The 576,716-nt window shown below is 40.0% G+C and overlaps 5 protein-coding genes and 1 pseudogene across 25 annotated transcripts in view; 2 read left to right on the forward strand and 4 right to left on the reverse strand.

The window, feature by feature from the left end:
* Positions 4,001 to 66,277, reverse strand: ATF1 (activating transcription factor 1). Of its 10 annotated transcripts, none has more exons than XM_018047788.1 (8): positions 65,858 to 66,277; positions 57,423 to 57,521; positions 24,801 to 24,920; positions 22,196 to 22,296; positions 14,098 to 14,228; positions 10,811 to 10,993; positions 10,564 to 10,723; positions 4,001 to 5,720 (listed from the first exon to the last, which is right to left on the reverse strand). In XM_018047788.1, the coding sequence occupies exons 2-8, from the start codon at positions 57,513 to 57,515 to the stop codon at positions 5,576 to 5,578; spliced, it is 933 nt and encodes a 310-aa protein (XP_017903277.1). In that variant the 5' UTR covers positions 57,516 to 57,521; positions 65,858 to 66,277; the 3' UTR covers positions 4,001 to 5,575. The 10 variants fall into 10 exon arrangements, with proteins under 10 accessions (XP_017903277.1, XP_017903276.1, XP_017903273.1 ...); XM_018047787.1 differs by lacking the exon at positions 65,858 to 66,277 and adding an exon at positions 65,429 to 65,704; XM_018047784.1 differs by lacking the exon at positions 65,858 to 66,277 and adding an exon at positions 65,053 to 65,221.
* On the reverse strand, positions 75,788 to 306,884 carry DIP2B (disco interacting protein 2 homolog B). 3 transcript variants are annotated; one of them, XM_018047792.1, is made up of 38 exons: positions 306,631 to 306,884; positions 193,403 to 193,474; positions 170,968 to 171,096; positions 156,426 to 156,551; positions 146,533 to 146,745; positions 143,757 to 143,909; positions 143,219 to 143,341; positions 137,457 to 137,654; positions 135,955 to 136,046; positions 133,966 to 134,076; positions 132,292 to 132,415; positions 131,573 to 131,682; positions 127,976 to 128,078; positions 126,739 to 126,803; positions 124,363 to 124,456; positions 123,767 to 123,886; positions 122,210 to 122,324; positions 121,364 to 121,503; positions 120,624 to 120,760; positions 115,712 to 115,792; positions 113,521 to 113,648; positions 111,687 to 111,801; positions 108,312 to 108,513; positions 102,901 to 103,010; positions 102,682 to 102,762; positions 98,940 to 99,063; positions 97,417 to 97,538; positions 95,959 to 96,070; positions 93,489 to 93,598; positions 92,874 to 93,004; positions 90,834 to 91,002; positions 89,837 to 90,007; positions 88,811 to 88,872; positions 87,895 to 87,952; positions 86,246 to 86,320; positions 84,159 to 84,336; positions 81,327 to 81,450; positions 75,788 to 79,807 (listed from the first exon to the last, which is right to left on the reverse strand). In XM_018047792.1, the coding sequence occupies exons 1-38, from the start codon at positions 306,728 to 306,730 to the stop codon at positions 79,555 to 79,557; spliced, it is 4,731 nt and encodes a 1,576-aa protein (XP_017903281.1). In that variant the 5' UTR covers positions 306,731 to 306,884; the 3' UTR covers positions 75,788 to 79,554. The 3 variants fall into 3 exon arrangements, with proteins under 3 accessions (XP_017903281.1, XP_017903283.1, XP_017903282.1); XM_018047793.1 differs by having other exon boundaries at positions 75,805 to 79,807; positions 143,222 to 143,341; positions 306,631 to 306,878; XM_018047794.1 differs by lacking the exon at positions 146,533 to 146,745.
* Positions 233,440 to 233,917, reverse strand: LOC102188743 (annotated as a pseudogene).
* On the reverse strand, positions 328,482 to 396,060 carry LARP4 (La ribonucleoprotein domain family member 4). 6 transcript variants are annotated; one of them, XM_018047799.1, is made up of 17 exons: positions 395,909 to 396,060; positions 384,866 to 384,914; positions 374,486 to 374,633; positions 373,335 to 373,487; positions 369,222 to 369,297; positions 363,592 to 363,728; positions 362,016 to 362,119; positions 355,575 to 355,685; positions 354,794 to 354,847; positions 343,968 to 344,180; positions 343,656 to 343,789; positions 339,288 to 339,497; positions 338,619 to 338,667; positions 335,499 to 335,660; positions 332,510 to 332,634; positions 332,224 to 332,392; positions 328,482 to 331,178 (listed from the first exon to the last, which is right to left on the reverse strand). In XM_018047799.1, exons 4-17 carry the CDS (start codon positions 373,462 to 373,464, stop codon positions 330,840 to 330,842), a joined length of 2,013 nt encoding a protein of 670 aa, XP_017903288.1. In that variant the 5' UTR covers positions 373,465 to 373,487; positions 374,486 to 374,633; positions 384,866 to 384,914; positions 395,909 to 396,060; the 3' UTR covers positions 328,482 to 330,839. The 6 variants fall into 6 exon arrangements, with proteins under 6 accessions (XP_017903288.1, XP_017903285.1, XP_017903287.1 ...); XM_018047796.1 differs by lacking the exon at positions 384,866 to 384,914 and having other exon boundaries at positions 374,486 to 374,630; XM_018047798.1 differs by lacking the exon at positions 384,866 to 384,914 and having other exon boundaries at positions 339,288 to 339,479.
* FAM186A (family with sequence similarity 186 member A) lies at positions 400,143 to 535,908 on the forward strand. Its single transcript, XM_018049024.1, has 12 exons — positions 400,143 to 400,313; positions 436,550 to 436,766; positions 438,007 to 438,177; positions 457,405 to 459,842; positions 460,023 to 461,684; positions 461,721 to 462,757; positions 462,866 to 463,882; positions 481,483 to 481,675; positions 484,055 to 484,206; positions 484,882 to 485,064; positions 535,405 to 535,432; positions 535,576 to 535,908. The coding sequence occupies exons 1-12, from the start codon at positions 400,143 to 400,145 to the stop codon at positions 535,906 to 535,908; spliced, it is 7,602 nt and encodes a 2,533-aa protein (XP_017904513.1).
* Positions 535,789 to 576,716, forward strand: part of LIMA1 (LIM domain and actin binding 1) — a 90,445-nt gene continuing 49,517 nt past the window's right edge. For 2 of the 5 annotated variants that reach the window (XM_018047801.1, XM_018047804.1), the window contains exons 1-2: positions 562,208 to 562,315; positions 568,291 to 568,432. In XM_018047801.1, the coding sequence (XP_017903290.1) occupies positions 568,314 to 568,432 (119 nt within the window). In that variant the 5' untranslated portion in view covers positions 562,208 to 562,315; positions 568,291 to 568,313. Of the gene's footprint in view, positions 535,905 to 562,207; positions 562,316 to 564,073; positions 564,226 to 568,290; positions 568,433 to 576,716 lie in introns of those variants that run through there. The other 3 variants (XM_018047803.1, XM_005679971.3, XM_005679972.3) reach the window with 3 other exon arrangements.

A 576,716-nucleotide genomic window follows, 5' to 3' on the forward strand; every position in this document is an offset into this window, starting at 1 on the left:
TCCAGTAGTCATGTATGGATGTGAGAGTTGGACTGTGAAGAAGGCTGAGCGCCGAAGAATTGATGCTTTTGAACTGTGGTGTTGAAGACTCTTTAGAGTCCCTTGGACTGCAAGGAGATCCAACCAGTCCATTCTCAAGGAGATCGGCCCTGGGTGTTCTTTGGAAGGAATGATGCTGAAGCTGAAACTCCAGTACTTTGGCCACCTCATGCGAAGAGTTGACTCACTGGAAAAGACTGATGCTGGGAGGGATTGGGGGCAGGAGGAGAAGGGGACAGAGGATGAGATGGCTGGATGGCATCACTGATTCGATGGACGTGAGTCTGAGTGAACTCTGGAAGTTGGTGATGGACAGGGAGGCCTAGCGTGCTGCGGCTCATGGGGTCACAGTCAGACACGACCGAGCGACTGAACTGATGACAGGTATATTAAATTCTACTAAGATTATGAAATTTTTTTCTCTTATTTCTGCATTTTGCTTAACATCTTGACCCTAAGTTTAGATGTATTTTTATCTTGCAAGTGACTTAAAATCTTTTTATAGTGACATTTTGTCCCAAGCCATAATTTTTTATGTTCAACATAAATATAGCTGTACTATATTTATGCTTTGTGCTTTCTTTTGGCTAATAATTGGCTGATATAACCTTTTCCGTGCTTTTACTTTCAACCTTGCTGTATCCTTATATTTTAGGGCCATAAACAACATATAGTGAATTTTATTTTCTAATCCAACATGGCAATCTTTAAAATGCTCAGTACATTTACATTTATTATTACTAATATACATAGATTTGTAGAGGGGTCTTCCGATGTCCTCTGTCATTTCTCCAAGTAGTTCAGCTTGTGAAACACCATGTTTCATGTTTAATTAGTATCCTTCAGTGAGCAGTTAATTCCTCAAAATTTTGATTGCTTATTTATGATGGCAGTGGGTAGTAGGGAAAGAAATTGTGACTTTTTTCTTTTTAAAATTCATTGTAGGTGTTTTTGTTTACTGTTTTATCAACTAAGTCTAAGCTTTCTTGCACATCTCATGATTTAAAAAATTTTTTTTTGTTGGCAAGTATTTTTTCAGAGTTGATGGTAAATTCTAAGAATTGTCATCTGATTAAAAAAAAAATTGCTCTCATATTCAGGTTTTTTCCAAAATAAAGTATTACTTTATCATAGCTAAAATCCTAAATTTTCTTTGGTCTGCTTGATCTTTCATTTGGGGAGTTAAAGTACCATTTATAAACTTCTAAAAGAGATACTACAGTCTGATATGTTATTTATGGCTTCATGTAGTAAACATAAAAACACGGACTGGTTCCAGACTGAATTCATGATAGTGGTTTCCTTCAGGGAGGAAAATTGGACTAGGGAAAGATGAGTTTTATCTGTGCATTTTTTCCTCTTCAGAAAATGAGCTGAAGGCAACAAAATGTTAACATTTATTAATTCTGAATGGTGCATGTACAAGGATTTGATATGGTAACGTGTAGTTTTCTGTGTAATTTTTAGTTTGTAAAACTTCTGTGATTTTTTAGAACGGAGGTTGCCATCTAGTGGACACATTTAAATAGATCTTTAAGAATCTGTGCTATTTGAGTGCAGATCCAGTGAAGCTTTTCAGACTTTCCAGCACACGTTAAGAAGGTACGCTCTAGGTTAAGACCACAGCCTGGAGTTGATCAAGCTTAGGTCCAAACCCTGGTTTTGCTATTTACCATGTAACCCTGGGTAAAGTAACATTAGGTATAGAATCTGCCTGCAGTGCAGGAGACCTGGGTTTGATCCCTGGGTCGGGAAGATCCCCTGGTGAAGGAAATGGCAACCCACTCTTCTTCTTGCCTGGAAAATCCCATGGACAGAGGAACCTTGTGGCTTAGCTGGTAAAGAATCCATGGGTAGACCTCGCTTCGATCCCTGGGTTGGAGGGGGTAAAGGCTGGAGAAGGGAAAGGCTACCCACTCCAGGATTCTGGCCTGGAGAATTCCATGGACTGTACAGTCGGTTGCAGTCAGACACAACTGAGTGAGCTTCACAGTCCGTGGGGGTCGCAGAGTCGGACACGACTTAGTGACTAACACAACAGGGCACTCCTTTAAACCAGGTAAGGACTGCCCTAGACTGGGGGTACAGAGAAGCATAAGATGCAGTCTCCCCTTCAAGTTTTAAAATAAAGGTGTGTGTTGTTGGGGGTAAGGGTATATGTGCTGTTTTATATTGGTTAGGGGGTAGGTTTAAATCCCAGATCCCTGGTTATTAATACTCATATAACCTTAGTTGGGTATTAATGTCACCCTGTGAGACTGTTACTTACCTGAGTTCCGTAAGAGATGCAACTCTGTCTGGTCTGTCACTCTTCCTGTAATGCTTGGCATGTAAAAGGCCTTCAGTAGGTTTCTTCTGAATGAATGTCTACTTTAATAGTTTCTTATGCATAGTAATTACTCAATAAATAGTAGCTGTTAAGGAAATGGTAAAACTGTACATGTTATTATATAGGTAACTCAATTTTGTAATAAGTGTATGTTAAAACTTACTTATCGAAGGCAGCAAATTATCATATATCCATCAGTTTTGAGGAAAAGGATCTCAACCATGAAATGGCAAAGACTTGGTCTCTAATCCCTGTCTGTGTTTGCTGTAAAGAAAGGTACATGAATAAAGGGACTGAGTTACTAAAATCTCTTAAAAAAAAAAAAAAAGTTAAATGGCCTACACCGTCAACCGACTCTCCTTCCCTGGTGGTCCAGCGGTTAGGACTCCACAGGGGGCATGGCTTCGGTCCCTAGTCAGGGAACTAACATTCCGCACGCCACTTTGCATGCTGCAGGGCATGGCCAAAAAAATATACTTCTGCAAAACACTGCCTACAGTGAGCTTCTGAATTCTACAACCTTGATTTAAGTGTTCCTTTCCTAAGTTTTTGGGGAAAAAAGGCAATATTTGTTAAAAAATAAAAACCAAATTTGAGTAACAGTAAATAATATGATTACTGCAATTAGACTGTGATATACTTTGACATTTTCTTTCACTATAACCTATGACTTTTCCTTTAACTTAGTCAAATTCATTCAGATTTTATCATTTCAGCATCTGGGAATCTGAATTGCAATTATAACTGTATGGTTCCAAGGCATAATTAATATATGTTTTAACTAGAGAAAAACATAGTCAGTCATTTAAAAAGAGTAACTGCTGAATGAAAAAACAAATATGGTAAGATTTCTGAAGCTTTAACACATGTCCATTCTTCATAGAATAATAAAGGGATAGTCAATAAAATTAAAGGGATTAAAAAAAATCTTACATGCTCAAGGATGCATTTGTGGGCAGTAATGTTATTTCCATCAATGTAACAAACAGTAAGTGATAATTTATTTTTAAATTCAATAGTAAATTGAACTAAGGAAATAATTTCATTGGTCTCTCAAACTTCTGAAATCTTAATTTCAGGCTTGTAGTATAATCACCTTTTAAGTGTTATAAGCCTCATAAATTGGTATGCATTTATGGACTCCTCAGTGGCTTGTCCATGCCTGTTACATAGAGCTTAACTACATAATGTGAACTAGTGAGCAAGACCCTACACCACAAATGTGTAGGTTGTGGAGAGTTTACAATATTTGTGTATGTCCAGTTGCTAAGGCACTAAGAGCTAGGCTGCTGGAGCCAAATGTAACATCCACCCAATAAACTAACTTTTAAAACACTCTTGATATAACCCACTGACCCCATACCCCTAATATTCTTTAGCCTGATGGGCCACTATTTTGAGACTCAGGCTTTAGGACAGTGATAGACAGAAGTAATTCCACTGGTGTTCAGACTTTTCTTTCTTTTCATAAACTGCTGACAAATCAACAAAAAAAGTCCCATTTTAAAAGATCAACAAAAAGTCCCATTCTAAAAGACCCTGACCCTGTTAATGAAAAATTTTATTAAAATTAACAGATTTACCAATTAAAATTTCTACATGACAGGCCCCTAACCATGTCCTAAACACTTGTAGAACAAAATATTTAGCTATCTTTGTTATAATTGGTTCTGACTGAAGCAAAACATATAAACATATCCCCTTAAAATAGGTTGTGCAGCCCAGATTTGTAAATTTATCCTCATTTCAAAACTAGGAATGCACTATAGTTAGATACTAATTAACAAAATGGTTATCAGGAAACTTGTCATTCATATATCAAGCAATATATTCTATATTCAGCAAACTTAATTTTATCAAATGTCCTTTAATTTCATACACAACAATATGATACATATTGTACTAAGAAGCGCACAATAGTTTTGCAGTACAATTTCAAAGTGTATACAAATTGGAATACAGAGGTTGAACACTGGTGTGCTGACAGCATTTTTGAACTCTGGATAAACTGCATACAAAACTTACAATTCAAATATTAGCCAATCTGGAAACTTTACTTCCCATAATATAAAAATGATACTTTGAGATGCAAAATATTTTTTACTAACAAACTATATAAACATTTAAAATAATCATTAAAAACTTAACTTTAGAATTTATAAAGATTAGCTATAAAAATATATTGGCAGTCACTTTTCTTATAAATGTACCATTCACTACAATACAAAATAGTCTCTAACATAAAATTGCCTTAGTAACTGTATTTAGAATCCGATAAACCTTACATTAAACTGATTATAAAATCCTCTTGGAAAACTTTGGTATGCATCTTCAGAAGGTTTTTAAAATACTCTTAATTATCTTAAGGGCCTGTAAACATTCCGTTCTATTAAAGCACAACAGAATAAGTAATGTATATTCAACTGCATACAGAATATAGAATCAAAAAACAATTTATTAAATATTTGTAGAAAATCACCATTCCCAGAGTAACCAAAAAACTATTTAAAAGTATCAAACTTCTAAACAATTCTTTTCCATTCTGATAAAAAATGTTACAAAATCACCATACTCCATTCATGTACCTTAGATGTCTTTTAGGACAAGGCCTCAAAAATTGTTAACCTAGTCTCAAAACCCCTCCTGAGTCCAATGAACAGACTTTTAAAAACCTATTTGAGACCTGACAACAGAACAAGTATATATAATCAAGATACATAATTTATATGTTTAGTTATGTATTAGCTTTTCTTTTCTATTTGCAATGTAGAATTTATTGGCAGAAACAGAACACACGCACACAATTGAAGAAAGGTAAATTTTAGGAAACAGAAATGCAAACCTGTAAGGGTAAACTGATTTATTGTTAAAGGTCTGATTTACCAAATTTCATCTTATCTACCATTTTTGGAATATTGACAACTATTGTTATTTAGAAAATTCGAATTGGTGAAAGTTCATTTCCAATGTTTCTTGAGTATGTTTAATTTTTACAGAGCTTCCAGTTGTGCCAGTAACTTCCTTGAGGTCTTTTTCCACTTTATCCTCTGTCACCAGATCTCTCGTGTAAGGTATTTCTCTTTGAGTTGTAAAAACCTAAATAAAAAGCTTCATTTTTGACCTTTCAATTCATAAAACTCCACTAAAAAGAAAAGAAATCCATCTAATTTTTAGACAAGTCCACAAAAATATTTTCTTTCTTAAGAATCAAACACTTTTATTAGAATAAAGATCCTTCAAAGTTTTTAACTCTTCTATTAGAGTTTTGTTTTGATTTTCCAGAACTGCGACTCGATTTTCCAGGCATTTCACATATTCTTTCTTCTTTCTGCGACATTCTCGAGCAGCTTCTCTAAATATAAGCATTAAAAACCAATGTTAGAAAAAAGTTCAAATTCTTTAAGTGGTAAATGTGTGCTGTGTGTGCGCCAAGTTGCTTCAGTAGTGTCTGACTCTGCGACTCTCTGAACTGTAGCCCGCCAGGCTCCTCTGTCCATGAATTCTCCAGGCAAGAGTATGGGAGTGGATTGCCATTCCCTTCTCCATGGGATCTTCCTGACCCAGGGATCGAACCGGCATGTATCATGTCTATTATGTCTAACCTACGTTGGTAGGCAGCTTCTTTACCACTTGCACCACCTGGGAAGCCCAGGTGAAAAAAGTTAGAAAAAAGTTCACATTTTTTAAATGGTAAATGCACTTAAGTAATTTTCCCTGGTCATCCTTTTTTTCTCTTCATTAAAACAAAATCAGGGTATCATCTATATACAGTGAAACACAATGATCTTAAGTGCAGAATTCAATTTGCTATGGCAAATACATTCATATACCTATATAACCCAAACATCATCCATCAAGTCAGACATTTTTATTGCCCCAGAAGTCCCCTCATGCCCATTCTCCCTAAGCAACTACTGTTTCGATTTTTTTTTTATCACCAGAGATGAAGTTTTTCCTATTCTGTAACAGAACTTCCTTCAGACAACAGTCATACAGAATGTACTCTTGTGTCTGGTCTCCATACTCCACTGTATGGATATAATTACAATCTATTGATCCATTATGTTGAGCCATTTGCTAGTTTTAGCTGCTACGCATGTCCTTCCTTGTGCCAGTCTCTGAGAACTTATGTCCCGTTTCTCTTGGATAAACACCAAGAAGTGAAATGTATGGGTCCTCTGGTTAACTTTGGACATAAAATCCTCTAAACTTCAATTTTAAATTATAAACAATGCTTTGATACTCAGTTTTGTACATGTCCTGTTAGAATATTTCTATGGATTTTCATTGAAGTTTTATATACATATACAATAAGTAAAAAAGTATTCTGAAATTTTTTTTTGAACTAAAAATGAAGATATTCTCTGCAACTTGCTTTTTTTGACACATACTATTTTAATGATGTATCTATATTGGTACACAGTTCTTTGTCATGCAGACATTTCATTGTTAATTTTCACTTCCCTAACTACTAGTGAAACGGAACATCTTCAAAAGTTTAAGTCTCCTCTGGATCTGCTCTTATTTATTTGCCTGTTCATTCATACTTTTTGCCTATTTTACATTTAGAAATTACTAGAAAGACACACAACCTAAGAATTCTCAATGAATTATACATACTAACCCGTTATATGTTTCTATATTATTTTCTAATCTACTTGATTTCTGATATTTTTATTTCTTATATGATAAATTCTCTTTTTTACGTCTTTTTCTTGGCTTAGATTAAAACTGCCATGCACTATATATTCCTAAATTTTATAAATTTTATTGCTTAATTTTCAGAGTTTTCTTTAATCTATCTGTAATTACTTCTGTATGTGGTATAAAATAGGAGTCCAATTTAATTTTCTTCTGGATGTGGAGTTGTGTATCATTTCAAAAACATATTCAACTTTTTTTCAGTTGGGTTGTATTATTAATTCAGATGATCTTTATATTTTTTCAAAGAAATCTTTTTTGGGGGGGGCAGATATGTTGCAAATATCTTCTGTAGATTTGAAGCTTATATTTTCAGTCACTTTCTTTTAATGAAAAGTTATTGATTTTAATGAAGATTCATCCATCTTTCATGTTAAATTTTTTATGTCTGTATTATTTTAAGGAATCTTGCCTATACTTGAAACTGTGAGATTATGTATTTTCAACCTAAAAGTTTTTAAAATTTCACCTTTCACATACTCTTTAATTCATCTGGTATGGTGTGAGGAAGAAATTTGAAATTTTCTCACATAAAATAACTATCCTAGCATCATTTATTGGAGTCCCTCCTTCCCCCAATAATCTGCCCTACCAAGGTTTCATGTATTCACAGATGTGTTTCTGAGCTCTCTACTCTGTTTCACTAGTGATTTTGTTTACCTCAATGGCAGTATTACATTATTTTAATTACCACGGTTTAAACAAGATTTGATTATCTCCTCACCTTATTCTTGTCTGGAATATTTTGGCTGCTCTTGACCCTTTTTACTCTTCTATAATTTTAGTATCAACTTGTCAAGTTCTTCAAACAACCTGTTTGGGTTTTGATTGGAACTGCATTGAATCTATGGATCAATTGGGGGGAAAAAATAGTCATCTTTATAATACTGAGTTTCCATATCTGTGGACATAGTATATTTCTCCATTTATTTATTAGATCTTCTTTAATGTCTCTAAAAAACAATATTTTCCATAAATGTCCTGGACATCTTTTGTTAGATTTATTCTTATATATTTCATTTATTGATAATATAAGTATCTTTAAAGTAACTATTTACCAAACTCTTTATTGCTGATGTGAAGAAAACAGCTGATCTTTGAAACTGATCTTATATCTAGTAACCTTATGAATTCATTATTTACAGTAATCTTTCTCTAAATCCATTTTGGTTTTTTTTTAATCAGGCAATCATACAAAAAATAGTAACAGCTTTTATTTTCTTCATTTAAATCCTTATAATATCCCCTCTTTTTTCCTGATTTACTAAACTGGCAAGGATTTCTAGTACAGTGTTGAAGAGACCTGGTTCTTTTTCATTTCTAAAGAGTTTGCAGATTATTCTCCTGGATATTCTCAGCAAATGAATATATCTTTGTTAAAATTAAAATAGCAGTTTTACTTTTCTTCTCCAATTTTTATCGTTTTTATAGTCTCTTGATCTTCGATGATTTTCAATAACATCCTTTTCTACATATGAAAAACATGCTTCTTTCTGTCTCTCTTATTAGATAACTGAAGACTTCACAACACTCATTCTGCTGTCTGCTCGTTCTGCTGACTCTTGCTTCTAAAAGGCTGTGTGGTATTCCTCAAGACTCTGGACCCTAAAACCTGGACCCATGAATTTAAATCCTACGTCTTATCACTTACTGGGCAGTGTAACCTTGGTCAAGTAACTAGACTTCTCTAGGCCTCAGTTTCCTCAAGAAAATGGAAATAATTTTTTTGTGAAAATGGTCTAAGGGCTTGGCATATATAATGGAGGCCTAATTCTTTGGGTATTCTGATTTTTCAGCTTATATTTGTTAGAACTCAATGTGTAGGAATTCTTTAGAGCCTGTGTTGAGGTTGCTTTCTCCAAGCAACTGGGGACCCTATGAGCCCTCACCCAGTATTTACCTATTTTTTGGACTGCACTGGATCTTTGCTGCCGTGCCAGGGGGTACTCTCTAGTTGTGGTGTGTGGGCTTCTCATTTGGCGGTTTCTCTTGTTGCGGAAGACAGCTGTAGGGCGCACAGGCGCAGTAGTTGTAGCGCACAGGCTTAGTTGCCCTGTGGCATATGGATCTTAGTTCCTGGACCAGGGACTGAATCAATGTCTCCTGCAGTGGCAGGCAGATTCTTAGCCACCAGACTATCAGGGAACTCTTTGATACCCATTTTTTAAGTTACAATTCTCAGCTTATTGGTGTAGATCTTCTTGGGTCTTGACCTCAAGGAAGAAAATCTTTGATCCAGTTCTCCAAGCTGGAGTCCCTACGCTCTGTCCCTGGTCCCCTCTGCATACAAAAGCTATGCCAATTAATTACAAAGATCTGAACTTATCCCCAGGAATATACAGCAGCTGCTTCAGTGCTTATTAACATCATGGTCCTATGCTTCTGGTTCATTTCTAACCTCAATAAGATCTCTTTCTGCATGCTCATCCAATCATGTAAAGAAATGGTTTTTATATTTCATCAAGCTTTTAAAAATATTATGCAGCTGAAGTTACACTGTCAGAGAAGTCTCACTCTAGTAATTTTTAACAAGTCTTCTGGGTTTCCTAGGTACACAATCATATCATCAGCAAAGAAATAGGATTATTTTCTAATATTTACATGACTTATTTCATTTACTTGTTTTACTGTATTTGTTGGAACCTCTAAAACAACAGATGGTCTCTGCCTTGTTTCCAAGTTTATTTACAGTGATAATTGCTCCCTTTTATTTTTAGTAAAACATTTTATCTTGAAGTAACTAAGTGTATCCATCTGGCCCTTTATGGTAATTTTTATTCCTCTGGAAAATGATCCTTTTACTCTGATTTTCTAACTTACTCGAGAGGACCTGAAAATAGAACTTTATTTATAATTTTAAAAATTTGTTGTAATCTGCAGCTATTTACCCTCTTTTGTTTCTAATATAGTTTATTGGTATCTTTTTTCTTCTCCCTTGAACACACTTCAAAAAGCTATCCATTAGATTCTTTTTCTCAAAGAATTAGTTTTAATACCAGATGTACATGAGATGCAAACAGCATTGTTTAAAATACATATTAAATGAAAGGTAATGTTTCTAGAGGTTAAATGACTACTACATTTTCATGATCAAAATTCATTTTTAAGAACAATTCTGTATCCATATGTATACTGGTATTATGCCAGAAACCTAGTAATTCTTCCCTATTCTTACTCTAGTCAACAAACAGCAAGCAGAAAATTATTATTTTCACTTAACTTTGTCAACCCAACAAGAACAATACTATTTTAAAAGTTTTGCTTAAGAGTGCTATTTGAAGAACACAACAGAAATGGAAGAACTCTAGGTCATATATTAATAAGAGACTGTGCAAAGGGACTCACTGATCTGCTAGAAACATATAAGACAGATTAACAATTAAAATAAAACTGATATAAACTCTTCTCATTTCTAACATATAATCTCAGTTAAAATCTTTCTGAGATTTATAAAAACGTATCACCCATTCTGATAGTGTAATTTTACTACTTACCTGTTTTTCATCAACCTTATTTCTCTTTTCAGTTGGGGGTCATCTGTCTTAGATGTCTGAGATGTAAGGGTCACGGGAGATGTCATCACCACGGTCTGTGGTAGTGAAGTAGCTGAAGGTGCGGTACGGATCTGATATGTCTGCATATCTCCTGACGCAGCTGTGTGGTCCAAAGAATAAGTTAAAATTCATAAGTGTCTTTGAAAGTACTCTGGAATGCTTTCCATAGATACTTAAGCATACTTACTTTGTACAACAACCTGGTTGCTGGGCACAAGTATTTGTTGTCCATCAGAAGTCTGTGCATACTGGAGAATTGTTGTACCTTGTTGAGTACTGCCTGAATTTGTCATGGTTAATGTCTGAAGGCCCTGTACTCCATCTGTGCCTGGACTGGCCAGCTGTAAGGCTCCATTTGGGGCAATGGCAACTTTAACCAAAGAGAAAATATAGCTAATGTAAGGCTATACAACACACTTATTACAAAGGATTGGCGAACAAAACAATCGCTTTTTATTAAAACAGGTTTAAATGCAATTTCACTTGATGACTGTTGGTTACTTTAGGTGAGCTACATGTAAAAGAAGTAAAATTTGGCATTTCTTGATAAAATTTTGTATTTCAAATAAAAGTTTGCACTAATCTTAAATTTAGTCTTAAATTATACAATAACTGATCGGTCATTTGGGGCTCTATGGAGCACTACATGCTAATTGTTAATGTTGTCACAGCAGTTCTGGGGCATGAGAAAGGGATACCACTGACAAATAACCTTTAAAGCAAAAATAAGTAGAAGGAAAGAGTAACATAGTCTGTAATTTTTATTTAAAAGCATTAGAAAGATTTTATCTTAAAATTTTTTGAATAGGTAAGTGTGCCTAAGGAAAAAAATTCAGAAAGGATAAAAAAGGTTACATAATGAAAAAAAAAATCTTAACAGGCTTTCTCAGCTCCACTCTCCAGTGGTGACACTGTTTCTAGTTATCCTTAGACTTTCCCTATTGCCACACCACAAATATTCCCATATAATTTATAAAATGACTTCAGAAGAAAAGACATTAAAGTTTTTTAGATGTAGAGATTTGCTTTAAATTTACAGTAGCAATTGCTTTCAATCTCTTTCCCTGTAACAGACACAACATACATATAAATATATATAAAAAGGAAAAGTCCGGCCTTCCCTGGTGGTCCAGTGGTTAAGAATCTGCCTTGCAAGGCAGGGGACACTGGTTCGATCCCTGGTCTGGGAAGATCCCACAAGCCCAGGGCAACTGTGCCAGCCTGCGCCAGAGCCCATGCTCCACAGTAAGAGAAGCTGCCACAAATGAGAAGACTCTGCACTACAGCCAGAGGGTAGCCCCTGCTTTCCACACTAGAGAAAGACTGCACGCAGCAGTGAGTGCGGCCAATAAATAAAAAATTAAATATTTCAAGTAAAAGGCCCATTATCCCTATTATTCCACTTGCCATTTCCCACCACCCTCTTGAGATAACCATTATTTCTGGTGCACATCCTTCCTGGTATCTCCCTATGCTCATATAGACTGATATACAATATCAAAATACAGGGGCTTCCCTGATGGTCCAGCGGTTAAAAATTGCCTTGCAATGCAGGGGACAGAGGTACCCTGTATTCGTTCATCCCTTGTCAGGGACCTAGGATCCTACATGTTGCAGAACAACCAGGCCTGTGTGCTGCAACTACTGAGCCCATGGGCCACAACTAGGGAGTCCGTGTACCACAACTAAGACCCAATGCATTTATCTATTCACACACATTATAGATAGATACACATCTTCTGATGTATATGCAAATGTATACATTAATACAGAATTGTTTTCATTTTTGCAACATATCTTCCTATACTTGATTGACATGTGTATTTACCTGGTTGAATTTACTCTCAATCTGTACTATTCAGTATAGTGGCCATGGGCCACATATGGCTATTTAAATTAATTAAAATAAAAAATTCAGTTCCTCAATCTCACCAGGTACTCAGTAGTCACACACAGCTTAGGAGCTACTGTACTGAACAATGCAGACAGAGAACATCTGCATCAGCAAGGAAGTTCTGCTGCATCGAACTGCCCTTAACAACATGTACTGTCCTGTACTTCGATTGTAACATGCGAAATACTGGCCTAAGTTTCTATATAGTTTTCATAATAATAAACCATGTATCATAACTTTTAACTTGCTAATATGCTGTCTTAAATATTTTTGGAAATAACAATACATGTGATTAAAAAAAATTCAGTTTTGTTTAAAATGAAAAGTGAACCTCCCAACTGCTTCTGAGCTCTGCTCCTGTTTCCTTCCTTGCAACCACTTTGCCCAGTTTGTGTTCTCAAAAATACTCTATATATATTCTTAAAATTATATGTTCATAACACATTTTACTGAAAGCCTACTATGTGCCAGGCCCAATATCCCAAGGTTATAGTGGTGAACAAGACAAAGTTCTCCCCCTCAAGGAGATCATAAATCATAAATCAAATAAGCTAATCTACATATATTCTATAATTAAACAAATATACTTTAAAGCATTTATATGTAATTATATTGGAAAAGTACCTAAGAAAATAAACTAAAGGGTGGAGCAATATATTTTAGCCACAGTGGTCTCTCTGAGGAGGTGACACTTAAGCAGAGCAAGAGTGAGGATGTAAGCCATATGAGGATCTGGGTCAAGAACGTGCAGGTGGTAGGGATGACACGTCCAAAGATCCTGAGGCAGAAATGAGCTTCATGTGTTTAATAAACGGCAAGAAAGTTTGTGTGGCCAAATGGCATCAAGTGACAGGAGATGAGATCAGAGTAGGCAAAGCCAGATCCTGATGTAATGCCTTGTAGGACTTATTCTAAATGTGTCAGAAAGCCACTGGAAGATTTTGAGCTAAAGCAGTGTAATCTAATAGACATTTTAAATAAACTGCTTTGGTTGCAATATCGAAAACTATCAGATCAAGGATGGGAAGCAAGATAACTAATCGGATACTGCAGTAGTTCGGATGACAGTATAAACCCAGGTGGTGGAGATGGTGAGAGGTGGTCAGATAGGACAGCTGTTTTGTGGCAAGAGCCAATTAGACTTAAAGAACAGGGCTTATGAGAGAAGGGAGAAGTTATTTACAAATGGGACAGCACAAATGAATTTCTTGGGGGTGATGGAGTATCTTGACTGTGGTGGTGCTTAGGCAACTCCAAGCATCTGTCAAAACTCACAGACTTACCCCCAAAATAAGTATGCAAGCTATGTATCACTAGCAAGCTGTGTGACTTCAGGGATATTAATTGTCTAACTCTCTAACTTCAGTTCCCTCATGAATTGTTAACTGCCCACCTTACAAAACTGTTATAGGGAATAAATGAGATAATGCTAAAAAAGAACTCTGCATTATTTCTGGCTCAAAATGCTACTTATTATCCTTTAATACTCATCACTATCAAAGTATGACAGTCTATGCCAGCTTCTTCACAGGAAGGTTCTGTTCTGTGTCTGCCAGGTGGGAAGTTACTCCTGTACGTACTGTACTGGCCGGTGCTAGTCTGATAGATGGGAGTTGGAACAGACATAGAAGTGACAGCAGAAACTCCAGGGTTTTCTCCGTCTCCTTTTCTGCCCCGTGTATCTTCGGAAGATAGGTCTTTCAAAATCTTTCTGTGGAAAACAGAACTCTATTATTAATGTTGGTAATGAGGACAACTTTACAAAAAGAAATTACTAAACCTCTTTCAATTTCAGGTTAAAAATACAGTGATCTAGTAGACACCTAGAGTCGGACACAACTGAAGCGACTTAGCAGCAGCAGCAGCAGTAGACACCTAAACTGTGGCGTCGAAGAATCATTTGTTTAGCACATACTATTTTTTTACCTCAAGCTAGAGATAGTGAAAGACAAGGAAGCCTGGTGTGCTGCAGTTCATGGGGCTGCAAAGAATCAGACATGACTTAGTGACTAAGCAACAAGACTCTGTTTAGCAGGCTGGTTACATTTTAGTTTATGATGACCTGAAAAGAAACAATGAGCAAATACCCATACAGAGTGCCTTTTCAACAACAAGGCCCTTGTAGAGGTAGAAAAGGTCTCTTTATAGGAGAGGTGGCTCCATTGTGAGTACAAGGTGCTATTCATTTTCTAAACAGTGTCAGTTATCTTTATTTAAAAAGATCAAATTGGGGACTTTCCTGGCAGTCCAATGGTCAAGAATCCACACTTCCACTGCAGAGGGCACGGGTTTGATTCCTGGTCTGGGAACTAAGATCCTACCCTACATGCTGCATGGTGCAGCAATCAATCAATAGATTAAATTTATTTTTTCAACCTTCAACTCTATAATGGAAGAGAAACCCATAGTTCTCAGAAAGAAACAAGAAGATTAAAAATACTACTCTAAGACTGGTGGTTGCCAAGGTGGAAGGGGATGAACTGGGAGTCTGGGGTTAGTGAATGCAAACTGGTAACATTTAGAATGGATAAACAATATCCTACTGCATAACATAGGGCACTATAGTCAATATCTGGTGATAAACCATATGTAAAAGAATGTGTGCATAAATTAGGGGGATGGAGCCCATTTTCCTAACTTTGATGGAAAGTATAAAAAAACTACTATAAAAACACAGAGTATCTGTGATAAACAAAATTCATTATTTTAACAAGAAGTACACTTGACTCCACAAAAATAAGGCAAAAATAAGGGGATGGAAAAAGATGCCTTGCTGAAAAGAAAGGTCTTCCAAAACACAGCTGGGGATGGAAGGAGCATTGAAAGAAAAAAGAAATTTTTACTCAAGAATTCCACGTTTGTCGGAGAAAAATTAGAAAATCTTAACTACTTGTGCAAAAACAATAATAAAGAAGAATCACAAAGAAAAAAAAAAAAACCCTTAGCATTAAATGAGATCTTTCATGTTACCTATGCTAAACTTCCAGCCCATTCAGGAATTCTCTAACATTACTAACAGCTTCTATTTATAGGAATAAGGCATCCACAATTTCAAAAAGCAAACTATTCAATTATTGGATGGTTAGAGCTCATCCTTGTTTAGTTTCAAAGCTAATTCCACCCAGTGAAACTAGAGAAAGTTAAACTGTATACCCTAATCCTATATCCATGCCCTAGCTTTGCAATATCTGACAACTGCTTCAGGTTTTCTTCATCAGTGGCCAGATAATTTCAGATCCTTCAGATGTTCTTTTATCACATGTTGAAGATCCTTTCCCAGCTTGGTCCCCTGAACCTGGACAGTCTTCCCACCAAGAACCAGAGTGGAGAACAGAGGACGTGGCGGTCCTACGAACTCTGTGTTAGCCATCTGTAGAACCGCCACTGTGCTTCCCAAACCTGCTATGTACCAGAATCATCTGGAGAGGCTTATTGAATCCAGACTCCCAAATGGCACCTTTAATGATTTGAGTGAGCTGGTCAGGACAGAGCTCGAGAATACATTTAACAAACTGCCTGCAAGGTCCTAAGCAGCCAGCCTTGCATGAAATGGTGGAATGCTGTGCCCATTTCTTTTTCAATTTTAAGTTACAAAATATTTTGAGCACAGAAAGTATAGGAGGGCTTCCCTGGTGGCTCAGTGGTAAAGAATCTGCCGGCCAATGCAGGAGCCACTGGTTCAATCCCTGGTTCCTTGAAGATCCCACACGCTGTGCAGCCATGAAGTCTGTGTGCCACAACTACTAAGCCTGTGCTCTAGAGCCAGAGAACTACAACTCTGGAGCGCATGCGCCCTAGAGCCCGTGCTCAGCAACGAGAGAAGCCACCACAACGAGAAGCCTCCACACCACAACTAGAGAGTAGCTCAAGGGCAGCTCACCTCAATGCGAGAGAAGCTGTGCAAGACCCAGCTCAGCAAAAAAGAGGACAGAAAGTAAAACACCTATGCACCATATACCAGGAATCAACTCATCGCCACTGTGCCATGTTTGCTTCAGATATCTCATTTTAACAGGAATTAAGTTACATATACACCAAAATGTCACCACCAATTCCTTTCCCTTTTTCCCTCTCAATGAGTGCCATTATCTAAATTATTATTTATCATTCCCGCATATATTACTTTATTTTACTATATTTTGAGATACCATTTGCCATTGTTTTACATTCTTCCTCATCCTCCTTATTCAACCCTGGAGAATCTTAAAGAGCCATCTTTCGGACTTCTCCATCTACATTCTTTCCAGTGAGCTCATCTGTCCCAAAGGCCTGAATACCTTGTGTACACTGATGACCCCTCAAAATGGTATTTTCTCAACTTCTCTCCTGAACTCGAAACTCACATATCCAATTGTGTATTGAATGCTTCCATTCAACAGGCACCTCAAACTTAATACCTCCAAATCTAGTATCAGATATCCTTCTACCCCTGGCAGTCTTACTAATGTCAGTAAATATCAACTCTACTTTTCAAAAATTTTGGAGCTGTCCTCTTTCTCACAACCTTTATCCAATTCATAAACAAATCTCATTGTTTCTATCTTGAAAATATATTCAGAATCTTACCCATCCTCTTCACCTCCACTGTGGTTCCCCAAGTCCATACCACCAGCTCCTCCTGACCAAACAACAGCCTCTAGCAGGTCCTCCTTGCTACAGTCTGCTCTCCACACAACAACCAGTCATCTTTTTAAAATGTCAGTTAGATCAAATCACTCGTGTGCAACGGTTCCCTATCAGAATAAATGACATGGTTGACAAGGTTTGTCCCTGTGACTTCTCCAACCACACCATCCAGCCATCTTGCTACAAGATTATCAGTTTTACTGATTCCACACCCTCCTACCCCGCAAAGAACCACCTTTCAGTTATCTCTGTTCGTTTTCTCTTTAAGTTCACAGATTTCTGCTCTCCGGCACTCCCACTTGCGCCACTTGTCTTGCAGGATGTTAGTTCCCCAACCAGGAATTGAACCCTCCAGCAGTGGAAGCATGGAGCCCTAAGCAACAGACTGCCAGCGAATTCCCTGATTTCTGCTCTTAATCTCTATTATTTTTTTTCTCCTGCTTGTTTTAAGCTTATTTTATTTCTCCCCTAGTTTCTTAAAGTGGAAGCTGAGACTGTTGATTTGAGACCTTCCTTCCTATATAGTGTTTAATATGGTAAATTTCTATTTCCTACTGATTTGTTATTTCCTACAGAGTTTGATATTTTATATTTTTAATCTTTCATTAAGTTCAATGTTTTCTAATTTCCCTTAAGATTTTCTGTTTGGTTATTTCTAAGTGTGTTAATTTCTGTATGGAGATTTCCTGTTATCTTTCCTTTATTGGCTTCTAGTCTAATTCAAGTATGAGTAAAGAACTTTGTGTAATTTCAGTTTTTCTAAATTTGTTAAGGTTTGTTATGATCCAGGACGTGGTCTTTCTTGGTGGATATTCTTTGTGCACGTAGGTGAAGTGTTCTAACAATGCCAATTAGATCCAACTGGTTGATGGTATTGTTCAGTTCTATGATCTTGCTTATTTTCTGCTGTAACTTCTGTTGGATACTAAGATAGATGTACACAAATTTTCAACTGTAACTGTGGATTTATTTTGCTTTTCAGTTTTGTAAGTTTTTGATACATGTATTCTGAAGCTCTGTTGTTAAGTGCATACATATTTAGGGTTGTTATATCTTCTTGGTGAACTGATTTTCTCTTTATCTCTGATAATTTTTTTTGCTCTGAAGTCCATTTTGTATGATACTAATATACCCACTTTACTTTCATTTTCATTATGTTATTTCTCTTGGTTATATGTATAGCAATATTAGTACTGGTTTATAACATAAATATGTTCAGTATTTTGAAGAACTGCCAGATTGTTTCCATAGCCACTGTCCCCCTTACCAACATTTGTTATGTTTTGTTTGGGATTTTTTTAAGCATCCTACTAGGTTTGAAGTGGTATCTCATTATTTTGACTTGCATTTACCTAATGAAAAATCATGCTGAACAATTTTTTACATGCTTATTGGCCATCTGTGTTTCTTCTTTGGATAAATATTCTAGTCTTTTCCTCATTTTTTAACTGGGTTATTTGTCTTAACAATATTCAGTCTTCCAGTTGATGAACATGTAATGTCTTTTCAGCTAAGATTTTTAAAAATTCCTCTCAATGAAGTTTTGTAGTTTTCAATATGCAAGTATTAATATTATATATATCTGTTAAATTTACTTGACTGGTCAAAAAGTTCATTTAGGCCTTTCCATATGGAAAAAACCCAAACAAACTTTTTGGGTGACCTGATACATAACTTGGATTTATAAATTTAATTTCAAGTACTTTATATAGTTTATGTTGTTATGAGTAGGACTGTTTTCTTAATTTCATTTCTGGATTGTTTATTGCTAGTGTAGATAAATACAGTTCATTTTGTATCCTGAAACCCTGCTGAACCTGTTTATTATTTCTACTTTAGTGGATCCTTTGGGATTTTCTATATATGAAATCACTGTCATCTGCAAACTTTTATTTCTTCCTTTCCAGTAAGCTTTTTAATTTTCTTAACTGCCTGAGAGTAGAAGTAGTGAGACATTCACAGCCTTGTCTTGTGCCTGCTCTTAGGAGAAGAAAATATTCAATCTTTCTCCATTAACTATGTCAGCTACGGGCTTTTGTAGATACTCATCATCAAGTTGAGGGAAGCTCCCATCTATTTGTCTGATGAGAATTTTTATCATTAAAGGGCACTGTGTGTGTGCTTGGTCGTTCAGTTGTGTGTGACTCTTTGGACTGCAGCCTGCCAGGTTCTTCTCTCCCTGGGATTCTCCAGGCAAGAACACTAGAGTGGGTTGTCATTCCCTCCTCCAGGAAATCTTCCTGACCTGAGGATCGAACCTGTGTCTCTTGCATCTCCTGAATTGGCAGGCAGATTCCTTAGTGCCAAGTCATTGGGGAAGCCCTTTAACCCTGATTTCATCAAATGCTTTTTGTGTCTGCTGAGATGACTATAAGTTTTCCGGTTTTATCCTACAAATATGATTTATTACATTAATTGACTTTCAGATGTTAAACCAATTTTCCAGTCCTGGGATAAATCCTACTCAATTATGGTGTATAATACCTTCCATCTGTTAACCTATTTGACTTACTAATATTTTGTTGAGGATTTTTGTGTTTGTATTCACAGGAACACTGGTATGTAGTTTTATCATCTCTTTTAACTAGTGAGTTTCAGTCATGTGCTCTTTTTTTTGGCCACACCTCAGGGCGCGTGGAACTTCCTTGCTCAGGGATGGGACCCATGCCTCCCGCAGTGGAAGTGCAGTCTTTTTAACATTGATTTTTATTATAGAGTGCAGTTGCTTTACAGTGTTGTATTAATTTCCACTGTACAGCAAAGTGAATCAGTTATACATACACATATATCCCCTCTTTTTACATGTCCTTCCCATTTAGGTCACCACAGAGCATTAAGCTGAGTCCCCTGTGCTATACAGCAGGTTCTCATTAGTTTATCTATTTTATACATAATAGTGTATATATGTCAATCCCAGTCTCCCAATTCATCCCACCCACCCACCTTGGTATCTGTTAATTTTTTCTCTACATCTGTGTCACTATTTCTGCTTTGCAAGTAAGTTCACCTGTACCATCTTCCTAGATTCCAAATATAAACAATATTATACAGTATCTATTTTTCTCCTTCTGACTTACCTCACTCTGTATGACAGTCTCTAGGTCTATCTATGTCTCTGCAAATGGCACTACTTTGTTCCTTTTATGGCTGAGTAATATTCCATTGTGTATGTGGACCACATCTTCTTTTATCCATTCCTCTGCTGATGGACATTTAGGTTGGAAAGTGCAGAGTCTTAACCACTGGCCCACCAGCGAAGTCCCATGCTCTCTTAATAGAATTATTGATACTGGTGGAACTAACATTTTATTATTTGCTTTTTAAAAAAATTCTTCTGCATTCTTTTAAGATTTTTTAAAACTCCATTTTAATTTACCTATTGTGTATCTGACTAAATCTCTTTGTATAGTTTCTTTAGTAGTTGCTCTGGTGTTACAATACAGATGACAAGTCTACTTAGTCAATGTTTTACCACTTGAAGTGAATCTTAGAAACCTTACTACCACATTAAATCCCTACCTGATCCCATTTATTTTGTAAGTTGTCTTATATTTTACCTCTGCATACACTGAAAGCCCCATCAGAGTCATTTTTTTCAACTGTCAAATATATTTCAACTATCAAACTATTCACAGAAGAACAGTCTATTATATTTGCCCAGATCTTGCTATTCCAAGTTTCTTTTGGTCTTAATAACTTAGTAGGTATTTTAGAGAAACTCTGCTGTTGATGATTTCTCTTAGTTTTCTTTTATCTGAGAATACTTAGTTCAACTCCATTTCCCAGGGTTATTTTTACAAGACACAGAATTCTGGATTAACAGTTCTTTTCTTTCAGTACTTTAAAAATGTTATTCATTTCTTCTAGCCTGCAGTTTTGGTGAGAAATCTAGAGTCTTTCACAGCATTCCCTTATAAGTGGTGTGTCATATAAGTGGTTGCTCACAATATGTGTTTATTTCATAGCTATTTAATTATGGCATGTCTGGGCAGGGGTTTCTTTTGTGTTTTATCCTGTTTAAGATTTGCCAAGTTTTTTGAATCTGTAGGTTTCACTGAACTTGGGAACATTTCAGTCATTATTTCCAAAAGTATTTTTTCTGCAACATACTTTTTTTCTGTTCTATGACTCACATGACACAATGTTAAATCTTTGGGAACTGTCTCTCTAGTCCCTGGGAATTAATTTTTCTGATCTCTATTCTTCAGACTGGATACTCTCCACTGAACTATCTTTAAGTTGAGTAACTTATCTCTGTTCTCCTATTGAATCCATCCAGTGAGGTTTTTTTTTCAGTTAACTGTATTTCTCAGCTATAGAATTTCTGTTTTGTTCTTTTCATATCTATTTTTTGCTGAGAGTTTCTATCTTTCCATTCATTTCAAGAGAATCTAACCTTACTTGTTAGTCAGAACACTGCAGTAATAGCTCCTTTGAAGTCCTTATCATTTAATTCCAGTATCTTGTTCATCTAGGAGATGATGGCATTTGCTGATAGTCTTTCCTTACAAGTTAAGATTCTTCCAGGTTCTTTGTATGCCAAGTAATGGACATTTTCAATATTATGATACCTGACTCTTTAAAATCCTGCAGAGAATTTTTGATATTCTTCTTTTAGCAGGCTATCAACCTGGTTGTGTCTAAACCACAAGTTCTGATTGGCCTTCTGTGTGTTGTAGTTCCAACATCAGTTTCAGTTTTCAAAGACTCTGCAGTGCTATTCAGATTTGACCCCGTGTGCACCATGCAGTGGCCAGTTTGGAACTTGAGCTGCAAAGTAGTTCAATTCTTAAAATCTACAGTCCTTTCAAATTACTATTAAAGTTAACTAAAAGTAAACACAGACATCTAATACTTTGCCAGAAGGTAAGTCTAAATTCCTCCTCAGCACAGCAACAGGGGCCCTTCATAACCTGGCTCAAGCCTATCTCTCTTAACACGTGCCTTCTGATATAAACACATGTTCCTTCTGGATGTAATCTGCTTTGCATTACACCATTCAAACTCATGTGGTAATATAACACACACAGGATTTGATACATGAGCACTAACCTGTAAGATGGGCGCCGTGCTAGGATCCCGTGGGTTTTCTGTGAGGAGCCTATGCTGTCGGATGAGTCCTGAGACTCCTCACTCTCTGATAAAGATGATACCTGAAAGAGAGAACTGGTTTTACTAAGATGAACAAACCAAGTGGGAAAAGAATTAAATTTAATTTTTACTTAAAAAAAAAAGAAATCTGTCTTCTACCACCCAAATTCATTTGTCATTAAATCTAAGGTCTAAAAGAAAGAAAGAAAAGGAAAAAGGAGAAAGTTTATTTCAGGAGTCTAAACTAAAGGAACATACAACACAGCAGGCTCAGAACTAAGAAGTCTATCCCCCAAGTAAAGCAATACTACTGCACTCGAGTTGTAAATACCAGTCTTGAGACTGTTGCACACTACTCAGATTTTTTATCATTAATGCTATCTGATTTGGATTCTGGATATGCTTTGAAATGCTACTAGATATCCAACTAATATCTAGTTAATAGATAATGACATTGAGGAGTCTGCTGAATATACAAACCTGTGTGTCAGGGAAGAGCTCTGGGCTAGACATACATATTGGAAGTCAGCTCTCCAGGACAGTCCTTAAAGCCACAAGACCAAGTGAGCTCAGGAAGGAGAGATAGGACAAAACCCAGGGACATTCTTAGCAGTAAGAGGTTGGAAAGAAGGGGAGGAACCAGCAAATGAGGCCAAGAATAAGCCACCAGTGAGGCAGGAGGAATACCAAATGAACGCAGTGTCCTTGAAAAACTAGCAAAGACAGAGTATTAAGGAGAAAAGAATGATCAACCATGTCAAATTCTGCTAGCAGGTAAAGTAATATAAGGACCCAGGACAACCATTAGATCTGGCAAAGTGGAGGTCACTGGGAAGGGCAGGTACAAACATAAGTAAACTTAAAAATCTGTAATAATTAGCTTTATCTCATCTCATAATTGAATTAGTTAATACATGTAAAGCATTCAGTGCATGGCACAGCACAAGTACACATTAAATTTTAACTACTATTAATAATAAACCTATTGATTGTCTGTGAAAGCCTCCTTGATGAGATATTCAACTTGAGATCTGAAAGGCAAGAGAAGCCAATGCTGGAAATGTTGAGGAGAAAACTTTCAAGTAGAAAAAAAAGTAAAACCTATTAAAACTAGTCAGCACAATAACCATATGCAAGTTTTAAGTTACATCTTACAACTGAGGAAATAAGATTTTTTTAAATGTATTAAATTTCTCAATATTTTTCTGAAGTTACATTGTGATACCTGACTTCTTTTAAAAAAATAAAACAGGCTTCTAAAAAGGACATAATAAATAAATTCTCTACATTACCTACTGTATACAGAAAGCCTTCCCCTAAACTATTTAGGCTCAGATCTTAAATTTCCAAAGAAGCTTGTTTTACACTGTATAATCACCTTCAAAAATGAGTTCAAGTATACTTATACTTTTTTATATCTTAAATCTTTATCTTTTGATAGAAAAGAAAGAACGGGTCATAATCAGTAATAGTTAATAAATAATCACAGTAACAAACAACACAGTAATAATTAAAGAAGATCAGTCGCTTCTGTTTCCTCAAGCATCACAGATATACCATTTCTAATCTAAATCTTAGCTGTTTTACCTTTTGTCCGCAGATTTACTCCAAAGCCTCCCAGTGAACTCAAGAAAATAATTCCTAGAACTAAGACATTACTTATAACTAAGAGGAAGAACCTCTAATGACAGCACTAGCAAGTAAGAGTAAAATCTTCACATTAAAAACTCAGAAAAACCATGCAGCAATCACCTTTTACAAAGGAAAAAACACATAAAGACGCAGCCCCAGAGCTGACAGCCCTGGCAGATGCTGTATATACTCAAGAGGGAAAAAGAGCTACACAGACACTGTATATAGTCAAGGAAAAATGAGTTATACAGACACCGTATATGCTCAAGAGGAAAATGAGCTACACAGACACTGTATATACTCAAGAGGAAAGATGAGTTATACAGCCACTGTATATACTGAAGAGGGAAAATGGGTTACAGATTTTCTTCCAAGATAGCTGCTTCTAAAAATGAGAGATGACCAAAGGCATTCTGAGACTCACAGGAGCCAGAAGATAAAATGGGGAGAAAGAGTAAAAAGCAAAGAACCCAGAATGGCTCTTTCCTTCCTATTGTTGCCAGGTGTAAATAGACAGGCATAAGTAAGAATTTTACAATGAGGGAACTCTCTTTTATATGATCACCATAAAGCATAAAGTAGGTACTTTCTTACTTTGCTAACACACTCACATCATCACCCTTTCTTCAGAATTCTCTTTTTCGTGAAGGATACCACTAGGATAAAAAGGTGCTTTCCCTTCAGAAAATCTTTCATTTCCTTAAATTCTGAACAATAACTTCTCCCCAAAATTGCCTTCTGTTTTCACTGGGTAGTATATACATGAAACTAGAAGTTCTAAAACTTTTCCATTCACTTCATTTGTTCTATAGTCCAATCTCTAAGACATCGTTATCTTGGTCTGTAATATTGAAACTACAGCAACTTCAGTTGTCCAAAGACTCCAGGTTCACAAGTCCCCTCTCTCAGCCACTAAGTCTTTTAATTTCTGTACCGTTTGCACGTGTGGTGGGTGAATTACAGAAGACTGAGCTGTCTGGATGACCCCCTGAACCTGTACTTGCTCTCCAGGAAGAGGTACAATTGTCACTGGCGCAGATCCTCTTAATGACATCTAAGAACAAATAAAAATTCAATTAACATAATATAATACCTGTGCATGTAAGATAGCTGAGTTCTTTATACTAGAAAACACATTTTAGAGCTTATTATATATAACCACATCTATTAATCACACATTAGCTATTTTCTGTGTGCAGGAGATTGCACTAGGAGTATAAAATGAACAGAGTAAGAGTTATAATACAAGCAAAAATAGAGAAACCAAACTATTGTGGGAGCAAAGACAGAGTGCTATTTCAGCTGGGTCTTGAAAGATATATAATTTCCTGATGGTATATATGGGGAACAGGGCTGGAAGATATTTTGGGTGGTGGAACTGATTGTATAAAAACATCACTGTTCTTTAGGACATGTCATTCTGAAGAGAGCTGGTTAAAAACAATTAAGAAATCAAGGGTCAAAAAGTGAGAGAGGGGCTCCTGGTAGTCCAGCGGTTAAGACTCTGCGCTTCCACTACAGAGGACACAGGTTCGATCCCTGGTTGGGTAACTAATATCCCACATGATGTGTGGTGTGGCCAAGAAAAAATTCAAAATTTTTTAAAAAGTGAGAAATACCAACTTTGGGCAGCATCTTTAAAAAATTTTTTTTCATGATTAAATTTTTTACTTAAAATATTTTATTTCTGTGGAAAGCAGATGGGGAGTCATGGAAATACCACAATAAAATACTAAACCAAGAAAAGTCCACCCATCATCTTTTAAGACTCAGCTCAGGTTCTACCTCTTCCAAGAAGCTTTCCCAGAAATTTTCAGATCTCTCACCTTCCCCTAGACTATGCTGGTTCTAAGCATTCATCCTGGGCTTAAACACAAAATAAAATACAAGGCTGCTCCTCAAGTCCTGAAAATCACCTTCGTGACTCTTTTCTGTGTATGCAACAGGTCCTCAATAACAATGCCTTATTCACTTTCATTTAAGGTTCTTTATCCTTTCCCAAAGTTGGATTAAATTCATCTCACTATCCCCTGAATGCCTAGGTCATAAAATATTGTATATAAAAATTTATCCAAATTATCAGAAAGGGAGTAAAAAAACACCTTTTAAAACTGCATTCTCCCAAAATAAAATACTTAGGAATAAACCTGACCAAGGAGATGAAAGACTTATAGGCTGAAACTATAAAACATTAAGAAAGGAAACATTAGATAATTGAAAGAAATGGAAAGATAGGCCATGCTCTTGGATTGGGAGAGTTAATATTGTTAAAACACAATAATACCCAAAAACAGATTTAATGCAATCCCTCTCAAATTACCACTGATATTTTTCACCAAACTAGAACAAATAATCCTAAAATTCCTATGGAACCATAAAAGGCCCAGAACTGCCAAAGCAATTCTGAAGAAAAAGAACAAAACATGAGGTATAATCCTCCCAGACTTCAACAATACTACAAAGCTACAGTAATCAAAACAGCCTGGTACTGGCATAAAAACAGACATATAGATCAATGGCTCAGAAAAGAGAGCCCCAAATTAAACTCACACACCTACAGTCAGTCTTCAACACAGGAAACAATATTGTATGAATATTGTGGGAGAAGACAGTCTCTTCAGCAAGCAGTGCTGGGAAAGCTGGACAGCTACAACACACCCTCTCACTATACACAAAAATAACACGACATCGTAAAACTCCTAGAAGAGAACATAGACAAAACATTCTCTGACATAAATCGTACTTATGTTTTTTCAGGTCAGTCTCCCAAGGCAACAGAAATAATAACAAAAACAAAGAAAAGGGACCTAATCAAACTTACAAACTTTTACACAGTAAGGAAACCATAAATAAAACAAAAAGACAACCTACAGAATGGGAGGAAATATTAACAAATGATGTGACCAACAAGGGCTGAATTTTCAAAATTTACAAACAGAGCATACAACTCAATAAATGGCCCAATCCCACAATGGGCAGAAGACCCAAACACACCTTTCTCCAAAGAATCATACAGATGGCCAACAGGCACATGAAAAGATGCTCAACACTGCTAATTTATTAGAAAAATGCAAATCAAAACTATAGGGAGGGGGAATTCCTTGGTGGTCCAGTGGTTAGGACTCCAAGTTTCCACTGCAGTGGGCACAAATTTGATCCCTGATAGCGAACTAAGATCCTGTAAAAAAAACAAAAACCAATGAGGTACCACCTCACACCAGTCAGAACGGCGTATTTAAAAGTCTACAAATAACAAATGCTGGAGAGGGTGTAGAGAAAAAAAAAAGAACCCTCCTACACTGTTGGTGAGACTGTAAGCTGGTGAAGTAGTGCAGACACTATAGAAAACAGTGCGGAAATTCCTTGGAAAACTAAAAACAGATTTACCATATGATCCAGCAATCCTACTTCCTGGGCATACATTGGACAAAACCACAATTCAAAAGATAAACGCATCCCTGTGTTCCAAGCAGCACTATACACAATAGGCAAGACATGGAAACAACCTAAACATCCATCAACAGATGAATGGATAAAGAAGATGCAGTATATATAAACAGTGGACTACTACACAGCCATTAAAAAGAATGAAATAACGCCACCTGCAGCATCAGGAACACAACTAGAGACGATCATACCAAGTGAAGTCAGAAAGAAGGATGACAAATACCATATGATACCCACTTACACATGGAATGTAAAAGACAATACAGAGGAGCCTGTCTATGGGACAAACAGAATCAGGGGCAGAGAGAGGAGGCTGGTGGTTACCGAGGGGGAAGGGTTGAGGGACGGAGTGGAGTGAGAGGCTGGAGTTAGATGCAAGCTTTTATACATAGAATGGGTGAACAAGGTCCTACTCAGGTACAGCACAGAGAACTGTATTCAATATCCTATGCTAAACCATAAGGGAAAAGAATATTTTAAAAAACCATACACACATACATTATTCTCGTCAATGTTATTTTCCCTTACGGTTTAGCACAGGATATTGTGTGTGCTCAGTCACTCAGTCGTGTCCAACTCTTTGCTGTCCAAGGGACTGTAGCCCACCAGGCTCCCCTGCCCATGGAACTTCCCAGGCAAGAGTACGGGTTGCCACTTCCTACTCCAGGGGATCCCGTGACCCAGCAATTAAACCCATATATCTTGCATCTCCTGCATTGGGAGGTGGATTCTTTACCACTAGTGCCATCTGGAAAGCCCTGGCATAGGATATTGAATATATACTCTGGAGAAGGGAATGGCAATCCACTCCAGTATTCTTGCCTGGAGAATTCCATGGACAGAGAAGCCTGGTGGGCTATAGTCCACGGGGTTGCAAAGAGTCGGACATGACTGAGCGACTAACATACACATACACATATATATGGAGAGAGAGAAAAGAGAGATGATTATTATTATTAGTTTTAACTGAATCACTTTGCTGAACAGCATTAAGTAACACAAATATTCCAAATCAACTATACTTCGATTAAAAACAAACAGAAACCCCTTTATCCAGGCACTGAAAACTGTAGATTCTTAGCACAAGCAACTCCATTCAACCTCCCTCACACACTGTAAGAGACAAGACCAAACTCTAGCACACCTTCTGTCAGCTTAAGGCTGTGTCCCTAGGATGACCCAGTATCTTCAAAAGGTCTCCCTGAGAAAGCTTAATGCTGCCAAATAATTAACTGCTTGTTCTAGCCAACACCTTTGACCTCACTTTTCTTGGAGTACTTAACCTTAGAAAAATCGCAGCTGTCAATCCTTTCTCTGACCCTTGAAACACAAATCTTTTACAACCCAGAAATGTCTCTCTCAAGGGCCTGAAAGTCATCCTTTGAAATGTAATCACCAAGAAGGACAGGGCCCTTGCCTACCAGTCTCTGTGGAAGGATGGGAACCTCAATTTGAGAAGCACCAATTAGCAAGCGGACACAGACGGCTTGATCACACTGACCAACCCCTCCACCTAACATCTTCAATACTTTTCCTTTAGTACACCCCAGCATTTTAAAAGGGACCCAAATTTTCTTTCGGCAGAGCTGAGCTTAATTTATGCTGGAGTTTCTCTTCCCTACTGTATGAATGAACTGTGAAATCTCGCTGCCTTTAACAGGTGTCTAACTGTGTTTTTGTTGACAGTATCCCTCTATGGAGATACAGAAATTAATGAGTAAAAATAAACAGAACTCATGAATCTTCAGAGTCTAGCTCTAGAGGTACCATTACCCTCAGAGGTTCCCTTACTTTTCAGATCCTAACTAAAGCCAGTTCAGTTCAGTCACTTAGTCGTGTCCGACTCTCAATGACCCCACGGACTGCAGGATGCCAGGCTTCCCTGTCCATCACCAACTCCCAGAGTTTACTCAAACTCATGTCCATCGATTCGGGTGATGCCATCCAACTATCTTACCCTCTGTCAACCCCTTCTCCTCCTAGCTTCATCTTTCCCAGCATCAGAGTCTTTTCCAATGAGTCGGTTCTTCGCATCAGGTGGCCAAAGTAATGGAGTTTCAGCTTCAGCATCAGTCCTTCCAATGAATATTCAGACCTGATTTCCTTTAGGATGGACTGGTTGAATCTCCTTGCCGTCCAAGAGCCTTCTCCAACAGCACAGTTCAAAAGCATCAATTCTTCGGCGCTCAGCTTTCTTTATTTGACTACTGGAAAAACCATAGCTTAGATGGACCTTTGTTGGTAGAGTAATGCCTCTGCTTTTTATATATGCTGTCTAGGTTGGTCATAGCTTTCCTTCCAAGGAGTAAGCGTCTTTTAATTTCATGTCTGTAGTCAACATCTGCAGTGATTTTGGAGCCCAAGAAAATAGTCTCTCACTGTTTCTGTTGTTTCCCCATCTATTTGCCATGAAGTGATGGGACCAGATGCCATGATCTTCGTTTTCTGAATGTTGAGCTTTAAGCCAACTTTTTCACTCTCCACTTTCACTTTCATCAAGAGGCTCTTTAGTTCTTCTTCGCTTTCTGCCATAAGGGTGGTGTCATCGGTCTATCTGACGTTACTGATATTTCTCCCAGCGATCCTGATTCCAGCTTGTGCTTCATCCAGCCCAGCATTTCGCATCATGTACTCTGCATATAAACTAAATACACAGAGTGACAATATATAGCCTTGACATACTCCTTTTCTTATTTGGAACCAGTCTGTTGTTCCATGTCTGGTTCTAACTGCTGTTTCCTAACCTGCATATAGGTTTCTCAAGATGCAGGTCAGGTGGCCTGGTATTCCCATCTCTTTCAGGATTTTCCACAGTCTATTGTGATCCACACAGTCAAAGGCTTTGGCATAGTCAATAAAGCAGAAATAGATGTTTTTCTGGAATTCTCTTGCTTTTTCGATGACCCAGCGGATGTTGGCAATTTGATCTCTGGTACCCCTGCCTTTTCTAAATCTAGCTTGAACATCTGGAAGTTCACGGTTCACATACTGTTGAAGCCTGGCTTGGAGAATTTGGAGCATTACTTTGGTAGCATGTGAGATGAGTGCAGTTGTGCAGTAGTTTGAATGTTCTTTAACACTGCCTTTCTTTGGGATCTTGAAAACTGACCTTTTCCAGTCCTGTGGCCACTGCTGAGATTTCCAGATTTGCTGGCATACTGAGTGCAGCACTTTCACAGCATCATCTTTTCGGATTTGAAACAGTTCATCTGGAATTCAATCACCTCCACTAGCTTTGTTCACAGTGATACTGCCTAAGGCCCACTTGACTTCGCATTCCAGGATGTCTGCCTCTAGGTGAGTGATCACACCATCGTGATTACCTGGGTAGTGAAGATCTTTTTTGTGTAGTTCTTCTGTGTATTCTTGAACCTCTTCTTAATATCTTCTCTTCTGTCAGGTCCATACCATTTCTGTCCTTTATTGAGCCCATCTTTGCATGAAATGTTCCCTTGGTATCTCTAATTTTCTTGAAGAGATCTCTAGTCTTTCCCATTCTATTGTTTTCCTCTATTTCTTTGCACTGATCACTGAGGAAGGCTCTCTCATCTCTCCCTACTATTCTTTGGAACTCTGCATTCAAATGGGTATATCTTTCCTTTTTTCCTTTGCCTTTGGCTTTCCTTCTTTTCGCAGCTATTTGTAAGGCCTCCTCAGAAACCATTTTGCCTTCTTGCATTTCTTTTTCTTGGGGATGGTCTTGATCATTGCCTCTTGTACAATGTCACGAACCTCCGTCCATAGTTCAGGCACTCTATCAGATCTAATCCCTTGAATCTGTTTGTCACTTCCACTGTATAATCGTAAAGTGTTTGATTTAGGTCATACCTGAATGGTTTAGTGGTTTTCCCTACTTTCTTCAATTTCAGTCTGAATTTGGCAATAAGGAGTTCATGATCTGGGCCACAGTCAGCTCCTAGTTTTGTTTTTGCTGACTGTACAAAGCTTCTCCATCTTCAGCTGCAAAGAATATAGTCAATTTAATTTCAGTACTGACCATCTGGTGTTGTCCACGTGTAGAGTCTTCTGTTGTTGAATGAGAGTGTCTGCTATAATCAGTACATTCTCTTGGCAAAACTGTTAGCCTGCTTTGTTTTGTACTCCAAGGCCAAATTTACCTGTTACTCCAGGTACCTCTAGACTTCCTACTTTTGCATTCTTTTTTGGGTGTTACTTAGGACATCTTTTTGGGGTGTTAGTTCCAGAAGGTCTTGTAGGTCTTCATAGAACCATTCAACTTCAGCTTCTTCAGTGTTACTGGTTGGGGCATAGGCTTGGATTACTGTGATATTGAATGATTTGCCTTGGAAGCAAACGGAGATCATTCTGTTGTTTTTGAGACTGTATCCAAGTACACATTTCAGACTCTTGTTGACTATGATGGCTACTCCATTTCTTCGAAGGGATTCTTGCTCACAGTAGTAGATGTAACTAACAGCCATCTGAGTTAAATTCACCCATTCCAGTCCATTTTAGTTCGCTGATTCCTAAAATGTCCATGTTCACTCTTGCCATCTCTTGTTTGTCCACTTCCAATTTGCCTTGATTCATGGACCTAACATTCCAGGTTCCTATGCAATACTGCTCTTTATAGCATCAGACTTTACTTCCATCACCAGTTACAATCACAAGTGGGTGTTGTTTTTGCTTTGGCTCTGTCTCTTCATTCTGTCTGGAGTTATTTCTCCACTGATTTCCCACAGCATATTGAGCACCTACCGACCTGGGGAGTTCATCTTTCAGTGTCCTATCTTTTTGCCTTTTCATGCTGGTCATGGGGTTCCCAAGGCAAGAATACTGAAGTGCTTTGTCATTCCCTTCTCCAGTGGATGACATTTTGTCAGAATTCTCCATCATGACCCATCCACCTTGGGTGGGTGGCCCTATAGGGCATGCATGGCTAATAGTTTCATTGGGTTAGACAAGGTTGTGGTTCATGTGATCAGTTAGATTAGTTTTCCGTTATTTTCATTCTGTCTGCCCTCTGATGGATAAGGACAAGAGGCTTATGGAAACTTCCGGATGGGAGAGATTGCCTGAGGGGGAAACTGGGTCTTGTTCTGATGGACAGGCCATGCTCAGTAAATTTAATTCAATTTTCTATTGATGGGCAGGACTTCGTTCCCTCCCTGTTGTTAGACCTGAGGTGGAGGTGATGAAGATAATGGCGACCTCCTTCAAAAGGTCCCATGCAGCACTGTGGCACTCAGTGCCCCCAACCCCGCAGCAGGCCACCGTCAACCCACACCTCCACCAGAGACTCCTGGACACTCACGTGCAAGTCTGGATCAGACTCTTGTGGGGTCACTGCTCCTTTCTCCTGGGTCCTGGTGCTCCCAAGGTTCTGTCTGTGCCCTCCAAGAGTCCGTTTCCCTAGTCCTGTGTAAGTTCTGGCGGCTCTATGGTGGGGATGATGGTGACCTTCTCCAAGAGGGCTTATGTCATACCTAGGTCTGCTGCCCTTGTGGCAGGCCACTGCTGACCCGTACCTTCCCAGGAGACACTCAGTCACAGTTCTGGCTCAGTCTCTGTGGGGTCTGTGGGTCCTGGTACACACAAGGTTTGTTTGAGCCCTCTGAGACTCTCTGGTGGCTAAGGGTTTTGATTCTAAACGCTATTTCGCCCCTCCTACCATCTTGCTGGGGCTTCCACTTTGTCCTTGGATGTGGGGTATCTTTTTCTGGTGTGATCCAACATTCTCCAGCGATGGTTGTTCAGCAACTCGCTGCTGAACAAATAAAGCCAGTCACTCAAATAATGAGGCAAGCTTGTGAGGGGAATAATTTACATGTCTAAAAGGATAAAAGTAAATCATTCCTCCAGAGTTTCTGGTAACCCTTGTGTTTTGTACAGGCTATGGATCTGGCACATTTTAAGGAAAAAAGCTACCAGATTTTGTTTCAGCTAGTAGTCATTGCTATGCCTTACTAATCGTCGTTTTAACCTCACAAAATGCCTACTACTCAGAGTGCTAAAGCCTTGCGTCTTCCCACTGCCACTCTCAAACGTGATCATCTAAATCCTGAGGTCTTTCTTAAAGAAAGAAAAGGAGAGAGAGCTGCTGTTCCCTGCTCCCCCCAATTTTAATCTGTGGTTGAAACACAGATGATTGCCTCCACCTGTTATTTTTCAGCACTAACAGAGCCTTCTGCAATGATAGAAATGTTCTAAATCTGCACTATGCAATATGGTAGTTACTATCAAGCATTTCAAATGTGGCTAGTGTGACTGAGGGACTTTTAATTTTATTTAACTGTAATTTAAATTAAAAATGAAATACCCACTGTGGTTACCACACTGAACAGTTATAGACCTTAGAGCTGTAGAACCTACTAGTACACCATGGCACTAACCTCAGAATCTCTTGTGGGAGATGTTAGAAGAAGTAGAAAATGATTTTTTGGAGCTGCTCTGGTTAAACTGGGAACTGCATAACTGATTGTCTGTCACACTACTGTAGCTGGGCTGATTCTTATACAAATAGCTGGGCAAAAAATTAGCATACTGCTTTTCAGCTCCATAACTGAAATTCCCTGGTAGCTCAGAAGGTTAAAAGTCTGCCTGCAGTGCAGGAGACCTGGGTTTGATTCCTGGGTTGGGAAGATCACCTGGAGAAGGGAATGACTACCCAGTCCAGTATTCTTACCTAGACAATTCCATAGGTAAAGGAGACTGTAAAGAGTTGGACATGACTGAGCAACTTTCACCTCGCTGACTGGGGGGTCCTTGGACCATAAAAACTTGGGTGAGGGAGGCTGGAGAGTCAGTAGAGTGGCATGGTCAAGAAACCTCTATTTATTAGAGAATGACTCCAAAGTCTTCTAACTCCAGAAAGGCACACCAATTTCTGGAGTCAGACAGACATGGGCTGATTTTCAGCTAAAGGCTGTCATTTTCAGCTCTGTGATGCTGAACAAATTTGTAACCCTCCAAGGGCCTCAGTTCTCCTTTGTAAATAGAATATTACTTTTTCAGAGTTAAAGTGAAGATTAAATAAGTAATAAGTAAAAAACAAATGGAATGGGGAAGGTAAAGACAAGGAGCCTGCATATATATCTCTTACTTGGATCCTGTTTCAACAAACTGTTACCAAAAAAAAAAAAGATTTGTGTGTGTACACACACATAATAAATAACAAGAAAATTTAAACACTGGTTATTTTATGACAATAAGAATAATATTTTGGTATGATAATAGTAATGTGGTTATGTTTTTTAAAGGAGTTCTTCTGTTTGAGATACACACTAAAATATTGAAGGGTGAAATGATAACTAGAATTTGCTTCAATATAATCCAGTTGTCAGCAGACCAGAGGGGACAAGGAGCCATGAGTTTAATAATTGCTGAAAAAGGGTGATGGGAACCATAATGGCTCAAACATCTCATCTTCGGAATATGTTTGAAATTTTCCATATTAAGTTTTTTGAAAAATACTCAGTACAACAGTGAACACAATAGTGGCTGATCCTGTGTGGCTCCAGAGCCCATTCCTCTTTGCAAGATATCTTATTCCTCCTTACCATTGAGTTTTAAAACCTCTCACACTGCATGTTCTCAATTTGCTTCCCACACAATAAGTTTATTTGTTTTGCTTTTTCATTTCAAGGAAAAAGAAAGAACAGACTGTTTTGACATTTGCAATGATGATTTTTTACTTACTTCAGTATCAGCTACGGCACACCCATAAGCCCAGGGTATCTGCTCAGTCATTAACAATTGGATTAATTCAAAATACAAATGAAAACTAAAATCAGTCAAAATTTTACATCTTTTGGTTTATTATTTAAAGATAATGTAACTGCAGTTCTGTGGTTTAAAAAAAATTTTCCCCACAGTTAAGCCTATGCTGTACTTGCCCCAAAGTGTTTCTCTTTCTAGGTCTGAAAAGATTCAAAATGATCTGAGGCTTCCCTGGTGGCTCAGTGGTTAAGAATCCACCTGCCAACACAGGAGCCAAGGGTTTGATCCCTGGTCCAGGGACATCCCACACTGCGGAGCAACTAAGTCCGTGCACCACAAGTATTAAGCCTGCAGTCCAGAGCCTGGAACTGTAACTACTGAATACTGAAGCCTTTGCACCCTACAGCCCGTGCTCCACAAGTGAAGCCACTGCAAAGAGAAGCCTGTACACTGCAACTAGAGAGTAGCTCCCCTAGTCGCAACTAGGGAAACACACGTGCAGCAACGAAGACCTCGCACGGCCAAAAGTAAATACACGTTAAAACAAGATGGGACAGCAAGGATTCATACGTGGTCAGCTGACCAAAGTAAAGAATTCATACTCAAATTACAAACAAAATAAATTCATACTCAGAAGTATGCTTTCAGGAAAATGCCAAATCCAAGTATCTCCTATACAATTACTTCTTATTTTTCTTTAAGTACATATCCTTTTGTACATTCAAGTGTACTTAAAAAGAAAACCTTATTTCACTACAATAAACAGAAACTAGTATCATTTGCTATAACTATATGGTAACTATAAAAATAAATATAATGACAACAGTGCTATTAAATATATTTTGAACTTAAAAACAGCGTACAATCTTAGATGTTTCATATTTCTTAATGCTTCTCTGTCCTCTGCTTCTTATAAAGACTCAAGATTCTAAATCACCAATCCAAAACCTGAAATACAGTAAGAACAAATAAAAGAGTAAATAAAATCACCTATCAAGGCGGACTTGAACTGCTCTCAAAGGAGAGGGGAACATTAAGAAGCCAGGATTTTCTCTAGGTAAAGATAAAAAGGACCACATCATCAGGTTAAGGTAATAAAAGGAACATTCCATAGGTGTGGAGGAGGGAAGGGGTGAACAAAATGTTACTAGTTCTCCAGTAAAACCCAAATTAACATGACCTAGATGGTACAAAAAAGGAAAAGAAGAGCCTGAAACTCTAGAGGTGATTCCCAGGCACCTGGGCAATAGTAAATTCTTTTTGGAGAAAAACTCTCATCCTTGGCCACAAAAAACGTCCCCAGTTTCTCAAGATTAATGGACAGTAAAGAAAAAATAACCACAAGGCAGGAGAAACAAGATGCAAAAACTACAGTAGACAGTACAATCAGACCCAAATGATTTTAGATAATGACATTATCAAAGATTATAAAACAGTTATGCTATGTTTAAATAAATGGTAGACTATTTCAAGAAAAGCTTGAAAATATCTTCAGTAAACACAAAACTACAGTAGATTTGAAAAAGAACCAAACATTTTCTAAAAACGAAGATATAATACTTGAAATTTTAAAAATCACTGTTCAGACACACCAAATAAAGCTGAAGTGAACCTTAGTGAGTGGGATTATAGGTATGAAGAAATTATCTGAACTGCAGTATGGACAGACAAACAGATGGAAAATGAGAGGCTGAGTGAGAAGGACAAAGAAGAGGACAGACAGAAAATGTGAAGAGATAATGGCTAAAAGCATTCTTCGAACAGACCCCAATCCATAGACTCAAAAACCGTAGTAACTCCCATGGGGAAGAAATAAGAATTCTACACCTAAACACAATATAAGGGAACCTGCAAAACAACTAAAGGTAAAGAAAAGACTATAAAAGTACCTGGAAAAAAAAGTTTATATTTAAAACAGCAATAGTCATGTCTTAATCTGACTTCTCAAAAGCAACAATGGAAGACAGAAGCCAACAGATTGTATTTTAAGCGTGCTAAAAAATAACCTAGAATTCTACGCTCAGGGAAAATACCTTTTAAAAATGAAAATGAAATAGGTATTTTCAAGAAACAAAAACAGAGCAGCAGACTTACGTCAAAGTAAATTCTAAAGCAGTGGTTCTCAACCAGGAATGATTTTGCCCCTCAATGACATCTGACAACGTCTGAGGACATTTGGGATATCAGAATTGGGTAGAGGGGTTGGTACTGACATCCACTGGGCAGAGACCACGGGTGCTGCTAAATATCCCACAGTGCACAATTCCCCACAGCAAAGAACTGGCCAGCCCAAAATGCCCATAGTCCTGAGGCTTTTCTAAAGCAAATACTTAAAAGTAATCTCAAGTGGAAGCTGTGACATGTAAGAAGGAATGAGGAGCAAAGAAAGTGATAAATATGTGGGGAAAATATGATGAATACATAAAATAATTATGTTTTATGTGACTAAAAGAAGAGAATAAATGGGAAATAAATATTCTAAAGTTACTGGACTATCTGAGAGGAAAAGTATTAATTAACTTTGGGCTTTACTAAGTAGGCACGCTGTAATTAAGAAAAATCACTAAAACGCTAATAGTGAGTTTATGTATAGTTCAAATTAATACAAGTGATGACAGGATGGAATGAGAAATAACTCAAAAGAAGACAAGAAAGGAGAGAAAAAGAAACATGGAACCCATGGGTCAAAAAGTACGAAATAAGATAGTAGATCTAAATACGTATCAGTAACGATGTCAACTGTACATGGATCAAAGCTCCGTTAAAGGTCTAGGAGGGACTTCGCTGGTGGTCCAGTGGTAAAGCATCTGCCTGCTAATGCAGGAGATACAGCTTCAATCCCGGTCTGGGAAGATTCCACGTGCCCATGTGCCACAACTTCTGAGCCTGCCAGCTGCAACTACTGAGCCCACAAGCCCTAGAGCCCGTGATGCACAAAAAGAGAAGCCACTGCAATGAGAAGCCCATGCACCACAATGAAGACCCAGTGCAACCAAAAGTAAATAAATAAAAAAATTTAAGTCTAAGACTCTACAATGGAATACTCTTCAGTCATAAAAAAAAAGAACGGACTCTTGTCAGCTGGGACAACATGAACAGATCTTGAGGGCATTATGTTAAGTGAAATAAGTCAGACACGGAGAGAGAAAAACCACATGACCTCACTTACATGACCTCACCACATGACCTCAAGCTCACAGAGAAAGACTGGTGTCTGCCAGAGGCAGGAGATGAGCAAAATGGGTATGGGGGTCAAAAGATACAAACTTCCAGTTAAAAAACAGCTTGGTCACAGGAAGGCAATTTACAGCACGGTGACTATAGTTAATAATACTGTATCACCTATTTTAAAATTGCTGAGAGAATAAAATTTAAAACTCCTCATCACAAGGAAAAGAATTTTTGAAACTGTACAGTAAGGGATGGTAATTGGACATACTGTAGTGATCATTTCCCCATGCACACAGATATTAAATCCTTATACTGTACACATGAAATTAATACAGTGTTGCATGTCAATTATACCTGAAACAACAAAAACCACCATGAGATACTGCAACATACTCACCAGAATGGTTACAACTTAAGGAAATAAAACCAATTTGGGGCACTTAAGCGTATCAACAGGGTTCTCATAAACTTCAGATGGTGTTGTCAATTGGTATAAGAAGTTTATAAAACCGTTGGCAGTATCTAATATAACTAAGTCAGGGGCAGCCAAGAGGAGCTACCCCATGCCCGAGTCACAGGCGGTGGCCGAGAGGAGCTACCCCATGCCCGAGGTCAGGGGCTGCGGCTGAGAGGAGCTACCCCACCTCCAAGGAGCTGCCGCTGCGCAGGCGCAGGAGGGCCAAGAGGAGCTACTCCACGTTCAAGGTCAGGAGGGGCGGCGGTGAGGAGATAACCCTCATCCAGGGTAAGGAGCAGCAGCTGCGCTTTGATGGAGCAGCCGTGAAGAGATACCCCACGTCCAAGGTAGGAGAAACCCAAGAAAGACGGTAGGTGTTGCAAGAGGGCATCAGAGGGCAGACACACTGAAACCATACTCACAGAAAACTAGTCAATCTGATCACACGGACCACAGCCTTGTCTAACTCAATGAAACTAAGCCATGCCCTGTGGGGCCACCAAGACGGGCGGGTCATGGTGGAGAGGTCTGACAGAATATGGTCCACTGGAGAAGGGAACCACTTCAGTATTCTTGCCTTGAGAACCCCATGAACAGTAGGAAAAGGCAAAATGATAGGATATTGAAAGAGGAACTCCCCGGGTCAGTAGGTGCCCAATATGCTACTGGAGATCAGTGGAGAAATAACTCCAGAAAGAATGAAGGGATGGAGCCAAAGCAAAAACAATACCCAGGTGTGGATGTGACTGGTGATAGAAGCAAGGTCCGATGCTGTGAAGAGCAATATTGCCTAGGAACCTGGAATGTTAGGTCCATGAATCAAGGCAAATTGGAAGTGGTCAAACAGGAGATGGCAAGAGTGAACGTCGACAATCTAGGAATCAGCGAACTAAAATGGACTGGAATGGGTGAATTTAACTCAGATGATCATTGTATCTACTACTGTGGGCAGGAATCCCTTAGAAGAAATGGAGTAGCCATCATGGTCAACAAGAGTCTGAAATACAGTATTTGGATGCCATCTCAAAAACAACAGAATGATCTCTGTTTGTTTCCAAGGCAAACCATTCAATATCACAGTAATCCAAGTCTATGCCCCGACCAGTAACACTGAAGAAGCTGAATGGTTCTATGAAGACCTATGAGACCTTTTAAAAGAACTAACACCCAAAAAAGATGTCCTTTTCCTTTTTTTTTAAATTTTTACTTTATTTTGCTTTACAATACTGTACTGGTTTTACCATACATTGACATGAATCCGCCACGGGTATACATGAGTTCCTGATCCTAACTTCCCTCCCACCTCCCACCCCATATCATCTCTCTGGATCATCCCCGTGCACCAGCCCCAAGCCTTCCGTATCCTGCATCGAACACAGACTGGTGATTCGTTTCTTAGTAGTAGTAGTAGTCTGTCGCTCAGTCGAGTCTGACTCTTTGAGACCCCATGGACTATAGCCTACCAGGCTCCTCCCTCTATGGGATTCTCCAGGCAAGAGTACTGGAGTGGCTTGCCATTTCCTTCTCCAGGGGATCTTCCCGACCCAGGGATCAAATCCAAGTCTCCCACATTCCAGGCAGACACTTTAACCTCTGAGCCACCAGGGTTTCTTACGTGATAGTATACATGTTACAATGCCATTCTCCCAAATCATCCCACCCTCTCCCTCTCCCACAGAGTCCAAAAGACTGTTCTATACATCTGTGTCTCTTCTGCTGTCTCACATACAGGGTCATCATTGCCATCTTTCTAAATTCCATATATATGTGTTAGTATACTGTATTGGTGTTTTTCTTTCTGGCTTACTTCACTCTGTATAGTGGGCTCCAGTTTCATCCACCTCATTAGAACTGATTCAAATGTATTCTTTTTAATGGCTGAGTAATACTCCATTGTGTATATGTACCACAGCTTTCTTATCCATTCATCTGCTGATGGACATCTAGGTTGCTTCCATGTCCTGGCTATTATAAACAGTGCTGCGATGAACATTGGGGTACATGTGTCTCTTTCAATTCTGGTTTCCTCGGTGTGTATGCCCAGCAGTGGGATTGCTGGGTCATAACGCAGTTCTATTTCCAGTTTTTTAAGGAATCGCCACACTGTTCTCCATAGTGGCTGTACTAGTTTGCATTCCCACCAACAGTATAAGAGGGTTCCCTTTTCTCCACACCCTCTCCAGCATTTATTGCTTGTAGACTTTTGGATCGCAGCCATTCTGACTGGTATGGTGGTACCTCACTGTGGTTTTGATTTGCATTTCTCTGATAACAAGTGATGTTGAGCATCTTTTCATGTGTTTGTTAGCCATCCGTATGTCTTCTTTGGAGAAATGTCTATTTAGTTCTTTGGCCCATTTTTTGATTGGGTCATTTATTTTTCTGGAATTGAGCTGCAGGAGTTGCTTGCATATTTTTGAGATTAGTTGTTTGTCAGTTACTTCATTTGCTATTATTTTCTCCCATTCAGAAGGCTGTCTTTTCACCTTGCTTATAGTTTCTTTTGTTGTGCAGAAGCTTTTAATTTTAATTAGATCCCATTTGTTTATTTTTGCTTTTATTTCCAGTATTCTGGGAGGTAGATCATAGAGGATCCTGCTGTGATTTATGTTGGAGAGTGTTTTGCCTATGTTCTCCTCTAGGAGTTTTATAGTTTCTGGTCTTATGTTTAGATCTTTAATTCATTTTGAGTTTATTTTTGTGTATGGTGTTAGAAAGTGATCTAGTTTCATTCTTTTACAAGTGGTTGACCAGTTTTCCCAGCACCACTTGTTAAAGAGATTGTCTTTAATCCATTTATATTCTTACCTCCTTTGTTGAAGATAAGGTGTCCATAGGTGTGTGGATTTATCTCTGGGCTTTCTATTTTGTTCCATTGATCTATATTTCTGTCTTTGTGCCAGTACCATACTGTCTTGATGACTGTGGCTTTGTAGTAGAGCCTGAAGTCAGCAGGTTGATTCCTCCAGTTCCATTCTTTCTCAAGATTGCTTTGGCTATTCGAGGTTTTTTGTATTTCCATACAAATTGTGAAATTATTTGTTCTAGCTCTGTGAAAATTACCACTGGTAGCGGTCCTTTATAATGTCCTTTTCATTATAAGAGACTGGAATGCAAAGGTAGGAAGTCAAGAAACACCTGGGATAACAGGCAAATCTGGCCTTGGAATATGGAATGAAGCAGGGCAAAGGCTAATAGAGTTTTGCCAAGAGAACACACCGGTCATAGCAAACACCCTCTTCCAACAACACAAGAGAAGAATCTACACAGGGACATCACCAGATGGTCAACACCAAATTCAGATTGATTATATTCTTTGAAGCCAAAGATGGAGAAGCTCTATACAGTCAGCAAAACCGAGACCGGGAGCTGACTGTGGCTCAGATCATGAACTCCTAAACTGAAGAAAGTAAGGAAAACCACTAGACCATTCAGGTATGACCTAAATCAAATCCCTTATGACTATAGAGTGGAAGTGAGAAATAGATTTAAGGGACCAGACCTGATTGACAGAATGCCTGATGAACTATGGACGGAGATTTGTGACACTGTACAGGAGACAGGGATCAAGACCATCCCCCCATGGTAAAGAAATGCAAAAAAGCAAAATGGCTGTCTGGGGAGGCCTTACAAATAGCTGTGAAAAGAAGAGAAGCCAAAAGCAAAGGAGAAAAGGAAAGATATAAGCATCTGAATGCAGAGTTCCAAAGAATAGCAAGGAGAGGTAAGAAAGCCTTCCTCAGCGATCAATGCAAAGAGATAGATGAAAACAACAGAATGGGAAAGACTAGAGATCTCTTCAAGAAAATCAGAGATACCAAGGGAACATTTCATGCAAAGATGGGCTCAATAAAGGACAGAAATGGTGTGGACCTAACAGAAGCAGAAGATATTAAGAAGAGGTGGCAAGAATACACAGAAGAACTGTACAAAAAACATCTTCATGACCCAGGTAATCACGATGGTGGATCACTCATCTAGAGCCAGACATCCTGGAATGTGAAATCAAGTGGGCCTTAGAAAGAAAGCATCACTACGAACAAAGCTAGTGGAGGTGATGGAATTCCAGTTGAGCTATTTCAAATCCTGAAAGATGATGCTGTGAAAGTGCTGCACTCAATATGCCAGCAAATCTGGAAAACTCAGCAGTGGCCACAGGATTGGAAAAGGTCAGTTTTCATTCCAATCCCAAAGCAAGGCAATGTCAAAGAATGTTCAAACTATCGCACAATTGTACTCATCTCACACACTAGCAACATAATGCTCAAAATTCTCCAAGCCAGGCTTCAACAATGCATGAACCATTAACTTCCTGATGTTCAAGCTGGTTTCAGAAAAGGCAGAGGAACCAGAGATCAAATTGCCAACATCTGCTGGATCATCGGAAGAGCAAGAGAGTTCTGGAAAAACATCTATTTCTGCTTTATTGACTATGCCAAAGCCTCTGACTGTGTGGATCACAATAAACTGTGGAAAATTCTGAAAGAGATGGGCATACCAGGCCACCTGTCCTGCCTCTTGAGAAACCTGTATGCAGGTCAGGAAGCAACAGTTAAACCTGGACATAGAACAATAGACTGGTTCCAAATAGGAAAAGGAGTACGTCAAGGCTGTATACTGTCACCCTGCTTATTTAACTTATATGCAGAGTACATCATGAGAAATGCTGGGCTGGAAAAAGCACAAGCTGGAATCAAGACTGCTGGGAGAAATATCAATAACTTCAAATATGCAGATGACACCACCCTTATGGCAGAAAATGAAGAGGAACTAAAAAGCCTCTTGATGAAAGTGAAAGAGGAGAGTGAAAAAGTTGGCTTAAAGCTCAACATTCAGAAAACGATGGCATCTGGTCCCATCACTTCATGGGAAATAGATGGGGAAACAGCAAAGCCCAAATATTTTGGGGCTCCAAAAATCACTGCAGATAGTGATTTCAGCCATGAAATTAAAAGACGCTTACTCCTTGGAAGGAAAGTTATGATCAACCTAGATAGCATATTCAAAAGCAGGGACATTACTTTGCCAACTAAGGTCCATCTAGTCAAGGCTATGGTTTTTCCAGCGGTCATGTATGGATGTGAGAGCTGGACTGTGAAGAAGGCTGAGTGCTGAAGAATTGATGCTTTTGAACTGTGGTGTTGGAGAAGACTCTTGAGAGTCCCTTGGACTGCAGGGAGATCCAACCAGTCCATCCTAAAGGAGATCAGTCCTGGGTGTTCACTGGAAGGACTGATGCTAAGCTGAAACTCCAATACTTTGGCCACCTCATGCGAAGAGTTGACTCATTGGTAAAGACTCTGATGCTGGGAGGGATTGGTGGCAGTAGGAGAAGGGGACGACAGAGGATGAGATGGCCGGATGGCATCACTGACTCGATGGACATGAGTCTGCGTGAACTCCAGGAGTTGGTGATGGACAGGGAGGCCTGGCATCCTGCGATTCATGGGGTCGCAAAGAGTCGGACACGACTGAGCGATTGAACAGAACTGAACTGAGTATAACTAAATATCTGCATAGCAACTCATGTGTAGCACAGACATGTACAAGTGTGTTCATTAAGCATAATTTACAATACCTAAAAACTGAGGGGGAAAAAGTCTAGTAGAATAGATCTTTTTTTAAAAATTCAGTTATATAGCATTAACAAGAGATATACCTAAAACCTAACTTAAAGACACAGAAAGACTGAAAATAGAGATGCAGGAAAAAAGACTGCCATTAAGATACTAAACTTAAATTTATATCAAACTAGACTTTAAGGTAAAAGGTAGTTTTAGAAATAAAGACACAAAAGGGATAATTCTCCAGGAATATACAGTTTTAAAATCTATATTCATTTATTAACAGCCTTACAACATACTTGCAATCACAGGACACAACTACAATGGAAGATTAAATGCAATGCTCTCAAATCAAAGAACAGACAAAAACTGATAAAGCTATACAAGGTTTAACAACACAACCTAAGCTGACCTAATAAATATAGAACTCTGCATACAAATGCAGAATATATTTTCTTTTCAAAAGCATACTAAACATTTTTAAAAGCTTACCATGGATTATGTGATAGCAAAGTTTACTGCAAATTAGTTTCTGAATTATTAATTTTGTGACCGAAATCACATTCTATTACTTCATTAGAAGATATATCAAGAAACCACAGAATTGCTTCTCAAGAGAAAAACAGGTAATTCCTTGGTGGTCTAATGATTAGGATTCAACACTTTCACTGCCAAGGCCTGGGTTCAATCCCTGATTGGGGAACTAAGATCTCACAAGCCAAAACACATAGCTACCAAAAAAAAAAAAAAGGGTACTCCAAATTATATAATTACTTAGCAAAATACACTCAACATGAAAGTTTTGAAATACAAACTTGGTTTTGTTTTGGTTTTTTTGTCTGTACTACACAGGCAAAAATGCTGTACCTTAGTTTCCTGACCAGGGACTGAACCTGTGCCCCTGACAGTGGAAGCAAGGCGTCCTAACCACTGAGTCACCAGGGAATTCTCTGAAGCTCAGTATTTTTTTTTTTTTTAAGGAATTCAACAAAGTTGGAGTCTTAATAACCCCAAGGACAGAAACTTGCTGGTCATGGTTCTTCTGAATAGTTGTGTATGATACAATGTACTGAGTTTTCTTCTAAGGTGTAACTGTTGCTCTTAGTCCTCTTACTACAAAAACCTCTTTTCATCAACAGGAAATGCTACTGTGTGTACTCATTATTTCCTTTGAAAAAGCTCACATCTACTCAAGACCTCTTGGGTTTCCAACATTTGGACACGTTACAGTAACTCTTTTGCTACTGCTATACTTCATTTTGTTCTGATAGAATGTTCTATTCTGGGGAACACTAATTTCTTACCATAGACTGTTAAGTGAGACTTCTCATGTTAAAGCCCCTCCATATATACTGATTAACTTAAATTATGAACCTTTGGTCTATTAGTTCAGTCATATTACTTTATATAATTTTGGACTGTAATCCAACAGTTCTATAGGCCAAGTCCAGAGTATTAACACTGTAGACAGTTGTTATGATAAAATGATGTATCTAAATTATCCTAACACGTCTACTATAGGTAAAATTTTACTTTAGCATATTTGTAACTTATATCTACTCTCACATCCCACTGAAGAAATTAGCTACTCTTTATACATTTTCTAATACTTTCTGAAGCTAAGAGTCATCCCCTTAGAACAAAATCTTATTTTACACTGTGCAAAATGAATGGGTAGATGATGAGAAAATCTGAGCTGTTCATAACTCATAATCTGCTTTCAAAATTAAAGAATACAAGTGAACCAGTTTCTTATACACATATAAAATTAAAAAAAAAAGATTAGACTTAAGTGCAAGATCTAAAACCATAAAACTTCTACAGGGAAAGAGACAGTAGAAGTTGGACACTGGTCTTACTAACATTTTTCTGGATTTGTTTCCTCAGACAAGGGCAACAAAAGCAAAAATAAACAAATGGTACTACATCAAGCTTAAATACTTTTAGCACAGTGAAGGATAATCTCAACAACAAAAAAAGGCAACCTACTAAATGGGAAGAAATATTTGCAAATGATATATCCAATAATAGGTTAATATCCAAAATACAAAAAGAACTCAAACAACATAAAACCACAACACCCCAAACAATCCAAATGTTAAAATAGGCATAAGACCAGAATAGACATTTTTCTAAAAAAGACATACACATGGCCAACAGACACATGAAAAGATGCTCAATGTCACTTATCTCTAGAGAAATGCAAACCAAAACCACGATGACATATCACCTCACATCTGTCAGAATGGCTATCATCAAAAAGACAAATAACAATAAATGAATGTTGGCAAGGATGTGAGGAAAAGGGAAATCTTCATGCACTCTTGAGAATGTAAATTGGTCCAAACACAATGGAAAGCAGGACAGTGATTCCTCAAAAAATTAAAACTAGAACTACCATAGGACCCAGCAATTCCACTTCTGGGTATTTACCAAACAAACCAAAACACTAGTTCAAAAAGATATATTTGTACCTCCCTGGTGGCCCTGTGGTTAAGAATCCACCTGCCACTGCAGGGGACACAGCTTCGATCATTGGTGGGGGAGATTCCGCAAGGCAACTAAGCCCATGGGCCACAACCACCAAAGCCTAAGCGCTCTAGAGCCCATGCTCCACAACAAAAGCCACTGCAATGAGAAGCTCATGTACCGCAATGAAGAGTAGCCCCCACTCACCACCGCTAGAGAAAACCAGAGCACAGCAACAAAGACCCAGCACAGTCCAAAAGGAAATTAAAAGATATGCACCTCTATGTTGATGGCAGCATTATTTACAATAGCCAAGATATGGAAGCAACCTAAGTGTCCTTCAATAAATGAATGGATAAAGATGATGAACAGTGGAATATTACTCAGCCATAAAAAGAAGGAAATCTTGTGATTTGCAACAACATGGAAAAGACCCTGATGCTGGGAAAGATTGAAGGCAGGAAAAGGGGATGACAGAGGATGAGATGGTTGCACAGTATCACTGACTCGATGGACATGAGTTTGAGTAAGCTCCGGGAGATGGTGATGGACAGAGAAGCCTGACATGCTACAGTCCATGGGGTCAGCAAGAGTCAGACACGACTGAGCAACTGAACTGAACCGGATGTATCTAGAGAGTATTATGCTATGTAAAATAAGTGGGACAGAGAAAAACAAACCCTATATAGTTTTACTTATATATGGAATCTACTTTTTTTAAATGAACAAACAAAAGATACACATATACAGAGAACAGATTTTCCAGAAAGAAAGGGAATGAAGGTTGGGGGAAATAAGTGAAGGAGATAAAGAGGTACGAACTTCCAGTTGTAAAATCATCTGATCACACTACCTGATAGAGAAAAAGCATCTGAAGCATCTGACAGATTTAATATCATTTCATGGGGAAAAAAATAATCTCAGAAAACTTAGAAGGGAACCTCCTCAAACTCACAAACAAGATCTATAAAAACTTACACAGCTAATGTCAGAGTTAATGATAAAAAATGAATGTTTTCCCTTCGAAACTGGGAAAAGAAAGGATGTCCATTTCATCACTCTATTCAAGAAAATTCTGGAAGCTCTAGCCATTACAATAACACAAGAAAAAGAAATAAAATGCATACAGATTGGAAAACAAATAAAACCAACTCTATTTGCAGCTGACACTACTAAACATACAAAATCCTAAGGAATATTAAAAACAAATGAAAACACCAAAATCATCCCTCCTAGAATAATAAGTGTGTTCAGCAATGTTGCAAGACTCAAGATCAATAACCAAAATCAACTGTACTTCTATGTCCTTACAATAACTGAAATCTAAAATAATACAATATCACCTACAATAGCTCTAAAGAAAATATGCAATATTATTTACAACTGCCCCAAGGAAAATAAAATACTTAGCTATAAGACTAACAAAACAGATGTGGGAATAGGATGTCAGTTCTCCCTAACTGATCTACATGTTCATAGATACCGACAAGCTTCTTCTAAAATTTGTAAGGAAAAGGACCTAAAATAGCCAAAACAATTTGAAAAAGAACAAAATGGGAGGAATCACCTTCCCAGTGTTAAGGCTTCCTACACATGGTACATAAGACAGTGAGGCACTAACAGACAGACAGCCATATAGATCAATGGAATGCAACAGCGAACTCAGAAGCAGACAAATATCCCGAAATGATTTTGGATAAAAGGGCAAAAGCAATTCAATGGAGGAGGGTACTCTTTTCAACAAACAGTGCTATAGCAACTGTACATACACAGGCAAGCAGAAAACAAAAACCCTCAAATCTATACAAAAATTATCTTAAAATCAATCATGGACTTAAATGTGAAATATAATACTATAAAACTTTAGGAGAAAATGGGGGAAAAGTCTTTGAAATTTAGGACTAAGCAAAGAGTTCTTAGATAAAGTCAGCACAGTCCATAAAAGGAAAAATTTATAAACTGGACCTAATCAAAGTTTAAAACTTTCAGCTCTGTGAATGACCCAATTATACAAATGAAAAAGGGAAGTTATCCTTCTAGTCCCCATACCATCCATACTGGAAACACGTAAATAAACTTAGATTTTTAACTCTCTATAGAAGAATCTTTCTTTCCTGAAAAGTAAAATCCAGATGACCGAGAACATCCAAGACATTAAACAGAGAACCTCCAGGTAAGAAAGGATTACCAAAAACACTGATGTGCACGTGTAAACACACACTCTTAGCTTATCCCCCCTTGGGTCAAGTTCTCATGTCAAAAATATGAATGGAATGAAAATCAATCAGTTTTAAAAGTGTTCTGGAGTCAAGCTTATTTGGAATTTCTTAAATTAGCCTCATTTATCCTCGCCCATTGCCTGGAGCCAACAAACAACTGTGGTGATTATAAAGTCTGCAGTTGTAACAGACACCATGATACAACAGCCAGATCCCCTTTCTCTGCTAAGAGACTTCCTCCCCAGCTACTGGAGGACAGCTGCTAACAGTGGTCAGCCCTCTTTGGAAATACCCTGGCTGATTAGTCACCTTGCTTGAGGTCACACATACCCCTTCCCAGATCAGTCAAGACAGAATACCTGGTGCATGCATGAATAAAAAGCCTGGCTGGTTCCTTACCCCAATTCTGAAGAGCAATCTGAGCTTCAAAGATCCCCACTGAGGTCCTCAGTGAGACTGAATCAAAGTCCAACTTTTCCCTCTGCCCAATCCTGCTTCCTTCTACTTCTTTCTTTCCCTTCCACAGGTGGTAATCCCAAAAGTCTTCCTAATAAACTTTCCTGCCTGCTAATGTCCATTGCACTGTCTGCTACCCAGGAAACCCAAGCTGTGTGGGAAGTCAAACTGCTGGAATTCAAATTATATCCCTAACCTTAGTAGTTGTAAGAACCTCTAAAATGGGGATTAAAAAACCACAATAGGTTGCTAAGAGGTTTGAAGGTGTTAAAACATGTTTAGAATACACGAGGCACACAGTGGATACTCAATACACGTTAGCTGTTGCTACTGTCATTGTTTCCCCATGCACACATGGTTAAAGGACACAAGCTTCTCTACAGTGTGAGAATTCTCTACAGCATGAGAATTACTGAAATCTATGAGCTGAAAAAGACCTTAGAAATCACCACATATGATGCCTTAATTTCCAGGGGCTGAATATCACGTCTAAATAAGCTGGCTCAAGCTAATATTCCAGTCACTAAATGATAAAACCAGGATTCAAACCAGGTCTTAAACAAGGCTGCATCTCAACCTATGTATATTTTGTAATTAAATGAAATGCATCAAGTACTGAGCCCTTCCCCTTCACCTTTTTGCCATAAATGAACCTCTGCTCTCCTCTGGAGAACACCACCTCTCTCCTCATCAGTTCAGTTCAGTCGCTGAGTCGTATCCGACTCTTTGCGACTCCATGGACTCCAGGACACAGGCCTCCCTGTCCATCACCAACTCCCAGAGCTTACTCAAACTCATGTCCACTGAGGCAATGATGCCACCCAGCCATCTCATCCTCTGTCGGCCCCTTATCCTCCTGCCTTCAATCGTTCCCAGCATCAGGGTCTTTTCCAATGAATCAGTTCTTCGCATCAGGTGGCCAAAGTATTGGAGTTTTAGTTTCAGCATCAGTCCTTCCAATGAATATTCACAGCTGATCTCCTTTAGTAAGGACTGGTTGGACCTCCTTGCTGTCCAAGGGACTCTCAAGCGACTTTTCCAACACCACAATTCAAAAGCATTAATTCTTCGACACTCAAATTTCTTTATAGTCCAACTCTTAAATCCATACACAACTACTGGAAAAACCATAGCTTTGACTAGACAGTCCTTTGTTGGTAATGTCTCTGCTTTTTAATATGCTGTTTAGGTTGCTCATAACTTTTCTTTGAAGGAGCAAGTGTCTTTTAATTTCATGGCTGCAGTCACCATCTGCAGTGATTTTGGAGTCCCCCAAAATAAAGTTTCTCACTGTTTCCATCGTTTCCCCACCTATTTGCCATGAAGTGATGGGACCAGATGCCATGATCTTCGTTTTCTGAATGTTGAGCTTTAAGCCAACTTTTTCACTCTCCTCTTCCACTTTCATCAAGAGGCTCTTTAATTCTTCTTCGCTTTCTGCCTTCATTAACTCTACTATCTGGAATCTCAGCAATCCTTGGACTCCACAGAAACCTATAATCCATTGCACCTACTATCTTTTCCCTGCTTTCAACCCCATCAAGTCCGCACTTCTTCCTTACACAGCTTAAATTTCAAGGTCCAGCATAACTATCACCGTGTCACATACACCTATGTCCTTGTCTTTTCTTGCATTGCTGTAGTCTCTGCACTAAACAGCAACCTGCGAACTCACATACTCTACGCCTGTAGCTGGTATACAAGTATCTGAATCCAACTGGAGAAAAAAACAAGCTGAACTTAATTGTCTCACTTTAAGTTCATGATCACTAACCTCAAGTGGACTGTTAATGCTTTCCAACAATTCTATTGCATATCCCTAGTCTACCTATGTTCTCAAAATGTTTTATTTGACTGAAAAACAAAGTATCAAAAGAAAACTTTCAGAATAGCTCATCCTCAATCTACCTACTTAACATTCCCAATCTAGCTACCTAAAAGCACTGGATCACCAAGGAATTCCCACAGTGAAGTATTTTTAATTATGTTCACTATTTAAGTATGTTCACTATTTAAACAGAATGCTAAGGCACATTTTAACAGACTACAATACACTATAAACATAACTTTTAAATGTACTGGGACACCAAAAACTTTGTGTGACTTGGGCTTTATTGCAATATCAGCTTTACTGTAGCAGTCTGGAACACAGTATTCATTAACACCAAACTTACAGTCAACAGCACTACAAATCATACCTGAATGACACTTATTATAACACATTTATTTTCTATACAAGGTACATCATAACTTTCTTGCACTTAACACTTAAGGTCTAGGCTTAGAACCCATTTTAAACAGCAAAATCACCAACAAAAAGCACAGTAATGTGAAAAATACGGCAATAACTAGACCACAAAGAGAATAGTTTATAGTATGAGAGCTAACAAAAGACAAAACACTGCCATTATTCAGCCTCAACTGAGAAAGTGACTCATTTTTCACCACAATACACATGTCTACTAATGACCATAAAAGTACATACTGATTTGGGGGTTACAAACAAATTTTACTAAGTAGGTAAATCTGCAAATACAGAATCCTTGAAAAGTGAAAATCAACTACATTAATAGTTATTGTTACTCCTCATCTGACCTACCAGCAGCAATTTACATAGCTGACCATCACCTCATTCTTAATTTCCAAAATCCTAATCTCTCTCTTGTTTTTTTTTACCACTTCAGCCATCCCTTTTCAATCTCCCCAAACCCCAAATGTTGGGAGTCCCAGAATCAAACCCATTGACTTCATCTCTGACTACACTCAACCCCAGTAATCTCGAGATATTGTGGCACAAATCTCAGGTGCTCTGTTTTCCTTTCCCCTTTTTCTCTTTGGATAATTTCTGTTGGTCTATCTTCAAGTTCATGGATTCTTTCCTCAGTTGTGTCAGGTGTATGAATAAACCCTAAAACATACTTCATCTATGTCACAATTTTTATTTCTAGCATTTCCACTTGACTCTTGCATAGTTTCTGTTCCTCTGCTGAAATTTACCTCTTGTTCATACATGTTCTCCACCTTTTCTACTAGAACCTCGAATATATTATTGTTATTTTAAATGCACTATCTGATATTTCTAACAACTGAGTTACCCTGAGTCTACTTCTGACAGTGGGTGTTTGGGGTTTTTTTTGCTTTTTTGTATGTGCTTCATGTGTAAGGACATCATGTGCAAGGAGAGTAGAGGCTGAGGAAACAGTATTTATGCCTAAAAATAGGCACACTACTTCTTTTTACTAGGCTTTTAGTGGAGGCGATGGGGGCGGGGATGAGTCAGTCCATTCAGGAGTTGAAACCCCCATTCAGGAGCTTGGGTTCTGTTATGATTACCTCAAGTACACTTCCTGTGTTTAGTCGCTCAGTCCTGTCCGACTCTTTGAGACCCTCTGGACTGTAGCCCACCAGGCTCCTCTGTCCACAGGATTCTCCACACAAGAATACTGGAGTGGGTTGCCATTTCCTTCTCCAAATAATCTTCCAGACCCAGGGATCAAACCGGTATCTCTTGTGGCTCCTGCACCGCAGGCGGATTCTTTACCTCTGAGACACTGGCTTCCCTTAAGTGCCCTACCAGCTCCAAATTCCTCTGCTGTGACCTTCTGCTTAGGGTGGGGTCTGGTTTGCCAGAGGGTTTTTCTTAACGTTCTTGCTCCACCCTCAGCCTTAGGCTTTCTCTGTATACCTGACCCAGTGTCTCTCTAAACTCTTAGCACTCCCCAAGGGCAGGGGATAGACTGCTATTGCTTTACATGCTTGGAGGAATGGGGGCAGATGGGGAAGTTCTGTTATCCTGGCCTAGTCTCAACTGACCTGTTCAAAATTGGAAAAGGAGTACGTGAAGGTTGTATACTTGTCACCCTGCTTATTTAACTTATATGCAGAATACATCATTCGAAATGCCAGGCTGGATACAGCACAAGCTGGAATCAAGATTGCCAGGGGAAATATCAAAACCTCAGATATGCAGATGATACCACTCTAATGGCAGAAAGCGAAGAGGAACTAAAGAGCTTCTTGATGAAAGTGAGAGAGTGAAAAAGCTGGCTTAAAACTCAACATTCAAAAAACTAAGATCATGCCATCCAGTCCCATCACTGCATAGCAAATAGATGCTGGGGAAAGTGGAAACAGTGACAAATTTTATTTTCTTGGGCTCCAAAACCTACTGTGGACGGTGACTGCAGCCATGAAATTAAGACACCTGCTCCTTGGAAGAAAAGCTATGACAAACCTAGACAGCGTATTAAAAACCAGACATCACACTGCAGACAAAGGTCCATATAGTCAAAGCTGTGGTTTCTCCAGTAGTCTCGTACAGATATGAAAGCTGGACTATAAAGAAGGCTGAGCATCAAAGAATTGATGCTTTTGAATTGTGATTCTGGAGAAGATCTTGAGAGTCCCCTGAACAGCAATGAGATCAAACTAAAGGAGTCAATCCTAAAGGAAATTCTGAATATTCACTGGAAGGACTGATGCTGAAACTCCAATCCTTTGGCCACCTGATGCCAAGAGCCAACTTATTGGAAAAGACCCTGATGCTGGGAAGGATTGAGGGCAGGAGGAGAAGGGGACGACAGAGAATGAGATGGTTGGATGGCATCACCGATGTGATGGACATGAATTTGAGTAAGCTCTGGGAGATACTGAAGGACAGTGATGTCTGGTTCTGGTGTGCTGCAGTCCATGGGGTTGCAGAGTCAGACATAACCTAGTGACTGAACAAGTCTTAGTCTCAGGAAGTGAGGCTTTCTCCCAGTAGTAGGCAAACTAATGATCTGAACCTGGGAAAGTTTTCTGCCCTTCCCTCAGGGTTTATGGATTTTCTTTTTCTTTTTCTTTTCACTTCTCCCACCCATAATGGAAAATTTGGGTTTATTCCCTTGCCCAAGTTGCTTAAAGCTTTTTTCCACAAAGATGAAGGGTCTAGGCAGGCCTGTACCACCTAGAGAGGCATTCTCTATATCCCTTGCTTCCTAATCTTTCTCATAAGCAACTCTTGGAGGTCCTTGGAGAAAAGCAGGACTTTGGCAATTCATTAGAAATTTAGCTAAATTCTATTCCCCCCCCGTAGGAAAGTCCTACTTCCTTCCTGTGCTCTGCTACAGGTGAGCCATGCCCACATCCCACTTCTAATGCATTGAGAGAAGTTATGATTTTTTATACACAATAGCTTATTCTTGTTTCACAGTGGGAGCAATATGCTTTCCAGCTTTCTACATCCTAAAAGGAAGCCAGAAATCACTCCATGAGTTCAAATATTACCTATACATCTAGAACTTCTAAATTTATATTTCTAGTCTGGACCTCTCTTCTGGACTCCAGACCATATATATCCAACTACCTGCTGGACAAGTCTACTTGTATGATTTGAAAGAGAGATTTGAAGGTGGCCCCCATGGTCTCCACATTCTGGTGTATATGCCTTTGTGTGAGTGTTAGAGGGATCTGTAGCTTGCTTCAAGCCAACAGAATAAGGCAAAGATGGTGGAATGCCATTCCTGTGATTATGTCACGTTTTATGGGAAAGGAATAGGGTATCATCCCTCATTATGTTATATAAGGCCCTGTCTTGTCAGCTGACTCATTCTAATTCTCTTGCTGAACTTAAAGTAGCAAGCTGCCATGCTGTGAGTTGCAAACTGTAGGTGACCTCTAAGAGCTGAAGGTGGACTCCAGTCAAAAAAGTTCTCAGTCCTACAGCTGCAACAAAATGAATCCTGCCAACAAACTGAGTGAGCTTGGAAGTGAATTCTTCTCGGTCCTAGTCTCCAGATAAAAAGGCAGCCCTAGCCAACATCTTGATGCAGCTTGTGAAACTGTGAAGCAGAGAACCCAACTAAGAAGTGCCTGACCCTACAGAAATTATGAGATAACCAATACGTGTTGTTTTAAGCCACTATATTTGTAGTGATTTGTTTTGCAACACAGAAAACTAATACAGATAGTACCATAAACTTAACATGCCCAAAAGCCAAATTCCTGCAACATCTCCCCAAAAAGAAAGAAAAAAGTTCCAGTGTTGTCCATCTCAATCAATGGCAACTCCATTATAACAGTTATTCAAGTCAAAAACTGGAGAGTCAATCTTAACTCCTTTTTCCTCTAAACCCACATCCAATCCCAAAGCAAACACTGTTGGCTTCACAATCAAATTGCACCCACAGTCTACCTTTATCTCACCACCACCACTGCTTCCACCTTAGTCTGAGCCACAGCTGTCTTTCATGCACGTTTAGTGTCTTTAACAGCCTCCTAACTGGTTTTCCTACTTCCACTCCACAAAGCAGACAGAATGATCCTATTAAAATATCAGTCAGATTACTTTACTCACCCCACTCCAAAGGTTCCTCATCTTACCGAGATTAAAAGGCAGAACTCTTACAGTAGTACATTATCGGCAGCTCCCCTCCCAGCCCAGCCTCCCCGCCTCCCCCTGTGTCACCCGCCTCTCCCACCACAGTGGCTGCCCCGCTATCCTGTAACCATGCCCCATGCAGTTCAGTCTTCGAGTTTACAGTTGTTGGTCCATATAAGTAAAGAGACATGTCCACAGACAGGACTTCTCTGACCAGCTTATATCAGACGGCAAGTCCCCATCCCCATGAACAATCCCCTATCCCTCCTATCCTGCTCTATCAGCCTCACAGCACATATTACCAACTAATATGTTTTATTCTCTCCAATACTAGAATATATGTTCCATGAGAACTGAAACTTTTGTTCACTGCTATATCCCCACCTTATAGTGAATTACTGAATAATTACTGTATTAGATACTTTTTCCCTACAGAATTTAGAGTCTAATAAAGCAATCAAACAACAAGGATCTGGATACAAAGTCAGTGACATTATTTTTATATCCACTACATATTAACATAATATTTTAATTAATAAAACTAAATATCTCCCCCCAAGGTGAGAGAAATGACATTGTTTTACATTTCTGCATATCTCCTTAATGTTTGAGTTAATAGAAAATAGCTGAATTCTCTTTATCTGCTGCTACATTAAATATATGCCACATGTTGTTTTGGTGGAGGCATATGAAGGAAGATGCATGGATCAGACAATTCGAAATTTTAAAAACAGTGGATAAGAATCTGCGTGCCAGTGCAGAGGACACAGGTTCAATTCCTGGTCTGGGAAGATCCCATATACCATGGGGCAACTAAGCCTGTGCACCACAATTACTAAAGCCAGAGCTCTAGAGCCCACCAGCTGCAACTACGGAGCCCATGAGCTTTAACAACTGAAGCCTGCACGCCCTAGAGCCTGTGCTCTGCAACAAGAGAAACCGCTGCAATGAGAAGCTCATGCACCACAACCTAAGTGGTCCCTGAATCTCCACAACTAGAGAAAAGCCCAGGCAGCAGCGAAGACCCAACACAATCAAAAACGAATAAACTAATTTTAAAACTATCATTAATTCTTGGGACTTCTCTGGCGGATCAGTGGTTAAAACTCTGTGCTCCCACTGCACGGGGCACTGGTTCAACCTGTGATCAAGGAACTAAGGATCCTGCCTACCATGTAGCCAAAAAAAATGTGTTTTTTTTTAACTTAAAAATTAAAACAAAAAAACATCAGTTCTGCAACGTACATGTCTGTCAATTAAATTATCAAATGAATATACCTGTTTTCCAGTTAAGCAAAAATATTTTCTATATATCCATAATACATATACTGAACTGAAGATGGTTTGAGTCCTGAAACTATTATTCTCTATTTCAAGTTAGCCTAAAGAACCAAATAATTTTTCATTTGTCTTAAGTAGCAACAAAATTAGTCTGAAAAAAAAAAAACTAATCATGTACCACATAAAATGAAATCTTTCAATATCTCCTCAAGTTCTGAGAAGTATATACATATTAAAACAACACTAAGTATATTTTGTAGAAAAGATAATAAAACTGAATCATCTTGACAACATACGTAAACTTTTCTCCCTTCCATACATTTCAACATTTTAGTTTTCCTCTATTGCTTATTTTTTTGAATGTTAGTAATTATTGACTTCAAACAACAGATTCATCTGCAATAACAAACACTGCTAACTGGCTCAATATTTTGGCTGGTTCCTGCCTTACCTGTTGAGCAATATGAGAAATATGAGCTGCCTGAACTGTTGAACCAGACTGAGGTGCTGTCTCTGAAGTGTTACTCTTGTGAGAATCTTCCATAATCAACTGTGAGGAAAAAAAAAAAATCAGTTAAAAGATGCTTTCTAACTTCATTTTCAAAAAATCTTATGACATTTCTCTTCTTAACATGCATACTTTTTCAGAAGAACGAAACAGAGCTTTTCCATACTAAAGGCTTAGTTCAGTTTATCCAGACTCATGTTCCTATACCTCTGCTCTTGGGTGTATAGTGACCTAATGATAAAATCTTAAAATGGCAAATAAAAAGTGCTATAGAGTATAACTTGGTTGCCTCCATGGAAGAGAATTGGTAGCTATGGTATAGAAAGACAACAGAGATTTTCCTTGCATATTCTTTTAATTTTTTTTTTGAGTTTTGATTCATACGATCACGTTTAAATTTAATAAATGGTATACAAACATAAATTATTATGACTACATTTTCAAATGCTACCCCACTCAAGAAGTATGACAGGACTTCCCTGGAGGTCCCGTGATTAAGAATCCACCTGCCAATGCAGAGGACACGGTCTAGGAAGATTCCACGTGCCATGGAGCAACTAAGCCTGTGTGCCACAACCACTGAGCCCAGGCTCCGCTCTGCAACAAGAAGCCACTGCAAGAAGCCTGCGCACCACAACGAAGAGCAGCACCGCTCCCACCCCCCCCACACACCTGTCAGCAACAGAGAAAGCCTACATGCAGTAACAAGACACAGTACAGCCAAAAATAAATATTAGATAAAATTTTTTTTAAAAAGTATGATATGCAGGGACACAAGCATTCTTTTCTGCAGTCTAGGGAACAGTTTCTAATTGGATACCTAGTTTAATATAGAGAATTTATTGAGCAAAGGTTGAACAGAATAAATGAATGAAGTCATACCTAAAGACTTTCTAAAGATCTAGATGATCTAATCAACTGCAGGGCATATAGGCTGGATAAGAATGAGAATAAGTGGGTTATGAGAGATGGAATATATCAAGTAGAACTACTTAGAAACTGATAGAAGTTTTAGGCAGAATTTAAGGTTTTTATAATTATGTGGAAAGGCATAAAAAGAGAAAAGGCTGGCCAGCAAAAAATGAAAAAATACTCAATTTCATTAAGTATCAGAGAAATACAAATCAAAACTACAATAAGATACCACCTCACATCCATTATGATGGCTAATATTTATTAAAAACCAGAAAATAAGGGTTAGCAAGGATGTGGGGAAACTGAACATTTGTGCACTATAGTTGGGAGTGTAGACTGGTGCAATCACTAGGAAGAACAACATGGTAGTAACTAAAAAAATTAAAGACAGAATTACTATATGATCCAGCAATCCCGTATTTGTGCCTCTATCCAAATAATTGAAAGCAGGGTCTTACAGAGATATTTGTACAGCCCTGTACATGGCAGAATACAGCCCTGCATACAATAGCCAAAAGGCAGAAGCAACTAAAATGTTCATTAATGGATGAGTGAATAAACAAAATGTGATATACGAATATAATGGTATACTACTCAGCTTTAAAAAGGAAGGAAATTGTGATACATGCTACAATATAAATGAACTTTGGGGACATAATGCTAAGTGAAATAAACCAGTTCCCAAAAGACAAATATTGAATGCTTTCACATATTTAAGTTACTTAGGAATAATCAAACCCATAGAAACAAAGAATGATGGTTATCAGGGACAGGAGGGAGAGATGGAGAGTTGTTGTTTAATGGTATGAAAAAGCTCTGTAGATTGGCTGCACAACAATGTAATGTATTTAACACTACTGAACTGTATACTTGAAAATGCTTGTGATGATAAATCTTATTTTATGTGTATTTTCCCATAATTCAAAGAATTTTTAAAGAGAGAATTCTCTAACGGTCCAGTGTTTAGGATTTGGCACTTTCAATGCTGGCGGCCAGGTTCAATCCCTGGTCAGGGAACTAAGATCCCACAAGTCATGCACTAATTAATTGATTAAAAAATTAAAATAAACATAAAAAATCATTTCCATTGTATACATTCTAAAAAGGAGAATTACTTGGTTAAGAAGTACGAATATTTAAAGCTTTCTGAAAGAACTGTAGTCCACCAGAAAGTGAAAGTGAAGTCGCTCAGTCGTATCTGACTCTTTGTGACCCCGTGGACTGCAGCCCACCAGGCTCCTCCGTCCATAGGATTCTCCAGGCAAGAATACTGGAATGGGTTGCCTTTTCCTTCTCCGGAGGATCTTCCCGACCCAGGGATCGAACCCAGGTCTCCCACAGGCAGACACTTTAACCTCTGAGCCACCAGGGAAGCCAGTCCACCAGAAGCACATGAGAAAGCAACAGGAATTTTTTAAAGCCATTACTAACGCAATAGATGGAAAATGGTACGCTGTCACACATTTAAAAAAAATTCTACATTAATTGCGTGAGCTCTGTTTATATTATTTGTCCATTCATCAGATCTTAGTGTTGTCCCTATGACCTTATATTTCTTCATATAAATTTTATTTCTATCATGTTAATACAAATACTCTTCCAATATGACTTAATTATGATTATTTTAAAATTTTGACAAGTTCATCTGGTGCTTCTCTGTTGTTTCTTGAACTGCTTTTGAAGCTACATATGGACTCTATTTTAGGAAGAGTGCAGTGATTTTTAATCTACACTAAGAGAAGTGGTAATCCCACAGATTAAACATACAGATAGCATCAAAGATGCAATTTTATACTTTCTACATATTATTGCTACTGAAAATGCCTTTTTATACACTCCATTTCAGAAGACAAAAGAATACAGAGCAGAAAACAAAAAGAATAAAATACCTAAGAATAAACTTACCTAAGAAGACAAAAGAGCTGTATACAGAAAACTATAAGACACTGATGAAAGGAACCAAAGCTGACATAAACATATGGAGAGATATACCTTGTTCCTGGGGAGGAGGAATCAACATTGTGACAATGACTACTCCCAAAAGAAATCAACAGATTCAATGCAGTCTCTATCAAATCACCAATGGCATTTTTCACACAGCTACAACAAAAAATTTCACAATTTGTAGGGAAACACAAAAGATCCCGAATGGCCAAAGCAATCTTGAGAAAGAAGAATGGAGCTGGAGGAATCAACCTTCCTGACTTCAGAATATACAACAAAGCTACCATCATCAACAAAGTATGGGACTGGCACAAAAACAGAAATACAGACCAACGGAACATAGAAAGCCCAAAGATAAACCCATGCACCTATGGGCACCTCAGCTTTGGCAAGGAGGCAAGAATATACAATGGAGAAAAGACAGTCTCTTCAATAAGTGGTGCTAGGAAAACTGGACAGTTACATGTAAAAGAATGGAATTAGTACACTTCCTAACACCAACACAAAGATAAACTCAAAATGGATTAAATAGCTAAATGTAAGACCAGAAACTATAAAATTTTGAAGGAAAACACAGGCAGACCACCCTCTGACATAAATCATAGCAAGATTCTCTATGACCCACCTCCCAGAGTAACGTAAATAAAAACAAAAATAAACAAATGGGACTTATAAGCCTTTGCTGTGCAAAGGAAACCATAAACAAGATTAAAAGACAACCCTCAGAATGGGTGAGTGAAGTGAAGTGAAGTCGATGAGTCGTGTCTGACTCTTTACAACCCCGTGGACTGTACCCTACCAAACTTCTCTGTCCACAGGATTCTCCAGGCCAGAATACTGGAGTGGGTTACCATTTCCTTCTCCAGGGGATCTTCCCGACCCAGGGACTGAACCTGGGTCTCCCACATTGGAAGCAGATGCTTTAACCTCTGAGCCACCAAATGAAGCAACTGACAAGAGATTAAACTCCAAAATATACAAGCAGCTCAACATCAGAAAAGCAAACAACCCAATTAAAAAATGGTCAGAAGACCTAAACAGACATTTCTCCAAAAAGGGCATACAAATGGCTAATAAGCACATGAAAAATGCTCAACATCTCTGATTATTAGAGAAATGCAAGTCAAAACTACAATGAGTTATCACCTCATACCAGTCAGAATGGCCATCATCAAAAAATCTACAAACAATAAATGGTGGAGACAGTACACTGCTGGAATGTGAATTAATACAGCCACTAAGGAGAACGGAATGGCAATTTCTTGAAAAACTAGGAATAAAACTATCATATGACCCAGATAATCACGACGGTGTGATCACTCACCCAGAGCCAGACATCCTGGAATGTGAAGTCAAGTGGGCCTTAGGAAGCATCACTACAAGCAAAGCTAGTGGAGTTGATGGAATTCCACCTGAGCTATTTCAAATCCTGAAAGACGATGCTGTGAAAGTGCTGCACTCAATATGCCAGCAAATTTGGAAAACTCACCAGTGGCCACAGGACTGGAAAAAGTCAGTTTTCATTCCAATCCCAAAGAAACGCAATGCTAAAGAATGTTCAAACTATTGCACAACTGTACTCAACTCACACACTAATAAAGTAATACTTAAAATTCTCCAAGCCAGGCTTCAGCAGTACATGAACCATGAACTACCAGATGTTCAAGCTGGATTTAGAAAAGGCAGAGGAACCAGAGATCAAATTGCCAACATCCTCTGGATCATCTAAAAAGAAAGAGTTCCAGAAAAACATCTATTTCTGCTTCATTGACTATGCCAAAGCCTTTGACTGTGTGGATCACAATAAACTGTGGAAAATTCTGAAAGAGTTGGGAATACCAGACTACCTGACCTACCTCGAGAAACCTGTATGCAGGTCAGGAAGCAACAGTTAGAACTGGACATGGAACAACAGACTGGTTCCAAATAGGAAAAGGAGTACATCAAGGCTGTATATTGTCACCCTGCTTATCTAACTTATATGCAGAGTACATCATGAGAAACGCTGGGCTGGAGGAAGCACAAGCTGGAATCAAGGTTGCTGGGAGAAATATCAATAACCTCAGATATACAGATGACACCATCCTTATGGCAGAAAGCGAAGAAGAACTAAAGAGCCTCTTGATGAAAATCAAAGAGGAGACTGAAAAAGTTGGCTTAAAGCTCAACATTCAGAAAACAAAGATCATGGCATCCGGTCCCATCACTTCATGGGAAATAGTTGGGGAAACAGTGGCTGACTTTATTTTGGGGGGCTCCAAAATCACTGCAGATGGTGACTGCAGCCATGAAATTAAAAGACGCTTACTCCTTGAAGGAAAGTTATGATCAACCTAGATAGCATATTGAAAAGCAGAGACATTACTTTGTCAACAAAGGTCCATCTAGTCAAGGCTATGGTTTTTCCAGTGGTCATGTATGGATGTGAGAGTTGGACTATAAAGAAAGCTGAGTGCCAAAGAATTGATGCTTTTCAACTGTGGTGTTGGAGAAGACTCTTGAGAGTCCCTTGGACTGCAAGGAGATCCAACCAGTCCATCCTAAAGGAGATCAGTCCTGGATGTTCATTGGAAGGACTGATGTTGAAGCTGAAACTCCAATACTTTGGCCACCTGATGCGAAGAGCTGACTCATTGGAAAAGATCCTGATGCTGGGAAAGATTGAGGGCAGGAGGAGAAGGAGACGACAGAGGATGGGACGGTTGGACGGCATCAACTCCATGGACATGGGTTTGGGTGGACTCCGGGAGTTGGTGATGGACAGGGAGGCCTGGTGTGCTGCAATTCATGGGGTCGCAAAGAGTCGGACACGACTGTGCTACTGAACTGAACTGGACTAAAACAGAGGTTCAAAGAAGTTGCCATTTCTATGGATCTCATTTAAGATGTGAATTTAAGATCTGAAGCCAGAACTATTTTAACCCCAAATCCATGTTCTTTCATTCTACACTGCCCTCTTCCAGGAATACCTTCACCTCTCCAACTTATCCACCTGGCCAACTCATTTTTAAGTTTCATTCCAAACCCAACTGCTCTGGATCCTTCCTTCCTTGTTCCACTGTACCTTGTTATTTATAATGAGGTTACTTAACTTTCTAAACTGTTTTTATTGACATGTCTGTTTCCCTCAGTCTCAAGGTGCCTAAGAACAGGGCCTTGTGAACGTATGCTCTGTGTCCAGCAGAGATCATCAGGTATGCGGTAAAACAGTAAACATCAACAAACAGAGTATTATGAAGCGGGTCTTAAGTTTCTCTACCTGTAGATGATGGACAAGTCTGAGGACAAGAAGTCTACTGCTCAACATTTCCACAACTCAACTCATGATATCCCCTCAAAACTGCTGTCAGTCATACTTAATTTGTTTCAGCTCTTTAAATGTGCCTGCAATGCTTCCTCTCACCTTCCAGCTTTTACGTATGCTGCTTCCTCTGCCAGAAACACTGTCCCTCCTCATGTGACCTATTCCTATGAGTTATTCTTACAGGCAAACCTTCCTGCCTCCCTTAGACTGGTCTAGATGAAGTCTAGAAGCTTAGCTATATCCCCATGGCACAAGTTTCCTCTACCTTTCATGGCACTCATCACAGAATTGAAATGACCTGTTTTGTCTCGCCACCAGAAGGCAAGCTCTAGGGAGTCAAAGACCACATCCTACTCCCAAAATAATACCTTGCACTTACTACTACTCAATAAAATGTGTTTAGTTGGGTTTACCTACCTAAAACTGATAGAAACAATGATATCTTCAAATACCTTATCAAACAAGGTATCTTCAGAAAATTACTTCAAGCCAGCTTTAGAAACAGGAAAATTCAGGTGCAAGAGAACACCCTATTTTAGAGTTGAAAATTCAGTAGTATCAATATAAATAAATGGGATGACATGTGAAGGGGAAAAAAACATGTTGAAGGTACTACCACCTACTGGTGATATAGCAGCACTGCACAAATGTATCAGACAAACCGTCAAAGTTAATAGCAAATTCAATAGAACATATTCGTCTTTAAGAACACCGTACTGATTCTAATTGAGACAGAAGAAAACTGCATATTATAGTCTATAGGAAAAACAGCATTTAAATAAAACTGCATACATCTGTTCATAATGAAATTTTCGGGATAAAATTATTTTTGCAAACATAAGCAAACATACTTCGCTATGATAAAACAAATACATCACAAAAGAGGCCAGTTTGGCGAAGATGCTTGCCAAATTTATGCTGAATTAAGCCTCAGAAACGGAAAGGATCCGGATGACTATTAGCCCATTACGCCTCAAAAGTTGACAGAACAACTAGTCATTGACATCTACAATAATAGTAGAGATCAAGCGGGATGCTCCACGGCGAAGTGGATGCTCTGAAATACCATGCTTAGTTTTGTGATACAGGAGGAAATAGAAGAGAACGTATTCTCGGTTTGAACGTCTGCCGTTGGTAAACAGACGAGTTCTGTCACTCCACACTACCTTCCCATGACTGCTTCGTGTATGATTATTCTACCGTATGTCTCCCCACTCGACTGGAAGCTCCCGGATGATAAGGGTTGGCTCTGGCCCAACAGCGAGCGGTCCGGGCCCCGCACCCCGAGGGCGCCGGGCACGCTCTACGGTCTTCGGCGAAGATAACCGGTCTCTGGCGGCGCTCGGCGGACGACGCGCGGAGGCCAAGGCCATGCTGCCCTCCCCACGGCTCCCGTCCCAACCCCGAGACCTTCGACAGAGGGCTCTCGCCTTGGGCCGCAGAGGCGGCTTCAGAGGCGAAAACCGCCCCGCGGCGGGAGGTCTTCGTTTTAATTTTCATTGGGGGACAGCAGGCGGGAGGGAGGGAGGAAGACACCGCCGACTGAAGCGGCGCAGCAGGCCAGGCAACGAGAACCGGAAGCGCGCCCCGCCGGGGGAGAGCGAGCAGCCCCTCCCCCTTCCGCCAAGCGCCCTCCGCACCCCTCCCCCACCGCAGCCGCCCCGCGCGACCCCCACCGGACGCGCGACCCGCCTCGGCGTCCCCGCGGGGGCCGCGTCCCCGCGCCCTCCTCTTGCCCGGGGACACGGGAGCACGTCCCCACCCGCCTCCCCCGCCCCCTGCTTACCTGTGGCTGCTGCCTTGCCGCTGTCCGGGGCGGGGAACTTCCACTCCCCCCTCCCAGGTGGATCCGAATTCACTACCCACTTCCCCACCCCCTCACGCGGCGGGGGACGTGCCTCTTTCTTAGGGGTCAGGCGGGGCGGGGAGAATCAGTGTCACTTAACAGCCAACTGTCCTAAGCTACCGTTTCCTCGGCAGTCAGGGCCGCCACTGGCGGCATGATCTACACCAGGCCGGGGGCGGGGGAGTGAAGGGGGGCAAAACTGAGTAACAGAGCGTGGGGGGTGAGGTTAGGGCGGTCCTTCCGTGAGGGCGCCGTCCTACGTCACCGCGTTGCGCACGTGACGCGCCGCCATCTTGTGCCGGGGTATCCAGGGATGGCGAGTTCGTGTCGCAAAGGTGTTATTCTGGCGAGAGTTGGGCGTGGCGTTACCTGCAGTTCCTTTTAGCTTCAGTAGCTGTCTTCACTGCTCCCAGACGTCTGTTTTCAGAGGCCAGCACCCGCTCGGGGGTTCAAGAGGCCGCTCGGCCTGAGGTAGTTTTCTTCGGTTCGTGGCGTCAGTCTCAGCTCGGCTCCTACTTGGTGCGGCCCAGAGCTGTCGTCCTGGCTTTGACCCACGCCTGACCTGCCGCCTGTTGTAGACAGAGTGACTTGAAGCCTGAAGGCTTGTCCTCAGTTTTTGTTACCACTCAGACTAATGTTAATCCCATAAAACGGCGTTAAGAGTTGTATCTTTTATCACACATGAAAGGATTAAAAGCCACACCCACAAGGTGTCGGCAGGGTGTGTTAGTGTGTCACGCTGAAGCACAGATTTAGCCCAACTTAAACTAGAGAAAAGTTATAGTACAATCGAGTGTTGTAAAATAAAATCACACCGGGAATTAACTGGCGGTGCAATGGTTAGGATTACGCGCTTCCACTGCAGGGGAAGCAGGGCTCCATCTCTGGTCTGGGATCTAAGATCGCGCAAGCCGCACAACCCGACCAAAGCAATAATAATACAATGACACCGTCGTTCTGATACATTACAAAAAGCTTTTTAAACCTTTTTTTAATGAGTGTCTACTTTTCTGGAGAAGGGATGGTGTATTATTCTGATACATCTGAATTTTTTTGTTTATCCATTTCCTTGCAAATGTTCTTTGCTGACTTTCTGGAGATAATAAATGATAAACATTTTAATTTGCTCTTGACAAAAAGTTCCATAATTTTTCTAAAATTTTCCTAGCTTGAGATCTCCACGTAGGCAACTTGAGTCGATAGGGCCCTTCCCTTTTGACCTTTAAGGATAATGTGATTTAATTATCACATTAAATTAGGGCCGGATAATGTGCTTTAAAGCTCAAGTTACTCTGTGCCAAACTGTGCCAGACTCTCCTAAAAACTCACTAATGTTTATCCATTGTCATTCATTCAGGAAAACACTGACTACTACAGTTAACTGCCCGAGGTTTATTTGTTTTTGGCAGAGCCCTGTGGCTTGTGGGATCTTAGTTCTCCCAACCAGGGAACCCAAATCTGCATTGGAAACACAAGGTCTTAACCACTGAACCACCAGGGAAGTCCCCAATTGCCCTTACTTTAGCTTTTCAATTAAGTAAATTATCCAGCCTAAATGTGTCTTATCAAAATTGGGGAAAGTGTAATACTCATCTTATGTCCCAACGTTACTTAAAGAATCAAAATGTCATTTATCATAGGAAAGCATAGTCCTATAAAAGTAAAGAGTGGAGAAGAGGTTCTCGGACATCAACCTTTCATGATTAACAAAGCCTAGCAACAGTCATTCTAGAATCCAGAATATTAATGACCAAAAGGCTGGTTCTACATTTATTATTCCTTTCTTGCTGGGTTATTTCCTCCTTGGAAGACAGGATGCTTAACAAATATTGATCTGGGCAAGAGGGATTGCCTGCGGGGGGCGGGGGAGGGGGGAACGGGGGGGGGCGGGGAAGGGGACTGGAAAATGTCAACCATTGAAAGACCTGAGGGCTCAGCAGGTAAAGAATCCACCTGTAATTCGGGAGACACAGGAGATGTGGGTTCAATCCCTGGGTCAGGGAGTTCCCCTGGAGGAGGAAATGGTAACCCGCTCTAGTATCCTTATCTAAAAAATCCCATGGACAGAGGAGTCAAAGAGTAAGACATGACTAAGCACATGAAACTAAATTTTACTGAAACCTTCAAAATGTGCACAGACTCCTTCTTTAGTCCCCTTTCCACCTATAAAGCATTTAAGTCTAAATCAGATTTTATGCTGTGCAACACTGCCACTCACAAGTATTTAATATTTCTACCAGCCTGTTTCTTTCTCATGGAAGTTTCCCAAGCTGTACCAGCTGCTTTTCTGCAATTCAAGGAATAACTGAAGATGAAGGGGGGAAAAAAGGCTTGTTTATGATGCACATAGTTCTATCCCAATAGTAAGAATTTTATAAACCAGAAGGACAGGTCTTTGACTTCAGAAGTGAGGAAGTAGAGTAAAACAAAGAAATTTAACTTTCAAAGGTAACTTTTAAAGCAAACTGGTCAAACCAGTGGTGGCACCTCACAGGCTCTCCTGGACCACTGTTTTCTAGCTAGGAGAGAGGGGACATTATAATGAAATAGGTTAAACAACACTACCTATGTCATGGGGCTCTGTAGATTGAATGCGTTTAACACAATAAAGATAGACCCAGTGCCTGAGATAGACTTAAGAACTCAATAAATGTTGGATATTAGTATGAAAGATACTGCAACATAACTACCAGAAACTTAGCTGCTAAAAACATTAATTGGTTGGACATTCCGAGAAGCCTCATGGGTTAACGAAAGGATGGAGCTGACGAAGAGGACTTGAGAGCTGTGAAACAGTATCTGGAAAAGTCACCTCTCAAAAAGAAGAAATTATTTAAAACTAGTAAATGTAGGCTTTGTGGTCTAATAATAGGCTTGTTTCTCTTATTTGTTTTGTCCTTTTTCAATACTCAAGTCTAAACTCACGGGAAAACCTAACCAAGTATAGGTTCTAAATGCCTGCAGTAATTATACAAACTACAGCTGTACTTGTTTCAACTAACACTCTTAAAACAGGGTTGTCACAGATAACTTAGCTCTGAAACTTTCCTACTTCATGTTAATATGCTTGAACTTGCAGAACTGTGATGCCCTTGGAGTAGTGGTGTCCATCCATTCCTCCTCCTTTTTACCGGAACTTGTCAGTCATCCATATCTTACCAACAGTGGGCACCTGATCCAAGCTGGGCCATCAGTCTCCCCTATGGAAATTTATCTTTGCACAAAAGTCTCTCTCTAGGTAAATGAACCTAAAGCTTAGGAGCTTTGTAATGAGTCCCTTCCATCTGCAAACAGCCAATAAGCCAAGAGAGCTACCCAGTGGCTTTCTAGGTCCCAGTTCTAGAACCTGCTGCTTGCCTCAGCCCTTAGGTACCACGAGCCTCTCCTTTGTTCTTGTAATGAACACAACTTTTCTATTTAAAGTAGCTTACTTCGGTTGCTATTATTTCTAGACTAACTACATGTAACAAATACACCTAGACATAGGAGAAACTATTTCCTGTGACCTCCCTTTCTCTGTACCTCACCACTAGTGCGGTATCATTATCTCTTGCACTGTCAACTGCAGTAGCCTCCCAGCTTGTTCCAAGTAAAATCCTCCAATGAACAAATACTGGTTACTATTAGAGTTTATAAGTAATCAAATTATTTACCTTCAAGATTATGATTACAGGGTGGCAGCAAGACAACTTACAACAGCTTCCTGAAGGAACCTTCTTTATGTTGGTCAGAGAAGCCTGCAAGTATCATTCACCTTTGTAAGCCACAGGTAGTGATGCTGACTGAGGCTAGGAGAGTCAATCCTTTTTTTTAAAATTTGGGTTAATTTTGGCTGTACCGGGTCTTTGTTGTGGCATGCGGGCTTTCTCTAGATGTGGCATGGGTGGGTTTCTCGTGGCAGTGCACAGGCTTAGTTGCCCTGTGGCATGTGGGATCTTAGATCATAGTGGGATCTTAGACCAGGGATTGAACCCATGTCCCCTGCACTGGGAGGCAGATTCTTAATCACTGGACCACCAGGCAAGTCCCAGAAGTAGCCAGAAAAATTAAGTTTATTAACATAAGATCAAGTCACTAGCTCTTGTAGGCTGGAAGAAGCCCAGTGTGGTTGACTTACAGCAGCCAATTAGTATCCTAGATAAACAGTGCTACCTTGGAAGCTTTGTGTTGGTTTCTGTCAGTATTTACTTGAAGATTCAGAGACAGCAGTAGCTAAATCAGCCTTGATTAAGTGGGAGTCCATGATACTGGGCCTTTTCATACCCTACATCTTTGCCAATGTACCGATTCAATTCACATGCTTATTGTGCTAACGCTGAGATGGTCAGTATGTGGCTAACGTCAACCAGCCACGTCATTCTGTCTATTTGGATGTTAACTGTCTCTGCCAAAGTGAATTCTTTTTCATGGGCATTGACATATAAAGCAAAGATCATACTCTGTCTTCCCTCCTCTATATCCATCTATATACTTCTGTCCCAGATCTTGCTGCAGCCAATCAGCTAGTCTTTTTCTTTTTAACACACTGACCAACTGGCCAGGCCGTTTGCCACTGCCCATGAATTCATATATATTCTCATTTTGAACCACTTCTCTTTCCACACAAGATGGATGAATGATCACGTTAATATCTGCCCATTAAGATTTCCCTTGCAACTGCCTTTCAAAGTTACCCCTCAGAATGGCCGTAACTGACTCATAAGCCAAATGGGCTTTTTCCACTTGCTTCAGCAGGAGCCACCCGTGCTCCACTATGGCCATAGATACGGGCTGAGTGAAGAACGCTGGTGTAACTGCAGTAGGTAACAGGAGCTTCTGGGTTACCTCTGCACTCATTTCGCTTGTGTCCTCTGATTCTGCTTAAGCTTGATCCCGGGTGTAATCTTTGTCTTATGATGTCTTGGTGTTAGGCTCATCTGACTTTATGACTTGGTACACTTGACAGAATCCAGTCAGTGGTGGACAGTTCCAGATGCATAGTCATTTAGTGTCTCCTGGTCATGTCTTCCATGTCCATCATGGCCCAGCAGCATACCAGAAGCTGTTTTCAAAAGGCTTAAAATTCTCTGCTACCGCTGGTATATCCTTGCTCAAGATATTCAATAGCTTGCATTTGATTCTCCCACTGGGTCTTGCCATAAACATCCCACTGCTTCTTTTCCCACAACTGTCACCTCCACCGCCAAGGGATCTGCAAGATCATATGAGTTCAGACCTTAAAGTTGTCACCTGGTTATTGTCCAGAGCATTACTAGGCATGAAATGTGCTGTCTGCAGAACCCAAAGAGGCTTACCAAGGATTGTCTTCCTTTGAGAAAGGGGATGCAAGATGCAGTGATTTGTTTTTTCCATCTTGGGGGATTATGTCAGCATGCCCCTGACCACTAGAACTCTGAATCTTCAGAGAGTTTATTTCTCATCTTCTGGATTGCATACAGCTTACCAAGACCTTCAGGGATAACCACTTCTTGTTCTGTCTGATCAGAGTGATGTCACATAATATAATTCTGGGGCAAAACTATAAATGTATGTTCCTGTCCTTTCTATGTGAACTACTTCTGATTCTTTAACAATTGAGATATAATTAACATATTAGTTTTTAGATGTACAATGTAATGATTCAATTTATGTATATATTGCAAAATGATCACCACAGTAAGTCTAGTTAATATCCATCACATTTAGTTACAAAATATTTTCCTTGAGAACTAATTGATTCTCTTTCTTGACTGGAATACAAAAAGACACACTTGTCAAATCAATGACTACATACTATGTACTGAGACCATATTAATCTGATCTAACAAAGATATAACAGCTATAATTGGGTCTACTATTCAGTTGAGCTTGCAGTAATGTACCACCATCCTCCAGGATCCATAAATTTCTGCAGGGAGCAAACTGGTGAATTAAAAAGAGGTTAAACAAGGACCACTAACTCTGGTGACATCTCCACCATTTCCTCATAAGATGCAATGTTAATAGTGTTACTAACTTATTAACTTGGCCAAATTGGAAGCCATTTCACTTTCCCGTTTCTGGGCTTTCAGTTCTATTCCACTGACTTGTATCACACTCTTTATTATAGCTTTGTAGTAGGTTTTGAAATATGGGCATGTAAGTACTCCAACTTTATTATTCTTTTTCAAGACTGTTTTGACTACTGAGCCTTCACATTTCTAGATGAATTTTAGGATTAGTCTATTCATTTTTGCAGAAATAGTGAGCTAGGATTTTGATACTATGTTGAATCTGTAGATCAATTTGGAGGATATTACTATCCTGCCAATATTAAATCTTCCAATCCATGAACATGGGACCACTTTCCATGTGTGTAGGTCTTCTTTAGTTTCTATCAACGATTTTGTAGTTTTTACTATACAACTCTACACTTTGATTAGAATTATTTATTCTTTTTCATGCTATTTTAAATAGAACTGATTTTTAAATTTCATTTTTGGGAATGTTCATGGCTAATTAATTAAAAAAATAGATTTTTTTGTTGATTTTGCATTCTGCAACCGTGTTGAACTTGTTTAGTAGTTTGCATGTATATACTCTTCAGAACTGCACATATATAAGTCATTTCATCTGAGACTAGAGATAGCCTTAATTTTTCCCGCTCAATCTGGATAACTTACATTTTTCTTGCCTAATTGCCTTTTATTCAATGTTGAATTGAAGTGGTAAGAACAGACTTTCTTATCTAGTTCCCAACCTCAGGGAGAAATCATCCAGTTTTTCACTATTAAGTGTGATTTAGCAGTCAATTTTTTTCATAGATGGTCTTTATCAGATTGAGCTTTCACTGTCATGTTTGAAAGATCTGACAAGGCACAGAACTGACACCTTTTTTCTCTATCATTCTGTGTTCTCCTTGTTTCCATTAAATGAGAAGTTGGCTGTTACCATTGTTCTGTATGTAATGTGTCACTTTCCCTTGGCTACTTTAGGACTTTTGCTTTATTGAAGTTTAACAGTTTTCCCTTGATCATGCCTAAGGGTGGTTTTCTATATGTCACCCTTGGTTCCTGGTATTTCCTCAGTCTGTAAATTTATGTCTCTCCAAATTTAGTGAGCTTCTGTCTCTATGTCTGCACGTATTTTTTGTGCGTCCCATTCTCTTTCCTGCCTGGAACGCCAAAGGACTCTGAAGCTTTCTCTCTTACTTTTTTCTTCCATCTTTTTTTCTCTTTGTTCTTCAGATTGATAATCTATTAATCAGTCTTCAAGGTCACTTTTGTTTATTATACCAGCTTCAATATGTTGTTAAGGTCATTAAGTTCCCAAATTTTTTAATACTGTACTTTTCAGTTCTGGAATTTCCATTTTTTAATATAGTTTCTATTTCTCTGCTAGAGTCCCTGTTTATTCATTGTGCGTATATAAACATATAATGTTTGTATATATATTATTTATATATATATATGAACAATGGCTGATTTAATGCTATTGATTACTAATTGCAACATCTCAGTAGAGTGAACTTGCAGTCGCTATCTATTGACTGATTTTCTTTTTCCTTAAGTATGAGTCATATTTTTGTTTCTTCAGATTTCTAGTAGTTTTATCATTGGGCTGGATTATATTCATTTACAGAGTGATTTTTATTCCAGAAGGCAGCTGATTTGAGAGGGCTTAATTTCTAGTCTCTTTCTTCTTCAGTCATAGACAGTGGCTATAATTTCTGCTCAGCTCTTTCAGCTTTTAGCTGATGCTTTGTTTCACCAGGAACTCTGGATTCGTCTCCACATAATTTTGTTTACCATTAATCAAAGACTCTGACAGACTCTATATGCGGGTTTGGAGACAGATCTTCTGGGGCTCTCGTGCTTCACAGATTTTTCACCTACCTTCTCCCTGGCTGCTCTGCCAACCGGGAACTGTCCTTTTACACCTTAAGCCAAGAGACTGTGGCTCTTTACTACTTAAGCTGTTTGGAGTTGTGGGGATGTCCTGAAACAAAAAGTCACAAACACACAAACATCACCTACTGCACTTCATTTTTCTTTTTTCCTTTTTCAAAAGTAGTTATTTCTATCTTTGGGAGGGTTAATCTAACCATGGTAATTCCACCATTATCAGACTCATAATACTGATTTTTATGTTCATCTTGTATTCAGCAATCTTGCTAAATTCCTATTTGTTTAAATTTGTATTAGTACATTTTTGGGACTTCTCTGGTGTTTCAGTGGCTAAGACTCTGTGCTCCCAATGCAGGAGGCCTGAATTCGATCCCTGATAGGAGAACTAGATCCCACATGCTGTATTTAAGACCCGTTACAGCCAAATAAATATTTTTTAAAATTTGTACATTCTCTTGTATTTTCTACATAGACTATTATATTGTCTACAAATATTTATGTTTTTCTTCCTTTGTATCCAGTTAGCATAGCTCATTTCGTTTCCCCTAATTATGCTAGCTATAAACTCAATGCTGAATAAAAACAATTGATAATAAGTATCCTCATCATAGTCTTGACTTTCATGGTAGTGCTTCTGAAGCATCACCATTAAATATATTTTACCGTAGGTTTGTAATAGATGATCTGTTAAAGAAATCTCTAATTTCTCTTTCTGCTATTTCATTGCTGGTGTATAGAAAGGCAACAGATTTCTGTGCATTCATTTTGTATCTTGCAGCGTTACCAAATTCACTGATGAGGTCCAGTAGTATTCTGGTAGCATCTTTAGGATTTTCTATGTATAATATCATGTCATCTGCAAACAGGAAACAATCCCATTTACCACAGCATCAAAAACAATAAAATACCTAAGAATAAATCTATCTAAGGCGGCAAAGGGCTTCCCTGGCAACTCGGTGGTAAAGAATCCGCCTGCAATGCAGGAGACGCAGGTTCGAACCCTGGATTGGGAAGATCCCCTGGAGAAGGAAATGGTAATCCACTCCAGTATTCTTGCCTGGGAAATCCCATGGACAGATGAGCCTGACAGGCTCCCAGAAGGATCCCAAAGAGTCATACACGACTTAGTGACTAAGCAACAACAAGTGAAGCCAAAGTCCAACACTCTGAAAACGGTAAGACACTGTAGAAAGAAGCTGAAGCTGACACAGATGGAAACACAGACCATATTCTTGGATTGGAGGAGTTAATACTGGTAAAATGATCATATTACCCAAGGCAATCTACAGATTCAATGCAGCACCCATCCAATTCCAACGGCATTTTCCACAGAACTTTGGCACTGTTGAGCACTCCCTCCCCTTTGAAACTCTTCCTTCAATTTCCATTCCTAATCTCCTTCCTAGTTTTGACCCCATCTCTCCAGCAATTCCTTCTCCCTTTTGTAGATTCTTCCTCCTTCAGCCTTTAACGGCTCATGCTCTCTGTGGCTCCGTTATTAAGTCTTGTCACACTCTACATAATCTTTCTTGGCACCATCATCCACGTCCACGACTTTAATTACCACTTTTAAAAGAACGTCTCCCAGTACATAGTTCTGGGCCAGAGCTGTCCTGCTGTTTCTCTCCCTCTCGCATCAGATGTGATCACAGTGACTTCTGTCTAGTGAGTTAGGCACTCAATAAATGTGTGTTAAATTTAAAAAGTTCTCAGCTGCCTGAATAACTTGAACTATAATTCAAAGACCAGTTTCAGTGTTGGAGAATATGCACAATTTGATAAAAACTCCTATCAAGTTTCTTGAAACCAGGAAATGGTAGCACAAATGAAGTATCACCTTGGAAAAGCTGTAACCCAAGACTTCCCTGGTGGTTCAGTGGTTAAGAATCTGCATGCCAACGCAGGGGGCATGGGTTCGATCCCTGGTCTGGGAAGATTCCACATGCCACAGGGCAACTAAGCCCGTGCGCCACAAGTACGGAGCCCATGTGCCTACAGCCCGTGTTCTGCAGCAAGAGAAGCCCACACTCCACACTGAAGAAGCCCCCACTTGCCACAGCTAGAGCAAGAATGCTCACAGCAACGAAGACCCAGCACAGCCAAAAATAAATAAAATCTTTTTAAAAAATGAAAAGCCAAAACCCACATCAATTACAGATTTTAAAAAAATTAACATGTATGCTCAAAAGCTTAAAACTACCAAATACCACATGGGTAGGAGGAAAACTAAGCTATAATTGTTCCAGACAAAAGGCTTATTCATTTTCAAAATGACTCTCTACTGCTCCTCAATCTGGCCTTTTATAGAACTGATTTGCTATAACTCTGGATCTCTGTGTTCATTTTCCTAAGACCGCTCCAGCCATCTTTGGGTCTTACTATCCAAGTTAAAATAAAATTTTATTAATTCCAATTTATCAGCTCTCCCAACATGTGAAGCATTAAACACAATCAGGCATCAATATTTATTAACACAAGACAAAGGAAACACGTTCAATGAGTTAATAGAACACTGTCCAGCCAGATGTTAAATTTAAAAATGTATATCTAGTCTAATTTCAAATAAATAAAAAAAAACTTTATACATAATTACACAGTACTATAATTTGAATCTGACACTGGTAAATATCTTGACAAAAAATAAACAGAACAGCATTTAGGACTAAAAAATTATTCTTATATCTTTACACTCTCTTCCTCTGGACAAGTAACATGGCCCATCTACATATACCTAAACCAGAAATGTGTGAATGATAAAGAAAAGGCCTATTGTGTATCTGGAGTGCTGCAGCTTGCTCCAAATACTCTCACATGAAAGCAGACAACAAAAAACAGCTCTAAGGCATAGACCATGTTGGAGTTGGAGGGTGAGGTGATAACTCCTCATTGCTTTAGTCCTGGATATTCAAGGAAAGTAATTTATTTGGCCAAGATATTGAGCACCATGCCTGGGGCAGAGACCTTAACAACAACAACAACAACAACAAAAAACCTAAGGCCTCTGTTGTTTCAACAAAAGCATTAAGCAAGCATTGCCCAGGGACTAACATTAAGGAGACGCTCAAATGACCAATAGACAGGTGGTCCCTCCACAGCCTGAGGCAGCACAACTGTATCAGGAGGACGTGATACAGGGGAGACAGGGGCAGGAAGGAAATGAGTGGCTTCACTGATGCCCGTGAGCATGCTGGTCATCCCCAGGGTCTCATGCAGGAGATGGTATTTGTCCTGAGGCAGCCCCTCCCTGATCTTCTCTCCTTACTTTGGCTGAGAGGCAGAGAGGTTCAAAAACTTTCAGATGAATAGGTTCTCTCTTATTTGAAATGAGGGTCTGCTATTCATTTAGGTCCTCCCTCCCCCCGACCCAGGCATGAAAAGCTAGACAGAATGTGCCCCCAAGTTCTGGCAGGGCTGTTTCTATCAATAATGGCCTTTTGGGATCTGTCTTAATTGCCAGTTCTACCATAAAGGTTCTGCTTTAACATGGAAAGACTAAGAGCATTGTGTCATCAAGAGAGTCTTCTTACCAAGTCTGCAACAGACCAGGCACTGGATCTGCAGACGATCCCACAAACACATCTAAATTAAGACTAAACTCTCTTCCCCTTCCAGAGGAAACTTTTCCCCAGAGACACATCTTAGCATCTTAGCTTTCTTTCCTCCACCAGCTTATTCTGGCTTTGGGGGATAGGCAAAAGATAAAGCAGCCACAGGGCAGAAAGCAAAAAGATAACAATAAATCAGAGGCCTGAGGAACTACCAAACTAGATAATCAGCGCCTAAATAACCAGGAATTGGGCATGAGATTAACGGAATATTTCATTTGAAGGAATGAGTATAGATCCGCACTGTCCAGTATGGTAGCCAATACCCACTCGTGGCTACTGAGGACTTAAAATACGGCTAGTCTCAAATTGAGATGTGTTTTAATACACACTAGATTTCAAAGATATAATATGAAAAAAAGTAAAATCTCTCATTAATAAAGTTTTATATTGATCCCACATTGAAATGATAGTACTTTTGATATATTGTGCTAATAATATATTAAAATCAATTTCACCTGTTTTTTACTTTTTAAAATGCAGTTACTAGAAATTTTTAAATGACAGACATGGCTCACATTTCATTTCTAGCAGACACTCTACCTTGTGCAGTAAGAATTCTGAAAGCAGCCTATAGGACAGACTCTGTCTTTCATATCTTTTTCTTAGAACTTGTGGATCACGGAGATAGGAGATCCTCAGGATCCCTTGCTTTGATTAGTGACTCATTAAAAATTCTTTTTAAGAAAGTTACTTTCCAAATAAGCAGGCTGTTTTCTCTGCAGACCAAACCACTGCTAGTCACTGGGACATCTAACCCCAATACAAGTGCTTTTTTCCTGTACATCCTAGAACCTTTCCCATCGTGTAGAATGGAACATCATCCAAAATGCTGAAAAGAGATGTGGAACTGGAAAATGTCAAGGTCTTGCCTCTGTGGAGAGTGAGTTTGGAGGAAAAGAGGATTATGTAAAAGGAAGTCAATAAAGTGGCTCTGAGTCATGAGCCTGTGTAAGGGCAGCCCCCAGGAGTGCTGCCCTGGCAAAGGGTCTGGTCTTTCCATTATAAACCTTATCTTCAGGGTAATTACAAGTCTTAAAAATTGTTTAAAAACATATTTAGTTTACATGATGTTACAGTGGGGTAAATAATATGTATTATTAAAATAGTCTAAATAAATATTTACACAATAGATCAGAGTGGGTCAAAGAGAACCATTCTGATTTAACAAGTTAACTCTGTTCACTTTGAGTTTTTTTTTAATTTTTAAAAATATTTCTGTAAGAAAAAAAATAATAAAATTCAACTATATTCAAATACATGAAGTATCAGACCAAAGAAAGGAAACCGAGCCAGAGGCCACACTCAGTCCCAGGCTCTATCTGCTCGGCCTGGGCTCCACAGTTATTTCAAAAGGGTTTCTTGCATACATTAGACTTCCCCTATTTCAGCATAAGCCTGGCTGTTTTGGCAACCCACACTGGTCAGTTCTGAGACGTGGAGTTATGAGGCCTTAACGCCTTCGCGTGACTGTAGATCCCACTGCCTTCCCAGCCTATCGCTCTTGTTCTTAAATCCCTGCCCTCGTGAACTGGAAGCACAGAGGATGCTCTTCAGCTCTCAGAAAAGAGAAGCGATATGTGTAACTGCAGACACAGTATACAATGGGCCAGGAAAAGAGGAAACTCTAAATTCTTGTGTAGTCACTCTACATGTGAAAGACTGTTTCAACACTGGGGGCAAGAGTGAGTTATTGTGGTTCCTTAGAACTGGGTGGGATCTAATGAATCTTAGCTTCTCCTAACATTTTGATTTTTCAACTGAGATTTTTCAGTTTGTAGAAACAGGCTGAATTCTTAAAAGCTTAAGCTGATTCTGGGAATGCAAGCCTAAAAAACAAACATAGGCAGCTTCAGTTTATAAAATATACCAGCCAACAGAGACATAGTACAATGTGCAGCAAAACCTGCAAACAATTTGCACTTTTTAGTCATCTATTCAATTACACTGCACCCAGAGAATACCGAGATTCTCTCTCAGAGCAGCAATGTTTCTACTTTAGTTGTTATAACTATACAAGCCAATTCTTACGTTTTTTAGCTGAATTATGTGTATTCCTATTTACATGTTTAAAACACTGGTCAAAATGTTTTACAGTCAAGAATTATATATATAAAGTAATTCTCATATTCAGTGGGTTATCTGATTTGCTTATGGGTCAACTGAAAGCCGAGTAGTTCCATGTTAAAACCCGCAGTGTCTAACTATGGCAAAATGGCAAAATACAGTACAGAGCGGGGGACTGCGTAACTCAAACTACCCCCTTCATGTGAATTAATCGAACTCCCTTACAAAATTCTAAAACAGCATTAGATAAAAATACAAGTATATACAACAGATGAAAAAAATGCAACATGCATGTAATTGCTTTAGTAACGTGCTGCTCACGCTATGTCAAAGCTCATGACTAATAGATTGTTAACATTTTTTTCATTTGCCACCACAGAATTCCCCTCTCCTGCGTGTCCTGTGATGGCAGGATCCCACAGGATGAGATGAAGGATATCATGTAGCCATCTCAGCTTATTTCACATCAGTCGGGGGTCTCTGGCTCCCTTGGTTTTGCAGGATGGTCCCTGCAATCCCAGGAGGCTGGTTACATGTTGTAGGCCACATAGATGGGGTCCAGCTGGTCGGCGAGGAAGCTGTCCCGGAGGTGCATCCTCTGCTTCTCTCCTCTGGAGTTGATGGGGATGACGCCTGGGTCCACCACGACCACCACGCCCACGATGAGGTAATGCTCCTCCAGGACCACGTTTGTCACTAAAGGAACCAGATCCAGCGCCTCCTGTTCGGAGCCACACAGTTCCACGACCACCACGAGCAAGTTGGTCCACGTGAACACGGCACTGCAATTTCAGTGGCGCTCAGTTAATGTGGCATCTTTTACAGTGTTTGCCCAAGACTTACCCTCACTGCCCCGAGAACTGCCTTCTCACTTGGACCCAACCAGAAGGCTCTGAGCCACATGTGCAATGAATGGCCTTGCCCCTATGATAACAACTGATTGGTTAAACCATTTAAAATCTCTTGGCCGTTTGGAAGTGGGACTGAAAAGTTGTTAGCTGGTCGCCTGAGCTGAGGATGTATGGACTGGAAAGTGCTGGTGTAGTAGGTGTGCAGAGACATACAGGGAACAGCTTTTCAGGGAGGAGAGAAAGAACGGAGGGGATGCCAACATGGCCCTAGAATGTGAGGAGATGGTGGTCCCTGATGGCCTTTCTACCCGTTTCTACCTTTCTTGAGATTTCAGAGCTGTTGAGAGACTTCTAGGAGCCTCTGAGATAACCAACGAGGTGTTCTTTCTGTGACCTCTCTTTTGCTTAGAAGTTGTTTTGAAGAGAATTCTTGATATTTGAAACAACACCTCTTTGACTAAGATTGCTATCTATAATCTAACACCAAACAGGAAGGGAGTCGGCTGGCCTCTGAGCTCAGCGCCCCACTCAAGTGTCTCTCCCGTCCTGCCACAAGGCACAAAGCCACCTTTCGTTCAGTGGGACTGCTGGGTTGGAAGGTATGAACTGACTTGTGTTGTGCAGTGTTGAGCTGCTTTAAAAATAGATTCCAATCATTAAGAAAAATGTACACGATATTTGGTTGTCTCAAAAGTCAAATGCTTAAAATTAGGGGGTAACCATGGCACCCCAATTTTCTGCACTATTCTTATACTTCCTTGTTCAGGTCTGAGGTGAGACTGACAAAAGCAAGACAAAGAAGCATTTGGAAAGCACGAACAAACCACTAAAAAAGCCGTGGCTACTTTGCATGAATTAAAAAAAAAAAAAAAACCTGAGGAAGGACGCACCAACTAAAATATGAATAAAAAGAAACTGGGTGGATTCTTTATTGTCAAGAATCCAGGATGAAAGCCAACAGTTAAAAATTACAGAATTTCAATTGTAAGAAATTTTTAGTCAGCATGAGGTTGGATGGTTCTTTGTCAGGGATAATGAAGGGGGAATTCCTGCCCAGACAGGGAACCTGGACCAGACACTGATGATAATCCTCGTCATCTTCTGACCAGTTGACAGAGCACGAAGCACACTCTCACTTGATCCTCCTAAGGAGGAAAGCAGCCACCGTGGCAGCACGGGGCCTTCCAGGTGGGTCTTTTGACCCAAAAGTCACGGTTCTTCCCGTTAGCCCCACCAACTTTCTAGAGGTGGATGATCAGTTAGGTCGCTTCCAGTGGTAAGATCTGTCATTAGAAGGACTCGGCCCCAGGGTGGGTGCACAGAGCCCGTCTCCACAGCTCGTTCCCCTGGAGTCCCACATCTGTAGGTGTCTCTGGTACAGCTAGATGACTAAAGATCAACTTTAACTTACTACAGCTGAGGAGAGACCTACTGTGTGCAGAGGACTTACCATTCGGCAATGCTCCTGTGGATCCGAGACACTGAGGTCTCAATGTCGATGGGGTGGTACCGCAGGCCTCGCAGCTCCAGGGTCTCATCCAGAGCACCCACCACGTATAAGGCATCATGACGCTCTGATGGGGCGAGAAAGACAAACTTAGTGTATCAGATGTATGGGTGCGACACATCCCTGGAGTTACACGCCCAGTGTTCAGACTGCCGCCATCACCTGGTGCCACTGCCCACCAGCTGTGTAACCTGGAGTGATTAACTTCAGTCTCTGATCCAGCTTCCCCTCCGTGAAACAGGGGTAATAATAAATGGCTGCTATGAGAATTAAACTCATGAAAGCGAGTTAGTATGATGCTTGGCTCATTGTAAGTGCTGAAGAGTACTTGCTGTTGTTCAGTTGCTAAGTCATGTCTGACTCTTTGCAATCCCATAAACTGTAGCACGCCAGGCTTCCCTGTCCTTCACTATCTCCAGGAGTTAGCTCAAACTCCTGTCCATTAAATCAGTGATACCATCCAACCATCTCATCATTTGTCACCCGCTTCTCCTGCCTTCAATCTTTCCCAGCACCAGGGTCTTTTCCAGTGAGTCAGCTCTTCCCATCAGATAGCCCAGGTACTGTAGCTTCAGCATCAGTCTTTCCAATAAATATTCAGGGTTGATTTCCTTTAGGACTGACTGGGTTGATCTCCTTGCTGTCCAAGGGACTCTCAAGAGCCTTGTCCAGCACCACGATTCAAAAGCATCAGTTCTTCAGTGCTCCGTCTTCTCTATGGTCCAACTCTCACATCTGCATGACTACTGGAAAAATCATAGCATTGACCAGGCAGACCTTTGTCAGCGAAGTGTTATTTCTCCTTTTAAATACATTGTCTACGTTTGTCATAGCTTTTCTTCCAAGGAGCAAGAATCTTTTAATTTCTTGGCCACAGTCACTGTCCATAGTGATTTTGGAGAATATTAGCTCTTGTTATTCTCATTACTACCATGTGCCAGGAACTGTGCCCAGTGTGGGGAGTAAAGATGACAAAATATAACACCTGCTCTAGAGATACCTGCCATCTAGTGGGGGGAACACACACAACGGGTGTCCCATGGGGGGACAGCAGATGGGACATGGCAAACCCAGTAACTTGAGTGTGGATGAGGGGCAAGGGGAACAGAGGACATCCCCCTCCCCTCCCCCGACTGCCCCTGAGCTCAGCTCAAGGGTTCAGAGAAGGAAAAGCTAAAGCCACCTGAGCTTTTAAGGATAAACAGGAATTAGCCAGATGATGGGCGGGGAAAGAAGGAGAGGGGAGGATCTGAGATGGAAAAGAAATGAACATATGGTCATTGTTTCTAGATGTCTTTAAGGAATCTATGGCAAGACTAGTCCTGGTTATTAACAGGCTTCTTACCCAGCAGGACATGGCAGAAATTTCACTCCTTTTTTTTTTTTAAGGTTTTATGCACACACTGTACACACGAGGCTACCTGGTTTACGACTACATGAAAAGAGAATGATTTAGCTAGGTCTACAGAATGTTTTGGGCTTTCCAGGTGGCTCAGCAGTAAAGAATTCGGCTGCCAAAAAGCAGGTTCGATCCCTGGGTCGGGAAGATCCCCTGGAGAAGGCAATGGCAACTCACTCCAGTATTCTTGCCCGGGAAATCTCATGGACAGAGGAGCCTGGAAGGCTACAGACCATGGGGCTGGAGAAGCAAAAAGTCGGACACGACTGAGCAATTAAACAGCAGTAACAACAGAATGATGTATTTTCAGGAATAGGAATAGTTCTGAAACATTTAGCAAAACAAAGTGCTAGAAGCTGTTGGAAAGAGGAGGGTAAGAAGGCCGGTCACATAAGATGATAATGATTATAGTAATAAAAACAACAGAAACACAGTAGCTAATGACTAGGGAGTGCTTTCCATGTGCCAAGTAGCGTTCCAGACACCTGAAGGCGTCATGTAATTTAATCTCACATCATGTCCACAAGACAGGAAATGTCATCACTCCCACTTCCCAGGTAGGAAACTGAGAGACTGAGTGAGCTCAAGGCCACACAGCAAATGTAAGACAGGCTTCAAAACCAGGACACTCAGCGAGGTGTGCTCCCCTGCCTCCAGGATGCCCGAGTCTGCCTCCCCATGAAATACGGAATGACTGCAGAGCTGGCCAGCAGGGAGCAGATGTAAGGGGCGAAGAAGTGACCTGGCTCCGTTCCAGCTGTTTAGTCCAGTGAGTGATGCGTCAGTTCTTGAGGTGTATGATGCACGCAGTGTAGAGAGTTTTTAAATGGCCATTAATGGTGGCAGGAAGGTTGAAGCCAGGCCTCTTTACCAGGTAGACAGGCCTGGGGGCTGCTTGCCCCAGAGCCCTGCCAAGCAGTCTCGTGAGCCGCCAAGGGCCGGGGCGCTTAGCAGGTCAGCTCCTCTGCACTCACTCCTGCTCGCAGGGCTTAGGAACAGAGGAACCAAAGACGGAACACCTGTCTCAGGAGCCTGCTGAGGGATGCAGGCAGCCCTACAAGGCTGCTAGAGGCTGTATCTGCCAGGGGCATTCACCCATCACCGGGCATGTCTCTACGACTGCCCGGCCGAACTATCCTGAGGTTCAGCTATTCTGATGCTGACACAAGGCCCTGGCGTTTACTTCCTGGGTCCTCTTCACAGGACAAAGTCTTACTGCAAAGGAATATAAAGTCACGGGTGGGTTCTAGAGTTGCAGAGGGGGAATAATTCGACACACATACGCCACAATGCAAAGGCAGGTTGCAGCAGGCCAGCCTGTACTAGGGGCATTTGAAAGGCACAGCAGGACAAGGGGGAGGAGCCGGTGAAGGTACCTCCAGTGGCTGCTGTGAGCTCCGTCCGGCGGACAAAACCCAGGTATCCTGTCCGAGCCCAGAGGGTCTGGGCAGCATCCCCAAAGCTGAGGCGGGTGTTGAAGTGGTCAGCTTGCAGAGTCTCACTGTCGTAGATGGTATAATAGCCGCTGGCTGTATGGGGACTGTTCACCCAAATCTACAAGAAAAGGGTCACATTTCGCCAGAATCAGTTTGGTTCACTTAGCACAGATTATGTTGATTTTCTTAACCTCATTTTTATAATAACCAAAAAGGTACCACAATGAGAGCAGCTGCCAGTTACTGAATTTACCATGTGCTGAACAGTACTGTACACACATTGCCCTCATCAATCGTGACATAGGCGGCATGACAATGCCGTCTGTACTACTGTCACTCCCATTTTACAAAGGGATACTAGAGTGTGTAGCCACTCCCTTCTCCAGGGGATCTTCCCGACCCAGGGATCGAACCTGGGTCTCCTGCATTGCGGGCAGACTCTTTACCATCTGAGCCACCAGGGAAGCCCTTAAATAATTCACCTAAGATACGGAAACTAAGAGATCCAACCCGGAGGCTACGCTGCCTCCTTGGCTCATTTCTCAGCCTCTTTTCAGAGTCTCACCAGCGCACTGAGGGATCATTTCTGTGCTTTGAAACTAAGTGAAAAAGCCCACAGGAAAACACTACGGGGTATTTGGATTTACAATGTAAACACAGCAATAGCCAACAACAGTAATGACACGAGTGTTCACTGTGTGACAGGCACTGTTCCATGTGTATACAGATACAGATATTAATGCATCTAATTGTCACACAATTAGACTAGGTAGGTGGCATTATTATTTACAGTTGAGGAAACTAGGCCCAGAGAGCTTGAGTAACTCGTGCATTAACAAGAAGCTGGTAACTGGCAGAGCCTGGTCATCTGGCTCAGTCACCTGGAGCCCTGCTCCCGGTTAGCTGTGAGACAAGACAGCAGTTTTTTCTCAGAGATTCGGAAGGAAGAAAAGTTTAGTCTTTCCAGGGTTTTTATAAGGGCTTTCCAGGCGGCACTAGCAGTAAAGAACCTGCCTGCCAAAGCAGAAGACATATGAGATGCAGATTCCATCCCTGGGTTGTGTAGCTTCCCTAGTGGAGGAAATGGCAACCCATTCCAATATTCCTGCCTGGAGAATCCCATGGAGACAGAGCCTGGCAGGCTATAGTCCATGGGTTGCAAAGAGTCCGACACGACTAAAGCGACTTAGCATGCACAATATTTTTATATTAATACAAAAATGAATATATTTTGGAATAAAATTTGTATGCTGCTGCTAAGTCACTTCAGTCGTGTCCGACTCTGTGCGATCCCATCCCTGGGATTCTCCAGGCAAGAACACTGGAGTGGGTTGCCATTTCCTTCTCCAATACATGACAGTGAAAAGTGAAAGTGAAGTCGCTCAGTCGTGCCCGACTCTTAGTGACCCCATGGACTGCAGCCCACCAGGCTCCCCCATCCATGGGATTTTCCAGGCAAGAGTACTGGAGTGGGGTGCCATTGCCTTCTCCGAAAATTTGTATAAATGTTATTTTTTAAAATATTTATTTTATTTGGCTGAGCCCAGTCTTAGCTGAGGCAAGTGGGATCTTTAGCTGTGGCATTCTTAGTTGCAGCATGCGGGATCTAGTTCCCTGACCAGGGATCCAACCCGTACCCCCTGCGCTGGGAGCAAGGAGTCTTAGCCACTGGACCACCAGGGAAGTTTCCGTATAAATTTAAAAAATTCAGTATTTGTGGCTCCTTTTAGTTCCATTCCTTAATAGATGGGAGCAGATGAGTTCATCCATTTTCCTCTTCAGCTAATGGAATGTCAGTGGACAAATCTGGGACTAACTCTAGCTTGCATGCCTCAATCTTCTTTCCATCCTGGTCTCCATCTCCCCTTCTGCCTCATTTCAGTTTTGAGCCTTACAGAGAAAGTTGAAAATTCTCAAACATTCACCATGTGGGAAAAGCTAAACCCACAGCTTTCTGACTTCTAGAATGTGAGCCCTGGGATCTTTCACTGCTGGCTTTTCCGAGTCAAGCAGAGAGTTACACATACCTCTCCCAGGTGAGAGTCTCCAACAGGCCCTTTGGTCTCTGGATTAACAATAACTACTTTCACTCCAGGTAAGATCTAAGAATCAAAGAGAAAACACAAAAATTGAGTTCCATCAGATCTCATGACCTCTACTAAATGCAGTTTCCGCTTCCTCCCTCCAGTGAGGTGAGGGAGTGCACGCAGGCCAGAGCTGAGCCGGTGCTCATAGGATCGTCCTCAGGGGACAGAAGTATGTATACAAGATTCTGCCTCAAAACTAAACTAGGGAACCAACCTGTCTGCCATCCCCTCAAAAGTGAGAATCCGCAGACCAGTGGCGGCTGGGCAGGCAAGGGGAGAGACGTCACGTGCCCGCATGTCCCTTGGAGGGAGAAGGAAGCAGCAGGTGCTGGCAGGGGCCTCTTCAGACACCCGTCCTCTATCCTAAACCTCTTTTCCCTAGGTTTCTAGCATCAAGAAACTCACACATGTAAGACCTCAAGGAAGGAAGAGGAAGGCCATTCCTGCTCGTGTGGGCCAGGCACTGCTCTAAAGTCCCTGAAGTGCTCGCTGCCAGTGGAGGCAGAGGAAAAGCTGGCAAGACAGTAAGGAGGTCAACCCAAATCCACTTGGAAGAGTTAAACAGAGGAGTGAAACAGGGATTTCCCCAAGGGGCTGAGCCACGACTGCACAGGTGAGCCTGGGGTCACTGTTTTCTTCCCTACATTCTCCTTGGCCTTTCAGAATTAGAAGGGATGCTGAGGCATCATTACTCTCTCTTCAAAAGGATGAGAAACTTGATAGTTTATATATGGATTTGATCTGCTTGACGTGAGTAAACTGCTCAAAACTGCTATAGACTGAAATCTGTATGTTGAAATATGACCCCTAAAGTGATGGCATTAGGAGGCGGGCCTTTGGGAGGAGGCCAGGGGTCTGCTCTCATGAATGTGATCCATACCCTTATATACAAGACTTAGAGATTTCCCTGCCCCTTCCACCACGTGAGGACACAGCAACAGGACAGCCATGTGAGAACCAGAAATCCCTCATCAGAATCCGTGGGCACCTGGGTCTTGGACTTGCCAGCCTCCAGAAATGTGAGAGAGAAGGTTCTGCTGTTCATTAGCTGCCTGGTCTATGGTATTCTGTTAGAGAAGCCTGAATGGACTAAGACAATAACAAAATGTCTCCCTGAACAATTTAAAGCCTTATTCTCATCTAAGATATCACTCTCAAATATCTTTAATCTCGTCCCCATCTTGATTTCTCTTTCAGCTTTAAGTATGTGTGTGTCTTCCCTGGATCTTAAACCACACCCCCATCTGTCACCCTGTCTTTCCACGTGTAATGCTGATAATGGTGGAACTGGCTCTTAGTGCTGCTCATCTCTTCACCTTGAGTATAACCAACGTTGAATTTAGTTGGTTTGTCAAATAATATGTCGGTAGGATTTAAAAATAAAAATCTATGAAGCTTAAGAAAGTTCAAATCCAGTATTCTTCTTATTTATGTACCCATATGAATTTGAAAGTATTGGCTAAGTGAAAATTGTTGAATTATCTCCAGATGTCAATTCAGTCTTGCCCTGGGTACTAACAAGTATATTATAAAACTACTTCTCCACACAGGTGACACACAACTTCCCAATGGTTAACGCAACAAATTACCTTTCCGGACTCTGAGAGGAGCAAACTCTGGGGGGCACCCCGTTCCACAAGACGAACCCTGTAAAAGAACAATATTTACTACATATGAGCCTTAAAAAAAAAGCCACCACAGCTGTACACTGTCCTCCCAAACCTCTACTCTATTAATAGCTCCCTCACATTACTGCAGTTTCTCAAACTCAGCATTACTGACATTTTGGGTCAGATATTTTACTGACATTTTTCGTGATGCGCTATCCTGTACGCTGTAGGATGTTTAGCAATATCCCCGGCCTCTGCCCACTAGGTGTCAGTAGCATCCCCTTGTCGGGACAATCCACGTTTTCAGACATTGTCCTTTGGAGGGCAAACTCTGTCCAGGCTGAGAACCACAGCACTAGAGATGTTCTGCCCGTGCAGGCTGGGTCAGCGCCATGGGCCTCACCATGAACACAGCCTAAGTCAGCGGGACCCAGAGACAGGTCCCAGAGCCCGCAACCAGGAGCTCCCCTGGGACGCAGCTCCAATTCACCTGTGGGCTGGTGAGGAGGAAGACATTTATTCCTGTGGTTCAGATACAGTGCTGTTTCAAAAAACCTACACTATCTCATTTATCTTATCTCAGTTATTTTTAGACTCCCAGAGGATAAGAGTCTATCCATTTCAGTGTAATTTACGTCATATGTCACAAAATACTAGTATTACATTTTAATATTAAGGAACAGTGCAGCCACTATGAGAATTAAAGGTTTCCTCTTACAAATGTAAATCTTATTAGGTATTAATAATGAAAATGAGTTCCTTCCCTCTTCTTACCCTCCTCCCCACAAAGACAAACAAAATGAATGAGGTGAGGGGGACAGCTGGCTTTCTTGAGGCTCAGAAATTTATATGCTTAGGAATGCTAACAGGAAACAAGCTTAACAATTCTACTTACCTGTCATGTCTTAATGATTTCAGATCTACGTATACAGTAGTTGGATCAGGCCCCGAGGTTCCCTGAAGAAAAATAAATCAGTGGGTTGTTTACTTAAAATTAGCTGAATGGCATTTCCATATGTTACACTTTCAAGTCAAGATATAGATAATTTAGTCACATACAGGAAAAATCCAAATTCTGTTCGGAACGCTCACCCTGTCTTCAACCAGGTGGGCCAGGGCTGTAGTCAACACCTGAGAGAAGACGCCTGGCCAGCTTTCTCCTCATCTTTCTTTCCTTTCCTCCCCCAGGAGAGGAGGCTGGGGGCCAGAGCAGCACCGAATGGTTACCAGGGTGAGGAGGGTCCTCATCCCTGGACTCAAGGCAGGGATCCACGGGACTTCCAACACCGACACTGGCCCAAGCTGGCGGCAGGGCGCCCACAAGGGGGCTCCGAGGTGAAAGCCTTGTGATGCTGCTCCAAAGTCACCCGGCCCAGACACAGAGGGCCTGAGCCTGTCCACCCTGTTATGCCACCTTCTTTGACTCTCACTCTTGTCCATGCCTGTATTTGCCTTATGAATTTTCCAAGCTATAGAAAATTATATTCCACTCTTGTTATTTTAGCCTCCTTTCTATTATTTACCCACCAAGATAACACGGCAAAATCGCCATCTGGCTAAAGAAGAGTACACAAACTTATTTGCGCTTCCTTTGCCAAAGAAAAAAACCCACAAAGGGTAATCTACAAATGAAATTCAAGTAGGATTCATAAATCTTGACTCATGTTGAGAACCATAAAACCACTGAGAGTAAACATTCACATTAGCGCTCAACTGCCGGGCATGGCTCCAAGAGATGGGCACCTAGAAACGCGGTGGTTCTACAGGACAACCTTGGGAAGGACAATACTATCATCTTCATTTTACCAATGGGCAAAATCAGGCATGGTGCAGTCCGAACAAACAGCCCAGAGGCCCTCGGCGGGTAAGCAGCAGCCTGTGCTCTGAGTTCCCCACACAAACAAGATATCATGACAGTCACCTGCAAACATATTGCTACGTTGACTCTGGATCCAAAAGTGGTGCTGACGGCCCGCGGGGACAGGCCGATGTCCTTGAAGAGCTTGGAGAAGGACTGCTGGAGGGCAACGCGGGGCCGCTCCTCAGCCACCACCACACACGTTCGGATGCAGGAGAGGTTGATTCCCCGGGTCTGTAAGACACCGCGTCGGGGGGTGGGGGGCGGAGGCGGAGATCAGCAGGGCCACTGAACCACTGGATAAGCAATTTCATTGCCCTACCTCTTTGGTCAGGAAAAGCCAAGGAACTGTGTGCTCTCATCTCACATACCCAAAGAAAAGATATACCTTTTTGGAAAACACCCAGAATTCCTCTAAAGTCATTACCCACGGGTTGATTTGCTCATTCTCTATTTCTTTCCTCTTTCGCCTACAACTCTTAGGTTTCTCAGCAATACATTTTTAATTCCTCTTCATTTCTGTACCTTAGATTTCTATTTCAAAATGGAGAGATGGGACAAACAGAAAAATAAATTTAGCAACACTGAGATCTAATCTCGTCTCTTTTTTTCATTCTTAAGGTCATACTTCTCTATTAAAGAAAATTAGGTGTTTTCTGACCCTCTCATATGCCACTTACACATATGATCACTGGATACACTCATGAATGAGTGAACCTTATCTATGGAGGAGGACCCAATCCCTAACATCCTCAGGTTGCAAATTCTATTAGGAAAAATCCTCTTTCAGTTCACAGTTTCTGTTCGTCTTCACATAAAAGTCATTTCTATTCAGCCTCCTAACCAGCTTTACCTTCTTTTCCACAATGTGTGAATCAGATCAAACTCTAAAAGAGTGCATTAAATTAGATAGTGAAAGAGATACACCTCCTGAGGTTTACAAATACCTGTTTGGACAGAAAAAAGCAGGCAGGTGTGTCTGGCCAGCCCTATAAGGTGGGGCATTGCCACGCCTGGCGTGTTTCTTCGGGACTGGCTCCTTGTTACAGCTGCTTCTTACCTTCAGCGCCTCCACCTGGTTTCCAAGCCCTTTGGTGCAAAGCTCCATCACTGAATAGGAGCAGAAGGTGTCTCTTATTTTGTACTGGTTGACCGTGGAGAGCCAGAGGAAAAGGTTGTTTTCCAACTCCATAGGAGGAATTAAGATGGACTGGTGACCTGAATAGACACTGCAATTGAAAAAACGCAAGCGCTAACACGATCAGTTCATCCTAGAATACCATCGATTCAACAAATATTTACTGAGCACGAAGGACAGGGGAGGGTCATATTAGGTATAAAGGCCTGAGAATCAGCCTGGTTCCTATTCAACTCACACGGCACAATAAGTACAGAATGAAGCAGACTATGGGAGGTGGCCACTGAGATGTGAAGAAACGCTATCTCGACCACAGAATGAAGAGCAAGTCCTTCAAAGCGGGCGGGTATTTCATGGAGTAGGTGACAGCTGGGCCAGGCTTGAAGAATGAGCAGAAATCAGTGGCTGGAGGAAATGAGGAAGCTGGTGAGAGCTCTCCAGGCAGAACAGTATATGCAAAGGCACGGAGATATAAAACTACATGGTGTGTTTAAGGTCATCAGAAACGGTATTCCAGCGTTTGCCTGGGCAAGTGGTGAGAAGTGAAGGCAGAAGGGCCAGGGTAGTGAACACGAAAGAGTTTAGAATTTACCCAGTAGACAGTCACTACAGCTTGAAGTTGGGGTAAAGCTAGCTACATGAAGGGGGCGATTAGAGACATGAGTCGCTGAAGGCTAACAGGAGAGGCTGCAATAGTCTAGATGAGAGAGGATAAAGGCTTGAACCCCACCAGCACATCAGGATACAAAGGAAGGAATGGCAGGGTCTCACGTCATATGTACAACCTCCAGCCATGAAACCTCAACTTCCTAAACCTTCAGTATACATTAGAGCCACTAGGAGTCCACGAATCGTCTATTAAAAACCATACTGGACAGGGGCTTCCCTGGTGGCCCACTGATTAAGACTCTGTGCTTCCACTGCAGGGGGAATGGGTTTGAGCCCTGGTCGGGCACCTAAAATTTCACAAGGGAGTGACTTTATCTATGGAGGAGCCCCCAGTCTCTACTACCCCCAAGTTGCAAATTTCCATTAGGAAAAACCCTCTTTCAGGTCAAAGTTTCTGTTCCTCTTCATATAAAGGGCATTTCTATTCAGCCTCCTAACCAGCTTTACCTTCTTCTCCACACTGTATAACTCAGATTAAATTCTAAAAGAGGTTGGTTTTTTCCCCTGGCAAGGCCAAAAAAAAAACCAAACCTGGAATTGTGGTCTTCACCTCTGGAAAACTCGTTAGTACATGTAGGGAAGCCTCATTGATTTTTTTTTTTTTAAATAGACCCCTAGGTGATTCTTATGTATAGGTAAGAATAATGGAGACAAAGGATATGACATTTAATTGGATGTGTGACATAAAGATGCAGAGTTGAAGACAAAGTCCAAGTTCCTAGCATGGTTCCCCAACTGGATGACTCCATCCTAAGAAGGAAGGGAACACAGAAGGAAGATGCTGAGTCACAGGTGTCTATGAAGCATTCCTGGAGATGCTCACCAAGGAGGCGGAAATGCAGGCTGAGATGAGGTCCTTGGGGGGAGACTGGAGAAAGCTGGGATCTGCTCTTCCACAAGAAACAATCTGGCCAGTACGCTACCCTCCAGCCACATGCTGTCACCCGTCTCATTACAGCCCTTCCTGCCAAGCCTAGGGGGTGCGTTCTGGCTGACACAGCGTGCCATTCACCCACGTGTCATCCTTCTACTTGGCTCTAATTCTAAAATGAGGACGGATGACAGGATGGAGCACAGGAGAGGTAGAAAGATCACAGCCCTTTTGTCTGAGGCATAAAAAGAAAGGAGGGAATGCAAACAAAACCAGACAAACGTCAAGGATGCCCAAATTCCAGGAAACATCAGCATTTTACTGAAACATTACCAAATTAAGGGAGCACATGGAAAGATGGGATGGTCACAGCCTCAAAGATATTCCCATGCATTCTGATTCTTTGCTTTTTCCATGCCTACCTGCAGAGACACCAGAGTGCAAAGCCAAGTCCACAGTAAGGGTCAAGGCAGATGGCAATCTGCCGAGAGGAGTACAACTCACACTGGAGCTTGATGGCTCTACAGAGAGCATTGACCGCAGAGTGGGACATCTGGAAGGTAAGGAACACGGAACAGGATGGAACTGGCATCCCACAGGCAAGAGGAGCAGCTCTAACGACAGATTCGAGAAGCGTCCATTCCCTCCAGCTCCTCAAAATGACATGTATCTTTTGTTGCTTCAAAATGCCTAATCTAACTCAAGTTAAATCTATCTGTTCATTTGTCAATACTGAGTTTTATGAAATATGTATTTATGACTTCATACTGGCTTTAAATGCAACTTGCATTATCTATTAGTGTCTATGCTAGGTTCAGAACACTTCGTAACACAAATTCCTTGGGATAACTTATTCCGGAAGAGCCAATGCTTTTATTTAAATATAGCAGAGGCCCTTGATCCTCCACCTACTGGTCTCTGGTACGACCAACTGGCCTCTCCATCTGAAGTCCCTGGGGCAGTGGTCATCTCTATTTTTTGCAGACCGGGCATTTCACCAGCCTCCAGTGAAAGTAAATATATCCCGACTACTCTACCTTCACTCCTGTGAGCATGCCGGTTGTGGAGACACTAAAATCAAGATATGCCAGCATCTCAGGAGTGGGTGGTTTATAGAGCTGAGGTAACCGTTTCCTGGGTAAATCATCTGCAAAGAAGAAAGAAAACCCAATGTCAATCACACACGTTGACAACAAGGTCCTACTGTGAACAGGGACTATATTCAATATCCTGTGATAAACCATAATGGTAAAGAATACACATACACACACACACACACACACACACACACACACACATACATATACACTGAGTCACTCTGCTGTAACAGCAGAAACTAAACACAACATTGTAAATCAACTACACTTCAAAAAAACCTGACACGCTGGAACTCAAAAATCATTGCTATTCAGTTGGTCTTCTGTGGCTTTGCTAGAACCACATTTAGCTTCTGAGATTTGCTAAGGCTTAGGGCTTCTAGCATTTAACCAACCAGCTCACATACATCACTCCTGGAGTGATGGGCTGGGGTTGAGGGCACCACTAGACAATATAAACAAGGAAACGACATCAGGCAGATGTATTTAGCAGAAGACTAGTGAGCGGTACTATAACACAGTAGCCGAAAACTGGCTAAAGAAGCAGGCAGCCAGTGTTCAAATTCCAGCTGTGCCACTCATCAACGATGTCGTCACCGTGGTGTTATTTAACCTCTGTTTCTGTTTACTTGTCTCTAAAGTGGTAATAAAACCTGCCCTCACTGAACTGTTAGGAAGTTAATTCACATAAAGCACTTTAAAACAACTCACGAAGCTTTACTTGTTGCTATGCTGGTTTCAAGTTCAAGTTTGTTATTTAGTTTAGTACAGAGTATAGTAATCACAGTCTGCTTTAAAAGCTGGATGGTTTTTCTCCAAGTTAACGTGACAAATTTTAAGAATGACAATTCAGAACTGGGAATTATTTCCCTTTGCTCTTTTATGACACCTCTCCTTTCTGTCCAAATCTGTATGTGGAATCCAAGGATGTCAAGGATGTCTCTGGCCCTAGCCATGCCTCCTTAATGGCTCCTTTGGCCTCCAATCAAGAAACGATTCTGACGCCTACTTTTCAATCTCTGTGCCACTAGGCACTCATCTCTGGCCAAACCAAGATTGTCTCTACCACCTTCCACCCAGCTCCATGCAGGGAAGAGCTGCTCCAGCACTGAAAGAAACCCTTCTGTTGTTTGTATCACAGCACACATTTCAGGTCTTCCTGAAACGTGATTGAGTCCAATAACCACAGCAGATCATCTGCTTCGTTCACACCAGTGCAATCCACTTGTGCTGCGTACTATATAAATGACTGCTTACAGTTCAGCATCTGGACAATAGCCACAAATAGATGTCATCCCTGGGTTTACATCCATACTAATTGTTCTTGAGGTGGATACTATGTAATACTTCCCTGAGAACTGGTAGGGAGGAAATTAACAGTTAAGCGACTGGGAAAGGAGCCAAACTGACCGGGTTTGAATTTCAGCCTATTGGTTCGCCAGAAAGTTCTTTCGGGTTTTTCTGTAACATCTTATGCAAAAATCCAAACGAACATTTTGGCCAACTCACTACCTATTTAGCTTCCCCGTGCCTCAGCCTTCTGATCTGTAAAATGAGGACACAACTGGCATCTATCTGATAGGGTTGGTATAGGAGGAAATGACACTCTACATGTTAGATGACGGCCACACCGTAAGGGCTAAATGAAGTTAGATGTTGTTATTATGATGATTGTGTGCTGGTGCTTCACATGGTGTCATTTAATCTCTACAACAACATGAAGCAGCTACGAGTAACAAGAGGATGAGGATTTATACATGTCTGCTCGGCTCCAAAACCCGCACTCCCCTCTCCACTACCATCTCCAGCCACCCTAGAGTCCCACCGCCTTCTTTAGTATGAACACCATTTAAATTCACACACCTTATGGTTTTCAAAGTATTTTCATATTATGTTGCATTCGATATTCCCAATAAATACGTGAGTTATGCAAGGGTAGGTAGTACTTTAAGACAGGCTAATCTCAGCCAAAGTTATACAAAAAATGAGGACTGAAGCTTGAACCAGAACGAGGCCTGCCGACTCCTAGCCCAGTGCTGTTCCAACTCTATCACATCTGGAAGTCAAAGGTCAGATCTTCTCAACGCTTTATGCAGCCCTGTATGTCTATGGTCACCTCTGGCATAAACACCTAACCACACTGTTGGATGATGCCAAGAGTATGGCAGAAGACACGTTTTGTTTCCAGAGTTCGAGCACACTGTGATCTGCTTCTTTGGATCTGGCTGTTGCAGCATCCAGTGCTTTGGTAACTCAAGCTGAGTGCATATTAAGGTTTGCATCTGTCTTAGCAGGTGGAATGGGCTGCAGCGGAAGAACTATGTCAACATCTTTGGCATGAGAATCTAGGAAACCTCGGGGAGTGAACATTCTTGCTCTCGTAACGACCCTGGAGAAATCTCCCTTTCACCTGTGTCAATGATAGTTGGCCAGGTTTTCACGTCCACGGCTGCTGCTGCCTCTCGGGACCTCAGTAACCTCATTAGGGTCTGCGTGGTGAGAATGCAGGCTGCTTTGCTGACCTAGAAGACAAATGGACAGAAATAAGCACCAGGAAGCTTAGCCCTGTGTAGCACTATAGGCACTGGTTGCAGATAAAAGCAACTCGCACATCCAACTGGGACAGGGCAGTACCAGCCTTTCAAAGAACGCACACAGGACAATGGAAGTCAGTATTCCCCTTATGTTTGTTCTGAAAATACACTGAATTAGAATGATGGACTTGTTCACAACACAATTTACTATTTACAACAGTGATTCTCAAATATTCCATGGTCATAATCTCAGTATGGACCCCAGATCTATTGATTTCATGAGACCATAATAAAATAGAAACATGGATTTCTGTGGTCCTCAGGGAATGAGAGGTGTCAGAGGATCATCTCTGAAGCAGGTAGTGTTTGCAGCAGTCCAGGGAGCGGTGAACTTCCCTGGACCTAGAAAACATATCCTGAACTTGGTGGACTCTGCGCGCTCACAGGAACCAAGCTCTCCCACACATCTGCACGTGGAAATGCAAAGTCACCGACTTCTCTTACTACTCAAGCCATGTCGGAAGGAAACTCCCCTTCCTGCTGCCCCGGCCTACTTTGCACACTGTAATCAGAGCGTTCTGCTGAACTGAACTCTGTAGAAAAATCATCTGTGGTGAATGTGGCTTCTATACTGCAGGTTCCAGCTGCTGACAGAGCAGCAGTTCTTCGAGAAACAAATGTTACATCAATTGGAATTTTGCAATTTGTTTTAAAGTACATTAGGATAAGAGGCAATACAGATTTCTTTCACTGTCTTCAAGTCTCACTTCCTACAGAAATACCTATCACTTCCAGAGCAAGATCTGGACACCTTTTTAATAATATACCAAATGATTTTGTAAGACTAAACCCCTAAGAAGTGACCTTACATCAGGAGAATTCAGTTTGGCATCTAAAATTATCTTGGTTAGTATGTAGAAAAAATATTAGAATTTTTGTAAGAAGAAAGAAAAAAAAACAAGTTTTATGGAGAATTACTAAATGGCCACGGCTGAGTTTTCCAAATCTGCTGGCATATTGAGTGCAGCACTTTCACAGCCTCATCTTTCAGGATTTGAAACAGCTCAACTGGAATTCCATCATGAAATGGCACCTTCACTTACTTCCTTAATGTTTATGATGAAAACATGATCCTGCATCTCATCAAAAACAGCTTTTCCCTATTTCTTCACTAAAAATGCTGGTCACTGTGATCAGATAAGGAAAAGGAAGTACTTTTCAGGAGTTAGATCTGACTTCCTGACTAAACTAAACTGGCAAAGAGTAAGGCTCCTTAGCTGTCTGACTTGGGGCTTTATGAGATGCGGACAAGCAAAGTTATACCAGGTACTTACGTCAACAATCATGCGGACAGTGGGCAACGTGGCTGTGAGGTTCTGAGCATGAGGGGGTCTGACAGTCACAGGTACGCAGCCCGCGTACAGACAGCCGTAGAATGCAGCGATTAACTCTACGCCTGCAAGACGCAGCCAATTAGCGGCCCGGTTTGTCACTGAGAGAGCAAAAGGCGGAGTTTCCAAACCTAGCTTATTAAATCGTGTGCCAGACACGTTAACTAGACCAAAATTTAATGGAGACATTATCAGAATATTTATTTATTTATTTATTTTTTAATAAAAAAAGAAGTTTTTTTTGGCTGTGTGGCATATGGGATCTTAGTTCCCTGATCAGGGATCAAACCCATGCCCCTTACCTTGGAACTGTGGCATCTTAACCACTGGACCACCAGGGAAATTCCTAGAAATTTTTTAACTTAAGAAGAAACTGAAGGTAAAAGAAGGAAGCATATAAAACAACTTTTTAAAAAATATAGAGAAGCCAAGAATAAACAAATGAGAAAGGAAGTCAGAAGCAAAGAAAACACTCGAAAGATACCTGAAGAAGGTATTTTGACATCATTACTTGATATTATTTAGGAAAAAAATAAGTGCAGAGATTAGGGCTGTTTCACTTGGGAAATAAAACAATGGGAAAGGAGAGATGAGGAGCAGCTGAGCTTTCTCTCAACCTTAAGAAGGCCAATATGTTTTAAGAACAATCAGACCCCTGAGATGTCACTTCCCTGGTGGGTGCAGGTTTTAGAGAGGCAAAGCGTCATTTGATACAAAGCCTCTGCAATATAAGGACACGGAGGGCAGCCCCCTCGGGCAGTGCTCACGTCCATCACCGTGATTAACTGGTGGACAGAAAATAACTTCCCAGAACAAAGCTGTTCTTAACAGCTTCTAAGAAATCTTAGTATCAATATAAATAGAAGAGCAAGTAAGAATCACTGAGTACAATGAAGTAAATGGGATAAAAGGCACAGAAGCCTGGATGCACGAGAAGCTTAGGTGACAGCAGACCAAAGAAAGGGACAACTGAAACAGTCTGCCGAAAATCCGAACACACCAGACTGTCATCAAGTAATTGAGTCCCTCTTGCTGTGAAGACGTTGCTGAACTAGATTACAGAGTGTGCAAGATGAAAGCAGTAATAATCGAGGGACAGTAAGCACCAATTATAATGTGGAGAATGCTAAGTCAGAGTTCATGCACAGCATACTTTTGGAAACTGGGTGAACAGTTCCTGAGCACTCCTAGAAACAGTCTCTTCCGAGTGTTTCCAAAAGTCAAGAAATCACCATTCACTCAATCAGTATTTACCATACTGAGCTAGACAGTGGAAATACAAGAGTAAATACAACAGGCTCGGTCCCAGCTGGAACCCCCACACCACACAAGTCTGGAGGGAGGGGTTGTCTGCACGGCAGCAGCCTCCGTGCATAGCCCGTGTGGTCACGTATGGTGGCCCTGAGCTCCTGTCCTCTTAGGGTCAAAAATCTAGTAACACAGCTTGTCCAGTCTACTGAGCTCACCAGGTGGATAGAGCAGCACCACATTGTCTCCTGCGTTTAGATGCCCCTTGTCACCAAGAACGGCCGCAATCCTCTCTGCTCGCTTATGAAGCTGAAGGCAGCTGGCTGTGCACACTGTAGTCCCCTGGAACAGAAGACAGTATATGCAGGGTTGACACTCAGTAATGAAATACCACGGTAACAAATATGGCCAATTTGACATTACATGAAAAGGCATGTGCCTTGCTAGATTATCTTCAGCAAGCCATCAAATTCAGTGAAGCTTTCCCAAGCACCGAAAGCCGTGTGTGGTCTTACTTTTTCTTTCTCAGTGTTTGAAAGTACTGAGGGACTAACAACATTAACTCAAACCAGACATATGCAAGTTACAGTCTTTCTTATGTAAGGCAGCTTTAAAACTATATAGCAATTTTTTTTTTTTTAAGTGAAGAAATAAAAGTAGAAGGAAAATAAAGAAAAGTAGGATGAAGGCAGGAATGAGGTCAGGACACTGGCTATGTGGTCAAATACATTTGCTAGGAGAAAAACACAAGTCTGGCTCCATGTATTCTAACAGCAGACGGAAACGAAAACGGTAACAGTGAATCTGAGTCTGCTAGCTAACAATAAAGATCTTGAGAATACTTTCTCCTGTGGGTCTTCATAAATAATGCTTATTGTCAATTCAAGTTTTACTTAGCTGGGCTTCTGAACCCCTGTTCCTTCGTAAATGTAACACCCAAGTGGGAATGCGCAGAAGATCTGAATGTGCAGGTTAAGAACCAGCCTGACGTGAAAAAGACCACTGCCGGCAGCTCAAATGCACCCCATGGACGCCCTCGCCAGCCCGCTCCCTCCCTCCACGTGCTGGGGCTCAGTCGCATGGTCGTGTCTGACTCTTTGCGACCCCATGGACTGTAGCCCGCCAGGCTCCTCTATCCATGGGATTTTCCAGGCAAGAGTACTGCAGTGGGTGGTCCTTTTCTTCTCCAAGGGGTCTACCTGACCCAGGATCGAACCTGGGGCTCTTGCGTCACTTGCACTGGCAGGCAGACTCTTTACCTCTGCGCCACCTGGGAGCCCCCTTCCCTCCGTCAGTTCAGTCGTGTCCAGCTCTTTGCGACCCCATGGACGGCAGCACGCCAGGCGTCCCTGCCCACTGCCACCTCCCAGAGCCTACTCAACCTCATGTCCATCGAGTCAGTGATGCCATTCCTAGGGGACCACTATCGTGACGTTTTAATGTTAGCGGCTTTCTCTTTATATTTTTACCACCTATGAAGTATTTGATTTTCACAGAATCGTGCTGTACATATTTTGTGCTTTACTTCTTTCAACATTCTATGAAGTGTCATCTAGGCTGTGGGCCCTAGGTGTAGCTCATCCGTTTTTGTTACTGCACAGCATTTAATTGTCAGAACATACCACAGTTTACTCACCCATTCTACTTCTGATGGACTATTCATTCTAATATACACTGGTGCACAAATACATGAGTTTTGGTCAGGTATTGGGTATGCCTACCTTACAATTCACCAGATAAAATCAAACTATTATTTATCTATACAGTGCCAATAGCACACCGTCTTAATTATTTAAAAACTTAATTTAAAAAAACTCATGATGAAAACAAGTTTACTGAGCTCGTTTTTTGAAAAATAACTTTTAAGTTTCATGAATATAAAACAGTAGGTGTTCAATATAGAAAATTTGGAAGATACAGATTAGTAAGTATAAGCTGGAACCACTATTAACATTCTGGTGTGTATTTTCCTGGTTTTTAAAAACTAAGTATATATTGTATATAAAATCACATGAAACATCAAAAAATATATATCATACTATATTATGCCAGAGGCTATACAGTGCTCTGGCTAAGAATGAGGGCCCTAAAGCCAGTCTGGGTTCAAATGAAGGAGCTAAATTCCTAGACCGAGCCCTGGGCCCTGCAAACTCTGTGCCTTTGTTTCCTTAATCTTAAAATGAACTATGAAATGGCAAGCATCTAGGACAGGGTCTTCAGTAAGTACTCCAGTATTCAAGTTTTACATTCTACTTTTCCTCCTTCCACATTATGAATACTTGCTGGGTCATCAACTATTCTTCTACAACATTGTTTTTAATGACTGCATAGTATTTCATCATGTTTATATGCCATAATTTATTTAGTCAATTGTCTACTGTTGGACATTAAGAATATTCCTTTGGCTAAAATCAGGGTTAGATTCACAAGGCCATTTCTTACAATAGCCTTTTTTTTTTTTTTTTTGGCATGGCTTGTGGGATCTCAGTTCCCCAATGAGGGACTGAACTCAGGTGCCCTGCAGTGAAAGCGCAGAGTTCTAACCACTGGACCACCAGAGAATAATCACAATAGCCTGCTTTTTGGTCCATGGCACAGCACCAAACTAAACTTCTTTAAGAAGCATTTTCCTGGCATAAGGGAACATTGTTGTATGGTTCCTACGCTTCCTGGTGGCTTGGGCTAATCCAAGGTAAAATGTTAAAATACACAGAAGAATAAATGGACTTCATGTCCTTTAGTTATCCATAGATATTATTTCTCTAAGCAAAAAGCAAATTTAAACTTAAGTTCATCAACAAATATATCTGGAGTATGATTTTTACCGGGCTGTAACTTTAACTGTAGCCAAGCCTGGGAGTGGCCTGGGCAACAAGCTAGACTGACATCATCTTAGTGAAACGGAAGCACTCTAACCAATCCATGGGCTTAAAGAGGAGCCCACTTTATGCAGAGATGGAACAAGGAAGTCCCAGAGTTTCTACCACAGAGCAATGGTTCTTACGATTTTAACTGACTCTACATTAAGATGCACAACATATTCCTCTCAAGTTCTACCACTATGTAAACTCTTAATGGTGTGGGTGTGTGTGTGTGTGTGTGTGTGGGTGTGTGTGCGCACGCGCATGCGCGCGTGCACGCGTATGTATCAGAATCCAAGGGGCTGGGGCAGAAGGGGGCAATCTGGGTAAGTCCCCTAAGAGATGCCAATAGATCCTCCAGTCTTCTGCCTGTTGGTGAGAAATAGTGTTCTATGCAAAGGTCACAGTACTTTTAGCTCCTGACTCAGCCACTAAAGAGGCTTCCCTGTGGCTCAAACGGTAAAGAATGTGCCTGCAATGCAGGAGACCTAGATTTGATCCCTGGAGCAGGAAGGTCCCAAGGAGAAGGGAATGGTTCAGCCATTAAAACCCACAAATCTCAACAGACTCCCATAAGATGTATAACGTAAAAAATATAATATTCTGGTGATCCATCCATTAGAAAGCAGTAGTTAAATATATTCTTGAATAATTTTCAATTGGCTTTTTAGGTTAGAAAAAAATCAATTAAGTATGTGCTAAAAATTACTCTGGTTTTTAAAATGCTGACCTAAGGTCATTTTATTTCTGGTGGAAATCAAAGAACGAAAAGTCGAACTGAGTAAAAATTACAGTGACACAATGCATTCTGCATGTGTGTACACCTTGCAATTACATGGTTGTCCCCACTGTTCCTATCTAAATAAAGATGATTTGATTGTGATAAAAAAGAGACAGTACTGAATGACACTTCAGGAGATCTCACTTCAGCCTTGAAATAACTGCACGATTTATCCTCATGTATCAAAACAAGGAGAAAGCAATAACCCTCCCCTCAGAGTTGGCAACTGAAATTTTCTGATGAAAGAAAGAGATCAAGAGTGCCTAAGATACTCTCACAATAGCCAGCTGATTAGATATGCAACTGAATGTTTAATACCTTGGCATTTAACAACATGAAGAGGACATGGTCAGGAGTTGTCTGGGCTCGCCACTGTAAAATCTCCGCCAGAAACTGGTGCTGAAATCATAAGGCAGAAAAAAAGAATCAGGGTCAGCAACTTTTAAAAAGCTGGACAATGCATCTCCCAACTGTTATCTGAAGCCTAGGTTCTGTCCTTGACTTGTCTATAAAAGTCAACATTTTTGGAACACTTACCTTCCTCACTAAATCATTCTCTTCAATTTGCCCAAGATCCCTTCCTGCAGCTTGTGCTATGCGTTTTCCTGCAACCAGATTCCCAACCATCACAGAAGCAGGGCCTACACCTGCAAGTTAAGAGCAAAAATCAAATCTCAGATGAGAATTCAAGCAATGTGGCACCTTCCCCCAACAAGCATTTCCAGACTGACCAAAGCTGATTCAAATGTTCATTCAACCACACTGACTGAGCACCCTTCTAGGCACTGGGATACAGGAGGAAACAAGACCGCTTGTATTCTAGTGGGAAAGGCAACCAATACATGCATACACAAATAAATAACGTCAGGTGGCAGAAGTGCCAGAAAACAGGACTACGGGAGAGACAGACGGGGTTAGCGGGGGCGGAGGGAGGGATTGAGTACAGAGCAGAGTTTTCACTCTCAGGAGGTGATGGTTGGTTGCATTGGTTCCTATTGATGAATAATTTTTATCTGCTCCAATCACAGATAAAACCCTAACAAGCATGCTTAACAGTAATGAGTATCTATTCTGAAAAGAAGTCTGCCATCTGTGAGGACTGACAGTAAGTTCATCAGGAATATCGGAAGGGCTTTAAGTGAGTAAACAAATCCACATTGTGGGACACTGCACAGGACAATTGGTCTGGATTCTTCAAAAATATTTGTGTCTTGAAGACAAAAGAGGTTTGGGAGCTTTTAAGTTAAAGGACATGAAAGCCTGTGACCCTGACTGGATACTGAGTTAAAAAAAAAAAATCAGCTATATAAACAAGGGGAGATAAATGAATATTGGCTGTATATTATTAAATGATAGCATTAAATTAATGCTAAGTTTCTTAACAGGATAATGGCATTGTGGCTGATTAGGAAAATTCTAGAAGAATGTTTCTGTTCTCTAGAGTAGAGGTCCCCAACCTCCGGAATCTAATGCCTGATAATCTGAGGTGCAGCTGATGAAAATAATAATAGAAATAAAGTGCACAATAAACGTAATGCACTTGAATCATCCTGAAACCATCCCCTCGCCACCCCAGTCTGTGGATAAATCGTCTTCCATGAAACACTGTCTTCCCTGGTGCCAAAAAGGTTGGGGACTGCTGCTCTAGAGATAACACAGTTGAAATATGTGGGGGTGAAGTATCATGATGTCAGAAATTTACTTTCAAAGAGTTCAGTCTAAGAAAAATAACAATTACTGAATTCAGGGGAATGTATACGGGTGTTCATTACAGTATTCTTTTAACTTTTCCATAGGCTTGACACTTGGGAGAAAAAAGTAAAAACTCCCTTTCTCAAGAGGAAAAAGAGAAAATTCACCCTTTCTCAATAACGCTAAGGCACTGTATGCCTTTCTTGATGGTCACTTAAGGACTAAGATTCTAATGTGTCAAACTAAGAAGATGGCTAAAACTTAACAAAACTTATTGCCAGCTGAGTTTTGAATAATGCTGATTGTATGCTTGGATTCATATTAAATAATGTTTACTGCCGAAATATGTTGATTATGAATGCACTGAAACAGCTGGGACAAAAACTACTTAAATCATAGAAACTTTAAATCATAAAAACCTTAAAATATTTGGGGAAGTTGGGTAGAGAGAATAAGGGAATTATTTCACTGTTTGGCAACTTTAAGTGAAATTATTCCAAAATGAAAAGGTAAAGAAAATGTTTAAACTTGAAGAAAAAAAGAAGAAAACCATTACAGCTTAAAGGTTAAAGTACTCTCAATACTCTGCTGAACAGTTTTCATCTAGAAAGCATCTGTCCACTGAAATTTTAAGTACAATATGCAAAACTCTTTCCCAAGAGACTGCTTAATAAGTTACAGATATATCCTGCTTAAGATAGCCTTTCTATATAGGTAGGACTCAGAATGTATATGACTGTGTCAGCTGTCCAATCCTGGACTCACACTGTAAAGTTAATAAAGGCGTGACATTTTTTAAAAGTGAACTTTTCAGAGTAATTTAAAATGACAAAAATAATTCAGCAGTAAATTCTTGAGGTCCTTCTGTGAACATTTCTTGAGTCCATGTACTCATAACATGCCTTCTTATTCTCCCTGCAAAATTCTGTAAATTTTCAGTGGCAAAGACTGCTGGTCATCAACGCCAATTCTATTCTCCTCTCTGCCTTAAAAACAGAACACCCAGGGACTTCCCTGGTGGTCCAGTGGCTAAGACTCTGGCTCCCAATGCAGGGGGCCCATGTTCAATCCCTGGTCAGGGAACTAGACGCCACATACCACAGCTAAGAGTTTTCATGCTGCAACTAAAAAAAGATCCTGCATACTGCAATCAAGGTCCAAGATCCTGTGTGCCACAACTAAGACCCAGTACAACTAAATAAAGAAAAACAAACAAAAAACACAACCCCTGTTTTTTGTTTTGGGGCTTTCTGGCCACACTGTGCAGCTTGCAGGATCTTAGCTTTTTGCTCAGGGACTGAACCCAGGTCTCAGCAGTGAAAGCAAGGAGTCTTAACCGCTGGACCACCGGGAACTCCCCCCATAACCCCTAGTTTTTGGTTGGGCAAACGCCTGAAATAAAGACTACATTCTTTTTCTGGCTGCGCCATGCAGCATGCAGGATCTTAGTTTTCTAACCAGAGATCGCACCTGTGCCCCCTGCAAAGGAAACATGGAAGGACTATGTTCTTTAGTGTGGGGGGATAATATGTAAGGGTAAGCAATAAGTGCAATTTCTGGAAGATGTGTTTAAAGGGGAAGGGTATTCCCTTCTTTGTCTTTTCCTCCCACCTGCTAGCTGGGACGCAGAACTGATGGCTGGAGGTCAGGAGCTTAAATGAACCCTGAGGCAGTAATGCTAAGGCTGGCTGGAGAAGATTGTTTTGTTTTCTGGTAAGTCTTCCTTGCCATGATTAGATGAGCAGAGTATACACCCCTCTGTTCCACCGACTTTGGGCATGGTCTGACTTGTTTTGGACAATAAAATGTTAGGAAACAAGAAGCAAACAGAAGCTCTAAGTATGCTTGCATGGTCTGGCTTGGCTCCTCGCTTCTGCCATCTGCCTTGAGGAAAATACGGCCCAGCTAGCTGCTGGTTGCCTGATGAGGAGACACATGGAACGGTTCTGAACCCAACTTACAGTCTGGAGCCAAGCCAAGGCCAGCTGAGCCCAGTCAGGGTCAGCAGATCCACATTCCTTGAGTGAAAACTAAATGGTTCCTACTTTAAACCACTGCGTTTTAGGGTTACTGGACTTCCCTGGTGGCTCAGATGGTAAAGCGTCTGTCTACGATGTGGGAGACCCAGGTTCGATCCCTGGGTTGGGAAGATCCCTTGGAGAAGGAAGTGACAATCCACTCCAGTGCTACTGCCTGGGAAATCCCATGGACAGAGAAGCCTGGTAGGCTACAGTCCATGGGGTCGCAAAGAGTTGGACACAACTGAGCGACTGCACGTTCACGTCATGCAGCGTATCTATGACTGCAGTTAACTGAGACCACCGCCAGCACAGCAAGACGGGAAGCTGGATCCACAGTGACTGGGGACCTCCCATCCTAGCCCTGGACTGCCTAACTCTGGGTTTCTTTCACCTGAGAAAGACATAAACGTTTCTCTTGTTTAAGCAGCTGTTATGCTCTTCTGAAACCTGCAGCCAAAACCAGTCCTAACACTCCTTGTTCTTTATACAATAGCTTAACAGAAATTTCAATGAAATTTCTGTCACTGGGCCGCCTTAACACCATTTCGATCTTCTTCGTCCCCTCCTTTCCTTTCTTACTTCACCCCCATCCATCTCCACACTCCTGTATTCTTCTTAAAACTCCAACCTCTCACGCCATCCCCACATGATGTCTGCTCCATGTATGTCTCAATTTTCAGGCCACTTTGGTCTGACACATACGTGTTCCATTAAGATCTTAGCAGACCGTCATGACAGCAAAAACACAGAATCCAAACATAACGCCTTCATCAGGCAGGTGGATGCTATGCCGATGAGGGCTTATGAATAAACCTTTTATTTAGGTCTCATCATTTAGTAAAATTAGATGAAATCTGGCTAGCAAAAGCAATGTTTTAAACATCTATTAATATTATATCTCTGAGTTGCATCTTTTAAGCATCTACTGACATAAAAACTTTGTTAAAGGAATTCTAGATTAAATGCTATTTAAAATGGGATTTCACTCAAACGACACACGAATGTAGGACTTCAGGATAACAGAATGTATGATGGAGAAGGACTTCTGTCTTCCCTATCTATCAGATACTTAGGCAGGAAATATGAAAATACATCGTTTTATGTATTTCTTGATTAGTAACGTGCAGGTCTCTTGATTCTAACTGCTCCTTTAGAATATTAATTTCCATAAACTCTTATTTCCACTAGCAGAAACTAATAAATACTATATATACTTTAGCTCTATGCACACTTTTACTAAGGTAAGGTTACTTGGTGAGCCGACAATAACTTCTAGATAACCAACTGTGATAGGATCTTCAACGGCCAGACCACTGAAGTAATAACTACTAATATCCTAATAAAAATATTCTAGAGAGTCAGAAACTCACCTTATACTTTAGTATTGTACATCATATTTACTTTTCAGCAAAAGTAGTCTTAATGGAAATATAATTAAATTTCATACTTCCCTTTGTCTTCCTAATTCTCCACTTTTACGTCCTCTTCTCAACACATCTGTACACATGCTGATGTACACAGTGTGTTTCTATATGTGTGTGTAAGTGTGTATACAAGTGTGTGTGGTAGCAGTGGGAACTGTCAAGACCAGATTTTGGCTCTCATGTGTTTCCAGGCATACAAGAAACTAGAAGCTCTTGTTAACTTCTCATTTAAAATGAAAAAGCATCAATAAAACTTTCTGGCTTCATGGTGGATTAGATATTTTAACATGACTGACCATCCATCAATTACTCCTGCTTTAGTCTCCTTCTCAGTTAGCCCCATAACCTAGGTCTAACCTGCTAAATGACTTTTGGCATAATTCACAACTTCTCTGAACTTTACTTTCCATAGCTGAGGACAAAGCTTTAGAATCACATTATAACATGTAAAAGTTAGCTAGTATTTAGCTTTTAGTAAGCACTCAATAAATACAAGCTGTCTTATTATCAGAAGCTTGCTTTACAGGACTTGCTTTGTTCTGCCTCCACTGGTGGGAGTCTGATCACCTCGATCCCATGCCTTACATCATGGAAAATGGCGGCACTCTAGTGAGAATTACTCAGAAGGCTGAGCCAACAGTAAACCTGGACAAGCCAGTTTACAAAAATCTCAATCCTCCATGCTGGTACTATTCTCATGTTACTTACTGATCTTTTTAAAGTTTAACTCTAGAGAAAAAAATCACAGCGAAAGAATTCAGCTTCTTGAAGTTACAATTTTCATGTCATGTCTTCAAAGTCAGCATATTACCTGGTTGCCTTTGCCGGGGTTTTGGCAAATTGGTCACGCACGTATGTGGGCACATGAGGATATTGCAAGGATGTAGCGATCCCTCCAGAAAGAGCTGTTTCGTCTGAGATATGTGGATCCCTCCCAGCGGAGTTTTGGGCAGTGTATTGGCAGGCACCAGAGCAAGACAATAAACCCCCACTTGATGAATGCTATCGATTGCCTAGAAAAATACGAAGAAAAATATTCAGTTAGGTTAATTTTATAACATTTGGCATCCTCCTAACATAATCCATTATTCTTCTCAAGGGTTTTTCTTTTTCTCTTGATTCTAGGTCTAGAATCTGATAGATTATTAGGATCCCATACATCTAAAGGTACCTGATCCTTCCAGTGATGGCAGTGGAGTGAAATACAATCTAAATGGACAGAGGTGGTTACTGATTTCCAAGCCTCAGTGTGTTCTCTCTTGAGTGATAATGTCTAAAACCTACAAATTTGTTTTGGTTCTTTTAATATTTTAGATGTCCAACATAGCTCATTAAATAGAGGTGAAGTATTTCTAGTATGATCACAATAGAACCTCTGTAAGTAAGCCCTTGCTTAAATGGTTCACCAGGTTAGTAGGCATCCCATTTGCAAAACGTCTAGGGGAGGCCACTGCACGCTGAGTCCTGGAGGCCACCTGCTCCCGGGGTGCGGGGCGCACCCCTGCTCCAACCACCCAGCTGTGCACTCACTGAGCATCAGCTGTGCCTGCTTCTATACCTTCCACACCTGCTGTTCCTGGTACTGTTGTTTATACAATTTAATTAACTACCATATCAAATGATAAAACATGAATGCAAAACAATACGAAGGGCTATGCTTTTAAAGACTTATTAGAGGTGAGCTCCTAACAAACTACTGTTGATATTCATAGGAATGGGCAAGTTCATTCTAAAAGGCAAGTATTATGTATTCTAGTTTCTTTTCAAATACTCATGTTCTAGTCTAACTTGAAATGAAACCAGAAACTAAAGACAATGCATTTGGATGTAGTTTATGGAAGCAAGCTGACCTGGAACTCAAACTGGTGTACTCAGAGGCACAGGCCTCTGCACTGAATGAAAGCACACTTGTATATTTTGTGTTCAAATTTAACAGTTGAAGAATTTCTCATTGTTACAGTTTTCTGCTTCAATCGCCTTTGAAAGCTAACTGCTCAACTATCAATACCAGTTCCAAACATACCAGGTGAGAGGGTTCTTTTTTTACTATTTCTTTTTCTAGCATCACCATGCAGCATGTAGGATATTAATCCCCAGAACAGGGACTGAACCTGCCCCCACCCCCGAACCCCACCCCTCACAGTGGAAGCATAGTGTCTTAACCACTGAAGCACCAGGGAAGTCCTGAGAGGATTCTTTTGTATTACCCACAAGTCTTAATGAAGAGGAGACCCAGCCTGAGAAGAAGAATGGACCAAGAGCCATAAAAGATGGATTAAGCCCTTTTATTAAAAAGGCTTAAGATGGCAAAGGAATAAACTTGAATTGCATATTCCTTAGACTATCCCACTAACCAACAGCAATAACTAGGAAATGGGAAGTCTGCAAGAGTTCCCAGGTCTCTGGTATCTTAGAATACGAAAATGTATCATGTGTGGCCTGGATTTTCCACTAAAAATGTACCACCTGGGGACTTCCCTGGTGGTCCAGTGGTTGGGACTCAGGTTTCATGGCAGGGAGTATGAGATCAATCCCTGGTTGGGGAACTAAGATCCCATAAGCTGCATGGCCAAGAAAACAAAAACAAAAAAAATACACCACCTGGTAAGTCATTTACTGACCACCGTCCTTAGAAGGGGCTGAGTTAATTTATATCATACACAGACCTGGAATTTAAACAACCTCTGGGCTCTAACCTACAGAACATATGGTATTCCAACTATTCTTCTATGGATCCAAGAGCCCCAAGCTGAGAAGTTACAAATAAGATAATGACCTCTTATTTCACACCCTAATCAAACCCAAAATGACTTTAACAAAAACTTGGATTAGTGAGATAGCACTGCATCTAATTCTTACAGTTGCTTTCCAGGGGAAAATAACAACCTGGGGAATTTGCTTCCTATCACAGGAAAAATGCATAATTCACCACAAGAGTCTACCACTATTCCCCAAAATTCTTTCTGAATGAAACAAGCAGTGTGTTTGAAAATACGAACAGTATGAAAAAAATTCTCTTAGCAAGTCTGATTTTTAATCATCTTTCAGAGACCACCCAGTCCTTCTTTCTTCCCCGCTTTTTTCCATCTAGTCTATCTTCAGTAGATTCTCTTTCCTTTCTCTGATTTTCCACTACAAACAGCCTATGCTCTGCCAGCTGACAATTCAGAATCACAGATCCTGCAGACAGATGAATCTTACAAGGTATCTAGTGCTATCACTCATCTCATGCTCACCTCATTTCCACAGCTTTACTACTAGGTGGCAGTAAATAAATCCAAATGACCCGAGCAGACAAGTTATAGACACTGGGGACAACCCCAACACATATAAATTGCATGAGAAGGACAGTCCATGCTTCCTCCGGACCATCCATTCATCCAACAAATATTCTCTAAATTCTCTATTACAGATTTTGCTTATGATGATTCTTTTTATGTTAACGATAATCACCATCATCTTTTACTGAATGCAGGCACTAAATATTTCATTATCTAATTACCATATCCATTAACCTTCCAATAGCTCTGAAATACAGATAAGTTTGTCCCCACTTTACAGATTTAGGAAAGACACTCAAGTGAGGTGAAGCATATGGTCTAAAGGCATTTATATGGTAGGGAGTAAAGCTGGGATTCAAAGTATGATTCTAAATGAACACCAGGCTCTCTGCATCATTCTAGCCTGATCCCCTAGAAACACATCTTTCCTACTGAGCCCAAATCTTCCTCCTTCCCTAGTGGTTTATTTCACCTAGATCTCTAACTCCACAGTAAAGCTCCTTCAAAGTCAGAACAACAGCTCATATCAGGCACCACTTGAAGCAAGTAGGAAGACTGTGGCTGCTGGCATGGGAACTAATTATGTCAAGCATGTGTTCCACATTTGGACAGTTAAAATGTTTGTGGGTAGAAAACACTCAGGCACAAAAGAGCAAAAGAACTTGCTGAGGCAAGTCAAATTCAATTGTTTTTGGCAACCTGAGCAGAAAAATATTTTGTGGTCCATAAGGAGGCATGCTATTAATGATCTGATTTTGCTAACATTACCCAGAATATCTGAGTAGTTACTGGCAGGAAAAGAAGGCAGCAGCGTAACTGGTCCACTGAAGAAAATGCTTCAGCAGTGGCTGCTGTCGCCTTTGACAGCAAAGCCAACCATCCCGACAGAGACCCTGCGTGCTTACCTGTAGCACACGGCTCATCCACTGGAAACTATCTTCCTCGGAAGCGTCGGGTCTTTGTTCTGCAACCACCACGATGCGCTCATCATAAAATACAGACACAGAAAACACAGCAATTCTAAGAGAGACAGATCAAACACATCAGGACTCCCTTCACAATCAGTCCTATTTGCTTTGCTCAATTGGAAATACAGAGAGGACACATGCCCATTGCACTGCCCAGGAACGAGTAGTTTCGAAAAGAAAACGTCACAATCATTACCATTGAAACGAGGACGCAAAAAACATGTACTAAGCACCACTGTCGTGAATGTTGGGACGGAGCAATAAAAAAGACAAAGTCCCTGTCTTCGTGGAGCTTGCGTGTTGGAGACAGAACAAACAAATAAATATGAAATAATGTCATGTCGTGCTATACACTGGGGGACCGAGGCAGGGCGGGGGTGGAGCAGTGTGTGGAGGTGGGCAGCGCCTCCCTGAGGGGCGGACATTGGAGCAGAGACCTGAATGAGGTGAGGACGCGAGCCACGCCGAGATCTGGAGGAAGAGGTTTCCGGGCAGAAGGAACGGAAAGCGAAAAGGTTCTGAGGTAGGAACGAGCTTGGCAGGTTTGAGGAACAGCAAGAAGGCCAGTGTGCCTGGAGCAGGGTGGTGAAGCAGAGAGTGGTGGGGAGAGGTCAGACCTGCCCGGACGGCCACAGGGGGCCTGGCGGGCCAGGGGAGGGGTGCTCTGAGTGAGGTCTCCGCTCAAACGTCCCCCTGCTAGTGAAGCATCCCGGGCCACCACCTTCCCCCCATATAACCAGCAGGAACCCCCACCCCATGTGTCATTTTTGTCCCCATCACCAGCTCACGTGGTCGTGATATCTGTTTCCCTATGTGGTTACCTTAACCTGCTCTTCCCCCAATGAGAACGTGAGCTTCCCGAGGGCAGACACGGTCTGTGTTGTTCACGCCACACCCCGAGCACCTAAGCGGCACGCAGCTGGCAGCCAACACACGCTTGTTGAATGAATGTGTGAAATAACGGGAAGGCAGAGGGCTGAGGACGCTGGCGTGCCTGACCACCTCCCTTCCTTCCTTCCTTTCACCCACACGTATTTAATGAACACTGACTGCGTGCGCTGAGTGCTGAGTGCTGGTGTTGTGACCGTGACCAAAGACAGAATCTCACAGGAAGCTACTCCGTTACAAAAAACTACACCTTTCAGGAACTGGTTCTCTACTCATTTGGTCAGTTTTTCTTACTCCTTCAAAACCTAAGGGACATCAAGACTGCTTTAGACATATATCCATGACTGAAAACTACTGCATAGGATGTCAATTACTCAAATATCTTTTCTTACGTTATTATTTAATCAAAGAAAAAAGGCTATCTAATTGACCTCATCCATGGAATTTGAAACTAGCACTTATGTACCATGTAAATCTCTGCATTAAAATGGTGTAAGAATTTGGAGTCAAGTAAGAGAATAAACACTTAGATTAAAACTCCTACAGTATAGCACCTATCTCAGTTAGACTGGATGGGGTGACTTCTGTATTGAAGGAATGTAGGAAGTTCAATGTTTCAGAATTCTCCTCTGTCCTCATGACTCAACAAACAGTAATAATCAAATACTGAAATCAAAATAAAAAACTAGAATATGGTTGGTTATCTCATTCCTCTCAATTACAGCCAAAGAACCAGACATTCTAAGATAAATAATGAAAGCCTGGTTTCTATTACACTTAATAAAAAACAATCTAATCTAGAGGATTTACAGAACATAACTCACACTAGAGAGATTTTTAGATTTCACCGGCAGTGCTAACATCTGAACCTTGTACTACTCACCTTCCTCTATAAACAGTCTTTATTGACTCAACAGCCAGTCCAGTAGCAACAATATCATCAGCATTGTGTCTTCGACCACTAACCATGAGTAACCCGTCCATTTTCCCAACCACGAACACCAAGCTGCCCTGAAACGTAACAGCGATTTATAAAATTTAAATAGTGAACAGACATTTTACTCCCTGCCTTGAAATAAATCTTGAAATAAAATACCACATTTTATAGAATCTAAGAAAGTGTTTGACATCTCAGAATCAGTGGCATCTTTTAATTAATGGGGTCTTCACAGTACATAAGATAACAATCCATTCATATTCTTTCTTAGGGAGGAATTTTACTTTACTTTTGGCCACACAGAGCGGCATGTGGAATCTTAGTTCCTTGACCAAGGATCAAACCCATGCCCCTTGCAGAGGAAGTGCAGAGCCTTAACCACTAGACCACTAGGAATTCTTAAAGATAGAAACCAGGGTGCCAAATGAGCACAGTTCACTTCTCCAGTCAGGGATTATGTTATTAGTTCATCGTCTTGTACTTATTTGTGGAATCGATGCAGAGGAGAAAACTGTTAAGCCACTTAACACTGGAATTAGGAAGAGAGTAAAAGAGTTTTAATGGGAGAATGAATGTCTCGATTTATAAGGGTAATGTTTCCATCTGGTAAGATTAGAAATAAGTTAATAAAGAAAGGTCTAAGGAATTGTAAGAGCCTCTCCTTTCCAATAAAATAACTGAGCTGCAGGAAGACTGCTGTCAGTGTCCTAAAAGCGTCATTTGTATAAATAATTATATTATTTATTATTTCATATAATTTTTATCAATAATTTTCCCAGACACGTTTGCAATAAACTAACTTTTCTCATTCGTTACAGAATTCCTAAATTTTTGGACCGTTTACATATACTGAATTATCTAATAATCATCTCCACTTGAATGTCACTCATTGATTCACTAAGTACAATGTAGTGCTACACACTGATGAGGCTCTGTAAGACATAATCTCTAGTCTCAAGAAGCTACTGGTCCATCCTTCGGTCATCCCAGAAGACAAAAGAGAATCAGCCATTGCCAGCACAAGCTGAAAGTGGACGTAAATAAAGAGAGTAAGACAGCCACCGCCAGTCTCCCAACATCTGTTTCTCCATTTCTTTCATAGCAACAGGATTTCTAGCTGGGCATGGCTGACCTAAATAAAGACTGCATTTCAGCCTCCTCTGCAGCTAGGTTTGGCCAGGTGACTAGTTCAGAACAATGAGATATAAGAAGTGTTGCTCAGCAGCTTCAGGGAATCTGTCTTAAGAGACAGTAGGACCGTCCTGTTTTATGGAATGCAGATGTGATGGCTGGAGCTCCATCTTAGACCTCAGTAGTGGAACAGAAGCTAAAAGGAGCTCGGTTTTTGAGAATTTCTTGGGGCTAAGTGAATAAGTCAAGAGAGTAGGTGTAGATGTCTCTTTCTGGAAGTGATTCTCTTAGAGATATGCTCTCACCCCCACCATCCACCTATTAATGATGGGGAGGAAATAAAATGAAATTAGATCTTTTCTCATACAACTTGAACTGTTACAATGAGAAAAAGAGCGTATGAAGGTAATTAAGAGATGGGGGAAATATGTTGGCTCAAAATAAAATCCAAACTTTCCATTATTTTATATAGTGCCCTCCATGCTCTGGCTTCTGCCTTTCTCACCAGCTCATGAAGCTAACAGTGAGCTCTTTGAGAATAGGTTTTGTATCCTAATTGTCTCTGTAAACCTAGGACCTGTAAATTCTATCTGCTGAAAAACAAATTATTTTCTTTCAAAGAATTTTCTGTTACATCTGAGGCAGTACTGATAATCTATATGAAAATGATTTGTACAATATTATGGTTTCCATTTGCTGTTGAAGGGAACTTTTTCAGCACTCTTCTAACTTACTTAAATATATTAATCAAATCAAAGCAATGTAGCAAGAATAAGTGAAAAGAGTTTTGAAAGTAAAAAATAATGTCTTGGTTTGAAGGAATAAAATGAATTTGGGTAATGGAAGCAATAAACATTACTCATTTTATGACACTTTTTCAGAAACTGCTCTAAATATAAGTTAAGCGGCCCTGGAATACTCTTGGACTAATCAGAATTTGTTCTGTGAACTAAAGTACAAATATTTGGATCAGGTGCACCAAAACAAACATGAAAGCATCACTTACTGGCCCCACAAACCCCAACAATCCCGACCGGATGAACGGCACATCTCCAACAGGAGAGCCAGCAGAATTCACTGGAATCACCTAAAAGGCAGAAGTGAAAATGTTAGCTTAAAAAAAAAAAAAGCATTTAATTTTTTAAATGTTTTTTAAAAAACTTTTAAACAGTGATACATGCTTGTTGAAAACTAAAATTATATACATAGTGAACCCAAGAATCGCACCCCCTTAAGAGATAACATTTATAATTTGTTGTTTATCTCTCTAGATGACTTTTTAAGATTCATAGATCACTAAACTGAGATTTTTTTAAAGGGATCATAATACACACTGTTTTGTAACTTGCTTTTTTCATGTATTATGTGTGTTTCACATACTGTATATATTCTGGATCCCTTTTCAAGTTGGTAACAGTCAATCTATCTCCCTTTGTACAAGAATTCTATAATATACCATCACCATGGTGATGACATAACGTAGCGTGTGGAGTCAGATAAAAATTCAATGTCTGGCTTTGCCGTTTACTAGTAATGTGGGTCTTGAGGAGGTTCCTACATTTCTCTAAACCGCAGTTTCTTTGTCTATAAAATGGAACTCCCAATGCCTCTCACAGCCTCAGGGTGAAGATCAAGGGAAAGTAAACAGATTTGCAGACATAAGCACAGCACCTGGCCCAGAGTCTGTACCCAAGAAACCATCAGAATTAGGACTATTAGAATGTAACCAGTCTTTCTGGCTAGGTAGGTCACTCTAACTTTTCACTATTGCTAATAGTGCTTTATTGAATACTGCTGTACATATTTCTGTGCATCAGTCTCTTCAATTTTAACAGGCTGTCCTACAAAACTATTATAGCAGTTTACACTCTACCAATATCATATTAGAATGCTTTCCCTATACTTTGGCTAATATATGTTAACAATTTTTCCAAACTTTGCCAATCTGGTAGGCAAAAAAAAAAAAAAACATCCCACTGTCACTTTAACTGCATTTCTTTATTACTGACACAGATGAATTTCCTTTCCTTTGCTTATCAGGCATCTGTACTTCCTTAGTGAATAGCCTAGTCAAGTCTCCTGTCTACTTTTTCTATTTGACTGGATTTTTCCCTTTAATTTTTAAGATTTCTTTCTTTTATATAGGGAATAACTATAACAAGACCTAACATTTATTAAATGCTTATCGTGTGCCAGGCACAAGTGTAAATACTTTAGAAATAATCAAGAAAACTCTGTGAGACAGAATATTTTCATTTTGCAGATGAGAAAGTGAGGCACGGAGAGTTTCAATTGCCTCATATCAATTAGTAAGTGATGACAATGGAAAATTCTTTGTATTCATATGTGTTACAAAGTTTTTCTCACCAAAGCTTTTTTCCCTTGGACACACCACGTAGCTTGTGAGATCTTAGTTCCCTGACTAGGAGTTGAAGCCGGCTCTCCACAGTGAACGGGAGGTGTCCTAACCACTGGACCAGCAGGGAATTCCCTACCAGTAGTTTATTTTTAAAACTCACTTTTATCTTCCAACCAGCCATTTTTAGATCTTTTTCTAGTGAAGTATTAACCACACTGGAAAATTCTCATAGGGTTTAATTGTAAAAATCCAGTAAGAAAAATATTAGAAAAATTTTAATCTGCAAAATCAATGCAATAGTTTTCTTCTTTTTTGGTTCAGATTTTTATTCCACTTCATTGTCATTAAATTCCTACTGCAGATTTCAAAATTTCTTCATCACATGATTGTGTGGATCACAATAAATTGTGGAAAATTCTGAAAGAGATGGGAATACCAGACCACCTAACCTGCCTCTTGAGAAACCTATATGCAGGTCAGCAATCAACAATTAAAACTGGACATGGAACAACAGACTGGTTCCAAATAGGAAAAGGAGTACATCAAGGCTGTATATTGCACCCTGCTTATTTAACTTATATGCAGAGTACATCATGAGAAATGCTGGACTGGAAGAAGCACAAGCTGGAATCAAGCTTGCTGGGAGAAATATCAGTAATCTCAGATATGCAGATGACACCACCCTTATGGCAGAAAGTGAAGAGGAACTAAAACGCCTCTTGATGAAAGTGAAAGAGGAGAGTGAAAAGGTTGGCTTAAAGCTCAACATTCAGAAAACGAAGATCGTGGCATCTGGTCCCACCACTTCATGGCAAATAGATGGGGAAACAGTGTCAGACTTTATATTTTTGGGCTCCAAAATCACTGCAGATGGTGACTGCAGCCATGAAATTAAAAGGCGCTTACTCCTTGGAAGAAAAGTTATGACCAACCTAGACAGCATATTCAAAAGCAGAGACATTACTTTGCCAGCAAAGGTCCATCTAGTCAAGGCTATGGTTTTTCCAGTGGTCATGTATGGATGTGAGAGTTAGACTGTGAAGAAAGCTGAGTGCCGAAGAACTGATGCTTTTGAACTGTGGTGTTGGAGAAGACTCTTGGGAGTCCCTTGGACTGCAAGGAGATCCAACCAGTCCATTCTAAAGGAGATCAGCCCTGGGATTTCTTTGGAGGGAATGATGCTGAAGCTGAAACTCCAGTACTTTGGCCACCTCATGCGAAGAGTTGACTCATTGGAAAAAATTTTGACACTGGGAGGGATTGGGGGCAGGAGGAGAAGGGGACGACCCAGGATGAGATGGCTGGATGGCATCACTGACTCAATGGACGTGAGTCTGAGTGAACTCCGGGAGTTGGTGATGGACAGGGAGGCCTGGCGTGCTGCGATTCTTGGGGTCGCAAAGAGTCGGACACGACTGAGGGACTGAACTGAACTGATCTGATCTGATGGACCTAGAAGCTTAGTATTAAATCTGAGAAGTTTGGCTAGGCACTTGCCCTCATAGGGGAATGTATTAAAACATTATTAGTAACTTCAAACACTGCTTGAGAATCTTATTTACATTAGGAAAGTGCAATGAAGAAAAACTCAGATGCAAACATGTAGTCCAAGCACTTAAGAGAGAAATAAGGTGAGATTGGAATTAGTAAAATGTATATACCCTTAGCAAAGATAGTCGCCTGTGAAAATAAGCCAAGAGAATGGCAGTGAACATGTGCTTTAAGAGTTTATGAATTGGTCACAACTTGTTTTTTGCTTTGTTTTCTTTTTTTATTGTTGTTGTGGTCATAACTTTTGAAGGTAGGCCAAGAATGTAGTAGTGATGATGATGATGATGGTAATAAAAGATGGTATTAAATTTAATTTAGCAATAAATTACTTAAAATAATTTTTAAACATTTAATACTTTCTATCATATCATTTTAGACTGTGTAAACATAGATGATGGAACCTTTTTCAGCCACCACACCACACATAAAGATAACATTCTCCTGCCATTTACACCTATTATTACATAATTACATGTGCTGATTTTTATATGGGATGGCAGACAGATGTGCCATAACCATACTGAGACTAAGAACCACTTGTCTGGATTAACAGAAAAGTGAAAGTTTTAGTCACTCACCCATGTCTGACTCTTTGCAACCCCATGGACAGTACCCTGCAAGGCTCCTGTCTATGGAATTCTCCAGGCAAGAATACTGGAGTGGGTTGCCACTCCCTTTTCCAGAGGATCTTCCTGACCCAGGGATCGAACCTGAGTCTCCTGCATTGCAGGTGGATTCTTTACCATCTGAGCCATCAAGGAAGCCCACAAGGGAAGCTAAAAGAACTGAGAACTGGCAGTGGTCATGTAAGCCCTGTTTAATGTGAAGGGAACATGGCCCACAAACTGGAGTTCTCTGCTCCCTAAAAGGGAGCCTGAGGCAGGTTAATCCCAGTTAGGAAATACAGACAATTAATCATGCCTGTTCTGATTTCCAGGCTCACCAGGCAGACTTTCATTACAATTTGGCTTCACATGCAGAACTGCCTGCAGGAAAATGATGCGCTAGTTTCACTGAAAAATGAGCTATTTGAGGAGTTTTGGGTTTTTCCTGACGTATCACAAGGATGGAAAATAGTGCCAGACACACAGAAGGCACTCAATAAATATTTCTCTCACTGAAAGCCTGAATAACCAGAGCAATCTGCCCCTGTGACAGACCAGGTTTTCATTTTTCATTAGGAAGCTGGCATTCCAATTTACATCCATCTATTTTTTTGTAATTAATTTTTATTGGAGCATATTTGCTTTAATACATCAGTCTTAATAAGCTTGGCTAACCAGAGCCTACTCTTGAAAGATGAATCCATTCTCACTGCACTCTCAGAATTAAACCTTGGGGCTTACAGGACTTTTCTGGTAGTCCAGTGGTTAAGAATCCGCCTGCCAATGACGAGGACGTGAGTTTGATCCCTGGTTCGAGAAGATTCTACACGTTATTCTAAGCCTGTGACGTGCAACTACTGAGCCCCTGCACCCTAGAGCCCATGCTCTGCAGCAAGAGAAGCCACGACTATGGAAAGCCCGAGCACCACAGCTAGAGAAAGCCCGTGTGCTGCGATCAAGGCCCAGAGCAGCCAGAATTAGGTAACTAGTTAATTTGGGGGACTGTGAAGCTCAAACCATGGGGCACTGACCAGAGTGAGTTTCCCTGAGGACTCTTTTTTTTTTTTTTCATTTTACTTTACAATACTGTATTGGTTTTGCCATACACTGACATGAATCCACCACCTTAGGACTCTTTTAAGAGATAAGCACAAACATTTTGTGTGTGCCAGGTGCTGGTCTAAGCACTCTATAAACATTCATTCATTAGAGAAGGAAAGTGGGCACAGAGAGGTTAAGCAGTTCACCCAGGGCCGGATAGGCTGTGGCTCTCAGGGCTGGACCCCGAGCACCCCGACTCCAGAGCACACACTCCCAACTGCTGCAAGGTATATTTCCCATCAGCCAGCTCAGCCGCCATAGCTGACCCAACATTCTCCCCATGCAACTCAAATATCAAATACCTCAAATGTGTTTTTGGTCACCCCAGCAAGCCCAAAGTACATCATGCCTCCTGTCCTGGAGCTGACACAGATTTCTCCAATTTCATCTGTTTTGCAGAGTTGAGGAGGTCCATCGGGTTTCACAATGCACATCATCCCTAGGGTACAGAAAACACAGTCAAGGGACAGTCTGGAAAACCTTCGCAGAAACAGCCTCATCCTAATGAACCCAGGAAAGTTTCCCATTTATTGAGAGGCATTAAGTTAGAATACTAAACAGGAATGTTAAAAAGAGACCTGACACTGTATAGGTATACCTGAAATTTCCATCTTTTGGTCCTGAAGGTAACTTTTTAAATTCAGCACACAGAACATACAGTAGATGCAGACTGAAGCTTTTAAAGACTGACATTAAAAATGACTGCAAAGTCTGAAGAAATGGGTTCAGTTAATTTACCCTCACACAGATCAATCTCAAACACACAGGAAGCAGAGTACTCTAACTTTCTGTCAGCCCAACATCTTGGTAACTATAGTGAAAACCAGACTACTTTAGTATCACTCAAGTGTTTAGCTATCCATGTGAACAACTGTACCTGAAACATTCACAATTAAATCACCCAATTCTGCTGGAAGGTAAGACTCTTACAAAGGGTCTAAATACTAATTTTGGATTCCTGGTTTTGGATCACATTTCATCAGCTTCCACTATCTCTAAAGACATATCTTATGAAAAGCAAATGGCGCTCCTGAGAACTCACCCCCAGGCATCACATGGCCCACATCCTGAACAGTCAGTGCTGAATTTTTATCTTCAGTGTTGACCCGTATTACCCCATAGCTCAATCCATTCATGGAGAGAATGGCTCTTCCTGGCAAAGGGGCCCCTGGAACTCCAGGTCTGAAGACAAAATAAACTTATCAAATTTGTCAAATTATAAGCTATTAAGAGAAAAGTATGAATATGGAGGAAAGAGAAATTTTCTCTGGGTACCACACAAACAAAAATCCTCATTTTTTCTACTAAAAATCTGCCAAATTAATCAAATTCACACTTGCAAAGCATGGTGGAAAAAGTAAAATTTAATTGGTTGTTAAGAATATATTGGCTTGAGGACTTCCTTAGTGGTCCAGTGGTTAAGACCTCATGCTCCCAATGCAGGGGGCATAGGTTCAACCCCTGGTCAGGAAACTAGATTCCACTTGCCACAACTGAGACTTTCTGCCGCCAAATAATTAATAAATAAATTGTTTAATAAAATAATATATTGGCCTGAGTGTACTACATGTACAGGTAGTACCCTCACATAAGCTACGATCGAGTACATTTCTTGTCTAAGATACTAAGGATTCTGAAGAGAGAAAAAGAACTAATTCACAAATACAAGATGAGAACAGCTGAAATAAAATTTCAGTTTCCTAGGTACACTTAGGGCAATAGTAGGAATAATAAATGAGATGCTTCAAATTGCTCTACAAAGTCATCTTCATTTTCAGGCTTATGAAGCAGAACATTAGACCTCACCCCTCTGTCAGCACCCGGTCAGTTCTGCACATTGGATCAGAGCTGTAACAGCCATCAAGAGCACCAGCGTTCTGAACGATACCTGCGGATCGCGACAGTCATGGCTTCGGCAGAAGTAGCACATGGACAGATGGCCTCGGGTTTCAGACCATGGCTTTGGAACAGACTCAGGAAGGCATCACAGGATGACACAGACCCTGAGGAGTTGAAACAGATCAACCTGAAAGCTTGAAAGTGTGATCTTCATTACTGTAGGAAACTGGTAAAGAACAGAAAGCTGACACATTTGTACATCGTTTGTGTGAGTGTATGCTCAGTCGTGCCCAACTCTTTGTGACCACATGGACCCTGTCCATGAGATTTTTTCCAGGCAAGAATCCTGGAGTGGGTTGCCATTCATTTCTCCAGGGGATCTTCCTGACCCCGGGATCGAAACTGCATTTCCTGCGTCTTCTGCATTGGCAGGCGGATTCTTTACCACTGAGCCACCTGGCAAGCCATTAATTCTGTGCAAGTATTTTACCGTGACTCTGAGGTGGCTGACAGGTTTCAAGGACAAACAAATGCTTGTCGAGCCCATGAAAGGTCACTGACACTATGTAAAGTTACAGCGAGGAATATGGCTGCTCCTACTGAACTGCCCAATCAATAGCAGAGGTGTATTGCAGGCAACAGGCAGCTGGTTTGGAAGCAAGCAACTCTTCCTGAAGCCACTACTGCATTGTAGCCAGGGCATTACTAATATTCTGGCTTAGTGCCATCCTTTTCATGTACTCGCTGACTTGTTCCTTATTAAGGTCAGCCCCAGGTTTGTGTTTTATACCAGGATGATCACTGTGACTGCTGACAAAAGTTCACTGATGACAAAGAACACAGTAGTGTCTAATGCTCTACCTGATTCTACCCTATGGAGGCTCAGGATGTTTGTGCTTGTTGGGAAAAGGTGGCAACACAGTAAGGTCTCTAAAAGCTTTTGTGAACTTTTCTGATTTGCTGACAGGGAATTTACATAAAGTCCAGACACTTGGTTATAGTAAGTTATCCCCTCATTGCTCTTTTTAGTTACATGACAGAGAAAGGATCTAAGTGAGTGAGAACAGAGTGCTTTTAAAAGCTTATAGACCCATCAAACGATGAATGACTACATGAAATGTAATATATCTATACAAAGGAATATTATATGGCAGTATAAAGGAATAAAGTCCAGACATAGGAGACAACATGGAGGGACCTTGAAAATATGCTAAGTGCAAGGAGTTGGTCAGAAAAAACCACATATAGCATGACTACATTTATGTGAAATGTCCAGAATAGGTAAATATATAGAGACAAGGAGTAGATTAGCAGTTGCCTGGGGCCAAGGGACAGAGGATGGGAAATGGGAAAGGATGACTAATGGGTGTGGGGTTTCTTTTGGGGATGGTGATGTTCTAAATTCAGGTCAATGGTGATAGTGTTATAACTCTATGAACATGCTAAAACCACTGAACTGTACTTTAAATGGGTGAGTTTCATGATATGTGAACTCTCTCTCAATACAGATGTTTAAAAACAAAAAAACTGCTTATGGAAAGGGGACGAAAACCTCAACCTACCAAAGGAAAGGCTACTCCCAGACAGACACTCCAGAAATACTCACAGGGATTAGCTCCATCCGTCACAATCAGCATCCGGAGGGAACTCAAGCTCACATCTCTTTGGTCCCGATGAGCCATCATAGCCCAGTGCAGGTCTCGGCATTTCACTAAAGCCACCTTGGCTATAAACGCAAAAGGGGTAAAGTTAACACACATGTGCTAACTTTGGTAGATATTAATATGCTACAGTAAAAACATTTTCATTTATTTTAGGAATCATGAATTTCACTTAAGAGAAAATAAGAAAGGTCTCAAAGAAATGGTGCCAGGTGCTCTGAGGCAGCAGTGACTGACGGACACGTGACTACCTTGCTCACAGAGACCTACGGATAGGCCTCGTATCCAAGCTGAGGAAGGATCGAGCACCAGAGCATCCAGTAACTCTAACTCAGGCCCAGACTCACACACAGTCATCTCAGTTCTTCAGAAAGGACACCAACCGAGATGAACTAGACAACATATCTAATCTTATAGTAACCAAATTCTAAAATCTGTTAAGGTACCAAAGCAGAGAAGTATGTCTCTAGAAGACCAACTTGAAAAGCCCTGAAATCTCAAACAGTTACATAATTAAAGCTTAGATGCTATGTGTAACTACCTTTGTGAGCATGTACTCTTTGGACCCAAGAGAGAGGGCAAGTCTTCATAACAGAGTAGGGTACACTAATTGTATGCATCTTATTCATTACATTCTGAAAAGCAAAGAAAGATAAAAGTAATCAATATCTAATAAACACTTAGCATTTTAAAACTGAATTGATACTCTGTTAACAATTTTAACCATATAATACTCAAACACTAATGCTCTTTGAAAAAAATCTAAAATATTAACTTTAAGGTTGAAGCCTCCTTTGCTACCTATTCTCAAACCTGATTCCCTCCTCTCCTCCTCAGAGATAATCACTGTTAAGAATCTGCCATGGATCCTTCCATTCCTTTTTATAGGCATCTATATGTATATTCTTTCCCATAGAAATATAAAAGTATTTTTAACATGAAAGGCATCATACTATACATGTATCTGCCACTTGCCTTTTTTTCACTTAAACTGTGTTAGAGCTAAATCTACGCCTATTTGTGTAAGTGTTAGTCGCTCAGTCGTCTCTGACTCTGTGACCCCATGGACTGTAGCCTGCCGGGCTCCTCCGTTCATGGGATTCTCTAGGCAAGAATACTGGAGTGGGTTCTCATTTCCTTCTCCAGGGGGTCTTCCCAACCCAGCGATCAAATCTGGGTCTCTTACATTGCAAGCAGATTCTTTACCATCTGAGCCATGAGGGAAGCCCGAAACATAATGAAATCAATCTATATCAGTGTAAGAGATCTATATATTTTTTTAACCCACTGCATAATATTTTATAGTATGACTATACCAAGTTTACTTAGGTATTTCCTTGTTGTTGACAAACTTTTTGCAATCACAAACAACGTTTCAAGGAACATATTTATACTCATTTCCTAGCACGTGGGCAAGTATTTCTCCAGGGTAGGTTCAGAAAAGTTGTACCACTGAGTCACAGGATGCATGCTTTTAAACTGAACAGACAACTGCCAAACTGCCCTCCAACCCTCTAAGTGCCTTCCTTCAACATGCTTATGCAAGCATAAGCACATATTACATACCACAAAGGGCTGGGTCTTCCAAAGCAAGAAATCAAAGTTTACCTGTCACTTACAGGAGATCCTGCCTAGACCTGTTAGGTGTTTGGGTAGATAAAACTGAACAATCTGAGAGGGTCATGCAATTTGGTGTCTCTCCTGCCGAACACACCCAGGACTCCCGTCCCCAAAGAGATCCAGCCTGACAGAGTAACTAAATCTTGGTACTTAGACTGGCCATTCTGTGCACCACCTAAGTGGTCCAAAGATACCAAAATACCACTGCAAACTTCTTTTTCCTCCCTTCCCCAAGTTTCCAGCTATGGTGACAAACCTGGATTTCAGGGGAAGAATGGTGTTTATAACTAATTCTTCACACATGTCCCTATCTTGCTCTGTGTATCACAGAGAGAAGATTCTCTCTAACTCCTCACAAGGGTTTCTTAAGTTTTGATTGAAAAAAAAAAAAAAAAAAGGGAATGGGAAGGACTTCAGAGAAGAGCTAGAAAGCATGTATGGCTCAAGGAATTAGGCTTTTACTAATCTGAGGGATCCTGGGAGAAAAGGGAAACACTCTTCTTCCCTGGGCTTCATCTCCCACTCTTTCTTAATCTGCAATGTGTGAGGAAGTTGGACAAGATACTCTTAAAGGTTCTGAGGGTCCTGTATCTCTCCTCTCTTCCTTCCTAATCAAAATGCTCCATAAGAAACTTTTCCCACTTGGAATGCCTCCCCCCTCCCAAAAATCTCCATATGACTCTATCTTACTCATTTCTCAGTCCAATTCAACTGCTACCTCTTGCATAAAAATTGAGGCCAGAGCTGGGAGGAAGTCACCTTTTTCTAACTCCCTTAGCACGGTACCTGTTCCTCTGCTGTGGAAAGGAGCCTGATCTACCTTGTTTACAATATTCTTTCATTGCAACACGGACTCATTCAAGCATTCTGTCCAATAGAAAGTTAGATATTAGTAACCACAGCTTCAAAGGTCTAGATATATTTAGGTAATTTGTTCTTCAGAAAAGAGAGGAGGTGACTCAGAGTTCTTTGAAAAACATATAGTCACGGATAGAATATTTCAAGCTTTGAGCTATCATAGTAGATATTTTAAAAAATTTTGGATCCTAAGTTCCACTATATACTATTACGTGAAGGGTATGACCAACCACACCAAGGAGAAAAAACAGAATCACATTCTCCTTTAAAAAAAAAAAAAATTACCATTCATAACACAAAATTAAATTCTCCTGGAAAATACTACTGATCTTTTGGAAGCTTAAACTTCATACAGACACCACGAGATGCTGTGGTTACACAGTACACACAGTGATCTGAGTCATAAGTACAACGAAGCTCTTGACTCTGTGTAGCTTACCGCAAACATGCCATGCCACAGCCCAGCATCCTTCTTAAAGTCTAGAACATTCACTACTGTTTCTCCTGCAACAGACAAAAAAAAAAAAAAAAAAAAAAACCAGGAAAAAAACATAAGGAAATTATCTTTAGCTTAAGTAGCAAAATTCTGTCACTTGCCTCTATTAAACAACCGACTTGGTACTTTTAAAAAAACACTAAAAACTCTCAGGATCTTCTGATCACATGAGGGTCCCCTCAAACTGGCTGGGGAAGTGATCACAGGGTGACGTGGTCACAGATGACACAATGAATTTGGAATTCCTTGACTTAGGCACTGTCTTTGAGATAATAATTTTTCCCTAATTATATAAGGATCACATGTTTGTTTCACAAGCATATGTAGAAAATTATACTTCCTAGAGAAAATAAAAAATGGTGGTATATGTATAAATCTATATCTCATATCTACATACATGCACATATGCTTCTAAGCTTATATACTTGTATAGAGATAGATATCTGACAACAAAATTGGCATATACTGCTCTGTATCTGATTTGTTTCCACTTAATAATATACTGAAACAATCTTTAAGAACCTGAGTTTTGAAACCTCAGATTATAACCCAGCATATGAATATATGATAAGTCAATCAACTCCTTTTGATATTTTGATTGATTTTATTACATATATATACTTTTTAACCAAACAAGAATGTGGCTGTATAATGCTGCCATAAGGAGCACATATTAACTTGTTTCATTCTATGAAAAAATAAAAAAACACTAAAAGAATTAATATTGTGAAGAACCTTCTAAGGGAAATCGTCCTTATGCAATATCTAACAACACATCTAAAGTCCAACAATCCAGAATACATTTTGTGTTTTAATCTGTGCTTTTTGGTAGCAGAATTTCTTTGATTCTAACTCCAAACTTACAGCTGGTGACAGCTCTATATGCATGGGGAGATGAAGGTACCTGACATTCCACAGCTAATAAGCACATGGACTTAATTAGCTCTCTATTTCTGCACTCTAGAAATCATTCTTTACATATTTGGGTTGCCCAGAATTTTCGTTCCTTTAAATTACAGCATATTTGTGAAAAAGAAGAAAGCAAAAGCGAGCCAAGAATGTGTCTTAGAACATTTCCCTCTGAATGCGGTCATTAACTGGAGTCCAGTCACCGGGCAGAGGGCTCGCAGTCACAGAGGTCTGAGCTCACAGTGCAGCCAGTCACGGGGTGAAGTCTGACCTTCAGAATAATTGCAGGCCTGGGACAGAGCTTGGCAGTGAGACAGCATTGCAAGGCGGGACACTGTAACTCCCATTACACTCCCTTCTTTGCTTGTTTTATACTAGGAGAAAAAAACCACAGAAAACAAAAACACAAGAAACAATAAAACGGGTTATTTCAAATGACAAAACTAGAATGAAACCCAGAAAAACCATGACAATGGGCTGAATTTAACACTTCATATAAATATCTAAGGCTAGGCAACTGGACCCCAAACTTCAATCATGCAAAGATAGGACTAGGGAATGACAAAGCTCAACAAAAGTGAAAAATTCTTCAAAATTTAATTAGTTAATCAGTTAATCCGTGTGAAGTGGCTGCTAACGAAGCTGAAACAAACAAGTGACTCAGGCTGCATTAACAGAGCACAGCATCAAATACACGGCAAGCACAGCAAGCAGAGCCAAAGGTGCGTTAGTCTATCAGCAGCTCCTGGAAGGGAGGGGAGACTGGGAGACGGCCCATTCATGCCTCCAGACCAATCAGCTGTAATTTCACTTTTACTTCGAAGCTGCTCAATACCTCCTCAAGTTGCTTTTTACCAGGATCAGTCACTTTTCATTTTATTGTTAAATCAAAAGCACATATTGCACACTTCACTGTATCTGACCTTTCTGTAATTTCTGACACCTTTCTTGACACTTTCTCCTTTCTCGGTTTTTGTGATACTCCTCTTTCCTGTTCAGCATTCTCTCTCTCCCATCCCTTCACTCTCTCTGCTCATCCTTTGAATGCTGGCATTCCCTGAAAGTCCTGTTCTTCCTCCTCTTTTTTCACTTTAAAAAATTTTTATTTATTTATTTTCAGCTGCACTGGGTCTTTGTTGCTGTGCACCAGCTTTCTCTAGTTGCAGAGAGTGCGAGTTACTCTCCTGTTGCAGAGCGCAGGCTCTAGGCGCACAGGCTTCAGCGGTGGCAGCACACAGGCTCAGCAGTTGCGGCATGCGGGCTCAGCAGTTGCAGCTTTGGGCTTTAAAGCACAGGCTCAGTAGTTGTGGCATATGGGTTTAGATCTTCAACAGCCTGTGGAATCTTCCCAGACCAGGGACTGAACCCAAGGTCCCTGCATTGGCAAGCAGACGCTCATCCACTGTATCACCAGGGAAGTCCTCTTTTCACTTCTGTCCATCAGGGTACCACACTCCTGATGACTCTCAATTCTCCATCTCCAGCTCAGACCTCTTTCCAGAGATTCAGACTTGGAGGGTCAACTCTTTACCGTGACTGACCCATAGTCCCTTGAAACCCAATGTAACCAACACCACCTCTCCACCCATGAAAACTTTTCTTGTCATCACTTTTTTTAAAAAATTATTTTAATTTATTTATTAGGCTATACCAGTATAAGCTGCAGGACACGGGCCCTTCAATCTTTGCTGTGACACATGGAATCTCTAGTTGTGGCATGAGAACTCTTAGCTGCGGCACGCACTGGGAGAGTGGAATCTTAGCCACCAGACCAGCAAGGAAGTCCCTCTTGCTGTACTTTCTATCTTAGTGAAGGATGCCATCATCTCTCCAGTTGCCCAAGTCAGAAACCTGCGTGTCTTTCTTGCCTCCTCCCTCTCCGGAGTCAGTCACTAAGTCCTGCCTCTGCTATTTCCTTACTGCATCTCATCTCCATCCATCTGCTTTTCTCCATCCCCATCTCCACGAACTTGGGTTCACCTGGATAACTGTCAAAGCTCCTCATTTCCTATCTTAACCCCACCAAACAGATACATCCTTTAACCACATATTTATTCTTACCACTCTTGTGCTGACAATACTTTGATAGCTTCCTATTACCCACAGGACACTTGAAACTCACTAGCAATGTCCTGTCCTATGGATAATAAGAGGATTCCAGTGAAAACTGCAAGTTCATGCAGAACAGCAGAAGCCTGGAAATGTACAGGACAGTAGTTCTACATGTTCAGAGAGCTAAGCAGCAGCCACATAACAGAGGGCTCTTCACCTTTTACAAAGAACCAATAAAGAAGCCTGAAAAGGAGTGGTCAGTGAGTAGTCAGGGAAGCCACTGAACAGTTTTAAGGAGGATGACGGGATGAACCATGTCATCACTGAGAGATAATCTGGATTGAGAGCTGACTGCTAGATTTAGCATTTTAATTGCCTGTTTACTTGTCTGCCATTTAAATATACTCATATCCCTTTCATCTCTAAAAGCAATCCTTCTTCCATCCAACATCAGCACGTTACCTCTTAAAGTTACCGCCCACTCTCTTCCCTTTTCTTTTTTTAAATTTTCTTGGCTACACTGCATGACATGGGATCTTGGTGCCTTGACCAGGGATCAAACCTGCCCTTGCATTGGAAACATAGAATCTTAACCACTGGACTGTCAGGGAAGTCCCTCTCTTCCCTTTTATGCAAAAGTTGTTTAATCATGTCTGACTCTTTGTGACCCCATAGACTATAGAGTCCATGGAATTCTCCAGGCCAGAATACTGGAGTAGGTAGCCTTTCCCTTCTCCAGGGGATCTTTCCAACCCAGGGATCGAACCCAGGTCTGCCACATTGTGGGTGGATTCTTTAACAGCTGAGCTTACAAGGGAAGCCCAAGAATACTGGAGTGGGTAGCCTATCCCTTCTCCAGCGGATCTTCCCAACCCAGAAATCAAACCGGGGTCTCCTACATTGCAGGTGGATTCTTTACCAACTGAGCTATCAAGGAAGCCAGGGCTCAAGGTTGGGGGGATTTTTCCCCAAAATCTTTTTTTTTTAAATAATTTATGGATGTTTATTCATTAATTTAGCAAACAGTTGTTGAACATTTACTAACATTGTCTCAAGCAAGATTCAGAGTACTTGAGGGCACAGCTTTTAGAGTGCAACAGATGGGAATTTGAGTTTCAGCTCTGTCGTTCGAGTCAAAGTTTTTAGACAACCGTTTGGTTGGTGACTGAAGTTAGTTTAAGTCTTAGTCTTCTTAGCTACTAAGCAGGTTTACTAACAGCACCCCACCCCCCGCCCCAACCTCACAGGGTACTTGGGAGGATTGACTGAGATACTGCATTTAAAGCACTTGGCCTGGTGCCTGGTATGCAGTAGGACTTAATCCCTCAACTGGATTATGTCATCAATCAATCACGCAGCCACAATAACCTTCAGTACCAAACGCTCCAGCCATCTGTTTCTTCTTGCTCTTCATCTGTTAAATTTGTTCTTTTCAAGCACAGCTATTTTTCCTCCTCATTTCTTCAGTCTCTCACTGCCCCCCTCACCCCTACCACTCCCATCCCCAAAGCAGCAGAGAAATACCTCTGCCAGTAAATCATTTCTTAAACCTCTGAACTTCTCAAAGTCTTCTGTGACTTTCTTACATGACAAGGGACAATTTCTTTGTTGTCCTTCTCATGAATAGGTAGTTATGCTCAAAATAATTGGGACAGAAGGGCCATTGGAAAGCATCTCATGGGGCAAAAGATGGCAATCTAACAAACCAAGGGGACCTACTAACATTAAAACTGCAAAAAGTTAGTTTTAAATTTTATGGGACCTCAACCAAAGCCAAAGGAAAAGCCAAAATGTACGTCCCAGAATTGGGACTTACCTCAATGTATGCTGGCTCTGTGCCAGCAGGTGAGATGAGGGGCTGCCAGTCCTTAGGTGGCTTTGAAAGGTACTTGGAATCTGTTACAACCCATTTGAGCCGGGGCCAACCTAAACCAAACCCAAAATAAAAATTGAATTGCCTAAGCCATCAGAAAAGGAATTCACAATGAATTGGTCATTTTAAATATCAAGAGATCAAATCAAGATCATTTATAACCAAGAAAATACCTCATTTCGTGTTTAGTGATAAACCATCAGACATTTATACCTTCTTTCAAAAGCACAATCGTTCCACACGCTAACACGAGGCCTTGACGTTACCTCAGCAACTGGGAGGTCCATTTGGCAGTGGAAGGCCACTGAGGTTAGTGGTCTATCCTCTGTCTCTACATGTAGCATTTAGTTTTAGTGAACAGAGTGGTAGCTTTTCCAACCATCAGCAGAAAGGTTAAGAGTGTGGGCTATGGATTCAGACAGATTTGGGTTCAAATCGCTGCTCTGCCATATACTAGCTGTGACTTTGGGCAAGTTACTTAACCTCTCTGTGTCTCAGTTTCCTCACCTGTAAAATGGGGATAATAATCGTACCTACTTCATAAGACTGTGAGAATTAAATAAGAAAATATGCTAAATACTTAGCTACTAGTAAATTAAAACAGTAATTAAAGCACTCAGCATTAGTTTTTAACTGATAATTCAGGTGCAAATATCACCAACCTTTAAATTGTACGATTTCTCCATTCTGAGTTTTTGGCAGTCCCTTTAGACAGACCTCACTGGTAAGAGCTAAGGCAACACCACAGCTTCCCAGCAAGAAGCCAATCTGCTGCCCCCCAGCATCCTGTGGAGAGAAGATAATGAACATGGTAGGCAGGGGAGTGAGCGTGAGCACACCCAAGCCCAAATCTGACACTCAGTGACGCTCTGGCACTTGTGCAATACATTCATGAAATCCCCCTGCTATCTGGCAACTGTCAAAATCCAGTGACAATATGTTCCTCCAAATAACTGCTACAGCACAATGATTTCCTGAGTGCAAACCATGTTTTATTAATCTGACACTGCTAACGATGAATTCCACCAGCCAAATGTGGCCGTTTTACTCAAAGGTCAGCAATGCTCCTCTTCTAAATTAATCTCAGGAAATGAAATAAAAGTGAACACGGTTAAGTTGTCCTGACCTAGCCATAACCCCAAATCCAAAAGGAAAGCAATTCAGGTCAGAACAGAATAAATAATGTAAATGGACACCAAATGTCCAAATTTACAATGGAAGTAAATGGACAATTATACCCAAGTTCATATACTTCTATTCTATTTTAAATGAGGTAGATTTAAGCCTTATAACAGCAGCAGAGAAACAAAACCAAAAGACACAGCCTAAAGCATTTCCATTAAAATGTCATCTTAAAAGTATCATTATGAAACCACATAAACACTGCCAACTTAATAATTTAAGAACAACCCTATGATCTCCTGACCAATCTAAAGATACTTCCTTCTACCAACCAGAGTTTCAGGGATGCTACTCATTTTGTTTTTTATTCCTTTCAGAAAAAAAATTTTTTTCTTGTAAATCTACAGTTTCCACCATATTTGTCTTCACCAGCAACTCTCAATAATAAACTGCATGAGAAAATTAGAGTCAAACAGCTCATGGAGAAATCACTTGGTTAAACTTTGACATTTGCTACATATGCTTCATTTTAGTAGGGCTAATGTGTTGCCCAAGTAAATTCTATATCCCAGAGTAGTAACGCAACATCACTGTATCACACTTGGACTTAATAGAAATCTTAGATGTTAAGGAAAATGCTCTTATGGAAAGATTCCACCTACTATAAATGTGGATTACTTATAGTCTCTGAAGCAAGAGTGGGACTTTCTATAAAAGCTAATTATTGAAAAGTCAAGTATGTCCCCATAATTTTTAAGTGGTATATATATATGATATATAGAAACTCTATCTTAGTTGAAAATAGGTTATTTTCATGAAACTTGAAAATATTCATAAATAAATTTTCCACAACTTCCCTGTCTTTAGAAAGTGAAGTGAAGTACTTAGGAAAATGGTCAAACTGTTTGAAGTGTTCTGTGGTGTGTGCTTAGACGCTCAGTCATGTCTGACTCTTTGGGACCCCATGGACTGTGGCCCGCCAGGCCATGGGACTCTCCAGGCAAGAATACTGGGGTAGGTTGCCATGCCCTCCTCCACGGAATCTTCCCAACCCAGAGGCTGAACCCAGGTCTCCTGCATTGCAGGCAGATTCTTGACTGTTTGAGCAACCAGGGAAGCCCCTTTAAGTGTTGTAACTGAGTCAACTGATCCAAGAGCCTAGATGCCAGCCATGTTACATCAGGCTACATTCCTCTTAAATTAAGCAGCGTTACCTTTCGGGTAAGAGGTACCTCTATCGGCACTGGAATCACTTCTGCCAGGAGACACCCGTAAAAAGCCACCATGAACATGACTGGATCATTGTTGGGGTAAACCAGGGCTACCTAAAAGGCATAATGACATTCAATAACCGAGGAATAAAAGCAGACTAATGTTTTCAATGTCTCTAAGTAGTACACTTATATATGACATTTATCATGAAGACAATAAGCCAAACTATTTAATAGCCTAAAGAAAATTAAGTTATTGAGAAGGATGCACAAACCTAAAAGGATCTCTGTCATTCCCACGATTATACATGGCACAATTTAGAGACTATAATGTAATTTATCATCACCACCATAAGAAATTTTTCACTTAATCCTATTGGTGATTTAGCAATAAACAACACACCTTAAGCAGTAAGTTAATTACTTACAAAACCTAAGGTAATTTACTTTAGTGCAGGGCTAAAGCAATAAAATAAATGTGATGAATCTCTCTAGAGAGATGAGCATATTAAAGAATGTCTTATTTCTCTCAGAGATGAACCTACAAGAATGAAACCTTAAGGCAAACCTAAGGTTTCTTTTTTTTTTTGGCCACTCGGTTGTGTCTGACCCTTGGAGACCATATGGACTGCAGCCTGCCAGGCTCCTCTGTCCATGGAATTCTCCAGGCAATGATACTGGAGTGGGTAGCCATTCCTTTCTCTATGAAATCTTCCCGACCCAGGAATCAAACCTGGGTCTCTCGTATTGCAGGCAGATTCTTTACCATCTGAGCCACCAGGGAATTCCCAAATACTTTTTAACAAATTCACTGCATTAAATCCTTACTAATTAAGCCAACAATGCACATGTTCTACCAAGAAGGCATTTGGGAATTTAAGCATCACTGGTAGAAACCTTTATGAATATAAAGTTAATTCACTTAAAAAAGGTAAACAGTGAAACCTCCATAATATGTTCAGACCTGTGATCTCACCTGTAATGCATCACAGGGACAAATGACTCTCCCTAATTTCCCCAAGAGATGCAAAAAGACAGAAGTCATGATCATTGCAGAGCTTGTTACTTGGTTTGGATACTCAAAGATTAACATCTGAAACTTAATTATAACACTGGACCCCTGTCTTCCCTTCTCTCACTTTCAAATTCTCTTAACTTACTCCCAAGGTAAGTTTAATTGGGAACCTTCCAGAATTCTAAAAAAAAATACTAACTCCAAAAGACATTTTAACAACCCATTTCCTTTCTGCACACAAGCATCCATGTCGTTAGGAAGACACGAAACTACCTTCTTAGGGTTCAGTGAAGATTATGAAATGCTCCCATGTCACACTTATAGGTGAAAGGACGCAGAATTTTTAAAAGGCTAGTTTAGAAGATTCTGTAATCATGAGTCTACTAAGAAGAACTCTGTTGTGTATGCGTTGGGTGTTTTATTCTACAACTCCCAGTGAAAAGTAATGCTTGATGATTGGAAATACTTTTATTTAGAAAGTGCAAAAAACCTCTAATTATTAAATAAAACTTAATGTCACCTTCATTAAAGAAAAAATGATGTAAATTTGCTCCTCCTTAGAAGTAACATAACTCTCATTCCCTGTCTACATAAAACTCTGGAAAACTTGTTTTTAAAGTTTTATGGGGCATTTTTCAAAGAAAAATATCAAAGAGTAACCTTGATTGCTACTGCTGTTGTCCAAATATTGAAATATTTATTTACAGAAAGATTTAGGTTTCTCTTTCTTTTCACTAGTACCTTAAAACAGTATACTGATTAGGAGCTACACAGAAAGAGACATGTGACTATTTTTCAAAATATATAAATGCAAGAATTATAACCAGGGATGGAACCAAATGATTTTCAATTTCTAAGAATAACAGTTACATAAATTGTGCTGTTGTACATTTTAAAAAGTCCAGAATGTGCATGCTAGAAAACAATAAAACATCACCCCCACCCCCGCAACACACACACACAAAAACACACATTACCCTATCTCCAGGTTTTAATACAGGCTCATTTTTGGTCCCCAGTTTATTAAGGAGTGTATAGGCCAACTTTAAACTTCTGCTCCACAACTTTCCTGGAAAAAGAAAAGAAAATAATCATGTAGAAAAACACAGGCCTACTTTAATAAGAAGGCACTCAGTTCACTAGCACAATGAATAAGATACCCGTCACCGGCAAATGATACATTAGACAAGCATCACCCTCTACACACAGAGAGGCCTTCCCCACAAAACTGCTTTACATTCACTCTAATTTAGGAAAGCCAGTCTTATCTGCAAGCAAGAAGGAAACCACCAAAAGCTCACTCTAGAAAATACTTCATATTCTTCTCTGATGTAATCTATCTGTAGAATAATTTGATGCAAGCTGATCACACTTAAAAGGAAGGAAACAATTTTTTATCACAAGACTGAAAATCAGAAGACCACTTCTTTCTGAGCCTTTTCTAAAGAACCACTTACATATATGGAATTGAATACTTGAAGTAACTGCAAAGCAGAAGTATGACTCAAATGACTGAGTATTCCATACCACTATATTTCAGTGAAAACAGACAAAATGGAAATTATGTGAAACATGCGGATATAGTCACAGATGTTAAATAAACATGTAAAAATCCCACTGCTTTCTTGAAGGGTATATGGATGAGATTAATGTACAGCTCGCTAAAAATGTTAGGGAGGAAAGTCTATTCTTCCCCTTTTCTTGCTCCTTTTCCCAACCACCTTAGAAATTCTTACTTTAGATTATAAAGAAATTGAAAGAGAAATCATTTTACTTTGCACAGGTATGTTGGTTTTATACACAACTCATTCAGAGGGGCATCAAAGGTGAAAACTCATGTCAATCTGTACAATTCTTTAAATAAAACCATTTTTCTTCTCTAAAATAGTCTATATGGAGGTCTGTGGACAATGTACACCACTTTAGAAGGGAAAAAGGAGTCTGTCTGAAGAAACTAGAACAAAATTGCACAACTCAGGTTGAATCCATTCTTGTTAATTAAGAGAAAATGTAATAAAAATATTTTCAAAATGTATAGAACAAAACGAAATGGAAAAGTAGATACTTTGATCATTATAGAAGCTTGTGCCTATTATGTGCAAGTGGCAGGATGAAGTAAATGACAAAGATGTGAAAAGTAATCAACTTCAATTTTTAGATAAAACTGATTTTTACCATACACCATTAATCCTGCCCAAATGTCTTCCTAAAATCCTCTCCTGGTATTTAAACATCAGTGGATCTACAAAGTCTCTTTCTTCTTTTAAGTAATAGCTGCTTACAACAGTCACTTTAGCAAAAGACAATATTTGGCAATAACCATACTTAGGAGCTTAGGATCCCACTGAAATAGTTCAAAAGATCTACTGAAATACCACAGTGACCAGTAACTGCTAGATAGCAAGATAAAAAAATACATTACCCATGATAATCTGAAGAGCTATTAGGAGAAAAGGAAGCTGGACTCATGTAAACTCACCATAAGTAAGAGTGTAAACTGGCTTCCCCGTTACATCCAGTGCGGTCAGACAGGGGCATTTTGCCTGAGTAGTGCCCCAGCGCTGCAGGGCAGACTCCAGAGCAGGGGGCCAGTTACAGATGACTCCTAGTGGTTCTCCCTTCACTGGGGTCATCTGCCGTCCCTCAGGCTTGGGTTGGTTAGGGTCTGGCTGAGGTACTGTACCAAAAAAACACCCCAACAGGTTATATGAACATCAGATCTGAAGTACAAATACCAGCTAGCATAAGTGAGGTCTCTAATCTTAAAATATTTCCCTTTCCCTTTTTCTGGCTTAAACTCACTCTGAGAAAAGAAAGGACTTGTTAGAAATAGTAATCCACAAACTGGACCTTAATTCATTTTCCCACATAACCGTAAAACCGTATTTAATATATTTTATGCAACAAATTCTGACCCTGACAAAGCAAATCCCCGAACATACAAAAAAGCACAAATCATAAATTTGCATTTAGTACTTTTACAATTCTTGGTAAATTTATTTTTTTTTGGTTGTTGTTTTATTTTTAGTAAACTTGTTTTAAAATCTTTAGTTTGTGTCTAATGTTAGAAAGCCAGGTTCTCCCTCACCAGGTTATGTTTAATGAAAAATGACGGAACTGTGAGTCAGGAAACCCAAGCTTACATTCACTTTTTACTACTGTGACCTTGGGCAAAAGGAGTTACCTCAGCCTCCTTTTTTGTCATCGGTAAAACGCAAAGATAGTAACAGGTATACAATAGGGACCTACTGGAATCAGGAAGACAAGGGGCATGAATGACAATGTTCCTTCCATGTCTCTAGACCTCTGCGCACATCTCCTATGGCCAACCCTTTGCCTCTTGGTGAATGTGCACACATCCTTCTTAGGATACACCTTCCCTGGGAAGCCGCCCGGCTTAGTTCTTCCACACTTCACGTGAGTGCACTCTTATTAAAGCACTGAGGATACTGAAGGGCTTCTATTACTCTAGAGGGTTTTCTCCCTCTAAGACTGAGAGTTCCTGGGAGAAGACATGGTTCTCATTCTTCTTATTGCCTTTAGTGCCTAATATATAATGGTTGCTTAATCGCTGTTAACTAAATTGAATGGAACTTGGGGGAGAAAAAAGAAAAGCACTAGGCAATTCCCTGGTGGTCCAGTGGTTAGGACTCAGTGCTTGCACCCCAGATTCTATCCCTGGTGGGAGAAATAAGAGCTCATGTAGTGGGGCCAAAAAAAATATATATTTAAAGCAGTAGATTTATAATAGGGTAAATTCCAGAAACTAGAGGTGAATAATACTTCATACTTTTTCACAGAGACAAAACTAAAGTCCTCTTAATCTTTTACAATAAACAAGTATTGCTTGAACTCAAAAAAAAAAAAAATCCTGTATTCTCATAGCAGGAAGGATAATTTACATATGGAACAAAAAGTTAAGTGTTCACTGAATGTCAACTCTGTACGTAAGATGCGATAAACATTGAGAAGATAAATGCTGCACGTATCATTCTTTGAACAAACATTTATTGCTTCTAATAATGTCAAGTACAAGCAGTACAGAGCCACGCCCTCTAGGAGCATCCAGCGGGCAGTGGGGAAGCACACTCGCGCACAGAGCAAAGCACACACGGGCAGTGCGTGACAGAAACGAAGAGAAAGCGCAGAAGAGGACCACGCCTCCTAGCTTAGAGGAAGAGGGCGCCCACCTGCAGGAGGTAACACCTGGGCTGAGTCTTAGAGGAAGAGTAGGGATTGGCCAGGTGAACAGGGGATGAGAGAAGGAGCACAGAAAAGAGAATGGATGGAATGAGCAGCAAGTATTAGAAGGGCAAACAAAATATGAAATGAGATGCATGTTAAAGCTCAATTGAATGACAGATTTGGGAAAACTTAACACGTCTTCACTCATTTTTCCACTGATACAAAATTAACAGTTTCACTTTCCAACTCACCACCCTAGGTAAATAACATTTGCATAGTCCCAGACCCTAAACCACCTAACTATAAAAATAAACACGGGTGATTCTAAATAAATAGTTTTGTTTTTACAGACAACCTGTATATATGGTAACCATAGTTCTGCTCATAAAAGTCTATACATTATTGCCATCCATTAGGCCTCACTACAGACCCTGGGGCATACTCTTCCAGACTTCCAAAGACATACAGGTATTGTTCTCTTCCAAAGATAATTGTCATTCAAATGAAAAATCATTGCCTATTTAACACTAGTGGGAAGCTGTTAGCTCTATTTGGCCAATGAATGTTGCTCAAGTATGATTCCTGTTAGACTTTGACTTTCATTTGCCTTTGAAAACACAGTACTAAAAAGACTGAGAGGGTGATTACTGGCATAGACACTTGAAAATTCAGTTCATCAAGAAAGATGGCCATAATTCAGTGAGTTCAGTGACTCCAAAAGAAAGAGAAATTCACCTTAAGCTCATACATCACGTTGCTTGGTGCTTCCTGCTGCACCAAAAGGGCTAAGACTGGGTTGTCTACTAACATGCTTCAGTTCAGTTCAGTCGCTCAGTTGTGTCCAACTCTTTGCGACCCCATGAATCGCAGCACACCAGGCCTCCCTGTCCATCACCAACTCCCGGAGTTCACTCAGACTCGCGTCCACCGAGTCAGTGATGCCATCCAGCCATCTCATCCTCTGTCGTCCCCTTCTCCTCCTGCCCCCAATCCCTCCCAGCATCAAAGTCTTTTCCAATGAGTCAACTCTTCACATGAGGTGGCCAAAGTACTGGAGTTTCAGCTTGAGCATCATTCCTTCCAAAGAAATCCCAGGGCTGATCTCCTTCAGAATGGACTGGCTGGATCTCTTTGCAGTCCAAGGGACCCTCAAGAGTCTTCTCCAACACTACAGTTCAAAAGCATCAATTCTTTGTCGCTCAGCTTTCTTCACAGTCCAACTCTCACATCCATACATGACCACTGGAAAACTATAGCTTTGACTAGACGGACCTTTGTTGGCAAAGTCATGTCTCTGCTTTTCAATATGCTATCTAGGTTGGTCATAACTTTCCTTCCAAGGAATAAGCGTCTTTTAATTTCATGGCTGCAATCACCATCTGCAGTGATTTTGGAGCCCCCCAAAATAAAGTCTGACACTGTTTCCACTGTTTCCCCATCTATTTCCCATGAAATGATGGGACCAGATGCCATGATCTTTGTTTTCTGAATACTGAGCTTTAAGCCAACTTTTTTACTCTCCCCTTTCACTTTCATCAAGAGGCTCTTTAGTTCTTCTTCGCTTTCTGCCATAAGGGTGGTGTCATCTGCCTATCTGAGGTTATTGATATTTCTCCTGGCAATCTTGATTCCAGCTTGTGCTTCTCCCAGCCCAGCGTTTCTCATGATGCACTCTGCATAGAAGTTAAATAAGCAGGATGACAGTATACAGCCTTGACGTACTCCTTTTCCTATATGGAACCAGTCTGTTGTTCCATGCCCAGTTCTAACTGCTGCTTCCTGACAGGCATTAGGTTTCTCAAGAGGCAGGTCAGGTGGTCTGGTATTCCCATCTCTTTCAGAATTGTCCACAGTTTATCGTGATCTACACAGTCAAAGGCTTTGACATAGTCAATAAAGCAGAAATAGATGTTTTTCTGGAACTATCTTGCTTTTTCCATGATCCAGCAGATGTTGGCAATTTGATCTCTGGTTCCTCTGCCTTTTCTAAAACTAGCTGGAACATCTGGAAGTTCACATACTGCTGAAGCCTGGCTTGGAGAATTTTGAGCATTACTTTACTAGCGTGTGAGATGAGTGCAATTGTGTGGTAGTTTGAGCATTCTTTGGCATTGCCTTTCTTTGGGATTGGAATGAAAACTGACCTTTCCCAGTCCTATGGCCACCACTGAGTTTTCCAGATTTGCTGGTATATTGACTGTAGCACTTTCATCTTTCAAGATTTGAAATAGCTCAACTGGAATTCCATCACCTCCACTAGCTTTGTTTATAGTGATGCTTTCTAAGGCCCACTTGACTTTACATTCCAGGATGTCTGGCTCTAGGTGAGTGATCATACCATCATGATTATCTTGGTCATGAAGATCTTTTTTGTACAGTTTTCTGTGTATTCTTGCCACCTCTTCTTAATATCTTCTGCTTCTGTTAGGTCCATACCATTTCTGTCCTTTATCAAGCCCATTTTTGCATGAAATGTTCCCTTGGTATCTCTAATTTTCTTGAAGAGATCTCTAGTCTTTCCCATGCTATTGTTTTCCTCTATTTCTTTGCATTGATCGCTGAGGAAGGCTTTCTTATCTCTCCTTGCTAGTCTTTGGAACTCTGCATTCAGGTGCTTATATCTTTTCTTTTCTCCTTTGCTTTTGGCTTCTCTTCTTTTCACAGCTATTTGTAAGGCCTCCTCAGACAGCCATTTTGCTTTTTTGCATTTCTTTTCCATGAGGACGGTCTTGATCCCTCTCTCCTGTACAATGTCACGAACCTCCGTCCATAGTTCATCAGGCACTCTATCTATCACATCTGGTCCTTTAAATCTATTTCTCAATTCCACTGTATAATCATAAGGGATTTGATTTAGGTCATACCTGAATGGTCTAGCGGTTTTCCCTACTTTCTTCAATTTCAGTCTGAATTTGGCAATAAGGAGTTCATGATCTGAGCCACAGTCAGCTCCTGGTCTTGTTTTTGCTGACTGTATAGAGCTTCTCCATCTTTGGTTGTAAAGAATATAATCAATCTGATTTCAGTACTGACCATCTGGTGATGTCCACGTGTAGGGTCTTCTCTTGTGTTGTTGGAAGAGGGTGTTTGCTATGACCAGTGTGTTTTTTTGGCAAAACTCTATTAGTCTTTGCCCTGCTTCATTCCATATTCCAAGGCCAAATTTGCCCATTACTTCAGGTGTTTCTCTAACATGCTTAGTTTCATTAAAGTCTGATGCGATCAAAGTCTGTTCTTCATCTCAGGACATAAAAATGGACTGCAAAGCTACCAAGGCTCAGTTCTTCAGACAAAGGCTTTTTTTTTGATAGATCTATCCATCACCCACCTTTAATAACTATTAATATCAAATGGCCACCTTCTATGCCCCCAGATAGTCCTTTCCCAATCCTTTTATTAAATTCTAGATTCATTTTATCCCTAAATATTTTTTAAATTGTTGGGTGAATAAATCACTCTTACCACTTTGCTTTCCCCAATCATACAGATGAGACCGATTTCTTCCTTTCTCCAAGTTGCCAGTACCAGTTGATACATACTTATTGACTAAACTCAATTTTCGACTGTAGTGTCTGTTTTGTCTAAACTGGAAACAACATGAAGGAAGTACCTATATTTTCAAGAAGCTTTTCAACCATCCACCATGTTAAAACAGATCTATATATGTGCTGACTGACTGACTTAACAAAAATGGTTGAGTTATATATATATATATTTTTTAAAAAGGGCAAACTTTTGAGGATGAAGGTGACACTATTCTAAGATAATGACAAATATAAGTAATTTTTTAAATTATGTGCTTGTTCCTAATTTTAAAAAACTTATTTCTAAGGATAATTCTGTGTTCCATAGTTATCTCCTTGTCCTTCCCTTCTCTCCCTCTATTTTTCATCTGAGATTTAAAATATAAATGATCATAAGGAAAAAAAGATCAGAAAACTATGAACTCTTCAACCAAAAATGACGCCTTATCCATCCATAAATCCTATAATATCTACATGCAGTGACTGTTTACAAAATTTCTAAGGAATATATGTGGTTTGGTATTATTACCACTACCTTCCACAATTTCTTCAGAATCATCCACAAAAAATTCTTTTAAGGGAGGCCTTTTGGGTCGTTTCAGAGTGTTGAGAAGCTGCTGGATTTTTGTGGATACTCTGCTATTGACAGGAACACCTACAGGGAAAAAAACGGTAAGTTACAATTAACTGATTTTAGGAATATTTCACTTCCTCAATTCTCTTAGGAGCTTTCATTTTTAATGACGTTTGGCCTTTGTTCACAGTCTCATTCTATTTCAGCTGGGCTAAATAGGTACAAATACATACAGAATAATTTTTATGACAAGAGTAAAAATATGGTGCTATTATTAATACTGTTTAAAGATTCCATCTAACCTCCCTTTTCTCTCCTAGCATTCTTTTCTTGTTCCATACTTTTTGTTGACTATCTTTGAAAAGAGAGAGCTGAAATGACTTATGTGAGTAGGTCACAAGTACTGCCACTGCTGGACATTAGACACTGCTGTTTATAATTTGAATTTTTTCGGTTTAACTAATATGCCGTATTTAACTACCAAACAGCTGCCTACCATCAGCTGTATCCATAAGGCTGGACCTGTTGGATCCTTTGTGCATGCCTTTAACTATCCCCGAGGGGGGTAGATCAATATTTGCTGGGCGTATTGAGGAAGATGATGACGAAGAGGTAGTTGTAGTGACGTCAGGGGGAGCAGAGAAATTCTCTAAGAGGGGAGAAAACAAAATTTAAAAGTTATATTATGTTAGCAGTAAGAATAAGAATCTTTAAGTCTTTTTTGTTGCTGCTGTTTGTTTTTTAACAAGACAGAAAACCACTCAAAGGGGCACTAGTTCTAATTTTACTAGCAAGATATAATGAGACGAACAGGGTAAGTCAGGGCATATCAGCTTTCTAAAATTACTACTTTTGAGAACCTGAGCAGGCTTAGTAAGATCAAATCACATATCAAATATTTCTCAAACTCACTCTTTTCTACACAGAAAGTCTGGTAGAAATCTAATGTTATAAAAATAACCACAATAAAATAAAAATTGTTGGTGACTTCAAAATGAAACCAAAGTCAATATGATTATTACAGCTACTAATATTTTAGACTCTGAGCATTTCTTCATGTTTATGGTAGTTTATCTGTGTCTCTTCACTCACTGAGGACAGAAACTGTGTCTTGGAAGTGGGTCAGATTGCTCAAGTCTCAGATGAAGAAAACCAGATAAAATCCATATTTAATTTCTGCAAAACAACCCATATGTAACTTGAATCTACTTGGAAGATAAGGTGCTTCCCTATTCTAAGCATGATTAAACACTGCTGCTTTATTCTGCTTCATGTAGGGATTCTTACTATAAAGAAATAATGATATAGTTGGAAGAGAGCCATTGAACAGGGAAGTGTTACCAAAAAATTAGAAGAAGAAAAAGACAATTAGAGGAAGCAAAATGTAGAGTTCACAAGAATAATGAAAAGCCACTCAAAACTATGAACAAGGAAAAAAGCGTAATATAAACAATTTCTAAAATTATTTTGGGATTTAGGTTTCCAGGCTCCAAAAGTCTGTGCTTACTAGCTTAATACTTTTTAAAGTTTTAAATACTTTGCACAAGTATACTGCAGTGTAGCCTTCTGTAGGATGATGCAGTAACAAAGCACTAAAAATAGACATTTTTACCTGACCCAGCAATTCCACTTACAGGAATACATCCTAAGAGGAAATAATCAAACGAATGCACAAAGCTGTGTGTGTGTGAGGATATTCATTTCAGTTTTCATACAGCAAAAAACTGGATACTACTTAAATGTCCAAAATAGGGAAATGGCTAAAATAAACCATGGCAGAGCCATACAGTGGCATATTTTGAAACCATGAAGACAAAAGTGTGATTCTATATTAACGATATAAAAGATTTCTGCTTTAAAAGCAGACATGTCTGCTAATAAAAGCAGGTTCTATTTAGTACCATTTCATTTCTGTAAAAACAAAACCAGAGCCTTACCTTATGCAAATAGAGTCTAGGATCTACATGAAAGTGATAATATTGAAGTGTTCTACATAAGTGGGGCTGTAGCTTATTTTTCCTTTTATCTTTATTTTCAAATTTTTCCTTTGGAAACATGAAGTACTTATTAACTTCTGTTAGAGCAAACATCCAAAAGGCAATAATGTTGGATAAAATGGTTCCTGTGAGTTCCTGAACTTTTCACAGAGTAGAAGCAATATGAGATATGGTCAGGTAAAATCATCTTATTAACAAAAATTGAGATAAAAGTTAACTGAGTACCAGGAAACTATTTTTCACAAGTGAAACTACTCTTTTAGACAATGTGGATATAAAACCTGACCCTGCTATGGCTCTGTTGCCGACCCTCCCAATAGGAGAACAGTTGAGTCTGCTTATCTGTAGCTGCTTTGCGGGGAGGGGGTGTCAGTCAATTAAGAGCACAGGCCAAGCCATCGGCTGCTGATCCTGACCTTTTAATGTGGGCAAGCATGACCTTAAGGTAGCTATTTTCTTTAAAAATTACAGGCTTCAATCAAAACATTTCCAAGTTTTTCCTTTTCAGAAATCACTTAATAAACATAAAGTGGTACAGGAAGGTCACTGACAAAAAATTAAGACATCAAAATGCAAATGGATTGTCAACAAAAAAGGAATAGTATCACAGGCACATGATGTTTATATATATTGCTTCATGCTGTGTGTACCAACTAATTAAGCAAAGGCAGAGACCTGAGCTTTATCTGCAGATGTCACAGACGCTTAGAACACACAAACACACACAAACATAAAGCTAAGTCAAGCAAAAGCGCTGACCGACATTCTCAGCCCGCACACTTCTGTTGTTGCAATAGTACAGCAGCAAGGACCATAAATCCAGTCTTTATGCTACAGACAAAAGAGTCTCACGGGTACTGTCTTAATTCCAAATTTTCTCAGGTTTAGTTTTTTTTTTTTTTTTGAGAGAGAGAATGTAGGCAACAATCCTGGGAAAAATCTAAGATGTTGTATCTTTGGACACTTTTTCCTTGATGGAATATTCTCCAGTAGGGATAAAGCACAGTAAGACTGGTGTTACATCTTGCAGCTTGAGTATTGCTTATGGAAATATCTATGGCTTCAGGTGGGCAATACCATCGCCAATAAAGCAGACATCCTCTATCGTTCCAAATGTGCTGCTTGTGTTTCCTTCTCTGCCTCATTGTTTGTCATGTTCATTTTGATACTATTTTTTTTAGGCCACCCTGAAAAAACCTAACGCAAATCATGAACTATTTCCTGGCTACTGGGAGCCAAATGGAACATAATTTCTTGGGGAGATTCAGCTCCTACCTATTCGAGTATTGGCAAATACATCAGCTAGAGACCCACTGGTTCCTTTGACCTCTCCATGGGACAGCGTGGAAGATGCAGATGAAGAAGTGGACGATCCCTGAATTGACCGGTTGATCCAGGACTCAGCATTCTGTAAGCTCTGTTGCAAGGCAGCAGAGAGCGCAGCTTGGCGTCTCAGAGAGCCCTCATCCTCAGAGGCCGAAGACGTGTCTGTGTGGAATTAGAAAAACAGAAGTTCTCGATCCTGCCTAGAACACAGACCTTCCAGATCTTTCCCAATGAGCACACATTCAACTTTCACAGCAGCAAAACATTTTATGTAAAGTTTCTTGAGAATCTCAAGGAAAGGCTTATGAACCAAAGTTTGCAAAAATAAAACAGCTAAAATCTAGAGGTTATTTTCAGCTCTTTTGAAAAACCCATTTTTGAACAGTTAAATTTCATTCACTGTTTTTGTTGTGGTTGTTGCAGTTGCTTTGTGTTTTTGGTTCTGGGCTTAATCAGTATCTAAATATTCTGGCTTATCTCCTTATATTCAAATAATGCTGACGTGCTTCTATTATCTTCTTCAGTGCCTTTGTTAGAGAACATTGTGATGGGCTGCTACCCTGATTTTCACAAGTACTTATTAATTAGTGTCTACTTAAAAGGAAATGATCTTGATGGCAAATATAAAAATCTTATTTCTGGTAACAACTAAAGTGCCAAACAGTAAACTAGATTTTGGGGAACTGACTACTGTGGAATAAGAAACTGCTCCGCCCAGCAGCAGTCATGGTTTTGGTGGGAAAGCTAGCTGGTCACAGGGCACCGGGGAGCTCTCCAAACAAGACTGGAGAGGCCACAGAGCTACTTCTCTCCTTGGTCCCAGAGAACTGTGAGGAATGCACTGGTGCCTACATTTAGACTGGCTCTGACTTTCTGAATTAGAAAAGTATGCAGAAAAAATAAAGAGAGAGAAGTTCAACCAAATATAGGACAGCTAAGGGAAGCAGAAGTCAGGAATTTATTCCAGCGCTCTAAGCATATGTCGGCATACATGTTACAGCGGCATTTGGTCTGATGTCAGATAAACCCTCCTAAATGATTTTGAGGGTTACAATTTATGGCTCATGCATTGAATTTCATTCAATTAAAAAAAATTTAATATTCTATGGTTAGTCCTGCTGAACTCTTTCCTCTAACTCAAGTGAAATTGCAGGTCCGTGTTCTACTTCAGTTTAGAGAGCCAGAGAGATAAGTAACAGAGCTAGAACACGGCTAGCTCCTGACAACAGAAATTTGAAGAACAAAAGACTGATTTAATCTAGAAGTCAAATTGTGAGGATCTGAAGTAAGAAAGTTAAAATAATGACTATATCCTTTCTTCCTGCTCTCAAACTACCCCTAGTTTATTATTTCACATTGAAGGAGATCTGAGGCCCAAGACTTATTATTATTTTACAGTGTACTACTTAACTACGTAATATGTGCTGGGAACTATCAGTTCTGGCAGTTTTGAGATGTATGAATTCTTATGAGACAGTAAATGCCTTAAGAAAGCTTACCACCTAGTACAGAAGACACACAACTCCTCAGATTATTTCATATGGATGTAACAGATGCCAAGAAATGGGGTGAGCAAAGGGTTTCACAGGAGGAACCCCAATTTCAGCCAGGGATTGGAATACTTCTATGCAAATCATGTGGACTTCGAGGAGACAAGAGCAAAAAAGAGGCTGGAGAGGTAAACTGTGACCAGACTCCAAAGGGCTAAAGTGATGAGGTTCTTTAGAAAACATTTTTTGCATAATCTTAAAGAAAAATGTTCAACTGTACCTTGGGAGGCAGAGATTTCTGTCTTTGCAAACATGCCTTAAAAACAGCATCTATGGGAGGGATGGGGCAGGTGAATCTGACCCTTAGAATAAAGTAGTTTTGGGTGATACATCACAGGGTCCCACAACCTCCACTGTATTCACGGAGTGTCTTTACTGCACCATTTATTTTAATCTGTGTAAGTCTAAAATCAGAATAACTCAATTTTTAAAAGATATTAAAAAACAGTATTTTCATGATTAGGTTTGTGGAAAATCGGCTTCATTATGTTTCTATATTGGATCAATTATGTAATTAGGTATATTGTTTCAATTCAATTACCTCATTTGCCTGCTAGTCCTCCTTAGAGTGTTTAGTGACTGTAACTGTGGGGAGGCTTGCTGCTGCTGCTGCTAAGTTGCTTCAGCCGTGTCCGCCTCTGTGCGACCCCAGAGACGGCAGCCCACCAGGCTCCCCTGTCCCTGGGATTCACCAGGCAAGAATACTGGAGTGGGTTGCCATTTCCTTCTCCAATGCGTGAAAGTGAAAAGTGAAAGTGAAGTCGCTCAGTCGTGTCCGACTCTTAGCGACTTCATGGACTGCAGCCCACCAGGCTCCTCCATCCATGGGATTTTCCAGGCAAGAGTACTGGAGTGGGGTGCCATTGCCTTCTCTGTGGGGAGGCTTAGTGCAGTGGAAAAAACATGGCTTTGGTGTCCTTGCATTTGAACTCTGAGGCCACCGTTTATAAGCTATGTAGGGGACAAAGTTGCCCATCTGAGAAGGCTGTTTGCTTATTTATCTATTTAATAAATACTCTAAGGATTACACTAGTTGGCAGGAATAGAATGGTAAGCAAGAAGACACAGTCCCCACTCTAACAGGACTTAGAGTCTTAAAGAAGTTCAGGGTTGGTGCTCAAGGAAGTGAGAGCTCAACCAAGGTGAGAAGGGTTAAGCAGGAATTATTTATGAGAGGCACAGAGGTGGGGACAGAGGGGAGTCAGGTGAGCAACCTGGGAGGCAACAGGGAACAAAGCACACCTGAAGATCTGGAAGAAATCAGACTAGCGGAAGCACAGGATGCAAAACTGGTCGTGACCAAAGATGAGGCTGGACAAGCAGACAGCACTGGGCTGCTAAGGGCCACCTAAGTCAGCTAAGGAAACTCACCTCTGCTAACTGCTGCGGGAGGGCCCAAAACAAGACAAATTACAGAAAGCACCAGAGCGCCAGCATATAACAGGTGGCCAATAACATCAAGTCCCCCTTTCCCCTGAAAATCCCACCCTATGTTACCTCACAGGTACAGAACTTCAGCTCTGAAAAGTTTTACAGTTTACATGTTAAGGTTATACAAAATGTAAGCACCTATCTAGGACTATATCTTAAAAAAAAAAGAAAAGAAAAAAGCTCCTTTACATAGTCATACAGTTATTTTGTACCTTTTTTAAAAAAGTAACTGTCACCCACAAAACTGTTAGGGATTAGTAGAAAATTGGGCAAGATTAAATTAACAAAGTTATTCTTTTCCCACTGATTCTGCTCCAGTTGAATAAGAACTCACAACTCTTATCCATCATAACTAAAGTCCTTGCCAAACCGCTTGTATATGATGAATTTAATAGGTTTGCACAACAGGAAAATATTCTGGAAATATAGCTTGTCCTTCAGGTTGTAACTGGTGTGACTTTAACACTGTATCATTTAATACCGATTACTGGAAGTCTAAAATCCATTTATAGGAATTGGAATGGAGAACATATAATGAGGAAACATATAATGAGGGGTATGGTGCAAGCTACACAAGTTCCTGGAAAGACAATGCCTGACACTGGGTTCTGACAGCCAATATCCAAATTAGGTCCAGATACCAGCTTAAAACAGTAGGTAAGTCAAGATTCGCTGAAAGGAAGACCTCACCCTAACAACTGCTACAAAATATGGCACATAAACTCGGCCAGGAAATGAGAGCTTCAAAGAACAAGTAAGGGAAACAACCATTAAGACAGGTAGTATACAGCAGTCTGGAGTCCATGAAAAGAAATGTCCGTGTGTGTTTGGGATGGGCAGGGTGGGAAGGGGTGGTATCAGGCAGGAGAATGTCATGTTCTCTTGCACTGGTGGGTCAGGGGAATGAAGGACTTCCAGAACCTTTAAGAGAGGCAAAGTAAGGTTCCACGTAGGCAAAGAAAGAGTTGGAAGTTTAGGAAGGAAAAGCTTTAGAGACCCAAGTAGGTGCAGTCTAGGAATAAAAACTTATATGGAAGAGAAGATTAAAAGGTTAGTTCGAAAGCAGTCCATTCTGGACTTACCTTGGGCTACAAATTCTGAAGTGCTTAATCTAGCACTAAACTCAATCAGGGTCGATACTGATTGACCAGACATGGATCAGGAAGATGTTCAGAACCATCTGAGAGATTTTCCAGCATCCCACAGTGACCTGGGTGCACAGAGAGCTGGCTGGGACAGGAAATTACTACGTAATCACTAATCAGCAGAGGCCCATGTGTTGTCTATTAACATCCATATGGGGATACTTATGAGAGAGGGGCGCCGACTAGTAATAATTACTCCAGGATCACTCTACCCATAAGGGATTTCTGAACACTGTTTTTCAAGGTATTGTCCCATGCCTATGAAAAAACATTTCACAAAATGAACTAATATTACAATTAATCTTGCAGTGAGGAGACAGGTACTTTTTTTTTTAACTTACTGCCTAACTTGAAAAGTTAGACCAAATATGCAGCAATTGCTAGAGCTCCAGAATAAAACCAGAAAACATTTACTTGACATGGTAGCTCAGTTGGTAAAGAACCTGCCTGCAATGCAGGAGACCAGGGGTTCAATCCCTGGGTTGGAAAGATCCCCTAGAGAAGGAAATGGCAACCCACTTCAGTCTTCTTGCCTGGAGAATCCCATGGACAGTGGAACCTACAGTCTATGGGGTCACAAGAGTTGAACACGACTTAGTGACTAAACCATCCCCATGGTAGGATGAGAGGCCATACACCAAGTGGTTTAGAGAACAGGCTTTTAAGGCCAGACTGCTTTGGGTTCCAGTCTTAGCTCTGCCGTTGATAGGAGTTGGGCAAATCAGTTCTTACGGGTCTTACTTCTACTGTTTTGCTATTGTTCTTTCCTCTCTGTTCTGGGGTTGTTTGCTCACAAAATCCAGTGGATCTTTATCTGTGGGGATTTTAAATCCCTGGACTGATGTATCCTGCCAGAAACCACTTGTGCCCCAGGTTATCATCAGCCTGGGACCACTTTCTAACATTAGATTTAACAAACAGGACACCAGAATTCAATTCTTGTACCTTCTGACCACAAATTATCAGAGAAGGTCCCTGCCCTCATTATTCTGAGGCAAAGCAGGCAAGCTTTCTTGAGAAGGTTTTCTTTTGCTGGGAGGTTAATTTTTTCATTTAATTTTTTCTAACTGTCCCTTCTGCTAAAGATGTGAACCCTTCTGGGGATCTCAATCCCAACTTTCAACCTTATATATGTCTGAGGTTTTATCTTTCCTACTCTTACGGTAATTAAAATTTAGGTCCTTTGTTGATGGTCTCTTCTCCTCCCTAGGACAGCCAAAGTCAGCCCCATCTAACCACACTGATTTTCAGTGATCATTCTCTACATCTCTCACTTCTGCATGTATTTAAAAGGAAGCTGATTATATTCTACCTAGGACTAAAGAGAAATTTTCTTTTCCCTCTTTCTAAGAGAGAGTTTTCAGATTGTCTAACTGACCACACAGCTAGAACTAGATGTCTGAGCAAATTATTGAGCCTCTTTAAATCTGTTGTCTCATCTGTAAAATCAAACAGAAAATCGTCAAGAAAACAAATGATGAAAAAATGTTAAGCACTTAGCCTTTTGACTAGTACACAGAGGTACTCAAGAAATGGTAGCTATGAAATTACGTTTATTGGAAAACTTGAAATTTTATAATCACTTAGTGAAATAAACTAATTCAATCTGATAGACTGGGTTTTTATTGCGCTCTGGCTTAAAGAATATTGAATACTAAACTTCTAAGTACTTGTGGAGCTCTGCTCATAACTCATATCAGTACTAACAAAAGCATTTTATTAAAAGATCCAAAATTTATTAATTATAGCACATTTATAGAGGTCTGATTTGCCATCTCTGTTTACTTTGTGATTTTGAATAAAATTAGAATATCTCCACGTTAGTAACTGACTAATAATGTGTTTTAGCCTATAAGCTCTCAGAAGGCAACAGCTGTTCAATTTGTTTGGAATAATACCCATTCCAGGACTGTGCATACAGCAGTATCTATTAAGCAAAAAAGAACTTTCCAAGAGTAAAAAACAAAATCAAGCAATGAGTCTGATACATAATTGCTAAATCCTAGGATAAATCACTTAGTGACTGTAAGCTTGTCTGTTTCCTCATCTCTAAAGAAATCTGGACTTCCCACTTCACAGAGTAGTTGCTTAAACAGAACAACTGAGGCAGGGCAGCCACTGGTATATGAAAGTCCTCTGCATCCTGTAATTCCATATAGCATCATTAAAGTTTGCTAAAACTGTAACAATATTACAGCCTGTTCGTGGACATTGTTTTCATATATAGAAATACAGAGAGGTAAATGTCTCGGTGACTGGCCCTGTGAATTACTACTACAGTCACTTTCAAGCAGAGCCCCGTGTAAGAGAAACTCAGAGAGACCTCTAAGTTTTAAGCTTCATTCTATGTAAGCCAGTCAAAACAGCTTCCTGTGCTTTGGGGTCATTATGTGGTCTATTTGTTCATCTGAGCACCCTCAAAATGCAGTGCAGGGTAAGCCCACATGGGTGCAGAAAAAGCTTAGAGAAAAAAAATATATGCTGTAGCTTTTGCACTCTGTTTATCTGTATGAATGAGTAATAGCATTACACAAAGAAGCCCTACAGAGAAAGTGCTGAGGTAACTGCCTCATGACATTAGTAAATGACTTCAGCACATAAAGGGAACTGGATGGCAGTAATTCAAACAGTCTAAAAGACTATGAAAAAGGCCACAGGCACGGGAAGAACCACAGGCTGCTACCAGCTTAGGGAATTTAGATTTTCCAATCCACAAGATAGAAATCAGTGCAGGTATCAATAAGCGGGTTTCAGGGTGACTGACATTTTATTATTTGAGAAGGCTTTATGAACAAAAGACAAATCAGCTCTCATGCCAAGTGTTTACCATATTTTCCAGATTATATGATTACGAACAAAACCAGGATTTATGACATGGTTCACTTCCAGACTCTTCTTATTAAATCCCTCCAAAAGCAGCTCTAGATTTTCATCACTTCAGTGACTCCCACAGTTATGTGCTGGTTGCGTCTCTAAGAAGCCGACTGGCCAGTGTGCTTTAGCAGGTATCCCTGAAACTAGGTTCACCTGGCACACCATGGGCAGAGGAAGGGCCCTGAGCAGAAACACGTTTTGTGACGTTTTGCGGTGTGGCCTCTCAGTGCACAAAGGACAATGTAACTATAATACCGTGAAATCTGAGGTTAGTCTTGCCCTGCAAGAGTGGCACAATTTTTCTATAAAGAAAATAGTAGCATGTCACTTTCATAGCTGCCTAGAACCTGTTTTTGTTTTTTTAAATCAGCCCATAACCATCAATAATTAACATCAATTCTCCTCTTCCTCTTGACCCCTTGAGCACAGCTTCAGCATTTCCTCTAACTTTAGTGTTTTGGGGGCTAGTAAAAAGGCAAGATAAACCCTACCTGCCTTCCCTGGGTTAGCCTGTAAGAGGTTCTGGGAGACAGTGATAAAAGGGTTAAGGTTCAATGGCCAAGTCTCTAACTGGTGGCTCTCAGATGCTTGGAGAGAATGGAATCCATATCCAGGCAAGAATACCGGAGTGGGTAGCAATTCCCTTTTCCAGGGGATCTTCCAGACCCAGGGATAGAACCCAGGTCTCCTGCATTTCAGGCAGACTCTTTACCACCTGAGCCACCAGGGAAGCCCTTATCCTAACTTGGGAAGGACAAATTCCATCCCCCCAGTGGAAAGGTCCTGAGAGAAGCCTTATGACACCGTCCCTCCACAGCCCCTCACCCTGGAACGCAGGATGGTTCCAGGCATGTGTGCTGTTGCTGGACAAGCGCATCACGTGCAGCGAGGCTCAGCTCTCTGTGGGGGCCAGGTGAGAACCTGCTACGTGGGGTGCTCTCGGTGCTCGAGCTGGGAGAGAATCCCTCTTCTATTTGACAACACTGATGTCTCTAAAAGCGGATCAACATCTCTCACATACCATTCAGAGTTCCCGGAACAGGACATAAATAGGAAACCTTCTTATTACTCTGCTCTGCTGAATAAAGGTCTTAAGAGAGAGGACTGAATCTTTACAATCATGAAATTATTAAGACTACCAGGTAATCAAGAAAACGATGCCACATCTTTAAGGCTGCAGACAGAGTCGAACATTCATGTTTAGAGATATAGAAGCCTGTACTGAATTCCACAGGACTATGGTCTTGTTCAGCAATGAACAGCCTTGATTTAGAGTTGGTGAATTCCCCTCAGGCAGTGACTTTCAGAAAAGGTTTCCATTCCGTCTGCGTGTTCTCATAATCCTTTGCTGCACTCTCCCATTTCACCCACGGCCATGGGAGCAGACTACTTCATAGCTGCATTTCTTTAGCACAGTTCTGGGGAGGACTGGGTCTAAGGACTTGGGAGTCTGCGCTGCTCCCTACCCTTTGCCATTTACTACAATGGCAAACCTTCAGCCATGCTGCACCAGAATCTGCCAGCAAGGAATAGCTGTGAGACTGAGAGCCCCCTTTGTCCATGAGGACCCGGCTGGTGCTGTACTAATGCGACAGGGAAGCCATCCAAGATTCTGAACGAGTGGGCTGGAAGTATGCACCACTACAGCACAAAACGTCTCATTGTGACGGTCTGCTAGAGGTATCCTGCATTACATTTTGAGGATCACTTGAAGCCACAGAGCTATTTCTCTTTGGAACATGTTGACACCACAGATGTAAAGAAAAAAAGCACACACAGTTAAGGAGCCCATAGCACGCCCAGATGCTCTGAGAAGTTAGTCAGAACCTAGGAGAAGACTATTAATATAAACCTAGGCCAGGGGCTAGGATCAGTGTGAACAGCTCAACTTGACAGCTGTGAATCAGAGTCAACCACGACCAATGTAACCTTCCTGGGAATCTCCCCCAAAAGACAGGGTAAGTCGCTGAGACCAAAACAGTTCAGGAAACGTTTTTCCCCAAAGATTTTATTACCAGGAACATGACGGTGGAGAAACAGACACAAGACTGAGGCTCTGAAACAGACGGACTGTTAAGTCTCAGAGGCTACACATCGAGATTCTGAGACTTCATCTGAATTTTTTAAAACTTTGGGGAAGATTCCAAATGGAAAAGACAACTTAAAGGTGTTCCAGTTACTCTTCAAATATGAATTTGTAGTGAGGGTGGGGGTGGTAAGTCCTCCAAGTCTGGAGGGTGGCGATGGGCCTCTTAGTTCTTGGCTTATCTCCTGACTCAATTATAGAAAGTGGATTCTTAAAGAAATATAAACATATACAAAATATATTAACACACACATAAACACTTATGTATGTTTTCTAGATTTATTATAACTTTGCATGACTGCTCTCTTTCATGACACAAAAACATTTTGTCCCGAGATCACAGACTTCTGTGACTGTTGCAAAGATAAAGGATTTGATTAGGAGTATAAATTTGTTAAAGACATACATATATGACTCTAGGTCATATTCTGGATGTCAATAAAGAATAGCTATTTAGTCACAGAAGGGTATTTTTTAGACCCTAAGCTTTGGCTTTATGACTACATGAGTTTGGAGGTTAGAGCAAGGAAATTCTGGAATTTCAGAATTTAAAAAAAAAAAAAAAAAAACAGCTTTACTCTTAAGGCCTTTTTTGTGTGCTGTTTACAATGCAATAATCAAAACCTGTCACCTTCAGTGTGTACTCATTTCTGATGACGAGGACAGAGTTCTAGCTCCTACCTCAGAAAAGAAAAAGCAGAACTTAAGAAACATCAAAGTAGTAACTGTCAGAGAGAAAGCTTCTGATAAACCTACCAGGCGGTGTGCAGGCATCCGCAGGAGACTGGACAAACGTGGACCGCCTTTTGGTTGGCATGGGCAAAGCCATTTTCTGTTCTTTATGCTTTGCCAGTGCAGCTTGAACTGCTTCTGTGTGGATATCTGAAAGATTAAAAATTTGCATTTATTAGCTCCTGGCTCTCAAAGTGTTTACTTCTTTGAGTTGAACTATCACTGCCTCAGCTGTTAAAAGGCGATATTTAGGTGACTTTTATTTATCATTTCTGTTACAGCAAATAAGAAATACAGACCAAAGAAGTAGTCAAGGATAATTTACGTGAGAGGAAAATGAAGCCCAGAACGATGAGAAGGCCCTTTAACACAGCAGAGAAGCTGATGGAGAGGGGGCTGGGTGTGTAGTCAGAGGAAGAATCTAACATGCATCAGGGCCAGCTGGGAACCCCACCTCTGAATGGAATGCATGTGATGCAGGTACCCAAAGGACACTCTCTGTTCAAGCCCAGAATCTGCTTAACTGTCTGAAAGGAGCCGACACTCTTTAGTTCTATACCACAGAAGAGAAGGGCTGATTCTGATGTAGAAAATACAAGCGCCAGGGGTACTTGTTTGCCACTCTGCCCACAAAAGAACACAGCTCTTCACTTGAATGTCTAACAACGATCGCAAAATTAACATATCCAGAGAAAACTCTTGATTCTCCACTCCCACGCCAAAACTCAATCTATACTGCTACAAAATAGGATAATATAATACACAGTATTTTGGACTGTGCTTTGATTTTTTTTTTAATATATTTTTATTTATTTGGCTGCATCAGGTCTCAGCTGAGGCATGTGGGATCTTGTGGCATGTGAACTCTTAGTTGTGGCATGTGGAATCTAGTTCCCTGACCAGGGATCGAGCCCCACCCCCTGCACAGGGAGTTCGAAGTCTTAGCCACTGGACCACCACGGAAGTCCCTGTGCTTTGATTAAAACAACAACAACAACAACAACAAACTCTTAGCAAATCCTTCTGAGGCAGATCCTTCTGAGGTGGCTTCCAGGTTCAGAGAAATTCCCTCTTTTCAAGGAACTGGCCCAAACTACATATGCAAATAATCCTTGAAAGCCTGTCCCTTGTAAGAGCTGAGCTAATCAGGTCATTTGTGGGGGTGGGGAGGGGGCTGTAAGTTTAAACTGAATCAAGAAACTGCAGCTCCTAAAGTGGAGTCACATGAACAGCAGTACCCTAGAACAGACTAAGTCATGATTAGAGGCTTAGAACTTACAGCCCTACCCTCCATCCTCTAGAGAGAGGAAAGGGACTGGGGACTGAGCTAATCACCAATGACCAATTATTTAATCAAGCATGCCTAGGTAATGGAGTCTCCATTAAAAAAAAAAAAAAAAAAAACAAAAAAAAAACCTTCTAAAGTAAGGGATCTGCAGAGCTTCCTGAGTTGGTGAACACATCTTTGTACCAGCAGGGTAATGTACCTTAAGCTTCACAGGGACAGGAGCTCTTGTTTTTGGGACTCTTCTGCACCTTGCCCTATAAGCCTCTTCATCTGGTTGATCATTTCTATCCTTTATAGTAAACTGGTAACATTAAGTATTTTCCTGAGTTTAATGAGCCATTATAGCAAATAATGAAACTTGAGGAGGGGGTGGTGGGAATTCTGATTTAGAGCCAAGTTGAACAGAGACTTCCCTGGTGGTCCACTGGTTTAGACTCTGCACTCCCAATGCAGGAGGCATGAGTTCGATCCCTAGTCCAGGAACTAAGATCCCACCTGCTGAATTAAACAACCCCGTATAGCCAAGCTGGCCAGAGGGAAGCAATGTGGAAACACTATAGATGGTCTCCAACTTGTGATCAATTCAATTAGTGATTTCTTTTTTTTTTTTTAACTTTACAATGGTATAAAAGCAATACACATTTAATAGAAACTGTACTTTGAATTTTCAATTATTTTTTCCTGGATATGATTCTCTCTTATGATGCTAGGCAGTAGCAGCAAGCTATGGCTCCCAGTCAGCCACACAATCACAGATGGCTGATACACTTAAAACCATTCTGTAAACATACAGCCATTCCATTTGCCCAACTGTAGGCTAATGTAAGTGTCCTGAGCACATTTAAGGCAGACAAGGCTAAGCTATGATATTCAGTAGATTGTTGTTGTATGTTGAGTCAATGAGCTGTGTCCAACTCTCTGCAACCTCAAGAACTGCATGCCAGGCTTCCCTGTCCTTCACCATCTCAGATTTTGCTCAAACTCATATCCATTGGGTCAGTGATACCATCCGACCATCTCATCTTCTATCACCACCTTCTGCTCCTGCCCTCAATCTTTCCCAGGATCAGGGTCTTTTCCATTGAGTCAGCTCTGTGCATCAGGTGTCCAATTAAATACATTTCAACTTAGAATATTTTCAGCTTATGATAGGTTTATCGGCATGTAACCCCACTGTATGTCAAGGAAGGTCTGTACTTGTGATTGGCCACTTCCTTTTCCAGGGGATCTTCCCAACCCAGGTATCAAACTCACGTCTTCTGCATTGCAGGCAGACACTTAACCATCTGAGCCACCGAGGGAGCCCAAAGGTAGGGGCAGTCTTGTGGAAATGAGTCTGTGGGGTCTCCACTAACTGCAGGTAGTTAATATTAGAAATGAATTAAATTGCAGGACAGTGAGTTGCTACCTGCAGAGAACTGGAGAACTGATGGGTGTGAAAAACCCACACACTAGGTAGGTACCTACCACACAACAGCCACTTTTACCTCAAATCCACTCACTCACTATAGGTAACCAAACTCCTTGTTGATTTATCCTGCCTGTATTTCTTTGCGCAAAAAATAACCATATTTTTTCCATATCCCTGCCTTTCATACACACAAGGTAGCATACAATATGTACTTTTTTGCACTATGCTTTTTTCACTTAACAATATATCCTGGAATTCATTTTGTATCAGCTACTAGAGATCTTCATTCTTTTTTTAAAGTAGCATATATAGCACTTCATTGTATACTACAGTTTATTCAATTGTTGTCCTATGTGTGGGAATATTTTACAATTACAAATAACGATACAACAAACAGCTTTGTGCAAATACACTTCTATGCTGATGAGACTATATCTTCAGGATAAATTCCTACAAATGAGACTCCTAAGTCAAAAGTCAAATACAGTTTAAATTTTGTTACATCTTTCCAAATTCCCCTCTGAAAGAGCTTTATCATACTGTAGTACTATCAGCAATGTATAAGAGAGCCTGCTTCCCCACTGACTTGCCTTCAAAGTATATTATCTATCTTTTCACTGTTGCCACTTCAGTGGCTGAGAAATGGCACCTCGGTATACTTTAAATCTGCACTTTAAAAAAAAATCATTACTGATATTAAACATCTTTACAGAGGATTTTAAGAGCCATTTAATATTTGTTTGAAAGTGAAGTAAATGTTCACAGCACTTCATTTTTCCATTGGGGGTCTTAGTCTTTTCCCTTGATTTTTAAAAATTCTTCATATATAAAAGATATTGGCCCTTTATCTCTGAGAAATGTTAGAAATATTTTCTTTCAGTTTGTTGTTTATCTTTTGCTATTGTTTGCAGTGGTTTGCTGCCATGCAAAAGTTTGTGGGTTTTTTTAAATATTTTATGGAAAATCTCGAGTCAGTAACCTAAACGCACAACTGAACGAACTCAAAAAAAGAACAAAATAAAACCTAAGTTAGCAAAAGAAGGAAATAACAAGGATTAGAGGAAAAATCACTGCAGATGGTGACTGGAGCCATGAAATTAAAAGACGCTTGCTCCTTGGAAGAAAAGCTATGACAAACCGAGACAGTATATTCAAAAGCAGAAACATCGCTTTGCTGACAAAGGTTCATATATATATATATATATATACAGTCAAACCTATGGTTTTTCCAGTAGTCATGTATGGATGTGAGAGCTGGACCATAAAGAAGGCTGAGTGCCGAAGAATTGATGCTTTCAAACTGTGGTGCTGGGGAAGACTTTTGAAAGTTCCTTGAACAACAAGGAGATCAAACCAGTCCATCTTAAAGGAAATCAGTTCTGAATATTCATTGGAAGGACTGATGCTGAAGCTGAAGCTCCAATACTTTGGCCACCTGATGCGAAGAGCTGACTCATTGGAAAAGACCCTGATGCTGGGAAAGATTGAGGGCAGGAGGAGAAGGGGACGACAGAGGATGAGATGGTTGGATGGCATCACTGACTCGATGGACATGGGTTTGGATGAACTCCGGGAGTTGGTGACAGACAGGGAGGCCTGGTGTGCTGCGGTTCATGGTGTCACAAAGAGTCAGACACGACTGAGCGACTGAACTAAACTGAACTGAAGTTGAAAAAGAAGTAGTAAAATTGTTTCTGTTTACAGATGACATGATGTTATATGTAGGAAACCCTAAAGATCTCACACACAAAGACTGTCAGAACTCACAAACAAATTCAGCAATTGCAAGATAGAAAAATCAACATACAAAAATCAGTTGTGTTTCTGAACAATAACAATGAATCATCTGAAAAGAAAAGTAAAAATTTACAATAGCATCAAAAAGAACAAAACACTTAGGAATAAATACAACCAAGGAGGTGAAAGATTTGTACAATATGAGACACTGATGAAAGAAAGAAGACAAATCAGTGGAAAGACACTTCATGATTGACATTAAGTCCATTAAGGACTGCAAGACTTAATATTGTTAAAACATCCATATTACCCAAAGCGATCTAGAGATTTAATGCAATTTCTGTCAAAATCTTAATGACATTTTTTTAAGAAATAGAAAATAAAATTCCTAAATGCATGTGGAATCTCAAAGGACCCCAAAGAGCCAAAACAATCATGAGAAAGAACAACAAAGCTAAAGGCTTCCCTCTACCTTATTTCAAAACATATTACAAAGTTATAGTAACTAAGACTGACACTGGCATCCAGACATACATATAGAGCAATGAAACAGAACAAAGAGCCCAGAAATTATTCTGGCGTACACAGCTGAACAGTCTTCAACAAGGGGGTCAAGACTATACAATGGGAAAATGACAGCCTTGATAGAAACAAATGGTGATGGAAAAACTGGAATATCTGTATGTAAAAAAGAATGAAGCTGGATCCTTATCTTTCACCATACACAGAAATTAATCAAAATGGATTAAAGATCTAGACATAAGACCTGAAACTATAAAATTCTTAGGGAAAAACACGTTATGACCTTGGAATGTAATAATTTCTTGAATGTGACACCAATAGCACAAGCAACAAAAGCTGAAAACAGAACTAGGACTATATCAAACTTTAAAACTTCCGCATAACAAAGGAAACAACAGTGAAAAGGCAACTCGGGGAATGGGAGAACATATTCGCAAATCATGCACTGAGTAAGGAGCTACTGTCTAGAATATACAAAGAACTTCTACAACTCGATCACAGTAAGATCTCAAAGAACTCAATTTTAAATGGGCAAGGGAATTGAACTGATATATATTTCTCCAAAGAAGACAAATGGCCACTTAAAACAAAAAAAGGAAAATCACAAATGTTGACAGAGATGTGGAGAAAGTGGAACCTGCATGCACTGTTAGCAGGACTGTAAAATGTTAGTGCTGCTATGGAAAGCACTATGGAGGTTCCACAGAAAACTGAAACCAGAACTACCCACAACAATCTTACTTTTGGGTATACATCCAAAAGAACTGAAGGCAGAGTCTTAAAGTGATATTTACACATCTGTGTTCACTGCAGCATTATTCACAATGGCCAAGATGTGGAAACAACTTAATGTCCACGAATGGATTAAAAAAATGTAGTATATACATACTACATTATGTATTAAGGGTGGAATATTCTTCAGCCTTAAAAAAGGAAACTTTGACATGCTAAGGGAAATAAGCCAGTCACACACACACACACAAAACCCCTAATGTATACCACTTTTAAGAGGTATCTAAGTACTCAAATTCATAGGTATAGGGAGCAAAATAGTGGTTGGCAGAGACTGGGGCAAGAAGAAATTATTGATCAATGGATATAACGTTTCAGTCATGCAAGATGCAAAGGTTCCAAAGAGCTGTTGTATAACAATGTGCATACAGTTAACAATATAATATACACTAAAAAATTCTAAGAGTAAATTCATGTGTTTTTACCACAATAAACATTTCTTTTCTGTATCTTCTAATACATCTGGATTTTCAGTCTTAGAAAGTCTTCTCATAGGCTTTTCATAACCTTAGATTATTTTAAAAATTGACTAATATTTTCTTTAGGTACTTATATGGTTTCTTTTTTACATAAAGATCCTTGATCCATTTGAAGTTTTTGCTCATATCTGGTGTGAGATAATAGGTTTACCTAATTTTTCTCCAGTTGTTGTAGCATAATTTATCAAAAAGTACTTTCTCACCCAAGTGATTTGCGATGCTATCTTTATCATATACTAAACCCCAGATGTACTTCAGTCTATTTCTGAACTTGCTATTCTATTCCAATGGTCTGTCTGCCAATTTGTGTGTCATACCACACTGTTTTAATTACAGTCTTTGGAGTATGTTGCTAGATATTAAGACATATCTAGTCACTCTCGTAGGTTTTCTGAGTGTTTCCTAGCTAGTCTTACGTGTTTACTTTTCAAATTGAACTTCAAAAATATTTTTTCTAGCTCCATAAATAAATTCGATAGTGTTTTTACTGGGATTGGATTAAAATTATAATTTTTGGAGTCTTAACATCTTTGTGATATTGAATCATCCTATCTAAGAATAAGGGATGACTTTCCATTTATCACGCCTACTGTGTGTCATTCAGGATGTTCTAAAGTTTCCATCATAAAGGTTTTATACATTCCTGAAGTTTATACCTAAATATGTTTTATTTTATTACTTTTGTAAATGAGGTTTGCTCTACCAACACATCTTTCAACTAGTTATTATGAGCAAATATGAAGGCTACTGATTTCTGCACTAATTTCATATCTTGCTACTTGATATAACTATTTCATTAAGTTACTTTTGCCATCAATTCTCCTGGGTTTTCTAAATGAATTATCAACTGCAAATACAGTTTTCCTTCTTCTTTTCTAATTCTTATACCTCTAATTGATCTGTCTTTTCTTCTTTTTTTTTGGTTACTACCTCTAGTAAATTTAAATATCAGTATCCCTAGGACTAGTAAAACTCATACAAAAATATAAGAAAAAAAAAATTCAATTTAGAAAAAGCAGGTTTAGGCAATGGACAAGTGGTTTACAGAAGAAGCCACAAATGGAAAATAAGCATATTCCAAAAGGTCCAATCTCATTAGTAATAAAAGAAATAACATTTCTACCAACAAGATGGGAGAATGTCCATTTCCCCACATCTATGGATAATAATGGGCCATGTTTTTTCATCTTTTCCAAAAAGATAAGTGGAAAATGCTACTTTACATATTTTAAGTAGTTGCTCCTATTCTTGGCTTGTTGTTATGAAGTAGTTAAGACATGGTACAAAAGTGGCACAGCTGGGCTTCAGGGACCAGGGGCAGAACAAACACCCAGTGCCCTTACCTGCTAGGACATTACTATAGATAGGCAGGCAGACAGACAGATATGGACAGATTGAAACGCAGATGTGTGGGTGGACTGAGTCATTTAAGTAGAGACATACAGTTCAAGGAGTTATCTGTAAACCTATTAGTAGTCATGCCATTTTTACCAATTTCTAAGGTACTGACCACTTCGCCATTTTTAATTACAGCAGAGGCAGCAACTATTAAGTTCTGGAACATTAGCATATCACATTAATTTTGACACTACTGTATGTGCTGGTGGGGAGGAGCAGTGAAATTCTGCATTTCACATTCCCCTGCTTTTACCAATTACATTTCTTTAGTTTAGAATATCTATATAGCAAACAGCTATTCATTCTTCAAAATGGCTCAGACTTTGCCACCTCCACAAATCCTGCCCTCAACAGGGCCTGGTATTCAGGCTCCTTCCTCTGTCAATCCCTCTTCTCTGCCGACTATACCTTATACAAAGGTTTCCTGTGTTTTCATCTGTGTTTCTCTAGCACTGAAACTGTGCTCAACTTGTAGGAGGTCTACAACAGATGCTTGCTTAAACTGAACTGAACTGAATTTATCTTTCCTGGTATGAGGAAGTGTATTAATAAAGAAATAAAATGGTCCTGGTGTGCTAGTGGCAGCCACCTTGGCAAAAGTCGCTGTACCAGAGAACATACTTGGACAGAGAAAGTTAGTTTTCAATTAAGTTGACAGAAGTACTTATTGCTGCATTTAGCTTCCAGCATTAAGTCAAAAGAATCCACACTTAGAGCAAAAATCAGGAAGAACAATGGACGTAAGGCTTTAAATATTTTATCCATGGATATCACTTTAAAACTATCTTTTACATTGTTTTTGCTCCCTTAAGCTGTAGCACAAGTCCCAATATACAAAGCCTTGCCTGAATTTCTCAAAAAGCAAAAATGAAAATCAAAAAGACCCTATCTTTTATAAACTTCCAGTTATAAAATAAATAAGCCATGGGATGGAATGTATAGCATGATGACTATAATTAATAGTACTGTATTGCACATCTGAAAGATGTTGAGAGAGTAGATCTTAAAGGTCCTCTTAGGGTAAGAGAGGGAGGCTCAAGAGGGAGGAAACATATGTATACGCACGGCTGATTCACATTGTTATATGGCAGAAACCAACACAATATTGTAAAGCAATTATCCTCCAATTAAAAATAAAATTTTTTAAAAAGTCCTCTTGTAACAAGAAAAAACAATTTTTTTAACTTTGAATGGTGGCAGATGTTAATGAGACCTACTAGGATCATCACTTCACAACACGTACAAATATCAAATCATTACGCTATATACCTGAAACTAATGTCATATGTCAGTTATACCACAATTTAAAAAATAGAAAACCATCTTTGTTAATTTTTGTTTAAAATTGATACAGATTTTGTTATATGTATATTTTACCACAACAAAAATGGAAAAAATTAATATACATACACATCCCAGAAATAAGGCCACCTCAGTAGCTAGAACAGTTGAAAGTGAAAGTCGCTCAGTCATGTCCAACTCTTTGCAACTGTATAGTCCATGGAATTCTCCAGGCTAGAATACTAGAGTGGGTAGCCGTTCCCTTCTCCAGGGGATCTTCCCAATCCAAGGACTGAACCCAGGTCTCCTGCATTGCGGGCGGATTCTTTAAGCTGAGCCACAAGGGAAGCCTGTAGTTTGGTATATAATTATTCCAATTTCTACCCCTATGTACTTCATAATATATATAACAGTACTAACATGCATAAATTATGCATCATGTGCTACATACTATCTTGCATTTATTACTTAACAATGTATTTTGTACGTCTGTCCATATTTGCACAAATAAATCTACCTCGTTTTCCTATGAGACTTCATAGGACCATTAGTTTTCATTGAATTCTACTATGTGGACCTACTATAACTTATCACTGTACTTATAATGAACAATACTATAACAAACATTTTTGTATATATATTTTTTTGTATACGTGTATGTGCAAATTCCTAGAAGTAGCATTTCTGGGTAAACATGTATGAATATTTAAAGTTTAAAAGACAGTGCCAAACTCTTGCACTGCTACTTTTAAGGAAGTAGCTTAATACTACTACTTCCTTAAAAGTAGCAGTAATTTGAAGTAGCTTTATATGGCATTTATATTTTTTTTTTTTTTTATATTTGAAGTACTTTATATTATTTATATTTTTATACTATTTTAGTGTCTCTAACCAGTCCATTCTGAAGGAGATCAGCCCTGGGATTTCTTTGGAAGGACTGATGCTAAAGCTGAAGCTCCAGTGCTTTGGCCACCTCATGTGAAGAGTTGACTCCTTGGAAAAGACTCTGATGCTGGGAGGGATTGTGGGCAGGAGGAGAAGGGGACGACAGAGGATGAGATGGCTGGATGGCATCACGGACTCGATGGACGCGAGTCTGAGTGAACTCCGGGAGTTGGTGATGGACTTTTTTTTTTTTTTTTTTTTTTTTTTTTTTTTTTTTTTTTTTTTTTTTTTTTTTTTTTTTTTTTTTTTTTTTTTTTTTTTTTTTTTTTGGAGTTGGTGATGGACAGGGAGGCCTGGTGTGCTGCGATTCATGGGGTTGCAAAGAGTCGGACACAACTGAGCGAATGAACTGAACTGAAGGTTTACTTATTTAGTTGAATCAAGATAGACATATTTTACTGAATCTACGATGCCATGATATATAAAAGATATTCTCCAGGATTAAAAAAATAAGATATCCTGATTTCAGGTATGCTAAAATGTGAAAAGTGCCCTTCTCATATTAGATGAAACCATGGTTCTTAGCTGTCTTGGAAAACGAATGACTAATTGCGCATACTGAGAAAAAGCTCTTTCTCAACAGAACAACAGCACATCAAATGCTCACACTTATTAACTAAAAATACTACACTTCCAAAAGTATTGCTGCATGAGACATAAAACATGCGAGAGCAAACTGAGAAAACTAGGGACTTATTCACATTAGTCAACTTTAGAAGGCCCAGGACGTCTGGATAATTAATACAGAGCATGTTCTTCTCTGCCACAGGACTTGCAGCATCAGAACACGGAACATATCAAACCACTCATTTATTTTCTAGCACGATAAGCCCTGGCCCCTACACCTGTGTCAAAAAGGAGATGTCCAGTTACTGCATTAGCAAAGTCTCTCATCGATAAGAACAGGCAGCTCTTGTAACTGGATTTGACTCCTTCAGCCAACATACAATTCATCTTGATCATTTGATAGAGAAATCACTTCCGAAGTTCAGTCCCCAGACGCAGCTGACTTCGGACATCTCTGCCAGGAGCATGGGAAAGTTGGGTTTCATTTTCTAGCACTAAGTAAGTGCTAGAGCTCAGTAAGGTGATACAGCTACTCTTTAAAAGTCCTTTTTTTGTTTTTGTTGTTTTGTTTGAGGTGGCTAACTACTGAAAAGATTAACATTGAAGAAATTGTCACAATGACACCAATCACTTTCCATCTCAGAAATTAATTGTGTATTTTCTACAAAATTGGGACCACAAAACATATGTGTAGAAAATTGCATCCTGCTTTGATGGGCAGAAAAAGGAGGTACTAAATAAGTGCATTTGAAATGTCAGACCCTTTTGCCTAAGCACAAAGAATACAATCAGGTCAGAAAATCTAAACTCTGAATAAATGTAAGCTCTTTATACCATGTCTGAAACATGAAATACTAAGTTCGATTATGACTGGTTGAGATGTTGTAGGTGTTAACAAGCCTCTACCAAATAAGAGAGGAGTTTCAAGTTACACTCACGGAAATCAATGGCAAGCCCTTTCTGTGTACTTTAATCTGAATGCTTATAATTTTTCCTAAATATACCCTCCATTCTTGTTAATTTTGCATGTGACATGTAAATATAAGCCTTCCTATGAATGGAGTAGCAAAGAGGTGAAGTTCAACTCTGATAAATTTCTACAACTTCTTTGCTCTATTTCTGCAGCTACTGTTCAGTTCAGTTCAGTTCATCTTCTTACTCATGGAAGCCAGAATTTGCAGTGTGCACTGAGTTTTTCTCTGCTATTTAGTTAGGCATTTCCTTCTACTTTTAAAAATGTCATTTTCAGCCAAAATTCATGCTTGCAGGCCTCCTCTTTCATGTTCCTCCTCATAAGAGCACTGCAGAACTTTTATTATCTTCAGGGTTTTCAAATCGCCTTTGTTCCCTACTCTACCTCCTCTCTGGCCTCCTCAGTACTACTCCCCCTGGCTAAGTCCCAGCGACACAAATATCCAAAACCCAACTACTGAACCCTCCTCAATACCCTGGCACCTAACCAAGAGTCTCCACAGTCTGCTAACCTGTGTATGATTCAGACTACACTTTCTGATACTGGGCTAAGTCTGAAAGTACTGATGGAAAAGATACTTGGGTTTTACTGGCTCAGTGGTAAAGAATCCGCCTGCAATGCAGGAAACACAGGTTTGATCTCTGGGTCGGGAGATCCCCAGGAGAAAGAAACGGCAACCCACTCCAGTATTCTTGCCTGAGAAATCCCCTGGACAGAAGCCTGGCAGGCACAGGCCAGGGGTCTCAAAAGAACTGCACGTGACTTAGTGACTAAACAACAAAGGTGAAGGTCAGAATTTTACTCTACTGAATGAGCTCACTAAAGACTTTTTTCTCTGTGTAATCACCTCGGACACAGAGTGTAGAGAATCGTCTTTGGGGTTCCTTACTAACTTTTTTGTTAAATGCTGTAAGAACAAGCAAAAAACTTCCCAGCAGGCCTGGGGTGAGTGCTATAGCAGCTAAAAGCCTTCCAGGCTGGTGAGAACTCACTACTGCCGCACCTGAGCCCCAGCCTCTAAAGGCAACACCGGGCGCTGGGGAACCCACCTGGGGGCTTGGCGACAAACAGGAGCCGCTGATTAGCTTTTCCAAATCCAGCCTTACCTCCCTCTGATTCATGCCCTAATGAATACTACTTTTATGCCTTCCTTTCTCCAAAACACGTATTTAACTCTTACATGTGCTAGGCTCTGTGCAGCTGGCCCACGCTACTAGAACAAACAAATTACAAATCTGTGTTCCTGCTCTGCTAAAAATTCTTCAGTGGTATTCAAGATTCCTCAAGATTTGCCCGCTGATCATCTTTCCAGCTTCATCGCCCACCTCTTTCTGGGTCCTTGCTTTCTAGGCTTCAGCCATAATGAACTATTTCCAGGTTTACTATCTGATATTATTTCCCTAACTTTGTCTGCCATGACATGGTTCAGATTCTTAGCCTCAGAGAAAGCCTCTTGTCAATCAGCCCCAGGGTAGGTAGGTACAAAGGAAAATTCTGTGTGGCATGTAACAGAATATTTTTCTGACCGAATACTTTTCACTCCTTCCTTTCTTCCAGTGTGTGAAAATACGTATCTAATAATTGCAGCTCATAAAATAACTGTGCTTTTCCTCATTTCCTCTAAAGCCGTTTTCTTGAGGGTGTGATACACACCCTGTTTTTCAATTCAAGAAAAGGATAAGGTAACCTTGGTTGGTAACAGGGGGGAAAAAAAATTCTGGAGAAAGTAAAATAACATTCCAGTTAGTCTTCTGGCTTAATTCTGCTGGTTCTTAAAACAGTAACTGTGCTACAGAGACTATCCTAGCGCACAGGACAGTAGACGGATGTGGGACGGGCTTCCTATGCCACACGCCCTGAGGCCTGTGATTCACTTCTGCTTGTCAGTGCTGGACGTGGCGTAGCTGGAGTGTGCCCCCACAGCCAGCCACAACACATCGCCTTTTCTTTTACCATGGGTATTTTCTGGGTGAGAAGAAATTAAGTTTATGGGTTTCAGGTCAGTTCAGTCACTCAGTCATGTCCAACTCTTTGCAACCCCATGGACTGCCACACACCAGGCTTCCCTGTCCATCACCAATTCCCAGAGCTTGCTCAAACTAATGTCCATCAAATCGGTGATGTCATCCAACCACCTCATCCTCTGTAGACCCCTTCTCCTCCCACCTTCAATCTTTCCCAGCATCAGGGTCTTTTCTAAGGAGTCAGTTCTTCGTATCAGGGGGCCAAAGTATTGGAGTTTTAGCTTCAGCCTCAGTCCTTCCAAAGAATATTCAGGACTGATTTCCTTTAGGACTGAGTGGTTTGGTTTCTGTGCAGCCCAAGGGACTCTCAAGAATCTTCTCCAACACCACAGTTCAAAACCATCACTTCTTTGGTGCTCAGCTTTCTTTATAGTCCAACTCTCACATCCATACATGACTACTGGAAAATCATAGCTTTGACTAGATGGACCTTTGTCAGCAAAGTAATGTCTCTGCTTTTTAATATGCTGTCTAGGTTTGTTATAGCGTTTCTTCCAAGGAGCAAGCGTCTTTTAATTTCATGGCTGCAGTCACCATCTGCAGTGATTTTGGAGCCCCCCAAAATAAAGTCTCTCACTGTTTCCCCATCTATTTACCATGAAGTGATGGGACCGGTTGCCATGATCTTCGTTTTTTGAATGTTGAGTTTTAAGCCAGCTTTTTCACTTGCTTTCACTTTCATCAAGGGGCTCATCAATTCCTCTTTGCTTTTTTATGGGTTTACCAATCTGAAATTTCACTGTTAAGTTTCTGTTCCAACTCCATGAGTCAAGAGACTAATCAATAGCCCTGAAAAACACAGAAAGACCTGCCTCTTCCAAGAGAGTCTACTGAGCTTTCCTAGTACCATCTCAGGAGACCCCTGCCCTCTGCTTTCTTATTTATTTATTCACACTGCCTTTGTACTTGCCTGGCTCCCCTGCTGGCCTTGAGGGCAGACATGTTTTATTTGGGGCTATAACCCCAGCAAATAAGAGTACCTACTACATCTGGCATGTAACAAGTACTCAACAAATGGCTGATGAATGAATTAATACAGACCTGTTGGCACTTCAGGAGAAAAAAATAAACATTAGGAGCTCTCAGGATGTACAGTTCACACTACATTGGTAGCAACTATTCCAGCAGTAACTTTCCATTCCCTCTCACCTGATCGGTATCGTTCATCCCTGGCTCCCCCAGATCGACTTCGATGATACTTAGAAGGAGCGGAAGTTGGAGCTGCAGATGGAGCAGGTGTTTGGTTTCTGTGTTCTTTCTGTACTGATGCATCAGTTTCTAAAAAAGGAAGTTTTGAAAATGGTTATAACAATAATAACTAACATTTTCTGAGCACTTTACAGCATTTCCACAACACTCTGAGGTAGGTAATACTACCCATCTACAGTAGTAGTATTCAATACACATACGTTAAAAAAAAAACACAAAGACATCCAGACTAAAACAAAACAGAACATTGTCTTGACAACGGAACTGTCAACAGGTGATGGGAGATGTAAGTAGGTGAAAAGGAGAGACTCCACAAACTGGGAGGATGGGGGATATGGTGGGGTGTACATGACCCCCTAATCCTGTACAGTTGCAGAAAACACAGCTTGGGAAGCGTTAGTCTCCCTACCATAAGTTACTCCAAATAAACATGTCATTAAAACAAAACTAGAGTGCTTACTGTGCAAACACAGGTTCAAGTCAAGTCTTACTAGCCCCTCTTCCAAACGAAGGCATCACCAAACTTAACCCTTTCCAGTCCCTGGCCTGTCCCCACATTCTGTCCTCCCAACATTTACTGTTTCACATCAGGAATATGGGGAAGACTGCAATCCTATTCCTGGGCATATATCTGGAGAAAAACATGATTCAAAAGGATACATGCACCAGTTCATCGCAGCACTGTTTACAACAGCCAAGACATGGAAACAACCTAATGTCCATCAGAAGAGGAGCAGCTAAGGAAGACGTGGTACACAGACACAGTGGAATATCACTCGGCCATTAAAAGGAATAAAATCATGCCACTGCCATTTGCAACAACATGGATGGACACAGAGAGTGCCATATTCAAGTCAGAGAAGGAGAAATACCATATGGCATCCCTTATATGTGGAGTCAATAGAGAAACGATAAGAAACAGACTTACTTACAAAACAGACTCACAGATTTAGAAAACAAACTTACGGCTATTGGGGGAAAGAATGGGAGCTTGGGATGGTCATGTACACACTGCTACATTCAAAATGGATAACCAACAAGGACCTGCTGTACAGCACATGGAACTCTGATCAGTGATATGTGCCAGCCTGGATGGGAAGAAGCTTTGGAGGAGAATGGATACATGTATATGTATGGCTAAGGCCCTTCGCTGTCACCTGAAACTACCACAGTATTGTTAATCAACTATACCCCAAATACAAAATAAAAAAATATGAGGGGGGATATGGAGAAGAGAAAATAAGCAGGGAAAATAAGCAGAAGAAAAATACTTTGTTCTGATATTCTGATACCTTTTTTTTTTTCAAATGGTGTTAGCTCCCAAGTCATAATTTTTTAAAATTGTAGTAAGAATATTTAACATGAGATGTAATCTTTTAACAAATTAAGTGTATGATATGGTACTGTAAACTATAGGAATGATGTTACAGAGCACCTTCAGAATTTATTCATCTTGTATAGTTAATACCTTTACCCCCTGAGTAGCAATTCCCCATTTGCCCCACTCCCCAGACTCTGGCAACCACCATTCTACTCTCTGCCTCTATGAGTTTAACTATTTTGATTCTTTGTTCTTCTGTGATTCACTAAGTTTCATGTCCTCCAGGTTCATCCATGTTGTCATATATTATGAAATTTTCTTATTTTGAGGTGTATTTTAAGTTTCTTCAGTAGCATTTACCTGCGCTCAGAAAGGTACTGGTCATAGCAAACATCCTCTTCCAACAACACAAGAGAAGACTCTATACGTGGACATCACCAGATGATCAACACCAAAATCAGATTGATTATATGCTTTGCAGCCAAAGACGGAGACGCACTATACAGTCAGCAAAAACAAGACCAGGAGCTGACTGTGGCTCAGATCATGAACTCCTTACTGCCAAATTCAGACTGAAATTGAAGAAAGTAGGGAAAACCGCTAGACCATTCAGATATGACCTAAATCAAATCCCTTATGATTATACAGTGGAAGTGAGAAATAGATTTAAGGGACTAGATCTGATAGATAAAGTGCCTGATGAACTATGGATGGAGATTCGTGACACTGTACAGGAGACAGGGATGGAGACCATCCCCATGGAAAAGAAATGCAAAAAAGCAAAACAGCTGCCTGGGGAGGCCTTACAAATAGCTGTGAAGAAAAGAGAAGTGAAAAGCAAAGGTGAAAAGAAAAGATATAAGCATCTGAATGCAGAGTTCCAGAGAATAACAAGGAGAGATAAGAAAGCCTTCCTCAGCGATCAATGCAAAGAAATAAAGGAAAAAAACAGAATGGGAAAGACTAGAGATCTCTTCAAGAAAATTAGAGATACCAAGGGAACATTTCATGCAAAGATGGGCTTGATAAAAGAGCAGAAATGGTATGGACCTAACAGAAGCAGAAGATATTAAGAAGAGGTGGCAAGAATACACAGAAAACTGTACAAAAAAGATCTTCACGACCCAGATAATCATGATGGTGTGATCACTCACCTAGAGCCACATACTAGAATGTAAAGTCAAGTGGGCCTTAGAAAGCATCACTGGAACAAAGCTAGAGGAGGTGATGGAATTCCAGTTGAGCTCTTTCAAATCCTGGAGGATGATGCTGTGAAAGTACTGCACTCAATACGCCAGCAAATCTGGAAAACTCAGCCGTGGCCATAGGACTGGAAAAGGTCAGTTTTCATTCCAATCCCAAAGAAAGGCAATGCAAAAATGCGCAAACTACTGCACAATTGCACTCATCTCACATGCTAGTAAAGTAATGCTCAAAATTCTCCAAGCCAGGTTTCAGCAATACGTGAACCATGAAATTCCAGATGTTCAAGCTGGTTTCAGAAAGGGCAGAGGAACCAGAGATCAAATTGCCAACATCCGCTGGATCATGGAAAAAGCAAGAGAGTCCCAGAAAAACATCTATTTCTGCTTTATTGACTATGCCAAAGCCTTTGACTGTGTGGATCACAATAAACTGTGGAAAATTCTGAAAGAGATGGGAATACCAGACCACCTGACCTGCCTCTTGAGAAACCTATATGCAGGTTAGGAAGCAACAGTTAGAACTGGACATGGAACAACAGACTGGTTCCAAATAGGAAAAGGAGTATGTCAAGGCTGTATATTGTCATCCTGCTTATATAACTTATATGCAGAGTTATAATGAGAAATGCTCGGCTGGAAGAAGCACAAGCTGGAGTCAAGATTGGTGGAAGAAATATCAATAACCTCAGATATGCAGATGACACCACCCTTATGGCAGAAAGTGAAGAGGAACTAAAGAGCCTCTTGATGAAGTGAAAGAGGAGAGTGAAAAAGTTGGCTTAAAGCTCAACATTCAGAAAACAAAGATCATGACACCTGGTCCCATCACTTCATAGGAAATAGATGGGGAGACAGTGGAAACAGTGTCAGACTTTATTTTGGGGGGCTCCAAAATCGCTGCAGATGGTAAATGCAGGCATGAAATTAAAAGACGCTTACTCCTTGGAAGGAAAGTTATGACCAACCTAGAGAGCATATTCAAAAGCAGATACATGACTTTGCCAACAAAGGTCCGTCTAGTCAAGGCTATGGTTTTTCCTGTGGTCATGTATGGATGTGAGAGTTGGACTGTGAAGAAAGCTGAGCGATGAAGAATTGATGCTTTTGAACTGTGGTGTTGGAGAAGACTCTTGAGAGTCCCTTGGACTGCAAGGAGATCCAACCAGTCCATTCTAAAGGAGATCAGTCCTGGGTGTTCTTTGGAAGGACTGATGCTAAAGCTGAAACTCCAATACTTTGGCCACCTCATGTGAAGAGGTGACTCATTGGAAAAGACTTTGATGCTGGGAGGGATTGGGGGCAGGAGGAGAAGGGGACGACAGAGGATGAGATGGCTGGATGGCATCACCGACTCGATGGACAGGAGTCTGCGTGAACTCCAGGAGTTGGTGATGGACAGGGAGGCCTGGCATGCTGCAATTCATGGGTTGCAAAGAGTCAGATGCGACTGAAGTGAACTGAACTTAGGAAGCTGTCACCTATCCAGACAACAGCTAAGAATTGGCTATGAAGCCAAAATATTAAAAAGCAGACTGAAAGCACAGTGTTCTGGGGAATGCAAGTATCAGCTCTACAAACCTCAGTAAAGACTGAGGGGAATCACAGTGCTACAGGAACTGAGACGTGTAACGACAAAGTCATATTGATTTTCAAAACTGGTTTGAGTGCTGGAGAAGCCATATATAAGAACTTTAGTCTACAGTTCCAGCTGAGCTCTGCATTCCATGTGACTGAAGCTATCTTGGACCTTTCAGACCTGGTGAAAATCACTTACTGACTCCAGTTGGCACCATGTGGCCCGTAAGAGTCACCCAGTGAGCCTTGACCAAATTCCTGATCCACAAAGTCATAATATATAATAAAAAAGGCTTCCTTTATTTTTTCATATACTGCTTTTAAGAAGACAAGAAACAGTATATTTCAGGGTGCTCTCTATATTAAAGTGCTTTTATGGACCTTTAAACATTTATTTTCCTAGTACCAGAGATTTTTATTATAAAAATTACATATTATTTGAGCAGAACAAATTTTAAAACTGAGACTTAAATGTAATGTCTGGGGTTGTAAATCAAGTTTTAATATTTTTAGGTTTTAATTTTTAAATCAATCTAAATCTTCTTGATAATCCACTTCACAGAAGGCTTGTACTGATTCTTGATATATTCATACCTTAGGTTATTTGTTAGTTTTATTTCTCTAGAATAGGGGTCAACAAACCATAGCCCATGTCTGTTTTCATATAAACAGTTTTATCAGAACATAACTACACACATCTGTTAATATATTGCCTATGTGAAGGCAGAAATGAATTACTGTGACAGAGACTTTACTGTCCTCAAAGTCTAAAATATTTACCATCTGGACCTTTATGGAAAGTTTCCCAGCTCCAGTCTATAATAATAAATGCTATATTTAAGCGTTTGCTTTCTGCTAGGCACTGTGCATTTTGAATTTCACACATTTGATCTTATTTACTCCTCACAACAACCCCACAAAGGAAGAACTATCACTATCAACTTTTCACAGAAAAGAAACAGTGATATGGATTATTTTATCCAAAGTCACAAAGTCAGAGGATGGAAGAGCCAGGATTCAAACCCAAGTCTAACACCACTGGTTCTCCTAAGAGGAAAGCAATCACAATTAATAACTTAGTATCAGTTCAGTTCAGTTCAGTTGCTCAGTAGTGTCCAACTCTTTGTGACCCTATAAACCGCAGCATGCCAGGCCTCCCTGTCCATCACCAACTCCCAGTGTTTACCCAAACTCATATCCATTGAGTCGGTGATGCCATCCAACCATCTCATCCTCTGTCGTCCCCCTCTTCTCCTGCCCTCAATCTTTCCCAGCATCAGGGTCTTTTCAAATGAGTCAGCTCTTCGCATCAGGTGGCCAGAATATTGGAGTTTCAGCTTCAACATCAGTCCTTCCAATGAACACCCAGGACTGATCTCCTTTAGGATGGACTGGCTGGATCTCCTTGCAGTCCAAGGGACTCTCAAGAGTCTTCTCCAACACCACAGTTCAAAATCATCCATTCTTTGGCTCTCAGTTTTCTTTATAGTCCAACTCTCATATCCATACATGAACACTGGAAAAACCATAGCCTTGACTACAGACCTTTGTTGACAAAGTCATGTCTCTGCTTTTTAATATGCTATCTAGGTTGGTTATAACTTTCCCTCCGAGGAGTGAGCATCTTTTAATTTCACGGCTGCAATCACCATCTGCAGTGATTTTGGAGCCCACCAAAATAAAGACAGCCACTGTTTCCACTGTTTCCCCATAAGGTAGTATAGGATTTACAGTCAGGAGTTAAGAGAACATATTTTGTCCTTTGTATTTTTTTTTTTAAAGCACCTGCCTTCATGTAAAATAGTCTACAAAAAGCCCCTCCCTCCAAAAGTAAAGTTTTCAGCCATTCACTACAGAAATTACTTAAAACATATTTCAATAAACTTTAGAGAATAAAAAGTAGAAAGGGGCTATTTTTATTTGTATGGTCAGATGATACACATTGGAAGGAAATCAGATTAGCACACACGAGCTACTTTGCCTGTAAACATGTACAGAGAAAATGGTTTGACTTAAACACTGAATTTAAAACACGACCTTTGCATTACTTTTCGGAGGTACAGTGAATATATAACTGAATTACCTGTCACTAATTTCTTTTTAATTAAATAAGCAGATTTGCTAGGATAAACCAAACTACCCTGCTAAGAAACATGGTACCTTCAAATCAGATAACTAACGATCCAAAGGATGGAAAGCAGGAATATGCATTCTCCTTTCACAAAGGATGCTAACAGACAATTGAGATACCTTTTCTGATTCCTCTCTCATTATGCTTTTACTTTGTATTTTCAAATGTAGTTAATTCGGAAAAAGAAGATAATATGGACTGAATAAAAATTTTTTACCAAGAAATGATCCAGAGGTGAGAAGGGAAGTGAGAGTTGATCTATCTGTTTGAGGAAGAACTAGAGAGAATGAACATTTCCACTGAGGATTATCTAGAGGTTATCATACATCAAACCACAAGGAAATGTAACACAAATACAGACATTTGATGAGAATTTAGTCAGATGACACTTAGCCAAGAGATCTGTGGAAACTGGTACCCCTCCCCCCCCCAACAAAAAAAAAAGCCTCATGACACGCTATTCACCAATTCACCAGGCAACATTAGTATGATGCTCGGCAAAGTTTAGCTCAGCCTCCTTAGGAATTTAGTCTTCCAAATGGACGAGGTCTCTTCTGGGTCTAAAATCATGACAGACATTTCGAGGTAGCTTGTCAGAAGTGAAACCGAAAGGCTGACTTGCAGTTTCAGTAAGTGGCTGGCAAGTTGGTTCAGTGAGCATTCCTCAGGTGCCGAACACATGATGCCACAAACATATAGATTTCTGACAGAACAAGTGAAAAGAGAAGTCGCTCAGTCGTGTCCGACTCTTTGCAATCCCATGGACTATAGCCCACCAGGCTCCTCCATCCATGGGATTTTCTAGGCAAGAGTACTGGAGTGGGTTGCCATTTCCTTCTCCAGGGATTTCCCGACTTTGACTCAAATGTATAACACACTTGCTTCAAGTTCAAGAGAGGTGATATAAAAAACAAGAAGAATAAAAATTAATTCCTAGGAACTCAACCACTTTAAGTGTAACATGGGAGCTTAATAATGAAACTCTGCAGCTTATCTTTTTTAATGTGAATAATCACTCTCCAAGTTATTCTAAATTTTATCTTCTAAAAACTTCTATTTCCATTTACTGGAGTTTGTTTTTTTAAAACATAAAGATTTCCAGATAGATTTCATTTGTGCACTGAAAAAATGGAAAGCAAATGAAATAAAATGTCAATAGTAATTATCTCAGGGCAATGAGACTGGATGTTTTATTTTCCCATAGGCTTTACTGGGTTTCTATAATTTAGAAAAGTTCTCTTTTTCAGTATATAAAAAATAATATATGTTCATTATAGAACATCAAGATAATAGTTAAGTATAAAGAAAAAAATAAAAACGATTCTGGATTTTCTTAATTTGAAGGTCATACCAGAGAGAGCAGATTCTTACCAAAATAAGTTAAAATAATATCCAGTTTTCAGCTTCCTAGATAAATTACAACACTGTGAGCAGAATTTTCCAACCTTCTAAAACCAATTGTCTTCTTTTCCTTTCCCCCAAAGCAACTGGTAATTCAGTGCATATCTGAAGGTGAGAGGGAGGAAACTATGTCCTGGTTGGATTAAACAGTTTTTGGATGGCTTATTGCTTACTTAGCTTCTTTGCCAAGGCAACAATGCATCACAGAAGGAAAGCAGGAAATACAGACCACCAGTCTCCTGAAAGAGGAGGAGGGGTCGGGGGGCACAGGGGTCCCGTAAGGCATTAACAGCACGCCCAGAGTCAGCTGGGCAGGCAAGCTGCTGCTTAAAGACCATGCCCCGGCCATGGCTTCACACTCAACCACATCTCAGGAATCACCTGGGGCCCAAAAGCAGAGCTTTCTATAGTTTGAATAAGATGTGCACTATTTCACTACCACAGTAAGAAGTGAAAAAAAAGCAAAGGTGGAATTAACTACTAGTATCAACATGATATGTATTAAATGCCATGAAAAGTGAAAAACTATGCAGACATATAAAAGGGTCTCAAGTGATAAAAGAACACAAAATGTTGTGTATATTATTACAGCTGTGTACGTAAAACTATCCACCTATAATTATATGGGCTTTTATATACATAATATGCCTTAAGTAGTTAGGATGAGGTAGTGATAGCTGCTGTGGAGAACTTTACCATTTCTTTACCATTTTGTTTACTGAAAGAGCTATGTATAAAACCAAAGTAATTTTAAAAGACACTAAATATAGGTTAAGTGCTGGAGGAGAGCTGCGAACCTCATAAATCAAGCCTTCTTCCAAACTTCTAAATTCTAGAGCAAAACATCCTTGAGCTTCAAAGAAAAGGATTACTGCTGATTACTACATACAGTGACCACTTCTGTTTAGGGGTTCCCAGATCTCTCAGTCTGTTATACACAGTATCCACTAGGGGTCACCCTTATGTTTAAATAGGGATGATAGAATGTTTAACAGTAAGTTTAGGCAAATTTTCATTTCTTCTACAACACAAAGCCTCCTTTCTCAATGGTCAGCATGTACATAATTTACTGTTCTCTGACAGAAGAGACACCAGAGTCTCCCATGATTCTATTGTTGGAACATAACAACAATGATAACCTGGAAAAGAAGCTGATCTTTAGTATAAACTATGCAAAATTTCCAATTCAGGTTTATCTTTCAACTCTGCCAATGATTTAACAGAAATTTTCATCTGCAAGAGTCATAGAGGGAAGGAGGATGTGCTCTGAGAACCAAGGAATACAACGCTTCAACTTAACAGTGATCAAAGCAGACACACTCACTGGTCTCAGTGCCAGTGTCCAGAGAAGACACCTTTTTCTTTAATTTAGCACTCATAATAAATAAGTGATCATTGATTCATGTGTATCTTCTACATCATGATATGTGCTGAGAGGGAAAAAAACAAGGTTCTCTGAGCCTACACAATGAGGGATTTAATTTATACTAGAGTTTTAGGGGCAGTCTGTTAAAAGGAGACTCTGATGTAGGTTTCAGTTAGGCTTAGGAGTGGTGGGGGTGGGGGTGTACCTGGGGGAGGAGCTACTTTATACAAAAGCACAGTATTAGAAGTCCAGTGAGGGAGAAAAATCTTGACAAGTCTGAGGAAGGTCGAAGGGGCTGAAGCACAGTGAAAGAGGTGGAGTGAGACAAAATGAGGCTGGAGAAGAAAAGCGGGGCCAGGTCACTTGTCCTAAACCAAAAGAGCAGCCTTTGAAGGAATTTGGACAGGAAATGACAAAATAACAATGATAATACAGTTCTAAGGCTCTTTAAACTTTCGAAACACCATCTCATTTTATATTCACAATAACATTATCTGACAGATATCATTAAGGAAGCAGGACACCCATCACAGATTAAATTTATTTTCCTACAGTGAGAGTGTGTCCATAGTCACCTTGAATCATTACATAAACAGAGCCTCCACTCCCATCTCCACCCTCCACCCTGGGTGAAGGTACTCTGAATCACTCACAGATTCTTCCCTGGAAGCTCACTGAGGAGAGCCTTCCTCAGTAGGCTGAGTGATTAACCAGCCTTACTGCTTTACTCCCAGCTTCACTCCCTACCTTACTGCCTGTGGGAAGGGAGGAAAGAGTCTGCATTTCAAGTATGGAAAGGGGCCACCTGCCCATGGTGAATCCTAGGGGTGGATTCTGAAAGGGAGAGGAACTGGAGGTTCTGGGTCTGAGAAGCTTCCCAGGCCACTTGGCATCAGGAAAATAGCTGTGTGTGGGTTCAAGGAACACAATACCAAGAGCTTTGCCCTGAGAATTCAAGTGGGGTGTCTTGGCTGAGCCTAGCAGAGTGGGGTCTCTTCCTCAGAGTGGCTGAGGCGGGACCCAGGTTCAGCACTGGGTTAGCATTACTGATCACAAAGGACGGACTGGTTTTCAACAGCACCCCCGTGAGGCCTGAGGGGCAGCAGCAGACAACGGGGCTGCTTGACCCTTTCGGATGTGGAAGCTGCACTGACCACCTCTCCTCCTGCACTACCGGTGTCCCAGGGGGTTCCTGGATAATCCAAAAGGAAAGAGAAACCCCAAGAGAAAAACTGTGGACTTCCTTCTAAAGAGGCATACGGGGACAAATAAGATTGTAACGCATGCTCCAGTTCATAGTGACTGTACTGCTGTCCAAATCTAGCAAATAAAAGGGCAGAACTGGGACAGGAACGTCCTTTTCGTTATGCTGTGATCCTCACTTGGGAAGGAACTTCTGTATTAAAATGCGATAGTGGAAATACAACAGATCCCATCCTTCTACTCCCATCACAAAAAAAGCACAGAACTCTGTCTCAGTTCAGTTCAGTAGCTCAGTCGTGTCCGACTATTTGCAACCCCATGGACTGCTACACACCAGGCTTCCCTATCCAGCACCAACTCCTGGAGCCTACTCAAACTCATGCCCATCACGTCAGTGATGCCATCCAACCATCTCATCCTCTATCACTCCCTGCTCCTCCTGCCCTCAATATTTCCCAGCATCAGGGTCTTTTCCAGTGAGTCAGTTCTTTATATCAGGTGGCTAAAGTTCGGAGTTTCAGCTTCAGCATCATTCCTTCCAATGAATATTCAAGACTGACTTCCTTTAGGATAGACTGGCTGGATCTCCTTGCAGTCAAAGGGACTCTCAAGAGTCTCCTCCAACACCACAGTTCAAAAGCATCACTTCTTCAGCACTGTCCAATTCTCACAATCATACATGACTACTGGAAAAACCATAGCTTTGACTAGATGGACCTTTGTTAGTAAAGTAATGTCTCTGCTTTTTAACATGCTGTCTAGGTTGGTCATAGCTTTTCTTCCAAGGAACAAGCATCTTTTAATTTCACGGCTGCAATCACCATCTGCAGTGATTTTGGAGCCCCCAAAAAGAAGGTCTCTCACTGTTTCCACTGTTTCCCCATCTATTTGCCATGAAGTGATGGGACCAGATGCCATGATCTTCGTTTTCTGAATGTTGAGCTTTAAGCCAACTTTTTCACTCTCCTCTTTCACTTTGATGAAGAGGCTCTTTAGTTCTTCTTTGCTTTCTGCCATAAGGGTGGTGTCATCTGCATATCTGAGGTTATTGATATTTCTCCTGGCAATCTTGATTCCAGCTTGTGCTTCATCCAGTCTGGCATTTCGCATGATGTACTCTGCATGTAAGATAAATAAGCAGGGTGACAATATTCAGCCTTGATGTACTCCTTTCCCTATTTGGAACCAATCTGTTGTTCCATGTCCAGTTCTAACTGTTGCTTCCTAACCTGCATACAGATTTCTCAAGAAGCAGGACAGGTAGTCTAGTATTACCATCTCTTGAAGAATTTTCCAGTTTGTTGTGATCCACACAGTCAAAGGCTTTGGCATAGTCAATAAAGCAAAAGTAGATGTTTTTCTGGAACTCTCTTGCTTTTTCCATGATCCAGAGGATGTTGGCAATTTGATCTCTGGTTCCTCTGCCTTTTCTAAAACCAGCTTGAACATCAGAAGTTCACAGTTCAGGTATTGCTGAAGCCTGGCTTGGAGAATTTTGAGCATTACTTTGCTAGCGAGTGAGATGTGTGCAACTGTGCAGTAGTTTGAGCATTCTTTGCCACTGCCTTTCTTTGGGACTGGAATGAAGACTGACCTTTTCCAGTCCTGTGGCCACTACTGAGTTTTCCAGATTTGCTGGCGTATTGAGTGCAGCACTTTCACAGCATCATCTTTCAGGATTTGAAACAGCTCAACTGGAATTCCATCACCTCCACTAGCTTTGTTCGTAGTGATGCTTCCTAAGGCCCACTTGACTTCACATTCCAGGATATCTGGCTTTAGGTGAGTGATTACACCATCATGGTTCTGTCTACCTAATATTTATATATCTGGGAATGTTCTATAGCATTCCAAAATGCTGTTCTTGATTTCTACAGCCAGTTTCAGGTTCATGTCCCTTTGCATTTCCTCAGTATTTTGTTTAGAACTTTCTTACAGGGCTTTTTTCCCCTCTGTATTTTATGATTTTTTGTATACCTATCCTATCTTTCCTATTAAAGTATAAATAAACAAGGTCAGAGATCTTAACTCATTTTGTATATCCTGCAGTAATTAACTGGGTCCTATACTGCAAGCACCCAAATTTTTGGTTAAGATAAATAATTATGATCTTGTCTGTCTCTTCATTTCCACCAACGATAGGGGGAGTGGCTGGAAAAACCAAAGACAAAAATGAAGAGGTACCAACCGTTAATCTCAGAAGTCTGCTTATCTGTGTATCTCTAAGCCACACAACGTTTATGCAAAAATTTGTGCCTCTCAAAATCTTCATACAATCGTATGAGGTCATTAAGAAAAACAGGATCACAGACTATCCTTGACAGGAGTTATCAGAGTCTTTAGACAAAAAGGATAAAATTTCCAAAGCTTTCTTTAGTTTTGTTCTAACTTGGTTATATACACATTTGCACAATCTCAAAGGCAGGACTGAACTCAGAAGAGCTGTGAGGGAAGGGCTGGGAAACAACTGGCAAGCTCAGAGTATGTACATACACCGGAATACTGGTGAGCAAATACCCTCCAGCAAAATAGGCAGCAACCACAAAAGGAATCTGAGTTTGGGAAAAAACTTTGGATCACTAGTACTTCTTACCAGACAAGCTAGAAAATGCCAACACATAACCATATTCATAAACTGACATGCTGCTGCTACTGTTGCTGCTAAATCACTTCAGTCGTGTCCGACTCTGTGCGACTCCATGGACGGCAGCCCACCAGGCTCTCCCGTCCCTGGGATTCTCCAGGCAAGAACACTGGAGTGGATTGCCATTTCTTTCTCCAATGCATGAAAGTGAAAAGTGATAGTGAAGTCACTCAGTCGTGTCCGACTCTTAGGGACCCCATGGACTGCAGCCTACCAGGCTCCTCTGTCTATGGGATTCTCCAGGCAAGAGTACTGGAGCGGGGTGCCATTCTTACCCCTAAAAGGACAGTAGGTAAGGGGCTGGGGAAAAAATAATTGAGGAAATCTAGGCCAGGAAGGAATATATAAAAGGCGAGATCCTCTTTGGAAGCAGAAGACAAATACAATTAAATGCAGTCAAAGACAGCGGGACAAAGTCAAAGGATAAAGGAAGAAAAACAAATACACAAAGGTCACAATGATCTCAAACACACGAAGACAGAATGGAATGTGTACATCAATGCCATCAAAAACAGAAGCTTGCAGTAATGTCCTAAAGCAAAGGATGTGGGTCCAAGGGAAGATGCCTTGTTGGACTTCCCGGCAGTTTTAAACAGTGTAGAATTGCAAAACAGAGCTGAGACAGGGCTATACCTTGGAACCACCCAGAGAAGGGAGGCTGCCGAGTTAATCTAATCGGGCTGTGATAAGAGACCCTTTGATCAGCTTGCTGATGCACAGCCAGCAAAAGAGGCAATGACGTCTTGGAAATCTTTCAGATTGATAGAAATGATCTTTGTATAAGTTTTGAACAATCCTCAAATAGAAATGTTCAGTTCAGTTCAGTTCAGTTCAGTCACTCAGTCGTGTCCGACTCTTTGTGACCCCATGAATTTCAGCACGCCAGGCCTCCCTGTTCATCACCAACTCCCGGAGTTCACTCAGACTCACGTCCATCGAGTCAGTGATGCCATCCAGCCATCTCATCCTCAGTCGTCCCCTTCTCCTCCTGCCCCCAATCCCTCCCAGCATCAAAGTCTTTTCCAATGAGTCAGCTCTTCGCATGACGTGGCCAAAGTACTGGAGCTTCAGCTTCAGCATCATTCCTTCCAAAGAAATCCCAGGGCTGATCTCCTTCAGAATGGACTGGTTGGATCTCCTTAAGTCCAAGGGACTCTCAAGAGTCTTCGCCAACACCACACTTCAAAAGCATCAACTCTTCGGCGCTCAGCCTTCTTCACAGTCCAACTCTCACATCTATACATGACCACAGGAAAAACCATAGCCTTGACTAGACGGACCTTAGTCAGTAAAGTAGTGTCTCTGTTTTTGAATATACTGTCTAGGTTGATCATAACTTTTCTTCCAAGGAGTAAGCACCTTTTAATTTCTTGGCTGCAGTCACCATCTGCAGTGATTTTGGAGCCCCCCAAAATAAAGTCTGACACTGTTTCCACTGTTTCCCCATCTATTTCCCATGAAGTGATGGGACCGAATGCCATGATCTTCATTTTCTGAATGTTGGCTTTAAGCCAACAGAAATGTTAGAATCAAGTGTTCTGATTAAACACGGCAGAATACACATCTCCCTATCCCTTACTCCTTCCTAAAACACCACTAGGAAGATGATGAAGGCCCGTAGCGGGATAAGGGAACAGTCAGTTCAGGAAGAGAGATGGCATTAAGAGTTGTCTCTAGAAATAACAATAAAATGATGGATTAACTGTTTAAAAAAAAAAAGGAAATGTAATCCTAGTAAACCAAGTGGTGAATAATATTTATGTAATCAAATAAGGCAAGTACTGAATGCTGATTCAGCAATAACAGAAGTAATACACTGGACACACAGTGCACAATGAGTATGAGATGGGAGATGAGAGGCAAGGATAAAGGGAGAAGCAGTTTGTGGTATCCAGGTGGCTGGGGAGGAATGAGTAAGAAGGAAAAATTCTAATCTTTTACAGTAGGAAATGAATAAACAACGTCTCATGTTGGGGGCCAAAAAAAGTCAAGAAGTACTGGTAAAACGTTACACAGAAAGAGGTAAACACCAGAAGAAAGGTTAAAACAGTTCAAAGAAGCGGTCTCTGCAGAAGAAGAGGACATTGCTTATTTTTGTTGTTGTTACAATCCTCACAGTAGTATTTGATTATTTAAAACAGATTCATTAATTTCATTTTAAAAATAAAAAAGTGAAGAGGAATGCTGACTCTCCAATGAAAACCAATATGCTCTGTATAATCTCTTGAGATTTAGTAGATCTAGACAAAAAGATCTACTGAAGGTGGAGACAAGCTGCCAGCACCAATAATTCTCTAATCTGTAGAGGAGTCTGCTTCTTCATTACCTGACACTTTCACCATCAGAGATGTTTGTGCGCTAGTCACGCAGTCGTGTCTGACTCTCAGCAACCCCATGGGCTGTAGCCCACCAGGCTCCTCTGTCCATGGGATTTCCCAAGCAAGAATACTGGAGTGGGTTGCCATTGCCTTCTCCAAGGGGATCTTCCTGACCCGGGGATAGAACCCATGTCTCCTGCACTGGCGGGTGGATTCTTTACCACTGCACCACCTGGGAAGCCGAAAGATGTTTATGCCCAGAAATATTTCTAAATTCTCAATGTTCCTTCTGTTTAGTTTCATCTACTATGTGCCAGATACTCATGCCACAAACTGGGGATGTAAAGAATTAAAAATAAAAATAAAAATAAATGTTCCTGATTTTAAAGACCTTATGAGTCCTATATGGGAAAAATACACATGAACAAATCATAATCTATGGGGCAGTCAGAGAAAGATTCTTAAAAATGCAACTCAGATCATGGGAGTGCAGATTGTTTGTGATAGAGCTGGTCAAGGAAGCCGTCTTAGTGACAGTCCTAGTTGAGCAAACTACTAGCAGACAAGAGAGCAAGCCAGGGGATCTCAGGCTGTCTAGTCCGATGCTAGTTGCCTGTCTCAACAGTACTTGGAACACAAGAAAGCACTGAGCGAACACATGCTGACCTGAGGTTCTGTCAGCAACCCCATATCGAAACACAACAAACTCTTTTCTATTAAAGCCACTTGGAAATAATCAGCTGCTTGTATCCCAAGTATCTTCAAGATTAGACGACAGCATCAGACTGGGATGCTATCTCACTACAGAGACCTTTCATTTTCCTCTAACTCCAAGAATGGCCAAGAGTGACTAATTTACAGAGGAGTGAGAGCATATGTGGTCTGAAAACTCAATTCTTTGGGCCATGCCAAAAGACAGTTAATTTCTGGCCTCTTCTCTCTCTGAAGCTGCTAACTAAGGCATGTGGGAAGCTTTATATCTAGACTCTCGTAGCTTCCAGTGACTGAAAGATGTTCTATGGGTTACTGCTTTTGAAGAGCATATGGCTCAGAACAAGGAGATACAGGACTTTCCTGGTGGTCCAATGGTTAAGAATCTGCCTGCCACTGCGGGGGACATGGATTGAATCCCTGGTATGGGAAGATTCCACATGCTGTTGGGCAGCTGAGTTCATGCGCCACAACTACTGAAGCCCAGGCACCCTAGAGTCCACCAGGGGCAACAAGAGAAACTGTAACAGTGAGAAACCCGCCCAGCACAGCCAGAGAGGAGCCCCTGCTCACTGCAACCTGAGAAAAGGCCCTGCTGCAACGAAGACCCGGCACAGCCAAAAATACATAAACAACTTTTACAAGAACAAGGAGATATGTACCTGCCACATCCTCATTTCCCCCTTGTCTCTCACAGAGAGAGCATCTTGAGGCCCTGGATATGGTCTCAACCTTTATTAAGATACGAATTTCACAAGCCTGGCCCTTAAAAATCAGATAAAATTTGGCTTTGGTGTAAAGAAACAACAATCAGTTCCAATAATGGTGTGTTTAAGTGACTTTCAAGGGTACTTTTGACACATCAGATTTTTGTCATATAGTAAGTTTAAAATCCAGCCCCTATGGTAACAGTGAATTAAGCTATGTTTATTACCCCAAACTGTCCTTACTCAATTTCCACCAAGTATTTTCTTCAACCTTGTGTTCTCATCCCTATTTCCCCATTTTTCCTGTTAGACTGGTTTTTTTTTCTGAAGTCCTACTTTAAAGATTTATGTAACATTTGAAAAAAAAAATCTAAAATATACATAAATATGCACCCCAAGATAACTCCAGATCAATTCTGTACAGAAAAATCACTCACTAAATTTTTAGATAAGCATGTGCACATAACTGTTCTAGCAGTACAATGCTGCAGGCAGTATTAATTTTTTCTTTCAAGAGACATTAGTGGAGAATGTTACTTTTATACACTATACTCAAGGAGCCACCCTCAGTGGAGCACCTCACAACTACAAACGATGAAACCCAACAAGATGACAGTGTTTGAAAGAGGTTGAATCCCTCTAGAAGTAAGAAGTAGCACACTCCTACTAAAAGTGTTAAACTGACTTTCATTTCATTTAATTCTAGTCAATAAGCTTAAAATCTGGGCTTCCCAGAGGCTGAGCGGTGAAGCATCTACATGCAGTGCAGGAGACTCAGGTTCGACCCCTGGCTTGGGAAGACCTCCTGGGGTAGCAAATGGCTACCCACTACAGCATCCTTGCAGGGAACATCCCATGGACAGAGGAGCATGGGAGGCTACAGTCCACAGCGCTGTAGAGAGTTGGACATGACTGAGAATGCATGCATGCAGGCATAAAATCTTCATTAAACCAACATCATATAAAAAAAAAAACCACAAACTTAATACCTCCTTCAAAATCTACAAAGATATATGAGGTAAAAACGTCGAAGGGTAATCTTTTCTTTTCCTAAACAACCTGTATGACATAACCAGCCCTACAAACAATCCATTTCTGGGAAAGATTAACAGGTTTAAGAACAAAGGTGGGAAAAGTGATACATGCAAATTAAGAGTTTTTTACCACTAAGAAACTCTGATTAAAATATGTAACTATTGCAAGATGAACTTCGGGAAGAAGGAAATTGAACTGAGAGGAAACAGTCATATATGCAAAGGAACAGTGAACAAAAAAACAGATATTAACTACTATTAACTACACAAGTGGATCACAGTAAACTTTGGAAAATTCTGAGAGAGATGGGAATACCAGACCACCTGACCTGCCTCTTGAGAAATCTGTATGCAGGTCAGGAAGCAACAGTTAGAACTGGACATGGAACAACAGACTGGTTCCAAATAGGGAAAGGAGTACGTCAAGGCTGAATACTGTCACCCTGCTTATTTACCTTATATGCAGAGTACATCATGAGAAACGCTGGACTGGAAGAAACACAAGCTGGAATCAAGACTGCTGGGAGAAATATCAATAACCTCAGATATGCAGATGACACCACCCTTATGGCAGAAAGTGAAGAGGAACTAAAGAGCCTCTTGATGAAAGTGAAAGAGGAGAGTGAAAAAGTTGGCTTAAAGCTCAACATTCAGAAAACAAAGATCATGGCATCCGGTCCCATCACTTCATGGGAAATAGACGGGGAAACAGTGGAAACAGTGTCAGACTTTATTTTGGGGGGCTCCAAAATCACTGCAGATGGTGACTGCAGCCATGAAATTAAAAGACGCTTACTCCTTGGAAGAAGAGTTATGACCAACCTAGATAGTATATTCAAAAGCAGAGACATTACTTTGCTGACTAAGGTCCATCTAGTCAAGGCTATGGTTTTTCGGGTGGTCATGTATGGATGTGAGAGTTGGACTGTGAAGAAGGCTGAGTGCCAAAGAATTGATGCTTTTGAACTGTGGTGTTGGAGAAGACTCTTGAGAGTCCCTTGGACTGCAAGGAGATCCAACCAGTCCATTCTGAAGGAGATCAGTCCTGGGATTTCTTTGGAAGGACTGATGCTAAAGCTGAAACTCCAGTACTTTGGCCACCTCATGCGAAGAGCTGACTCATTGGAAAAGACTCTGATGCTGGGAGGGACTGGGGGCAGGAGGAGAAGGGGACGACCAAGGATGAGATGGCTGGATGGCATCACTGACTCGATGGATGTGAATCTGAGTGAACTCCGGGAGTTGGTGATGGACAGGAAGGCCTGGCGTGCGGCGGTTCATGGGGTCGCAAAGAGTCGGACACGACTGAGCGACTGAACTGAACTACACAGAACAATAATAACTAATAATTGAGGGGGTATGTAGACAAGGAGGTACTAAAAATGCATTTGTTCTTAAAGTCCTCGTGCTGTTTGGGAGGAGAATTAAGGTTCTAATTGTGACTTGATTTTGAACAGGCATGTTCTCCAACCACAGTAAATGGAGAAACACTCACCTTTGTAAAGAAAACTGAAAACCTAAGCATCTGACTCAGGAAATTTAGAAAAGGAGTGCAAGGAAGGAAAAACATACAGAAGCTGAAAATGATAAATGAGAAAATAAAGACCCACTAAAAAGAAGATCAACAAAATTAAAAGCTTGTTCTTTGAAATGACACACATCTGGGAAGACTGATCAAGAGAAAAAAGAGAAGAGATAAGAGTTATACACAAACAAAGCAAAGGCTTTAAAAATAAAAGAGAATACTGTCATTAACAATAAATTTGAAAACTTATACAAAACAGAAAAATTCCTAGAAAAATTAAACTTACAGAAACTGACTCACGAAGAAGCGGAAAATGTAACTTGGTAATAGGCAAGAGGTGGGGAATGAAGAGACTGCTGAGATGACTTTTAAGCCTAGATGTTGGGCTTATGAATGGGAGTTCCATTCACTCAGAAGTGGAAACTAGAAGTCTGGGAGATGCTGGATAATGTACTAATAATTTTGTGTGAATGTACACATGTAGGGAGGGGAAGGTGCTGTGGTACAGGTGGTATGAGCATAAGTCATACATAACATTTAATGGCTATGTCTGGATAGGTTGGAATGAAGGTTCCTTTAAGATATATAAATGGAGTTGTTAAATATGCAGTTGGATCTATGATCAGGAGTTCAGGAGAGATCTGAGTTGAAGACACATATTTGGGAGTCATCTATAAATGATCATTAAAGCCACAGGGATGGCTGAAAAGCTCTAGAGAGATGTAGCACTGTTTCTCCATACCAGCAACTGCAGCATCACCTGGGAACCTGACACAAACGCAAATTCTCAAACCTCAACCTGGACCAACTGCATCAGAAACGTTGAGAAGTGACAGGGTCCTGAAATCTGTATATACAAGAAGTCCTCCAGTGATCCCAATGCAGGCTGAAGTTTGAGAACCATGGCTGTAGAGTGAGATGTCAAGAGGGCTTGAGGCTTTGCCTTGAGAATTCCAAGATTTAACAGAAGAGGAGGAGCCTGCAAAGACGACTAGCAGCAACAAGAAGAGGGGAGTGAGAAAATGCGGAGAGTGTTTCTAAAGAAGTGTTTCAAGAGGTAGAGTGGCAAGGGACTGGGACAGGCTGAGAAGCGAACAGCTGCTGAGAAAACAGGGATAATAAGCAGAGACAAGTTCTCAGCAGTCTGATCATAAAGGAGAGATAGGGTAAAGGTGGAAGGCGCAGACTAAGGACGATTTTTTTAAAGAGAAGAGTAATGAGCACGCTGATCTGCTGGGGTAAGAATCTGGCTCAGAGGGAGAGGGTGACTGCACAGGAGCGTCGGGGAACTGACAGCAGTGGCACACCAAGGGGGCGATGCAGCTGTCCGCCTCAGTGGGAGCAGATTTCTACTACTCGCAGCATTTACAATTGCTATCCATGGTGATAAGAAATGGCAGACCAACTTTTTGTTGGCTATATCACCACTTTTCAAGTTTCTACAGACACTGCAGCCCTCACTGCCCGCACCAGGGTGGCGCACCCCCACTGCCCTGTGCTTGGTGTCACTGGGTGATGGAATACGGTTTCTGAAAAGGGAGGAGGGGAGGGGATCCAAAGCACTGGTGGAAGGACTGACCCTGGCTAGGATGGAGAGATCTCCTTTTAACCAGAAGGCAGGAGGTCATAAACATGATGGGCACTAATATGGTGAGTTTGAAGTTCTGATAGCAGGAAGCTGAAAGAGCTGCCATCAAATGACTTCTATTTCCCCCATGAGATCTCGTGCACAACCATCCCCACTGTGAGATGCCATGTCACACTCCCTTGGCCTGCTTTAATCCCTTGGCCTGCTTTAATTAAACATCTGATTTGTCAAATCCACGCTCACTAAGCAACCTTCTATATGTGATCAAGCTCCCCATATAGGCCTGCCCGTGGGGCAAGAATGTGCTGACCACAGAGACTAGAGTGTGTCTCAGTGGTTTCTCACAGTAAATTGATAAACTGGTTTTTGAACATGATTTAGTTTCTATATAACCTGACTACAAAGAGCAGACAGAGCATGGTCCTTTTTATAGTTACATTCCTTATTGAGTTATTTTCTCAGGATCTGATTGCTTCTGCACAAAGTGACTACAGTAAATCTCTGGGCCTACAGAGGCATGGGCCAGATCCATAATTAAGCAGCCAATCAGAGGACTCCCCTTCTGTGACAGGCCTTGCTCAGCAAAAGCTGGCTTTTCATTAGCTGTCACTGGCCTGATTTCTACCTCTTTTCTCTCAATTCATTTCTACATCCATCTGTTCATTAAGATACTTTAAACTGACTATCTAGGCATTGACCTACTAGTTTTTACAGGGAGGAATTTCCAAAAATAGTGCAGGAAATAACACAAGGACGTTGGTGAAATCTATTGGTATACCACCATTATTCATTTATGTATTCCATTATTCATTCAACAAATATTTACAAGCTATATACCTTGTGCAAGGCTTAACATTAGAACCATGGGGGCTCCAGAGTCCTCAAGGGATTTATAATCCAGAAATAAAAGCAATGATTATTAGTTCCACAAAAAACAGTCATGTGGAAACAGACTCTGATTGCAGGGGGGAAATGAGAAATAAAGAAAAAATTCCTCATAGTAAAAGTGATTAAAGTAGAAACAGGCCATCAGAGGAAATCCTGGATGCTGAGTAACTTCAAAAATATGATGACTTAGAAACAGACAGCCTTGCCTAGAGGCAAAGGTTCCAGCAACCCGTCTGGAAATAAGCACAAAAGTGACTCAGGACATTCTGATATATAAAGAACATGCCAGTCTTTCTGCACAAGTCAGGCTGCAAAAAGGTTTATTTAGGGTTCTCATCCCCAAATCCCCAGGTGCTGCAATCTTTGGTTTCTTCTGCAATACCGAATCTGTCCCTCCTTCTCATCTTTGCCTCCCTTGCTTCTCTCCATCACAGTTCATACTCAAGCATTAGAAGCGGTTTTTCTATGACCTAGAATCTTCTGCCATTGAATCATGTCAGCGACACACAGACACAGTGACTACCACCCAAGCTCTGTATGAATGATTTGATGACCTTGGGTATTTTTTAAGTGCCTACCACACAGCAGATGCTCAATTAAGATTCATTTCCTCCTTTCTTTCCTTCCTTTTTTTTCCCTTCCCTGGTGAGGAAGGGAGGGAAAAAACAGGAACCAACAAAAAAGACACATCTCCAGTAAGATAGCATTCATTAGTATAAAAATACTGAGAAGGTTTAAAACCACTTCTCATTACCTACCTTGTGTCTGTGGGATGTAAGGAGACAGGAGTTTTGACCTTTTCTTTTCATATCCCTTCTGTGTGATGTCCCCTAAAATAGCAAGAACAGAAATAGGTTACTCATTATTCTTACTCTGTGGCTGTTCACTGTAAAAATAAAATTAATTACAGAGTGTTACAGAATTACCACATAGAGAGTAGGGGGAAAAAAATGTATGGTTCTTTGCCAAGGATTTTGCTATGTGTGATTTCCCACAGGCTTGGAGCTGACTTCTTGTGGAAAAATTGCAGGGCTGGTCCCTCCCTACACCAATCTAGCGGCGCAACATGCTACATTCCATGTCAGAGATCCCCAAGTTCCTAGGCACCCCTTGTTTCCATGGCATTTAAGATATACTAAAATGGAATGTGCCAAGGCTAGCAGACAAACGATCTTCTTTCTCTCCAAGGTTTCGCTTTGACCAAATGAATGCAATTGACTTGGGAGGTATTCAATTACACAGCTATACAGAACCACATAAAATCACAAGTCTAGTTAAGGGGAGACGTCAAGGTTCAGGCACCGGGATGGGATTTCTGAAAGGCCCTTCTGCACCCTAGGACCTGTGCTGGAACCCAGAGCTGGAATTCCCACATCTTCTCCACTTGGTTCACTGGTTTGTATTTTTGATTACGTGTATGTCTTTTTCACAAGGTTAAATGGAAAAGGATACGTGAAGCACACAAAAAAGTACATACATGGTAAATGCAGTAAGGATAAAACTGATTAACAGAGGAGAAACTATGGCGCTGAAGACTTCAAGAAATCTGCTTCATCCCAAAGAAAGGGTAGAAAATGGATGGGCAGAGAACAGGGTTAAAAGGACCAGGAAATCAGCAGGAGAACAAAGGGACATTCAAGGGACAGTGAGTAATTCAAAGCTGGGGGAATAAATATATCCGGTGAATAAATATATGTGATGGTGGGCGAGGAAGCCCATACTGATGGATACAGAGATCTGAACTCATGGGTGCTGAACGTCAGATATGTCGGTCTCAGAATCTGACTGATGGAGCAGATGGGGGAGATGAAGCAGGGCTCACTGCACAGCTTAATTGGAGGAGAAACATTCGCAGATCATAGAGTGTAGCAAGTTCACTTTTTCTGAGGAATGTGGAACAAAGGGTAAAAGCCAGAGAGAGAAGTGCTGGCCCTGCTGCTACTAGAGTGATCTGGGCAAGATACTAGCAGCTTAAATCAAAGACAGAGGCAGACGGGATGAAAAGAAGTGACAGGATTAAGAGAGACACTAGGGAGAAAAACTGAGTAGGATTTGATGACTGTTTCAGAGTAGGATGGAGGTTTCTGGCTTGAGCAACCAGGCAGATGGTCATGATATTCTCTGACAGAGATATAACCCAAGAACTGGGTTGAAGAAGATAAGCGTTGAGCTCATTAGGAAAAGTCTATCGACACACAAGAGAAAATGTCCAATCAACAGTTGGCTATATGAATCTAGAACTTTGGAAAGAGATACAGATTTGGAACTATAAGCATATAGATGAAAAAATACAATCTCCGGAGAAATGTGATTTCTATCGAAATTCAGATTCATCAACTGCACTTCTAGGAATTTATCCAATGATAAAATTCACAGAGGTGTACAAAAATCAACATAAGAATATTCCCTGAGTTATTCTTTGAATGGACACACTGGAAGGACTCTAGACACTTATGTTATAGACCATCTGTATCAGTGGCTTTCAAATCGGAATGGCTCTACCCTCAAGGGGACGGGTTCAATCCCTGGTCCAGGAAGATTCCACAAGACTTGGAGCAACTAAGTCCATGCGCCACAACTACTGAGCCCACAGGCCTAGAATCCATGCTCTGCAACAAGAGAAACCACCACAATGGGAAGCCCGACCACCGCAACTAGAGAAAGCCTCCATGCAGCAACAGAGACCCAGTACAGCCAATAAATAAATAAATAAAACAATTTGAAAAGAAAAAGAGCCTGTTCAGCTTCTTTAAAAAAAGAAAATAATGAATGGTTCTGTAGGTATATATTTGTTAATATGATAAGATGGTCACATTACATAACAGAAAAAAAGGAACTATACTAAACAGCTTATGCAGCATATTCAGTTTTGGGACTAAAAATATTTTTATACACAGAGGTATACACAGAAAAAGAAAATCTAAATTTTAAACACCAAAATGTTAACAATGGTTAGCTAACACTTGTAAGATTATTATAAATTTCAGCTTTGTCAATTTTGCTTGCCTGTCTTTTATAATTTTTCTACAATGAGCATCCATTATTTCAAGAAAGATAAAGATTTTTAAATTGCAATCATGACTACTTACTAGACTGTACAAATTTAACCACAGTGGCCCTTCATCTCTGCTTTCCTAGTGAAATAAGAGAAACCCACAGTGCATTTTTGTCAATAAAAACCAAGCCTTGTCAAATTAGCAAACTGAAGAGTTTAGGTCATCTCTAACAATGTACAAAACTAGCAGGGATGTGGGAGCCTACCAAGGAAACCTTCCTAAGAAGCAGGAAATCATGTCTTTCATTGAAAAAGAAAACAAGCGTTCTCCTGTCCTCTTCCGCACTCTCAAGCTCTCCAATCTCCACTACATACACACTCTCTCTCTCTCTTATTCACTCACTCACTCACTGATTCGCACACGCCACTCCCTTAAGGGCACAAAGACCTCTTCTGCTGCCTCAGAACACATCTGATAGAGTAAAAAGCCTCTGAAAGCTTTCTTCAGTGCTTTGACTGCCAGCCATTCACTGTCAGTAACTGACAGACTTGTATCTTGGGACATTAATCAACTACCAACCATCCCGAGTTGTGAACAAAGTCAATCAAGAGAGTCTGATTCAGCCATGCCAATTAGCTCCATTCGTTCCATAAACAAGAAAAGACACTGGAGAGCCCCAGGAGAAGACACACTGCAGAGAGAAGTGAGGACTCCGGAGACAGCACTCGCCAACGCCCCCTTCCTCTTCTCTGGCACAAGACCTGCGCAAAAGTCACCTCCTCTGTGACACTTGCCTCCATGCGTCAGCCACTTCCTCCTGGTGGCCCCTTCAGCTCTGCACACACTTCTGTAATGCCCAGGGAGAGAAATTTAGTGAACCAGAAAGTTTACTGAAACCTGACAGCTAGACCTCTAAGCTGGCCAGAGAAGCAAGAGAGGGCTAAACAGTACGTAAATCACTGGGCACCGAAGCGGAAGGCACTCTACCACATAGCGATGTATCCCACAGCCAGAGGGCGAGACCAGACAGAGGGAATTCAGTTATCCCACATAACTGAATTTGTTACCCACACGGCTGTCATTGCCTCCTCCAGTCTGTGCTCTTATCACTCTCACCACCTGCTGCTAAGCACTTTTCGGTGCACTAAAGCAATGCTTGCTAAACTATCCCAATTTCTAAAAATCACCCGAGGAACGTGTAAAAATACAAATTCCCAGGCCCTTCCCTTGAAGATTCTGATTCACTAAGTCTGGATTAAGACCCAGATACCTGCTTTTCTAACAAGTGCCTTCCAATGAGTCCTAAAGATCAGGAAGTTTGCCAATGGCTGCACGAAAGAATGCTGGAGCATGCTGGGCGGTTCCACTGACAATGTAAGGAGGGTGTGTGAGGAGAAGGCCGTCTGGGCAACACGGCCTCGAGGGAGAGCATGGAGCCCGGGGAGCTCACAGACACTAAGTCACATCACAGGCATTCTTACAACAGATTTTTGGCCATCTGGCATACGAGCAAAAAGGAGTGCCGTAACTATACCTGTATAAAATTTGCATTAAAATGGCACAAAGCTAAGTTAAACCTGTTGTTCAAGTTTTTTGAGTACTGAACAAATATAGGGAGGATTAGCCTTCCCCTCCTACTGGGGTAACGTATTAGTATTTCTCCACCAACATGAACACTCAGAAGAGTAGCCCCTTCCTGCGGTCTAGAGGCACGAAGGCACCAGGCCTGATGAGACAGTGACCCAAGACTGTCCAGATGCTTCAGCACCACCACAGTCTCGAGCCAACACCAGACCTATGGAAAGACGGGTGTCAGGGGTGCAAGAGAAAGGAAATAATATGTTCCCAACTTCTCTGCTTGCCACCTGGGATCAGTGCAAGTGGCTTGGCATGGGCAGCCCACAGATGATCTCCAAGCAGACCGACAGAGGGCCTGAGAGGAGGCGGGTGTGCACCTGCCAGGCAACCAAGCCTCTTCAAGGCCAGTGGTGATAGGAGGAATCGTCCCGCAAGTCAGTTAGCTGTTCGAGGGGAGTGTATGTTTACACTGGTGGGGCGGCAGCACGCTGTGGTTCAGCACCTACGAGCTAGACACAGCTGCACCTGCAGCACAGCCTCACCACTTCCTGGCTATCTGACTCTAGACAAGTTCCACTTAACCTCTAGATGAGTCTCAATTTCCATGTCTGCAAAGTGGGGAAGAACAGTATCTACCTTGCAAAGTTTTTATCTGTGACTAAAAGTATTCAGTATGGGCTCTCGGTAACTGACAATTCCAAAAGCCACAAACATTTACTGAAAGCCTACCCTACTAGCTAGGTAGGGTCTCGGGCGAGCAACTGTGTTCAAAGAGGAGACACAGGAGACAGGCATCACTAATTCTCCACAGTATGGAGGGGGCTGTGGGAGAAGGAAGGGTTGTGTTCTCTGCTTGGGGAGGGAAAGGCACGTTGGACAGAGCAGTGGCATGCGGTTTGGGTCTGGGCTTTCTAATAGCAGAACTAGGACCTGAACTTGTAAAGATGCAGTCACTTAGCGGTTCACTGGTTTTCCTCCGCTGTGTGGCTATGGCCATGTTTGGCAGTTCCTTTATGATTCTCATCTCCCAGAGAGAGCAGAGCAATGCTAAGTAGTTCTCACAGATGACCTTGGGCAGCACCCCGAGCAATTAGGTGCTAAATAAACACAGGGCCTGAGAAATTCTGGAGGGCCACCAAGTCAGATGTATATAGGGTGTTGTTGGACAGAGAGCAAGAATTACAGCTCCCGCCATAATCTCTTTCTGTTCCAAAGGAAATAAAAAGGGATGTGCCATGCAGCCCAGCCTCAAAGTCACACCTACTCAGTCAGAGGGGGTAACAGCTGGGGGAACTGGAAGATGCTGTAAAAAAAATATTTTTGAGCACTGAATGAATGATACAGAGTGTTAAGAAAAGATGAATAGAACAGTGTCCATGTCTTCAAGAAGTTCCAGGTCTAGGGACTTCCCTGGTGGTCCAGTGGCTAAGACTCCACACTCCCAATGCAGGGGGGCAGGGTTAATCCCTGGTCAGGGAACTAGACCCCACATGCCGCAACTAAAGATCAAAGATTTCATGTGCTGCAACCAAGATCCCACACAGCCAAATAAATAAATATTAAAGGAAAAAAAAAAAAAAAACAAGGAAGTTCCAGGTCTAAACAAATAATTACAATAAAAGTGACAGGGAAGACACTAGAGATTAAAATGTACAAAGTTCTATGTGAGTATGAAGGAAATAATGGTAATAAAACATAATTATAATATTCAACAAAGAATAAGCACATAGCAACAACACTCATCAAGGGCTTACTATATGTATCAGGCTCTGTTAGAAGAGGCTCAGGCAGTTTTATCAGCTGCTATTACCATCATTCCCTATGTTATAGGTGAAGATACTGAGACACAGCAAGTTTAAGCAACGTGAGCACAATCATACCTAATAAGTGCTAGGATCAGGAACTGAACTCAGAGAGACTTGGCTCCAGGAGCCCCCTCTTAAACACAACAGTGCACTCATTTTCAGAAAGAAGTTCCAAATTCAGCTTGAGAGAGATTGGGACGACTTCACAGAAGTTGCTCTTGGGCTGGGTCTTGAAAGATGACAGAGAGACAGACACTGAGGGTGAAGACACGACTTCTCAAACCCTCAACTGTGAAAGAGAACAGCATTCCTGGAGCAGCAGGCAGATATGTAAAGTTGTAAATTCAATCTCCCATGAACCAGGAAGGAAAACGGCCTTACTGCTGCTCCTGCAGGCCCAGGCAGACGGGAGGATCAACATGGGATCCTCAGACGCTTGAAATTTAGGACTGATATTTATCTCATGGCTCATCAGTTTACTTCCCTCCTCATTAAATGCCTCTGTATAATAAGGCCATCATTCTAAATTTTCAAAATATTCTGACAATTCATTTAATCTGCCATAAAGTCCTCTTCAATAAACAGGAAAGGTGTTACCTTTATGACAGAAGAAGAAACTGAGACATGAAAAAATAAAAGTCTTGGATAAGGATATATAGCTAGACTAGAACCTAGGTCTGTGGTCTTTTCTTAGTGTTCTTTGTCCATTGTTCATTTGTAGGTGGTCCCCCTATCAGATGCAATAAAAGTATAAAACTAACCTATTGTTCATAAAATGAATAGCATGGGATAAACAACTTTTATGACTCACTCCAAAACATACATAACTTTCAAGAAGGCATTAAATACCACTACCACCACCACCCTGCCTGCAACAGAGCTCTGGGTGAATTGTCTTTTTTAGTCATTTTTAAAATGAGAGCCAACTGGAGAAAATGTCCACATGCCGTTTAAAAAAAAAAAAAGTCAGCAAGAAGTGATTACACATTACTAAATACTCAGCGAAGGGAGAGTGGGGCCTCCCTGTTTTGTTAAGGAGTAATTAGGAGAGAGAGAAATGAGAGACTGAGAGAAAAAAGTTCTGGAGTCATCACCTTCAAATCTGTACCTGTATCTAAAACCTATTCTATCCTCTACATGTAAATCTTTGACCAGGAAGGTTGGCTATGTTGGCTGTGACCGGAGACGGGGAGTGGGACTGGGGTTATGGCTATTAGGGATATAAGCACACACATAGAGAGAAAGAGCCAAAATGCAGCCAAGAATGTGAATGAGGTCAATCTTAGCAAAACTGAAAAAGGCAGAGGCTTGGATCATGTCCAGGGGACACTGGCTAGAAGACAAAGAAAGTTTTCTATTATTAAATTTTACCATGTTCTTCTTACAATGACAATTCCATTCAATCAATTATATGTACCAGCCACCATCCTCCAAACATCCTCCTTTCAGAGGTAATATATAAAGGTTCACACACACACAGAGTAAGGGCTCATCGTCAAAGAAAACAATAGCCTTACCCCTTAAGCCAAATATAGGGCATTTTGGCCTTTATCTTCCCCTACCAAGTGGCCAAGAAGACTCCAAAGAATGTGAAACCCTAAATTACTTTTAAAACTCTCTGAAGTTTCTTTTTACAAATAGGGAGGACTATTCTTATATTGAAGGGAGGGTGAAAAGATAACAATATTTTCATAGTCTAGCCAGAAATAAACTGGTAAAATAGTTCAATCTGCTGGAAGATGAGAATTTTTATTTTATCTATTTAACAATTTTTCTTTTGGGGAAAAAAAATCAGTGATAAAATATTCAAAGATTAGTTCGCTCTTCTTTTAACTTTGCTAATCTTACAAAAGATTTTCAAAAGAATTTAACTTCAGGACATTCAAATTCCCACTCTCAGATGTCCTCTCACCTCATTTAGGAGAGTAACTAGACATTTTCCACATCAGAAACTTGAGAGTAAGCCCAGACTGCTTTCTCCCAAAACTCAAATCATAGAATTGTTTTGGCTGTTTTCTAGGTCAAATATATATGACTTCTTACAGATGGTATTTCACCTAAGGCACCATGCAAGTTCAAACAAATAAAAAGCAACAGAGTGAAACCCTTGAAATGCACTGAGAAACCGAACTCTTAAGTCTACGACATCATCGGGCAGCTGGCTAAAGTAATTCATCTAATGCAACAGGTATGTTTGCGTGTCCATCAGAAAAACTATGTCTGCAAATAAGAAATTTGCTATCCAAACGACCTGAATGTTTAAGCAGGACTGGACGGGGAGGAAGCCCTGAGACGGTTCAGCTGGTAGAAAAAGCACAGGGTTCGGCGTGAGGCAGACCTGGACCTGGGTTTGGACCCTCAGTCTGCCGTTTACCAGCTCCTTGACAAGTTACTGAACAACTCTGCCTCAGTCTCATAATAGCAAAACTGGAATAACTCCTACCTTGAGTGCTTATGATGAGTCCTGAATGAGAAAATACATGCAAAAGTTCCTGGCACACAGCACACATTCAACTAGTTTTATGTGACGCCACCCCAGCCCTAGCCCCACCCTTAAGTCCTAACAGTAGCTTTACCCTTAAAAGGGTGATTTAGGAAATTCTGGGTTGGTAGGTTCTCTTAAAAAAAATTTTTTTTTTTTTAAAGGAGAGCGTACATTAAGTGTCTTCCCAGGTGGAGCCAGCGGTAAAGAACCTGCCTGCCAATGCAGGAGACGTAAAAGACGAGGGTTTGATACCTGGGTTGGGAAGAGCTCCAGGAGGAGGGCATGGCAATCCACTCCAGTATTCTTGCCTGAAGAATCCCATGGACAGAGGAGCCTGACGGGCTACAGTCCATAGGGTTGCAAAGAGTCAGATACAACTGAAGCGACTTAACACACAGACAAAGACACGTGGTGGCACAGTTCTACACCCTTAGCAGTAGGAGCCAATAAAGTGAGTGCCTTTGGGCGCTGAAAGTTTAAAAGAAGGAAAACTGACATCAAAGAGGAGGTACAAATATCAAAACTAGAAATAAGCAAATTAGTTCAAAGAAATACATGTAAATAAACAGTGCCAAAATGCACAATACAGGACCACATGCATCTGACTACGGATGTCATAGTTTTAATTTAGGCCTCAAACTGCAAATGCCTAGTGGGGGAAAAGACAGGAACAAAAGATAATTTTCTTTATAGCTTCTTCTTTTCCCTGATTTTTATCTTTAATCTTCCTCAGAAAATTAGAAAACAGTTTCTTACAAGCGTAGCTAGGCATATTCAATTACTCTGCCTTTATTCTAGCATCCATGAGAATGACTTCTTTTAAAACTAGGCAGTAAGTAATAACAGCTATGCTGTTCATTGACTCTAAATTAAACAGTGCATGGTGCCAGGCATTCTTTATCAGTGGTGCAGATAAAATTAACAATGAATCAAAAATCTAAGTATGTCCTCTGCCAAGTACAGAAATACAGTGAAAATTTCTAAATAGGAAGAATTTTGTAGGTAGCCAGTTCATACTGCTCTGGAAACCAAAGATGCACAGGAAAAAATATAAGTAGAGAGAATAAACTAAGCAGCTTGTTTGATCTCAGATTCCAGGTGTCAGAAGGCTTATATTTTCCTCCAAACTAGCTCTCTGGTCCTGCGCAAGCCAGGTTCCATATCTGCAGAAATTAAGGATAAAACGAGCTCTAAAGCCTGGTCAACATTCAATGAATGCCACTCGCCTGGCGCTGCTATGTGCGACAAGGCAAAACGAGGGAAGGAATCGAGTAGGCAACAGGACAGATGAGCTCTGGGAACGACAGATACAGCCTCACAATTGGTGTAGGAGGTGGGAGCTGAAAGCGCGGGTGTGAATGATATCATCAGAGGGAGTGCAGTGTGAAAAGAGAAGGCCAAAAAAGGAATCCTGGAGAAAACTAACATTTAAAGAATGGGTAGAGGGGAAAGGGATGATACTGGGACACAGCAGGGAGGCCAGGAAGGAACTGGGGGAAGGAGGAGCGGGGGAGAGGGAGAGTGAGAAGGAGAAGATGAATAAGGCACACTGTCACAAACGTAAAGACAGAATCAGAAAACACTTGCTCGAGCTGGCAACTAGATGACCAGTAGTGGCCTAATTAAAGGAACCTGAGGACGACAGTTATTCAGAGTACTAACGGGGAGACCAGCAGTGAAGTGAGGCCAGCAAGATTTTTTTCTTTCAATATGCTTTGTTATAAAGTGAACAAGATAGGGAGCAGTAACTACAGGAGGCTAGAGTTCAGGAGAGGGATGGGCCCATCTTGAAGATGGACAAATTCATATATTACAGAGAAAGAGCTATTAGAAAGAGAGTGAAAAACACTCAACCCACAACAATCAAGAACTTCCAACCTGCAAAGCACTCCTTTAGAGGAACAGGACAGAAGAGGACAGATGTGGTCCCGAAATGTAGAGTCATGGTCATGAGTCCCCCAGCACAGAGAGATACCCAAATAACAATGACATAATGAAAGACTTAATCGCCAGCTTGATAAGGGCTGCACAGAAGTCGTTCAGGGGCTAAGAGGGCTCTGACAGGTTTCAGCAGGCATGTTGCTCAGCACAAACTTACAGACAGGTCTGCATGCCAGACCTGACCTAGTCTGGGCACCTGGACAAGACTGCTCTGAGGAAGTGAGTGACATTTAAGCTGAGATATTTAAAAATAAATAAATACACTTAAATATTTTGAAAATGACACAGGAGCTGGCAGGACAGGCAGTGGGCTCGCAGCAGTGCGAAGTTCATCCCTTGAGAAGACCTTGAGAGGGACACATCTGGGAGGGGGCACAGCTGAGAGCCAGCTCACCTGGTGGGGGGCTGGGGGTATGGTAGGGGGTGGTGAGGTAGCGGAGGCAGCAGGGTCCAGATCCTGCAGGGTCCTGGAGACCACGAGAGGGTTCAGGGGTTTCATTATAAATGAGAGAGAAGGGCTTTCAGCAGAAGGGTAACATGATCAAACATAGCCAAGTAACTGACAAGGACTGAAGCTCCTGAAAGGATCAGAAGGAGGAAGAGTCAGAGTTGGGAGTAGAGGTGCCTCATGGCTCAATCGATACTGGGACTAGGGTCTGTGTCCTTGATCTGGGTGCTTCCTGAGTTTGGAGGGTTATCCTCTGCCCTCTGGCTGACTGGCAGGGCTTAGAGGAGCTGGAAACTCTGAAGCAGTCACCTCAAACAGACAACAGCCTTTTTAATCCCTCTGTATTCAAATATTATCATTTTCTGTGCCTGTCAGGATGCACTAAAGATTGGAGGCGCTATAGGACTTTAATGATATCTCATTCTTGAGAAAAGAGATAAGGATGGATAAGTAAATACAGTTATTGAGGGAGTGCTGGAGGTGGGGTAAGGGGCAAAAGACAAAGAGGCTCTGGTCTGATGATCTCTAAATTTCTGAGTAGCAGTCAAAATAGAGGAGTTGGTGATGGACAGGGAGGCCTGGCGTGCTGCGATTCATGGGGTCACAAAAAGTCGGACGCAACTGAACTGAACTGAACCTATTTCCTCCCTCCCCTCTACTTTCAATTAGTATTAATAATAATACATGCAAAGTTCTTAGTTCCTAGCACAGAGGAAGCACTTAATAACATCTGCTACTCTAACGGCAAATTCTAACAGAGATGGGAATACCAGACCACCTAACCTGCCTCTTGAGAAATCTGTATGCAGGTTAGGAAGCAACAGTTAGAACTGGACATAGAACAACAGACTGGTTCCAAATCAGGAAAGGAGTACATCAAGGCTGTATATTGTCACCCTGCTTATTTAACTTATATGCAGAGTACATCATGAGAAACGCTGGGCTGAAAGAAGCACAAGCTGGAATCAAGATTGCCAGGAGAAATATCAATAACCTCAGATATGCAGATGACACCACTCTTAAGGCAGAAAGCAAAGAGGAACTAAAAAGCCTCTTGATGAAAGTGAAAGAGGTGAATGAAAAAGTTGGCTTAAAGCTCAACATTAAGAAAACTAAGTTCATGGCATCCGGCTCCATCACCTTCATGGCAAATAGATGGGTAAACAATGGAAACAATGATTAAAGACGAAAGCCATGAAAAAAGTGATAAAGAATAAAGACGACAGAAGATTAATTTACGTTGTAAAAGAAGACATTAAAAATTAAAATTTTCTTGGGCATCTCCTCCTAAAATGCCAGGGGAACAGGGTAGAGTCTATAAATGGAGAGATACCTGCTGGTATGGAGGGAGTGGCTTTGTGGAACTTGGTGGAGACTGAGAAGGGGTCAGGTTCCAGAATGACTGGCGGGATGGGTTAGTATGAGAAGGGGATGGGGAGGGAGAAAAAGAGGATTAAGCTATCAGGGGACTAAAAGGGAGTTCCTAACCCCAGCAGGGTCCACTCTGAATCTCATTTTCATAAAAGATGTTCAGAGGCTACTTGCCATTTCCTCTTTCACCATGTTAAAATTTAAAATAACTAGCTGGTGGTCACTATTTCTAAAGATTAAATAAAAACAACCCATACCCCTCAATGCAGCCTCAGCAAAAAGAATAACTGTTAAATGTTGATAATTCTCTTAGGAATACAGGCTCCCTGAGGAATGGTGGATAAACAAGCAACAAGAATAAGAATGATCTTGCAGCTATACAACTTGTAACAGAAAGTTGTTCATGGTTTTTCACAGGTTCAGGAGCTGATATCCTTAGCAGGTTTAAAAAAAAAGAAAAAACTAGCATGAAAGAAAGAATTGGGATAAACTGCTTAAGGATTTTTACAAATGACTCAGTTTTGAATAGACTATAGGAGGTGTAACTTTTGGTTTGGCTGATACAGAATAGTTTCTTTCTTTCTGTAATGTGTGAGTCTCCTGTTCCCCTAAAGATATTTAAATCTCCAATACCGTTACTAAAAAATCTACTTCTTTCCTGCAATTTCACATAAAGAAAAAAAAAAAAATTCCTTCCCAAAATAGCAAAGACAACAATGCGAGGAATAATCCTTCAGAGTCTGAACAGATATTTCCTGTAGTTCACTTGATGTACTAATCACAAAGTTAGGAATGGAAAGGAAAAAAACACCACTACTGACACTTACCTTCAATAACAACAAAACACGCAGCACGCCACTCCTGCCCTACCCTCACCTCCCCCAAAAACAATAAGACACTCCGTGCTACATGACTGAATATTACAAAAAATAAACTCTGAAAGCTGTCAATACCTGGAAACGTGAATATTAAGCAGAGTAAATGTTCTTCGTAATAACAATGTAAGTAAATGAGAAAAGCCATTATTCTAGAATAAAAGCTAGAAATAATCAAATTGGATCTGTTCAATTAGTAGTTGTATACTTAAGATTTTTAAAAAAATATTTTACTAAATTATTAAAAGTATTTTGTCATCGTGAATTTGAAATCCTGTTTCCTTATTCTCTTTCCCATCTGAAACAAGTATTTTTGCAATGTCGTTTTTTCAGAAGGTAATTATGATATTTTAACAGAACACGAAAGATGAGCAAACAGTATAAAAAACCAAGTACAAAAGAAAGAAACGTCAAGCACAAGCAGTTTGTGTATCAACAAGCTTAAAGACAGCCAAGTGCCCCCATCATCTCTTCTAAAAGAGTTCTAAAGAAGAGAACTTTTAGCCGGTAAAACAACAGCCCTCAGGATAAAAACCACATTCCCCAGTCCCCTCACAGCTAGGTGTGGTCAAATAGCGGTTCTGGCCAATGCGGTTTGGACAGAAAGAATGTGTTTAACTTCCAGGTCCTGCTCTTTAAGGGGAAAAGCACGTCCTCCCTTTTTCTCCCTTTCTGACAGCTGGAATGGGATTGTGGTGATAGCCATCTTGGACACAGACTGATGGCCAGATCCAAGAACTGTGAAGTCCAGTACAGAGAGAGCCCAGAGTCTGATGACCTCACGGGGCAGAGTGGCCCCACTGGTGCAGACTATTACATAACACAGAAATCAACTTCTATTGGGTTTAAGCACCTGTTATCTGGGGTTTCTCCTACAACAGTCAAACTTGAAATCTAACAAGAACACAGTAAATGAGATGACTTCCAGTCTGTGACAGCAAATAATTGCTGCTACTTGGTGTCCCCACCAGAACCACAAAACCATGGCACTAAAACTGTTAAAAGCTAATTTAACTATTAGATAGGTAAGACACAGCCTTATAAGGTAAGACATAGCCTTATAAACTCTTCACTGTTAATCTTCCTGATGAATCTTTTTACATACTCCATCTTACAGAAATGTGATTTTGATCCAGGCTGAATTCTTTTAAAGTAAATCTAGTTTACTTATTTAAAATCAAAACATTGCAAACCAAACTCTCTGCAAAATTATCTAAAAACACACACTAAAAGTCTTGAACTGGACTCATCAACATACCGTGTGTGTTACACATTTCTGATAGCTGCTGTTCCCATGAAAGGTTTTCAGCATAATCAGGATGGCATTTCTGCACTGTGCATGCATGCCTGCTCAGTCATGTCCAGCTCCTTGCAATCCCATGGACTGTAGCCCGCCAGGTTCCTCTGTCCATGGGATTATCCTGGCAAGAATAATGGACTGAGTTGCCATTTCCTACTCCAGGGGATCTTCCCAACTCAGGGATCAAACCTCTGTCTACTCCGGCTCCTGCATTGGCAGGCAGATTCTTTACCACTGAGCCATTTACTACATGGCTCAGTGGTAAAGAATGTAGGAAATGGGAAGCTCATTTATTACACTGTACTTGTGTTTATTTTTATTCTTAAAGTTAAAACAGTGATCATTTGATACGCTGAGTTCCCCATCAAAACTTTACCTAAATAAACTCCTAGTTAGAAATGGATGCGTGAAGGGCTTCCCTGGTGGCTCAGTGATAAAGAATCTGCCTGCCAATTTAAGAGACATAGGTTTGATCCCTGATCCAGGAAGATCCCACATGTCATGGAGCAAATAAGTCTGTGTGCCACAACTATTAAGCCTGTTCTCTAGAGGCTGAGAAACACAATTACTGAGCCCCTGTGCCACAACCACTGAAGCCTGTGCACCCTAAAGCCTGTGCTCCACAACAGGAGAAGTCACTGCAATGAGAAGCCTGTGTCCTGTAACTAGAGAGTAGTCCCCAGTCGCCACAACTAAAGAAAAGCTTGAGCAGCAACGAAGACCCAGCACAGCCAATAAATAAATAAAATAGATAATTAACACAAATCCCAATAACCAGTGTGACAAATGTTCAAAGACAACAGTCTGGAAATAAGCAAAATGTTTGAGGAATGACGTTTTCCCTCTGTTTACAGACTAAGAGCTTGCTGTACCAGAGCCATTAGTAACTCCAGGAAATTCTCTGAGCTTCAACCAGAGCAATTCTGCTGTTACTGCTGCTGCTGCCAAGTCACTTCAGTCGTGTCTGACTCTGTGCAACCCCATAGACGGCAGCCCACCAGGCTCCCCCATCCCTGGGATTCTCCAGGCAAGAACACTGGAGTGGGTTGCCATTTCCTTCTCCAATGCATGAAAGTGAAAAGTGAAAGTGAAGCCACTCAGTTGCGTCCGACTCTTCACGACCCCATGGACTGGAGCCTACCAGGCTCCTCCATCCATGGGATTTTCCAGGCAAGAGTACTGGACTGGGCTGCCATTGCCTTCTCTGCTGCTGTTACTGGGTATACTCAATCGTGCTTCAGTGTAAGACTCTGAACAAAAACCCCTCACCTTAGCCAAAAGATTTTAAAACTACCTAAATATAGTTGGTAGGCAAAGGGCAACAGGCATATAGCTACCATTAAAAAGAAAGCTGTCAAAAAATGGAACAAAGTATTAATAAATCATTGGAAAGACCTGATTTGATGAAAAGAAGTAATGAGATTACTGTTTAAAAAAAAATTAAGTTTAAAATTTTCTGGAGATGTCCTAAAGTTGGACAGATCTAGATTATAAGCCTCGCTCATCACTTACCAACTATGTCTCTTTAGACAAGTTACTTAAGTTTCCTAGGTCCTTGCTTTTTCCATCTGTAAAAGGAAGAAACCTGTACTTATTTCATAGGACTATTAACAGGATTAAGTGATTACCTCTGCAAAGTTCCTAGCAAAGTGCTTAGTCCAGAGGTGGTATTCAGTCACTCAGTAGCTAAGTCCTGTCTGACTCTTTGCAGCCCCATGGACCGCAGCACACCAGGTTTCCCTGTACTTCACTATCTTCCAGAATTTGTCTGCTCAGATTCATGTCCACTGAGTCAGTGATGCCATTCAACCATCTCATCCTCTGTTGCCCCCTTCTCATTTTGGCCCTCAATCTTTCCCCACATCAGAGTCTTTTCCAGTGAGTTGGCTCTTTGTATCAGGTGGCCAAAGTATTGGAGCTTCAGCTTCAGCATCAGTCCTTCCAATGAATATTCAGGGTTGATTTCCTTTAGGATTCACCAGTTTGATCTCCTTGTTATCCAAGGGATTCTCAAGAGTCTTCTCCAGTGCCACAGTTTAAAAGCATCAATTCTTCGGTGCTCAGCTTTCTTTACGATTCATCTCTCACATCTGTACATGATTACTGGAAAAACCAGGGCTTTGACTATATGAACCTTTGTCAGCAAAATGAGGTCTCTGCTTCTTAAAATGCTGTTTAGTATCAATAAATGTTATGCCCCTCCCTATCCACTCTGCCACCAAACATCAGAATTTCAGAACAAATTACAAACAAAAGAATTCTGAAGTGGGTTGTATGCCTTTTTGCAATGGGTGATATCTATGTTGGAAATGAGCTAAAAACACTTCCCTGGATGAAACTGTACACTTACTCAAAAATTTGTACATCTGTGTTGAAAGCAGCATTATTCACAACCATAAAGCAGAAACAATCCAAAAGTCCAACAACTGACAAAGGGATAAAAAAAAAATGTGGTATATCCAAACACAGAATATTATCCAGCAATAAAAAGGTACACGTTGGGCTTCCCGGGTGGCGCAGTGGTAAAGAATCCACCTGCCAATGCAGGAGACTCAGGAGACACGGGTTCGATTCCTGAGTTGGGAAGATCCCCTGGAGAAGGAAAAGGCAACCCACTCTAGTATCCTTGCCTGGGAAATCCCATGGACAGAGGAGACTGGTGGGCTACAGCCCATGGGGTTGCAAAGAGTTAAACACGACTAAGTGACTGAGCATGCATGCATACACACGCACACCCGGGTACATGTCACAACATGAATGAACCTTCGAAACCTTATGCTAAATGAAAGAAGCCAGTCACAGAACACTGCATTTTGTTTGACTCCATGGACACGACTCAGCGACTGAGCACACACATTTACGTGAAATATCCAGAAGAGTCAAATCCACAGATACAGAAAGTAGAGGGGGCAGAAGGCAGGCGAAGCGACAACTAATGGCTACGGGATTTCCTCTCGCGGTGATGGAAGTGTTTTAAAATTAGACTGCAAGAAAGGGTGCACAACCCTGTGAACTTACTGAAAAACACTGAATTGCATACTTTAAATGGGTCAATTATGTGCCACGTGAATTATACCTCAATGAAGCTTTCAAACAAACCTCACTGCATCTAAAATGTCATGAATCAAATCACAGCTACTGAAAGAAAAAAAAAAAAGAAAAGAAAAGAAAACGAAAATATACCATCTGCTAGAAAACAGACTACACTGGAGGGTTTGTGTATATAAAACCTCTAATGTCATTTTATAATGTCTCCAGCAGTGTATCATGTTTACTCCTTTCGACTCATTATATGCAAAGGATGCCTTATCTCCTGTGTGCCTCCAATGATACCAGCTATGTGCCACACTTGGGAAAACTGAGGAGAGCCACTCAGCTTACATCTCTTGTGGAACTCTAATTGATAAACATTCTTTTAAAACAAACAGAACAGTTATGAAAACTGACCAAATCAACAGACCATAAAGTAAGTTATAAACATTTCAAAGTACTGCTAAACCTACAGACCACTTCATCTGTCAACAATACAATATAAATCAATAAAAGATAACTTTTTAAAAAGACCAGCTATTAAAAACTCCTCTGTTGTGCCATTTACTTGTATTACACACTTGCATATGCAATAAATGTATACTGCCACTTGATAATGTTAGTTCACAAGGAAATAGCTGAGGCCGGGTGTACAGCTGCATACTGCCAACAGACTTCCTTGTTATACCTAATACATCTGTTTCTCAAAAAATGTATATAACCAATCATTTTTTAGGAATATTTGGGAATCTGCTATTTAAAACATTCATGAAGTAAATTTTTTGTATTATAAATAATTATTGCCTAACTCGTCTGCACTTAATTGTTTCAAAAGCTTATTCTGTATTTAGCAGAGTATTCAGTACTGCATGAGATGCAAAACAATGCAGAGAAAGGAATTTGGTGCTCTGGTCAGTGCCAAGGTCAACATTTCCCCAAAGTGTTCTTCTAATTCAGCAAGCCAAGGCCTGGAACCAGTCCACGGCTTTATCATCATTGTGGATTTATCCTTGAGCAGTTCCTGAGAAAAGACCTCCACTGGGTCCTATCTCAGCAGAAAAATGGGACCAGGCTTCAGTTACCTGAGGTGACCAAAAGGTGACCAAACTAGCTTAAAAATTTGAAGGACAGCCAACAATCTTCCTCATCACTAAAACGGAGTGCCAAGTCATGGCTCTCCCCTCTCTTTCCCAGGCCAATGTCACTGAACCACTTGAGCCTCTTTAGAAAGACCTAATGCACAACTGCTTGCTTTTTATTAGACTAGAGCAGTCTTCACATGAAGACAAAGCTAAATGCTCATTTCTCGGACTGCGATGTGCTCTTCTGCTGGCTTACCCACTCTGCCTATCCCTCTTCTCAGACCTGGACATGTCAAAAGCAACACTATATTCTTTGCTAATTTATAAAAAGGCATGATCTTGTCAATCTTGTCAGCGGTCTCTTTAAATTGACATCACTTGTTTGTTTGCTTGAGAAAAATAGTTACAGCAAATAGGAAGTACTGAATTTTAACTTGGATACCAATTGCACTGCTGATGTATTATACATAGACTCTGATACAACCATAGCATTTGTTGAGTATGCAAATCCTTGCTCTATTTCTACCTCATCTCTTTCTTGTAACAACAGATTCCTAGAAAGGAAGATGGAAACTATTGACATTTAGTAAACTAATATACAAGCTTTAACCTATGAACTTGCTCAAGGCTGACAAGGAGGATTTCCAGAACTCTTGAGTGTTCCTCTGTGATCCAGCCCTGAGTGGCTCACAACAGGAGTGAGAGAACTTTCGTTCTCTGATCACAGGATCATTATGTTCAATTATGTAAGAGAAGCAATAACTGTGGCAACCAGGAGAGCACCGAGCAGAAAACACAGGGGGTGAAGACTGCACCCGGCACCAAAAGCACACGCAACCAGATTCAGGCTCTTTAGAGGCGTGGCACGAGCAGGGCAGGATTTAAGCGCTAGGATAAAAGCAACAGGTTAATTACGAAGCAGAGTGTAGTAAGAACGCCTAGAGATATTGCAAAGGCCACCAAAAACATCCCACTGTGAGGTACTCCGGCACGCTGGTCAGTGCCCCAAACCTGGAACCGGATGCTTGGATTCGATTCCGGGCCTGCCACTTACTAAAAACTGTTCGCAGAAGCAAGAGAAGTGTCCACTGAACTGGTCAAGATGTAAAAAGCCAGTGTTTGAAAATCTTAAAATACATAAAATATAAAAAGCAAAGATGCTTTAAAAGGCTTGCTCTGGTCAGCCTGTTTCCCACACTTTGTACTCTTCACATAAACACAGGGAGGCACACACATATGTAAGTGTGTGTTACGCATCTCTCCTTCAGCCACTGGCCCCTGGGCTGTGCCGGAGCAGCCAGCCATTCTCTTGGATCTGAGGGACAGAAAACTACTATAAACAAAGTGGGTGGATGAATTATACAGAAATGTTAGAAGGAAGAGAACGCTTTGGAAAAAGAAAAATTTCGAAGAAGGAAAGCAGGGTCTGGGGGCTCAGCAGGCATTAAACAGGACAGTCAGGCAGAACTCATCTGAGAATGTGAGAGCTGAGTAAAACTGGAGGGAGGAGTTAACCAAACAGACAGCTTGAGAAGAGCCTTCTGGTCAGACTCTTCCAGGCTGAGGAAACAGCTATGCAAATCAATGAACTGAAAACCCCAAACCCATTTCAAACTTTAACACTAGAAGTAATGATCAGCCTTTTTCCCAAATAATCACTCATCTTTGGAAAAATACTTTTCTGAGAGGTTTAAAACAGACAGATAGGAATGTCTGGATTTTATAGAAATATTTTTAAATTAAAAATACTAAGTATCATGGTTAATCTGAACAGGTAAGTGAATATTGTCCTGAACAACCGCCCCACGGTGGCGAGAAGGGAGCCTGCAGGCAGCTACGGGCAGGCCAGGCTCGCAGGGCCCCGCCTCCCCATTCGTCTTGTCAGGCCTGTTCCACCTGAGATTCCAGGGAGCGAACCTTCCCCCACCTGCTATCGGACCGCTCCCCCACACAGGAAGCACATCCAGCTCGGGACCACATCCAGCTCGGGACCGGCAGGAGGGAAATTTGTTTTTCTCATCTGTAAAGTGTTACTCACACCCACACTCATTCACACTACAAGGGCTTTTCTGTGGGAAATAGTGATCAGCGTATTCTAATAACGAAAATAGTAAATTCTAAAAAAATATTTTGCCCTCATCAGAGACTCTTGCTTCCCTTGTGTCCCAGATGGTAAAGCGTCTGCCTACAATGTGTCCCTGGGTCGGGAAGATCCGCTGGAGAAGGAAATGGCAACCCACTCCAGTACTCTTGCCTGGAAAATCCCATGGACGGAGGAGCTCGGTAGGCTACAGTCCATGGGGTTGCAAAGAGTCAAACACGACTGAGCGACTTCACCTCATCAGATACCAGCTAAAAGGGACTAAAGGGTGGTTTTAGAAATCATTTGAAACATCAAAAGATTAACTGTCCTGGTCAAATGAACTGGCCTGGTCATAAGTACATAACTGAGGGGCAGAGACGTATTTCATTCAAACATATACAATTCTTGAATTTATCTGTCTCCTATCCTGAGTAAATGCTAACTGCTAACCATCATGAAAATGGCTCTTACTGGTTCTATAAACTGATACCATCTCCCAGCCATTTGAGGTAGCTTACTAATCAAAAACAAAGGTTCCCAATATTTCAGTTTTTTTTTTTTCCTGTTCAGTTGAGCTGCAGGAAATGGAAGCAGTTGAATGTGAATGTAAATACGGATGTCCTTACAGAACTGCTGTCATAAATTACATGATCAGGAAAAGAGCAAAACAATACAAAAGATCATAATCTCAAAGTCTCCTACTGCCATCCCAGAAAACAGGTCATTTTTATAGAAATGGTGTTGATGATAACAGTTAAACTAATAAATAACGACCAGTGACTCCAGTCTCCCTAGGCAGAGGCTATAATCACACTCTGTCAAGCTTTCTGTTACATTCTAAGGCTATCTGGCTAATATGAAGAAATAAGGAAATCAGCACATCCTTTCAGGGGAAACAATTGTGCAGTGTTCACAAGTCTGTAAAACATTTATATGTTTCAATCCGATACTTCTTCTAGGAATCTACCCAAAAGAAAAACAGAAACCTGTCCACTCAGTGTTATTTTTACAGGGACCAACTGTGAACAGTTTTAAGAAGCATTTTAGAACGTTTTATATTGGGCTTCCCGGGTGGTGCCAGTGGTAAAGAATCCACCTGCAACGCAGGAGATGGAAGAGTTTCGGGGTTCAATCCCTGGGTTGGGAAGTTCCCCTGTAAGAGGGCACGGCAACCCACTCCAGTATTTTTACCTGGAGAATCCCATGGACAGAGGAGCCTGGCGGGCTACAGTCCATAGAGCCACAAAGGGTCGGACATGATTGCAGGATTTAGCACCCACGCACATATCCAGCAAAAAAAATGTTCATTAAGAATTCCTCTAGCAGAAAGGCACTATCTTTGTTTAGGAAAAAACTTCTTAAATATACAAAGTAGACAGCATAGTACAGTGTAAAATGCACAGGTTCGGGAATAAAATGATCCAGCTGGTGATCTGGTTCTATTCTTAACTACTGATAGCTGTATCACTTCGAGCCAGTCAGTTCCTGCCCTCTGTTAAGTGTCCTCATCTGCAAAACAGGGATGTGACTAACCAACTTACCTTCCTCATGGTAATTTGTGTGTGTGCCTGTGTGAGCAAAGGAAAGGAATAAATGAATCTGAACACCTCTGGAAGTTGTTAGTAAAGGATCATTATCACCATCATCCAAGTTGCAAATGAAGGAAAGAATTAAAAAGTGTAAAGAGGTACTTTTTTCTCAGTAGACAAAGGAGAAAAGGAAAGCAGGATGCCTTGTAAAATTACCTACTTACGGATGACCAGAGAGGTAGAACAACGGTGTTCAGGAAGAATCTACAATTGGACAAGGATACATGTTAGAGCAATGAGAAGCAGATGAAAAACCAGGTGAGATATTATGTTCCAAAAGTCTCGTGGGGTGTGAATGGGGGTGGAGAAGAAAGGGATGTGTGTGAGGGGTGGGAAGCAGGTTGACCAAAGAACTTGTGTCAAGATTCTCCGGAGGACTTTAAGACCAGGATTAAGACAGTGAATGAAGTTCTGTTCCAGAAGAGTGCAACCAATGATGCAGGCGGGTTATAGCCAATGTTCCTGAGACACTACATTATCATTGCCTTAGATAACTGGACTACGCAGTTTTTGTAAATCACCAGGATTCCCAGTCTGTCCTTCCTTTAAAGAAAAAAATCCTGTGCTCACTAATGCAGAAACAGGTAGGTGTGGATGACTTGGTGGCATTAAAGAAAGGAAAATAACCCAAACTCATATTTAGAAATTACTTGAGTTATTTCTGAATCTGACATCAGTCAGTCACATGGCTGCTTTGGACCCAACCTGACGGAATTATGTGTGACCATGAAGAGGAAGAGAACAGAATGGGAAAGACTAGAGATCTCTTCAAGAAAATCAGAGATACCAAGGGAACATTTCATGCAAAAATGGGCTCGATAAAGGACAGAAGCAGAAGATATTAAGAAGAGGTGGCAAGAATACACAGAAGAACTGTACAAAAAAGAGACCCGGATAATCATGATGGTGTGATCCGAAATCTAGAGCCAGACATCCTGGAATGTGAAGTCAAGTGGGCCTTGGAAAGCATCGCTACGAACAAATTTAGTGGAGGTGATAGAATTCCAGTTGAGCTATTTCAAATCCTGAAAGATGATGCTGTGAAAGTGCTGCACTCAATATACCAGCAAATTTGGAAAACTCAGCAGGGGCCACAGGACTGGAAAAGGTCAGTTTTCATCCCAATCCCAAAGAAAGGCAATGCCAAAGAATGATCAAACTACCACACAATTGCACTCACCTCACATGCTAGTAAAAGTTAAGTCGCTCAGTCATGTCCAACTCTTTGCAACCCCATAGACTGTAGCGTACCAGGCTCCTCTGTCCATGGGATTTTCCAGGCAACAGTACTGGAGTGGATTGCCATTTCCTTCTCCAGGGGATCTTCCCAACCCAGGGCTCAAACCCAGGTCTCCTGCATTGTAGACAGACGCTTTACTGTCTGAGCCACCAGGGAAGTAGTAAAGTAATGCTCAAAATTCTCCAAGCCAGGCTTCAGCAATACGTGAACCGTGAACTTCCTGACGTTCAAGCTGGTTTTGGAAAAGGCAGAGGAACCAGAGATCAAATTGTCAACATCTGCTGGATCATGGAAAAAGCAAGAGAGTTCCAGAAAAACATCTATTTCTGCTTTATTGACTATGCCAAAGCCTTTGACTGTGTGGATCACAATAAACTGTGGAAAATTCTTCAAGAGATGGGAATACCAGACCACCTGACCTGCCTCTTGAGAAATCTGTATGCAGGTCAGGAAGCAACAGTTAGAACTGGACATGGAACAACAGACTGGTTCCAAATTGGGAAAGGAGTACATCAAGGCTGTATACTGTCACCCTGCTTATTTAACTTATATGCAGAGTACATCATGAGAAATGACTGGAAGAAACACAAGCTGGAATCAAGACTGCTGGGAGAAATATCAATAACCTCAGATATGCAGATGACACCACCCTTATGGCAGAAAGCGAAGAAGAACTAAAGAGCCTCTTGATGAAAGTGAAAGAGGAGAGTGAAAAAGTTGGCCTAAAGCTCAACATTCAGAAAACGAAGATCATGGCATCCGGTCCCATCACTCCATGGGAAATAGATGGGGAAGCAGTAAAAACAGTGTCAGACTTAATTTTGGGGGGCTCCAAAATCACTGCAGATGGTGACTGCAGCCATGAAATTAAAAGATGCTTACTCCTTGGAAGAACAGTTATGACCAACCTAGACAGCATATTCAAAAGCAGAGACATTACTTTGCCAACTAAGGTCCATCTAGTCAAGGCTATGGTTTTTCCTGTGGTCATGTATGGATGTGAGAGTTGGACTGTGAAGAAGGCTGAGTGCCGAAGAATTGATGCTTTTGAACGGTGGTGCTGGAGAAGACTCTTGAGGGTCCCTTGGACTGCAAGGAGATCCAACCAGTCCATTCTTAAGGAGGTCAGCCCTGGGATTTCTTTGGAAGGAATGATGCTCAAGCTGAAACTCCAGTACTTTGGCCACCTCATGCGAAGAGTTGACTCACTGGAAAAGACTCTGATGCTGGTAGGGATTGGGGGCAGGAGGAGAAGGGGATGACCGAGGATGAGATGGCTGGATGGCATCACTGACTCGATGGACGTGAGTCTGAGTGAACTCCGGGAGTTGGTGATGGACAGGGAGGCCTGGCGTGCTGCGATTCATGGGGTCGCAAAGAGTCAGACACAACTGAGCGACTCAACTGAACTGACGTTCTGCAAGAGTGCTCACTTCATGCCACTGGGAGGGAAAAAGGCTGCTTGTCAAATGTGATAAAGAAATCTCTGAAGGGCTGAAAACAACTAAGCCAAGGAGGAAAACCATCCAAGAAACCTTATGTTCATTTGCAACCTTCTCCCTTAAATGTGAGTACTGGCTTTAATGTAACATATACTTTATATTCACAAAGAAGATTGAAAAGATAACTATAAAAGAGAAGCTCAAATATTATTAAAGCACTCTACCGTTTCAGTTAAACATTTATCACACACACACTCTGTGACGAAGCCCAGGATAGCGCAGGAAGAGATCCGTAAGACCCTCCCTCCCTGACTTCAGGGGCAATTTCTCCTGACACCCCTCCGCTCAGAGGCCCTCAGTCTATCAGACATCATGCATCCCAGAGCCACCCTCTGACTCAAAGAGATGCTCATTTATTAATCACACTCCTCCAGGAACAGAAGACCACAGCGCTACCTACTACGGTTCTAAGAAGAAAACATTCTCACTTTTACCCTTTTCCCTCTCTAGAGTAATCAGAACAGTGAGTTGTTATCTGTAAACTCTGAGTACCATGTATAAATTAAATCATTTACATGAAATTCCATAATGCTGACAAAGAATCCGAGCATTTCAATATAAATGCCAGGTACGAGTAAATTTATTTACAAAACAGAAGTAGAGTCAGGGGCACAGAAAACAAACTTGTGGTTACCAGGGGATTGGGGCAGAGCGAGGTGGGGGCTGGCAGGCGGGGAGAAAGATAAATTGGGAGATTGGGACTAAAAATACCTACTACCATATATAACATAGATAACCTAAGAGTCTGCTATACAACATAGGGGACTCTACTCTCTATAACGGTCCACATGGGAAAAGAATCTTAAAAAAAAAAAGAGTAGATATATGTGTAACTGATTCACTTGCTGTATACCTGAAACTAACAATATTGTAAATCAACTATATGGCAATCCTTTTTTTTTTAATTAGATGCCAGATCTTCAACCATCTTTGATTGAATTAAAATAATTTTTACAGTGACATAAGAAGTTATGTTGTCAAATAAATGGTGGATTTCCTATTCCAATATGCACCACACAGGCCTTTTAAAAAATGAAGTAAATCGATAAATGTTGATATGGAAAGCGCTGTAAGATAAACTAAGTGAAAAACAAAGTGCAAAAGACTCCTACGGTGGAGCTCCTCCATGTAAAGAGTGTGTCTCTGTGTGCATATGCTAGTTTGCCTAAAATACAAATTAATAGGAAGATTCACAAAGATCGGAAAAAGTGTCAGTTTTAAACTAACTATAAACAAAAAACACCAGCTTAGATAACTTTCAGAAGAATGTAGTGGAAATTTTTACTAGTCAAGTATAAATATCTAACTATGTTTAAAGCAAATACTACCTCTTCTATCATAAAAAGTAAAAATAACCAAGTTTCAAAGAAATAAAACTGAGACCAGCGATAGCTATTTTTAAAACATGCAAATCAGATTTACCTAAATACCTTGGGTTACTGAATCTTCAGTCTATTTTAGTGCCAACTGGAAACCGTGTTTTTTAGGATCACTTGAATCAAGTCAACACTCTGAAAGTCTCCTGGTCTTGGACACATGTCAAAGCTCTAAGATACAATAGCCTTGGACCGGCTGGCATAATAATAATCACCGTCAACTGTCAGTATATATGGCTTCTGCTACCCTGTTTTATCACCATGCAAAACAGACACAATCTAACTCATATAGTCGAAACTCTGTCTTTAGGACCCTCTCCCAATTTCTCACTTTTTCATTCCTGCTTATGATCCTAGTTTACCTTTGAAAACAAACTCTATTCCTGTCAAAGGTTTTATTTTCTCTCTCTCTCTTTAGCTTCTAAGTCGTGTCCAACTCTTGCGACCACATTAATTGTAGCCTGCAAGGCTCCTCTGTCCTTGTGGTTCTCCAGGCAAGAATACTGGAGTAGGCTGCCATTATATAAAGCCCTGATAAGTGAGATTAAACTCTTGTTACACAAATCAAAGTCTTAAAGCCATAGAGCTCTCAGGCTGGAGTACTCTGTGTAAGACGTTAGCAACTACTGGCAATATGCAGTAGAATTATTCAGCTTTACTGACACTGTAAGTAACTAAAACACAGAAGGAAAGAAACCATGTTGGAGAAAATGACTGGAGTTCTGACATCACAGAGGCACAAAGAAATTCCACCCTGAGGGCAGAAGAGGGAAGGTTGAGAGTAAAAGGGGAGAAGGGAGGAGCCCTTCAGTACATTTCCAGGAGGCCAGGTGCCAGAGGCCACTTATTTCATTCTTCTCTCATTTTTACTTTGCTCCATCTGGTGATTTTTCTTCTGTGAATAAATAAATATTACAACATAAATCAATACACAGTCTTTTGGTTAATATATTCAATTGTCACAAAGAAAGGAAAAAAACATACATGAGCAACACAGATGCAGCATTCTCAATGGCCACATTAAGCAGAACTGTGGTGTACTTGATGTTTTCTGATAATAAAACCTGACCAATTTACTCTCCAGCCCTAAATATATTCACCGATACATAAAGGGATAGGTACTTACTAGCTGTGTGTACTATGAGCTTGTTAACCTGCATTTCCAGGGCTAGCACGGTTTTACTCTCATTAGAGCCAACAGCTGCCAAAGTGTTATTCCTTTTAGACCTTGAACCCAAGCTCTGTGATAACTGATGCAGCCAATTTAATTTAATGGTACTGTGAAAATAATTTTTTTTAACATATCAAGTTACTCAAAGTAGAGCTCCTCCCTCTCAATAAGAGAAAAATGTCAAAAGAATTACAAAAGAAAACCAGACGAATTACATGACGGCTAAACCTGAAAGGTGGGAGAATCCCTTGGAGGTCCAGTGGTTAGGACTTAGCACTTTCCCTGGTCAGGGAACTAAGATCCTGAAAGCTGCAAAGAAAAAAAAAAAAAAAAGGGTGAAGGGTGGGTCACCAATTCTGAAAGACAAGCCCTTAAAGGAGTACATCAAGGCTGTATATTGCCACCCTGCTTATTTAACTTATATGCAGAGTACATCATGAGAAAACGCTGGGCTGGAGGAAGCACAGGTTGGAATCAAGATTGCTGGGAGAAACATCAATGACACCACCCTTATGGCAGAAAGTGAAGAGGAACTAAAGAGCCTCTTGATGAAAGTGAAAGAGAAGAGTGAAAAAGTTGGTTTAAAGCTCAACATTCAGGAAACGAAGATCATGGCATCCGGTCCCATCACTTCATGGCAAATAGATGGGGAAACAGTGGAAAACAGTGGCTGACTTTATTTTTCTGGGCTACAGAATCACTGCAGATGGTGACTGCAGCCATGAAATTAAAAGACTCTTACTCCTTGGAAGGAAAGTTATGGCCAACCTAGATAGCATAATAAAAAGCAGAGACATTACTTTGTCAACAAAGGCCCATCTAGTCAAGGCTATGATTTTTCCAGTAGTCATGTATGGATGTGAGAGTTGGACTATAAAGAAAGCTGAGTGCAGAAGAATTGATGCTTTTGAACTGTGGTGCTGGAGAAGACTCTTGAAAGTCCATTGGACTGCAAGGAGATCCAACCAGTCCATCCTAAAGGAAGTCAGTCCTGAATATTCACTGGAAGGACTGATGCTGAAGCTGAAACGCCAATACTTTGGCTACCTGATGCAAAGAACTGACTCACTGGAAAAGACCCTGATTCTGGGAAAGACTGAAGGCAGGAGAAGGGGACAACAGAGGATGTGATGGTTGGATGGCATCACCAATTCAATGGACATGAGTTGGAATAAATCTGGGAGTTGGTGATGGACAGGGAGGCCTGGCGTGCTGCAGTCCATGGGGTCACAAAGAGCAGGACATGAACCGAACCGAATATCATCTAAAAACCAGCCAGGCAAAATAAAAACATCAAAGCATCTAAATTGATATAAGACCAAGACAGACAAAACATTTAATCATATATCAAATAATGATGGTGGTGGTTTAGCAGCTAAGTTGTGTCCTTTTGCGACCCCATAGACTATAACCCGCCAGGCTATTCTGTCCATGGACTTCTCCAGGCAAGAATACTGGAGTGGGTAGCCATTTCCTTCTCCAGGGGATCATCGCAACCTAGGAATCAAACCCGGGTCTCCTGCATTGCAGGCAGATTCTTTACCGGCTGAGCTACAAGGAAAATACCTATTAATGTATGTTATATTTGAGCTGGGCTAAACTTTTAAAATACATTAATTTTAGTATTTCTAATGTACTTTTCTGGTTTGAGAGTTAATGTTGAGTTCTTGGATTAATAATCTGATGACTTCACACTTACTGTAAAACCTTTTCATTGAGTAAATATGAATTTCAATCTATTTGGTTCTGTGCTCTAATTATTAAGGCAGTAGAGAAGGGTTGGTTAAATAGATAAACGTGCTTAATCATGTCTGACTCTCTGTGTCTCCATGGAGGATCAGAGGGTGCCAGGCTCCTCTGCCCGTGGAATTATCCAGGCAAGAATACTGGAATGGGTTGTTACTTCCTATTCCCGGAGATCTTCCTGACTCAGGGATGGAACCTGAGTCTCTTGCATCTCCTGCATTGGTAGGCAGATTCTTTACCACTAGCGCCACTTGGGAAGGGTTGGTTGGAATCCAGCAGCTCAAGAGTTGAAACAAAGGGGTGTGTTCCTAACAGGAACTACTGATTTTCCTGATACTGCCTACACAACATCTCCATTTGTGGCCTTAGGTGATTCACTGATCTCTGATAGGTTCTTTTTCATATGCAAAATGGATGGTGTCATTTGTAAGACTGGTGGTTTAGTCACTCAGTCCTGTCTGACTTGCTGCTCCACAGACTGTAGGCCCCCCTAACATATCTTTAATGATAGCTGCTGCTTTGGGTTTACCATAAAGTCAATGTGTTCTACATTTCTAGAAGACTAAATTCAGCTCTGGTCTTACCAGGACAATAAGTCTAAAGCTATACATAAGTTCTAATTAGTGTATGAGTGTTAATTTCAGCAAGAGTAGAAAGGTTGAGAAAGATTGTAGGAAAAACATAAAACTCAAGTTTTAGCTCAGACTGAAATTCAGTTACCTGCTAAAGAGAAAAAAAGTAAAAGATTTAAAATAACACACACCAGATGGAAAAACAAAAAGATCAATATAATAAAATCTTAGAATAGCTTCAGGTTCAACAATTAGGCATTAAGTTCAGCCAGCAGCATCTGGCCAAGCCTTTGTGGAGAAATGAGACAAATGATTAAGTTCCTACTATATGAAAAGGAATTTCCTATGTGGGCTCTGGTGCATAAACAGACTAAAATTTTATAACATTAAAATATGATCAATCTATACTTTTATATTAAAGCCTAAATTCCTATTAAAGGGGGGAAAAAAAAGCTTTCACTGGAAATGATCACAGTAATGATTCTGCAGAAACAGGTACTGTAACAATTAACCCAGTGAGTCACTCCTTGGCCCACAGCTGTGAACCTCAGTCATTTCTCCAGTGGGGGCGACAAACGTCACCTTTCAAGAGAAGGAAAGTGAAAGTGAAGTCGCTGAGTCGTGTTCGACTCTTTGCGACCCCATGGACTATAGCCTACCAGGCTCCTCGGTCCATGGGATTTTCCAGGCAAGAATACTGGAGTGGGGTGCCATTTCCTTCTCCAGGGGATCTTCCCGATCTAGGGATCGAACCTGGGTCTCCTGCATTGTAGGCAGATGCTTTACCGTCTGAGCTACCAGGAAAGCCCCCGGGACATTACTCTACCTCCTCCAGCACCTTACTTGCTTGCACCAGTTGCAAGTCAGGAAAAAGAAAGAAAGCAGCATGAGAATCTCAGAAAATAATTACTCCTGGCTAGCACATATTTCAGTGTTAAATCACTCAATTGTTTAAAATTTAGGGAACAGGAAGAATCCTCCTCTGGCCCAGAAGAGCCCCTGTTCGCCTGTATCTACAGATACCATCACTACTCTTCTAACTCACCAACCTCACACCCTTTGCACTTCCTCCAATACATCAATTCTGCAGGACCCCCGCCCCCACCAACTATTTCCTGTGCCCAGGAACACACCTTCCCTAGACTTTCTCATAAACGGACTTCCTCTCATCATTTCAGGTCTCAGTTCAAATTATCCCATCTTCAGAAACAATGTTTCTCATCATCCTAGAAAAAATGGAAGTCTGTTACCCCCCAGCTTTATCTTATGTTACGGCAATTACTTGCTAAGAAGTTCAGCCATTTTAAGTCAACCAGCTAGACTATCACAATTTTAAATTAACAGACATGTAGCAGTCACTTCACTCAGTCAAACGACTTCAAAACTCCTCAACCTTTAACAGAAATAATACAAATTCTGAACATTGAGAGATTTTCCCTGATATGTTACTTCACGTCACCAGTCCCCACTCCACCCTCCACACTTACAATGTTCTACAGAAACAGACACAAAATCCAGATGGACACCAGGGGCCATACACACAGAACCCAGCAGCTGGGCTAAAGGATGGTATTCTCGTCAGGATGCTCTTCTTACGGGCGCCTGTTCTCCACAACTCAGGGAATAGAAAGGTGCCTCATTCAGGCAGCATTACTTTAAAAAGCCCCTCCTGATCTTCAGTAAGGAAGCAACTCTGAACCTTGTAAGCACAGTACAGCAGAAGCACGGACACCAACAAAGCTCCTCAGGCTACTTCGTGTGTGCATGCTCCGTGATGCCTGACTCCGCTACCCCATGGACTGCAGCCCACCCGGGCCCTCTGTCCACGAGATTTTCCAGGCAAGAATACTGGCGGGGCTTGTCACTGCCTTCTCCAAACCCGCATCTCTTGCACTGGCAGGTGGACTTTCTACCGCTGCATCACCTCGGAACATCGACCAATGTATTACTTCAAGGTTAGTTTTCTCTCTTTGCAGGGGGAGGGTCTGGGTAACTGAACATTTATGCCTAGCTTTGCTTTCCTTCGTCAGTATTCTATAGCTACCAAAATAAATTCTAAGGCCAGAGATTACATTTTTATAAACGTCGATGGTCCCAAGAGACAATTTTTCTTCCAAATTTCTTTCCCATACCTTGTTTTCAAACACAACTAGGACCAAGTTTAAAGTATAGTACAACTTGTTTTTCTACTCTCTGATGGACCTCAAAAGAGAAATGTAGGCAGAACACTTGCAATATCTGATTAAGGAAACAGAAAACTTAAAAGAATCTGTACGAAGAGCAGAAGAGAGAAGCACAGGTGGCAGGCAAACTTTATGTGTATTTCCAGCTTTCAAAAATGAAGTGGAAAAGCTTTAAAAGTATTTTTAGGGTTGCTGCTTCCACATAAGACCTCCAAGCACAGGGGACACTAAGGAGAGGAAGAAAATCTGAAAACAGAGACTAGGACTGAACTAGTGCAACAGTACTGGCAACTTCCTATGTGACACGAATCACTTCTAAGCACCTCTATTACTTAAAATAAAACGATGGTAGTCTTATTTTGGACAGAATCTAACAAACTGTCCCATGAAAAATATTCCTTTCTCGTCAAAGATACAGCCATAACCTCTAATAGAAAAGACATCCGAAAGAAGTGGTGGTCAAAAGGTAACTTTAATTATTATTATCTTTTTTGAACTGAAAGCAAACTTTTTTTTTTTTAAGTGAAGAAAAGAAAAAGAGGGAGAAAATTTACGGAAAATTTCTGAACAGAAGAAAGGTGCCAAGACGCAGAGGAAGACAAACATGGGGAATAAGGAACAAAGGGCCTTGTGGGAGAGACCAAGAATTGGTGGACAGCCTGAATCACTTTGTCTTCACGCCAAGGATGAAGAGGGGAGAGCTGGTACTGGGGGCACTGGAGTCTGGGGAGCAGAGTCAAGTGTGAGCTGTGAGGAGGTCCACACTCCCCTAGGTCAGGCACCCCTTTCCCGCTGCGGTCCCAAATCCCAGGGAATCTCCAGCCAAGGTTCTGATGGTCTTGGTGGGATAGGGAAGAGGAGACAGAGGTACCCACCAAGTCTTAAGAGTAAAGTGTGTAAAAAGTCATTTTAATTAACTAGTCATCATGTAAATATTTTAATAAAGTCCATAGAGCAAGTGAAGGGTAGAACAAGAGGGTGGCCTAAAGACTAGGCGTCAATAACAGAACATCCACAGAATCTGAAAGGACAAGGAAACACATATATTAAACTATCATGCTGTACATACTATACATGAGTATGAGGACAGAAAAAGGGTACAAGAAGAGACAAGGAGCTTCAACACTGTGTCAAGCTCCAATTTTATCTGCAAGTCAACTGGCTTGACATATTTCCAACTGGTGGAAGAAAGACACCTTCCTAAGGTGCACTCGCCCAAAAGCAATGTGGCTGCATCTGGAAAACAGAGAGACCGAGGAGCAGGCCAGCTTCAGTCTTACCCGACGCGTGCTACTCGCTTCTATCACACCTCTGACCTGTGGCTCAAAATCCAAAGATGCAGAAGATATACGTACAGTGAAAACACCGTTCCCTCTCCTGTTTTCCAGTCAAGTTCGTTCCTGAGAATCTGTCCAATTCCAAAAGCAAAAGCACATTTTCACATGGGCAAATTCTGATATAGATGTTTATAATGTTTTTTTGAAAAGCAGTCTTTGTTCTGACTAAACTCACTAGCATCACACATATCCATACATTTCAACTTTTCTATGAGGCTGACTGCAAGACTTTTTTTGGGGGTGGGGAGGGCAAGCAGTATGGCTTGTGGGATCTTAGTTCCTCGACCTAGATTGACCCTGGGGCCCTTGGCAGTGACAGGGCAGGGTCCTAACCACTGGACCACCAGGGAACTCCCGAAGACATTTTAAGTATCAAGAGAAGTGGGCTTCCCTGATGTCTCACACTAAAGAATCTGTCTGCAATGCAGGAGACCAGGGTTCGATCGCCGGGCCAGGAAGATCCCCTGAAGAAAGGCATGGCTACCCACTCCAGTATTCTTGCCTGGAGAAGTCTATGGACAGAGGAGCCTGGCAGGCTACAGTCCAAGGGGTTCCAAAGAGTCAGACACAACTAAGCAGCCAACATTTTCACTTCACTTTCATCAAGAGAAGTGGTAGAGTGAAAGTGCTGGGTTATGAAGTCTGGGTTCTCGCCTCAATTCTGTGTACGTTTGGGAAAGTCCCACCATTTCTTCAGCGCTCTCCCTTATCTCTGTGGCCACCTCTTGAGTCCAGGTCACCTTCAGCTCCTGCCTGGACCTGCCCAGTCCCTCCACATCCTCCAAAATAACCCCCTCTCTTGCCTCCTCCAGGCCATTCTACTCAGGGCTGCAGCTGACATAACTTTAAGTGCAAATCTTGGTTTTATGTGAATATTGAACTCTCGTGCAGTCTTTTCACCATTTTGGTGAAACCAGGCACAGAACACATCCACAGCGTCCACAGTGAGGCTGGCAGTCTTCAGAGCTCCCTTCCTGAGCTGGATTCCTTCACTCAACATATGAAAAGACTGGAGCCCACAGAGACAAAGTAGGTAGGCCACATCCTGAATGCCACGTGGTTCCCAGAATGCCACGATTATGTGGAAATCTAAAGGTCATCTACCCACTGATGAGTATTTACCAAAGGTCAGGCACTGTGCTAGCTTTCAGGAACTTTGGTGAAGAGGTGAGACCTCTGACTTCTTAGAGCTTATGTTTCTAGATACCGTTCTAGAAAAGCAGCACACACCTGAGAGGGTGTTCTCTCACTTCACTGGAACCCCTGTCAACATGTCTCCTCTTCCAACCACTGTCTAGAACACCATCCCTCACTTCACTCCACCTGCTTCATCTGTCTACACAGCACGGATCACCAACAGAATATGATATATTTGTGCTTCATCTGCTTGCCCACTAGCTGGAAGCTTCCTGAGTGTATCTACCTTGCTCACTGCTATCTACCCCGTGCTTAGAACAGTGTCAAGCACAGAGGAGGCACTCCATAAATATTTGCTGGAAAAAAAACAGGTAACGTGACAAGAAGAGACAGAGATGGGCAAGTAGCCACTTTGGGAAGGGTGATCAGAAAAGGGCTGTCAGACAAGGTGACACTTAAGCTGCAGCCTGAAGAACAGTAAGGAGAAGAGTAGGGAACAGATCAGTCTATGGAGAAGGAACAGTGAGTGTCAGGGCCCTGGGGCATGAGAGAACCCAGTGTGAAAGGGGCAACTTTGCCCTGCATAGTGAGGGAGGGGAAAGCAATAGCCAAAGCTGGAGAAGCAGGCAGGACCCTGAAGGCTATGCTAAGGAGGCAATAGTTTATCCTATATGAAATGCCATCATTAAGAACTAAGCAAGGAGTTACATGATATGGTTGTGTTTTTCACAGAGCACTGTACCTCCTGTGAGCAGAACAGTATATAGGAGACAAAAATGAAAGCAGAAGGACCAATTAGGAAACTCAAGCAGTTTTCCAGTTGAGAAATGACAGTAATTTAATGGTGAAGTATAGACAAAGAGAAGTGAAGATACTTGAGATACGTGTAAGGTAGAATTGATAAGACGTGCTGATGGGCTGGACGGAGACAGGGAAGATACAAGATGATTTCCAAGTTACTGACTTGTGCAATTGGGTGTATCAGGATCTACCAACTGAAATGAAAAAGGGTTGGGGGAAAAGCCAGAACTTTCTTTTGCACCAATGAAGCCTGAGTCATAGGTTCCTGATCTCCAGGTGGAACTCAGAGGACAGGTCAGGGCTGCAGCTACATGCTCAGGAGTCATCAGCATAAAGATGACATTTAAAGCCACGGGAGTAAGTGAAATGACCAAGGGGAAAGAGTACAAATAGAGAGAAGTGAGGCCCAAAACTGAGCCTGGAGGCATTCCAGCACTTAGAGGTCACGCAGAGCACGGAGGCAGTAAAAGAGAAGGAGAAGGACTGGTCTGTGAGACAGAAAGAAAACAACTGGATTCCATCACAGAGGACCTGGGGGCTCTTGGCAAGAATGGTTTCAGTGAAGTAGTGAGGAACGGAGCCAGTACTGAGCGGTTCAAGGAGTGAATGGAAGAAAAAAAAGGTAAAAGAAAGAATAGACAACTCTTGTGAAAGGTTTAACTGTGAAGGGGAGAAAAAAATGGGCCGCTAGAAATCAAGAGAGATGAATTTAACAAGGGACGGTTTCTTTCTACAGACGGGGAGCGCCAGAGCCTATCTGTACACTAACAGGGATGCTCCAACAGACAGGGGCAGCCTGGAGATGCGAGGGGCGGGAAGGGGGCCAGAGAAGCAGCAAGGGCCCCGGGAAGGAGGCGGGGCACTCGGAGCAGAGGGAAGCACTGCGATGCGGGTGGAGGGTCAGGAGACAACCGGAGGGAAATGAGAGGAGAGTGGCCCACTGCCAAAACAAAAACCTCTGGATGAGGAGGAGGGCAGATGAGGGCGTCCTTCTAGACAGATTCTTATATTCTCAGGCAAGCACCAAACAAAGCCATCAGCTGAGAGAACAGAAGTCTGTAAGGTTTGAGGGAAAGGTATGAAGCACTCTTCTTAGAACCTGAGAAAGCAAACTTACAACTGGGCTTCCTGACAGTGATGAATCCCATTTCAGACCGTGGTTATGTCAACATGGAATTTCAGGTAAGACTTTCCGTACATGATCAATACTTCCTTCAATCAAGGTTGTTATTCAAATTTATACCAAGAACTAGGTTTGTAATATCACCTTGGGAAATCACTGATCTAATATAAGTAAATGTCCCCTCTCCCACCAAAACAGAATATTACAGACTCTCTACACATTCCCAGGATTTCAATCAATCATCAGCATCTTTAAAAAAAGGAGATCAGACAACAAACCAAATAGAAAAAAAAAATTACATAATCAGAGGAAATGTGACCACAGACTATCTTACATATTTCTAGATTAAAATGCATACTGATACTTGATATGCTTTAAAATAATTGAAGAGGGCAAGAGAAAGTGGGTAAGGGTATAGACAAAATTAGACTGGCCATGTGAAAGTAACTGTTGATGTTGAAGTAATCAGTATTCAGGGATTCCCTATACCAGTCTCTCTACTCTGAAATGTATTTGAAAATCTCCATTTAAAAAAAGTAAAAAGTAATAAAAGAAAGCCAGAACACTAAAATATAACCAAATATTGTTATATTTTAGATCAGTCCTGGGTGTTCTTTGAAAGGAATGATGCTAAAGCTGAAACTCTAGTACTTTGGCCACCTCATGCGAAGAGCTGACTCATTGGAAAAGACTCTTGATGCTGGGAGGGATTGGGGGCAGAAGGAGAAGAGGACGACAGAGGATGAGATGGCTGGATGGCATCACTGACTTGATGGACATGAGTCTGAGTGAACTCTGGGAGTTAGTGATGGACAGGGAGGCCTGGCGTGCTGCGATTCATGGGGTCGCAAAGAGTCAGACACAACTGAGTGACTCAACTGAACTGAACCCAATATTTATTTTATGTTTCCAATATAAATTAATATTCCCCAATATTTCATAATTTTTTTCATTTCCAAAATTCTAGTTTGCTTCCTTAACAACTAACTCATCAGGAAAGGAAGCCCTTATCCTTCCAAACAAAATTCACTTTATTTGAAAAATAACCCTCTCTCTTGTCTGTTTTGTAGGATCAAGCTTGCCCCACTGACCATGTATCTTACTGCGTGAGGCCTGCCCAGGTCCCCCAGTGCAGTCTGAGACAAGGGGGCACTACTGCCCAACTCACGGGGTTCAGATGCAGGCTGCCTGGCTCCCACACTAAGCTCTGCCTCTATCACTATTAAAGGTAACATGTGAGCCTCAAAAATGAAGAGAAAAAGAAAAAAGTAAAATAAAAGTGATCAACTTTTCTTTCCTTCCTCAACAAATGTCTGATCTCCAGAGCTCTTGGAACCACCACAACAAACAAGCTCATCTTCATTAACGTCTCTTTTAGCAAAAAAAGTAAAGGGCTGGGATGTGTCCAGTGGTTAAGACTATGTGCTTCCAATGCAGGGGGTCAGGGCTGATCCCTGGTCAGGAGGAGGGGGAGGCAGAGGAGGAGAAGGGAGAAAAGGAAGCAGGGAGGAAGAAAAGAAAGGACTGAGACGAGAGTATCCTTGCTGGTGGGAGTGGAGTGGACAGTCCTCTGTGCTTCCCAGAGGCCCCTGCTGCCTTGGTCAGATTAATTTATACCAGAAGTAGCTTTTAAAGACACTTAACCACTGTGGTGAATGTGGGTAGCAAATGAATGCTACTGAGGAGAAATCAGCACTGAGTAATGCCCCTCCTGAGAAAAAAGGTAGATCATATTTCTCTGATTCTACTACACAGCTCTCCTCCATCCGTTCCCACATCTCTTTCCCCTACCAACCCCTTCTAAAACCAAACTTGTGGCAAATAAAATGAACTGGACACCATATGACTGGAAAGAGCCAAAATTTTAAGGACACCACTGCTCTGGTTCTACCTTGCCCATCGGAGGGTTACCTGACTGGTTTCACTGACAGAACTGGTTGCCCAGGAGGGTGGATGTTATCTCTGAGAGCCACAAAGACCATCTTCTCTTTGCAGCAGCTATTCTAAACGTTTCTTAGTTTATGAATACGTATCTGTTTCAGCGGTTTCCAAGTCTGGAATTTTACAGGAATTTCTAGAAGAGTTCTTTTAAGATTTGGCTGGGGCCCATAAACCTGTATTTTTTAAAAAGTCATCAGGTAGTTGCACTTACTCAGGCTTAGAAACAAATGATGTATTATGAGCTGAGGTACAAACATAAGTCATATTCAAAAGAGAAACCCACCTCTAAAAGCTTTAATTATTCTGAACATAACCAAAATATTTTCTCTACATAAAACTACAATTCTAGACAATATGCAAAGTAAAATCAAACTGTTAATTCGGGAAAAAAAAAAACAATAAAAAGTTAAATTACAAGGAAGGACTAAAGTACAGTCTTCTAAGACTGGTCTTGCTGACATATTGGACTGGATGATTCTGAGGTGATAGAGGCTATGCATTGTTGGCTAGTCCTATCAACCGAATATAATTTCAGTGAAAATCTTACTGTAACAATAGAATGACTGATTTTGCTGAAATGAAGGCCGGCTCTCTATCCACTAGATGCCAGGAGCATCCCCCAAGTTGTGACAATCGAAAATGCCTCTAGACACTGTCAAATGTCCACTGCGGGGCAAAATCACCCTAGTTCAGGACTACTGGATTAAAGTAAGTAAAGTCGCTCAGTTGTGTCCGACTCTTTGTGACCCCATGGACTGTAGCCTACCAGGCTCCTCCCTCCACGGGATTCTCCAGGCAAGAGTACTGGAGTGGGTTGCCATTTCCTTCTCCAGGGGATCTTCCCAACCCAGGAATTGATCCTGGGTCTCCCGCATTCCAGGCAGACGCTTTAACCTCTGGGCCACCAGGGAAGCCCACTGGACTAAAGGAACTGGATTAAAAATTAGAAGGAAAAAAGAAAAAAAAAAAGGCTAAAAAATAGATTGAAGATACAGCAAAATAAATTTTCTTCAGAATATAAAGCAGTAGCATGAGGCGCACTCTTACTGGCTATTTTTATTAAAAACAAAACTAAAGGAAACGGACTTAAGTTTCACAAGGGAGCATCGAGAGTACTCAAATGGAAAAACCTCTTAACTCCTAAGTTTTATTACAGCCAGGAAATCTGGAGACCCCTTCCTGGAGATAATTAGAATGAAAAGGCTGTGATATGACTCAGAAGCTTTGGGACTAGAGAGTGTAGGTCTGAGAGACCTACGGAGGGCCTGAGAACCTCTCCCGCCCTGGAGCCTGAAAGACTGCTTCAGAAGGAAAGCACTTGACTCACAGTTAACGTCTCCCTCTGGACTCAGGTCGGTGTGATGTGACCAGTTTCTGAACGCGCGCACAGCAAGCCAACAAGGCTAGCAGGTTTATGGCCCTTCCCTGCTGCTTGTGTTCCTGAAGGCCAAGGTGAGGCTGTGAACCGGTCTTCTCTTTTGGGCCCAGAGCCAGTCCTAGCATTGTTCTAGTGCAGAGGCTGCGAGTCCAGATGGTATTCTACCCAGATCAGCATATCTATAGCGTCTATCTCAGTAAAAGTAAAGGCAAATAGAAGAAATCTGAGAAAAGAAACAAGTCAAGCCACAAACTGCTGTAAATCAGCAGTTCCCCAAAATGTGATCCATTGATTTCTGGGGGTCCCGCAAGAACTTACAAAGGTCCACAAAGTGTAAAATACTTTAATAAGGATATAAAAAGATTTTTTGCCATTTTTACTGTGTGAAAGGCTATTTTATATTTGAACCTTTTGCTCTTCATCCATAACAATGGATCTCAAAATTCATAAAGTATTTGCTCTCATAGCATAAAAGCAATGGTGAATAAAATGACTGGAGACTTAGCACAAATCAAGGCAGTGGTGACTTAGGCCACACATGTACAGTGGAAGTTACTGGTTTTATTACATCTCGATCCCTGAGTCCACATCTTCCTAATATTCTGTGTTGTCTCAAGGAAAAGCACTTACACAGTTCTGAGCTGAACTGGCTGTCTTTTTTCTTTTCTAAACTGGCTTCATTCACTTTATTTTTCTCATATAAACCTATGTGATGGCTACAGCTGGAGCCTGGGTCCTTTGCACGGAAACTCTGGAGTGGGTCTTTACAAGAAGATCAGTGAATTCCTGATACGGAGGCTCAGACAAAGACTCAGTGAACACTGACTCTTTCCAGAGATCAGGGGTGAGATAACTGTAGGTCTTGGAAATGGCATTAAAAGTGGCCTTGGCAAAGCTGCCCCGGATGGCAGTGATGGCAGGATGGAGATGCAGCAGTGGTCAATTCAGCCATCACCAGTAGCTTCTTGGGCACAGGGACTGAGATGATGCCAGTGTCCCTGGAGACCGGGATGAGGCACACCAGCACAGAGCCACAGTGGCGAGTCACCTTGCAAGGGACAGCATGAGGCTTGCGGACCTTGCTCCCCCAGGAACCTCACTGAACAGGGACGACAAACAGTCTGGCCAGAAGTAATGCCCGACAGATGGCAGTGGCTACCTCCTGAGAGCACTTAACACCCATACACCATTCCTACTTTAACATCATTTCTACTTGAACTGATGGACAAACTATGGTTTTCAGACTTCAGTATCTGGCAGACATTCTCTTAAAAATTAACCAAGTGAGCTTGGTACCAGCAGCACTGATAACAATCATAAACTTCAGTGAACTGGAGGTAACTTCAAAGCAAAAATCAAAATTTTGGAATACTTGAGCTTGACAGCTTTCCAATACTTAGCATTTTTTCTTATGAGACTGAATGTGACATTAACAAACGCAACTTTTGCTAATGTATAATGAAATGTGCCATAATTTGAAAGATGTACCTAACATACTGATTCAGTATTTTCCAAATGACCAATGAATGATGTTTAAAAAAAAATTATACACTAGTAATAATTCATTCAAAGTATAAGACAGAAAGGTCCTTCCTCCATGGATCAAGTGGTAAAGAATCTGCCTGCAATGCAGGAGACAGGTTCGATCCCTGGGTCTGGGAAGATCTCCTGGAGAAGAAAATGGATAAAATTTGTTAAGATCAGTAATCCAGTATAGTCAAAGCTATGGTTTTTCCAGTAGTCATGTACAAGTGTGAGAAATGGACCATAAAGAAGGCTGAACGCCAAAGAATTGATGCTTTCGAACTGTGTCATTGAAGATTCTTGGGAGTCCCTTGGACTACAAGGAGATCAAACCAGTCAATCCTAAAAGAAAGCAACCCCGAATATTCATTGCAAGGACTGATGGTGAAGCTCCAATATTTTGGCCACCTGATGTAAAGAGCCGACTCACTGGAAAAGACCCTGATGCTGGGAAGGATTGAAAGCAGGAAGAGAAGGGGACGACAGAGGACAAGATGGTTGGATGGCATCACCAACTCAACGGACATGGTTTGATCAAACTCTGGGAGATGGTGAAGGACAGGGAAGCCGGGCATGATGCAGTCCATGGAGCTGCAGAGTTGGGCATGACTGAGTGACGGAACCACCACCAACTCAAACTGATTAATTAAATCTTCACGAATATTTTTTTTATGTTAGGAACTAAGAACTAAGTTCCTTAAAGCACTCACTGTATGTATTAATTCATTACAGTCCTCTGAGATGCCACACACAGCTAGGTAAAGAAGATATAGAAACAAACTGGAAACGAAACCTGAATTCCAGGTGTACGTGGTGGAGCAGGGGTGACTGAATGGGAAATGGGCTCTCAAAACACAATCTAGACTGTGCAATAACAGAAGTACAAACCAGGTGGAACAGGGGCATAACTGCAGGAGACAGGTGGGCTTAACGGAAGAGGTGACCACTGAGCAGAGTCCTATGGGCTGAAGAGGTTGTAGGAAGAAAATGAAAGGGCAAAATACACTGCAGGATTTTAAACAAGAAAGGACATCACTAGGGTTTTGTGTTTTATAAAGGAATCTGACAACACTTAGTGAGGGGGCCAAGAGAGAAATAGGGCAAGTGAGATGGGGAGGAGCAAGGGCCAGTGGGGATAGAGAGAAAAAAGCAACAGTGATGTTTTGGAGGGAGAACTGGTAAGATTTGTTGACCTAGGACAGCAGTCAGATAGTAAATACAAAGGCTGTGCAGACAACAGAGGGCCTCCATAACAAACACACATACGTGCTTGTTTTAAACAACTCAGAAATGTAAAAATCCATTCGAGGCTCACAGGCCTCCGGTTAGATGCTGACCTCTGACCTGGGAGATAAGCAACAAAGGAGAGGAAGAGCCTGCTGAGGCGACACCCATGTTTCTGTAACCTAGGTGCCACTCACAAGAACTGTGGATACAAAACGGAACGCTCAAGGGTTTCTGAGCGGTGGTAGTTGAGAGCGTGGAGGAAGAGTCAGTCAGTTTCAGACGGCCCAGGTGGAACTGTTAAACAGAGTGCCAGACATATAAATATGGAGCTCAGAACAGAGGTCTGGGTGGAGAGAAAGATTTGGAAATCATCAATATACTAAACAGCTAAAACCGTGTAAATGGCTGGCAGCCAAGGTTAAGAGTGTCAAGTGAAAAGAAAGTTGGCTACAATCAAGGGAAACACTAGGGGCTGGGGAGGAGACAAAAGGAGTCTGTGAAGAAAACTCAGAGAAGAGACAGAACAGCAGGTATATTTTAAAATGCTAAAGGACAGCAGCAAACTAAGTTGTGGACCTCCACTTAATGCCCAGGAAAGATGCCAAACCACAGATGTTTCAGAAAGCAGCGAGGGCTGCCTAAGGGCGCACAATTCCCATGATTCTGGTAAACAAACGTCTGCTGTAATTTCCAAGAGGCCACTTGTTATAAGGTCTCTTCCCCAAAACAGAAGCTTGCTCCTAGCCTAGCTATGCTACCACTTCCTACCTGGGACCAACCCATTCTTCATGGAAACCACACACAGGAAGGAGCCAAATGCTTTTGAGGAGCGTTAACTCCTCATTGCTAAAGTCTGGCTTCCTGAATGTGGCCCCACCAGTTGTAACATCCCTGGCAATTCTTTGTCACTTACATGCTTCTATCCTGGGAAGGGAAGTAACTGATCTGACTGGCAGATGTGGGGAAAATAAACGGTCCAGTTGTGCCTTTCTTCCTCTTAAGAGTAAACTAGAAGCTGGCTGGAAGCATTGTCTACTACTACACATGCCTTCTCTAATCCAGCAGTAATGTGACCAGGGGGCAGGTCTGCCTAATTCTGGAATTTAACAAGCCAATTTGGCTCTAATACTAAACTGCTTCCTTTACCTTGCCTTCATCAATAATAAAGGTGATATTATAATCCCTATTTGCTAATCCTTTAGTTTCTATCCAATCTATTCAAAACTTGGGTGGGAGAGGAAGGTGCTATTTATTGCTCTCCCCTCCCTTCTAGATCCTAACATAAAGTTTAAGTAACTTTAGATAAATACAATCTAATTAATCTAGTTTAATGTAATCCTAGTAAAATAAGGGCTTTCCAGGTGGCAAAGTAATAAAGAATCTGCTTGCAATGCAGGAGACCCGGGTTTGATCCCTGGGTCAGGAAGATCCCCTGGAGAAGAGAATGGCAACCCACTCTAGTATCCTTGCCTGGAGAATCCGATGGACAGAGAAGCCTGGTGGGCTATGTCTAGGGGATCGCAAAGAGTCAGACACGACTAAGCGACTAACACATGCACAGTAAAATAATTTAAGACTTTTAAATGGTTATGTTATTCTCCTTCCTTTTAGATGGAAGCTTCTTTACCATTTTGATGGTGTGTTGCACTTCTCATTTGTTGTAATATGAAACAGGTGAGACACTACCACCATTAAAACATAATTACAGTTGAAATTAATCCCAAACATTCCATCCACTTTCAGACTTTGGAACAAATTTCCAAGAACTTTTAATATCATCAAACACAGTCAAGGAAATCAAAGCATAATTCTATTCTTAAGAAAAACACATCGCCAAATACTCTCCAAGTACTTACATATAATTCATAAATATTTATCCCAGATCATTTAAAAAATACCTGAAAAGATAAATTACTTGAATAAATGGATCAAGTGATTTCATGCAAAATAACCTCACACTATTATATACCACACTATGCCGATTTTAGTCTGAGGACAGGAAAATACACACTCTGTAGAAAAAGGAAATGTAAACCAAATGGGCTAACCATTTTTAAAGACTGCTTCCTATCTGGGTTCCGCCTGTTCATGAGACCTGATCACAAAAATACAACAGCCCTAAGGCAATACCTCAAGTGATTAGTGTCACAATGGGCTTCATCAGTCACTGCAGACACTGTCCAGCAATCTAGGCCCATCTCTTACTGTTTCCAATATCCACTCCACATTCAGGATAAGGTTACAGACTGTGTTAGAAGAACCATACTGAATGAGTCAGGGTCAACACCACGTGGTAGGTGGCTACAGACCGGGGCAGGCCAGGAAGAAATGGACCTGCAATGGGATGGCAGGTCGAACAGTTAGAGCAGGGTGCCACTCAATCCGTAAACTGCCTGACTGGTACTCAGTCTTGTCTCTTTACAGCCTGAAGCACCCCGCACAGAGCTTTACATAGTAAAGGGAAGTGGCTATACTGGGAGATTTTACATCTTCTGGATTATGTGCTGACTGCCTGGAACAGACTTAGGGGGAAGCCTAAACGGACACTTAACCATTTAGTTCTGCCCAAATGAAAGCACTGAATGCCCTGCGTGGCTTATTTATTGGAGCTCACACATTGAATGGTACACGTCTAATCGGTTGTTGGGTGCCAAGAGTGTTCTTTGTTTAAGAGCACTCTCTAGCCAAGATGCTGACACTGGGCATATTCTCAAACTCTCAACTGTCTCCTAGAGCTGCTCAGATCTGATTTAATACTGTCAATGAAGACTCACAGCACGAGAGGGGCTGGCTCAAGATGCTCCATGAAAAGCAGCCACTCATGGAAATGTTAATTTGTGGAAGGAGGCACCAAATATTTTCTGTTATTTTAAATCCTGGCAGCAGGAAGGAGAACCAGCTCAACATTTTAAGCAAACTAATTTTATACCCTTTTCAGCTTACAGAATCGATAAATTACAGCTCTACTTTTCATTATCTGGGAAATGGCAAAAATGGAGAAGAGAAGAAAGGAGACTCAGTGCAGTAAATTGGAAGATCCTTTAAAACACAGCCTATGTTTTGTTCATTTTCTTTTCCATCAGAGTGTCTAGCAGCAGTGCTTTGACCACGGCACTCAGTGAGTGTTTGCTGAATCGAATTGTTGTGAAAGCATTCTCCGCTCACCACAGATCCAGCATGTCACGAGTTTAGCGACCCTTAACTCTCTCCTAGCAAATGTTTTCAGTTCCGCTTACAGCAAACATTTTTTTCCAAGAAATGTATCTTAACTTCACAACACAGAAATGAAAAACCTAAAATCTCCTTTGTAAAGGTGCATTTCTTTTTAAAAGGAGCCATATACTATAAATGAGAGACATTTTGTGTTAAAAAGGAGAGGGCAACCTAAGCAAAGCAGTATATGTGTAACTGTGCTGTAAGGAACTCTAAAGAGCAAACATCTGTAACGCTGCCATACAGCTGCATCCATAAACGCCTTTTCCTAAAGGACTAAACTAAAGGTTAAACTAGAAACGCAGGTGCATCTTTTAAATAAACTCCCAGTCCTAGTTGTATGTTTAAGTTATTTATGAATAATTAAAAGGCCTAGGTTCCAAGGGTCACAGAGAATTGAACTCCCATCTACTCACAGCCAAAGTCGTTCAAGGGGCTGCCAACAATAATATATCCTCTGTGAGGCTTTTCCTGGCAAGCCCATTCCCCAACCCCTCCCCTGTGTTGCCATGGCATTTTCTTTTCATACCTCTATTATCGTTTACCTCAGCATATAATCAACCTTTAACTTCCTTTTCATTACAAATCAGTTCCTGATTAGACTGTGAGCCCTTTGTGGACAGGAACTGGGTCAGAGTCACTTTGCTATCCCCAGAATCTACTAAATAGTAAAGCAGTTAGTTAATAAAACTTCTGTTGAAAGAATGAAATCAAAACTTCTGAGACTATTGTTTTACATATTTAAGGCTGCTCACTGAAAGGAAGTTCTCAAGTAACCCAAGGTACTGAAAAAAGTGTTTAAGCCTCATATATCCACATATTGTCTGCCTTTATCTTTATGCATTTATACAGTCAGCAATTGTCTCATGCAGAACAATGTTTGAACTTAGTAGCTGCTCAAATATTAACTGATCCAAGGAATACATGTTGAACACTATATATGTATATATATATATGTGTATGTGTGTGTGTATATATATATATGGGGGGGGGCGGGAAGAGGGGAGAGAGAGACACAGAGAGAAGAAATACATACACCATATACTACAGAATTCCCTAGATCTGTTTTTTAAGATATGAACATGTTAAGTAAACATATAAAGAAAAACTATAGAACTGTCTCATTTTTAAGCAAGACCTGGAAAATCTTAAGAGTTGATTTTCAGAAATGATAAAAGGATCATGACACAGCAAAAAACTGGTCTGACTACGGAATCTCTCATAAAGTAATTGGATAACTTCATTCATAGAGGTGACAAGTTTCTACAACCAAACTGGAAAAGATTTCTCACTTTAACAGCCAGCAGCAGATGTCAACACAGAAGCTGAGCTGTTACTCCTTTTTGGAAGCCAGTAGATTGTTAAACTTATTAGTTTCATAATAAATATAAAAACATGTAAAAATACAATCTTTTAAAAACCAGTATTCATCTGATATTAATATAACTTTTAATACAGTAATTACAAAAACAAGCATAAAGGCAAAATCTCTAAAGATATCAATATTTACCTGATATGTATATAATATTCAAAATAATTATAGTTCATTTGAACGTGGAGTAGGGAATTTCCTGACGATCTAGTGGTTAGGACTCAGCCCTTTTACTGATTGAACCTGGCCCAAGGTTCAATCCCTGGTTGGGGAACTAAGACTCTGTAATGAAACTATAAAGGTGGAATATAGTTTTATAAAAGAGAACTAAACCTCACCCCGTAAAAGGTAATCCTGAGGAGTCAAAAAAACAGGTTCTGACATTCGACAGTGAGGCTACACAATCTTTAATCACCACCTGTATAAGAGGTAAAGAGCCTTATTTTTCCCTTAGAGTTTTGCCTCTAACCCACTGGGAATGGCGGTGATGAAACAGCAGGCCAAGAGAAGGGGTCCAACAGTTCAGATGGTGGAGTTCACAAGCACATTCTCTTCCGCCGTCAAGTGTCTGGTAGGCTGCAAAGGCAACCAACCACATAACATGGCCTTGGTTTTCAGAAACAAAATGTCATTTAACAAGTTCCAATAAAACAAAATCTCCTAAAAAGTCCCGGCCATCATGGCACCTGGAAGCAAACACTGTGAAGCAAGGGCATCATACGTTGCTGAAACTGGGGCCCAAAACACTGGGTACCAGACCCTCCTTAGTCCCCAGAGGAGGTTAAAAAAATACTAGAAGCTTGTAAGGCCCCCATGATTTGGATGTCTCTGAGAATAGTGGCATATCCATATGCCAAGTTGTAAAGGCTACATCCTTGGAGCCTGGAGCTTTCCCAAATATATTTGCTAATGGTACACTGTTGGAGGGGGACCCCGACCCCTCAATGGTCGACTGGGACCCCCAAGAATGGGAGGCGGCAGCATATGAGTTGAGGAAGAAACCTCTGTCCCAGGCATTCCCTGTTAATATCTACTGTACCAAAAAGTCCAACAATGGCCAGTGTGAATGAGCAACAAAGACGCCTAACTACACCACGACAGAAATGCAAGGCTTTTTGGAAACAGTCACCAAAAGGAAGAGGGAGAAGGGTGCTAATGGTTCATAGGGGTCTCTGAAACTGTTTTCAAGCTTTGTTTATACAGGAAGAGGCCCCTCCAGGCTCACAGAGACAGAAGGAAGAAGCTCAGCCTCCCGTACAAGATGAGGGACAGGCTCTCTGTATTGGCAGCTGTAGAAATCAGGGTCCCCGATAAGTCATCTCGGGACAGTCAAATACAAGTTAAGAGCCTTGGTTCAGGAGCGGCGGGCTCTTCAGGAGACCTCGGTCCCAGTCCAAAGGATGAAACTGTCACCTCTTGCAAGGCTCCAGCCCTGACTGCAGACTCTGGGATCCCACACCCAGATCTCTTAAAGAGATACAGCTGGCAAGGCCTCTGCCCTAGGGACCCCTGCAGTCCCCTGAGCTCCTCCCTCCACTGAGGGACAATCACCTGTTCGCTTCTCTAATTATCCATGGGGACGCTCTCATTGACACGGGAGCCAAGGCAACACTCTTCCCCGGAACCCCTTCAAACGTAAGTGAGGGGCACCCTGTCAACAAGGCATAACAAGTAGGATGAACGTGAAAGTTGCTCAGTCGTGTCCCACTCTTTGAGATCCATGAACTATACAGTCCATGGAATTCTCTAGGCCAGAATACTAGGGTGGGTAGCCTTTCCATTCTCCAAGGGATCCTCCCAACCCAGGGATCAAACCCAGGTATCCCACATTGCAGGCAGATTTTTTACCAGCTGAGCCACAAGGGAAGCCCAAGAATACTAGAGTGGGTAGCCTATCCCTTCTCCAGTGGATCTTCCTTACCCTGGAATCGAACCAGGGTCTCCAGCACTGTAGGCAGATTCTTTATCAACTGAGCTATCGGGGAAGCCCCAACAAGTAAGATAGCAGATGTCAAAAAAAAAAAAAAAGCCAAGATTTATAAATCTTATAAGATTTATTCTTATGTTGCAGAGAGTGGTAATTTCCTTATAGGTGACATGGTTGGTAACTCTCTTTACTATCTTGCTAATGAACATATCTCTTGGATAAGTTACAGTAAGAAAAGAACACTTCCAAACTCTGGAAGAGAGAAAAACACTAATCACATTCACTAAAAACTAAACTATCTTCACTGCTAAACTGTTTCCTTGACGAATAAGTAAGGAAAAATGCTTCTGCGATAGTGGTAATCTTTATTAACATATATAATTCAAAATTTATTCCAGATCCATTAAAAGCATAATTATAACACAGATCTAACATCCCTTTCTTCTTCTATTTAATGGAGTATGACTACTTTCAGTAAAAAACATATACATTTATTATAAATGTACAGTGATATTATGGGCTGAATTTTGTCCCCTTAAAATTCAAGTATCAAAGCCCTAACACCCAGTACCTCTGAATGAGACTGTAATGAGAGACAGAACCTTTAAAGAGGTAAGTTAAAATGAGGGCCTTAGGATGGGCCCTAATCCAACTGAACTGGTTTCTTATTAAAAGAGGAAGCGTGAACACAGAGAGACACGAGGGATGAGCACACAGAGACTGTGAGGACACGGTGAGCAGGCACCGTGTGTAAGCCAAGGGGAGATCTCAGAAGAAACCAACCCTGCTGACATCCTGACCTTGGACTTCCAGTCTCCAGAACTGTGAGAAAATAAATTTCTATTGTTTAAGCCACCCAGTCTGTGTTAGTCTTTGTTACAGCAGCCCTAGCAAATTAATACGCAAAGCAAGAAGGAGTTCTCCTGACTTCCCAGGTGGCTCAGTGGTAAAGAACCCACCTGCCAATGCAGGAGACACTGGTCCTGGAAGACCCCACGTGCCTCAGCGCCACTAAGCCTGCACCCCACAGCTACTGAGGCTGTGCTCTGGAGCCTGGGAGCCACTGCTGAGTCCACGTGCCCTGGGGCCTCTGCTCTGCAACAAGGGAAGCCACCACAATGAGAAGCCCACGCAGTACAACGAAGAGCAGCCCCTGCTCACTGCAACTAGAGGAAAGCCTCGCAGCAAGAAAGACCCAGTACAGCCATAAGTAAGAAAGAAAGACACTCTCCACGCGATCAAGAAATAGTGTGGCAGAGACGGCTAGCTGCCCACCAGAGATTTACGTTTCCCTTCACAAGTGGTGCCAGAAAGCAGCTGACAAACACAGACTATATCTTCTGCCTCCCCACCCTACCCATCACCCCTACATCTAGGTTGGATCTCACCAAACCAACATGTCCACTCTGGACTGAGGTTAAGAAGTGAGTATGCTCTTGTTATCCTCTTTTTTTGTCACCCCTTCCCTTTCCCAGTCTCCTGGCTGGGTATCAACCCCCAGAACCCCAGGAAGCTGTGTATGAACCATGGATGAGTCTTCATCAACCTGGGTCTCCCATGATCTCACTAAGCGGTTTCCCCCATTCCCTGTTCAACAACAGTCCATTTTGGACCATGTTATGCATCTGAGAGGGCTTCCCAGGTGGTGCTACAGGTAAAGAACTCACCTGCCAACGTGAGAGACTAGGAGACTAGGGTTCAATCCCTCGGTCAGGAAGATCCCCTGAGGAGGGCATGTATCCTTGCCTGGAGAATCCCACGGACTGAGGAGCCTAGCAAGCTATAGTCCATAGGGTCATAAAGAATCGGATACAACTGAAGCGACTTAGCAAGCATGAATGCATCTGAGATTTTGGATTTGTCTGTTAAAGCAGCAAGCATTCACCTTAATACAGATGATATTTAAACTTGAAGTTTCATTTTCTTTCTTCAGATTTCAGAACTGAGAGTTAAATATAGGTCAAATTCATGAGAAACTGCTGTTTATGTAAGTCAAAGATGATCAAGTAATGTTAATCTCATATGCTTCAACCTAATATGTTTGGTCTACAAAAAAGTGGATGAGGCATGACTGTTCCCCCAGACTGTTTCCCACAAAGTTGAACACACTGATGGATTCTAACAGCTCAACACTCTTCACAGACTAAGGGGCAATTTCATAGAAAACTTACATTCAGTACTGGCTAGTTCTCTGCTTTCACAAATCCATGCCCTTAACTAGTTTCTCTATTATTTGATAATTTTTTTTTGCCCTGATTTTATCAAATTACACCCTACCAAAGATGTCAAGATGGAGTAAACCCACTACAGACTCTCTCTCCCACTGGGTGCTGTGCTCAGTTATCCAGCTGTCTGACTGTATACGACCCCATGGACTGTACCCCACCAGGCTCCTCTGTTCTAGGCAAGAATACTGGGGCGGGCTGCCATTTCCCACTCCAAGGGATCTTCCATATCTAGGAATCTCTTGCCTCTCCTGCAACTGGCAGGCAGATTCTTTACCACTGCACCATCTCTCTCCCACCGATTAAAGCTAAAAACTCTGAACTGAGTAGGCTTCCCTGATAGCTCTGTTGTTAAAGAATCTGCCCACATGGGATACCCCGGTTCTATTCCTGGGTTGGAAAGATTCCCTGGAGAAGGGAAAGGCTAGCTACTCCAGTATTTTGGCCTGGAGAATTCCATGGAATGTATATCCATGGGGTTGCAAAGAGTCAGACACAACTGAGCAACTCTCACTAAACTAACTGAACTGAGTACAAAAAGAAAACTACCCGAGGAAGGAGAAAAGTAAATAACAATCAAATAGGTAAGGGAAGTAAAAACTTGAAAAATTACAGTACCAGTGAGTTTCCTTGCCCTTTTTTATTTTTAAAACTCTACTGCCCAGCTTTGATCCAATTCACAAAATAGCACAGCAGACACTCAAACTAAAAATGCCGAGAGAAACTTCCTCATTCTGGCCACAGGACTGGGGAAAAGAGAGAGCCAAAGCAAGGCAAAAAGCACAAGGTAAATTTTTTCCTTTTTTCTTTTTTTTTCCTTTCTCCACAGAATTTCGTGGGAAAGGGGCTCCTGGAAGTCCAAGAATGTGGGGATACACCAAACAAGAAAAAACTGGAAAGAGAGGGCCCTCAGTTCTACATATAAACAAATATAAGTCAGGCTGAGTCCTTCTCCCCTGTGCCCTCCCCTACAGTGTCTGTCTGCTCTCCAAGTTTGCATGTGCAGAACAAATCCAAAGACGGACAGCAAAGGCGTTGAGCCTGAACTACAACGTAAGAAACTGCCTGAGTCCAATGACCAAGGGTGGTGTAGTTTCAAAAAGTACAGCAAATGCTGAGAGCTCAAATGACAACGGAACCACCACTCACAGAAGGTGAAACCAAACTTAAGATCTGAACCTAACCAAACCAACTGTCAGCTAAAACAAAAGATTTCAACAGCACCCGAAGTTTCACAAAATAATACTCAATATGTTCCTGACACAATTCAAAACTACTCAACAAACAAAGAGCCAAGAAAACATAACCGATTCTTTGGGGAAAAAACAAGAGATGCAAAAACCAAAATTAAACAGATATTACAATTATCAAAGAACTTTAAAGCAGTTATTATAACTATGCTCCATGAGGTAAAGGTAAACACTCTTGAAAAGCAGATGTTCCCAAAAGAAAAGCAAAAACAATGAAAAGAAACACCAAATGGATGATGATGACAGTTCTGTAGTTTGACTGTTGGGCAGTTACATGATACAACACATGATAAAATTGCATAAAATCATACTCACACGTGGGCTTCCCTTGTGGCTCAGCTGGTAAAGAATCTGCCTGCAGTGCGGGAGACCTGGATGGATCCCTGGGTTGGGATGATCCCCTGGAGAAGGGAAAGGCTACCCACTCCAGTATTCTGGCCTGGAGAATTCCATGGACTGGACTGGACAGCCCATGGGGTCACAAAGAGTCAGACACAACTGAGCAAGTTTCACCTTCATACTCACACACAGGAATGTGCACACATACACACAGCTGCATATGTGACTGGAAAAGTCTGACTAAGCTCTATGGATTGTCCCAATGTCAATTTTCATTAATAATGTACGACAGTTACACAAGACGTTAACACTGAGATAGCCTGGGGAAAGCTCAAGGTACTTTCTTGCACATTTCTTTGAAACTTCCTGTAAATACATAACTATTTCAAAATAAAAGTGTTTTTTCAGAGAACCAAACGGAAATTTTACAACAGAAAAGTATGTCAAATAAAAAGATCACAGGATGAGCTGGAGAGCAGAACTAAGATAATGAGGGAAAACTCAATAACCATAAAGACAGATGAATATTATGACCCAATACGACGACCAGAAAGAGACTGAGAAAACGTAACATAGCCTCAGAGAACTATAAAACACTATCATCCATGTCACTGGAATCACAGAAGAAAAGAAGAAACTGGCTCATGTAGAAAAAATAACTGAAGAAATAATATCTGCAAACTTCCCAAGTTTGGTGAAAGACACAAATTTACAGATTGAAGAAAGTCAAGCAGAATAAATTTAAAGAAAATCACATCCAAACAAACACCTCATAATCATACTGCCAGGAAAAAAAAAAAATCTTAAAAGAATATCCAGGAAAAAAAAGTCATATTACATACCAGGGAACAGTAATTTAAATGAATGCAGACTTTTCATCAGAAATCATGGAAGCCAAGACACTGTGGAACAATAATTTTAAAGTGCGAAGAGAAAAGCCTAGAGGAGGAAATGGCAACCCACTCCAGTATTCTTGCCTGGAGAATCCCATGGACAGAGGAGCCTGACGGTCTACAGACCATGGAGTTGTAAAGAGTCAGACACGATCGAGCACACACACAAGAGAAAAGCAGTGTCAACCCAAAATTCTAAACTCAGTGAAGATATCCTTCAGGAATGAAGGTGAAACAAAGATGAAGAAAGGCTTAAAGAATTTGTCAGCTGCAACGGGAACTTTCTGTACTATCTCCACAATTTTTCTGTAAACCTAAACTTGTCCTAAAATAAAAATTTTTATTCTTAAAGAAAAAGAGAGGACTTCCCGGGTGGTCCAGGGGCTAGGACTGTCCGTTCCCAAGGTAGAGGGCCCAGATTCAAGCCTTGGCCCGGGAACTAGATCCCGAATGCCGCAACTAAAGATCTCATAAGCTGCAACAAAGACCCAGTGCAGCCAAATAAACAAATTTTAAAAAACAACAGCAACAAAAAATTTTTAGTGATAAAATGAATAAATTTCTAGAAAAATATAAAATGCCAAAGTTGGCACAAGAAAAACTGTGAACTTAAATAGACTATGCATTAAGAGGGCCAGAAAGTGATAAATCAATTGTGAAAAAAAATCTTTACTTTTCCATTCAAACTTGTTAATGTTTACCACATCTGAAGGGTAAAAACAGATGAAATTTAATTGAGCCTACGGGTCAGAAAGATCCCCAGAGAGGGAAATGGCAACCCACTCCAGTATTCTTGCCTAGTGAATCCCATGGACAGAGGATCCTGGTGGGCTGCAACCCATGGGGTCAGAAACAGTCAAGACACGACTGAGCAACTAACATGCAAAACTGGGACTACACTGAGTTTATATAATTAATTTGAGAAAGAAGTTACATCTTTTTAATTTATAAACACTATGAGTTTTTAAGACAGCACAAAGCAGAGTGAAAAAACAAAAAACACACAATAAAGGTTGGTACTAATGTGAGAAAAAACAAATATACCTAATAAAACAAAGACTGTTAGAAAGAGAGTCATGAAAATATAGAAACATGATGTATAAGAGGTATAACTAATTTGGTACCACAAAGTAGTTCATGGGGTTGGAAAAACAATCTCACTACAAGTGGAAAAGATTACTATTCTAAGCCATAGATAATGATGGACTCAGATTAAAGATTTAATGTAAAAAACTAAATTCTAAAGTATATAATTTAAAATGTAGACTACCTTTATTATATTTAACAAGACCTAGAAACCATAAGGTAAAAAAATTATACAACAATGTTAGCTTCTGCTCAACAAAAGGCACCATTGACAAAATTAACACACTATGACACTAATATTCTAAACTAGATAAAAGATGTCTACAAATCAACCAGGAAAAGATATGAACTCTAATTAAAGAAATGAGTGAAAGATATGAACAGGTAATTCACTGAAGAGACATTTAAAATGGCCCCAACAGAATTCAAACATATATTGCAACTCATTAGTAACTGGAGAATGCAAATTAAAACACCATTAAGACACCACTTTACCCATATCAGATAGGCAAAAATTAGAAAAGCAGATAAAGCCAAGTGCTGGCAGGAAGATGGAGAAATAGGATCCACTGGGCACACAAAGAGCCCAAATCTGGTCGTGTTTATCAAATTACATGCAACAATTCACTCTAAGCACAGGTCCAGAAAATTCTCCCACAGGACCACAGGAGAACAAGAACACGGCTACACATCCCACTGTCTGTGGCAGTGGGGAGCTGAAGGTAATGTGGGTGCCCATTACTGAGGGAACAAGTCATTTACAGACAGTAGATGGCAGTTATACACAAAGAACAAGATGTGTACACAGAAATATCATCCTCAAACAGTCCCTAAATGAGGACCAGGGGAGGTTGGAGGGATAAGACCACAGCACACCATTTAGGTAAATTTAACAATACACAACCAAAAAAAATCCCACTGTGTATTTATAAAAATACATCAAATATATTAGAACAGTGAACTAAGGGAGACTGAGAGCAGAAATGAGAAGTGGAGGTAAAAGAAAATTAATTCTAATTAATTTTAAAAGCTAAGAGAGAAGACCTGCACAAACCAGTGTTGATGGTGCGTCATGAATTGAGATGTATGATTAACTCAATTCCCTCCACCTGAAGACTGAAAAATAAATTTGCCACATGTCATGCCAATGCTTCAAGGCTAAGGATCAAAGAAAGCACACAGAATAAGAGCCAAAAAAAAGGGAAAGAAAACGAAGTTGAAGAAATTATACCTTAACAAAACTGAAGCATATGTTGAAATCAAACAACCAGCAGCTCCCAAACAAATGAAATGAATGAAAACTGGTGCACTGGTCTTCTGGTTCCATGAGTAAATAAAGCAGTGCTTTATAACCTTCACATTTAACAATTATTCTACACTTAAATTTTATCAAAGTATGATAGGTTTCTTTGTGGCAGCTAAGTCAACTGAGATACTGACTGTAGTTAAAATTGATCTGGCTGTTCATCTCTGGTGTCTCAGTGATAAAATCCCCCTGCCAGTGAAGGAACTGCAGGTTCGATCCCTCAGTGGGGAAGATCCCTTGCAGTAGAAAATGGCAACCTATTCTAGCATCCTTGCCTGGAAAATCCCATGAACAGAGGAGCCTGGTGGGCCACAGTCCATGGGGTCGCAAAGAGTCGGACACAATCTAGCAAGTAAACAACCACCACCAACATGACTAAGTATTTATTTGGCTTACATTTCATATTTACTACAATCAGTCTGTCCCTACTCCACTGCCAGTCACCCAATGGCCATTAAGTCATACTAATGAATTATATTTAGATAAATTAATCTGACCATAAAATAATACGAGGACATTTTTAAAGAAAAATTAATTTCATAAATTTCAACATAAATAGCACTGCTAAAAGGAACAGGAAAGTTATGCTTTTAAGCATCTGCTCCAACCCTATATACAGAAGAGAGCTAAATGCTAACTTCCTTCCTGTCCTTATCACCGTACACTCCCTTACTATGCAGCCATGAGATTAAGATACTTGCTCTTTGGAAGGAAAGCTATAACAAATCTAGTGTATTTAAAACCAGAGACATCAAGTTTGCTGACAAAGGTCTTTAGAGTCAAAGCAATGTTTTTCCATTAGTCATGTACAGATGTCAGAGTTGGATCATAAAGGCAGCTAAGCACCAAAGAACTGATGCTTTCTAACTGTAGTGCTGGAGAAGACTCCTGAGAATTCCCTGGACCGCAGGGAGGTCAAATTAGTCAGTCCTAAAGGATATCAACCCTGAATACTCATCGAAGGATTGATGCTGAAGCTGAAGCTCCAATACTTTGGCCACCTGATGCAAAGAGCTAACTCACTGGAAAAGACCCTAATGCTGGGAAAGACAGAAGGCAAAAGGAGAAGAGGGTTGCAGAAGATGAGATGGTGAGATAGCATCACTGACTCAATGGACATGAATGTGAGCATATTAGGAAGACAGTGGAGGACAGAGGAGCCTGGAGTGCTTCAGTCTATGGAGTTGCAAAGTGTCGGACACAACTTAGCAACTGAACAACAACGAGGCCCTCTAGTTTTTGCATTCTCGAATCACATATAACCACTATTTAAGACTGGATCCAAAATCTAGATGAACAGCTCAAGACAGTTCCCCCTCCTCCACCACCCCTTTTTTATTCAAAAGCTTGTATCCAACAGTCAAAGTCACTTGAGATAATCTAAAACAATTCACATGTCACTTTGGAAAGTGACTCCAAGTATCTGAATTATGACACTATATTATTTATTCTCTTTAATTCAATCAAAAGGACTTAGTAGCCCTCACAATATAGAGATGAAAAACATGGCAAATTACTAGTAGATTAAGAATCCCTCAAAGGGAAACACACCAATATTACAAAAGAGACTGAACAGTATTATGTTCAGTTCAGTTCAGTTGCTCAGTCGTGTCCAACTCTTTGCGACCCCATGAATTGCAGCACGCCAGGCCTCCTTGTCCATCACCAGCTCCCAGAGTTCACTCAAACTCATGTCCATCGAGTCGGTGATGCCATCCAGCCATCTCATCCTGTCGTCCCCTTCTCCTCCTGCCCCCAATCCCTCCCAGCATCAGAGTCTTTTCTAATGAGTCAACTCTTCGCATGAGGTGGCCAAAGTATTAGAGTTTCAGCTTTAGCATCAGTCCTCCCAAAGAATACCCAGGACTGATCTCCTTCAGAATGGAATGGTTGGATCTCCCTGCAGTCCAAGGGACATGACTTAGCGACTAAACAACAAAATAGCTGACTTAAATCATGTTCATTTCAGGTATACAGCAACATGATTCAGTTTTATACATTTTTTTCAAATTGTTTTCCATTACTGGTTATGACAAGATATTGAATATAGTTCCCTGTGCTATACAGTTCCTTATTGCTTTGTGTATATTAGTTTGTACCTATTAATCCCATACTCCTAATTTACTCCTCCCCCCACTTCTCCTTTGGTTAACTGTAAGTTTATTTTCTATGTCTGTGAGTCTGTTTTGTAGAGATTCATTCATATTATTTTTTATATTCCACATATAAAGTGATATCATGTAATATTTGTCTTTCTCTGACTTACTTCACTTACTATGATATTCTCTCGGTTCATCCATGTTCCTACAAATGGTAGAAAGACCATTTTAGACTGTAAATTCTCCTAGGGTAGGGGACAAGACTTTTTCTTTTAACTTTTTACCCAGTCTTACACTTTACACAACAGCAGCTAGACTGAATGTGGTGCGCTGCATCTCACCCCTTCCACAAGGGCAAAGAATACACCTTGGGTTTCTTTGTACATCACTCTTACCTCCATGGCCAAAACGTGTAAGGTGACTGGCAAGAGCTATGCATTAATAAAATAGTATTTTTTTAAAGTATCAACTGCTGACTAATCCAACTGTTAGGACAAAACTAGTATACCCAGGAAGTATTTACTCTTCAACTTCTTATAGTTCCTTACATCCTCTTCTCTTCTGTGCATATTAACTTCTAAGTTACAGGAGAGGAAAGAAAAGGAAAAATGAAATGTTATCCAAAAACCTAAATGATTCACTCAGTGGGAGACCAGTTAATAAGAAGTTTGTCCTTTTCCAGGGTAGGGGTTAGGGGTCATCTAATTATCTGTGTCGCACATTTGGAACTAAATCAATGTTGGTACATGATACTGGCTATGGAGAGAAATTATACATGAGCAGAAAGTGCCTTCACAGTGTGCTCCCTTTGCCCTCAACTGTGCCTGATGTCTCCCATTCTAAAGACCCTCTATTTCACCCTCTTTAGAAAATAGTCATCTGCTAGGATGAAGAATTCTCTTGGCTGCAGGGACGGAGAGGACCTGTGAGTATCAACTTTTCTTAGGCAAACTTTCAGTGACTCTTCCTGTTTGTAACCTACTTTTACTCCCATCACCAGAGGAAACTGATCAAGCCCATCCCCGAGCTTTTTGGGTCTTCACAGTGGAGATCGCCCTGTTTCCCCACTGCCACGCAGGATTCAGCCTTCCCAGGGCTGCTCAGTCAGCTGTCACTTACCCACCTGCTTTCCACATTTCAGAATTTTGCTCCTGTTGTTTCTTCTGCAGTTCTGTTTTATCCTGAGTTACTGCTGAATTTTTTTTCCCTTTACTGTCATTAATTGAAGTGTGATAAAGAACAGAGGTTGTTAGGCATATTAATTTTGCCATTTCTGACTGGAAGCTCTTCAAACTGTTCTTGAGATACTCCTCATTGGTGGAAAACAAGTTCAGAATTACAGCGCTGCCAACTGAGTGACTTCAAGCAAATGACCCCACCTCTCAGAACCTCAATTTCCACATCTATTAAAAATGTCAGAACAGAGAACTTCTAAGGTTCCTTTCAATCCTAGGAGTGTATAATTCTCAATTACACCCTTGGCGGAAGCACAAAAGCTTTTAAATCACCTTGCTGTCCTTAGCCAGTGCTGCCGTGTTAGAACCATTTAATTTTTTCTATTATTTGTGCTGTCTCTAAGGGTAAAGGAGATTAATAAAACAATGCAATCTCCAGAAGTTTTTGAACTAGATTGAGTTAATTCATTTCATGAAACCCTATACATCTTGAAATCTGTGACAATTTATATTGGGTTGTGTTGATGCTCACTCTTTACTATCTATAACACTACAATTTGTGTACTTAGTTTTTCTTCTTTAAAAAAAAAAAGTTGAACAAATCAGTGTGCCAATTATATGGCAGAGAGGCAAAAGCAAGTTCAACCTTAGGAAAAAGCAACAAGAATGCCAGACTCCATTTACTGAGATTCACAAAGTTTACGTAACTATATTCTTCCAGGGCTAAGCAGACAGTGCACAATAATGGCAGTACGTTTTTGTTAGCTTTTGCCCTCTGTGGGTTCCAGCAGAGCCCTCAGGGCCTATCTCCCCTAGAGCGGCCCGGGAGCCACAGCTCAGCAGGAGATAGCCACCATCGCGCGCTCCTCGCAGTGTCCGCTGCCTAGGGAGGCCCTGCCGCTGCTGTGAGAACATCAGCGTCCCTGCCAAGAATGGTATGACCGATGCTTCACGTCTGCCAAGCTACGAGCACAGGGCAGCAATGGCTTTCAACCAAAAGCAGAGAGGTCACCCAAACCACAGCATGTCCCCCAGGGATCTACTAAGTCTCACTGGTACCCACACACACCCCTTGGGAAAGCAGCTCCCGCACCTCTACCTGGACCGCGTGCAGGAGGCCAGACGGGGACAAAAATTACATTTCAGAGCTTCCCAGACAGTTTTGCTCAATCCATCTCATTTGTCTCTCAAAGTACCATGAAGTCCCAAATCTCACCCATAAAGGATGAGATTACTGTTCCCATTTTATAAATAAGGAACCAAGACTTAGCAATTCAGGAAGTCTCACAATATATATTATCATTTGGGACAATAAGTTCAGCCTTCCTACTGTAATGTTAGTTCTATTATTCATAATGTTTATTCTATGTAAGTCTGCCTAAACCCTCAAGGAGGAAGACATATCAAAAGATGAGTAGTCAGTATAAAGATGAAAGTCAGAGATGTGAAGCAGAATAAAAGGCACCAAGAATGAGAGAGAAGCAAAGTCTGGACATGCACTAAATCAACAAAGATTTAATTTCTAAAGATGTGTGTGTGGTCACAGTGTGTGAACACTGTGTTGCTCAGAATAATTTCTTGAACAGTTAATAAAATGCAGCTAGAACGAGGCTTTGATTGGTGTTCTGCATACTGGGGAGGGTAAAGAATCCGCCCACAATGCAGGAGATGCAGGTTCGACCACAGGGTGGGAAGATCCCCTGGAGGAGGAAATGGCAGTGCACTCTAGTATTCTTGCCTGGAGAATCTCATGGACAGAGGAGCCTGGCGGGCTACAGTCCATGGGGACACAGAGAGTTGGACATGACTGAAGCAACTTAGCATGCATGCACGCATACTGCTTAGAAGGGAACCTGCCAAGAAGCAAAGGGAGAGAAGGATTACTCTGCTTAGTTGGAGGCACCTAGAAAAGGAGGTGATCAAGAGGCGCCAAAGAAGCGTAGGGCAAAAGGAAACAACAAAAGATAAAAGGTCAAATAAGCTGGAAAAAATAAATATTAAGGATGACAGAGGGGCTTCCCTGGTTGTCCAGTGGTTAAGACTTCACCTTCCAAGGCATGGGGTTTGATCCCTGGTCAGGGAACTAAGATCCCATGTGCTGGCAGCCAAAAAACATAAAGCAGAAGCAATATTGTAACAAATTCAATGAAGACTTTAAAAATGGTCTACATCAAAAGAAGGCTTAAACAAAAGAAAGGATGACTGGCAATGGAACAAGTGAGGTTAAAGTTACAAGTCAGAGATGACAAGCAGAAAAAAAGACCAGCAGGAGAAAAAAAGCTGAGATAAAGGACAGTTCAGGGGACTTCCAGTCAGAGACAGCAGAATGGGGGTGCCTGGCCCCTGCAAACCTCACTATGTGACAGTGACAAGGAAAAAATTAAACTCTAACCCACAAGGGAAAAAAAGACTGAAGATACAGCAGCAACAAAACTTTTACATTGGGAAAGCAGGTGGATAAATGATAGGTGACTGAGCAGACCCGAGCAAGCTGCATCCTAAGTGGCAATGGGGAAACAGGGCAACTTATCAGGGACGGGCTGGATCAGCTCCCTCTGGAAATGGGGGTAAAAGTAGGTTTCAAACAGGAAGATTTGTTGAAGGTTTGTTTAAAGCAAAGTTAGACTCACAGACCTCTCCTTTCCTCCATGAAACCAAGAGAATGCCCTTTCTTCACCCTACCAAAAGACCGTGTGTTAGTCGCTCAGTCATGTCCAACTCTTTGCAACCCCACGGGATGTAGCCCACCAGGCTCCTCTGTCCGTGGGATTTTCCAGGCAAGAATACTGGAGTGGGTTGCCATTTCCCTCTCCAGGGGATCCTCCTGACCCAGGGACTACAGATTTATTATCTAGAAGGCAAAACAGAGCATCTTTAGAATAAGGGACACCGGCACAGCTGAGGGGGCAGGCCTCATACTGAAAAACAAGATGCATGTAGAGATGCCCTTCAGAGATGCACTCAGCCAAAGTTAAGGAGTAAAACTCAAAAAGGTGAAGACATGGAACCCAGAAAACAGAGTCTGTAACACAAAAACAAAGGAAATCCCTAGGGAGCTAGAGAAAGGTGATCCTTACAGAATGGGAGAAAATATTTACAAATCTTTTGCCACTACATGGATGGACCTTGCAGGCCTTATGCTAAGTGAATTAAGTCAGAAAGAAACCCAAATACTGCATGGTATCACCTATATGTGGAATTTTAAAAAGTCAAACTCGCAGAAAACAGACAGCAGAAAAGTGGTTGCCAGGGGCTGTGAGGTGGAGGAAATAGGGGAGATGGTAAGATGACATAAACTTCCAGCTCTAAGATGTATAAGGTCTGAGGATCTAACGTAAAACCTGGTGACTACAACTCATAACACTGTACTATATAACTGAAATTAGCTAAAAGGGAACTTAAATGTTTTCACCAGAAAAATTAATTAATGAAATGCATACATGCACATGTAAAGTGATAACTACATTCAAATTAACCAGAGGGGCAAATCCTTTCACAACATATATGCTTTCAAATTACTACAATGTATATTTTAAATATCCTACAATTTTTTATGTCAGTTATAAAGCTAAAATTTTTAAAATATTTACAAATCATAGATCTAATAAGGAGTTAATATTCAGACTACATAAAGAACTCCCACAACTCAACAATTAAAAAATCAAATAACCTGATCAAAAAAATGGGCAAAGGACTTGATTAGACATTTCCCTACAGATAATATGGCCAACAAGGGGCCTTCCCTAGTGGCCCAGAGATTAAGAGTCCACCTTGCAATGCACGGGACACTGGTTCAATCCCTGGTCCGGGAAGACCCCACATGCCACAGGGCAACTAAGCCTGAGCACCACAACTACTGAGCCTGCGCTCTAGAGCCAGTGAGCTGTAACTACTCAGCCCACGCGCTACAACTACCGAAGCGCAATGCCCTAGAGCCTGTGCTCCCCAACAAGAGGAACCACCACAACAAGAAGCCTGCCCACCACAACTAGGGAAAGCCCACACAGAGCAACCAGACCCAGCAAAGCCAAAAATAAAAATAAATATTTTCTGAAATAATAAATGGCCAACAAGGATATGAAAACAGGCTCAACATCACTAATGATCAGGGAAATGCAAACCAAAAACACTGACTTCAAATACAAACCACTATATATAAAATAAAGAAAACGGAAAATAAGTGCTGGCAAGGATGCAGAGAAATTGGAACACCCGTACACTATTCGTGGAAGTCGTAAAATGATACAAGTGCTATGGGAAACAGTATGGTGACTACTCAAAGAATTAAATGTGCAGCTACTATATAATACAGTAATCCCACTTCTGAGTACACAGCGAAAAGAACTGAAAGCAAGGTCCCAAAGAGGAGACCTTGCGCACCCATGTTCACTGCAGCATCATTCACAACAGCCTAGATGCAGAAGCAACCTAAACGTCCACTGATGAATCAATACAGGAAATGTAACATACATGAATAAAATGAAATCTTACTTAGACTTAAAAAGGGAGGAAACGGTGGCACATGCTACAACACGGATGAACCCTGAGGGCATTATACTAAAGTGAAAGAAACCTGTCACAAAAAGACAAATATTGCGTGATTTTACTCGCCTAAAGGCTCCTGTGTCCATGGGATTCTCCAGGCAAGAACACTGCAGTGGGTAGCCATTCCCTTCTCCAGGGGATCTTCCTGACCCAGGGATCAAAGCCGGGTCTCCCACTTCGCAGGCAGATTCTTTACCATCTGAGCCACCAGGGAAGTCCCCTACATAAGGTACCTAAAGTAGTCAAACCCATAGAAATAGAAAGTAGAATGGAGGTTACCAGTGACTGGTAACCAGGAGGAAGGAAAAGAGGGAGTTGTTTGATGGGAAGAGAATTTCAGATTTGCAGGGTGAAAAAGTTCTAGTGATTTCTTTCACAACAATACAATGTACTTACACAATAGAAACGTAAGCTTAAAAATGGTTAGGGTGGTAAATTTTATGACATGTGTTATTAGCACAAACAAAAAAAGCTTAGGTGGGAAACAAGCAAATAAGTGGTTAAGAAAAGATGCATGGAGGAAAGGCCTAATGAATAACACAGGCCCTCTGGGGCGTATGATCAATTCACTGTAAACAAACTTTCCTGGCTGCTTACAAGGCACTGCCCTAGGTTCTTTGGGGGTGACAAAGATGAATGAGACTGCACTCCTGCCCCAGAACCGACAAGTTCGGGGGAAAACTTACTGGGCTCTCAACCATAAGACCAAGCAGTACACGGTAAGCTCTAGACTTATAGGTGTAAGTGCTGTACTAGAATAGAGCAGGTAGAATTTGATTTCTAAAATGAAGACAGAAAAAAAACACCCGTATAAAAACACAAATAGACATAGCAGGAGAGAGAAGATGCCAACACTGCCCACAATGAGCTCATAGTCCAGAGTTCACAGTCTAATCAAAGAGGCAGACAAGCAAGGCAGAGAATAGCACTACAGGAGGGCTGAGAAAAGGAGCGGAGAGGTGGCATAGGAAAGACACCTGAGCCCAGCCCCAGGAGGGAGCTGATAAGGGAAGGAGTCACCCAAATCGGACAGAAAAGCTAAGAATGGCAAAAGAAGTGAACTGTGCCAAAGAACAGAGATTTAAAGATACACAATTGTTCCAGGACCCACAGAGGACTAGAGAAGCAGGCAGGCAGGGCACGGGAACTGATTCTAAAAGTTCAAAAACTGAAATAGCCTAAGTGTCCAAGAATGGGGGACGGGTTAAATATGTTATAAGCATACTACGAAATAGCATGCAATTATTGAAAATGATTCTGAAAAACAGATTACTAAGTGTCCTTTCAATAGAACTTACCACTCTGCCCCACACCCACCTCTAGTGTTTTATCTATTAGTAGATTTATTTCCGCATCCCTGATTGCCTATACAAGTATCTGCTAAGCACATTACAAAAGAGTATGATTCCATTTGGCAAAAAGATAAAAAGGAAGAAAAAGACATAGATATAAAACTGTATTAGGTCCTTACATACACGGATATATCCCTGTGCACGTGTGGCTGTGTGCACGTGTGTCTGACTTTAGGGATAAAATATTAACAACAGTTTGCTCTGTGGTATGTCCATGGGTAGTTTTTCATCTTGTTTTTGCAGAGCCGTGATTTTTCACTTTTCCAATGAGTATGCATTGCTCAGTATCGGGAAACATTTAACCAAATTCAAATCTAAAGTAAGTGAACTGATCTCACACAGAAGTAGCAGAAAAGCAAAACAATCAGAAGTCATTCAGTACAGAGATGAACTAACTTTCACACGTCCAATGCCCAAGGACAGCACCGTAATATACAGTACAGGGCAAGAGACATTCAAAATAATGAACCCCAGGTTATCAATAAAAGGTTAAACTATGCTATGTTTAAGAAATTAGAGAAATATGTCATGCAATTTAGGTTGATTGCCATCATCCGTGACTCAAATTTAAATAGATTCTGCTCTTAAAATGTGTTTATGGTTAAGTATCAGTCATCTGGGAAATCTACTAATATTCAAAATACCACATTACTCAATAATAATAAAAGGATTATTATCACATTTTTATTGCTTTATTCTTTTGAATCAACTCCCTGTCTGATGTAATATTTGATACCTTAAAAAGAAAAGGTGGCTGGTGGCTCAATGGTCAAGAATTCGCCTGCCAATGCGGAAGATGCAGGTTCAATCTCTGATCCTGGAAGATCCCACATGTGGCAGAGGAAGGAGCAACAAAGCCCACGTGCCCCAAGTGCTGAAGCCTAAGCGCCCTAGAGCCTGTGCTCCCCCAGAGGAGAAGCCACTGCGACAGGAAGCCTGTGGACCACACAGCAACGAAGACCCAGCACAGACGAAAATTAATACATATTTGGGGAAAAAAAAGCTTAAGTGAGAGAAGTCACAAAAGGCCACATACTACTATTTCATTTATATGAAAACTCCACAATAAGCAAATCCATAAAGACAAAAAAACATTTGGTGACTGCCCAGAGCAAGGCAAGAGGGAAACGGGAAATGATTTTTAATGGTTTGGCGTTTCTTTATGGAATGCTGAAACGACCTTAAAATTAGACAATGTTGAAGACTGCACAACTTTGTAAAAACAGTTAACAGCATTAAATTAACTGTATAATTACTTTAAAAGTGTGAATTTTGGGGGCATGTAAATTATATCTCCATGTAAGGTACATCACCAGGGCTTCCCTGGCGGCTCAGTGGTAAAGAAATTGTCTGCCAGTGGCCGGAGATGCAGGAGTTATGAGTTCAACCCCTGGGTCAAGAAGATCCCCTGCAGAAGGAAATGGCAGCCCACTCCAGTATTCTTGTCTGGGAAATCCCATGGACAGAGGAGCCTGGCAGGCTACAGTCAATGGGGTTGCAAAGAGCTGGACATGACTTAGGGATTAAACAAGAACAAAATTATATCTCAATAACACTGGGAGCTTCCCTTATAGCTCAGTTGGTAAAGAATCTGCCTGCAGTGCAGAAGACCTGGGTTCGATTCCTGGGTTGGGAAGATCCCCTGGAGAAGGAAATGGCAACCCACTCCAGTACTTTTGCCTAGAGAATCCCATAGACAGAATCCCTGGCAGGCTACTGTCCATGGAGTCACAAGAGCCGGACACAACTTAGCAACTAAACCACCACCACCAACATTGTAATTAAAAGAGAGAGAGAAAGAATACAAAAGTTGACCAAAAGGAAGCTTGACGAAAGGCCCAAGTGTTTAATTCTCATGTGTAAATGAAAATAACAATACATATCTTGCAAGATTTTCACAGAAATAATATAAATAGAGCACTTAGCACAGTGTCTGGCACAAAGCAGGTAAGTATTTGATAAACAGAACTGATTGTTAATATATACATTATGTAAGCTGCTTTGACTACAGACTTCAAAACAAAGATATGACAGAATCTAGTCCTCAATATACTGTGTTTTGAAAACACTACTGATAAACCTTAAATTGGTAGCTAAATGGAATCCCTAGGAAAACAGCAATTTGTCACTTGCTTTGAGATGTGTGTAGGCAGCACCTGTCGCCAGCCTACGCAGCGTTTACCAACTGCACAAACTTGGCCAATGTGTTGCCTATAGATTAACAGTCACAATAAGCACTGACTGACTAATCACTCCTTTCCCACAGAAGCAGCACGGCTTAGAATCTGGTTCGGGGATTCCCTGGTAGTTCAGCGGTGGAGAATCTGCCGGCTGATGTGGGAGACATGGGTTCAATCCCTGATGAGGAAAGATCTCACATGCTGTACAGCAACTTAAGCCCATGCGCCACAACTACTGAGTCTGTGCTCTAGAGCCTGGGAGCCAGGCACTCCTGAAGCCCACGCACCCTAGAGCTCGCGCTCAGCAGCAAGAGAAGCCACCGCAATGAGAAGCCCGTTGCACCACAACCAGAGAGTAGCTCCCACTCGTAGTAACTGAAGAAAGCCCACGCAGCAGCAAAGAACCAGCACAGCCAAAAGCAAATCTGGCAGAACCAGATTCTATTCACTCCCTTATGTTTAAGGCAATTTTTCACTAAGATAAAATGAATCATGAGAGATGGAGAAACCAGTTAGGTTATCCAGACCACTCCCCTCAGAAATCCTAGGATATGGTAAACGTTTTTAGACCTAGTAATATAGTAATGATTATAAAGAATATTTTAGAGGTTACTTGTTCTTTCTGAGTAGATTTCTCTCATGAAATAGTCATACTTAGATTCTGAGTAGTTCAATTTCTTGATTCACTTGTGAATGTCACAGTCTCATGAAAAAGATGAATGGAGGAAAAAAAAATCAATGAAACTGGCCAAATCTGCAAGAAACTTCAAGTCTCAAAAAGCAAGCTGGAGGAAGCTTAGCTTGGTGCTCTGTGATGACCTAGAGGGGTGGAATGGGAGGATGGGAGGGAGGCTCAAAAGAGAGAGGATGTATGTATACACATGGCTGATTCACGATGTTGTACAACAGAAACTAACACATTGTAAAATAATTATATTCCAATTAAAAAAAAATTTGGTCCTACAAGTACACCACTATTAATACCAAACTTAAAACCCAGGAGATATCATCAAAAATTTAAAAACTTAGTATTATCCATTACACACAAAGCTAGCCAGGCCTAACAAACAAAATTCACAGTTTCTAGGCATCTCCTTTGCCTTCACTAAGCAAAGAACTAGCACAGTATACGGCTGCTATTCAGAGGGCTGACAGGGGACTGAAAGAGGAAAACAGAAGCCTTGATACCTGCAAACTGAAGAGTCTCTATAAAATCTAAAATTGCCAGTGACACTTAAGGGAAGGGAAGGAAATCCCCAAATCTGATATAACTAGGTATTTTGATTATTATCTCTGGAACAGGACTTTTCCTTTGTTACATGCAGATCTTAAATTTCCATATTAAAAAAGGAACAGGTCAGAAGATTCAATTCTTTAAAAATTATTCAGAAGGAAACAAAATTAAGAGCCCAGGGACATAAGCTAAAAATTTCTACATATAAAGATAATTATGAAATAAATTTAAACCGGAAATCATAAACAACCAACCATACAGCTTCTTTAACAGCCCCCACTCTCATCCCTGATTCGCTCAGTGGAAGAGAATTCCAATTTACAGCCCAAACTGGAGTGGTTGCACTGAGAGTTTCGTTGCTCTGGAGTACTTTCTTTGCTCTGTTTCAAAGGTCATCATGCAGTTGGTTAATTACCATAAAATTTAAACTTTAACTAAGAGACATGAACAAGCTGTAACTTGCATTGAGGAAACCTGAACATATATTACTGCCACACTAGAAAATTACACATTTCCAGAACAAATCCAGCCACTTCTTAAAGAACTGAAGAACTGTTCCTGTACACTGCGATGTTTGAAAAACACTTCTTTGTGTCTTCCACTTCAAAATGCAAGTAGTACAATGCATCTTGTAGCTTAACTGAATGTCCAACTGTACTAACGCTGTTTGCATAAATTTATGTACATATATACAGGAGTATGTATATAAATACACAGAATTTTAAAGGGCATCTTTTTTGTGAGTAGCTAGTTGCATCTGTGCCCCTCCCTTACTGTTCTCCATTAATTTTCTTTTTTCTTAAGGTTGCTTTATTTGAAAATCACTGGAAAGGACACACAAAAAGACACACAAAAAATGCAAAAGTCACCCATAATTATCCACCACAGTAAGAAGAGCAAGTTCCTTACTCTGTCTCTCTAAGCCCAATTCCAAAGGAAATCACCATTAAGATTAAAGTGTTTTTTCCTATGCTTATACAAACATTTAATATGTACACTCTCTTTTTAAACAACAATGAAATTCTGTTATACATACGTGTCACAGCCTGATTATTTTCACTTATCAGACATTTCTTAGCTCAGTACATGTATAACTCATTTCTTTTAAAGAATGAATAGTAAAGATGAGCCACAATTTCACTATTTTTCTATTTAGTTTGTTTCCCACTTTTGCTCTTAAAGTAATATTAATACTTAGATTAATATTTTACAAGATATATTTTTACTGTCCTCGTTGCTATGTTTGTGCAAGAGACTGCTAGGCATGCAACAGCTAGATCCCAAGTCACAGGATGTTAACCCTGCTCTGAGCTACTGCCAAATCACCTTCTAAAAGAGGTGGTACCAATTAACACTCCCATTAAGCGTTAAGTGATTCTTGTCTAGTGTTGTACAGTCATCACTAAATTGCACTGGGAAATTATTACTTCCTAGATATCTTTCAACCTTTTGAGCCAAACTTTAATTGTAACTACCAAACAAATTAATAATCAATGGTTAAACATAGAAGTTTGTCCTTTCTATAAAAAGGACACTCCCTTCCTCCCCAAAAAGGGAGTGAAATTGTTTAGAAAGTGGTGTTTTCACTACAGCCAAGAAATGAAAGGGCTTCAACTAAGTTTGTGGTTAACAGTGCCATGAACCTCAATGGGGGAGGAGAGTAAAAAAAGGCAACGTAAACTGTTAACCTTTGAATAAGCAGCTTCAGTAAAGTGGGGAATAAAGACAAATAGGAAGTGGCATCTTTTTTGTTTTGTAAATAATGCATTTCTAAATTATTTATACATAAAATCAGTTGTAAGGTCAAAAGCAACATCTCACTTAAAGATTCTTTCTCCACTGCCTGCTACATCAGCCCCTGAAAACTGACACACAGGGCCAAGATGGGATCATTCTTGGTTCTCAAGTATCCCTATTTGAGAGCCGACATTTGTTAGGCACCTAATATCTGCAAAACACTGGCAGGGATGCTTTACATGCATTACCGTATTTAATCCTAACAAGTATGTGAAGAAGGTATTACTGAACTCATTTTCCAAATAAGAAAACTGAGACTCCTGAAGAACAAAATAAGGTGAAGGTGAAGTCGCTCAGTCGTGTCCGACTCTTTGCGACCCCATGGCCTGTAACCTACTAGGCTTCTCCGTCCATGGGATTCTCCAGGCAAGAATACTGGAGTGGATTGCCATTTCCTTCTCCAGGGGATCTTCCTGACCCAAGGATTGAACCCGTGTCTCCTGCATTGGAGGCAGACGCTTTAACCTCTGACCCACAAATAACTTGCCTAAAAATAAGGGCTGGAGATACCTGAAGGTGAAAGGTAAACGTGTGACATACATGTCCTCTTCCTGCAACAAAAGCAGATGCATCTATTCAGTGATCCTAGGCACGATCTCAGAATTCTCCATGACACGCACCTCCAACTGACAGGAAGGAGTAAGTATCTAAAACTACACGTCATCCCTACAGTAAACCATGCTGCCTCTCACTTAATACTAGTTCGTGGTATTTCCTGAAGGGCAGGACTAACTTTTGCTGTATCTGTGCCTATTTGCAGAAGTGTGCACACACAATGAACTGTTTTCATCTTGTTTGAGACAGGAAGCACATCTGGCTGGCACAGGACAGGGTACCACGATGGAATGAGCACAGAGTGGAAACAAAGCTGACAGATGCACGGCAGCCCACTATGTCCCACTGTACTCAGGCCTTTTCCATAGAAGGAGCTGCCAAATCACGAGGGGGGATCCTGCTTTTTTTCTCGGTAAACTCCTCCATAAATCTTCCTTTATCTGTACTCTGATTTTTCTCTCTATTAAAAAGGTGTTCCATAAGTATATTCTGTCAGTCTTTTCTTTAAAGTGTAGAGAAATTCTGAAATTTACATAATTCTTACTTGTATACAAAATGTTTAACTAGATAAAGCAAAAAAGCCAAGATATTATAAAAGTAAATTATAACTTTAAAATAACTTTGTGTGACACTATTTGTCCACCCAAAATTGTTCACTGAACCCCTAAACCATATACCAAGTATTCTCCTAGACCACATATGAGGTCACTCAGTTGTATCCGACTCTTTGCAACCCCATGGACTATACAGTTCATGGAATTCTCTAAGCCAGAATACTGGAGCAGGTAGCCTTTCCCATCCTCAGGGGAATCTTCCCAACCCAAGGATCGAACTCAGGTGTCCCACATTGCAAGCGGATTCTTTACCAGCTGAGTCACAAGGGAAGCCCAATAATACTGGAATGGGTAGCCTATCCCTTCTCCAGAGGATCTGTCTGACCCAGGGATAGAACCGGAGTCTCCTGCATTGCAGGCAGATTCCATATACCAGGTATTTTCCTAGACCACAGGAACAGAAAAATAAACAAGATTCAGTCCTTGTCCTTAAGAAGCTTATTAAAGACATGCAAAGTATTACATATATCTTGCATGATAGATACAGAGGTTAGCAAACTTTTTCTTAAAGGGCCAGAAAGGAAATATTTTAGGCTTTACTGACCAAAGGCAAAATCAAGACTACTATGTAGGTACTCATGTGTTTAGTCGCTAAGTCATGTCCGACTCTTTTGCGACCCCATGAATGGTAGCCTGTCAGGTTCCTCGATCTATGGGATTTTTTTTAAACTGAGGAACAAAAAAGAAAAAAAAGAAAGAAAGGGATGGAGGAAAGGAGGGAGGGAAGGACAAAGAAGAAACATTTTGGCAGGATTGAAGAACTAAAAATAGACCACTAGTAGCTCTCCCCTAGACCACTGTAAGTGGTCTTGGAGCTAAAAGGAGTTTCAGTTCAGTTCTGTCCCTCAGTCCTGTCCCACTCTTTGCAACCCCATGGACTGCAGCACGCCAGGCCTCCCTCTCCATCAGCAACTCCCAGAGTTTACTCAAACTCAAGTCCATACCCAAAATCTATCTTTTAAATAACACGGGCTACCCTTCCAACCTAGAAATTTCAACAAATCGCTCCTTTGCTTGAAATTCCTCAAGGGCTCTCACCTACTACAAAATGAAACACAGACTCATTAAAATGACACACACAGCTCTTACCGATTCTTCAGGCTCACCAAAGGCCACTCCCCTTTACCTAGCCGATGCTGACTCAAACCTCAGACCTGGAGCGCCACGAATGGCCAATGTCTCCTCCATCCCCATGCCTCCCTCTGCCTTCCTTCATCTTGTCCACCTGGCTAACTCCCATTATCTTCAAGTCTCAGGTTGAGCCTCCTTTTCTCCAAAAGGTAAAATTTGGTTCCAGGGACAGAGCCTGTTAGCTATTCTGCACAATTCACCCTCCTCATCTAAGTTAGGGAACTCTCATTTTTAACCAAGCACATGGGTAGGAGCCCTGTTTTTAGCTAACAGGGGTTACATAATGAAGCTCTCACCAATGTAATGTAAGCCCAAGTGTCCATGGACCTCCTTCATGAGACAGCTCTATGCCTCCTCTTCATTCCTCTCCCCATCCCACTGCCTGAAAGAAGAGGCTCCATCTCAGACCATGAAGCTGGGCACAGCCATGGTGGAACACTAACACGGATACTCGAACACCAAGAAACACCACACAAGCCCCAGGCCACCTAGCAAACTTCTATCTCACATTAAGTCATTGTTAATTTGGGCTTCCTGTCTATCGCAGCTGAACCTAACTCTAACTAATAACAGAACTTCCCTGGTATTTCTCACAACAGCACCATTTGTGAGGGTTGTCATTTGATAGGGGTTGTCAACCGCTGTGTGTGTCTTCTAGTTGAGACTGGGGGCTCCCAAAGAGGGAGCTAATCTAATGTACCCCTAGCCTTGCACAGGATCTGGCACACTGTCTTGGCACACCGTGTGTGTGCTAAGTCACTTCAGTCGTGTCTGACTCTTTGCGACCCTATGGACTGTAGCCCTCCAGGCTCCTCTGTCCTTAGGACTGTCCAGGCAAGAGTACTGGTTGCCATGCCCTCATCCAGGGAATCTCCCTGATCCAGGGACCGAACCCACGGTTCTTACGTCTCCCGCACTGGCAAGCAGGTTCTTTACCACTAGCGCAACATGGGAAGCCCATCTTGGCACATTAATAGGGATTTATTGAATTTAATTATATTGACAACCAAGTACCACGCCATTAACTTCATTAACTTTATCTCGCCCCTTCTTTCTTTTTAGTCCCAAATTTATGAGAGGACTTTCCTTCCCTTTCTCAGTATTTCTCCCAATCTTCTGCCCCAAATCTCAAACTGAGCTATTTTTTCCTCTTTTGAACATTGCCGATTGAACAAAAAATGTATTTTTACAAAATGACAGTGTTCTCAGTATCTCTTCCATGTCAGCAACTCTAAAAGATCAGAAATAAATTCATCACTGATTCAAAGGCCTGTATTAAGTACATGTCAGGCACCATAAAATCAGCTTAGAATATTAATTAGGCTTCCCTGGTTCCTGGCTCCCAGGCTTTGTTCAGGTTGGTGTTTCTAAGAGGACCCACCCCTAGCCCAGCAAGAACTGTGCTCTAAGGGGACTTGCACTAAAGGAACTCCACGTTTGTGAGATCTGACTCAAACCAGACAGTGACGTGCCTGTACCTTCTCCGTTCTCTATCTGTGCCTCTCCAGCCTATTTACTCCAGCCCTTCCAGCCTATAGCAGCTTTTCCTGCCCTGACTCTCCCAATTTATTTCCCGGTCTATATCCTATCTCCCTAGTCCCTTCATGGAAACTTTGTACACAGCCTTCTTGATAACTGACCTCTGATTGGTCCTGCCTACTCTTTTTGAATACTATTTCAGGAGGCAAAGGCAGTATCCTAAGTTTCGTATCAGTCTCTCCCCAACACAGACACATCAACCCTTTTAGGGGATGTGATGTAATGGAAAAAGCACTGGCTTAAAAGCCTGAGGCATGGACACGTACAGCCTTCAGAAAACAAATAAACCTCCTGAGCTTCAGTTTCCTCAAATACAAAATGGGGATTCTCTCCATCCATTAGTTACTATAAGGATTAGAGAAAACTCATGTACAAGGCCAAGGGCAATGGCCAACATAGAAGATTTTCAGTCATCATGACTTATTTTAATACAAAGAGGTAAATATTATAATAGATCTGAAATCTTGTAATAGATTATAACAATTAATATTCAAAGGGAAACCTAGTTATAGTTCCACAAAATTTACTAAGCACTAACTCTAAGCTGTGCTAGGTACTAGAAATGTTAACTGTAAACAAGGAAGTACCTGCCCTCAAGGGGTTTACATTCAGATATGGAAGAAAAGCAAGTAGAAAGTTAATTATGATACAGTGAGGCAAGGACCCAAATACAGGTAAGGATAAAGTTGAAAACAGGAGAGCATAAAATACTTTAGATTTAGACTGAACACATCCAGGGAAGGAGGGAGGCAGAAGAGACTCGTTTGTGAAACAGAAGGAAGAAGTCCGCTGTCTATTGGCCAATTTGCCCTGATTACTGTCCTTGTGTTCAAATAATCAGGACCAAGACCAGTCTACTGACTCATATGTTGGTGTTAAGACTCTTATACTCGCACTTGTCCCCCACCTCCAAATCCTAGTGTTATAAAACATCCACACCTGAAATACAATGTCCAAATACAGCACACTGAGAACATGAACAAGGCCCCACAGCGGAAAAGCACTGATCTACCCAATCCAAAGAGTTTAAAACAAAGAAAAATCAGTGGGCCAATTGGGGAAATTCTGAACACATATCTGAATACTTGGGGAAACTAAGATTATTTTTTTAGGTGATCATGGTATAATGGGTTTGTTTTTCTTTTTGTTGGTTTTGTTAAGAGTCTTTTTATTTTTCTGTTTAAGGTTGTTTTTTTTTTTCTAGAGATATGTACTAAAATATTTATGAACAAAATATTATGAATAAAATATTTATGAACAAAAACAGCTAGGATTTAAAATAGTATGGGGAGAGGGAAGATAAGAGGATTATAAACGAAACAGACTGATCATAAACTGATCATTGTTGAATTGGGTGATGGGTACATAGGGATTTGTTACAATAGTCTCTCTACTGTTGTAAATGAAACATTCCATAATAAAAAAAATTTTTATGAAGCACTAATCTGGACAGTCCATAACAACAGAGAATAATATTCATGAAGTTTCTTCTTTCCTCTTGTTCATTCAGAAATTCACAGCAGAAAAAATATTTTAAAATTTACCTAGTCTCCAGTTATCTCATTTTTATACGATATTATAGATATACCTTGTTTTCTTTTTGGAATCTCCAATCACAGAAAGGACAGAATGAATTCTTAACTAGGAGACAATGAATATGTCTTTTTTTTTTTTTTTAAGGCTGTTGTGTTGGGTTTTTTTAAGTCTTTCATTGAATTTGTCACAATGTTGCTTGTTTTATGCTTTTTGTTTTTTAGCCACTGGCAATCCACTCCAGTCTTCTTGCCTTGAGAATTCCATGGACAGAGGAGCCTGGCAGGCTATATAGTCCATAGGGTCACAAAGAGCTGGACATCACTAGGCAACTGACACTTTCACTATGTGGGATCTTAGCTTCCTGACCAGGGATCAAACCTGCACCCGCTGCATTGGAAGGCAACCACTGGACCACCAGGGGAGTTCCCACCTACATCTTAAAGAAAATTATGGCTGTATTTTCAGAGGGAAATTAATTTTTTAGCAAAAAAAAAAAAAACTTTTTAAAAAACAATGCCAAGTATTAAGTGGTTTTTAAAAATTGATTTTTTTTTAAAGTGAAGTGGTTAATAAGCTATATAAACTGAACTTCTGGTGTCTACAGCCAAATGCTATTTAGAAGAGTTACCTGCAGAGGACAAAAGCTTAAACAGGAGAGGCAGTTTCAAATTCAGATATGACTCTGAATCCAAAAGTAGAAAACTGGAATAAAACAATTTTTGAATATGTGAATTTATAAAACTTTAGGATTACTTGTATCTTTTTTTATTCTAGCTCTCTTAAAAATTCTGGTTTGCCAAAAGCATCTGTAAACTCAGTTTGTCCTTACAAATAAACAGATGTTTTTAACCTTATTACTTCCTAATAATAGTAAATAAACATTTACTGAGCTTGCACTATGAAACACAAGACATCTGCCATTAATTATATCATTTAATTTTCACAAAAACCTTATCAGGTGGATTCACTATTACCTGCATTTTAAATATGAGGAAACTAAAGTTGAAGGACACTAAATAACATGCCAAAACTAGTTAACAGAAGAGCTAGAATTCCAACCTGAGTTCTTAACCAAATAAATAATACTTCCTGTCTTTTTGTCCTCAGTACCTGTGCTTTTAACTTTTGGTTTGCAGCTCTTATTTTCTTCTAACTCTGGAGAAAAGTAAAGTCAACTTTTACTCTTTTATGCAAACCCTACTTTTTAAACAGATAGATTAAAACATATCAAGATCTTACGCCACTCTGTGCAATTTAAGCATTAACTTGTATGTACAATACTTAGTACAAATACATGATTCTACTAAGCTAATATCACCAGGGACTGAGCTTTTTAGTGGTCTCCCAGGGTTAAAGAGAAATTTCACTGATCCATTCACAGGCTCAGCTGGTTCCCTCCTGCAATGAAGGGCCCATATTTATCTGTAAGAGAGCTGGCATTGCTGGAAAGGCAAACCATGGCCCTTATGCTGGACAAAGCTAACAATAACAGAACTTCGAAGTTTATTTTCTGTTTCTGCACTGTCTGCCAAGTAAGTGACCTATGGCAAGATACCATGTGTCTACATTTTTACCAAAATAACACTGTCAATTTTTAAAAGTTTACTGTGTAATCAAGAGAGACCACTAAAAGAGTAAAACATCAAGGCACAGAGAGAAGACACTTGCAGTGTGTGCAACAAGGAACTCATCCTCAGCATACACAAAGAATGCCTACAAACTGGAAGAAGGTAAACACAATTTTGAAACTTCCAAAACATATGAACAAGCACTTCACAGAAGAGCATATTCAAAAGGCCTTTTAGGAAAGGTGCTCACTATCATTAGACCTCAAGGAAATGTAAATGAAAACCACTAGGGAATACTACTACTATGCATCTAGTAAAATGATTAAAAAATAAGAAAACTAACAAAACCAAGCACTGGTAAGTATAGGAGCAAATGGAAGTCTCATACGTTGCTGATGGGAATTTGGTATAATCACTTTGGGAAACCGTCGGATAATATCTATGAAAACTGAACATGTGAACTCTATGACCAAGCATTTCCACTATCGGGTATATATTTAATACACAGCACCAAAAGACATATAGATGAACATCTATAAGAGCCAAGACTGGAAACAAACCAAATGTCCACAAACAGCAGAATTCACCTGCCAATGCAGAAGACACGGATTCAATCCCTGGTCCAAGAAGACCCCACATGCCCTGGAGCAACGAAGCCTGTGCGCCACAATTACTGAGCTTGTGCTCTCGGGCCCACAAGCCACAACTACTGAAGCCTGCACACCCTCCAGCCCGTGCTCTGTAAGAGAAGCCCGCACGCAGCAAGCAACTAGACAGGAGCCCCCACTCACCGAAATGAGAGAAGAGCCCACACAGCAATGAAGACCCAGTACAACCAAAAAGAAAGAAAGAAAGAATTAAAAAAAAAAAAATCAGCTACTGCTATATCAGTAACAACATGGACGAAATGGACAGACACAATGCTGTGCAACAGAAGCCAGACACTAAGGAGAACATACATATGACTCCATTTGTAAAATTCATAACAGGTAAAACCAATCACTGATAACTAGTGATAACCACTGATAAGTAGTGGTTAACTCTGGAGAAGGCAATAGCACCCCACTCCAGTACTCTTGCCTGGAGAATCCCATGGACGGAGGAGCCTGGTGGGCTACAGTCCATGGGGTCACTAAGAGTCGGATACGACTGAGCAACTTCAGTTTCACTTTTCGCTCTCACGCTTTGGAGAAGGAAATGGCAACCCACTGCAGTGTTCTTGCCTGGAGAATCCCAGGGACAGAGGAGCTTGGTGGGCTGCCGTCTCTGGGGTCGCACAGAGTCAGACACAACTGAAGTGATGCAGCAGCAGCAGCAGTGGTTAACTCTGGGGAGGTAATAATTGGGAAGGGGCACAACTTCTGGATGCTGGTAATTAATGTTTGCTACAAATTCTCTAAGCTGTATGTTTATTCTGCGCTCTCTCTGAGCTCAGCTGTGTCCAACTCTTTGTGACTGCATAGACTGTAGCCCGCCGGACTCCTCTATCCATGAGATTTCCCAGGCAAGAATACTGGAGCTGGTTGCCATTTCCTACTCCAGGTGAATCTTCTCGAGCCAGGAATAAAACCTCTATCTCCTGCATTGGTAGGCAGATTCTTTACCACTGATCCACTGGGGAAGCCCCACATGCTTATTATTTGGACTCTTTTTTTTGTATTTGTTATAATTCTTTTTCTTTTTTTAATCTTTGAGCCACACTGTGCTATGGGATCTTGGTTCTGGCATAAGATTCAGAACTAAGATCAAGCGGCGCTATGGCATATGGGATCTTAGTTCTCTGACTAGAGATCGAACCCGTGCCCCCTGCATTGGAAGTACAGAGTCTTTTATTTTTCCTAATAGTCCTTTATTATCTCAAATTATGCATTATCATTTATTATGAAAGCCAGGAGTCTTAACCACTGGACCACCAAGGAAGTTCTTCTTATAATTCAATTTTAAAGTTTACTTTAAAAGCATTTACTGCTAACACCTATTCTACTCAAACTCTTCCAGAAAATTGCAGAGGAAGATAAACTTCCAAACTCATTCTATGAGGCCACCATCACCCTAATACCAAAACCTGACAAAGATACTACAAAAAAAGAAAACTACAAGCCAATATCACTGATGAACATAGATGTAAAAATCCTCAACAAAATTCTAGCAATCAGACTCCAACAACACATTAAAAAGATCATACACCACGACCAAGTGGGCTTTATCCCAGGGATGCAAGGATTCTTCAATATCTGCAAATCAATCAATGTAATTCACCACATTAACAAATTGAAAAATAAAAACCATATGATTATCTCAATAGATGCAGAGAAGGCCTTTGACAAAATTCAACATCCATTTATGATAAAAACTCTCCAGAAAGCAAGAATAGAAGGAACATACCTCAACATAATAAAAGCTATATATGACAAACCCACAGCAAACATTATCCTCAATGGTGAAAAATTGAAAGCATTTCCCCTAAAGTCAGGAACAAGACAAGGGTGCCCACTTTCACCGCTACTATTCAACACAGTTCTGGAAGTTTTGGCCACAGCAATCAGAGCAGAAAAAGAAATAAAAGGAATCCAAATTGGAAAAGAAGAAGTAAAACTCTCACTGTTTGCAGATGACATGATCCTCTACACAGAAAACCCTAAAGACTCCACCAGAAAATTACTAGAGCTAATCAATGAATATAGTAAAGTTGCAGGATATAAAATCAACACACAGAAATCCCTTGCATTCCTATACACTAATAATGAGAAAGTAGAAAAAGAAATTAAGGAAACAATTCCATTCACCATTGCAACGAAAAGAATAAAATACTTAGGAATATATCTACCTAAAGAAACTAAAGACCTATATATAGAAAACTATAGAACACTGATGAAAGAAATCAAAGAGCACACTAATAGATGGAGAAATATATCATGTTCATGGATCGGAAGAATCAATATAGTGAAAATGAGTATACTACCCAAAGCAATGTACAAATTCAATGCAACCCCTATCAAGCTACCAGCCATGTTTTTCACAGAACTAGAACAAATAATTTCAAGATTTGTATGAAAATACAAAAAACCTCGAATAGCCAAAGCAATCTTGAGAAAGAAGAATGGAACTGGAGGAATCAACTTGCCTGACTTCAGGCTCTACTACAAAGCCACAGTCATCAAGACAGTATGGTACTGGCACAAAGACAGAAATATAGATCAATGGAACAAAATAGAAAGCCCAGAGATAAATCCACACACATATGGACACCTTATCTTTGACAAAGGAGGCAAGAATATACAATGGAGAAAAGACAATCACTTTAACAAGCGGTGCTGGGAAAACTGGTCAACCACTTGTAAAAGAATGAAACTAGATCACTTTCTAACACCATACACAAAAATAAACTCAAAATGGATTAAAGATCTAAATGTAAGACCAGAAACTATAAAACTCCTAGAGGAGAATATAGGCAAAACACTCTCCGACATAAATCACAGCAGGATCCTCTATGATCCACCTCCCAGAATTCTGGAAATAAAAGCAAAAATAAACAAATGGGATCTAATTAAAATTAAAAGCTTCTGCACAACAAAGGAAAATATAAGCAAGGTGAAAAGACAGCCTTCTGAATGGGAGAAAATAATAGCAAATGAAGCAACCAACAAACAACTAATCTCAAAAATATACAAGCAACTTATGCAGCTCAATTCCAGAAAAATAAACGACTCAATCAAAAAATGGGCCAAAGAACTAAACAGACATTTCTCCAAAGAAGACATACGGATGGCTAACAAACACATGAAAAGATGCTCAACATCACTCATTATTAGAGAAATGCAAATCAAAACCCAATGAGGTACCACTTCACACCAGTCAGAATGTCTGCGATCCAAAAATCTGCAAGCAATAAATGCTGGAGAGGGTGTGGAGAAAAGGGAACCCTCCTACACTGTTGGTGGGAATGCAAACTAGTACAGCCACTCTGGAGAACAGTGTGGAGATTCCTTAAAAAATCGCAAATAGAACTACCTTATGACCCAGCAATCCCACTGCTGGGCATACACACAGAGGAAACCAGAATTGAAAGAGACACATGTACCCCAATATTCATCGCAGCACTGTTTATAATAGCCAGGACATGGAAACAACCTAGATGTCCATCAGCAGATGAATGGATAAGAAAGCTGTGGTACATATACACAATGGAGTATTACTCAGCTGTTAAAAAGAATACATTTGAATCAGTTCTGATGAGATGGATGAAACTGGAGCCGATTATACAGAGTGAAGTAAGCCAGAAAGAAAAACACCAATACAGTATACTAACACATATATATGGAATTTAGAAAGATGGCAATGACGACCCTGTATGCAAGACAGCAAAAAAGACAGATGTGTATAACGGACTTTTGGACTCAGAGGGAGAGGGAGAGGGTGGGATGATTTGGGAGAATGGCATTGTAACATGTATACTATCATGTAAGAATCGAATCGCCAGTCTATGTCCGACGCAGGATACAACATGCTTGGGGCTGGTGCACAGTGATGACCCAGAGAGATGTTACGGGGAGGGAGGTGGGAGGGGGATTCATGTTTGCGAACGCATGTACACCCGTGGTGGATTCATGTCAATGTATGGCAAAACCAATACAGTATTGTAAAGTAAAAGAAAGTAAAAATAAAAATTTAAAAAAAAAAACTCAAAAAAATAAAAAATAAAAGCATTTACTGTAGAAAAATTGAAACTTAACCTATAATTCTAACAGCAGGTGAATATTCAAATATTATGGTAATATCCAAACCCATGGACTATTACTCAGTCATGTCTTTAAAGAATGATGAAATAGGAAATGTTCAAAATAGTTTTTTGTTAGGTTAAATTGAATTTACTGTGTTACCTCAATTTTTTTTTATTGTTTTTTTATGTTACCTCAATTTTTTAAAAAGATACCTAAATAGAAAAGTGACAGGAAGAAAATTAACTTAAATAGTATTAGTGTTTGTATTCAGATGTTACGTCTAAGAAAATATTCATTTTCTTCTTTAGTTTCCTTTTTTTAATTAGCATGCATTAGTTATATAATGAGGGAAAAGTTTTTTAAAAAACATTAACAGCTTGCCACAGACACTGAAATTATGTTAACCTTAATGAATTTACCCATGAAAATCTCTCTTGGTGTAGGATCTGTAGCACTGAAACCACTGAACTAGAACCAACAATACCAGAAACAACCAGAAATGTGTCTTGGTTATGGCTTTTGTTTTCTTTGTATGGCCAAAGTGAGAAACCGGGTAATCAGGAGCCTGATTAAAGCCTTGCAATTGTTCTAGCATCATTCAACTCTGCTGATGAACAACACACATGTGACATACTAAAATCCGGACAGGATTTAACAAGTAAGGTATATCAAACGCAGGCCCTGTTATTTGTCAGGGTTTCTAGGTGTGGCTGTAGCTCAAGTATAATAAGATCATTTACATCTCTCTGAGTCAGGCACCACTGTGCTGTCTGTCTCTCTCCCTTCACATCAGACGTGGGCAGGAACATAACACTCCATACACAGCACAGATCAGAGCAAATCAGTAGATTTTAGGTGAGTGGTAACTCAGGAATATCAAACCTTTTTCTTTTATGAAGGAAAATGAAGAGATGAAAACCTGTTACTGAAATACACATCTACAAAGATGAAAAAATGAACTTCTTAAACACATTTATGAATCCCAAAGCAACTGTAGCTGTTACCATTTTATTTATGATATTTTCTAGCTTGTCCTAATTGTCTGTGTGTGTTACCTTCCCACTCTGTATATTACCTTCCCACTGTGTATATTACAGACAGTACAAAGAATTCCAGAAAGTTCAAAATCTAAAAAGGTCACAGAACTGGCAATCAGGCAGACTACTCAAGTTCATAGAATTCCGGTAGAAGTATAGCCCAAAAGTTAAGGGAATAGGAAATGCTACAGTAAGCTACAAAACAGGATCAAACATTTTCTATTTGTATTTCTCTTAGTCTGCCTTTCTCTGTTCTCCAAACAGAAGCTATCTGCGACCAGGGATTAAAAAAAAATTCCCCACCAACTCTAAGTACATCAGTTCAGCTTTTATACTGCAATGATGCAAATTTCAAACCGGAATTACAACTATTTTTAACACCCTAAGCACTTTTAGGGATTTTGATTCTCATGTAAACCAACTACATGTGGATCCCTTTCACTTACTAACTTATCCTAAAAATAACAAAAATACTGAATACTAATATTTGGGTCATTTTCTCCCCACCTTTTCCTCCAGACTCTCTAAATCTTATTAAGATGGGACTAATCAATAAATAAGAGAATAACATTCTGTATGGGGGAAACTAACACTGCTCTATAAACACTCGCACTCTGCCATTCAATCACGTCTGACTCTCTGTGACTCCGTGGACTATATCGCCTGCCAGGCTCGTCTGTCCACAGGATTTTCCCGGCAAGAATACACTCACCAAGACCAAAATAAAATCTCTAAAAGGCTTTGCCATGGGAGAGCACAGAGAGATCAGGAGTATTCTGTTTGGTGAAATATGGAAAGGAGATGATGTAAGCAATAAAGCGCTCACATTTTAGAAGTTAACATGGACTTTAAGTGGGTTGCTGCACAACCCCAATTTTTACTTTCTCATCTCCTGAACCATACATAAGTCTGAACTATTATCAAGAAACTTTCTTCATCCACCTCAACTCTGAAGCTTGGCCTTTCTGAAATAAAACTGGCATTATAGCCAATTTTTCTCAAGTTTGTACAATACATGTTGCTGCAAAGAGGTGGTAAAAGTGATGTCTGGGATTCCTCCAAAAGTGAGGTTTAGGTTCTTTCATAAATCAACTGTGGAAAACTGCTTACATCAACCAAATTCCATTATCCAAATTTAATACCACAGTGATCATCAGAAATTTTCAACCAACTCCCATAATAAATGGATGTATTACCATGTTTTGAACTCCAGGAAATACTCAAAGAACGATAGTTGCCTTAGACAAAAAACTCCAGGGGCCTGTGAATGACATTTGTCAGAGAGGGATGCATCACTAAATGAAAGTCAAACGAAACTGTTCCACGAAGTTCAGAGGTGTCTGAAATGGATTTCTCTTTGAAGGATGAATACTGCACGATATTACTTGTATGTGGAATCTAAAATATGGCATAAATGAACCTATCTACAAAACAGGAAAAGAACAGACTTGTAGCTGCCAAGCGGGAGTGAGGGAGGGAGAAGAATGGGCTGGGAGTTTGGTAGGTGCAAACTATTACATTTAGAATGGACAGACCACAAAGCCCTAATGTATGGCACAGGGAACCATACTCAATATCCTGTGATAAATCGTAGTGGAAAAGAATATTAAAAAAGAATGTATGTATGGATATAACTGAGCCACTTTGCTGTACAGCAGAAATTGGCACAACATTGTAAATCAACTATACTTCAACCACATTAATTAATTAAAATGGATTTCTCATTATGTCTGAGGCCAAGTTTATCAGTTCTATTGCCAGTCAATGATAATTGAATACAAGTTTCCCAAGCTCTGTGGTCAGCTGTCTTGAATGCCTCAATTTGCTCTGAGTCAGTGATGCCATATAGGAAAACTGTTATCCTAAGTCTGTCTCCGTAATTTAGTCAGAGTGTCCCAAATCATTATCAAAGCCTGGCATGTCTTAATCTGAGAAACCTTAGCACTAAAACCAAAACAAACCCCCCCCCCCAAATTCACAATGCAAAAATTCAATTAATCTATAATAAATCTCTTAAATTATTTCAATGCTTTAAAAGTATTCTTTGTTCTTAGACAGTAAAAGTTTCTGGTGGGTCTCCTTTATCCTGCTGTGCTGCTGCTGCTAAGTCGCTTCAGTCGTGTCCGACTCTGTGCAAACCCACAGACAGCAGCCCATCAGGCTCCCCTGTCCCTGGCAAGAACACTGGAGTGGGTTGCCATTTCCTTCTCCAATGTATGAAAGTGAAAAGTGAAAGGGAAGTCGCTCAGTCGTGTCCAACTCTTAGTGACCCCATGGACTGCAACCTACCAGGCTCCTCCATCCACGGGATTTTCCAGGCAAGAGTACTGGAGTGGGGTGCCATTGCCTTCTCCACCTTTACCCTACATGATGCTAACAAAGGAAACATGAGTTACTGATGGTATATAAAAAGGAAAATAACAGAAAAGAAGTTTAAAAGATACAAACTTGACAGAAAAACTATAATTCAAGCCTAGAAGTACTTACAAATAGACTTACTTGAATCACTTGTTAATGATTCTATAAAGTCACTAAGCTTGCCAAAAAATCATAGTTAACACATCAAAGTTGCACTGATTCTTTCCACATTTATTACTGCAAATTTGTCTTATTAGTTCTTACTCTTTTCTGCATTTTTCAAAGAAAAATAGCCATGTATATCAAATTGCTTTTTTTTTTAATTCCAGAACATAAAATTAAGGCCATTTAATGAACTATGGAAAATACCAAGTTTATAAAAGTTTTTAATCACTGAGTTTCCTATCCAGAGATTTTGTTCTGTTTCATTTTAGACTTTTATATATTATCTGAAAATCCATGACTAAAGGTTTAAAATAGATATATATGTATATTTAAATGTAGAAGACATATGGAGGAATGTTCGTAACAATGACATTAGCAATAGAAAAAACTAGAAACAACTAAAATACACGCCAGCTGGTGAATTAACTAATAAATTAAGATGAATTCATGCAAAGGAATGCTAGAGCATCAGGAAACAAAAGGAGAACTACAATGACCTGCATCAGCAAGAATAACCTTGTGAACAACGCTAAGGAGAAAAAGAAAAAAAGCAAGTTGAAAAAGAATATATAAAGGACGATTCCACTACTAAAATTCAAAAACATAAAAAACTAAATACTATTTTGTTTGGGCTATAAACAAACAATAAAGCAAAAATAGGGAATGCGTAAGGAAATTCAGGATGATAGTTACATGGAAGGGTGACGTGAAAGTAACAGGACAGGCCCACCAGGCCTTCAGGGATATTTTAAGGTTTTAGTTCTTAAACCAGATCACAATTTACTATTCTTCCTTAAACTTTGTACACACATAATACATACTCTTTTTTATGGATATTCCATAATAAAAATGTAAACACCTAGTAAGACCTATTCAACTCCAGAAGAAAACTATACCAACTGCCTAGTCTAGATAACCTAAGTCACTCACCTAGTTACTAGTTACCTAGTAACTATTCACACCTAACCTAGTCACTCACGTTAGCTGTGAACAACCACAAATGACATCTGAGGAAACCCAACAAAACAAAAAAAAGCAGGCCAAGATAGACTTCTGGTAAAACATGACCCAAAGGAAATGGGTGCTATTTCAGGAATTTGATGAGAACTTTTAAAAAATTCTAACTAGCATGCTCAGAGATTCAAGAGGATATCATGTCTATAAAAATTAAGAATAAACAGCTCTTTTTAAAAAGGGCAAATAAAAGAGAGAGCGCAAACACAAAGTAGATTTAAAAGCACAGCTCATGAAAGGGAAGAAATAATAAAACAAAACTGTCCCTGAGCTCCAGGAGAAGGACAGCCAACACACACAGATTTAAAGAGTCTGCTAACTGCCAAACAGGATGACGGAGACGACAAGCACCTAGACACCCCCTGGTGAAAACGACAGAGCTCCAAAGACAAAAAGCAAAGCCTCAAAGTGTCCAGAGTATCAAAACAAGCTACATTCAAAGAAATGACAATCAAATGGGAGATAAAGACATTTCTGAAAGGCAAGGACTTGAGGTTTAACTCTTATGCACCTCATCTTAAAAAACAACTACTCCAAATTTTAAGAAGAATACAAGAAAAATGAGAACTTACAATATGAGAAACAACAGCAACTAAGTAAGACTGAAAAGGAACACAGAAAGCATAGAAGAAATTAAAGAGGATCCGGTCAGTCCTGTTATTTGCACCATTCTCTTCGAGGCAGCAAAACCTTGTATTTCCTTCTCCAATAGCACGTCTGGGTTCTGAAGTGATATTAAAAGTGGTTACACCTTGGGAAGTGGGACTGGGTTGGGGCTGGGGAAGAGGAGGCTATTTTTCCATTTCATGGAGTTTTTCAACAATGTTTTCCCATGCCATTTTTTCTTAATTAGTATTCTTACAAGTATTCTCATACTTCATTTCCACCTCAATAACCCTTAAATAAGACCATCTTTTTTCCTCTTTCCTAAACACACATATGAAGGGACTCAGGAATGCTGCCAGCTTAAACTATGAAGCCAGGCTAGGGTACCAAGGCCCTTAAGCCCCAGAGCATGTTTCAACTTTATGGCTGGCTTTTTTTTGCTTCCCCCGACCCCTGGCCCCTGACCTCAAGGCCAGTTGCTGTCCTTGGGTTGGCGTTATTCACACTGACAACCCGTATGACACTCTGATCTCACACCTGGGCACAAGCATCGCACTTGTGTCCCCTCCAGATTCATGCTGACCATACTCGGTCTGGTCTCCAGAGCACCAGCATCGCTTTCTTGTGTCATGAATTCCTCTCAAGATCCCCTGCAGCTTCTGCTCTAATTCTTTTCACATGTCTCAAAACCCCATGCTTCCATCTTTCTATTCTTTTCCCTTTAATCCCACACCAATTTCCTCTCCCCGAATCATTTTTTTCAAATCAAGCCATTCTTCCCATCTTGGAGAAGGCTCCTCCCTCCTCTCCAACCAGCCCCACCATCCTTCTTTCTAAGTCACCCTTATCTCCCCTCCAAGGATCCAATCTGTGTCCAAATCTCACAAGCCAACACAATCTTTTTTAGCCTCCTTTCTCAGCCTCCCTAGGACTATAAAGATTTCTCAGTAACCTCTATTCTTAGAAAATAATAATAAAGTAAAAGAATAAGGACTCCTTTGAATCTGCCCTTGTTCTTCCATTCTCCCCCCATCACCTTCAAAATAAGAAGCCTACAGACTCATTGTTTGTGTCATCACTTTTTAATGCAGCCTCTGATTCAGCAGGACTGAAACTGGCTAATACAATCATCTGTATTTCCTCATCTAATTCTCCTAACCCTTCTGCAGCTTTAGCATAGTTGAGCATTTATCTCCATAAAAGCCGCTCACTATGCACCTCCTACCTCAGTGATTACCTCTGGCAGCCTAGATGATTGTTCTTTCTTCTCTAGCTTCCTAAACACAGGCATTCCCCATTAGCTTCATTTTTCACTTTCCTTTTCAAAGACCTGATTCATTCTGATAAACCTCATGAAGAGCTTCCGACCTCTTCGGAACAAATCCTCTGACCGCTCCAGGATGTCATTCACCATTTCTAGCTGCCTACTGAACTGTCTGTCTCAATGTCCTGCCAATGCCACAGATTCCAGCGTGTCCAAAAGTGTATTCATCATCTTCTCCCCAAACCAGCATGTCAGATATTTCTATATATAACACCAACATTCTCCCCTTACCCCAATTAAGATCTGGGCCATCTTTGATCTGCTGTTATCTACATCGTCACATATTATCTTCCCTTGAGTGTTTTACATAAGAAAAGTAAGGATGAGTAAGATAATTTCCAGCCTCTGGGAAAGATAAACAAAAATGTAAGGGAATACGTGTATGAGTGCTCACTCAAGTCGTGTAGAGTCTTTGTGACCCCATGGACTGTGGCCCGAGAGGCTCCTCTGACCATGGAATTTTCTGGGGCAAGAGTACTGGAGTGCGTTGCCATTTCCTCCTGCAGGGGATCTTCCCAACCTAGGGATTCAACCTGCATCTCCTACATAGCAGATGGATTCTTTACCAATGAACCACCAAGTAAGCCCTGTAAGGAAATATGTGCATGCTAAGTCACTTCAGTCGTGTCCGACTCTTCACAACCCTGTAGATCGTGGCCCACCAGGTTCCTCTGTCCATGAGATTCTCCAAGCATGAACGCTGGAATGGGTTGCCATGCTCTTCTCCAGGGGATCCTCCTGACCAACCCAGGGATCAAAACTGCATCTCTTACGTCTCCGGCATTGGCAGGTGGGTTCTTTACCACCAGTGCCACCTGGAAAGTCCGATAAGGGAATACAGACATTACCAAAGATAAATGCACAAAATGCTGAGGTTGGGAGCGGGGTGGGGGGAAGAGAAGATGCCTTAGAAGGGGAATTCAGTAAGCTGTCAATTCTGAGTCAGAAAGACAGTTCCATCCCATAAGCCTCACTAGGCCAGAACAGTAACAGCACACATCCTGAATAATTAAATGTATACCTCACTTTAGGAAAATTCAACGTACAAGTTTTGATGGAATGAATATAAATGGGGCAAATGATGATTAAGCTAATTTATTTGTAACTCACTATACATTTTCTTTAAATAATAACTGTCCTAATAAATTTAAAATAGAATCTCCTCGGGAATTCACTCCCTGGCGGTCCAGTGGTTAAGACTCTGCACTTCCACTGCAGGGGGCAGATCTGATCCCTGGTCAGGGAACTAAGATCCCACTTGCTGTGTGTGTGTGTGCATATACACGTGTGTGTGCCTGTGTGGTGGATTTCCTCTTCATACATTTTCCTAAAGCTTATTTACAGGTCACCCCAGGAATTAAGAGCTGGAAAGAACTAGATTCCCTCACCTACCCACTTCATCTCCCAGAGGCTAGGAGAGGTTAGAGGATTTGCCTGAGGTCGCGGAGCTTATAAACAGCACAACAGGGACCGGAACCCAGTGATCTTTTCCCTATTACCTCACACTCTGCCTCTGACATACTCATCAAAATGCTTTTCCCAGTTGATTCCCATAAAAGGCAACAGAAATGAGAACTTGTAAAGAGGGTCCAGACATCAGGTTTCTTTCGAAGTCGCCAACATGGTCTCCTAGACACACACACACATTCTAGGAAAACAGGGATCTGGCTATAACATAGTGAAGTGAAAGTAAAAATGAGAAATAGGTACTCAGATTGTTGACGCCAACCTGACTTTAAGACTCTCATGTTCTCTAGCTTCTCTCCCAAATGCTAATAAAGTCATTTTTCTTCCCCCAAATAACGTCCCAACTGGAGTTCTAACTATTCAAACTAATGGCTAAAACCTTAAAACTGAGGGGAATGAGGTTGAGACACATAGGGTTACCTGACTCCCCATTCAGAAGTGGGATGAATTCTAAGAAGTGAATCCTAAGTACTGAGCCCACTGAGACTATACCAAGTTCCAATTAGCATGTCTTGGTCAACCTCTGATTTCACCTTCTAGCAAGAAAAAGTAGTACTTTTCTCCATCTCCAAAAACTGACAGGTGCTTTCCACACTATAAATCTGTCTTCCCTGATAGGGCTCTTAAATAACAGATTAGAATGTGCAACTTGTTCTAAACAAAACCCCTTTAACTCTGAGAATATGAGCCTCTGATCATTTTATAGGGAACATGTTTTAACATGTGAGAAATGCAAAAACAGAAGTAACCAGGACTCAAGTCCAACTCTGACTATCAGAGACTGATTGGTAACAATGGCCAATATAACAGCAAAAGATAAAAACAAAATTAGCTTCGCTGGGTTAACTTCAATGAACATCTCAAAAATTAGAAGACCCATCCTTACTACTCTAGTTTCCCTTTCAGAAAGTTTCTGAGAAATAAGTAGTCTTGACCTCAGACTGAAAAAAAAGAATTCTGAAAAGGTGCAACCTTATTACTAAACAACTGCTAATGTAAACAAAGTGGATACTTTAATATTCTTTAATAAATCAATTCTAACTAAAGACTGATGAGGTAAATAAATATGGTCATGTTGTGCTCTTTATGACTTACTGCAACAACATCACATCCTTTCTCTCCACTATCTCCGCTTCTAAACAGACAAATCCTTTCAGATAACACGTTTGTCAAAAGTTGGGAAAGCAGTTTCCTGTCAAATGAATCAGAGGTAAATCACTGGAAAACCAGCCTGGTTAGAACCAGAAGGCAATGGCACCCCACTCCACTACTCTTGCCTGGAAAATCCCATGGGTGGAGGAGCCTGGTAGGCTGCAGTCCATGGGGTCGCGAAGAGTCGGACACGACTGAGCGACTTCCCTTTCACTTTCATGCACTGGAGAAGGAAATGGCAGCCCACTCCAGTGTTATTGCCTGGAGAACCCCAGGGACCGGGGAGCCTGGTGGGCTGCCGTCTGTGGGGTCGCACAGAGTCGGACGCGGCTGAAGCGACTTAGTAGCAGTAGCAGCAGTAGAACCAGAAGAGCTGCTAATAATGAGTGACTCTACTTCACTCAGGGCTCAGGTTTCTGTTCATTTTATCTCAAAGAGGAAAGAAGGAGCCCCATGCACTCAATGCCTCTCCTCTCCCACTTTCCCAAGATCCAAGGACACTCTCCTGCAGGCAGAAGGTCCCTGGGGCTGTGCACAGGGTGTGTGGATCGCTCCACCCAGCTCTCAGCCACTCCCTGCATTCCTGCCCGAAACTAGAGACCTCTTGTCTCACCTACTTACTCATCCCCTGGGCGCATCCTTACCTCATCTACCCTTTATGTCACTGACCACAACCTTGTGTGTGCCTACAATTAAACTGTGTATGACTCTCCCCACAAGCCTAACTGCTTAAATAGGGGTGCTTTATTTTTTAATGTCTTCACGAAATGTTTTCCAAGGATACACATACGATTCAGTTCAGTTCAGTCGCTCAGTCGTGTCCGACTCTTTGCGGCCCCATGAATCGCAGCACGCCAGGCCTCCCTGTCCATCACCAACTCACGGAGTTCACTCAGACTCACGTCCATCTAGTCAGTGATCCAGCCATCTCATCCTCTGTCGTCCCCTTCTCCTCCTGCCCCCAATCCCTACCAGCATCAGAGTCTTTTCCAGTGAGTCAACTCTTTGCATGAGGTGGCCAAAGTACTGGAGTTTCAGCTTTAGCATCATTCCTTCCAAAGAAATCCCAGGACTGATCTCCTTTAGAATGGACTGGTCAGATCTCCTTGCAATCCAAGGGACTCTCAAGAGTATTCTCCAACACCACAGTTCAAAAGCATCAATCCTTCGGTGCTCAGCCTTCTTCACAGTCCAACTCTCACATCCATACATGACCACAGGAAAAACCATAGCCTTGACTAGACGGACCTTAGTCGGCAAAGTAATGTCTCTGCTTTTCAATACGCTATCTGGGTTGATCATAACTTTTCTTCCAAGGAGTAAGAGTCTTTTAATTTCATGGCTGCAGTCACCATCTGCAGTGATTTTGGAGCCCCCCAAAATAAAGTCTGACACTGTTTCCACTGTTTCCCCGTCTATTTCCCATGAAGTGATGGGACCAGATGCCATGATCTTCGTTTTCTGAATGTTGAGCTTTAAGTCAACTTTTTCACTCTCCACTTTCACTTTCATCAAGAGGCTTTTTAGTTCCTCTTCACTTTCTGCCATACGGGTGGTGTCATCTGCTTATCTGAGGTTATTGATATTTCTCCCAGCAGTCTTGATTCCAGCTTGTGTTTCTTCCAGTCCAGCGTTTCTCATGATGTACTCTGCATAGAAGTTAAATAAGCAGGGTGACAATATACAGCTTTGACGTACTCCTTTCCCTATTTGGAACCAGTCTGTTGTTCCATGTCCAGTTCTAACTGTTGCTTCCTGGCCTGCATACAGATTTCTCAAGAGGCAGGTCAGGTATTCCCACCTCTCTCAGAATTTTCCACAGTTTATTGTGATCCACACAGTCAAAGGCTTTGGCATAGTCAATAAAGCAGAAATAGATGTTTTTCTGGAACTCTCTTGCTTTTTCCATGATCCAGCAGATGTTGGCAATTTGATCTCTGGTTCCTCTGCCCTTTCTAAAAGCAGCTTGAACATCAGGAACTTCACGGTTCACGTATTGCTGAAACCTGGCTTGGAGAATTTTGAGCATTACTTTACTAGCATGTGAGATGAGTGCAATTGTGCAGTAGTTTGAGCATTCTTTGGCATTGCCTTTCTTTGGGATTGGAATGAAAACTGACCTTTTCCAGTCCTGTGGCCACTGCTGAGTTTTCCAAATTTGCTGGCATATTGAGTGCAGCACTTTCACAGTATCATCTTTCAGGATTTGAAATAGCTCAACTGGAATGCCATCACCTCCACTAGCTTTGTTCGTAGTGATGCTTTCTAATGATACTCATCCTTAATTTATTTTTACCTCAGAGAATGCTCATAAGACCATCAGGAAAGAACTTCCTCAACTTCCTCCTCTACCACCTGTATATATCTGCCTCTGCTCCCATTCGTTCCTCCATCCCTTCAATTTCAGCAGAAAAGGAACCATTCTGGGACTTCCCTAGTGGTCCAGTGGCTGAGACTCCACACTCCCAATGCAGGGGGCCCAGGTTCAATCCCTGGTCAGGGAACTAGATCCCATATGCCTCAACTAAGACCTGGCACAGCCAAATAAATAAATATTATTTTAAAAAACAAAAGGAAAGGAGTCATTCCTGGTATCCTAGATAGTCAGTCCAGAGGCACTTGATATCTCAGACTTTCCTGCCTCATGGAGCTCATGTTCCATCATATCCTTTCTAGACCTTCAAACCCTCCTCTCCAAGACTTCTTACTCTTCACCCCACAAACATGCTCAAGCCTCTCCCTTCTTCATGTAACTCATTAATTCAGCCATCAAATATTTATGAGCACCTAATAGGTGCTCTTTTCTACCCTGGAGATATAGCAGCGAATAAAACAAAATTTCTGCTCTCATGCAACTTACTCTCCAGTGGGAGAAAAAGAGGAGGTGATTGTATGAACATCCCGGCTACTGTTCTCTCCTTCGCTTCACACAGTCAGGCTTGCAAAAGCACTGCAAGCTCCCTGCCTCCACTTTCTTTCCCACCCAGGAGGCCTCACCCTCTCTGGACAGGTTTGTAGTCCGCACCTCCAACACCACAGAACAGCTCAGGGAAAGGTCACCAGCAGTGACCTCTTCCACTTGTAAACCGGCATTTCCCAGTCCCCTCTTACTCTGCAGCAACAGGCACTTCCTGAAATTCTCTGCTGCTCTACGCTTCTCCTCCCCCTTCAGCCACACCGTGTTCCATTGCTCAGTCCTATCGGACTCTGTGACCCCATGGACTGCAGCACGCCAGGCTTCCCTGTCCTTCACTAACTCCCGGGGTTAGCTCAAACTCATGTCCACTGAGTCAGTGATGCTGTCCAACCATCTCATCCTCTGCCACCCAATTCTCCTGCCCTCAGTCTTTCCCAGACTCAGGGTCTTTTCCAAAGAGTTGGCTCTTTGTATCAGTTAGTGAAGTTTGAGATTCCAAGGCCCTCTGGAGTGACTTCAGGATATCAGGAATGACTCTTTCTTTTTTAATATTTAAAAAGTATTGGAGCTTCAGTATCAGTCCTTCCAATGAATATTCAGGGTTGATTTGCTTCAGGCTTGACTGGTTTGATCTTCTTGCTGTCCAAGGGACTCTCAAGAGTGTTCTCCACCATACCTCTGACCATTTCTCAGCTTCTTTTTCTTCCGCCTCCCCATTACAGGGCAAGCGTGTTTAGCTCCCCTCACTCCCTGTGTTCCCCTCAGACCACCTCAGTCATGCCCGTGGGTCCCACTGCCAGTGATGCCCACTTAGGAACACTGAAGGGGTGTCAAGAGGCCAGGCCTCTCTAAAGAGCTCCACACACACACGGCCCACTGTTCACCAGAGATCTCTACCCACAGGGCCCAACCATCTCTCCAACTAAGGAGCACCGAATTTATCTCCTCCCCCACTCCAAACTGTTTTCCCCCTATTCCCTGTACTAGGTAATGATGCCCTCCTTCCCTCAAGGTGCTAAGCCAGAAACTTAGGTTTCTTAGGCATCAACTTAATGTTCTTGCTACACACCGCACGCCCCCCTCTTCTCCACACTGGTCTCATTGATCCCCTCTCTTCAAATACCTCTTTTCATTCCCTCTTCCCCAGTCTCACCACAGAAGCCACCAGCTCATTTCCGTAGCCACCTCGTCAGTCTCCCTTTCCTGTCTTGCCCTCTTATCCTGTCTGTATCTACTTAAGACATTTGACACTGTATTCCATGTGAATGGTGACCCCTGACCATGCAACACAGGAGCCTCAAACCATTCTCCTCTAGGCCGAGCTCCACCAGATACAGACGTCATCCACTCCTGCTTACAGTTCCTTAATGATCCCCTATGAACCAGATGGGTGCTCTTTAACCTTTCACCTGAAGATAGTGATAGGGGGTGGAGGGTGAGAAGAGGCACAGCCTGAAGAAGTCAACCACTATGGAAAAAATGTTTTTTTAATTTTAAATTATATTTTATCTTGGATTTTAAATACTGTATTATAATACACTCATGTTCCAACACAGCAGTAATTTTCCCAAACTTCAACTGGATACCCCAAGAAGATGTACCATGTTTATCCTACAGTTTAGAGTACCCTTGGCCCATTTCCCTACTGAGAAGCAAGAACCAACAAGATAAAATGTAAGATTCTAAGACCTACCCCTGCCATGCTCTCAGCCCTGCCCACCTGTCCAGGCTTATCGTACCTACTGAGCTTACTCCTTATGCTCTGGCAGTGAGACTACTCATCACCCTAACTCCTTGAGCATACTCCAACTATTCAAAAATCCATGCCTTCCTCCAAGACTAAAGCACCCTCTTCCCTGCTCCGTCTTCCCATCAAACTCCTACTCAACTGACGACTCTGAGCCTGAGTGATACTCCTTTGAGGAATCCTCCTTAGAAACACCACAGGTACACAAATGCCCTTTGCCTGATCTTCCTCCGTATTTGTATGTGTCTTCTTTATGGCATTTATTATGTAATAAAGACACAGTTTGCAATATCTAATCTCTGCAAATGACTACAAAAATACTGTTGTGTCCTGCCCCTCCTAACTACTGTCAAATTTACTAAAACTGTTTTGGTTTTGATATGTATCTATTTTCTCCCATTCACTCCTTAACTTATAATTCCCATGTGGGCAGGCACGCTCAGTAGCTCAGTCGTGTCCAACTCTTTGCAGTCCCATGGACTGTAGCCCACCAGGTTCCTCTGTCCATGGGAGTTCCCAGGCGAGAGTAGGTTGCCATTTCCTCCTCCAGAGGATCTTCCCAATGCGGGGATCAAACCCATGCCTCTTTCATGTCCTACACTGGCAGGTACTGAGTCACCTGGGACCACTGCAGTAAAACTACTCTCACTGAATTCAAAAACCACCTAGTGGCTACACACACTGACTCCACCACATCCTGACCATTCTTGAATTTGCAGCAACATTTGATCATCCCCTCTCTTGTCTTTCTGACCCCCTAACTCTCCTGATCTTCCTTCTCAGCTTTCTCGCTAAACCTCCACTTCTTCCTGGCCGTCTTTGCAGGTTTTCCTTTCCTCTGCGCCTGGCAGCATACCTAGGGGTCTGCCTGAAACACTTCCCTCTGCTCACCCCAAGCCCCTCTCCTGGGTGAACTCATGTATTCGCATGGCTTTAAATACCATCCTGTTTCACACAGAGCTGGAAACCTAATCTGGGTTCATATATTCCACTCACTTTCTGTGTGGATGAAGTTTAGGAAATTTAAAATACCACAGCAGCACAAGAAAGATTTATAGTGCTTATCACTGGCTGGGCACTGCTCTAATCACTGTGTTTTTATGTATTGACTCATTTAGTTCTCATATCAATCCTATGAGACAGCATTTTTTATCCACATTTTATAGGGAAGGAAACAGAAAACTAAAACCAGCAAGGGCGGGAGGGGAAAGAATCTCCACCTCTAACGAAAAGCTCTTTTTCCAACAACTGTAAGGAAGAGTTATTCGATAATCAAATCAAATTCAGAATTCTGAGCAACTTACTACTCCTGACAACGGTGATCTCTGCTTGGTAAACATATAATAATCACGTTAGTCTTGTTTTCAACACGATAATCATCTAAGTCATATTTATTTCTGACTTTACTGAAATAGGATAATTTAAATTAAGATGTTTCAGAAGCTCTTCTTCTCAGCCACAAAGATATCAAGTTAATGACAGAATAATAAATAAATGGAATATTTGAAATTTTTATTATATTTATCCTATGTATAAATTACAATAAATTTAATGTTTGAATACTATCTTGAACATAGGAACTCAAAGAAGCCCTTGAGAGAAAACATTAGGACCTAAGGAAAACGTGTTCTGTGCCCACAGGTGGACATAATATGGGTGGCCTACGAATGGGACTGCCTTCAGCAGTCTAGCTGGCCCGTACAATTTGCATAAACTAGGATAAATTACCCAAGAGTCTGACTTAGTTCAACAAATCAAATATTTACCATATGGCTAAATATTTCACTTCCCTGGCTTTCCAACAGTTTTGCAAAAGATTTAATGCAATCAAGAAAAGATGTTGGGAACCAAACACGGGAAATATTTAATTTTTTCCAACCAATACTGACCAGTTAAATCAAAATGAAGGTTGTTTACACTATTCTAAAGAAAAACACACCCAATGAGCTTACACCTCAGATTAGCTCCTGTGAGTAACACGGCTGGTCAAGGCAGAGGCAAAGGGAATCGATAGACAAGCAAGCACAAGGCAACACAGAAGGGGACATCCCCCCACGCAGGGAGCAGACACACTCAGTGGCCCCGCTCCAGCCCCCGGCTCTCAGCAAGGGGCTCGCCTAGGCGTGGCACTGCGTCTGCTATACGTTTCTGCATAAGAAATAGCAGGTAGGCTAATGAAACGGAAAGCTGTCACATACCACCCAACTGTAAAAGGCACACAGGAAAGCAGAGCACGCAGATAAACAGGTGCGGGAAACAAAGAGAAAACAAATGCGAGACACTAACCCAGTGCCAGGAAACATCATGGGCCTCTGAGTTCCAGCCCTGGCCAGCTTCCACAGGGGTCCCTGTCCCTTCCTAGAAGAGGTCTTGGGACAGAGCTCACACTTCTTTACTCAGTAAAGCTGTCACCATCTAAGGAATCCTGTTGGAATCTTCCCTCTGCAAAGCCCATCTGTTCGCAAACAAGTGTTGACTGAGTGTCTTCTAGTCTAGGCCCTGGGCATCCAACAGGCAGCAAGACAGCACAGTCTCTGCTCTCAGGGAACTCCCATTTTACTGGAGGAGAACCAGATAACGAATAAATACACAAGCAAGATCATTTTAAATGGCAGCATTAAGTTGAAAATTTTAAACAGAAAAAAAAAAAAAAAAAACAGAGATGGAGCAAGACGGGAGGAGTTGCTCATTTCAACTCAGGGGTCAGGGAAGACATCTCTGAGAAGGTCACTTTTGAGTTGAGACAGAAAGGAGGCAAAGCTGTCAGCCAAGCACAGCTCTTTAGGGCAGAGCATTCCCGGCAGAAAGAAAAGCAAGGAATAAGGCCCGGGGGCAGAACAGGCAAGAGGAATTCAAGGGAGAGAGAGAGTCTCACCACCCTCAGGTTCCAGTGTCCTTTTTGAATAAAGACATCCCTGACTCTATTTTAAACTAACCACTGACTGGCCCCAGTATTCTCTACTCCTCTTTGCGATTTCTCTCCACTGAAATGTTCACCATCTGACAGGCAACATACAGTACTTATTAATTTCATCTACTTATTAATTTCTGTCTATTCCTACAGAATGCAAGCTCCTTAGGGCAGGGATTTGTTTTTTTTTTTTTCATATTTATTTATTTAGCTGCATCGGGTCTGAGCTGGGGCATGCAGGGATATTTAGCCGAGGCATTCAGGATCTAGCTCCCTGATCAGGGATGGAACCCAGACCCCCTGCCTTGGGAGCACAGAGTCTTAGCCACTGGAACACCAGGGAAGTCCCAGGGCACGGACTTTTGTTATTTTAACCACTGCTGTGATGCCTGTACCTATGTGGCACAAAGTGGGCACTCGATAACAGTAGCTAAATCAATAAAAAGGAAAGAGAGAATGGGAGGGAGGGAGGAAAGGAGAGAGAGATAGGGAAACAAGAAATAAGAGAGAGAAGAAAAGCGGAAGGAGAGAAAGAAGAGTCAGCCAGCGTGGCTGAAGCACCGTGGATGGGGGAACCGGAGTGTGAATGAGTAGATCATGAAACAGATGCTGGAATTTCATTTAAAAGACAGAATCTGTTGAAGGGTTGTAAGGCAGGGAAGCAAGAGCATCTAATTTTAGTTTACAGAGCAGACTGTAGCTGCCATGTGGAAACTAGATTAAAGAAAGTAGGGGACGCTAGGTGAGGCGCTATGGAAGCTAGAGATGTGAAGGGGCGAGGCAACGACCATCAGTGACCACAGACAGAGGGGAGCAGACGCAAGGGCAGCACCCAAAACACTCACTGATGGCCTAGACACGGATTGTTATGTTGAAGAAAAGAGAGGAATCGAGAATGTGTCAGTCACCAACTGAGTGCCTCTCAGACCCAAATCACCCCTTCACTGCCTACCTACTCTGTGAAAATTAAGACAAACTCTTTAAATATTCTTCCTATGCCAGATGCCACGATGTTAAGCTTTGTCTGGAGAGGCACTGGAAAGACACTGCATGAGCAACAGACTTTTCCTTCTGTTCCCAACGTGCTCCTTTTGGCAGGATAAAGACAGTATCGAAGATAAATACAGGACTAATATTTCTGATATCCCATGGAGCCCTGGTTAACTGATTTTAAGAGACTGTGGAGGAAGAAATGGCAACCAGCTCCAGTATGCTTGCCTGGGAAATCCCATGGACAGAGGAGCCTGGCAGGCTACAGTCCATGGAATTGCAAAAGAGTCAAACGTGACTTAGCGCCTAGACAACAACACGAATTTGTCAGGTTCTATCTTCCATAACGTGAGTACTGTATGATGTTATATAATAAAAAGCATTATTTGTAATTTAAAGAAAGATCTTTTCAACTAAACTTTCATATTTTCATAATTATTTCTCTTACATATACAAGGATTGGGACACTTTATTCTGTTTGCTCATCCCTTATTCAAATGTTAATACAATACTGCTTCGAGTATGACACTAATAATTTTAGAATTCGTTTCAATACCTGGTAAAGCAAGGACCACCTCACTATTCTGTGTCTAAATTTTCTTGGCTATTGTAAAACATTTATTCTTCCATATGAAGACAGACAGTTCTACCTGACTGCCTACCTTCAGAAGAACTCTCCATTGGAGTTGTAATTAATTTCCATTAAATTTACATATAGTCTTCCCATTCAGGAACACGCTATGCATTTCCACTTAACAATTTTCTTCCTACAGACCCTGTACCTTTTTTGTGATACTTTCCAGTAAGTATTTTATAATTTTTAACACCATTATAAAAGAAGTATTCTTCTCATTAAGGGAGTTCATTGCCATGCTTCCCCTGCCAACATTCTAAAGATACCAAAGAATGCTTGTAGTTCCCTCTCACCCCCATACCACCCTGTCCCTCGATGTCTGAGTTTTGCCAGAATCATTTAGAATATTTCATTCAGATAACAAGGTTTTCTCTTTCGATATGTCTCTTTAATTTCAAAGATCCTTACTTACCATTTATATAACACAATTCTTGTTACTCTCAATATATGTAATTATACATATACACATATACGTAGTATGTAACTTACAGTAACACTAGCACACTGGTACAGCACATGAGATATATACACATTTCAAAGTCTGTTGTCCATCACTGTTTCAAGGAAAGGAAATAATTATGTTTGATTAGAGTATATTGCTCAGATTCAAGTCTATGGGTGATATAATGCCAATTCTCGCACACCCACATAGAGCTTTCTTTTCCTGAAGGGTGAACAGTGTCTAGACCGCATGTAAGATTTTGGTAGTGTAGACCTTTTCTCTAACTAGTTTGCTTCTTACACCATCACTATAGTGTTGCAAATGAGAATAGCCGATTTCACTGTAGTTTTAACTTTTTTTTGTATCTTTATCCTCTTTTGAGTTTGTATTTTTTTTTTTCCTTCATCACTGAATTCAGGAATGTTATCAGAATATGCCTAGACTTGTGCCTTTTCTCGTCCATCTTGCCTGGAAGACATTGAACCCATTCAATCTGTGATTGTTTTCAATCTGCAATCTTTTCTGTCTCAGGGAATTTTTCTTCTACTAGTTATTTCCCCTAAAATTCTTATTATCTGCATATTTGGCTTCCTGGATCTATCCTTCAAGTCCTCCCACTTTCATGAGTTTCCATTCCAATTCTTGGTATTTCTGTTCTAAGCTTTGACATTGTTATGTCATTTGAACTGAGTTTTAAAAAGAGGGCAGGAGTGATGTGCTCAAGCTACCACTTTCCCAAAATGATTTCAAATGGAGTTGTTTAAAGGCTATCTTACCACTCAAGTGTAAAAAAAAAAAAAAAGTTTATAAGTGCTCACTCAAAAGACAATTACTTTAAATTAATACTTCTAAGAGAAGCTACTAGATTGAACGCTCCTTGAAAGCAGGGAACCTGTCTTTTATCCATCTCTCACTAGATCTTGTAAATAAATGTGCTCATTACATCTTTATTGATATAATGATATGCTCAGCACCTTACAAGTTCCAAAAGGTAGAAAACCTTGTCATTACACTCACAGAAACTAAAGTCTAACTGAAGGGGCTTCCCTGGTGGCTCAGTGGTAAAGAATCTGCCTGCCAATGCAAGAGACTGGGTTCAATCCCCGATACAGGAGGATACCACACGCCTCAGAGCAACTAAGCCCATGAGCCACAACCACTGAGCCTGTGCTCTAGAGCCCAGGAGCCACAAATACTGAGCCCACGTGCCACAACTACTGAAGCCTGTGCACCTTAGGGCCCGGGCTGCACTGGAGAAGCCACCTAAGTGAGGACCCCACGCGCCGCACACGACTGGAGAGCAGCCCCTGCTAGCCGCAACGAGAGAAAAGCTGGCGCAGCAATGAAGGTCTAGCACAGCAAAACAAATACCGCTGCTGCTGCTGCTGAGTCGCTTCAGTCGTGTCCGACTCTGTGCGACCCCAGAGACGGCAGCCCACCAGGCTCCCCCGTCCCCGGGATTCTCCAGGCAAGAACGCTGGAGTGGGTTGCCATTTCCTTCTCCAGTGCATTAAAGTGAAAAGTGAAAGGGAAGCCGCTCAGTCGTGTCCAACTCTTAGCGACCCCATGGACTGCAGCCTACCAGGCTCCCCCATCCATGGGATTTTCCAGGCAAGAGTATTAGAGTGGGGTGCCATTGCCTTCTCCGGAAAAAAAAAAAAAAAAAAAAAAAAAATAGCCTGAAACAGAAGAAATTAATAAGGACTAAAGTAGTCAGTTAGTTTCATGATGAAAGGCCATCCAATCAGGCGTGAAACCACAGGTAAATTTCAGTAGGAGAAAAGGCAGCCCTAACAAAGAAAATAATCACTGCAAAGGCAGAGAGATGGGAATGAGCTGTTTGAGGAAAAGGGTGAGGAAACAAGTCTAACTGTAATACAAGAGTCTGTCAGATACCTATAAGGAAATAAGAATAGATAGGGAGGCTGATGACAGAGTCTAGATTCATTCACTGGCGGAACAGGTGCTGAAAAACACTTATGCTAAAGGATGCCGTGGGCTGTCCTCAAGCACCTTACGAAGGGAGATGACAGTATCTATGCAAATGCTCACACGGTAACTTTAAGATCATCTGAAAAATGGCTATGATATATGAGTAACGTTAGAAGTTCAGAGTTCAGAGAACCAACAAATGAGGAAGCTTTTTTTTTTTTAAACAGAAAGTTTTCTTCTAGGACTTCCCCTGGTCTCCTTGAAGAAAACAGTAAGCAAAGAACCACAGGAGGAAAACCCACCAGTGCTTTTGCTACGTGTTCAGTTTAAAAATGAAAGCTTTTCCAAACCAGAAAGGAAGTCCAGTAAAGTAAGAATGACAACTCTTTACAGTTTAAAGACAAGAAAGAAAACTCTGCATGGTGATAGGTGTTAATGAGATTTACTAAGGTGATCATTTCCTAACATACAGAAATATCGAATCGTTGTGTCATGCTCCAGAAATTAATAATATAATGTTGTATGTCAATTATACCTCAATTTAAAAAAAGAAAAATCACAGATCTACTAAACAAGAAACTATCAGAAGCTTCTCCTAACGATTCCTGCTGGGTCTATCTTTAAAAAGGAGATTAAGTGACAAGACTGGCCAGCACCATAATGTATTCATGCCTGACCTGAGTTAAAACCCACAAGGTTCCAGCCTATGAATAAACTGAGACAACATAACTCAACGTCCTTAAGAAGAAAGAAAGAAAGAAAATCCTACAGCCGCTTTAATTTATCCCTAAAAGCAAGAATCCTCTAAAAAAAAAAAAGATTAGAGCACTATTCCTTCATAAAAAAGAGAAGTAACTCCCAAAAAATCAATTAAAACTACGTGTCGTCTACAGAAATACTTACGTTACTTTAAACATCAATTTTTAAATTAAACATAAATATCCTAAGGAAAAAAATAAAACTAAACTAAAAATTCTTTCTGAAGCAGAACAGAACCACAATACTCAACCTGAAGCTCAGAAAGAAACAAGTCCAGGACACAGGACCTTTCAAAGATGTCCTGTGGGCTTTCATTTAGGGTTGACCTGTATAGCATTCAAAATATTTTCTTTCTGGATTTCCCCTTTTCAGCTTTTCATCATCCCCATCTCAATTCAAGGAAGAAAAATTAATTTCACATCAAAATGTAAGTACACAAAATTATCTCTTACTTTACAGATACACAACCTTAAAAGGATTTTACCCAATATCTTTAGTTCTTTTAAGAAATAAAGCATTCACACCTTGCCAGAAGTTAGGCTGATGGAACTTCTCCGAACACATTTTAGAGTGCTAACTCCCCAGGGTTCTGGCAAAACAAGGTCAAAAATAACCTCACTCCTATTCCTATCTATTTCTCCTAGAAGAGGATGGAACATTTCCATTCTTTTCTCTCCAGGGAGCCCTACTCCCAAACATCAAAGACAGAAAATGTATCCTAAGAAAAGGGGGTCCAAGAGTTAGGATGCAAGAGAATTCTGCTGAAATTACTTGAAACAATATGATTCAGGGAGATGGAGCCAGTATGGAAATACCACGGGTTTTGGAGCCAAGCCGACCTGGGTTCCAACCCCAGGACACCGTACTCCCAGACTTCACGCTCCTTAACAAGTCTCTACAGAATGGAAACAACACACTATCTAGGAGCTGTCAGCATTAGAAGCACACTTCCAAGACTTGTCCAAGGTCACACAGTGAGCAGGGGAGGCAGGACTTGAACCCAACTGTGTTCTCTCTCCTTTGCCATTCACATCAGATGTTTCTGCCGCTGGCAGGGAGAAAGGGAAAGACCAGGTCATGTGTAACGGGCGGCTCGGGCACACCCTGCACGCCTCTCAAGCTTCAGGTGCTTCTTGCTAGCTCAGTTCCCGCATCATCATGATAATAGGAGCGATTTATTCAGCACCTACTTACCGGGCTGGGCAGGGCATACACAGTTTATAAACCCTGTTACATAACAAGCACTCAATAATTGATGGCTACTTATACAGAGACCTTAACTTAAGAGAGCTTAAGAAAGGCTGGCATCTTACAGGAAATTGAGTGGAGAAGTCAACCAGGCAGAAAGGAAGGGAAGAATATGTCAGAGTGGGCATTTCTCAGAGGAAGGCAGTGTGTACAATACAATGGCGTGCGCACTCAGTCACTCAGTCATCTCTGACTCTTTGTGATCCCACAGATTGCAGCCCTCCAGTCTCCTCTGTCCATGGAATTTTTCAGGCAAGAAAGCTGGAGTAGGTTGCCATTTCCTACTCCAGGGGAATCTCCCTGCCCCAGGGATCAAACCCGTATCTCCTGCGTTTCCTGTGTCAGCAGGTGGATTCTTTACCACTAAGCCACCTGAGAAGCCCCCTACAATACAATGGCACGGAAGCGAAAAAGCACCATGCACCCGGGGAAGGACAAGTGGTTTGGCATGGCTAGAGACAAGAGCAAAACTGTGGGAGGCACAGGAAGGAGGGTTACAAAGGTCTTGATACACAAAAGATGCTGGATTTTATCCTGTGGATAGAAGAAGCCAATGAAACTTTTCAGGCCAAAGGACACAATGAGATCTGTGTTTCAGGATGATCATTCCATCACAGAAGAGAGAAGGATGAATTGGCGGGAAAGAGACTGAAGGTGGGCAGACAAGTTAGGAGACCACTGCAATAGTCTCAGTAAAAGATGGTAAGACCCTAAACAAAGGCAGAAACGATGTGAATGGAGGCGAGGAAGCAGAATCAACAGGATTTACTGACTCACTAGAAGTTAAGGATGACCCCCAAGTATCTGCGGAGCAGACTGAAACAAGGGGTACAGTTCGGGATCTCCTAAGTTACAGCTGTCTAGGGGGAATCAATGGGAATCAGTGGGAGTCAGGACTAAAGATACAGACTAGAAAGCCATCTCCCAGTCAAGATAGCTGAAGCCCTGGGCATAGGTGCACTCACTCAGCAAGTGTATGTCAAGTGAGATGAAGGCTAATGACTGACGTAGGAACACCCACACTGGGAGAGAGAAAAAGAAGCCCAAGGGAGAGCTGAAGGAGGAGCAGTCAGAGGGCTGGCAGGAAATTATGCCGTAAAAGCTAAGGAAGAAGGAAGTTTCATAAAGATAGAGGAGCATGGTATCCAATGCTGCACAGAAAGATGCTATATACCGTGGGTCCTTTTCAGTCTGAAATCAGAAGTCACTAGTGGCCTTGGAAACAGTTGTTTCAGAGGCTTGATGAGGAAAAAGCAATGGACTGAAGAGTTAGCAAAAGTAGAAATAAAGGATCTATGAGAGGGGGAGAACACTAGCACTCAAGAGCAAACAGGTTCCAACAAAGGGCTGTGGGAAGAGACTTTTCTCAAGATAAGAGAAACCACTACTTTTACAGGCTGAAGGGAAGGAGCCAAGAGTCGAGTGTTCAGTGAGAGGCTAAAGATGAGAGGAAAAGACAAAGGCAGAAGACTGCAAATGAACAGAGCAATCAATAAAGCCAGATCCCAAGATCCCAGGAGAGAAGGGACGGGACTGAGAGCACAGTCAGAGGGGTAAGCTGCACATCAGGAGGGTGACAGCTCTTCCTCTGAGAAAACACGGAAAGGGGATAACATGGGAACTGAAAGAGATAAGTGTGAGTGTTGAAGAGAGAGGCTCAGGGAGTCTGGCCCTCCTTACCAACTAGTAATAATGAAAACTGGTCATACAGATTTGGTTCTATTTTTTTTAAAAGCACAGTGGGAAGGAGGGGCTAAGTTAGCAACCATTCTCCTTTGCTGCCTTCTTTTTCCCCCCAATACTGTTATTTATGTATTGGCTGTGCTGGGTCTTCATCGCTACGTGCAGGCTTTCTCCAGCTGCGGCGAGCGGGGGCCACGCTCTCGTTGCGGTGCAGGGGTCTCCCCACGGTGGCTTCCCTTGCTGCGGGGTACGGGCTCTGCTCACACGGGCTTAGCTGCCCCACGGCACATGGGATCTTAGCTTCCTAGACAAGAGATCAAACCCATGTACCCTGAGTTAGCAGGCAGATTCTTAACCACTGGACCTCCGGGAAGTCCACAGATTTGGTTCTTAACTTTGCTTCAGAGTCCTCTTTAAGAAACTGATGAAAGCTGGACACTCTCCTCCACAAAAAGGCACAGAAGCACACTCAGAGCACACTACACACGACTCCAGCATTTCCAGGTCCACTAAAGCCAACCCACGCATCCAAAGATCCTGTCAGCTGTGATGCTATAGAATTCCAAAGAAACGGGCTTTCAGAAGGTATTTTGTTCACAGAAGAGCATCCACAAGGGAAGGCAACTATTCACTATAAACACAAGTGTATGAGGAACTTCCCTGGCGGTCCAGCGGCTAAAATTCCATGCTGTCAAAGTAGGGGGCCTGGGTTTGACCCCTGGTCAGGGAACTAGATCAAAAAGAGTCTGCATGCCACAACCAAAGAACCTGTGTGCCACAATTAAGACCCAGTGCAGCCAAATGAATAAATATTAAAAAAAAAAAAAACCACAACCAAAAACCCACAAATACATGAAAAACCTTTAATTAAACATCTATGACATAGTTACCAAAAAATGTGCATAAAAGCACTCAGTTAGACTCTAGGCATAAAGGATACAGAAGACCACCCCCGCTGTCACAAATCTCAGAATTTAAAGACAATGCGTTACAGGGCCTTGGATTTACCAATGGTTTTAGGTCAAAGTAGTATTTTTAAAAGATAAAAGATCAATCTAGAGCTGACTCTTAAATCTAAAGACAAAGGACTGAGCAAGGCTGGAGATAAATGCAACTCAAAGGAAAAGTGGATGCCAGGAAAGTTTTGAAGGAGGAATTGAAAGGATTTGTTCACTAAGGACAAATGGAGGAAAAAGAAGAGTCAAAAAACACAAGTGAAGGCTGAGTATCCACATGTGCCTTTTCATAGCTTAGAGACGCTTGAGTCTAAGAAACCATGCTTAAATGTCAGAGCCATTTGCCGGAACCTACAGGCCTGGAAGTGCACACATGCCCGATGCCTGTGTGAAACAAACCAGCTACTCTTTTCTGCTCTAGTCAACTGCTTGCCGTGACCCAACACGTGTTGAACGAGGGCAGAGGGTGCCGACAGAAGCAGCTGACGGAGGAGTCAAGCCTTACTTGCAGAAAAGAATTACACAAATTGATTCCGTTCATCACTTCATACATAACTGTATTCTGCTAAGTAACAGAAGATATTAAAAACAGCCAAATCACTACGCATCTTTTCACTATCAGAGACAATAAAGATTACACTTACGGAGCCCTGACTGCATGCACGCACCACGCTCAGCTGTTTTCCTAGGATCTCTTTTTAAACCGCCTTACAACTCTAGTAAGGTTAAGGTTGCCGTTCCTTTTTTTAAGAATGGAAGAAACTAACACAAGGGAGGTTAGGCAGTCCGTCCAAGGTCAGAGAGCTAAGTGACAGCCAGGACTTGGATGCCAGCCCACCAGATGCCAAAGCCCACACTCCTCATATGATCATACAACCCTGCCTCGTGCCAAGATCAAATCCCCAAGACAGAGACTTTTATGTTTCAATTCACATCTAAATGAGGTGAGCAAAAATTTATTGCACTCTTACTACAAGAAAGAAATTGGTCATCAGTTGTTTAAAGGACTTAAAGGATGACCTCTGCAGGAGTTTACACTGAGGTGAAATGAAAAACAACTTAAATAATTTTAAAAAACCTATGACTGGCAAAAATGTAAATGGTGTAAGATTTGGAGCAAGAGAGCTCACAGCGGTCAGGGGCAGGTTTAGGAAAAATGTAGAACTTCAACTAATCCTTAAGGAACTGTGAGAAATGGTGCCGACGAGGTGCAGAGCAGGAGGAAGTGTTCCAGAGAGCATTCCTGATTAATCATGAGAACCATGAAGGACTGTAATCATTACAATACAGACACACGTGAAGGCCCTTTTTAGCCAATCATCCGAACTTTCAACCCTGAGGCGCTAATCCACACATAGGCCAGGAGAGAAAGCTGCCATCAAGCGCTGGGCTGAGAGGGAAGGATTAGAGATGTCTCTTGTTCAAAAATTCCCCTCAATGTTATGGGTCTGGCAAACGACGAGATAAAATTTTTCAAAATGTCAGTACACAGAACTGGAATGTCTAAACAAGCGCCATCCTTTACAGTAAAGTGAATCATCCTTCCAATGACTTTGTCTGTCACTACTTTCTGGAACTGCCCTCGAAACCAGTTTACCACCATTCTAGTTTTTTGACAGTCACAAATAAAACCCATTTATATATAATCACTCTACTTTTTTTTCATTCACAGCCAGTTTGGACTCCAAGAGAACATCCACCAGCTTTTCTCTACTTGACACTAAGTGACCTATAAAATGAAACTCTGCCCTCAAATAATTAAAAACTGCCACCATCAGAGTTTGCTGAGCTATGTGTCACAGGCTCTGACGAGCAATTCCTAAAGATGTGTTCCAACATAAGCCAAGCACAGCCCACCAAAAAAAAGAGATATGCAAGTTCCAGAGAATAGACCACTTAGCTAATGCCCTGTTTGGGTTATCCAAAAACCCACACACCTGCTTTCCTTAGTACTTCTAACACCAGGAAAGACAACTGCTTAGATGTCACTTTCCGATAAAGGTGTTCTTATGAATTCATGACTACGCTCCATATTTGAGGAGGACTGGCCACACTTTTCCATGATAAGTAAAGCAAGAAGGATTTACCAGTTCTCTGGTGGCTTAATTCTAAACTGGAGTCTGGAGACTGTGCAACACAATCTCAACTCAGCATCTCTCCCCTTTTCCTCTTCAACTCCTCTGCCCACCTCCTAAAGGGGGTGCACTTCAACTCCTAGGAAGCGGCCGTGTCTTAACCCTCCACCCTCAAGGCCAACCTGCACCATGCTTTGAGGACCCTGAGTTATGTCATGAAATAGACAGGAGAAAGGGAGGATGTGTCTGGGTTTGTTGTGTTTGTGCTCAGAGAAGTGTTCAAACAAGAAAAGGGAGGATCCCTTCCTGTGAGTGTTATTTTATCTTAAATACCTTTCCAGTTGTCACCCTGGGACTGTTCTCAGGCAGAAAGACTCCCACCCCCGCCCCCTCCTCGATATGCCGCAGACAGCCTTCCTTCCTCCACTTAGGACTGAGCTACACCAAGCTAATCACAGCCCCCGCTACCAGCGTCCAGGTCTGTACTCACGGTTCTCTGCTGTTTCTTTTTCACAGCGATAAAGCAGACAGCTTCCTCTTTTCTTAGAAGGCAGCCTCTGTACAAACTCTCACGTACCCTTTGGTCTCATGAACTATTTTGTTGGCATTTTTAAGTAATTTCCCTTTCAGACTCAAAGCTCTTTGAAAACGAATACAGTACCCTGCTAACCTCTGTGTCCTGAGCACACAGTAAGCAGAAAATAAATGTCTGCTCAATCAAGTAAGTGAATGATAGATTTTAAAAGAGATTTCAGAAAGACAATCTAATAAGACTCTTTAGAATTATGGCATACAACTTTGTTTTTAATAAAAGTTTGGTTTTTTTAAAATATTTATTTGGCTGCACGAGGTTTTAGCTGTAGTACATAGGATCTAGTTCCCTGCTCTCGGATCGATCCCGGGTCCCTGCACCGGGAGCCTGGAGTTTTAGCCACTGGACTACCAGGGAACTCCCGACATACAACTGTTTTGTGGCGTTTGCTTAGAGTAAAAAGTAGATTTAATAGCTTATGCAATAACTATACAGATATTTAAGTCATTCAATGGTAACAGATGCCATAATAATATGGCAGCTTAAGATACTGGCACTAATTAGTGAGCAGCTAATATTCACTGACAAAACACTAAACCTTTCTGAGTCTTGGTTTTCCATTCTGTTCAATAAAAAACAAAAAAGTGAGGCTTGAATGACATATCAAATCATAAAACAAATACAATGTATTATCAGACAAATTTAAACAAATTCCCATCATTAGTGTTATTTTATGTGCATACACTTGACTAAAACATATGATTTAAGTTCAGACAACAAAGTTCATTGCCAAATATATAAAAAATATAACAGTACATGTAGGTCATGAAAAAATTTCAGTTATGAGAATACTTATAGAAACCTCCTACCTATTCAATTAGTCTACAGAAAAGCTTGTGACTAGGTGTTAGTTCAATTTTCAATGATTCTCCGGACAGTGCCGGCCTGTTCTTTCTGCTGCAAATGCGGGCAGCTTGAAGTACCAAGTCCACAGCGACCCGCCTGAACGGAGCACCAGCCACAGCTCTGGGCTCTGCAACGCGCTCTGCGGCAAACGGCCCAGGGAGGCACAACCTGCGTTCCAGCGCAGAGCTGGCTCATCTGCGACCCAAGCCCGCAGCTGAAAACACAAGTGAGCACAAAGAAAATTCTTTAAAGGCATACAGCTCAGGCAACCGCTATAATTAGGACCCACTACAGCCTGAACCGAGAAAAATGAATAAAATCGAGGAATGAGAGCAACAAAGCCAACCACACACAATAAACACAGAGTTAAAAGTATCTTTTCTCCCAAAGAAAAAAGTACTTTTGTCAGAGCAGTAACTGTAGAGAAAATGTAAAACAAACAAAGGTCCCTTCAAAATATGCTAACAGGCATCACAAATAACACTGTGCAATAGATTTGGGGATTGCTGCTGGTGGTCTCAACTTCACTTGAATTCCTAAAAATGTCTACCTACTTCTCCAGTCAACCATTCTCCGTACTTTAAGCAAGAGAGACAAACAGATGGTCAAGATGCTGACACTGCAGGCCTGAGGTTTTTCAACTGTATTTTTTTCAGTTTTCCATCGTTAAAAGAGATGAAATACCGGATAATGTAGCATAAATCTTTAAGAAACCATTTCAAATCTCAGCCACATGCCAAACCAAAACAATCCTGCAACAGGAAATAAACCAGGCACTTGACCTGAAGAAATGCTGAAGCCTTAGCCTTAAAATCTGTAGGAGTTTCACACCTTCTTCAAGGAAAGGTGAGCTAGCCAGTATGAGTCCTAGAAACAGTTCCTTGGAATCATCTCTAGAAACAACCAGAGAAGTAAAGAATAATCAGCTGGAAGCAGATACACCAAGAATAAGGAGCTTCCAGGATTTCCCTCTCCATGTAAAAGCAATTAACTCCTATTTTTAATCTCTTTCTGACGCAAACATCCAGCCAAACTTCTCTCCTTCTAGCTAATCAAAGATAGCTGATGTGTTACTCTAACTTGCTTTAAAAGTCCAATTTGAATGAAAGTCATCATGGATTGAATGACAATGCTTTAGTCTAGAAGAATGAGGTATTTCGAGAGGTAGAATCAAGATAGCAATGCCCTGAACATTTCACAGAAACAGACTCATCCACCACAACTGATACCGGGGACTGGCCAAAGAGTAACTTCCCAACTGATTAACCGAAAAATAATACGTTGCTAATTGAGTGCAAATGAAAAGGGCACCTCCCTATACATTGGGAAACCCTAACAAGGTTATTAAAAATAATTATTTCCCTCCATGCCCAAGTGACTTTGTAACATTCAAATCGATTTGGGTTTTTTTTGTTTTTTTTTTACTGTAAAGGATGGGGGGAGGGGGTGTGTAGAGAGAATGCCTTGATAAGTAAACAAAAAGTCAAAACTCTCCTGGAAACTTGTCACACTCTTCTTTTCCAATCAGCAATTTTTAATCCACTTGAAAAATGCTAGTGGAGAGGGCTTTTGGCAAAGAACTCAAGAATATGCAACTCTGGGGGCACCACCACAGTACTGATATCAAGCTTGGAGAGAATGCTGCTTTTGTCTCAGAGGCAGCCTGTGACAAAAACAGGAACTTTATGGAGAACTGATCACAACTGCCCAAGAAGCCTGATCACATGCCCACCACAGGGCAGCGTTTCTCTCATTGTTGTCCAGGGACTTCTTGAATAATAGTAGCTCGATTTATTCCATTCTTTTAATTCTCAAAACCAATCCAAGCGTCCTTGTAACAATCCATTGTCAAAAGAAAGACCGTGCCGGCCAGGATTTGCAATGTAACCAGTAGCCACCTCTCTCCTTTCCTAAGATTCCAAAAGGAGATCAGATGCGGAAAATTCAGCCCGAATACAGGCACCGAGGGAAGAAAACAACAACAACAACCCTTTTGACAAACGTGGTCTAAAAGCCGCCCCGTGTGTCTCTCTGGGTTAATGCCACTGCTTCTGGCCTCCTTAGAACCCTCAACGGCCCACCCCGCTTCTATCTCACTCCTGTCACTGGGGAGGCATCTCGCATTGTTAAACAAGGAAGAAGAAATGCTGGCGGATTTCCCCTGTGTCTCTCTCTTTTTCTGAAGGGGGGAAGGGGAGCTGAAACAGGCGTGGGGCCCTCCCCTGGAAGAGAGTACAGGAGGACCTGAGCAAGCTGTCAGCCACCCCGCCGGCGGCCTCACCCCCACCCCGCCCCCACCGTGCCCCGGCGCCCGGGCAGAAGCCTGAAGCGGGAGGACACAGCTTTGTCTGGGGTTTGGGGGGACAGGGGAGCGCAGAAGCAGCCCGAGCCTGAAGACCTCTCCCCCCAGCCCCGGCTCCCCCGCTCCCAGAGAACACAATCAACCACACGGAAAGCCACTTTCCGGGGTAGGAGAGGAGGAGAGCGACCCTTCACGTGAAGCCCAGGCCAGATTTCCGGCACCCTCCTCCCCTCTGCCCGCACGGCCACCAGGGCGCGCGGTGGGAACCCGGTCTCCCCTCGCCGCGATCCGCAGCGGCGCCCGGGCGCCCGCTCCCTCGCCCGGCTCCTACCCTCCGAGAGCTCCAGCTCCAGCTCCGCCAGCTGCGCCCGCACTTCGGGCGGCAACGCCGCCACCGCAGCCGGCGAGGGCTCCAGGCCTCGCTCCGCCATCCCGGCTCTACCAGCCACACTCCGGAAGACAAACGAGGGGGCCGAAGGAGGGACGGACTGACGCGGGCCCACACCCCGGCTACAGGATCCGGCTCCGGCCGCCGAGCGCCGCCAGCGCACCCACTGCCGCCGCCGCCATGAGCAAGGGTCACGTGAACCCGGCGGCCCCGCCCCCGGACCCAGGACGCACCGCCTCCGCAGGCGAGTCAAGCTGCGGACTCCCGGGCTGATGGCGCCCTCTACTGGGAGATTCCTGAAACTACGAGTCCAAGCCCGGGGCCACGATTTCTCTCCAGAGAAATGGGCTCACTGTGTTGCTGTGGACCCGGACGTTTACCTTTTACGAACTCGCGAGGAAGGAGTTCTCAGGGGCCCCAGGCCTTGCTTTTTCCAGTTCTCTGCACCTAATAGTGTATGCTTTTATCTTGCCCCTTTATTCGTTTCCCGGGCTAATTGACACCACCCATTCATAATGACTTGAACTCAGGCAGTTCTTTTCACTGGGGCTTCCTGGTCACATTTACCAGGAGCTCTTTGTTTCTAAGGGGCTTCCCAGGTGGCGCTAATTGGCAAAGAACCCGCCTGCCAAAGCAAGACATGTAAGACACTCAGGTTCCAATCCCTGGATCTAGAAGATCCCCTGGAGGAGGGCATGGCAACCCACTCCAATATTCTTGCCTGGAGAATCCCATGGACAGTAGAGCCTGGCAAGCTATGTTTCTATTTCAGTTCTAGCATTTAAGACAGAAGGAGGAGAATCTGCGTCCTCCTGCCTAGACTTCTGACCTCTTCCCAGAGGAGAACTTTGTCTTCCTTATCTTTTTATCATTCTTAATGTATCATTAATAGGTGTTCCAAAAGTATTAGTATTTTAATTCAACTTAAGGATCCAGACCTGTATGTATTTTTTACTACTTACGTATTTATTTTTAAATTTTTGGTTGCTCTTTCTTGCTGTGTGCTGGCTTTCTATAGCTCGGTGAGATGGGGCTACTCTTCATTGCCTTGCACAGGCTTCTCACTGAAGTGGCTTCTCAATGTTGTGGAGCACAGGCTCTAGGCACTTGGGCTTCAGTAGTTGCAGCAGGTGGGCCTCAGTAGTTGTGGCCCGTGGGCTTTCGTTGCCCATGGAATGTAAAAATCTTCCCAGACCAGGGCTTGAACCCATACTCCCTGCGTTGGCTGGCAGATTCGAGTTCACTGTACCACCAGGGAAGTCCAGACCTGTGGGTGTATTTATCAGAAACTACTGGGACAGTTGGGAGAAGGCAATGGCAACCCACTCCAGTAGTCTTGCCTGGAAAACCCCATGGACAGAGGAGCCTGGTAGGCTGCAGTCCATGGGGTCGCGAAGAGTCGGATACGAGCGACTTCACTTTCACTTTTCACTTTCATGCACTGGAGAAGGAAATGGCAGCCCACTCCAGTGTTTTTGCCTGGAGAATCCCAGGGACGGGGAGCCTGATGGGCTGCCATCTATGGGGTCGCACAGTCAGACACGACTGACGTGACTTAGCAGTAGCACTGGGACAGTTGCTTTAAATTGCCATTCTTTAATAGTATTGTCTTTTATGTAAATGCCAAATCTCCCCATACAGTTTGAGAGAATTCCAGTATTTTTTTTCCCCTTCCATGCTAGTCCAAAATTGGTGCTTTGAGAGTTAAGGCCTCAGCATCTATTCTGTGGTAGTTTATGGGCTGGAAGGGGGAAAAAATTTTTTTTTAGGCTGAGAAAAGAATTTCAGCTTGGAAAAAGGCGTGTAACATCATGCCTGATTGGATAGTAGAGTTTGAAATTTCCTTTTAACTGCAACAATGTAAGAAAAATCTGTGGGAATGTAAGTATATCTGTCCTCTGGTTTACAATGAGGACTGTGGCAGCTTTTTTTTTTTTCTTTAAGGTCACAAATTTGTTGATATTCCTCCCATCAAAAAAGTGAGGTCCAGGGCTTCCCTGGTGGTCCAGTGGTTAAGAATCCACCTGCCAGACATCGGAAACAGACTTGGGGACACAGAGGGGGAAGGAAAGAGTAAGACAAATTGAGAGAAGAGCATGGAAACATATACATTACTGTATGTCAAACAGATAGCAAGTGAGAATTTGCTGTGTAAAACAGGGAGCCCAACGCAGTGTTCTGTGGCAGCCTAGAGGGATGGGCTGGGGAGGGAGATGGGCTGGGGAGTTCAGGAGGGAGGAGACATACGTCTAGGTGTGGCTGATTTGTGTTGATGTGTGGCAGAGGCCAACACAATACTGCAGAGCGGTTGTTCTCCAGTAACTGTTTTGTTCTATACTTCTCAATATTGTGCAGTTATAATCTTTCATAACTTTTTTTTAAAGAATACAAAAAAGAAAAAAAAAATCCACCTGCCAATGGCAGGGGACAGGGGTTCAGTCCCTGGTCTGGGAAAATACCACATGCTGACAGGCAACTAATGCAACTAAGCCCGCATGCCACAACTGCTGAGCCCACCTGCCTAGAGCCCGTGCTCCACAAGAGAAGCCACCACCGTAAGCCCCGCGCTGCGACTAGAAACTAGCCCCTGCCAGCACAGTGAGAGCAGTGAAGACCCAGGGCAACCAAAAATAAAAACTGAGGGCCATGTTCCCTTCCCTGAATCTGGCTGGACTTCTGACTGCTTTGACCAGTAGAGTATGATACAGATGGCACTAAGTGACTTCCGAGGTTAGGTCCTAGAAAGACAGCCAGCTTATCCTTGGCCTCTTGGAATTCTCCCTCTCCAGGGAACCACTTTCAAATTGTTTCAAGAGGGACTTTGCTGGTGGTCCAGTGGCTAAGACTCCCCTGTTCTCAATGCAGGGGGCCCAGGTTCGATCCCTGGTCAAAGAACTGAATCCCACATGCTGCAGCTAAGACCCAAAACAGCCCAATAAATAAATATATATATATTTTTTGTTTCAAGGAACACACGTTTAGGCTAAAAGGTGTTATTTACTGGAAACAACGATTAATACGAGGCCAAAATTCTCAGGCTTCAAGGCAGATTAACTGCCAACCAACAGAAATACGATGTGACCAGAGATTATAATATTAATATTCTAGTAGTTATATCAAGAAGAAGAAATAGCACATCTCAAAACTAGCTACTTTTCAAGTGTTCAGTGACTAATTCTGGCTAGTGGCTACTGCATTGGACAGCACAGGTCTAGGTACAGTCTTTACCTCCTTTATCGGCACGTGGAATTCACTGGGTAGAATAGTCCAGAAACCCACTAAGTTTTTGCAGCTAATGGATTGCCAAAGACACTCCAAATCTGGCTGTAACTACTTCCAGCTGTTCAACACTTAAATCTCTAATCTGCAACTCCCACCAATAGGGACACAGCAACAAACTGTGCAGCCCCCAAGAAAGACATATACCTACAGCCCATACATAGTAGCATGGCACAGTGCGCCAGTGAAGGACAGTGAGCAACCATGTTACTCCTGGGGCTCAGAACCAGAGGCTGCCGGACTAGCCAACTTACTCCCTCTGCCAAGGTACGGCACCCTCACTAATCCTGCCAGGCAGTATGGTGAAGGGTTTGCAGAAATGGCTGCAAAAATGTGCACCCCCCCATCCCAAGTATTCATGACCCTGATGTAGACCCCCTCCTACACATGGGGCTTGACCATATGGTTGCTTCGACTGATGAGACAATAGCGAGCATGACACAGAGATTTGGAAAGTGCTTGTTGCTTATCCTCTTTCTTTCTGCATTTGGAAACTCTGAGACCACCGTCTTGTGATTGAGTGGGAGCCGGACTACTAGATGAGAAGAGATATGGCCCAGCTACCCTCATCACTCCTGGCAAAACCCAACCAACTGCAAGCTGTACATGAGGCCATAGCCTGCCAGTTGATCCTAGGGCCACAGGTAAGCCCCGCTGAGCCCAGCCCACGTGGCCAAAGCACATGAACGGCAGATGGTTGCCACTGTGTGTCACTAAGTCTTGTTCCGCGGCAAAACTAAGAACCATGGGCTGTGGCATGTGCTCAGAGCGGGGTCTACTGCGTATTTTCTCATCTTTATTTTTTTTAAAGGAGAGAGCAAGATCCCTACATGTATGCTTTCTATATTCATGTCTCTATTTGTAAATTTTACTGGTTTGTTTTGGCCGTGCTGTATCCTGGTAGTGGGCGCACACAGGCCTCTCTAGTTGTAGCACGTGGGCCTAGTTGTCCTTGGCCTGTGGGATTTTAGTTCCCTGACCAGTGATAGAACCCGTGTCCCCTGTACTGGAAGGTGGATTCTCAACCACTGGACCACCAGGGAAGGCCCATATGTCCTTTCCTGAATGGAAGTATTATTGTACTTACACTGCCCTTTCTGGCTTTGTCTTCTGCAGTGATTCTCAAACTTCGGAAGCATCAGAGTCACAGGGAAAGTTTAGTAAACACCGAGTGGTAGATCCAACCCAGAATTTCTTTCTTTTCTTCCTTTTTTTTTTTTTGCACCAAAAGGTCTTTTTATTTAAATTAATTGTATTTACATTTTAACAAATTCTTTTTTGTTCATGCACTCTATGTCTCACATTGTCATTTTTTGAATATCTAGCATTTGTTTCACCCTGCTAGATGCTGGAGATTTTTTAAAAAGGAACTTATTTCATTCTTAACATCAACAGACTTACCAATAGGGGATATAAGGTAAATATTATATTTACTTAAATATTACATATTACATTTTAAACAAAGGGCCAGTACAATGCTAAACCCTAAATACATTAAATCAATTTTCACACAATCCCTTTAAGGGACTATACTGTTAGTTTCTACTTTAGCTGGTGATGAAAATGAGGCATGGAGATTTTAACTTGCTTAAGGTCCCATAGGTAATGTGTGGCGGTGATAAGATTGAAACCCAGGCACTCGAAAATCAAACCTCAAGTTTCTAACCATTTTATTGTACTGCTACTGAGAAAGAACAGGCTGCTTAATATACAGAGTTCTAAAGTTAGCAGTTATTTCTCAGGAAATACTATCTTTTTTTTCTTTCCTTTTTTTGCTTAGGAAAACACAAAAGAGAAGATAGCTTTCCCTATAGTTTGAGGCCCCAAACCTTTAAAATTACACTGTACCAGCAATTTCACAGATATAACCCAGATTTTCTGATTTCATAGCTTTGGGATGTTGCCCAGTCAGTAATTTTCACATCCAACAAGTTCTGTGGTGACACTGTTGTTGCTAGTTTAAGAACTGCACTTTGAGAAACATTGGTCTATTGGATGTGCTGGAGACAGTTAACTTGCCTTGAAACTCCAGGATTCTGGTGCTCGAGGAATCATTTCAGATCTGAAAGAGAAGACTGCATAGTCCCAGAGGTCCTGGACCCAGAGGAGCTGGAGGACAGAGCTGCATAATCTTGGGGTTGTCTTCCTTTGAGGGATAGATGAGATTTCATGTAAATGAGTTCTGTGTGTGTGTGTTCAGTTGTGTCTGACTCTTTGTGACATCCTGAACATGGAATAGTCCACCAGTCCATGGAATTTTCCAAGCAAGAATATTGGAGTGGGTACTATTTCCTACTCCAGGGGATCTTCCCAACCCAGGGATTGAACCCATATCTCTTGCATCTCCTGCATTGGCAGGCAGATTCTTTACCACTATCACCATTTGGGAAGCCCTGTAAATGAATTCTACACATTTTTAATTGTTAACAATGGAATAAAAGTTTGTTGCAGTTGAGTGGGCCATGGAGGAGGCCGTGAACTGTCTACCCAAAGCCCGTTTCCTCTCCTTTCTACTTTCTCTAGAGAGCCCACCCACCACCACAGAGGCTGAAAATGCCAGGTACTCAGCCTCAGTTGCCACCCAGGCATTAGCATAGTGCCCCATTCCCATCAGGGTACCTGAAGGGAATGTCACTGAGGAAGAGGAAGTGTGGAGGTGGAATTCTGGGAAAGACATTCCTCCCTGATAAGGGAGACGTATGAGGAGAATCCTGAGAACTCTGCTGGGGCTCTTGTTAATGCTACCCTCAGAGAACAGTGGAAATAGTAAGTCTGGCCAACAAAAGCCTGGAAACAGGGACAGTCAGAGTCCTGAAGGTGGTGGCAGAAGGCAGCAACCTGGAATGTCTTGTGATCTACCTCCTAGGAATATCCAGAAGGTGCGTGAGCTGGATGAAGAACAGGAGAAGGGTGTTGTCAGAGACTCTCTCACCGGTAGGCAGAAGTGACAAAATTGTTTGCATTCATGTTAACAGGCTCTCACTTGTGACCCTAAACTGAGTATTAGGAAAATCAAGGTTACAGAAAACCTACTTATAATTGAAACTATGTAAGAAAGCCCTGTGTAAACTGGAAGACATTCCATAAAGTAAAAAGCTTTTGTGAGATGAACCAACATCTTAAGATTAGTGTGAAGATTTTTATGTTAAGTTCATCTGAAACCATGGGAGAAACAGAAGGAACCTACAACAGGCTCTCTTCAATTTGGCATGGCTCAGGAAAGTATTAGAAAGAATGATCTCCTCCTGAATGTGCCCTGACATATTACCAGGAGAGGTTGAGGTATGCTTAAAAGGAAAGACATCTTTTCTCACTATGAGTGTAAGTGAAATGCTGACAGGCAGTAGAAAAATAGAATAAACTAGCTGAACACTTTAAATGCTAATATTCAATCAATTTGCATGATCCATAGCTATAGACTTAGAGATAAAAAGATTATAATATGGTCAGAGGTGAGATCAGGCCATTTACTATTTCTATTTCATTCTATGGAATGAATGTATAACAATGGGTAAAAACAAACAAGCCTTCTGTTTGGAGGGTTACATCTGTAGGAAGTAAAGCAAATAACAACCTATAGAGTTACGTACAACATTAATTTAAAAAGAAACTACAGAGAAGCACCAACCCCACGCCTGGGCATATATCCAGAGAAAACCATAATTCAAAAAGATACATGAACCCCAATGTTCATTGCAGCACTATTTACAATAGCCAGGACACGGAAGCAACATAAATGTCCATCAGCATTGGAATGGATAAGCAAGATGCTGTTAAGTATATACAATAGAATATTTACTCAGCCAGAAAGAGGAATAAAATTGTGTCATTTGCAGAAATGTGGATGGAATAGAGACTGTCACACAGAGTGAAGTAAATCAGAAAGGGAAAAACAAATATTATATGTCAATGCATATGTGGGATCTAGAAAAGCGGTATAGTTGATCTTAATTTGCAAAGCTGAAATAGAGGCACAGAGGTAGAGAACAAACACACAGAGTACCAAGAGAGAAGTGGGGACTGAATTGGGAGACTGGGATGGACATGTATATACACTACTGTGTATAAAATAGGTAACTAATGAGAACCTACTGTACGGCACAAGGAACTCAGTGCTTTGTGGTGCCCTAAATGGGAAGGAAATTCAAAGCAGACGGGATATATGTATACATGTCGCTGATTGACTTCGTTGTACAGCAGAAACTGACATAGCAGAGTAAAGCAACTATACTCCAATAAGAACAAGAAAAAAAATTATATGAAATTCAAAAATGAATAAATAAAAACTATAAGAGACAAATTTTCCATATGCAGACTTCCAGGTAACTTAGGGAACTATTCCTGCCTTCTATGAGGTGGAGTTTAACTTCTCACCACTTGAGTGTGGGTTATATTTGGTAACTTGACTCCAAAGAATACAGTATGGAAAGAGGAAACAAAAACTTTCCGGTGGAAAAACCTGGCAAACACCGCCTTAGCTAGGTGATACAAATTAGCATTATCCGTCCTGTTGAGAGTATGAACCTTGATCCTATGGGATGAAAACGGTGTTTCACTTCTGTTGTCTTTCTCCCCAGAATCCATAGCTCATCTAACCAGGTGGAAAAAAACAAATTGAGAGACATTCTACAAAACACCTGACCAATATTTCTCAAAACTTTCAAGGCCATCAAAACAAAAAAGTCCGAGAAACTGTCACAAACCAGAAGAGCATAAAGAGACATAATGATTATAAGTAATGTGGTATCTGATGGGATCCTGGAACAGCAAACGGACAATAAAAATCTCACTAAACCCTGGACTTTAGCTAATAGTGTGCATCAGTGCTGGTTCTTCAGTTTTGACAACTGTACCATACTATCTACCATGGTATTAATAATGTAATATGTTAACAGTAGTAGAAATAGGATACAGGGTGTATAGGAAAGTCTATACTATCTTGGCAACTTCTCAGCCAATTAAAAACTATTCTAAAATGTTTATTTACAATAAAGAAGGACCATGGGGGATTTTAAAATATTTCTAACATAAAGTATAAAAAGTAATATAAGTTACCTAATACACTGCTTTCAGAAATATCAACATTTACCCTATCTTATTCTTATAAGGAAAATTTTATAGAGTTTAAGCCCCTGTGAACCCTTTCCTCCCTTCTAAGATTTTTCTTTTTCTACGTTTCAGTTCAGTTCAGTCGCTCAGTCGTGTCCGACTCTTTGCCACCCCATGAATTGCAGCACGCCAGGCCTCCCTGTCCATCACCAACTCCTGGAGTTCACTCAAACTCACATCCATTGAGTCAGTGATGCCACATCTATACACGACTACTGGAAAAACCATAGCCTTGACTAGACGGACTTTGTTGACAAAATAACGTCTCTGCTTTTTAATATGCTGTCTAATATAACTTTTCTTCCAAGGAGTAAGAGTCTTTTAATTTCATGGTTGCAATCACCATCTGTAGTGATTTTGGAGCCCCCCAAAGTAAAGTCAGCCACTGTTCCCACTGTTTCCCCATCTATTTGCCATGAACTGATGGGACTGGATGCCATGATCTTCGTTTTCTGAATGTTGAGCTTTAAGCCAACTTTTTCACTCTCCTCTTTCACTTTCATCAAGAGGCCCTTTAGTTCTTCTTCAGTTTCTGCCGGAAGTGTGGTGTCAATCTGCATATCTGAGGTTATTGATATTTCTCCTGGCAATCTTGATTCCAGCTTGTGCTTCTTCCAGCCCAGCGTTTCCATGATGTACTCTGCATATAAGTTAAATAAGCAAGGTGACAATATACAGCCTTGACGTACTCCTTTTCCTGTTTGGAACCAGTCTGTTGTTCCATGTCTGGTTCCAACTGCTGTTTCCTGACCTGTATACAGATTTCTCAAGAAGCAGGTCAGGTGGTCTGGTATTCCCATCTCTTTCAGAATTTTCCACAGTTTATTGTGATCACACAGGCAAAGGCTTTGGCATAGTCAATAAAGCAGAAATAGATGTTTTTCTGGAACTCTCTTGCTTTTTCCATGATCCAGCGGATGTTGGCAATTTGATCTCTGGTTCCTCTGCCTTTTCTAAAACCAGCTTGAACATCTGAAAGTTCACGGTTCACGTATTGCTGAAGACTGGCTTGGAGAATTTTGAGCATTACTTTACTAGTGTGTGAGATGCGTGCAATTGTGTGGTAGTTTGAGCATTCTTTGGCATTGCCTTTCTTTGGGATTGGAATGAAAATAATCAGTTCAGTTCAGTCGTGTCCAACTCTTTGCGACCCCATGGACTGCAGCACGCCAGGCTTCCCTGTCCATCAGCAACTCCCAGAGTTTACCCAAATTCATGTCCATTGAGTTGGTGATGCCATCCAACCATCTCATCCTCTGTCATCCCGTTCTTCTCCCGCCTTCAATCTTTCCCAGCATCAGGGTCTTTTCCAATGAGTCAGTTCTTTGCATCAGGTGGCCAAAGTATTGGAGTTTCAGTTTCAACATCAGTCCTTCCAATGAACACTCAGGACTGATCTCCTTTAGGACGGACTGGTTGGATCTCCTTGCAGTCCAAGGGACTCTCAAAAGTCTCCTGCAATACCACAGTTCAAAAGCATCAATTCTTCGGCACTCAGCTTTCTTTTATAATCCAACTCTCACATCCATACATGACTACTGGAAAAACCATAGCCTTGACTAGATGGACCTTTGTTGGCAAAGTAATGTCTACTGGAAAATGTCTACATGAACAGTATGAAAAGGCAAAAAGATAGGACACTGAAAGATGAACTCCCCTGGTCAGTAGGTGCCCAATATGCTACTGGAGATCAGTGGAGAAATAACTCCAGAAAGAATGAAGAGACAGAGACAAAGCAAAAACAACACCCAGTTGTGGATGTAACTGGTGATGGAAGCAAGGTCCAATGCTGTAAAGACTAATATTACATAGGAACCTGGAATGTTAGGTCCATGAATCAAGGCAAATTGGAAGTGGTCAAACAGGAGATGGCAAGAGTGAATGTTGACATTTTAGGAATCAGTGAACTAAAACGGCCTGGAATGGGTGAATTTAACTCAGATGACCATCATATCTACTACTGTGGGCAAGAATCCCTCAGAAGAAATGGAGTAGCCATCATGGTCAACAAAAAGAGTCCAAAATACAGTACTTGGATGCAATCTCAAAAGCGACAGAATGATCTCTGTTCGTTTCCAAGGCAAACCATTCAACATCATGGTAATCCAAGTCTATGCCCTGACCAGTAGTGCTGAAGACGCTGAAGTCGAACAGTTTTAGGAAGACCTACAAGACCTTTTAGAACTAATACCCAAAAAAGATGTCTTTTCATTATAGGGGACTGGAATGCAAAAGTAGGAAGTCAAGAAACACCTGGAGTAACAAGCAAATTTGGCCTTGGAATACAGAATGAAGCAGGGCAAAGGCTCATAGAGTTTTGCCAAGAGAATGCACTGATCATAACAAACATCCTCTTCCAACAACACAAGAGAAGACTCTACACATGGACATCACCAGATGGTCGACACCGAAATCAGATAGATTATATTCTTTGCAGCCAAAGATGGAGAAGCTCTATACAGTCAGCAAAATAAGAAGTGAATAATATAGCTATTATTCAAATGTACACTATCTTCTGCATATTTATAAAGTTTGTGGGCATAATATCATATTGTATACAGTTTTCTGTATGTATGTATATATGTAGTTCTAGATAATTCATTTTAACTGCTTATTGGTATTGTAGTTGTTTAGTCACTGAGTCATGTCGACTCTTTTGCAACCTCGTGAACTGTAGCCCTCCGGGCTACTCTGTCCATGGGATTTCCCAGGCAACAATACTGGAGGGGATTGCCATTTCCTACTCCAGGGGATCTCCCGACCCAGGGACTGAACCCATGTCACCTTCATTGGAGGCAGATTCTTTACCACTGAGCCACCTGGGAAGCCCCAAGACCATGTTATAATTTATCTCTATTAAATATTTAGAATTTGAGGCTTGTTTTGGGGTTTTGATTTTTGCTATTAGAGTTCCACAAAAGTCTTGTATACATCTTGAATACATATGTGAGAATATCTTGTCTATATCTGAATTGTTAAGTTGGATCACCTTCACCTGCATTACATATTGCCAAATGACTTTCCAAACAGCTAATACTCCCACCAGAAATCTAAGAGAATTTCCAGTACTCTGCATTTTACTGTACTTGATATTAGCACACCGTTGAAATGTTATCAGCATGGTTAATAGGAAATGATATCTTGTTTTAAGAGAGAATTCCTATTTCCCTGAAACATTTTAACTCTTAGGTTCCCATGTCAGTGTATTGCACTTTACAATCTTGCCCTTTTTCTTCTCCCACTTTGGATTATATTTTTCTAATTGTTTAATAGAATTTTTTAAATGAATCTTCCTTATGGTAAAATGTGTTACAATTATCTTTGGTCTACAGCTTTTTTTGGTTTTACTTTGGTTACGATTGAATCTGTGGCCCCTGCAGTGGAAGCGCAGTGTTTTAACCACTGGACTGCCAGGGAACTCCCAGCATAGAACTTTAAAATATATATATGTTACTTATTATTTATTTGGCTGCACAGAGCCTTAGATGCAGCATGCAGGACCTAGTCCCTAGTTCTCTAGGGATCAAACCTGGGCACCCTTCATTGGGAGCCCAGAGTCTTAGCCAATGGACCACCATGGAAGTCCCTAAAATAGTGCCTTTTAAAGGGAATACACACTCAAACATTTAGGGATGAAATAGTATGCCTGAAATTTGCTTCATAATAACCCACTGGAGGGTGGGGTAGGAAGAAGGTAGAGGTATATCTGAAATAATATTGGCTGAGGTCATAACAGGAGTTCAGTGATGGGAATATGCAGCTTGAGTCTACTTTTGTACATAGTTTACATTTTCCATTAATCAAACATTTTTAAGTACAGAGAAAATTTCTTATTTCTGCAGATCATAGCTTTGTAATTTTGTCTTTTCCTATTTTATCTAATATTGATATGTATGCGAGAAAGAATATTTTAAAATATGAACCTACAAAGCAATTTAATTGCTAAAAATTCTTATAATTACAGTAGTTAAAAACTTGGAAATATTGTCTACCCATAAACCCAAGGAAATCAACTAAAATACTATCATTCACTCATTCATTCATTCAAACACACTGAATTAATGTAACGTGAAATACAGTTTAAAAAAAGGTCTCTTTTGTCCTACAGCAATAGTTAATTCAAAGAAAAACCCATTCTGTTACAGCAAAACATAAGTAGAAATAAACCTAACAAGAAACATGTAAGATTTATATGAAGACACTGTAATCATAAATAATAGTTATCTATTCCCAGATGAGAAGACTCAACATCAATACTCCAAAAATTAACCCAGAAATGTTAATGCAATCTTTATAATTTTCTAAATCTTGACTGATTCTAAAGTTTAAATGAAGATTGGATGTTCTCAGTTGTTAAGTTCTGTCTGACTCTTTTGCAACCTCATGGACTGTAGCCCGCCAGGATCCTCTGTCCATGGGATTTTCCAGGCAAGAATACTGGAGTGGGTTACTATTTCCTCATCCAGGGGATCTTCCTGACCCAGCAATCGAACCTGCGTCTTCTGCATCTCCTGCACTGGCAAGCGGGTTCTTTACCACTGAGCCACCTGGGCTTCTTGAATGTTCAAGGAAAGTTAAAAAAAAAAAAAAAAAGTTTTTCACTGTTTAGAAGAAACAAGATAAACACTTCATAATGCACCAAAAGAAAATGAATGTATTTAAAAGTTATAATTTAGAGAAAAAATTATTAAGATATTAGAAGGAAAGAGAGTCACACAGATAAAGGTCAATAGATACGGCCCTCAAAACAAAAACCATATAAAAGTTCAAAATTTTAGAAGTTACAATAATATAATTTTAGTATATTTAATAGACAATGAAATATCCAGATCATAAAAAGAGCCCTACCAGTAAACAACAACAAAAAAAATGGTAACCTAATGGAAAAAATAAGTAACATTTAAAAAACGACTACCAAGCTTTTGAAAACTTATCAGGAATCAAGGAGCTGCAACTTTAGCAATAACAAATAAAAGGAACCTAAATGATAAATAGATACTGAGTGTATCCCACCCCTTGATGACTGAGGACCACAAGCTACAGGATCATCAACTCTTGAGGGTGATTTGTCCTGTTATGTGAAAGATTTGTCATATGCACACTGGGAAGAGAATTCTTTCCTTAGCTGCAAGGACCAGGTAAACCTATAACTGATACTGACCAGTCTTTCCTGTCACATAGAGAACACCCTTGGGGAAGAAGCCAACACACAGCTAGCAGACTGGGCATGCGAGGGAAAGGTGTGGGGAAAAGGTGAGAAGGAAGGAGAAAAGCAGGGGTTAGAATAATTCTAATTATGCACTTGGATCCAGCTCCATCACTGGACGTTTAAATAAGCCACTGACTTCCCTCTGCTTCCTTTCTAACCTTTTCTCAACCCTCTGTCATTAGGCTTCCACTCCTAGTCTACTGAATCAGTTTGGTAATGGTTACCAGTAAGTGTCCAACTATCATATTCCATGGCTTTTTCAGTCATCTCAATTACGTGGCATTTATACTTCACATCTTGAAATTTCACATCTCTTTCTCTTGCTTTCGTCAGGACATTTAATGCCAGTATTGTTTGGGAACTCCTTTTCCTCTGCCTTTTGTGTATTTTCAAAAATTGTTTTTTATTTGAAAATATTTACAAGTATAGAGAATTATACGTATGTACCTATCTAACCACCTATTTCTGCTTCAGAACTTTAAAGACACAGATATATTTGAAGACCCTCTACATACATCCCTTGTTATTTACCTCCCTTCCTCCTTCCCCAAAGAGAGTTATTTAAAAGGTATCCACATCTTGCAGCTGGTATTATTCCCAAGTGTACTGGTACATTTTTATACTTTTACTAAGTGTATCCATAAGCAATATACAGTCATATTAAAACTATAAGTAAAAAGTATCAAACATGTCCATCTAAGTTGCTCTTTAAAAATTTCTTTTGACATGTAAGAGCTGTTCCAGTTCATTCACTTCAAGTGATATATAGTATTCCATCACAAAACTTACTATAATTATTTTTGATGGACAATGTTTTCATCTCATTGTTAAAAAAAAAAAAAACCGCATTATTCTTACAGCCTCCATGAATCAAGTCCTAGGATATGTAACCTAGAAGTAGAATTACGAATTTGCAAAGCGTGCTCATCACTCTCTAAATGAAGCAAATTGCTCTCCAAAAAATATTCTCATTAATTTATACTCCCATAGCAATATATAAGGACTTCTGTTTCATCCCATCCTTGCCAAAACAATATAGTATACGCATATAACCTGTGCATGCTGTGCCGTGCTTAGATGCTCAGTTGTGTCCAACTTTGCCACCCCATAAACTGTACCCTGCCGTGGTGATTCGCCAGGTAAGAATACCGGAGTGGGTTGCCATGCCCTACTCCAGGGGATCTTCCCAACCCAGGGGTTGAGTCCAGGTCTCACATTGCAGGTGGATTCTTTACTATCTGAGCCACCAGGGAAGTCCATAAGCTACGCATACCCTCCTTAAGTCCATAAGTATACGCATACCATACGTATACTTTTTTCTCCCATATACTTAATTTCTAAATTACATATAAAACCTTATACAATATAAATCCTATGTAAATAGTTGCCAGTGCACTGCAAATTGAAGTTTTACCTTTTGAAATTTTCCGGAACATTTTTCCTGAGTATTTTAGATTGCAGATGCAGGGGTTCTGTACTGATATATTTTCTTCCCGCCCCTAAAAGCCTGACATTTTCTAGGCTTCTGTACTTATCCCTCCTATCTTCTGCAATCAATTCCTAATTTTATTCACTCATGACTTCTCAAGTTACTGACCAGATAGGTCTCACAGGCATCCTGAAATCTTCCCCTTATTCTCACATCTAATCAGATACCAGTTCCTACCCACTTGACTTCCTTAAAATCATATATACCTGCACCATTGCTGCTACAGCAAATTATCACAAACTTAGTGTTTCAGAACACTACACATTTACTTTTACAGTTCTAGAGGTCAGAAGCCTGATTATAATAAAGGTGTTGCCTGGGCTGGTTCCTTCTGGAGGATCCAGAAAATAATCTTTCCCCTGCCTCTTCCAACTTCCAGAGGCTGCTGGCATTTCCTGGCACATGGACACATCCCTTTCATCTTCCATTGCCACACTTCCCACTACTATCGAATCCCTGCGTTCCTGTGATTATACTGGGCCCACCTGGACAGTTCATGGCCCACCTTATTTCAAACTCTTGAATCACATCTGCAAAACCCCCTTTGCTGTATAAATAACTCTCACAGGTTCTGGGAATTAGGATGTGGACATCTGTATTCATCCTCTCACTGTTTTAACTGCTGCTCTCTTAATTTCAAACATCTTTCTCACTTGGCCAAATCCCAAACTATTTACAAAGCCACCAGGTTTGTGTTCTCATTTTCCAATCTATAACCATAATCCTCTGCTTAAGACTTTCAGTGGCTCTCCATTCCCTACAGAATCAAGTGAAGTCATGTCTCTAGCATACCGTTGGTCATGATTTGATTGTAAAACAAATCCTACTAGCTTTTCTCTAGTACTCTACTGACATCTGCACTCCACCCATTCCAAACTATTATACTGAATTTGCACATGGTCATGCCTCTTTGCCTTTATTTGTACTTTCATTCTTCCTTCACCTACCTAGCCAACACATATTGATCAAGACTCCATCTGGAAGTTAATGTCTTCCTCCACCAGGAGGGTTGACCATTGTTGTCTTGGTGTATACCTAATATCATCAAAACATTCATATTTTTTTAGCAATATTTTGGCTTATAATGCTGGCCTCTCAATTTACTAAGGGTAGAATTTTCTTAATTTTAGCATCCTGTGCACCTAGTGTCTTGGCTTACAGTAGATATCTAAGATCAGAATGGTCATAAATGAACAATTAAGGTCATGGAGCTACAGTGTATTTTCTCAAGATTTGAATACTGATGAAATATGGCATGCTAACACAAATAGCCGTATGTCCACAAGAAAATAAGATAGCGGTAAGACACAATAAATTTTTTTTAATTTAGTCTAAGTTAATCTGGAAACTTGATGAGTATTTGCTATTATCCCCTAATTTCTTTTTTTTTTTGATGAGTACACAAGCTCAAAGAATTAAATTATCTTCACATGTATCTTTTAAGGGCTTCCCAGGTGGTGTTAGTAGTAAAGAACCCACCTGCCAATGCTTAAGACACAAGAGATGCAGGTTTGATCCCTGGGTCAGGAAAATTCCCTGGAGTAAGAAATGACAAACCACTCCAGTATTCCTGCCTGGAAAATTCCATGGACAGAGAAGCCTAGTGGGCTACAGTCCATGGGGCCACAGTCACATATCACTGAGTGACTAAACACATACACAAGGATCTTCACACAGAAAAATGGCAAGTTGATGACAAAACATTTGTTTTAGCAGTAATAAGTTACAACAAGCTTAATGCTTTTAATTCCTCCCCAGTCTATTTTATTGGTGAGGACTGAAAACATTACAACTTAAATGAAGTCATCTAAGAAGTGCTTAGCACATGAGACAGTCCAGATTGGAGAGAGGATGATGATTAGGATTAAGGTAGCAACAATTAAGACAAAGAAACAGAGTCAGATATAAACTAAATAATTTTTAGCCCTATTCTTCAGTAAGCTGGAAAAAAAAAATTATCCAAGGAAAGCCACCCTAATGCTAAACAATCTTTTATAATTAAAGGGATTTTAGTATTTAACTTTGCAGCTCCTCCACCCCCACCATCTTACCATTTTTAGGATTACCAGAAATCCTGCAAAAACAAGCATAACCATTTCAAAACTATACTCATATTTTCCTCCCCACAAAAGGTTCTTTGCCAGTGTATTCAACCACAGTGAATGCCACAAACTTCCATTCAGTTTCAAAGCTACAAATGTGTGAGTCATTCCTTACGCCTTCCCCTTGCCCTCTTTATCTAACCCATTCAAGTGTTTATACCCAAATGTTTCTCAGATCTACCACTTTGCTCCAACTGTATCATCGCCAGGTAAATTCTAACTGGTCTCATTTGCTCTCCACAATGCACAAATTTTAAGTCCCAGGTGTCTGGCTCTTACCTCCTTCTCCAGCCTCAGCTTGGAAGATGGAACAAGGTCCTCCATACTGCATCTGGAGGACCGTGCAATTCTTCTAATGCATGCTGCTGCTGCTGCTAAGTCGCTTCAGTCGTGTCCAACTCTGTGCGACCCCAGAGATGGCAGCCCACCGGGCTCCCCCATCCCTGGGATTCTTCAGGCAAGAATACTGGAGTGGGTTGCCATTTCCTTCTCCAATGCATGAAAGTGAAAAGTGAAAGTGAAGTCGCTCAGTCGTGTCTGATTCTTAGCGACCCCATGGACTGCAGCCCACCAGGCTCCTCTGTCTATTGGATTTTCCAGGCAAGAGTACTGGAGTGGGGTGCCATTGCCTTCTCCAATATAAAGTGGTAATGTACAGGTTATTCCTTCATTTCCAACACTCTCCTCCTGGCTCACCTAACTGCTACTCCCATCATCTGTCCTCTGCTTCTCAGGAAAGGCTCCTCTTTCCACGGAATTTTCCAGGCAAGAATACTAGAGTGGGTTACCATTCCCTTCTACAGGGATCTTCCTGACCCAGGGATCAGACCCAGCGACTCTTGCATTGCAGGCAGATTCTTTACCATCTGAGGCACCAGGGACGCATTCAATTCCCATACCATCTCCCGCTCCAGCTGCATGGATTGTGCCATGGTTCTGCATGGACTTACCATCTGAGGCACCCGGGATGCATTCAATTCCTATACCATCTCCCACTCCAGCTGCATGGATTCTGCCTGATTCTGCCATGATTCTGCATGGATTCCAGCTTTCACATTTACTGCTGGTCTAATTTTGTGATTACTTATGACTATCTAATGCTAAGGACCATCATGGTTGGAATCCAACCTATTTTTTGCTGCAAAGCACACTGCCTGGAAGTGTAAATACTGGTAATACTGGACATACTGGCTAAATGAACACCCCACTCATGATTACCTTCAATGCTGTCAATACCCTCAGTTTTGACATGTTGAGGTCATAGTTATTTGTACAGGCAGAATTTGGAATGCAAAACAGCTAAAACAGAACTTAAGACAAATAACAGCCTACATAAGGGTATGGGAGGCTGAGGTTCTACCATGGTTCATTAAGTGTGATACAGTAGATACACAAAGGTAACAGAAGAGAAGTATAGGGGCTTCAAAGATCTGCAGAACAGCTACCAAAATGAATTTAAAAGAAAAAACTTTTAGGAAGCTTGTTCCTTCCTACACCACCAGATGATGATGAAGGTCCATATTTAGGAGCATTTTGAAGAAAGTGAAAACATCTCAATTCCTTTAAACCCTCATATCAACTAAAGACACCTGTGATAGTTTTCATGCCAAAGATTTTAAAGGAGACTCACAACCCTTTAGTAGTAAATGTTAAAACTTTTTATAAAAACTTCTACGCGTAAAACTGAAATTTAAATTTGGGAGACATACAATACTCCATTAACATTTTCTAACAAGGCATATATAAGGTTATCTCAGTGATGAGAATCTTTCGACAAAGCCACTTTTAAAACAACTGAAAAGCCTACATAATTAAGTTTATCAACTGGGCATTAGTTCACCAAAAGTAATACACAATTATACTGTGTTCCTGATATGGCAAAGAAGAAAATTAAGTTATGCACCTCCTCTCTTGACCAAATAAACCCAAAACACCTGATAGGAAGGCCCTAATGCTTTGTCAGCATGTTACCCCTATAAATCTGTTATTACTGGGAAGATTTTGCTGATAACAGCTAACTTAATTAAGATAAATGGTCATTAGCAAAATAAAGGTTTTAGCTGTTACAAGGACAATATTACTGAACTAAGTAACTATCAAAGTGAATGTTCACATTGAATTTTACCACTATGTATATTATTTATAAACATACAACACATAACTTGAATTAAAAATTTCTGAATATGAGGGTTAGAATATTTAATTTGAAATTAGCCTATATTTAAAAGACCTTGATTTCTACTATTAAAAAGTTTATTATAGCTAGACAGTTCAAGAACTGTGGCATATCAGCTATATAACACTTAAGGGCTTTACAGCAATACTATATTAAATAAAAGTTGAGCTACCACATTAATTTATAGAAATCAGCTATTTGAAAAAGCCACAGATTATTCAGTTTTTCCATTTCTGCCATTATCATAGATTAAAAAAAAATTAAGACTCATACTGTTGGTACTCAAAGCAAAGAGGTGGTTGAAAAAGTAAAGGTAACCAAGGCTTTCTCTTCAAAATAGAAGTTTAAAGGTCCAGAGCCTACATACTCAAGTCAGGTCATTATCTGACCCATGAAGGCAAAACTCTAAAGATATATATATTGCCTTATGATTTTTCTCCCCTTCAATAACTTCTGACACTAAAAGAATAAAACCCCAGAATCACAGAGCTGAATCTTCTAGCTTTTTACTCTCTCACTTTGCAGATGAAGTATCACACAATCTACTTCAAGTCCCACCCCCCCACACACAAAAAAACCAACAGCTGAAATCAGAATAGAACTACAGAGTGGGCAACATAAAAAGTAATCAGAAGGTACATACAAGCAGTCATTTAGATATAAGCCACCTGGAGAAAAGGAAACCAGTCCTGCTTTTTAATAATTTTATTTTTTCTACTTTTGTGTTACTTTAATTTCCGATAGCACCTTGGCAATGTTGAAAACAAAAATACAAATACAAGGATGTACTCATTTTAACATAATATGTATGAGCATGTGCACATGTCGAGGGGCGTTGGGGGGCAGTGTGGACAACAAGAACAAACCTAAGCAATGAACAAGAGAAGCCAGGTACCTGGTTCTGACTCCCAAGCCCAAACATTTACGAGATATCACTCAAAGGACACCTGAATCAGGCAAAAACCAAGAAAACAAAACCCAATAATGATACAGATTCTTTCTTATACTAATCAGTATTTTGTGCTGCATAACTGAAAATAAAACCATTTTATACACAGCCTTATTGATATCTCACTTGTACTTTTAGGAACCGTCTACTCAACAATTTGCAGCTTTTAAAAATAAAACTGAAACTATTTAACAATCAGGTGGATTTTAAAAGAAAATACACTCAACTTGAAAACAAATTCTCTTTCAGCTTCTTAAAATGTTCTCATTTAATGAGGACTGAAATGTCTACGTTTCTTCTTGAAATCTCAGACTAGTTAAATTAGCATACACCAAAAAGCCCTAGGTTTAAATTAACGGCCACCAATTGTAAAGAAATGTAAAAAGTTATGAAAGAACTCCATAAATTGTAGTTAAGAATTTATAAAAATCCCTCAAAAGGAACATACTTTTGCATTTTACCTTTTCCGTAAAACCAAAAACAGTACTTTAAAAATATGGTTAATATACATGGCCAATATATATATCAGAAACTTAACCCCAGTACTGTTTAACGGTGTCAAAGTAAAAAACCAGTGGACATCTAAGCCAAAAGATTACATATTAATGTCACAACTAATAAAACTTTAGAAAGTGTTCAGTGACTTTTAAATACTATTTTCTGCTCCAGCAGATGCTAATACTCCATCATGAAGCCTTCTCCAAAGCCATCCTGGTTATTTAAAAAAGAAAAAGGAATGTAAAACAATATTCAAGCTACCTTAATTTTTAGGAATCCAAAATAAATAAATCTGCATGTCATTTCATCACATGCAAATTGAACACATATGATGATAACAATAAAACCATATCACTGAAAGATCTTATCTTCTAAAATCCAGTTGAAAAAAATTTAGATGGATCATTCCTTTAAATGCCAGTGTATTTGCAAAAGTGAAATTACTCAGATTAAAGACAGGCCTAGATAACATGAAAATCTTAATTATCTGGATAGAAACTGGAGGCAGATTTTGCCATCTCTATATAGCTTCTCTATGAAGTGCAAGGTGATGACCTTGTATAACTCTTCTCCTCATACCTTAAGAACTATATATAGCAGAAGATCACTGTACCACACACTCAATTATCATTTGTATCTACTTTTACCCTTCAACAACCCAAGGAAGTGTTAAGTCATAAGAATGAAGAGAAACTCTAGACATTTAAATTCTGCCTTCTAAAGAACCAAATAAATAGTTAAACTACAATGAACGCCCAACCTTCATCAGTTTACAGAGTAACGCTGGACAAAAAACCATCAGTTTCACACAACTCACAGGCATCATTTAGATACAGACCTTAATCTGATGTAATAAAATAAATGCTAAATACATACTGTGAATATATATATTATATATATATACACACACACACATACACACACACATTATTCTTCCCTATACATCCCATCAAAATGGAAACTATTAGCTGTAATGAGGCAAATTAAGTTAAAACACTGTATTTAATAAGAAATTTTTAAATGGTCATGTTTTTAAATTTCTACTTTCAATAACATTCTTGGAAAAAGCAAGAACACACTTGCTTTCTTAAAGAACTCTTCTGTCTTGTGTATCAATTAAAAACATTTAGTTTTTAGAAGTTAGGTAGACTAACAGTAAGACACACAAGGATACAAATAATAAAGGCCTATTTCTGAGACACATTGTAAAAAAAAGCTTCATCTAAGTGCAATAATTAAGTTTATAATCCTTACCAAGTGATTTTTATAAAATGTTTATTCTCTTAAATCCAATGCATTCACAGAGTGTTAACACTTTAAATGCTTATCATTCCACCAGCTGCAGCATTATCTAAGTAAACCAAAATAAGCACTTTTATCATAGATGTAGTCAATGATTATTAATACTTTTTTTTTCTTTAAAGGACCTAAACTTCCCCCAAATTTCAACACAGGTAGTTTTATTGTATGTTTCATTTAGTAGAAAATAGTGTGTAGAAATGAATAGCTTCAAACTGCTTAAATATATTATATCATGTTATCAATCCACCAAATCAAAAGCAATTGCCAAGCTGAATAATAAGTTACAAAGAAGTGATAATTCTGGATTGTACAGAAATGTGCAGTGTTTTCAAAGCTCTGAACAATTACCTACTAATACAAATCTCCAAAGCTTAACTTAGAGTTGGAAGATGAGCTTCACAGTAATGTAATTTTAACCTCCATTTACATTCATTTTAATATATTACTAAGATGTTTATTCTATGTCACAATGGTGCTTTCCAGTGTTCACAATTTACAGTTTCAGTTTGTACAAATGTAATTCACTAACATAAGGGACAGTTATTACTATCACAAACTATCCCTAAAGAGAAAACACAGAACTCTGAAAATAGTATGACTTAAAACAGATTAATGCAACATGGTTTTTGATTTTTTAGCCATTTTCTAAACACCAGCATGTAAACTTGCCTATTTCATATAAGAGTTACAACTTTATTCACTGAGAAATTATGTTAATTTTAATTATCTAACTCGTTAACTCAAAAATTTTGTGACTTGCTGGCTCTGTTTCTGTGAATTCCAAACTTGTCTTTTTTTTTCTTTTTTTTTGAGAAAGAGAAAGAAAGCAGGTGATAAATACAATGTAAACAGAAAAAAGTTGTCCCAAAATTAAGCCTTTAGAAAGAAATTTCTTTTAATGTCTACACTATTTAACACTTTAAGAGTTGGCTACACGCTTCATCTTTAACACTAACAAATAAATTATTGTAGGGTCAGTCTGCCCTACCATTCTGGGATCTAAGTTCTAAATACATGACCAGAAGTGTAAAATACTTCAATGTTCAAGTCAGAAATTTAGAACGGTTATGATTTGACTAGACTCATCAAGGCAGTTAGAAACATACAATTCTATAGTTGGTTGGTTATTTTTTGCTTTGGGGGGTGGGTAGTCAAAGAATGGAGAGTAACAAATGAAGTTAACAAAAGAAAACTGTTTCCTATTTTAGGGGGCTGGGGAGAATCACAGGGCTGCTTAAACCTCTGAACTCCATTTGACCCACCCACTCAGATCTACCACAAAATTGCAGTTCTTTGAATAACCCCCATTCTTTCTTTGAATTTCAAACTGATTGACAGTCATATCTCTAAGCACAATCAGAGTTTAACAGCTTGTTGAATGAAATATTAGTAAGGTTGAAAAGACAGACTAAATTTCAAACTGGAAAAAAAATCTACTCAAGTATTACATTCAGTTTTCAAATCATTTACTAACATGACAACAGATTTGGCTTCAGTCGCACTTGCACACACTCACACCACAACAGGCACCCCAGCCACTGATCTGTTTTGCAACACAAGGCCGTATAGGCAGAAATGGCATTCTCCAAGCCAAACTTTAAATAGATTAAAAAAATTAATTTCTAATTTTACAGAAATGCTTCTTCAAAAAATATTTTCTCTCACTCCCTCGTCTCCTACTGAAGGATGTGTAATATGTTTTTTTCCCAAGCTAAATCTGAACCCTCAAAATTGATTCCAGGCAGAAGATCTCTGCAAATTAAAATCAAAAACAAAAATAGAAAAACTATATTTTATATATGTATACATATATATATATATATTTATACTGATTGGAATCCTCCAGCATTTTAAAATCACTTTAGAGATGAATTTTGGGATTCTACTGCTCACAACTCCAAAATCCGTAATGATTTAAGGATGTACTTTCTCTTGCTTCCTTCCTGGCCACCCCCTCCCCTCCAAATCAGTTCAGTATAGCCACGGCTCAAGTTTAATGGGAAGAGAGAGAAGGTTTTGAATAGTTTTTGTTTTGTTTTTTACTTTGGTGATCTGGGTGGCACATATTGCTCTTTGCCATTACGTCGAGTCACTCCCTGAGGTATAGACCTATGGCCAAACTGGCGTCTCTGTTCCCTGATTTTTCCAGCTGCTCCCCTGGGAATGGCATTGCCTCGGAAGCCAGAGTAATCCTTACTAGCCCTTGCTTCTGGCTTCTCGTGTTGTTTCTCAAAGGACTTCTCAGGAGCTCCATTCTCTTCATTTTTGGTGGGAGATACTGCATTGGAGCGCAGTTCTCTCAGTGGCTGTGCAAGAGCTGGAGCTGGCTCTTTAGGGGGCTTCTGGCACACTTCAGCATAACTGAGCTTTCGAGGTTCCTTTGAAGTAGAGAAACAAAAACGTTTATGGTACATATACTCTAAGTGATAAAGTTCAAAAAGAATAGTGTCAACCACAAGAAATCAGTAAGGAAAGGGCAATAGGCAATCTCATACAAATTGCTATTAAAGTGTATTGGTACAATTTTTAAAATTTTATAATTAAAAAGTCCTAGCAATTTACGTATGATACCTTAATTTCACTTGAGATATGTATTTGAAGGATGTACAAGTCAGCACTGTTTATAGTGATGCTAAAAACTGGAAACCTAAGTGTCTAACAAGGAAAACAGATTAAATTAATAATGATGATGAAGTACAATGGTTCCATTCTCTCTCCCCTGGCTAAGAATCCTGAGAGAGACCACAAAAATCTCAGCAGAGCATCTATAAACCAATAATGATAGTGTCTTAACTACCTCATCTGAAAAGGAGATGCTGTGAGAATGGGCCAAAGCATGCAAAAAGACTATAGCCCTGGTCCTAGCATAAAGAATGCATCTAAAAACTGGCAGCTGCTATTCTATTATTACTTTTGTTATTAAATGACAAGGTAAAATGTTCTTAACCTAGAGAAAAGAAAGAGCTGTACCAAAAATGGACAGTTATATAAATAAAAGACTTATGGCTAAATTCTGTGGGTTCTTACCTCCCTCTCTGCATTTCTATATTTTTCAAATTTATAAAAATGATTCTGGAAACTTTTAAAGATGGCAGTGGCCCCTCAAGGGTTTCATAGATTTGTTAAGCATTATACAGAAAGAATTTCAAGAGGCTCAAAGCCAAAAAAGACACAGTTACCAAGAAAAGTAAGCTTCACTTAACCATAATGATTGGAAATAATGGCAGTAATTTCTTCACTCCCTCAACAAGGGTAAAATTTCCCTTTTCTTCAGACTGACTTTAAACTTTTTTGACGCAGGCAGCCAGCCCCAGTTTGGCCATTTCCAAATGACTCTGCTCTAGCAGAGTTCTATGAAAAATAAAATTTCTCATTATTTAACCTATTGTTTTATTCTCACATAAACTAAATTTATCAAGTTACCTGCAGGGCCACAGCTACAGTCGCACTTATGTTACTATTACACGGTGAAGCAGTATTTGTTCTCAATGGCTTTGCAGTACTCGGGGAAGAAAGTGGTACTGTTGGCTGGCTGGGAACATCCTTCTGAACAGTGGAATCCTCTACTAGATCCTTTTCAGGCTGAGTTGTGCTACCGAAAAAAGAACTTGACATTAGGCTTAGAATATAACGTAAAGAAACAGCTGAGCAAATGACCAGATGCAAAAGTAATCTTAATGTGAAAGATCATCCACATTGAAACATGTACCTTAATACAGAAAGCTCAGCTGTACATGGGGGACTGGGGCTCATACTGAGTTGCTGGGCAGAGGTGCAGTCTGTCTGTCCATCTTCTGCAGGCACTGGGCAGCTAACTCTGAACTCTTCATTATCCTTAAAAGTGGAAACATATTTCAAAATTGAATTTATATAGATACTTCTCCAAAGACGATAAACATAGCCAATAAGAACATGCATGAAAAGCCTGACATAATTATCCAATAGGGAAATGCAAATCAAAACTACAATGAGAAACCGCTTCACACTCACTTCCAATAGCTATAATCAGTATGTTAGTGGTGGTATGTAGATATTGAGATTCTCAAACACTGAGGATGGAAATGTAAAATATGCAGCCGCTCTGTTAAAACAGTCTGGCAACTTCTCACAAAGTTACATATGGAGCTACCACACGATGCAGCAATTCTATTCAGTTAAAAATCCAAGAGAAAACATGTCTATATAAAAACTTTAATACAAATGTTCACAGTACTATTATTTTTAATAGCCAAAAAGTGAACAAGCTGGTGAGTGGATGAACAAAATGTGGCATGTATCTATCCAATGGAATATCACCGCACAATGAAAGGAATGAAGTACTGATGCACACTAAAACAAAGAATGGTCCGTGAGGACATTATGCTAAGTGAAATAAGTCAGTCACGAAAAGACAAATATTGTTTGATTCCACATATATGAGGTACCTAGAATAGTCAAATTCACAGACACAAAGCAGAATGGTGGTTGCCAGGGGCTAAGGGAAGAGCGGAATGGGAGCGACACATTTATCATGGTTAAGTTGATAAATTTTACATATATTTTACTACAAGTATAAAAAAAGAAAAACAAGAAAGACCCCTAAGAAATTAAAATCGACTGACAAAATAAAATTTTAATAAATTTTTAGGGGTATGGGATTAAAATTTTTAAAAATTTCACAACAGCTTTTAAAGGTAACATTCAGAAAAACTTTGTAGAAAATATAGACAAGCAAATGACAAAAATTAGAAAAGCCAAACAAGAAAATCAGAGATCTGACATACAAGGTCCATATCAAATTGAGTGTTTATCTCACATTTGTGGGTTAGAATTACAAGAAGTACACTTTATTGTCATTCTTTAAAAATGTATCTGTGTATCACTGGAATTAGATTTTCTGAGCAGAGCAGTCATGGAGCAGTTTCTGATGAGATGTCTCCAATACACCCTTGAAATGAGATGTGTGCATGTCCAGCTCTTTGTGATCTGTGGACTGTAGCCCACCAGGCCCCTCTGTCCATGGGATTCTCCAGGCAAGAATACTGGAGCAGGTTGCCATTTCCTTCTCCAGGGGATCTTCCCGACCCAGGGATCAAACCCAGGTCTCTTGTGTCTCCGGCACTGGCAGGCAGGTTCCTTCCACTAGCACCACCAGGGAACCAACACCTCTATGTATCATACCTCACCAAATTTGAGAAGCCATCAACTGTAAAACATACTGATTAGTTTATATACTACTACGAAAAAACACTGCCACTAAAACTACAATAGATTTTAACTGTAAGACAGCATGATTTTCAAAGGTGAAAATGTTTGAAAAAAAAAAATCTATCTTAGAATCAGTGAGCCAAAGTGTTGCTCAGCTGTGTTTGACTCTTTGCAACCCCATGGACTGTAGCCCACCAGGCTCCTCTGTCCAAGGAATTCTCCAGACAAGATATTGGAAGTGGGTTGCCATTTCCTTCTCCAGGGATTGAACCTGGGTCTCCTGCAATGCAGGCAGATTCTTTACCATTTAAACAACTACAAAATAACAGAATTACATAATTTAAAAAAAGACTGTAAAATATCTTAAAAATTGTGAGGGAAAACAATTTCTAATAAAGAATTCTACAGAAAAAAGCTACTGGTGAAGCGTGAGAACTGAAAAACATTTTTAGAATGCAAGAAAGATCTCAAAAAATTTATACTAAAAACCTCATAAAGGAAGCCTAGGAAGATCTGACTGGCCATAAAATGGGAAAGTCAAACAAGAGTAAGAAGAGGGGATCTAGATGGTGAAGTCCCAAGAACACAGCTGTGCAAAGTATAAGAAGGGAGACATATAATAACAGTATCCTATGAGGCTCAGTTATAGGAAAAAAAAAAAAAGATGCAATATTGAGATATGACTCATAAATGATGGCATGACCTACTTTACCTGGCAGTGTCTTTTTTTCTTTCTTAGTGATACCAAAATAACGGGCCATCCTTTAACTGATGGCATCACAGATATGATGAAATACAATATACTGGGAGGATAAAGTGCATCGGTTTAAGAGAGTTAAACCCTTAGCTTCTAGGGTGTAAAGTTAATAAACAACATCTAAAACTGAATAGTCAAGAAGCAGTAGTATAAACATGTTAAATGAGAAATACAAGGATAAATGTGAGAGAAAGCTAGAGTTGAAAGTGGATTCAAGAGACACTATTTTTCTTTATAAGCCCAGATATACTATGTACATACACTCTTAAAAATAAAATTGAGTTAGAAACAAAAGGTAGAAAATGAGAAAAATTTGTGGGGCATGAAGATTTAGCATATAGAGGGCTACACTCAAAAATATTGTAGGATGGGTTATCCCAAGCTTTTGACATCAACTCTCCATTTATTTGAAAGACTGAGTTTACCAAAATAGCTTAGAATTCACTGGCATTATTAGTTAATTGGAAACAACACAAGTTGAAACAACACTTTCCATTCAGCTTGCATTAATTAGTTCTACCAAGCTGGGTTGACTGATACAAAGACATGCAAATATGAAGAAACATTTTATTGACCTTGCGTAGCTTTAACACAAATCTTTGCCTATGACTCAATTATGCTAAAAACCTCATGAATTAAAAACTCTGGCAGAAGTAAGCACTGAGTGCAAATAAAATTCTAATTCTAACAATAACACTGAAAACAAAGGCAAAAATTGGTCCCATAAGATATAGATCGATGTTTCAGTGTTTACCTTTTCTTTGCAGACACCCTTAACAACATCAGACATCCTGCTCTCCAAAACAAGTTCACCTGGGGTTCTTGATGAACTTCCAGGTAAAGGAGGAAAATTTGAGGCTAGCAAGTCAAACTTTGGTGTGGGAACCTTTGCTTCAGCTGTTGAAGGATGGGGTCTCTAAAAGACACAAGTCAAAAAACAGGTTACATGTCTATTACATTCCTTAACCCTGTACCACAGAAGCTGAAAGCTGTAGAAACAAACAAAATTGCACCCTAATGAACAGAACTCTTCCTCTATAAATTCTTGGATTCTCATCTCAGTTGAACTCTCATTAGTAATTTATCGGTCCAATTTATCCTTAGTCAGCTTCTTCTCTTGGTTCCTTTGCAAACTTTGCCACTTTCCTTAAACCTTCTAATCAATCTCCACTATTCTTCGCTTTCTAAATTTGCTACACCCTCTCCCGTAACAACAACAAAAAACCCTACACTATCTAGATTTGCCAGCATCTTTCCTCCTTCCATAGTCTCAAGAGAAAACAATATCCTTCCTTAAGAATCTTATCTCTCTTTCATCTATCCCACTCTATATTCTCAGACAAACCTCTCACATACTGTTTTCTCCTCTACTCCCTCACCTCTGTATTTACCACATCGCTGAAACTGCTGTGACAAGTCACCAATACCTTGCACAACACAAAACCTGAGGTTTCCCCCCACTGACCTCACTACAGCAAACATTCTTTCCTACGGGAGCTCATTCTTCTTTAGCTTCTGATACTTTCTCTTCATTCTCAGGTCTGACAAGCACGTGCTCATCTTTCCCTGTCAGCTTCTTTGGAAGGTTTTTGATTTCTGTATGATTACTGCTCTTACTGCCTTTACAAACTCTCCCTGTGTGATATCCATTATCCACGGCTTCAACTACTACCTACGTGCAAACAACTCTAAAACCAATCATTTTCACTTTTTGGAAAATTTTTGGTTGCACAACTCTGAAAATTTATCAAAAATCACTATGTTGTACACTTTTAAATATTTTCAGAGCAGATCTTTGCCAGAAACCCAGAAATCCACTTGCCTACTAGCCATCTCCACTTGGATTTCTCTTGGATACTTCAAACAAAATGAAATAATTCATTTTTCAACCCCAAAGCTACCATGATCCTCACAGTTCCATTCTTGCTGTTTTAAAAATCAGTCTACACAGAGTCCCCTGCATGATCTTATCCATTCTTATAACTGTAATTACTGCCAGCAACCCTATAAATTCTAAATCTCACGCTAAGGTCTCCTCACTGCACGATGGCACCCCCACCCTGCCTTTTCTACAGAAAAGCATGTTTGCCTACTTTGCTTTCAATCCTCGATCCAGATGTTTTCAACATCGAACAGACCTCAAACCTAACTCTCCTCTCAATTGATCAGGGCCTCTTGAAGATTCACATGACCTGCTATAATGATATCCTAAAAAACCTGCCTTACAATCTCAAGGCTGACTATGGTATAGAAAGTTGTAAATGCAAACAACCACACTTTTCAAAGGGTTCACAGTTTGCCCCAAGAACTATTCTTTGGGTTAAAATGCAATTATTTTTCCTTGAAAAGTTGGTCACTTTTCACTGCTCAAACATGTGGTATCTGTATATTTTTAGGTATATTATGCAAACACTATATAGTACACTATTATATATGTATATTAATTTACTATTTATGCATGTAAAGCATTATATTCCACACATATATAAATTCTAGTGTTTTCTTGAAACCTCCATGCTTTCCTACACTAGCATCCTGTATCATGCATCGAACCTGGACTGGCAATACGTTTCACATATAATAATATACATGTTTCAATGCCATTCTCCCAAATTATCCCACCCTTGCCCTCTCCCAGAGTCCAAAAGACCATTCTATACATCTGTGTCTCTTTTGCTGTCTCGCATACAGGGTTACCATTACCATCTTTCTAAATTCCATATATATGCATTAGTATACTGTATCGGTGTTTTTCTTTCTGGCTTACTATACTCTGTATAATAGGCTCCGGTTTCATCCACCTCATTAGAACTGATTCAAATGTATTCTTTTTAATGGTTGAGTAATATTCCATTGTGTATATGCAGCACAGCTTTCTTATCCATTCGTCTGCCGATGGACATCTAGGTTGCTTTCATGTCCTAGCTATTATAAACAGTGCTGCGATGAACACTGGGGTACACATATCTCTTTCAATTCTGATTTCCTCGGTGTGTATGCCCAGCTTCTTACACTATTTTTATTCCTCAACTCCAGTTAGGAGATGGCAAATGTTCACCATGAACAAACCTCAAAAAATAAAAATATGAATAATTTGAAGCTAGCTAAGTGAGGATTCAAAAACCTGCCTAGAACTATAAAGAATTTTTTTTTTAAATCTTAAGTGGGAAATATAAAAATCAGCAGTAGGTAGAGAATTGCCCCTAAGTAACAATAAATAAATAGTGTAATAATTTCCAACATCACCCAACAGAGCTTTAAAAGTGAACCACATACTATATTAGATTTGCAAAAAATCATATACTTTGTAAAGCTATGGACAAATAGGAACTTTCTTCACTGAGTGAAAATTGACACAAACCCTATGAAAGCCATCACGCAGTAACTTACTGAACTGTGACTCAGAAATCTTATCTCCAGGGATTCTCCTTCATATACTATAGCATAGACAGGAAGTGATGGTTATACGAGGTTATCACTGCACTGTTTGTAACAGAATTGTAAGATTAAAATATTGAAATTCCTTAAATCTCCATTAATAAAGCAATAATTAAACTTTACATGGAATATTTTCATGGATTTTATTTTAAACCATGTGAATAGGTTAGGCATTCAAACATTTTTTTTTTTTTTTAAGTGAGCAACACAGGTCAAATCTCTAACTACGTGTGTGCTCTAAGGGTGATGGTGGATATTTCAGGGTCAAAAATAGGCTATAATTATCTTTGCTGAATATTATAACCAATAAAACAAAATCGAGGAAAGACATACCAGAATTCAATGCCATGCTAAATCACACAAGAAAAACAAAGAAACAAACAAACCCTGAACACATGTAATTAAAAGTTAAACAACAACAACAACAACAACTTACTGGGATCCTTTCATCTTCCCGACGTCTTCGACCTCTGAAGAGAGTTCTCCTTTTAACAATGATAAAAGGGGGTGAGGGGTGGGGGAGGAAGGAGAACTCATTAAGTTTCTTCAAATGTGTATGTTCTATCAAAGATGGGTGAATTTTTACTTCCTAAATCTCCTTTATTATTAAAGGATATATATTCTTCTGAAGGGATCCTAAGCTGATCTACAGAAAATGTCACCTACCACCACCACCACTACTAAGTAAACTGGTCCTATTTTCATTATCAGTGCTCCCTCCACATCAGGATCATATTAGGATTCAGTTTTTTTTGTTTAGGTAGGGTAGACAATAAATATATAACCCAATTCCCACAGTTCACATGTTGCCAGAAATTAAAACTATGATGGCTTAAGATACTAATCTTTCCTTAGTGAACTGTAAAGAACTTCAGAATAACTTTTATAAACCTCTGACTCAGAGTTATATTCTTTATAGGGATTCTAAATTTCTTAATTATGAAAAACTAGTAACCCATATTATGTGAACAAAAAAATTTTTAGCATAACTATATATGAAAAATTAAATTTAAAAAATCACTAGATCATGGACTTCTAATATTCATATTATGATTAAAGAATTTTCATATACATTATTTCCATATTTATTACCATATTTCCTTACCTGCCCCTGCCATAGTCCCCATTCTGTTCCATCTGCAAAGTGGGAGTTTCTTTTGGAAGGTAGCTTTGTTCCTGATGCCCTGTTACTGCAGGATTATGTCGTTCAGTTGCAAAGTTCCTTGAACCAGATCTGGTCAATGGTCCATCCCCCAACGACACAGTGCCCTCTGTTGAATGTTCTGAACCACCTGACCTAAAATGAGGCTTCACACTGTAAGAAACATAAGGCCATATACACGAAAGAATAAATTAAGACAGAAAAATCCTTCCTCTTAATGGCAGAAATTCTTAATAGGCCAAGTTAAAAACTGCCTTCTGCTGTATTCTGATTTTCCATAAACTAGGTTGGACACAGAAGCATTATATTGTAAAAATGTAAACCCTTTAATGTCTCAGATGTATTATTTTTAAAAGGCAAAGAATTTTTTCATTAAAAAAGCTGTCTGGAACGATCTGGAAATGATCCAAAGTTCTTCAAGATTAAGCTACTTCCACCTCAAAATTCAGGATATAACTAGGATTTCAGCTAACTTCTTTAGCACAAGATACAGTTTTGACATATCTAAATCAGCCAGACTAGAAGCTTATTGAATCTATGCCATACATTCTCAACAAGGCAATAAAACCCCCAAAGAGAGTAAGAACTAGAATAAACAGACATACAATAATCTCTAGCATTAAATTATCATATGAGGGAATTGGAGGAAGAGTCTAAAAAGGCTCTTTAGGGGACTGAAAGTATTATCCTCCAATTAAAAATAAAATTAGAAAAAAAAAATCCACCTTCCAATGCAGGGGACAGGGGTTCAATCCCTGGTTGGGGAACTAAGATGCTATAAGCTATGGGACAACTAAGCCTGCAAGCCATTACAACTATTTAGCCCACGCGCTCCAGAGCCTGCAGGCCACACGTGCCACAACTAGAGAAAGCTTGGGGCCGCAAGAAAAACCCAATACAGTCAAAATTAAACTAAATGAATAAAGTTTATTTTTTAAAAAGTGAGAATATTTCAAGTAAGCTCAAGTAACTGAGGATCTTGGCTCTACAGCAGATTAAAAAAGGAAGTACTAGATTTTCATTTAGCCCCTTCCCTGCAGTTTATACATTCCATTTTTTTAGTCTATTTTCATAGTTATTCAGCTACCCTACTAACTCTTTAGAAAATGTAACAAATAAAGGTACTACTACTAAAACAAACATAAATACCAGGCTATAAATTTTAGCTAAGTCTCATATATGATACTTTTCCAGAAAATTACTTATATGATACAAAATAGATTCTGAATAGCAATGAAATTCAGTGTCAACTAACACAAACTAATTTTCAAAACATTTATATTATCCATCAGATCTGAAAATGACCTCAGGAGGTACATATGCTGTTTATGTATCTGTTCAGAAACTATCACCAAAATCTTCTCACTGTATCAATACACCCAATAAGACAAGTTACTAGGTTTAAAAAGCCCCCAGATCTCATAATCTTTCCCTTCACAGAGAGGGACTTACAATCGAAGTCCAGGCAAAGGAAGAAAGGATGAGAAAAGAAATGTGATAAAAGACGAGAAGGAATGTGACAGAAAGATAAAGTATTAAAGGAAGAAAATTGCCCAGATTTCTGAAAGTTAGTCCTATGATCATCACTGGGCTGTTACAAGGTTAGTATTATAAACTGCTCCTTGACCAATGACTTAAATATATAAAAATAAAGGCTTGGCAGTAGTCACTTCTTAGAAGTAAGATGGAAATCAAGATTTGGGTTTGTAGTCAACAGGCTCTAGTTCATCTCCAACATCTACATTTTTATAAGGAAGTATCTGTGTATTATTTCTGTGACTAAAAATTAGTAACTATCTACGTTGGTCAAATATATGGATAAAACTATACACAAATAGACTTGAGTAACAAGGAAAATCATACTAAATCTGTATCTCCAAAACCACAGATACATCTCCTAGTAAGCAAGAATAACTTGACTGTCATTCTTGGCTTTCTTATTGCAAATTTACCTCTTCTGCCAAGAAAGCAAAGCAGATAAAAACATCAAGTGACAATACAGGAATACCATAAACCCACATAACGTATTTTTAAGGTAAACATCTGCAAACACTTTTTGTTGTTACTGAAAACTGTTTTTAGTCTATCATATAACCAAGATGTCTATTTCATTTACCTGCTTAAAGCAAAATTCACCCCTTCAAAGAAAAGTAAAATCAACAGATACATATTTCTACAAAGTTACTATTTCTAATCATAAGAAATCTATCTCCTCACAAGGGAAGTATAAACTGTCATTTGTATTAATGGAATTATTTTCAAGAAAAAAAAAAAAAACTTTACTAGCTATAGTAGAAGAAAAAGAAATATACTAATCTCAGGTTTGCTAATTAATAAAAAGCCATGTAAGCCTAGTAAGATAACTATCCCCCTCAACTTTCAGTTTCTTCATCTGTAAAATGAATAAAACGACACTATAACAAAGGTCTTTCCAGACTTAAACATCACTATCTCTATGTGTATATGGTAATTAATTTTTTATTAACAGGACGGAGGTTAGAGGACAGTGTGTGTTTTAAGGCTCATTGAACTTCTACATATATGTCCTAGCAATCACCTGAATTTTGTTCTTATTACTGTATCAAACTAACAGTCATTTATAAGAGCACAAATAATCTTTTGTTTATAATGAATCCTTCATTCTTACAATATGAAAAGTTCTCATTTGAAACTTCATAGAACAATTCACCCAGGGATCGAACCCAGGTCTCCTGCATTGTAGACAGACACTTTACCGTCTGAGCCACCAGGGAAGTCTTTATGAATGTGTATACACAGTAAAAATTGCCAAACATTTAAAAGTGACCTTCAGGGAATTCTCTGGTGGTCTCAGTGGTTAGGACTTGGCACTATCAGTGCTACGGGCCCAAGTTCAATACCTGATTGGGGAACTAAGACTCTACAAGCTTCCTAGTGTGAACAACAACAAAGATGTTCCAATGTTTAAACCAAATGTGTCAGTTAAAATTGAGTACAAAATCTGTGACTATTAGAGAGTGGTATATATGAATGCTTCTAGAATCTACTGAGAAGAGTTTTTTTTTTTTTTTTTTAATACTGGAAGGCTTGTTTCTTCAGTGAAGCATGTTTCAGAAAAACCTTATAAAGAAGAATTAAGTTCCTAAAAGCTATTTTGGAAAAACATACCCCACATGTGGTCTCCTTGCCAAAAAGAACCAAGTAAGAGAATTCTCATTCTGGCAAGAAAAAAAAAATTACTGAACAGAAATAATTAAAAACAAAAAACAACATAGGAGGCTCACAAAATAAGGCAGAGAAATAATAGATGTGAACTACTAAATAAATCTAAACAACTAAGTAAATCTGAGCCCCTTCTCCTTTGGTTACTTACACTCCAGCAAAACTCATATTATATACCAAATTACTGAGATTACCAGTTGATAATCTCAACTGAGATTCTGGAGTTCTTAACAATTTATTCAGAATACTATGGTTTAAGTGTAGACTTTGGAATCAAACTGCCTGGACTCAAATCTTGGCTCTGCAAGCTACTGGCTACATGCTTTTGGACATGATATATAACATTTTTATTTCTCAGATTTCTTCTTTTAAATTAACACAATACTGTATCTACAGGGTTATGAAAATTAACAGTGATATAACAAATCAAGGCCTTAAAACAGAACTTTAGACATGACTCAGTAAAGAACGGGCTTCCATGGTGGCTCAGACAGTAAAGAATCCACCCACAATGTAGAAGAACTGGGTTCGATCCCTGGGTTGGGACGATCCCCTGGAGGAGGGCATGGCAACCCACTCCAGTATTCTTGCCTGGAGAATCCCCATGGACAGAGGAGCCTGACGGGCTACAGTCCTTGGGGTTGCAAGGAGTCGGACATGACTGAGTGACTCAGCACAGCATAGTTTGTGGAAATCAAGTCAATCCTTAAAAACGATAAATAACTCACTCTCCCAGTATTTATTACTCAAACCAGTTAACATTTCTACCATCAAAAAACTCATTCTACAAAACATTATTTAACACATTAAATGGTATCTAGAAACCAGATTTTATATTGTTACCACAAAATTTTTTCTGTTCTTGTTATTATTTAAAAAAAAAAGTCAATATATACTGGTGTATAATCTCAGTCCCAAATTCTTTTTATATGCATTATCAACTCTGAGGTAAAAGTGTGTTGATTAATTGTTAACATACACTTTTTTTTCAGGGGGGGTGTGTGGGACCTTTTTATTATGTTAGAAAATAAGCATTGCTATTAACATACTGACTGTAAGAACTATCGGGAATTGTGTACAATAAATTCCAGCTATCATATTTTACCTTACCGATTTTTTTGGAATGGTCGACCCATATTTACAGCGGCAGCGGCAGCAGCAGCGGCAGCAGCAGCGGCAGCATTTGTTTTATAAGATCCTGGTGAATTAAAGCCATTCACAAAACTACCATTGGGAAAGGGAGCCTAAAAGAAAATTTTAATGTTTAAATTGATTTGGGGTATTAAATATACTTATCACCATTTAAAGCCTATAAAGTAACCACCATCAATACAAAACAAAATAAAACAAGAACTCTAACTCTGATTTCTTCAAATTTCAGCTTCAGTGAAAAACCACATATTTTCTAAGGATCTCACTTACCAGCGGTGTTTCAAAGTAAGGTGCGGGATTTGGAGACCAAGACTGAGGCACAATACTATAGACAGAGTACTGTTGGTGAGGATTATATACAGGCTGCATAAAGACCGGTGAGGCATACTGTGCTTGAGTTTGAATGGGCTGACTATACATACTAGAATCCATTAATCGATAACCATTCTTAGCAAAAAATGTATTGATGGCTTTTATCCTTGCCTAAAAGCAAGAAGAACACAAAGAATATATAATCACAAAGGATTAAGTGTATACTTTCACAAATATATTTAATTTTAAACATTTTACTTTTAAAAACTTTTACACAGAAAATACAATTAATACAATAAACAAAGTAAAATCATAAAAGTCAAAATATTAAAAATAACGGCAACTTATCAAAACAAGGGGAAAAAAAGGCAAGTGGCTCTTATGTGGAAAGATGTTAGACCTTGCTCACAGAGAAATGCAATTAGAATGGAATTAATATTTCCCACTTATAAAATTGGCAAAAGCCTAAAAATCTAACAACATACTCTACTGAAAAAGTTGTGGCAAAACACATACTCTGATACACTGATGATGGGTGTTCAAAACAGTACAACCCTTAAAAAGGGAAATAAATAAAAGTAACCTCGTGACTCCGGAGCCTTTTGACAGAAAATGCCTAAGAGCCTGGAAGACTGTCCCATTAGAAAGCAAGGAACATTGAAAACTACCCTAACAAAAGGACTCAGAGAGGCTACACTTCATCAGTAAGGACAATAAATACACCAAATATGTTTAAATATTCAAAAACCAAAAATAGCTGAACGGTTGTTTTTGAAGGTCATTTTGAAGGGGCTTCCCTGGTGGTGCAGACAGTAAAGAATCTGCCTGCAATGCAGGAGACTCAGGTTCAATTCCTGGGTTGGGAAGATTCTCTGGAGAAGGAAATGGCAACCCACTCTAGTATTCTTGCCTGGGAAATCCCATGGACAGAGGAGCCTGGCAGGCTACAGTCCATGGGGTTGCAATAGAGTTTGACAGGACTTAGTGACTAAATAACAAGGGAACCAACACATTATTTTGAAAATTGGTAATAAAAGCTAGAACCAGGCATTTATCATACATCATATATATAACCTATTACTAAGGGTAATGAATATGAGGGAAAGTATTTTGACTAACAAATGGAAAAAATATAGAACAGAAATAGCAACAGATAGCAACCCTTAATGAATTAATGTATCTAGTCAACGATTAGCAACAGCTAGTATACCAGAGACACAATGACACTATGTGTTTTTGTTCTCTCTGCTGCTCCAAAATCAAGTCCAATTCTGATTAAGCCTCTAGATCTAGCTACCAATTTGCATGAAATAGAGAGGACAAAGACTGTTAAAACTATGCTTAAGAATATAACTAGCCAACTAAAAAGTGGGCTGAGAACCTGAATATACATTTCTTTAAAGATATACAAATGGACAATAAGCACTTGAAAAGACACTCAACATCACTAATTCCTGAAGGCACAGAAACTGAAACCACAAAGCAATACCACGTCACATCCACTAACAAGAAACAGAAAACAGTGAAGTGCTGGAGAGGATACAGAGAAACTGGAACCCTGTGCACTGCTGGCAGGAGTATAAAATGGTACAGCTACTGTGGAGGGCCCTCAAAAAGTTGAAAGTAGAATTACCATATGATCCAGCAATTCCACTTTTGGGTATATATACACACAAGAACTCAAAGCAGAGTCTTGAAGAGGTGTTTGTACACCCATGATTCATAACAGCATTACTCACACGAGCTAAAACATGGAAGCAAACCCAAGTGTCTATCAACAGATGAATGGATAAGCAAATTCTGTTATATAAATACACTGGAATATGTATCAACCTTAGAAAGGAGGAAAATTTTCAATATGCTACATGGATGGACCTTGAAGACGCAATATTAAGTGAAATAAGCCAATCACAAGGAGACATACTATATGATTTATTTATATGAGGTAAGCAATCAAATATAGGCTGAGGGGGTTGTCAGGGGCTGGAGGAGGGGAAAATGGGGAGTTATTAACAGGCAGAAAGTTTCAGTTTTACAAGAAGAGTTATGAATGGATGGTGGTGATGGCTGTACAACAAAGACAATGTGTTTACTATTACTGAACTATTAAATGAAATGAGAATAGTTAAGACGGTAAATTTTATATGTATTTTAACACTATATGTATATACACACACACACACATAGCTAACTTCCTTGGTTACACAGTGGTAAAGAATCTGCCTGCTAAAGCAGAGTACACAGGTTGGGTTCCTGGTCTGGGAAGATTCCACATGCCATGGAGCAATTAGAAGCCTGTGAGCCACAGCTTCTGAGCTGGCATGCAGTCAACTACTGAAGCCTGTGGGCCTAGAGCCTGTGCTCCGCAATAAGAGAAGCCACAGCAATCAGAACCTCATGCACCACAATGAAAAGCAGCCCCCGCTCACTGCAGCTAGAGAAAGCCCACTTGCAGCAACAAAGACCCAGTGCAACCAAAAGTAATAGATTAATTTTAAAAACAGAAAGTTTGAGTGTGTGTGTATATATATACACACACACACAAATAATAAATTTTAATTTATATTATTATGGACACTGCCTGCAGCTTGTGGGATATTAGTTCCCAACCAGGGATTGAACCCGTGCCCCCTGCAATGGAAGCATGAAGTTCCAACCACTAAACCATCAAGGCATTTCCTACCTGAGGCTTTTTTGTTTGCTTTTTCGGTCATGCTGTATGGCATGTGGGACCTCAGTTCACCAACCAGGGATCAAACCTGTGCCCTCCAGTGGAAGCATAAAGTCTTAACCACTGGACCACCAGGAAGTCCCATCACCACATTTTTCAAAGATAGAAAACAGATTTAAAAGGACAGTCCACTAAAAATGATGTAACCAAGGAACAAAGATGTGTAAGAACAAGTAACTAGATAATCAAGTTGCAGTACAGGCATACTATACTTTTATTGCACTTTGCTTTATTGTGCTTCCCAAATATTATGGTTTTGTTTCTGTTTTGTACTATATTTGCAAACTAAGGGTTTATGTCAGGCCTGCATTGAGCAAGTCAATTGGTAAAATTTTCCCATCAGCATTTGCTCACATTGTTAAGAGTTGATTCATAATATTATATTAGCTTCAAGTATATAAAATAAAGGTCCAGTTTAAAAAAAATATTTATTTTTGGTTGCACTGGGTCTTCACTGCTACAAGTGGGCTTTCTCTAATTGTGGTGAGTGTCTCTGCATGACATTTTGGTAATTCTTCCAGTATTTCTCATTTTGTCATTATTGTTAAACTCGTTATGGTGATCTGTGATCCTTGATGTTACTATTCTAACTGTTTTGGGATACCACAAACCACGCTAATATCAGGCGACAAACTTAATCAATAAATGTGTGTGTGTTCTGGCTACTCTACCAATGGAGTTTTCCTGTTCTCAATCTCTCCCTGGATCACCCTACTCCCTGAGATACAACAATATTGAAACTAGGTCAGTTAATAATCCTAAACTAGCCTCTAAATATTCAAGTGAAAGGAAGAGTCACAGCTCTCTTACTTTAAATAAAAAACTAGAAATGGTTTTTAAATTATTTATTTGGTTGTTCCTGGTTTTACTTGTGGCATGCAAACTCTTAGCTGTGGCATGTGGAATCTAGTTTCCTGATCAGGAGTAGAACCTGGGCCCCTGCACTGGGAGCATGACGTCTTAGCCACTGGACCTCCAGGGAAGTCTCTAGGAACAAGTTTAGTGAGGAAGGCATGCTGAAAGCCAAGAAAGGCCGAAAGCTAGGCTTCTTGTGCCAAACAATTAAGTCAAGTTATGCATGCAAAGAAAGTTCTTAAAATAAAAGAGTTCACACAAATGATAAGAAAGCCAAACAGCCTAATTGCTGATGTGGAAAAGTTTCAGTGATCTGGATAGATGATCAAACCAGGCACAACATTCCCTCAAGCAAAAGCCAAATCCAGAGCAAGACCCTAATTCTCTTCAATTCTGTGAAAGCTGAGAGAGATGTGGAAGCTACAAAAGAAAAGTTTAAAGACAGCAGAGACTGGTTCATGAGGTTAATGAAAGAAGCTATCTCTATAACATCGAAGTGCGAGGTGAAGGATCAAGGGCTGATGTAGAAGCCGCACCAGGTTATCCAGAATATCTAGCTAAAGTAATAAACTTTCAAATACCTCAGGACTTTCATAGCTAGAGAAGATAAGCCAACGCCTGGCTTCAAGATTCCAAAGCTTAGAAGGACAGGCTGACTCTCTTGGTAGGGGCTAGTGCAGTCAGTGACTAAACCTGAAGCCAATGCACATTAACCATTCCAAAAATCCTTTGACCCTTCAGAATTATGGTAAACCCACTATGGCGAAAAAGAACTAAAGAGCCTCTTGATGAAAGTGAAAATGTTGGCTTAAAACTCAACATTCAGAAAACTAAGATCATGGCATCCGATCCCATCACTTCATGGGAAATAGATGGGCAAACAATGGAAACAGTGACAGACTTTATTTTTTGGGGCTCCAAAATAACTGCAGATGGTGACTGCAGCCATGAAATTAAAAGATGCTTGCTGCTCCTTGGAAGAAAAGCTATGACCAACCTAGACAGCATATTTAAAAACAGAGACACATTTAAAAGCAGAGCTTGGGATTAACGTATACACATTTACACATATATACAGATTAACATATACACCTTAGCCAACAAAGGCCTGTCTAGTCAAAGCTACGGTTTTTCCAGTAGTCATGTATGGATGTGAGAATTGGGGCTATAAAGAAAGCTGAGCACAGAAGAATTGATGCTTTTGAACTGTGGTGTTGGAGAAGACTCTTCAGAGTTCCTTGGACAGCAAGGAGATCCAACCAGTCCATCCTTAAGGAAATCAGTCCTGAATACTCATTGGAAGGACTAATGCTGAAGCTGAAACTCCAATACTATGGCCACCTAATGCAAAGAAATGATTCATTTGAAAAGATCCTGATGCTGGGAAAGATTGGAGGTGGGAGGAGAAGGGGATGACAGAAGATGAGATGGTTGGATAGCATCACTGACATGATGGACATGAGTTTGAAGAGGCGCCAGGAGTTGGTGATGGATAGGGAAGCCTGGTGTGCTGCAGTCCATCAGGTCACAAAGAGGTGGACACAACTGAGTGACTGAACCAAACTATGCCTATGTTCTATTAATGAAACAACAAAGCTTAGAAGATAGCACAACTGTTAACAACATGGTTTACTAAATATTTTAGGCTTACTGCTGAGATCTACTGCTCAGTAAAAGATTCCTTCCAAAATATTACTACCCACTGACAATGCAACTGGTCACCCAAGAGCTCTAAGATAATATGACAGAGTTTATGTTGTTTTCATGCCTGCTAACACAACATCCATTCTGTAGCCCATGGATCAAGGGGAAATTTTGGCTTTCAAGACTTAATTATATAAGTTTTACTATACATTTCATAAGGTTATAGAGTAGTTGCCAGATATAATGATTTCTTTGATGGAGACGGGCAAAATCAATTAAAAATGTTCTAGAAAGGATTCACCATTCTAGATGCCATTAAGATTATTCATCAAAAGAAGGCAAAATACCAACATGAACAGGAGTCTAGAATAAGTTAATTCCAACTTTCATGGATAACTGAGCAGTTCAAGACTCAAGTTTACTGGAAGAAGTTAACTGTGGATGTGGTGGAAACAGCAAGAGAACTAGAATTAGAAATAGAGCTGAAGATGGAACTGGATTGCTCTAATTTCATGATAAAACTTAAACAAATAAGGAGTTGCTTCTCATGGATGAAGAAAGAAAGTGGTTTCTTGAGATGGAATCTACTTCTGATGAAGATGGTGGAAGACTGTTGAAACAATAAGAAAGGATTTAAATATTATATAAACTTAGTTGTTAAAGTGGTGGCAAAGCTTGAGAAGACTGACTCTAATTTTAAAAGTTCTAGAGACTTCCCTGTTGGTCCAGCGGTTAGGAATCCACCTGCCAGTTGCTGGGGACACAGGTTCAGTCTTCGGTCTGGGAAGATTCCACATGCACGGGGCAACTAAGCCCATGTGCAACAACCACTGAGCCTGTGCTCTACAGCCTGCGTGCCCCAACTGCTGGAGCCCCCACACACTGGATTCTGTGTTCTGAACAAGAGAAGCCACTGTAATGAGAAGACTAAGTACTGCAACTAGAGAGTAGCCCCCGTTCACGACAGTGAAAGCCTACATGCAGCAACTAAGACCCAGTGCAGCCAAAAATAAAAATAAATAAATTTTTAAGAAATAAATAGAAAAGGCTAAATTATAAAAACCCTTGTTAGAAAACATAAGGTTAACATTTCATGATCTTGGATTTGGCGATGATTTTTGATGTATGGCACCAAAAGCACATACAACAAAAAAAATTAATTGAACTTCATAAAAATTAAAAACTTTTGTGTCTCAAAGGACACTTCAAGAGAGTCAAAAGGTAAACTACAAAATGGGAAAAAATACTTGCAGATCATATATCTGACAAGAGGTTAATATTCAGAATATACAAAGATCTGGTACAAATCAACAACAACAAAAATAACCCAATATAAAACATGGTCAGGGACCTCCCTGGTGGTCTACTGGTTAAGAATCTGCCTCCCAGTGCAGGAGATGCAGCTTCCATCCCTGACTGGAAAGCTAAGATCCTACACGCTGCCAGGCAACTAAGCCTGCACACCACAACTAAGCCTGCACACCACAACTACTGAGCCCTCACACCACAGCTAAAGAGAAGTCCGCGTAGTGCCACAAAGATTGCAAGTGCCACAATCAAGACCCAAAACAGTCATAAATTTTAAAATAGTTTTAAAAAATAAAATTAAAAATGGTCAAAGGACCCGAATACACATTTCTTCAAAAATGACATGAAAATGTCAAAGAAGTCCATGAAAAGATGCCCAATATCTTGTGTCACTAGGAAAATGAAACCCAAAACCATAATAAGATTCCACTTTTACCCATTGGCTTTATCAAAAAAGCAAAAATAAGTGTTGGCAAGGATGTAGAAAAATTTGAATCCTCCTCTATTGCTGGTGGGAATGTAAAAGGATAGTTTCTTTGGAAAACACTTATGCACTCCTCAACATGTTAAACATATAATTATCATGTTACCCAGTAATTCCCAGTACATACAGGAACTCAAACAGATAGTTGTGCAGCATTGTTTACAATAATCCAAAGATGGAAGCAACCTAAGCATCTTTCAGTAGATAATGGATACAAGAAATGTGGTATTTATACAGTGGAATATTATTCATCAAATAAAAAGTAATGAAGTTCTATACCTATGGCTGATTCATGTTGTTGTATGGCAGAAACCAACACAGTATTGTAAAGCAATTATCCTTCAATCAAAAATAAATTTTTTGAAAAAAAATCTTAAAAAAAGAGAAATGGATTATAAAACACACACACACAAAAAGTAATGAAGTTCTGATATATGCTCCATAGAGATGAAGCTTGAAAACATTATCCTAAGTGAAATAAGCCAGACACAAAAGAAAAAATATCACAGAACTCCATTTGTATGTGGCATCTAAAATAGGTAAACTCAGAAATACAGAGACTAGAAGGGAAGTTACCAGCAGCTGGGAAGAATGGGAAGTTATTGTTTCATGGGTATAGCATTTTTATTTGGGAGGCTGGGATGTTTGGGAACTTTGTTTCAGAGTTTTTATTCTGAAAAATACCAGTAACGATTGTACAGAGATGAGAATGTACTAAAGGCCACTGAGCTGTACACTTAAAAAGGGCAGATTGCATGTATGCATATTTTACCACAATAATAAAAAAAAATTGAAAGAAAGCATACATTGCAAATTATCTGTAAACAGAGCAACAACTTAATGTTTTTCCATGGAGATAAATGATTAAATCATGATACACGCAAACAATATTGTATGTATAACAGAAACAATGGTGAATGAAAAGATCCTGAAGATCTACTATGAGAAAACAACAGAAGTGTACACACTGTACATTTCCATTCCCATAAAGATAGACACAAAGAAGATTTCTAAATGCATGCAGAAAAAATTACTCTCTCATATTACCTACAGGGAAAATGACTGGAGGAATCTGAGAGAGGGAGATTTAATTAATTAATTTACTATGAATCACTTGACCTTCTTACCACATACAGGTATTACTTTCACAGTTAAAAATTCTGAAACAGTAAATATATAACAGAAATATATATAGAAGTAAACATATATACTATATACATATACTCTATAATATATACAATTTATATGAAATCCAAATAAAACTTAATTCTCAGTCATAAAAACTCAATTAAAACAGGAAGTACTGCCTCTTAATGAAATTATCCACAGCACAGGAGGGCAAGCATTGTTCACCGAATCCCTTTGTCCTCCAAGATCACTGCTTTTGAACCAGGGAACTTCAGAAATGAAAAGCATGCATACTTCAAAGAAACAAACCAAAACCTTAGGGGTAAACGACATGCCCAGATCAAAGGATGGATGGCTGAAAATAGCATCAAGGCCTGGAACATACAATTTCTTGCTCCTGCATGTGTCTTTCTGGGAGTAAGGTCATCTGGTTTTAATGAATGATATAAAAATTAATGTGAATCTCCGCAAGAATACTGCTTTGTTGTTGTTGTTCCGTCACTCAGTCATGTCTGACTCTTTGCAACCCCATGGACTATGTGATGGATAATCAAAAGAACCATACATGAAAACCAAAATGGCAGAAAAAGCAGAAAACTATTTATAGTGAAAGAAAGGAAGGAACAAAGGGACAAATTTACCACTAAACCTGGGATCTCAGCCAAAGCAATAAGCTATAAGATACAGGAGGTATACGGAATAATCAAAATAGTGATTATTTACTGGTGAGATCTATCAAGCAAGTAATCCAAAAGGCCCGACAAACTAATAGATCTAAGGAGTTCAGCAAGGCTGCTACAAATGAAAACATTTTTGGAAAAAATCACTAAGTTACCAAGGAGAGGGAAAAAAGCAGTAAAAATTACTTTAAGGAAATAAGAAATACAACAGACTTGAATAGAGAAAATATAACATAATAAAGTTACCACAATAAAGAATAATTCAGGGTAAAACTGCCAAATGTCCCCAATATAATCAAATAATTAAATGTAATCCCATTAATTCCAATAAGGTTTTTGTTACTATTGGTTGTTTGTTACCATTAGACAAACATTCTAAAATTCATATGGAAAAGTAATAGTCAAGATAATTCTAAAAAAGCACAAGAAGGAAGACTTTGTACAAGGAGAAAAGGATATTAGAAATCTATGGTAATTAGAACAACTAGAGATATATAGGATAGATACAACATTACACACAACTTGTGGAAGGACAGAGCACTTAGTAAGTACAAACACAACTGCCTTTCTATAAATGAAGGGAAAATGAAATTAGACCCCTGTCTTATACTATATATGAAGTTAATTTCAGATGTATCAAAGACCTAAATCTGACATATAAAACTTTGAAGTTGTTAGAAGACCTCCGGGAATATCCTAATAGCCTCAAGCAGGGAAAGGAAATAAGGAGAAGAGTATTACAGGTAGAGGAACTAGAATGGTAACTGGCAGATACCTTCATTCATAATATGAGAAGTAATACCACCATGGAAAGTAATAATACAGTAGTAGTGAGATTTAAATATGTCATGTTCTTAGAACAGTAAGTGAGATGCAACCTCTTAATAAATGTAAGCTTTTCTCACTCTGGTTCTTTCACTTACTAGTTATGTGGAACTGGGTATGTGACTCTAGTGCCTCACTTTCTTTACCAGTAAAAAGGAGGGTACCCACCTTACTAGGTTCTTGTAAAAATTAAATGAGTCTATACACACACCATGCTTAGAATAGACACTGATATACAGTTAAGAGCTCAGTAACAGTAAGAACAACACACCACATTTACAAACAATAATTACATATTACCCAGGGAACGTGGAGCTTGTCAAAGTAAGTGCATGTTTAGGATTCTATCTTAGATGGTCAAGTGAAGTGAAGTCACTTAGCCGTGTCCGACTCTTTGCGACCCTGTGGACTGTAGCCTGCCAGGCTTCTCTGTCCATGGGATTTTCCAGGCAAGAATACTGGAGTGGGTTGCCATTTCCTTCTCCAGTGGATCTTCCCAACCCAGGGAATGAACCCAGGTTTCCCACATTGTAAGCAGATGCTTTTACCATATGAGCCACGAGGGAAGGTTTGGTAATAATGTGGAGGATGGGCTTTAAGGAGGGGAAAGCTGAAGGCACAATAGTTAAAAGGCTATTCTAACCTCTCAAAAGCCTAAACAATGGCAATAATGACTGAAAGAAGTTTTGAAGTGGATTTTGAAGTGAACAGATTAGACATGTAAACAGTGAGCCAAGTATCATCAATGACAATTTCCAGGTCTCACAAATAGCTGAGTATTAGCATAGATGCAGTTAACTGAAATGAGATTGGAAATGGGGAATGTTTCCCACCTTCGTTGCTAAAAACTCATTCCTGCTTCTGACTTCTGAGACCTACAATTATCTTACACATTGTCAATCAGCATCTGACTAAAACTTCATGCTGTCTGAAGTTATACTTTCAGAAGTTATTGCTGTTTAGAAAGTATTTTGATATTCTATCAACTAATTTTCTGAAATAGCATTTCATATGAGTCAGAAATTTCTTTAAACTCATTATGTGATTTATAAAATGTTATTCATCTTTGTTAACAGACAACAAAAACTTTCTTGTCTGAAACTAGACTACTTAAAAAAATGTTTCTTACCATGATTGGCTTGCCCTGAAATGTCTTAACTTCTTCTCTTAAGTATTTAAAAGCCTGTTACAAAGCAGAAAGGAACTTTCATTAGCATTCAAATATTTCATTAAAGCAATCATTATTCTATTGAGAAGTTTAATATTACCAACTATCTCTAAACTATAAAAAATTCTGAAGGTGACCCCATTATGCAGATGATAGGAAATGAAAAAGCAGAAATGTAAGACCTCGGCTACAGTTAACATTTATTATGTAATGACTACTATGGATCACTACAGATAAAATGCACAAAATTCAGAAAAGACCCAAAATATCACTACATATCAATTTTAAAATAGGTTCCGAGAGCCTTCTAAGATGAAGAATTAAGACAAATCTGTGAGTGACTTAAAAATATTATATAAATTTTTGTTTCAAAGTAATTTTACTTATCTTTATATAAAACATGGTAGCAATTAAGAGTTAATATCATTATGTCAAAATTCCAAGAATCAGAAGTTATATATATTGCGGCCTACTATGTAACAGAAATACTAACTACTGAGTACATGTTAATTTGAAAACTGTGTGCTAATTTTTTATTGATAGGAAATGGTTCTTATGATTAAACAAAACTTTAGGAAGATCATCAAAAAGGAAACCAATGAGAAAGCAAAACCAAAAAAGTGAACAAAGTTCTCCAAAGTCTTGATAAACATTACTGTAAGCACACATTTTTCTCAATTAAAATACATACTCTCTCTTTTTCCACCAGCAGTTCAAATCAAAAGAAAAGCTTTCTTCTCACCTGTTGTGCATCTGTGTCTGACTGGAAAGTGATATACCAGTTGCTATTGTGCGCAAACTCACAGCTTATCACCTTGGGGCAGTTTTCATTTTTAAACAAAGCTTTTACTTCCTAAAAATGAAAAACTTCAGTTAGCCCTAAAAACATATCAATAACAGGCAGTTTTTCCTCTTCATGTCTTTTGGTCCTTTCTATTTCTTTACTTAGTAACAACTGTTTCTATCTTCTGCACATTTTTCTGTTGAGTAGGATTATGCTCTTAAAGAAGAATATGCACAGTTGTAGTGTAAACTATGTGGGTGATTTAGGGAAGGAAACTTATTCTATAATGAGCAAAACTGAAAAATTATTTACATCCTAATGGCAAGCTAAATCTTCCTTAAAGAAAAATCTCTGAAGTCCTATCATTATCTACTAAAATGGGAGAGGGGAGGGAGGGGTGGCAGGAAGGGGAAGGTCCTAGATTAGCATTTTCTAGGTGCTAACTATTTTCATGCATTTCTCCAGGCAAGTTTGGCCTTGGAGCCCAAAATGAAGCAGGGCAAGTTAAACAAAGAGTTTTGTCAAGAGAACGTGCTGGTCATAGCAAGCACCCTTTTCCAACAACCTAAGAGACGACTACACATGAACATTACCAAATGGTCAGTATCGAAATCAGACTGATTATATTCTTTGCAGCCAAAGATACAGCAAATGTATACAGTCAGCAAAAACAAGACCTGGACCTGACTAACTCAGATCATCAGCTCCCTATTGCAAAAATCAGGCTTAAATTTTAAAAAGTACAGAAAACCACTAGGCCATTCAGGTAGGACATAAATCAAATACTTTATGATCATACAGTGGAAGTGACAAATGGTTTCAAGGGATTAGATCTGGGAGACAAGAATGCCTGAAGAACTATGGACAGAGATTTGTAACACTGTACAGGAGGCTGTAACCAAAACCAGCCCCAAGAAAAAGAAATACAAGAAAGCAAAATGGCTGTCTGAGGAGGCTTTATACATAGCTGAGGGAAGTTCAGTTTAGTTCAGTCGCTCAGTCGTATCCAGCTCTTTGCAACACCATGGACTACAGTGTGCCAGGCCCCCCTGTCCATCACCAACTCCAGGAGTTTACTCAAACTCATGTCCATTGAGTCAGTGATGCCATCCAACCATCTCATCCTCTGTCATCTCCTTCTCCCACCCTCAATCCTTCCCAGCATCAGGGTCTTTTCAAATGAGTCAGTTCTTCGCATCAGGTGGCCAAAGTATTAGAGTTTCAGCTTCAGTGTCAGATCTTCCAATGAATATTCAAGACTGATTTTCTTTAGGGTGGACTGGTTGGATCTCCGTCTATCCAAGGGGCTCTCAAGAGTCTTCTCCAACACCACAGTTCAAAAGCATCAATTCTTCTGTGCTCAGCTTTGTTTATAATTCCAACTCTCACATCCATACATGACTACTGGAAAAACCATAGCTTTGACTAGACGGGCCTTTGTTGGCCAAGTAATGTTTCTGCTTTTTAATATGCTGTCTAGGTTGGTCATAACTTTTCTTCCAAGGAGTAAGCATCTTTTAATTTCGTGGCTGAAGTCACCAATCTGCAGTGATTTTGGAGCCCAAGAATAGAAGCAAAAATCAAGAGAGAAAGGGAAACTTACCCAACTGAACACAGTTTCAGAGAACAGAAAGGAGAGATAAGAAGGCCTTAAGTTAACAGTGCAAAGAAGTAGAGGAAAACAATAGAATGGGAAAGCCTAGAGATCTCTTCAAGAAAACTGGAGATATAAAAGAACATTTCATGAAAGGATGGGCACGATAAAGGACAAAAATGGTAAAGATCTAACAGAAGTCAAAGAGATTAAAAAGAGGTGACAAGAATACACAGAACTATACAACAAAGGTCTTAATGAAGATAATAACCACAATGGTCTGGTTACTCACCCAGAGTCCCTTATCCTGGGATGTGAAGTCAAGTGGGCCTTGGGAAGCATTACTACAAATAAGGCTAGTGAAGGTGTTGGAATTCAAGCTGAGCTATTTCAAATCCTAAAAGATGCTGCTGCTAAAGTGCTGCACTCCATAAGTCAACAAATTTGGAAAACAGCGCTGGCTATAGGACTGGAAAAGGTCAGTTTTCATTCCAACCTCAAAGAAGGTCAGTGTCAAAGTATGTACAAACTACCATACAACTGTGCTCATCTTGCATGCTAGTAAGGTTATACTCAAAATCCTTTAACCTAGGCTTTAGCATATATGAACTGAGAACTTCCAGATGTACAAGCTGGATTTAGAAAAGGAAGAGGAACCCCATCAAACTGACAACACACACCAGATCATACAGAAAGCAAGGGAATTCCAGAAAAACATCTACTTTTGCTTCATTGACTACGCTCAAGCCTTTGAATGGAGATTGCCAGGAGAATTATAAACAACCTCAGATATGCAGATGATACCACTCTACTGGAAGAAAGTAAAGAGGAACTAAAGATCCTGTTGATGAAGGTGAAAGAGGAGAGTGAAAAAGCTGGCTTAAAATTCAACATTCGAAAAACGAAGATAATGGCATTCAGTCCCATCACTTCATGGCAAACAGATGAAGAAAAAGTGGAAGCAGTGACAGATTTTATTAGATTGACACCCATTGATTTCTACCTTCAAAAATCTATCAATACTCTTCAGATATTTCCAGTTCCTTCAAATAGTATAATGAATTTAGTTAAATCTTAATATAATCTATTATTTTTTATCCTTTTATCATTCTTTAGAAAGAATAATATTCATAGATTTACTTTCCCAAGTATAAGAAGTCTGGATATAAACAAATCAAAATTTATTCCACCTGACAACAGTCTTTCAGGTCACCATCCAAATCTCCTCAATTTAATTTGAATTTTACAGACTATTGCCAAGATCAACCCTCTCTGGCTATTTTAGTCATCTGTACTTCCTTTACTTTTTTTTAAAATGAATAGTGTGTTGCTTTCTTTATCTGCTGTTTTTCATCTGTATAAGCACTCTATGTATGCAGAATGAGTTATATTAACTACAGAAATAATAACAATGGCTAATGTACCTAGTATTGCTCAAAGCTCTTTATATAATAACTCAATTCTCATAATTTCATTTGTTACTACTATCCCATTTGGAACTCTGAATGCAGGGTTTCAAAGAATAGCAAAGAGAGATAAGAAAGCCTTCCTAAGTGAACAATGAAAAGTAGAGGAAAACAACAGAATGGGGAAGACTAGGGATCTCTTTAAGAGAATCAGAGATACCAAGGGAACATTTCCTGCAAAGATGGGCACAATAAAGGACAGAAATGGTATGGACTTAATAAAAGCAAAAGATATTAAAAGGTGGCAAGAATATACAGAACTATACAAAAAAGATCTTAATGACCCAGATAACCCTGATGATGTGATCACTCACCTAGAACCAGACATCCTGGAGTGTGAAGTTTGAGCCTTAGGAAGCATCACTATGAACAAAGCTAGTGGAGGTGATGGAATTCCAGCTGAACTATTTCAAATCCTAAAAGATGCTGCCAAAGTGCTGCACTCAATATCCCAGCAAATCTGAAAACTCAGTAATGACCACATGATTGCAAAAAGTCACTTTCCATTCCAATCCCAAAGAACAGCAATGCCAAAAAATGTTCAAACCACTGCATAACTGCACTCATTTTACATGCTAGAAAGGTAATGCTCAAAATCCTTCAAGCTAGGCTTCAACAATATGTGAACTGAGAAACTTCCAGATGTAAGAGTTGGATTTAGAAAAGGCAGAGAAACCAGAGATCAAACTGCCAACATTCACTGGATCATAGAAAAAGAAAGAAAAACATCTACTTCTGCTTCAATGACTACACTAAAGCCTTTGACTGTGTGGATCACAATAAACTGCAAAATTCTTAAAGAGGTGGGAATTCCAGACCACCTTACCTGCCTTCTGAGAAACCTGTCTGCAGGACAAGAAGCAACAGTTAGAACTGGACATGGAACAATGGATTGGTTCAAAATTGGAAAAGGCGTACATAAAGGCTACATAATGTCACCCTGACTATTTAACTTATATGCAGAGTACATTACGCGAAACGTCTGACTAGATGAAGCACAAGCTGGAATTAAGATTGCCAGGAGAAATATCAATAACTTCAGATATGCAGATGGCATCGCTCTTGTGGAAGAAAGTGAAGAGGGACTAAAGAGCCTCCTGATGAAGGTGAAAGATGAGAGCGCAAAAGCTGGCTTAAAATTCAACATTCAAAAGATGAAGATCAAAGCATCTGGTTCCATCACTTCATGGCAAATAGATGGGGAAACAATGGAAACAGTGACAGATTTTATTTTCGTGGGTTCCAAAATTACTGTGGATGGTGATTGCAGCCATGAAATTAAAAGGCGTTTGCTCCTTGGAAGAAAAACTGTGACAAACCTAGACAACATATTAAAAAGCAGAGACATTACTTTGCCAACAAAGGTCCATACAATCAAAGCTATTGTTTTCCAGTAGTCATGTATGGACCATAAAGAAAGCTGAGCACCGAAGAATTGATGCTTTTGAACTGTGGTGATGGAGAAGACTCTTGAGAGTCCCTTAGAATGCAAGATCAAACCAGTCAATCCTAAGGGAAATCAGTCCTGAATATTCATTGGCAGGACTGATGCTGAAGCTGGAGCTTCAATACTGAGGCCAGCTGATGCAAAGAGCTGACTCATTGGAAAAGACTCTGATGCTGGGAAAGACTGATAGCAGGAGGAGAAGGGGACGACAGAGGACAAGATGGTTGGATGGCATCACAAACTCAAAGGACATGAACCTGAGCAAGCTCTGGGAGATGGTGAAGGACAGGGAAGCCTGGCATGCTGCTTGCTGTCGACGGGGTAGCGAAGAGTCAGCCACGACTGAGCGACTAAACAACAACAACAAATTATCCCATTTGGGCTTCCCAGGTGGCACTAGTGGTAAAGAATGTGCCTGCCAATGCAGGAGACAGAAGATCCCCTCGAGAAGGGAATGGCTACCCACTCCAGCCTTGTTTCCTGTAGAATCCCATGGACAGAGGAGCCTGGCAGGCTACCATCCATAGAGTGGCAAAGAGTTGGACAGGACCAAAGTGACACAGCACCCATGCATTATTCCATTTAATAGATGAGAAAACTGTGGCAAACACAAAAAGAGATTAAGTAACTTATCCCAGGTCACAGAGCTAGTAAATAAAAACGCTGGAATCCAAATCCAGGCAGTTTCTGGCTCATACACTTGAAATTTTTTCCTAATATTGCAAATATTCTTCCTTTCTGCAATTTTCCATTCAATTTGTTACTTCTGACACATAATTAATAATTTAAAATCCAAGATCTATCCAGTGACAGGTTCTTTTCTAATTTCTCTCACTGCTTCTAAGTTTAGGAAATCATCCTTTTGGAAATTTAATACTGAATGACTCCAGGCAAAAAGATTAACTACTTACGTGTCAAATAGGTGACAAGGGTCTAAAAATTCTTTTTAAAATGGTTAATCAATTACCATATCAGTTACTGATTAACCCTCCTCATCTCTAATTTATCCTTAACATGACAACTCGGTGTGAAGCTTCATGGCTTAAACAACATGGGTTTTGGAAATAGGAAGATTAAGTTTGAATCCAGACTCTGTAACTTAAAACAGTCCATGTGTTATCTAACCATTCCAAGGCTCAGTTACTTTATTTGTAAATCAAAACAAAAAACCTTAGGCTTTAAATAACTATAGTATATGAGAGTTGGTAAAATCTGATTATTAAATAAATGTTATTATACGATGTTGTTACATAAAAGGATCTATTTCTAGACTTTTCCAAATAGAACACTATTGAATGCTTTTAAAATTTTATTTCGATTTTTATTAAATTAATTTCATTTCGCCGAGCTACATGGCTTGCGGGACCTCAGTTCCCTAACCAGAGATTGAACCCAGGTCACGGCAATGAAAGCTCTGAATCCTAACCACGAGGCCACCAGGTAACTCCCCATTTCTGGATTTACTGTCTCATTAAAATATTATTTTACCCTTCTACCTGTACCATACTATCTTTATGATTTGATTGCAGCTTTATTATTTTGCTAACCAGTCCTAAATCATTAATCCTTACTCAAATTTTTCATTCCTAAAGTAATCCTTTCAGTTTAATCATCAAGCTCCAAAAGAGCCTATTTATATTTTAACTGGCATTCAATTAAATTAATGGAGAATGAGTATCACTGCAATAGTCAAATTTAGCCTTCTAAGAACACAGAATTCTATCATTTTCCTCCTTGTGTGCCATTCTTTCAGTATTTCAGAATTTACAAAGCAAGTCAGTGTTCACCCTATTCACAGTAACTGACATGACAGCAGTGACAAGCCTTGCCTCTTTACCTCCTCCAATTTAAACAGGAAAGAATATTTAGCTCAAACAATGCTAATGATTTACCTCTATTGGTGTTGTTTCAGGAATCTCTCTAAGAATCACAATACAACGCTTATGACTTGGTCTCACTTTCTCACCCTTCTCATCAACTTGCACCATGGGAGAAGCTGAAATTTAAAAAAAAATTTCATTCAAAGGTGAAAAATAGTGATATTATAATTCCATTAAAAAACTATTCATTTCAATTTCCAACTAAATGAATCAGCAGAGGCTAACATCTTTAAAAAATTAAGTGGCAGATTCAAAGATTACAGTTACGATAAAATACCTTGAGATTGATATGCAAAGAACACCGTCCAAAGTTAATCACTGAATAAATATTCAGAGTACTTGCTCTGTCACTTGGAGTTGAAAAGAAGCCTTCATAGAGTATTTGGTAATGATTTCTCATAAGGTATTTCCCTATATACAATTACTGAATTCAAGTAAAGTCAAAGTACCTACACTAGCCAAACACTACTCTGGGAAGTGTAACAAGCTTTGACATGTGAAGAAATTCTTCTTCAAGTCTGAGAAGCACTTAAACCAAGAATTATATAGAAATCATTACAAACTCTCTGTGATTTTAACATATTTACTCTTAATTACTACTACAGAGACCCAGAAGCCATCTTTTAGATGCTGCTTTTGAGTAATACTGAATAAAGGTAGTACCACAAGCCAAAACTTTTATTTCTAATACCTTCAAAGGATAATATTCCACATCTCCCTGCACAAGCAAGTAGAGAGAATAAAAGCAGTTGTTAAGGAAGGCTTGTTTATAAATCCTAGGTTTCAGCCCTTGGAGGTAGGAGATTCTGTCTCTTGGCCAATTCTTTAAATGTTGACAAGACTGGGTCATTTTAAGAAATTATCTTTCCAAGTGATCAGAGATTTAATAAATACTTTATCCTCTGAGAATGGAAATCCCTACTCCTATGTAAAACTATTACTGGACTTTCTGTGTTTAACTTTTAATCATCTCAAACAAATTTCATATAAAAGTGAAGATCTGTCTTTACTCAAGTAGTTAACAAAACCCATAAAAGAGAGGTTACCAAGAAATGCTGATATAAGACATAATTACCACCAAAAATTCTTAAACCTCAATCTAAAAATATAAACTCTTTACCAAACTTTAGAGCAGCATTTGTTAAACTGGAGGTCACAACTCTCTAACAGGTTGTGAAAACAAATTCAGAATAAAAGAAAGGAACTCATTTCAAGCATTCAGTACTAAATAACATACTTAACATTTCAGTTCTGTATATGTAGTGTGTCTATCAGGTTTGCCATGAAGTTTACTTCTTACTGTTTTCAAGAAACACATTGCTTTAGAGGGTGGGATAACAATACATAAAGCATTTTAACAGCCAAAAAACCTGAGGTTTAATTGCTTATACTTGAGTAAATGGGTATCAAGATGAACAACCAAGGTACAGAATTGATATAGATATGTATCAGTCAATAAAAACAGAAAAATTATTAGCACAGAATAACAAAAAACATGGAGTTAAAAACAATTTTCTATACAATCAGAAATCAAAAGAATATTTAATTTTTTATTTTAAAAGTAAAGTAAAAGGTATGATTTACATACATCTCAAAACTTCAAGAATTAAGTCAGGGTCTGTGGTCAGTTTTTTAATTTCTTCCATGTTAGCAACTGTCCAAATTGGGATGAACTGATCACTGTCCATTTGAGATATCAGGTAAAGATCCTTTGACAAATTTTCTCTGAAAGGAATAAGAGAAGTACAGTCCTATAACAAGGTAAACTTTGAAAATACATAATATGCAACAGATACATTTTAACAACTTCTGGCAAGTTTCTGGATCCCTAAATACACTGGGTCCAACAGTTTTGAACAAGGGAGTTTATCAAATTATACTGATATGCAAAAAGGCTTAAAGTATATCACAAAATATTACATACAGTTTTGTTCCATCATACTTTATCACTGATGTTAGAACATGTATATGGAGAATACAGTGTAAGCCATGAGTTGGATCATGAGGGACTTTAAATATTTTAATGTTTTTCATTTTCAATAGGTACATTTGACTTTTAAATTTAAATAATAAAGCTAAAATAACAAATTTAAATCATTTTAAATTAAGACAAAAGATTTTGTCTCATACATTTTTTAAAAAGGAAAACACATTCTTACACATAAAATCCTGTTTAACAACAAACTGAAGGAGAATCAAATTGTCTTATAATTTACATTAAATCTTTCAAACAGTATGGTTATAGATAGCTAGAAATCTTTGCTTAAAAATCGTCTCAATGACCACCCTATTTAAAACTAAAACCACACAAGCACTCCTGTTTCAACTCCTCCCTTGCTTACTCAGCTCTACTTTTATCCATTCCGCATTGCAGGTGAATTCTTTACCATCAGGGCCACCAGGGAAGCCCAAGAATACTGCAGTGGGTAGCCTATCCCTTCTCCAGGGGATCTTCCTGACCCAGGAATCGAACTAGGGTCTCCTGCATTGCAGGCAGATTCTTTACCAGCTGAGCCAGTAAGGAAGCCCACTCTTTGCAACTGTTTGGACTGCAGCCCACCAGGCTCCTCAGTCCAAGGGGATTCTCCAGGCAAGAACCCTAGAGTGGGTTGGCAAGCCTTCCTCCAGGGGATCTTCCCAACCCAGGAATCGGTCTCTTAAGTCTCCCACATTGGCATTCGGGTTCTTTCACCACTAGTGACACCTGGGAAGACTCAGTGCCTGGCAGAGTAGGGTCAAGGCCTTTACATTCAAATTATACTAAAATTGGACTTCCCTGGTGGTACAGTGGATAAGAACCTGCTTGCTAATGCAGGGGACATGGGTTCGATCCCTGGTCTGCAAAGATCCCACATGCTGTGGAGCAACTAAGCCCGTGCAACCACAACTACTGAGTCCGAGTGCTGTCACTACTAAGCCTGTGCTCCAGAGCCTGTGCTTCACAACAAGAGAAGGCACCACAATGGGAAAGCCACTCAGTGTGACAAAGAACAGCCCCCACCTGCCGCAACTAAAGAAAGTCCATGTGCAACAACAAAGACACACACAAACCAAAATAATCAAATAGACATTAAAATTTTAATTAATATTAAATAATTTTATTATTTAATAAATTAATATATTAAAAATTATACTAAAATAGAGTATTAATCACTTTAAGGTTACAACTGTCAACAAATAGTGGTTATTTGTCTTGGGGGGAAAAGAATACAGAGGATAACAGTGACAAATTCACTTCAGCACAAAAGAAAGGACATTAGAACATACTGTCTTATTCCTTAAGAATCTGAAAACAAGACTACTGTAAACATGAGTACAACTAAAAGATTGTATTCTAAATCGACTGAGACTTTCAGCAGGTCTATTCTTATAAAACAGAATGGCATACCCTTAAAGAAACCGTACCTTGTCAGAAGTTAAGTCAAATTAATAGATATATAACACCTAGGATTACGACTAATACCTAATATCATTCAGTCGCTCAGTTGTGTCTGACTCTGTGACTCCATGAACTGCAGCACTCCAGTCCTCCCTGTCCTTCACTATCTCCAGGAATTTCCTCAAACTCATGTCCTCTGAATCAGTGATGCCATCCAACCATCTTATCCTCTGTCATCCCCTTCTCCTCTTGCCCTCAATCTTTCCCAGCATCAGCGTCTTTTCCAATGAATTCGGCTGTTCCGATCAGTTGGCCAAAGTATTGGAGCTTCAGCACCAGTCCTTCCAATGAATGTTCAGTGTTGATTTCCTTTAGGATAGACTGGTTTGATCTCCTTGCTGTCCAAGGGATTCTCAAGAGTCTTCTTCAGCACCAGTTCAAAAGCATCAATTCTTCACTGCTCAGCCTTCTTTATGGTCCAACTCTCACATACGTACATGACTCAGGAAAAACTACAGCCTTTTCAGACCACTGTGGGCAAAATGATGTCTCTTGCTTTTAAATACACCATCTGGATTTGTCACAGCTTTTCTTCCAAGGAGCAAGCGTCTTCTAATTTCATGAATGCGGTCACCATCTGCATTGATTTTGGAACCCAAGAAAATGAAATCTGACACTGTTTCCACTTTTCCCCCATCTATTTGCCATGAAGAGATAGGACCTAATACCTAATATGTTCATGACTAAATCTAGTATGTCTCAGTGGCAAGTTTGCTGAGCTACAAATCTCAAATGCCCAGCCAGTTTGAACTGTTTTGTAGTTCTGAATAGAATGTGGCAGATCATGATAAGCTACAGCTCATGTTGCAACAACTAAAAAAGCTTGGGTGGATTACCAAAAAGTCATGCTTTTGGTGATAAAGGAGAGCTGTGGAAGCTACAAAGACAAAATGAAATTCCAGGAAGATGATGTTTCTTTTCCGAGGATATGTCCAGATCCTGGACCAGAAGGAAACTAGCAGAGCTTTATCTCAGGCATTTGCACAGCTAATTTTCCTCCATATGACATTTATTGAGTTCTAAGGAGGAAGATGCGAGGCTGGGAGCCAGGCTGAAGAAGCAGAGTAGAATCTTTGTGGTCCTGTGGCAGTCCCAGTGGAAGAGGGAACCTAGCATCAAACCTAAGATAGGTCTTCTTGATAAGACATCTGCCAGATTTTGAAGCTATACAGAGTAAGAGGCTAAAGAGCTCGTCTCAAACCTCTGAACAATGGAACCAAATCTCCCTTGGTGTTTCAGGACTGAGCTGACAGAAAACTGCGTTTCCAAATCAAAAGCCTAAGAGGGTCATGACAAAAGAACAGAGATAAATCAGAGGTAGAACAAGTGTATTTAAAATGGCTGCTCAGCCCTGACTCAGCTCAATTCCTGACTAGATTAAAGAAATCAATCTGCTACTGCCAACCAGAAGAAAGCTCAAACCTTGTCTAGAGAGAAAAATTATGGCACTTGCAGCTTCTAATTTCTTTTTATATGGTGTGGCCAGCATATGTAGTGTCCAAATTATAATCAAAATGGGTAAGACATGCAAAAAGGGCAGAAGTTGTGAATAGAGAATTAAGAGGGAAAAAAACTCAAGAAATATAGGCAAAATGATCCAGTTAGTAGGCAAAGATTTTAAAATAACTACAGTAAGTATGTTACACAATATGAATTGCATCACAGGAGCAAATGACTAGAGAAAAGCCACAGGTCTTTTATAGAACTAGGGCCTATACTAAACTACCAAGGCAAAGAATAAAATGGAGAAGAAAAGGGAGATATTCAAGATGAATCAATTAAACCCAAGTTAATATGTATTCTATATAAAGAAATAAACAAGTCTAACAAAATCCAGGTTGCTAGCTTAAAAAACTGGTTTACTAGTCCTCCTCTGAAAACAGAAGACATTACATTCCAAGAATATCCAACTTCTATCTCTTCTGGAAGGGAAAGTTCTACAAATTGAAATTTTATACATCTAAGCTATAAATATACCTACATAATTCTGAATTATCTGTAAATAAGACATCTTAAAATGTTTGCCTTTCCCAAGAAATAATCGGCAATATAAATTCTATACCCCTATAAATAAAAAGTGAAAAATTCTATACCCATCTTATCAATCGTATTAAGTCATTAAAAAAAGAACTCCATGATCAAATGTTGTAAGAGCAAACTACTACAACTATAATTAAGAGATAACTTAAGAACCCTAAAAATGAATATGATTATAGGAAAAATATCCAACTGCTAAGTCACTTCAGTCGTGTCCAACTCTGTGTGATCCCACAGACAGCAGCCCACCAAGCTCTCCCATCCCTAGGATTCTCCAGGCAGGAACACTGGAGTGGGTTGCCATTTCCTTCTCCAAAGGAACAGATCCTTTACATATACAGTTGGAGACTACATCTTTAAATCTAGTTAAGAAATACACTGAAGAATGATACCAAAATACATTACCAAAGGAAATTTAAAAAACCACTTTTCCATTCTATTAGGTTGGTGCAAAAGTAATTGTGGTTTTACACTGATGAACTCTGCCATTTGATATTGGAATACATTCTTAAATGTGGTTATGTTATACATCATTTTAATGCACATTTCTTGCTTTATATTTTCTTGCTAATGACTTATTATTTGCCGTGTATTTTATACTTTTTTTAGACTATGGAAACGACGTTAGACAGAATGCAAACTCAACAGATTTTCTTGGGTTCAAAATGGGTTGTAAAGCAGTGGAGACAACTCGCAACATCAACAACACATTTGGCCTAGGAATTGCCAATGAACGTACAGTGCAATGGTGGTTCACAAAGTTTTGCAATGAAGAGAGCCTTGAAGACAAGGAAGGCAATGGCCAGCCATCTGAAGTTGACAATAACCAACTGACAGCAATCATCGAAGCTGATCCTCTTACAACTACACAAGAAGTTGCCAAAGAACTCAACATTGACCATTCTACAGCCGTTCAGCACTTGAAGCAAATTGGAAAGGTGAAAAACCTCAGTAAGTGGGTGCCTCATGAGCTGACCAAAAATCAAAATAACTGTCATTTCGAAGGGTCATCTTCTCTTACTGTAGGCAACAATGAATCATTTCTCGATCAGATTGTGACATGTGATGAAAAGTAGATTTTATATGACAACTGGCGACCACCAGTTCAGTGGCTGGACCGAGAAGCAGCACCAAAAAAAAGTCATGATCACTGTTTCATTATCTGCTGCCAGTCTGATCCACTACAGCTTTCTGAACCCCAGTGAAACCATTACATCTGAGAAATATGCTCACTAAATCTACGAGATGAAGCAAAACTGCAGAACTCCTGCAGCCGGCACTAGTCGACAGAAAGGGCCCAATTCTTTTCCACAACACCTGACTGTACATTGCACAACCAACCCTTAAAAAGTTGAATGAAATGGGCTACAAAGTTTTGCCTCATCCACCATATTCACCTGATTCTTGCCAACTCACTACCACTTCTTAAGCATCTAGAAAACTTTTTGCAGCGAAAATGCTTCTACAACCAGCAGGAAGGAGAAAATGCTTTCTCAAATCCCGAGGCACAAATTTTTACACTACAAGACTAAATAAACTTAATTCTCTTTGGCAAAAATGTATTGATTGTAATGGTTCCTATTTTGATTAATAAACATGTGTTTGAGTCTTGCTATAATGATTTAAAATTCATGATCTGAAACCAATTAAGTTTGTACCAGTCTAATATTTCATCGTTATTTTACATATATTAATCAAACAATTCAAAAGAAGAGAATGTCAATCAAAAAATGATAATGTACCGTGAGAAACAGAATTCTAATTGTTTCTTTAAACACTCTTTTAGTTCTTCTGTAGAAATTGCTGAGTTGCTTTCTCCTGATGGTAGAAAACAAGAGAGAAAAAGTTAACTCCTAATTACCACAGGTAGTAAACTACATATTGCTGTTTTAAGAATAAGCCACAAAGTATACACCAGAAAACTGTTTTTTCACTCTTTTTTAGAATTCAGATACACATGGTCTAATAAATTCTTTCAACTTTTCTATTCTTGTTTGTTTAGACAGATTTCATTTCAGTTTTAAAATTATATATTTTATCAAGCAATTAACAAATCATCAGTAACACTAAAAGCACCTGAATACCACTTTGTAAAACACACTCATCAATACTTAAAAAATGTGATAACTACTTATTCCTTTAATGAAAACTCAAAGAACTAAAGTAACAGTAATCTAAATTTGGAGACAGGAACTACACAAAGTGGGATATATATATATATGGCTCCACATTTATATTACTGGTAGTAAACCTGATGTGAGTCACACTCCTTAAATTTCTCTCTCTCAATAGACTTGTGGTACCCAAGGTGTATGTGTGGGGGGAAGGGAGATGGATTGGGAGTTTGGGGTTAGTAGATGCAAACTATTATATAAAGAATGGATAAACAAGGTCCTACTATACAGCACAGGGAATTATATTTAACATTCTCTGATAAAACATAATGGAAAAGAATATAAAAAAGAACATATATTTATATACATATTTTGCTGTACAGCAGAAATTAGTAACACTATAAATCAACTATACTTTAAGAAAAAAAAAAACCTACTTCTAACTTTTTATATTCTTTTCATTGCTTAATTTTAGAGTACTGTATCTTCCTAGGAATATTTAAAGCATTCAAATGTCCAAAGGTACTCTCTAACAGCCCTCTATGCTTTCTATTATTTAAACCCAGAACATGATTTTTCAGGACTAAAGCCTGGAAAACCATCAGTTCTTATTAGATTCTTACACAAAACACCACCTGCTAAAATCATATGATATGTCCTCTTTTTTAAAAGCACTAATGATTAAGTAGGCTGATTTCCTTTAAATACACAGATAATAGGATATATGTAAACATACATTTTGTGCATGATTTTACCACTACTTTGTCTTATATGCAAGACTTAAAGTGTTATTAGATATTAATTTCATTAAAAATAAAAAGCATTCTATTTCCATGTAGTATATGCAACTCTTCTAACACAAAATTCATCCACCAAAATGCTTAAGCTTTCAATATCATTATAGCAAACCTTTAAAAATTCAACTGGTTGCCACTTCATTTAAACCAACTCTATGTTCAAAATGTAGCCAGTGGTTAAGTATTTTACCACATGAGGGAGTAAAACCTAATCAATCTTTCATTATTATATAGAAATACCATCCCATTTTACTTGAGGAATCAACTTTCAAGCGGGCTGACCTGAGAAATCTAATCCAGGTATTTATAACAAACTGAGGACAAAGGTTTACAGACCTTGACTAATGTTCAGTTCCGTTCAGTTGTTCAGTCATGTCCAACCCTTTGCAACTCCACGGACTGCAGCACACCAGCCTTCCCTGTCCATCACCAACTCCTGGAGCCTCCTTAACCTCATGTTCACTGAGTCGGTGATGCCATCCAACCATCTGATCCTCTGTCGTCCCATTCTCCTCCTGCTCTCAACCTTTCCCAGCATCAGGGTCTTTTCAAATGAGTCAGTTCTTCATATCAGGTGGCCAAAGTATTGGAGTTTCAGCTCAGCATCAGTCCTTCCAATGAATATTCAGGACTGATTTCCTTTAGGATGAACCTGTTGGATCACCTTGCTGTCCGAGGGACTCTCAAGAGTTTTCTCCAACATCACAGTTCAAAAGCATCAATTCTTCTGTGCTCAGCTTTGTTTATAGTTCCAACTCTCACATACATACATGACTACTGGAAAAACCATGGCTTTGACTAGACGGACCTTTGCTGGCAAAGTAATGTCTCTACTTTTTAATATGCTGTGACTACTGGAAAAATCATGGCTTTGACTAGACGGACCTTTGCTGGCAAAGTAATGTCTCTACTTTTTAATATGCTGTGATACTGGAAAAATCATGGCTTTGACTAGACGGACCTTTGTTGGCAAAGTAATGTCTCTACTTTTTAAAATGCTGTCTAGGTTGGTCATAACTTTTCTTCCAAGGAGCAAATGTCTTTTAATTTCATGGCTGCAGTCACCATCTGCAGTGATTTTGGAGCCCCCCAAAATAAAGTCTGACACTGTTTCCAGTTTCCCCATCTATTTGCCATGAAGTGATAGAACCAGATGCCATGATCTTAGTTTTCTGGATGTTGAGCTTTAAGCCAACTTTTTCACTCTCCTCTTTCACTTTCATCAAGAGGCTTTTTAGTTCCTCTTTGCTTTCTGCCATAAGGATGGTGTCATCTGCATATCTGAGGTTATGGATATTTCTCCTGGCAATCTTGATTCCAGCTTGTGCTTCATCCAATCCAGCATTTCTCATTATGTACTCTGCTTATTAACATAAAAGTTAAATAAGCAGGGTGAAAATATACAGCCTTAACATACTCCTTTCCCTATGTGGAACCAGTCTGTTGCTCCATGTCCAGTTCTAACTGTTGCTTCTTGACCTGCATACAGATTTCTCAGGAGGCAGGTCAGGTGGTCTGGTATTCTCATCTCCTAAAGAATTTTCCAGTTTGTTGTGATCCATACAGTGTTTTGGCATAGTCAATAAAGCAGAAGTAGATGTTTTTCTGGAACTCTCTTGCTTTTTTGATGATCCAACAGATGTTGGCAATTTGATCTCTGGTTCCTCTGCCTTTTCTAAATCCAGCTTGAACATCTGGAATTTCATGTACTGTTGAAGCCTGGCTTGGAGAATTTTTGAGCATTACTTTGCTAGAGTGTGAGATGAGTGCAATTGCAGGATAGTTGGAGCATTCTTCAGCATTTCCTTTCTTTGGGATTGGAATGAAAACTGACCTTTTCCAGTCCTGTGACCACTGCTGAGTTTTCCAAATTTGCTGACTAATGTTAGCAAATCAGTAAAGGAAATCAGTCCTGAATATTCATTGGAAGGACTGATGCTGAAGTTGAAGTTCTAATACTTTGTCCACCTGATGCAAAGAACTGACTCATTTGAAAAGACCCTGATGCTGGGAAAGATTGAAGGCAGGAGGAGAAGGGGACAACAGAGGATCAGATGGTTGGATGGCATACTGACTCAAAGGACATGAGTTTGAGCAGGCTCCAGGAGTTAGTGATAGACAGAGAAGCCTGGAGTGCTACAGTACATGAGGTCGCAAAGAGTCAGACATGACTGAACAACTGAACTAAACTAAGTCAGCAACTAAACTAAACTCAGCTAAACTCAACTAAACCAAGTCAGCAACTAAGCAGTGATAGAAATGCCTACTCCCTATTTCACTTATTTTCCAAAGAGACTGTTTGGAAATTAGAAAAACAAAGTTAGGTAATCAGGGTCTATGGTCTATTTTTAGTTTCCTTTAAATTTCATCCATTTTAAATCCAAGCAACTACTAACCTATGCCAACAAATGAATGTGGAGTGGGAAAAAAACGATTATCTCACTAGCTGAACTACAACAGAACTATGATTTAACACAACCCTTTTCTCAAAATTAATCCCATACACATACACAAACAACACACATATATAATCTCAAAATTAATCCCATTTAAAATGCATTTCTCCTTGACAAAAGTGATGGGAAAATTGACAGAGCTTGCATTGACAAGTTCTGTCAAGTCCCACTAATAGACCATGAAACTTGGACTCTCTGAAAGATTATAATCTAGGTCTCTTTTAACTATGTTGACTGTTTTTTTCCTTTCATCGTTAACTTCACACTTTCTTTCAATAAGATCTTTAAAATAAATATATTTTTAAATTATAATATTCATGTTTGACCATTTGTAAAAATTGCCTAATATCCCATTAATATAAACTTCTTTTGAAATAATAAAATAGACTGATCAATGCTACTATTTACTAGAACAATGACAAAGAGACTGGAAGGGGGGAAAGACTAGCACACTGCATTCTCATTTTACCAATAAAATCAACGTTTACCAGAAACATCATATATTTGATAATTCAGATCTTCTGGCCCCAAAATCATTCCATCAGTTGATTCTTCAATGCCTGTAATATTTCTTGTGGTTTCACAAGATGAATACATTACTTCATATTCCTTACACATATCATCTGCAAGTTCTCTATTACCTGTATTAAAAAAAACATACTGAAAGTAAATAGTAATTCTTTAAAATCCTATCTTTAGGTACTCCTGGCACTTGTCTTCTATAACAAGATTTCAAAGAATTCTATCAAATGGGAAAACGTCCATATGGCTTTAAGTAAGAACTGTCTTCGACAGGACATAAGCTTGACCATTACAAATAAGCTAAAATGATTAACAACTGGGGCTTCCCTGGTGGTCCAGTGGTTAATACTCTGTACTCCCAATGCAGGGGGCCCAGGTTCAATCCCTGGTCAGTGAACTAAATCCCACATGCTGAAACTAAAGATCCCATATGTGGCAACTAAGACCCAGTGCAGCCAAATAAAGTTTAAAAAAAAAAAAAAAGGGATTAAAAATATCGTAAGGACTTCCCTGGTGGTCCAGTGGTTAAGAACCTGCCTGCCAATGCAGGGGACATGGGTTCGATCCCTGGTCCAAAAAGATCCCACACGGGATCCCACATCCCACTTGCCTTAACTACTGAAACCTGCACACTCTAGAGCCCACATACGGCCAAATAAATAAATAAATTTTAAAAAACAGCCCAAACTTACACAGTACTATCTATGTATATGACAGCTTCACATACATTTTTTACTTAATTCTCAGAAAATCCAATGCCAAACTATTATTGCCAATGTTTTACAGATGAAGGCAACAGGCATGGAAAGGTTAAATCATCTGCCCAAGATCAGATAGTGAGTAAACAGCCCTGTCAATGATGGTAGATCAAAACTAATTTAAAAATACGATATTATACATGGGTTAAAAACTGAACCCAAAGATACAGCTGCTCTCTGAAATTAGTGACAATCTATTCATACTGGATATAAATGAGAATGGTATACAAACTACATGTTAAACATTTATAAATATATCTTATTAAATAATCAAAGGAGGTACCCCGAAGTTCTATAAACTGGTTGGTCAAATGTTTAGCCAAACTGTGATGCATTCTGATGAAATATTTAGGACTTACCCTCAGGAAGAGATCCTGATGTAGCTGCTGTTTCATGCCAAGAGCTTTCAGTTCCATGAGCTACTGGCGTAGCATCAGTATTTCCCGGAGGTATTTCTTGCCATACTTTGGCATTAGGATTTAAACCAGTTCCTTTAGATGTCACCTGCTAAATAATCATAGGATTCATTTGTAAATTTTAAAAGTTAGTGCATTAAAATTACAAATTTAGATTAAATAAACAATATTTTAAAGTTTTTGGCTCAACTTGAACTATAAACCTTTTAAGGAGATGAACTTGAAATGTTTATATATAAAATTTAGCTACCTGTACAATAAAAACATCTCCATAAAATACTATTAATACAGATATACTGCTTTACCCCAACCTACTTGTAAATATTATAGTTAAAACTATGCACATTATCTTGGCCATTTGCGTTACCAAGAGCAATTTTTCAGAGTAAATTTTTATTGCCATCTAACTTGTGACAGAGACCTTCAAGTGTGAATGATTCTATAAGTGGAAACTTTTTTCCAAGTCACACTATTCCATCTGTCCCTTAAGTATATTCTTAATGTCTAAAACAATTATTTAACATGTTACCATCTAAAGTGATCATTTGCATACATCACCTAATCTCTCTCTCTCACACACACACACACAAAGCAGAAATGGATCATGGAGCGAGGGGTGAGAGAGAAGAGTATTCAAGAGGTGGAAGGAGAGGAAGCAGGATGCACAAATACATTTCTCTCATCGCATTCAACCAAACAACAGGGCTGATCCTTCCCAAGTACACTAATGATCCTCCATAGAATTCACTCCTTTTCCAGAAAGTTACTTTTGTCTTCTCAACTGTAGGCCCCTCTCCTGGATGGCAAGTACCAGAAGGTACAGCAAGGAAGCTTTATGACCTGCAGATACTGGGGATTTGATTTTCACAAAAAAATAATTGGCACACACTGAGCCATTTACAGGACACTGTCATAAACTCTGTCTACTTAGAGTTCTTACAACTGACCTTGACTCATGTGGTTTAGGTAGAGGTGTGAAAACAGCCTTTAAGTATTACCAACACCAAAATATAACCAACCAAAGCAGAACTCTGGATAGAAGAATTGAAGAGCCTCAGAGAGGTTGCTGAGAAGACTCAGCTTCTGACAGGCCTAACTATACTTCCTGTAATTATGTTCCATGAAATTCCCCCGTACCCTTGAATCTAATAAACCGATTTTTCACTTTGAGTGAGTTTCCATACTTTGCAACTAACATGGCTAACATAACTTGAATGTATGAACCAATGAAACATGGTTTAATTATACTCCACAGCTTGCATGTATTTTTGGATTCCTTTCACATATCAACTGAAATTCAATCTGGAAAAAAGGAGAATGCCCAGACACAATGCCTTTTTCCATGTCAAGGTTCATTTGTATCTTGGGAACACGGCTGGGCCTTGAAACGTTGGTGTTAGTGGACATTATTTTACCACTGACACTGTTTAGAACTGTAGATAAACATCTGGCTTTTAGTCAATTTTATTATTGTTTTAAAATTCTCTACAGACAATACACCCCCTTTCTGCATTCACCAGGGCAGTAGCCTCTCACCACTTAGCCTTTGGAGCAGAAGGGATTGAATGTGATTTGGGCATTTTAAGTATAGCTTAATTTCTGACTGATGGCAGAAAAGAACCATGAAGAGTTTGTGACAGCCTAGCCTTCCTGCCATGGGAACATTTAATTTCGTGTTAAGCATTCTGACAGAAGAAAATTTACTTATTAATACATACTTACCCTCCCCTCCTTTCACTCAATTCTGAAAATACCAATTATGTCCCTACCCTCCAAAATGGCAAATAATAAAGACTATGGTTCTCAGAAAAATAAAACTCTTAAGTCTTGATAAATACAATAAAAAAGTTAAAAATTCATTTCATGAATAAAACCTGTACATGAAAAATATACAGTAGAGAAGCCATGTATCCACTAGAAATACCCTTAACTAATAGAACGGCTGCAGCTTTAGTAAAGCAAAATAGGTAACAACTACAGATGACTACATGCAAGAGTTGAGGCTCTAGAATCACATATTCAAAACCCAGCACTAACATTAACGACTGTGTGATTGTAGGGAAAGTTCCTAACTCAATTTTCTCAACCATACATTGAGGTAAGAATTCCTTAGAGACTTCCTTGGTGGTCCAATGGTTAAGAATCCACCATGCAATGTAGGGAACAGGGGTTCGATCCCTGATGGGGGAACTGGGATCCCACATGCCATGGGGCAACTAAGCCTCGGGCCACAACCTGAGAGCCCACAAGCCGCAGCTAGAGTGTGAGCGCTGCCGTGGAAGACCTCGCGTGGCGCAGCTGAGACCCAATGCAGCCGAACAAAGAGGGCTGCCTAAAGACAAAGAAGAGTTCCTTAAGAGCTGAATATTAACAATGAAAAGCAACTGATATGTATAAATACTCCATATTCTTTTTTACGAAGCATGTTGATTTTGAATAAAAGTAATTTGGCTGAATACTTCGCAAACACTAATGCATTAATCAAAATAACTGTGAGGTATGTTCAAAGTTAACTATTTACATAAATGTAAATTACTATGTCATAGAAAATTAGCTTTAAAGAAGCAAATACAAATCACAAGGAGAATGGTTGACTACAGAATAATACAAAACTGCAACAACAACAACAAAATGAAAATAAAGACTAGGAAAATAAAATTCTAAAAAAACCTCAAAAATGCACACAAAGAGGAAAATAAAGGACCATTTTATGCTTATTAGATTAGCAAAGCACTTAAAAATAATTCCTACCTTGGCATAAAATTTCCAAACTCATTATTTTACTGAAGACTATAAAATGGTGCAACTTAGCTTCCCACATCCTATTATTATTTATAAGAGCCAAAAAATGCAAATAACTCAAAGTCAAACAAAGGAGCAAAACAGGAAATTAAAACACACTCACTAGATAAAGTGAGTTACACAACCACTCAAAGTTATAAAGAGGGAATCCCCTGGCAGTCTAGTGGTTAGAACTTGGCACATTTCGTTCAGTGCCAGGGCCGAGGTTCAATCCCTGGTCAGGGAACTAACATCCCCCAAGCCATGTGGTGAAGTCAAAAAAAAACCCCACAGAGCTTCCCTGGTGGTTCAGTGGTAAAGAATCTGCCTGCCAAGGCAGGAGACACAGGTTTGACTCCTGATCTGGGAAGATCCCATGCTGAGGAGCAACTAAGCCCAAGGGCCACGACTACTGAGCCTGTGCTCTCGAGCACGGGAGCTGCAACTACTGAGCCCACAAGCCCTGAAGCCAGTGCTCTGCAACAAGACAAGCACTGCAATGCAAAGCCAGGGCACTGCAGCTAAAGACTAGCTCCCTCTTACACAACTAAAGTCTGCGCAGCAATGAAAACTCAAGAACAGTCAAAAATAAATAAAACAAACAAACAATAAATAAAAAAGAAACACCTCAACAAAGCTGTAAAGATACACTATCACATTTATTAAATCTAAAGGGGGGTATTAATACATCACAAAAACTTGCTATCTATTAAACCATGACACATCAAATATTGTATTGATAAACTGTGAAAAATATCAAAATGGAAAGTGATTTCACACAATGGCATAGAAAAAACATCTCCACCACAGTAACAAAAGCAAACATGTTAAGCAATTCTCTGGGCCAGGTGCTATACTGAACACATCTATGAACTCACTGATTTAAGACAATCTGTAAGTACTGATATTTCCCTCTTACATGTTATCCTATTATATGAGAAATAATATATCCAACTAAAGATACACAGAGATTAAGTATGGAGTCTCTATTAACCTACAATGATTACAAGTCACAGATTATTACAGTTGTAAAAAATCACATAAACATGTGGACATGGACTAGGAGAAAACACGCTCTGCTACAAAACCTAGATCAGGGGTATTTTTCCTCCATAAAGCATTTCATTAATAAATCATTCATGGGACTTCTCTGGTGGTTAAGGCTCTGTGCTCCTAGTGCAGGGGCCTGAGTTCAATCCCTGGCTGGGGAGCTAGACTCTACATGCCACAACTAAAGACCCCACATGCTGCAATGAGGATCGAAGATCCCAAGTGCCTCAACTAAGACCTGGAGCAAATAAAAAATTAAAATTTTTTAAAAAAAATCAAAGCATTCACTAAAATGTTGCCTTGTTGATATCTGACAGCAAACAACAAAATTCTGTAAAGGAATTATTCTTCAATTAAAAAATAATTTTAAAAAAAATGCTGCCTTAAGTCTAAGTCATAAAAATATGAAACTGAAAAAGATTTATTACATCCATTAAGGATTTTTCAAATCAGAGCATAAATGTCAATGGGGAATCCTCTGCTAGTACATTATCATCAAAGATAATTTTGTGCCCTTTGTGCCTGCATATATGAAACATATACTCAATGTTTATTTAAATTTCTATAAATTTTGACCAATTATCTTTGACCATTATTCTTTTTTTGCATTTCAGACGTTTCTTCTGGATCATTTTCCTTCTTCCCCAAGAACATCATTCAGAACTTTTTTTTTTTAGTAAATTCTCCAGTTGTGGTTTCTCAAAAAATACCTTTATTTCTATGTTCTACTTTTGCTGTATACAGAAATCTCTCTAGGCACATAATTCCTCTTCAGCACATTAAAGACTAGGGATCGAACCCAGGGCCCCTGTATTGGGAGCATGGAGTCTCAGCCACTGGCCCATTGCCTTCTATGTGGACTAGTGACAGAATTCAGTCACTAGTCTAGCTGTCATTCCTAACCTCTCTTTCAACTCTGGTGCTTAACCCTTGTCAATGGTGTTTTGCAATCATAAGCCTAAGTGTGTAATTCTTTATTATTCTACTTGGAGTTCACTGAACTCTCTGAAATCTGATGCATCTTTCATCAATTCTGTAAAATGTTCAGTCATTTACCTCTTCAAATTTGCTCTCCACCAACTTCTCTATTACTTCCCTGGAATGCCAAGAAAATATTCTATACCTTCTGACCCTGTATCCCACCTCTCTTTGTATCAATTTTTCTTTCTTAGTTTCCACATCTTTGTCTTCCTGAGAGATTATATTCTGAGCAATTTGAGACCTTGCTTCCAGTTCATCAATTCTCTCTTCAGTCGTTTCTAAGATGCATCCAACTTGTACAGTCAGTCTCTAAGTTCTTTCTACATTTTCATTTCGGAAGTTCCTTTTGGTTCTTTCCTCAAATCTATCCGATCAATGTTTTGTTTTTTGATCATCCTTTCAGTGTGTGTGTGCACTCAGTTGTTCAGCTGTGTCCAATTCTTTGCAATCCCATGGACTGTAGCTATCTCCTGTGTCCATGGAATCTTCCGAACAAGAATGATGGAGTGGGTGGCCATCTTCTCCTCCAATCCTTTCAGTACCTTCCTTCTTCTTCTGGCCATCCCACCACAACCAGATTGAACCGGGCCTGCTGCAGTGAAAGCTCAGAGTCCTAATCACTGGACCACCAGGGAATTTCCAGTAGCTTCCTTCTTTTAAACATTCTAATTATATAGCCTGTATCTGATAATTCCAGTATGTGTAATATCCAAAATCAAAGGGTTTGAGTTTCTGCTGAGATCTGTATTTTTTAATGCTAAACCATGTTCATTAAGATTTATGTGTTTTATGATTTTGTTCCACACACTCGTTTTCCTTGAAACTTTATTTGTGGGAATTTTAAAGGTTGTTTAAAATGTGCTCTTCAGGAGAGGATTTGCTTTCTTTCTGTTGGATGACTACACAGTAAGACTATCAATCTGGTATCTCTTAAATTTTTCTTTAAAATCTATCTATCTGGCTGTGCTGGGTCTTAGTTGTGCCAAGTGGAAGCTAGTCATCTGACCAGGGATCAAACCCAAGGCCCCTGTATTGGGATCATGGAGTCTTAGCCACTGGACCACAGGGGGAGTTCCCATGACTTAAAGTTTTCAATATGGGTTTTTAGAGAACAACAAGTAGTGGGAATTTCAGTCCCACCTTGCATCAAGGAGAATTTGTGGTTAATATAAGACCCCTCTTTCCACCAACCCAGAGCCAAGACTAAAGCTGACCAGTTTTCTTTTTCTCTGATAAAGCTTGTTTTTTTCCCTTAGTGTGCTATGTGCTTCAGTGAAAGATCCTGTGTGGCACAGGTAAGACCCAATACAGCCAAACAAACTGGAAATAGCAATGCACACCAGTATTCTTGCCCAGAGAAGTCCATAGACGAGCCTGGTGGGCTACAGTCCATGGGATTGCAGAGTCAGACACAACTAAGCATGCACGTCAGCATAACACAACCATGCCTGCAGGCTTGGGGTAGACAGGGTCAGATATAATTAAGTTTGAAGTTTCAGGGCTTCCCAGGTGGCGCTAGAGGTAAAGAATCCATTTGCCAATGCAAGAGACTTGAGTTCATTCCCTAGTCCAGGAAGGTCCCACAAGCCAAGGGGCAACTAAACCCATGCCCCACAACTACTGAGCCCATGCTCTAGAGCCTGCAGGCCCCAACTGCCAAAGCCACTGCGATGAGAAGCCCTCGCACCACAGCAAATAACAGGCCCCACTCACCGCAACTAGAAAAAGCCTGTGTACAGCAACCAAGTCTCAGAACAGCCAAAAATAAATCTAAAAAAAAAAAAAAAACCAGAGAGAAGAAGAAAGTACTAATATTGGTACTTTACAGCTAAACTGAAGAGAAATTCCAACAATTAAAAGTCAACTATGGTATAACAGACAAAAATTAACTTTACTCTGCCACCTAGTAATTATGCAGTTACTGATCTCAACTTCTTTGTTTTAAAAAATGTACCAAAACTCCTTACAGTTTTTACAAACCTTGGACACCTAACTTTGTCTTGGTCACTACTTCTCTTTCCCTCATTATTTGTACATACTTCTAATTTGTTACCACTGTAATAGTTTATTGTTTTTTACGGCAAGGCAGTGGACTCAATCAAAAAAGGTAGAAGCTGGGTCACCCTCTACTATTTCAGCTATCAAAATAAACCAGGCTGAGAGTAGACCTGCAACTGTCTATCTGAAGGGAACAGTAGAGACACAGGTGCAAAAAAAGAAATTAATGTTTAGACACTGTATTTACCCTTCTGATGTGATAGGAAATCAGAGTTGATACAATCTTCCTTTTTCTCATATGCCTGTTTAAAACAGAATTGGAGTGCTTCTTGGCTTATGATTTCAGGGCTGACAAAGGCTTTCACAACAAACATCAACACCAATAACAAAATGTCAAACCTAGCAAGGAAGCAAAAGGATCTTTGAAGCAGCACCAAAGATAAATAACCAAAGCAACATCTTGGCTTAGAGATGTTAATTGACAACTGTTTCATATCATAATTAGCTCAGGGAAAAGAACAATCAATTTCCTTACAGTACCACCAGCTAGCCCCAACAGGCCAGGTACACAGATAATTTTTAAAAACCTCTATGGAGGGCTTCCCTTGTGGCTCAGTGGTAAAGAATCCACCTACCAACGCAGGAGACACTGGTTCGATCCCTGATCTGGGAAGATCCCACGTGTCACAGAGCAACTAAGCCTATGTGCCACAACTACTGAGCCTGTGCTCTAGATTTCGAGAGGCACAACGACCGAGCCCATGTGCCGCAGCTCCTGAGGTCTGAGCGCCCTAGTCTGTGCTCTGCAACAAGAGGAGCACCGCAAGGAGAATAAGTGCCCCGCAGCTAGAGAAAAGCCCGCGCAGCAACAAAGGTCCAGCACAGCCATAAACAGATGAGCAAACGAGTAAACAAAAACTATATTCAAAACAATTCCATGAAACCTTCCTGACAGTTAAGGCTGAACACTTCTTCCACGGCAGGCAGTATAGGTTCAATCTCTGGCTCGGGAACTAAGATCCCACATGCCTTGTAGCAGGGCCAAAACAAAGAAACAAGGTCTCTAATTCCCTGGCAGCCCAGTAGCTGGAACTCTGTGCTTCCCCTGCAAGGAGCACAGGTTCAACGCCTAGTCTCACCAGTTGAATGGTGTGGCAAAAAACAAACAAACAAACAAACAACAAAATACACCTCTAGGTAGGAATTTTATTTTTATTTTTCTTTAGGTAGCAATTTTAGAAAGCAAGTCATCTTTACATTTGCCGCTATGCAGAATCCGAACAGTGCATGCTTATTAGTATTCAGAATCCACCCTGGATAAATTAGACAGCAAAGTAAATAAAAGGTAGTGTCCCTGTCACTGGAAAGGCTGAAAAATTAGATGCAAAGGTAATCTCACTCAAAATAATGTTGCTGAAGTGGCTTGATAAGGAAATCACTATCCATGCCACCATCAAGTGGTAAATGCCAAAAGTCAAATCCATTACAACTTTTATTATTACCAATATCAATGTTACTTCTCCACCAGAAACTCAACCTTGCAACTATTAACTCTACTTAAAGCTGACCACCTCTACTGCCACTCCTGACTACAAAATGGAAGTTAAGAATAGAAACCTCATTTCCCTACACTATATATATTTTCAAGTAGAAGACACCTGTAGGTGTGGTGTAACTAGCAGCTCTTAGTAACATGCCTGCATCCATCTAGGTATAAGGGAATCCTGGAATTTGAGTTTTGACTAGTACGTTCACTGGAGAGGCCTAACTCATTATGTAGGCATTTCTGCAAGTATAGAAAGCTATTCAAGAACTGGGAGGCCCCAAATATGACAGAGAGATTAAGACTAATATTTAACATACAAGATATTAATATATTGTCCCATATATACTTATTTATAAATAAACACACAATATTGGAGAACTATGATTTTAAAAACTTACCTTCTACTTACTGATGAGATGTACTAGTTCATTAAGCATTTAATAATCACTCAAAATAATTAACTAGATGCCTTTCAGCAATATACTACCCATAAATCTGATGTCTCCCTTGCTAATGGTGCCAAGAATAACCAAAGTATGAGGCCTATGGCATATAGACAGCAGTACACCTGGGCATATGTATATTTTTCACCAGCCTAGTTTAACAGTACACTCGAAAAGCCATTAATGTATACAAGAAGACATATACAAGAATGTATATTGCAACACTGATCCCATTAGTGAAAGAATGAAAACCACCTAAATGTCCATCTCTAGACAAACGGTTAAATAAAACGCAATATATTTCATAACACAGAATACTATAAGAAAAAAAAAAAAGGCAAGTCTACATACACCAATGTGAAAAGTGCTTCAAGGCATATTATTCCATGAAAAAATTCAACTTGCAAAACAATAAGCATTTTTAAATTTATATTAACAAACACATAAAATCATTGTACAGATAAGCATATTAGTATGTAAAAACAGAAAAGGTCTGGAAGGTTACTATTAACTGAAAACTAGTAAAAGATCTGCCAAACACAGAAGATGTACTAAAACAAGTGGGAATAATCAATCACAATATGTGAATTTTAGGGAATTCCCTGGTGGTCCACTGGTTAGGCCTGTGTGCTTCCACTGCAGGGGCGCAGGTTTGATCCCTGGTTGGGGATCCTGCATGCCACGCAGCACATTAAAAAAAAAAAAATCCGCAACACCTATGTAAAGCAATCTGTCAATACTGATGTCAAAAACTTTTAAAACATATGAGCTACCACAGTAAATGTTAGTCTAAGAGCTTCACACACAAGAATGTTCTTTATAGAATTACTCAACATAAAGAAAACTTGGAAACTGACAATGTCCATCAAAAGAACAAGTTGATGTGCCTTTCTATAACAAATAATCTTTAAAATGACACAATAATGAATCTGACAAGTCCATTTAACAAGAACAAAGACTTACTTTTCCATTTAAATTCTAGATAACCACCTTTGACTCATCTTTTGACTAAGGTTTAACAAAGAACTCCATAAAAATCCTTATCTCTCCCACAGAACTAGAAATAAGCCCATGAGGCTACATGGTTATATAAAACATCTATTAAAGGAGGTAAATTATCTAAGTGCATGCTGAAACTATCTGCCAACATACACATATGTAGCACATAAGCACACACATACTCACAAACCACCACAAAAATATTCAAATTGTCAGTTTGTAAAACTAACAGATCAACACCTCTATTTCTAAGCAATACATGTCATTACTGAATAAGCCAAAAGCAGTCTTCATCACTGACCTATTTTATGCTAGTTCCTATCTAGGGAAAGATACAAATGAAAGGAAAAAGGGAAACATCAATTTCTTGGCAAAACGATACCCTCCGGTCAGAAGAGAGCAGTTTTAAGGTAGGAGAACCAAGAGTTAGGAAAAAATCACCATAAATATGGCAAAACCATCTCTGTGGTCATACACAGATTTGACCACATATGTTTGGTCAAAACATAGATTTGTTTTACTTACCTATTTACTATCAGAAACAGAAATCCCATGCCACTTAACCCTACAAATGCTGAAAAACAGAAATAAAGTAAATAGAATGATTAAACTTATTTGCCTCATGGCAGATCAATCACCTAGGTTTAATTTTTACATCTCCAGTATTAAGAGGACCACAAAACTACAACTACATTTAAAAAAAGAGAGAGAATTCCAGCAGTTTCAAGTCTGTGCTTCCACAGCTAGGTGGATGGGTTCAATCGCTAATCGGGGAACTAAGATCCTACAAGCTGCACAGGTGACCAAAAAAAAAAAAAAAACACACACAAAACAAACACCTGTCATTTCATCCAGCATGAAACTTCAAAGTCCTATTAGAATAAGTTTAGGGCATTTTATAAAAAATAAAAATGAAAACTGGGAAATTTTCACCCATCTCACAAGGAAGGATAGTTACCATTTATGAGACACTGAATTCATCTTCATAACAACTACATTAAATTTTCTCATCTACATTTTTCAGATACAGAAAAACTTTACCTAACTGTAATATACCCAGCGTTATATAGCTAATAAAGACAGAGCCAGAATTTGAACCTAGGCTGTCAGGAGAGTGCCACTACACTGCAGCGGCTCTTAGCCACTATACTATAGTGCCTCAGAGAAAACTTTAAGACAAACAGTTACACTATTTAAGGAATATTGCACATCTCCTTACCAAGCCAAACAGACCCTGGCCCAAAGGCAAGTTAAGAGTGGGTAACAACACAGAAGAAATGGATACAGAAAAAGAACTACCAGATAAGAACTAGAGTACTCAGGGCAGAAGTCAATTGAGCTCTGCAGTGATTTCTATCTTAGGGCCACGGTGCAACTAACTTCCAGCTAGAAAAAAAAGAAAAATGGTAGTCTGTGCAATAAAATTTACCCCTTATAACAAAGCACTTATCCTAACTTGAGTTATTTCATCTGCAAGCTCCACAATGGCAGTGACCTCACCTACGGTTTACTCTTCTCTAGCATCCTGAACAGGAGATCAACAATAAACTTTATATGCTATATGCGAGTTTCTTAAACTGTAGTGCTCATATAAGAATCATCTAGGGATCTTGAGAAAAAGGAAGATTCTAATTCAGCAGTTCAGAGATAGGGCAGAGAGTTTGTATTCTAACAAGTCCTGGGTAAAGAAGTTTGCTGAGGCTCACACACTTTCCAGCAAGGGAACTGGACCACCCTAAGTCATATGTCAAGTTGTCAAAAATCAGGATTCACTTATTCCACACCCAGAAAAAAACCTTAAGTTTATTCATCAATAAAGCGATAACTGCTGGTCCTCCACTATCAGAGGAAAAGGTAAGTTCCCTAAATTCTCACTACTTCAGTCAGATGACAGATGATGATTGCTTAAAAAAAAAAAAATGAGGCTGTCATAGATTACCAGCTTAATTTTTGGAGTTATGGATTGCTCTAATATATAATCAAACAGACTACTTACAGAAAGTTCTACTGAGATTAATGTACCACTTTATTGTTATAGATTAGGAACCCAATTGATAAGTATTTAGCATTTAAATAGTCATCAAAATAAAGAAGGCAATGCCAAAGAATGTTCAAACTACCACACAATTGCACTCATCTCACATGCTAGCAAAGTAATGCTCAAAATTCTCCAAGCAAGGCTTCAACAGTATGTAAACCAAAAACTTCCAGATGTTCAAGCTGGATTTATGAAAGGCAGAGAAACCAAAGATCAAATTGCCAACATCCTCTGGTTCATAGAAAAAGCAAGAGAATTCCAGAAAAACATCTACTTCTGCTTCGATGATTATACTAAAGCCTTTGATTGTGTGGATCACATAAACTGTGGAAAATTCTTCAAGAGATGGGAATACTAGACCACCTGACCTGCCTCCTGAGAAATCTGTATGCAGGTCACGAAGCAACAGTTAGACCCAGACATGGAATAATGGACTGGTTCCAAATTGGGAAAGGAGTACGTCAAGGCTGCACACCGTCACTCTGCTTATATAACTTACATGCAGAGTACATCATGAGAAATGCTGGACTGGATGAAGCACAAGCTGGAATCAAGACTGCTAGGAGAAACACCAATAACCTCAGATAGGCAGATGACACTACTCTTATGGCAGAAAGCAAAGAGGAACTAAAGAGCCTCTTGATGAAAGTGAAAGAGGAGAATGAAAAAGCTGGCTTAAAACTCAACATTCAAAAAACGAAGATCATGGCATCTGGTCCCATCACTTCATGGCAAATAGATGGGGAAACAATGGAAACAGTGACAGACTATTTTCTTGGACTCCAAAATCACTGCAGATGGTTACTGCTGCCATGAAATTAAAAGACGCTTCTTACTCCTTGGAAGAAAACCTATGACTAACCTAGACAGCATATTAAATAAAGCAGACACATTACTTTGCCAACAAAGGTCCCCCTAGTCAAAGTTATGGTTTCTCCAGTAGTCATGTATGGATGTGAGAGTTGGACTATGAAGAAGGCTGAGTGCCAAAGAACTGATGCTTTTGAACTGTGATGCTAGAGAAGACTCTTGAGAGTCCCTTGAACTGCAAGGAGATCAAACCGGTCAATCCTAAAGGAAATCAGTCCTGAATATTCATTGGAAGGACTGATGCTGAAGCTGAAACTCCAATACTTTGGCTACCTGATGTGAACAGCTAACTCACTAGAAAAGACCCTGATGCTGGGAAAGATCGAAGGCAGGAGAAGGGAGAGATGACAGAAGACGAGATGATTGGATGGCATCACCGACTCAATGGACATGAGTTTGAGCAAGCTCCAGGAGATGGCGAAGGACAGGGAAGCCTGGCATGCTGCAGTCCATGGGTTTGCAAAGAGTCAGACATAACTGAGCAACTGAACCACAACAAAATACCAAGTCATTTTACTTCAAATTGGTCATCTTAAAAAGCCAACAGCTAATTATACAAACGAGCTCAAAAAACCCTCAAAACTCAAATATCAAAATAATCCTTTATGAAAAAGGATAACTTTTAATTTCTAGTGTGTACAATCAAGTCAGTAAACCATTTGTTATGGAAACTGAAATGAGACTTATCTTTCATAAGTAATGTGAAAGAAAACTCACATATATTTATTGTGTACCAGACACTAAGTGCTTTACATTGACTGTCAATCCTCTTAACAACTCTTTGAGATAGATAAGAAGTACAATATTATCTCATACTTGAACATTATCCTGAATTTACAGATAAGAAAACTGAGAAACATGTGTTAAACAGCCTGAACAAGGTCCACTAGAAAGGTGTCTAACCTGAGCAGGCAGCCTGGCCCCAGAGTCCATGTTCTTAACCATTCTTTCATGCAATCTTTCATATAACTGTATCTTATCATTATTACTCAGCCACTGCCCTCCTATTTTTTTCCTTCCTCCAACTCAAAAAAATAGAATAACCCTATTTCCCTTAGCTAGCTCAACTGTAATTCTCAATGCCTTCAACAACAAATACTTTGATATCAACTTAGTACACTATCTTGCCTTTTTAATGATATGGGGAAAAAACTTGCCAACAAGCACACAGTGAGCCTCTAATCTCTTCTGAAAAAAATTATCATACAAACCAGGACATTTTTGAGAATAAAATGGGACAGCTGTTCCAGAAAACAGGTGTACACAATGACTGGTCAGGTCAAAACGGGAGGTATGGCCAATTTTACTTCTTTTGTAGTTTGTTTATCCAGTGGTATGAAAATACTGCCCAACTCTACACTATATAAACCCTGGATTACTTCTGACTTTTCCATCCTGACACAGAAAATACTCTTCTCTTTCCTCAATAATATATAAACCAAACAAAACTTAATTCCACATCCTTGGCTCTCTGCCTATGCTCATACCATATTCCTAGTAATATTCATCTAAAGTATTCCTCTGTCTTTAATTTAGAGCCAGTCATCAATATATAGAGAGAGGTTTTCTAAACTAAAAATTGGTTCAAATGTTTTGACAAGGCAATAGACAAGACAGGAAGCATGAGTATGTGATATTCAAATTTCCTTTCCTTACATTTACTTACACTTACACATTAGAAGGGTTTCCCTGGTGGCTCAGATAGTAAATAATCTGCCTGCAGTGCAGACCTGAGTTCAATCCCTGGGTCAGGAAGATCCCCTGGAGAAGGGAATGGCAACCCATTCCAGTATTCTTGCCTGGAGAATTCCATGGACAGAGGAGCCTGGTGGGCTGCAGTCCACGGGGTCACAGAGAGTTGGACGCGACTGAGAGACTAACACACTATACACTGGAAAAAAAAATTATTTTTCCAAAAGAGCAAATATAAAGTGTCTATGTGCACTTTATCAATTGTATTTCTTTAAATATTGCACATAAATAAGTCTGTATTTTAGCAGACTGCAGTCTTCATCCTCATTTTTAAAGTTTTCTTTGCCCAATTAATAGTATAACCAAAGTATAAAAACTTTAAGGTAATTAACTGCTTTGCCTTACCAAGAATCAGAGCAAATTAATAACAAGCCTAGGATTAGGTAGAACTCAAAGATATATGTCTCTCTCTTTTTTTTTTAATATAAAAACATTTATTTTAATTGGAGGCTAATTACTTTACAATATTGTAGTGGTCTTGCCATACACTGACATGAATCCGCCACAGATGTACATGTGTTCCCCATCCTGAACCCCCCTCCCACCTCCCTCCCCATCCCATCCCTCTGGGTCATCCCAGTGCACCAGCCTCGAGCACCCTGTATCATGCATCAAACCTGGACTGGTGATACGTTTCATATATGATAATATACATGTTTCAATGCCATTCTCCCAAACCATCCCTCCCTCGCCCTCTCCCAGAGTCCAAAAGACTGTTCTTTACATCTGTGTCTCTTTTGCTGTCTCGCATACAGGGTTATCATTACCATCTTTCTAAATTCCATGTATATGTGTTAGTATACTGTATTGGTGCTTTTCTTTCTGGCTTACATCACTCTGTATAATAGGCTCCAGTTTCATCCACTTCATTAGAACTGATTCAAATGTATTCTTTTCAATGGCTGAGTAATACTCCATTAAATCAGTGCTATCACACAGCAGTTTTTGCAATAAACAGTGCTACTACTATCATGCAGTTTTAATAAATTTCCCAGAAATATCAAATATATGAAAGTAAAAATTTTAGTCATTTGGAAGGCCATATCCTGGACAATTTTACATAATGACACACTTGCTGTGATGAGCAAATAATAATGTCTGTCAAGACTTTAGCTAGACTGTATTGCAAACAAGGTTTACTGTATCACATAAACACCACTAACACAACCTAAATAGCAGAAGAATCACTCTCAAACTACAGATAGGAAGCTGCTCAAAAAAAGTCACTTGCCTCAGGTCATAGCTAACATTTGATCCCAGGATTCCAAACCAAAACCCTTGCAAAAAATCATAGTGCAAAAGTTTACAACAGAAACTGGAAACCTCCCTCAAGAATGAACTTTAAAGAAAACACAACTTGAGCAAAACGCAGAATATAGGAATGATAAATTAAAATGCTATAAGCACTATCAGAGCTAGAGTCATTTTTCATTTCACTTAAGAATACTCGAAGCGGAAATTAAAAAATCTTTCTTAAGACTTCCCAATGACAGCTCCACTAGATTCTCCTTTCCTCTACTTTCTGCTCCTCTGCAATACAGTCGCAGACCCCATCTCTAACCACAGGGTCAAAATCTTTTTTTTTTTAAGCTCCTAGGTATGATGCAGTGATAAAGAATCTGCCTGTCAACGCAGGAGACACAGGTTTGATCCTTGGGTCAGAATGATCCTCTGGAGGAGGAAATGGCAACCCACCCCAGTATTCCTGCCTGAAGAATTCCATGGACAAGAGGAAACTAGCGGGCTACAGTCCACGGGGTCGCAAAGAATCAGACACAACTGTGCAATTGAGCACATGCGCACACATGCAAAGACCAAAATTATAGATTTGAAACATTCATGTCTAGTACTTAGGATCATTTCCATCAGCTGGAAAGTAATATGGAGCAGGGAGACAGCCTGAACAAATCCAACCGGATAGAAAACAGTTGAATACCAATACTTCTCATTTCTAGTTTTTCACATGTAATTTGAAGCACCTCGAGGCACTTCTACATCTTTATATTCACTTCTGAGCATGTTATTCCACTTCTCACACTATGAAAATAGAAAATAATTTCTACTTCATTTTCAATCCATTACATCTGAAAGTATTTCTTTGAAAATATCTATCCATTTAAAAATTCTGCATCCAGAATTTTCCAATAAATATTCCAAAATCAAACTGTTCAAAAACTTCTCAGCCATTTACTTATTACTTCCTGGCAATCAGTTCACAATTTGTGTAGACATTTTCTTTTTTTCAGTCATTTTTGAAAAAGCATTTTCAGTCGGTTATATCTAATAACTTTTTATAAATACAAACCTATTTAAGCTATTGGGGAAAAACTGAATACTGCACTGAGGGTAAAAGACACAAAACTATTCATAATTACTGCAATACAAAATTAACAGCAATTTTTACTATTAAGGCAAATATGTCACTTATTTCACATTCTAAGGCTAATCTAAAACTTAAAATGTTATCACCTAAAAAAGCAGAAAAATTTACAAGTCAGATAAGTTATTTTTAAAAATGTGAAAGGGACATCCCCTGGTGGTCCAGTGGTTAAGAATCTGCCTGCCAATATAGGGGACACAGGCTCAATCCCTGGTGCAGAAGATTCCACGTGCTGCGGAGCAACTAAGCTAGTGTGCCACAACTACTGCGCCTGTGAGTGCTACAGCCCATGCTCAACAGGAGAAAACACCGCAATGCAAGTCCATGCACCGCGACTAGAGAGTAGCCCCCACTCATCACAACTACAGAAAGCCTGCACAGCAATGAAGACGCAGAAATAAATAAAATACTTTTAAAAATTGTGTAAGATCTGGGGGAAGGGAGAACAAGGATTTACTGCTTAATGTGTACAGAGTTTCAGTCTTGCAAGATGTAGCTTCTGGATAGGGATGGTGGTAGTGGTTGCACAACAATGTAAACACTTGTAAGTACTTAATACTACTGAACTGTATATTAAAAATGGTGAAGATGATACATTTTATGTGTACTTTCCATAATTAAAATTATTTTTTTAAAAATTATGTGAGAGTATTAAACATCTTTGAGTATTCATTTTTCGGGAAAAACTCAGAGACAGAAATCCAATTAAAACATTGCCAAACAACTAGAGCAGACATAATTGGCTGGAAATATCGGAGGGGGGAAATGATCTGAAAAGTGAATAAAACATTAGCAAACCATAAAAATATGAAAATAACTGCAAACTGTCTCCTCAGTGCTCAAAAATTAAATAACTCAATAATCACCAGAAGAACACTGCACATTGCTGTTTCAAACTCTCGGAATTTTTGTAACCAAGTATGTTGGAGCACCGGAGAAGGCAATGGCACCCCATTCCAGTACTCTTGCCTGGAAAATCCCATGGACAGAGGAGCCTGGTGGGCTACAGTCCATGGGGTCGCTAAGAGTGGGACACAACTGAGAGGCTTCACTTTCACTTTTCACTTTCATGCACTGGAGAAGGAAATAGCAACCCACCCTAGTGTTCTTGCCTGGAGAATCCCAGGGACAGGGGAGTCTGATGGGCTGCCATCTATGGGGTCGCGCAGTGTCGGACACGACTGAAGCGACTTAGCAGCAGCAGCATGTTGGAGCACGTTTGACAATTTGGTATATTATCCAAAAAGTTTTTACCTCTACCCAAAGACAGACGCTGTATGTGTCTACCTCAGAACAGAGGTGAGATAAAAACAATAAATTACTCAAGTCTGTATAGCCCTTTGTCTACAAGATCAAGTTTTTAAAAAGTTACATCTTAAGTATTATTTAAAATAGGATTCCTTGTCTGCCTATAGATTTCTACTGCAGTAAAGTGCAATTTGAAGAGGCCACGGCAACCCACTCCAGTATTCTTGCTTGGAGAATCCCTATGGACAGAGGAGCCTGTCAGGCTACAGTTCATAGCATCGCAAAGAGTTGGACACGACTGAGCAACTAAGCACAGCACAGCACATACTCCAATTCAGAGTTCTAACTCCAGCTTCAATAAAACTCACTAGCTGCATGATCTTGGGCAAGTTTCTTTAATTTTCCGTGACTTAGTTTATCTCCAAAAGGGAGAAAATAATGCTACCTACCTCACAGGTAGTTTTGAGTTGATGTATATGAATGTATACATGCAGCAAGACTTAAGAGGCCTAACACACAGTAAGCACAATTTATGTGTACACCACTATTATTATAGTATTATCATTAATATCCTGTATCCCACTGATTCCAGTTATAAAATAATTAAGCTGGGGTCTCTCCAGAAAAATGCATGCAAATAAAAGATTTTGAACACAATTGCAGAGGACTCATCGATCCTGTATTAGAGAACTCCTATTCAAAGCAACTTAGTTTGTAGTCAAGTGGTTATTAATCTCCTTGGACCTTTTCAGTAGTCCAATTAACCTATTAATCTCTTCTCAGAATATTTTTAAGTGTATGAAATATGCAGAACCACAAAATAAATTATAGTTAGCAAAATATTTTAAAATGTCTACTTTAGTAATAAATGTGCTTCTTCACTAATAAATTAAACAAGACTTCCTCACATTTAACAAGGAGCAATACACGTAAATATTTCATATCTGCAAAAATTGTAATATGAAATGAAAACATTTCTCAGTGCATCCATTTGAAATGTCAATAATTTTTAATTCTTTTCAATCCTAGATTTCAATTAGTAGCTAGTGAAAATAAATAGGTAATTATTTTTTTCCCCTCAACCCAAGTTCTGTGTTTAGGGACCCAGATTAGCAACCCTCCGGTCACTGGAAAGTAAGCGTAAAAATAAGTTTTGGAATCAGTGACTTGTGTTCTAGAAGTCAGACTTCAGACTTTAGCCCTCACATTATTTACACCTGAATGACCTTGGACATCAAACTTCGGTGCTTTAGTTCCCTCATTTAGAATAATTCCTAAATCATGAGGTTACAGGGACTGAATATTAGTTAACAAAATGCCAAAAGGCCAGTGTGTTATATTTTACTGATTTTAATACCATGTAATTAGACCCAAATATTTAGTGCCATTGTTAATTTTCAGGAAAACTCATCTGTAAAAACAAAAAAAAAAAGAAACAACAACAAAAAACTAAAAGCCAAATACTGATTCACAAAGAAAATGATTAAAGAAATATGAGTTATACGTAACATTGAGAGTCATGATCTGGCATCAGAATGACCTGTATCTAAATCCCAGCTCTACTATTTTAGGTTTACTAAGTTATTTAACCTCTCACCTCAGTTTTCTCATCTGTAGAACACTGCAATGTTGTTTTAGAAATAAGAGAGGTTCAGCTTAAGCTGTCAATAAATGGAGCTATTATTAAGGTTCACGTTTTAACAAAGCCAAAGCCATCAATTTTGAACTCAAAAGTTTGTTTTGGAATTCATCTTGATATAACTGAAACTTCACAGTCTTTTGCCGGGTAAAACACATACAACTTAAAACCCGCAGCATTTGTTTGGCGTAACATTCCTAATACAAACTGGCGCTGTTTAAAATCGTATCTGATTTCTTATTCTGCCCAAGGAAATCAGTGAGGATTAGAAAAACAAAACAGATTCAATAACTTAAAATCTCTTCATGATGTACTTGGAATGTTCCAGTGAATGTTTATTATCAATGTTGAAATATTCTAAAAGGTAGCTGCCTCTTTAAAATCCAATTATCAGCTACACAGTCGATTTAAAAAAAAAAAAAAAACCGTAGAAGCACGTATTTATGTCGGAATATTATGGACTAAGATTCCTCCCTTCGTCTGAAAGAAACCCGCCGTAGACTGGCCCTAGATCCCGACCCATTATACAACCTGTAAATTCCTTCTCTCATTGAAAAGATTCTTTTTATGGGCATAGTTAACAAGTGCCAAGTTGCGAAGTTGCAGCTTTGCTGGTTTGACGTTTTCACAATGCAAGAACAATACGATCTGGAATCTACTCAAACCATTAGCCAGGCAGTCAGCTGATGCTCACTGCACACAAGAGAAAGAAATAAGAGAAATCGAACCTTGTATTTATGTAAAACAGGTATCCACTACCTTTAAAACTAAAACAGGCCAACAACAGATGTTCCGGTTAAAGTAATAAAAGTGCTGTAGTCCATAGGGTCGCAAAAAGTCGGACACGACTTTGCGACTGAACAACAAATTGTTAAATAACAATACCAAAAAAAAAAAAAAAAAAAGCTTTGCCCGAACTAGGTTTCGCTCGTTCTTGGAATTTTTCCTGTAAAAGGCTCTTATCCGTTCATAAAACCGGTCCCTCATCACGGAGTCGCTGCCTGAGTTAACTTTTACAAAAGGTCAAAGCGGTGCCTTTCAAGGCTTCCAAATCCTACAGGCTTTCTCCTCCGTTCACAGTAACTCGCTTTCCACCCACAGAACGTTCCAGAGACGAGGGAGGGGAACAAACAAAATTTGGTGGGGGCTGCTAGAAACAGGCTTTCAACTTTCTTTTCCAAACACTTAGACGGAATTTCACCTTCCTCCCTCGGCGGCCCCACATGTTGCTCGCCTGCTCCCAGAGGGCCGCGCGAGGCCTCACTTCACCCGGAACGCGCCCACCTGATTACCCTTCTCTCCCCAGACTCCGCCCTCAGCCCCCCCACCCCCAGCTCGCCTCCTTTAGGAGGTCCATATGGGACGCTTTCCCCTTCCTCCGATCCTCACGCCGCACCAGACAAGCCTCGATTCTCCACCTCCGGTTCTCCCCACCCAAGGCACTCGCCCCCCTCACAGCCTCTTGAAGTGCGGCGAGCGCGCAGCGCGGAGCCGCGGGCCTGCACGGCCCAGGTGCTGTGTCAGCCTGTCTGCCGGCTCCGCGCCGTGTACGGCCTGGAAAGTCACATGGCGCTGGGACCGGCCGGCGCCTCCACACTCCAGCTCTCCTCAGAGCACGATGAGGTTCCCAAGTCCACTCACCTCCACGAAGAGCAACATGTCTTCCTCCGCTCGGCCCAATCGTCCTCGCCGACGCGACTCCAACTGGCTTACAGGCCCGAGCCCCAATCGCTAGGATAAGGACACTCGCCTGGCCCCTCCACCCGGCAGCGGACCCGGCTCCTCCCCCGCCGTCAGCCGCTGCGCCCTGACCCGCCCTGTCCCACCTCCCTTGAAACAGCAACTGTTTCCGGCTCTAGAGAACAATTGCTTCCGGGAGAAGAGAAAATCCTCGGCGCGCTCAACTTTTGCACTACCTTTTCCAGCCGCGGTTTGGACTGTACTATCATCTGACATGGGGGTAGGGGGGATGGAATCTATCAGAGGAAGGCACCATTCTGTGCCACGGGGGTGTGGAAAAATTTTACGGGCGCATTTTATCCCTGGCCCATTGCAGAGTTACCGTAATAATTCCGCAGTTTCTCATAACCCAGGACCTAGATCTGATAAAAAGCCGAGACTGTGCAAAGTGTTCTGAAAAACGCCCGGCCCTACTGAAAAGGCGATGACTCGCAGAAAAAAAAGCAGCAGTAATGGTAAACATATTAACAGCAACCCGTTCACATTAAAGGCCTGGCACTATTCTAACTATTATATGTGAATTAATCTAAACAATTCAACGCAGTAATACTGTTATCCCCATTTTACTGTTGAAGGAGCCCTCTAGGGCTTCCCTTGTAGCACAGTTGGTAAAGAATCTGCCTGCAGTGCAGGAGACCAGGGTTCAATCCCTGGGTTGGGAAGATCCCCTGGAGAAGGAAATAGCAACCCACTCCAATATCCTTGCCTGGAAAATCTCATGGGCAGAGGAGCCTGGTGGGCTATAGTCCATGGGGTCGCAAAGAGTCGGGCACGACTGAGCGGCTAACACTTACTTACTGGGAGAGCGGGTTTCCCTAAGACACACATTCAAAGAACTTTGCCCCACGTTCTCTTGAATCAGGTACCCACATCTTTGCTTAGTATGTTATTTGATAATATTAATACTTAGTCTGGATAGCCTCTTCATTGATGTCCTGCCATCAATTCAAATGAAATACAATAAAAACATTTTTAAAATTTATCTTTATAATTATGTTAGGTGATCCAAATTCTTTATCGTCTTTAGCCACACTTACTACGATTTATCCCTCCCTTAACAGTCCCACCTCTATATCTTAACTCAGACATTGTCGTTTGAAATAATCATGTCTTGATTTTCAATAAATTTTTTCTATTACATTATTTCAAAAAAATCTTCCTAAATTGAAGGTTTCATTTTCACCAAACTGCTATTATATCCCATGTAATCTCCCTTGTGTGTGTGCGTGCTAAGTCGCTTCAGTTGTGTTGGCCTCTGTGTGACCCTATGGACCGCATCCCACCAGGTTCCTCGGTCCATTGGATTTCCCTGGGCAAGAATATTGGAGTTGGTTGCCATTTCTTCCTCCAGGGGATCTTCCCAACACAAGGACTGAATCCTGGTCTCCTGCATTGCAGGCAGATTCTTTACAGTTTGAGCCACCAGGGAAGTCTAAATTCAAAATTACTTCACTTCAATTAAACCAGTTACTTTCCCCCTGAAGTACAAACTCAGCACTCACCTCCAAAGCCATGGCTCAAGGTGTCTTCCCTGTCTGGAATGCCTTCATTTGTCAATCAACCTTCTCTCTCCATAAGGTTTTCCCAAAGACTCCGTTCCTCACAGATCTCTTCATGTCCCTTGTTTAGCACTTGAATATTATATTCTAACTTAAATTCTTTTTGCTTTTTTTGTTGTTTTTCAGTTTCTTCACAGGTACCCTAGCATATATTCTTCACAGTCTAGGATATTGGTAGCCACATAGTAGTATCTCAACAAATGCTCGTCAAATTGAAGAGATTTTTTTAAAATTTGTTTTAAAAAGCCTTCATTGCCAGTTGCTGATGAATTCCATGCTGCATAAAAAATATGAGGGAGAGAGAAAGCACAATAATACTAAATTAGTTTAGTTGACCAGCATGTAGGCTGCTTTGTGAATGCCTACTAGGGTAAGCAATGTAAAGGAATCAAGAGGAATTAAGTTATTCAAGGACCTCATAATTTAATAATATTATCAACAAAGTAATTTAATAGATTAATTGATAATGTCAAGGAATATTGGGTAATGATGGATATTTTAATGAAACCTCACATTTCTAAAAACAAATAATTCTCCTTAATTGTGACCCTTTCAGAAAACATTATGAACTCCTTTCAATAAATAGACTAAATTGTGATTTATAGAAAAGGAGGGAGTGATATTTTATGGGGAGGGGGAGGAGGGTATAATCTTAACAATAAAAGAAAGTGTTCCGGACTTAGAGAAGTTTCCACAAGGAAAGGAGTTTTAATATTTATTTATCTTCTTACTTACTTACTCATTTGGTTGCACTTGGTCTTAGTGGAGGCATGTGAACTCTTAGTAGCAGCATGTGGGATCTAGTTCCCTGACCAGGGATCTAACCCGAGCCCCCTGCATTGGGAGCACGGAGTCTCAGCCACTGAACTACCAGGGAAGGAGTTTTAAACTATAATGAATGTCCAAATATTTTAGACAGTTTCCATGGAGGTACTGAAAAAGAGTGCCAAACGTAGGATAAACCTAAATTGCAGGGACTTCCCTGGTGGTCCAGTGGTTAGGAATCCACCGTCCAATGCAGGCGACACAGGTTCCATCCCTGATTGGAAATAGGATCCCACATGGCACAGGGCAACTAAGCCTGTAGGCTGCAACTATTGAAGCCCGTGTGCCCTAGAGCCAGTGCTCTGCAGCAAGAGGAGTCTGCATGCTGCACAGAAGAGCTGGCACAGCCAAGAAAGGAGAAAAAGAAACCTAAGGTACAGCATCTGGTTGTGAGAAGTTCAACAACTAGTGGATAGAAACAAATAACAAAGAGTTGCACTTCAATAAGTACTATCATATAAAGTTTACAAGATGATTTGGGACCACAGGAGAGGGATAACTTAGACAACAGGGTCTTAAAGAGAAGGGAAAATATTAATATATTGCTTGATACTTTTAAAAGACAATTACATTATGATCCCCTGTATTCCTTTCTCCAAGGACTGAAACAAATTGTTTAAATTTATAAGTTTTTCAACAAGCACTCATAAAGTGCTCATAGTCTCATAGAGTAATTGGTATACATCTACAATTTGTATAAAATCTAAAACCTACAAAATGATATTACATAGTTTAGGAACACACCTGCAGTAAAACTATATAAACATAGACTAGACATAAATACATCAGATTTATGCTTGTTATGGCCCTCTGAAAATGGGCAAAGGGGAAGGAAGGAATCTAGAGAGAATAACAAACTTTATCTCTAATGCTTTATTTAAAAAATATCTGAAGCAAATATGACAAAATGTTAATATCTGTTCATTCTAGGTGATAGGCGCATAGCTATTTTCTATTTACTTTCTGTACTTTTTTGTATTTTTTTAAATTAAAAAATAATCTACACAGCCAACAAAACCATCTGTCCTTTAATTGCTCTGGTGTCCAAAATATTTTCACCTCCTCTACAAAGGAGCTGCCCAAAGTGAATTTTTCAGTTAGAAAGCAGCCTCTAAGCATACCCTTCAATTTCTCAGCCAACTATGAAACTTCAAAGCCTTCTTCAGTCAGGCTCCTTGAATAAATGAGCCACTAGGCAGTGCAAAGACTGTAATCTTCATCCAAATACTATCATCCAAGTTACTACAAGTCTAGGAAAAGTTGAGGGGCAGCTGAGGAAGTTGAAATGCGATTATTCCATTACAAGCTTAAACATTCTTAAGCAAAACCTCAGGAAGAGAGAAGAACCAGGAGTTAAAATTGATATACTGGATCTTGAATTCTAACACCTAGATTTTAAGCTCATTTAAGCAAGGCTATATCGTCTATTTCTTTTATAGTTCCTGTTGTCTATTCTTTCCTACCCACCCTCCCCCCTTCACCCACTACCATCACAGCATATAGAATGCCTAATTCTCTGCATACAGTAAGCACTCTTTAAGTATTTGAGTCAATGATAATGTCACAATGGATCTAATATGACATCACCAGAACCAGAACACCATGGGGAAGATCAGGGTACTCCACAATTTCTGGGAGCAAGAAAAGCCTCTTCTAGCTTCCTTGTGGATGGCTTAGAAGCATTTGCCTATATTTTGTAAAAAACGAAGAAATAAAAGAAAATCACTCAACTTTCCAAAACATTTATCAAAATGTCAACTGAGAACAACGATGAACATGAAGCAGGAAAAGAAACTTTCGATTTCACCAAAATGTACAAAACTGTCCTAGAAAAATCAGAGGTTCCTAATATTGAGATTCCATTTGCAGTTCAGGATGTCATCGGTAAGATTGAGCAAGCACAGCTCCAGCGAGCCAGAGAGGTAGGTAGTAAATGAAAAGTTTTGGATTGCAACTTTCTTTTTAACCTTTCCATGAGCAGCTACTTTATTTTTTTTTTTTCAAAGACTCACTTTGTTTTCATAATATTTGACTTAGGCAACTTTGATTCCAAGTGACAATTTCCTCTGACTAGATCAGTCAGTACAGTTCAGTTGCTCAGTTGTGTCCAACTCTGCGTCCGCATTGCAGCATGCCAGGCCTACCTGTGCATCACCAATTCCCAGAGTTTACCCAAACTCATGTCCATTGAGTTGGTGATGCCATCCAACCATCTCATCCTCTGTCATCCCCTTCTCCTCCTGCCTTCAATCTTTCCCAACATCAGGGTCTTTTCAAATGAGTCAGTTCTTCGAATCAGGTGGCTAAAGTATTGGAGTTTCAGCTTCAGCATTAGTCCTTCCAATGAACACCCAGGATTGATTTCCTTTAGGATGGATTAGTTGGATCTCCTTGCAGGCCAAGGGACTCTCAACAGACTTCCCAACACGATAGTTCAAAAGCATCAATTCTTTAGCGCTCAGCTTTGTTTATAGTCCAACTCTCACATCTATACATAACTACTGGAAAAACCATAGCCTTACCTGGACAGACCTTTGTTGACAAAGTAATGTCTCTGCTTTTTAATATGCTGTCTAGGTTGGTTATAACTTTTCTTTCCAAGGAGTAAGCGTCTTTTAATTTAATGGCTGCAATCATCATCTACAGTGATTTTGGAGCCCCAAAAAATAAAGTCTGACACTGTTTCCACTGTTTCCCGATGTAATTGCTATGAAGTGATGGGACCAGATGCCATGATCTTTGTTTCCTAAATGTTGAGCTTTAAGCCAACTTTTTCACTCTCCTCTTTCACTTTCATCAAGAGGCTCTTTAGTTCTTCACTTTCTTCCATAAGAATGGTGTCATCTGCATATCTGAAGTTATTGATATTTGCCTGGCAATCTTGATTCCAGCTTGTGCTTCTTCCAGCCCAGCATTTCTAATGATGAACTCTGCATAGAAGTTAAATAAGCAGGGTGACAACATATAGCCTTGACGTACTCCTTTTCCTATTTGGAACCAGTCTGTTGTTCCATGTCCAGTTCTAACTGTTGCTTCCTGACCTGCATACAGGTTTCTCAGGAGGCAGGTCAGGTGTTCTGGTATTCCCATCTCTTTCAGAATTTCCAACAGTTTATTGTGATCCACAAGGTCAAAGGCTTTGGCATAGTCAGTAAATCAGAAATAGATGTTTTTTCTGGAATTCTCTTGCTTTTTTGATGGTCCAGCAGATGTTGGCAATTTGATCTCTGGTTCCTCTGCCTTTTCTAAAACCAGCTTGAACATCTGGAAGTTCACGTATTGCTGAAGCCTGGCTTGGAGAATTTGGAGCATTACTTTACTAGCACGTGAGATGAGTGCAATTGTGTGGTAGTTTGAGCATTCTTTGGCATTGCCTTTCTTTAGGATTGGAACGAAAACTGACTTTTTCCAGTCCTATGGCCACTGCTGAGTTTTCCAAATTTGCTGACATATTGAGTGCAATACTTTCACAGCATCATCTTTTAGGATTTGAAATAGCTCATCTGGAATTCTATCACATCCACTAGCTTTACTCATAGTGATACTGCCTAAGGCCCACTTGACTTCACATTGTCTGGCTCTAGGTGAGTGATCACATCATTGTGATTATCTGGGTCGTGAAGATCTGACAGAATGTGGTCCACTGGAGAAGGGAATGGCAAACCACTTCAGTATTCTTGCCTTGAGAACCCCATGAACAGTATGAAAAGGCAAAATGAGGACACTGAAAGATGAACTACCCAGGTCAGTAGGTGCCCAATGTGCTATTGGAGATCAGTGGAGAAATAACTCCAGAAAGAATGAAGGGATGGAGCCAAAGCAAAAACAACACTCAGTTATGGATGGGACTGGTGATAGAAGCAAGGTCCGATGCTGTAAAGAGCAATATTGCATAGGAACCTGAGAATGTTAGGTCCATGAATCAAGGCAAATTGGAAATGGTCAAACAAGAGATAGCAAGAGTGAACGTCAACATTCTAGGAATCAGCGAACTAAAATGGACTGGAATGGGTGAATTTAACTCAGATACCCATTATATCTACTACTATGGCAGGAATCCCTTAGAAGAAATGGAGTAGCCATCATAGTCAACATAAGAGTCTGAAATGCAGTACTTGGATGCAATCTCAAAAACGACAGAATGATCTCTGTTCGTTTCCAAGGCAAACCATTCAATATCACGGTAATCCAAGACTATACCCCGACCAGTAACGCTGAAGAAGCTGAAGTTGAACAGTTCTATGAAGACCTACAGGACCTTCTAGAACTAACCTCCAAAAAAGATGTCCTTTTCATTATAGCGGACTGGAATGCAAAAGGAGGAAGTCAAGAAACACCTGGAGTAACAGGCAAATTTGGCCTTGGAGTACAGAATGAAGCAGGGCAAAGGCTAGTAGAGTTTTGCCAAGAAAACATACTGGTCATAGCAAACACCCTCTTCCAACAACACAAGAGAAGACTCTACACATGGACCTCACCAGATGGTCAACACCAAAATCAGATTGATTATATTCTTTGCAGCCAAAGATGGAGAAGCTCTATACAGTCAGCAAAAATAAGACCGGGAGCTGACTGTGGCTCGTATCATGAACTCCTTATTGAAGAAAGTGGAGAAAACCACTAGACCATTCAGGTATGACCCAAATCAAATCCCTTTGAGAAATAGATTTAAGGGACTAGATCTGATAGACAGAGTGCCTGATGAACTATGGACGCAGATTCTTGACATTGTACAGGAGACAGGAAGCAAGACCATCTCCAAGAAAAAGAAATGCAAAAAAGCAAAATGGCCCTCAGAGGAGGCCTTACAAATAGTTGTGAAAAGAAAAGAAGCAAAAAGCAAAGGAGAAAAGGAAAGATATACCCATTTGAATGCAGAGTTCCAAAGAATTGCAAGGAGAGATAAGAAAGCCTTCCTCAGCGATCAGTGTAAAGAAATAGAGGAAAACAATAGATTCGGAAAGACTAGAGATCTCTTCAAGAAAATTAGAGATACCAAGGGAACATTTCATGCAAAGATAGGCTCAATAAAAGACAGAAATGGTATGGACCTAACAGAAGCAGAAGATATTAAGAGGTGGCAAGAATACACAGAAAAAAAACGAAGTCACTCAGTTGTGTCTGACTCTTTGTGACCCCATGGACCGTAGCCTACCAGGCTCCTCCATCCATGGGATTCTCCAGGCAAGAATACTGGAGTGGGTTGCCATTTCCTTCTCCAGGGATTGAACCCAGGTCTCCCGCATCGCAGGCAGACGCTTTAACCTCTCAGCCACCAGGGAAGCCCCCTGTACAAAAAAGATCTTCACAACCCAGATAATCACGATGGTGTGATCACTCACCTAGAGCCAGACTCTGGATAACAGGCTCCAATTCTTTTTTTTTTTTAAAAAAACGATTTATTTATTCATTATTTTTGGCTGTGCTAGGTCTTCATTTCTGCTTGCAGGCTCTCTCTAGTTGCAGCGAGAGGGGGCTACTCTTCATTTCAGTGCACAGGCTTCTCACTGTGGTGGCCTATCTTGTTGCAGGCCACAGGCTTTAAGTGCAGGGGCTTCAGTGTTTGCAGCACAGATGTTCAGCAACTATAACTCAAGGGCACATTAGTTGCAGCTCACAGGCTCTAGAACTCGGGCTCAGTAATTGTGGCACATGGGCTTAGTTGCTTTGCAGCAAGTGGAATCTCCCAGACCAGAGATCAAACCCATGTCCCTTGCATTGGCAAGTGGATTCTTGTCCACTGTATCACCAGGGAAGTCCCCACAAGCTCCAATTCTATATTAATCGCTTTCAATTTCATATCAGAGTTAATCAAGCTTTTTAAGAAATGAATCACATGTGTTATCGGGTGATTGTGATTAAAAAAATCATTCTATAGCTAATATTGATATCTAATTTTAGTCAATAGCTTTCATTTGTTGTCCACTGAGCTTTTATCAAATAGTTATTTACAAGAAGAAATGTGATTGCCTTCTAGCTCCTTTTCTTTCCCCTGAACACTTCATAGAAGAGGGGTTTATTGGCCAAGAGAAATACAAAGACAGTACATTTTTTCTTACATGTTTTTCTAGGAGTTTTATACTGTTAGATTTTATATTTAGGTCTATGATCCATTTTGTTTTAATCTTTGTATATCATATCAGATATGGATCAAAGTTCTTTTTTAAAAACAGTTATTCTAGCTTTGTTGAAAAGACTACTCTTTCTCCATTAAATTGCATTTGCACCTTTATTAAAAGTCAGTTGAACATATATGTGTGAGTTAACAGAGTCTCCAGTCTGTTCTCTTGACTATTTAACTATCTTTATGCCACTACCACAGTGTCTTGATTACTGAAGTTTCACAATTCTTGAAATCATATAGTTTTAGTTCCTCAACTTTGTAGTTTTTTAGTTGTGCCCAACTTCTCTGACATCTGCCTTTTAACTCTTTATCCTCTTCTTGGGCATTTCTCTCAATACTTAAACATTTGTAACCTAAAAATTGTCTTTGTTCAAACTACTTTCTCCCTTGCTTTTCCATAGGAAATTTAGAATCAATCTGTCAAATTCTATTGGGGGAAAAATGCCTACTGGTATTTTGATTGGGAATGTATTGAATTTGTATATCAATTTAGGGAGAATTGAAATCTTGACAATATTGACTCTTCTGACCCCTGAGCACAGCATCTCTCTCCACTTATTTAGGTCTAATTTTCCTCAGTAGTGAATGTTAAGCCAACCTTACGCTTTTGGAATAAACTATTTGCTTTGCGTATAACTTGCTCTTCTTTTCTTCCTAGTTTCTTTAAGGACAAGCTGAGGTCACTGATTTGATAACATTTTTTTTTATTTTGTTTTGTTTTTAACTGTGCTGAGTCTTTGTTGCTGTGCCAGGGCTTTCTCTACTTGCAGTAAGCAGGAGATACTCTTCATTGCGGTTCATGGGCTTCTCATTGCAGTGGTGTCTCTAATTGTGGAGCACAGGTTCTAGTTGCTTTGGCTTGTTAACATTTTTGTTTTGCTAACGTTTTGTTCCATATATTTCCCCCTCTGCAAATGAAAATGCTGTGTTTTCATTTTCATTCAGTTTTATACATGTTATAATTTCATTTTTAGTTTTTTCTTTGACCCATGTGTTATTTAGAAGAGTGTTATTTATTTAGTTTCCAAATATTTGGAGACTTCTTGCTCTTATTTATTTCAAATTCAATTTCACTGGGGTCAGAGACCTTATTTCATATGATCTGACACCTAGTGAATTTCGTGAAATTGGTTTTATGGCTCAGAATATGGTCTATATTAGTAAATGTTATGTATGCCATTGAATATAATTTTCATCCTGTTATTGAATATAAATAACAATTACCTCAAATCAGTTGATAGTATTGTTCAAGTCTTCTTGAAGACTTGTTTGTTGTTTTTTCCTCAACTTTATCACTTATTGAAAGAGGGATATAGAAATGTTTGACTATAACTGTGCAATTTTCTATTTCTTCTGATAGTCTATCAAATTTCCCCCATGTACTTTAAATCTTTATTATTAGGTGACTAAACATTTAGAATTGTTATGTTTTCTCAGTGAATTGGCTACCTTACTATTATGGAATGATCCTATTTATCTCTAGTAGTATACTTTTCAGGCTTCCCTTGTAGCTCAGTTGGTAAAGAATCTGCCTGCAGGAGACCCAGATTCAATTCCTGGGTTGGGAAGATCCTCTGGAGAAGGAAATGGTAACCCACTCCAGGATTCTTGCCTGGGAAATCCCATGGATGGAGGAGCTTGGCAGGCTACGGTCCTTGGGGGTCTCAAGTGTCAGACATGACTCAGCGACTAAACCACAATATACTTTTCTCTGTAACTTAAAACAAACTTTGTTTGTAACTTAACAAACAAACTTTGTTATATCCACTGTAGCTTTCCTTTGATGAGTATTACCATCCTTTTCCTTTTTCCTTTCTTTCTTTTGGTCACACTGTGAGCATGTTGAATCTTATTTCCCTAACCAGGAATCGAACTCATGTCCCCCTGCAGTAGACGCATGGAGTCTTCTACCTGAACCTCCAAGAAGTCCTCCTTTCCCTTCTTTTATTCTTTTACTTTAAATATATTTGGCTTACTATATTTAAAATAGATTTCTTACATAGACTTTCATGGTGATACAGGTATAGGAATAGGAACAGTATACCTATACCTCATGGTATAGGAATCCACCTGCCAACACAGGGGACATGGATTCAGTCTGTGTCCCAGTAGATGCAATGTGCCTCAAAGCAACTAAGCCCATGAGCCACAACTACTGAAGCCTGTGCGCCCAGAGCCTGTGTGCCCAGAGCCTGTGCTCTGCAACAAGAGAAGCCACTGCAATGAAAAGCCCCTGTATCATAACTAGAGAGAAGCCCCCACTTGCCACAACTAGAGAAAGCCTGAGAGCAATGAAGACCCAGCATAACCATAAATAAATAAATAAATAATTTTAAAAATGGGTTTCTTACAAGAAGCATATAACTGAGTTTCTTTTTTATCCAGCCTGACAATTTCTGCCTTTTAATTGGATGTTTAGACCATTTATATTTAATACAATTATCAATATGGTTAAGTTTAAATTTACCATCTTGCTATTTGTTTTGTTTGTCCCATGTTTTTTGTTTGTTTCCTTTTATTATTTCTGACTTCTTTTAGAGTGAATATATTTTATGATTCCACTTGATTTCCGTTTTTTTTTCCTTTATTGGTTTACTAGCTATACTTTTACTTTTCATTGGTTGCTTTGGGGTTCATAGGGTATGTATTTAGGTTATCACCATTTACCTTAAAGTGTATTACACCAATTTTGAGCAGTGTATAAACTTTGCAGCAGTATTCTCCTTTTTCCCTCTCCTGGCCTATGTGATATTTATATCATACTTCTACATGTATTATAAACTTAATGTCTATTACTTTCCAATTATTTTTGTTTGAAACAAGCAGTTAACCTATTTTTAAATTTTTATCCTGATAAAATATACATAACAAAATTTGTGATTTTATCTATTTTTAATTGTACAATTCATTGGCATTAAATACATTTATAGTGTTATGTAACCATAAAATGAACCCTGAATATTCATTGGAAGGACTGATGCTGAAGCTGAAGCACCAATACTCTAGCCACCTGATGTGAAGAGCCAACTTATTGGAAAAGACCCTGATGCAAGAGGAGAAAGGGGCGACAGAGGATGAGATGGTTGGGTGGCATCATTAGCTCAATGGACGTGAGTTTGAGCAAATTCCAGGAGATAGTGAAGGACAAGAAAGCCTGGCGTGATGTTTCATCACCCCAAACAGAAACTCTGACCCATTAAACAATAACTACCCATTCTCCTTTTCCCCTAAACCCTAGCAAAAACCATTTTTCTTTCTGTCTCTATGAATTTGCCTACTCTAGACACCTTATGTAAGTGAAATGGTAAAGTATTTGTCCTTTTGTGCCTGATTTATTTCGTTTAGTGTGTCTTCAGAGTTCATCTCTGTTGTAGCACTTGTTAGAATTTTTTCTTTTTAAAGCTAAATAATATTCCATTGTATGTATATATCATATTTTAGGCACATGAGTTGCTTCCCCCTCCCTGCCATTGTGAATAACGTTGCTATGAACAAAGAAGTGCAAATATCTGTTTAAGTGTCTGCTGTCAATTCTTTGTATACTCAGGAGTAGAACTGCTGCATCGTATGGTAATTTTATTTTCCATTTATTGAGGAACTGTAGCACCAGCTAACTGATGAAAATTAAACCAAGAAACTCATTCTCTGACTTGCTGAACTGCAGCACAAGCTTAGCTCCCAGTGTCACTGGGTGGCTGATGTTACAGTGAGAACATTGAAAAGGACTGGGATCCTGAAAACTGGAATGGGGATGTATGCAAAGACTTTGTTACAGCTTAGAATATTGAAAGCTCCAAGTAATGATGAGTTTCCTTTGCCAGAGAAGCTGCCTCTTTACCCAACACCAATGAGAATGGCTGCTCCATACCTGTCTCAGAGGATTAACCCTGTATTGCCTGAGGAAACTACAATGACCTTTCCTGAGGCAGTTGTACCAAGCAAGATGATGCTGCTCCCTCAGAAACCGCTCCCACAACATCTCTTTGTTTCTAGACCTGTGAAGTGAAAGTGAAGTACTCAGTCGTGTCCGACTCTTTGCGACCCCATGGGCTGCAGCCTACCAGGCTTCTCCATCCATGGGATTCTCCAGGCAAGAGTACTGGAGTGGGTTACCATTTCCTTCTCCAGGGGATCTTCCCGACCCAGGGATCGAACCCGGGTCTCCCACATTGGAGGCAGACACTTTAACCTCTGAGCCACCAGGGAACTAGATTAAAATCCAGTAAGCCGCTGAAGACAAGGTATAAAGTGTGACCCATGAGGAAGTGCACTACATTCCAAAAGACCTACTTGAATTTTCTAATTTTTACAGATGGAAGTCCAGGGAATATGCATGGGAATGGATGTTGAAGGTGTGGGTGTGGGATAGTGACAGAAGAAACATAAAGTTGGAGCTTCCCTGGTGGTTTTGGAGAAGGAAATGGCAACCCACTCCAGCATTCTTGCCTGGAGAATCCCATGGAAAAAGGAGCCTGGCAGGCCATGGTCCATGGGGCCTCAGAGAGGTGGACACGACTGAGTGACTAAGCATGCACACTCACACACTGGTAGTTTAGTGATAAAGAATACGCCTGCCGATGTAGGAGACACCAGTTCGATCCCTGGACCGAGAAGATCCCACATACTGCAAGTGACTAAGCCTGAGAGCCACAATTATTGAGCCTGTGCTCTAGAGCTGGGGAACTGCAACTACTGAGCCCTCAGCCACAACTACTGAAGCCTGAGTACCCTAGAGCCTGTCTCAGCAACAAGAGAAGAGAAGCCTGAACAATGCAACTAGAGAGTAGCCCCCTCTTGCCACAACTAGAGAGAAGTCCTTACAGCAACGAAGACGCAGCACAGTCAATAAATAAATTTTTAAAAATTGTATTAAAAAACATAAAGTTGGATCAGGCTAACTGATGTAGACTCACTAAAGCAAGATTTAGTATTTAACATTGCAGCTTGGTGAGTTAGAAAAGGCTCTAACAGTTTGTTTGGTTGGTTCGCTGAAACATGGACCAAAAAGTTACTCACACACAGTGAATAAGTTAGACATGCCAGATTTGTCTTGGTTTAATGTAGGGAATAATTAGAAGGATTAGCGAGACTGGAATGTTAAGGTGGATTTAAGATCTATTCATCCACCCTGGGAGAATCCAGAAGACACATCTTTCATCATAACTGTGAGAAATAACTTTATAAGAGGAGCCTTGGCATCCTTGGAGAACTCTGTGATCACTCTTTTCTGTAGGCCGGACCTTATAGTGGAATTGGAAAATCTAAAAACATTGGGAGTAATTGGATCCTGAGGTAGCAAGGGCCAAGTGGGGGCATGCAACCACCAAAGGCCGAGTGGGCATGGTTACATAATGCACAGCAGAGTCCAGTCAGACACCAGTCAGAATAGTATGACGTATGAAGAGCTATGGCATTGGCTAGTTGATTGTAGTATTTCTACCAAAAGTAAAGTTGGGCTTCCCTGGTGACTCAGCTGGTAAAGAATCTACCTGCAATTTGAGAGACCTGGGCTGGATCCCTGGGCTGGGAAGATCCCCTGAAGAAGGGAACGGTTACCCACTCCAATATTCTGGCCTGGAGAATTCCATGGACTGTATGGTTGTAAAGAGTTGGATACAACCCAGTGACTTTCACTTACTAAACTCTTACTTGATCTGCATAAGTGGAAAATTTCTAGGTCAAGTGAACCAAAATCTAATCTGAATCATAACAACAGAGTCATGGCTCCTCAATCAATTCTCAGACTTAAGGCAGTTTACAGACCCAGAACCCCCTGAATGAAGGAGCAGATGGGTTCCTTTGAGGAAGGACACAGTCAGAAATTCATGCTATTAATTCTTCTCCAAGTCTTCTTCAAAGAGACCTGGCCTTTTACTAGGATGACTGTGTATTGGAGAATAGGAAATAATGAAACCTTCTGGACTCGTGGATACTGGCTCTGAACTGATGCTAATTCGAGGAGATCAAGAATATCATTGTGATCTACCAGTCAGAGTGCAGGCACTTACGGAAGTCATGTGATCAGTAGAGTTTTAGTTCAGGTCTATGTCACAGTGGGCTCAATGCGTCCCTGAAGCCATCCTGTGGCTATTTTTGCCAGTTCTAGAATACATAAAAGGAAAAGACATACTCAGCAACTGGCAGAATCCCCACATTGGTTCTCTGACTGTGGAGTGAGGGTTATCACAGTGGGAAAGGCCAGGTGGACGTCATTAGAACTGCCTTTACCTAGGAAGGTAGCAAACTGAAACTGCATTTCTAGAGGAATGGCAGAAATAAATGCCATCATCAGGGAAAGATGCAGGAGTGGTGATTCCCACATCTTCATTCAACTTGCCCATCTGGCCTGTGCAGAAGACAGACGGACCTTCGAGAATGACAGTGGATCACTGTAAAATTAACCAGGTGGTGACCTCAACTGAACATCTGGAAGTTCACAGTTCACGTATTGCTGAAGCCTGGCTTGAAGAATTTTGAGCATTACTTTACCAGCGTGTGAGATGAGTGCAATTGTGCAGTAGTTTGAGCATTCTTTAGCATTGTCTTTCTTTGGGATTGGAATGAAAACTCACCTTTTCCAGTCCTGTGGCCACTGCTGAGTTTTCCAAATTTGCTGACATATTGAGTGCAGCACTTTCACAGCATCATCTTTCAGGATTTGAAATAGCTCAAATGGAATTCCGTCACCTTCACTAGCTTTGTTCGTAGTGATGCTTCCTAAGGCCCACTGTTCAAGCTGGTTTTAGAAAAGGCAGAGATCAAATTGCCAACATTCGCTGGATCATTAAAAACCAAGGGAGTTCCAGAAAAACATCTATTTCTGCTTTATTGACTATGCCAAAGCCTTTGGCTGTGTGGATCACCGTAAACTGTAGAAAATTCTGAAAGAGATAGAAATACCAGACCACCTGACCTGCCTCTCGAGAAACCTGTATGCAGGTCAAGAAGCAACAGTTAGAACTGAACATGGAACAACAGACTGGTTCCAAATAGGAAAAGGACTAATTCAAGGCTGTATATTGTCACCCTGCTTATTTAACTTCTATGCAGAGTACATCATGAGAAACGCTGGGCTGGGAGAAGCACAAGCTGGAATCAAGATTGCTGGGAGAAATATCAATAACCTCAGATATACAGGTGACACCACCCTTATGGCAGAATGTGAAGAAGAACTAAAGAGCCTCTTAACAAAAGTGAAAAAGGAGAGTGAAAAAGTTATCTTAAAGCTCAACATTAAGAAAACTAAGATCATGGCATCTGGTCCCATCACGTCATGGCAAATAGATGGGGAAACAGTGGAATCAGTGGCTGACTTTATTTGTGGGGGCTCCAAAATCACTCCAGATGGTGATTGCAGCCATGACATTAAAAGACGCTTACTTCTTGGAAGGAAAGTTATGACCAACATAGACAGCATATTAAAAAGCAGAGACATTACTTTGCCAACAAAGTTCCATCTAGTCAAGGCTATGGTTTTTCCAGTGGTCATGTATGGATGTGAGAGTTGGACTATAAAGAAAGCTGAGCACCAAAGAATTGATGTGTTTGAACTGTGGTGTTGGAGAAGACTCTTGAGAGTCCCTTGAACTGCAAGGAGATCCAACCAGTCCATCCTAAAGGAAATCAGTCTTGGGTGTTCACTGGAAGAACTGATGTTGAAGCTGAAACTCCAATACTTTGGCCACCTGATTCAAAGAGCTGACTCATTTGAAAAGACCCTGATGCTGGGAAAGATTGAGAGCAGGAGGAGAAGGGGATGACAGAGGATGAGATGGTTGGATGATATCACCAAATCAATGGACATGGGCTTGGGTGGACTCCAGGAGTTGGTGATGGACAAGGAGGCCTGGCATGCTGTGGTTCATGAGGTCGCAAAGAGTCAGACACGACTGAGTGACTGAACTGAACTGACCTCAATTGCAGCTGATGTACCAGATGTGGTTTCATTGCTTAAGCAAATTATCATACCTTCTGGTAGCTGGTATGCATCTACTGATTCGGCATGTGGCTTTTCGCCATACCTATCAATATGAACCACCAGAATCAGTTTTCTTTCAGTTGGCAAGTTGAGCAAGACACTTTTACTGGTCTGCCTCAGGGACATATCAATTCTTCACGCTTAGTTGCTCAGTCATGTCCAACTCTTTGTGACCCTTTGGAACACAGCCCTCCAGGCTCCTCTGTCCGTGGGATTTTTCAGGCAAGATTACTGGAGTGGGTTGTTTCCTTCTCCATCAACTCTCCAATTTGGTAGAATTCGCCAGTGAAGCCATCTGGTCTATGGCTTTTCTTTATTCTGAGGTTTTTTATTACTGTTTTGTTCTCTATCCTAATTATGGATCTATTCAGATTTTATATTTTTTTGTTATTCAGTTTTCATATGTTTTGTGTTTTCAGGAATTTTTCTATTTCATCTAAGTTACCAATTTGGTGGTATATGGTTGTTTACTTTTTTTAGAAAAAAATTTTACTTGAAGTATAGTTGATGTATAATATTTTATAAGTTATAGGTGTACAATATAGTGATTCACAGTTATTTTTCACCAACCCACCCATCACCCATTCACTCATCCATCCATCTACCCACCCACCAATTCATTCATCCACCCACCTATCCACCCAGCTATTCTGTGATTCACAATTTTTAAAGGGACTCCATTTATCGTTATTATAAAATATTGACTATATTCCCTATGTTACACAATATATCCTTGTAACTTATTTCATACCTAATAGTTTGTACCTTTTAATCCCCTACTCCTATATTGCCCCATGGCCATTTCCCTCTCCCCACAGGTAACCACTACTTTGTTCTTTATATCTGGGAATCTGCTTCTATTTTGTTATATTCACTAGTTTGTTGCATTTTTTAGATTCCACATTTAAGTAATATCATACAGTATTTGTCTTTCTCTGTCTGACTTATTTCACTTTGAAAAGATCCAAGTCCATTCATGTCCCTGCACGTGGCAAGTTTTCATTCCTTTTTATGACTAAGTAGTATTCCGTGGTTTATGTGTGTGTACTTCTTCATTTTTTAAATTAATTGTTTACTTTTGGCAGTGCTGGGCCTTTGCTGATGTGCATGGCTTTCTCTAGTTGTAATAAGCATGGGCGGACTACTCTTCCTTGCAGTGTACAGGCTTCTCATTGCGGTGGCTTCTCTTGCGGAGCAGAGGCTCTAGGTGCACAGGCTTCAGTAGTGGTAGCCGTGCTGGCTTAAGTTGCCTGGGGCACGTGAAGTCTTCTCAGACCAGGGATAGAACCCTTGTCCTCTGCACTGGCAGGTGGATTCTTATCAACTGTACCACCAGGGAAGTCCTGTACATCTTCTTTATCCATTCATCTGTGGTGGACCCTAAGACTGTATCAATATCTTGGCTCTTGTCAATAATGCTGCTATGAACCTTGGGGTGCAGATATCTTTTCAAATTTGTGTTTTTGTTAATCCTGTTTATTTCTATAGAATCAACAGTAAAGTTCCCACATTGATTTCTGAATTAGTAATTTGAGTAATCTCTTTTTTCTTTGTCAATCTAATTAAAAGTTTGTCAATTATGTTGATTTGGGCAGAAGAGTCAACTGTTTGTTTCATTGATTTTCCATACTCTTTATTTATGTCTGCTCTAATTTTTCTGATCTCTCCTTCTGCTAACTGGGTTTAATTTTTCTTTCTCTAGTTCCTTCAAGGCATAAAGTTAGGTGGTTGACTTGAGACCTTCCTTTTTTCATGTTTGTCCCTATAAATTTCCCTCTTAGCGCTGCTTTTGTTACATCCCATAAGTTTTTGTATGTTGTGATTTCATTTTCCTCTCCAAGTATTTTATAATTTCCTTTGTAATTCTTCTTTGACTCCCTTGTTGTTTAAGAAAATGTTTCCACATATTTGTGAATTTTCTAGTTTTCCTTCTGTAGTTGATTTATAACAATCTCATTGTGGTTGGAAAAGATACTTTGTGTAATATATACTTAAATATATTGAGTACTTCCCTGGTGGCACAGCAGATAAGAATCCACCTGCCAATACAGGGAACATGGTTTCAATCTCTGGTCCAGGAAGATTCCACATGGTGTGGAGGAACTAAGCCAGTGTGCCACAACTATTTAGGCTGTGTGCCACAACTGCTGAAGCCCGCACGCCCTAGAGCCTAACCGCCCTGGCTCTCCACAACCAGAGAAAGCCTGTGCAAAGCAATGAAGACCCAGCAGAGCCAAACACAAGTAATAAATATATTGAGCTTTTGTTGCTTAGCCTGGCAATTGTCTATCCTGGAGAAGGTACCACCTGCTATTGAGAAAATCATATATTGTTATTTTTCTTTTTTTTTAATACTCTTGTTTGATGAAGTATTCTATATACATCTAGATGATTTATTGGTTGTTCAAGTCCTCTATTTCCTAACTTATTTTCTACCTAGTTGTTCTATCCATTGCCAAAGTGAAATCTTGCCTTATTTTTGTAGAACTATCTGTTTCTCCCTTCAAATCTGTTAATTTTTGCTTCTTATATTTTGAGGATCTGTTATTAGGTGCATACATGTTTATAATTGTTATAGCTTCTTGCTCTATTGAAACTTTCATTATAGCCTCTTGTAATTTTTTTTTAACTTTTTTACTTTGTATTGGGGTATAACCAGTTAAAAATGTTGTGATAGTTTCAGCTAAACACCAAAGGGACTCAGCCATAAATATGCACGTATCCATTCTCCCCCATCTTGTCATCTTTTTTTAAAATTTAAAGTCTATTTTGTCTGATATTAATACAACTACCCACCTTTTGGTTATTCAATTCAGTTGCTCAGTCATGTCCGACTCTTTGCAACCCCATGAACTGCAGCACACCAGGCCTCCCTGTCCATCACCAACTCCTGGAGTCCACCCAAACCCATGTCCATTGTGTCAGTGATGCCATCCAACCATCTCATCCTCTGTTGTCCCCTTCTCCTCCTGCCTTCAGTCTTTCCTAGCATCAGCTATCTTTTTCTATCCTTTCATGTTCAATCTCTTTGGGTCTTTATATCTATAGTGAGTCTCTTATAGAAGGCATGGATCATTGGCTTTTTAAAATTTATTCTGTCAATCCCTAACTTTTGATAAGATGGTTTAATCCACTTACATTTAAAGTAATTACTGATAAGGAGGACTTAGCTTTGGCTGTTTGTTTTCTATTTGTATTAAAACTTTTCCCCCTTCATTCCTTTCATTGTTGTCATCTTTTATTTTATTAATTTTTTTTAGTGAAATGCTTTAATTCCCTTCTCATTTCCTTTTGAGTATATCCTATACTTATTTTCTTTGTGTTTATCTTGGGAATTGCACATAGCATTATAAAGTTATCACTCTTAAATTGAATTTATACCAGTCAAACTTTAATAGCATACGACTCTGCCCCTCTAACTTCCCTGGTGGCTCAGACAGTAAAGCATCTGCCTACAATGTGGGAGGCCTGGGTTTGATCCCTGGGTTGGGAAGATCCCCTGGAGAAAGAAATGGCAGCCCACTCCAGTACCCTTGCCTGGAAAATCTCATGGACAGAGGAGCCTGGTAGGCTACAGTCAATGGGGTCACAAAGAGTTGGACATGACTAAGCAACTTTCATTTTATTTCACTTCATTTCAGATAATAATAAATAATAAACCAAAATTACATCAATACTAGCTTTTATAATTTCCCATGTATTTGCTTATATCAAAGATTTTTCTTTCTTCATGCAGTTTTGATTACTTTGGTTTCAACCTGAAGCACTCCGTTTAGCATACCTCATAAAACAGTTCTACTGGTAATGTACTTCCTCAGCTTTTATCCGATAATGTCTTAATTTCTTCCCCATGGTTTCTGTAATTTTTTTCCTTTCGACTGGGACATGCTTTCCTATTTGTTTATATGCTTTATGATATTTTTTATTGAAAACTGGACGTCTGAATCTTATACTGTGATCAGTCTAGAAATAAATTCTCTTTCTCTCCTAGGGTTGTTGCTTGTTTTTAGAGTTATATGGTATTTACTATGTGCCAGGGATCAGCCTGCGGTATAATTTTTAGGTCCTTTCAGGTCTTTTCTGAACCTGCATCTTTTTATGGGCATGCTTGGTGACTTGCTGCTGAAGCTGAAACTCCAATACTTTGGCCACCTGATGCGAAGAACTGACTCATTGGAAAAGACCCTGATGCTGGGAAAGATTGAAGGCAAGAGGGGAAGGGGACAACAGAAGATAAGATGGTTAGATGCCATAATCAACTCAATGGACATATCAGGGAAGCCTGACATGCTTCAGTCCATGGGATCGCAAAGAGTCAGACACGAATGAGTGACTGAACTGAACCTGGCGACCTTCTAAGTTCCCTTGAAAATAAAATTGAATTCAATTTCCTAATCTTTAAATGTCTGGCTTCCAAAAGGAGAAAAAGGAAAAGTGAGGGAAAAAACCTGAAATTGCCTCTAAATCCCCCGAAAGCTGCTTCCACTCAGTGGAGGTTACAACAATCGTAGCTGGCCTTTGTGTCTACACCTCTGTGATTTGAAATAGCAATTCACAATCATAACAGATCTCTCATATTTGGAGGATAAGGTTCTTATTGCCCTCTCTGGCTCTTCTAAGCTGCTCTAGGAACACTTCTGTCACAGATGTGGAGGGTAAAAAATGAGTAGTTGCTATCATGTCTTACAAATACCTGAGAAAAGAAAAGAAGCTAAGCAAGGAGAAAAGGAAAGATATATCCATTTGAATGCAGACTTACAAAGAATACCAAGGAGAGATAAGAAAGCCTTCCTCAGTGATCAATGCAAAGAAATAGAGGAAAACAATAGAATAGGAAAGACTAGAGATCTCATCAAGAAAATTAGACATACCATGGGAACATTTCATGCAAAGATAGGTTCAATAAAGGACAGAAATGGTATGGACCTGACAGAAGCAGAAGATATTAAGAAGAGATGGCAAGAATACACAGAAGAACTATACAAAAAAGATTTTCATGACCCAGATAACCACAATGGTATGATCACCCACCTAGAGCCAGACACCCTGGAATATGAAGTCAAGTGGGCCTTAGGAAGCATCACTATGAACAAAGCTAATGGAGGTGAGGGAATTCCATTTGAGCTATTTTAAATCCTAAAAGATGATGCTGTGAAAGTGCTGCACTCAATACACCAGCAAATTTGGAAAACTCAGCAGTGGCCACAGGACTGGAAAAGGTCTGTCTTCATTCCAATCCCAAAGAAAGGAAATGCCAAAGAATGTTCAAACTACCACACAATTGCACTCATCTCACATGTTAGCAAGGTAATGCTCAAAATTCTGCAAGCCAGGCTTTAACAGTACATGAACCGTGAACTTCCAGACGTTCAAGCTGGTTTTAGAAAAGGCAGAGGAACCAGAGATCAAATTGCCAACATCTGCTGGATCATTGAAAAAGCAAGAGAGTTCCAGAAAAACATCTATTTCTGCTTTATTGACTATGCCAAAGCCTTTGACTGTGTGGATCACAATAAACTGGAAAAATCTGAAAGAGATGGAAATGCTAGACCACCTTACCTGCCTCTTGAGAAACCTAATGCAGGTCAGGAAGCAACAGTTAGAACTGGGCATGGAACAACAGACTGGTTCCAAATTGAGAAAGGAGTACATCAAGGCTGAATAGTGTCACCCTGCTTATTAAACTTATATGCAGAGTATATCATGCGAAATGCCAGGCTGGATGAAGCACAAGCTGGAATCAAGACTGCTGGGAGAAATATTAATAACCTCATATATGCAGATGACACCAACCCTTATGGCAGAAAATGAAGAGGAACTAAAGAGCCACTTGATGAAAGTGAAAGAGGAGAGTGAAAAAGTTAGCTTAAAACTCAGCATTCAGAAAACTAAGATCATGGCATTCAGTCCCATCACTTCATGGCAAATATCCAAACAGTGGAAACAGTGATAGACTTTATTTTTGGAGGCTCCAAAATCACTGCAGATGGTGATTGCAGCCATGAAATTAAAAGACGCTTGCTCCTTGGAAGAAAAGTTATGACCAACCTAGACAGCATATTAAAAAGCAGAGACATTACTTTGCCAACAAAGGTCCCTCTAGTCAAAGCTATGATTTCTCCAGTAGTCATGTATGGATGTGAGAGTTGCACTATAAAGAAAGCTGAGTGCAGATGAATTGATGCTTTTGAACTGTGGTGTTGGAGAAGACTCTTGAGAGTCCCTTGGACTGCAAGGAGATCCAACCAGTCCATTCTAAAGGAAATTAGTCCTGAATATTCACTGGAAGGACTGACTGATGCTGAAACTGAAACTCCAATACTTTGGTAACCTGATACAAAGAACTGACTCATTGGAAAAGACTGGGAAAGGTTGAAGGCAGGAGGAGAAGGGGACGACAGACAATGAGATGGAAGGGTGGCATCACTGACTTGGTGGACATGAGTTTGAGCAAACTCTTGGAGTTGGTGAAGGACAAGGAAGACTGGAGTGCTGCAGGCCTTGGAGTCGCAAAGAGCCTGCCATGACGGAGTGACTGAACTATTATGCTGCTGCTGCTGCTGCATCGCTTCAGTCGTGTCCGACTCTGTGTGACGCCATAGACGGCAGCCCACCAGGCTCCCCCGTCCCTGGGATTCTCCAGGCAAGAACACTGGAGTGGGTTGCCATTTCCTTCTCCAAAGCATGAAAGTGAAAAGTGAAATTGAAGTCGCTTAGTGTATCCGACTCTTAGCGATCCCATGGACTGCAGCCTACCCGGTTCCTCCATCCATGGGATTTTCCAAGCAAGAGTACTGGAGTGGGGTGCCATTGCCTTCTCCAGAACTATTATGCTAAAAGCTTCAGTTGAATGAAATTGGTAGCACTAGTGGTAAAGAACCTGCCTGCCAATGCAGGTAGATGTAAGAGATGTGGGTTTGATCCCTGGGTTGGGAAAATCCCCTGAAGGAGGGCATGGCAACCCACTCTAGTATTCTTGCCTAGAGAATCCCATGGACAGAGGAGCCTGGTGGGCTACAGTCCATAGGGTCACAAAGAGTCGGACACTAGTGAAGCAACTTAGTACACACTCACCAAGAATTTCCTGGTCAAGATTTCCTTTGAAATATGGAAGCCATTGAATAGATGCCAGAATTTCAAGACAGTTAAATCAGATAGATTCTGCCAAAACAGCTTTGTCTGGTTGGACCAATCGATTCCTCATGCTTTCTGCTCAGCCATTTCCCCGGTATCACCCCTCCTGCCTGAATGTTTTTTTGAACTTTTTTTAAAGACCAGTGCTGGGTCTCGCTGCACACAGGCTTTGTCAAGTTGCTGCCAGCAGGGTCTGGTCTTTGTGACATGTGGGCTTCTCATTGCAATGGCTTTTCTTGTTGCAGAGCACAGGCTGTAGGTGCACGGCCTGCAGTTGCTGCAGCACGTGGGCCCAGTATTTGCTTTGTGCAGGCTCTAGGGGGAAGACTCAGTAGTTGTAGAGCAGGGGCTTAGTTGCTCTGCAACGTGTGAAGTCTTCCCAGGCCAGGGATTGAACCTGTGTTCCCTGTATTGACAGGCAGAATCTTACCCACTGTACCACCAGAGAAGTCCCTTGTCTGATATTTTTCAATCAGTTATCAGATATTATAAATTTTATCTTGTTAAGTGTTGGGTATTTTTTTTCTAATCCTATAAATATTCTGAACTTTGAGACCTTAGTTAAGTTATGCAGAAGTATTAATAGTTTGAGCTTTTTTAATCTTCCTTTTGTGCATTCTTATGGGAGAAAAAGAAAGAGCAGCATTTTGTTGTTGTCTGTCACTCAGTCCTGTCTGACTCTTTGGAAACCCACGGACTGCAGCATGCCAGGCTTCCCTGTCCTTCACTATCTCCCAGAGCTTGCTCAAACTTATGTCCGGCGGGTTGATGATGCCATCCAACCATCTCATCCTCTGTCACCCCCTTCTCCTCCTGCCTTCAATCTTTCCCAGCATCAGGGTCTTTTCCAATCAGTTGGCTCTTCGCTTCAAGTGACCAAAGTATTGGAGCTTCAGCTTTTGCATCAGTCTTTCCAATGAATATTCAGAGTTGATTACCTTTAGGACTGACTGGTTTGATCTTGCTGTCCAAGATCCTCAAGAGTCTTTTCCACACATGCCTCTGACCATTCCTCGGGTTTCTTTCCTTCAGCCTCCACATTACATTCCAGCACCTCTGGAGCTCTGTGTTTCTCAGGCAAGAATACTGTAGTGGGTTGTCATTTCCTTCTCCAGGGGATCTTCCCAACCCAGGGATGGAACCTGCCTCTCTTTCATTGGCAGACAGATTCTTAACTACTGAGCCATCTGGGAAGCCTGCAACAACATTTACTTTCTCACAATTTAAAGGTCAGAAATTCTAGAGGTCTGAAATCTGCAAATCACTGGACTGGTTGTCAGCAGGGCTACACTTCTTCTAGACTCTGTCTGAGAATCCATGCCTTGTGTCTTGCAGTTTCTTTTAGCTGCTGGCATTCCTTGGCTGTGGCCACAACACTCCAATCTCCAGCTTTAAATCTCTTTCTGCTCCATCCTCACATTGAACCTTCTCCTAGGTGTCTAAATATTGCCCCTTCTGCCTCCATTTTATAAGGACACATGCGATTGCAATAGGGTTCTCCTAGATAATCAAGGATAATCCCTCCACTCCAAGATCATAAATTTAATCACACCTGCAAGACCCTTTTTCCATATAAAGTAACATTTACACATTCCAGAAAGGGAGTAAGACACTGTAGGGCCCTCCCTGGTACAAATCCTTTCCATGTCCCCAGTTTCTTGTTTATAGGAAAAAAGGCTTCAGCCTCCTTGATCTTCCCTGTGTTCCAAAGGGCAGATTCAAATAGTTGCTAATCAGAGAAGGGAGGGAATTTAGAAACAAAGGGGGAGCAGTCTAGGCACAACAGTGTGGCCTGGGGGCAGGTCAGGTTCCTCCTCAAGAAATATTCATAACAATCCTTCTGCAGGTAGTGAGGCCTCTGTCCAGATGGAGGGTGGTAACTTAAGGCTGAGCACAAGATTCCTAGAGTACTGCCCTGTTACCACACCACCAAACAATCAGAAGAAAGTCATACACACTGCAGCCCTCACCCCCAATTTTGCCTATAAAAACTTTTTCCCCAAACCATTGGAGAGTTACGGGTTTCTGAGCAGGAGCCACCCTTTCTCCCTGCTTGACTCTACAGTAAACCCTTTTCTGTTCCAACATTTCCATTTGTTTGGCCTCACTGTGTGTTGGGCAGGTGAACTTGTGTTTGGTTACAATATTTTTGCAGGAGGGACATCATTCAGTTTACTACTGTGTTAAAAGTACAGAGACTAAAATTCAGAATAGTATTTATCTTTGGACATTGGGAAAGCAATGCAGTTGATATTGGGAACACAGGAACCTTTAAGGATTTTCTGCTTCTTCAGCTGAAGAATAGGTGCATGCATGCATGCTAAGTTGCTTCAGTTGTGTACAACTCTTTGCGACCCTTGGGACTGTAGCCTATCAGGCTCCTCTATCCATGCGATTCTCCAGGCAAGAGTATTGGAGTGGGTTGCCATATGCTCATTTTGTTGTTATAGGCCCTTCCAGGGCCCTGAGAGTGGCTCTTATCTAACACTCAGAAAAAGAACTGTTTGAGGAGATGCATGTGCTGACAAAGCAAGTGACTTTATTGGAAAAGGCACCCCAGCGGAGAGCACCAGGGTAAGGGAACCCAGGGGACCTGCTCTGGCTTGTGGCTGACAGTCTTGCGTTTTATGGTGATGGCATTATTTTCTGGGTTGTCTTTGGCCACTCATTCTGACTCAGGGTCCTTCTTGGTTGTTCACAAATTGCTCAGCCAAGATGGATGCCAGCGAGAAGGATTCTGGGAGGTAGCAGTACAGGTGGTGTCTCCTTTTGACCTTTCCTGAGCTTTTCCGGTTGGTGGTGGCTTGTTAGTTCCATGTTCTTTACCAAGATCTGCTGTCCTAAAATAATTCACGCTAACGGTGCTTGGCCAGGGTGGGCAGTTTCAGTCAGTGTGCTTTCCCTAGCACTGCTATTGTTACTATCTGCCTTTCAGATTCTATCCTGCTCCAGGTTATGGTGCTTTCTCTACCCATCTTCTTACTTTGACCCTTTCACCCCTGTGGCACATGTTTCTAACATGTCTGTCTGGTGACAGATGCCAGGCTCCTCTGTCCTCCACCATCTCCTGGAGTGTGCTTAAATTCATGTCCCTTGAGTTGGTGATGCTGTCTAACCATCTCATCCTCTGCCGCTCCCTTCTCCTTTTGCCTTCAATATTTCCCAGCATCAGGGTCTTTTTCTCTTCACATTAGGTGGACAAAGTATTGGAGTATCAGCTTCAGCTTCAGCATCAGTTCTTTCAATGAATATTCAGGGTGTGGCACATAGCAAGCCCTTAATAACCTGGTAGCACTTAAAGTGTTTACCATGTTATGTATGGTATAAGTTTATCTATAGATTATCTCTTTTAATCCCCAGAATAATTCAACAGGGATAGGTATTACTATTAATCTTATTTCCCGGATGAGGAGACTGACAATATGTGAGGGTGGCCTAAAGGTCATGGTTGTTATACATAGTGGGTCCTGGAATCAAATCCAAGTATTCTGTGATTCTACTGCCTTTTAAAAAAAAATAAGGTAAAATTCACCCTTTTTGGTGTACTGTTCAAGAATTCTGACAAAGACATATAGATGTGTACTCACCACCAAAATTCAGATTTAAAACAGTTCTAACTCCTTGAAAAATCCCCTTACACCCTTCCATGGCCACCCTTTTCCTGGCTGATAGCCTCCTGAAGCCGTTACTTTTCTGTGCTTACAGTTTTCCTTTCCTGAATGCCATACAAATGGAATCATACCTTATGTCACATGAATCTATCACTAGCTGAAAGATACTTGAGTTGTTTCTAGTTTGGAGCAATTATGAATAAAGTCACTATAAACATTCCATATATGAATTCTTTTATAAACATAAGTTTTCATCTCTTGGCTAAATACCTGGAAATGGTATTGCTAGGTCCTGTGGTAGCATACCTTTATAGGAAATTGTCAAACTGTTATCTTAAATGGCTTTACTATTTTGCATTCCCATCAGAAAACTGTAAGAGTTCCAGTTGCTCTTCATCTTTGTCTGTGCTTAGTATTGTCACCATTTATTTAGTTCTTCTTGATTTCTTTCATCAATGGTTTTGTAATTTTCAATGTACAGTTTTCTTGTTAGATTTGTAAATATTTCATGTTTTTAGTGTAATTGCAGATGATAGTTTTATTAAATTTCAAATTCTAATTGTTTATTGCTAGTGTATAGAGGTATGATTTTGATTTTTATATACTGGCAGCTTTTAAAAGATATATTCCTTTGGGAATTTTTATACAGTTTTTTGTTTGTTTAATTTTTGGTTTGTTTTTGGTTTTATTTGATGTGTGAATGGAAACCTTTTTATTTCTCCTGTTTCAGTTAATATTCTTTTATTTCCTCTTTTTACCTTATTGCATTGGGTAGGACCTTGATAAAAGATTGAATAAAAAGGAATCCTCAGAGCAATTTAGGCTTTCACCATTAAGTATAATGTTAGCTGTAAATTTTTTGTAAATGTTCATCAGTTTGGGGAAGCTATCCTTATTACTAATTTGTTATAGAATTTAAAAAAAATCATGAATGGATGTTGAATTTTGTCAACTGCTTTTTCTGCATCTATTGAGATGATCATATGCTTCTTCTTAGTCTGTTGATATGGTTATTTACACTTATTAGTTTTCCAGTTTTGAAATAGCCTTATGTTCTAATAATAAACCCCACTTGTTCATACTGTTGTATTTTTAGTACATTGTTTGATCTAATTTCTAATATTTTGTTAAGGATTTTTGTGACTGTGTTCATAAAGAATATTGATATAGTTTATTTTCTTATGTCTTTATCTGGTGCTGGCATCAGGATAATACTGGCCTCAAAGAATAGGTTGTAAAATGTTTTTCCCACCTCAGATTTCTGGAAGAATTTATGAGCAACTGCTTAGCTTGTAGTGTATTCTTCATCACTTGACCCAGCAAACTCTGTCTCAGTTCTCCTATTATATCTGACACATTATTTGTGGCAACTAGATCTTCTGTTTCTTATTGCAATATTTCCAGCACCTAACATCTGATTACTCCTTTTATATATTAAAACATTTTTATCTAATTTTAATTGTGGTAGAATACACAGAATATAAATTTTACCATCCTAATCATTTTTAAGTATACAGTTCAGTACTGCTAAGTATAATCACATTGTCATGCAATCAACATCCAGAACTTCTTCACTGTTTTTTTGGCAGAGCTGCGCAGCCCTTGCAGTGAGAGAGTGGAGCCCTAACCACTGGACACTGGGGAATTTCCTCAGAACTTTTTCACCTTCCAATACCCTATTTCCTTCTTCCCTCTCACCGTGGGAAACCACCATTTCACTTATTTCTGTAAATTCAACTAATCTAGATACCTCATATTAGTGAAATCATACGGTATTTTTTTAAAAGGTGGACCATTTTTAAAGTCTTTATTGAATTTGTTACAATATTTCTTCTGTTTTTTTATGTTTTGGTTTTTCGGCTGAGAGGCATGTGGGATCTTAGCTCCCCAATCAGGGATGGAACCCATACCCTCTGCATTGGAAGGAGAAATCATAACCACTGGACCACCTAGAGAGTCCCCAATATTTGTTCTTTATGACTGACTTGTTTCACTTAGCTTAATGTCTTTTTGGGGGGAAGAGTTGCTGTGCTGGGCTTCACTTTGATGACCACACTTCTCTAGTTGTGGTACACAGGCTTAATCGCCCCAACACATGTTCAGTCTTAGTTCCTTGAACAGGGATCGAACCAACTTTACCTGCATTTGAAGGCAGATTTTTTTTTTAACTTTTATTTGCATTCATTTTTTGCAGCATTTATTCCTGGGCCATAAGTTTTTGTTTCTTCAGTTTTGAAGGCAGATTCTTAACCACTGGACTACCAGGGAAGTCCCAGCTTAGCTTAACGTCTTATGGTTTAACCACACGTGTGCTCAGATGCTCAGTCATGTCTGACTCTGCGACCATACGGACTGTAGCTTGCCAGTCTCCTCTGCCCGTGGGATTTACTGTTTCAGAATGTCCTTCCTTTTTAAGGCTGAATAATGTTTCATTGTAAATATAGTCTACATTTTGTTATCCATTCAGCTGTCAATGCACACCTGGGTTGCTTCTATCTCTTGGCTATTATGTATAATACTATTATGAACACAGGTGTATGACTATCTGATAGGGTTCCTGTTTTCAGTTATTTTGGGTGTATACTCAGAGGTAGAATTGCTAGATCGTATGATAATTTTATTTTTAATATTTTGGGGAACTGCATATACAGTTTGCATTGTGGCTGCACCATTTTAGATTCCCACAAATAGTGCACAGGAGTTCCAAATTTTCACATCCTTACCAATATTTGTTCAGTTCACTTGAGTTCAGTTCAGTCACTCAGTCGTGTCCAACTCTTTGTGACCCCATGAATCACAGCACACCAGGCCTTCCTGTCCATCACCAACTCCTGGAGTTCACTCAAATTCACATCCATTGAGTCGGTGATGCCATCCAGCCATCTCATCCTCTGTCGTCCCCTTCTCCTCCTGCCCCTAATTCTTCCCAGCATCAGAGTCTTTTCCAATGAGTCAGCTCTTCGCATGAGGTGGCCAAAGTACTGGAGTTTCAGCTTTAGCATCATTCCTTCCAAAGAACATCCAGGACCTATCTCGTTTAGAATGGACTGGTTGGATCTCCTTGCAGTTCAAGGGACTCTCAAGAGTCTTCTCCAACACCACAGTTCAAAAGCATCAGTTCTTCAGCACTCAGCTTTCTTCACAGTCCAACTCTCACCTCCATACGTGACTACTGGAAAAACCACAGCCTTGACTAGACGGACCTTTGTTGGCAAAGTAATGTCTCTGCTTTTGAATGTGCTATCCAGGTTGGTCATAACTTTCCTTCCAAGGAGTAAGCGTCTTTTAATTTCATGGCTGCAATCACCATCTGCAGTGATTTGGGAGCCTAAAAACATAAAGTCTGACACTGTTTCCACTTTTTCCCCATCTATCTGCCATGAAGTGATGGGACCAGATGCCATGATCTTCGTTTTCTGAATGTTGAGCTTTAAGTCAACTCTTTCGCTCTCCTCTTTCACTTTCATCAAGGGGCTTTTTAGTTCCTCTTCACTTTCTGCCATAAGGGTGGTGTCATCTGCATATCTGAGGTTATTGATATTTATCCTGGCAATCTTAATTCTAGCTTGTGCTTCTTCCAGCCCAGCGTTTCTCATGATGTGCTCTGCATATAAGCTAAATAAGCAGGGTGACAATATACAGCCTTGACGTACTCCTTTTCCTATTTGGAACCAGTCTGTTCCATGTCCAGTTCTAACTGTTGCTTCCTGACCTGCATATAGGTTTCACAAGAGGCAGGTCAGGTGGTCTGGTATTCCCATCTCTTTCAGAATTTTGCAGTTTATTGTGATCCACACAGTCAAAGGCTTTGGCATAGTCAATCAAGCAGAAATAGATGTTTTTCTGGAACTCTTTCTTTTCAATGATCCAGCGGATGTTGGCAATTTGATCTCTGGTTCCTCTGCCTTTTCTAAAACCAGCTTGAACATCTGGAAGTTCATGGTTCACGTATTGCTGAAGCCTGGTTTTGAGAATTTTGAGCATTACTTTACTAGCATTTGTTTTTCATAGTAGCCACCTAAGTGGATATGAAGTGATATCTCACTGTGATTTTGATTTGCATTTACCTAATGGATGTGAGTAAAGTAATGCTTTATGCTAGTAGACCTGTAGAAAATTCTTCAAGAGATGGGAATACCAGACCACCTGACCTGCCTCTTGAGAAACCTATATGCAGGTCAGGAAGCAACAGTTAGAGCTGGACATGGAACAACAGACTGGTTCCAAATAGAAAAAGGAGTACATCAAGGCTGTATATTGTCACCCTGCTTATTTAGCTTATATGCAGAGCACATCATGAGAAACGCTGGGCTGGAAGAAGCACAAGCCTGAATCAAGATTGCCGGGAGAAATATCAATAACTTCAGATCACACCACCGTTATGGCAGAAAGCGAAGAGGAACCAAAAAGCCTCTTGATGAAGGTGAAAGAGGAGAATGAAAAAGTTGGCTTAAAGCTCAACATTCAGAAAACGAAGATCATGGCATCTGGTCCCATCACTTCATGGCAGATAGATGGGGAAACAGTGGAAACCATGTCAGACTTTATTTTGGGGGCCTCCTAAATCACTGCAGATGGTGATTGCAGCCATGAAATTAAAAGACGCTTACTCCTTGGAAGGAAAGTTATGACCAACCTGGATAGCACATTCAAAAGCAGAGACATTACTTTGCCAACAAAGGTCTGCCTAGTCAAGGCTGTGGTTTTTCCAGTAGTCATGTATGGATGTGAGAGTTGGACCGTGAAGAAAGCTAAGTGCTGAAGAACTGATGCTTTTGAACTGTGGTGTTGGAGAAGACTCTTGAGAGTCCCTTGGACTGCAAGGAGATCCAACCAGTCAATTCTAAAGGAGATCAGTCCTGGGTGTTCTTTGGAAGGAATGATGCTGAAGCTGAAACTCCAGTACTTTGGCCACCTCATGCAAAGAGTTGACTCATTGGAAAAGACTGATGCTGGGAGGGATTGGGGGCAGGTGGAAAAGGGGACAGCAGAGGATGAGATGCCTGGATGGCATCACCGACTCAATGGATGTGAGTTTGAGTGAACTCCGGGAGATGGTGATGGACAGGGAGGCCTGGTGTGCTGCAATTCATGGGGTCTCAAAGAGTCGGACATGACTGAGCAACGGAACTGAACTGAATGGATGTGAGAGTTGGACTGTGAAGAAAGCTGAGCATCAAAGAATTGATGCTTTTGAACTGCGGTGTTGGAGAAGACTCTTGAGAGTCCCTTGGACTGCAAGGAGATCCAACCAGTCCATCCTAAAAAAGACCAGTCCTGGGTGTTCATTGGAAGGGCTGATGCTGAGGCTGAAACTCCAGCACTTTGGCCACCTCATGCGAAGAGTTGACTCATTGGAAAAGACTCTGATGCTGGGAGGGATTGGAGGCAGGAGGAAAAGGGGACAACAGAGGATGAGATGGCTGGATGGCATCACCGACTGAATGGACGTGAGTTTGAGTGAACTCCGGGAGATGGTGATGGACAGGGAGGCCTGGCGTGCTGCGATTCATGAGGTCGCAAAGAGTCAGACACAACTGAGCAACTGAACTGAACTGAACTGAACTGAATGATTAGTGATGTTGAGCTTTTATTCATATGTTTGTTGGCCATTGATGCTGTTGTTGTTGTTCAGTTGCCAAGTTTTGTCCAGCTCTTTGCAACCCCATGGACTACAGCATGTCAGCCTTCCCTGTCCTTCATTATCTCCTGGAGTTTACTCCAACTCATGTCCTTTAAGTTGGTGATGCCATCCAACCATCTCATCCTCTCTTGCCCCTTCTCTTCCTGCCCTCAATCTTTCCCAACACCAGGGTCTTTTCTAATTAGTCGGCTCTTCCCAACAGCTGGCCAAAGTATTGGAGCTTCAGCTTCAGCATCAGAACTTTCAATGAATATTCAGGGATAATTTCCTTTAGGATTGACTGGTTTGATCTCTTTGCTCTCCAAGGGACCCTCAAGAGTCTTCTCCAGCACCACAGTTCAAAAACATCAATTCTTCAGCACTCAGCCTTCTTTACGGTTCAACTCTCACATCCAAACATGACTACTGAAGAAATCATAGCTTTACCTATAAGGCCCTTTGTCAGCAAAGTAATGTCTCTGCTTATTAATACACTGTCTAGGTTTGTCATAGCTTTTCTTCCAAGGACCAAGGGTCTTAATTTCGTGGACATTTATACGTCTTTTGAATGTCTATTCAAGTCCTTTTCCCATTTATCAGTTGGGTTATTTATTTATTTGATGTGAGTTGTAAGAATTCTTTATATATTGTAGTATTAACCCTTCATTAGATATATGATTTGCAAATTCTTTTTTCCCCACTCCATAGGTTGCCTTTTTACTCTGTGAATTGTGTTCCTTGATGCAGAAAAGTTTTACATTTTGATTTGTTGGCTCAGTGGTGAAGCATCTGCCTGCAACATTCTCTGGGTTGGGAAGATCCCTTGGAGAAGAAAATGGCAACCCATTCCAATATTCTTTCCTGGAAAATTCCATGGACAGGTTCCTGGCGGGCTATAGTCCATGGGGTGGCAAAAGAGTCGGACACGACTTAGCGACTAAACAATCTATTTTTACTTTTGTTGCCTGTACTTTTGGTACCAAATCCAATGTCATGAAGCTTTTCTCTCTATGTTTTCTATGTTTTATAGTTTTAGGTCTTATGCTTAGGTTTTTTAATTCATTTTGAGTTAATATTTGTATATAAGAGTCCTAGTTCATTCTTGCGTGGGTGTATCCAGTTTTCCCAACATCATTTGTTGACAGATTGGCCTCTCCCATTAAAAAGCCTTGACACTCTTGTCAAAAATTATTTGACCAGGGACTTCCCTAGTGGCCCAATGGCTAAGACTCCACACTCCCAATACAGGGGATTGGGGTTCAATCCCTGGTCAGGGAACTAGATCCCACATCCCCCAACTGAAAGTATGAGTTCCGTGACTATAGATTGTGCATGGTGCAGAGGATCCAAGATTCCGAGTGCCACAACGAAGACCCAGCACAGCCAAATAAACTTTTTTTAAGTTAAAAAAATTTATTTAACTATATGTGTGAAAGTTTGTTTCTGGGCTTTGTATTCTATATGTCTCTTATAATTAAAATGTGCCAGTTAACTACTGTAAATTTATAATAATAATTGAAAATGAGACATATGAGATCTCCAACTTCATTCTTCAAGACTGTTTTGGGTATTTGGGGTTCTTTGAGATTCCACATGAATCCTAAAGATGTACTTCTTTTTCTGCAAAATCATTGAGGTTTTGCTAAGGAGTGCATTAGCTGTAGATTCGTTCAGTAGCATTGTTTTAACATTGTCTTTTGCCTTCTGGTTGTTTATTATAAATAATTTTATTCTTTTGATGCTACTGTAAGTAGAATTGTTCTCTTAATTTCCTTTTCAGATTTAAAAAAGTTTTTTATTTAAACATTTTTTATTTTAAAAAAATTATTTATTTATTTGTTTTTGGCTGTGCTGAGTCTTCACTGCTGCATGTGGACTTTCTCTAGCTGCGATGCACAGGCTTCTCGTTGCAGTGGCTTCTCTTGTTTAGAGCACAGACTCTAGGGTGCATGGTCTCAAGTAACTGGGATGCTAGGGCTTAGTTGCCCTGCAGCATGTGGAATCGTCCCCAAGCCAGGGATCAAACCTGTGTCCCCTGCATTGGCAGGCAAATTCTTAACCACTGAACCACCAGGGAAGTCCACAATTGATTTTTTAAATTCAATTTATTTCAACTAAACTAAAAAAAAAAAAAAAAAGTTCACCCACTTTTCATACCATCCCTACCGCCACCTCTGGCAACAATCAAATTCTTCTCTGTAGCTATGAACTTAGTTTTATTTTAGATTTCACATGTAAAAAAGATCATATGGTATTTCTCTTCCTCTGACTTATTTCAAACTTCCTCTGACTTATTTCTCTTAATGTAATGCCCTCAAAGTCCATCCATGTTGTTGCAAATGGAAAACCTTTATCTTTTTCTACAGATGAATACTATTTCATTGTATATTTGTGTAGGTGTATATAATACACATATACTTATCTGTTCATTATTGATGGGTGCTTGGATCCTTTCCATATTTTGGCTATTGTAAATAATGCTACAGTGAACGTGGGAATACATATTTGTTTTCTAATTACTATTTTTGTTTTTTATAGCTAAATACCCCAAAGCGGAATTCCTGGATCATTATTGTAGTTCTATTTTTAATTTTTTGAGGAACCTCCATTTTGTTTTCCATAGTTATTGTTACTCAGTCACTAAGTCATGTTTGACTCTGCGACCCCATGGACTGCAGCACACCAGGCTCCTCTGTCCTCCACTATCTCCCAGAGTTTTCTCAAATTCATTTCCATTGTGTTGATGACGTTATCTAGCCATCTCACCTCCTGCTGCCCCCTTCTTTTGCCTTCCGTCTTTCCCAGCACCAGGGTCTCCAGTGAATCAGCTCTTAGCATCATGTGGCCAAAGTATTGGAGCTTCAGCTTTTTTTTTCCATAGTGGCTGCACCAATTTACCCCACTAACAATGCATGAGGATTTCCTTTTCTTCACATCCTTGCCAATACTAACAAGTGTTATTATTTTCAATCTTTTTGATAATAGTCATTCTAACAGGTGTGTGGTACATTTCATTGTGATTTTGATTTGCATTTTCCTGATGATTAATGACAGTAATTATCTTCTTATGTACCCATTGAACATCTATATGTCTTTGTTGGAAAAATGTCTATGTAGATCTTCTGTCCATATTTTAATCAGATTGTTTGGGTTTTTGCTATTGAGTTGTATGAGTTCTTTATATATTTTGAATATTACCCCCTTGTCAGACATATGATTTCCAAATATTTTCCCCCACTCAGTAGATTGCTTTTTCATTTTGTTGATGGTTTCCTTTGCTGTGAAGAAGCTTTTTAGTTTGATGCAGTCCTACTTGCTTATTTTTGCTTTTGTTACCTTTGCTATTTGTGTGAAATCCAAAAAATTATCACCAAGAACAATGTCAAGGAGATTACTGCCTATGTGTTTTCTTCTGGAATTTTTATAGTTTGAGGTCTTACATTCAAGTTTTTCATCCATTTTGGGTTAATTTTTATGCACGGTATAAGATAGCAATCCCCAGTTTCTTTCTTCTGTATGTGCTGCCCAGTTTTTCCAGCACCATGTATTGAAAAGACTGTCGTTTCCCCAGTGTATATTCTTGGCTGCTTTGTTGTAAATTTACCGTATGTGTGTATGGGTTTATTTCTGGACTTTCCTTTCTATTCCATTGATCTGTGGGTCCATTTTTATGCCAATATCATTTGTTTTAATTTCTATAACTTTGTACTATTGTTTGAAATCAGGGAGCTCCAGCTTTGTTCTTCTTTCTCAGTATTGCTTTAGCTATTTAGAGTCTCTTATGATTCCATACAAATTTTAGGGCTTTTTGTTCTATTTCTATAAAAAATGTTATTAGAATTTTGAAAATGATTGCTTTCTATGTGTAGACTGCTTTGGGTGGTATGAATATTTTAATTCTTAGGAGAATTAACAATATTAATTTCTTCATTTCTTTCATTTATGTCTTTCATTTCCAATATATAGGTCTTTCACCTCAGTTAAATTTATTGCCAGGTATTTTATTTTTTTTATGCCATTGTAAATGGGATTGTTTTCTTAATTTCTCTTTCTGATAGTTCATTACTAGCATACAGAAAATTAAACATATCTATTCATTTATTAGGCTGGGTCAAGTCTTAGCTTTGCAGGATCTTTGTTGTGCCATGTGGAATCTTTTGTTGTAGTGCGTGGACTTTCTAGTTGTGGCATGTGGGCTGTAGAGTGCGCAGGCTCAGTAATTGTGGGGCATGGGCTAGGTTGCTCTGTGTCATGTGGAAGATTAGCTCCCCGATCAGGAATCAAATGCATGTCCTTGCATTACAAGGAGGGTAACTACTGTACCACCAGGGAAGTCCCAGAAAATTAAACATGTTTTGTGTGTGTGTGTGATTTTGTATCCTGCAACTTTGCTGAATTCATTTATTTCTCCTAACAGGTTTGGGGGTGTGTGTGTGTGTGTAAGCTTTAGAGTTTTCAACATATAAGATCATATCATCTGCAAACATTTTTTTTTCTTTTCCAATTTTGATTTTTTAAAATTTATTTTTCTCCTGAATTACTCTGGCTAGGACTTCCAGTAATATGTTGACTAGAACTGATGAGAGTTGGAATCCTTTACTTGTTCCTAATCTTAGAGGAATAACTTTCAGATTTTCACCTTTCAGTATGATGTTAGCTGTGGGCTTGTCATATATGACATTTATTATACTGAAGTATTTTCCCTTTACACCTACTTTAGTGAGAGCTTTCGTCATGAAAGGGTGTTGAATTTTGTTGCATGCTTTTCCTGTATCAGTTGAGATGATCATATGATTTTTTTCCTTCATTTTGTTAATTTGGTGTATTTCATTCATTGATTTTCACATGTTGAACCATTTTTGTATTCCTGGAATAAATCCCACGTGTTTGCGGTATCTAATTCTATTAATAAGGTGCTAATCCTATTTAGTATTTTGTTGAGGATTTTTGCAACAAAATTTATAGAGATGTTGATCTGTAGTGTGTTTTTTTTTTTTTTTGCAATATCTTTATCCATCTTGGTATGAGGGTAATTCTGGCCACAAAGAATGAATTGAGAAGAGTTCTTTTCCATTCTGTGGGAGAATATATGAGAAGTTGGTAATACTTTTTCCTTAATCACCATGTTATGTGTTAGTTTGTAATGTTATTCTTCATCACTTGTCTTTATCAAACTTTGTCTCTGTTCTGCATTTCTGACTTAATTTACTGCAACTGCATTACCTATTTCTGACTGCAGTAATTCTAGCACCTAACATTTGATTACTCTTTTGGCATGGCGATTTGGCTTGCAAAATCCCAATCTCACTGCTATTGTAAGGAGTGTAGAAGAAGTTAGGTTTATCTAAAGCCAAATTGAGAAAGTAATCGATAAAGTTGGAAAGATGGAGCAGTGGTTCGACATCTATCAGATTTATTATGCCTTTTAAAAATATTTTTAACTTCCCTTTTGTTCCTCTGAAGTGAACTTCATAGATAAAATATCTATACTCATACTTCAAGAAATTATTATATGAAGGTAAATAAAAGTGCTAAATTTAATAACATGCATTTCAATGTGTAAATTCTAAGTCAAACTTCAATAGAAGACATTACAAAGAGGTAGCAGAGGCTTGCATCTTTATGCAGAATTAAAATAAATATGAAAGCTATGAATATAGGCTGAAACAAATGCAGGTTTATTGCAGTGACACTACATACTATTATCAATGGTGCATTGCTGGTTGGTACTATGGTGAACATTTTATTGGTGAATGGTGAAATTTTATTGGCAAAATCCTAAAGAACATTTTCCTTTGATTCGCATAATATTTGCATTCCTGGAAATTTCAGTAAGCAATTAAACTTGGTAGGAACTCACTTTCCATTTATACTTTAAAAAGAATAAGTTTCTAGGCTCAGGTAATTATAAACAGATTTTATGTAACCTATGTGAATATCCCATTGGACAGTGAAAATTTACGCAGGATGAGCCAATTCTTAAATATGTATACTGTCCATTGCACATAGGGTGGGCTGGCACAACTTAGCATCCTTTACTAAGTACAATGTCTTCCCTTCCATTCCTTGTTACAACCAAAAGTGCTTCTTTTCTTTGGCAGACATTGTGACTCTTTTTTTTTAAATCTTATATATTTATCTTCATTTTTTGGCTATGGTGGGTCTTCATTGCTGTGCATGGGCTTTCTCTAGTTGTGGTGGTGGGGTGGGGGTTCTACTCTCTGTTGCAATGTGTGCGCTTCTAATTGCAGTGGCTTCTCTTCTTGTGGGACATGGGCTCCAGGCATACAGGCTTCAGTAGGTGCAGCACATAGGTTCTATAATTGCAACTCGCGGGCTCTAAAGCACTGGCTCAGTAGAAGGCTTGAGGGCTTAGTTGCTCTGCAGCATGTGTGATTTTTCTGGGACCAGGGATTGCACTGGTGTCCCTTGCCTTGCAATGCAGATTCTTAACCACTGAACCACCAGGGTAGTCCACCTCTCTCTCTCTTTTTTTTTTTGGCTGAGCTGGGTCTCTTTTGCTTTACGTGGGCTTTCTCCAGTTGTGTGAGCGGGGTCTACTCTTTGTTGCAGTGCTCAGGCTTCTCTTGCAGCCGAGCACAGGCTCTAGGAGCACGGGCTTCAGTAATTGTAGAACCTGGGCTCAGCAGTTGCAGTTCCAGGGCTCTGGAGTAGGGGTTCAGTAGCTGTGGTGCATGAGCTTAGTTGATCTGCTGCATGTGGACTATTCCTGGACCCAACATCGAACCCATGTCCCCTGCATAAGCAGGCAGATTCCTATCCACTGTACCACCAGGAAGTCCCATACATTTCTAAATGCCAGATATGAGGCAGTAATTACCCCCACCGAGAACTACTAGGATAAAGTGATGAACAGAAGAAATTTACTGATAGATTCTTGAGGAGGGGAAATAATGAAATAAAAATCATGTTGTGGAATATTCCAATAGCTGCTTTCCAGGTGTAAGGGTTAATTTTTTTTTAAGTAATTTCCTTTAATTAGTTTGTTTACAGCAGCCATAGTCTATAAGGCATTTCACACATGTTACATGTCTCAGATCAACTGTGAACTTAGCATCTCCATTATTTTACAGATGAGTCATGATTGTAGAAAATGATTTTTAAAAGAGTTATCTTTTTAAAAACAATTTTTATTTATTTTTCAGCTGTGCTGGGTCTTCGTTGCTGTGAGGGCTTTCTCTAATTGCAGCAAGAGGAGGGCTATTCTCTAGTTTCAGGCTTCTCATTGAGGTGGCTTCTCTTGTGGAACATGGGCTCTACAGAGAGGGGACTTCAGTAGTTGTAGTACACAGGCTTACTGCCCTATGGTATGTGGAATATTCCCAGACCAGGGATCGAACCCATGTCCCCTACATTGGCCGGCAGATTCTTAACCACTGGATCACCAGGGAAGTCCACTAAAAGTCATTTTAAGGAGGGAGCTAGAGTTAGAATCCAGATATAATTTCAAACCAAATATTCTGTTCATTATATCATAGAAATTCTAGGATGAAGGCAGAGAAAAAAAAATTAAGAGGAAAATCTTAGACTTACAGAAAGATTAGAATTAAAAAGCTTTTGATTAGAGAGCTTTATAGTGACTACCACTGACATTCTGAGAAGAAAGGTGATCAAATCTTATTGTCAAACAGGATTTATTACTATAATCCCCCTTTTTATTCTTATAGTATCTTAATATGCAGCTGACAGACATAATGCAAAATGTGAAGCGTATAATAAATCGCTATACTATGAATGAGAATATGCATGCTGGAAGGAAAATGTCCCTTATAGAACATAAGAAACGGAGAGGAAGCTTGCTGGAGAAAATAGTTGCTTGTGCTAAGACTGCTGAAATTAAAGACAAGACTCTTGCCTACATTCTGGCCTGGTTGGAAGAATGGAGTAAGTTTCCAGAAGTGATTTAAAGTTAATGAAAAACCTACAGAACAGAATTATAAGTAAATTTTGAAGGATTAGAAGACTAAAGAAGGAAAAGCTAAGATGGTTAAACAGTTGCTGTCTGTTTCAGGAAGAATAAAATAAGGAAAACAAATTTGCTCACTTAGCATGCTCCTGCCCAGTGTCTTAATGCTTCCTAGTTCCTTGCCTGAAACATTTTCTACCAGGTAGCCACATGGTTTATTCTCTGCTTATACCTCACTTTATTTATTTATTTATTTATTTATTTATTTTTATACACCTCACTTTAAAATGAGGTGTTCTCTGACCATCCCCATTCTCTACACCCTGGCACTGGCTGTTATTCTTTACAATTTTTTATGTATAGCTTTCCTTACCATCTGGCACAGTTTATAATTAACAATTAATACTTTAAAAAAATTTTTGTTTGTTTCCTTTCACTAGAATATAAATAGTAATAAAATCAGGGAATTTGTTTTATTCAATGCTGTGTCTTCAGCATCTAGAACAGTATATGACAGAGGAGACTCTAGTTGAATGAAAGAATGAATAAGCTAAGAATACAAAAAAGAGAAATTTCATTTAGTTACAAGAAATCTTATATAACAAGGGTTATGAAATACTAGAAAACTTACCAAGGGAGTTAATTGGGGTTTTAATCCCCAGTATTAAAGCATATAATCACATTTTAGATCTTTATCCTTGATATCAGATAATTAAACCAATTAGACACCTTGGCATCCCACTCCAGTACTCTTGCCTGGAAAATCCCATGGACAGAGGAGCCTGGTGCGCTGCAGTCCATGAGGTCGCTAAGTGTCAGACACGACTGAGTGACTTCACTTTCACTTTTCACTTTCATGCAATGGAGAAGGAAATGGCAACCCACTCCAGTGTTCTTGCCTGGAGAATCCCAGGGACAGAGGAGCCTGGTGGGGAGGCCGTCTATGAGGTTGCACAGAATCAGATACGACTGAAGCGACTTAGCAGCAGCAGCAGCTATATTTTAAGCATATTTTCATGCCCAAGATTTACTGTTCAGTCTTCTATTCCAAGTCTTTTCTTTTTTCATTTCTTCACAGAGAAAAGCCTCAGAATAGAAATAGGTATAAGCTATCTGTATTTCCCAATACTATAATATTGACTAGGTAGCCAATATTGTAAGCCTATATGGTTGTAATTATTTTTCTGCACAAAAGTAATTTTTTTTACTCTCTTCAAGATGTCACTTTGTCTGAGATCACTGCAATTGATATTGAAGAACACCATCACTGTTTAGCACAAATGGAGATGTTACCAGAAACATTCAAAGCTATTGAGAGCAATGTCAAGATACTAAGCAGAATTACTGCATATTTGCTTGAAGAAAAGAAGAAACAAAAGAAAAAAACAGGTAAGAGTGCTCTAAGACATTGGATATAGATTTTACTTTTTCTAAAAAACAGCTTTATTGAGGTATAAGTTACATACCATAAAGTTTACCCACAATAGTTGTATAATTCAATGGCTTTTAATACATTTAGACTTGTGCAACTATCACCACAGTCTAACTTTAGAACATTTTATGATCCACAAAAGATCCCTCAGGCCCATTTGCAGTCAATCTTCATTCCCACCTTCAGCCCCAGACAATCAATAATCTATTCTCTATCTCAATAGATTTGCCTTTCTTGGATATTTCATAAAATGGAATCATATTTTCATATAGTCCTTTATGTCTGGTTTCTTTCATTTAGCATAATGTTTCGACATTCAGCCGTGTTACAGAATGTAACACGTAGTTTTAGTTTGTAGTTTGTAGTTTCTTCCTTTCTAGTGCCAATCGTACACCACTGTTTGCATATACCAAACTTTATTTATCCATTTACCAGTTTATTTGCATTGCTCCCACTTTTTCATTTTTTTGAATAATGCCACTATGAACACACATGTATGTTTTTGTATGAACGTAAATTTTCATTTCTTTTTGGAAATACCTAGGAGCAGAATTTCTATGTCATTTATTTATCTATTGCTGGTAAACATATATTTAACTTTTTAAGAAATTATTAGCTGATTTCCCAAGTGATAGCACCATTTAAATTTTCACCAGCAATGTATTAGGGTTCCACTTACTTCACATTTTCAACTACACTTGTTATTGGCTTTTTTGTTTTAGTATAATTGCTTTACAATGTTGTGTTAGTTTCTACTGTCTTTTTTTATTATAGCTTTCCTAATAGGTGTGAAGTGGTTTCTCATTGTGGCTTTAATTTGCATTTCCCTGACTAATGATACTGAGCACTTTTTCATGTGCTTATTGGACATTCCTATATTTCCTTTGATGAAACATCTAATCAAATACTTAATCATTTTCATTATTGAGTTTTAAGAGCTTCTTAGATATTCTGGATACAAGTCCTTTTTCAGAAAAGTAATTTGCAAATGTTTTCTCCCAGTCTGTAGCTTGTCTTTTCATTTTCTTAATGGAGCCTTGAAGCCCAAGAGTGTTTAATTCTGATGAAGTTCCATCAGTTTATCTTTCTTTTTTTCTTATATGGATCATGGTTTTAGTGTTGCATTAAGAACTTGTATCAGTCAGGGTTCAACTCTGAAAACAGAACCAAAAGGAGATTATATTTTATCTATCCATCTATCTAGCACACTGCAATTTGGAACATATTTTGTATTATTTTAATCCTTTTAAATGTACTGGGGGGGTGCGGTGGTGGATGAATAGGACGGGGACACCACTTTCTCCCCCACAAATTCATAAAAAGAACATTTAAACGCAGAGTAAATTCCACAAAACAACTTCTGAATGCTGGCAGAGGACATCAGGCACCCAGAAAAGCAGCCCATTGTCTTCAAAAGAAGGTAGGAAAAAATATAAAAGACAAAAAAAGAGACAAAAGAGGTAGGGACAGAGCTCTGTCCTGGGAAGGGAGTCTTAAAAAGAGAGAAGTTTCCAAACACCAGGAAACACTCTCACTGCCGAGTCTGTGGCGAGCCTTGGAAGCACAGAGGGCAACATAACAGGGAGGAAAAATAAATAAATAATTAAAACCCACAGATTACAAGCCCAATGGTAACTCCCCCAGTGGAGAAGCAGCGCTGACGCCTGCACCCACCACTAGCAAGCAGGGGCTGGGCAGGGAGGTGCAGGCTGCATTGCTCAGAGTAAGGATCTGGCCTGAATGCCCCAAGGGCAATCTGAGCAAACTAACTTGGGCTAGCAAACCAGACTGTGGGATAGCTACCATGGGAAAAGCCCTAAGACACTGCCAGGCCCACGCACAGAACAAGGAGTGAACAGAACTAGCCAGCTGCAGACCATCCCCCTCTGGTGACAGGCAGCCAGAGCTGGAAGGGGGCAATCACAGCCCCAGAGAGACATTATCTACCAAACTGCAAGCAGGCTTCTTTGCTAACTAAGACTTCTTGGGGTTCTGGACAGTCAACATCTGCCTGAGAAGGTGCATGGGTTGTACACCCAGAAAACCGAGCGACAGGGACTGGGGAGGCGATAAGTCGCAGCGACTGCACACGCCAAACACCTCATCACCTGGGAAGGGCACAAAACGCAGGCCCAACCGAGTCTGCACCTCTGAGGACTACCCGAGTGCCTGAACCTGAGTGGCTTAGACCTGGGAGGTGCATGCAGCCCAGGGCCGGCCTCAGACGGTTCCCGTTGGAGCATGCTAAAGAAGGCAATGGCACCCCGCTCCAGTACTCTTGCCTGCAAAATCCCATGGGCGGAGGAGCTTGGTCGGCTGCAGTCCATGGGGTCACAAAGAGTCGGACACGACTGAGCGACTTCACTTTCACTTTTCACTTTCATGCATTGGAGAAGGAAGTGGCAACCCACTCCAGTGTTCTTGCCTGGAGAATCCCAGGGATGGGGGAGCCTGGTGGGCTGCCATCTATGAGGTCGCGCAGAGTAGGACAGGACTGAAGCGACTTAGCAGCAGCAGAGCCTGAGCAGTGTGGGCAGGGAGGGCGCATGAGCTGTGAGCGGGGACAGGCCCAGTGTGGCTGAGGCACTGCCAGCACACGCCAGTGTTATTTGTTTGCAGCGTCCCTCCCTCCCCATAGCCCGACTGAACAAGTGAGCCTAAAAAAGGTGTTCACCACTGCCCCCTTTGTGTCAGGGTGGAAATCAGACACTGAAGAGACCAGCAAACAGAAGAAGCTAAAACAGAGGGAACCGCCTTGGAAGTGACAGGTGCAATAGATTAAAACCCTGTCGTTAGTACCAACTACATGGGAAGGGGCCTATAGATGTTGAGAAATATAAGCCAGACCAAGGAAATATCCAAAAATGAACTGACCCTGCAATACCCTACAACAACACCAGAGAAAGCCCTAGATATATTTTTTTATTATTTTTATGATCATTCTTTTTTTTTTAATTTTTAAGTCCTCTATTACTCCTTTAATTTTCACTTTTATAACCTACTATTACTTTGCAAACAAAAGATACCACTTTTTAAAAGCAAACTTCATATATATATTTTATAATTTTTGTGACCTTTTTTTCTCTTTTTTCTTCTTTTCTTCAATATTATATTTTTGAAATTCCAAACTCTAGTCTAGATTTTTAATCTTTGCTTTTTGATATTTGTTATCAATTTTGTACCTTTAAGAACCCAATCTTCAGTACCCATTTTTACTTGGGAGCAAGATTACTGGCTTGACTGCTCTCTCCCACTTTGGACTCCAGGTCGCCTCTGTCTCCTTCCTACCCTCTTTCTTCTCTACCCAACTCTGTGAATCTCTGTGTGTTCCAGACGGTCAAGAACACTTAGGGAACTGATTACTGGCTGGATCTGTCTCTCTCCTTTTGATTCCCCCCTTTTATCCTCCAGGCCACCTCTGTCTCCTTCCTCCCTCTTCTCTTCTCTGTATTACTCTGTGAACATCTCTGAGCGGTCCACTTGTGGAGTGCACATAAGGAAGTGATTACTGGCTAGCTTTCTCTCTCCTCTATTGATTCCACCTCATCTCATTTGGGTCACCTCTAACTCCTCCCTCTTCTCTTCTCCATGTAACTCTGTGAACCTCTCTGGATGTCCCTCACTGTGGAGAAACTTTTCATCTTTAACCTAGATGTTTTATCAATGGTGCTATACAGAAGAAGTCTTGAGACTACTGTAAAAATAAGACTGAAAACCAGAAGCAAGAGGCTTAAGTCCAAATCCTGAGAACACCAGAGAACTCCTGACTCCAGGGAACATTAATTGACAGGAGCTCATCAAACGCCTCCATACCTACACTGAAACCAAGCACCACCTAAAGACCAACAAGTTCCAGAGCAAGACATACCATGCAAATTCTTCAGCAATACAGGAACATAGCCCTTAGCTCCAATATACAAGCTTCCCAAAGTTACTCCAAAACCATTGACATCTCGTAACTCATTACTGGACACTTCATTGCACTCCAGAGAGAAGAAATCCAGCTCTACCCACCAGAACACTGACACAAGGTTCCCTAACCAAGAAACCTTGACAAGTCACCTGTACAACCCCACCCACAGCAAGGAAACTCCACAATAAAGAGAACTCCACAAACTGCCAGAATACAGAAAGGCCACCCCAAACTCAGCAATATAAACGAGATGAAGAGACAGTGGAATACCCAGCAGGTAAAGGAACAGGGTAAATGCCCACCAAACCAAACAAAAGAGGAAGAGATAAGGAATCTACCTGATAAAGAATTCCAAATAATGATAGTGAAAATGATCCAAAATCTTGAAATAAAAATGGAATCACAGATAAATAGCCTGGAGACAAGGATTGAGAAGATGCAAGAAAGGTTTAACAAGGACCTAGAAGAAATAAAAAAGAATTAATATATAATGAATAATGCAAAAAATGAGATAAAAAACACTCTGGAGGCAAAAAATAGTAGAATAACAGAGGCAGAAGATAGGATTAGTGAATTAGAAGATAGAATGGTAGAAATAAATGAATCAGAGAGGAAAAAAGAAAAATGAATTAAAAGAAATGAGGACAATCTCAGAGACCTCCAGGACAGTGTTAAATACCCCAACATTTGAATCATAGGAGTCCCAGAAGAAGAAGACAAAAAGAAAGACCATGAGAAAATACTTGAGGAGATAATAGTTGAAAACTTCCCTAAAATGGGGAAGGAAATAATCACCCAAGTCCAAGAAACCCAGAGAGTCCCAAACAGGATAAACCCAAGGCGAAACACCCCAAGACACATATTAATCAAAGTAACAAAGATCAAACACAAAGAACAAATATTAAAAGCAGCAAGGGAAAAACAACAAATAACACACAAGGGGATTCCCATAAGGATAACAGCTGATCTTTCAATAGAAACTCTTCAGGCCAGGAGGGAATGGCGAGACATACTTAAAGTGATGAAAGAAAATAACCTACAACCCAGATTACTGTACCCAGCAAGGATCTCATTCAAATATGAAGGAGAAATCAAAAGCTTTACAGACAAGCAAAAGCTGAGATAATTCAGCACCACCAAACCAGCTCTCCAACAAATGCTAAAGGATCTTCTCTAGACAGGAAACACAGAAAGGGTGCATAAACTTGAACCCAAAACAATAAAGTAAATGTCAATAGGATCATACATATCAATAATTACCTTAAATGTAAATGGGTTGAATGCCCCAACCAAAAGACAAAGACTGGCTGAATGGATACAAAAACAAGACCCCTATATATGTTGTCTACAAGAGACCCACCTCAAAACAGGGGACACATGTAGACTGAAAGTGAAGGGCTGGAAAAAGATATTCCATGCAGATAGAGACCAAAAGAAAGCAGGAGTAGCAATACTCATATCAGATAAAATAGACTTTAAAACAAAAGCGTGGAAAGAGACAAAGAAGGACACTACATAATGATCAAAGGATCAATCCAAAAGAAGATATAACAATTATAAATATATATGCACCCAACATAGGAGCACCACAATATGTAAGACAAATGCTAACAAGTATGAAAGGGGAAATTAACAATAACACAATAATAGTGGGAGACTTTAATACCCCACTCACACCTATGGATAGATCAACTAAACAGAAAATTAACAAGGAAACACAAACTTTAAATGATACAATAGACCAGTGAGACCTAATTGATATCTATAGGACATTTCACCCCAAAACAATGAATTTCACCTTTTTCTCAAGTGAACACAGAACCTTCTCCAGGATAGATCACATCCTGGGCCATAAATCTAGCCTTGGTAAATTCAAAAAAGCTGAAATTATTCCAAGCATCTTTTCTGACTACAATGCAGTAAGGTTAGATCTCAATTACAGGAGAAAAACTATTAAAAATTCCAACATATGGAGGCTGAACAACACGCTGCTGAATAACCAACAAATCACAGAAGAAATCAAAATATGCATAGAAATGAATGAAAATGAAAACACAACAACCCAAAATCTGTGGGACACTGTAAAAGCAGTGCTAAGGGGAAAGTTCATAGTAATACAGGCATACCTCAAGAAACAAGAAAAAAGTCAAATAAATAGCCTAACTCTACACCTAAAGCAACTAGAAAAGGAAGAAATGAAGAACCCCAGGGTTAGTAGAAGGAAAGAAATCTTAAAAATTAGGGCAGAAATAAATGCAAAAGAAACAAAAGAGACCATAGCAAAAATCAACAAAGCCAAAAGCTGGTTCTTTGAAAGGATAAATAAAATTGACAAACCATTAGCCAGACTCATCAGGAAACAAAGGGAGAAAAATCGAATCAATAAAATTAGAAATGAAAATGAAGAGATTACAACAGACAACACAGAAATACACAGGATCATAAGAGACTAATATCAGCAATTATATGACAATAAAATGGACAACGTGGAAGGAATGGACAAATTCTTGGAAAAGTACAACTTTCTAAAACTGAACCAGGAAAAAAATAGAAAATCTTAACAGACCCAAGCACGGGAATTGAAACTGTAATCAGAAATCTTCCAGCAAACAAAAGCCCAGGTCCGATGGCTTCACAGCTGAATTCTACCAAAAATTTAGAGAAGAGCTAACACCTATCCTCCTCAAACTCTTCCAGAAAATTGCAGAGGAAGGTCAACTTCCAAAATCATTCTAGGAGGCCACCATCACCCTAATACCAAAACCTGAAAAAGATGCCACAAAAAAAGAAAACTACAGGCCAATATCACTGATGAACATAGATGTAAAAATCCTTCACAAAATTCTAGCAATCAGAATCCAACAACACATTAAAAAGATCATACACCATGACCAAGTGGGCTTTATCCCAGGGATGCAAGGATTTTTCAATATCTGCAAATTAATGTAATGCACCACATTAACAAATTGAAAAACAAAAGCCATATGATTATCTCAATAGATGCAGAGAAAGCCTTTGACAAAATTCAACATCCATTTATGATTAAAAAAAAAAAACCTCTCCAGAAAGTAGGAATAGAAGGAACATACCTCAACATAATAAAAGCTATATATGACAAACCCACAGCAAACATTATCCTCAATGGTGAAAAATTGAAAGCATTTCCCCTAAAGTCAGGAACAAGACAAGGGTGCCCACTTTCACCACTACTATTCAACCTAGTTTTGGAAGTTTGGGCCACAGCAATCAGAGCAGAAAAAGAAATAAAAGGAATCCAAACTGGAAAAGAAGTAAAACTCTCACTGTTTGCAGATGACATGAGCCTCTGCATAGAAAACCCTAAAGAATCCGCCAGAAAATTACTAGAGCTAATCAATGAATATAGTAAAGTTGCAGGATATAAAATCAACACACAGAAATCCCTTGCATTCCTATACACTAATAATGAGAAAGTAGAAAAAGAAATTAAGGAAACAATTCCATTCACCATTGTGACAAAAAGAATAAAATACTTAGGAATTTATCTACCTAAAGAAACTAAAGACCTATATATAGAAAACTATAAAACACTGGTGAAAGAAATCAAAGAGGACACTAATGGATGGAGAAATATACCTTGTTCATGGATTGGAAGAATCAATATAGTGAAAATGAGTATACTACCCAAAGCAATCTATAGATTCAATGCAATCCCTATCAAGCTACCAGCGGTATTTTTCACAGAGCTAGAACAAATAATTTCACAATTTGTATGGAAATACAAAAAACCTCAAATAGCCAAAGCAATCTTGAGAAAGAAGAATGGAACTGGAGGAATCAACCTGCCTGACTTCAAGCTCTACTACAAAGCCACAGTCATCAAGACAGTATGGTACTGGCACAAAGACAGAAATATAGATCAATGGAACAAAATAGAAAGCCCAGAGATAAATCCACACACCTATGGACACCTTATCTTCGACAAAGGAGGCAAGAATATACAATGGAGTAAAGACAATCTCTTTAACAAGTGGTGCTGGGAAAACTGGTCAACCACTTGTAAAAGAATGAAAGTAGAACACTTTCTAACACCATATACAAAAATAAACTCAAATGGATTAAAGGTCTAAACATAAGACCAGAAACTATAAAACTCCTAGAGGAGAACACAGACAAAACACTCTCCGACATAAATCACAGCAGGATCCTCTATGACCCACCTCCCAGAATATTGGAAATAAAAGCGAAAATAAACAAATGGGGCCTAATTAAACTTAAAACTTCTGCACAACAAAGGAAACTATAAGGAAGGTGAAAAGACAGCCTTCTGAATGGGAGAAAATAGTAGCAAATGAAGCAACTGACAAAAATATACAAGCAACACCTGCAGCTCAATTCCAGAAAAATAAATGACCCAATCAAAAAATGGATCAAAGAACTAAATTGACATTTCTCCAGAGAAGACATACAGATGGCTAACAAACACATGAAAAGATGCTCAACATCACTCATTATCAGAGAAATGCAAATCAAGACCACAATGAGGTACCATTTCACGCCAGTCAGAATGGCTGTGATCCAAAAGTCTACAAGCAATAAATGCTGGAGAGGGTGTGGAGAAAAGGGAACCTTCTTACACTGTTGGTGGGAATGCAAACTAGTACAGCCACTATGGAGAACAGTGTGGAGATTCCTTAAAAAACTGGAACTAGAACTGCCTTATGACCCAGCAATCCCACTGCTGGGCATACATACCGAGGAAACCAGAATTGAAAGAGACACGTGTACCCCAATGTTCATTGCAGCACTGTTTATAATAGCCAGGACATGGAAGCAACCTAGATGTCCATCAGCAGATGAATGGATAAGAAAGCAGTGGTACATATACACAATGGAGTATTACTCAGCCATTAAAAAGAATACATTTGAATCAGTTCTAATGAGGTGGATGAAACTGGAGCCTACTATACAGAGTGAAGTAAGCCAGAAAGAAAAACACCAATACAGTATGCTGCTGCTGCTGCTAAGTCACTTCATTCGTGTCCGACCCTGTGCGACCCAATAGATGGCAGCCCACCAGGCTCCCCCATCTCTGGGATTCTTCAGGCAAGAATACTGGAGTGGGTTGCCACTTCCTTCTCCAATGCATGAAAGTGAAAAGTGAAAGTGAAGTTGCTCAGTCATGCCCGACTTCGCGACCCCACGGACTGCAGCCTACCAGGCTCCTCCATCCATGGGATTTTCCAGGCAAGAGTACTGGAATGGGTTGCCAATACAGTATACTAATGCATATATATGGAATTCAGAAAGATGGTAACAATAACCCTGTATGCGAGACAGCAAAAGAGACCCAGATGTATAGAACAGTCTTTTGGACTCTGTGGAAGAGGGAGAGGGTGGGATGATTTGGGAGAATGGCATTGAAACATGAATAATATCATATATGAAATGAATCACCAGTCCAGGTTCGATGCATGATACTGGATGCTTGGGGCTGGTGCACTGAGACAACCCAGAGGGATTGTACAGGGAGGGAGGAAGGAGGGGGGTTCACATGTATACCTGTGGTTGATTTATGTTGATGTATGGCAAAACCAATACAATATTGTAAAGTAATTAATCTCCAATTAAAATAAATGTATATTAAAAAATAAATGTACTGGGACTTGTTTTATAGCCTAGCATATAATCTATTCTGTAAAGCATTCCATGTGCTATTGAAAAGAATATACACTACACTGTTGTCAGATAGAGTGCTTTACAGTTTGTTTATATTGTTCTACATATATATACATACATATATATATTCACTGATTTTCTATCTAGTTCTATCCATTATTGAGAGTGGGATATTGAATTTTCCAATTATTGTTGTTATTTCTCTTTAATTCTGTCAGTTTTCTGCTTCCTGTATTTTAAGACTCAGTTGTTAGGTACACATATGATTACAACTGTTGAGCTTCCTGATGAACAGACGCTTTTATTTTTATAAAATGTCCTTTGTTGTCACTAGATCTATTTCTTTTTCTTTGCCTTAAAATCTATTTGTTTGATATATTTGTATAGTCTCTCCAGCTCCCCTGTGGTTATTGTTCAGTTCAGATATTTAGTCATGTCTGACTCTTTGAAACCCCATGGACTACAGCACGGCAGGCTTCCCTGTCCAACACCAACTCTTGGAGCTTCCTCAGACTCATGTCCTTTGAGTCAGTGATGCCATCCAACCATCTCATCTTCTGTTGTCACCCCTTCTCCTCCTGTCTTCAATGTTTCCCAGCATCAGGGTCTTTTCTAGTGAGTCAGTTCTTTGCATCAGGTGGCCAAAGTATTGGAGCTTCAACTCCAGCATCAGTCCTCCCAATGAATATTCAAGACTGATTTCCTTTAGGATAGACTGGTTTGGTCTCCTTGCAATCCAAGGAACTCTCAGGAGTCTTCTCCAACACCACAGTTCAAAAGCATCAGTTCTTCGGTGTTCAAGTTTCTTTTGGTTCAACTCTCACATCCATACATGACTACTGGAAAAACCATAGCGTTGACTAGAAGGACCTTTGTCAGCAAAGTAAGGTCTCTGCTTTTTAAAATGCTGTCTAGGTTTGCCATAGCTTTCATCCAAGGAGCAAGCATCTTTTAATTTCATAGCTGCAGTCACCATCTGCAGTGATTTTGGAACCTGAGAAAATAAAATCTGTCACTGTTAAAATTGTTTCCCAGTCTATTTGCCATGAAGTGATAGGACCAGATGCCATGACCTTCATTTTTGAAGGCTGAGTTTTCAGCCAGCTTTTTCACTCTCCTCTTTCATTTTCATCAAGAGGCTCTTTAGTTCCTCTTAGCTTTCTGCCATAAGGGTGGTGTCACCTGCATATCTGAGGTTATTGATATTTCTCCCAGCGATCTTGATTCCAGCTTGTGCTTCATCCAGCCCAGGATTTCATATGATGTACTCTGCATATGACAGAATGATCTCTGTTTGTTTCCAAGGCAAACTATTCAATATCACATTAATCCAAGTTTATGCCCCAACCAGTAATGCTGAAGAAGCTGAAATTGAACAGTTCTATGAAGACCTACAAGACCTTCTAGAACTAACACCCCCAAAAGATGTCATTTTCATTATAGGAGACTGAAATACAAAAGTAGGGAGTCCAGAAATACCTCTAGTAACAGGCAAATTTGGCGTTGGAGTACAAAATGAAGCAGGGCAAAGGCTAACAGAGTTCTGTCAAAAGAACACACTGGTCATAGCAAATAACTTCTTACAACAACACAAGAGAAGACTCTACACATGGACATCACCAGATGGTCAATACCAAAATCAGATTGATTATATTCTCTGCAGCCGAAGATGCAGAATTTCTATACAACCAGCAAAAACAAGACCAGGAGCTGACTGTGGCACAGACCATGAACTCAGAGACAAATTCAGAGTTAAACTGAAGAAAGTAGGGAAAACCACTAGACGGTTCAGGTATTACCTAAATCAAATCTCTTATACAGTAGAAGTGACAAATAGATTCAAGGGATTAGATCTGCTGGACAGGGTGCCTGAAGAACTATGAACGGAGGTTTGTGACATTGTACAGGAGGCAGGGATCAAGACCATCCCCAAGGGAAAGAAAAGAAATGCAAAAAGGCAAAATGGTTGTCTGAGGAGTCCTTACAAATAGCTGTGAAAAGCAAGAGAAGGGAAAGGGAAAGGAGAAAAGGAAAGATATCCCCATTTGAAAGCAGAGTTCCAAAGAACAGCAAGGAGAGGTAAGAAAGCCTTCCTCAGTGATCAGTGTAAAGAAATAGAGGAAAACAATAGAATGGGAAAGACTAGAGATCTCTTCAAGAAAATTAGAGGTACCAAGGGAACATTTCATGCAAAGATGGCCGCAATAAAGGACAGAAATGGTATGGACCTAACAAAAGCAGAAGAGGTGGCAAGAATACACAAAACAACTATACAAAAAAGATCTTCATGACCCAGATAATTACCATGGTGTGATCACCCACCTAGAGCCAGACATCCTGGAATGCAAAATCAAGTGGGTCTTAGGAAGCATCACTACGAACAAAGCTAGTGGAGGTGATGGAATTCCAGTTGAGCTATTTCAAATCCTGAAAGACAATGCCGTTAAAGTGCTGCACTGAATATGCCAGCAAATTTGGAAAACTCAGCTGTGGCCACAGGACTGGAAGAGGTCAGTTTTCACTCCAATCCCAAAGAATGCTCAAACTACTGCACAATTGCACTCATCTCACACACTAGTAAAATAATCCTCAAAATTCTCCAAGACAGGCTTCAACAGTATGTGAACCATGAACTTCCAGGTGTTCAAGCTGGATTTAGAAAAGGCAGAGGAACCAGAGATCAAATTGCCAACATCCGTTGGATCATTTAAAAAGCCAGAGAGTTCCAGAAAAATATTTACTTCTGCTTTATTGACTATCCTAATGCCTTTGACTGTGTGGACCACAGCAAACTCTGGAAAATTCTCAAAGTGATGGGATTACCAGACCACCTGGCCTGCCTCTTGAGAAATCTGTATGCAGGTCAAGAAGCAACAGTTAGAACTGGACATGGAACAACAGACTGGTTCCAAATCAGGAAAGGAGTACGTCAAGGCTGTATATTGTCACCCTGCTTATCTAACTTCTATGAGGAGGACATCATGAGAAATGCTGGGCTGGAAGAAGCACAAGCTGGAATCAAGATTGCCAGGAGAAATATCAATAACTTCAGATATGCAGATGACACCACCCTTATGGCAGAAAGTGAAGGGAACTAAAGAGTCTCTTGGTAAAAGTGAAAGAAGACAGTGAAAAAGTTAGCTTAAAGCTCAACATTCAGAAAATGAAGATCATGGCATCTGGTCCCATCACTTCATGGCAAATAGATGGGGAAATAGTGGAAACAGTGGCTGATTTTATTTTGGGGGACTCTAAAATCACTGCAGATGGTGATTGCAGCCATGAAATTAAAAGACGCTTACTTCTTGGAAGGAAAGTTATGACCAACCTAGACAGCATATTAAAAAGCAGAGACATTACTTTGCCAACAAAGGTCCGTCTAGTCAAAGCTATGATTTTTCCAGTAGTCATGTATGGATGTGAGAGTTTGACTATAAAGAAAGCTAAGAACTGAAGTATATTGATGCTTTTGAACTGTGGTGTTGGAGAAGACTCTTGAGAGTCCCTTGGACTGCAAGGAGAACAATCCAGTCTATCCTAAAGGAAATCAATCTTGAATATTCATTGGAAGGACTTATGCTGAAGCTGAAACTCTAATACTTTGGCCACCTGATGCAAAGAACTGACTCATTTGTAAAGACCCTGATGCTAGAGGCATCTCCTGAAGGCAGGAGAAGAAGGGGATGACAGAGGATGAGATGGTTGGATGGCATTACTCTAATACTTTGGCCACTTGATGCAAAGAACTTACTTATTTGTAAAGACCCTGATGCTGGAGGCATCTCCTGAAGGCAGGAGGAGAAGGGGATGACAGAAAATGAGGTGGTTGGATGGCATTACCGACTCAATAGACATGAGTTTGAGTAAACTCCAGGAGTTGGTGATAGACAGGGAGGCCTTGCATGCTGCAGTCCATGGGGTCACAAAGAGTCAGACACAACTGAGCGACTGAACTGAACTCTGTATATAAGTTAAATAAACAGGGTACAGTATACAGTCTTGCCATATTCCTTTCTCAATTTGGAACCAGTCCATTGTTCCATATCTGTTTCTAACTGTTAACTTCTTGACCTTCATACAGATTTCTCAAGAGCCAGTTAAGGTTGTCTGGAATTCCCAACTCTTGAAGAATTTTCCAGAGTTTGCTGTGGTCCACACATTCAAAGGGTTTGGAAGTCAATGAAGCAGAAGTAGATGTTTTCCTGGAATTCTCTTGCTTTTTCAATGATCCAACGGATGTTGGCAATTTGATCTTTGGTCCCTTCACCTTTTCAAAATCCAGCTTGAACATCTAGAAGTTCTCAGTGCACGTACTCTTGAAGCCTAGCTTGGAGAATTTGAGCATTTCTTGCTAGCATGTAAGATGACTGCAACTGTGCAGTAGTTTGAGCATTTTTTTGGCATTGCCTTTCTTTGAGATTGGAGTGAAAACTGACCTTTTCCAGTCCTGTGGCCACTGCTGAGTTTTCCAAATTTGCTGGTATACTGAGTGCAGCACTTTCACAGCATTATCTTTAGGATCTGAAATAGCTCAGCTGGAATTCCATCACCTCTGATAACTTTGTTCATAGTGATGCTTCCTAAGGCCCACTTGACTTAGCACTCCAAGATGTATGGCTCTAGGTGGAAGATCACACCATCTTGGTTATCTGGGTCATTAAGATCTTTTTTTGTATAGTTCTTCTGTGTATTCTTGCCACTTCTTCTTAATATCTTCTGCTTCTGTTAGTTCCATACCATCTGTCCTTTATTGAGCCCATCTTTGCATGAAATGTTCCCTTGGTATCTCTAATTTTCTTGAAGAGATCTCTAGTCTTTCCCTTTCATTGTTTTCTTGTGTTTCTTTGCACTGATCACTTAGGAAAACTTTCTTATCTCTCCTATTCTTTGGAACTCTGCGTTCAGATAGATATAGCTTTCCTTTTCTCCTTTACCTTTCATTCTCTTCTTTTCTTAGCTATTTGTAAGTTCTCCTCAGGCAACTATTTTGCCTTCTTACATTTCTTTTTCTTGGGGATGGTTTTGATCACCACCTCCCATACAATATTATGAACCTCTGTCCATAGTTCTTCAGGCACTCTGTTTATTGGATCTAATCCCTTAAATCTATTTGTCACTTCCACTATATATAATCATAAGTGATTTCATACAGTTTTCATACAGTTTCATACAACACCTGAATTTTCTAGTGGTGTTTTTTCTACTTTCTTCAATTTAAGCCTGAATTTTGCAATAAGGAGTTCATGATCTGAGCCATAGTCAGATCTCAGTCTTGTTTTTGCTGACTGTATAGAGTTTCTCCATCTTTGGCTGCAAAGAATATAATCAATCTGATTTCTCTATTGACCATCTGGTGATGTCCATGTGTAGAGTTGTCTCTTTTGTTGTTGGAAGAGGGTGTTTGCTGTGACCAGTGTGCTCTCTTGGCAAAACTCTGTTAGCCTTTGCCCTGTTTCATTTTGTACTCCAAGGCCAAACTTTCCTGTTACTCCAGGTATCTCTTAACTTCCTACTTTTGCATTCCAGTCCCCTATAATAGAAAAGACATCTTTCTTGGTGTTAGTTCTAGAAGGTCTGGTAGGTCTTCATAGAACCGTTCAACTTCAGCTTCTTCAGCATTAGTGGTTGGTGCATAGACTTGGATTACTGTGATACTGAATGGTTTGCTTTGGAAACAAACAGAGATCATTCTGTCATTTTTGAGACTGCACCCGAGTACTGTGGTTATTGTTAGTATAATTGAATCTAAGATGTGTTGCTTATATTTGGATGTTTTGGGTTTTTTAAAAAAATACAATCTGACAATCTCTGACTTTTAGCTCAGTTCAGTTCAGTCACTCAGTCACGCCCAACTCTGCAAACCCATGGACTGCAGTACGACAGGGTTCTCTGTCTATCACCAACTCCCAGAGTTTACTCAAACTCATGTCTATTGAGTTGGTGATGCCACCAAGTATCTCATCCTCTGTCGTCCCCTTCCACCGCTGCCCCCCCAACCCTCAATCTTTCCCAGCATCAGGGTCTTTTCAAATGAGTCAGTTCTTCACATCAGGTGGCCAAAGTATTGGAGTTTCAGCTTCAGCATCTGTCCTTCCAATGAATATTCAGGACTGATTTCCTTTGGGATGGACAGGTTGGATTGCCTTGCAGTCCAAGAGACTCTCAAGAGTCTTCTTCAGCACTACAGTTCAAAAGCATAAATTCTTTGGCATTCAGCTTTCTTTATAGTCCAACTCTAGACTTTTAGCTGGTGAGTTTAATTAATTCACATTTAATGTAATTATTGATATGGTTGGATATATATCTGCTATTTTGCTCATGTATCTTTTTTTCCTTCTATTCTTTTCTTGCCTCTGTGTTAAATAGGTATTTTCTAGTGTACCTTTTAATTCCACTTTTTCTTACATTTTCTTAGTGGTAGTTATAGGAACTACAGTATATATCTTAAATTACCACAATCTTTTCCAGATTGGTACTAACTTAATTCCAGCGAAATATAGAATCTTTGCTCCAATAGTTCCACCCTCTTCCTCTCCTTTGTGCTTTGCCATGTACACTACATATTTAAGCCCAACAATATAGCTTTATAATTACTGTTTTATATGCTTGTCTTTTAATTAACTATGAGACGAAAAAGAAAAAAAATATTTTCCTGTATTTTTATTTACCTACATATACTAGTGCTCTTTATTTCTTTGTGTGAAATGCAAAATGTCAAAATGAAAAAAAAAGTGACAGATTTTATTTTCTTGGGCTCCAAAATCACAGCAATGGTGACTGCACACCATGAAATTAAAAGATGTTTTCTCATTTGAAGCAAAGCTATGACAAACCTAGACAGCATATTAAAAAGCAGAGACATCACTTTGCTGACAAAGGTCTGCCTAGTCAAAGCTATGGTATTTTTCAGTAGTCATGTACAGATGTGAGAGCTGGACCATAAAGAAGGCTGAGTGCCGAAGAATTAGATGCTTTCAAATTATGGTGCTGGAAAAGACTGTTGAGAGTCCCTTGGACTACAAGATCAAACCAGTAAATCCTAAAGGAAATAAGTCCTGAATATTCGTTGGAAGTTCTGATTTTGAAGCTGAAGCCCCAGTACTTTGGCCACCTGATACAAAGACCTGACTCCCTGGAAAAGACCCTGATGCTGGGAAAGATTGAGGGCAGGTGGAGAAGGGGGTGACAGAGGATGAGATGGTTGGTGGCATCATTGGCCCTATGAACATGGGTCTGAACAAATTTCAGGAGATAGTGAAGGACAGGGAAGCCTGGTGTGCTGTGGTTCATGGGATGGCAAAGAGTCGGACAGACTTAGCAACTGAACAACAACATGAGAGTTGTACATGCGTGTGCTTTGGGAAGAGTGTTATTCCAGGGAATGATGTATTACCTTCTAGTAATATAGCATCAAGTTTGGTAGCTATTTTTGAAGAAGAATTTTGCTGGATATGGAATTCTAGGAAAGAAATGGCAATCCACTCCAGTAATCTTGCCTGGAGAATTCTGTAGACAGAAGAGCTTGGGCTACAGTCCAAGGGGTCGCAAAGAGTCAGACACTACTGAGTGACTAACACACACACACACACACACATTATTCTTTCAGCACGTTGAATATATCATTCCCCGACTTCTGCTTCCATTGTTTCCAGTAAGAAGTAACCCATTAAATTTCCTGTGGTTCCTAGGTTCTAACTGAGTCTCCTTTGATTGTTTAGTCATTTTCTCTTTTTGCTTTAAAGATTCTTATTTTGTCTGGCTTTCAACAGTTGACTATGATGTTCCATGTATGGCTCTTTCTGTGTTTATCCCACTTAGAATTTGCTGAGCTTCTTGAATGTGTAGATTAATGTTTTCCCACAAATTTGGGATCATTTGTCCATTATTTCTTCAAATATATTTTTAAAGTATTTTTATTTATATATTTTTAAAATTTGATTGTGATGGGTCTTAGTTAGCACATGGGGTCTTCAGTCTTCACTGGGGCATGGGGTATCTTTAGTTGCAGCATACAAACTCTTAGTTGCAGAATGTAGGATCTTGTCCCCTGACAAGGGATCAAACCCCGGTCCCTTGCATTGGGAGAATGGAGTCTTAGCCACTGGCCCACAGAGAAGTCCTCTCTTCAGATATTTTAAATGCCCCTCTCTCTTCTTCTGGGACCTCTATTGCTTGTATGCTGGTATGCCTGATGGTCTCCCACAAATCTTTGAGCCTTTGCATTTTTCTTTATTGTTTTTCCCTCCCTGTTCTTCAGATTAGACAGTCTCTAGTAATCTAGCATTATGTTTGCTGGTTATTTTCTTCTGTCAGCTCACATACACTGTTGAGCCACTTTGGTGAATTTTTCATTTCCGTTATTGTACTATTCAACTCCAATTTTTCCACTTGGTTTGCTTTTAAGGTTTTTTTTAATTTAATTTAATTTTTAATTTTTTTTAATTTTTTAAAAATATAAATTGATTTATTTTAATTGGAGGCTAATTACTTTACAATATTGTATTGGTTTTGCCATATATCAACATGAATCTGCCACAGGTGTACACAGTGGTTGTTTTTTTTTAATGTGGACAATTTTTAAAGTCTTTATTGAATCTGATGTCTGAGTCTTTATTGCTTCTATTGTTTTACATTCTAGTTTTTTGACCTTAAGGCTTGTGGGATCTTAGTTCCCTGATCAGGGATCAAACCCACCAGAGGAGTCTTACCCACTGGACTGCCAGGGAAACCCCTGTTTTTATTTTTAAGCCTGAATTTTAGGGGTTTTTTTTTTTTTGGTTCAGCATAGCTTAGTGGTCAGTCAATGATCAGTCAATCATCAATTAATCCAGATTATCTAGTAAGGCTTATACTCTTTGCTAATGAATCTGTTTATGGGTTAAAGTAGTATTGTTATAATATTGCATTGCTTCAGATCAAATCAACCCCCTCAGGCAGCAGAGCTGTCAGTCTTCACAGCCTGTTTTACTCTGGTAGAACTACCAGGCCAGAGGGCTAGGGAGTGGGAGATAGAAGCAGCTACAAGCTAAAACATCACAGCAAATTTTTCTTGAACTAATTCTTCTCAATTTGTTGTATGCTTCTAGTCAGTTTCCAAAGTCCTAAAATGGTTGTTTTTGGCAATTTTGCTCAGCTTTTTTCTTGTACTTTTGGGAAAAATTTGCTGAGTTTCTCATTCAGCCATTTTGAAAATCCCTTCAAATGTTTGCCTTCAATTTTTAGTGATCCTTCTGAAACAACTAAGGTTAGCTTTGACTCAGAAAAGAGAAAAAAGAAAGATAAGAACCCATTAAAGAAAATGGAAAGCACCAAGCGTAAAACCAAAGGAAAATTTTGGTATTCATCCTAGCTAATCTCAAAATTGTAACCTAAAGTAAGTTGAGGTCACAGCCGAGTTCTCCTAAACTCTGGAAGAAGAACGTCTAGATAATTGTGGGGAAAGAGTCATTCTTCTGAAAATAATGTCATTTATTTTGGGGCCAAACTTCCCTAATGAAACTTCATCCTATATCTATCTGTTAATTTAGGCTAAATTCCTTAGTCTTAAACTTAGAGCACAGCACAAAAGGAGAAATGCAATCTCATTTATGTTTTATGCTTTTTTTTCTTCTAGCATCTAGAAGTTCTCTATGGAAATCATGGAAAGAAAGAGTTATAAAGCGACCTGCAACAGCTCATGCTTTAAGACCAGATCAGATGATTAGTGATCAATTTGCCACAAAAACAAAGGTGTCAGAAATCCAAGATATGCTTCAGGAACTCATAGGTACTTCACTGTTCAATAAACTGGAAAACAATGCTATTAAATATATATCATCAACAACAGTAAACCTTTCTAAAGCTTTGAGTACACTAAATGATGAAGTGAAAGCTATTAACCTCCATACTTCTGATACATATGCAAATGAGACAGTTGAAAGAGAACAAGAGATTTCCCTGAAGATAATAGAAGATCTCAGTAAAAGAAATGAAATGCTTCAGCAAAAACTTCAAGAAGCAGAAGAAAAATATGAACACCTTATTCGATCCAAAGTTGTAGAGCACCAAGCATTGCCCACATCAACACAGAAAATGTTACCTGAGCCTTCTCCACAATCAACCATTAGCCAAGCTGACACAGAAAACAGTTTAGACAGTATTTTGACCAAAGAATTTGAAAACATGGTAAATGAGGCCCCTCAAAAAGAGACCAAAGCCTTGGGAATCAAGTCGGACTCATCGCAATTATATGCCGCCCAAGGTGAAACAACTCCAGATTTAACTGACCAGCAGAAAAAGTCTTCTGGAGAGATCACTGAAGATAAGATATCAGTGAAGAAAGGTGGTGCCTTTCAGAAAGATGGGGCTGATGAGTTCCAGTCACAGAAAAAAAAGCGTACAAAAGGCCTGTCTGTGCAGGAGACCTCTGAATCAAATGTGAATGATGATAAAGGTAAACAGAAAGTCACAGGGACCAAACTTGATCACCACTTAGAATTACAAACACTGGATAAGAAGAGAAACGAAACAAAATCCTTTCCTGAAGCCAAATCAAAGTCACTCACTGAATCAAAAAGTCAACATTTTCCTTCTGATTTCCCTTCTGACAAGAGTCAAGGTGGTAGAAGTGGAACAAGTGGTAAAGTGGAACAAGTGAGGGAGGCTAAATCGGAACATTTACAGAGTAAAAGTCAAATGTCTTCAGAGAATGAAGAGGAGCTCACCACTGAGCCAACAGACAAAGATGGCAGAAAGGAGACGAGTAGCGCACCAGAGCCATCCAGGTGGAGCAAACTTGATCTTTCCTCTGAGAAAATAAAAGGAAAGAAACACCGTATCTCTCCAGGAAGCACTACAAGAAAAGAAGAAAAATCTGAAGAGAAAGATATGTCAGTCTTCACGAAGAAATTCAAGTCTCTTGAACTTGCTAAATCAGGTGTTCCAGATGACAAAAGTGAACAGAGTAACCTAGAAGAATTTCAGAAAGCCATAGAGTCATTCCTTAAAGAGAAAATTGATAACATAGGAAAGCCCTGGGATAAAAAGACTGTGTCAAAAGAAGAGTTATTATCAAAAAGATCAGAAGTTGAGAAATTAGGAACCATAAAGACAAAAATGGAGGAATATTTCCAAAAAGTGGCTGAAACTGTGACAAAAATCTTAAGAACATACAAAGATATAAAAAATGAAGGACAAATTGGAGAGAAACCTTTGAAACTAAGAAAGGCAGTCTCATTTATGCCAGAACGGCATTCTCAGGAACCAACTAGTGCACAGTCAGAAATTAGCACCTTAATTTCACAGGAGAGGCTTGACCCACTAACTGACAATTTTATAAGAATGATCTTGACTGAAATAGAAAGTGAAAGGAATGTTCCAGAAGCCTCTACAGTAGGGACAGACTATAAAGAGAAGGAAAAACAAGAGCTAGAAGAAAGGAGGTTTGAGATGATAAAGAAGAATTTGGAGAAGGAAGAGGCATGGCTCCCAGTGAAGGAGGGAAAGCAAAGGCAACAGAAAGAGAAACAGTGGCAGGAAGAAGAGGTGTGGAAGGGACAGCAAAAACTCAAGATACAAAAGCAGATCGAGTCAGATGAGAAGCAAAAGCAAAGAGAAGAAGAGAGAGAAGGGTATCAGAAGTCAAAGCAGCAGCAGTTGGAGGCATGGAAACAAACAACAAAACAACAAGGTGTGCCTTTGGAGAAGGAGAAAGGACAGCAGATGATGCAGGTTCAGAAGGAAGTGAGACTTCTGGAGCAAGAAAGCAGTTTGGAGAGAGAGGAGAAGCAGAAGGCAAGGAGAAATGTAGGGGACTATGAAAGTCAGAAGCAAAATACTGCAAAGGAGATGAAGACATATGAACAACTAGAAGGGGTGCTCAGTCAGACTTCAATCACATTGTCTCACAGGTGGGAGAGCACACAGAAAGACATACCGCAGACACACCAAAGAACAGATTTCACTGGGAACCTTAAGAAATTAGGGGATCTGGCTGAAGGAAAGCATCGCATTCCAATCACTACTCCCATCTCCACACAATCCTCCTCACGTGGACCCTCTCCTCTTTCTGGAGTGTCTCTTGCAAAGTCCATCACTCTTACCTCTAGGCTTGCCCAAGCAAAGGAAATTGACTTCACTTCTGAAAAGGCTGAGGCACTGAAAATCATGGACACCTTTAATCAGGTTCAGGCGTTGGGGAAAACTACTACTCCTAAGATGCCTCGGGGTTTGGGAGTGGCTCTCAGTGCAGAGCAGGCCCAGGCTCTGGGGATTCCTGTTACTCCTCAGCAAGCTCAAGCTCAGGGCATCATGCTCACCCATCAGCAGGTCAAGGCCTTGGGAGTCACTCTCACCCATGAACAAGCTCAGGCACCAGGGATTACTCTCACCCCTCAACAGGCCCAAGCACTGGGGATTCTTGTCACCCCTCAGCAAGCTCAAGCTCAGGGCATCACGCTCACCCCTCAGCAGGCCAAGGCACTGGGGGTCACACTTCCCCCTGAACAAGCTCAAGCAACAGGGTTCACCCTCACCCCTCAGCAGGCCCAAGCACTGGGGATCATTTTTACCCCTGAACAGGCTCAGACACCAGGGATCACTCTGACCCCTCAGCAGGTCCTGGCACTGGGGATTCCTGTCACCCCTCAGCAAATCCAGGAAGTAAGGGTTTCTCTCACCCCTCAGCAGGCCCAGGCACTTGGGATTGCTCTCACCCCTGAACAAGCTCAGGCACCAAGGATCACTCTGACCCCTCAGCAAGCCCAGGCACTGGGGATACCTGTCACCCTTCAGCAAATTCAAGAAGTAGATGCTTCTCTCACCCCTCAGCAGGCCCAGGCACTGGGGATTCCTGTCCCCTCTCAGCAGATACAGGAAGTGGGAGTTTCTCTCACCCCTCAGCAAGCCCAGGCACTGGGAACCATTCTCACCCCTGAACAAGCTCAGGCACCAGGGATCACTCTCACCCCTCAGCAGGTCCAGGCACTGGGGGTTCCTGTCACCCCTCAGCAAGTTCAAGCTCAGGGCATCAGTCTTACCCCTCAGCAGGCCCAGGCACTGGGAACCATTCTCACCCCTGAACAAGCTCAGGCACCAGATATCACTCTTACCCCACAACAGGCCCAGGCACTGGGGATTTCAGTCACCCCACAGCATATCCCGGATGTGGGGGCTTCTCTCACTCCTCAACAGGCTCAGGCTTTGGGGATTCCTATCACTCAGTGGGCTGAAGCTCAGGGCATCACTCTCACCCCTCAGCAAGCCCAGGCACTTGGGATCACTCTCACCCCTGAACAAGCTCAGGCATCAGGGATCACTCTCACCCCTCAGCAGGCCCAGGCACCGGGGATCACTCTCACCCCTGAACAAGCTCAGGCACCAGGGATCACTCTCACCCCTCAGCAGGCCCAGGCACCGGGGATCACTCTCACCCCTGAACAAGCTCAGGCACCAGGGATCACTCTCACCCCTCAGCAGGCCCAGGCACCGGGGATCACTCTCACCCCTGAACAAGCTCAGGCACCAGGGATCACTCTCACCCCTCAGCAGGCCCAGGCACTGGGGATCACTCTCACCCCTGAACAAGCTCAGGCACCAGGGATCACTCTCACCCCTCAGCAGGCCCAGGCACCGGGGATCACTCTCACCCCTGAACAAGCTCAGGCACCAGGGATCACTCTCACCCCTCAGCAGGCCCAGGCACTGGGGATCACTCTCACCCCTGAACAAGCTCAGGCACCAGGGATAACTCTCACCCCTCAGCAGGCCCAGGCACTGGGGATCACTCTCACCCCTGAACAAGCTCAGGCATCAGGGATCACTCTCACCCCTCAGCAGGCCCAGGCACTTGGGATCACTCTCACCCCTGAACAAGCTCAGGCACCAGGGATCACTCTCACCCCTCAGCAGGCCCAGGCACTGGGGATTTCAGTCACCCTGCAGCATATCCAGGAAGTGGGGATTTCTCTCACCCCTCAACAGGCTCAGGCACTAGGGATTCCTATCACCCCTCAGCAGGGTGAAGCTCACAGTCTGACTCTCACCCCTCAGCAGTTTCAGGATTTGGGGATCCCTGCCACCCCTCAGGGCATCATCTTTACCCCTCAGCAGGCCCAGGCATTGGGGATCCATGTGACCCCTGAACACGCCCGTGCCCTGGGGATGCATGTCACCTCTGAGCAGGCCCATGCACTAGGGATCACTCTCACTCCTGATCAGGCCCAGGCACCTTGGGTGTCTCTCACTTCTCAACAGGTCCAGGCACTGAGGAGCCACATCACCCCTGAGCAGGCACAGGCTCAGGGCATCACTCTTACCCCTCAGCAGTCTCAGGCACTGAGAATCCCTGTCATCATTCCACAGCCTCAGGATTTGGGGGCCCCATTCACTTTGGGACAGGCTCAAGCATTGGGGATTTCTCTCTCTCATGAACAGTTTGCAAAATTAGGGGTTCCTCTCACCTCAGATAAAGTGTATGCCTTAGAATATCCCCACATCCCAGAACAAATCCAACCTTTGGAAGCTCCTTTCACCCCAGGGGAGGCCTGGTCCATGGGTATTACTGTTAGGTCTGTGCAGGACCTAACATCAAGAACTCCTCTTTTTAAGGAGCACCCCTTACCACCCTGGGCTAGTCCTCCTTCAGGACATACACTGAAAACTGGGATCTCTTCCATTACTGATAAATCTGTCACAAAACATGCTCCTCACACTCCTAACGAGTCCCCAGTATCATCTGCTGCTATTGCTGAGGAGTCCCCTGTATTTGAGGTGCCTTCTACTCCTTTCCGTATGTCAAGGTTTCCTCTTCAACAAGCCCCCTCTGAGAAATTCTTGGGAATGAGGATTCCTTCAGACCCTGGGAAGCCCCTGGCACCACAGACTTCTCCTTCCTCCAGACAGACCCTAATGTCTAAGGATCTATCAACCTCTGTTCCATTCCCAGCACCAGTTCCCAGTCCAATATCTGGGCTCTCTCCCACTCCACAGCAGCCCTTTGAATCAGAGGCCCTCCTTAGTTCCAGGCAATTCTTCATATCTAGGGACTCTATGACACCCCAGCCACCTCTGATATTGAAGCCCTTTCTTGACCTCAGACAGCCCCTTATATCTGGAGTCCCAGTCACCTCTGTGCAGATTCCCCAAATCTGGGCTCCTCTCTCTCCTAGGAAGCACTTGGTTTCTGGGACTACTTCCATCCCTCAGGAGCTCTTGAAATCTGGACCCTTAACACTCTCTGAGCAGTTTCAGGCATCCCAGACCTTTGCCACTCATAAGCAATCTCCTGGGTTACAAGCCCCTTCTACCCTTGGGCAGCATCTGCCACCAAGGACCCTTCCTGGGCAAGCTTCCCCTCTATGGGTCTCTCCCACCCCTGGGCGTCCCCTAACACCATTGACTCCCTCAACCCCTGAAAAGCCACAGAAAGATTTGTCCTCTGCTGTCTCTGAGAAAAGGAAGGAAAGATTGTCAATTATTTCTTCTCTGAAATTGAAATCAGTATCAGTCCATCCCAGTGCTCCAAGTTTCAAGGTAATTCAAGCCCCTTTCACCACTAAGAAGTTCCAAACAGCAGAGGTCTCTGACACTTCTGAAGAAATCCAGATACCTGAAGATCATTTTGCCGTGGAACGATTTAGAATGTTTAAGTCCCATCTCACCGATTACAAGACACCAGTATCTCAAGCCCCTTATGCTGATGAGGGGACCCTTCCTACTACTCTCATTAAGCCTGTAACTCCACTACCTTCTCTTATTACTACTCAACTACTCAAAACACGGCAGAGCTCACCTTCTGAATGGGACCAAAAATCCCAACTTCCCCCTATCAATAAGCCCTGGGTACTGACTTCAGTTTCAGATACCAGGCAACCCAAGATGATGGTGCCCACTTCCTATCCCCAAGAGCTCAAAGAACAGAACTATTTTGTTGATGTGGAGGCTCAGCGGAAGAACCTGATACTCTTAAATCAGGCCACAAAAGCTTCTATACTCCCTTCACAGCTACACACAGAAGCTAGGAATCTCATAATTGAGACACTTCGTACAGACAAAGTTCGGCTGGGATACCTATTCCGCAAGTACAATGCCTATAGACTGATCCAGCGTGCAAGGTAGATGTAAATATTATGTGTCTAGTTGTCTGATTTAGTCCTGATTTCAAATATCCTCCCTCATTACGCTATCAGTATATATTATTTGTCAGGTTAGGTGTTCTAAAAGATTCTCTTATAGAAGGTTTGTAAGATGGAAGCATATTTAAGATATCAAAAGGAGGTATATTTTTTAGAAATAAGAAATGTCATATAATACCCATTTCACTCATATATATCTCTAGCAGAGATTCTAAAATATATTTTGAGGCTCATGGTTGATCTCCAAAATATCAACTTCAAAAGTTTAGAAATGCTTGCAGTTATTCTGAATTACTTTAATCTTGCATTCACCAGAAGACCTATGATTCTTTTTTTTTTAATTTACTTTTTATTGCAGTGAAGTTGGACAGAAGATCTATTAAAGTGGGAGATTTCAGGCAGGTTTATGTACTTCATGTTGCCATAGCAGCTTTGATGCTAGAATGACCTACAGGAAACATGTTCTAGTCTTGATTTTTTAAATTGAAATTAACCTGCCAATTCTTGGCCTTTGTGTTTGAGGTTGTCAACTTATTATTTTGGGGATTTTAAAAACATTTTTTTTATTGTAGAAATTCTTTCCCCTTTTTAAAATAGTTAATTTATAATACTGTGTTATCTTATTTGGAGAATTTTTCTAACCTAAAATTATAATATGTCAAACTAAGATCAACGATAGAAAAAGCTATCATTAATTATAGAAACAATCTATGTCATTTATTCAACAAATACTTATTGAATACGTACTATTTGGCAAGCACTGTTCTAGATGCTATGGATATAGCAGTGAATAAAACAAAGTACCCTGGTCTCATGATATTTACATTTCTGAGAACTGAATTCATTTGAAAACTAAGCACTGGAATAACAAGGTGTAAAAGAAAGACATTCAGTGTATAGACAGAAATTTTCATTTCAAAATTGGTTACCTTAGAATTGTTGAAATATTTTCTACTCTATAGTGTGTTTTTCTCTTCCCAGAATGAATGTTCCTAGTCTTGTTGTTGTTGTTGTTCCTAGTCTTTTAAATCTGTTTTTACACATAAGCACTTTCATCCACTTAAGAATCTGAAATAACATGTTTCTGGTCATTCTCCAGTTCCCTCATGTCTTGTTTTCTTTGTTATATTAAATTAAAATAAATAATTGCATTCACCTGGTGCAGTATTTTAAAAAATACAAATGGCGTGAAAAGCCTCCTTAGTATTCTTATTCTTGGCCATTAGGCCCCTCCTTCAGGGCTACCCAGGTATTCCACCCAGAGATACTTTCTACATATGTAGCAAAGAACATAGGTTCTTTTATCCCACTCTTTAGACATTTAAAATTACAATGTTTGATTTTTTCATAACAAGCTAGAATTTAGATATTAATATATAAAGAGTCTACTCATTCATTTTACAGTTTTATAGTTCTCCAAAGTCTAGATTTACCAGAATTTACTTAACTTTTGATGAGGTTAACATAACATTTATGCTGTTTTCAATATTTTGCATTATAAAAATATACTTCAATGAACAATCTTGTATATACATATGTATACATGTATGTATGTTCCTAAAAGTAGAACTTCTAAATCAAGGGTAAGCATTTTGTAATTGTGATAAATTTTTTGTCAAATTGTTCTCCAAAGAGGTTGGAACAATTTATATATCGGTCAGCATTATAAAAGAGTATTTCCCCACAAATACTATCAACATTTTTGTTCATTGTCAATGTAATGAATGAAATATGGCACTTCCATGCTTTCACTTGCATTACTTTTATTATAGATTGAAGTTAAGCATCTTTTCACAGAGTTAAGAACCATCTGTATTTTATTTTCTGTGACGATGCTATTCAAATGCTTTGCCCATTTTTCAACTGGGTTATCAAGTTGTTTTTAAAATAATTAATTAATTAATTTTAATTGGAGGCTAATTACTTTACAATATTAAGGTGGTTTTTGCCATGTAGCGACATGAATCAGCCATGGGTGCACATGTGTCCCCCCATCCTGAAGCCCCTTCCCACCTCCCTCCCCACTCCTTCCCTGGGTTGTTTCAGAACACCAGCTTTGGGCATCCTGCTTCATGCATTGAACTTGCACTGGTCATCTGTTTTACACAGGGCAACAGACATGTTTCAGTGTTATGCTTTCAAATCATCCCACCCTTGCCTTCTTCCATACAGTCCAAAAGTCTGTTCTTTACATCTGTGCCTTTTTCGTGTCTTACATATAGGGTGGTTGTTACCGTCTTTCTAAATTCCCTATATACGTGTTAATATTCTGTATTGGTGTTTCTCTTTCTGACTTACTTCACTCTGTATAATAGACTCCAGTTTTATCCACCTCATTAGAACAGACTCAGATGTGTTCTTTTTTTCTTTTTATAGCTGAGTAATATTCCATTGTGTATATGTACCACTGCTTTCTTATCCATTCGTCTGCCAATAGATCTCTAGGTTGCTTCCATGTCCTGGCTATTGTAAACAGTGCTGTAATAAACATTGGGGTACATGTGTCTCTTTCAATTCTGGTTTCCTCAGTGTGTATACCCAGAAGTGGGATTGCTGGGTGATATGGCAGTTCTATTTCCAGTTTTTAAAGAAATCTCCGCACTGTTCTCCATAGTGACTGTACTAGTTTGCATTCCCAACAGTGTAAGAGGGTTCCCTTTCTCCACACCCTCTCCAGCATTTATTGTTTGTAGACTTTTTGATAGCTGCCATTCTGACTGGCATGAGATGGTACCTCATTGTGATTTGCATTTCTCTGATAATGAGTGATGTTGAGCATCTTTTCATGTGTTTATTAGCCATTTGTCTTCTTTGGAAAGATGTCTGTTTAGTTTTTGGCCCAATTTTTGATTGGGTCATTCATTTTTCTGGTATTGAGCTGCATATGCTGCTTTAATATTTTGGAGATTAATTGTCAGTTGCTTCATTTGCTGCTATTTTCTCCCATTCTGAAAGCTGTCTTTTCACCTTGCTTACAGTTTCCTTTGTTGTGCAAAAGCTTTTAAGTTTAATTAGGTCCCAATTGTTTATTTTTGTTTTTATTTTTGTTGCTTTCTTAATTGATTTCTGGGACCTGTTCAAATATTGAGAAAATTAGCCCCTTGTCTGTGAAATAAACTACAAAACTTTCCCCACTTGTGTTTAGACTCTCCTTTTGGTGGGTTTTGCTTTCTAAATAATTTATATTTTTATATGTTTATATTCAGTTCAGTTCAGTTCAGTCACTCAGTAGTGCCCGGCTCTTTGTGACTCCATGAACTACAGCACACCAGGCCTCCCTGTCCATCACCAACTCCTGGAGTTTACTCAAACTCTTGTTCATTGAGTTGGTGATGCCATCCAACCATCTCATCCTCTGTCATCCCCTTCTCCTCCTGCCCTCAATCTTTCCCAGCATCAGGGTCTTTTCAAATGAGTCGGTTCTTCGTATCAGGTGGCCAAAGTATTGGAGTTTCAGCTTCAGTATCAGTCCTTCTAAAGAATATTCAGGAGTGATTTCCTTTAGGATGGACTGGTTGGATCTCCTTGCTGTCCAAGGGACTCTCAAGAGTCTTTTCCAATGCCACAGTTCAAAAGCATCAATTCTTCAGCACTCAGCTTTGTTTATAGTCCAACTCTCACATCCATACTGTAAAAACCATAGCCTTGACTAGACGGACTTTTGTTGGCAAAGTAATGTCTCTGCTTTTGAATATGCTATCTAGGTTGGTCATGACTTTCCTTCCAAGGACTAAGTGTCTTTTAAGTTCATGGCTGCAATCACCATCTGCAGTGATTTTGGAGCCACTGATTCCATTGTTTCCCCATCTATTTGCCATGAAGTGATGGGACCAGATGCCATGATCTTAGTTTTCTTAATGTTGAGCTTTAAGGCAACTTTTCACTCTCCTCTTTCGCTTTCATTAAGAGGCTCTTTAGTTCTTCTTCACTTTCTGCCATAAGGGTGGTATCATCTGCATATCTGAGGTTATTGATATTTATCCTGGCAATCTCGATTCCAGCTTGTGCTTCTTCCAGCCCAGCGTTTCTCATGATGTACTCTGCATATAAGTTACATAAGCAGGGTGACAATATGCAGCCTTGACGTACTCCTTTTCCTATTTGGAACCAGTCTGTGTTCCACGTCCCATTCTAACTGTTGCCTCCTGACCTGCATACAGATTTCTCAGGAGGCAGGTCAGGTGGTCTGGTATTCCCATCTCTTTCAGAATTTTCCAGTTTATTGTGATCCACAAGGTCAAAGGCTTTGGCATAGTCAATAAAGCAGAAATAGATGTTTTTCTGGAACTCTCTTGCTTTTTCAATGATCCAGCAGATGTTGGCAATTTGATCTCTGGTTCCTCTGCCTTTTCTAAAACCAGCTTGAACATCTGGAAGTTCATGGTTCATGTATTGGTAAAGCCTGGCTTGCAGAATTTTGAGCATTATTTTACTACCGTGTGAGATGAGTGCAATTGTGCCGTAGTTTGAACATTCTTTGGCATTTCCTTTCTTTCGGATTGGAATGAAAACTCACCTTTTCCAGTCTTGTGGCCACTGCTGAGTTTTCCAAACTTGCTGGCATATTGAGTGCAACACTTTCACGGCATCATTGTTCAGGATTTGAAACAGCTCAACTGGAATTCCATCACCTCCTCTAGCTTTGTTCACAGTGATACTGCCTAAGGCCCACTTGACTTCACATTCCAGGATGTCTGGCTCTAGGTGAGTGATCACACCATCGTGATTATCTGGGTCGTGAAGATCGTTTTTGTACAGTTCTTCTGTGTATTCTTGCTACCTCTTCTTAATATCTTCTGCTTCTGTCAGGTCCATACCATTTCTGTCCTTTATTGAGCCTATCTTTGCATGAAATGTTCCCTTGGTATCTCTAATTTTCTTGAAGAGATCTCTAGTCTTTCCCATTCTATTGTTTTCCTCTATTTCTTTGCATTGCTTGCTGAGGAAGGCTTTCTTATCTCTCCTTGCAATTCTTTGAAACTCTGCATTTAAATGAGTGTATCTTTCCTTTCCTTCTTTTCTTTTCACTTCTCTTCTTTTCACAGCTATTTGTAAGGCCTCCTCAGACAGCCATTTTGCTTTTTTTCATTTTTTTTCCTTGGGGATGGTCTTTCTCCCTGTCTCCTGTACAATGTCACGAACCTTTGTCCATAGTTCATCAGGCACTCTGTCTATCAAATCCAGTCCCTTAAATCTATTTCTCAGTTCCACTGTATAATCATAAGGGATTTGATTTGGGTCATACCTGAATGGTCTAGTGGTTTTCCCCACTTTCTTCAATATAAGTCTGAATTTGACAATAAGAAGTTCATGTTTATATTAATATTTTCAATAATGCTTTGTGCCTTATTTTAAAAAGCCCTTTCCACTCTGAGAAATATATTTTTTTAAAATTATTTTGAGATTTCTTATAGTACTTGAATAGTTGATTATTAGTATTTTGGGGCTTCCCAGGTAGTGCGAGTACTTTCTTCAACTTACATCTAAATTTTGCAATAAAGAGTTCATGATCTGAGCCACAGTCAGCTCCCGATCTTGTTTTTGCTGACTATATAGAGCTTCTCCATCTTTGGCTGCAAAGAATATAATCAATCTGATTTCAGTATTGACCATCTGGTGATGTCCACGTATAGAGTCTTCTCTGTGTTGTTGCAAGAGGGTCTTTGCTCTGACCAGTGCATTCTCTTGGCAAAACTGTTAGCCTTTGCCTTGCTTCATTTTGTAATCCAAGGCCAAATTTTCAGGTTACTCCAGGTATCCCTTGACTTCCTACTTTTGCATTCCGGTCCCCTCTGTTGAAAAGAACATTTTTTGGGGGAGGTGTTAGTTCTAGAAGGTCTTGTAGGTCTTCATAGAACCTTTCAACTTCAGCTTTTTCAGCATAACTGGTTGGGGCATAGACTTGGATTACTGTTATTTGTTGTAGTTTTATTTTTATGATGCTGAGTCTTTGTGATAGTTATTACTACTGTTTCCTAGTATTTGTCCATGAGATGTGACCAGAATTGTGTGTCTTTTCCGTGCTGAGCTTGCCATTGTCAGTTTGAGACCTTCTAGAGTCTCCTTTTCCATTGGCATGATAAGCTATAGTGTTCAAGGTGATGGCTGTTCTGTTACCCTGTGTTCCTGAGAGTATAAAATGAAGTTCTTTTCTGCAAAGCTATGATGGATTTGTACTATGAGCAACAGATAAACTTTTGTTGTTGTTAGTCATTGAGATTTGGGGATTATTTGTTAAAACAGCAAAACCTAGCTTATCTTTACTAACATAGTCTTCCTATTCAAGAAAATGATATACATTTTTTTCTGTTCAGGTGTGTGTGTATGTGTGTGTGTATGTGTTCTGTTGGAGTTATTAAAGTTTTCGTCAAGCTCTTGAATATTCTTCCATAAGTGTATATTTTGGTAGTTTTTATTTTTGATGTTATAAATGGACTCTCTCCTTCTATGACACCTTCTAACTGGTTGTTATTGGTATAAAGAAAGGCTAGATCTCTCTATATCAATTTCATATGCATATTTATATGCATATCATTTCATATGCAATTTCAATGGCATATTCATCTTACTGTATTCAAAAGCATGTAATAGTTTTTCAGTTGATATTCTTGAGTTTTCCAATTACATAATCATATCCCTTGTAAATAATAATGTTTTTACATCTAGATTTTTCCAATTTTTAAATATCTCATTTCTGTCTCTTGACTGCCTGAATTGATTAAGACCTTAAAAACTGTATTAAAAAATATTGGTGATGTGGCCACCAGCACCAGGTCACCTTTGTTCATTTGACTTACCCAGAGTAACAGCTAGTAGTGCCTTTCCATGGCCTCATGTTATTTTTTTCTAGGAAAAATTCACCTTCAAGAATGTTTAAAAGGATTGTTTATATTTATATTTTCCTTTCTAAAAAAGCTGCAACACATCTTTAACCTTAATCAATTTCATTTTGAGGGGAGTTATTTTATCCATTCCTTTGTAACTCAGAATGCCAAAATTTAAGTCATTCTTTCACTGCGAATTACTAAAATGTAAATATGAATTGGGAGAAAGCAATGGCACCCCACTGCAGTACTCTTGCCTGGAAAATCCCATGGACGGGAGAGCCTGGTGGGCTGCCATCTATGGGGTCGCACAGAGTTGGACACGACTGAGCACCTTCACTTTCACTTTTCACTTTCATGCATTGGAGAAGGAAACGGCAACCCACTCCAGTGTTCTTGCCTGGAGAATCCCAGGGACAGGGGAGCCTAGTGGGCTGCCGTCTATGGGGTCGCACAGGGTCAGACACGACTAAAGCGACTTAGCAGCAGCAAATATGAATTGATTAAAAATACAATGATGATAGAGGACATCATTCTAGTATCTGTCACTAAAAAATGCTGGCTTTTGGGTTGAAATACATTTTGTCATATTAAAGAAGTATCCTTCAGCCTGTTTCATTATTTCTTTAAAATCAAGCGTGGATATTTAATTTTGTTAAGTTTATTAAATTACATTTTGTTAAATATGATTTCAGCACTTCATTATCATGGTTATCAGAGAAAATATTTTCTCCTAATATTTATTAATATGACTAATGTTTTAAACTATCATTGCATCCTTGGAATAAATCCTATTTGTATTGGGTTGGCAAAAAATTTGATTGGGTTTTTCTGCAGCATCTTATAGAAAAACCTGAATGAACATTTTGGCCAACCCAGTATCCTTCTTTGAGGGTGTTACATTTGCTAATATTTTATTTAGGATTTTATTTTTTACTGATATCCATTCATAAGTTTGACTGGTGGTTTATTTATTTATTTTGGTGCTTTCTTTGTCAAATTTTGGTATAATTTTAAGTTTTGGTATAATTTTAAGTTTGGCATCATTTTAAAAATGTGAAAACTTTCTTTTCTATGCTGTAGAACAATTTAATGATAAAATTAGCTGTTGTTTTTAAATTTGACAGATTTTACCTGTGATACTATATGAACTTGGTGCTTTTGTGGGAAGTCCTTTGACAATTTAATTTTTATATGGCAATTAAGTTTGTTTATAATTATTGAAGATTTTGAAGACCTAAGTGACATGATGTGACCTGCTTTGGTAAAATCATTTAAAAACTGAAATAGATAGATCAACATTTCACAATATTTAATTTATACACATAACTTTAATCCCATCAAGGATCAATTCATTCATTTTTCAGTAAGCTCTTCTTTAATATTTAATATTATAATGATCAAATCACCAACAATGTCTAACAAGGAATTACATACAGACAGATGAACAATTCCATAATAAAAATGCCTGAGTCAAGAAGACTGTAACATTGTATTGGAAAGAAAATGTAAACTATAATAATATAAATTATTTTTATAATAATATAAATTATTTCTTTATTATTATAAAGAAATTTTTGTAGAGCCTCTGTAAGTAAATATTTCATATTTAAATATGAAAATACTGTTTTAGAGTTATATTACCATATGATCAGTATTAATATACCTGAGAAGAATGATGGAGAGGATATAAAATTATACCATGTGCTGATAATGAAACATTTCATTTCCATATGTATTGAAGAAAGTTCTTAAAGATACTAAATGTGGTAGTGATAGATAGATAGGATTTAACTTATCATTTAGTTCATCATCAACATTTAAATAATATGACAGGGACTGAGTTAGGCCCAGGGGGTGGAGGGTGGAAGGATACAAAAATGGATAAACCATATCCCTGCCTTGAGGGCACTCAAAGTCTCCTCAGAAACAATCACACAAACAGATGACTATATTGAATGAGGTGGAAAGAACAATGATGGTATATCACCAACTCTATACAGAAGACTGACCAGACACAAGAGTTAGGTGAAGCTTCTAGGCCTTCACACTTTTGAATTATGTCTCAAAGAACTATTAAGATGATTTTGAGAGAATGGCATTGAAACCTATGTATACTATCATGTAAGAATCGAATCGCCAGTCTATGTCCGATGCAGGATACAGCATGCTTGGGGCTGGTGCACGGGGATGACCCAGAGAGATGTTATGGGGAGGGAGGTGGGAGGGGGGTTCATGTTTGGGAACGCATGTACACCCGTGGTGGATTCATGTCAATGTATGGCAAAACCAATACAGTATTGTAAAGTAAAATAAAGTGAAAAAAAAAAAAAAAGAGTCATTAAGGCAGCAAAGGCAGAGAGTCTAGCAGAACAAAGAAAGGAAGCAAGAAGCACAGTGTGTATATGTGTGTGTGTGAAAAGAGTAATTGTTTCAAGGAATGATGCATTATATCCACATAAGATGGCAGCAAATTTAAATAATAAATCTTTTGTGTGTTCTGATTGCTTCACCAACTGGCCATTCCTCCACCTCTCTCCCTCTCCTTGGGCCTCTCTATCCCCTGAGACACACAATAATAATGAAGTTAGGCCAATTAATAACCCTACAAAGGCCTCTAAGTGTTAAAGTGGAAGGACGAGTCTCAAGTCTCTCACTTTAAGTCAAAAGCTAGATTATGAATGAACTTAGCAAGTAAGGCAAGTTGAAAGCCAAGAAAGGCTGAAAGCTAGGCCTTTTGCACCAATTAGCTAAGTTGTGAATGCAAAGGAAAGTTCATGAAGGAAATCAACAGTGCTGCTCTAGTGAATCTTACAAATGATAAGAAAGATAGTCTTATTGCAGATGTGAAGAAAATTTTAGTAGTATGGATAGAAGATCAAACCAGCCACAACATTCCCTTAGTGGAAAGCCTAATCTAGACGAAGGCCCTAATTCTCTTCAATTCTGTGAAGGCTGAAAGAGGTTGAGGAAGCTGCAGAAGAACATTTAAATCTAAAAGAGGTTGATTTATGATGTTTAAGGAAAGAAGCCTCTTCATTACATCAAATGCAAGGTGAAGCAGCAAGTGCTGATAAAGAAGCTGCAGCAAGTTATCCAGATAGCTAAAATAATGAAGGTGGCTACATTTAAAAAAAGCAAGAGTTAGAACTGGACATGGAACAACAGACTGGTTCCAAATAGGAAAAGGACTACGTCAAGGCTGTATATTGTCACCCTGCTTATTTAACTTCTATGCAGAGTACATCATGAGAAACACTATGCTGGAAGAAGCACAAGCTGGAATCAAGGTTGTGGGAGAAATATCAATAACCTGAGATATGCACATGACACCACCCTTAGGGCAGAAAGTGAAGAGGAATTAAAAAGCCTCTTGATGAAAGTGAAAGAGGAGAGTGAAAAAGTTGGCTTAAAGCTCAACATTCAGAAAACGAAGATCATGGCATCTGGTCCCATCACTTCATGGGAAATAGATGGGGAAACAGTGGAAACAGTGTCAGACTTTATTTTGGGGGGCTCCAAAATCACTGCAGATGGTGACTGCAGCCATGAAATTAAAAGACGCTTACTCCTTGGAAGGAAAGTTATGACCAACCTAGATAGCATATTGAAAAGCAGAAATATTACTTTGCCAACAAAGGTCTGTCTAGTCAGTCAGTTCAGTTCAGTTCAGTTCAGTTCAGTCGCTCAGTCATGTCCGACTCTTTGCGACCCCATGAATCGCAGCACGCCAGGCCTCCCTGTCCATCACCAACTCCTTGTGTTCGCTCAAACTCATGTCCATCAAGTCGGTGATGCCATCCAGCCATCTCATCCTCTGTCGTCCCCTTCTCCTCCTGCCCCCAAACCCTCCCAGCATCAGAGTCTTTTCCAATGAGTCAACTCTTCGCATGAGGTGGCCAAAGTACTGGCGTTTCAGCTTTAGCATCATTCCTTCCAAAGAACACCCAGGACTGATCTCCTTTAGAATGGACTGGTTGGATCTCCTTGCAGTCCATGGGACTCTCAAGAGACTTTTCCAACACCACAGATCAAAAGCATCAATTCTTCAGTGCTCAGCCTTCTTCAAGGCTATGGTTTTTCCAGTGGTCATGTATGGATGTGAGAGTTGGACTGTGAAGAAAGCTGATTAAAATATTACTGCTCATTGACAATGCACCTGGTCACCCAAGAGCTCTAATGAAGATGCAGAATGATTTTATGATGTTTTCATGCCTGCCAACACAGTATTCATTCTGCAGCCCACGGATCAAGGATTAGTTCTGCCTTTCAAGACATTTAAGTCTTATTATACATTTAATAAGGTTATACAGTAGCTGCCATAGATAATGATTTCTTTGATGGATCTGGGCAAAGTCAGTTGAAAACCTTCTGGAAAGCATTCACCTTTCTAGATGCCATTAAGGTCACTCTAGAATTTGCCTGGCAGTCCAGTGGTTAAGAATCCACCTTGCAATGCAGGGGATGCAGCTTTGATCCCTGGTCAGGGAACTAAGATCCCACTGCAGAGCAACTGAGCCTGCATATCACCACTATTGAGCCCACGTGTTGCAACTAGAGAGTCCATACACTGCAACAAAGATCCTGCCTGCTGCAACTAAGATTCGATGCAGCCAGAATAAATAAATATTTTGTTTAAAAGACCATTAATGATTCATAGAAAGAAGGCAAAATATCAACATGAACAGGAGTTGAGAAGATGATTCCAGCCTTCATGGATGACTTTGAGGTGTTTAAGACTTCAGAGGAAGAAGTAACTGCAGATGTGGAAATAGCAAGAGAACTAGAATTAAAAGTGGAGCCTAATGATGTGACTGGATTGCTGCAATCTCATGATGAAACTTGAACAGATGAGGAGCTGCATTATGGATGAGCAAAGAAAGTGGTTTCCTGAGATGGAATCTATTTCTGATGAAGATGCTGATAAGATTGCTGAAATAACAACAAAGGATGTAGAATATTACAGAAACTTCATTGATAAAGTAGTAGCAGGGTTTGAGAGGACTGACTCCAATTTTAAAAAGTTCTAGTGTGGGTAAAATGCTATCAAATAGCATTGCACACTACAGAGAAATCATCCATAAAAGGACAAGTCAATGATATGGCAAACTTCATTGCTGTCTTATGTTAAGAAATCACCAGGGCTTCCCTGATAGTTCAGTGGTAAAGAATCTACCTGCCAATGCAAGAAACATGGGTTTGATCCTTGATCCAGTAAGTCCCACATTCCTCGCAGCAACTAAGCCCATGCACCACAGCTATTGAGCCTGTGCTCGAGAGTCTGGGAGCCGCAACTACTGAGCACACATGCTGCAGCTACTGAAGGCAGAAAGCTCTAGAGCCCACGCTGAGGAACAAGAGAAGCCACTGCAGTGAGAAACCCACGCACTCCAGCTAGAGAGTAGCCCCCTGCTGCTGCAACTAGAGAAAAGCCCACGCAGCAACGGAGACTCAACACACCATAAATAAATAAAATTATTAAAAAAAAAAAAGAAATCACCAAAGCCACCCAAAACTTCAGCAGCTACTGCTTAATCAGTCAGCAATCATCAGCTCTGAGGCAAAACTCTACCAGCTCAGATGGCGGTTAGCACTCTTTAGCAATAAACTATTTATTAAAAACTGAAATATAGTTAATTCAAAATGTTGTGTTAATTGTAAGGTGATTCAGTTATACATATATATATGTATGTGTATATATATATATATATATATTCTTTTTCAGATTCTTTTCCATTATAGGTTATTACAAGAAACTGAGTATAGTTTCTTGTGCTGTACAGGTCCTTGTTGTTTACCTGTTTCATAAATGTGTGTAGTGCAGTTCAGTCACTCAGTCATGTCCGACTCTTTGTGACCCCATGGACTGCAGCACTCCAGGCCTCCCTGTCCATCACCAACTCCCAGAGCTTACTCAAACTCATGTCTATTGAGTTGGTGATGCCATCCAACCATCTCATTCTCTGTCATCTCCTTCTCCTCCTGCCTTCAATCTTTCCCAGCATCAGGGTCTTTTCAAATAAGTCAGTTCTTCGCATCAGGTGGCCAAAGTATTGGAGTTTCAGCTTCAGCATCAGTCCTTCCAATGAATATTCAGGACTGATTTCCTTTAGGATGGACTGGTTGGATCTCCTTGCTGTCCAAGGGACTCTCAAGAGTCTTCCCCAACACCACAGTTCAAAAGCATCAATTCTTCTGTGCTCAGCTTTCTTTTTAGTCCAACTCTCACATTTATACATGACTACTGGAAAAACCATAGCTTTGACTAGATGGACCTTTGTTGGCAAATGTGTATATGTTAATGATGTATATATGTGTAAATGTGTATATGTATGTTAATCCCAAACTACTAATTTATCTCCCCCACCCCCTGGTTAACCTTTTAGTAGCCGTAAGTTTATTTTCTATGTCTGTAAGTCTATTTCTGCTTTGTAAATAAGTTTATTTGTATCTGTTTTCTTTTTTTGGCCTTCTCTGACTAGGAGTCAATTCCATGCCCTTTGTAGTAGAAGCACAGAATCCTAATCACTGGACTACCAGGAAATTCCCTGTATTATTTTTTTAGATTCCAAATATAAATGATATCATATGATATTTATCTCTCTCTGTCTGACTTAGTTCACTTAATATGATCATCTCTAGGTCCATCCAAATGCTGCAAATGGCATTTCATTTATATATATATATATATATGTATGTATGTATACCACATCTTTATCCATTCATCTGTTAAAGAACATTTAGGTTGCTTCCAAGTCTTAGTTACTGCAAACAGTGCTGCTATAAACAATGGGTGCATGTATCTTTTCAAATTAGAGTTTTCTCTGCATATATGCCCAGGAGTGGGATTGTAGGATCATGTGGTAACTCTTTCTAGACTTTTAAGAAAACTCCATATTGTTCTCCATAGTGCCTATAACACCTATACCAATTTACATTCCCATTGACAGTGTAGGAGGGTAGTAATAGTTTTATATCCAAATCTTAGTCATATTCTCTCTTTCATGTCAGGAAGAGTTTGGTTCAAATTTCTAGTTCTAAACATCTCTAAGATTTTAATGTGCTGACTCAAATTTGTAAAACTGATAATGTAATTATATATACTTCAAAGAATGATTGTGATGATTAAATGAAATATTTTAAACTATTAAAATGTTTTATTTAACATAAAATTTAAAATAGAAACAACATCTCCAGCACAATGATTGATGCATAGTAGATGCTCAGTAAATGTTAAAGCACCTTCCTTTGAATCATAATTCTATATCAAATACTATAAAATATTTATTAGAATGAGGGCAGATTTTATCAATATAAGTACAATTTGCTAAAAGAGTGGGAACAAGCGGTAGGAAGAAATGAACAAAAATGTTTCTAGATAGAAAATTTTAAATAATGAGATACCTCAGTGGTTGCTATTAGACTGGGTAATTAGATATTGAATTATATTTTAAAACACATAAACAATAAAATCTCTGAGTTTGAAATGAAACTGCAAACTTTTCCAAATAAGGACATATAATTTCAATAAGGAAAAACTACAGGAAAAATCTAAAAGACTGTGTGAACAGAGAGAAAAACGGCAGGAAAGATTTGATGTGGAAAATAAGACTTATTGGGAAGATCTAATACATAGCATAGTGATCATAGTCAACAACACTGTATTTATAGGGACTTCCTGGTGGTCCAGTGTTTAAGAATCCACCTTCCAATGCAGGGAACACAGGTTCAATACCTGGTCCAGGAACTAAGATTCCACTTGCAGAGGGGAAACTAACCCGGTGCTCCGCAACTAGAGAATCTCAGGCACTGCAACAAAGAGCCCATGCACTGCAATGAAGACCCAGTGCAGCAAACAAAACAAAACAAAACTATGTTTGTAAACTTCAAAGTTGCTAAGAGACCAGATCTTAATTTTTCTCATCACAGGAAAGAAATGATAATTATATGACATGATAGAGGGGTTAACTAACACTACAGTGGTAATCATATTGCAGTATATAAATGTATCATCAAATCAACACATTATACACCTTAAACTTAGTTTAAATTTATATCTCAATTTTATATAAATATCAGTCAGTTCAGTTCAGTTCAGTCGCTCAGTTGTGTCCGACTCTTTACGACCCCATGAATCGCAGCACGCCAGGCCTCCCTGTCCATCACCAACTCCTGGAGTTCACTCAGACACGTCCATCTAGTTGGTGATGCCATCCAGCCATCTCATCCTCTGTCATCCCCTTTTCCTTCTGCCCCCAATCCCTCCCAGCATCAGAGTCTTTTCCAATGAGTCCACTCTTCGCATGAGGTGGCCAAAATACTAGAGTTTCAGCTTTGGCATCATTCCTTCCAAAGAACACCTAGGGCTGATCTCCTTTAGAATGGACTGGTTGGATCTCCTTGCAGTCCAAGGGACTCTCAAGAGTCTTCTCCAACACCACACTTCAAAAGCATCAATACTTCGGCGCTCAGCTTTTTTCACAGTCCAACTCTCGCATCCATACATGACCACTGGAAAAACCATAGCCTTGACTAGATGGACCTTTGTTGGCAAAGTAATGTCTCTGCTTTTCAATATGCTATCTAGGTTGGTCATAACTTTTCTTCCAAGGAGTAAGCGGTTTTTAATTTCATGGCTGCAGTCACCATCTGCAGTGAATACCTCAGTTATAAATATACACAGTCGCTTATATCTCAAATCCATATGAAATATGGTCATTAGAATGCTACCCAATTGCTTAATTGAGAACACCTTTATTTATAGGAATGGATGTGATAGGAATTTGGTAACACATGGAGAAATGATGCAGGAGATGCCTGTGTATGACATGTGATTAAAAATACATGTAATCACAGGGAACTATGCTTAATATCTTGCAATAACCTATAATGGAAAATAATCTGAAAGAGACTATGTAAATACATTTATAATATTTATACACATGTATATATACAAATAACTGAATCACTTTGCTGTGACACAACATTGTAGATCAACTATACTTTTCAATAAAAAAACTGGGAAAAAACACATGTAATAAATATGATCATAGAAGTAGAAAAATAAAAATCACCTATGGGATGTGAGGGCTTCCCTGATGGCTCATAGGTTAAAGTGTCTGCCTGGAGGCTATTGGAAAATTAATTTAAAATGAAATAATTTAGAAAGCTAATATATTTAAGTATTAAATGATCCATATATACAGTACATTCTATGCTATTAATTACAACCTGTAAAGGAGACCTAAAAGTTATTCCCTTCCCCCCACAACCTCTCTCTATATATGTATGGCATGTGTGGCAGTAAGTCGCTTCAGTCATTTCTGGCCTGACTCTTCGCGACCCGCCAGGCTCCTCCGTCCATGGGATTCTCTAGGCAAGAATACTGGAGTGGGTTGCCACGCCCTCCTCCAGAGGCTCTTCCCCACCCGGGGACTGAGCGTGCGTCTCCTGCAGCGCCTGCTTGCAAGCAGATTCTTTACCACCGAACCACTGGGGAAGCCCCTCTCTATATGAAAAGCACATTCATTCAGAAAAACATCTTCAGTGTGTTCCCATGGCCCACCTCCCCCTAGATCCAAACACCACAACACACCTTTTTCTAAGGCCTTTCATAATCCAGCTGTTTCAGTCTTATCCTCCAATATGTATCCTTTCACATATCTGCGGTCTAAAAAGTTCCATACTAGTCACCACTCCCAAAATAGAACTTTCATTGTCTTGCCTGTATTTATAGTATTCCCTCAATCTGGAATTCTTCATCCCCCTTTTCTCAGACTTTAGTGGCTGTAAGGTTTACCTGAGATTTTGTTTAAAATACAGATCCTGAAGCCTACCACCAAGCTTTTTTATTCAAAAGGTCTGGGGAGGTACCCCATATTCAACAAGTACCACCCTCCCTCCTCCCCACAAGATGAATCAGTCCAGGTGATTAGGGTCCACACTTTGAGAAATATTGGTATTGTGGAAAGAAAGATCTGGGTTTGCTTCCTAAATCTGTCATTAATTAATTATGTGACTTTTGAAAATTTGTTCAGATTCCTTTTTCTCTCCTGTAGAATGGGGATGGAAAAAAACTATCTAGGCCCAAATGTTGTGGCACAAAAAACAGAGAGTACTACATCCTCCAGATCATATTCAAATTTTCCTATGGAGCCTTCTTTATTCCTCTTGTTAGAATTAATTATGTTTTCCTGTTAGCTCAAACAGATCAACTGCTATTTAGCATTTATTTCATTATCTGACATAGTTAATTTTTATGAGTCTTCTAACCTGGCTTGTAAGTGCTTTGAAGGCAAGGACAGTCTTTTTCAAGGTATTAAATACCTTCTATATGTCTTATATATATCACTACTAAAATATTACTGTATTTTAAGAGAAGGCAATGGCAGCCCACTCCAGTACTCTTGCCTGGAAAATCCCATGGACAAATTTTCCATCCTGGGAGGCTATAGTCCATGGGGTCACAAACGGTTGGACACAACTGTGTGACTTCACTTTCTTTAAAAAATAATAAGCAATACTACTGTAACACTAAAAACTCTGTGCGGAGTTAAGTAAATATTTGACAGTCATATAGAGTTTTGAAAGTTTAGTCACATAGGGAACTAGATGATGGTCACATTAAGCAAGCCTGCCACCCCTCTACCATCTCTACTTACCAAGGATGAGATGAGAATGGGAAGTAACTGAGGCCAGGTTAGCTGAGTTAGCATCAGAAATTTTATCAACCTAATTCTTGTTAATTTTTCCAAGGAACAACATAATTAAACGATTACTAGCCATCCAGGATACTGGAAGAAGTTATGAGACCCAGAACCTCTACATAATGCTGAAGAGGATTGATGATTATCAAAAAAAGGTGATGCAGATCTGGACAGAGAAGCAGAATTCTCTAGAGCAGAAACGGATTCAGTGCCTAAGGAAAATGATGTACTTTTTCAGCCAGGTAATCTGTTTTCTACTCCCTCTCCCCAGTCTGTTGTAAGAAAAGTGAAAGGGGCAGGTTTCGAAACTATTAATAACAGTTCCCTAGAGATACCATGTATATTAGTGCCCTGTGCTGCTGTTAACATATTACAAATTTCATGGCTTAAAAACAACAGAAATGTATTCTCTTACGGTTTGGTTCCTTCCAGACGCTCTGAGGGAGAAATTTTTTCCAAGCTTCTCTTCTAGACTCTGGTGGCTATAGACAATCCTTGGCTTGTCGTTGCGTAACTCCAGTCTCTGCCTCTGTCTTCTCCGTGGCCTTCTGCCCAGTGGGTTTTTTTGTTCTTTCCTATTATAAAGCCAATGTATCATTGAATTTAGGACCCATCTGATTAAACCAGGATGATCTCATCTTGAGATCCTTAACTTAATTATATCTATTGATGGTGGTGTTTAGTTGCTCAGTTGTGTCAACCCTTTTGCAACCCTATGGACTTTTGCAACCCAGAAGAGCTTGCCAGGCTCCTCTGTCCATGGGATTTCCCAGGCAAGCATACTGGAGTGGGTTGCCATTTCCTACTCCAGGGGATCTACCCAACCCAGGGATTGAACTCACGTGTCTTGCATCTCCTGCACTGGCAGGCAGATTCTTTACCACTGCGCCACCTGGAAGCCTGTAAGAATGGGAGAGACTTCCAGAAATGCTCAACTCCTTCCTAGTCAACCCACATTTACCAGCCTCTAGGTATGAAACCTCTTGAAGTCATCGCTCTCCAACTGATTCTTGGTGTTTACTTCTTTCCTCAAAACTATCAGAAAGCAAGTTTTAATATCAAGCATTTACAAAAAAGGAGATAAGAGTTAATTAACTTGCTTGCGTAGTACCAGGCACAGAAGATTCTGTTAAACTCTGACATTCACCCAGTGTGAATGGGTGAATTCACTCTGATAACCAGCAATATTGCTTTTGGAAGTGATAGTGACCTTCCAAAAGTTACAGAGCTGAGATAAGAGTTCTTTGCTCTGGAATTACACGCTGCCCTTACTTTCTCCAGCATGCAGCTCTGGAAAGTTTTTGGAGTTCTAGGAATATTTTCTATTTGTACATCATTCTGTTTCACTAAAGTAATTAATTAATAAGATTAGCTTACTTGCTACTCTAGAAGGTACAGAGAAACTTCTCATTATAGACATGATGTGAAGTTTTTAGAAGTTACTTTTTTTTGGTTGTGCCACACAGCCATGTTTCCCAACCAGGGACTGAACCCAGGCCTGGAATGAAGGCCGAGAATTCTAACCACTAGGCCATCAGGGAACTGTCCAGAAATTACATTATAAGTTACAATATATAAATATTAAAACTCTCGCACCTTAAAAATGGATATTCTTGATAGTTCTGGGTTTGGAAAATATGACCAAGGTAGATGGAGTAAAGCACGATGAATTGGCAATGTCATGGGCTGTCTAACAGGAATGACAATGTCTAGGGCATTTCAAAAGATGAATAAAGGTCTGGGGTCAGGAGAGCTAGAATCTAGATAATGAAGTAGGTATGAGGCTATTAAGAAAGGAGAGGGAAAAACAAAAGGAATAAAAGGGTAGAAATGCATGAATACCTTACACGGATGCAGAATTGTGGTCAAGAAGTTGGTTCTGCTACCAGACTGGCTTTACTACATACTAGCTAAGAGACTTTGGGCAAGCCACTTAAATTTTCTGAGCTTCATATCCCCGTATGTAAGACAAGGATAATAAGAGCACCTATCTTGTAAGACTGTAAATATTAAATGAAAGTGAAAGTGAAGTTGCTCAGTCGTGTCCGACTCTTTGCAACCTTTTGGACTGTAGCCCCACAGGCTCCTCCATCCATGGGATTTTCCAGTCAAGAATACTGGAGTGGGTTGCCACTTCTTTCTCCAGGGGATCTTCCTGACCCAGGAATCGAACTCGGGTCTCCCACACTGCAGGCAAGTTAACGCATCTGACAGTCAATGTTAGCTATCATTACATTTGCACAGTGCTTCTTCACAATTTGTGAAGTTTTCCAAACATATTATGCAACTCTCACAACAACCTTGTATTATTATTCTTGTTTTAGAAATGAGAAGAAAGAGGTGCCAATGAAATTGGCAACTAACCCAAAGTCACAAAGCTAGGAAATGAGAGAACTAAACTAGAACTTAAAGCAGGACCATGGTCTTTATATATTAGTGGCTGCCAACTCTGAAACTGTGTGTTGGAGGTGGGTACTGATTGAAGAGTGCTCAGAGGAAGGGAGAAAAGGCATGGAGAAAGAGAATTTGGAAGAGGAAACTAGGGCCAGCTCAGAAGATCATCCTAAAGACTTTGGCCATTTCTTTTCATGATTTCCTCTTTCTGATCTATTTACTTTTAGCTTCAAGAGATATATAAACTGAATCTCGATCAACCTATCCCTTTGGTCGTTGAAAAAAAGCAAATACCTGCCTCTACCAAATCTGTTCAACAGCCATGTTCAAAGCTACTGAAAGAAGAGAACAGGAAGTATAACATTCTCAATAAATTTAGGTGTGTGGTAGGAAAGACTGACATTAAACTTTCTTTGGATAATAAATGGAACCTAATACTTTTTTTTTTTCTGCCCAAGAGATTCCCCTTCTCCACAGTTATGATATGGTGCAGTGGATATTGGTGGTGCAAGTATTAATCTTCTTAGCTAGTCTGCAAAAGGCTTATTTCTACTTAAAACTTTAACATCTAGTTTTGAGTTCCTTTAAAAAACGAAGTTGATTCTTCCTTAGTAAGAAACAAATTATTTCAATATACACAATGAAGAAACTTAGAAACATTTTCTTAAAAAAAAAAAAAGGTAGAAACTTTGGGAAAGAAAGGGAAAAGATTGTTGTGGAGGTAGGGCAATAGCCTGAATATGGAATGTATACTCCATGAAGCTTGGAAAGTTGTTTAAAATGTATTAGTAGATAAAGTCATGGAAAGGCAACTTTCAGGGAAAAAAAAAGCTATTTCTGCAAATTCTGCTTTTTTAATCCATCTCTCAGTTGAAGTGATCATAACTAAAGTTCCTCAGTGCTAGTGGGAGCTCTATAGGACAGGTGGAAAGGGAAGGACAGGGAAGCTCTCTAGGTGGTGGTGAAGAAAAGGAAGGATGATAGGAATTATATCTTGAATGGCTTTGGAGCTCAGGAGAGTCTGGCGCTTAAGGAGTGCTCTCTGATTCTCTAGAAAAGACAACCAACTGCAAGCCATCTGGAATGCAGATCTATCCACTTCGAGTTACCCAATAACAGAGAAGACATCAATGCATTCACTCTGGGCGCAGCTGGGTGGGTACCCAGATATTCCTATGCTGCTTCAGTTAGATGTTCAGTCAGCCTTCATAAGATCTCTTACATGTATTCAATCAAGGTAAGTTAAGGACTGGGTGAACTCTGATAACTGGGCCTTTGGTCATGTACATTTTGTTTCCTTAACTTGACTTACAGCACGAGGAAGTTACCAAAAGTAGGTTCTTGATGTGACATCAAACTCACACCAGTTATAAAAAAGTACCCATAAATTCAGCATTAGTCTTTTAGTGGCTCTTTTCATGGGCCTATTGGAATAATATAAACAAACAAACAGGCAAAAAAACAGTTATAATATGGCAAAACTTAATCTAACACTAGAAAGGTCCACTTTTGAATTCCACTTAGGGATTTATTGTTGAAAATACCAGAAAGACCGTTGTAAAATGCTTTTGCTCACTTCATGCTTCAGCAACATGACCTTAAATTCAATTGTCATATCTAGGCCCAATCTGAAGGAAATTCAGGGCTTATATCCCAGGATACACTAAAGACACTTGGAAACAATAAGTAAGGTGGTAGTCATGTGGTTCCACGTTTCCAAATTCTGTTAAACCAGATTTTAAAATATCATTGGAAATCATTCCAGTGGAACTAAAGAGTTTTAGAGTCTGCATTACCTCTTTCAGGAAAGGGAATTATTTAATGTTCTAAATCAACAATTTAGAAGACTGAACTTTGTAGCCTGAAAGAATCTGTGGTAGCAGTCTCATTTATTCTGGTGAAATCCAAGTCCTGGGGTAAGAAGAAACAGCATCAACTCATAAATTTGTTTAGGTGGCAGATACCATGAAATAAGACACTGAAAATTTTACTATAATAAAGTAAAATAATAGCAAAAACATTACGTAATCTTGTTGCTGCTGTTCAGTCACTAAGTTGTGTCTGACTCTTTGCAGTCTCACAGACTGTAGCACCCCAGTCTCCTCTGTCCTTCTATCTCCTGGAGTTTGCTCAAACTCATGTCCATTGAGTTGGTGATGCTCTCTAACCTTCTCATCCTCCGCTGCCTCCTCTACCTTTTGCCTTCAATCTTTCCCAGAATCAGGGTCTTTTCCAATGAGTTGGCTCTTTGCATCAGGTAGTCAAAGTATTGGAGCTTCAACTTCAGCATCAGTCCTTCCAATGAATATTCAGGGTTGATCTCCTTTAAGATTGACTAGTTTGATTTCCTTGAAGTCTGAGGGACCCTCAAGAGTCTTCTCCAGCACTACAATTTGCAAGCATCAGTTCTCTGGTGCTCAGCCTTCTTTATGGTCCAACTCTCACATCTATATATGATTACTGGAAAAATAATAGCTTTGACTATACTCATCTTTGTTGTCAGTGATGTGTCTGCTTTTTTAATACACTGCACCTAGATTTGTCATAGTTTTCCTTCCAAAGAGCAAGTGTCTTTCAACTTCATGTCTGCAGTCACCATCCACAGTGATTTTTGGGCCCAAGTAAATAAAATCTGTCACTGTTTCCACTTTTTCTCCATTTACCATGAAGGGATGGAAAAAGATGCCATGATCTTAGTTTTTAGAATGTTGAATATCAAATCATCTTTTTCACTCTCCTCTTTCACCCACATCAAGAAGCTGTTTAGTTTTTCTTCACTCTCTGCCAGTAGAGGTATCATCTATGTATCTGAGGTTGTTGATACTTCTCCTGGCAATCTTGATTCCAGTCTGTGGGTCATCCATCCCAGCATTTCACATGATTTACTCTGCATAATTCTGCATGTAAGTTAAATAAGCAAGGTGACAATATACAGCTTTGTCATATACTCTTTTCCCAATTTTGAACCAGCCCATTGCTCCATGTCTGGTTCTGTTATTTCTTGACCCACATACAGGTTTCTCAGAAGACAAGTACGGTGGTCTGTTATTCCCATCTCTTTGGAAATTTTCCAGTTTGTTGTGATCCACACAGTCAAAGACGTTCATGGAGACAATGAAGCAGAAGCAGATGTTTTTCTGGAATTCTTTTGCTTTCTCTATGATCCAACAAATGTTAGTAATTTGATCTCTGGTTCCTCTGCTTTTTCTAATCTCAGCTTGTACATCTGGAAGTCCTGGGTTCATGTCCTGCTGAAGCCTACCTAGCTTGAAGTATTTTGAGCATAATCTTACTAGTATCTTGTAATTAACACTATCCTTGCACCTACCATGTATTGTAATTACCTTATTACTTTGATTTTAGACAATATATTTTAGGGAGATTAGCTGCTTATTGTGTTCAGCTGCTTCTGTTTTTGCTCTGCCTTTTGCTTTACTTTCAAAAATATTTACTACTTACTATGTGCCAGGTACTATAAATGAGGCACTGAGATACAATATGTGAGAAAGTTTCAAGAGACCATGGATGCCAGGCAGAAGGAACAATATGTGAAAAAATTCGGGACCAATAACATATTGCTTCTTTTACTTTATCTGATAAATTTTTAAAATTAAAAATATATACAAACAGAAACCTCCCTATCCCCCCAGTACCCTTTCTTCCTGTTTCCCACAGGGGTGACTGGGATTAAAATTTCTCTTCCTGCCTTGATGTGTTATGTGATGCTTAGAGCTAGTGTCATCTTTGGCAACCCTGAGGTGATAACCACGGGACCAAAAAGACAATACACCAAGAATTATAGAGGAGGAAGATAAGTAAAACCCCGTCTTTGATGACATTAAGTTACTAGAGCAACCCTGAGTACACTTGCCCCTGGCCTTTTTGTTAGACAAGCAATGAAAAACTTCTTAGCTTCAACCATCCTTAGTCAGGGATTCTGTTACAGCTCAAAAACATTACTGACTTAATTAGTTTATATTTTATCCCCCTGAGGAAAGCTTTTCCTAATCTTCCATATTGCCATCAGGTGCCATTTCCCCAAATTCCATAATATCTTAAGCTTATTACTCTATCATTGTATTTACCACATGTATTATAATGATCTGTTTATGCATCTGTCTCTTTGTATCCCAAGAGGTCTGACATTTTGACCCATTAGAAATATTCAAAAAAGTTCAATGTTGAATGAATGAATACATATATGTTTCTGTCTCCAAAGAGGCAACAATCAAAGTAGGGGATGATAAGATACTGATGAATTACAAAAGATAACAACTATCAAAAGAACAATTTTTTTTTTAATTTTAAGAAGTTTTCATTTATTTATTTACTGGCCATGCTGCATGGCTTGTGGGATCTCAGTTCCCCCACCAGGAACTGAACCCAGGCCCCTGGCAGTGAAAGTGCCGAGGCCTAACCACTGGACCTCCAGGGAATTCCCAAAGGAACAGTTTTCAACAATATATAATTTGAAATATTTTCATTAAAAATTTCAAAAATATATAAAGCATAAGAAAGTATAACAAAGAAGATAAATTACTTTCGACCTCTGCCATTCAGGGATAATACTGCTGCTAACATTTTGCTATATAAACTTCTATTTGAAAAGCAAAGTTGTATTATTCTATTAAGGTATAATTTTTTTTTTTAACAAATGAGGTTAGGAGCTGTTCAAAAATCACAATCTTTAGTTAGCAGCACACAGACTCTAGGGAAAATGAAGCAAAAGAGTAAGCTAAGAAGAAAACATAAGTATCAATGGCATTTTTATTTGATTCATTTAAATGCAAGTGGTATCAGTACATATTTACCATATATTAGAGTAATACCTATTATAGTCCAAAATTTGAATTTATAAAAACAAAATGCAACTTTAAGAATTTTATCACATTTGCCTAAGAATGGTTTATACAATCTGATGAACACTTACTATGAGCTAATCCTAAAAACAACAGCAAGACCTAGTTTAACCCAAACTTTGTTATATGAATGACTGAAGAGAATTTTATTCCAGGTAATGATTTCTGTTTTGGGTTTCCTTATTTATTTGTTTCCAGGAAATAATTTCTAACCACACTATGGGATGGTAATATTTTATGATTCCAACTAAATACTGATTAGAAAACTGGGTTCACATTAAAAATAAAATTATAGCTTGCCTCAAGAATGTTAAATAAGCCAGACTATCATTAATTAACTAAATAATTTCTATAAAAATATTTATTGAGGGCCTATTATTGCTAAGTACTAAGCAGAGGCCAGGGATGTTAGAAAAAGTGAGACATAAGTTTCTGTACTTTTGGGGTTTATATTCTAATGGGAGCTATAGAGAAGTAAATCAACAGTTCCAATACCATATGATTAAGTGGTAAGTGATGGGGAAAGTGCTAAATGTTTTGGAAGGACAAAGAAGTATTCAACCCAGACAAAGATTAAGTGCCAGAGACGTTTTCCTAAAGATATGGACAATTAAGCAAAGATTTAATATCAAGAGAAAGATGGGTGATAAAGGAGAAGGAATGGCTGTGCTGGAGAGAAGGAATGAGGTCTTTTGAGGAAAATTGGTCAGCCTGGTGAGACTGTTATGTATAAACTCGAAGTGCTAAGATTAGAGAGGTTAAGTAGGGTCAGAGAAACCACAAAGGTGTTTGTAATCCATATTAGGTTCCCCAGACTTTATCTAGAGGGCTATTAAAGTTGTTTCAGTATTTATTATCGATATTTCAGATTGCAAGAAACATACTAATGTTAAAAATCTGCATATGCAGAAATAAAATATGCTCTTTACAAAAGAAAAGAAAAACCCAAAAAGCAAAACTTAAAAATATATAGTACAAACACACATAAAAGTGAATTTCTCCATTGTACCCCCAACCAATGACCTTTTTTTCCTTCATATGCCAGAGAAACCATGATCCTGAATATGGTGTTAATATTTCTACACATTTGGCTTTGTACTTAAAAACATAAACACATAATTGACCAAGGTGCCCAGTTAAATCTGCTGTTTTTCTCTACTAATTTCTGCTCTAATTTTATTATTTCTTTTCTTCTGATTATTTTGGATTTTGTTTGCTCCTCATTTTTCAGTTTCCAAAGGTGGAAGCTTCTTTCCTAACATGTGCACTCAATGCTATAAATTCCCCTCTAAGCACACTGTTTTGCTGCAGCTCGAAATATTTGATAAGTTTCTATTTTCATTTTAATTTAGTTCAAAATATTTTAAGATTTCTCTTGAAAAATCTTCTTTAAAGAAAATTCACATTGTACAGTATTCCTGTGTGCTATCTACTTTTTCATCAACATCCTTAGCATATTAATCATAGTTAATTATGATTGTAATTATCTTAATTACAATATCACTACTGTACCTTACTCTGGTTCTGATGCTTGTTCAGCCTCTTCAAACTGTGCTTTTCTTCTAGTGTGCTTTGTAAGTTTTAAATTAAAATCCAGACATGATATATTAGGTAAAAGGAACTCTGGCAAATAGGCCCCTAGTGGTATGGTAGTGAAGTATGGGAGAAGGGGAAACATTTTACAGCTCTGTGATTAGGTCTCATCTTTTGGAGAACCTGTACCTCTGGACTGTGAACTTTACCAATGCTTGCCAGTACCCCTGACCCTTACCTCACCTTAGATGGGACAGGATGGCTAGAGCTGACTGGAGTTGGGTATTTCCTTCAAGCAGGTTAGGTCCTGATAAAACTCCAGCATGTTCGACTTTGGTAAATAGTTTCTCTTGAGGGTAGATTTGTTAAGAAGAACAGAAGGCTCTGCTCTACTTCAGAATGGTTACCTTCCCCAGTCCTCTGGGGTAAACAGGGGACTTTTCTCCAATCTCCACTATCAGGACTTAGTAGAGTTTCTGGAGGTCCCTTTGACTAGGTCCTCTGGATTTTTTAACTCTCAGACTTGTTTATACTGAGCCTCTAACCATTCATCAGTTACAGTTTTAGGTTTTCTACCAGGCACTGGTTCCTGCAGAAGCTTCTGCTCATGAGCTTCTGATTTAGCTAAGCTGAAATTCTCTATCATCTGTCTCTCCAATTTGGGGGCAGTGGTTTGCCCTGTGACCTCACTTCTCTGAAGAATCAAAGAAGAGTTGCTGATTTTTAACTTTGTTCAACTTATTTGTTAAGACCGAAAGGTAACTTCTTGCATATATTTTTCAAAAAATTTCTATGCACTTACTTTTGGTTGCAAAAATGGACTCATGTCAGACACATCTTTTAACCCACTTTGTGTTTCACTTAACAGTAAATCTTTGAAATTTTTCTACATTAATATAGACTTACAGCATCACTTTTATTGTTTATATGATATTTATTATGTAGGTCTATCATAATTTATTGAACAGTTCTTCCACTGATAGAAATTTGGATCTTTTTCAACATTGCAAACAATGCTGCAGCAAATATCCTGGTAGAGGTTTGTATATTTATATGAAGATTTCCCTACGAAAATTCTATAAAATCATTTCTTCCAATTACAAAGGTAATAAATATTCATCATAAAAAATCTGGAAAATACAGACAAGTCCATGCCTAGAAATAACAACCGTTGTCAATATTCAGGCCATGTTCTAACTTTAGGTATAAGAATACTGTCTAATAAATATAAACTACTGTCAAGTCCTGCTGTTCCTGATTTTATCCTGGGAGACATTCTGCCTTGTTAAGGTGACTTATATATATATGGCTTACATATTAATTTTTCTAGTTTAACTTTGATTTCTGGAGGCACTCAATTTCCCTATGAATCATCTGTATTCCCACAAATGTGTTCAAAAGCAACTTGTAATAAGATTTTCTTGTCTTGTTTCCAGGTTTAAGAAGATTCCCAGGTGACTGTAAAATTAGATACAAGTATGTTGAAAGTAAATTTCAACATTTCAGTAAAATGCCTATTTTGCTCTTTCATGTGTATACATTGCTTTGCCTATCCTATGCTTTTATTTCTGCCTATAGTTCTTCAGGCTAAACACCTTCATTTCCAGACTTCTACCACTCAAGAAAGAATATCTTCTTCTCTAAATTGCTGGAAACAAAAAGCTTAAAGGTAGGCTTCAAGCTTTAAGGTAGGCTGTCACAAAATGATCCCTGATGTAATGACAAAGTGGCACAGTATACCTCCCATGCCAACCTAAGCCTAAATATACTCAGAAACAAGAAATGAATGGGTGAAAAAAAAAATGAAAATGAAACCAACAGAAATCCCTGGAGGGTCAGGAGATACTTACGATTTGATAAAGAAGGGAGATAGAAGCCCTGGACAGAGGAGGGCCAGGCTTCCAACATGGAGAGTAGATCTGGGGAGAAATCTCGAGTTGGACTCTTTTCTATCCACCACTGCCCAGAGTAGATCACTACCTTTCCCATCAGTTCTCCTACAATACCAGAAAGGAGGTTCACAGGGGAACACTACTGGAAAGTTGGATTGAAAAAAACCCAGTAACTTCTGGTTCAAGAAACAAGCATCAAAGGGTTTCCTCCTACCTTTCCTCCTAGGCCTTCTCTTTACCCAGAGGGCTAGACAAATACATCTTTAGAAAAGAACAAAGCCTTGGATATAGAGAAGTTCGCCAAGGGGCAAAGCCCTCTGATGAGAGCAATACACATAAGGATATTCAAAGTTGGACTGTCTCACTCATCAGGAGTGGTATACAAGCTAAAGCCTAGGTTTTGACACTTCCCACCTCATTCTCCTTCCATTACCCACTGAGATAATGGATACTCATGAAAGAAAATGACCTCACAGGGAAAAGTACCTAGACAGTTGGGAAGAAAATAAATTAAAACCTACTCTAGATGAAAGAATTACTAGAATACAAGTCAAATAAAGACCATGAAGGTTGAGTTCTGAAGAATTGATGCTTTCGAACTGTGGTGCTGGAGAAGACTCTTGAGAGTCCCTTGGACAGCAAGATCAAACCAGTTAACCCTAAAGGAAGTTAACCCTGAATATTCACTGGAAGTTCTGATGCTGAAGCTGAAGCTCCAATACTTTGGCCACCTGATATGATGAGCCGACTCATTGGAAAAGACCCTGATGCTGGGAAATATTGAGAGCAAGAGGAGAAGCGGGCGACAGAGGCTGAGATGGTTGGATGCCATCACTGACTCAATGGACATGAGTTTGAGCAAACTCAGGGAGACAGTGAAGGACAGGGAAGCCTGGCATGCTGCAGGTCATGGGGTCGCAAAGAGTCAGACACAACTTAGCAACTGAACAACAACAATAAGCCAAATAAATGTTCCCAAGAGGATATTGATAATGAAGCAGAAACAAACATTTATGAAGAACCAAGTAGGATTACTGACTATTCAATGCATAATTGAAATAAACTCACTAGATGATATAAACAGCAAAATGGACATAACCTAAGATCAGTCAAGAAACTTTTCTAGAAGATATTGAGAAGGAATAAGAGATGAAAAAATACAAAAATTAGTAAATATGAGGCTAGAGAAACTTCCCTGGTGGTCCAGTGGTTAAGACTCTCCTTCCAATGTGGGGAACGAGGGTTCAATCCCTGGTCAGGGAACTAAGATCCCACATGCTATGCTGCAGCTAAGCCTGCGTGCTGCAACTAAGATCCTATGCAGACAAATAAATAAACATGGATAAATTGAAAAAAAAAAAAAAGAATTTAGACATAGAAAAGACAGCATTTATATAATAGGAGACTTCCCTGGTGGTTCAGACGGTAAAGAGTCTGTCTACAATGCGGGAGACCCGGGTTCGATCCCTGGGTCGGGAAGATCCCCTGGAGAAGGAAATGGCAATCCACTCCAGTATTATTACCTGCAAAATCCCATGGACACAGGAGCTTGGTAGGTTATAGTCCATGGGGTCGCAAAGAGTTGGACACAACTGAGTGACTTCACTAACAGGAGAGAAAAAAGTTATTGTAGGGAAGATGATATATATTTTTTTTAAAGTGAGAACCTTCAAAGAAAGATTGATATTGGAAGGGTATATAGGGAGTATAAATTAGGCTGATATGGGAAAATTGAATACTTATTGATATTTTAATGAAATTTAGGAACTCCAAAGCAAAGAGAAAATTCTAAGCAAAGCAGCTTACCCACAAAGAAAATGAATCAGAATGATGTCAGACTTCTTAGGAGCGACAGTAAGGACAGGAAAATAATAAATATTTTTAAAATATTAAAAACAGAAACTTTGAAGCTAAGTTATATTTAACTAAGCTATCGCTTAAACATGAGGGTATAACGAATATATTCTCAGACCTTCAAGGTCTCATCAGATTGTCATTAAGACCCCTTTTAAAAGTATTCTTGAAGGAAGTAATCTATTGAATGAAAATTTTAGGAAATGCTATAAAATATAAGATAGTAAAAATGAGAAAATAATTTTGTAAAGCTTGTTGGTGTCTAAGAAACATTGTATATACATATATACATAAGCATTATACATACCCACACACACCAGATATAACAAAGTAGGGGGAGAGTGCAATATCCAGAGGTAGGTAAGAGTGTATATTAAGGGATTTGTCCTAGGACTTCCCTGGTGATCCAGTGGCTAAGATTCTGTGCTCCCAATGCAGGGGACCAGGGTTTGATCCCTGGTCGGGGAACTAGATCCCACATGCCACAACTAAGAATCATGCGTGCCACAACTAAAAACTAGCACAGCCAAATAAAAAAATAAATATTTTTTTAAAGTATCTGTACCATTAAGGGCGAAGGCACAGATAGGTGTTGATAAGTTTAGTAACTTGGAAAAGATAAATACAAGTAAGAATCTTAACAAGTTAAAGATAACCAATGGAAGAACAAATATAAAGTGTGTACTTTTCAAACCCATAGAAAAAACTGATTAATATAAGGAAATAAGCAAGAAAAAATGAAAGAAAATTTAAACTAGGATGAAATAAAATATTCAACATAAAAAATAATTTATTAATTTACCAAGAAAAGATAAAATTTTCAGATTTAATTTAAAAATAAGATCTAGCAATATAATGTCTACAAGAGACACACTTAAAAGAAGGACAGGACAAAAGGAATCGAAAAAAGAGCAGATATATGTGTAACTGACTCACTTTGCTATGCAGCAAAAAGCAGCACAACACTGTAGATCAACTAAATGCCATTAAAATTTTTAAAAAGGAGGACAGGACAAAGTTAAGACAAAGAGATCGAAAAAGACAAATATGTACACCCCACCCAACACCTGCCAAGGCAAAGCAGACATGTAATAACAGGTAAAAATAAAATTCAAGGCAAGAAGCATCATCGGGGCAAAGGGAGATAGTAGATAAAGAATATAGAGATAATATCATGCACCTAAATTGTTAATAAAGATGATTATAACACTATAACCTCAAAATATGCAAAGCAATAACTGACCCCTTGCTCTTCCCTGATAATACTGATAATACTTCCTCACTTGCCACCCACTCAAATGATGTCTATTTTATTTATTTACTTAAATTAATTAATTATTTTATATTTTTGGCTGCACTTGGTCTTCGTTGTTGCCCAGGCTCTCTCTAGTTTGGTGAGCAGCGGCTACTCTAGCTGTAGTGTTCCAGCTTCTCCTTGAGGTGGCTTTTCTTGTTGTGGAGCACAGGCTTTAGGCGCTCTGGCTTCAGTAACTGTGGCCCGGGGGGCTCAGTAATTGTGGCGCATGAGCTCAGTTGACCCACAGCATGCGGAATCTTCCCAGACCAGGGATTGAACCCATGTCCCATGCACCAGCAGGCGGATTCTTAACTGGACCACCAGGGAAGTCCGTCAAATGTTGTCTCTTTTAACTCTCATCCCCCTTATTCACTTGGCCTGGAAATGAGGTGGGGATCTTCCTCGCTCCTCAATGCTACTTCCAGATCATTCTCTCCTAGTTTCTAATAAGAGTCAACTTTAAATCTCCTGTCATTAGACTGAATACCGTCCACGCTCTCTCTCTTGAAATCTTTTACCTCTTCCTGACTCACGGCAACTTTATCCAATACTTCTGTCGTGTGTGTGTGTGTGTGTGTGTGTGTGTGTGTGTGTGTGTGTGTGTTGCCCAATCATGTCTGACCCTTTGCAACCCCATGGACTGTAGCCCATCACGTTCCTCTGTCCATGGAAATGTCCAGGCAAGAATACTGAAGTGGGTTACCATTCTGTTCTCCAGGGGATCTTCCGAACTCGGGTCTCCTGCATTGCAGGCAGACTCTTTACCGAATGAGCCAGCAGTCATCACTGGCAATTTCAATGTTCATATAGCTCTTTCCAACACCTGGCCTCACAATTCTTTGATCTATTCTTCTTCAGAGATATAACCCTTGATCCATTAATCATAACCTTGACTTTGTCATCACAAAAAAGTGGGGGTGGGGGTGGGGGAGGAAAACTGCAATCCTTCCATACATAGTCTCAGTTTCAAATAATTCATTCTCCAAACATCATCTCTTTCCAGCTTGCTCCTTCTAGTACCCCAACTCCAACAATCCTTTTGAATTCCACAGGGCCCTTTCCTTTATTGATTTAACTACCTGCTTACTGTCTCTCATCCCTTCATGTCCTCACTCCCTTTGTAACCCAGCTAGAATTCCATAGTTGATAATTATAACCAGTTTCTGATATACGCTCTAAACTTGAACTCACTTGTTTCTTTCTTGCTCTGAAATACTCCCTGGCTGATCACAGCTCAGCTTAAGTTCAGTTTTCTCTGTCTATCTCATAACTGCACTCCGGAAGCTGAATGTGGCTTCAGGAAAACATTCAAACTTGCTGACTGATCTTACTTCAAACAATCAGTAACCTCAAGTGGCCCATAATACTGCCTGGCAAATATACTCTACTTCTCTAATCCATTACTCTCACTGTCCTGGAAAAAATTCTGTATTTTCTCCTGTCCCTTCAGATCTCTGAGGCCTTCTCTTCCATCTTCCTTCTTTTCTAGTCATGTAGCTCCCTACTGAACTGAGAAAATGGAAGCAATCATGATTAACTCAGATTATTAGCCACCTGTATGTACTTGCTTGGAGAAGGCAATGGCAACCCACTCCAGTACTCTTGCCTGGAAAATCCCATGGATGGAGGAGCCTGCAGTGCACGGGGTCAGAAGAATCGGACACGACTGAGTGACTTCAGTTTCACTTTTCACTTTCATGCATTGGAGAAGGAAATGGCAACCCACTCCAGTGTTCTTGCCTGGAGAATCCCAGGGACGGGGGAGCCTGCTGGGCTGCCGTCTATGGGGTTGCACAGAGTCGGACACGACTGAAGCGACGTAGCAGCAGCAGCTCCTGCCTCTCCTGCCTTTGCAGGCCGATTCTCTACCACTGAGTTACCTGGGAAGCCCCGTTATTAGCCACCATATGTCTCTAATTATCTAAGTTTGTACTTCTATAGTCTTCTTTCTCTCTTGTTATCTGTGGATGAACTTAACTGCACGCTGCCTATTTACTGCCAGCTTCTCTACTTGCACACTAGACCTCTTCTATTCAAGGACATCAGTTCAGTAATTCTCCCATTTCTCTCAGTACCACTGACTTTTTCCTCTCTAACATGATGTTAATTTTCTTAACATTTAACTTAAAAACAAACAACTCTCTTAGATCCACCTCCTCTGCCAGTTATTGCCCCATTTCTCTCACCCTTTTCACAGAAAAATTCCGTTTAAATACTGTGTAAACTCACTGTCTCAAATTTCTTTCCTCTCTCAAACCCACTCTAATCAGGTCTTTGCCCCAGTTCCATCTTCCAGCTCACTCCTAGCAAGGTTGCCAACAACCTCCAGATTGTTAAGTTTAAAGGTCATTTTACTTGGCCTTACTCTTAATTGGCCTGTCAGCTACATTTGAAAGTGCCAATCACCCTTTTTCTTTGTAATCTTCTTTTCCACATGGCTCCAGGACATCATGCTTTCCTGGTTTGCCTCCTATCTTTCTGGCTGCTTCTACATCATTTTGCTGGTTCCTCTTCATCTCTCTGATGGCAAAATGTTGGGATAGTTCAAAGTTTACTCTTTGGACCTCTTTTCCTGCATACACTTCCTTGATAGCTTCAGTCTTATGGCTTTAAATACCATGTATATGCTGATGACTCCAAACTTGTGTCTCAGCTTTTATTTTGCTTCTGAACTTTGCCCCTGCCTTCTAGTCCTGTATATCCAGCTATCAACTTGATATTTTCACGTGGTTGAGCTCCTGATAGTCTGCCTACTCCTTAGACTTCGTCCCTGATACTTTTCACCTTGAATTTCTACCTTGAATATATCTGTTTTGTTTCTGCATTTATTTGTTTGATGTTTCTGTTCATATTAGCCTGAAACATCTACTTATATCTCCACTTTCAATTTGTCCATATTTTTTTAAAGTGTATTTTATAAATAATATATTGCTAATTTATGTCCAGTCTAAGCTCCAATCTGAGTTTTTGTCTTATTTAACTGGTTAACATTTACTGTAACTTCAGTTATATTAGAACTTATTTTTGCTGTTTTATTTACAAAAATGAGTAAGATGGACAAATCCCTAATGAGTTAATCAGCAAAAAATATGTGAATATTCAAATCACATAACAAAATCAAGGGAACCAGCTACAAATACAGCAGAGATTGAAAAGAGTATTATGGTTAATTATAACTAATACACTAAAAAACTTACCTGCAGTATATGATTTTGTAACATTATAAAATGCCAAATTGGCAAAAGAAATTAAAATATAAACAAACCAAATACCATAAATAAATTGAAAAGTAAGTAAGACCTTACTCCCTAGAAAAGAGCCTTAGGCTTACATGGTTTTAGAGTGAGTTTCTAAGACTTCAAGGAACCACTAATCCTTTTGTCAATTAAATTGCTCCAGAAAATAGAAAAAGAGGGAAAAAATTTATTCCAAAATCAGACATACGGTACAAGAAAAGAGAATCATAATTTACATCACTAATGAAAATAGATTTTAAAAAATAGATACAAATAAATATTATACAACTGAATTCAACAGTCAAGATGTTCTTCCAGGAAGGTAGCAGGTTAGTGGAACCAACTCAGGTATATTAACCAGGGGAACAGGTACATAAAATAGGGTGGATGGAGATGAGAAGAAATGTATCAGCAAAAGCAACAACCTACTGTACATATAGTGCACAGACAGATTTTAAACCATGAGAAGTGAAAAAAATGGAAGGATATTTAAAGTACAATATTATTTATGCACATTATTAATAAAAACAAATACACATTCTGGCATTCTATGACTCTTCCCATGTGCTGTGCTGTGCTTAGCAGCTCAGTCATGTCTGACCAGCTCTTTTTGGACTGTAGCCTGCCAGTCTCCTCTGTCCACGGGGATTCTCCAGGCAAAAATACTGGAGTGGGTTGCCATGCCCTCATCCAGGGGATCTTCCTAACCCAGGGATTGAACCCAGGGCTCTCTCATTGCAGGTGGATTCTTTACCATCTGAGTGACCAGGGAAACCCAAGAATACTGGGGGTGGGGTGGGGTTAGCCTATCCCTTCTCCAGGGGGATCTTCCTGACCCAGGAATCGAACCGTGGTCTCTTGCATTGCAGGTGGGTTCTTTACCAGCTGAGCTACCAGGGAAACCCACAACTCTTCCCATACCTCTTCCAAAAAACTGTAGGGAACAAAAAGAAAAACAAATAAAAATTCCTACTGGGGCTTCCCTGGTGGCTCAGTAGTAAAGTATCCGCCTGCCAATGCAAGAGACATAGGTTCAACCCCAGATCTGGGAAGATCCCACATGCCTCAGAGCAACTAAGCCTGTGTGCCACAACTATTAAGTCTGTGCTCTAGAGCCCAGGAACCGCAACTACCGAGCCCACGTGCTGCAACCACTGAAGCCCATGCGCCCTACAGTCCATGCTCCTCAATAAGAGAAACCACTGCAATGAGAAGCCCATGCACCACAACTAGAGATTATCCCTCACTCTCCATAACTGGAGAAAACCCCAAAGAGAAATGAAGACCCATCACAGCCAAAAATAGATGAAATAAAACTTCCTACAACTGATACTAAATACAGGGGGAAAAAAATCCTACAATCTCTAATTTATATGCAGGTTGAGGAAGATACAGAAGAGACCATCTGGAACCCCTACAAGTTTATCTGTGGTCACAGAATCTGTTTGAAAGAGTAAGGGAATATGGAGGGTCTTGGTGATGGTAGAACCCAGCAACATCAACAAGGATTCATGTCCAAGGAGGAAATAACCCAAACTTTATCGGGAACAGCTGAGATCTGGTCTGAAAAATGGGAGATCATCACTGGCAAGAGAAGTCAAAACATAGGAATCAGCTCCCATGCCACAACTAAAGATCCTGCACTTCACAGCAAAGATCAAAGATCCCACATCGGGCAACTAAGACCCAAAGCAGTCAAATAAATAAATACAAATAAATGTTGAAATATATATGGCTCAGAAAATTCACAGGAACAAAGACAGTAGTCTTGAGAAGGGCCCTTGGAAGAGGCACTTTGGAACGCGCCCTTTGGAAGAGAAGTGCCCTTTGGAGAAGGCACTTCGGAAAGTAGTCATTGTTCCTTGGAGACAGTAGCCAATAGTAATTGGAAGAAAGAAAAATAGTTACTGTAATAAGTAAAGTACTGAAAAAAAGAACAAGAGAATCAGAAGTCTGACTACAAAAAACAAACAAAACACCACCACCACATACACATTACAATTAAGAAAGCTGCTCTTCACTATAGCAACAGAAGAGGGAGTGGTTGAGCTGAAAAACCAGAAAAGGCCCACAAAAGCCTCTCCATTCTCTCCAAAAGTGAGAGCTGACCCAGAAAAATCCAACATATTTGAACATGAATGAAAATAACCAAAAAATCAATATCTATACAAAATTACTATAAGGAAAAAAAAAAAAAACAGAAACAAGAGTCACAAGTTTTGACAAATTAAAGTATACCAGATACCAGAAAAAAATGCTGTCCCAAAGCAGAATTAAGACTAAACTACAAGATACTTAATTGTAATGGATCCTGTGATATACTCCCCAGACACTCCCTTTGGGACTGAAACCCTCATACCCCAAGTTGCTGGAATGTTGGAGGATGAGTCCTCTATTTCCTTTAGCCAAAGAAAACTCCCTCATCCAAGGCCTAACCCTCTCCCCAGGGTCTACCTGCATTCGGGGGACAAGGCCCTTGCTTCAAGGAGGAGAGGTGCTGAAGGGCCATTGCAACTTCAGAACTCTTCATGGTATGAGCTGAAATCTTTATTGTGACTGGTCATGGTCAGTAATGCACTGGAGCCAATTAACATTTTTAGGAATTTTGCAAACAGGTTGTTAGCCATAACCCATTACTAAAATTTAGATTATATAAAAGTTAAAACTAAATAAATTATATTCAAAACCAAGGTAATAAATACCCAATATTCATTACTTCCTAATCATTTTATTACATTTACTATTATCTATGCTCTTGAGGTTATATCTATTGCATCTGTATGGGTATTACTATGCGGATCCATGCTCAGTGACATCATGTTTGTAGCTTAGAATTTGCCAAGATGGAAGTATTTACATTCTGGAAAGGGCTTCCTCAGTGGCTCAGCATAGAGAATCGGCCTACAATGCAGGAGCTGCAGGAGACGTGAGTTTGATCCCTGGGTTGGGAAGATCCCCTGGAGGAACTCCAGTCTTTTTGGCTGGAGAATCCCTTGGACAGAGGAGCCTGGTGCCCTACAGTCCATGAAGTCGCAGGGTTGGACACAACTGAAGTGACTTAGTACACACACACACACACATGCTGGAAAATGCAACAGATCAGGGCTCCCCCTGCTCCAGAGAACTGGTTGTTAAACATTCATCAGCATACCACTAATTACAGCTCAGCTCCTCCTTCTGTCCAATTCTCCTTCCTTAACAGCAACACAAATATTGATCCCAAAAGTACTCTCCAGTATACTTCATGCATTCAAATCTCTGTCTCAGAGTCTATGTCCCAGGGAATGCAACCTAAAACAACAGAAAAGAGTAACTAGGACCAAATATAACATTTAGGATACAGAGGATGGAAATAAGGATGATAAAGCAAAGAGATTGAAAGGATCAAAGAGAAACTGATCTAGAAATCAGATGAACAACACCCAACACATATTTCTGAATGTCTTGATGAAGAAAATAAAAATAATGTAACAGAACTATAATTCAATACACTTTTTTTGGGGGGGGGTAGAGTGTGTAGGGGAAGAAGATCCAAATCCACGCATTAAAAGGGCATACCATATTCCAAGTTAAATAGACCCAAAATCAACTCTTAGATTTAGCATAGAAAATTATTACATTTTAATACAAAGGGAAAAAAAAAAAAAAACTTCCTGTGCTTCCTGGCAGGAAAACCAAGTCACTTTCTAAGGACAGAAAACCAGTTAGTCATCAGAGTTCTCAGCAACATTCAAAGCCAGAAAATAGTAAAGCAACATCTACAATATAATCAAGGGGAAAAAATGTGCACCATGGATTTTAAATGCAGACAAACTGTCTCATAAATAGCAAGGCTTTAGGGAGAAAAAAATTTCAGCATGCTAAACCTCGGGAATATTATACTTAGGAGTCCTTCCAGAGGACAAAGTGCTCCCAACTAAGAGAGGACTGAGAAAACTTCAGCAAAGGGATTGGTAGTGTTCAGTGGATATATTTGGCTATATATCTAAGGCTAAAACAAAGGTGAGAATAAGAATAGTAAATAAACGTTACATGCTCTGACAATATAGTCAGAACTGAAAAAAATGAGAGATGGGGGAATGAGGAAAAAGTAGAATAACCTCACTGATTGTCTAAAAGGTTAAAAGTGGGAATTAAAGAATGTCATTTAGGGGCTTCCCTTGTGGCTCAGTGGTAAAGAATCTGCCTGCCAATGCGGGAGACACAGGTTGGATCCCTGGTCCGAGAAGATCCCACATGCCTTGGAGCTACTAAGCTCATGTGCCACGGCTATTGAACCTATGCTTTAGAACCTGGGAGCTGCAACTACTGAAGCCTGTGCGCCCTGCAGCCTGTGCTCTGCAACAAGAGAAGCCGCTGCGATTAGAAGCTCATGCATCGCAACTAGGGAGTAGCCCTGCTCACTGCAACTAGAGAAAAATGTGCGGCAGTGAGGACCCAGCACAGCCAAAAATCGATAAACAAATAAAAGTTCTGTTTTAAAAAAGGAATGTCATTTAAGGCCAAAACTGAATCATATGAACCAAAACATATTTAGGAACACAAGAATAAACATTAAGAAAAATAACGCGAACAACTAAAATTGGATGGTGGAGAGCGCAGAGGAAAGAGAAGGTGCTTTCAAGTTCTTTCATTAGTGCTCCAAGCTGGAAACGAATAGGCAATGTATAAAGGAAAAAGTACCAAGGTATAATGTGAATACTGGTATGAAAGGGAATCATTAAAACAAAAAATAAATATCAAGAGAAAAACAAACAGCAAAGAAAATTGAACACAGTTTTTTGGAAGACCATGGACTTTTCGTATTTATAAAGATGACATAACTGAGATCAAACACAGCAGTTGTGTGTGTGTGTGTGTGTGTGTGTGTGTGTGTGTAGGGTTAATGCACTTAGGAGAAAAAGATTTTCAGACTGACTCACAAAATAGAACCTAATTCTTGGCTTTATATAAGTTAGCCTAAAAGAATGAACAAAGAGGTACTGGGTGAATGCAAATTTTAAAATCAATAGTTATAATATCAGACAAGGTAATATTCAAGCAAAAAAAAGAGCATTAAATAACACTTCATAGTGCTAAAAGCTATAATTCACTATGAAGATATAATAGTCATGAATATCTATGCAACAGATAATACAGCAACAACTTTTATAAAGTAGCAACTACAGGAGAAGTTTGGAGAAATAGAAAAATGCTAGTGATGCTATTATAATAATGACTTTAATGAATATCTCTCAGTCCAAGATAGTCCAAAGAAATAATGACAAAATTAAGATTTTAGGAGAACTAAAAACAATGTTGGTTGGCTTATCTATAAGACATAAAATGTTTATCAAAACTTTTGCTACAAAATATTACATGATGGTATGTCAGTGTAACAAATTACCTCCAAAATTTAGTGGCTTAAAACAACACACACATATTACCTCATAATTTCTGTGGGTCAGGAATTCACTAGCGTCTAGCTAGCTGGTCCTGGCTCAAGGTCTCTCAGGAGGTTGTGGTCAAGATGTTGCCTGAGGATCTGCTTTCATATTAGCTCACTCACATGATTGCTGGCTGAAGTCATGTAGATCTCTCCATAGTGCCTCTTGAGTATCGTTATGACATGGTATCTGGCTTCTCCCAGAACCAGTGATTCAAGAGAGATAAAAAGGATGAAGCCACAAGGCCATTTTATGACCTAGTCTCAAAAATGCCACACTGTCATTTCTGCCACATTTTATTCATTAGAAGCAAGCCCCTCAGTACTATCCATGTTCAAGGGGAGGGGCCCTACCTTCTGCAGGAAGGAATATCAAAGAATTTGTGAATGTTTTTAAACTGCCACAGACAGTGCACCAAAAGTAAAAATTTGGATTGTTTATCTACTAAAATAAAAAACTGTTCTTTGACCATATAATCTGCTGTCAATGCCTAGATCATAGAAATGTCTTAAATCATGAAAGTACTCTATAAAAAAGCTTGTTAACTTTGAGTTTTGCATTCACAGTAGTCATTCAATAGGAAAGAAAGAGATTAAAAGTTTATGGCAAGAAAAACACAGAAACTATGTTTGGTCAGCATGACTCACTAATGGAAAGCTCCAACATTATCTGACTTGTTTAGAAGACAAAAGACCTTTTAAGGATAGTGTAATTTAAGATTTTGGACTTGGTCCTGCTTGAGTTTAAAGGGCTTTGCCTTGATGAAGAGCCTCAAGCAAAGGACAAAATGAGAGGATAAGTATCAAGCCTTTCTTGTAAGTAAGTGGTGATTATCTCCCCCTAGAATAAAAACTACTTATGAAGGACTATATCTTTTCTTCCTTTCTTTTCTATCTAGTTTATCTATTCATCAAATGAACAACTTAATAGAAATCAAGATAAGAAATATGGTCAGTCTTCATTTCAAGTACTAATTTTTAATTATAAGAGTGCTGAAACTAAAGCACTGTCTTCCAGTTCTCTTAGGTAAATGAACTAATTGGAGTTCATAGCTCTCATTCATCTTCTATTTGAAAACTCTGGTTTACCAAAGATCCTGGCATTGCCTAACACTTAAAAGACAAAATCAATCAAGCAACCCTAAAACACAATTCTATACTTCTCTAATAAATCTGATAAAGAATCAGCATGCAATGTGGGAGACCAGGGTTTGATCCCTGGGTTGGGAAGATCCCCTGGAGAAGGTTATGGCTAACCGCTCCAGTATTCTGGCCTGGAGAATTCCATGGACTATACAGCCCATGGGATTGCAAAGAGTTGGACACAATGGAGTGACTTTCACTTTGCTAATAAAATCTATTGAAAAAAACATCTCCTAGTGAAAGGAAGATCTGGGACTTCTTTTAGGGTAAAGATTCTGTAGATAACTATTTAGAACCAACTGCCAGAATTCAATTATCACAAACTTCCATCGCTTCTAAATGATTGGAATAAATAGTTTGCTTTCTAGATGAGGTCAGTTTGCATAAGGCTATGGCCTGGATGACACTGCTGACCTTTTCTCACTCCTTGGGAAGGCATCATGACATATTTATTGCAACATGCTTTCAGTTCAGTTCAGTTGCACACTCGTGTCTGACTCTTTGTGACCCCACGGACTGCAGCACACTAGGCTTCCCTGTCCATCACCAACTCCTGGAGCTTGCTCAAACTCCTGTCCATTGAGTGGGTGATGTCATGCAACCATTTCATCCTCTGTCGTCCCCTTCTCTTCCCACCTTCAATCTTTCCCAGCATCAGGGTCTTTTTCAATGAGTCAGTTCTTCGCATCAGGTGGCCAAAGCATTGGCGCTTCAGCTTCAGCTTCATCATCAGTCCTTCTATTAATGCAACGTGCTTTAATCATACATATTGACACAATCTTCTTATCCAATGGACCTAGTTCTGGGGTGTTCCTTCCGTGTTAGGATCTAAAAAATGTTAATAATGTTTCTGACCATTAGAATAACTGAAACTCTTAGTTCTTTTATTCCACTTCTACCAGTTTATTTACAAAGGTAGAATATTTTAGGACTGACTTAAGACACAAATGATGCATGAGAACATGTCTGAGCTCTACTACACAGAAAGTATGATCTGAGGTAAGTCATCTAATCTTTCTCTGCTTCAGTTTTCAGTTTCTGAAGTGGAAATAGTAATATTCAATCTAAATCATCAAGTTACAAAAGCAATGAATGACTTAATTGGCTGAGTTAATTTTAACAAAATCTATAGCACTCAAATTGTGTTTTAGTGCAGAGATTGGCAACCTATAACATGTGAACCAAATCTGACCCATGACCTATTTTGTATAGTAAATAGTTTTTACATATTTAAAGAATTTTAACAGCAAAAGAAGAAGAGAAAGGAGAAGTAGAAACAGCAGCAATGGATGCTGTGGTCCACAGAGTCTAACCTATTTACTAACTGATTCTTTATAGAAATAGTTTGCTGACCCATGTGCTAGTGGATTTAGCTATCATGAAAACATTACTAGAAGTAAAAAAAAAAAAAAAATTTTTTTTGGCTGCCCTGCATGCAGCATGTAGGATATTAATTCCCCAACCAGGGATGGAATCTGTATCCCCTTCAGTGGAAGCCTGGAGTCCTAACCAGTGGACTTCTAGGGAATTCCCTAGAAACATTTTTTTTAGGAATAAAATAATAAAAATGTATACACTTCAAAGTCATATTATGGATAGGTAGGCAGGAAAGAAAAAGAATAAGGAAATTATATTTGAGATAATTTAGTAAGTATTTGAATGCCTATACAACAATGTGCTAAGCCTTTGTGATGTAATAGTGGTCAATTAGATAAACAACCCCTGCTTTCATGAACTGGAAGAAATCAGTAAGGAACAAACAAGCATTTATCATACGATTTGATAGATGTGATAATAATAGGTAAACTTAGAGGTTAATATTGGAGATTTTAGAAAGGATGCTTAATCTAGTTTAGAGTGTCAGAGGAAGTTTACCAGAGAAATGACCCCTAGGATGGGACTAAATGAGGAAGATTTAATCAAGTGAAACACGGTAAGAAAAAGTATTCCAATTCAAGAGCCTGTCATGAGAAGATCCAGAGGACAGACAGTATTGTACTTCAAGATCTAAAGTTCAAAAGAGCTGGAATCTACCCTGCAGGGAAGGGAGAGTGAGGGTAGTGAAGTAAGAGATGAGGCTAGAGACGTAAGCATGCAGCAGGCCACAGTGAGGGTTTTAAATTTTATACTGAGGATAATGAGAAGCCATGAATGGATTTTAAACTGGGGAGTAACAATAAAATTTTCATTTTAGAGCATATATTCTACTGGTATAGAGAATGGACTGGGGAAGACAAGATGAAAGATAAGATATAGTGAAACTGGCTGGTTCAGACAGTAAAGAATCTGCCTGCAATGCAGGAGACCTGGGTTTGGAATCTGCCTGCAATTCAGGAGACCTGGGTTTGATCCCTGGATTAGGAAGATCCCCTGGAGGAGGGCATGGAAACCCACTCCAGTATTCTTGCCTGGAGAATCCCCATGGACAGAGGAGTCCATGGGGTTGCAAAGAGTTGGACACGACTGAGTGACTAACCACACACGTACATGACCTAGAAGAAAGATAGAATGTACTGGTACCAGTTGGTACCAGGTGGAATGTACTGCCCCAGTTATTGAATTATTGTCTCTTAGCTCCAAATCCTCCTATTCTCTGCTTTGTAGAGATGTTTATTTTAGGGCTTTACGGAACCTGAAATTTATTTTGATGTGAAAAGGATACTATTTCTTATCTTTCCATATGAATAGCTAATTATCCCAACACTTTTTACTGACTACCTCATCAGCCAGTGACCTGAAATGCAATGTTTAATCATATATCAAATTAATCCTTTTAGGGAGGAATCTATTATTAAGCCCTATATTCTATTTCATTGATTTACCAATACTAGTACCAACAATACCATATTATATATTAATTATTATAACTTTTAGAATCAACTTGTCAAGTTTCTAGAAAAATACTGTTGGGATTTTTATTAGACTACATTGAATTTATAGATACATTTGGAATAATTAGTGTCTTTTTGACACTGAGTCCTCCTATATGTAAACATGGTATATTCTTCTATTCATTTATAGCTTCTTTAATGTTTTCAATAAATTTTAAAATTACTCCTTGTATCTACCACATATTTTGTTAGATTTATTCCTATCTCTTATTTCTTTTTCTTGACTTACTTCCCTGTCTAAGACTTTTATCTATAAAATACTGCTTCAGTTCAGTTCAGTTCAGTTCAGTCACTCAGTCCTGTCTGACTCTTTGCAACCCCATGGACTGCAGCACACCAGGCCTCCCTGTTCATCACCAACTCCTGGAGCTTGCTCAAACTCATGTCCATCGAATCAGTGATACCATCCAACCATCTCATCCTCTGTCATCCCCTTCTCCTCCTGCCTTCAATCTTTCCCAGCATCAGGATTTTTTGCAATGAGTCAGTTCTTTGTATCTGGTGTCCGAAGTAGTGGAGCTTTAGCTTCAGTTCTTCCAATATTCATCCTGATTTCCTTTAGGACTGATTTCCTTTAGGATTGACTGCTTTGATCTCCTTGCTGTCCGAGGGACTCTCAAGAGTCTCTCCACCACCATAGTTCAAAAGGATCAATTCTGTTTAGAAGTGGCAAAATGGTAGATAGACTTCCCTTGTTCCTGGTTTTAGAGAGAATTCTTATAACGTTTTAATGTTGAAAATGATTTTCACTTTACGTTTTTTGTAGATTTAACATATTAGGAAAGTTTTCTTTTTAGTTTGCTAAGAGCTTAAATTGAAGAAAGTAGGGGAAACCACTAGGCCATTAAGGTATGACCTAAATCAAATCCCTTATGATTTTACAGTGGAAGTACAAATAGATTCAAAGGATTAGATCTGATAGAGTGCCTGAAGAACTATGGCTAAAGGTTCATAACACTGTACAGGAGGCGGTGATCAAAACCATACCCAAGAAAAAGAAATGCAAAAGGGCAAAATGGTTGTCTGAGGAGGCCTTACAAATAGCTGAGAAAAGAGAAGGTAAAGGCAAAGGAGAAAAGGAAAGATATACCCATCGGAATGCAGAGTTCCAAAGAATACCAAGGAGAGATAAGAAAGCCTTCCTCAGTGAACAATGCAAAGAAATAGAGGAAAACAATAGAACAGGAAAGACTAGAGATCACTTCAAGAAAATTAGGGATGCCAAGGGAATAATTCATGCAAAAATGGGCACAATAAACAGAAACAGTATGGACATAACAGATGCAGAAGATAGTAAGAATAGGTTGCAAGAATACACAAAAGAACTATACAGAAATGATCTTTATGACCCAGATAACCATGAGGGTGTGACCACTCACCTAGAGCCATACATCTTGGAGTGCAAAGTCAAGTGGGCCTTAGGAAGTATCACTGCGAACAAAGCTAGCAGAGGTGATGGAATTTCAGGTGCACTATTTCAAATCCTAAAACATGATGCTGTGAAAGTGCTGCACTCAATATGTCACAGGAAGCGGGAGGCCCCCCTTCTGGGCCCCAAGAGCGGGCTCTTGTCTAACACTTGGAAATGAATTGTCTGAGGAGACACATGTGCTGACAAAGCAATAGATTTTATGGGGAAAGGGCACCTGGGTGGAGAGCAGTAGAGTAAGGGAACCCAGGAGAACAGCTCTGCCACGTGGCTCACAGTCTCGGGTTTTATGGCGCAGGCATCGTTCAGCCAAGATGGATGCTAGTGAGAGGGATTCTGGGAAGTGGACGGACACGCGATGCCTCCTTTAGACCTTTCCCAAACTCTTCCGGTTGGTGGTGGCTTATTAGTTCTGTATTCCTTACCAGGATCTCCTGTCATAAAACAACTCATGAGAATGGTTACTAAAGGGCCTGGCCAGGGTGGGCGGTTTCAGTCAGTGTGCTTCCCTTAACAAATATGAAAAACTCAGCAGTGGCCACAGGGCTGGAAAAGGTCAGTTTTCATTCCAATCCCAAAGAAATGCCAAAGAATGCTCAAACTACCACACAATTGCACTCATCTCACATGCTAGTAAAGTAATGCTCAAAATTCTCCAAGCCAGGCTTCAACAGTATGTGAACTGAGAACTCCCAGATGTTCAAACTGGATTTAGAAAAGGCAGAGGAACCAGAGATCAAATTGCCAACATCCATCGGATCATTGAAATAGCCGGAGAGTTTCAGAAAAACATCTACTCCTGCTTCATTGACTACATTAAAGCCTTTGACTGTGTGGACCACAACAAACTGTGGAAAATTCTTAAAGAGATGAGAATACCAGACCACCTTACCTGCCTCCTGTGAAACCTGTATGCAAGTCAGGAAGCAACAGTTAGAACTGGGCATGCAACAATTGACTGGTTCCAAATTGGGAAAGGAGTACATCAAGGTTGTATACTGTCACCCTGCTTATTTAACTTATATGCAGAGTACATTATATGAAATCTTAGGCTGGACGACTCACAAGCTGGAATCAAGATTGCCAAGAGAAATATCAATAACCTAGATATGCAGATGCCACCACCCTTATGGAAAAAAGTGAAGAGGAACTAAAAAGCCTCTCGATGAAGGTGAAAGAGGAGAGTGAAAAAGCTGTCTTAAAACTCAACATTCAAATAACTAAGATCATGGCATCTGGTCCCATCACTTCATGGCAAATAGATCGGGAAACAATGGAAACAGTGACAGACTTTATTTTCTTGGACTCCAAATTCTGCAGATGGTGACTGCAGCCATGAAATTAAAAGACTTGCTCCTTGGAAGAAAAGCTATGACAAACCTAGATGGCATATCAAAAAGCAAAAACATTACTTTGACAACAAAGGTCTGTATAGTGTATGGTTTTTCCAGTAGTCGTACGGATGGATACTAGAGTTGGACCATAAAGTAGGCTGAATGCCAAAGAACTGATGCTTTTGAACTGTGGTGTTGGAGAAGACTCTAGAGAGACTCCTTGGACTGCAAGAAGATCAAATTATTCAATCCTAAAGGAAATCAATCCTGAATATTCATTAGGACTGATGGTGAAGTTGAAGCTTCAATACTTTGGTCACCTGATGCAAAGAGCCGATTCACTGCAAAAGACCCTGATGCTGGGAAAGATTGAAGGCAGGAGGAGAAGGGGAAGACAGAAGATGAGATGGTTTGATGGCATCACTGACTCAATGGATATGAGTTTGAGCAGGCTCCGGGAAATGGCGAAGGATAGGGAAGCCTGGTGTGCTGCAGTCCATGGGGTCACAAAGAGTCTGAGCAACTGAACAACAATAAAGAGCTTTTATCATGAAAGGGTACTGAATTCAAATACTTGTTCTTCCTCTTCCCAGATGACCACAGTTTTTCCTCCTCTGATCTGTTAATATGGTAATTTACAGTGACAGTGTGTTTTGTCTTGAATATTAAACCTCCTTGCATTCCTGGAATAAACCCAATTAGACCTATCATATTCTCTTTTCAATCCACTGCTAGGTTCAGTTTACTAATAATTCATTTAGAATTTTTATGAGATTGGCCTTTTTCTTTCTCTCCCTGTCTGGTTTTAGTATCACGGCTATCACAGTCTTATGGAAAGAGCTGGAGAATATTTCCACTTTTTCTGTTTTTTTGAACTGTTTACATAAGATGTAAATAATTTAGTCTTTGAAAATCTGTAAGAATACTTAAATAAAGCCATCTAGGTCAGAAGCTTTAACTATAGACTGAATTTCTTTATTTGTGCTTTGAGTAGCATGAACCAGAATATCCATGTAGCAATGGCTTAAACATTAAGACTCTTAATTATTTCTTCTAACTAGAACTCTACAGAAAAGAGTGTTAATGGCAGTGTTTTTCTTACTATTGATGGTGCTACATCTGAGTGATACTGTAACAAAGTGAAAAAAAAGTTGGTATATATATCTGCTGCTAAGTTGCTTCAGTTGTGTCTGACTCTGTGCGACCCCATAGACGGCAGCCCACCAGGCTCCCCCGTCCCTGGGATTCTCCAGGCAAGAACACTGGAGTGGGTTGCCATTTCCTTCTCCAATGTACGGAAATGAAAAGTGAAAGTGAAGTCGCTCAGTCGTGTCCGACTTGTAGCGACCCCATGAATTGCAGCACGCCAGGCCTCCCTGTCCATCACCATCTCCCGGAGTTCACTCAGACTCATGTCCATCGAGTCTGTGATGCCATCCAGCCATATCATCCTCGGTCGTCCCCTTCTCCTCCTGCCCCCAAACCCTCCCAGCATCAGAGTCTTTTCCAATGAGTCAACTCTTTGCATGAAGTGGCCAAAGTACTAGGAGCAGATAAAAAAGACACGTGTACCCCAATGTTCATCACAGCACTGTTTATAATAGCTAGGACACGGAAGCAACCTAGATGTCCATCAGCAGATGAATGGATAAGAAAGCTGTGGTACATATACACAATGGAGTATTACTCAGCCATTAAAAAGAATACATTTGAATCAGTTCTAATGAGGTGGATGAAACTGGAGCCTATTATACAGAGTGAAGTAAACCAGAAAGAAAAACACCAATACAGTATACTAACGCATATATACGGAATTTAGAAAGATGGTAACAATAACCCTGTATGCGAGACAGCAAAAGAGACACAGATGTATAGAACAGTCTTTTGGACTCTGTGGGAGAGGGCGAGGGTGGGATGATTTGGGAGAATGGCATTGAAACATGTATAATATCATATAAGAAACGAATCGCCAGTCTAGGTTCGATGCAGGATACAGGATGCTTGGGGCTGGTGCACTGGGATGACCCAGAGGGATGGTATGGGGAGGGAGGTGGGAAGGGGGTTCAGGATTGGGAACATGTGTACACCCGTGGCGGATTCTAGTTGATGTATGGCAAAACCAATACAATACTGTAAAGTAAAAAATAATAATAATAATTAAATAATAATAATTTTTAAAAATGTAAGCCACAGATAATTACAAAGGGAAAAAGAAGAGAATGAGCTTGGACTTCCCTGGTGGTCCAGCGGTTAAAAATCTGTCTGCCAATGCCGGGAACATGGGTTTGATCTTTGGTCCAGGAAGACTCCACATGCTACAGGGAAACTAAGCCCATGTGCCACAACTACTGAAGGTCATGTGCTCTAGAACTGCATCCGCAACAAGAGAAGCCACCTCAGTGAGATGACCATGCACTGCAACTAGAGAAAGCCTGCACATAGCCACAGACCCAGCACAGTCAAAATAAATATTTTAAAAATCTATAAAAAATAATGAACTTTTGGGAAGTCAATCAATGAAATATAACTTGATAGGTGTTATAGTCTAAGTTAAATATATGTATATATATGAATATATTTTATATACAGAATAAGAGAAGTCTGTGCATTTTTATGCTTGAGATAGATCCAACGTGTTATACAACAGAATTTTTGTACATGCCAGAAAAACAGAATTAGGAACTTTGAAATCTAATCTTAAATGCCTTCCTTGTCACTTAAGTATGAGGTATAAATCTTGTACTATTTATATTCACAAGGTCTAATACAGTGTGTAAACAATATAGAAAGTCTAGTCTTCATTTTGTTCTTCATTAGAATTGGAATAGTGATACAGACATCATAGAATTGGAGTAGTCAGTCAGTCAGTTCAGTCGCTCAGTCGTGTCTGACTCTTTGCAACCCCATGAACCACAGCACGCCAGGCCTCCTTGTCTATCACCAACTCCTGGAGTCCACCCAAACCCAAGTTCATTGAGTCGGTGATGCCATCCAACCATCTCATCCTCTGTTGTCCCCTTCTCCTCCTGCCCTCCATCTTTCCTAGCATCAGGGTCTTTTCCAATGAGTCAGCTCTTCGCATCATTTGGCCAAAGTATTAGAGTTTCAGCTTTAGCATCAGTCCGTCCAATGAACACCCAGGACTGATCTCCTTTAGGATGGACTGGTTGGGTCTCCTTGCAGTCCAAGGGACTCTCAAGAGACTTCTCCAACACCACAGTTCAAAAGCATCAATTCTTCTGCACTCAGCTTTCTTTACAGTCCAACTCTCACGTCCATACATGACCACTGGAAAAACCATACCCTTGACTAGACGAACCTTTGTTGGCAAAGTAATGTCTCTGCTTTTTAATAAGCTGTCTAGGTTGGTCATAAACTTCCTTCCAAGGAGTGAGCATCTTTTAATTTCATGGCTGCAATCACCATCTGTAGTGATTTTGGAGCTCAGAAAAATAAAGTCAGCCACTGTTTCCACTGTTTCCCCATCTATTTCCCATGAAGTGATGGGACCAGATGCCATGATCATAGTTTTCTGAATATTGAGCTTTAAGCCAACTTTTTCACTCGCCTCTTTCACTTTCATCAAGAGGCTCTTAAGTTCTTCTTCATTTTCTGCCATAACGGTGGTGTCATCTGCATATCTGAAGTTATGATATTTCTCCCAGCAATCTTGATTTCAGCTTGTGCTTCCTCCAGCCCAGCATTTCTCATGATGTACTCTGCAGATAAGTTGAATAAGCAGGGTGACAATATACAGCCTTGACGTACTCCTATCCCAATTTGGAACCAGTCTGTTGTTCCATGTCCAGTTCCAATGGTTGCTTCCTGACGTGCATACAGATTTCTCAGGAGGCAGGTCAAGTGGTCTGGTATTCCCATCTCTTTCAGAATTTTCCACAGTTTGTTGTGATCCACACGGTCAAAGGCTTTGACATAGTCAACAGAGCAGAAATAGATGTTTTTTCTGGAACTCTCTTGCTTTGAGAACCCCATGAACAGTATGAAAAGGCAACAAGATAAGACACTGAAAGATGAGCTCTCCAGGTCAGTAGGTGCCCAATATGCTACTGGAGATCAGTGGAGAAATAACTCCAGAAAGAATGAAGGGATGGAGCCAAAGCAAAAACAACACCCAGTTGTGGATGGGACTGGTGATAGAAGCAAGGTTCGATGCTGTAAAGAGCAATATTGCATAGGAACCTGGAATGTTAGGTCCATGAATCAAGGCAACTTGGAAGTGGTCAAAGAGATGATAAGAGTGAACATCGACGTTCTAGGAATCAGCGAACTAAGATGGACTGGAATGGGTGAATTTAACTCAGATGCCCATTATACCTACTACTGTGGGCAGGAATCCCTTAGAAGAAATGGAGTAGCCATCATAGTCAACAAAAGAGTCCGAAATGCAGTACTTGGATGCAATCTCAAAAACGACAGAATGATCTCTGTTCGTTTCCAAGACAAACCATTCAATATCACGATAATCCAAGTCTATGCCCCGACCAGTAATGCTGAAGAAGCTGAAGTTGAACATTTCTATAAAGACCTACAAGACCTTCTAGAACTAACACCCCCAAAAGATGTCCTTTTCATTATAGGGGACTGGAATGCAAAAGGAGGAAGTCAAGAAACACCTGGAGTAATGGGCAAATTTGGCTTTGGAGTACAGAATGAAGCAGGGCAAAGGCTAATAGCGCTCTGCCAAGAGGACGCCCTGGTCATAGCAAAAACCCTCTTCCAACAACACAAGAAAAGACTCTACACATGGACATCACCAGATGGTCAACACCAAAATCAGATTGATTGTATTCTTTGCAGCCAAAAATGGAGAAGCTGTATACAGAGTCAGCAAAAACAAGACCAGGTGCTGACTGCGGCTCAGATCATGAACTCCTTATTGCAAAACTGAGATTGAAATTGAAGAAAGTTGAGAAAACCACTAGACCATTCAGTATGATCTGAATCAAATCCCTTTTGATTATACAGTGGAAGTGAGAAATAGATTTAAGGGACTGGATCTGATAGACAAGAGTGCCTGATGAACTATGGACTGAGGTTCGTGACATGGTACAGGAGACAGGAATCAAGACCATCTTCAAGAAAAAGAAATGCAAAAAAGCAAAATGGCTGTCTGAGGAGGCCTTATAAATACTGTGAAAAGAAGGGAAGCAAAAAGCAAAAGGGAAAAAGAAAGATATACCCATTTGAATGCAGAGTTCCAAAGAATAGCAAGGATAGATAAGAAAACCTTCCTCAGTGATCAGTGCAAAGAAATAGAGGAAAACAATAGAATGGGAAAGACTAGAGATCTCTTCAACAATGTTAGAGATACCAAGGGAACATTTTATGCAAAAATGGGCTCAATAAAGGACAAAAATGGTAGGGACCTGACAGAAGCAGAAGATATTAAGAATTGGTGGCAAGAATACACAGAAGAACTGTACAAATAAAGATCTTCATGACCCAGATAATCACGATGGTGTGATCACTCATCTAAAGCCAGACATCCTGGAACGTGAAGTCAAGTAGGCCTTGCTGCTGCTGCTGCTGCTAAGTCACTTCAGTCATGTCTGACTCTGTGCAATCCCATAGACAGCAGCCCACCAGGCTCCCCCATTCCTGGGATTCTCCAGGCAAGAACAATAGAGTGGGTCGCCATTTCCTTCTTCAATGCATGAAAGTGAAAAGTGAAAGTGAAGTCGCTCAGTCGTGTCCAACTCTTAGTGATCCCATGGACTGCAGCCTACCAGGCTCCTCCATCCATGGGATTTTCCAGGCAAGAGTACTGGAGCGTGTTGCCATTGCCTTCTCCGAAGCATCAATACAAACAAAGCTAGTGGAGGTGATGGAATTCCAGTTGAGCTATTTCAAATCCTGAAAGATGATGCTGTGAAAGTGCTGCACTCAATATGCCAGCAAATTTGGAAAACTCAGCAGTGGCCACAGGACTGGAAAAGGGCAGTTTTCATTCCAGTCCCAAAGAAAGGCAATGCCAAAACTACTGCACAACTGCACTCATCTCACACGCTAGTAAAGTAAGCTTAAAATTCTCCAAGCCAGGCTTCAGCAATATGTGAACCATGAACTTCCAGATGTTCAAGCTGGTTTTAGAAACGTCAGAGGAACCAGGGATCAATCTGCCAACATCCACCGAATCATCAAAAAAGCAAAATTGGAGTAGTGGTACAGACACAACAGTCAGTTTAGTCTAATCAGACTAATTAATTGGGAGTGTTTTCAGTTTTGGCCTATGTTCTCAAAATAAAAATTGAGAATTTTTATGTAATATTCCCAATGTACATTAAGATATTTGCACACATAACTGAGGATGTGTTGTTTGCTAACAGCTGGGGCATTTTGAAAAGATTTTTCCTGCTTTAGCAATGAAATTAAATGAAAGGGCAAGTGTGTGGGGAAGCAGGGAGGAAGAATCAGAAACAGCTTAAAATAGGTAGTGTCACTATCTCTTTCATAGGCTAAAGGTGGGAGGCAATGAAGAGAGCCAGAATCTGGTAATTTAAGGTGACAAACACTAATAACAAGTGTCTTTGAATTTAAAAGTTGAAGCAAGAGAGGACACAACTAAATTACACGAGGACAAAGAGGGATAGAAAAAGTCTAAAAGGTGCTCTCAGGTCAGCCTTCCACTACAGCTGGGTACTGTTCTCACAGAATTCCCTAGAGAGCCTCTACCATCAAGTGACATTTGAGGTATTAAACATGTGAGATGGGATTGGACACCTTGAGCATATGATCCTTAAGGGGCTGACAGCACACACTTCCTGCTGAACTAGTTTCTTATCCTAGAGTCTGATCCCTAAGCTCATCTGTTCTCCTGTTCCCCAGTATTTTTCAAACTTTTATCCATCTTTTACCTCCCCCAAAATGAAGAAGAACCAACAAATTAGCTTCCGCTGTGAGGTATGCAATTGACTTTCAGAAAACTTCTCAGTCTAAATGTAGAAGAACTGAGAGAAAGGGGAAAGGGATATGATATTTACTGAATATAAAGCATGTGTTAAGCAAAATACTAGGTCATTTAATTTCATCCTCATGGCAACACTGTCAGCCAAGTATTATTACTGCCAAAGAAGAAGCTGAGACTTAAAGAAGTTAAGAAACATGAGCAAACCACTCCCTACCCCACACCATGTTAAGATGTAAAAGAGATGAAATTCAAATGTATTCTGATTCCAAATCCTATGCTTATTTCACCAGAGCAAGGGATCCCTCAAAGTCAATTGTTAATGTTTGGGCATTCTATTCCCTTTTGGTAATGCATCATCTCCCTCACTCTGGCACATTTCCACAACAGAGTGACTTTTTACTGAAACACTCTGCAAACTGGGAATCTGACAAAAATCCCAAAGGTTTATGAAGTTCAGTAACATTAGTGTATATGTATTTTAAATCCTAAAAGAGTGCAAGTACGCTAATCCTGCCAACAATAAGTTTTTTAAAAAGGAAAATAACTTCCTCCTTCATTTATTGAAATTGCTCGGAAGCAGAAGTCAGGAAATCCCCTTCCTTGATTTGTAGTATTTTACTGGACATGGAGAAACAGACTGATTCCAAATCAGGAAAGGAGTACGTCAAGGCTGTATATTGTCACCCTGCTTATATAACTTATATACAGAGTACATCGTGTGAAATGCTGGGTTGGATGAAGCACAGGCTGGAATCAACATTGCCGGGAGAAATATCAATAACCTCAGGTACAAAGATGACACCACCATTTGGCAGAAAGAGAAGAACTAAAGAGCTTCTTGATGAAAGTTAAAGAGGAGAGTGAAAAATTTGGCTTAAAACTCAACATTCAGAAAACTAAGATCGCGGCATCTGGTCCCATCACTTCATGACAAATAGATGGGGAGCGATGGAAACAGTGACAGACTTTATTTTTATGGGCTCCAAAATCACTGCAGATGGTGGCTGCAGCCATGAAATTAAAAGATGCTTGCTCCTTGGAAGAAAATCTGTGACCAACCTAGACAGCATATTAAAAAGCAGAGAGATTACTTTGCCAACAAAGGTCCGTCTAGTCAGAGCTATGGTTTTTCCAGTAGTCATGTATGGATGTAAGAGTTGGACTATACAGAAAGCTGAATGTTGAAGAATTGATGGTTTTGAACTGTGGTGTTGGAGAAGATCTTGAGAATACCTTAGACTACAAGGAGATCCAACCAGTCAATCCTAAAGGAAATCAGTCCTGAATATTCATTGGAAAGACTGATGCTGAAGCTGAAACTCCAATACTTTGGCCATCTGATGACAAGAACTGACTCATTGAAAAAGACCCTAATGCTGAGAAAGACTGAAGGCGGGAGAAGGGTATGACAGAGGATGAGATGGTTGGATGGCATTACCGAGGCAACAGACATGAGTTTGAGTAGGCTCAGGGAGTTGGTGATGGACAGGGAAGCCTGACGTGCTGCAGTCCATGGGGTCGCAAAGAGTCAGACACAACTGAGCAACTGAAGTAAACTGAACTGATGCTGCTGTTATTCCCAAAGAGCAGATTTATTCTGCTTTATTCTTTCAAATTTTCTATATTTTTTCATTTTTCCTTAATAGAATATAGTTTTGGTTATTGTAAAGATTTCCACATGGCAAGAATTTATTTTACTCTCTTTTTATACTCTGGGAAAAGTAAGCTCTAAGCAAACAAAAAAATGCCTAATTACTTCTTTTGCATAAATGTATATTCGTTTATGGAAAAATATGTTAAGTATACATATACGTTTTCACTTAGAGTACTAGGTGTCTGGGAAGAATGCAAATTTTCCACAAGTATAGAATTCAACCCTGTTTCATAATATCCAAGAATAACTTCAGAATGGTTTCCACCAGCAATTATTTTCATTACTAAAAGATTATCATAGACATATAGTTAAATAGAACAGAATGTCCAAAAATAGACCAACACAAATATATTCATTTAAATTAAAAAAAAGGACCAGTGTAATTCAATGGAGGAAAGGATAACCTTTTCAACAAATGATGCTGGAATATCTAAATATCTACATGGAAAAACCTTTACCTTTACTTCACACTGTATACCAAAAAATTAACCTGAAATGAATCATAAAACAATAGGTAAGAGATGAAACTATAAAATTTCTAGAACTACAAAACATGGACAAAAATCTTTGAAACCTTGGGTTAGACAAACATTTCTTAGACAGAATTCAAAAAACCACAAAGCTGTAAAAGAAAAGAATTGATAAACTGCACTTCATCAAAACTTAAAACTTCTGCTTTCTGTAGTATAGTCTGAAGCCAGGGAATGTGATACCTCTAGCTCTGTACTTATTTGTCAAGACTGTTTTGACTATTATGAGTCTTTTTTGTCTCCAAACAAATTTTTAAATTATTTGTTCCAGTTCTGTGAAAAAAGCCACTGTAAATTGCCTTGAGTAATACGGGTATTTTAACAGTATTAATTCTTTCAATCCCTGAGCACAGTATATCTTTCCATCAGTTTGTGTCATCCTCAGTTTCTTTCATCAGCATAGCTTTATGAGTGCAGCTCTTTTACCACTTTAGGTAGGTTTATTCCTAGGTTTTTATTCCTTTTTAATGCAATTACAAATGGAATTGTTTTCTTAATTTCTCTGAGAGTTACTGTTACTGTATAAAAATGCAACAGATTTTTGTATATTAATTTTGTATTCTGCAACTTCACCATATTCATTGGTGAGCTCCAGTAATTTTTTGGTGGCATCATTAGGATTTTCTGTGTATAGTATCATGTCTTCTGCAAATAGTGACAGTTTTACTTTCTCCTTTCCAGTTTAGATTCTTTTTATTTCTTTTCCTTGTCTGAGAATATGCAATGGAGAAAAAACAGTTTCTTCAATAGGTGATGCTCAAAAAACTGGACAGCTAAATGCAAAACAATAAAATTAGAACTTTTTCTCAAATCATATACAAAAATAAACTCAAAATGAATTAAAGACCTAAATGCAAGACCAGGAATCATAAAACTCCTAGCAGAAAACATAGGCAGAACACTTTTTGGCAGAAATCACAGCAATATTTTTTTTTTTGGATCTGTGACCTAAAGCAAGCGAAACAAGAACAAAATAAATGGGAATAAATGGGAATAAATGGGACCTAATTAAACTTAAAAACTTTTGCACAGCAAAGAAAACCATCAATAAAACAATGTACTGAATGGGAGAAAATATTTGCAAATGATATGACTCATAAGGGGATAATATCCAAAATATATAAACAGCTTATACAATTCAACATCAAAAAAATAAATAAATTTTTTAAAAAGGGCAGGAGACCTGAATATACATTTTTCCAAAGAAGATATACAGATGACCAACAGTGTATGAAAAAATGCTCAGCATCACTAATCATCAGAGAAACAACAAATCAAAGCCACAATGAGATATCACCCCACACCTATCAGAAGAGGTATTATCAAAAAGATCATAAATAACAAATATTGGTGATCTGGAGAAAAATGAACACTTGAATACTGCTGGTAGGAATGTAAACTGGTACACCACTGCGGAAAACAGGATAGAAGTTCCTCAAAAAATTAGAAATAGAACTACCATATGACCCAGAAATTCCACTCCTGGGTATATATATATATATATTTTTTTTTAATTACATTCTAACATTTGTAGCAGCATTATTTACAATAACCAAGTGTCCATCAGTTTTCATTCCAATCCTAAAGAAAGGAAATGCCAAAGAATGCTCAAACTACTGCACAATTGCACTCATCTCACATGCTAGTAAAGTAATGCACAAAATTCTCCAAGCCAGGCTTCAGCAATATGTGAACTGTGAACTTCCAGATGTTCAAGCTGGTTTTAGAAAATACAGAGGAACCAGAGATCAAATTGCCAACATCTGCTGGATCATCAAAAGAGAGAGTTCCAGAAAAACATCTGTTTCTGCTTTAGACTGTGACTGTTTGGATCACAATAAACTACGGGAAATTCTGAAAGAGATGAGAATACCAGACCACCTGACCTGCCTCTTGAGAAACCTGTATGCAGGTCAGGAAGCAACCATTGGAACTGGACATGGAACAACAGACTGGTTCCAAATAGGTAAAGGAATACATCAAGGCTGTATATTGTCACCCTGCTTATTTAACTTCTATGCAGAGTACATCATGAGAAAAGCTGGGCTGGAGGAAGCACAAGCTGGAATCGAGATTGCCGGGAGAAATATCAATAACCTCAGATATGCAGATGACACCACCCTTATGGCAGAAAGTGAAGAAGAACTAAAGAGCCTCTTGATGAAAGTGAAAGAGGAGAGTGAAAAAGTTGGCTTAAAGCTCAACATTCAGAAAACGAAGATCATGGCATCTGGTCCCATCACTTCATGGCAAATAGATGGGGAAACAGTGGAAACAGTGGCTGACTTCATTTTTCTGAGCTCCAAAATCACTACAGATGGTGATTGCAGGCATGAAATTAAAAGACTCTTACTCCTTGGAAGAAAAGTTATGACCAACCTAGACAGTATATTAAAAAGCAGAGACATTACTTTGCCAACAAAGGTCCATCTAGTCAAAGCTATGGTTTTTTCCAGTAGTCATGTATGGATGTAAAAGTTGGACTATAAAGAAAGCTGAGTGATGAAGAATTGATGCTTTTGAACTGTGGTGTTGGAGAAGACTCTTGAGAGTCCCTTAGACAGCAAGGAGATCCAACCAGTCAATCCTAAAGGAAATCCGTCCTGAATATTCATTTGAAGGACTGATGCTAAAGCTGAAACTCCAATACTTTGGGCACCTGATGTGAAGAGCTGACTCATCGGAAAAGACCCTAATTCTGGGAAAGATTGAAGGCAGGAGGAGAAGGGGACAACAGAGGATGAGATGGTTGGATGGCATCACCGATGCACTAGATATGAGTTTGGGTAGGCTCCATGAGCTGGCGATGGACAGGGAACCCTGGCGAGCTCCAGCTCATGGGGTTGCAAAGAGTCAGACACGACTGAGTGACTGAACTGAACTGAACTGAACAAAGTGTAGTTGGGCTATGCTTTCTTTAAAAATGGGGAAATTTTCAAGAGAGCTTAAACCTAGAGGATAGGAGGTAGTAGTCAGCGATAAAACCAGAAAGGTAAGTAGGGGCCAGGTTTTACCAGGTATTGAAAGACATATTAAGGAATTTGAAGTCTACTGTAGAAGAAGGAAATGGCAACCCACTCCAGTGTTCTTGCCTGGAGAATGCCAGGGACAGAGGAGCCTGTTGGGCTGCTGTCTATGGGGTCGTACAGAGTCGGACACGACTGACGCGACTTAGCAGCAGCAGCAGCAGTAGGAGAACTGGGGAGCCAATAAACGTTGTGCCTTAAATCATGGATTACCTACATGAGAATCACTTAGAAATCTTACTGAAAATGCCTACTCCTATATTCTACTCCAAACCTATTGAATCAAAATTACTGGGGTAAAGACCTCAGATCTATGTTTTTTTAAACAACAATGGCAAATAATTTCTTACACATACTGAAGTTTGTACAGTATAGTGTTTGAGGCCAGGGAATGATATGATCAGGTGAATATCAGGAAAGATAACCAGTGCAACATGAAGAACAGTTTAGAAGGTGGCAAAACTGGAGGCTAGGAGACACACTAGGTGACTGTTGGACTAGTCTAGGTAAGAGAAGTTGATGACCTTAACTCGGTTAGGGCTAGAGTTTGAGAAAAGATGAATTGGAGAGCTGTGAATGTCAAATTATTTGGAAGATGAATTGTCGAGGCTTGACGATTTGCTGGAGTATGGAGATAACCTGTGAAACTGGATGAATGTCGGTGCTATTTCCTGATCTGGAGAATCCAGGAAAACTAGCAAGTCCTGATGGTGATGGTGGGAGAGTAGAAAGCAGAAACCAAGTTCAACTGTGCACATGGGGACTTAAAAGGAGAGAGATCTAGTAGGCAGCTGGAGGATAGCTCCGTAGTTGCTAAGGGAAATCTATTCATAAGATATAGCTATAGCAGAGGCAGATTTGCTGTGAAGCTGATGAAGCTAATCTTCAGGTCTCTTGCAAAGGATCCTTTCATGGCTCTGAGACAAACCCTAAGAATTCTATATTTGAAGAGCTATATCAATTTTCTTAAATTGTGTGAACTTATCTTTCTTAATTTCTTAATTTTCCAATTATGTAAAAAGCCTCAGAAAACCTTGAATTTTATTTCTGAGCTATATAGGTAAAAAATCATCAGCATACAGATGGTAACAAAGGACCCTGAAAAGGAAGAGATTACCTTAGGAGAATGTATAGAGTAAGACACCTCAGAGGTCTTAATATGTTACATGTTATTTTCCAGGAGTAACTATTATTTTAAATTAGATATAGAGAAAAATCAGGGGAAATTTTTTAATAAACAATGTAAAAAGTTTGTAGTCATATGATACACTATGATTTAATTGAAACTAAAAGCTTTGTATATTTATATTAAAATATTATTTAAATTTGCCTTTTTGGGTAGGCCCATAAGGAATCATTCTGATAACCATATATGAAAAAATTAAACTCTTGGAGTTTTTCTTTTTCTAGCTTTTAAAAGAGGGATGAAAACTTAAGAAATATTGTGGTTCTTATCTAAAAGGACTGCAGCCTACCAGGCTCCTCCGTCCATGGGATTTTCCAGGCAAGAGTACTGGAGTGGATTGCCATTGCCTTCTCTGCTAAATACTTTTAGAATCAGATAAATATTTGCTAGATAATAGATAATATATATGTCATATATAATATATAGATAAGTGTATCATTTACTCTTTGCCTTAAAAAAATCTATTCTAGTTCAATCATTGGCCTTTTCTTCTTCATTCTTAAAAATTGTCAAGGAAGGAAATCTTTAATAATGTTCCATAATCAGAAATCTCTTATGTCTAACCTAAATCTCTGATTCTTATGAAGAGGACCATTTTTTAAAAATCAGCCTTATTGAGGTTATGTTTTACATACATTAAAATTCATCAGTTTTAAGTATACATTTCAACGTGGTTTTGACAAATTTGTACAGCAGTGTAACCACCATGACCATCCAGATATTTCTATTACCCTTTGTATTCAGTCTCCCCCACAGTCTCTTACCCCTGCTCCAGGCAACCGCTGATCTGTTTTCTGTCTTTGCAATTTTTTAAAAAAATATTTATTATTTGGCTGTGCCAGGTCTTAGTTGGGACATGCAGGATCTTCATTGCAGCATGGGAACCCTTAGTTGTGGTATGTGGCATCTAGCTTCCTGACCAGGAATTGAACTCAGTCCTCCTGCATTGGGAATGTAAAGTCTTAGCCACTGGACCACCAGGAAAATGCATGTCATAGCAATTTGACTTTACTAGAATTTTATGTAAAAGTTCATAGTCTTTTAGTCTTTTGTGTCTCTGGCTTCTTTCACTTAGCATAATGCTTTTGATATTATCCATGTTCTCTCAGTAGTTCATTCCTTTTTAAAACTAAGTAGTATATTGCATTGTATGGATATATCACAGTTTATTGATTCACTAGTTATTGGATATTTGAGTTATTTCTAGTTGGGACCTATTATGAATAAAACTGCTATGAATGTTTACATATAAGTTAAACACCAGTCCATATTGACATTGGTTTTTATTTCTCTAGGGTAAATACTTAGAAGTGGGATTGCTTAGGAGTGAGTTGCATTCAGCATTGGTCCTTCCAATGAATATTCAGGACTGATTTCCTTTAGGATTGACTGGTTGGATCTCCTTGCTGTCCAAGGGACTCTCAAGAGTCTTCTCCAACATCACAGTTCAAAAGCATCAATTCTTCAGTGCTTAGCTTTCTTCATAGTCCAACTCTCACATCCACACATGACTACTGGAAAAACCATAGCTTTGACTAGACGGACCTTTGTTGGCAAAGTAATGTCTCTGCTTTTTAATATGCTGTCTAGGTTGGTCATAACTTTTCTTCCAAGGAGCTAGCATCTTTTAATTTCATGGCTGCAGTCACCATCTGCAGTGATTTTGGAACCCAAGAAAATAAAGTCTCTCACTGTTTCCCCATCTATTTGCCATGAAGTGATAGGACCAGATGCCATGATCTTAGTTTTCTGAATGTTGAGCTTTAAGCCAACTGTTTCAATCTCCTCTTTCACTTTCATCAAGAGGCTCTTTAGTTCTTCTTCACTTTCTGCCATAATGGTGGTGTCATCTGCCTATCTGAGGTTATTGATATTTCTCCCGGCAATCTTGATTCCAGCTCATACTTCTTCCAGCCCAGCGTTTCTCATGATGTACTCTGCATAGAAGTTAAATAAGCAGGGTGACAATATACAGCCTTGACGTACTCCTTTCCCAATTTGGAACCAGTCTGTTGTTCCATGTTTGGTTCTAACTGTTGCTTCTTGATCTTCATACAGATTTCTCAGGAGGCAGGTCAGGTGGTCTGGTATTCCCATCTCTTTCAGAATTTTCCACAGTTTGTTGTGATCCACACAGTCAAAGGCTTTGGCATAGTCAATAAAACATTAGATGATTTTCTGGAACTCTCTTGCTTTTTCGATGATCCAGCGGATGTTGGCAATTTGATCTCTGGTTCCTCTGCCTTTCTAAAACCAGCTTGAACATCTGGAAGTTCACGGTTCACATATTGCTGAAGCCTGGCTTGGAGAATTGTGAGCATTACTTTACCAGCGTGTGAGATGAGTGCAGTTATGTGGTAGTTTGAGCATTCTTTGGCATTACCTTTCTTTGGGACTGGAATGAAAGCTGCCCTTTTCCAGTCCTGTGGCCACTGCTGAGTTTTCCAAGTTTGCTGACATATTGAGTGCAGCACTTTTACAGCAGCATCTTTCAGGATTTGAAATAGCTCAACTGGAATTCCATCACCAACACTAGCTTTGTTCATAGTAATGCTTCCTAAGGCCCACTTGACTTTGCATTGCAGAATGTCTGGATCTAGGTTGGTGATCACACCATCATGATTATCTGGGTCGTGAAGATCATTTTTGTATAGTTCTCCTGTCTATCTGTCCTTTCAGTGAACCAACCAAACACATACCCCCTGTCTTTCTTTATATGTATATATATTTATATTTACTTGGCTGTGCAAGGTCTTAGCTGCAGCATGCAGGATTTTCCATCTTTGTTGCAACAGACAGGCTCTTTAGTTGCAACATGCAAACTCCTAGCTGGGACATGTTGGAGTCAGCTCTCTAATCAGGGATTGAACTTGGGCCCCCTGCACTGAACCACCAAGGAAGTCTCCCTCCAATCAATTTTCTTTTTAATATAATGTTGATAAATAGAATACATTTTATCCAGAGTATTTTTAAATGATTGACTTATTTTATTTCAGATACTGAATTGCAAGTGATGACAGTGCCAAAAAATGATTTCAGGAAAATTTTCTAACAAATCTGTGACTACTCAAGATTTCCTTCCCACTATTGTACAAGCACTATTAAAATAAAATGCAATTAAGTTTGTTTTGAATATTATCAAAGCTACAATCATCTAAAGTTAGGACAATAATGTATTAGAAATACACTCTGTTGTGGCTGACGTAAATTCGTTTAAAGCAACACATACTATTACCAATACAGAAATTGATTCAGCTGTGCACTGGAGATAAATCACAAGGTGTTTTCTACAAAAGTGTAGATGTCTGATCAATTATTGCACTTATTTGGCATTCCCTTCTATAATATTTTTAAGTATCTTCATATAATTTCTTTGGCAATATGGAATAAAGGATGGGCACAATGAAGGACAGAAATGGTAAAGACCTAATATAAACAGAAGAAATTAAGAAGAGGTGGCAAGAATATACAGAAGAACTATACAAAAATGGTCTTAATGATCTGGATAACCACGTCTGGTCACTCACCAGACATCCTGGAATGTGAAGTCAAGTGGGCCTTAGGAAGCATTACTACAAACAAAGCTAATGGGAGCAAATTTGGAAAACAGCAGTGGCCACAAGGCTGGAAAAGGTCAATTTTCATTCCAATCCCAAAGAAGGCAATGCCAAAGAATGTTCAAATTACCCTACAATTTTCCTCATTTCACATACTAGTAAGTAAGTATTAATTGTTTCATTGTGTCTAGCTCTTTGCAACCCCATGGACCATAGTCTGCCAGGCTCCTCTGTCCATGGGATTCTCCAGGCAAGAATACTGGCATTTCTTTCTCCAGGGGGTCTTCCCAACCCAGGGACTGAACTCTGGTCTCCTGTACTGCAGGCAGATTCTTTACCATCTGAGCCAAATAAGGCTATGCTCAAAATCCTTCAAGCTAGGCTTCAGCCGTATGTGAACCGAGAACTTCCAGATACACAAGTTGGGTTTAGGAAAGGCAGAGGAATCAGAGATCAAATTGCCAACACTGGTTGGATTATAGAAAAAGCAAAGGAATTCCAGAAAAACATCTACTTCTGCTTCATTGACTATGCGAAAGCCTTTGACTGTGTGGACCACAACAAACTGGAAAATTCTTAAGGAGATGGGAATACCAGGCTACCTTATCTGTATCCCGAGAAATCTGAACACAAGTCAAGAAGCAACAGAACCCAATATGGAACAACTGATCAGTTCAAAACTGGGAAAGAGTACTACAACAAGGCTGTATATTGTCACCCTGCTTATTTAACTTATTTTGCATATAAGTTACATTATGGGAAATGCCGGGCTGGATGAATCACAAGCTGCAATCAAGATTGCCAAAAGAAATATCAACAACCTCCAATATGCAGATGTTATCACTCTAATGGCAGAAAGTGAAGAGGAACTAAAGAGCCTCTTGATGAAAGTGAAAGAGGAGAGTGAAAAAGCTGGTTTGAAACTCAATATTCAAAAAACTAAGATCATGGCATCAGGTCCCATCACTTCATGGTAAATAGATGGGGAAAAAAATGGAAGCAGTGACAGACTTTATTTTCTTGGGCTCCAAAATCACTGAAGATGGTGACAGCAGCCACAAAATTAAAAGATGTTTGCTTCTTAGAAGGAAACGTATGACAAACCTAGACAGCATATTAAAGAGCAGAGACATCTCTTTGCTGACAAAGGTCTGTCTAGTCAAAGCTATGGTTTTTCTAGTAGTCACGTTCAGATGTGAGAGTTGGATCTTAGGAAACAGTGAACATGGAAGAATTGATGCTTTAGAACTCTGGTGTTGGGTAAGACTCTTGAATCTTCTTTGACTGCAAGGAGATCAAACCAGTCAATCCTAAAGGAATTTAACCCTGAATATTCATTGGAAGGACTGATGAAGCTGAAGCTTCAGTACTCTGGCCATCTGATGTGAAGAGCTAACTCATTGGAAAAGACGCCGATGCTGGGAAAGATTGAAGGCAAAAGAAGAAGAGGGTGGCAGAGCACCCTCTTAGTGACTGAGCAACAACTGCTATTCTTGTGTTTTCATTTTCTTTGGATAAATACCCCAAAGTGGCATTGTTGTATCATAAAGCAGTATCATTTTTAACTTTTTGAGAAATCTCTCTACTATTTTCTACAGTGGAGGCATTAACTTCAGTTCAGTTCAGTTGCTCAGTCGTGTCCAACTCTTTGTGACCCCATGGACTGCAGCACAAGGCTTCCCTGTCCATCACCAACTCCCAGAGCTTGCTCAAACTCACGTCGATCGAGTCGGTGATGCCATCCAACCATCTCATCCTCTGTCGACCCCTTCTCCTCCTGTCCTCAATCTTTCCCAGCATCAGGGTCTTTTCCAATGAGTCAGTTCTTCACATCAGGTGGCCAAAGAACTGGCCGTTCAACTTCAGCATCAGTCTTTCCAATGAATGTTCAGGACTGATCTCCTTTAGGACTGACTGGTTGGATCTCCTTGCAGTCCAAGTGACTCTCAACATTTCCGCTAACAGTTCACAAGTGTTCCCTTTTCTCCACATCTCACCAGCACTTGTTATTTCTTGTTTTTTTGATATAGACATTCTACCACATGTGAGGTGATATCTCATCATGGTTTCAATTTGGACTTCCCGGAGATTGGTCCTGGGTGTTCTTGAAAGGAATGATGCTAAAGCTGAAACTCCAGTACTTTGGCCACCTCATGCGAAGAGTTGACTCATTGGAAAAGACTCTGATGATGGGAGGGATTGGGGGCAGGAGGAGAAGGGGACGACAGAGGATGAGATGGCTGGATGGCATCACTGACTCAATGGACGTGAGTTTGAATGAACTCCGGGAGATGGTGATGGACAGGGAGGCCTGGCGTGCTGTGATTCATGGGGTCGCAAAGAGTCGGACACAACTGAGTGACTGAACTGAACTGAACTGAATGATTAATGCTGTGCATCTTTTTATGAACGTGTTTACCTTCTGTATGTCTTCTATTGAAAAGTGTGTATTCAAAGCTTCAATCTATTTTTAACTGACCTTTATTTGCTATTGAGTTGTATGAATTTTTTAAATACATTTTGGGTATTACCTCATTATTAGATATATATTATCTCCCATTCAGTAAGTTGCCTTTTCATTTTGTTGATGGTCTCCTTAGTTGTGTAGAAGCTTTTTAGTATGATGTAGTTCTATTTGTTTTTTATTTTGTGGCTTTTGCTTTTGGTGTCAGATTAAAAAAATCAACAGACCTATGTCAAGGAGCTTACTGTCTGTGTTTTTTCTTCTGGGAGTTTTACGGCTTCAGGTTTTACATTCAAGTCTTTAATGTCTTTGAATTAATTTTTGTTTACAGTGTAAGACAGTTTCCTCAACACCATTTACTAAAGAGATAATCCTTTCCCCATTACATATTACTGGTACCTTTGTCATAAGTTAATTGATCATATATGCATGGGTTTATTTCTGGGTTCTTTATTCTGTTCCATTGATCCACATGTCTATTTTTAGGCCAATGCCATATTGTTTTAATTATAAAAGATTTATAATATAAAGTCAGGGGGTGTGATGTCTCCAGCTTTGTTCTTGTTTCTCAAGATTACTTTGGCTATTCAGTTGTGGGTTTTTCTTTTGTTTGTTTGCTTGTTTTTGTTTTGGTGTGGTTCCATTCAAACTTTAGGAGTACTTCCATTCCTTTGAAAAATGTCATTGGGAATTTGATAAGGAACTAAATCTCTAGATTGCTTTGGATTGTATGGACATTTTAAGAATATTGATTCTTCCAATCCACGAGCCCAGAATATGTTTCCATTTATCTGTGTCTTCTTCCATTTCTTTCATTAATGTTTTATAGTTTTCAATATATAGGTTTTCCACCTCCTTGATTAAATTTATTCCTAAGTATTTTATTCTTTTTGACGCAGTTGTAAATGGGATTATTTTCTTCATTTCTCTTTCTGATATTCCATTGCCAGTGTACAGAACTGCAATAGACTTTGTGTGTTGATTTTGTAGCCTGTAACTTTACTGAACATATTTATTAGTTCTAGTACTTTTTTAATGGAGTCTTTGGCATGAATTTTAAACTAAAATACTGTGTCTATACTTGTAATTTCAGTGTGACTTGCTATTTCTTGACTATCTACTATCAGTTTTCATTCTTTTTCCAATATCTCACAATAATCAGACTATGAATAAATGCTTAATTACAATTTGATTCAACAAACAAGATGCTCACGTCACTGCCAAAGAAGTGTAGTTCAGACATGGATGCTGACTGACATTTTTGGTTTCAGTTCAGTTCAGTCACTCAGTCATGTCTGACTCTTTGCAACCCCATGGACTGCAGCACGCCAGGCCTCCCTGTCCATTGCCAACTCCCGGAGTTAACTCAAACTCATATCCACTGAATCGTTGATGCCATCCAACCACCTCATCCTCTGTCATCCCCTTCTCCTCCTACCTTCAATCTTTCCCAGCATCAGGGTCTTTTCAAATGAGTCAGTTTTTCACATCAGGTGGCCAAAATATTGGAGTTTCAGCTTTAGCATCAGTCTTTCCAATGAATATTCAGGACTGATTTCCTTTAGGATTGACTGGTTGGATCTCCTTGCTGTCCAAGGGACTCTCAAGAGTCTTCTCCAACATCACAGTTCAAAAGCATCAATTCTTCAGGGCTTAGCTTTCTTTAAAGTCCAACTCTCACATCCATACATGACTACTGGAAAAATCATAGCTTTGACTAGACGGACCTTTGTTGGCAAAGTAATGTCTCTGCTTTTTAATATGCTGTCTAGGTTGGTCATAACTTTTCTTCCAAGGAGCAAGCATTTTTAATTTCATGGCTGCAATCACCATCTGCAGTGATTTTGGAGCCCAAGAAAATAAAGTCTCTCACTGTTTCCCCATCTATTTGCCATGAAGTGATAGGACCAGATGCCATGATCTTAGTTTTCTGAATGTTGAGCTTTAAGCCAACTTTTTCACTCTCCTCTTTCACTTTCATCAAGAGGCTCTTTAGTACTTCTTCGTTTTCTGTCATAAGGGTGGTGTCATCTGCATATCTGAGGTTATTGATATTTCTCCCGGCAATCTTGATTCCAGCTTGTGCTTCCTCCAGCCCAGTATTTCTCATGATGTACTCTGCATAGAAGTTAAATAAGCAGGGTGACAATATACAGCCTTGATGTACTCCTTTCCCAATTTGGAACCAGTCTGTTGTTCCATGTTTGGTTCTAACTGTTGCTTCTTGACCTGCATACAGATTTCTCAGGAGGCAGGTAAGGTGGTCTGATATACCCATCTCATTAGGAATTTTCCACAGTTTATTGTGATCCACACAGTCAAGGGCTTTGGCGTAATCAATAAAGCAGAAGTAGATGTTTTTCTGAAACTCCCTGGCTTTTTCAACGATCCAGTGGATGTCGGCGATTTGATCTCCGGTTCCTATGCCTTTTCTAAAACCAGCTTGAACATCTGGAAGTTCACGGCTCTTGTACTGTTGAAGCCTGGCTTGGAGAATTTTGAGCATCACTTTGCCAGGGTGTGAGATGAGTGCAATTGTGCAGTAGTTTGAGCATTCTTTGGCATTGCCTTTCTTTGGGATTGGAATGAAAACTGACCTTTTTTGTTTTACTCAGTAGTAAGACAAAAGAAAAATAGTGAACTTCACTGTTGGGAGCTTCATTCATACATCAATGACATAAGCAACTTCTTTATGGAACTGGATAATAACTTTTGAATACTGGAAAAATACTTAAACTTTTTGTGCTACTCAAAATGTCAAGGCCACAGATTTGATACACTGTTAAGTATTAATATTTTCTCCATTAGCCTACTGTTTGTTTTTGTAAATAAAGCACTATCAGAACATAATTATGCCCACTTTTAGTGTAAAAGTTGACTAGTTGTGACAAAGATCATATGTACTGGAAGGCCTTATTTACTAATAAGCTCTTTACAGAAAAAATTGCCTACAGTTGGTCTACAAAATGAATACAACAAGAAACCAAGTCCTTGTTTGTAGTATTTGCCAATTTCCATGTGTAAATACTCTTATTGTAGCCAATTTCATGCTACAAGTGTGACAAACACACAAACATGAATAGTTGGGAAGAAACACATACAGTGCTGTATGTTTCCATCCTACAGATACAGTAGACAATGTTTAGAGTTATTAGTAAAGTGAAGTAAAGAAAAGTGACATTTTCAGCATTTATTACCTCTTAACATACTTGTTAGTTTATATAATTTGGCTTTTAATAGTGGTTATGCTTAACAACTGACTCATAAAAATCCCTCCAAATACAGAGATCAGTCTTAGGTGCTTGTCCACGGGATTATCCCAGAAAGAATACTGGAGTGGGTTGCCATTTCCTTCTCCAAGGGATCTACCCTATCCAGGGATCAAATCCACATCTCCTGCAGCTCTTGCATTGGTGGATTCTTTTAACCACTGAGCCACGTGGAATCCCCAGTAATCAGTCCTGCAAAATGGTAAAAGCCAACTGCGGTGTACAACTAGCTCTATTACCAAGAGGGTACTAAAAGAGGTGCAGAAGAACAAGTAGTAATTTGCCTAATCGGTAAGTGGCTGAGTTAAGACTGAAATCTAGGTACAAAATTCTGACCTCAGTTAGTCTTCCTAATTTCTTTAGCAGAGAATAAGGGCCTTTATTGGCTTGTTTAAAAAAAAAAAAGGGGAGACAGGGAATTTATTTAAGGAACACCACACCTAATGGGATGCATTTTCTGAAGTACCATCCTATATATTTGCTAGGACTCTTAACAAAACTGGCAGGTAGCATGGGAATATGAGTCTTGATGCTTGATATCTATCCACAGTTAGTCTAGACTTGGTATTTGAAAGAACAAAAGAAGTGACTGGTCTATAGAAACCGTCCTTAACTAGCTGCTTCGCATGCGTGGGTGCTAACTTGCTTCAGTCAGGTCGGACTCTTTGCTATCTATGGACAGTAGCCCGCCAGGCTCCTCGCCATGGGATTCTCCAGGCAAGTATACTGGAGTAGGTTGTCATTTCCTCCTCCAGGGGACCTTCCCAACTCAGGGATCGAACCGCTGTCTCTTATATCCCCTGCATTGGCAGGCGGGTTCTTTACCACTAGTGCCACCTGGGAAGCCCCTTAACTGCTTTGCTGCTGCAGCTGCTAAGTCACTTCAGTCGTGTCCGACTCTGTGCGACCGCAGAGTCGGCAGCCCACCAGGCTCCCCCGTCCCTGAGATTCTCCAGGCAAGAACACTGGAGTCGGTTGCCATTTCCTTCTCCAATGTATGAAACTGAAAAGTGAAAGTGAAGTCACTCAGTCCTGTCCGACTCTTCGAGACCCCATGGACTGCAGCATGCCAGCCTTCCCTGTCCATCACCAACTCCCGGAGTTCACTCAAACTCACATCCATCGAGTCGGTGATGCCATCCAGCTATCTCATCCTCTCTCGTCCCCTTCCCCTCCTGCCCCCAGTCCCTCCCAGAGTCTTTTCTAATGAGACAACTCTTCGCATGAAGTGGCCAAAGTACTGGAGTTTCAGCTTTAGCATCATTCCTTCCAAAGAACACCCAGGACTGATCTTCAGAATGGACTGGTTGGATCTCCTTGCAGTCCAAGGGACTCTCAAGAGTCTTCTCCAACATCACAGTTCAAAAGTATCAATTCTTCCGCGCTCAGCTTTCTTCACAGTCCAACTCTCACATCCATACTTGACTACTGGAAAAACCATAGCCTTGACTAGACAAACCTTAGTCGGCAAAGTAATGTCTCTGCTTTTGAATATGCTATCTAGGTTGCTCATAACTTTTCTTCCAAGGAGTAAGCGTCTTTTAATTTCATGGCTGCAATCACCATCTGCAGTGATTTTGGAGCCCCCCAAAATAGTCTGACACTGTTTCCAGTGTTTCCCCATCTATTTGCCATTAGAAAGTGTAAATACAGGTGTTTACTACCACGAGCCACTTCTAGTACTTATCAAGCTACTTGAATTCCGAAAACTGCAGAAAACTTGTAGTTTGAACTTGACGGCACCTGAGGTGCAAGAAAAGGAAAAGATACTCTGGAAAGGCACTCACTCAGCCCACACGTACCTGGGTCAAAATCTGGGGCCAGGAAGGCTAAGTGCTAGGCCTCCTAACGAACTCTTAACGTTTAGAGCAGAGCTCTAAATGAAGGAATAATAACGGCTAGAGCTGCAGGAGAACTTGGGAGACCTGCCTTTGTCTAACCCCTTCATTTACATGAAGAAACTGTGCTCTAGTCAGGTGAAATGATTTGGCGTTAAGCGGTTGAGCCAGGATTAATTTATAGCTTTCCACTACACCCTACGGCCTCCTTTAAAACACCCTCCCTGCACAGAACTTACCCCAAAGGCACCAAGAACCTGGTTGGTGACTGGCCTACACTTGAACCAGGACAAAACTTCTAGTCACTATTGAGTCAAAAACTGTGGTAGCTGGGAGTCAAAGGGTTAAAGCCAAAGTACAGAAGCACTGAGCTCTAGGCCGTGCAGGTGCATGCTCTCCTCAGAAAGCAGAGTTTATAAGCAGTCCCACGAAAACGCAGCCGCGCCCTTCACGGCTCCTACGCCGCGACGCGGAGCACAGCGAACAGCTTCAAGCAGCAAACACGCAACCAGCGGCGCGCACGCCCACCCCGAGGCCGCGCAGGAGGCGGGCCGACGTGCGCGCCTCCGCGGCTGTGGGCGGGGTCCGGGGCGGGGCTCTGAGCCGGACCGGGGCGGGGCCGCAGAGAGCTGTAGGTGTTGCAGCTAGGTCGCGACAGGTGCGCGAGGCAGAACGCCAGGGACCCGTGGCGGGGCTGATAGCAGCGCAGAAGACGAGACCGCTTTTAGCCAGGTAAGGGTCTTCTCTCTCCACATCCTCCGCAGCCGGAGAGTCCACGGAGACCCCGGATTCCCTCCACACCCTCTTTCTCTCGCGACTTCTTCGGGTGAGGGGAATACAAGGAGCGTGAACCCCTCCCCCTCGAGAAAGGGAGTGGAGGAACTGCTGATCCTTTGCTCCTTCCTGACTTCTGGGTACTGTGCTGGCTGCTGCTGCTGCTGCTAAGTCGCTTCAGTCGTGTCCGACTCTCTGTGACCCCATAAACTGCAGCCCACCAGGCTCCCCTGTCCCTGGGATTCTCCAGGCAAGAATGGGGTTGGGAGTAATTATGCAGAGCGGAGCCTTTGCTGACTAAGGGCGGGAACTGATCGGACCCCCTCCTCTTGCCTCAGGAACACTCCTTTCTCACTATATACGTGTGGTGGAGGAAAGCGGCAGTTCAAAATTCAAAATAGTCTCCCAGAGAAATATTCTGGTAGTCTAACTGTTGTTTTTCATTCTTCATTTTCAGCCATTCTCTTCCTCTTCGATATTTCTCCCCTTCCATTCTGCCAGCTGAACCCTTTAAGATTCTTACACATTTTTGAGACCCGTTGATACTATAGCAGGCCTATGTCACCCAGAATCGCTATCGTGTACAAGTCGCTGGCACCTGTCAATACGTGGGTGTTAATATAAGGTAATTGTACACTCCAGGCTACACCTACTAAGCCTGAAGCTGTAGGAGCTAGGAGCTAACCATCTGGCACCCTTCCTTACTGGTGCTTACAATCCTGATGAGAGATATTTGAGCTAATATTATCTTTCACTAAATTTGAGTTTTCAAAACTCTGCCTAATCCAGATGATTCTATTGACTTGACTTTTCAAGTTAGTCAAAGATAGTTAGGGAGTTATTAGCCATTAAGACAGTGACCCTTTAAAAGGAGAGAGGTTTTCTTTTGCATTGGATATTCTTTCGTTTGCTCTTGCTTTAGTTGATTAAATGGAATACTTTTCATCTGCATAATTACTATTGACAAATGATAAGTATTTTAGAAACCATGAAGTAATGCTTTGTTCTGAGGTCTGATGTAGACACAAAAGAAGATGAGCCTCAACGAGCACTTCTTAAGTTCCTGCGGAGTTATAACCTGGATGAAGGATGATCGTGTTTTAGGTCGACCTTCAAAAAAGGGAGTGTATGTGTGTATTTGTTTAGCATTGACAGAACAACACATAGCATGGTACTCAGTAATCACTTTTAGAACTTATTTTTTGGACAGAACATTTATTGAGTGCCACTTGTATCATCGATTCTGTGAATTCAAAGTTCTAAATGTTCCTATCCTAAAAGAATATAATCAAATGGGTTAGACAGGTCAGTAGATACAACTTAGAGTATCAGTGCTATACTAGAGATCAACCCAGAGTGCTGTAGGAGCACAGAACATACAGTTTTTTAAAAATCCCTCTTCTTCTTTTCCTTGAACACAAAACAGAATAAACAACAAAAACCTCTGAGCAATACTGAGTGATTCTCTTTAGTCCGTGTATTTGTATCACTCATATTGTGTTCTGTCAACATTATAGCATTTTGATAATGGAATTATGACTTTGTCATTAATTCTGTGCAGTTTGGTAGATAGCTGATGGGGCTATTTTCACGTTTCAGTATTGGGCCCGGAAGTGTTGTTATCTTGTAGTCCCTGAACTCTAGAGCAGCCTCTGGGAAGAGAACAGTGTATTGGCAACATTAGTAAAACAGTGTCATTTGTAAAAATTGGTCCATTGTGTAACTTTGTTTAACTTGGTACATTCAAATTTGTTCCAGATTCTGTTTAAAGGTGGGCCAAATTTTAATCTCATAATTCTAAGAAAAGAAAGCTTCAGAAGTGAAAACAATTCTGTTAACAGCACACCTTAATGACAGAGGATACTTTTTCTTGCCAAGGTACCCTCAAAATGTCTTTTTCTTTCTTTTTTGGGGGGAGGGGGCGGAGCAGGGGATAGGGTAGGGGAGGAAGAGGTCAGAAATGTTTGACAGTTCTTTGCAGAGTGTTAATGATCTGAAGTTTATGGTATTCTTGAGTATTCTTCATCTAGAGTAACTATATGAAGCCTTTACTCACTGCCTGCTGTGTGCCAGTGTTCTAATATTTACAGGATGAACATGCCACAGCCTCTTCTATATGTTTTTCTTTTTTAAAATAGAGATTTTGAGTTAATAATACAGGTGATGGTTGTTTCCTCTGGCGATTTGAGCCATGGTACTTGATGAACTGGCTTTCCAGGTGGTGCAGTGATAAAGAATCCATCCACCTGCCAATGCAGGAGACACAAGAGATGCAGCTTCGACCTCGAGGTCGGGAAGATCCCCTGAAGTAGGAAATGGCAACCCAGTCCAGTATTCTTACCTGGGAAATCCCATGGACAGAGGAGACTGGTGGGCTACAGCCCATGGGGTTGCAAAAAGACTCCAATACGACTGAGCACAGATGCATGGTCTATTCACTGCATGTTTTATTCAACTTCTGATAGGAAGTTTAGGTGCTTTATTTTGGATTGTGTACAGTAATCTCCAGGTGATGTTAAGTTACTTAACACAGACTCTCAAGGTTCTTTAGTAACAGAATGAGTGGTTGTAAATTAAGTAGTTTCTGCTTGAGGGTTGCAGGATTGAGATTCTATGGTAAATGGTACTCCTGGTAGGACCATTCTGGTGTGTTTATTCTGTGGGTGGATAGAGAGTCCTTGAGACTCAGCCAAGTTATTGTGCTATGCAGATGTCTTTTCATTAAAAAGACGAGGGTTTTTTGTGTGTTTTTTTTCTAGTTTCTTAAGCCAACATTTATTTATTATCTCTCAGTTCTGTAGGTTGGAAGTTCATATCCACCCCTATTATCAACATCCCCTCTCCAGACTAGGACATTTGTTTATCATTGGCAAATTGTATATTTAATTAATAGCCTATGAGAAGGTTAATTCATCTGATTATTACAAAAAGACAAGGTCTGACTCAACAAACAATCCATTATTTAGCATGTCAAATGATTGGTTTATATTTGAAAATGTTTCTAGAAACTTCACATGCCCAGTCTCAAGAAGTTAACATGATACTGTGATATTTTACGTTATTTTTACTTTTAAATAATATCTTAATACTGCTCTGAAACTGAGAACCTGCATTTTTAGGGAAAAAAGGTTACAGTCTTTTTGTCCTTCTGATAACAAGTGTGGAGCTGTTTTTTCCCTTAATTATTCTATAACAGAGCTTACTATATGGAAACTTTACAGTTCCTCAAACATGTTTTTTCTTGTACACCAAAGTATTGCCAGTTTTTGTTTCGTTACCAATACATTAGTCATCCTAATATGCTTTTACTTGGTTTTAGATTTCCACAGTCTTTCCGCCCCCCCCCCCATAAACTGCAGTTTAAGCAGATAATTTAGGCACAGGACTTCTTTTCTTCATTTATTGAATAGGTACCATTTGCTCAGAATTGGCTTCCACCACCAGAATTAGAAGTTTCCCTGGTGGCTCAGATGGTAAGAATCTGCCTATAATGCTGGAGACCCAGGTTCGATCCCTGGGTCAGGAAGATCCCCTGGAGAAGGGTATGGCAACCCACTCCAATATTCTTGCCTGGAGCATTCCATGGACAGAGGAGCCTGGTGAACTACAGTCTATGGAGTCATAAAGAGTTGGATACAACTGAGTGACTAACACTTTCACTTTCTTTCACCAGAACTAGAGGGAACCAGTCTGTTCATGTGTAGTACCCAGTGATTTCCCTCTAATGGCCCTGTCACTATCCTCCTCCTTACTGTTGGCAACATTTGACCATGTGCACAACTTTTCTGGTTCTTCATATTATGTGGCTTTCTTTTTTGTGGCCACACCATGTGGCATGCTGGATATTAGTTTCCCAACCAGGGATCAAACCTGCACCCCCTGCAGTGGAAGTACAGATATCTTAACCACCGGACCACCAGGGAAGTCCCTCATGTGGCTTTCTTGATGTGACAATGCCTGGTTCTCCATCTAGCTACTTCCTTCTCTGCTCCTTCACTAATTCAGTCTTTTTGCCCCTTACATGTGTGTTTGCTCTGACCCTCTCCAGCATCCCGTTCTCCTTATACTCTCTCCCTGAACAATCTGATCTATTTCCGTGACTTCAACCAACACCTCTATGTGAGTGATTGACAAATTAATCATTTAAAAAATCTTTTTTCATGTTATATATAATTCTTGTTCTATATTCATATATACAAACATACATATTTTGAAAATAAGAATTATATTGCTAATAATAGAAAATCAGGGAAAAAATAAATTATGAAGATAGACTAGCCCATAATTTGTTCTGGTGAGAAGTCCTATTTGCTTCCCTGATAGCTCAGTTGATAAAGAATCTGCCCACAATGTGGGAGACCTGAGTTTGATCCCTGGATTGGGAAGATCTCCTGAAGAAGGGAAAGGCTACCCACTCCAGTATTCTGGCCTGGAGAATTCCATGGACTGTATAGTCCATGGGATTGCAGAGAGTCAGACATGCCTGGGCATCTTTCACTTCACTTTCTTTAAGTCTTTTTTTTTCTTTGATACACATAGACACACTCACATAAACATACAGGTAGTTGGGTTCATTTTACTACAGTAGAATTTTGTACCTGCTTTTCCATTCTATATCATGTCATGGTTTTCCTCAACATCAAAATTATTTGAAAACAATTTAAATAGATGTTTAATACCCTATTCTATCAATGGTGCAAATTTTAACTGTGTGTTTGGATGTTTTGATTTTTTACACCATTATTAACAAGTGAAAAAAATTGAGAACAAATTTATGCATAAATTTTTGTACAAATCACTCATTATTTCCTTAGCTTAGATTCTCAGAAGTTTAATTGGTTAAAGAGCATGAAAATTTAAAAAATACTGCTGTCAAATTGTATTTTCATAAAGACTAGATTAATATTCTCTCTTGCAGTGATTGTGAGGGCCTATCTTTGTGTATCTTTGTAACTTTGAATCTTATTTTTGTTAATCTTTACTAATTTGATATGCAAAGAGATTTAATATATATTTATCTCATTACTAGTAAGAGTGAATATTTTTCATACCTTCATTTTCATTTCTGTGAATTGTCTTTTGGTTAATCTGTTCCCATTTTTAAATGTCTGAACATTTAATTATGTTTTTTGTTTGTTTTTTGGAGTTCTCTCATTTATTTGAGGCTTGAGGGAGGGAGTATAGGTTTTTATTAGGCCAAACTGAATGAGTAGAGTGATAAAGTAGAAAGCATGTAGAAGTTGCAATTGTGGTGTTTTAAATATCACTTGTTTTGAGAATCCACAGCTCGTGATGGATGGAGCAGCACTGCAAAATGGAAGGGATGCCATTTGAGAATCAGGATTCCTGACTTGGTATTGGGAATCAGCCACTTAGGTGATCTTTGGCAAGTCTTTGATCCTCTCTGAGCCTCGCCTGTAAGATGAGAGGGTTGAGCTATTGATTCTATGTGCTAAAAGGATGACTTATGAGTCACTGCTCACATTGTGAAATGATTTCCTGTCCTGTCCCTAATCCTGCATACAGTTTAAATATATGGAGCCTCAGGAAAGACTGGATGTAGTAAATGTAGTTTCCTTAGAGGTAGCAAGGCTTAGTGGAGCTTGGGGGCAATTTAATGTATTTGTGCCTTCAAGACAATGTAAGTTACAACAATTGGTGTATTCAGGCACTCTCCTAGATTGACACTTGACAGTCTGGTAAAGTACATCAAAAGAGCCCTGCCAGTCTATGCCACAAAGCCCAATCATCTTTAGTGCATATAAAGCAAGTCTCTTTATGACAAGATGTTTAAGCTGCCAAGTTATTTAATATCTTCCACTATTCCACACAGAAACTATTCTTAATGGGTTTTTTGGGGAGGGGATAACTTTGCTGCTTGCAGGATCTTAGTTCCCACACCAAGGATCAAATCTGTACCCTCGCAGTGAAAGCTCCAAGTTCTAACCACAGGATCTTCAGGGATTCGAATAAGCTCTTTGTTTTAAGAATATCAATTGCTTGTTTGATGGTCAAATGTTAGTTATTTTAATTTTGTATGTGGTATATTATTACTTATCTACAGATCTTTTTCTTTGGGATTTCTTCTGTTGCTTTTATGTTTAAAAGTCTTTTTGCTGCCCAGAGATGGGTTTAAGTACTCACTTCAATTCCCTTCTGAATTTTATGATTTACTTTTTATATTGTTTAATTTGTGTTGCATTTACTTTGGAGTGCCTAAGCAGCATGTTTAGTGCCTCTGCATATCTCCTGAGCCCCCAGATCCACATTTCCAACACCTCCTAGACCTTGCAGATGGTCTCTCTCCACCAGGCACCTGTGTCCACCTAATTTCCCTAAGGACAAGGTTTGAAGTTGTCTTGAACACTTCTGTTCTTCTCTCCTCCCATATCTAATCTCCAACTTTGGTTGATTCTATCCCAACAATGATAATGGCTCTTTTTTAAAAAAAAAGAGTTTTTTAAATTTTATTTTATTAACTGTACCTCACCATGTGGGAGAGGTACAGTTCCAGACTAGGGATCGAACTCACACCCCCTCTGGAGTCTTAACCACTGGACATCCAGGAAAGCCAAATAAAGGCTCTGTTTTCAGTCTTCTAAGTCAGGTTCCCCCTTTTTGTTAGAGTCCTTGAGCAATCCTTAGAGTTGGCTTCAGTTTTTCCCTTTCAGTCCAGACTTGTCATTAAAAAAAAAAAAATAGCACACTGATTTTCAAAGTATGGTTTCCTGACTACCTGTTTTAGAATCAGCTGGGGTGTTCATTTAAAAAGGAGATTCTTAGGTCCCACCTAGACTTACAAATCAATGTATCTGAAGGGATGGGGCATGGAAATGAGCAGTTTCAACAAGTACCTGAAGAGATTCTTTTACATACTTAAGAGGAACCAAAGCCCAAGTAAATTCAGTCTAAATTTCTCAACATGCCACTCAAGACCCCAGCTCCCACACCCTGACAGCCTATTTCTCCAGACTTCTCTCTCACATCACTACCCACCCACCTGGCACTGTAGCCATGCAATTGTAGCCATGCAATGATTCATGGCTTCCTGGACCCACCCTGGCTTTTCCTGCCTCTGTGCCTTTGCTCATGCAGTTCCCACAGCCTCAGACTCCCCTCCTTCCCCTACTCCTGCTGAAATCCTTTTTCTTTAAGAGGTCAAAAAAAAAAATTTACTTTAAAAATATGAAGCCTTTTCTAAAGTCTTCTATTTGAATCAGTGACTCCCTCCCCAGTCTTCAGTTGGTACTTTATTTTTACTTCATTTTTCACCTTAGTGCTGTCACTATTTATGAATTATTGCTTCCTTAAAACACTGTGAATCTTCTAAGTGTGAGGACCTTGCCTTTCCTTTTCATTTTGTATGTAGCCATTATGCATGTAATAAGCAATTTAATACTCATAGAATGTGCTAAACATATCTTCATCTTACAAACATGATTATCTAACAGTGTTTGACTTCACATCACACTTAGAATGAAATTAAAATCTACCATCCCTGGTAAATCCTTATTTAAACTGGCTACCACTCATCTCTGTCATCATGTCATACTTCTCATTCCCTTGCCGTCGTTCCTGCCTCAGGGACTTTACATTTGCTATTTTCTTTGGTAGGAAAACTCTCCCATCTTTTCTCTTCACCTGGCTGGCTGTCTCCTCCTCCTCATTCAGGTTTCAGCTCAAATATCATTCACTCAAAGAGGGCTTCCCTGATCACTATCTGAAGTATCTGCCCCGTTTTCTACCACCACTCCAATTACTCTCTTTGTATTTCCTTCACAGCACTGATCACAGTGTTTAATAGTCACAGTGTTTCATTTAATCACAGTGTTTAATTGTCCAGCTTCCCCAGTGGAATGGAAGCTTCATGAGAGCAGAGACCTTGTCTGTCACTTTTTATCTTATACACTTAGCAAATAGAACTCTGCTTGACACATGGTAAGTGCTCAAATATTTGTTGAATGAATGAATGAGCCTTGAAGATAGACTTGTTGATTTTAAAAGTTTTGGTTTGGTTTGCAATCCAAAAGTCCTGTTGTGTGTGTTACACACAGGATTAACTGTGTGTATTTTTTTTTCTCTTAATGGACAACAGCTGAAGTAGTTCCATCAGGGTTCAAATCAGGTAGCAGTCTCTGAGGATTTCTGAAGGTAGTTGGACAAAGGTTTGGGTACTGTGATAGGCAGGATTCATTTCCATCTGAGTGCAGGTTTTCCAAGGTGTTCCCAGGATCTAGGCCACTATTCTACTACCACTGTCAGCATGTACGTTGAGGGTTTTTACTGCTGGCCAATACTAATCTGTTAGCTCTCATTACATTTTTAGAAGCTAGTGTAGCAAAACTAGAACTAACACACCAGAATCTTCAAGCAACCAGAAACTTGTTCTGCTTTCTTCTCGAGGAGGAAAAGAAGAAAGCTACCTAGAGTTCTCAAGGAAAGATGAAATTGTTTTCCTTTTACTTACTACATGTCCTGAAATAGGACAATGTTTTGATTAGAAAGGTTTTTAGCAACAGTGTTAAACAAGGGGTTTCTTGTTAACATCTAGTGAAACCAGACAATGGAACTAATCAGTTCTACTTTTTTCCAATTTCTTTTCATTGGGTAGAATAATTTTTAATTCCATTTTTTTTTCCTTAAACTGGAAAAAAAAAAAGTATATTTTTTTCCTTTAACTGGCTTGAAATTTGATTAAGAATTATAATAGTTTTTATAGCAATTTATACTTTTCAAAGAAGTTGTACTTCTATTTTCTCATTTCATCCTCAAAAACCATCCCTTGTGAATTATTAGCTGTTTTTGAGATGAAGAAACTGAGAACCTAAAGAGTTGATTGACTTTCCTGTGGTAACTAAAAGACCTCTCATTACTCAATAAATGCCTCTCAATGACTTTTTGAATACAGTGGTTAAGAATCTCCCTGCCAGTGCAGGGGACAGTCCTTAAGAAGTAAGATGCATAGCACTGGTTCACACAAGTAACAAAATTTTATCACTTCTGTGCCTGTGTGATTTGGTAATTTTTTATGTGACCAGCTTCAGCTATGTTTGTGCTTGATTAAAGCATTGTTCTGGGTTAGCTTCTAAGATTTTTACAGAAAGGAAGGATTATAGAACTTGCCTAGGGAAGGATCACTTTTCAGTAAAACCGTTTTAATTCGCTTGCTTGAAGGGATTGGTTAAATTGATCTGCACTGGCTTTTCAGATTGAACAAGTCCTGAAAAAAATACATCATCTAAAATTTCAGATAAGAATGAAAGCCAGGCCCTTCCTGGAAATGGCCAGGAGTGAAACTTAGAAGCCCTGTACTTGGAGAAAACTTGATTAATTATTAAGGACAAAGAACTGGTATAAGGAAGTTATATCTTTAACAGAAGCAGCCTTCTTAAATAAGTGTATGTATTTCTTCTACTTTAACATTGCAAAGAAAACTAATTAGCCACTTTGTTTTAATTAGCGTGTAATTGGCAAGACCTGGGAGAATGTAGTTTATGGACAGATACTCAGTTATGTAGGTGGGCATTCCTTTGTCAAGATACCTGGTGACTGAGAGCTAGCATGATTTGTTTTTCGTTTGTGTAACAGATATTTAGTGAGCCCCTACACTGTACCAGGTACTGATATTTGATTCAGCTGATGTTAAAGTATGAAATGATATAAAGGTTAAAGGAAAAACAAGCATTCAGAGTTAAATCTATGTTTTGTGTAATGGCCTCAGTCAACTCTATATTTCTACATTGTTTTTACAATTAACTGTACTTTTCTCTACTTTTCACTTTAAATGTGAAGTTATTGCCAACATTATCTGTAGGGTTTTTGGTTTGGTTTTTCAGTTATTAAAAGAGATTTTCATTGCTATGTGTGGAAAAAATACTGGGAAAAAAACCTCACTGCCTTGGTCTATGATTGTCCTAACAATGAGTTAATTATCAACTTGGGGGGAAGAACTTAGTGAATAAATAACAAATTAGATCTGGGGGAAGAGGGAGGATTAAACTTGGATTAGATCTGTTAATTCCTTAATTTAAAGAAAAAAAAAGATTAGAAAGTTTCCTAGTTCACTCTTCACGACCTAGAAACTTTAAACTCAAGTTAGTTTATAAAGGCTATGAGTAGAGGTTACTCTCTTATCTGTCTAAATAAGCTTTGTGAGATTACCGCAATTATGTAAAAATCAAATGTGGGTTTCAAAAGTACAAGAAAATATTTAAATGGATGAATAAAGTAATAGAAGCATGTAAGAAAATGATAATTTTATCATCTTCAACTTAGAGTTTTTATGGAGGTGTTGAGAACACCTAAAATTTGGCCCTTTCAAGGTATAATTTGACAGAGATTTAGAGTTTCTGGTGCAGAGAAATGGTGTCAGTGTTTTGAGCAGCCATAGTTTTTCTGGAAGTCCCCTGGTGGCTCAGTGATTAAGAATCTGCCTGCCAATGCAAAAGACACGGGTTCGATCCCTCGGTCGGGAAGATATCCTGGAGAAGGAAATGGTGACTCACTCCAGTATTCTTGCCTGGAGAATCCCATGGACAGAGGAGCCTGACAGGCTACAGTTCATGGGGTTGCAAGAGTCGGACATGACTTACTAACTAAACAGCACATTTTCCTGGTCGTCACTATTGGTTTCAAAGAGACAACATCAAAGATGCGCCTTAAAAAAATTGCTGACTTGGCAAAAATAAGTTATGGTGAAGAACAGTGTGGGTTGGAACTGCATTTCTGATTTATCTTTTGTGCTTGAGATTATTATTTTGTTTTCATCCCAGCTTCCTAAAAAATACGAGCTAAAACTTATTTAACCCCTCTGGGCCTCAATTTCTTCATCTGTCAAGTGGGACAATACTATTCTGAGTATGTTATTATGAGGATTAATAAGTTTATATTTGCAAAACAATTAAAACAGCATTTAGCACATGGCCAATGTTTGATGAATTTTAGCTATTTTTATTACCACCACCACTGTCCTTATTTATTAAGCACTTATTTTAGCACTAGGCCAAAAGAACATCTTCGAGATAATAAGACTAAGGCTTAGAGGGATTTTCCTAATGACTTAGTAGATAAGTCGTTGGGAATTCCCTGGTGGTCCAGTGGGTAGGACTCAGTCCTTTCATTGCCAGTGGACTCAGGTTCAGTCCCTGGGTTGGGAAACTATCGCATGTGTGTTTAGTCACTTCAGTCGTGGCTGACTCTTTACAGCCATATGAACATTTAATTATAAAAACTATATATGTACATATAGCTATAAATATCTGTATACATGCTGTGCTGTGCTTAGTTGCTCAGTCGTGTCCGACTCTTTGTGATGCAATGAACTGTAGCCCACCAGGCTACTCTGTCCATGAGGATTCTCCAGGCAAGAATACTGGAATGGGTTGCTATGCCTTCCTCAACCTGTATAAAGGTAATTGTGGTTTCAGACTGTTAATTTTAAATCATTATAACTAGGCTCAAACACATCTTCATTAATCAAACTAGGAACAATTACAATCAACACATTTTTACCAACGAAAAATAAGTTTGTTTATTCCTGTAACGTAAAAACCCATGCTTCACGATTCAACGACCTCTTGGAAAGCATTTTCTGCTTCCTTCTGGTTGTGGAAGCATTTTCCATGCAAAAAGTTGTTGAGATGCTTGAAGAAGTGATAGTTGGTTTGGCGAGAGGTCCGGTGAATATGGCTGATGAGGCAAAACTTTGTAGCATGATCTGTTCAACTTTTGAAGGATTGGTTGTGTGATGTGCGGTTGGGCGTTGTCATGGAGAATTGGGCCCTATCTGTTGACTGGTGCTGGCTGCAGGCATTGCAGTTTTCAGTGCATCTCATCAATTTGCTGAGCATACTCTCAGATGTAATGGTTTCTCTGGAATTCAGGAAGCTGTCAAGGATCAGACGGGCAGCAGACCACCAAACAGTGACCATGACCTTTTTTGATGCAAGTTTAGCTTTAGGAATGGCTTTAGAGCTTTTTATTGGCCCAGTCACTGAGCTGGTTGTCACCAGTTGTCATATAAAAGCCACTTTTTGTCATTCATCACAATCTTGATCGAGAAATGGTTCATTGTTGCATACAGTAAGAGAAGATGACACTTCAGAACAATGATTATTTTGATTTTTGGTCAGTTCTTAAGGCACTCACTTATCGAGCTTTTTCATCTTTCTGCTGCTGCTGCTAAGTCGCTTCAGTCGTGTCCGACTCTGTGTGACCCCATAGACGGCAGCCCACCAGGCTCCCCCGTCCCTGGGATTCTCCAGGCAAGAACAGTGGAGTGGGTTGCCATTTCCTTCTCCAATGCATGAAAGTGAAAAGTGAAAGGGAAGTTGCTCAGTTGTGCCCAATTCTTCAAGACCCCATAGACTGCAGCCCACCAGGCTTCTCCATCCATGGGATTTTCCAGGCAAGAGTACTGGAGTGGGGTGCCATCACCTTACTTCAAATGCTGAATGACCATAGAATGGTTGTTGTTGAGTTCTTCAGCAACTTCTCACATAGTTGTAAGAGGATCAACTTTGATGATTGCTCTCAGTTGGTCATTGTCAACTTCCAATAGCTGGCCACTCTGCTCCTCGTCTTCAAGTCTCTTGTCTCCTTTGCAAAACTTCTTAAACCATCACTGCACTTGACGTTCGTTAGCAGTTCCTGAGCCGGTGTGTTGATGATGTTGTGAGTTGTCTCGGTTGCTTTACAACCCATTTTGAACTTGGAAAAAAATAATTGCTTGAATTTGCTTTTGGTCTAACATGATATCTATAGTCTAAAATAAACATGAAATAAACAGCAAGTAATGTTATTAACAAAAAAACACAAAGCAAGATATGTGCATTAAAGTGACGTATAGCATAACCACATTTATTTGAGAATGTATTCCAATATCAAATGGCAAAGTTCAGTGATAAAAAACCGCAGTTACTTTTGCACCAACCTAATAAGATCCCACAGGCTGCATGGCATCCCCACCCCCACACACCTAAATAAAGAAAGAGATAAGTGGTAGAATCAAGATGTGGACCTGAGCTGAAAGGAACTGGGGCAGAGTGGACTTAGAGATGGAACAGGCTGGGTATGTGGCTCAGCCCTTTCCATTTCTAATTTTGAGATACTCTCAGAGCACCCCCAGATACAGGATGTGGTGTGCATGGACACTATGGTCTTTCAGACTATTTCCAATCCTGGGTGTGCCACTCACTAAGTGTGTGATCTTGAGCAAGTTATTTAACCTTTCTGAGCCTCTTTTTTCCTCTGAAAGACGAGAATAGTATTTACTTCATGGTGTCATAAGGATTAATGGAATAAAATCAAATGAGTGAATCACTTTGCACATAACTGATCCCTAGGCTTATGCTAAGGGATCAGTCTTTAACCTGATTCTGACACAGTCTATCTAGATGCTAGGTGATTAGGGTCTATGTCTGCTTTCCTGCTCTGGCCTAATGACCCTGCTGCTGCTGCTGCTAAGTTGCTTCAGTCATGTCCAACTCTGTGCAACCCCATAGATGGCAGCCCACCAGGTTCCCCCGTCCCTGGGATTCTCTAGGCAAGAACACTGGAGTGGGGTGCCATTGCCTGCTCCACTAATGACCCTGGGATCAAGCCAAAACTATACTTCCAGAGCTGTTTTTACATTGGGTATATAGAGGACTTTCTCAGAAAAATTAGATGTGTTTGGACTCCATGTAAGAGATTCAGATTCCAAAGATGATGATCCAGAGCACCCTCCTTCCCCACACAACTAAGATACCTTAGACAGGCTGGTTGGGGGTCACAGCTGAAGCCCAACCACAGAGACTGATCTTAATGCCTAGATTGTCACATAGTGTTAGGCTTCTCACAGGGTTGTGCTCTGGTGGGAATATTGATGAGCAGTCAAGGGGTGGGTGCCCTACAGAAGAGAGCTCTACAGAAATTCTTCATCTGTACAGTGAAGCAACATTTCTGTTTGCAAAGAATATTAATGAGATCTGAATAGGAATCAGACACCAGGAAAGACAGCTGCTCTGAGAGGCAATTTGAATTGTACAAGGAGTTACACACAATATTCAGAACGTCCTTGTGCAAATTTAGAAGTAATTAAGTTGTGGAGATAAACAATTTATAAATGACCTTTGAAAAATAACTGTAGTTTCAAAAAGTAAGTGTATTATGTGGCCAATATACATTTAATAACATATTCAACCTTCCAGTGATTAACAGAATAAAAACTAAAGCAATAATATACCATTTTCCACATATCTAGCAGGTTAGAAAAATAAAAAGTGATTAATAATCTTCAACATTGATAATGTAGAGAATAGGCTTATTCTCATATAGCTAATGTCTCAAATATGAATTGATGCAAATATATGTATATATATAAATTGATGCAATATTTCTGAGGAACATTTAGAAATATCTATGAAAAAATTTAATACATAGGTTTTTTGAACTAGAAATATTTAGGAATATACACCGTAGATGCACACTGCCAAGTAGGCAATAGTAGAAGCATGTTCGTTGCAGTCCAGTTCTTAATAATGAGAATGGTGTAAATGTTCATTGACAGAGGCCTCTTTAAATAAGTCATAAACTACTGCAGAGTGAAATAGTATGTGGTACTCAAAGGTTGAGGTAGATCTGTATGTCCTAATGTGGGAAGACATCCAAGGGGAAATAATTACTAAGAAGCATATTAACATAAGACCAGTTTAATTTTTAAAAATGTGCATTTACGTGTGATACATGTTAACTTTGTGCCTCAGTTTTCTCATTTGTCAAATAAGCATCATGATAAGAGTTTCCTCATGAGCTATTGTGAATATAAAATGAGATACTGTATATTGAATGCTTAGAGCAGTGACTAACACATAGTATTTATGTGCTTGCTGTTATTCTCCTGTATAGGCAATATCAGAAAGTCTTTACTCCAAACTGTGACGGAGGTTGCCTTTGGGAATTTGAGTTGGCTTGGAAGAAGGGGTGGCAAAAGCAGGAGGAGACATCTGTTTTGTATATTGTGTGCATGTGTGCTCGGCCACTCAGTCCTGTCTGACTCATTGCAGCCCCGTGGACTGTAGCCTGCCAGGCTCCTCTGTCCATGGAATTTTCCAGGCAAGTATACTAGAGCGAGTTGCCATTTCCTACTTGAGGGGACCTTCCTGACTCAGGGATCAAACCCATGTCTCTTGTGTCTTCTGCACTGGCAGCCGGGTTCTTTACCACTAGTGCCACCTGGGAAGCCCCGTATGTTGTATTTTTGCTGTTCAGTCGCTCAGGCTTGTCTGACTCTTTGCGACCCTATGGACTGCAGCATGCCAGGCTTCCCTGTCCTTCACCTTGGAGCTTGCTCAAACTCATGTCCATCAAGTTGGTGATGCCAACCAACCATCTCATCCTCTGTCGTCCCCTTCTCCTCCTGCCTTCAATCTTTCCCAGCATCAGGGTGTTTTCCAATGAGCTGGCTCTTCACGTCTGCCTCATTGTTTATGGACATGAGTTTGAGTAAACTCAGGAAGTTGGTGATGGACAGGGATGCCTGGCATGCTGCAGTCCATGGGGTCGCAAAGAGTCGGACGCAACTGAGCAACTGAACTGAACTGAATTGTTTGTGATGAGCAGGCTCATCCCTTGACCAGTCACTCTAACCAAGGAAGCTAGACAGGGAAGAAAATAGCAGCTTGAGTGTTTGTTGAGGCCAGTGGCAGAGAGGTTCCCCAGATGGAAGGAGGGTGAAAGAGGGTGGCAGAGTGGGAAACTGGGAGGGGTGCTGGTTGATCACAGCTTGGCTGCTGGAGCTATCTTTGAAAACTGCTGACCTAATTAAAGGAAAAAATTTCGATTGCACATTCCAACATTTATATATGGACTTGCCCTTTTTGGACTTTAGTTACATTTATATTAAAAAGTGAGTAATGTTTAGTTTGGCTTTCTAAAAACTTTTTATTTTATATTGGAGTATAGTTGATTAACCATGTTGTGTTTCGGGTGTACAGCAATCTGAGTCAGTTATACATGTACATGGGCCTTTTTCAAATTCTTTTCCTATTTAGCTTGTTAAATAAAATTGGGTGTGTATTTTACACTTATGGAACATCTCTATACAAACTAGCCACATTTCAAGTACTCAATAGACTTTCTTTTTGGCCACCCTGCAGCTTGTAGGAACTCAATTCCCTCACCAGATATCAAACTTATACCCCCTGCAGTGGACGTGTGAAATCCTAGGTACTGGATCACCAGAGAATTTCCCTAGTTTGACTTCTGAAGAGACACTACAAAATGTAATTGCTCAAGGTATCCAAAACAGACATTTAAGAAGAGATGGATAGTTTTTCTAATACTTTGAAATTAAAATTTCAATATTTTAAAGAGACCACTAATTTCCTTTCAACTAGTGTTCCTACCTCCATTATACAGTATTATAAAGAGAGTAATTTTTGCACTAAAAGAAGTCAAAGGGCTGACGGAAAAATTACATTTCTGAATTTTTTTATGAATCTAATGACATAGGCCTTGTTAAGACAATGTGACATGTAAACTAAGCTAAACCCAAATATGTATCCTGTTAACAAAGTCTTTGGAATAATGTTTATTGAATTTGTCTTAAATACAGAGGCTTACAAAGACTGACAAGATCTGGCTGTGACCCCAAGCAATGTGCCAGACATAGTATGTATTTATTATCTCCTTTTATGTGTAGAACAACCCTGGAGGGTAAGTTGTCATCCTCCTCTTACATAGAAGGAAAGGGTAGTACAGAAAGGTCACGTGCATCTGGTTAGCACTAGAATCAGAACTGGAGTCAGCTGGTGTTTCATGATACTTACTCCAAATAACCATTGTGTGAACCCTATATGAGGGGTACACTGAGCATTCTTAGGGACCCCAATGATCACCTATCATCTAGCTAGTGACTTTCAAACTGTGTTTTTTAAAAATAGCAGTTTTATTGGAACGTATTTCTTATACCATACCAACTTACCTGTTTTTAAAGTGGGCAATTCAGTGGTTTGTGGTATATTACCAGATCTGTACAGCCATCACCACTATCATTTTACAACATTTTCCCCACTTCCTGGGAAAAAACCCGTGCCTGTTAGCAATCAGTCCCTTCTCCCTTACCCCCAAGTGCTAGGTCACCACTAATTTACTTTCTGTTTCTATAGATTTGCCTCTTCCAGACATCCCATATAAATGGAATCATACAACATAATCTGTTGTGACTGGTTCCTTGCACTTGGTATAATTTTTTCAAGGTTCCTCTATGTTGTAGATGTATCAGTACTTCCTTTTCATAGTTGAATAAAACACCTTTTTGTGCATAAACCACATTTTGTTTATCCGTTCATCAGTTGATGAACATTTGGAACATTCACATATTGGGGCTGTTGTGAATAATGCTATTGTGAACATTTATGTACGAATTTTTGTGTGGACATGTGTTTTCGTTTCTCTTGGAGACACACACACACAAACACACCTACATACCTAGGAGTGGAACTGTGGAATTGCTAAGTCATATAATAATTATGTATTTAACCTTTTGAGGAACTGCCAACTCTTCAAAGCAGCTGCACCATTTTACATTCCCATCAGCAATGTATGACAGTTTCAGTTTCTCTGCCTCCTCGCCAACACTTGTCAAACTATCATTTTTTAACCACATGCCTCAGTAAGAACTATTTTACATTCTTACCCAGTTTATACACACACAAACTCAAACAACAGCAAGCTTTGAAGAAGGATATTTACCTCTAATGTGTGTGATGCCCTCTATTTTCTGTTTCATTCCATTTTTAATTAACATAAACAAACATGCTAACCCACTAAACCTGATTTCACAACCTATTAATTGTGATCTACAGTTAGAAAAACACTAGACTATTTTAACCCTTCGTTTTACACAAGAGGAAGTTGAGGCCCTGAGGAGATGACTTGTTAAGCAGATGATAGTGCTAATTAGTGGCAAATTAAATAAAGATTAGAGCCCAAGCCTGTTGGCTTCCTGCTTTAACATCTTAATAAGTTTTAGTTACCATCATATTCAGAATATAAAAATAAATTGGAATTTCTATTCAGATACCATTTTTTTAAACCCTGTAAATTTTTCTCAAGTACATTTTAAATTCAGCAGCAAGCCAATATAAAGAAAAAAAGAGTATGAAGAACTCAGTTTTATTATCATGTGTCATTGGTCTGCTCAATAATTTTGTGCCATCTGGTCAGAGAAGTTTTACATGAACCTACATAATGGCCAAAACATTGATAACATTTCAGTGGCCCAGGTTCATTTTTGTTCAAACCTCAGTCTACCTTTGAAGGGCAGCCATTTATCTTACACTGCCAAATTTGAAGGACCATGTAAAATTTGAAATGAACAATATAAAAACATTTATGCTGCTGTTTTTCCATTTTTCTTGGAATACCTACAGGTCTTGGACCGTTTTATTTCAGTGTTTTCCAACATATGATGGGGAGAATCCAGCACTAGAATCACTTCAAAGTTCATGGTAAAATGGGGTCATCTTCCTGGCCCCTACTCCAAACCTAATGAACCAGAATTGTGGCATGGGACCTGGAAATCTGTATTTCAAACATGCTTCCTGGGTGCTTCTTAAGAACACACAAGTGTGTGACCTACTGAATTGAACCTTCCCCTCCTTTTTATTTCTTATCTTAGCTCTCTTTTGGTTTCTAAAATCTGGTGTGTATTTTAAACTTAGGGAACATCAAATTACCCAAAACAAACATTTAAGAAGAAATTTGAGCACTTCAATATCATGTATAGGCAATATCAGAAAGCCTATTACTCCAAACTATGAAAAAGATTGCCTTTGGGAATTAGAATTGGCTTGGGATAAGGGATGGATAAGAGCAGGTAGAGACTTTTTTACCTGAAGAGCCAAATAGTTATTTGTAAGAAAATACCTGACTTATGCTAAGAGAACAAGTTAACTAAGACAATCTATATTGATGAGGTTCAGTTTTATTCTACCTTCGCTTAGGGCTAGAGACCTTGTTTGTTTTTTTTGGTGGCTATGTCCACTGGTTTCCCATAATTTGGGGTGACTTATCTCAGAATAAACATAACCCACTGTTTTGTTTCATTTTCTTTTCCCCTAAAGTACTAGTTTATAAAAATAGGTGAATCCAGCAAATGATTTTGAATACCTGGTAAATCTCCCTTCATTTAACAAATACTTGCGTACCTCCCATGTGCCAGGCATGATCCTGAGAGTTAAACAACAATATAATAAAAAAAAATGCAATGTGATTAGTGTTGGGATATGTCTAGTCATTTGGAAGTTTGACAGCAGCCTCTTAGTGCAGGCTTAGGGGTTAGGGAAGGCATTTGGAGGAAAGTGTCATCTAAGCTGGGACCTATAGCATAAGGCCAGGGAGGGTCCAAAGGGAGATCCTTTTAGACAGAGGGAGCAGCATGTACAGAGAAAGGCCCAGAATTAAGAGAGAGAAGCTGGGCCAGCCTAAATGTGTGAGAAAAAGTTTATACAAAGTCTACATGTAAAAGAAGATAAAGGGAATGTTTATTAATAATAATAATAAACATTTATTGAGCATTTAAGAGGTGTTAGGTAGTTTGTACATACTTAATGTTTAGGAATTTGTTTCCATTCTCAAAACAATGCTATGAGGTAGGTTTCTTTCTGCTCAATTTACATATGTGAAAACTGAGACAGAGTAAAATAACTTGCCTGAGATCACACAGCTCATGAATATTGTGAGACTTGAACAGCTATAGTCAAACTCTGCTCTTAGCCTCTATACCATTCTCTCTTCATATGTCTCACATTTACATAGAATTTTTGATGAGCTAAGATAAGTGATGTAGACTTGATGGCCTGCAGTCAACATAATTAGAAAGAGGCAGAGTGAGTTCTTGAAAGTCCTGTTTTTGACTTCAGACCTTATACATATTTTGTTACCATCATGCCATCTTTCATGCTACGTCATTTTATTTTATAGAAGCAAAATTTCATATGCCAGCTCATCTTTGGAGAAAATTGTCTGTGGTTAAGCAAACTTAATTTGAAGGATAAAGGTAAGATGATACATATGATTTGGGCTGAATTTGTTGTGTACTTAATGTGACATATGAAGCTATCCATCATGCAATGGAAATTCTAGAACCATAACTCAGGAAGGTTAGGGCTTATGATACAGCTTTGGGAATCATTTGGTGTAAGTGACCTTTGATGACTTGAGCAGAGGTGAGCTTACTCAGAGGGAAGAGAGATACTGACCATCACGTACTGCCTAGGAGCAAGGATAAGTGGAAAGAGAGAGGTGATTGTATGAGAAAATTGTGATGGTTAAAAAGATAGGAAATGAATCAGAAGAGTTCCATTTAAGAGAAAACAGGGGAAATGCAATTTCAAAAATGAGGGACTAATCAGCATCTCAAATGACAATAGAGAACGATGAAAACTGAGACATGGTCCTTGGATCTCATAGTAAAAGATCTTCAGGAGAATAATTTCAGCAGGATGTTGGGAGTGGAAGCCACACCCAAGCAGTCAGAGGGATAAATGGAAGATGAAGAAGCAGAGACTAAGGTTTGGCTTTTAAGGTGGGAGCAAGGTGAGGTGGTCATTTGAGGGGGAAAAGGGCTTAAAAGAAAAAAGGATTATTTCTTTAATCCGTGTGTGTGTGTGTGTGTGTGTACGTGCTCTGTCATGTCTGGCTCTTTGCGACCCCATGGACTGTAGCCCACCAGGTTCTTCTGTCCATGGAATTTTCCAGGCAAGAATACTGGAGTGGGTTGCCATTTCCTTCTCCAGGGGATCTTCCCGAACCAGGGATTGAACCCACTTCTCCTGCATTGGCAGGCAAATTCTTTACCACTAGCCCCACCTCAGAAGCCCTATCCACATATGCAGGTTTCAGACAGGTACACATACACATGCAGGTACACATGTGAGTGCGCATACACACATACCCCCCAAGAATATGAACATGTTTTTAGGGCAAAGTCAGAGGTGGAGGTAAAGTTAGACACTCGGGAAGATAGAAGAGTCACTGTTGTAACACTTGTTTTTCTCCTAAGAAAACCCAGGTCGGAGAAGAGATTATATCTGAGGGTGCTTTCTTCTTCTTTTATCTCTGGAATGGTAACATGTGAATTGCTTAGGGTGAATATTTGTAAGTGCCTAGTGAAGATTGCTCTGATTCTTTGGTGAGCAGTTTCTAGCAGTAAAGTTGCTTCTTAGTTATCTTTTTTCATTACTCTTGCCCTGGATCTTAGTGTTTTTAAGAACAAAATATTCTTATAAAGGATATAAAAGAGTCAAATATTACTGAAATGACTCTGTCCTGTTGTAAATATCTACATTCTTGCTGATCTCTGGGAAATTTGGTCATTCTTACAATTTCCCTATTGTCTAGGATACATGTTTCTACAGAGACCTGGCTGAAGCTCTTTCAAGAACAGTAACAATGATTATTCTAATGTGCTACAGACTTGTCAGTCACCATGTTGCTGAATAATAGTGAAACTTTTATGTGTAGTATTTGAAGTTATTTAGTAGTTCTATTTTTTTCCTATCATTTGAGTTTTTGTCAGAGTTTGAATAAGCTAAAATTACTGAAAAATAGTATTTACCTTCTCAACAACAAGCCTTAGGTCTATATAATGTTGTTTAGTCATTAAGTCATGCCCGACTCTGTGACCCTATGGACTATAGCCCACCAGGCTCCTCTGGCCATGGGATTTTCCAGGCGAGAATACTGGAGTGGGTTGCCATTTCCTTCTCCAGGGGATCCTCCCGACCCAGGGATCAAACCTGCATCTCCTGCTTGGCGGGCAGATTCTCTAACACTGAGCCATCTGGGAAGCCTGGGCTATATAATAGACTTTTTTTTTTTTTGGTACGGATAGTGTTTGGGATAAAATTTAAGCCTTCATGCAATTCAAGATTTATTTATAGAGTTCCTTCTATGTAAAAAGCAATACTAGGTACTAGGAGGGCAAGAAGGCAAGTAAAATCTGTCCTCTCACCTCAACAATCAATCTTTCTACAAAGTATGATTTATAAAATTATTAAAAGGCAGAGGAAGTGGCCTATACTGATTAGGAATAAGGCTAGAGCAGTTCAGGAAAGGCTTCTCTGAGGAGGCAGATTATTCACTTGAGTCTTGAATGATGACTAGATTGAGGGAGGAAGGAAGGGATGGTTTATCAGGGAGTAAACTGGCAATGGCATAATTTTGAAGATTCTATATCTTTTTCCAAATTCTATGAAATTAGGCTTCTCACCATCAGAGAAGGAAGGTACAAGTAAATAAAAGGTAATACTAGAATAAATTTTGTGATGCAAGATTGGATTCAGAAATACCACTATGAATTTGTAGTTTAAATATATGTGTAAAAGTGAAAGTGAAGTCGCTCAGTCATGTCCGACTCTTTGTGACCCGTGGACTGTAGCCCACCAAGCTCCTCCATCCATGGGATTCTCTAGGCAAGAATACTGGAGTGGGTTGCCATTTCCTTCTCTATAAATATATGTGTATATATTTATAAATATATATAAGTATATTTGCTAAGGAATGTTTGGACTACCACACAATTGCACTCATCTCACACACTACCAAAGTGATGCTCAAAATTCTCCAAGCTAGGCTTCAACAGTATATGAACCAAGAACTTCCAGATGTTCAAGGTGGATTTATAAAAGACAGAAGAACCAGAGATCAAGTTGCCAACATCTGTTGGATCATAGAAAAAGCAAGAGAATTCCAGAAAAACATCTATTTCTACTTTATTGACTATGCCAAAGCTTTTGGCTATGTGGGTCACACCAAACTGTGGAAAATTCTTAGAGAGATGGGAATACCAGATCACCTTACCTGCCTCCTGGGAAATCAAGGTCAAGAAGCAGGTCAAGGTATGCAAGTATGGAGGTCAAGAAGCAAGAGTTAGGACCGGACATGGAACAACAGACTGGTTCCAGATTGGGAAAGGAATATGTCAAGGCTGTATGTTGTCACCCTGCTTATTTAACTTCTGTGCAGAGTACATCATGCTAAATGATGAATGAAGGCTTCATCAAAGGCTGGATGAAGCACAAGCTGGAATCAAGATTGCCAGGAGAAATATCAATAATCTCAGATATGCAGATGACACCACCCTTATAGCAGAAAGCGAAGAGGAACTAAAGAACCTCTTGATGAAAGTGAAAGAGGAGAGTGAAAAAGCTGCTTTAAAACTCAACATTCAGAAAACTAAGATCATGGCATCTGGTCCCATCACTTCATGGCAAATAGATGGGAAAACAATGAAAATAGTGACTTTATTCTTTTGGGCTCCAAAATCATTGCAGATATTGACTGCAGCTGTGAAATTAAAAGATGCTTGCTCCTTGGAAGGAAAGCTATGACAAACCTAGTCAGTGTATTAAAAAGCAGAGACATTACTCTGCCAACAAAGGTCTGTCTAGTCAAAGCTCTGGTTTTTCTAGTAGTCATGTATGGATGTGAGAGTTGGACTATAAAGAAAGCTGAGTGCTGAAGAAACGATGCTTTTGAACTGTGGTGTTGGAGAAGACTCTTGAGAGTCCTTTGGACTTCAAGGAGATCAAACCAGTCAATCCTAAAGGAAATCAATCCTGAATATTCATTGGAAGGACTGATGCTGAAACTGCAATACTTTGGCCACCTGATGTGAAGAACTGACTCATTGGAAAAGACCCTGATGCTGGGAAAGATTGAAAGCAGGAGGAGAAGGGGACAACAGAGGATGAGATGGTTGGATGACATCACCAACTTAAAGGACATGAGTTTAAGCAAGTTCCAGGATGGACAGGGAAGCCTGATGTGCCGCAGTCCATGGGGTCACAAAGAGTTGGACATGACTGTGCGACTTAACTGACTAATATATATTTATAGACACATATACATGGGTATATAGAGAAATAAATATAGAAATATAGATGTGTGTGTATACATGAGTTAATATTCACACATGGAATTCCTGGTTCTGTCCCCTGAGATCCCAGAAGCAGTGACGTCTGAGTAGCACTGAGTACACCTACTGCCCAGATCTTGGTTTCTCCAATAACAGGAACCAGGGCTCCTTGGAGAAGTGGCTGATTCCAGAGCCGGGGCAGGGCAAACACTCGATGAACCTGGAACATCTTCTAGAGCTTAAAAGTGCTTAAAAAAATTGGTGGCATCTTGAAAGGACACCATAGCCAAGCTGAAAGAGTCCCAGATGGCTAAAGTAGAACGATCTATGCAACAAAATAAAATAATCCAGGAATATCATAACCCAGAGAATAAAATAAGTGTCCATGAGTCTAATACTAGTATAAATAAATGATTTGACTAAATAAATGAGGGAGAAAGGCCAATTCTCCCTTCTAGAAGAAGTACTCCAGTTAATAAATACAGAAGGAATGAGGGCAACAAAAAATCACCATTAGAACACCACCATAATGATTCCTGGAGCCAAGATCCCCCTGTAAATGCTAAAATTAGTGAGTAAAAGTTTAAGGAAAAACAGGATTAAGGTATGTCTCCCCAAATATTTATGAATTATAAACAGATGAAAATAGCCTCTTTACATTGGAGAAACCTAGCAGATATCACCTTAACCAAGTGATCAAGGTAAACATCTTCAGTAATAAGACAGACATCAACATAGTGTACCCTCTAATACCATGCACTGAGGAGGCTCATCAGCTTTGTAGTATTCTTCCCCAGATTCTATAACCTCAATCTAATCCAAGAAAACTTTTTTTTTAAAGCAAACTTTTTTTGAACATTGAGAGATGTTCCAGGCTTATCTTGTTTTTATCTCTCTGTCTCTGTCTGTCTGTCTCTCTCTTTAAATAGAAGTATGGTTGCTTTACAATGTTATGTTTCAAGTGTACAGCAAAGTGATTCAGTTAGATATACATATTCTTTTTCAGATTCTTTTCCCTTAGAGATTATTAGATATTGAGTACAGTTCCCTGTCTAGGTTTATCTTGGATTTGTCCTGCTGCAGTTCTGGAATCAACCACTTCTCCAGAGAACCCTGGTTCTTTTTATTGGAGAAACCAGGAAACTCAGATTAGGGACAGTCTACATAATATCTGCCAGTATTCTTCAAAGTGTTAAGGCCATGAAAGGCAAGGAAAAACAGAGGAACTATCAGAGATTTAAGGAGACTTAAAGAAGCATGGCAACTAAGTGCAGTGTAGGGTCCTAGAATAGAAAAAATACATTAATGAAAAACTGGTAAAATTTGAATAAAATTTATAGTTAATTTGGTGGTATTCTACCAATGTTGATTTCTTAATTTTGATAATTGTACTGTTGTAATGTAATATAAACCTAGGTGAAAAGTGTACAGAAACTTTTGTCCTATCTTTGCAACTCTGTAAATCTAAAATTATTTCAATATAAAAGGTTAAAATAGCTATTAACTTCCAGATTTTTTTTTTCAGGGGTATGAATTTAATCATTATTTTTTGTATAAAAATACACCCTTAGAAACAAATGCAGTTTATATTTTAAAGAAATGTGGTGTGGAAACACATTTCATGTTGCTTTTGTTTAAAATTTCCCTTTGCACCTTGAAATTTTTTATTTTTTTAATTTTTCACTTTTTTTTATTGGAGTATAATTGCTTTCCAAAGTTGCATTCGTTTCTGCTATACATAGAAGTAAATCAGCTATATGTGCACATTGAAGTTTTTTAGATTTGTTTTTCTTTAAGTCTACAATCTATTTCTAAAAGAATATTTTTCTTAAAACAACTGAGTTTGTACTTTGTTCTCTATTTTCTATTCAACTAACTATGCCTCTTACATAAGCAGCCATCTCAAGAGCAAGACAAAACAGCAAGAAATGGATTTTTTTTTTTTGAGCTGTCCTGCTTTTGTTGTTGTTGTTGTTTTATGAAGTGATTTTATTTATTTACTTTTTTTTTGGCTGCGCTGTGTAGCATGCAGGATCTTAGTTTCCCAACCTGGATGGAACCCGCACCCCCTTCAGTGGAAGGTGGCGTCTTAAACTATTGGACCACCAGGGAAGTCCCAAGATTGGATTTTTAAGAACAGGATTTTATTAGGGGCAACTCTTTTGCTTTTGTCAGTTTTGTTTCTGGGAGACAGTTCGCTTGGTTAGCGAAAGGGAATTTATTAGAGTTGGTTTCCCAAGCGGCTATAGACCTCACCCTAAGCAATCTCTTGAGGAAGCAGATACCTGGGGCCAAATTTCCCTGTGAGTCATTACCCAACCCTTGATTTTCAAGGACCTTTGTTCAGAGATCATTATATCCAGGCTACAGCTCACCTATAGGGGTTTAGCTGTTCCACTTCAAGCTGCCAGGTGTGAGAAAAGAACTCTGAACTGAGAATAGCTCTGGCTCTCATATTGACTAGATGGTGAGTTCGGGAAAGTTATTGGGTGTTTATTTGGCTTAATTCCCTTACTGTAAAAAGGGGGATTTGATTACTTGATTTCTGAGCTTCTCTCTCGATATAAAAATCTGCCATATGTGTCTAAAACTGTAGGCATCTTCCGCTTAGCAAATAGTTCCCCTTTCTATGTATCCCATTATTTTTCGCTGTGCCACTGCCCCAGTCTCAGGCTAGAAATCTTAAGAGTTATTTTTGTTATATCCGTTTCCTTTAATTCCTGCCCAAATTTCCATCAGTCCAGCAGTTTTTCCTTCACAGGTGAAACTTGGGTTTTAGAGTTTGAATGCTGAATTCTGCCTGGGCCTTGTGTTAAATGTCTGACCTTAGGCAATTTCGCCAATCTTAATAAACCACAGTTGGGTTTTGTTTTGTTTGTTTGTTTAATGGAAATAGTCTGTCTCCAGAGTTGTAAGAATTAGAGTTAGTAAGTGCTGGATAAGTATAGCTGCTGTTATTATTGGTATATGACAGTGCAATGGATTGTATTTTAAAGTCCACTGGGCCACTGGAAAAAATATTCAAAAATATTGTAGCCCCAAATGAATGCCCTGTCCATTTGGAAAAGGGTTTTTGTTTTGTTTGGGCTTCCCTTGTGGCTCAGCTGGTAAAGAATCTGCCTGCAGACCTGGGTTCAATCCCTGAGCTGGGAAGATCCCCTGGAGAAGGGAAAGGCTACCCACTCCAGTATTCTGACCTGGAGAATTCAATGGGTCCATGGGGTTGTTTTGTTTTTGTTTTAGGTGTTGTACTTGCCCTTTTCACCCTTAACAGAATTTCTAGGATTAAGGACATTGTCCTAAAATTTGAGAATGGGACTCTCATCTGAGACAGAGTGAGTTGGGGGAGGTATCACAGATTTAATGCAAGTCCAGAAAGCCGAGATATTCACAATGGGAGAGTATTTCAGGCAGGCCCAAGGTAACTTTAAGTTTCTCTGGAAGCATGATTCTCATGTCTGATGCTATTTTGGGAAGATACTTGCCACCCCACTCTTACTGAAAGATAATTTGTATGGGTTTTCAGCTTAGGTGGGTTCGAGATTTTGTTGCCCATTTTTGACTTTGGCTAAAAGTGATGGTCTTAATCATTACTACTACATGTAGTGGAAAGAAAATTAACTTTGGAGTCAAATACAATATGAATTTGAATCCCAGCTCTGCTACTCTATAGCTAAGTGATCATTGTAAAGTTATTTAATACCTCTAAACTTCAGTTTCTTCATCATAAATGTAAGATAATAAAACCAATTTTTTAAATTGGTTGTGAGGGTTGAGATGTGTGGTGTGCATAAATAGATGTTTTAAAATGCTTACTTTGGGACTTCCTTGGTGGTCCAGTGGTTAAGACTCCCTGCTTCCACTTTAGGAGCCAGGGTTCAGCCCCCAGTCAGGTAGCTAAGATCCTGCATGCTGCCTGGTGTGGCCAAAGGAAAAAGAAAAGAAAAAATTAAAATGTTCTTTTCTTTCTAAGAGACTGATTTTTTTTTAATTTATAATACATTTTATTCGGTTAAAAGGTTAATTGTTTAGTTAAAGGTTGTTTGGTTGAAAGGAGATTAAATAAGCAGGAAGATAAGTTATAAGATGACCAAAATAACTTAAAGTCTTAATATTACAAAATAGCTATTCTATGCATATTATCTACACATAAAAATAAACACTCCATAAAAAAGCAGGAGATGAAAAAAAAAAAACCCAGAACTTTTCATCTTCTTGATCCTAGTTGGATCCCTGTTTTGAACTGCTGTCGTCTGAGAATTCAGGAAGACCGGGATGTATAAATTCACCTCATCTTCTCATCTTCCCTTTGAGACTTGGCTCCTTTGAAGAGAGAGGAGTACACCTTCTTCTTCGGCTTGGCAGCTCTGAAGATAGGTCTTCTACCTTGTTTTCAAATTTAGCAGCGGTATTTGAAACAAAACTGGTATTTGTCAAGTCTTATAGCATTCTAACCAGAGAAGGCAATGGCACCCCATTCCAGTTCTCTTGCCAGAAAATCCCATGGATGGAGGAGCCTGGTGGGCTGCAGTCCATGGGGTCTCGAAGAGTCGGACACGACTGAGCAACTTCACTTTCACGCATTGGAGAAGGAAATGGCAACCCACTCCAGTGTTCTTGCCTGGAGAATCCTAGGGACGGGGGAGCCTGGTGGGCTGCCGTCTATGGGGTCACAGAGTCGGACACGACTGAAGCAACTTAGCAGCAGCAGCAGCAGCATTCTAACACCTGTTTCTGATCTTTGCGTTCTTTGGTAGACTAAATTTCATGTCTTAACCTTTTAGCTTCCTCTTGTGTATCACTAGGGTTTTTCTTGCTGACGTGTAGATCTCAACATGTGTAAAGCGAAACTCCTTACTTCCTCTCTTTTTCCTCTATTAACTCTATGTTAATTGCATCAGCAACCTTCTAATTGTTCAACTTTGATGATGCCACCTTTGATTCCTTCTCACCCTAAGCCCGTTTTATTCTAAGAACTCTCAATTCTTTCTTACCATTTTTCCATTCCCATCTATGCTAATTTAAACCTTGATTACCTTTCACTTTGACAATTTTAGGATCTTCTTGACCAGTCATTAAGATTCCATTACTTGCTTTTTCGGAAACTCCTATTATCCAGCCATTGAGACTGGGTAATCCACTTATAGAACTCTTTTTTTTTTACATGTGTGGATATTGAAGCTCAGGGAAATTATTTTTTCCATTTGCCAGATAGGTCACTCGTGTGCTAGGGAGTGACACATTACAGCTAGACCTCACCTCTACTCACCCACAGGCTAGTTCTTTCCACTAGGATTATGGCCCAAATTCCTTAGCATGGTTTTCTTTTTTACCATCTGAGCCACCAGGGAAGCCCTATGGTTTTCTTTTTTGTTGTTCTTGTTATTATTTTGACCTTGCCACTTGGCTTGCAGGATTTTAGTTCCTCAACCAGGGATCGAACCCAGGCCCACAGCAGTGAAAGCATCAAGTCCTAACCACTGGACCATCAGGGAATTCTCATTAGCATGGTTTTCAAGGCTCTTCCCAATCCATCCTCATCCTGTCTTTCCCTACTTTATCTTCAACTTCTTTTGCAGCTAGAGTCTAACTCCATAAGTATCTTTTGCTATTTCACATCCCTAGTGGTGTAACAGTATCCCTCCTATCTGAAAGCACTGTCCTTCTGCCCTCACTTGATACAATTCTGCCAGTTCTGTAACTATCAAGTCTTTCCTTCTCTCCCACCATGCCAGAAGATCAAGTCCTGTACTCCTAGACCATGCATTGCTTCTAACCACGTTCTGTCTTGTGCTACAATTATTTGTGTGCATTAGCAAGCTTGGCAGATTGTATACATTATTTGGGCAGGACCTTGTAGGAAGTAGTTACTAGGCAACCTGGTACCAGAGGGCTTTCCCAGGTGGCACTAGTGATAAAGAACCTGCCTGCCAATGCAGGAGGCATAAGAGACTCGGGTTTGATCCCTGGGTCAGGAAGATCCCCTGGAGAAGGGCATAGCAACCCACTCCAGTATCCCACCCTGGAGAATCCCATGGACAGAAGAGCCCAGTGGGCTAAAGTCCATGAGATTGCAGAGAGTCAAACATGACTGAAGCGACTTAGCATGCACACAACCTGGTACCAGAGTTTATCAAAAATCATGTACTGATTATCACCTTTATATGTTTCACAGGGTGCTAATCACATCGCTAGGAAGCAATAGTATGCTTCTATGAAGATGTAGTCAGGGTGTGAGCCGCCTCATTGAGTGTAAAGTGGGCTTATCTCAGCATTATACCAAGGTAGTTGTTCTGACTCGGCTTTCTAGCTGAGAGCAATCAAAACCACAGAATTAGACTTGGGAGTTAAAATCCTTTTACTTTTTCACACTAAGTCCCTCAAATAATTAATGCTTTTCCTTTTATCATGAACAAATATGAGAACATAATCTTTTGTATTTTTTTAATTCAGAATTGATCCCTTTAGAATTGATATCATTTATATGTGTAGTTACACTGGGGAAGCATAATTATACCAAATAATGTCTTAAAGTGTTGGCCAGTGTTTCCTGGATGTGTTTTAAAGGGTCATTATTGTGGTTTTACATAATTATGTTTAGCTGAATACACAGCTGTGTCTTTTTCTTGTTAGAGAAAGGACTGACAATGTCTGGTAGGTCTGTCAGTTACAAACTGAAAAGCAGATAGATGAATATCATATCAAGATTATTTGATACATGTAGGATTATTTCAGAGAATATGTATAGAATTAATATTTTATCCAGGGAGAAGAAGTAATACAAAAAACCTAAATTTTTTACTTACTTATTCTATGTCAGGGTCTTTTTTTATCTTATTTATTCCTCATGAAGATACTATGGGGAAAAAAAAAAAAAGATATTATGAAGTGAGACTTCCCTGGTGGCCCATTGGCTGAGACTCTGTGCTTCAAGGCCGAGGTCCCAGATTCAATCCCTGGTCAGGGAACTAGACCCACATGCCGCAGCTAAGTGTGCATGCCACAGCTAAAAGATCCTGTGTGCCACTGCTAAGACCTGGTGCAGCCAACTAAATAGATAAAGATAAGTACTTTTCTAAAAAGGTACTATGGAGTAAGTACTATTGTTATGGATAAGAAATCTAACTTTTAGGGAAGGACACACAGCTTTAAGTGATGGGGCCAACACTCCCATTTAAATGCATGTGTCTCTGATACCAGAGCTCCTTACCATAGGAGGGTTCTATGTTGCCCTCCAACATGGGAATTTAAACAAACAAATAAGCAAAAACAACAAAACTAGCATTGTTTTCAGACAAGGCTTTAGTGGGGAGAACAGGGACTACCTGTGGAAAAGTAGTGTGGTCTTTTGGGGCTGCTTATCACTTACTTTGCATCACGGAACTTTTAGTGTGAAATGGAGGCCACCGTTGCTTGGATATGCACACTGTGCTCTGCGGTTGTCAAGGCTGTTGGAAGCAGTAGCGGATGAACCATGCATTCTACCGATCAGTTATGTTCTTTGGTTGTCGCAAGAGCTGCAAGGAGTACTTTCATCTATATTATTCACTCTTCAAATAAGGAAACTATTGACTCATTTCTAATCTCACCTCTTTTGGACAAAGGTTGGGACTCCTTGATAATTACTAGAGCAAAACCAAATAATCCAGTTAATGGATAGGGTCTAGGTGATGTCAGCCTTGGTGATGTCGAGAGTATGACTTTATGGTATTTTTTGACTTGAAGCCAATACTAATATATTATACTTAAATGTTCTTGGTACTATAATATGCCTAGTATTTAAAATATATTATCTCCTTAAATTCACATCAAAAACCCTACAAAGGGGTAAGTATTCTCATTTTTCAGTGAGGTAACTAAAACTGAAAATATTATATAATTTGTTTAAGGTTACAGAATTATTATTTCATTTGATGTCTATCTTGCCTTTAAGCCTGCGCTCTTTATATTATTCAGTGCGGTATCTGTAGCTGTTTCCCTAGTACCAAGTGGCCAGTGCTGCAGAGCTTGGGGAAAGAAGGCAGCCAAAAGAAACTTGGATGTAGGTAGAACCTAATTTGGACCTGACTCTGCAGAGATGACAGTTGTGCTTCCCCTGGGGTGTAACTCAGAAGAGTGGAACATTTCACTCCAAATGTGACTTTGGAACAGACTTCAGTTCAGGGAAAGGCCAATCGCTGTTTGCACAGTGGGGTCAGTCATAAAATGATGCAAACTGAAAGGGACCTTAGAGATCACCTGATCTAACCTTCTCATGTTACAGGAAACTACAACCCCAGTTCAACCATTTGATCTAGGTTACAGTTTTTGAGAGAATCGGTAGAGGAATACAGTCTGCTGCTCCAGGGCTCTCTGCTCTCACTTACACTACACTGTTGCCAGTCATTGGATGCTGGAGAACTCTCTTCTGTGTCTAATATTCTGACTTTCTTTATCACATAGGTACTTCAGTATCTGTAGACAAGATGGAACCAACTCCATTTAATAGACGGCAATGGGCTTCTCTATCGTTGAGGGTTACAGCCAAAGAACTTTCTCTTGTCAACAAGAACAACTCATCAGCCATCGTAGAAATATTCTCCAAGTAAGTGCTGATCCTGGCCCAAAAAGGACCATCTGTCTTGAGCAAACATTACCACCTGTCAGGGAGATCACTGAAGGAAGGACATGGTATCTAATGACTTTCTGGAGCACCTTCTGGATTTTGAGTACCACACAAGACTCTATGATAAAGGAAGATGATAATAATCAGGAGACACATTCTCTGTACTCGAATTTTTGTTCAGTTTGGGAAAGAAAGAGATGTAAACACAGGAGAGAATTATGAAACACATAGTTATTAATCACAAGGTTAGCAAGTCCAAAATGAATGGGAGTAAGAACTAGATATAGGATGAGAGGCAGTATGTGACCACCATGGATAGAAGCTGTCAGGAAGGCTTTCTGGTTGAGGTGAGGGGTTTTTTTTCTTTTGGTTTCGGGGGTTTTTTGAGATAAGTTTTGAGGCAGGTTTTTAGTTGAAGGGAGTGTTGGATGCACTCTATGCCTATGTTGTCTAATAGGGTAGACACTACATATAAGGCTATTTAAATTTAAATTAATTAAAATAAATTTAAATCATATGCATTTAAATTAATTTAAATTAATTAAAATTCAATTATGGTTAAAATTCAGTTCATTAGCTGCACTAGCCGCATTTCAACTATCCAGTGGCTATGTGTAGCTGGTGGCTACCACACTGGATATTGCAGAGACATTTCACCGTTGCATAAGGCTCTGTTGACCAGTGTAAACTCTGTAGGCAGACTGCAGTCCATTGGCTGCCTATTTTAGTAAATGAAGGTTTATTGGAATACAGCCATGTCTTTTTGTGTATTGTCTGTGGCAGCTTTTGTGCCACAACAGCAGATTTAAAGCAGAGACCGTATGGCCCTCAAAGCCTAAAATATTTACTATCTGGCAGTTTAAGGAAAAGTTTGTTGACCCCTGCTCTGCACTATGGGTTTTTTGATATGAGGGCCCCTTTCCTTCATATGTTATATTCCTAGAGTGTAGCCTGACAATTAGAACATATTTACACTCAGCAAATGTTGAGGGAATGGGATAAGTTAGTGAGATGGTAAGCATGTTAACTTCACTCAGCTAGAGATGCCATAGAGCTTAGGGAAGATGGTACGTTTACCTCACTAAGTAGAATTTCTTACTTTAGAGGAGATACATTTAAAAGAAGGAAGATGGGAAAGATTTAAAGAAAGTGATTGTGGGAGCTATATCTAGAGTACAGCTAAATACCAGTAGGAAGTTTCTGTAACCTACCACTGTCGCCTTTTCTTCAATGACAAATCCATCAACCACCTGCTCTGTGGAAAACACTGCCCTTCTGACCTGTTCACCGTGGGTATCGCTTAAGGTGGGGTAGAGACGGAGGGAGAGTGCACAGCCCTTTCCCCTTCTATGTTATGCATTTTATATTGCTGTAAATTTATCTCAAACTTATATTCTTATCAAAAAGAAAAGAAAATCAGTAAAGATATTGCAGAAAAAAGAATCCAGATCTGAAAAACTATTAAGACTTAACTCCTGGCCTCAAGGAATGTAACAGTATAGTTTAGTATAATTTATATTAGTAGAAGTCCTCAAACTTCCTTCATTTCAAGACTCGTGTGAAATACTTGTTAATAATATGGTGTTCCAATTATCTATTGCTGCACAGAAAAAAAAATCTCCAAAATTTAGTGTCTTAAAATAACAATAGCGTTGATTTTGCTGTGAGTCTCCGATTAGGGCAGTGCTTGCCTTTGTTGCCTTCACCATCCTCGGTGTCTCAGAACTGGGGCCATAGTCATCTAAAGGCTTACTCACTCGTAAGTCAGGTGGTGGATGCTGGCAGTCATCTGGGCTCTCAGCTGGGGCCATGATCAGAATAGCCGCACGTGGCTTTTCCATGTGGCTGCTTGGCTTGCTTGTCTGGGTTTCAAGGGCAAGCATCCAGAGAGGGAAGGAAGGAGGGACAAAGAAGGAAGGGAGTCAGAGTAGCGGTTATGTAGTCTTTATGACCCACCCTCAGAATTTATTCAGTATCACTCTTACCACATTCTCTTCATTAGGACTGAATCATTAAGCCTGGCTCATATTCAGAGGGAGGGGAATTTGACTCTACCTTTTGGTGGGAGAAATGTCAGAAATTTGGGGGGACATATTTTAAGCCATCTGGTGTGGCTTCTCAACTCCTCCCTTAAAAATTCTGATTTGATGTATCTGTGATGGGCCCCAAGAATTTGTGTTTTTAACAAGTGTAGTCTAGTGGTTTCTAACTTCAGGGACGTTTAAGAAGCACTGGTAATGGAAGAGATGGACTTGTGAACTTGAACATAAAGCTGAACAAATAAGGGTTATTTGTAGGAGAAGGCAATGGCACCCCACTCCAGTACTCTTGCCTGGCAAATCCCATGGATGGAGGAGCCTGGTGGGCTGCAGTCCATGGGATCGGATCGCTAAGAGTCGGACACGACTGAGCGACTTCACTTTCACTTTTCACTTTCACGCATTGGAGAAGGAAATGGCAACCCACTCCAGTGTTCTTGCCTGGAGAATCCCAGGGGCAGCAGAGCCTGGTGGGCTGCCATCTATGGGGTCGCACAGAGTCGGACACGACTGAAGCGACTTAGCAGCCGCAGTTCAAGTAAAGATTCAAGTAAAGGATCATGAACGCTGAACGTGAATAAAGGAAATAGGAAAGCAAGCAGTCAAGCATGAGGAAATACAGAAGGGAGAAGGGATTGGCACAGTTCAGTTAGGACAGATGATGGAAGGCCTTGAGTACCATGCTGAGTTTGGGATTTAGTTAGATAAGCAGCTGAAACAATGATTAGGCTTCTATTTAGAAAGATGCTCTGGCAACAATGTAAAAGATATATTGGAAAGGTGACAGACTGATAGCATGGAGACACTTCTGAGACTCTCTTGAGAACCCACATGAAAGTTATTGAGGGTGGGGGCGGGAGGAGTGGAAAGGAAGGGGAGGTTTTGAGACAGTGTTGAGATATGATTAATGGGATTTGGAAACTCTGTTCTGCAGAGAAACTTCTCCACATTCTTGCCCTTTTCACCCTCCCCAGCCCCACCTCTCTTTCACTGAACTTGGTTTTCCCTTGACATGCATTCTATCTGAGTCGTGTCTGTTTTTTTTTTGTTTTTTTTTTTTTTGTGCATGCTACCCTGAAATTTTCTGGGACCAGGACTCAGGGGTGCTATCTCTCAGCTACTGTTTCCCATCCATTGTTTATTTTTTTCCTGCCTTGTTCTGAAGTTCTAAACCTGTGCTTTAAGCTTACATCTAACCATAGTATCCTTATCCTCCCCATCATGGCAGTGGTGTGCCAAGCTCCTTGCCTTCATGGGGGACCCTAGCTTCCCACTTCATTTTCTCTTCACTATTTCTCAACATTTTGGATGAGGCAGATCTTCCTTGTACAGGATGCTCATCATCTTGCCTTCCTCCAAATGCTAATAGTTCCCTATGATATGGTGACAGCCCAAAAAAAATGTGGAGGGGAAAACCCCAAGAAGATTCCCGCACACTTCCAAATGTCTGCTGGGGCCAGTGTAGAATCACTGACCCTCAGAAATGACCTGTCTGATAGTATGGACTCATCATTTCTTCATTTCTTATTTATTTACTTATTTATTAATAATGCACCAGGTGGCTTGTGGAATCTTAGTTCCCTGACCAGGGATTGAACCCACGCCACAGCACTGAATGCACTGAGTCCTAACCGCTGGACCACTAGGAAATTCCTGTGGATTCATCATTTCTTAATCTTCCATATGTCTTCCATCTGCTCGTTGTCTCCCATGCCCGTGTATCTAGTCCCAACCTTCTCATCACCCAGAATCTGTCTCTGAAATATGTGTTTAGAAAACCTAGTTTCTAATTAGAGCCTCCTGTCCTACCTATTCTACTTTCTTATTCCCACTGACCTTGCTCTTTGGCCAAACTGGAATACCCAGGCCATGATTGTTGGTCCTTTTCTTGGCTTCACTTCCTTCCCCGCCTAACTCGGTCAGTCACTTTAGTTAAACTTTTACCCTTCCTCAGTTCCCGTCCCAGGGTTTTATTCTGTCGTCATCCATTTCAGACAATTCTCAAGATAGAGAATTTGGGTCCTGTAGTAGCACTGATGAGAGGAAGTTGAAAAAAGTTGCTCATTTTAGGGGCTTCTTAATCTTGCAGAGAGAAAATGCAAAGGAAACTTAGAGGCCACCTTCTCACAGCATAGTAGGGTGACTGTCTTTTCACCACAAACGTTTTAAGGGCAAATGGCAGTTATGCAAAATTGTAAATCCTGAACCCATTAATCAGAATCAGTATGCCAGGTACTATGGTAGATTCTTGATGGAAATTGATATTATTTCTAATCCTAATAAAAAACTATATGAGGAAGGACCTGATCCCTAATTTATGGTTGAGAACACTGAGGTGTAGAGTTAACCTGCCCCCAAGTTAATATTTTGTGTCTGTCTAGTAGTTTTCTTCTGATGCATAGATCCTACTATGGAACTGGTTTTGAAGGATGAATAGAATTTTATTTGGTAGGCTGGGAGGATGGTGGTGACATGGCAGAGGAAGAACAGTCATAGGAAGTAAGGCGCAGAAATGGGAAAGAGCATGGGGTGTTTACAACAGTGAAAACCAGAGAATCAGCCTGGATTTCTTCTCCAGGTTTCATACTTGATAGAGCCATATTGCTGATACTGCTTAAGGCTTTGAGGATTCACTCACAGTAGGTTCCCAAAGTAGATTGCAAGACTTCTTTCCACAAAGCGTACATTAATTTCTACTTCTAACACTACTGACCTCATTTTCTCTTATTTTGAAACAGTCTCTCTTAGAGTATTCTAATTCTTTAATTAGAATTAGTAAATGGAGTTTAGAATTAGTAAATCCTATACAAGTCTAGTTAAGAGACCCTAGGAAACCTTGGGAGGTTTGTGATCAGAGGCTAATTCAAAAATGTTATTTGGAGAAAGCTTCATCTGGCTGCTCTTTATAAGATTAGCTGGGCTTTACTTTCTAAGTGTTAATAACGTTGCACATAATTATGTACGTAAGAGTCATTTTTGTAGCATCATAGCTTATGTCTCATGAGTGCTTTATAACTCCAGATTGATTTCTTTCATTAAGCCTCTGTACTATCTAAAGCATTAAATCTGAATAAGGAGGATGCTCTTGATGAGTCAGTTTGAACAGCCAGCTTTGGTTTCACTCACCAGTGACTTCAGCATGGAAGAATCCTTTGCTTGATTAAAGGTTAACTCTTTTAGTAGAATTTGGTTTCTTGGTTCTCTTTAACTTATTTTTTAATGAATTTATTTTCCTTGTTTGCATCTGGTCTTCGCTGCTGCATGCTTTCCTCTAGCTCATGAGAGGCTCTCTCTAGCTGCAGTGAGCGAGGGCCTTCTCTCTAGCTGCAGTGAGAGAGGGCCTTCTCTCTAGCTGCAGTGAGCGAGGGCTTTCTCTAGCTGCATGAGCGAGCTTTTCTCTACTGATGAGCAGGCTTCTTACTGCTGCAGGTCTAGCTGAGCGGCTTCTCTAGCTGAGTCTCTCTAGCTGCAGTGAGCGAGGGCTTTCTCTCTAGCTGCAGTGAGCGAGGGCCTTCTCTCTCTCTAGCTGCGGTGAGCGAGGGCCTTCTCCCTGGCTGCGGTGAGCGAGGGCTTTCTCTCTAGCTGCGGTGAGCGAGGGCCTTCTTTCTCTCTAGCTGTAGTGAGCGAGGGCTTTCTCTCTAGCTGCAGTGAGCGAGGCCTTCCATTAGAACATGAACCATGTCTCCTGCATTGGAGACACCCCTAGCCATCAGGGGAGCCCATCACTCATATGAAGGGAATCTAGCCCAGTGGTTTTCAAACTATCATAATTGAGTTCTTTAGAGGAATTTCAGAGGTCAGTTCTGGGAAGGCAGGAAGATCTAAAGGACCATGCATGTGACCTTTCACCCCAGAGGTCCTGCTTTGATCCCTTTAATATGTGAGGTTCTAAGTTATCATTTGAAAAGAGGATTCTCCAGCAAAAAGAACTACTGATCTAGCTAACCTTTGTTCCATTCCTCTGACAAATAAGAAACTTGAGATCCAGCATTTATGATGAAAGATCACACCCCAAGATAGTGGCAGAGCTTAACCCAGGACACTTAATCCCCCCACCACCATGCCTCCCCTCCTGTCCCTGCTCCTCCCACTCTTGTTATAACTTTACCCATTCCATAGACCCAAGAAAGAGCAGGTTTATATTTAGTTTTCTGTGACTGTCCTTCCATCATTAAGAAAAACTCTGACCCTCAGATCTCTACTTCTTTGCTTTTCTGTACTATTTTAGTGGTGAAATTGTTCCAGAAGAAAATGCATTGCCTAAAACTTGGGAATTTCCATTTTCCTTTTTTTTTTTTTTTGGCTCAGTGAGACCTTTCCTCTATTTGAGGGCATACAAGCAAAAGAGTCATGGCTCAGGAACTCCGTTCTCTGGCCTTAGAAAAGTTTGAGACAGTTATTACTCCCCAGATAATTTTAGCATCCTCCATCAGCTGCCTGCCTCGCAGCTGAGCATTAATAAGCAGTTGCAAGATTAAATTCTGTATGTGAAGAGGAGACTGGAGGACAAGAAAATCTAGGAAGGGAAGAGGAATAAGCTTTTAATTATAGAAATCTCACAACAAATATTTTTCCCCTCAGGTTTGAATCTTTTAAAATGCCTTTTCCCTCCCCATCAGAGACCTTCACATTTTGTGTCAGAATAATACTAACTGCTCTGAGCATATTTGAAGAAAATCTAAAGCCTGAATCCTAATCTAAGATTGAATTCAGAAGTATTGTACCTCAATATCTCTTAGCATTTAAAGTATCAAAATGTAAAAGTACCAAGGACCTTACTTGAAAGAAAGCAGTGGTGTGGAACCTTTCTCCCTGAGTATCCACTGTTTAGCAAGTACTTCATTACAAATAAAGGGTGGTGATATTTGAATGGGAGTTTCAAAATACAATTCAAGACTGCCATTGGCATATACACCTGTATCTTACAGATGCCTCAGTGCTAAAAGAACAGGACTAAAGGTGAAGACTGTTTTGATCTTTCTTTAAATCTGTGTTTCTATTAAGACAATAAAGGGAAGGGAACCGCTGAGCTTATTTACCCAACTAACCATGGTGTAAATTGTTCTCCTTGCCTTGGAGGACAATTGACCAAGAATCAACCTGTCTGCTGATTGGGCTCTGGCTTTCGTATATTGTATTATATTGCTGTAATATACTGTAGATTATTACCCAAGGAGTGTGGAAACACAAGTTCAAGGCCAACTTTTAGTTCCTTTCTAGCTCTAATCTGCTGTGTTTCTGCATTTCTATATTCAGGGACACTCAGATACATTTCACTTGTCACTTTCCGATACATTAGTACAAGTGGGGAAAAAAAAATACACAGGGTCATTCACCAAAGCACTATTTGTAATGATAGATAACTGTAAACAATCCAAATGTCCATTAAAAGGACTGTGGGTTAATAAATTATAATGGAAGAGGATTGCCAAGGTTACCAAAGACTTCTGTGTTGCTTAGAAAAGTTATCTAAAACATATTGAGGAGATGTTTGTTAGCCTTTATCTTAGATGACCTCTTGCCACTTTCTCACATTTTTTCTCCCCTTAGTTTCTCTGGAAGTCTCTTGGTTTTCCTCCTACCTCTGTTCCTTCTCTGTTCTCTAACAGAGAATGAGAACCTCTTCTTCATATTCTGACTGCTAATTGTTAGTGTCTCCAGGACAGAGTTCTGAGCCTTTTCTTACATTGCACATTCTTCATAGATGATATCACACACTTACACAGCTTTCATACCATCTGTGGATGGACAAGTCCTTAATTTGTATTGTTCATTCAGATCTCTCTTTCCAGCTCTAGAACATGTATCTAATCACTGTTACCACCAAGGGGATGTTTGGTTAGCATGGCTAACACAGAACTCTTCATCCTCCCCATCCCCAGCTTTGCTCCTCCGTCCATTGACTCAGCTGTTGAAAACTTGGGAATCATTCCTGACTTGTTGATTCGACTTCTGAAATATAGCTCAAGTCTATTCACCTTCTTTCCTGTGCTACCTCCCTGGACCCTCCAGCATCATCTGTCACCAGTGCCCCCTCTATCCTGCACCCTGACTCCGGTCCATTCTCCACACAGCATCCAGTGCTCTTTTAAAAACATAGCTTGGGGACCTTCTCAGTTGTTCAGAGGTTGTTAAGACTCTTGCACTCTCCAGCAGGGGGCATGGATTCAATCCCTAGTTGGGGAACTAAGATCCCACATGCTACTCGGCATAGCCAAAAAATA

Source organism: Capra hircus, chromosome 5, assembly GCF_001704415.2.
Source record: "Capra hircus breed San Clemente chromosome 5, ASM170441v1, whole genome shotgun sequence".
In the NCBI taxonomy this organism is placed as follows: domain Eukaryota; kingdom Metazoa; phylum Chordata; class Mammalia; order Artiodactyla; family Bovidae; genus Capra; species Capra hircus.

Coding starts and splice junctions, on each gene's coding strand:
- ATF1 (XM_018047784.1), bottom strand. CDS start 65,142: ATGAAAATTAAAACGAAGACCTCCCGCCGCGGGGCGGTTTTCGCCTCT. Junction 24,921..57,422: donor TTTCTCATATTGCTCAACAG/GTAAGGCAGGAA, acceptor ATTTGTTCTTAG/ATGTCATTAAGAGGATCTGC. Junction 10,994..14,097: donor GACTAGCACCGGCCAGTACA/GTACGTACAGGA, acceptor CTTTGGTTAAAG/TTGCCATTGCCCCAAATGGA.
- FAM186A (XM_018049024.1), top strand. CDS start 400,143: ATGTCAACTGAGAACAACGATGAACATGAAGCAGGAAAAGAAACTTTC. Junction 463,883..481,482: donor AGACTGATCCAGCGTGCAAG/GTAGATGTAAAT, acceptor AATTTTTCCAAG/GAACAACATAATTAAACGAT. Junction 481,676..484,054: donor TGATGTACTTTTTCAGCCAG/GTAATCTGTTTT, acceptor ATTTACTTTTAG/CTTCAAGAGATATATAAACT.
- DIP2B (XM_018047792.1), bottom strand. CDS start 306,730: ATGGCGGAGCGAGGCCTGGAGCCCTCGCCGGCTGCGGTGGCGGCGTTG. Junction 124,457..126,738: donor TGTGGCATGGCATGTTTGCG/GTAAGCTACACA, acceptor TTTGCTTTTCAG/AATGTAATGAATAAGATGCA. Junction 93,599..95,958: donor GCCAACTATCATTGACACAG/GTGAAAGGGAGA, acceptor TCTTCTTTGCAG/ATGATTTACCCAGGAAACGG.
- LARP4 (XM_018047795.1), bottom strand. Junction 332,393..332,509: donor GCTGAGCTTTCTGTATTAAG/GTACATGTTTCA, acceptor TTTTTTCGGTAG/CACAACTCAGCCTGAAAAGG. Junction 331,179..332,223: donor CTGTAGCTGTGGCCCTGCAG/GTAACTTGATAA, acceptor TCTACTTCAAAG/GAACCTCGAAAGCTCAGTTA.